Consider the following 486,094-nt stretch of genomic DNA (forward strand, 5'->3'; position numbering starts at 1 on the left):
ATATTTGCAAAACATACATATGACAAAGGATTTATATCTAGAATATTAAACAGAAGTTATTTATAAGAAGGCAAACAAGAAGACATACTTTTTTAAAAGGGCGAAAGAGTTGAACAGATACTTTACCAAAGAATGTATAGGACTGGCAAATAAGCACTTGAAGTCACTATCATTAGTCAGTAGGGAAATGCAAATTACAACCACAATGAGATACCACTGAACACCCACTAGAGTGGATAAAATGAAAAAGACTGACCATACCAAGCGTTTGCAAGGGTGTGAAGCTACTGGAACACTCATTCACTGCTAGTGGGAATGGAAAATAGTATGACCACTTTGAAGAGCGTTTTTGTCAGTTTTTTTTAAAACAGTTAAAAATATATCTACCATATGACTTAGCCATTCCACTCCAGTTATTTACACTCCACACACACACACAAATGAAAGCATATACTCACAGAAATACTTCATGATAGTTTTATTTGAAATTGTCGGAAACAAGAAACAACCCAAATGAACTCCAGTAGATGAATGGATTGGCAAATTGTGACATATAAATACAAATGAATGATACTCAACAATAAAAAGGAAGAAACTATTGTTGCACATAGAAGCATGATGGAATCTCAAAATAATTATGCTGAATAAAAGAAGACAGGCAAAAAAGTACACACATACTATGATTCTAGTGGCATAAAATTCTAAAAAATACAAATAATTTATAGTAACAGAAAGCAGATTGGTGATTGCTTGTCCAGGGCAGAGGGTTGTAGAGCTGGAGAGAGGAACTACAAAGTGGCAGAAGGAAACTTTTAGGGGTGATGTATATGTTCATTATCTTAATTGTGATGATAGTCTCAGAGATGTATAAATATGTCAAAACTTCTAAATATACAATTTAATTATGTAAAGTTTATTATATGGCAATTACACTTTGATAAAGCTGTCACAAAAGAAAGAATGCTTATCTTCTGGAGATATACACTGAATGTTTTACAAACAAAATTATCTAAAGACTGAAATTTGCTTCAAGATAATACAGGAGTAGGTTGTGAAGTGGGTGGTGACATCAATACAAGGGTGATACAAAAGATGGGCCACCGGTTGACAAATGTTGAGCCTAGGTTCATTTTCATGTAGGTTTGAAATACTATACTGAAGAATACACCTGCTAGAAACTGTGACTTGAACTCTAAGAATGTGGTACAGCGTACTGTCACATTTCTTTCTTCAGAGCTAGCGAGGGACCTGGTTATCTTTTTTTTTTTTTTTTTTTAAGTAAGCCCTTAACATGGGGTTTGAACTCAGGACCCCAAGATACAAGAGTCACATGCTCTACTGACTAAATCAGCTACCTGCCCCGAGACCTGGTTATACTGAACAGAAACCTCAGTAGGTTTTATTTTGTTCCATAAAACTATGTATAGGTGGGATGCCTGGGTGGGTCAGTGGTTGAACCTCTGCCTTCGGCTCAGGGTGTGATCCCAGGGTCCTGGGATCGAGCTCCACCTCTGGCTCCCCGCAGGGAACCTGCTTCTGTCTCTCTCTGTGTGTCTCTCATGAATAAAAAAATAAAATCTAAAAAAAAAAAAAAAATACATGTATAGGTGATACAGTTCACATGAATTGATTAAAATTGATATGAAACAGAATTAATAATAATACAGGTCTTTTGGCAGGCTGAATTTTCTCAAAGAAGGAATGCTTGGCAGGGGTTGAGAAGACATCCTTAACAAGGAGAGCTTGAGGTTGCCTCAAGGCTGCCCTTGCACAATGCTTTATGGATTGATATAGTACATGTGCATCAAAGTAGTGAAATAATTGAGAGATGTGGACTAGGAATTAGAAGGCGAACCCTGAAGGCCTCCTCAGTACCCAGCTCCCTAAGAATGAGCATCATTATCCCACACCACCATAATCCTGCAGCATTAACACTGCAGCCCACAGTGTATGGAAATTTCCAAGCCTGCTAACAATTAAGACAGTTCCCCTCAAAATGAAAAGGTCTCTTTGTGAAATTTTCTTGAATGTCTAGTGTGTGAATGTGTAGTGAACTCTTCTACATTAAATTCTCAGAGGATTTTATTATCTGTGAGATTTGATAACTTACAGTTGAGTGGAGGCATCACTCCACTCGATGAATACTCGATGAGCATTCAGACAGGTGAGTGGGGACATAAGCATACTACTGTGGAGGTACTAGAGGTCAAGAGAGTAGCCAAAGATGTTGGTCAGAAAAGGTATATGGGTCACTTGACGCTGAAACTCATAGAGTTTGTTCATATGGACCAGGCATCCTGTTTAAGGCCTTTTTAATTTTAAATTTCATTTATAGTGTTTGAAGAGATAATGCAATCTGATGGCATCAGCAAAAATCCTGCAGTAAGGACCTTTGAAAATTCTATTCTCTTATAAAGCAATAATAAAACTGATTTTAAAAAAAAAGTTAGAATCAGCTTTTTCAGAACTCTGGAAATTAACCAAAGGCTTGCAGCCATCCAGAGAATGTTTATTCAAGCAAAGCAGTTGTATTTCACTAAGAACAGTGAGCTTTGTGGCATTTTAACTCTCCCCATGCCCATCACCCTCTCTCTAACTACATAGTAGCATTGAAAACCAACTGCTTCCAATCATGGAAAAAACCAATCTGGTGGTTCTCTGGAAGACCCCACTTGAAAATCTGTCATTTAATCTGACTTGAAGTTTGCTCAGTGTGAAAAGCCATTTCCTCTAGTGCATTTGTTAAAAACATTTAGAGGCAATTGTTTAACTTCACAGATACTTGAGGCCAGGGATAACAGTTGAGGCAAACAATAAACTAATCCAAAAATTTAAAGTAAAAACTGGGAAATGAGATGTGCCTAGGGGGTTCTGAGAAGCTCTGACATATTCTGGGGGAATCTCAAAGGCCGTGAGGATGAGTAATACTTTGCATATAAACAGGGCTGTGTGTATACTCAGAAAAAAATCAAGAGGGCACTAACCTCTCACCTCTGGCTATCTTGGTACTCAGCACAAGCAGAGGCCAGAGTAGAATTGTCAACTGTTTGGCTGACTTGCTTACAGAACTCTCAGCAAAGACTGGGAGACTTATTGGTTCTAGACCTTTAAGGAAATCTCTGTCCAATCCTTAGCAGACCATTAAGCTAACGAAGCCAGAAACTTTAGTACCTATACAATACTAAGACTACAGACTTTACAGAATTACATCAGAAAAGTCACTGGAGGGCAGCTGGGGGGCTCAGCGGTTTGCGCTGTCTTCAGCCCAGGGCATGATCCTGGAGACCTGGGATCGAGTCCCATGTCAGGCTCCCTGCATGGAGCCTGCTTCTCTCTCTGCCTCTCTCTCTTTCTCTGTGTCTCTCATGAATGAATAAATACAATCTTAAGAAAAAAGAAAAAAGAAAACTAAAGTCACTGGACAAAGAGTAACAAATCCTGGGGAGTGAAAGGGAGAAAATGATTTCCAGAATTGTCATCTTGTATTATTTAAAATGTTTCTTGTTTGATTAAAAAAATTGTAGGACATGCAAAGAAATTTAAAAGTATGATCCATACAAAGGAAAACAAAAGTAATCAATGGAAATCAATAGAAACTGTCCCTGAGGAAACTCAGGCTTAGGACTTACTAGAAAAAATCTTAAACTTACTTCAAAGAGCTAAAGGGAGCCATGTCTAAAGAACTAAATGAAAACATGAGAATTATGTCTCACTTAACAGAGAATATCAGTAAAGAGATGGAAATATAAAAAAGAATTAAAAAATTCTGGAGTTGAAAAGTACAGTTAAGTGAAATGAAAAATTTACTAAAAGGGCTCAGCAGCAGATATGACTCGGTGCAAAAAAGAATCAGAATCAGCAAATTTGAGGGAGGTCAATTGAGATTATCCATGCTAAAAAAACAGAAAGAAAAAAAATGAAAAAAAATAAGCAGAGCTTGAGAGACATGTGGGACCGTTAAGCATATTAAAATACACATAATGGGGAGTCCCAGAAAGATCAGAGAAAGAGAAAGGGGCAAAAAAAAAAAAAAGAGTTGAAGAAATAACATTGTAAACTTCTTTAAAAATATTTATTTATCTATCTATTATTATTTATTTATTTATTTATTTGAGAGAGAGAGAGAGAGGGAAGGAGTGAATGTGTGAATGGGTGTGGGGCAGAAGGAAAGGGAGAGAGAAACTTTAGCAGACTCCATGCTGAGCACAGAGCCCCACATGGGGCTCAGTCCCACAACCATGAGATCATGACCTGAGCTGAAACCAAGAGTTGGATACTCAACTGACTGAACCACCCAGGTGCCCCAATGTTGTAAACTTAAGTTTTGTCAAAAACATTACACAACACACCCAAGAAATTCACCCATGAATTCTAAGGATACACCAAAGAAGATAATAATGGAGGCATAAAGGAACAAGATAGACATAAGACATATAGAGAACAAATAGCAAAATAGTAGTAGTAAACCCTATAACTTGAGCAAGCATTTCAACTGATAGAGAATGGCAGGCCAGATTTAAAAAATAACATGATCCAACTGTATGCTATCTACAAGAGACACAACCTAAGTTGAAAGACACAAAGAGGTTGAAAGTAAAGAATGGAAAAAAGATATCATGCAAACAGTAATCAAAAGAGAGCTGAATGGCTATTTGAATATCAGATAAAATAGGCTCTAGGATAAGAATTATTAATAGAGACAAAAAGGACAGTTTATAATGATAAAAAGGTCAATCTTTCAAGAAGATATAAATATAATATGCATCTAACAATATAAACATATATGCACCTAACAATATAGCCCCAAAATACTGAGGCAAAAACTGGCAGAAATGGAAAAATAGACAATTCATCAATTAAAGTTGGAGTCTTCAATAACTCACTTTTAATAATAGAACAACTAGGCAGTTGACCAGCAAGGAAACAGAACACTTGAACACAATAAACCAACTAGATCTAGCAGACATCTATAGAAAACTCCACCCAACAACAACAACTGAACATACAGTCTTCTCTAGTACACAGGAAACATTCTCCAGGATGGATCATATGTGAGATCATAAAACATCTCAGTAAATTTACAAGGATTGAAATCACTAAGGTATCTTCACTGCTCATAATAGAATGAAACATGAAATCAATAACAGAAGGAAATCTGGAAACTTCACAAAATAGGAAAATTAAACAAGACACTTGAAAATAACCAATGTGTCAAAAAAAGAAATAATGAGGAGAAATGCAAACTACTTTGAGATAAATGAGAGTCAAAGCATACCAAAACTTATGGGATGCAGCAAAAGCAGTGCCTAGAGGTAAATTAGTACCTGTGACACTTATATTAAAACAAAACAAAACAAAACAAAACAAAAAAACAAAACAAAACAAAAACAAAGAAACTTCCAAATCAGTAATCTTCTGTAAGAAGCTAAAAAAAAGAAAATCAAACCCAAAGCAAGCAGAAGGAAGGAAACACTAAAGATTAAAGGAAAAAAAAAAAAGAAAGAAAGAAAGGTTAGGAAATCAATAAAGAAAATCATAGAAACAAAAGTTAGTTCTTTGAAAAGATCATGAAAACTGACAAACCTTATCTGTATCGACCAAGAAAAAAAGAGAGAGAAAAAAGAAAAAAAAGAGAGTACTCAAATTACTAAATCAGGAATAAAAGAAGGGACATTACAGCCAATCCTAAAGAAACAAAATCAAGTGTAAAGAAATATTGTGAACAAATCTACATCATCAAATTAGATAACATAGATGCAATGGGCTAATTCCTAGAAAGACATAAACTACCAAAACTGGTTTTAGAATATCAACTTATATTGTCTATCTCAAGTAGAGAGATTTAATTAGAAATCAAAAAATTTCCCACAAGAAAAAACTCAAGACCAGATGGCTTTATTGGTGAGTTCCACCATATGTTTAAAGAAGAAAAGATGCAAGTCCTTGACAAACTACTCCAAAAGATGAAAGATGTAAGAACACTACCCAAATCATTCTTACACCAATATTACTTTTTTTTTTTTTTTTATGACAGTCACACAGAGAGAGAGAGAGAGGCAGAGACACAGGCAGAGGGAGAAGCAGGCTCCATGCACCGGGAGCCCGACGTGGGACCCGATCCCGGGTCTCCAGGATCACGCCCTGGGCCAAAGGCAGGCGCCAAACCGCTGCGCCACGCAGGAATCCCCCAATATTACTTTGATACCAAAATCAGGCAAGACATCTGTAAAAACCTATAGACCAATATCTCTGTGAATACCAATGCAAAAGACCTCAATAAAATACTAGCAAACTGAATCCAACAACAAATAAAAATGATTTATCCAAAGAGGACCAAGTCAGATTTATCCCAGAAATGCAAGATTGGTTAAGTATACATAAGCTTATCACTATAAGACACTATATTAATATAATAAATAAAGGACAAAAACCACACGATCTTCTCAAACACACAGAAAACATTGGTTAATATCCAACTTCCTTTCATGACAAAAACACTCAACAAACTAGGAATAGATGGGCATTCTCTAAACTGATAAAAGACACCTACAGATTAAATACAATCCCTACTGAAGTTCAGCTGACTCTTTGGAGAAATGGACAAGCTGACCCTAAAATTCAAATGAAAACATAAGGAACTCAGAATAGCCAAGATAATCTTTAAAAGAACAAAGGTAAAGGATTTGTACTTGCTGATTTGAAAACTTACTACAAAACTACCATAATCAAGAATATGTAGTACCAGCATAAGGATAGATGTATCAATCAATGAAATTGAATTGATAGTCTAGAAATAAACCCATATATTCATGGTCAGTTGATATTCAAGAAGAATTCAAAAACAATTGGGAAAAAAAAAAAACACAATTGGGAAAAGAATAGCTTTTTTAACAAATGACGCTGAGACAACTGGATATCCATATGGAGAAAAATGAATTTACACCTCATCCTTGGACCATACACAAAAATTACCTCCAAATGTATCAAAGACCTAATGTAAAGACTAAAACTATAAAACATTTATTTATTTATTTATTTATGAGAGACACAGAGAGGCAGAGGGAAGAGAAACAGACTCCATGAAAGGAGCCTGATAGGAGACTTGATCCCAGGAATCTGGGATCATGCCCTGAGCCAAAGGCAGATGTTCAACTGCTGAACCACCCAGGCATCCCACTATAAAACTTTTAGAAGCAAATATAAGTGTTAGTCTTTTTGACCTTGAATTAGGCAATGATTTCTTAGATATGACACCAAAAGCATAAGCAACTAAAGGAAAAAATAGATAAATTTAACTTCATAAAAACTAAAGACTTTAGTGCTTCAAAGAACACTACTATCAAGAGAGTAAAAAGCAAACTCACAGAATGGGAAAAATATTTGCAAAAATCATTTACAAATTATTTGAATACATAATGTGTCTAGCATCCAGAATATATAAAGAATTATTATAACTTAACAATAAAAAGATAATTATCCCAATTTAAAAAGTGGAGGAGGGATCTGAGTAGACATTTCTCCCAAGAAGATATACAAAAAACAAATGAAAAGATTCTTAATATCATTATTATTACATAAATGCAAGTCAAAACCACAATGAAATGTCATGTCATATCCACTAGGACAATTAAAAGAGACATAAACACAAGTGTTGTTGAGGTACAGGGAGAGGATTCTTCAGTAAATCAGTGGAAAATGTAAAATGAGCGCAGCCACTTTACAAAAGAGTTTGACAGTTCTTCAAAACTATAGAGTGACGATGTGACCTAGTGTTTTCATTCCTATATATATATATCTAAAATAAGTGAAAACATATTTACACAAAAACTTGTACATGAATGTTGATAGCAACAGTATTTATAATAGCCAAAAGGTCAAAACAACCCTAATGTCCATCAACTAACTGATAAACGCAATGTGATATATCCATATAATGGAGTATTACTCAATCGTAAAGAGGGGTGAAGTTCTAATGTCTATTACTAAAACAAGTTTGAAATTGGGGACGCCTGGGTGGCTCAGTTGTTGAGCGTCGTCTATCTTCAGCTCAGGGCATGATCCTGGAGTCCCTGCTTCAAATCCCACACCAGGCTCCCTGCATGGAGCCTCCTTCTTCCTCTGCCTATATCTCTGCCTGTCTTTCTGTGTCTCTCATGATTAGATAAATCTTAAAAAAAAAAAAAAAAAACAGGGATGAAATTGAAAAAACTTATGCTAAGTGAAAGAAGCCCGTCTCAAGAGGTCACATTCATATGAAATACCTAGAGGCAGAAAGTAGATTCCTAGTTGTCAGGGGCTGGAAGAGAGGGAATGGGGAGTGGTTGCTAATAGGTACTGATTTTCTTTTTGTGGATTATGTACATGTTCCAGAATTAGGTAGTGGTGATGATTGCGCAACCTTAGGAATTTAAAAGCTATTGAATTGTATATTTTATTATTTTTTTTTAAAAAAGATTTTATTTATTTAATTCATGAGAGACACAGAGAGAGGAAGAGGCAGAGACACAGGCAGAGGGAGAAGCAGGCTCCATGCAGGGAGCCCAACGTGGGACTTGATGTTGGGTCTCCAGGATCACGCCCTGGGCTGAAGGCAGCGCTAAACCTGGTGAGCCACCGGGTTGCCCTGAATTGTACATTTTAAAGGGGTGAATGCTATAGTATGTGTATCTTCATCTTCTAAAAAAGATAATGCAGCCTAATGGTTCACAATTCAAAAGACACAAAAGTCAGCAATGAAAAGTCTTCCTTCTTCCTCTGAGAGCAGCTGCCCATCACCCCTGCAGCCCTTTGGACATATGTGCTCATCAAGGAGAAAGTTTTTTGTTGTTTGAGATGTAGTTCTATGCACTTATTTTCCCTTTTTTATCCTCTGCACACTGCTTTGAATTTTGCTTTTTTCTTAGGCATGTGTTCTTGACTACAATCTATGAGCCCCTTTTATATTATACATTCTGGAACAATTTACTGCAGATTAACACACCCTACAGATTAACATGAGGTAGCTGTCTATAATAAGTATTAGCATGAGGATATTTAATTGTATTATATCATCATCAGTAAGCAGTCTTTATCAAGTCCAATCCAGATCAAGGCACTGGAATTAAATTGAGTCTCATCTGAGCTCGGGGAATCTGGGTCTTGGCCAAAGCACCCCAGTATCTGCCTGGGATTTTGTTTTTAGAAGAGTTTGTGGTTATATGATTCCTGGTGAAGATACACACATACAGGTGAGCCTTCACTCTTCTGAACATTTTTGTTCCTGAAGATGCTTGAGAGAACTGCTTAAATTGAGTCAGGTAGGTAAAGAGATGGTCTGACCTGCCCTGGGCCACAGTCAACAAAGACCAAATACACAGCCAAGGACCACATTTGGAAACCCCCTCCTGGGGCGCTGCCAAGCCTGGGCTGTGTGTGGTTACCTGTGGCCCTGCACAGAAGCCCACAGACCCCAGAGCTTATGAGTTAAAGCAGCAAGTTCCAGAACAAGCCCCCTGCTGCTCTCATTAAGATTAGATGGCTCATTTTGTGCTGGACTCCTTAAAATCTTTTAGAATCGAGGTCTTAGGGTCAGTTTTTGTTCATTTGTTCATCTGTATGATAGAAATTTCTGTATAAAAACCACTGACCAGGGAGCTTCAGCTGGTCCATTTCTCTTCTCTGACTCTTGCTGCCCTTTTTCCTGTTGGTGCTTCTAAATGAAGGGCCCCAGAATGTCTCATTCTCTGGTTATGAAGTTAGTAGGACATGTATCCCAAGTGGTGTTCTCATCAGGCTTTCAAGTCATTTCCTGGTGATGGTCCCTCTGCCCTAACACCATGGGTGCCAGCAGCATGCCATCTTGCTGGCCCCTCTTCCAGGTAGAGTGACTAAGCCCTGCAGGAGAGGAATGCAGGGCTTCCTCCCATGCCTGGATAAGGGGCCATGGAAGGGGGTGGAGTCAAATATGCTGTGGGGTTTAAAAGCTGGAGAGACAGAATCAAGGGCAGAGGCTCTGGATATGAATAACCCTAGCCCACACGTTGTAGAGAGGATTAATGAAATAATGCAGTCATGCACCAAATGTGTTTAGAACAGCTGCTACTCAAGAAGTGTTGGCCTTGGCAATGAGAACATGGAGCAAAACAGCTGTCTACAGAAGAGAAGGCCCATCGAGGAAACTATTTTGCAGAAACCACAGAGGCCATCTGGCCTCGGATTAAGAGCTTTGTGAGGGTCTGGGGCAACTATTAGAGGGAACGCAATAAGGAATACACTGGGAGGAAATCAATTGCTTGGCAGCTGCAAGAAGGACCCACCTGAGGGATGCCTGGGTGGCTCAGCAGTTGAGCATCTGCCTTTGGCTCAGGGCATGATCCTGGGGTCCCAAGATCAAGTGCCGCATCAGGCTCCCTACATGGAGCCTGCTTCTCCCTCTGCCTGTGTCTCTGCCTCTGTGTCTCTGTGTCTCTCATGAGTAAATAAATAAAATCTTTAAAAAAAAAAAAAAAAGAAGAAGAAGAAGGGCCCACCTGAGGTAGAGAATCATGGTGGAGTGAACACTGCCTCTTGTCAAGTGATTTTCAGAACTCAAGTGTTGTATTACCTTTGTTGTACCATTGTTGTATTGACTGACTCATAATAAGATCACTGGAAAAATATTTGTAAATGCTGAGTTTTCTATCTGACACAAAATAAGCACTCAATAAATGGTGGTGGTGGAGGTGGAGGTGATGTTTCAGGAAAGACTCTAGAGACTCTAGGACAGACTCACATTTGTTGAGCAGTTGTTATGAGGAGCTCACTTGGGTGTAAACCAGGGCAGGGCACCTCGACCTCCGAGGGAGAAAAGCTACTCTATATAAGAGAGTAGGAACTTCATTTTCCTGGGTGAAGATAGGGATTCCAGAAGGAGGAGAGTAAGGGATAAGGTCTTAAAAAAAGAGAAAGAATTTTCGGAAAAAAGAAATCTATCCAGTAGGTAATTTGTTTTTTTTTTTTTTTTTTTTTTTTTAATTTATGATAGTCACAGAGAGAGAGAGAGAGGCAGAAACACAGGCAGAGGGAGAAGCAGGCTCCATGCACCGGGAGCCTGATGTGGGATTCGATCCCAGGTCTCCAGGATTGCGCCCCGGGCCAAAGGCAGGCGCCAAACCGCTGCGCCACCCAGGGATCCCGGTAATTTGTTTTGGCTTTGAAGTGTGAGGTTAACCTTTCTCTTGGGCTCCTCAACATCATCTGTAAAGTCTATGCTTTCCTCCACAGGTTTTGGAAAAGTTATCACCAGAGTCTCAAAGAGAGTTTGAGTCCTGTGCTGAGTTAGGCATATGATTAAAAATAGACTAAGCCCATGGTGGCAGGATCCAGAAGACAGAGAACTGGTGATATCTGGCATATACTGTCACTGCCATGATCACAGTGAATCCAGAAAAGGGGCCAGTGTTGGGGACAGGAGAAGCAGATGACAGCTAAGAGCATGATCTGAGGGGAGTGAAAGAACTCTGACTGTACATTCCTTAAACCAGCCCCTGAAGGAATCATAGCAGGGAGAAGAAAGATGGTTTAAACTTCAAAGGAAGCAAAGGGTCATGAGGTACAAGTTAAGCCAGCGTGGAGTGTCTTGAGCCATACAGCAGCAGACGGCACACTCTGCCCACATGGTGGTTTGGTTGATTGTGCCTGAGAGTCTTGGGTCTGGATTGGATGCCCTTAGATCTGGGTCGGGAGGCACTACACGTGTGCAGTTTGCACTTCTTTCTTGTGGGGGTCTCAGAGAAGGCCAGATTCCTTGAGTCCTACTGGCTGACATATTCCTTGTACCCTAATGACATGGGTGAGTTGGCTCTAGTTGTTCCTCAACTAGTTAGTTCCTCTAGCAGAACATAAACAATTTGGAAAGAGAGGATGGAGCTGGCAAGGCCCGCTTATTCAGTGGTTTGACACTATACCTGAATTTCCAAATTGGAAATACATGACCCCGTTCACCAATCGACAAACATAAATGCATAGTTTTTAGTTCCACACACTGAAAACTATCTGAGATGCCTGGGATATGACTGTTCTCTTTCCCTTTACCTCCTTGCAATTGCCCTCAATACTGAGGCCAATTTATACTTTACTTGCCCTGAACATTAACTTTAATGATTTGGCTTAGTCAAAACCCAACATCACACTAAATATACTTCTGTTGGTCTGAGGCTAGGTATATCAGAATGTGACCTTGTAATATGACTTTGTTATATCTCCCCATTCTGACCCTACTGTCTGGCCCATGAAGAGGAGAAGCTGGTGGCTATTATTTCTCAACAGGCACCATGACTTCATAACCTGAACCATATCCCATAAATCCGATCAATACATGTTTTTGTTGTTGTTGTTTTAGATTTTTTATTTATTATGATATGAGAGAGAGAGAGAGAGAGAGAGAGAGAGAGAGATGCAGGCTCCATGGAGGGAGCCCAATGTGGGACTCGATCCTGGGACTCCAGGATCATGCCTTGGGCCAAAGGCAGGCACTAAACCGCTGAACCACCCAGAGATCCCCAATACATGGTTTTAAATGATATTGCCTTTAACTTTGTTTTATCAAGGAGGCTATGAGATCTCTGACCCTAATCTTGTCTTTTTATTTGGGAAGTAGAGGCTGTGCTCTTTGTAAAAGGACTTGGATTATTCCTGGAGTAATCCAGATGGGGTTTTTACGTTTAAGCTTATTTAAATGGTGGCAACTTCTCTTCCTGCACAGAGTATTTTTATATACTTTTTAAGATTTAAATTGAGGACTAAAGCTATAAATGCTTTTACTACGATTAATGTTTTAAAGATTAATGTTGGAGACGCCTGGGTGGCTTAGCGGTTGAGTGTCTGCCTTTGGCTCAGGGCCTGATCCTGGGGTCCTGGGGTCGAGTCCCACATTGAGCTCTCTGCATGGAGTCTGCTTCTCCCTCTGCCTATGTCTCTACTTATGTCTCTCATGAATAAATAAATAAAATCTGTAAAAAAAATAAAGATTAATGTTGTGTTTGTATGTATGAATGTACTGTACTCAGGCAGGTCCACTGATAACTTTTTTATTCTCCAGTCGATGTTTCTTGCTTCCAGGGATACAGAATGGCTATGGTGGGTAGTTTTATGTGTCAGCTTACTGGGGCTAAGGGTGCTCACAGAGCTGGTGAAACAGTCTCTCTGGGTGTGTCTGGGAGGCTGTCTCTGGAAGAGATCAGCATTTGAACTGGCAGATTGAGTAAAGACGATCACTCTTACATGGGTTGGGCTTCATCCAATCCATGAGGGCCTGTATTGAACAAGATGGTGGATGCAGGATGAATCCATTCTCTCTGCTTGAGCTGGGACGTCCATCTTCTGTCTGTTGGATATCACTGTTCCTGTTTTTCAGGCTTTCAGACTCAGACCAGACTTACACTATCACCCCACCACCCCCATGCCTGCAGACTCAGACAGAACCACACCACCTGCTCTCCTGGTTCTCCAGCTTGCAGATGGCAGACTGTGGGACTTCCCTGCCTCCATCACCGTGTGAACCCATTTCTGTAATTATAAATACATACATAGATATTCTTCCTATTGATTCTCTTTCCCTGGAGAACCCTGTCTAATACTGTGGCTCCCTTAGAAAGGGATACTGTCAAAAGTCAGCTTTCTCAGGGGCCTTTCCAGCTTTCAGGATAGCTTGGGGAATGGGAAAGATGGCTCTCACTGGACAATAGAGAAAAGGTCCAGTGCTTACCACATGATCACGTGGGGAACAGGTGCCTAAGTTTCAGTCTGATTTTTCTTTTTTTTTTTTTTCCAGGTAAAAGGAATGTTTATTTATTTAGCATTTATGGGCCTAATGCCTCCATAAATAAACCTGTACAGAGTTGGGAAGTAGGCCCACAAGAAATACAGGAGCGCAGAGAGCATGTATTAAGGCTCAGGGATCAGTACATGTCATCAGGCTCAGCATCCTCCCATCTCCAAGGGCACAAACAAAGCTGTGGGCCTCTCCATTGGAATGGATACAGCAGGATCCCTGCTGCAGGATATCCCAAAATGTGGGGGATCCATTGCAGGCTCAGCCTATGATCCAGGTCCAAAAGTTCCAGCCTTCTCTGCCACCTCCAGGGCTAACTCCAGGTTCTGGTCAAACAGCTCACACCTGATGGGCATTTCCAGGGAGTAGAATGGATTCTTGAGGGCAAAGTCTGAGTAGATCTCATAAATCTTTTGGAGAAGAGAATCTATTCCCGCTTGCCTAGGATTTGCCAGCACCGCAAACTTGATCCCTGTCAGTGTCTGGAAGCAGTGCAGTTTGCACGAGTCGGTCTCCAGCATCTCAGTGCCTGAGCTGCCCTGTTCTGGAGACAGCTGGGAACCGATTGCGAACAGCGAGTGGAACATAGAGGCCAACATAAGCTTCTCGTTGGAGGTGAGGCGAGGTCGGCCAAATCGAATAGACACCGGGTAGTTGGCAGGATTGCTCAAGTACCCCAGCACCTCTTTCCCATCAGCCGTGAACTTGCCGTTCCGTTCGCGTCCATGCCATTGATGGCCCCCACTGTGGCCCACCCAGATGCTGTCGTGCTGGCCGAAGGCAGCTAGGACACGCTCGTCATGCAGCTTGAGCAGCAGATCAAGAGGGTGACTGGAAGTTTTCTCAGCCTCGGCCCTTGGTGCGTAGCTGTCCAGCCAGTGGATCAGGCCGCCAGCTTTGTTCACCACATACACACTAAAAATTGCCATTGCGGCGGCCCAGACTGATTTTTCTAGAATCAAGGAGTGGAGGTGTGAGGCCAACTCCATTCTGGCTAGGGCTCCAAATTCTCTCTGTTTCATGGCCACGGGCCCAAGATCAAAAAGGAGGAGCACGTGAGGTTCAGGACAGTCCCTGTACCTCAGCTACCAGGAGCAGGGGCACCATCTGCACCCTCTTTGTCTGCATTGTTTAGCCAGAAAGGACCTCCCCAAGCCTACGTAGGGCCGACAGCACCCACAGGTAGGAAGGACGATGGCATTCAGGAGGCTCCCAAATCCTGTCACTGAAAAAAAACCCAGGGTTCCAGAGAAGAAACTGCTGCTCAGGTCACCACATTCACACCCCCAAGGTCAGGACAAGGTTCTCGAATCATCTTGCTGTGAAACTCCATAGCCAGCTGGTCCTTGTTTGCCCGGCATAGAAAGGTTTCCCAGGATGCAAGACTTGGGGTTTTAAAGCCAGGAGAGGGATCCCTGGGTGGCGCAGTGGTTTGGCGCTTGCCTTTGGCCCAGGGCGCGATCCTGGAGACCCGGGATCGAATCCCACATCAGGCTCCCGGTGCATGGAGCCTGCTTCTCCCTCTGCCTATGTCTCTGCCTCTCTCTCTCTCTCTCTCTCTGTGACTATCATAAATAAATAAAAAATTAAAAAATATATATAAATAAATAAAGCCAGGAGAAACAAGTCTGGATGAATTGGTTGCCCCAGAGAGGAGCGGCAAGTGATAGGCATGAAGGATGTAATTCATTTGAGGGCTCAAGACCCCTTCTGAATCCCTGGGTAGAGCCCATGCTCTCCCCAAGAGCACCCCACTAATGAGAACTGGCTCATTCTACTTCTGCCTGTTTCTTTTCCAGATTCCCCAGTCAATACCTCCTTCCTTGTCACCCACTGATTCTGAGCCTGGCATGGGCCTCTGCTACCCTGGTGAGGGCACCAGCCCGCCTGCACTGCATTTTCATTTGAAGCACTGTGTGTGCAAGACACAGAAGAAGGCCCAGAAATGCAGGACTCCACCTCACCCTCAAAGGAAATATAAATCACAGGTGCATTTTTAAAAAGCTACAATCCTAAAAGGATAAAAGATGAGCAAACTGGAATAAAAAAACAATATTTTACCCAGAAAGCAACACACATTCTTTTCTTCAGTTCTGTTGTTTCGTTAAAGTTGCGCAGGCAGCCTCTAAGAGGCACACGGTAGGCCACCAGGGGCAAACGCTGAAGCGTGCTTGGGTAATACCTTCCCATGCTGTGCACTTCCAGCAGGATTGTAGTTACAGTGGAAAAACAGCACCCACAGCTGCCAAACCAACAAAAATTATATGATAGGCACTTTTATAAGTTCAGCCCCTAACTATACTGGGCCAGCATACTCGAAAATCCGTTGGCCTGAGTGGGCAGCCTAACTCCCTCACGCAGGGTACGTCACCTCTGAAGCCTCCCGTAAGACAGCACCCCCGTCCCCGACCGGCAGTTGGCCTGAGACCTGGTATACAGCAAGTGCTCAGCTGCTGTTACTGTTCATCTCTCTGGTGAGATACCTTCTTGAGTCCCACAAACATGCCCCATATGACCACCAAGACCGCTTTGTAAATCCGGGTGTCTCGAGGGATGCATCTGGGCTAGGGCCTGCCGACCCAGTGATGAGAGATAGGCAGGTGACGTCTCTTGTCCCACTGGGCCTGGCCTTTGTAGGTCTGACTTCAGCCTATTCCTCTTCCCTCAACCACAGGACATTGGGAGGAGCTTCCCTCAGGGGCTCCCGCACCCTCCCAAGCCCACGTTCCAGGGAGAGCAGGGAGCCTCCAGGGGAAAGCAGCCTGAGAATCCAAGTACCACGCAGCCTTCTGCATCAGGGTCTCTGTGGAGACACAAGACCAACATCATGTCTTTGAACCTGGATAGTAGGGGAAAACAGCTGTGTGTTTGGAACAAAGGAACACAATCTCTGCCAGGCAATTCCTTCCCATGCAGGCTGCAGGCAGGGTCTGGAAGGCCATAAGCGATGCTGTAGTTTATAGCCTTGCATGTGGACACAGGCCAGAAGTTTCCTCGAGGATGCCAACATGTTTCCAGAGAGGGTCCTGGGCCCACTCAAACATCCACTGAAGAGGAGGCACCCATCCCGCCACATAGGCAGCTCCCCGAATCACGAGAGCAATGAGATTAGTACCCAGCAAAGCTGAGGTAGCGATGGGTAGATGGGTGGGTGGGAAAAAGACAGGAAGGGGATTATGAGTGAGACCAAGAATGAGGCCTGTTTGGTTTTTTTCTCCATAACAGATGCATATAACACTCTTAAAGCCCATCATTTAAATCGGTGGTTTCAGTTTGCTGGTTCCATCTGCGGTTAAGTTCTCGGAAAGCGGGGACCACTGTGTGTATGTACGAACTTCACTGCGTCGTATCCATCTTACACAATCAAATGCTTAATAAGTAAATCAAAGACCTGCCTGATCCCCTGAAAATGTCTTAACTATTTTCAGGCAGGTGATTAGGGCAAAGAGTGTGCATGGTTTATGCATCTGGGAACTGCAACATGTTAACTTTAAAATAAATGATTTTTAGAAACCAATAAATGCCCAGTGAATGAGCGGTAGACAAGTGGGAAAATCAAGGTCCTCTCTTCCCCCATTACACTCCCCAGAGGTACCACTGTTAACACTTCAGACTTCATTTTAATACAATAAACTTTGACTTACCTTGGTGAAATTGACAGTTACTCATTTTCTAGAATTTATTTTTTCCTCTCTTAAATTGTCATTTCTTCCATGTCTGCTTTTTATATCCTCTTTATTATGTTTTTGTAGTCCCCCAAATACTTGGTCAAGTTGAATTTAGGGTCTTCTGAATACAAAATTTACAAACTCTGATGTACATGCATCTTAGATGTACCTGAGGTGACTCTTGACAAATATCAAAATAAAGAATGTTTGGGGCAGCCCTGGTGGCTCAGCGGTTTAGCACCGCCTTCAGCCCAGGGCATGATCCTGGAGACCTGGGATCAAGTCCCGCATCAGGCTCCCTGCATGGGGCCGGCTTCTCCCTCTGCCGATGTCCCTGCCTCTCTCTCTCTCTCTCTCTCTCTCTCTCTGTGTGTGTCTCTCATGAATAAATAAATAAAATCTTTTTTAAAAAATACAAAAATAATGTTGCTGCTGCCTGAAAAAATTCTTCTGTACTTCTTTCCAGTTAATCCTTTCTTTCCAAGGAACAACCATGGTTCTGATTTTCTTCCACTGTAGATTAGCTGTGCCTGTTCTAGAGCTTCCTATGAACATAGGCATACTCATTTTTTTAAATATTCCATTTATTTATTCATGAGAGACACACACAGAGAGAATCAGAGACACAGGCAGAGGGAGAAGCAGACTCCCCGAATCCATGGGGAGGCTAATTCAGGACTTGATCCCGGGACCTCAGGATCATGCCCTAAACCAAAGGCTCAACCGCTGAGCACACAGGCGTCCCTTGTGTATGCCTTAGTTTGCTCAGCATAATGCTTCTGGGATCCATCCTTCCTATGCTCGCAATGCCCATTTCCTTTTTATTGCTATGTAGCATTCCATTTTATGAAGATACCACAATTCACTTGTCTATACTCCTGTTCTTGAACAGCTGATATGTCCCAGTTTTCCCATTCCAATGAACAGAGCTTCTGTGAAGAGTCCTGTCTGAGTCTTGTGAAGGTGTTTCTATTTCTTTTGGGAAAATACAAGGGAGTGGAATTGCTAAGCCACAGGGTAGATGGTAATACAGCTTTATAAGAAGTTGCCACATCATCACTAATATTTGGTAATGCCAGTCTTTTTTTAAAATTTTAGGTAAGTCTGTAGTGGTATCTTTCATTTCTCTGCTGAGTAACAGCTGAGTGCCTTTCGTGTCCCTATTAGCCATTTGTCTGTCTTCTTTCATGATGTATTCATTCAACTCCTTTGTCGGTTGTATTTTATTTTTATTTTTTACAAAGATTTTATTCATTTATTTGAGAGAGAGAGCACAAGCAGAGGGAGCAGCAGAGGGAGAGGGAGAAGCGGGGAGCCCAATTCAGGGCTCCATCCCAGAACTCTGAGATCATAACCCGAGCTGAAGGCAGATACTTAACCAACTCAGTCACCCAGGCACCTCTAAAATCTTTTGTCTGTTTTAATTGCATTGTCTTTTCATTATTTAATTAAAAGAGTCATTGTATACCCAGGATATCAGTCCTTTTTCAGAGGTTTTGCAAATATTTTCTCCTTAAATGCTTGCCTATTTATTTTCTTAATAGAATCTTTTATCAACAGAAGCTTTTAATTTTGATAGAGATTAAAGTATTGATTTTCCTTTTTTTCTTTTTGCTTTCTGTGACCTGCTTATCAAACATTTGCCTATCTCTAGGTTATGAAGATATTCCCATGTTTTTCTTGAAAATCTTTAGGGCTTAGGATGCCTGGGTGGCTCAGTGGTTGAACACCTATCTTCGGTTCAGGGCATGATCCTGGGGTCCCAGGATTGAGTCCCACATCTGGCTTTCCACAGGGAGCCTGCTTCTGTCTCTGCCTTTGTCTCTGCCTCTCTTTCTGTGTCTCTTATGAATAAATAAATAAAAATTTTACAAAAGCTTTATGGCTTTACATTTCAGTCCATGACTTATTTCAAATTATTCTTTGTTTATAGTGTGAGAAAGGAGTTGAGGTTTTGTTTATTGGTTTCCATATGAACATCCAATTAATATAGCACCATTTTTTGAAAAGACTTTTCTTTCCCTGACAGATTGTCGCCTTTGTCAGACACAAAATGACTCTGTAAGTGTAGCCTATTTCCAGGTTCTCCGTTTAGATCTAATGATCTATTTGTCGATCCTTACATCACTATCACATTATCTTGTACTGTGGTATAAAACCACAAATAGTGGTCAAGTAGCTGGGCACTTCAAATTTGTTCTTCTATTTCAAGATCATTTCAGATATTCTAGACTCTTTGCATGTTTATGCAAAGGTAAAATCAGTATGTAAATTTCTACAAAAGATTCCCACTAGTAGAGTAGCAGGATTACAGTGACTCTGTAGATCAATCTGTAGTGAATGGACATGTTGACAACACTGAGTTTTCAAATTTGTGAACATGAATATATCTCTCCATTTCTTTGGGTCTTTTAAAATCTCTCTCTCAATAATGTTCTGTAGTCTTCAATATAAATGTCTTGCCCATCTTTTGCTAAATTTATTCTTGAGTCTTTTATGCTTTTTAAAAAAGATTTATTTATCTACTTTTTAGAGAGAGAGAGTGCATGTAAGCAAGGGGAAGAGGCAGTGGGAGAGGGAGAAAGAGAATCTCAAGCAGATGCCACACTCAGCACAGAGCCGGACACAGAGTTTGATTCAACCACCTTGAGCCAAAATCAAGAGTCAGACGTTAGACCAAGTGGGCCATCCAGATGCCCCTCTTTTATGCTTTCTAAAGATATTAATAGAATTATTTTTCTAATTTCATTTTCCAAACTTTTGCTGCTACTATATGAAAATACAGTTGATATTTTAACATTAATCTTGTATCCAGCAATCTTGTTCAATTGGCTTATTAGTTCTAATAGTTGTTTTAGATTTCATAGGATGTTTGACATAAATAATCATGTCATATGGAGTTAAAATTCTTTTCCAGTATTTTTTTTTTCTTTTTCTTTTCCAGTCTTTATGCCTTTGTTTCCTTTATTTGCAAAACTGCAGTGGTTGAGGCTTCCAGTTCATTATTGAATGGAATAGGTGGGAATAGGAGTAGATATCCTTGTCTTGTTCCTAATATTGTGGGAAGTCATTCAATATCTCACCATTAAATACAGTGTTAGGGGATCCCTGGGTGGCGCAGTGGTTTGGCGCTTGCCTTTGGCCCGGGGCGCGATCCTGGAGACCCGGGATCGAATCCCACGTCGGGCTCCCGGTGCATGGAGCCTGCTTCTCCCTCTGCCTGTGTCTCTGCCTCTCTCTCTGTCTCTCTGTGACTATCATAAATAAATAAAAAAAAATTTTAAAAAAAAAATAAATAAATAAATACAATGTTAGCTGTAGGTTTCCATAAATGCCTTTTATCAGATTGAAGTATTCTCTTTTATTCTTCATTTTCCAAGAGTTTTTATTATTTTTTTTTAAGATTTTATTTATTTATTCATGAGAGACACACAGAGAGAGAGAGGCAGAGACACAGGCAGAGGGAGAAGCAGGGTCCATGCAGGAAGCCCGATGTGGGGGACTCGATCCCGGGTCTCCAGGATCATGCCCTGGGCTGAAGGCAGGAGCCAAACTGCTGAGTTTTGGGATCCCCGAGTTTTTATTATAAATGAGTAATAAATGCTTTTTCTGTCTCTGTTGCAATGATCATACAACTTTTTTCCACCATTCAGTTACTATGGTGGGTTTCACTGATTGATTTTTCTAATATTAACCCAACCTAGCATTTCTGGTATGAATTTTATTTAAGCATGTATTATCCTTTCCGTAGATGGCTAGAGTCAACTCACTAATGTTTGTTTTTGCACACAGGGACACCTGGATGGCTCAGTTGGTTAAACGTTGGACTTTTGATTTCTGCTCAGGTCATGATCTCAGGAGCATGAGATAGAGCTCTGCATCAGGCTCCATGTTCAGTGGGAAGTCTCCTGGGGAAGGTCTTTCTCTCTCTCCCTTTGCCCCTCCCCCCACTTGCACGTGCTCTGTCTCTAAAGAGTAAATAAATCTTTATCAAAAAACTTTTGCACCTGTGTTTTTACATTTTTTTTTCTAGAACCTTTGTCAGGTTTTATATTAGAATCAATGCTGGCCTCATAAAATAAGTTGGGAATGGTTCCTGCCTCCTTTGTTTTCTGAGTTTGCGAAGGATTTGCATTATTTTTCTCTTAAATGTTTGATAGAATTGACGAAACTCTCTTGGGCATAGTTTCCTTTGTGGAATTTTTTTTTTAAAGATTTTATTTATTTATTCATGAGAGACACAAAGAGAGAGAGAGGCAGAGACACAGGCAGAGTGAGAAGCAGGCTCCATGCAGAGAGCCTGACCTGGAACTCAATCCCAGGTCTCCAGGATCACACCCTGGGCTGAACACTGAGCCACTGGGGCTGCCCACATTTTTTTTTTTTTTTTTTTTTTTTTTTTTAGTAATGAATTCAATTTCCTAAATTGGTTTAGGGTTGTTCAGATTTCTGTTTTATCATATGTGAGTTATGGTAAGTTTCATTTTTCAAGGAATTTGTCCGTTTCATCTAAATTGTCAAATTTGTTAACAAAGATTTTTATAATATTATTTTATTACCCTTTTAGAGTGTAGCACACTCAATGTTATTCTGATACTGGTGACTTATGTTCTCTTTTTCTTGATTAGCTAGAGTTGATCTTTTCAGAGAACCAATTGTTTTTATGTCACCTATTTCTGTTCTTAATATTTTTATTTCTTTTTTTCCCATTTACTGTGGGTTTACTTTTCTTTCTTCCTGTCCTCATTTTTTTATACTCTTAAGGTAGAAACTTAAGTCACTGAATTTAGATCTTTGTTTTTTTTTTTTTAAGATTTTATTTATTTATTCATGAGAGACAGAGAGGCAGAGACACAGACAGAGGGAGAAGCAGGCTCCTTGCAGGAGGCCGATGTGGGACTCGATCCTGGGACTCCCAGATCACACCCTGAGCCAAAGGCAGATGCTCAACCTCTGAGCCACCCAGGCATCCCAGATCTTTGTTCTTTTCTAATGCAAGAATACAAAACTATACATTTCCCTCTGAATACTCCTTTAACTACAGTTCATGAATGTAATATGTTGTTTTCATTATAATTCTGCTCAAAAATTTTTAAATTTTCCTTATGATTTCTTCTTTGGGCCTTAGGTTATTTAGAAGTATGTTGTTTTATTTCCAAATATCTGAGGTCTTCTGAGATATCTCATTATTACTGATTTCTAATTTAATTCCATTGCAGTCAGAGAAAATACTCTGTAGGATTTCAATCTTTTTCAACTTACCATGACTTATTTTATGATAAACCTCATATGGTTTATTTTGACAAAAGCTCCAGATGCACCTAAAAGGAATGTCTATTCTGCAGTTGTTGGGTATAGTGTTCTATAATTATCAGTAGGTCAAGGTGGTGATGGTTTTGTATGGATCATCTATGTCTTTATTGATTTTAGACTTAGTTTTTCTATCAGTGACTGGGAAGGGAAGGTGTTAACATTTCTAACTGTGATTATGGAATTGAGTTCTAGTATCTTTGTTTCATGTATTTTGAAGCTCTGTTACTAGGCTTATACAGGTTGATAATTATAACATCATCCATATGACATGTCCGTTTATCATTAGGACATGTCCCTCTTAGTATCGGTAGCACTCTATCTCAAAGCTAGCTTCATCTGATATGGATATACCCACTGCAGCCTGCTTAACACTTACTGTCTTCATGGTATTTCTTTTTTTAAAAAATATTTTATTTATTTATTCATGAGAGATGCAGAGAGAGAGAGGCAGAGACACAGGCAGAGGGAGAAGCAGGCTCCACGCAGGGAGCTCAACGCGGAACTCGATCCGGGTCTCAGGATTGGCATTTCTTTATCCATTCATTCTCTCAACGTGTCTGTAGATGTTTTTTTTCTGTTTAAAGTGCATCTCATCGGGATGCCTGGGTAGCTCAGAGGTTCAATGACATGAGTCCTAGATCAGCTTTATGATATGGTATTTCTTTGGGTGCTAAATAAAGTTCTCATCATTGCTTTTGAAGGCATGATCTCTTCTGAGTTATTTTAACTCTCAAATCTCAAATGAAAAACTCGGGACACCTGGGTGTCTCAGTGGTTGAGTGCCTTTGGCTTATGTTGTGATCCTGGGGTTCTGGGATGGAGTCCTGCATCATGTTCCCCACACGGAACCTGCTTCTTCCTCAACCTAGGTCTTTGCCTCTCTCTGTGTCTCTCATGAATAAATAAATAAAATCTTAAAAAAAAAAAAAAAAAAGAAAAACTCAATCTGAAGAATAAAAGGAAAAAAAAATCTGCCACTTAATACCTATGAGGAAGTCCATGATTTTAAATTTCTTAGTAAGATTTGTTTATATTATTTTTTGAATTAAAGATTCACCCTAAATAGAATCCTGAGTATTTTAACCTTTTTAAAAAATATATTATTCAGAATAAAATCTAACACCACAGCGTGTGTGTGAGTGGATTATTTTCAAACTCTGACATTTCTTGGGAGTCAAATGGTGACTCATCTGAGGGTGAGAGCCTTGAAAAGAGCAAATAAAAATTTTCACTCTCCTTTCTTTAACTGGAGCTGCAGGAGCAGGTCTTGTCATTCTCTGTGGAGGACCTCATGTACATACTTACATACATTCACATACAGGAAGAGTACAGCCTTTGCTGACAGTGATGGGCAGCATTCAAAATCCCTAGAGTCAGATCCAGTGCCTGAAAGATTCAGACCTAACATTATTTTTGCTCAGTAAAGATTTTAGTCGGGAATTACAGTGAATAGCTCAGGAACTCTTTCTGTAAGATCTTTGAGGCTTACTAGTAGAGGCAACAATGCCAATTACAGTGATCGCAATGACATCGTCACCAATAGCTGCATCCATCTATTGATCCCATCACCTGTGATCACACATTATCTTCATCCTTCCAACAACCTATTCATAGACCACATCTGTGGCCCTGGGAGAAAGGGGAGAAAATATCAGAGTAAGGGATTGGGCCAAGTTTCGAAGTTTTATGTGAGAGGTCCATGTGGCTGGGGTATGCTAATGAGGCACATCAGTTCACAAGACTCTTCAGAACCCCTGATATGTTGGAAGTGCCCTCAACCTGCCAGCCCCTCCAGATATGACTGAAACAGGAGATCCAGTAAACATGGTCACTAAAGAACTTGTTCATTTCTTGGAAAAGGGATTTCCAGAGAGTTCTCAGAACACATAAATAGCAGGACCATAAAGACAAACGTAACGGTTCAAAGAATGGAGAAGTATATTCTCAAAAATTACACTCTAAGCCAGAGTTGTGGTTCACAAAGGGGTTTTTATGTTGTTGTTTTGTTGTTTCAGTTTTGGCTTCAGAAAGGATGCGCTGCTCTGTTGTAAACAGTCCTTCAGCAGTGTGCAGGGCATGCCTTCACAGTGGTCAGACATCTAGACTTTGGCATAGATAGAAAGACACAGGACCTACCCAGGCTATTTTTGGGGTGCACTCAAAAGAGCAGTGTTTGAGAGAACAGCATGGCTTTTCAGAAGCAAGCATCTAGATGTTTTCAGAAACCTTCTCATGATTTGTACTACAGCTTTCCCTGCCTGATTTCTGCAGCTAGGGTTCCCATGCTTCTCTGATGGACAAGAATCTAGGTCTTAGGTTGAACTCTCTCAATGCTGAACACATAGATGCCCAAATCTTTGCGGGTAGCTCTTGTGTGGGCAAGAACACCTGGAAGGGAATCCTCAGATCCTTTCAGGCCCATGGCTGCTGCCTTGTTGGATTCTGGCTTAACTTCTGCAACTCACCAATGGCCTAACGTATGACACCTTCCACTCCACACCATACTCCTGGCCATGCCTTGTTGACTGCCTGCTTGTTTCCAGTAATTGCTAATGGGAGTCCATCTCAGAGGAACAAAGGATCCTAAGAATTTCTGGAATGTGTTACAGTAGAACTTCACTTGTCCAACAGGCTGCTTTCTAGATGACCATTCCTTATCTCTAGGAAGCCATATCTTGGAGAACACTGAGATGTGATTCAAGATGACCCCCTGTTCTTCTTGAGCAGCTGCTGAACCAGAAAATGTGCCTACAGAGAAAACCTCATTTGGAGGAAGTGAAGAGGCTAAAGTTCTTTATTTTGAAAATAGAAAACAGCCCTTCACACAAGCCTATCCCTCTCTTCCACCCTTCCATCTAGAATTTTACCTCCCCACTCCCCCAAAATGAAGAATCAGTGACATTTCAGGGGCAGCCAGGCAATGATGAAGAAAAAGCTGGAAGGGAAAATTCATTTTATAAGTCATGGGTCTCTGAACTTTGGAGACAGGTACTACTCCCCCAGGGCAGAGACCTGGCCTCCTCACATTGAACACCCTCTATGTATGAGGCCTTGGAGCTTTTTATGGATAGAAGTAGCCAATGAGGAAAGAGAAAGGAGAGACCCAAAATGCAGTTTTGTTGTTCTTTGTTGCCAGGCACTCCGGGGTAGCCAATCTGCCTTCCTTCTACCACTCCAACTTCACATGCACACATCTGCACTCTGGTCCCATGGCCCTTGTTTGGTATATGACAGTCCACCTCACATCCAGGTGGTCATGAGCCTGCACTGAGTCATCTGAGTATCTGCCTTCAGCAACCTGCACAGTGCCTGCCACAGGGCCTGCAGGGATATGATCCTAAGATCACTTTAAGCCAGCTGATAGCTGGGCAGTGGTCTACACTGAAGTCTGGTACACCAAGGCCTGGGTCAAGAGGCAAGCTGGGCTCAGTCCACCTGATGTGTAGAATCTTCTTCTTGGGTAGTAGCTTATTCAGGTAGAGTCTAGTGAGCTTCACAGGTGGGTCTAATATAATATTGACCATCTTCTTCCAGACTAAAGAATATGGCATATGCTGATTTGAAGATCAACTCTGTATATGATTTTCTCGGTCAGAGTTGTTTTGTTTCGTTTTTTTTTTTTTTTTTTTAAGATTTTATTTATTTATTCATGGGAGAGAGAGAGAGAGAGAGAGACAGAGACAGAGACAGAGATACAGACAGAGGGAGAAGCAGGCTCTATGCAGGGAGCCTGATACAGGACTTGATCCCAGGACCCCAGGATCATGCCCTGGGCCAAAGGCTAAACCGCTGAGCCACCCAGGGATCCCCGAGTTTTTTTAAGCAATGTTTTGATCAACATTTAGGAATGTGGAGAGGAGTCAGTTATCTGTTTAACTGGTGATATAGTGACATACACGTATTTAAAATAATACGAGTTTAGAAATGTTGCTTTTTCCATACTCATACCAGCATCTTTGTCATCACTAGATCCCTCCTTCTAAAAGTTTATTTATTTAAGTAATCTGTATACTCAACATAGGGCTCAAACTCACAACACCGAGATCAAGAGTCACATGCTCTTCCAACTGAGCCAGCCAGGTGCCTAATCAAATCCCTTTTTGATTATTTTTTAAAAAATATTTCATTTATTTATTCATGAGAGATACATAGAGAGGGAGAGAGTCAGAGACACAGGCAGAAGGAGAAGCAGGCTCCATGCAGGGAGCCTGACATGGGACTAGATCCCAGGTCTCCAGGATCACACCCTGGGCAGAAGGCAGCGCTAAACCGCTGAGTCACCAGGGTTGCCCTCCCTTTTTGATTGTGTCAGAGTTTGTTCACAAATAGCTCACTTTAGTAGTATCATTTAAAATGCAGAGACTCACAGTCTGAAGGATGTACCCCAAGAAGACCATGTCACATGGCCATTGATGGAGCACTGGGGTGACTGAGTTTTGCCTTTGACCTTTAGGTTTTCAGTGGTTGTCTGCACTGTAACAGTACCTCACCGCATGACTTTCAAAAGGATCCTCAAAGGGTGCCTGGCTGGCTCAGTCAGAAGAAAGAGCATCTGACTTGATCCTGGGGTTGTGAGTTCAAACCCCATGTTGGGTATACAGATTACTTAAATAAAACTAACTAGCTCACTAACTAACTAACTAACTAACTAACTAACCAACCAAATAAATAAATAAATGGATCCTCAAAGGCTGAATTACCATATTCAACTGCCAGGCTCTGTGTGTGTGTGCGCGCGCGTGTGCGCGCGTGCATGTGTCTCCCTTCTGTTAGTGCCCCTATCAGCATCTAAAACTAGTCTTGTTAGATGCTGAAGCCAATAGTTCTTTCCCAGACCGGACATTGTGCTTCTGAATAAATTGTTCAAAATCATCAGGCAAATCAATGCCCTGTTATATGAAAGGTTTTATGAGGATTTAATTCTATTTTTTTTAATTTTTTTTAAATTTTTTATTTATTTATGATAGTCACAGAGAGAGAGAGAGAGGCAGAGACACAGGCAGAGGGAGAAGCAGGCTCCATGCACCGGGAGCCTGATGTGGGATTCGATCCCGGGTCTCCAGGATCGCGCCCTGGGCCAAAGGCAGGCGCCAAACCGCTGCGCCACCCAGGGATCCCGAGGATTTGATTCTAAAGTGACTTCCTCTCTTCTGTAGTAAGAGTTTAGAAACCAAAGCCAACCTTGCCAGAGGTTTGGGTATATCTCCAAAGCACTGGGGGTGGCTCAGGGTCTTGACAACTGATATTGGCCAGTGCCTTAGCAAGTGTCTAGGCTCGAGAAGCCAGATCTCTTGAGCCCACAAGGCCAACAAAACTTGGCTGGTCCAGCTGCCATTCATAGGCAGACTCTACAGGCCCAAGGGACAGAGAGGGCTGCTCAGGGCGAGAGAGCAGAGGAACACTAGGCTGACACTCAACCCTGGTCTCTTGACTCAAAGCTTCTCCCCAGGGCTTGCCATTCCTCCTAACTATATGTGCCCCAAATTGTCACCAGATCTCAGGAAAGCACTGGCTTTGTCCAGCATAAACACTAACCCTACAGCACACCCCATCATTACCAGATTGGTAGTTCTTGTCTAGGTCTTGTGGCTTTCTTTGGGTTTTCTCGGGTGTCTCTCTCCCAAACCCTTCTCCTTTCCTTTGATTATATTCACATAAACATTCAGCTTTGTAGCCCTGAGGCATTCTCAAAGACAGCTCAGTTTACCCATCTGGATTTCCCTGAGCAGTGCCCAGTTGAGCCCCTGTGCTGTTGCCTGTCCACTGTTTGACATCTATTCCCAGCTGTTCCAGCCTGACCTGCCACTCCCCCTTCTCCTCCTCTCTCTTTCCTCTTCTCCTCTCAGGGAAGACTTATCTGAGAGTGTCCCAAAGGAAGAGACTTGAGGTTCTTCCCTGGGGCAAACAAGACTGGAGGGATGACATAATCCCTTTAAGTCTTAGAAAAACAACCTTGTGGCTCTTGGCTCTTTGGGCCTTCATTTTGGTTGCCTCAGGGCACTGGGCAAAAGGCCAGGGAGTCCAACTCCAGCCGGAGACTTGCAGAGCTTCAGGGAATGCCAGCAATGGGCTGTCTGCTGCTGCTTGCACCCCCTTGGTGCAAGACTCTGGCCTACAGAAACTTAGAGCTCTGGAGGCAGGCCCTGAGACTCGCCACGCCACGGAGCTTCCCACAGCCTCCGACTGCTTGATCACACACAGCTTCGTACTTACTTCCACTTCCTCTCCTTGTGTTTTCTGACTGATAACCTGACTTAACCTTCTGATGTCAGAATGTGGATCAGCTAGGGTTCTTGCCTCAGGAAAGGGTAGGTTCCCAGGAGGGCTGAATGCCTATTGTTCTGGACCATTTTAAAGAAAAGTGAGATACCTTGAAGAAAAATGAAGACAAGATACTGAAGGGTTTTACAAAACAAGAGGAAAAAGCTCAAAGGTCTGTCAGGAGAGGAATGAATAAACAAATCACGGCTTATTCACCCAGAGCAATACTACCTACCAACAATAATAAATGAGCTACAGATGGACAAGAAAACATGGATGATTCCACCAGACATCATGTGTGAAAAAAAAAAACCGACACAAAAGAGCGTATATGACATGATTCCATTTGTAAAAAGTTCTAGACCTGGCTAAGAAATGCCATGCTGATTACTGAAGAGCAGGAAAGGGTGGTGGATTGACAGAGAACACCACGGAGCTACTGGAAATGTTCTAGATCTCCCTCAGGGTGGTGGCCACAAATATATATGTTTGTATAAAAATCCATCAAGCTCTACTCTTAAGAATTATACATTTTACTGTATGCATATTATACCTCAATAAAAACTTTTAAAAAAAGACAAAGGGAATAGGAATCAACAGAAAAGAGATGGAGAAAGTAAGCACAGATTCGTGTGAAGTCGTAATGATAGTGTGTCATGTACTCTTCTCCACGATTTCCCCCAGTGGGTGACATTTTACCTAACTATAGTATAATATGAAAACCAGGAAACCGATATTGGTAAAGTGTGTGTGTGTGTGTGTGTGTGTGTGTGTGTGTGTGTGTAGTCTACCCCTTTTTTATCATAGATGTAGATTACTGTCACCATTGCTGTAATTAAGGTATAGTACTATTCCATGACCACAAAAATACTATGATTCACTCTATATAAATTTGGCAACTTACATGAAATAGACAAATTACTTGAAAGGCATAACTCACCAACATAAAATAGACAATGTGAACATCCTTACGACTATTACAAAAGTTCAATTCATTATTTAAAAATTAAATAGAAAGAAATTTCCAGTCTCAGAGGGCTTTACTGGAAAATTCTACCAAATACTGAAAAAATTAACACCAAAATGGTAGAGAAAGGAAGGTATACTTCTTAATTCATTTTATGAAGCTAATAGTATCCTCATACTAAAACCAGACAAAGTGCAAAAAACTATAGTATAGGGATGCCCAGGTGGCTCAGTGGTTTAACGTCTGCCTTAGCCTCAGGGTGTGATCCCAGAGTCCTAGGATTGAGTCCTATGTCGGGCTCCCTGCATGGAGCCTACTTCTCCCTCTGTCTGTGTCTCTGCCTCTCTCTCTCTCTGTGTCTTTCATGAATAAATAAATAAAATAAAAAATAAAAAAGCAGCTACAGTCTGCTGAACTTTATGGGGAAAACTGCAGAATGTCCTCAATGTCCTCGGCAGGTAATCCCATATCAGAAAGACAATAGAGCTCAGAATTGCCCTCGGCAGAGAATCCCATATTAGAAAGACAACAGAGCCCACACCCATGGTAGAAAGCCCCATATTAGAATGAGAACAGAGCTCAATATCAGAATGTACGCACCATATCAGAATGTAAACAGAACTTGAGGAATTCCTCCACCCCTTCTGAAAATCCCCTAGACCAGCCTATAAAAACCCAGCTGTAACCCACTTTGGGGTCCAAGTCCCTGCTCCACTGTGTCAGGTATACTTGGACCCAAGCTGGAGCTTGTAAATAAACTCTCGTGTGTTTGCATCGGTGTCGGCTCCTTGGTGGTTTCTCGGATTCGCAATCTTGGGCACAAAAAGATTCTTAAGGATATATTAGCAAATAGAATTCATCACCATAAAAAAGAACAATACTCCATGACCAAGTGGGTTTTATTCCACGGATGCAAGCTGTTTCAGTATTCTAAAGGCTTTTATTTATTTATTCATGAGAGACACAGAGAGAGAAGACAGAGACAAAGGCAGAGGGAAAAGCAGGCTCCATGGTGGGAGCCCAATGCCAGACTCGATCCTAGGACCCGGGATCACGACCTGATCCAAAGACAGAAGCTCAACCGCTGTGCCGCCCAGGTTCCCCTGGTTCAGTATTCTAGAATCTACCAATGTAATCCACAATATTAACAAAGCTAGAGGAAAATCATATGATCATTTCAATTAATGCAGGTAAGATAAACAAAACTCAATAACTGTTTTGTGACAAGCTCTCAAAAACAGGAATAAAGGGAAACTTCGACTTGATAAAAAACACCCCCTAAAACTTACAGCTAACATCTACTTAGCAATGAAAAACTTAATGCTTTCGACCTAAGACCATGAACAAGTCGAGGCTAATAACACAGTACTGGAAGTTCTAGACAGTGCAACAAAGCAAGAAAGGGAAATACAAGACATGAGAAGGGAAGAAATAAATCTGTCTCTCTTTGTAGATTCCATAAAAGTGTGTGTAGAAAATCCCAAGGAATTTCCCTAAAAACTCTTAGAACTAATAAGTGAGTTCAGCAAGATCGATTAACATTACAAAAATCGATTAGATGTCTATATACTGGCAATGAGCCCATAGAAAGCAAAAATAAAAATATAATGTTATTTTTTTAAAAGATTTTATTTATGGGGCAACTGAGTGGTTCAGTGGGTTAAGCGTCAGCCTTTGGCTTAGGTCATGATCTCAGGGTTCTGGGATCAAGCCCAGCATCAGGCTCCCTGCTCTGCAGGAAGTCTGTCCCTCTCCCTCCCCTCCGCCTGCTCCTCCCCTGCTTGTGCGCTCTGTCAAGTGAATAAATAAAATCTTTAAAAAAAGGATTTTATTTATTTAAGAGAGAGAGAGAGAGCTCACACACAAGCAGGGGGAGGGGCAGAAGGGAGAGAAGCAGACTCCCCGCAGAGCAGGGAACCCAATGGGGACTCCATCCCAGGACCCTGAGATCATGACCTGAGCTGAAGGAACAAGCTTAACAGACTGAGCCACCCAGGAGCCCCATAAAATACAATGCTATTTTTAATCACACACACACACAGAAAAGAAAAAAAGAAATACTTAGCTGCAAGTCTAGGAACAAAACCTTTAGTAAGAGAAGGGAGAGAAGACATAAATTACCAATCCCAGGAATGAAACAGGTGATATCAACTGCGGACGTCTGCCGAAGCTTTGTTAGAAATCTGTTGGCTTTATTGAGTTTTTCAAGGACCAGCTTTTGTTTCATAGATTGTCTCTCTCCCTTTTTTTTTTTTTTTGTCTTCCACATTCATTGCTTTCTGTTTACATCTTTTAATTTTCTTATTTCTGCTTAGTTTGGAATTTTTTTGCTCTTCTTCTAGTTTCTTGAAGAGGTGAAAGTTGATCTCATTGATTTGGAAATTATTGTCTTCTTTTCTCATGAAAGCATTTTCCTCTCAGTGCTCCTTTAGTGCATCCCATGGATTTTGATGTGCTGTGTTTTCATTTTCATTCTGCTAAGATTCTATTTTCCTTGAGACTTCCACTTTGAAACATGGATTATTCGGAAGTGGGCCACTTTGTTTCTAAGTATTTGAGTTTTTTCCATAATATCTCTGGTATTTTTCTTAAATCTTTAGATTTTACTTATTTATTCATGAGAAACACACAGAGAGAGAGAGAGAGAGAGAGGCAGAGACACAGGCAGAGGGAGAAGCAGGCTCCACGCAGGGAGCCCGACATGGGACTCCATCCTGGGTCTCCAGGATCACACCCTGGGCTGAAGGCCGCGCTAAACCGCTGAGCCACCACCGGGGCTGCTTATATCTCTGGTATTAATTCCTATTCTGATCCCATTATAGTCAGAGAACATACTCTATATGATTTCAATTCCTTTATGTTTCCTGAGGTTTGTTTTACAGCCCCAGGTAGGATCCATCTCGCTATGTGACCCACGGGCACACAAAAAGCATGTGTATTCTGCTGGTTTGGGGTGGAGTATTCAATAAATGTCACCTAGACTCTCTTGGTCAGCTGCTGAGCTGTGTCTCTGCTGATTTTCTGCTTGGTTTTTCCATCAGTCACAGAGAGAGAGGTACTGAAGCACCCAACCATCACAGTGAATTTGTCTGTTTCTCCTCAGTTCTATCTGTTTTGCCTCACAGAATTTGGATGCTCCTTCTCAGCTGACGATTGGACGTCCAATCTCCCCAATGTGATTTCCACCTGCCCTGCCAGGGAGGAAGGTCAGCACATCTTGTTATACAGCCCTGCCGGGATGAAATTCCTAACTTCTGGTTCCTCACTTGATCTTCTGTGACACCTCCCCAGGTGTGTGTGTTTGTGGGGGGGGGAGGGACTTGGGGGTGCAGAGGTCCTAGGCAGTCTGCTTTCTTTTCTAAACCTCTCCAGGTCTTCCTGTTTGTTTTATTTGATGCCCTGGGTTTTCATGTACTTAGTGGGAAGAATAGAGAAAAGTGTATCTGCTTCATCTTTCCAGAAATAGAAGTCTTGAAGTGTTACACTTTTTTTTTTAAAGATTTATTTATTTATTCATGATAGACATAGAGAGAGAGAGGCAGAGACACAGGCAGAGGGAGAAGCAGGCTCCATCCCGGGAGCCCGGGACTCAATCTCTGGACTCCAGGATCCGCCCTGGGCCAAAGGCAGGCGCCAAACCGCTGAGCCACCCAGGGATCCCCTAAAGTGTTGGACTTTTAAAATCACCAACCGAGCCAGTTTCATCAAGCTGGGTGTGAGTGGTAAACGGGACTGGCGTGTCCTCATCTCTCAGAGGCAGCAGACGGGAGAGGAAGTGAGCATTACCCCCAGGACTGTAGTACGGTGTGATGTATCTCGATAGCAGGCTGGACGCGGGGCCTGGAGTATGAGAAGTAGCAGGACCAGCGGGGGCAGAGGAGTGGGCCGTGTGGGGCAGGGGGTGCAGGTTCAAGGTGCTGGAAATCACTGAACTTCCTGCAGTCCTGGAGCTGGCACCACTTGAGACTGTGGCTCTGAGACTGGACAGGGCAGCTGGCAGGGCCCTGAGGCCTGTGAGAGCGCGAGAACCCACGCTGGGATCATACGGGGTGAAGGACAGTTAGAAATGTCACTGTGTGTGTGAGGCACAGCACAGCTCAAGCGGAGGAAGCCTCCGGATGGAATGTTCAATGCTCTCTTAAGGCTTTCCCCTTCCAGATGCCATATTAGCATTTTAATAGGGCTTTCCAGTCCCCCACCCCAGGAGTCACTGCTGCGCCACAGGCTGCCCGGAGCTCACAGGAGAGGGGATGGGAGGTGCTGCGGTCCAAGGCCCCCCAGCCGCGCCCAGTCACCTGCAGAGGGCTGATGCCGCCTGGGGGGTGCGGGGGGTGTGGGGGGGCAGGGGAGCCCACGCTGGGAAGGAATTGAGGTGTGTGGGAGTGGGGGGCTGTCCCCTAGGAGTGGGAGGAAAGACAGAATGGGCGGCACAAAGCCAGGAATAGATTAATTTTATTCTTCCCTCATGGATGAATGGCCGTGTCTGCCCAGAAACAGAGCAGGTTCCAGAGCTGTGGCTGTGTTAATTGCCATCCGGCGGGGACAGGGAAGAAGGACATAGGGATGGCGGGGGGGGGGGGGGGGGGGGTTAGAGTGTTTCAAAGCCATCTCTGTGGGAGAAGGGCTCGCGGTGGCAGTGGCGGTGGCCGCGCTGGCGGCCGGGGTGACAGGGTGGAGGTGAGGCGGGCTCCGAGTGTCGTGTGGAAGTGGGGAAGCGCCTGCAGCTGGGCCTCAGAACGGCACTAAGTATCCTTCCTCAGCCTTAACGCAGCAAGTTTAGGGTCTGTGGTCCCCCTCCAGTGTCCCCAGACCTCCAGGCCCGGGGGGAACCTTGAGCTCCACCCTGCACCCCCGTGAGAGGTGTCGGAGCCACTTGCCCAGTTTTCTCACCCATCTCCCTTCCCCGGCCCGGCTCCCAGCAGCCCTGCTCCTGCTCTGCTCCCACCCTGGTCCTGGCCACACTGGTTTTTCCCTCACCGGGTCCCTGCTGTGTTCTTGACCATCCCCGCTCCCGCCCAGGGCCTCTCCTTTCCAGTGCAGCTCTCCATCTTCCTAAAATCTCATTTCTCTCTTGTCTTCCCAATGCACCTGCTCAGAGAGACCCCAAGCCCCAGGAGCAATCCTGCTGGCTGCCCCCAGGATGGGGAGCTCTGCTGAAGAAAGTCACTCCAGGCTGGGGCTGAGGTTCCAGGTTCCTGCCCTAGTTGGACGGCCCCTCAGTACTTCCTCTGTGGCCCCAGGGACCCCCTCTCCCAGGGCCTCTGTCCTTTGCAAAATGCTCAGCTCTCCACTCTCTGGAAAGAATTCCTCTCACGCCCATCTCTGTGCAGAACCCAACTTTCTTCCCTCCTTTCCTTTCCAGCAGAGTCAAAGCCTTTGGATCGTATGCCTCCCCCTGCTCAGAACCAGCTAGTCTCTCAACCTCTCACCCTCTTCAGAAACAGAGATGCTTGATGGGGCGCTCAGTCAGTTAAGCAGGCGACTCTTGGTTTCAGTTCAGGTCACGATCTCACAGTTGTGGGATGGAGCCCTGTGTTGGGCTCTATGCAGAGCGTGGAGCTGGCTTGAGATGCTCTCTCTCCCTCTGCCCCTCCCCCTGCTTATGCATCTCGCTCTCTAAAAAAAGAAAAGAAAAAAGAAGAGAAAAGGAAACAAAAGAAAAAAAGACACAGAGTCATTTGCTGAAAGATAGTTTGCCAAACGCCAGATCTCACAGTGACCCACTCCCCAAGGCGATGTGCTAACAATCAACTTGCCAAGTGACCAATTCCACAGATTGCTAAATCCCCCCAAACTTATATATATATATATATATATATATATATATATATATATATATATTTTTTTTTTTTTTTTACAAAATGTGTAATAATATGTGTTGCATTGGAAGTTTTGAAAGCTGTTAATGATGTTTCTCAATATTTTGGCCTTTGGTTTTTATTTAGTTCATAAGTTTTACTTTTGGTTCCTCCACCACTGTTTTATACTGAATTTATAGGCATGAGATTCACGTTTCTGAAGCTGCCTACTTTTCAAAAGTTACTGATAAAGGTTTGGGTGATGCATGAGCCCCCTCCCTCTTTTTTGTAAATTTTAACCTTTGGTTTGCAAAAAAAGTGGTTTTGTCCTTCAAGTGTAATTTTACACCAATTTGCATTTTCTCAATTTTGTTAAAGTGGCTTGGCAGCCAGCCAGATAAAAGTTTCTCCTGCATGTTAATTTTCACATATCCATGACAACTCCCGCAGTGGCAAAAATCCCAAAGCGGGAGTTATAGTTCAATTTAGGCACAAGTCTTTAAAATTAGAGTTGACAGTAAATGCGGTTAAGGGAAAGCCCATCTACTGGCACCAAAAACATATTGTGCATTCAAGAAGTGCCCTGCTTCTGAAATATGGAAACCCACATAAAACTGACATTTACCAGAGATGGATTGAAATATCTATAGGAAAACATCTGGTGAAAATATACCTGATAACTTGTAAACCAAAAGAAAGAAACTGCTAGACATACGGGAAATAGAAAAATCAATCTATGGGGAAATCTTCAGTGTTGTGGAAACCATAGCTAGCACACACTTTGCTATAATTTTTAAGTAATTAACTGAAACAACTTTTGGGTGAATTCCAGGGATCATTTATCAGGGAAATTAGTTCTCCAGCAAATTGATTCTCAACAAATTGGTTATTTGGCAAATTGATCCATTTTCTTCCACCTCTCCACCTTTCCTCGGATGGTAGGCATCAAGTATCCAGGGCTCCCACACCTGCCTGTTACAGTCCATGAATTGTGCTGGGCTCTCCTCCCAGGTAGTGGGAAGAGGGACTCAGCCACCCTGTCACTGATGGAGTGCTCAAGGAAGCACTTTTGACCTAGCACCTTGTAACCTCTTCTGCCCAACCAACAACCCCTCATTCATATCCTAATGCTTCTGACTGGTTTTTTTTTTTTTTTTTTCTTTCTCTCCTCCTCACATTAATCTAAGGTCTCCTGTCCTTAACTGAGACCTCTGAATTCTACTCTCAAAAAGTGAGTGGGCATGGCTGGCTCTTACTGAGATTTGAGGTTACCTGGCCAGGCAGGTAACTTTAAGTAGAATCCTAGTCAATCCTGCCCTTCCAAGGCCTGGCTTGGCAGCCCCTGGGCTGTTCTCATCCCCCCTTTCTTTCCCCAGCATGCTGCTTGGGCTGTACCCTTACCAGCCTCTCCTCCTCGCCGCTCACTCTTCCTCCCTCTGGTCCTTCTTCACCCCTTCCATGTTGAGTTTTTTGTAGAAAAAAAAAAAAGATTTTTTTGTAGAACACCCCTCACTCTGTCCTGCTCTTTATTTCCACACACAGATAGGAGAAAACTCACTTTTTTTTTTTTTTAAAGATTTTATTATTTATTCATGAGAGACACACAGAGAGAGGCAGAGACACAGGCAGAGAGAGAAGCAGGCTCCATGCAGGGAGCTTGATGTGGGACTCTATCCCGGGACTCCAGGATCCTGCCCTGGGCTGAAGGCAAGTGCTAAACCGCTGAACCACCCAGGCATCTCAGAAAACTCACTTTTGAGAGCCAACCAGGCTTCTGAAGCTGTTGCACCAAGCAAAAGAAATCATGCCACACTCCTACAAGATGGAAAAGGTGGCTGTATTTCTATATATTGCAATTTAAAGAAATCCTCCATCTCTGCATGCCCTGAAGTCCCCCATCTCTACACAACCTCTCTCTTGGCCTCCTGTTCCCCTCTCATCTTGACTTCTCCCAGCCAGGCTTCCTAGACTAATATTCACTGTTTTTTTGTCCCAACGGAGTTGTCACTTCCTGATCTTTATCTTACCTGACTTCCTTGCAACATTTGAACTAAGTAGACACCTACTTCCAGAAACTTTTTGTCCAGCTGCTCTGACCAGGGCTTCTTGATCTCTTTTGTGTTATCCTCTTCTACTGTTACCCTCTTAGAGGTCAGGGACCCTGGCTTCCACCTTAGGACTCACTTCCTACATGAGCAGACCCTGAGTGTTTCCATCTACCCAGGGACTTAACCACGTCTTACATTCTGCTATGGGGTCTTGGGTTATTGGTCATTCTCCCAGTCTCTGGGCAACTCAGAACAATGCTTGGTTGTCTCCTTGTTGTCTAGAATTCAACACATACAAAACTGAATTCATCCTTTTTCCCCCAAATATGTGTCCATTGCCTAAACCAAGAAGATCCCTTTTCTATCACCACCAAATACAAGCAGGGTGGCAGCTCTCTTCCTTAATGAAAGCAACTCTTATGTTCCCTCCATGTTCCCTACCACTGCTTCTGCTTGGGCATAGGCATTCATCACTTCTTCCTTGGGGTAAGACCATTACCTTTGGCCTTTCCATCTTCTAATATACACCCAACACAGCTACCAAATGGATCTTTCCTAAATGCAGAGTTAGCCATACCCTCCCTCCCCTGGCTTGCCTGAAATCTTTTATGAGGATCAGAGATTTTGAGATAACCTTTCAAACACACAGGGCCTTTTGTAATTTAACATCTGTCTTCTCTCTCCAACTCACGATTTAGCCTAGGCATCATGTCTTCTTGGAAACTCGCCTTTCCTTCAGCCCACACGAAGTCCATGGTCATGGACTTCATTGTCTGTGAGCTTCTAGAGGGCAGGCCAAGTTTAACTTGGCTTCATCTCCAGAGTCTAACACATAGTACAAATTTGATAAAGTTTCATAAAGAGAACAGGAAAATCATGAGACTTCTCAGCTCATGATATCCCAGTACAGACTTTGACAATGTGTGGGAGGAAGAGCTAGGATGCCTTACAGAGAATCCCCAAAGTCCAAAGGAGCCACAGTGTGGCTGAGCAACTACTTAAGGCAAAGGCAATCTAAGGATGTACAGCCTTTCCTTCTAATTGGGGAAGATGTAATTTCTTTTATTCTATCTCCTCTGTACTCTGCTCAAAGAGGTGGCTATCCCAGCAAGTGAAGGTGGTTTTACTGGAAGGGTCTGTCCTGCTGTGAAGGTAGTCAGTGAGTGCTTGCACAGCATAAAGGTACCACAAACATTTTTTGATGGTACACAGAAAGTGCAGTTGTCTCTGCCTCAAGCAGCAGATATATTTTGTATGGCAAGAACTTCCCTTCTGCCCTATCTTGCTTGAATTAGAGAGACTCTGGTCCCTTCTTGGCTTCTCTTCTCAGCACTTGAGGGTCAAGCTTGGGGCTATGGTGGCAGTTGGAAGGTATGAGTGGTTTAGAGTTTTCTTTGGTGAGGACACCAGCTGTTGAGCAGCCTTGCTTCTGGGTCACCCCTTAAATGCCAATGGCCAGACATAGTCCAGGTGGATCAAATGTTTTCCCAGGCTAGTGCCCACATGGTAGTCCAGATATAAGCATCACAAAAAGGACAGCCAAGATGGAGGTGGCATCTGGTGTCCAAGTCCAGCCCAACAGGTCAATCCCTAAAGAAAAGGGAGATGGGTACCTAATTCACCATGACAGGATAGAACTCTTGCCAAGTCCTCTCTGAGAGAGGGGGTAACCACTTCAAAACAAAAATAAAGCTGGATCAATAAGACATGGCATTCCTGGCATCTCTGAGTAAAAGGGACAAGTCTGTCAAGGCTCTCTGAAGCACGGCAGGCTTGGCATCAATGGCTAGAGGTGATGAACTTGCAGAAATTTTGTAAAAAATAGTTTCCAAAGGTCTAAAAACTGAAGGGAATGATAGCAAAGCACTCTACTGGCTTAGAGCCATGGTGACTTAACTAGTCTAAGGAAAGTATTCAACATTCACATTCGTAATCAAATTGAAATATCAACAAAGAACCATGTTTGGCCTCATACATTAACAAAATTTAACATTTTAATGATAATTTGTATGTTGGCAAGGATATGGTAAAACTCCTATCTTCGCACATTGCTCTTGACACTGTATATTTGTACAATCTCCCATGGAGGGCAATTTATCATTATGTGTCAAGAACTGCAAGAGTTCATGACCCTCTCTCCAAGAAAATAACCCAAGATATGGAGGAAAGCTTCATCAGAGTGTTAACTGTCATTTTGATAGACGTATCAAGCACTCAAGTTATAGTTCATGACAAATGTTTTAATTCTGTGTTGTATATTGAAATGAGGACTGTGAGAACAATGTAGGAGGGGTGGCTGTGGCCATCAGAAGATATGACGCCATGTGTAGACAAGGATGACAAGTGAGTGAAACAGCCTTCCCAGGAAAGGGAAACCCAAGTAAATCCACCAAAATATAACTGTGGTTGTGTCTGGGTGTGGGATTATTCTTTCTTTTTCAAATGTAGTATGTGATAATCAAACTTCTATGTTAGAGAGATGCCTGGGAGGCTCAGTGGTTGAGCATTTGCCTTTGGCTCAGGGAGTGATCCCAGGGTCCTGGGATGGAGTCCCACAACAAGCTCCCCTCGAGGAGCCTGCTTCTCCTTTTGCTTGTGTCTCTGCCTCTCTCTGTGTGTCTCTCATAAACAAATAAATATCTTTAAAAAAAAAAACCAAACTTCTACATTAGAGACTTGAGGGTTGCCAAGTGGAAATAAAAAGGGCACCTGAGAACCTTCCCCAGGGAGACAGGAAGGAGCATTTCAGGAAGGGCAGGGTGGTTTGACCTTTGAGGGACTGCATTTTGCAGTGTGGACTGGACAGTGTGCAGGCTGGGTACAGAAGAAAGGACAAGGCCTTTGCATTTTCTTGGGGTGTAATGACATGGTCTCAATTGGATCCACCATCGTCCCATCAGAATCCACCTATGTCACTCGCATGTGTCACTGCAACTAGCTCTTAGAAACATCAAATCGTTTTGTTAGATACAGATCTTCCTCAACTTCAGATATGGTTATGTTCCGATAAACCCATTGTAAATAGAAAATATCATGTCAAAAATGCATTTAATACACCTAACTTACCAAGCAGAAAAGATTCTGAGCTCAGAATGTGCTCAGAACACTTACATTAACTTATAGTTGGGCAAAATCATCTAACATGGGGCCTATTTTATAATCAAGTGTTGATTATTTCATATCACTTACTTGCACTGTACCAAAAGTGAAAAACCAAATGATTGTTTCCACTGGTTACCCTTATGGCGGGACTAACTGGGAGCAACAGCTCCCTGACACTGCCCCACATCATGAAAGAGCATGTACAGGTACATCGCTAGCCCAGGAAAAGATCAAAATTCCAAATTTCAAGTATGGTTTCTACTGAGTGCTTATTGCTTTGGTGGCCATCCTAAAGTTGGAAATCGTAAGTCAAATGATCTAAATCAGGAACTGTCTGTAATCCCTACTGAGAAAATGTACCGATCAACCAGAAATCACGAATGGAGATACCGTGAGCTCCTTACACTTTGTACACTACAAAAGAAGTCCAACAAAGAATTCTGTTATCCCAGGGAGGTCCCATCTACTCCCTACCCCCAACAAAGGTGCTTATTCTTGGGGTCTCATCTGATGTTCTTTTAGGGCGAATGCTACAAAATCAATGTAGCTGAAATGGCCAGAACCCATAATCTGTGGGGCAACAGAGAAGGGATACTCCACAAAGTGAGAAACCAACCTGAATGTAAATCAGGCGAAGGCAAGTATCTTTTAGTCAAGTGCAGACAAGAAAATATGCAAAATGAAGGGGAAACCACTTCATCTTCATGATGTGTGTTTTACACTCCCTTTTGCACTGGGAGTGACATTAACTCACCAGTTTATTTGCATATGGACAAAAAGAAACCTAAAACACTTTCATTATCTTAAAAGAGCAATTAGCCAGCTAAAAAGAATGTTCCTCCTGACAGCAATTAATCTTGGCCAGCCTTCTCTATGCTCCCCAGGCCATTGCTTTGCTGAGTCATCCCGCTAACCAAGGCCCCTCAGACCAGGAGCCCAGCAGCCATCTGCTCAGCAGAGGCACGGAGGGCTGGCTGCCCGCAACCACCAAGCTTTAGGGTCTTGCCATTGGTGGTGTTTTCACTGCTGTCAGGGGTTTGTTGTTGCTGTTCACCTTAGAAAAAAAAGCATAATATATACGTAGAATTACACATTTAGGTAAAAATCCATATTTAAGATCACGTCAGATCGTAGACTATGGATAAAATTGGCATAATCTTGGAATCCAAAGAGAAAGAAACTTCTGTTTCATCTGCTTTTATCTTTTTTTTTTTTTAAGATTTTATTTATTTATTCATGAGAAACAGAGAGAGAGAGAGAGAGAGAGAGGCAGAGACACAGGCAGAGGGAGAAGCAGGCTCCATGCAAGGAACCTGATGTGGGACACGATCCCAGGTCTCCAGGATCACGCCCTGGGCTGAAAGGCGGTGCTAAACCACTGAGCCACCGGGGCTGCCCTGATTTTATCTTTTGCTTCTAAAGATTATTTATTTATTTGAGAGAGAGAGAGAGAGATCACAGAGGGAGAGGAGAGGAAGAAGGAGAAGCAGACTCATTGCTGAGCAGGGAGCTTGATGTGGGGCTCCATGTGGGGACTCCGGGATTATGACTGGAGCTGAAGGCAGACACTTAACTGACTGAGTCATCTAGCTTCTGCTTCTAAACAGTTTTGTTCTGTTTGATAAGGATTTCGACATAAAATGCCTAAGTGAAAAAGAAGAAGTAGCAGAATAATCCGCCTACTATAATGCCGGTTCTGTCAACTCACACACACACACACACACACACACACACACGTAAAAATCTGAATGGCTCATAGAAGATAAACCTTGCTTTCCACTAATGTGTGATTATTTTACATTGAATTTATATTACTTTTGCAATTAAAACTAATAAAGATAAATGTTAAAGATGATCAGACACTAAGACACTCTTTGCAGGGGAGGTTTTCCTAGTGATGAAATAAATATCTTCCTAGTTAAGTTACACACACTGTCTCTTATCACAATTTACTTTGATTTCCTTTGGTTTTTGTTTTTCCTGGAAATGAAATGGTCATCATCTTCTCTAGATGAGAGGCACTATACATTTATTTTTACTTCGTATTGTGAAAATCTCAAACAAAGTAAGCGAAAGGGTCTACTCAACCCCCATGACCCCATCAGTTCCCATAGTTACTCACTTTCCACCATTCTGATTTCATCTTTACTTTCTTCATCTATCTTCCACTGACACCTCAACCAAATTAATCTATATACAGTTCTTTTTTAGTTTTGAGGTACATTTTATATACCACAAAATGCACAAATCTTAACATTAAAATTTTGATAAAATAGATAGGACTGTGCAACCTATTCCCTTATCAAAATACAAAACATCCCCATCAGCCAAAAAGTCCCCTCATAACCTTTCACAGTCAGTCTCCACCTTATTTGAATATTTTCCCAAAGAAGTTTTATGAATGGCATAACACACTCAGTACCATGAGCTATTAGAGAAATGCAAATTAATTAATTAATTAATTTAAAAGATTTTATTTATTTATTCATGAGAGACAGAGAGAGGCAGACACATAGGCAGAGGGAGAAACAGGCTCCCTGTGGAAAGCCTGATATGGGACTCCTGATATGGGATCACTCCCTGAGCCAAAGGCAGACCACTGAGCCACCGGGGCTCAGTGGCTCAACCACTGAGCCACCTAGGTGCTCCCCAAAATACAAATTTAAATCACAATATGATACCACTACACATGTTTTAAGATGGCTAAAATTAAAAAGACTGACCGTGCCAAGTGTTGGCAAGGATATTGAAGAACTTATACATTGCTGGTGAGAATGGAAAATGATACAACCACTTTGAAAAAACAGTTTAAAGCTTCTCAAAAGTTCAGCATGCACCTACCATATGTCTCAAACATTTAATTCCAAGAGAAAAGGAAGTAGATGTCCATACAAAGACTTGTACACAAATGTTCATAGCATCTTTATTTGTAATAACCTCAAACAGGACACAACCCAAATGTCCACCCACAGAGGAATGGCGAACAAATTGTGGTACATCCATATAATGGACTACTACTTGACAAAGAAAAAAAAAAGAAAAAGAAAAAAGAAAAATGATTTATTGATAAACACAACATAAATAAATCTCAAAAACAAGGATGCCTGGGTGGCTCAGTCAGTTGAGCGTCCAACTTTTGATTTCCACTCAGGTCATGATCTCAGCTTTGTGAATTTGAGCCCTGTGTTGGGCTCTGCACTCAGCAGAAAGTCTGCTTGAAATTCTCCCTTTCCCTCTCCCTCTGTCCCCCATCCCTTGCTGCTCGTGCTTTCTCTGTCTCAAAAATATAAATAAATCTTTTTTTAAAAAACCTCAAAAACAATTATGTAGAGTGAAAGAGGCCAGACCATCCCCCCAAAAGGCTACATATTGTGTATTCCATTTATGTAAAATTATAAAAAATGAAAACCTATAGTGAAATGAAACAAAGAAATGGGGATGGAGGGGGAAAGGAAGGGAGGCCTGGGAGAGATTACAAAGGTGCACAAGGAAACTTTTGGGGTGATGGCGAAGTTCACTGTATTAACTGTTGTGATGGTTTCATGGATATACACGTATGTCAAAACTTACATTGTAGGCTTTAAGGATGTGCAGCTTTTTGTATGTCAGTTACACATAAACAAAGCTGCTTCAAGAGAATAAGGCAATGGAGTATCAAGACTTTGCTGTCATAGGACTGCTCTCTCTTTGGCCTGCAAACAGGTGCACACAAAATCTACACAGTGAACTGGAGCTGGCTTGACAACACCTCTGCAGCATTATGCAAATCACTGAGAAAGAGACAATAGTCATGTTCGAAACCACCAGAACATGGTTGTTTCCACACACCTTTTTTTTTTTTTTTTTTTTTTTTTCGTTTTCAGATCTGGGTTGTCTGTAGCACGTGGCTGCCAGTTAACCCAACGTGGGGCTTTTCTCTTTGGTTTAGAGAATCTGAAATTGAGCTCTGCTGGAGTTAAATCCCTGTGGCGGTTCGTGGGTGTGGAAAGTACCTATGGCTGACCACAAGCTAGTTCCCTACGACTATATCAGTGTCAAAACGAACTGCTGCATCCTAGCTTGTTTGCTGAGAAAGAAAAAAATCCCATGGTCTTTACTTCAAACATTTCTAAATACTCTATAGGAGATACTTCTTTTCTGTTCTCATAATTTCCTAACTTTTAAGATTTTGCTTTTTTCACTCTGGGAGATCTTGTCTCACTAGAGAATGATTCTGACATTACACTCAGATTCTCCTTCCCTCTTCTGCTTCCCTGAGCAGCCCTCCCTTATCCAACCACCGTGAAGGGGCCCACATTGAAGAGCTGTTCTTAGCACCCAAATGTGCCAGGTCTTGTCACTAAGGTGGCCCAGTCTGGGCATAGCCATTTGAAGCAGCAGTCTACTTCTTGCTGGAAAATCTGGTGCCTTTGCAAGGGCTTCCTTAGAATTAACCACACTGAGGGGAGGTGGGGGCAGTGAGGCAGAAAGCCAGCTGGCCTGGGTTTATAGAATCCCTCATTAGCGTTGCACCTCATCTCTGCTATAGCATCCTGAGGGAACCACTGGACTTTGTGTGTCTAGGGGAAGGGGAGGAGGGCTCCGACTGCATTTCCTGTCCCTTTCCTGAAAAAGGATGTCATGCCAGAGCACCATTCCAGTAGACGTCTAAGGTCAGTATCACCCCCATGTTATGGACGAGTCTCAAAGAGTTCAGCAGCTCACATGCCCCAGCTCTCAGAGAGATGGGGCAGAGCAAGGATTGAAACCCATGCCAGAAAAAAAACAAAAACAAAAACAGAAAACAAAACAACAATAACAACAACAACAACAACAAAAACAGGATCCCTGAGTGGCTTAGTGGGTTTAGCACCTGCCTTCGGCCTGGGGCATGATCCTAGAGTCCTAGGATCAAGTCCCATATCAGGCTCGCTGCATGTAGCCTGCTTCTCCCTCTGCCCATGTCTCTGCCTCTTTTGCTCTCTCTCTGTGTCTCTCATGAATAAATAAATAAAATCTGAAAGAAAGAAGAAAGAGAAAGAAAGAAAGAAAGAAAGAAGAAAGAAAGAAAGAAAGAAAGAAAGAAAGAAAGAAAGAAAGAAAGAAAGAAAGAAAGAAAGAAACCCATGCGAGTCTGGCCAGAGGACCCACATGCTTTCTTCAACTCAACATGCCACCTCACCATGACTGCCTGGTCACTACCAATCACCACAACCACTGTGCTATCACCACTTACCAGCACTGCCAGGTGACCATCACTCACCATGTCACCTGGTCATCACCCCCCACTACTGCCGGGTCACTATTCCCCACTACTACCTACTAATCACTGCTGCTTTGTAATCATGTTGATAACCACTTGTAGATTTGGATCAACAGTATTTTCTAAGTAACTGATACATTACATGTTCAGTTGCAAGACATGCAATTTCCACTGGATACTTTCTGGAGGAACTGACAGACCCAGATTCAACTGGATGTCTCTAGAACCTGCCAAGATATGACATAACTAGAGAAGGCTGAGCCTCCTGGATGTCGGGAATGCTGTGTCCTCATTCTCTGGGTTTTCCTACAGATAAATCCATTGGTCTACAAAGTCAAGGAGGCAGGCCGGGGACCTTCACATAGAATCTTTCAGGTTGGGGTAAGGAGTTTGGACTTCAGTCTAAGACAAGGTTTTGCACAGGAGGAGTGGTATGATCTGGTCCTCCAAGAAAAGAAGCTTAGCAACAGCAGCCCAGAGTCCATTGCAGTACCTCTGGCAAGAGAAGGTGGGGGCTTGGACTTGGGTGGTCCTGATAAGAAGGAAAGAAGTGGATACACTCAGAAATCATTTTAGAGGTACAGCAAACTAGACTTAATAAAGAGCTGGATGTGAGGAGTGGAGTTGAGAGATGAACCGAAGCTGACTCATAGGATTTTATTTGGAAAAACTTGAAAAGTCAAGACAAGAAAATATGAGATAAAATGAAATTTGGGGAAATCTTGTGCTTTGCTTGGGATAAATATGAATTAGAAATGCCCGTTAAAATCAAAGAAGAGAAGATCATGCATTTGTGAGTATGGAGCTTGAATGGATACAGAAATTCAGGAGTCAGGAGCAGAGAGATACCACTTTAAATAGCGCAAGTGAATGAGATCACCAAGGAGGCAGTGTGCATAGAGAAGAAAAGCAGGGTGGGAAATGAACCCCAGACACTGCAGCACACTGTCACATAAATGGATATATCTAAGCTATCTAAAAGAATGTTATTTATTGTCCATACATGTAATAGGTACCTACTTATTACCTACTTAAGTACCTATTGTGTCAGATAGTCTTTCCGGGCACTGGGGTATAGAGATTCCTAAGATATGCTCTCTGCCCTCAAGGAGTTAACAGTGATGAGGAAGAAAGAGGCAATAATCAGTATTTTCATTGCTTTATTATCTCACTGATCCTGCAACAGCTTGGTACATTGGTTATTGCCATTTTGCCATTTTACCAATAAGGAAACTGAGGCAGGGGGAGGTCAAGATATGCCTCGGATTTTCTGTGACAAAGCCAAGGCTTGACTGTAACATCAAACTCCTACACAGAAATTCCCAAACATGACTGGGAAATGGCCAAGGACCAGGCATCTAAACACAAGGAGGACCACTCATCTGAAATATAGATGCACTTAGGACAAGCCTGATGCTTTCTTTCTTTCTTTTTTTTTTTTTTAAGCCTGATGCTTTCTTATCCAGACAGTGCAGACTCAGACCAAGTGCCCACTGCCACCCACCCAAAGACTCTTAGATAAAAATGGTTATACCTACACTGACAAAGATACCAAAATAATTTAATGGGGGACAGGAAATTCTTTTCAATAGATGTTTCTAAAGCAACTAGATATCATACGGGGGAAAAATAATTCTGATGCCTACCTCACACCACACACTAAAATTAACTCAAGATGGTAGATAAACCTAAGTGTAAAAACTAAAACTATATGCTTTTGAAGAAAACAGGGGAGAATGTCTTCGTGATGCTGGGGTGAGCAAAGACTTCTCAGGACACACAAAAAAGCAGTAACCATGCAATTTTAAAAAGAGGTAAATGTGGGATGCCTCTGTGGCTCAGCAGTTGAGCATCTGCCTTTGGCTCAGGGCATGATCCTGGAGTCCTGGGATCGAGTCCCGCATCGGGGTCCCTGCATGGGGCCTGCTTCTCCCTCTGCCTGTGTCTCTGCCTCTCTCTGTCTCTCATGAATAAATAAATAGGATCTTTTTTTTTTAAATAAATAAAATCTTAAAAAAAAAAGAGGTAAATCTGATTCTATCGAAATTAAAACTTCAGTTTATTAAAAGGCATCATTACAAGAGAGAAAAGGCCTGCTTTTAGCTGGGAGAATCTCTTCACTACACATATAGCTGGCTGACGACTCAAATCCAGAATGTATAAAGAATTTCTTCACATTAACCACCAATGTTCCCTTAGCCGTGTTGATCTCAAGAAGACGGGGAGCTTAGGAATAAAGAATTTTGAAAAATTAAAACCAGTTCATAGGTTCATTTCTCTTTGCAAGTGGCAGCCAGGAGAAGAACCAGCAGGCTCTGTGGTTCTGGACTCCAGACTTGTCCTGATATTTTTTGCCAGGATTCTCCAGAGACACAGGACTAATAGTGTGTGTGTGTATGTGTGTGTGTGTGTGTGTGTGTGAAAAAGACTTTTTTTTTTTTTTTTAAAGATTTTATTTATTCATGAGAGACACACGGAGAGAGAGAGGCAGAGACACAGGCAGAGGGAGAAGCAGGCTCCTTGCAGGGAGCTTAATGGGGGACTGGATCCCAGGACCCTAGGATCATGCCCCGAGCCAAAGGCAGACGTTCAACCACTGAGCAACCCAGGCATCCCATGAAGAGACTTATTTTTGAGGAACTGACTCACGTGATTATGGAGGCTGGTAGGAGGGGTTGGTATCTCTTGGCTGGAGATCCAGGAAGAAGCAGGGCTGTAGTTCAACTGGGAAGGCAGTCAATCTGCTGGCAAAATTCCATCTTGCTCCAGGCAGGCCAGTCTTTTGTTCTATTCAGACCTTTAACTGATCAAATAGGTGCCAACTACATTATGAAGGGCAATCTGCTCTAGGTCCACCCATTAAAATGTAAATATTATCTTAAAAAGCACCTTTATAGAAACATCCAGAATAAAGTTTGACCAGGTATCTAGGTGCTGTGGCCCAACCAAGTTGACACAAAACTAACCACTGCACCAAGCCTACACCAGAACTGTACCCACCTAGAGGAGACATGATCAAAGACTGAAGAATTCTCAGAGTCTGGATGGAGCTATGACAAACCGACAACATTTTTGTCAGGCAGCAGATGTCGGGAGTTGAGGCCAGTAAATAGGAAAGATGCTTTTCAGCTTTGTGAGATGTGCTCCTGTGGGTCGAAGGCTGTGTGCCTCTGGTGGCTTGAGGGAAAGTTCGATTGATTCAGGTACATAAAATCAAGACAACGGGACAGACTTGTGAGGTTTTCAGAAGAAGGAATATAAAAGCACAAGGGAGACAAAATTAGGTTTGCCTGATGGCCATTGTGTCTGAGTAGAAACTGGTGTATGAATGAAGACAGCATGTAACAAAGGCAGCCTACACAGGAGGAATCCAAGAATGTGTTAAGTGCTGGTCAGTCATAGATTGACCCAAACCAGGTGCTACTGGAGAAAAGCAAAAATTAGCATCATATAAGATTAAAAATGTCAAGGAAACTGCACAATGGTCTGTCTTTCCTCTCAGGATTATAAGAGTTTTAGCAGAACACCAGCCAGAAATGGCAAAAGTGAGACAAACTGCAAAGAAAACTCAGGAAGCTCCCTGAAGAGGAAACTTCAGCATCTGATGCATGCTTGGTGAAGTGCCTGTTCGTGGACCTTCTGGTGGGCCCCTCATTTCCCCCCATCTGCACGTATGTACATAATGTAGATTAAATAAGTGAGGGCAGGAGTTGTTTGCCCAAATTCCATTATCTTACATTGCATCTCAGAATTCTTGTTGGTTTTGTTGGAAATATAACTACTGTCATGATCTAAAAAGGGCACAAATCGTATTCTGTATCTGAAAATTGTTCTAATTAACTTTTGATCTTTTGCCCAGTTATAGACTTAATTTTTTTTTAGACTTAATTTTTAATGTCAGGTCTTGTTTAAACCGTATCTTATTTCCTCTCATCATAATACAAGAAATTTGTCTTTAGTTTTGATACCTAATTGCTTTGAGGATTTTTTTAATACTGAATAATTTTTTAAGGGGGAGGGAGTGTGAGTGGGAGGAAGAGAATCTTTTTTTTTTGTTTTAAAGATTTTATTTATTTATTCACGAGAGACACAGAGAGAGGTAGAGACATAGGCAGAGGGAGAAGCAGACTCCCTGTGGGGAGCCTGATGTGAGACTCAATCCTAGGACCTCGGGATCAGGACTTGAGCCAAAGGCAGACTCTCAACCACTGAGCCACCCACGTGTCCCAAGAAAGAGAATCTTAAGCAGACTCCATCCCCAGCACAGAGCCAGATGTGGGACTTGATGCAGGGCTTGATTTCACAACCCTGAGATCATGACCCTGAGATCATGAACTGAGCCTAAACTAAGAGACACTTAACCAACTCAGCCACACAGGTGCTCTGTAGTTTTGTTTTTTACCTTTTGTACCAATTATTTGAAAAAGTATGGTTTCAATGCTGATAATCTGGAAGGGACAAAAGTATAAGTGCTAGCAATTTTCTTTCTCTCTCTCTCTTTTTTTTTTTTTTTTTTGTTTAAGATTTTATTTATTTATTTATTCATGAGAGAGAGAGAGAGAGAGAGGCAGAGACACAGGCAGAGGGAGAAGCAGGCTCCATGCGGGAAGACTGACGCGAGACTTGATCCCGGGTCTCCAGGATCAGGCCCTGCGCTGAAGGCAGGCGCCAAACCGCTGAGTCACAGTTTCCCCCATGATCCCCGCTACCAAGTTTCACATTGCTACCAGTAGAAAAGTAATAAACCATGCCAGTTTATTTTGGCAAAAACTTTTTTTTTTTAATGTACAGGTACCTTACAAATGAGGATATCTAAATAGCAAATAAGCCCATGAAAATGTTCTCAATCCATTATTCATCAGGGAAATGTAAAACCACAAATGAAGTAACTCAAATGGCTAAAGTTAAGATGACACAATACCAAGTGTTGACAAAGATGTAGAACAAGGAGAATTCACATTGCTGGTTGTAATGCAAAATGGAACAGTAAAGGCATTTTCTAGTGAAATTAAGTATTCATCTTCTGAATCATGCAGCAACCCTACTCCTAGGTGTTTATTAAAGAGAAATGATTGCAAATGCCCACCAAAATGTTTATCGGGTTTTTTTTTGTGATAGCTAAAAACAATACACAACCTACGTATCTATCCAAAGTCTACTGAGACACAATCCAGTTGGCTGCCAGACAGCAGAAAACTACTCAGCATTGAAAAACAACAAACTACTAATCGTATGAACTTGGATGAATCTCAAAAATATGACACTGAGTAAAAAAAACTGGACACAAAAAGTCTGAATACTGCATGATTCCATTTTTATGAAGTTCGAGAACTAGGACAATAGAAATCAGATAGTGGTTACCTTTGATGGTGTGGTGATGGAAATACTCCAGATCTTGATCTTGATCCTGGTAGTTGTGGAAGGGGGGAATACATAAATAAATTTGTGCATTTTACTGCATGTAATTTATATCTCAAGCTTAGTAAATGTAGAATGAAATTAGTGGGGGACAGGGAGATATGCTTTTTCTACTTTTGACTGTGTGTCAGAAGGATCTCTGCTGGGGGGGTGGATTGAGGCTCTAGCAGCTTGGTGGTCCAGAGCTGGCCTAGAGCCAAAGTCAGGCAGGTCTTCTCTTCAGCCAAGGGAACAGGGCCTCTCTGCACTTGACAGAGCAGCCCAACCCCAGCAAGTGATGACAGGTTCTCTGTACAAAGCGCTGTAAGGCTGCCCCTCCCTGTGGTGTGGCCACCTATTTGGCCAGCCTCTGCAGGTCTTAGAAATCATTGATAGCATTAACCAAAGCCCACAGGACTCTCCACGCTTGGCCACAATGAAATGACAGCAGCGTGACCTCTTAGGGGAGAGGTAGGCTTGCTTTGAGATTCTGTGAATGGAGCCAGAACCACCTGCTCCTGCAGGTCTCCCTGGGCAGAACCAGAACCAGGGGTTAGCAGCAATGGAGACAGTTCTTACTTATTGGGCCACACTGGGCTAGGCTTCAAACCTAGAGCTTTCTTTCTCACATGCTGGTGCTTTCTACCCTCAGGGTAAGTCAGGATTCTTATTCCAGGTAGCAGATAGCTGAGCAAGACAGGCAATGATTGACTCCCAGCTCTGCTGAAACCCCTGGGCTCTGGGTTTCTGGACAGTGCGCGTGTGACACTCAGTCCAGACATGAAGGTAAAAGAGCTATAGCGGAAATCCCAAAGAAGGCAATTAAAATGTGTTAACCAAAACAGGAAACACTGGTGAGGTAAATGAGAGTGTATTTATCTTCAGCTGTGTGATTTTATCAATACTTTTATTGTTTGAAAACTCATATTTTATTTTACTTTATCATTTTTTAAAATAATGTAAGCACTATTTGTTTAAATTGTAAGAATCAACCTCTGAGCAATACTCAGAAGCCTCTTCTTTTACTGAGGTATAGCTGACATATAACACTATGTTAGTTTTAGGTGTATAACATAATGATTTGATATTTGTACACATTATGACATAAATGATCACAAGAATAAAATTTTGTAACTACAGTGTCACAAATTTCTTCCTTCCATCTTTCCTTTCTTTCTTTCTTTCGAGAGAGGGGAAGGGCAAAGTGAAAGGGGAAAGAGAATCTTAAGCAGGTTCCATGTCCAGCAGTGGAGCCTGATGCCAGGCTCAGTCTCAGGACTCTAAGATCATGACCTCAGCAGAAATTAAGAGCTGGACACTCAACCAACTGAGCCAACCAGATGCATCAAATTTTTTTTTAAGATTTTATTTATTTATTTATTTATTTATTTATTTATTTATTTATTTATTCTTCACAGAAAGAGAGAGAGCAGGGAGGGGAAGAGGGGGATGGAGAGGCAGAGGGAAAGGGAAGTAGAATCTGAAGCAGACTCCCACTGAATGGGGAGCCCAACACGGGGCTCGATCCCAAGACCACCATGAGATCATGACCTGAGCCAAAACCAAGATTCAGATGCTTAACCAACTGAACCATGCAGGCGCCCACAAATTTTATTTTTCAAAGTTATTTTCAAAATAATGCCCAAACTTCACTTCTCACTTTTTCTAAATTCTTGTGTTCTTTCCCTAGGGGCATTTGGGGCAGGATGGAAACAAAGCACACATATTGTGTAACAACGTTGGAGCATCAGGTTGTTTGCTAGAGGCACTAAAGGATTTTTATGTATAAAGAGATGTTGTTTCCTGAAGGAAAGAGATCTTCAGGCCCTGGCACCAGTTTACTTGAAACGAAGTATGAAGGAATGAATATCCTTTGTCTTTGGTGACAAAATGATCTGCTACATTAGCAAACTCACAGCAGCAGGACCCAGTGTGACAGGTTGTCAAAGCTGGCCCCTTCTCCAGAACCAAGAGGATTTTTGTGCACATACTCAGTGCTTCCATGATGAACTGATGGAACATGAGGATTAGGAACTTGCAAAGAACAAGTATAGTAGCCAGTAATCACCATCATCGTGACCATCTCTTTTTTTTTTCGGTGCCAAGAAATGTGGGTACAAAATTAAAGGCTTTTGATTTAATTCCACCTGTCTCTTGTGGATAAAGTTTGTATGTGTCTGTTTTCCATTCTGAGTGTCTTATTTCCTTCTTCTCGTTTATATTATTTTCTAGGTTTTGTATTAGAGATGTATGAATTTTTTAAAAGATTTTGTTTATTTGAGGGGATCCCTGGGTGGCGCAGCGGTTTGGTGCCTGCCTTTGGCCCAGGGCGCGATCCTGGAGACCCGGGATCGAGTCCCACGTCGGGCTCCCGGTGCATGGAGCCTGCTTCTCCCTCTCCCTCTGCCTGTGTCTCCGCCTCTCTCTCTCTCTGTGTGTGTATCTCTGATGAATAAATAAATAAAATCTTTAAAAAAAAAAAAAAAGATTTTGTTTATTTGAGAGAAAGCATGTGCACACGAGGGAGGGGGCAAAGTGAGAGGGAGAAGCAGACTCCCCACTGAGCAGGAAGCCCTATGTGGGGCTTGATTCCGGGACCCTGAGATCATGACCTGAACCAAAGGCAGACGCATAATCGTCTAAGCCACCCAGGCATCCCTAGAGATGTGTGAATTCTTACAAGGTTTGTTGTTTTTTTTTTTTTTTAAAGCTAGCAAGAGACACTGAAAGACCTGAGAACTCCAGGGGAATATGCTATCATGATTTGAAGTCCTAGCCTCTCAGGCAGGCAGCCCACAGGGAGACCCACTTGCTCCCCTGAGTACCCCAAGTACAGACATAAGAGTGACACCCCTCCTACTGGCTCTAATGATCAACCTCAGTTACTGAGAATATTTGCGATATCTTCCCATCCATATTTTCTCATTTCACTTTCTGGAAAGAAAGCATGACTGAGTGTTCAGAACCAGACATCAGCACGGGAAGTCCACTTACGCTAGGAGAATCAGGAAACTCCAGCTTACACCCAGGCAGGAAAGACCTTGAACAGGCTAATCCTTGTGGCCCTGCAGAAGGACATCCTTCCCATCACTACGCAGCTTTCATTGGCAGGGGTTGTGACTTTCCACTGTTTTGGGGGTGGTACACATGGTGGCCTTCCAGCGAGTGAGCCATTGGACCACGGCAGGCCTGACATGGCACTCCTCATAACACAGCCCTTGGACAGTGGCCAGCTCACCTATCCTCATCCCCTCAGCTCTGCTGGCCTTCCATTTACACAGGAAGGGCGGCCAGTGCCAGAAAGAGAAGGGACTGGAGGTCCAGGGAGCTGGGTGGGGTACAGGGGGCAGAAGGGATGGCAGGCAAGCAAGCCTTCACTGTATCACCTGTGCACAGGGCTATCAGAGAAGCCTCTGCTGTGCTAGGCTGCACCAATTAAAGGTGTGTATGGAAACTGCCCAAATGTCCAGCCCCTACTGTGAAGTGAGTCACACAATTGCCAGAGTACAGACAAACAGGAAAAAGCTCACTAGAAGACGACTTCCTCAGGGGTGGAGATTTGGGTTTGTTTTGTTCACTGCTGTCTCGCCAATGCCTAGAACACTGCCTGGCACAGAATGGGCGTCCAATACATAAATTCATCATTGGGTGCATGAATGAATGAAACTTGCTAATAATCAAATAAATGTACATCACAGTAGTAACGTGGCATTATTTTGTATATTAAGCTGCTAGAAAATAATGTGTGAAAAATACACAATACTGGTGAAATCTTATGAGGCCTGCCGTGTGTCTAGTATTAATAGCAAAATGTAGTCTTATAACTCTTGTGGAAAACAATCTGGTAATAGAGTCATTTTTTATTTTATTTTATTTTTTAAATATTTTATTTATTTATTCATGAGAGACACAGAGAGAGAGAGAGAGGCAGAGACATAGGCAGAGGGAGAAGCAGGCTCCCTGCAGAAACCTGACGTGGGACTAGATCTCAGGACCCAGGATCAATGACCTGAGCCAAAAGCAGATGCTCAACCACTGAGCAACCCAGGTGCTCCTTAATAGAGTCATTTAAAAGTTCCTATTCAAAAATAAAATAAAATAAAATAAAATAAAATAAAATAAAATATAAAACTTCCTATTCAGTAATTCTAGTTCTATAATTTATGTGAAACAAATAAACCAAAGGAAAACAGTGCATTTGTAAAAGATTCCTTAAAATGTAGTTTATAATAGCAAAGAGATGGAGGCAATTGAGTAGCTAGCAATAGGGATGGTCAAATAATTTGTGGTTATTGAGGCTTGGATTGCAGTGTAGCAAAGGGTAATTAAAAAAAGCAGGATGTGAATGTGTCCATATATAATGAGTGCAACCATAAAATATATTTTGGGGAAAAGCCTGGAAGGATGGAAAGTTTATGGATTTTTTTCCCTCTCAATTTTGTCATTTTAACCAAAAAGAGCTTAACCAAATAAGACCTGTTTCCATTACACCATGCGCCAGTAAGCTCATATATATGGCAACTGGCCCAAGGTACTCACCCACTTTCACTGTTCCCGAGAGTGGTCCATCACTACCACACCCTCTCAGCTCAGGTGGGTCCCCAGTCTCTAGGTGTCATGCCACTGGACAGCAGAGCTGCACAGATTTTAAAGCACAGTTTGCCATGGGGTCATTCATTGTTAAGTATTAAACAAGTGCTGCTGTGGGAACATTATTTAGTACTGTCTGATCACAGATTGGAGAAGGTTTGCCAGAAATAACCACTTTGGATCTTGGAAAAGCAGGCATCGAGTTACACTTTCTCATAGTGGTTAAATAAGCATTATAGTTGCTTTTTTATGGTAAAACCATGTGTGCATCAAGGCACATTTCCCTTCCTCCTGCAGGAGGGCAGTATACAGTTCATCTATGAGGGGTATCAGGTTATTAAAATCTAGGAAGGAGGTACATCCCGTGGAGAACCCCTGATAATTGCTGATCCAGCATGAGATGGTAGTTCTTAATCTCACTGCACACAGGAATCACTTGGAGAGCTTTAAACATCACTGATCCCTGGCTCCCTCTTCCAGGGATTCTGATTAAATTGGTTTGGTGAACAATACAGGGCATTGTAAATTTTAAAAGCTCACAACTCTAGACACAGGCAGGATTGAGATCCACTGCTTTATGGTATTAGTGACTGGGATCTATACTGAACACATTTAGATTGAGTTCACAGATGGGTATATGCTCCACACAAAGATGAGCAAGAATCTGTGTTATGCTTTGCAAAGTTTTGCTGTCCTGCTCTTAGCTTCACAGGAAGCAGAGCAAAGGGTCAGGAGGTCCAGGGGATTACGGCTCACTGAGACCAACAAGCTGGGTGCAAAGTGTCATTCTATCACCTGCTAGCTCTACAAACTTGGGCAAGTTGCTCGCCCCAATAGGCCTCCATTTCCCCATCTGAGAATGGGATGCTGTCACCATGCCAGCCTCACATGGTTAGCTATTCAGGCATGTGACGAGTCAGTGTGAGCAGATGTAGACACCTCAGGAAACAGGAATGCAGCTGTTCTCCGAGATCGTCTGGGCATGTGGAAGGGTACTGTCACCATTTGCATTCCAACAGAGCTGGGCCTACACTCCGACCACCTTTCCTGGATTAGATAGAGAGTCACATACCTGTGTCTTATCCATTAAGTGACTTAGAAACCTAGTGAAGTAGTGGGTCTGTAATTTGCAGAATATAGAACATTGAGAAAATGAACATAGGGCAAATGTTGATGCGAAACTCTTCGGAGATCTCCACTGTCAGAGTTAATGCAAGTATGCTTCGCAAGACTCACAGCCCATGCTCAGAAGAGAATCTGACCCGTTTAAGAGCAAACAGATAGCTTTCAAGGTGCAGAGGGGCAGAGTTGGTAAGACATCTGCGACCCGTCGGAGGAGAGAGCTCCAGACCTCTCCACACACTGTAGGGAAATTGTCAGGGCGCCAGGAAGCTTGGCCTCAAGTATATTCCTGAATCTGCCTGTCTTACTGACGACTTCGATGTTCTTAAATCCTTCTGACATTGAAAAAAAAAAAAAAACGCATCACGGACTGACACCAGGAAGCATGGAGCCAGGGCTGCAGTGAGCTTCTTGCTGTCCCTCGGGGCCCTGACATTCACCTCTCCAGGGAGTCATTCCAGGACAAAGGAATCACTTGTCCTTTGGTCATTTAAACTGAAGAGTAAAGAGGTAAACATGTTGCATTTTAGGAAATGCAGGATGGTCGCTGGCCACATGGATGCTAATTTCTTCCTCTGTCCAAAACTGGGGGCGGGGGTGGGGAACGACACACCTTTTCATAGCTGATCAAATTAACTGGAGAAGCACATCCCTCTCTCTGGTTCTATCTGGCTTCGGCCATTAGAAGTGTGGCTGAAAGCACTAGATGAGGCTTCTGGCTTCCTGGGTCAGCTGTGGAAGTGGCTGTAGGTCAAGGCCATACCGAGGGGACTGTGGTGGCAGCCACACCCTACCTTGGCTTCCAGCCTCCCTGTCTTCACTGTGGCCAGGACACTGCGGGCAATCACTAGGTTGTGTTGGGCTCTGTCTTGTGTTTTAAAATGAAACAAAACAAAACAAAAGAATCTGTTTTTTTGAAAGTTTTATTTTAACGTGTGTGCGTAGTAACCATAGAAACCTTCTTTTGCATTCACTGGTGTTTTGGAAAAAATCCCTCCCGTGTGTCTATCTGGCTTCTGTTGTCTCCATAGAATTGTGGGCTCCCAGAGGTAGAGATCTATGTCTTAGAAGGGAGTCTGAGAGAGGCCCCAGACTTGCCTATGCAGGTGAGGCCAAGGCTCTAGATTCATGATTCTGGGGAACTCACAGGAGGTAGCCAAAATGAAGACACCCCATCCCCCCAGCCTGCTTTGGAGGATGTCTCGTAAACTGAGGTTCTGGTGTAGTAACTCATTTCATCTTTGTCATAACACTCTGGTCTCACTACCATCCTTAGCTCCATTCTACAGATATAGGAACTGAAGCACAGGGTGGCTGATAATTTGCCAAGGTGCCACAGCTACTAAAAGTGTGGGAACCAGGATGTTAACCCAGCTGTGGGGCCCACGGGGACAACCACTCTGCTAGGCTGTGCAGGGGGATCCCCAGGGCTTCCCAAGCCTGGCTGGCCCAGGGATCCCCAGGAGATCTGACACATAGATGCCCATCCCCTCCCCTCCACCTACACACACATCTGATGAATCAGGTTCTTAGGGGAATTTGAGTTCCAGAAATCTGCATTTTAATTCTCTAAGTGATTCAATGTGATAGGACCACACGGAAAAACCTGCTCTCACTTCTGGACACAGACAAGCTCCTGACATGCCCTGGGTATAGAGCAATTGTGGGACGAGACACAGAGTCTAAAGATTAGTATCTTCACTCCGTCTGTGGAACTGTTCTGAAAAGGAGCCCTCCAGCAGCTGGGTGTAAAGCCAGAGCTCCCCAACCGGACATCCTGGTCTCGAGGGACTTCACTCTTCCTTTCAACACACTTGTATTGAGCCTTTCCCATGGGGGCAAGCCAGCCAGCCTGGTCCCTGCTCAACATGTGGAGGAGGCAGCTCTCTGGCTATGTGAGGAGCCCCTTGGCCCTGAGCCCAGCACGTGGGACCAGGCTGAATACCCACACTCACCAGTGCGAGAGCACTTGGGACAAGTCAGTGACCCAGCCGAGCCTGGCTTCACTATGCACAGAGTGCAGATGATGGCAATAATGAGGCCTGCCTAATTCACAAGGTGGGAGGGAGATCCCCTCATTTTTTCATCAACATTAGACACTCGCCATGTGCTGAGTGTTTTGTCAACATTCTTTCATTTCAGCCACTCAGTGGTCCTGAAGGCTAGAGATTATCATGCCCATTTTATGGAGAAGGAGGCTAAGGAGTAAATGCAGACACGATATCACACCTGAGTCTGCAGCCCGCAGAGCATTGTCACCGTGCTGTTCCAGATGGAAGAGTAAAGATGAGGAACACGCCAGTTACAGTCCTGGGACCCAAGGCAGGGACACAGGCCTTGAGGACTCCGGGTTCAACACCCTGAGGCCTGGTGGGAGGGGGAAGTCAGTGCAGGGTGTGTATATTCCTCACTTTTAGTGGTCTTTGCCTTCAATGAATGAGGAAGAGAGAATAAAATGTTAAAAAGACTCTCCCCGCTTGCCACATGCATATGCACTGTTAGTATGTGATCTGTGTGTGATTTGATAATGGGGTCAAGAGGCTCCCTTGGCCACAGCCTCTGCCTGCCCATTCTCTACTCTGTTCCCCCTTCTCCCAAGGTTGGGCATACCCGCTAGGGCATGAGGATGCTGACTTAGAGCTGCCTTGAACCCTTCTCCTCCTCTGCTCATAAGCTAAGGCCTCATCTCATCTGCCCAAACAGCAAAGCCTATTTGGGAGGGTTCTGGATGCTCTGGCAGGCCTGCTTTCTCCCTTTCCTAGTCTCCTCCTGTCTTGATCTCTCTTTTTTTTCCTTCCTTCCTTTGCCCCGTCTCTCCTTGTGTCTATTTTTTTTTTTTTAGGATTTTATTTATTTATTCATGAGAGACACAGAGAGAGGCAGAAACACAGACAGAGGGAGAAGCAGGCTCCCTGTGGGGAACCTGATGCAGGACTCGATCCCAGGACCCCGGGGTCATGACCTGAGACAAAGGCAGACGCTCACACTGAGCCACCCAGGTGTCCCTTGTGTCTATTTTGGAAGGAATTCTCAGAATACATACCCACATCCTCATTGTCTTGATTTCTCATCCCCACTGTCCTTTTCCCTGCATGCTTTTCATTAGGTTCTTAGCTGCCTGTGTCTTCGTCCCATTTGTCTGACATGGAGAGGAGAGGGGAGGACAAGTATATTAGAAAGACTAGGCCATGGGTGACCACTTGTTAAATGGAAGTGACAATGATGACCAACATGGGAGAAAAGAGGACTCAGTCTGAGGTGTCTGGGGGTCCCTTCCTGCAAAGCTTGTCTGGCTGTGTGGGGCGGAGGGCGGGGAATCTAAGCTTGACTGCTACCCTGGTTATATGGTCAGTGGGGAGGGAGCACCCCTGGCTGCAGGAGGAGGTCAAGACAATGTCCCTCTCTAGCCGCTTCTGCTCAAGAGATTGGAGTTGAGGGGTTAGGCACATGTTTGTGTATTAGGGGGGAGGCGGGCTTGCTAAATTATTTTCTGGATTTATATGAAGACTTGTACAAAAAATACTAGTCTGGTTAATACCTTATCAGCCTCAGGGCTGGAGGCCATGTAGAAGCCCCTCTCAGTGGTTAGCATGAGGGCGTTATGGCCAAAGGGCCTGGACTGCTTGTTCTAGGCCTCTGCACCAACCCATACCCCTGACACACAACACACACACACACATGCTGGGTGGTGTCCAGCTGCACAGGCCCCCAGTGCTGGTCTCACCTGATATCCCAATGAGGGACGTCAACCCTTTCAGGGACAAGGGCATCTCTAAGAGGGACCAATCTCCACCAGGCCAAGAGCAGAACCTTCACAGTAGGCTCTTCCCTTTACAAACTCCACAGGGGACAAATCAGGATGAGCCAAGAGGTTCTCCTCAGCACGACAGAGCCCCAGTATTCCTTTGCTACAACCCGAGATGGCTCATTCTTTCCCCCCACTCTGGGCAGGACACCCAGGAAGGACACCCAGGAAGGCTCAGTGGTCCTCAGTGAAGGAGACAGCTTTTGCCAGGCCTTTGACTTGAACCTAATCCAGGTCTCAGTGGCCACGGAATCATGGGAAGCCCAGCCTGGGGCTTGCAGAACCTTCCTGTGGCCAAGACTGAAGTTTGAATTAACAGGCTCCCCTTCAAGTGCAGGACCAGGGAGAGCCACAGGTGTGGAGGAGGTGTGAGGGGGCCTCTGAGGGCAGGACACATCACTGATGGGAGGTGACTGGAGGGAGGGGTGAGTGTCCACAACGAGCCAGGATTTCACACAGTGTCATCGATGATCACATTCCACAGCAGTGTAAACCGAAGCTAGGGGAGGCTACTCACCCAATCATACAATTGAGAAAGGATGGTATTGAACTTGTGTCTGACCCATTCGTACTCATCCTTTGCACCATACAGGCCTGGCATGTGGCAGGCGCTTAATGCACACTGTTGGCAAATATGAAAGAATGAGCGTGAATAAATGAATGAAAGAACTGCCCAACTGCCGGTTCTTGAAGTGTGCCTTGAGGGATGACTGCACTCTGTAGGGGCAGAGAGGACAAGCAAGCCCTTCCAGGCTGGGCAGGGGAGATGAGCACGTGGAACTGTGCCAGGGTGGAGGAAGAGAGCTGGCCAGAGCCTCAAGTGGGCGATGCCTCATTGGGTCCTGGGATGCATCTTTCCCAGCCAACCTGGGTGTCTCCCAGGCTGTGGCTTCACTGTGTTCCCTGGGGAGGAAATGGGCCTGCACAGGGAGGATGCTTATGTTCATCTAGTTCCTTTCCCCTGTAAGTAAACCCCTGGCTACGTGGCCAAGGGAGCTATGGAAGAAGCTAGAACAGGGTAGGGACTCCTTAGCCGAGTGTTTGGGGGCATCGGTTGTCAGTATTGTCCCCACCATTGGCACCACCTTCATCCCTGCCATCACCTCTGGCATTGTGGTCATCACACCACTACAGAGCTTGGTAGTGAAGACTTTGGCCGGGGAAGTTTGCTGGGTCACTATCCCAGCGCTGTTATGCACTAACCATATAAGCCTGAGCACATTTTAAAATTTGCCTATGCCAGGGCGCCTGGGTGGCTCAGTCAGTTAAGCATCTGCCTATGGCTCAGGTCATGATCCCAGGGTCCTGGGATTGAGCCCTGAGTCGGACTCCCTGCTCAGCGGGGAACCTGCTTCCCTCTCTCCCACTCTCCCTGCTTGTGTTCTGTCAAATAAATAAAATCTTAAAAAAAAATTTGCCTATGCCTCATGTTCCTCATATATAAAATAAGATGATTTTAAAAGGTCATACATATGAAGTTCTCAGCATCCTGTCTGGAACATGGTGTCAGCATAAGTTAGCTACTGTTGTCACGTTATTATTTTTATCATAATGAGCCTTCCAAGTGGAGATGTTGTGGATCATTACCACAGCACCTGATTTAAAGGGTGGGAATGTGACTGACTCCTCCCTACTTTTCAGATGAGAAAAAGGTAAGATCTAAGAAGCAAACACCCAGCTCTAGAGCCTGGGTAGTGAGTGGGTGGGAAGCCACATTCCACCCCTTCCCATGTACCTCCCCATGTGCCTCTTTCATTCTTCTCCTCGGGCAGAGCCCCCAAGCATTCCCCCCGGGTGCAGACTCAACTGAAATATACTCCAAACTGTCCATTAAAACACACTGCCATTTTATGGTTTGCTCGTTTGCTCCCAAAGACCTAAAATCCAAGCTTATCAAATGAAAGTCACACTTAGCCATGCCATCCTGAGTGGTAAATTCCATCATTATCTGTGCCTTCCGGCCCCCACAAAGAACACTGAGTTCCTCAAGGAGCTGGTAACGTGCTCCAAAGATTGACCTCTGGCACCACTCACCCCTTCAGCCAAGGGCCCAGTCAGGTGAGAGCGGGGAGCCAGACAGGTAGGGAAGACCCCAGAGATCCCATCTTCCAGCTGGGCACCTTGGTTAAGTGTTTAATCTTTTCTGGGTGTTAATATCCTCATCTGCACAATGAACTTGATGATAGGAGCCTCCTCACTGCCTTGTGACAGGAAGTAATCAAATGATAGGTTAGAGCACTTAACCCAGGGCCTGGCTTCTGAGAAGAGTTCAACAGACAGCAGCCAATAGAGAGAAGTTGTCTTGTCATCTGGGGGTTCAAACCGTACCTCTGATGTGGCACAAGCTGGACATGGCCTGGGTTCTAGGGAGACCGGGCAAGAGTCTCGGGATGGGTGGGAGTGGAGGTGGGGTGTGAGCACTAGTTGGGAAGGAAATGGCAGTCTGTGACAAGCAGCATAGCTCACACAGAGGTCAGCTCCCCAGAATTTCTGGCCTCTCCACCAGAGGCCAGAGTGAGAGTGACAGAGAGAGCAGAGCTTCCTTCGGCCCAATTGCCTCAGGCAGCAGAAACCTTCTTGGGGAAAGGGAGATTCTTTGCTGGGTCTAGAAGTGGCCCTTGCTCCTCCTGCAGCTTTGCCCCAGGCTTAGGCTGGGCATTTGGGGAAGAGAGTCTAAGGTAGGAGACGGCCTCTGACCTTTGAACTTTATTTAGGATGGTGGCCATGAGGGTTGTTCACTATGTTTCCATTACTTCTGCTTCTGAGCACATTACAGGATCACTTTCTTCCCTCCACCTCTCCCTGCCTCCTGGGTCAGGTGTGGCCATGTGTGGGCTTTGGCCTATCAGATGGGAGAAGTGACAGGCAGCACTTCCACACGGATGCTCTGAAGCGCTGACGCGCACCCGCTTCCTCCCACCATAATGACCGTAGGCGGTAGAAGCTCCATTAGCCTGTGTCTTTGAATGGAGATGATGGGGAGCACGGCCTCCCATGAACCATGGGGGGCTTGCTAGTAGGAAATTTCATCCCCTTTGCAGGTTCATGCCCACCACGCAGTGTGAGGTCGCTGAGTGGTGGGGTTTATTTGTTACTGCAGTATGAGCAAGCTCATCCTGAGAAGCTAGTGAGACAAAGCCAGTGCATGGGAGCAAAGCTGAATCCTGAGATGACAGATAGTAGGGCCAGGCTAGAGCAACTAAAGGTGTTCAGAAAGGGCTGGATAGGGGCCTCTGGAGGGGGCTTGGGGCTGGATCTTGAAGGCTTAGCAGGATCTGAATGATCCTAGGGAATGGACCAGACATGCTGGAAGGAGCCCTGGAAGTGGCTGCAGGTGGAAGTGGGGAGCAGACTAATGGAACAGTGGGATTGCCAGGCCGTCTACAGGGCAGATGTGCAGATGGAGACCAAGAATTGAAAGCAAGGCAGCCAGCCCTGCTGTGTGACTGTCTCTAAAAGCTGTCAACAACTCTGTTGCAGACATGGAGTAGATGGGTGGGAGGGCTCATCCAGGGCTGGGGTTTTGCCAAGGGGCTATGACAAAAGAAAGAAAGGCAGAGTTGCTGAGGGAATTCACATTGTGGCATTTAGGACAAACCAAGCAGCAGAGGCTGGACAGGGAGGAAAGGAAAAGGCTGGAGGAGGCCTGGGGTAGGGTGTGGGGGCTCCAAAGTTCTACTGAAACCAAGGAATGGGCAACAGGGAGCTTGAGTTGCAGGGCTGGGAGGATGGGGAGAGGTGCTGGGAATCCAGATTTGAGGGCGAGAGGGATGAGGGGACCCAGGTATGACTGTGGTAAGGGGCTCCCTGGCCCCCAGAGGAGGGAGGGGTACGGTGCTACATAGTCCAGTGGACTGGATGCAGATATGTCACCAAGAATGATGACAGAAGCGGGGGAAGTGAAGGCTTTGGCCAGGAATGGGTGCAGCCCTGCATTAGCTCTGAGAGCCAGGCAGGGCACCTGCACTTCCCACCACTGCCCAGATTCTGCCCCTTTCTAGATGAGTGATCTGAAGACTTATTCCCCCTCTCAATGCTTTGGTATCACTTGTAACAATGGGGATAATAATTCATCTGTGCCTCTTGCAGCTGCTACAAAGATTGAAGATCATTCAGACAAAGCACCTAAAACTGCCTGGTGCATACCGATTGCCAGTAAGTGTCAAATATGACCCCTTATAGTAGGCTGAATTATAGCCCCCTCCTGCCCCCACGATAGGTTTATACTCTACACCCCACTGCCCCCAAAACCTGTAAATGTGACCTTATTTGAGAAGAGGAGTTTTGCAGATGTAGTTAAGTCAAGGATCTGGAGATGACAGGATTCCAGATGAATCATGAAGGCCCTGGTCAGAGACAAAAAGAAGAGGAGAGACACACACTGGAGGAGGCGGCCACCTGAAGACAGAGGCAGGGATGCGGCCACAAGCCAACGGGCGCCTGGAGCACCTGAAGCTGGAAGAGGCAAGGAAGCCTTCTCCCCTGGAGCCTTAAGAGGGAGCCTTGGGTTTGGATATCTGGCCTCTAAAATTGAATGAGTACATTTCTGTTGCTTTATGCCACCAAGTTTGTAGTTAGGTTGTCATGGCGGCCCTTGAAAATGAATATATATTCCTAATGTATCTGGGCCTCTATAAGCCTTACCTTTATTTTATTTTATTTTATTTTATTTTATTTTTTTAAAAGATTTTATTTATTTGTTCATGAGACACACACACACACAGAGAAGAGAGAGAGAGAGAGAGAGGCAGAGACATAGGCAGAGGGAGCAGAAGCAGGCTTCATGCCAGGAGCCTGATGTGGGACTCGACCCGGGGACTCTGGGATCATGCCCTGACCCAAAGGCAGACGCTCAACCACTGAGCCACACAGGCACCCCAAGCCTCACCTTTAGAGACTGACACGGGCATAAAGAAGAAAGTGCATGAGAATTTCAGATACAGTGAAGGTGACCAATAAATACCGGCAGTCCCCCACAATCTCCACCACCCTGGTATATGTACACCCGTGTGCACGTGTGCCCGTGGGTGCACGCACACACATGCACACTCTGAGCGCATAAATACACACAGGGACTAATGTCCGGAGCAGCCCCCCGGCCTCACGTGATGGCGGGGATGGAGAGGGCGGGGTGTCATCAGACGGCCTACAGTCCACCCAGAGGACAATGGGACTGAGGAGCTTTCCTGTCCTCTGCTGAACACAGGCTGGCCCGGGGGCCACGCGGGTCTCAAGGAGCCCGGCGTCTCGGTGGGGACAGAGGCCAGCCTGCTGTGGAGCTTCCTGTCATTCGAGAGCTTTAATCAGAATGAAACTCCGGGACAAGGTGGGGAAGAGGCAGCCCCCAAGGGGAAGAGGAGGCGGCTCCAGGCTGTCTGATTAATCAACACAGGCCAGTGTGCCCTCAGTTTCAGACGCTGACCCCCTGGGAACCTGAGTCTGTGCCGGGCAGATTTGGGGTCACATTCCCCTCCCTCTCTGAGTCATGGGCAACGGGACTCCTCCTTTAACTAAACTCATACATACTGGGCAAGGCTGGCTTCCATTTTGGGTATTTTCAACTGAAAATTGTGCAGGCTTATGGAAAATAACTTTCAGTTACAGAAAACATGAAAAAGAAGGTTCTTGGCATTTGGGAACTCTGGTAAAGAATTCTGTCTCTCTGAAACTGGAGTTTTATTTGATGTTTCTTGGAAAGAAACCATTCGACTTACTTTATAGTCTTTCAGTTCTTCAAAGGGTTCAGAATCAGACACCCACAAAAGCATAAATAATCCAAAAAAATGTTGTACTCGATCTTGTGAATGCTATTTCCTTCCTCCTCATAAGGTATATTTATGAACTCCAAAAAGTAATTTCAGGGGAAAAAAATGCAATCTTAGTCCAGTTTTATAACAATGAAAGTGTTTTGTTCCTGCTTTGTGGATTATTTTTAAGGCAGTGTGGTATTATTTATACAAGTGACATACACGATTCCCTGAGGCCAAAGTCCTTCATTTGCCTTCTTGGGTGTTTATGCTTTTAGAAAAGGAGAATTGCAGTCCGGGAATGTGTTCAGTTAGTCCAAACAGGGCTCCTTCCCACTGTTTCAGACTCCAGGTGTTAGATTTTACCTGTGGGCCCTCCTTCCCTCCCCCTCCCTCCCCGCCTCCCCCTCGCCCTTCTCCCCCCCCCCCCCCCCAAGTCCATGTGTAATCAATTGGTCACACTGTCCACAAACTGGATTCTAGCTATGGGGAGAAGCAGGGGGGCAAGTGTGTCTTTTCCATCTCAGCCTGTCTGTCTGTCTGCCTGTCTGTCTTTCTGTCTAAACTTTCATGGCCTCACTAGGCAGGTCAGTCCCATGGGTTGGACTCCAGTAGACGCAACAGTGCTGTGACCCACGAGGGCGGCCAACAGCCCAGTCCCTTTGATGCTCTGAGAATAGCTCCCAGAGGCCTCTCCGCAGACGGCCATCAGATAAAAGGCGCAGTGCCCCAGGGCTGCCCCAGCCATCTGGTGGGCAAGTATTTTAAGCCTGATTTCTTCTAGGAGGAAGTTCTGAGAAACTTCTGCCCTGTTGCCCCACATCTGTGCACAGTAGAAGCCCACACGTGACTGGGTCCCACAGAGGGAAGCTCTCAGGGGCCTGGAGGGAGATGGGGGGAACCTCTCCCATTCCCACCCAATTTAGTACTCTCCCACTTTGTCCAAGGTGCTAGCTAGGGTAGCCACATGCTTTCCCTGAAAAAAGAACTATATCCTTCCACAGATGTTCCTTGAGCACCCACTGTGTGCTGATGCAAGAACAGGGCCCAGACAGTTCTCAGGGAGCACAGAGCCCAGGGCTTGCCAATCATTGAACCACCATAGATGAGGGCCTGAGTCCCAACCCACTGTCCTAAGTACCTCCAAGTTCTGTTTTGTTTTGTTTTTTTTAATATTTTATTTATTTGAGAGAGAGAAAGAGAGTGTGCGAGAGAGACAGCACAAGTGAGGAGCAGGCCCCTTTGCTGAGCAGGAAGCCTGAGGTGGGGCTCAATCCCAGGACCCTGGGATCAGGACCATGACCTGAGCCCAAGGCAGATGCTTAACTGACTGAGCCACCCAGGTGCCCCAACCCCTCAAGTTCTAACGCACCAGAGCGGGAGCCCCCAAAGCGTGTGCAAAGCCTCACCGTCCAGAGAACAGGACTGAGGGATGTGGCCTTGGGGAGGGCCATACTGGGAAGGGGCCATGTAAGCAGAGACCTGAAGCTGCAGAAGAAGCCAGCCCTGTGAGTATCAGGGAAGAGCACTGCGGAAAGAGGGGACAGCAAGACTGTGATGTAGGAGCGAGCATTCCTGGGGAGATTCTGGGAAACAGCCCATATTGTTGGGATTGATTTCTTCAAATGTCATTTTCTTATGATTACTAAGACTTCTTCTTATGCTACCCACCGAGTTTAGACAGCGACCTAACTGCCCACGCTGCCAGCGTTTCGAGAGGCTGACTTCATCAAGGCATTACCAGGCCTTTGTCCCCCAACGGACTTCATTTATCAGCACCCTGCCAGTGCCATGGCTCTGGGCAGCAGCTTTGAAGGGAAAGGGTTTGGAGGAAGCTTTGTGGCCCTGGGCCCGAGCAGGCGCAGTGTGGAAGGAGGAAGGGACCCCCATGAAATATAAGAGCACCCCCCGCCCCCAACCAAAGAACCATTTTGCCAAAGTTTGGACCTGCCTCTTAGGAAAGAAGTTTGTAATTTGAACTGGCCACTGTTCCCACAATTGTTTTTTAAAAGGCAAAAAGCGCAAATCATGGTCAAGTAGCCAAGAACAGACTTGGGCTTTCATGAAAGATAATGTACCACAGAATCCTAATCAGATGTTTCATTATCACCCATGCATCCCTGGGTCATGTGGCGAGTGCTTACTGGGCACCAGGCACTATGTTAGATCCTGCTGGATCAGAGGGATGCTGCCTTGACCCTTACAACCCAGAAAGCAGAGGGACCATTTTCAAATGGGGTTATTAACACTCCTGGGCGGGGACCAGAGCATCAACCTGCAAGCCAATGGAAGTCCAGCCCCAGAGCTTGGTGACTGGGAGCCTGAGTCGGGCTGAGTCACTTGGGAACTCTGCTGGCCTAAATCCTCACCAGGCCAGGTGGGTGGCAGGAGGCCTGCCCTGGGAAGGTCTTGGGGGAGTAAAGGCTGGGCCCAGAGGGGCTCACACAGAGGCAGTTTGTGGGTGGGCTGACCTAGCATCCTTGCACAGCATGGAGCAAGGGTAAGGTAAGCTTCCCCTAAAGAGCTTCTTCTCCAACAGGGGCAATGGGGGTTGGGAATCTCTTCCCCAGTATAAGTGACTGTGTGCCCCCTCTAAGTATCCATGCCTGAACCCGTGCTCTCAGGGCCTGTTCTGTGTCTGAGGGGGCTGCTTTTCAGGGGGCTGTGACACTGTCTCCCTGATTCTGGGATTCCCTCACATGCTGCGCCCACTTGTGCTGTGAGGGCCAGGATCAAGCACTCTACAATACTCACTGCCATTCGTTACCTGTTCTATGCGCTGATTCTACTCCACTTCTTCTTCTTCTTTTTAAAAAATATTTTATTTATTCATGAGACACACAGAGGCAGAGACACAGGCAGACAGAGAAGCAGGCTCCCCTCCTCCTCCCCAGGATCCGGCGATCATCATGACCTGAGCCAAAGGCAGATGCTCAACCACTGAGGCACCCAAGCGCCCCTCCGCTCCACTTCTAACCCCATCCTCACCATACACATGCACACGCACCCACACAGCCCAGCCAGCGAACCCTTCTCCTGCCTGACCTTGCCAAGCACTTTGGATTTGTCTTACCTGATCAACTGGCCTCTCCCTGGGCACGGTGCCCCACCCACACCTTGCGTTGGCCTTGGCCCTGGGCCCTCCAGCCCACTGTGTCTGTCCTGCCGCTCACCCTGGATTTGGCAGGAGGCATGAATGCCAGTGCCAGGGCAAACTGACAGGGAAACAGAAATGAGGATTGAACATTTTACAAATACGACAAAAATGGAAACAAACAGAAGGTACCTCATTGAGTGCTGTCCTTCAGAACATTCTTCCTGCTGGTGAGACACTTGATCCTGTGATGCTGTCACAGGCCACACGGTTTCTGGAGTTATCCATGCAAGTCCTGAGGAAGCTGAGTCAGCAGCTCCCCAGTCCCACCACAGGCTAGAGTAAAGAATCCAACACTCGAATCCCACTGGAGTCGGGGAGAGGCGGACCCTGGCTGCACGTTACTTTGTAAAAGCCTCGCAGTCTCCAGGGTTGAGCCTCCGCAGCCCCCACTTCTGGGGCAGTGTCTGGCCGATGCTCCCCCAGAGGTCTTGAGGATGGTACGGGCCAGCCTGCGTTTCTCACCATGAAGGACCCCATTTCCTCAGATTGTGTTTTTAAAAGTGTTTCATTAAAGTAAATGCCTAAATATTGACGCTGTGACCTTTCTTCAGTCGGCCAGTGGTTTGCAGTCCAAGTGGCTGGGATTCCTTTCCAAAAAACCCCCCAATTTTTCCCTTTAAAACGGATTGATCACATTTTGTTTCTGGATCAGCCCTGGCTTGAGTTGGCTGCTCAACAAAACAGAACTCTCCATGAGTCCTCCCCTCCCCCAACTTCCCCCCACCTCTGTTTCCCCCACTCTTGCTCCTCTTCTCAGGAAGTGCTTCCCCCCCTGCCTCCCAACTGCTCTGTCCCTAGTCCCCCTTAGAACCTTCCAGTCCCCTTCTTTTCTGTTCCTCCACACTGGGAGATCCTGTCTCCCTTCCCTCCAGAGTGTCTCTCCCTCTTCCAGGTCCCCGCCCTCCTGGGAGGCCTCCTGTCCCCTGCATCTAACACTTCTCAGTACCACCACCCAGGCACCGCAGAGGGATCTTGAATTTTTAACTTTTCATTTTGATATAAACTCGGGCTTATAAAGAGGTTGCAAAATGGTGTAAATAGTTCCCTTACAGCCCTCACCCAGATTCCCCAAATGTTAACATTTGGCCACATTTGCTTTATCCTTCCTCTTTGACCCCAAGATATAATACCCATATATGCACATTATGCTTTTCTGAATGTTCAAGTGTAGGTTGCAGACATGTGGTGCCCCTCCTCTCAATTACTTCAGTGTGTGTCTCCTAGGAACAAGGACATCCTCTTAAACCACCCTACCTACTAGTTCAAGGATCAAAATCCAGGAAATTGACCTAGATTGTGTGTGCAGGGAGAGGGGCAGAGGGAGAGGATCTCCAGCAGATTCCCTGCTAAACAAGGACCCCAGACTCAGGGCTCCATCCCAGGACCCTGAGATCATGACCTGAGCCAAAATCAAGAGTTAGATGCTCAGTCAGTTGAGCGCCCCCCCAATCATGTCCTTTATAAATGGAAATCTCAAATGACACATGACAGTCCATCACCATGTCTCTTCAGCCTCCCTTAGGCTAGAGTTCAGAAGAATCTTCCCCAAATTATTTATGCTAGCTTATGTTGCTTCTGCAATGAAAGCCCTCCACTGTCCTGTAGAATTGGAGGAAGCCCCACCTCTTGGGCCTGGCTCACTCTCACTCACTCACTCACTCACTCACTCACTCACTCATTTCTGGAAGCAACCTCACTGGCCTCCCTACCATGCTGCCCTTCATGTCTCTGGTCTCTCAGTCTGGAACTACTCTGAGCTTTTGGACAGCTGCTCCTTGCTCTAGCCACACCACCTGACCTGCTCTACCACACTCGGCCCTGTTTGTCTCCTTTACCTTTTATTGTCTGCCCATTTGTTCCTCTGTTTTTCTTCTGTCCCCCACCCCCACTGAGGATGATGAGCCCATGAGGGCCAGGGGCTCAGTAGTCTGGTTCTGGCTGGGTCCTGAGCACTTGGTAAAAGGTTGGGCCTGGTATGTAACAGATGTTCAATAAACATTTGGTGAATGAGGGAATGAGTGAATGAAGGAGTGCAAGTGTTTTCAGACTACTTGGATTAAAGACAATAAAATCCATTCATCTATACTCAAATGGGTTAGAGATTTTATAGAAGCTGAATGAAGAAGACAAAAATGTTTTTTCCTTAGATGGCTTTTCAAAATGTCAGCCAATGACCTAGGAAGCTTTGGCGCCACTGCTCTCCTCTTCTAATAGTCCAGACGTCAAGATGATAGAATGGATTTACTTTTTGAGAGAATGTGCCAGATTGTCTACATCCAGGGCTTTCCATGACAGGCTTCTCAGCAGAAATAAGTGACACATACCGACGTGAAGGTCATGGCTGAGTAACGTGGGGAAGAGTTTCTGACCAAGCCACAGGCTGCCTGGAACCCACTCAAATTGCAATGGGGGCTCCCTTTCCTGTTAGAAGAGCCTTGAGAGGCCCCGAACGCCCTTGGAAGACCCCAGCCAGGTCCCCAGCCTCTCCTCATGCCTCTGCAGAGACAGTTCCGAGCCTGGGGCCCACAGAGCGGGTGGGCAGGTTAGGGGTGAGCCTGGGCCTTGGGAAGCCAGGACCAAACTGCTCCTGCTCACAACTGGACACATTCTGCACCCTCCTTGGGGAGCAGACTCCTCAGTTCCAGACACGTCAGTCTTTTTTTTTTTTTTTTAATTTTTATTTATTTATGATAGTCACACACACACACACACACACACACACACACAGAGAGAGAGAGAGAGAGAGAGAGAGATTGAGAGGCAGAGACACAGGCAGAGGGAGAAGCAGGCTCCATGCACTGGGAGCCCGACGTGGGATTCGATCCCGGGGCTCCAGGATTGCGCTCTGGGCCAAAGGCAGGCGCCAAACCGCTGCGCCACCCAGGGATCCCCAGACACGTCAGTCTAAAGCGAGTTGTACACTTCACTGTATGTACCTGTACCCCTGTAATTTTTTTTTTTTTTAAGAGAAAAGGAGACAATTGGGGCAGCTTTGGCTCTCTGAAAGAGCAGCAGCTTTTGGAGACAGCCTGCCTGAGCCCCCAAGGGAGCCCAGCCCTGACAGCTGCCATGCAGCTTTCACTGGAGCATGGGGTAGATGGGGAACCCGGATGACCTGAACCCCAAATTCCACCCTGGCCTGGCACCCAGGGGTAAGCACCAGAGGCAAGCAAAAGGAACATTTGTTACCCGCTGGGGCTCTGGGCTCAGACACAGTGCAGAGTCCCAGTGCTGTGTGGTGGATGAGGCAGGATGTTGAAGGCTGGGGAGGCTCTCGGCTCAGAGCAGCCACTTACATCAGGTCTGGGAAGAAAGGTTCAGGGGCCGGGTGTGAATGGGAGTGAGCAGATTCTATTCGTAATGGATGCACAACAGGCCCTCCCTGACTGACCTCACTCTACGTTCCTAGGAGGGAGACCACCTTTGTAGGGCCCACCACCCCAGCACCGGGAGGCCACTACCAAAATGGCCTTGCCTGGGAACAAACTCCTGGAAGCTGCAGTGCTGGCCTGAGCCGGGGCAGCAGGTTGTGGGAGGGGCCCACAGCTTCCTCAGACAGAGGCCACACCTTGCAGAGCCGCAGGCAGCAGTATGGAAGCTCAGACCACACCCAGGGCTCTTGAGACAACCCACATGTCAACAAAAAGCCATCAGGCAAGGTCACCAAGAGTTGCAGGAGGTCTGCCACAAGAAGCATAGGACTGGAGGACTGGACCCACATGTCAACAAAAGGCCATCAGGCAAGGTCACCAAGAGTTGCAGGAGGTCTGCCACAAGAAGCATAGGACTGGAGCATAGGACTGGAGGACTGAAGCATAGGACTGTACACCACAACACCTTGAATCAGGTGCCACTGATTAAGCTGAAATGCCCTGGTGCCAGAGATGCAAGTGAGCAACGGGGCCCCCAGTGCCTGCCCCCTCCTGCCCCTTCAAGGTGCTCTGGACCAGGCCACAGTGGCACAAGCCTCCAAAATGCCTGGAACTGTTCTGAGGCAAGGCAGGCCTCCTGGGCACCCCATCTAAGGCAGACCTTGCCTGGCCTCAAGCCTCCTGCTCCTGCTTTGCCGGGACCTGAAAGGAAGAAGGGAGAACTCCTATGTGGTCTGGGAGAGCCACACTGTCTGGCTTCTCATCTTGGCCCTGCCACCGATGAGCTCGGTAGCCCTGGGCAAGTAGCTTAAGTGCTTTGTGACTCAGTTTCCCTATCTGGACACATGGGTATAAGAAGGGCAGTTTCTTCAAAGGGCTGTTTGAGATGATGAGCTACTTTGACCAGGACCTCACACGTATGTGCCCAGTTGTTATGGGTGTCATTACAGGGGGCTCAGGGTGGGAGGTGGGGAAGACATGGGTGGAGCTGTACATTCCTCCCCACACCTCTCCCAGCTCCTGAAACAGCTGGCTCCCTGGGATTCCACCACAGAATTTCATAGGGGTCTTTCTGCTTACTGACTGTGAGACCAGGAGCAACATAACTCCCTAGCATGTCCTAGTCTGAAGCATTATTATATTTTCATTTGTACCTGGGATACGGTAGGGTCTTACTACATACTTGGATTGAACAAGAATGTTTTAGGAAAACTACTACCTAACTTACTAAAAGAGAAATGGGGTTGCATAAAGTCTCTGATGTCCTTCTGGGCCAGAAAGTCAACAATGGAACATGCCATCTTTAGGGTGTTATTTTAAGAGTGTCTGTCCAGGTTCCATCTTATTTATTTAGCAGATAAGGGATTATGGTAGAGCCAGCTCTCCCCAAATCTGCTTTAAGGAGACAAAGGAGAGTGGTTGTGACGATTTTTCCTTGCCGAGTCCCTTTTGCTAACATAGGTACTATATGGCAGCACATTCTAGAACTAGGGCCTGCAACATTCTAATATATCTTCTTGGTCACGAATTCTTTTAAGGACTCAGCGCTTGTCTCAGGAAGCAGAGTGTTCAGAAAAGTAGATGCCATGGTAGAAATGAGGCAAGCTGGAGAATTTTTGCCTTGTCGTCTTCCATCTTCTCACAGACCCTATCTGGTCTTGCCTAGTGGAGAATTTTAACAATCAGCTTGTCACCTCTCACCTTCTGACTTTGTTTTCTTTAGAGAGAACTCCTTACCACCTTTTTATTCAGTCCTTTCTGACAGGTAGGAAATGAGTTAGTAACAGAGAGCCACTCTGGTTAACTCAGCTCCTGGAGAACTTACTGGAAGGGTGGGCACTGGGCTCACAGAACACACAGGGAGCTGGGAGATCAGGGACTGGTATGCTGGTTGCTGGGTGGCAGAGCATTGCTGCCAGGGAACGCCAACATGCCCTCCCAACAGCCTCGTTCTGCCTCGCTTGTTCCCGATTCAAAGTGTTGGATTGGCCAAGCTTAGGACATGGTTCTGCCCCCAGCTCTACCAGGGGTAGGAGAGGAAAGGAAATTGTGGTGCAGATAAGAGAGGATGGGGGTGGTGGTGGATGCTGGACACCCTCTCCCTCCCACAAAGGAAAGCTAACAAGAAATGTGCAGGATAGGGATGCTTGGGTGGCTCAGCGGTTGAGCATCTGCCTTTGGCTCAGGGTGTGATCCCGGAGTCCCAGGATCGAGTCCCACATCAGGCTCCCTGTATGGAGCCTGCTTCTCTCTCTGCCTGTGTCTCTGCCTCTCTCTCCATCTCTCATGAATAAATAAATAAAATATTAAAAAAAAGGAAGTGTGCAGGATATATGGAAGAAAAATCAAGTGTATTAAAAGCATCAAATAGCAAGTCTCATAGATGGATATAAACACTACCCACTTTGAAAAACATCTTGGAAAAATGACTGTGCTTCCCTAAATTAATATGTCACCATCATCCCAAACAAGGTCCCCACAGAACTTTTCGAGAAGCTTAAAGTGGTTCTGAAAAGCATTTAAGACAAAATGTAGAATGGCCACAACAACCTTGAAAACTAAGGATAAGAAATTTAAAACATAAAAACTATAGTAATCAAAGGCGGTGGGGGGGGGGGGGTGGAGGGATCCACAAAATGGGTGTAGGGGATTAAGAGGCACAAGCTTCCAGTTGTCAAATAGATAAAGTCACATGGATGAACAGTATAGCATAGGGAATACACTCATGGTGTGGTGACTTTGTATGGGACAGATGGTGGCCATACTGCAGTGAGCATTTTGTAATGTTTATAATTTCGAACCACTCTTGTTGTACACCTTAAACTAGTATAATGTGGTGTCAACTATGCTTCAATTAAGAGAACCTATAGTAATCAGGATAATGTAGACTAAACAAAATCATCAATGGAAAAGAAAAGAATTGAGAAACAATCACTTACCTGAGAATTGGTGGATGTCAAAAGCTATTTCAGGCTGGTGCAGAAAAGAGGAGTCTTAGCTATCTGGGGGTGGAAAATAAAGTGAAGGTCTTTTAAGATTTTAACTACAGAAGCTTAAGTAAGATGAAATCTTACTTCTAAAGTGGTAACAGATATATCAAGTGCATCACGGGCAGTAAAAAGACACATGATCGAATAAAACACTCACAAAAAGACATAAAGGATATTCACAGCAGCTTTATTCCTCCTAGCCCCAACCTGGTAAGAGCTCAGTGTTCGTGAACAAGGCAATGGACCAAGTGTAGTCTGTTCATACAGAAGAATTAATACTTGGCTTAATAAAAAGGAAGTTACTGATTATAACTTGGGTCTCAAAAACATTAAACTGAGCGAAAAAGAAACCAGACACAAAAACACCTACTGCATGACTGCAAACTATCCACAAAAACTAATTTATGGTGGAAAAAATCTGTCCCAACCTCCAATAATACATTAAACTAACTCCTGGGGGCGGGATAGGAGGGACTGCCTGGGAAGGAGCATGAGAGAACTTTCTAGAATGATGGCAACTTTCTAGAATGAGAACTTTCCTCATCTTCATAGGGGTTTGGGTGACAGCTTTATCCTTGGCCAAAATGTAGCAGATGCACACTTAAGATGTGTTTTATTGTGTGTGAATTTTGTCACAAAAGCGAAAATTTATTAAAAAAAAAAAAACAACTCTATGTAATATGTGTGCCGAATTTAGGGTTGAGTACCAAGGACAATGGTTTACTCTGGAAGGCACCAAAAAGTAAGGTGGATTCATGGATGGATAGGTGACATTAAAAATAGCATAGCAAATTGCGAAAGGTAGAACCTAGGGGATGGGGTATTGGGGTTCTCTGTAGAATTCTTTCACCTTTTCCATATATTTAAAGATCCTGATAATACAACGTGGGGGAAAATTAACAACAGACTAAAAGGAGAGACATTTCTGACATAAACGATATTTTTTACTCCTGCTCTATAGAGCTAATCAACAGAAAAAACGAAAATCCCAATTGACCGTAAGCAAAGGCCTTGATCAATAAGGCAAATACCAGCAATAGCTGAAAAGATCATCCTATTTGTCAACAGAAAAATCTGAATTCAACTAACACTACTCCTCTTCCCCCTCCAGGCTGATAGAACATGCGAACACTTGGCAGCAGTTTGAGGGGAAGCAGGCGTTCTCACGTGCTGCTCGTGGTTGTGAGTGGAGCCAGGTTGGCAGCCTCTCCGAGTCCCCTGAAGCTGATGCCCCGCCTCCCGTACCAACAGCACGCAACCCTCCTGCTTGCTGGCAAGGAGCAGCCGGGCAGCACCTGGCAGCACCGGGCAGCCCTGAAGATCCAGAAGCGCCAGAAGCAGGACACCAGGAGATGAGCAGCGCACAGGCGTGCGCTTCGTTCATGAAGGTTAGAACGAAGTGGAGTCATGAGAGGGAGATCTAAGGCCTACTAAGTCAGAATCCTGTACAAATTACGGCATTTATAGAAAAGGCAAAACCAACGTGGTGTAAGTAAACACAGAGCAACGAAAAGGATCTGGAGAAATTCAAACTTGTGTGTTGGTGAGGAAGTAGGATTGGAGATGGGAGTCAAAACAAGCTGGATTTGAAGTAAATACGATCCGGAATAAATGGATACACACACATACCTATAGTTACAAGACCGTATTCATGTATTGCTTGCCTAATTAAAATGAAAAGCATTAACAGATTATCAGTTTAAAACAAAGCTCAGCTAATCTTAAATTTTTCCAGGATTTATTTCAGAGCAAAGGTGGTAAATTATATAATCACAGATTTTGGACTTTATAGCCTATACCCTTTTTAAATTTCTCTGTCATCCCTCAAATCAGTTCACAAACCCATCATGTGGCACAGCACCCCCAACACTCAGGGAACACTTAACAAGGCGGCTGTGACAAGTTCACACAACAGGGCTCCAGACACTTGTGGACCATCGCCTGGCTCTGCAGACAAGTCCTCTCCACCAGTCAAACAGACTTCCCATCTTTTGTTTTTTTCTTCCAACTGGGAGACAGGATGGGATGGCAGGGAATCTGCCCTAATCACTAATCAGTGCAGAGCTGGCTCCAGTACCCCACCCTCCACCTTCCCTACCCCCCCAGGTGCTGAGTCATATCTGACTATGTGGGCAGAAAAGTGTGCAGAAGGTCTTGCCAGCCACTTCAAAACTTTTAAGAGTGGTTTGCTTTTAAGTATGCTACACAGAATTGTCTTCAAGCGAGAACTCACAAAGTCTACACACAGGTAATGCATTCTGTGACTGATAAAGGGCAGAGGTGTGGGTGTGTAGATATTCATGAACAGCCAGCTGTGTCTCCACCGCTCTGTGAAACAAATCAAACAGCTCACCAAAATTAGTTGAAAGTTTTATTTATATAAACTTCATTAAGAACATAAAAGATTAAGTTTCTTAAAAAAAATCTGCAGTTATTTACAGCAGTATTGCACAAGTAAAGTGGCAATTACCCTGTCAAAATTCATCAGTGCAAAACACAAGTAAGCCAGGGAAATCGCAATACAAATGCTACATACGCTGGGTCCTAGGAAACAAGTTAGTGACGGGTCAGTATACAGACAGATCAGTGCTATTTATAAATGTGTACCTGATGAGTTCTGATACAGTAACTAGTGGTCACAGAACCTAGACATACAACTTAGGGGAGCTTCTAAAGTCTGATTTCCAAATAAAAGTAGTCAAGTTACCTAGCTGGGAGCTTGAGGATGCTTCTTGAATACAATGCCATTTGGAGAACAGGAGTCACCTCAGCTGGTTTAGCGTCACGTGTGGTCACATCCCTGCACACATGAGTGGGGAGTGGACACACACAGGCACCAGGCTAAATCAGCAGGGATGACAGAACCATCTACTGACATGGGACCCACTAGGAAGTCTCTCTACAGCTTCCACATTTTCACATCCAGTATCGTGGGACCCCCAATCTCTCTCCAAGCCAAGAAAGAAGCAGAAGGAAGACAACCTGAAGCAGGCTGATCAAATGTAGGAACCACCCAGCTCAGGGCTGGGGGAAAAGGTGTGGGGTGGGGGGGTGGGGTCTGTACAATTACCATTAAGTCCACACCTCAAAGCACAGGACAGTGGTGGGTGGGGGATAATTCAACTACTCACCAGTTGCCATAAAGGGATTAGTGGCATGAAGTGGACCTGGCATCACTCTCGAGGCAGGAGCAACCTGTCTCACCTGTCCCTTCCTCTTGCCCTGAACTCCTGGCAGCACCTCCAGAAGGGGCCTGTTTTTAGTTTTCTGAACACTGAATGGCCAGGGATAAATTTTCAATAGAAAAAAATTTGTCCCAATCTCCAATAATACATTAAACTAATAATAGTAAAAGAGATATGGCCCGGCATTCATACAATTTGCTTCCATGAGAAGCTAGCTAGAGCTTTTGGAACAGAAAGTAACTGGCTATTGCTTGAAGAATTTTGTAGCTGGCCGTATTTATGGTCTCTCATTGGTGGCTAAACACAAACTTCATCATAAGGATAGCAAACCCCAAGAATCTAAATCCCGCATGACCAGAAAGACCAGGAGACAAGGCTGGAGGGCCAGCCTGGGGAAGACCGTGTGGTTCAGTCACCACCTCAGGGTTAAAGCAACTAATGGTACAGCAGGGGGGTGGGGTGAGCAGGGAGGTCAACACTTTTCAGAACGTAAGACGTTAAATAAGCAAGAAATAAATATACATTTCTACAAGTTACAGCATCATGAAACAGTAGGACACATTACACAGAAAAAAGAATCTACAATATTTACAGTCCTCAATTCTGAAAAAGTTTAGTAAAAACAGTGATCTTTACTCATTTATGCTGTACAAAATTTTACAAGAAAGGTAAAGGAAGCACAATTGCACACAGACATTTGGCTCAGTTGGTAAGTAAAATCCTAATCTAATAAATAGTCAAAATATATACAGTATCAAGAAGGGCAAACAGGAGAAAGCTGTTCTCTACGGTGTATGCTTTTTTTTAATCCAAGGGATGTCTGACCTGGTTCCTCTGAAACCCCAAAGAGAATTCTTCGTGAACTCATTTCGGGGCGGGAGTACAGGTAACTGGAAGAATTACTCATGGGATTCTTTATTATGTGTTTATTGCATTTCTGTGATAGGTCACAGGACACTTTCTACAAACCTCACGGGAGAAGAGGTGGTCAAGGCACAAAACCCGCATTCAGTTTCCAAAAAGGGATCTAGTCTTTTTTTTTTCCTATAAAAAGTAAAAGAAATAAAAAAAATAAAAAGTCAAAGGTCTACCATAGTAGGCACACCTTCTGCAGGGAGGCATCTTGATAAACAGATACGTACAGTACAGAGACGTCCAGTCATCTCTCTTTAAGTTCTGGTGCAACATCCTGCTCCTTAATACTACAATTCATAGAATCTCTTATTTCCTCACAAGCTGCTTCCATGGCCAGCCTGGAGGCCACGAGGCCACCGAGCCGGAGGTAAACCTGCCTATGTGGCCAGCACACAGCCCTCGGGCACCGCTCCCAGGGAGCCGCAGTATTGAAGAAACAGAGTAAAGTGCTCCAGTCAGAGAGACTGGCACTGAGTACGGAGATCCTGGGGAGGGGTGGAGGTGGGGCACCCAGAACCAAATACGTCTTTGGTGTGTGTGTCCAGCAGGTCCACCACCGCCTTACAACCGTGTGGACTTTATGACCCTATAAAGGGGTTCAAGACACATCAAGAACACAAGCTGACACTCAACACAGCTTTAAAAATATTCAAGACCCCAAGAAGATTTGGGGGTGGTAAAAGAAAATTCTAAAAAAGGAAGAATATTTGGAATCAAATATCTCTACCTAAAGGAAAATGTGTATATGCTGTAGATATATATAGATATATATTTATATAGAATTATGAAGATACAAATGAAAGGACCCCCTTAATTTAATCACGTGGAAATACTGGTCCTCTATGAGCCAAAAGCAAAACAATAGTTGTTGGCACTGATTCGTTTGAAAAAAAAAAAAAAAAATCACGTTTTTCTTTTTAAAAGCTGTTTAATGATCTGAGGTTTCAAAATCTGTAGTTATAGGGTTCACGAAATGATCTCTACCTCTCCTTTTTCTTGGGTCTCTCCAAATTGTTTAATGCCTTTGAAATGACGGGCCAACTCATGGTGACTCCATTCGCTGCATCCCTCCTAGGCAGGTGTGGAGAAAACAAGCACCCCTACAGAGGTGGATATACAAAGGATGGTCCAACAAAACCCAACTGTCCAGAGTTACGGAATAAGCCAGAGAGACATCTGTCAGAAGGCTGAGAGGTCACTTCAGATTCGTGCTCCGATGCCCAATTTTTATGGCTCTGCTAAAAGCAGAATTAAAGCCTTTATTTCAAAGTGGATTTAAGGGGAAGCCAATGTCAGGCATCAAAAGTCAGATGAACCTGGAGTTGGACAAAAAGCCTGGATGCCCAGGGAACGCTGCCTAAAGCCCCACCCACAGCGTGCGCCAATTCCCACGAGGGCGGGAGCTCCAACACTTGCAACCCAAGGAACTCAGCTGCAAGGGGGCACATTCACCATCTGTGGCCTCGTGCTGACAATGCATCTGTGACTATGGGAAAGTTTGCAACCAGAAAAGCCCACAGTGCCGAGGGGTACAGTACCTGTCTGTGCTAGTACTGCTACTCCTTCTCCCAGGACACTGGTGAATGAGGAGCCCATCAAAGGCGAAAACCAACACCAAGCACGTCCCAGTGAGTACGCTACCAAAAGACAGACCAATTGGGCTGTGGTTGACACGGGCAGATCCTAATTCACGTTCTGACCCAGTTACCTTTTATCATGAGAATACACTGGACCAAATCTGTGCATCGGCGTCCGGACAGACTAGAGGAGCATCACAAGAGGAAGCAAAGAGGAATACATAAAACAGAGTTTTAAAATTTTGCCACAGATGCAATCGAATTTAAGGAGGTAAATATTTACAATCCGGAGTGGCGTATCAATACAGGCTGACCACAGACACCCCCCCCACCTTTAATCAGTTTCGTTTCATAAGAACTTTTTTGGTATTAATGATAAAAAAAAAAAAAAAAAAAGCATGTCAAAGAGCCAATGGCAGGGAAGGGAGGGCGCCATCTCATATCTCTCCCGTTTAAAAATTCTGTACAGTAATCTCTAAAAATAAACTAAGGCAGCTTTATCAATGAGCTGGCTCAGTTTCCACTGCAGAGTTTACATAATCCTCTGAGAGTAGGCAATAGGTTCTTAAAATCTTAGTACAAAAATCATTCACAAGTTGGTTAAAAAGTTTCCATTTCCTTTTTGAAAAACCTGTTCTTACTAAAGAAGGTGGAAAAAAACCCACACCGTGTGTAAACACCATTCTTGCATAAAATCCTGCTCCAAAGAACCATGATTTTTACATTGAAAAAAAAAAAAAAAAAAAGAATCCTCCCTCATTTACATTCACAACAAACTTCCATTAGAAATTCTGCCGTGTGGTGAACAGAAAGGGCAAGTCCACATGCAGCGGTGTCCTCGGAACGCGTGGGCCGGCCTCCCTGCGCGCCCTCTCGGGGAAAGAACCGCAGGCCGCACGGCGATCAATGGCACCCCGACACCGTGGCGCTGGGGCTTGTTGCTCTGAACAAGCGAAATGTCTGCACGCATCTGGCTCTGCAAGGAGCCCGTCGTCACTGCAATCTCCACACCAGGCGGACGATGTAACGTAACAGTCGTAAGATAATCATTTGGGGGTGGGCTTCGGCTGCTTGGTAATTATTCAAAAAGACCTGAAACAACAATAGGAAAGCTCCTTAGTTTCTCAGTCCTCGTGTTGTTCTTGGGCGGGGGATGCCTATAATTAAGTGAACGGCCCATCCCACTGTAACAGCTATGGAGGAGGGCACCCCTTTACGAGGGCTGTGCCCTCTGAGCACTGGTCCTCCCCTGAGCCTGCGAGGTGGGAGTCCTCCCCCTAGCTCCCCCCACGGAGGGAGAGGTCGCTGCGTAAGGAGCAGTACACTACACCACGTGATGTGCTTCTCTGAAAAGCAACCAAAAGAATGCTTGGAACCACCAAGAGAATCCCCAAATCTCTGTATGCCCCTTTAAAAACATGTATTCTTTTCTACAGGCGATGTCATCATTGGCCAGAACTACCTCGATTGGGAAATGCCATCGACCTGTGTGCAGGTGCTGAGAAAAGTCACTGGAGTTGGTGCCCTGGGGAGCAGGAGGGGTGGCGGTGGGGGCAGAAGGAGGTGAAGGAACTGTCTTCACTACCCAGGTTAATAACGTTCAAATATGTTGACTCCCATAAGGGTGAATTTCTGGTAACTGCAGTCTACTTGAGAAACCAGTGATTTGGGGTAATTTGTCCTAAGAAGCTAAATCAAGCGGTGCACTGATGCGCCGCTGTGCCTCTGGCTGCTGGTGGGTGGCTCTGCTATATAAACACAGCTCTGTGTCCACGGTCACAGACACAGGCGGGTCAAGCCCCAGCCTCCCAACCCTTGTAGGTAGCAAAGAGCAATTAAAAATCTAAAAAAAGGCCTTTTGGCCTGTGACTACCAGATGTTTATGACAAACTGAGAAACCGTTCAAGAAGGAAATTGCTAGATTAAAGGTCTCAGGGGTCCTCAGGTCTTCTGGACGGCCTGCCTTGGAGTTCTAATCTATTCTGCAGGCAAAGTGCAAAGTATACATTCAGAGCAGCGAAAGGCAGCAAGGGACACACCTGCCTCTATGCCAGGAGCTACAACCAGTTTCACGATTCAGGTCTATCCTGGTCCTTTCCTTCACGAGTCATCTACTCCAGAGAGTAGTACTCTCTGCTGTTTGGGCTCTCCACGAGCCCTGGGCAGGTGAAACTTCCCGCACACCACCGTGGAACTGCCGGCCACCAGCAGGGCTGGGAATCTGTGTCCCCTGTCACAGGCCAACATTGCCCATAGACACCAGCTGCCAACAAAGCCCCCGTTTGCGACTGTTTACACGAGCTCTCAAGCACTTGTCTGACAGAATGGGATTGTGATAAGGCCCGGGCATTTCCCGTTCTCCTTCCATAACCAGACTGGAGGAAATCAGCTTTCTGTAAGCGATTCCTGTACAGGCGCTCTGTAACCACAGTCTGTGATTTTTATCTGTTTTACACACAAGATTGCTTTGTTTTGATTTAACTTTCAAAATTACTTTGCTTTTTTCTGTGTGAGAATAATTTAGGGGAAGGTTAATTTTAGTTGAGCCTAATATTAATAGGTTGAAAGAGGCTTATTCAAAATAAAACCACGGCTTACTAAAATGAAGAAAGTGCATGCAGAGCTAAGCAATTACTTCAAGGTGGGAAATCGCCTGTCAGCCAGGTGTCACTGCCAGCCTCCGTGAGACCAGAGAATGGGGTCAAAAGGACACCAGTGAGGGGACAGGGTCACATCAGGGACAGATCCCCAACCGCTTACATTTAGCTAATTTTATATTCCAGAACTGGCAGCATCTGAGAGAAATCCTCCAGCCACCCTCTGAGGATATTGGGTGAATGAGGGTGGCTGTGACAGTAGTAGGTCAGACTCCCATCGTGACACAAGTCTTTTCAAGTTTTTTAGAGTTCTGCTTTTATATCTTCAAAGTGAAGGACATGGGGTGGTGGTGGTGGTGGTGGTGGTGTTTAAAGGAAGCTGGGCAAGGGGCAGGGGCAGGGGCCAGGCTGGAGATTTTGGCAAAAGAAACACCTGATCCTTGACAAGCAAGAAGATGCTACATACAACTCAGGAAGGACAGGCAGACACCTGCCCTCTTGGGAAGCATGCATAACAACATGGCACACGCTTTTAAGCCAGCGAAAAACTGCTTTTGGACAACATTCAATGGAGGAAGCCATTACGACTAAATTCAAAGGCCACGCCAGTCCCAAAAACCCTTGACGGCTGGCACAGCTGGCTGAAGCTGGCGCAGCTCAGCGTGTACGGCCCATTGCGCAGCAGCTGGAGGATGGGCAGCTCCTGTTTCCTGCAGACTCGCTGCCCTCTAGCACCTGCAGCCCTACGACTGAGCTTGTTCAGGGGAGCACACGGTATCTGTCCAGTGAAACCAGCGTGGGGCAGGTGGCATGAGGGTGCCAGCAAGTAAGGTGGCCCAGCCAAGCCCCAGCGATCAGCTCTAAGCACATTGCCATCAGCACAACCAGCCCAAGATCTCAGACCTCTGGCCCCCAGGACTATGAATAAACACAGTTCTGTTGTTTAACACACTCCCCAGCCACCATCCTCCACCCCGCCCCCACGGTACTTTGTTACAGCAGCCCTAGCAAACGAATACACCCTCTCATGCTTAACGAACATTCTTGGTCCTTCCCTCTTCAGAAAAACAACACTTCTTAGATCAGAGTGGTGTAATGCTATTTTAATCTAACTCAGTAAAGTACTTTAGGAAGACACATTAATAGGATGCATTTGGGTAAAGGAGGTTATTAAAAAAACTAAATATAAACAATTTATACATTACAGTGAACTCTTTTGTGTGTGCCCACATACACACGCACACCACACAATCACAAATGCTTGAAGTGTTGGACCCCATCCTGTTGGGTCTTTTTATCACCGTGATCTAGACCAGGAACTGTATTCTTTGGGGTAATTAACTTTTATGGCCATCCCATGTGTCTAGAAGAGGATTCCTTCAACCTTCAGCTTTGACCCTCCAGAAGCCAATTTTGACAGTCTATGATCCTATCTGGGCCAGGGGCTCCTGGAGCCCCCAACTCTGAAAGCCATGTCTGCATCCATTAGATCTGATAGGCAATACCTGTGTCATGAGCAATGAGTGCAGAACAGCAATGCACAGCCCAGCCTGAGGGTTACCCATGGGTGCTACCAATGGTGACAGCAGTCAGTAAGAAAGCCATTGTCACTGCCCTGCCTCTGGAATCAGGATTCAGGTCCTTACTTTACAGGCAAAGGACACCTACACATTCCAGTAAAATGGGAGACCTGTGCCAGAGCAGCGTCAAGATGCCGAGGGTCCTTCCTGTAGCAAGAAAAATGCAACAGCATCTCTTTTTATGAAGCTTACACTCTGATGAGGAGGAGCTGTACAAATAAATAGGTAACAGGACAATAGCAATACACAGTAAATAAAATGGCAGAGAAAGCAGAGGGGTAAGTGGGACCCTGGGAGAGCCTGGGCAGGAAGGTGCAGAGCTAAGTTTCCCTGGTTGAGACTCAGGTACTCTTCTTGGAAGATCTGAAAAGTGTCCTTGGAGACAGTGTCAGGAACATTCAGCAAGGAATCCCCAAATAGTTCCTTTACATCCCCTTATATCCAGAGAACATGGGTTCAACCTGGGTGGCAGCTGGAGGTGGGGCTGTGCCAAGGGAATGTCCTTGAGCAGGGTCCAGGCAGACTTATTGGGGCCGACGGCATACAGGGCATACAATAGGGTGGGAGTTGGGGCACTCTGAGCCTCTATGGCCCTGAAACACATGACTCAGGCTGGGGGTGGGGCTGGGACTACTCTGTCTATAGCAGCTGAAGAGAGAGGATGACTGGATATACAGTACCAGCTGCCCTGGTGGTGTCTGCACAAGGACCATCTTCAACTTACGCTCAAGACAACCAATGCAGTATCAGAATTTAATTACATTTTAAAGCGAAAATGAGCAAGACATCCTCTCTTGCCAGTCCAGGGAAGCAGGTATGCAGATACAAAAAAGAACCCAAACTCAGGATGCCCAGAGGACCGGTCAGAGTAACCACCACACACCTGTAGAGTGCAGCTCTGGACTCGGCTTCACTCCCCGCCCAGACCAACGTGAGCCCAGCTTCTAAAAAGCCCCCCCAAGATACATCAGGCCTTCAGACTTTGTGCGCCCTAGCCTGGGGTCCAGAAGAATCACTCACCGCCACCACTCAACGAAATGACATGCCACACACCTTTGCAGTCTTTGCAACAATGCTGTGGGCCAGTATAGCTCTCCTCCACATTTCACAGATGAGGTGATGGAACGCACAAGCTCACCAATCCACGCTCCAAAGGCTAGGCCAAACGACTCAGTGAGTACAACACATATACATTCAACATTACTCAAGGGAGCTGACCCATAAACACACGTGCACGGTGCAAAAAACACAAAAGTTAAGAGAGATCAGAAATAACTTCAAGAAAGAGAGACTTAGAGGCTTATCCTGGGAAGCAGGGCTAAGATCTACTGTCAAAGAGCCACAACTTGGCCAAGAATTTCCTGGCAGTCAAAGTAACAAGAGAAATGTGGAATGATGATCACCATTCTAGCAGAGAGCTCAATAGCAAATTCTGAGAGAGATGAACGAAAAAGCAAGGCATACCTATAGAACTCTTGAGACACAGAGCAATTTTTAAACATGTTCAAAAACCCCTTCCTTATAAAATTTCAACACGGAATACCTAAAAGGTCCTAAACTTTTTTTCTCTCTTTTTAAAAGGCTGTACCTTTGAGTGATAACATATTAAAAGAGACTGAATTCTTGACTGTGAGACTCTGACAAACGGGGGAATGTCTGCTCCAGATCAGCAAGGAAGGATGTGTCACGTGAATGTCTGGATGGTGTCTGCTCCCCTAGGGGCTGATAAGGCATCTTTGGGACAGAGCTACCATAATCAAAGGTGACAGGGTGGGTGGGAGGCGGAGTATGGCCCCACTGATCATGATGGATGGAAGACCACCTCTGCCCATTCAGAACCTCCATCAATCTAAATAGTATTTTAATTTTTTAAAAGATTTTATTTATTTATTCAAGAGAAACAGAGAGAAGAGAGGTAGAGACACAGGCAGAGGGAGAAGCAGGCTCCACACAGGGAGCCCGACGTGGGACTCGATTCCAGGTCTCCAGGATCATGCCCTGGGCCAAAGGCAGCAATAAACCACTGAGCTACCCAGGTTGCCCTCTAAATAGTTATTTTAAATGACAAGTGATGGAGACAGAGATCAGAGAAGAAAGGGGACTGCCACGTGGACGACCTTTATGAAGATATGGGGTGGGGGTCTTTCCACTTTGCCCCAGATCTTAGAGAGCAGGTTTGATAGCCTACTGATTTCAGGTGTCAGGCTGCTGCAGTTGCAGGGCTGCCCGGAACACCAAATTCACTTTCTATTCATCACCACGGCAACGGGGGTATTTGCATAGCTTGTGCCTAGCGCTCTATGATGTCAACACAGCTGTGGAAAGGGTGCCGGGAGCCCCTCCCCCGGATGTGGTGCTCCCACTCAACCAGCAGGAGTGTGTGCTCCCACAGTACTCCCGGCTGCCACTGACCTGCTCCGGCAGTGCGGTCACAGAAAACTTCCATTTGCATGAATCCGACTCCATTTTTGATGCATCATTTCAAAGAAAGTGTTATAGCTCAGGCTTTTTGTAGAATAAACAATCGCTTTGCAGGTTAACTTCCATTCAGGCCTGGGGTACACTGGGTTTCTTCTAGCAGGGCAGCACACCCCTCAACCAGGTAGATCTCTAACTTATCGTCTCTCAGACCTCAGACCCCAGGCTGGCTGCTGTGAAGGACCCTCTACCCTGTGCCCCAACCATCACCCTGGAGTTGCCCTGTGGCCAACCACTGAGAAGCCAGAGATGGTTCCTACAGCTCATGTGAAGCTCTAATTTTAGGAATTAGATAAAATGCAAGCGTCAGAGCAAGAATACACGACCCTGAAATGGCCCAGCCTCAGTAAAATGCTGATGAGATGTAATGCACTGTAACCACAACCCAAACCTCTCTGCTCTGGTTCAGCTGGGATAAGTCTAGCGAAGGATGGTGAGAGACATCAGGTCAAGCCTTGCCTCGCCTCATGTGCATCTTCATTTCCTCCTCAAGAGTTTAAAAAACCCCAGTCAGACTTCTGAAGTCCCCCTCTGGGCACCTGCACCTCTGAATGGTTATGTGTGAATGGCCTGGGTCCCCCTCCCTGCAAGGCAGCCATGCAGGTGTGCGCACCTGCCACAGACGGATGGAGCACTTGCCACAGGCAGGGCGAACGAACACCGTCATGCCCAGCGCCATGCCCACCCAGCCATGTGAACACACCCCAGCGACCCAGTCTCGTCTCCTGTTTGTGTACACCCAGACAGAAACAGCATGCATCAGTAAGGTCCAATACAACTTGTGCCCCAGAGAGAGAGTACTGAAAGGTGAACACAGTTAGCAGCATCTCTCTGAACTCTGAAGACCAACTGACACATTTCAGTTGTAGTTCAGAGAGACACCAGAACTGCTGGACAAGAGAGGACAGCAATTTTTAGCTCCACCCCTTAATATTTGTGTGACCTTCACCACATCCTTAGGAGATGGAGAGAAAATGGGGGCCCTGGAGGATATGATGGATGGAATCAGGATTCAAGGCCTCTCTCCAAAGTTCTCACACTTGTTCACTGAGCCCTGTTTTCCTGTAAGGTCACGCTTTATCCCTAAGTCCTGTCAAACCTTTGCTCAGAAAACCTGCCATCAAAAAAGAAAGAAAGAAAGAAAAAAAAAAACCTGCCATCCACAGTCACCATCACGATAATCCGAATTGCGTGCTGTCTCAAAGGTCCCAGGGAAAAACATGAAGGACTGAAGCCATAGGAAGGGTGACTCTTCGATCATCTTTGATCGAAGGCTCCTGAAACCGTAACACTGCACTACATCCTCCAAAGGCAAGGAAAACGCTCATTGAACCTGCAAACTATCACAGATGAATGACGGGGCACTAATTCATTTAAGCTACTCACAACTGTTTTTGCAATGAAAACTTATTCTATCACCTCATGGGCAACTCACTAGCTCACAAGATAGGTCTAATTTTAATATTTCATATGCAGATCTTCCACTACTCTTTGCTCAGACAGGAACAGAAAGTGGATTATTTTATTAACTTCTACGTTCAATTAATGAGGGCCTCAAAATGTAGCCAGAGAACACACATCCCTGGGTTTATGTTCAGTTTATGCTTTTCCTTGTACCTTATCTACAGAATAATATCATAAATCCGAGAATAAGGACAGAGGATTCATGTCGTAAGAAGGACAGCAGAGGAAGATTTCAAAGTCGCATGTAGTATATGAGACTGCTGATGGGTGACACTTCCATCAAACTCTTGTTTCCATCTAGACCAGTCTGCAAGCCACTTCTCTTGCTCTACTTGGTCTGCTTTAGTGCTATACTTCAATAGGCCTGCAGCTAGGTCTATTCATGCCCACACATGCCTGGGACATGGAAGTAGGCAGTGTCAACAAAAGACATACTGTTTTCTTAGGATCCAACAATGAAAGGGTTTTCATTCACTTCTTGGCCCATCTAGAGAGTCTGACGGTAGCTTCACATGCTGCTCACTGCAGTCCATAGGCAGGACATCCCCAAGTCATTGTCAACCAAGAGCAGTCTTTCTGTGCACAGAGCAACCTAGGCTGGACCACCTGGCTGCAAGGCACAGGGGAGACAGACATGGGGTAGATGATGGGTCTAATTACCCCAAGAGCACAGGTTCTGATGTTCAGAAGGGTCTGGCCTGTGCTTGGACTTGGACTACACCCTTGGCCCATGGCTAAGAATCCAATCCAAGTGGGCACCATTGCCTTGAGAACGGATGGTAAGCACACTGTGCTCCATGCTGCACCACTCAGCTACATGCGAGCCACTCGCCCTCTTCATAAAGCTAGAGATCCAACGTCTCTGAGAAATCTTCTTCCCTATAAGCCCACGGACATCCATGTTCCCCAGCATTCACTGTGACCTGGGGCATGGGGACCTGGAACAGTAAAGGGCACTATGCGGGTATAGGCATTTCAGCAACATATGCCTTCTAGGAGTTATACTACCTCCAAGGGCTCTTGGGTTTTGCCCAGTAATATGTTCTATGTGTGCCTGCACTACTTTAATGCTTAATGACAGGTGAAAACGCACCAGGGTGCTGACATTGGCCAGATCTCGGCCAATCGGAGGATCAAAATAAGCACTGAGAGTAATGGACAGTAACCTGTAGAATGAAACAGAGACCCGTGAATTTAGGTTGATGAAGGAGATGAACGTATATGGGGAAAGGAAGTTCTTCTTTACAAACATTTTCCTTCCATGAAAGATGGAAATGTACTGACATTAGCATGGAAGATGTCACCTTTGACCAGAGTCAACATCACCAGTAATGAGACAGAAGGACTACCCATGCCTCCCAAAGCTAAGGATGAAAGATAAAATGTTGCCCCTGTCGTATTCCTGCCCTAAAGCCAAAACTTGAATGTCACCATGAGGAGACATTGGACAAATCAAATTCAGGGAGAATCTATAAAAGAACTGTCCTGACCCTTCAAAAATGTCAGGGTCACCAAGCCAGGGGAATGGCTCCAAATTAATGGCACTGAAGCAATAAGACAACTAAATTTAACATGTGATTCTAAACTGGACCCTGGGCCAGAAAACAACTTTTTTTTCTCCTACTATCAAGGACATTTTTGGCACAACTGGTAAAGTTTGGATGGAGTCCACAGATTACGTAACAGTACTGTAACATTGCTAATTTCCTGATTTTGAGAATTACACTGTGGTTATGTAAGGGAAATATTCTTATTCTTAGGAAATACACATCGATGTACTTAAGAGGAAAAGAACACCACACCTGTCATTTATTCTTAAAGGGTTCAGAAAATAATACGTATGCAGGTATAAAGGGGGAGAACAGTGAAGCAAATGTGGCAATGTGGTCATAACAGTGGCAGAGATAAAAGGGTTCTTTGTACCATTCTGGCAACTTTTATAGGTTAAGTCTGAAATGATTTCAAAACAGAAAGTTACAAAAATATACCAGACCTGGAGCAGTTGAACTTACCAGACCAGAGGGGGACATGGGTCACTCTGCCCTGGCAGGGTCGTTTGGGGGCAATTACATGGAGTCACAAAAGAAAAAGGGGGAACATGCACTGGAACTTTGCGCTCACCTGTGCCTCTCTCACCTCCTCCTTCAAGGATTCAGACTCCAACAGCTCCGTGTCATACGCTTCCCCACTGCCCTTAAGTGGACTGAACACATGACAACTACACGACACCTTCCTCTATTGCTCTAACTGAAAAAACGGGAAAATATCCTGTCAGGCTTCGAAAGGCTCATGGCAGTAAAAGACCAACACTTTAGAAAAGGTACTATAATAGTTTTAAGCAAATAAAGACACTAAATATTTAAAGTGCTAAAAATCCATTATAAAGCAACCATTATAAAGCAAGGTGGGGATGCACACCACTCACCAAGAAGGAACTCCCCCCATGGAGACAGCAAGTGACATGAATGCATGACTTTCCACTATGGCCTCCCATTTCCTCCCCAGATTTCTATCCCCGGTATTCAACAACAGACCAACCAGTGACACTGCAGACTATGAATTATTTTTAACCAACAATAGCAAGACAGGTTGTTGGTTGGTAGTTTTAGGGGTCACTGTGTCACAATTTAGAGTCTGGTGTTCTGAATGGGCAATTAATAAAATCTGGAGAATGTATTTGCCTTCATTAGAGAAAAATCAGGTTATAAGCTAGAGTCTGTCCTTCCACCTCTCCCAACATCCCCAGCCTACTAGGAAAGCTAGAGTCCCTGAAATTATTAGTGACTGCATTTTCCCATTGGCTCATTATTTTTAAAGAGATGCAAAATAAGGTTTATATAACCAGAAAATAGTGTGATACTGCAATGAAATTAACTTACGTTTATTTTACCAGAAGCAGTGAGAACAAAGAGGTCGCATCTCATTTGAATAAATAGATACGATCATCTCAAATATCCTCTTAAACATTACACTGAAGTAACACTGGGAGAAGACTAGGGGAAGAAGGATGTAATCCACTAGATGCTGTTCTCTCACCTCCCATGGACAGACAAGGTAATGAAAATAATCCCATAGTATGTGTCCCATTTGCATGTGACTAGAACCATCCACCTCGATGGCCTATGCTTTGCACCAACCACCATGCCACACTTGGCCCATGTCTTAATGCTGACCACACAGGCCACCATGGAGGTGCATCAACCAGGTCCATCTGGACAGGCCCAAGGGGAAACCTTATAAGTCACTGATACTTCATGTAAGTTTAAAGAGAAACATACACAATATCCTCACAAGACATCTAGCTCTGTGGCCAAGGCCCTGGTCTAATCCCTGAGAATGGAGCTATGTGGGCTCATGTTGGCATCCAGAGTTTCCGGGCTCTGAAGGCATGAGGGTCCACAGCTTCCTCTTTCTTGGGCAGCCCCATCCAGTTCTGGGCTAAGGACATCTATAGACCCCTTCAAGATGGAGAAAGAGGCAGGCCCAGCATGCCTGTCAGTTTGCTGCTTAGGCTCACCCTGAGAGGCCACTCCGCCATCTTTTCCTGCTGAATGATGGACATGCCCCCCAGCCTCCCACCCCAGCATGAAGTCATCACGAATGCACTGGGGTCTTGCTTCCGACCAGTCTCTCCTGGTCCACTAAGACAGTCCAGTCACACACAGGAACATGGAAATCTCTTCAGGGAAACCAAGGGAAAGTAGCTGGGGGTGGAGGGAGAGTAACTGTGGTGGCAAATTATGAAACAGTCAACTTTGCAAAAACAATTACCATCTCAGGGCCAGGCTGAGAAGGGATTTATACACCAGGAATGTCAGAGGTAGGATGTTAGATATTCTTGCCAGCTCAAGATGGCCACATGAGAAATTCCTAAACCTTTCATAGATGTTACAGTTCTCATTTAATAACAGAATCACACTATAGCATATTTCCCATCAAATATACATGCATGCACATGTGTGCATACACACACACACACACATCCCCCATAGGAAGGTCTGAAGAGGATCCAATGTGAATTTTCAGAACATCCCTGGCTCCCTCAGAGACCCTATACTAAAGGAATAAATGAAAGACCCTCTGCCAATGGGAAGATGTCTCCATGTGTTTCTAAAAAAAGCCGAGAGGCATCCTACAGACAGTAAAACAAAAGGACTAAAGGCAATTAGCAGGTCTCATTCATTAATAGCGACAGCTAGCTAAAAGACAGACTAATGTTTAAAGCAGGACACTGCTGAGTGAAATAAGTCAATCGGAGAAGGACAAACATTATATGGTCTCATTCACTTGGGGAATATAAGGGAAGGGAGAAGAAATGGGTGGAAAATATCGGAAAGGGAGACAGAACATGAGAGACTCCTAACTCTGGGAAATGAACTAGGGGTGGTGGAAGGGGGTGACTGGGTGGCAGGCACTAAGGGGGGCACTTGACGGGATGAGCACTGGGTGTTATTCTCTATGTTGGCAAATTGAACACCAATAAAAAATAAATTTGTTATTAAAAAAAAAATAAAGCAGGACACTAATACCGGGGTATTCTAAGCATGACTTCTCCTTCCAGAAAAAAAAAAAAAGTGAAAAAAAATCTTAAAGAGATGCTTATATGAAGCTGTAACATTCAGAATAAAAAGGAGCCAGCAGACCAGTGACACAGTAAGAGAGAATGATAGTTACAATTATAGCTTTTTCTACAAAAGAAGATGTGTCTTCTTTTTGGATGAGTCAATAGAAAGATCCTCATACTTGATTGTTTGAAAAAGTGTAAAACAAGCCAAAATTACATTCTATCACACATCTGCTGGTGCATCCTTTACAAGAAATACTCACATACGCTCGTAACATCCCTGACTTCCAGAGTTCAAGCCTATATATTTTGAGATGTTTTCCATGGGCAAAAGGTGTCCAAACGGTAATGTCTACTGCCCCAATAGGCAAAACCAACAAAATATACCGTGTCTACAGAAGACAAAGGGCAGTTTTTTCTTTTTAACCAATAGCACACCTCAAAATTTAAGTGGCAGTCAATTTGGCATATACAATTTTTATACCCCGGATTCCAGACTACTAGTTAATGGCTTCCTGAGAGAACTCAAGGACAGAGCATGGACTAATGGGCAATGGCTCTCCTGCTCTGACTCATCACCTGCCAAGCTCCAGGCTCACCATTACAGGACTACCGCGGGCATTGGTCCCTCTGGCTGAGCGAAAATGGAAGCTTTAATAGGTTACCTTTGACCCCAACTGCCCAACAGGAACGCAGAAACCCTCTATACAGATTGAAAACTATGCTACTATTTATGTGGGAATATGTCAAGGCATATCACTAACCCCTTTCTTAGCATGAATGCTTTAAGGTCTTTGCTCACTGAAATCCCTCTGCAACCTTGTACTATATTCTACTTAATTTTCATCATGTAAATTCACCCATAAAACGTTTTCAAATGGAAAATGGACAGGAGAAACACTGGTAGGTCACATATAGGTAATACCTTGCATTTCCAGAATAAGTATGGAGTTTTTACTAGTAACCTTAAAAAAAAAAAAACTGTGGGGAGGGGGAGGGTGTGAGGAGAAGTAGTAAATAAAACATCATTACCCTCCTTGGGTAATATGCATTAAATTCGTCTCCAATACGCCGCAACTCTTGGGCAATCCATATCTCCGGGCGCATATCTGCAGGTACAGCCTGAGACTGCCTCATGGAAGCTGCAGCAGAACAAACAGAACAAAAATCATGTTGTTTTTCATAGATCATTTAGCATGTTCAAAAGAAAGTTTCTAGAAGCAAGCTCTTCTCACACATTCTTGTTTTGATTTTGGAATCTCCCTAACTTCCAGGACTGTGCACTATATTATGGTGGCAGGGTCTGCTACCCCAATTTGCTTAGAAAGTAACAGATAAGAACTTACTTTTTCAAAACTGGAGACTCAGAATTGCAAAACTTAAAAATGTCCCAGCCGCTTAATTACATGCTTCCATTTCAAGAAGATAAATTAACACCAAAATGGTACAATAAAAATCACCAAAAAAAAAAAATAAATAAATAAAAATTCATACTTGAAACACACAGGAGAATATAAAAATTTAGGTTGTCAGTAAAATAACTGCTGATTTTAATACAAGGTAGAATTCCTAGGGAAATTTCAAACATCATATAGAAATAGGAGATGAAGTGGTTGTCCTATTTAAAGCTATAAAATGGGGACGTCTGGGTGGCTCAGCGGTTGAGCGTCTGTCTGCCTTCAGCTCAGGGTGTGATCCAGGGTCCTGGGATCAAGTCCCACATTGGGTTCCCTGCCGGGAAGCCTGCTTCTCTCTCTGCCTATGTCTTTGCCTTTCTCTCTGTGTCTCTCATGAATAAATACAAATCTTGAAAAAAAATGAAGTTGTAAAATGAGGGAAAATCTGAGAAACAGCATGCTACCTGAAAGTTCGTTTCTTTCTTTCTTTTTTTTTTTTTTTTAAGATTTTATTTATTTATCCCAGAACTCCAGGATCATGCCCTGAGCCAAAGGCAGATGCTCAATGGCTGAGCCACACAGGTGTCCCTGAAAGCTTGTTTCTATGGGGATAGGTACAGTGACAGTCTTCACAAGTGCTACCACGTAGCCAAATGAAGGCATACTTGTAAGATTCATCTCAGTATTGACGCAGCCAATAAGGGTGGATTCAAGTCTGCAAACCTCACATGGAAAGAAGAAATGTTTTGGGTGAAGGAGTAAAGGCATTTTTGAAAGTAGAAAAAAGAGGGACATTTGGTTTTTCATTGTCACTAGCATTCACGTCCAGTCCACTCATCTGTTTGTTGATGAAACCATTTAAAAGCCATGTGAATGGCCAAAAATGAAGCAAAAAAAATGGGAGCTGTCAGAAGATCTTACTAGAGCCAGGAAGAGAGCATCCTCCCCATTCAGGACAGAACGGTTCAGCATTGTGGGCTCATGAAAAGAAATGAGGTTCCTGGGCTTGTGATGTGTTAATTTTACTGTTCGAGTGGGCCACACTGCACTCCCAATTAAACACACGTTATGTTCTGACCACGGCAAAATGTTTAAAAACCTACAATGATCAGATTTCACAATACCATACACATGGCTGTTTTGTGTTTTTGTAGAAATACTTTGTAGGTGGGGTTTCTAAATTTTATCATTATATGTAAAACTGATGTTGTTTCATAGCTCTATGAAAGCACTTAAAAGTACACTCTAAAAAAAGCCTAATAAACTGAGTTTTTACCAAGTCTTCTCAAAACTCCTTACCCCATCTTCTTTGCCCAACCCCCACCCAAATGAATCCAACAATAATCCCCCCCACAAAGAGTGAGTGCCCGAGAGAGGGTGGGCACTGAGTGTGTGGGTGTACGTGGATGCATGCATGTGTGTGTGTGCAAAGAACGCACATGGATCCTCTCCAGAATTATCTGTGCTCTGTGAGTAAGCCATGGGAAGATTCCTAAAGGAAGCCCTGAGGGGAGAACATGAAGGCTGACCACAGAGAAGCTTCTAGGATAAGCCAGGTATGTACCCTGAATATACCCATCAAATAAAAAAATTACTTTGGCTGTATCTTTGCCACACAAATATTTTTATCATTACTCTGTAAAAGCCTATAAAAATTAAGTTTTAAATGGCTAAAACTGGCAGAACTCTAAATTTCAGGGTAGATGTGATGCCAGGTGATGATGTAATAGTTCATTTTCTTCTCATGAGTTTATAGCACTTTCAAGATTTAGTCTGTCAATAACAGCAATCATTACTATTCTTTTTATACTATCAGCAATCAGGTGGGTTTTTTCCCCCAAGTTCAGAAGCGTTAAAAAAAAGTCAACTCACCCTGAGAGAAAAGAAAGCTCTTTTCTTAGAATGCCTACTACACATCAGAGCCTGCAAGGTTTCGTGTGAGTTATTTCACGCCATCCTCTTAACCTGCCCTGCAGGGAGATGCCAGGTGACCAGCAGGACACCGTGTGGCCACTTCAGAGCTACCACCATATACCTCTTCTGGGCTTCAGAGCTCTACCTGTTTCTCATTATACAAGGCCCTCTTGAGAGTAAACTGCTTTCAGGGACGCCTCATTGGCTCAGTCGGTGGAGCATGTAACTTGATCTCGGGAGTTGTGAGTTCACACCCCATGCTGTGTGTGTAGGATTTACTTAAAAAATAAAATAAATTAAAAAAAAATGTGTAATCTATTGGCTTTCAATTCTAGAGTCAGAAATGAAAATCATACCAATTGTCCAAAAAATGTGTGAAATACAGATTATGTGTCTTATAAAAATGGTAGACAAGTTAAAAACTGCAGGCAAGGTATCCAGTATTTAATCAATCAACATATTCACTAATATACCCAATGAATTTGAATGTCCATATGCTAGACACTCTTCTAGGAGATGATCTGGATATGGCAACCAAATAGGCCAAGCCCTGCTTCCATGGAGTTTACATTCTTGTGGATTAAATTTCAACATTTAAGTGGTAAATTTTTCTGGACATGACATTTTGATTTTATTTATTTATTCATGAGAGACACACAGAGAGAGGCAGAGACATAGGCAGAGGGAGAAGCAGGCTCCCTGCAGGGAGCCCGATGTGGGACTCGATCCTGGGACTCCGGATGACGACCTGAGAGGAAGGCAGACGCTCAACCCCTGAGCCACCCAGGCGTCCCTGGACACGACATTTCTAAGTGAACTTTATACCTGTTGTAACATGAAACAAGAATAACTCCCCCGGTTAATTTCCCCCAAACCATCGATGAGGTCTACTGCATTCTACTTAACACCCTCACTTTACTTACTGTGTGTGTGGTTTAGAAGGTTCTTCCTGGCTTATGCTTGGGCTGGCAACCATCAAAGGAGCCAGTCTGTGTCAGAAGTCGGCTGATCATCAAACTAGCACCTAGTGAACATGTCAGCCTAGCCAGCAGCTAAGAAGAAAATATGGACTCTTGGTGGCCAAATCCAACTTGTTCATCTTAGGGATAAAGGCTCTGCTATATTTTGGAAAAGGAGGCAAAGGAGGTTAAGTAGATGTTTCTTCTCTGGGAAAGAACAGTTCAGTCGCTTAAACAAACATATAGATCCCAAATATATCCAAAAGGTGTGTGGCAGTGAGACAAAAAGGGTGGGAGAGCCTGTGGGAGGCCCAGGAGGCCCAGGAGGCCTCCCACTCACAGGTTCCCTAGGCAACTCTGGAGCAGATGCTGCACAGACCAGACCCCGAGAACACTGAGCAACAGGCAAGAAAGAGACCTTGGGGACGTCCTGGAATTTTAAGTAACCAAAGATAACAGATTAGACCAGGCTAAGCATACACAAACTGATGAGAACAACAGATTAGAGATATCTAACTGTACGTAGGTATATATTTATGTTTGCTGACTTAGAAAAATAATACAATATAACCAATAATAAAAATATAAATTAACTTTTGCCTAGGAGATGGATCTGCCTGGACTACTCTAACACAGCATATGTCACCATTTGGCTTTTGAAAAACTGGGGTTTTTTTTGTTCTTGTTCCTTTAATATATAAAGCTACAATACATGACCATCATTTATCCTGCAGTAAAACCTACCTAAGTAACATGTACACAAAATAGTTATAAAGTAAGATCTAAAACAAAAATTCTATTTGGAATATTTTAAAAGGTATCCTATTCCTATATTTTTAAACATATTTTTAATTTATTTATTAACAAGAGACACACAGAGAGAGGCAGAGACATAGGCAGAGGGAGAAGTAGGCTTCCTATGGGGAGCCCGATGCAGGACTCAATTGCAGGACTCCAGGATTACAACCTGAGCCAAAGGCAGACAGACGCTCAACCACTGAGCCACCTGTGTACCCCCTATTCCTGTATTTTATTTATTTATTTATTTATTTATTTATTTATTTATTTATTTATTTATTTATTTATTTTTTTAGACGGCATTGTAGGGAAGAGAGTGTTTTATTTATTTTTTATGATAGTCAGAGAGAGAGAGAGAGAGAGAGAGAGAGAGAGAGAGAGAGGCAGAGGGAGAAGCAGGCTCCATGCACCGGGAGCCCGACGTGGGATTCGATCCCGGGTCTCCAGGATCGCGCCCTGGGCCAAAGGCAGGCGCCAAACCGCTGCGCCACCCAGGGATCCCCTATTCCTGTATTTTAAAAAGATAGTCTTAATCCCAGTCCACTGCATGTTTCAACATAAAGTTCAAAGATGATTTCTGAAGTGATAAAAATATCTTCTCTTTTGGGGGAGGAGACACTTTTCTTAACTTCACCACTAGTTTCATCTTAGTGACTCATATTTGGTCTCATGTCACAGGAGAAGCCACCAGAACAGAAAAATGGGTCTGGTTGACCCTAGAGAAACAGTCTGTCAGCCCCACGGTAGTGCTGGTCAAAGCTCAAATTAATTTGCTTAATTCTGTGCCACTGTCACCCAGAGAATGAACCACCAGAATGGTGAATCCACAGTATGGTCTTCCAAAGGTGTACCTGAAGCAGGTGGGGCTCAGAGTCAGGGAATATTCAACATCCTGGTCTCCCCTTATCATTCTACCCAGATAGTGATCCAACTACTCCCTTTATAACAATTTAGTCCACCTATCAAAAAGATAACTTACATTTACATTTATATTTCTGGCCTGTCAATATCAAGCACACATATTTTACTTTCTAACCCATAATATATTCCACAACCATAAATATGGATACTTGATCAATAAAATGTGCCTTTATTTGAAACAAAAACTCTTTATGTCTAGTCAGGAAGATAAAAATTTTAACTTATAAGGCAACGAACGTAAAGAATTCTTCAAAGGGAAAATGCTGGTGAAGCGTATTTTTTGTCCACAGAAAATGTAGTTTCTGCATTTAAGAATTCATTTCTCACTCGATAAGCTTGACACTAAGACTCTGGGGTGGGGTGGGGGGAGAATAAAACAGACAGTGATCTAAATGTAAAACCACTCCATGGCAGCAACCTAAAGCCCACGGAAAGCCAGCTCCAATTCTGCAAGCACCAGACTTAGCTGGGGGAATCTGCTAGGTCCAGATTTTCTAACCAAAGCCAACAATTCTGTCAAAACTGTGAGATGATAAATGAAGTTTCATCGGAACTCTCAGAAACAATTTTTTTGAGATTCAGAATTTACTGGTAACAGTATTTCCTATAGAAAAAAAAAATACTGAGCTCTAATTAATTCACTTTTCCATACCACTGTGGGGGAAGGGGGGGACGGATGGAAAGGAGAACAATTTTAATGTCAAAGAACTTTTGAGTTGTGAAAAGACCGTTCTGGTTCAGCTACAGAACATTTTCCAACCCATATGGTAATTTCAAATCTTAAGAAGCTCAGCAATTGAAAAAATTAATGTCGTGGTTAAGTGGCTGATAGTGAAATCAGGCTGGGGCTTTCAGAAAGGGCTTTCTGTAGTACTGCCAGCTAGGGTGGGAAAATGAAAAAAAAAAAAAAGAGAGAGAGAGAGAAAGGTCGTCAATTTATAATGAACTCAATGTCAGCCAAACCAAACCTCATTTTTCTTGAACACCCATTTTTCTTGAACACTCAACTGCCTCCACCTCACTGTCACCAACAGCAGGTGTCAAAGAAACAGAGGTTCCATTACAATGCCACTGCCATTGTCTCTACACCCAGCTGTCCTGCTCTGTGAGGGTGCTGAGAAACACCACTGGGTGAGGTGTGCATGTGTGCTGGGGGTACCATGTCCTACACATGAGCTCATGTGACTGTGCTCATTCTGAGTGACAGGACTGGTGCAGCTCTCACTTCCGAGGGGCGGCCACTGTTTTCGTTCCCTTGAATGTCCCTAGTGGAGTTTCAAGTGCAGAACCAGAAACCAAATTAAAATTCATGGAAATACGTCATACTCTTCTGTTTTCAGATGTGCAGTAATCCACAAATACTTAGGCAGAATGAAGATTAGATTTTTAAAACAGTCAGCATGAATTAAGCTTTGAATATGTATGCAACTCAGAGCTGAGAAAGGATTTCTCAGTCCTTGAACAGATATGGAATGTATGACTTTGAAGACACAATCATTTTTATTTTAAACACACAACAGAGAAAAAAAAACACAACAGATCTTACTTGGACAAGTGTGCATTTTGCCCAGCACTTATCAGGAACTGTGGGGTCCCTTCCTCTCAACATCTTAGGGTCATCCATGTCTATTCCCCAAGGAGTCTAATTTAGCCAAAAACCATAAGGACCCTCTAAAAGACCATTTCTCTTCAGCTCTGAAACTAGTGCCAAATCAAAAAGAGATACTCCAAAAATGTTCAGAGGAAGCACTGCTTCTGCAGGTGGCCACTCATGAGCTCGATATTCATTTGGGGAAATAAAAATTCTAGGATGTCAATTCAAGCCAATAGTCTCCTTATTTAAGTGAGTATCTTCAGAAATATCTTCATCAAGTCAGTTATCCACAAGCTAACAAGAGGACAAAGGACACAGCCAGCTGGCCTGCTAAAGGTTCCTTAGGAAACCCACCTGAGTGATCAGGCTCCAGGATTTCCAGAGCATCTGCTGCTCTCCTAAGTTCTACTGCAGAAAATGCTATCTGAAGGTGACTTCAGACACTCCAGCGGTTCTTCAGAAATGAAGTAAGCCAGAACTCAATTTCACCGCTAGCACACACTCCCCTCCTCCCCCAACCCTGGGTCTGTTTCTCCTATGCATTGTTTTATTTGTTGATAAATCTTTTTATCAATTCCACTGAGCCCCTGGAGGATCATGAGAGTAATTAGAAATAAAACACAAGTGACCGTAGTACCGGTGCTCAGAAAGTTCCTCCATCTGTTTTCCCCCGTACTTGTCGGTGTTGAGCCTGGGCAGTCGCGTGAATTCAAGACAGCACTTTATGCACAGCTGCTAGGAGACAGCACTACAAATAATAAAGTTCATGAGAGGAAGCCAGGGTTTTATACTTACTCCTTTTCAGTGCGTGTTGCCTGTGCTTTTATGTGGCCTTGAGCAAGAAAGTCAAAACAAGCTGCTTTGATCCATTTCCAGGCTGACCATTTGGAAACTGCCAGTAAACCAAGGCTGTGAAGTTGGGTCGGAAGTCTGGAAAGCAGCGTGCATAATCTATGCCCTTCCACCATCATTCTTCCCACAATGAAATTCCAATCTAAGGCGTTAAGTCCAATGTGCTAAATACCTAATTCACCCATTTACGATTCAAGGTCAGAAGACCTGCTTACCCATTTCACCTGAGCCATCTCCCCCGCCCCACCCACCGATTTACATCTTTATGAGAAGCCAGTGACATGCCCAGCACACCCACACCTGTGGTTAGGTTTCTGTCCAAGGGCATACCCGCTGGCTCTTAGCCATAGCAGGAAGTCCAGTATCATAGGCAGGTGGGAGACCTGGTACAGGGGCCATCTGAAATATGAGGCTGGGTCTCCTGGCCTGTGGGCCCACTGCCTGGCATGGGTGGCATGCTGTTTTCCTAAAGCAGAGCAGTCCTCACCGAAGGGCATTAGAGGCTGCAAAGTTCTTTTTCATAGGGAACTGAAATGTCCCCCTGCCAACCCCCAACTCAATCTTGCTTCCATTCCCTGGGCCTATAAAGACAATCTATAATATAATCCCTCTCGGTCATTACCCTTCTTTTTATTTTTTTCTTTTTCTCTTTTAAGTAGGCTCCATGCCTAGTGTGGAGCCCAACTCAGGCCCAAATTCATGATCCTGAGATCAAGATTTGAGCTGAAATCAAGAACTAGATGCTTAACTGACTGAGCCACCCACGCACCCCTCACTTCTTTTTCATTAAGTAAGCTGCCACCACATGCTCCAAACCTGGTCCTGAACCAGTTCCTTCCATATGCCCTTTATGATGAACAGTGGGAAGACCCACCATCACCATCCTAGTCCCCCGCCCAGTGTGCTCCTGAAATGTGCTGCTCTGAATAGTGCATAGCAGGGGTCTTTATTAGGTCTGACAGGATGCAGGACACAGGATACTACTTCCGCTTTTTGCTTTCCCTACACTGACCCTAGCTGCACCAAGATTCTGAGACAGCTGCAGCTCTATTTCTATAGTAAATTCCTTTTAGAGGATTAGAGGATTTGACTGGCAATCTTATTTTGAAAAACAATTAAAAATAACCCCAAAACTCTACGTATAGTCAAATGAAGAGCAACTCTGAGCTTGCTTTAAGACAGAAACATAGACCCTAGGTACCTTCTACTGACAACGCAGGAATTTCCTATCTAGACAGTTTATTTCACAATTTACTTCATCACAACTATAAAGAAAAAAGTGCTTTTTAGGGATTTTTAAAAAGTAAATACATAATTCTGTACATTAATTTACTTAAAACCATTCCTTAGGAATAAAGTGTTAAAATTTTTGAAGTTACTACCTTTCAGTAACTTGTATGCTATACCCAACCAAAAATCTGATCTTGGGGAGGATATGAAAATTTAAACCACAAAAGTAAAAATTCCTGACTACAGAGTAAGTGTGGCTTCTATGAAATTTAACACTGCCAGCAGGAAACAGGTGACAAAAATCTCTTCTAATTCACATCAGGGCTTTAGAATTACTGTATTTCATCTCAGCGATAGTGAAGACCAAGACCTGGAGCAAAAACAGAGTCCCAAGAAGCTACACCTTAAAATAGTTTTAATTTTACTTTTATTTTTATGAAGATTTTTATTTATTTGACACAGAGAAAGAAAGCGAGCATGAGGGGAGCGGGGGCAGAGGCAGGGGGAGAAGCCGACTTCCTGCTGAGCAGGGAGCAAGACTTATGACTTGATCCCAGGACACTGAGATCAGGACCTGAGCCAAAGACAGATGCTTAACCAACTGAGGGAGCTCGACATGGGACTCGATCCCAGGTCTCCAGGATCAGGCCCTGGGCTGAAGGCGGTGCTAAACCGCTGAGCCACCCGGGCTGCCCCTCTTAAGCAGTTTTTAAATCAAAACATGCAAAAGTCTATCAATTTTATTTCCACAGTTGGAATTTATAATGGCCATACACAAAGTGAGGCACTAACCTGTTAACACAGACATAGATGTAACATAGACAGTGGGGTAACACACCAGAAGTCTGGCACGCATTGAAAGCTTCTCACTTAAAACAAATTCAGGAAAGGTAGCTTCCTCTTTTTACTGCACATCGTATGAAAAGAGAGACAAACTTGACACCTCAATTCCAGACACTCTTTTGTGTAATCACAAAGATGTAATCGCTGTGCTTAGACACTTAATGGTTTATCAATCTGTTCTTAAAACCTACTGTCTGTAGGTTTAAAACTTACTGTCTGTCACACTCTGAGTGCTGTGTGACTCCTCCCTAGAAAACTCACAAAGCTTGTGCATCCTGATTGAGCACAAGCCCATTTATGCTGAAAAGTGTGTGTTCCACCTCTAAGGAACAGAGGTGAACACATGGCCCACAGCTTTTTGTAGGAAACACAATAATAAAAAGAAATGTTCTAAGAATTAATGTTGCATATAAAATAAGGATACTGGAAGGCTCAAGCCAGTGGAACACTGGAGTGGTATGGTGCATGGTCAATGAGAAACATGGGTCGAGCCTCAAGTTCCTTTATCCACTGACCAGCCTGTACTAATGTTCAAGATACTACATAAACTTTGCATAAGTCAGCAGTTATAGAGGAGAATCCCAGGTCTTGCCTGTAGACTACACAAATGTTAGGTATGTAACCTAGGTGCCACACTCTTCCATATGGAGAAAGCATGGAAACTAGGGTTACCACTGACGCAAATCCAAGTGTAAGTCGTATGAAATTCTGTGCCGAAAGACCATCAGGTCTGGTGGTTTTGAAGGTCTTTTATCTGTTTTGGTTCACACATTCTTCCTCCTCCTCCCCAGTATTCATTACCCTCCAGGGTAGAATGGCTGCTCTGGCCCAACTCTGATGCCTATGTGTTCATAAACTGGGCAAAATGGTTTGGCTACCCCTGGACTTAGGAACTCTGTGCAATACAGATTCAACTGGGGTTGTTCTAATTTAGCATAAGCCCCACCCCTCCCGTCTTACCACTACTGAGTGTTACCACTACTGAATCATTATCACACCTTTCTATATCAGGAAAGGACATTCGTGCTTAGCCAGGTTGAGGTATGAGCCCAAAGAGCTATGATGGGTCAATGGAGGGATCAGGGCTGGACTGGGTCACCCTCCTTAACTCTCCACTCCCATCCTTCATGATATACTTCAGTAAAAAGGACTACCAAGAAAACAAAGCTGATGTATACAATCTGCCAGGCTTTCTTTTCTTTTTTTTTTTTTTTAAATTTTTTTTTAATTTTTATTTATTTATGATAGTCACAGAGAGAGAGAGAGAGGCAGAGACATAGGCAGAGGGAGAAGCAGGCTCCATGCACCGGGAGCCTGATGTGGGATTCGATCCCGGGTCTCCAGGATCGCGCCCTGGGCCAAAGGCAAGCGCCAAACCACTGCGCCACCCAGGGATCCCCTGCCAGGCTTTCTTTACAGAGAAAACAGCTCTAAGCTTCAAATGAAGGGAAAATTAAAGTGAAAACAGAGGGATGAAAGAACACCTGGGTGGCTCAGTGACTGAGCCTGGGCCTTTGGCCCAGGGCATGATCCTGGTTTCCTGGGATTGAGTCCTACATCAGGTTCCCCATGGGGAGCCTGCTTTTCCCTCTACCTATCTCTCTGTGTCTCATGTAAAAATAAATTTAAAAAATCTTAAAAAAAAGAAAGAGGGAGCTGGACATTAATAAGTTACAATAAATATTGCTTGAGTTGTCATTAAATCTACAAATATTTGGGCTCTTGCCATTACGTACCAAACTATTTTCTTAAGTTGGTAAGTGGTTTTGACCAGTTTGGTAGAAGTTATGCCCAGGTATAAATAAGATTGAGATCTAAATGCAAATACATGTTAAGTAGCATATATCCAGAATCCTTTCTAGACTACTTTGTGTTAAGAAATTCCTCAGGAGGAGCACATGGGTCTGGGTGGCTAGTCAGTTGAGTGTCTGACTCTTGGTTTCTGCTAAGGTCATGATTTCAGGGTCGTGAGATCAAGGGGCATATAGGGTCCCCACTGATTGGGAGTCTGCACTGGGAGGTTCTCTCTCTCCCCACGCTCTCTCAAATAAACAAGTCTTTAAAAAAGTGCCCAGAGCAACTCATATAGTAGAGAATCATCATGTTGAACCTGTTTCAATTTGAACACATATCCTTTGCAGACTGAAGTGATTGATTCTATGTTTTAAAAAAATTTTAGTTTTTTTAAAGGATTTTATTTATTTACTTGAGAGAGAGAGAGAACATGAGCAGAGGAAGAGGGAGAAGCAGATCCTCACTGAGCTGGGAGCCTGCTTCTCCTTCTGCCTGTATCTCGGTTTCTGTCTTTCATGAATAAATATATAAAATCTTAAAAACAAACATTTTCATTCCTAAAGGAGGTCAGCAAAGCCCAAATTAAAGCAACTCATCAGTACCAAAGGCCTGTGTTCGCACCTCCAACACCCCAGAGTTCTACTTCTGAAGAGGACATAAAGTCTCAGCTCTCAGGGCTGCAGACTCAATCTATGCAGTCAACTGGCCTGTATCCTCTTCGAGTGTAGATGCTGGAGAGACAAGCTCAGGAGCTTGTAACTGGAGCACAGACCCCAGCCTCACTCAGGCCTGTGGGCTACAGAAGACCAGATTCAGGGACTGCTTCTCTCCACCACTGTCTGGCTGAGTGATAACTCTACTCACAAACCCCAGGGATCTGCTCCAGGGCAGACAACAGAGGAAATACAAAGTTGAATTTGGGTTTCCCAGAGGACTCTGGGGATACCAACTAGCATTCTAGTAGTATTCTAGTATTCTAGTAGTATTCTAATAAATACTCAAAACCACCAAAGCACGGGCTCATACGAACGGAGTTTACAGTCATCCACCACCAGGAAAACGCTGTTCTAACTGTTGGCATTGGTCACCTCATAGCAATGTGAAGAAAAAGTTCCCAAGAAGCATTCATGATTCATTCATTCAGAAATAAAACCTGAAATTTAACAGATGGCTAAATAAGCATAAATTCTGTCAAAGGAAAAAAAATCTGTTTTAAAAAATTTTTTCATTGTACTCAATGAATATTTCTAATGTTAAACCAAAAACGCAAAATATCTCATTTCAAAAAAGGTTGCTTAACATCTGGCTGCAGGAAAAAGTAGTTTAGCCTGTGTCTTATGTCTCAAGACCATTCTTTCTCCAAATACACACACTAAACTACAGTCAAGTTTCTGCCAAGTGCTATGGGCCATCGCCCACAGGTGTCCCCGACACAGGCTCACCTTAGACACAGTATGGTTTCCAGATGTCTCTCCACGGTCCAAAGATTTGCCAATGAAGCCAAGCTTCTTTTCAGGGTGATGTGTGGGGTCATAGGCAGGTTAGGGGTGATTCAGACCTTCCCTCCCCATCCCCAGCAGGCCAGTTTCTAGAAAAAGATCTTTTTTGCTGGTTTGTTCTGGGACCTGGGGGAGTTAGAATTATAGTGGCATTTCCAAATTAATTCACTTCCCTGTGAGTTTCCTATATTCCTGAAACAGCTTCTTTCCAGAGAAAGTAGGAGAACCTTCATTACTGTCACACTTCTGGACATGCCATGGCTACAACAGGGTATGGCGGAAGAAGAAAAATTTATAAATTAGCGATGGAGTTCCCTCAGATGCTTTCTATTGGTTTATGTGGAAGCTCCCACAACCCTCTAAGGTAAGCACTTTGGTCTTCATTTGATGGATGAGAAAACAAACTAAAATTAACAGGTCTGCCCAGGTCACTCAGTGGGTCTGAGGGAGCTGGGATTCCACTTAGATCCTGCCCCAGACCTATGCCCAGCCCTGCAGGACACACAGCAGCAGCAGCCCGCCAGTGCCGAAACAACCTGTTAACCTCATTGGACAAAGATGTTTCACAAATCACTCACTCTGCTAAATAAAAAGCGAACCCCAGGTTTTTATTAAGGGGCTAATGTCCATCTACAAATACTTCTGGTGACGGGCCATGAGCTTGGCTTTCCAGATTTTTACTTACCAATGCCACAGGGCATGACACTACTGAATCACACAAATAAGATGTACATGTCACAGTGACGAGCTCCTGGGCATGCCAAAAATACGAAGATTCAAATTAAAAGAAAAACTGACATGTGTTATATACTAGATTTATTCTCTTATAAATGCTAGTGATGATTTTGGAAACGCAAAAAGGCACACAAATAAGACCACTTGAAACTTGAAAACAAAAATACTTGCTTTTAATGTTTTGAGTTCTTTTCCATTTACACTTACAAACTTCTGGGATACCCATGTTTTTGCCTCCCATTAACTCATATGCTGAACCTAACCCCCAGTGTGATGGTATTAGGAGATGGGACCTTTAGGAGGTGGTCAGATCACCAGCATGGAGCCCTCATGAATGGAATCAGTGCTTTTGTAAGAGGTTTCTATCACGTGAGGATACAAGAGGGCCTTCCCCAGAACTGGGATATGCTTAGCATCCTAATCTCAGACTTCCAACTTCCAGAAGTATGAGATGAAGGTTTCTTGGTTAAGCCACCCAATCTGTGGTATGTTTGTAATCTCAGCAAAAACAGACTTAGACATAGATGTCATCAATAATTTTGTAACCTTTTGTAACGGAACTTTACTTTACGCCATCATTTTTCTTAAAGTCATTAAGAAGACAGCACCACAGTCTGTCAAAAGGATGTGTAATAATTGAGATTTTCCCTGTACAGTTAGGACAGTCCATAATTTTTTTGGCTGGGATAAATAATGCCTTGATCAACCGTCTGGTGCACATGTTTCTCCTAGCATTTCCAGCAGAATAAAGGAACGGCAGACAGTCCGTTGTGCCTCAGAGCAGGGTCTGAGGATGGATGGGTGGCATGGTGCTTAGAGCCAGAGCACAGCACAGGACCGAGCCCACAAGGTCTTACAGGACAGGCATTTGGTTTGTGTCAACAAGACCTCCACAGAGAAGGAAAGCCAACTTGGGTCACATGCCTCAGCACAGGTCCCAGCCGCAGACCAAGCAGAACCATCAGATGACACTGACCAGATGAAAAAGAGGCTGAATGTTGTGTCACATAAGAAATATGCTGAGAGACTGAGGCTGCTCCCACAAAAGAGGAATGAAGACGAGTGAATTCTGGTGTGGGAGGTGGTGGTCCATGGGGAGCACCCCCCCCCAACAGAGGCAGGGTGACCACAGACCAGGGGCATGAGGGCATCTGAGCACTGAGCAAATGCTCCAGTTCCCTGGTATAAAAGATCAGGAGGCAAGGTCTCAGACCACCTAACATTCAGTTCTATACACATCTTCAAATCTAAACCACAAATCAATGCATGATGGGATCTCTTTTTCTTTCTTACAGTCCAATCATGTAGGACCACAGGGCTTACTTTCTCCAATAAGAAGTTCCCCTACAGCCCGTGGAATCTGACTGGAATCACCCCTATGGTTTCCAGGCAGGACATGTGAGCAAAGCAGGGTGGACACCCCACAGGCTCACCACCACGGTCACATACAAGGTAGTTAGGACAAGAAACACTGCAATTATCACAGTGAAATCGTGAAAACAGTGGCTAAGAGTACTGCTAAACCTCTCCCCCAAAGTTAAAAGTCAATTATTATTCCAGAGTGTAAAATCAGAGAGTGAAACAGGTGGTGGCTAAAATTCCAAGTAGTATTCTGCCGTCAGAGCCAATCAACACTCATTATAAATATTTAGTTACAAGATACAGACTTCCAATCCCACCAAGGTGGGGTCAACCAAATCCCCCCAGGCCCCACCCTGTGTTACTAAAAATCCTAGAGAGCACAACAAACAAGATGTTGTTGAAAGGGGAAAGAAGAGGTGGGCTGTTTGGGGTCCCTTGGACTTGAGGAATGATGTGGCCGAGAGGTTCCTGGTTTCCTCATTACTTTCCATACATCTTGGGCAGGGTCCCACAGAGTTCTCCAACGGTGGGTCTCCAACGTACGGAGAGAAAGAGCTCCCAGGAGAGCCTATTCTTCCCAGTAAAGCCGTGGGGAAAGGATGGCCTCACAATGGAAAACCGTTTTGGCCGTACCTATTCTATAGACCCCAGCTGTAGTTTCAGTGTGGCTAGGCAAGAAGTTGATCTTTCACCCATCCCCAGCTCAGGGGGCGGTGTCGGTGTTGTGGTTCTACCAGCAGGCTGTGTAACCAGGCTAAGGGAGAGCAGATCTGCCAGTCTTTCTCCTTGGCAGACGCAGGCAGAGCCAATCCTGCTGCCCTGCCAGAGCAGTGCTGGACAAATCACGTGGGGAGCTCTCTCTCATCCTCTGCCCAGGGGTAGCAGATGATGCAGACTCCCCTTCAAAGGTAGCTTTGGTGGGGCCCGGCAGCAAACTGGCCCTCCAACCCCTACCAAGCAGCAGGGAGGTGGTACAAAGTGAGATTAGCTGCCACTCCACACACACACACACACACACACACACACACACACACACGCATGCACGCACGCACCCACAAGAAGCTGGGCCTCCACCCCCACCAAGCATCAAGGAGCAATGAGACAGAACAAGTCAGAGCAAGTCAGCACACCACTTCCCCCACCCCTGGTTGGGGGAAGGCCCAGTGAGGAGCTGAGCCTGTATACCCACCTGGCAGCAACAAGACCGAACGAGGTGGTAGGAAACAGGGCTAGTGGCCCATAGGTTTTTCCTCCCTAGCTTCGGGTGCCTGTGGGACCCAGTGGGTCACCAAGCCTCCACTCCCACCTGGCATCAAGGATAATGCCTGGGAACTCCCATCCAGCATCATGAGAGGGACAGGGTGGTGGGAGGCAGGGCTGGTAGTCTACCCCTCACCCTTAGTCCAGTGTAAACAAGAAGTCAAGAAGAGCTGAGCTTTAGCCTCCACCCTACAGAAGCAAGGCTGTGAGTCAGCCCTCCACCACGTCCCTCCCCCTTCCAGGTGTCAGCAGGGGCTATGGGGGAGCCAAGCATACACCCCCAAGAGAATTCAACAAAGCCATGTAATTTGGTGCTGCATTTTTGCTGGAAAGTATTAGCAAGGCTGAGGAGGGATCTGAATTTCTACCTCACCTGGAAGAAGAAAGCAAAAATTTTAGAACAGAAAAATACAACTAAACAAGAGGGGGAAAAGAACCTCACTGGCTGGGCTCAGTAATAGATTGGGGATGACAGATGACAGAACCCATACACATGATGTGAGATCCACAGAATTTATTCAGTTCAAGCAGACAATACAGAATGAAAACTAAACAGTCTCAAGGACCACAACGAAAAGACATTCTTGTCATCAGAGTCCCAAAAGAAAGGAAAAAATACTCAAAGACATAATGGCTGAAAACTTCCTGAATCTGGCACAAAACATAAAACCACAGATTTAAGAAGTGGAGTGAATCTCATGAAGGAGAAACCCAAAGAAATTCAAAACACATCATAATTACACCTCTGGAAACTAAAAACCAAAGAAAAAACGTTGGAAGGCACCAGGCAGAAATAACACAATACTTACAGAAGAACAACATTTGAAAGATAGACTTCTCATCTGAAACGGTAAAAGCCAGAAGTCTGTAAAATAAGCAAACAAACAGCTAACCAGCTGTGAATTCTAGATCCACTGAAAATATCCTTTTGCAATTAAGGGAAAAAACAAAGATTCTCAAACACAGGAACCAAGGCTTGTTGCTAGCAGGCCTATCATTTAGAAATGACTGAAGGAAGTCTTCTGAACACAAAGGAAATAATAACAGAAGACTGAGAACCTCAGAAAGGAAAGACTATTGAAATGTAGAGAAGAGAGGAGGAAATATACTAGATCAGCCTATTTCTCATGAGCTTCTTAAATTACATTTGACGGATGAAGCACAAAATAGGACATCACTTATGGTGCTCAATGTATATAGAGGAAATGTTTAAGACAATTATATCTGAAATGTGGGGCAGGTGAAGAGACCTGAAGGGATGTAAGGTGTTTACACTGCAGCCAAACCAAAACAAAAAAGGTTGATATCATTGATGTCAATAGATCATAACAAGTTACATTTGTATACTGTAATACTTAAGACAACCACTAAGGAAATTTTTTTTAAAAAAAAATTTTATTTACTTATTCATGAGAGACACACAGAGAGAGGCAGAGACCAGAGACAGGGCAAAAGGAGAAGCAGGCTCCTCGGAGGAAGCCCAATGCAGAACCTGATACCTGGACCCCAGGATCATGACCTGAGCCAAAGGTAGAGCTCAGCTGCTAAGCCACCCAGGCGGTCCAGGAAATTCTTCTTAAACAAAGAAACACAGAAACAGAAACACAGTAAAATGGCAAACTTAAGACAATTACCTTTAATGTAAATGATCTAAATACACCATTTAAAAAATTTGATGAGTGGCTAAAAGCAGTATTATTTGAAGATATGTTCTATACAAAAAAACTTACTTCAAATACAATATATGTAGCTTGAAAGTAAATAAATGGAAAAAAATACACCATATAAAGATGTACCATTATTAGTATTTTTTACAAAAAGCAGAAGTGGCTATATTGGTTGGTATCACATAAGGTAGACTTTTTAGCAATGATAAAAGGATCAATCCAACAGGAAGACATTAAAAATTCAAAATGTGTGAACACCAAACTGTGCCTCAGAAATACATGAAGCAAAATCTGATAGATCTGAAAGGAGAAAAAGACAAACTATCCTTCTGGTTGGAGACTTCAACAGCATCTGTCTAAGCAACTGACAGAACTACCACAGAGAAAATCAGCAAAGATATAGGAGAGCTGGACAACACAATTTTTTTAAAATAAGATTTTCTTTATTTGAGATAGAGCCAGTGAGAGAGACAGAAAGAGGGGGAGAGAGTATGAGTGGGGGGAGAGGCTGAGGGAGGAGAAGCAGGCTCTCCACTGAGCAGGGAGCCTGACGTGGGACTTGATCCTAGGACCCTGCGGATCATGACCTGAGCCGAAGGTAGATGCTTAACCAACTGAGCCACCCAGGTGTCCCTGGACAACACAATAAGATCTAATTGGCAAATATATTATGAACACTCCATCCAACAACAGCAGAGTATAGATATTCTTCAAGCTCTTGTGGATCATTTACCAAATTTAATATAATTGAAAAAATAACAGTTATTCTCTGACCATGATGAAATCAAACAAGAAAATGGTAACAGAAAGACAAGATAATTGCCATGCACTTAGAAATGAAACAACACACTTCTAAATGTTTTTGGGTCAGAGAAGCAATCTCAAAGGAAATAAAAACACATGAATGTCAATGAAAATGAAAACGGTCTCCCTAGACATATGGGATGCAGTTAAAGCAGTGGTGAGATTATGGCACTAAATGCTTCAATAGAAGAGAGTAAAGGTCTCAAAACATTCCTCCAAGTTCCCACCCCAAGAAACTAGAAAAGACAAAATAAACATAAAGCAAACCAAAGGAAAGAAATACTAAACAAAAAAAACTGTAAATAGGAAAATAGAGAAAAATGCACAAAAAAGCTGATTTTAAAAAATAAAGCTGATAAACCTCCTGAAAGGATAAAAAAATAGGAAAACAAACCACCAATATCTAGAATGAAATGGACTATCACAACAGATCCTGCACACACTTAAGATAATAAAGAACAACATAAATACTTTAAGCACTCAATATTCAATAACTTAGAACCAATGGATCAATTCCTTGTAGTTGAAAATCATAAACTACTAAAATTCAACCAAGATGAAACAGACAACCTGAATAGTCCTACAAACACTAAAAAACTGAATTTGTAACTTAAACTCCTCCCCCACTCCCCAAGAAAGAAACCTTCAGGTCTCCATGGTCTCATTAGAGTTCCACCAAACATTTTAAATAATTTTTTTTCCAAACATTTAAAGAATACCAACTGGGATCCCTGGGTGGCGCAGTGGTTTGGCGCCTGGCTTTGGCCCAGGGCGCGATCCTGGAGACCCGGGATCGAATCCCATGTCAGGCTCCTGGTGCATGGAGCCTGCTTCTCCCTCTGCCTGTGTCTCTGCCTCTCTCTCTCTCTCTCTGTGTGACTATCATAAATAAATAAATTAAAAAAAATTTTTTTTTAAAAATAAAGAATACCAACTTTACACAATCTCTTCTGGAAAAGGGAGGAGAAGGGAACATTTCCCAACCTCTGTTAAGGCCCTGATCAAAACCAGAACAGTTTAAAAAGAAAACAACAGATAAATAACTCTCATGAACTTAGGCACAAAGACCCTCAAGAAAATATTAGCAAATTCAATCCAACAATGTATGAAAAGAACTACACCCTGACCAAGTAGGGCTATTCCCATGCTTGCAAGATAGATTAAATCAATGTAGCTCACCATTATCAACAGATTCTAAAATAAGCAAACTCATACATTCACATGAGTTGATGCAGAGTAAGCATTTTATAACTATTTCATTCATGATAAATACTATCAGCAATCTAGGAATAGAGAAATTTCATTTTTTTAAAAAAAGAGCATCTACAAAATACCTACAGCTAATGTCAGACTCAAGGATTAAAGACTGAAAGCATTCCCCCTAGAGGAATGAGGCAAGGAAGGCTGTCTGTTCTCACCTCTCATTCAACACAACACTAGAAGTTCTAATCAGTGTAATAGGTCAAGAAAAAGAAAGAAAATGCACAGATTATTAGAAAGGAAGAAATAAAACTTCCTATTTGCAGATAACATCTTCGTTGGACTCCCAAGAAATTTACAAAAAATTTTCTCACTACTGAGTTCAGCAAGGCTCCAGAATATAAGAACAAACAAACATGAACTGTATTGCTACATACTAAAAATAAATGAGTTGAAAATAAATTTAAAAATAATACCATTACTAATTGTTCCCAAGTGAATGAAGTCCAACAAAACATCTACAATATCTGTACACTGAAAATTATAAAAAACTTACAAACCTAAATACTTGAAGACATACCTGTTTATGGAATGCAAGACAACACAATCAAGGTGCAAGTTCTTGACCCAAACTGATCTGTAAGTTTAATACAATTCCTATGGAAACCCCAGCAGGGTTTTGTAGACACAGACAAGCCCACTCTAAAATAGAGATGAAAAGGCATAGGACCCAGGTTAAAACAATTTTGAAGAAAAAGAAAAAAGAATAAAGTCTGAGGAATCACTGTATCCATCCATTACTATGGTCCAATATGTAACCAGAGTAATGAAGGCAGTGTGGTCCTGGCAGAGGGACAGACATATAGTTCAAGAGAACACAGAAGAGAATCCAGAAATAGATCCACAAAAACATGCTGATTTTGAACAAAGGTGCAAAAGCAATTACAGTTGACCCTTGCACAACAGGTTCACTGAATTTTTTCATAGGTGGATTTTTTCAATAACCTTTTCTCTCCTCCAGCTTATTGTATGAATCCAGTATACAATACACATAACATACAAAATGTGTCTGTCAACAGTGTGTCTTACTGGGAAGGCTTTTGGTCAACAGCAGGCTATTAGTAGTCTACCAGTAGTTAAGTTTTGGGGCAGTCACAAGTTACACATGGATTTTTCGTGCATGGTGCCCCTCGCCACATGTTGTTCAAGAGCTAATATAAGTGGAAAAAGGATGACAATTTCCATAAATGGTGCAAGAGCAACTGGGGATCTACAGTTCAAAGGACAGACTTTTAATCTATACGTCATACTTTATAAACAAATTAACTCAACATGAATCACAAATCCAAATGTAAAATGTGAAACTATAAAACTTTTGGCATAAACAAACAAACTAGGCAAAAATCTTGGGGCTTAGGCTTGGCAAAGAGTACTTAACTGACACCAAAAACTTGAAACTGGTATCTGAACTTTACCAAAATTTAAACTTTGCTCTATAGAAAGGATGAAAAGAGAAGCTACAAAATGGGAGAAAATGTTTGCAAATCACATATCTGACTTGAGTCTAGAATGCATAAAAGCTCTCAAAAAGAGTGAAAGAGTAAAAAACCAAACCAATTGAAAAAATGAGCAAAACACAGAAACAGTCACTTCCTGGAGGAGTGTATACATATGCAAATGAGCACATGAAAATATATTCAACACCATTAGCCACGAGGGGCATGCAGATTAAAGCTACAATAAGGCATGTGTCAGAATGGCTAAAAAAAAAATAGTGATGACACCAAATGCTGGCTAAGATTTAGAAAAATTGGACCCCTCCTACGTTGCTGGGAACATAACCATTGTGGCAAACAACAGTTTCTTAAAAAACTAAACTACCATATGATCCAACAACTGTACTTCTGGGAATGAAAACTCACATAAACACAAAAACCTGTACGGGAGTATTTACAGCAGCAGTTCGTTGTTGAGGTGTGGCGTCCTGGCCAGTCACCTGGTGAGGTGGCTTTACCAGGAAATAACGTACAACCTGCAGCGTGGGCTGGCTAGCCCTCCAGTAAGTGCCTGGGGTGCCAGGGCCCCCCCAAGAACTTGTAAACAACCTGAATGTCTTTCCACGGGTCAATCAACGCTTCACGCTGGGGAATGCTACTCAGCAATAAAAACCAAGCAATTACTGATACGCACAACATCGTGGGTGGATCTCTGTGGAATTATGCTGAGTGAAAAAGCCCATCTCAAAAGGTCACATATGACAGAAGTGGAGATATGTAGTACAGATCAGTGGGTTGTTGGGGGGGGGGGTGGAAAGAGAAGGGAGGTACAAAAAGGGAGCAAGAGGGCTCCTTGTAACGGAACAGTTCAGTATCTTGACTGTTAATGGTGATCACACAAATCTCCACATCTGATTAATTGCATAGGAGTAAATCACACTCACATGCATGCACAAAATGGAGTGCATGGGGAACTGGTGAAACGTGAATAAGGTAGCTGGCTTCTATCAATGTCACTTCCAGGTTGTGAACTGTACTATATTATATAATATGTTGCCATTGGGGGAAACTAGGCAAAGGGCATATATGGTATCTGTATTATTAATTACTAAGTTTTGTTTGGAATGAGTTAGAAAAAAAAAAACCTTTCATTTTTCTCACTTTCTATCCCCACTCAGGACCTGTAAAGTAGGTTTGCTTCTCTTGGTTTCCAAATTAGTGACCCTGAATCTAGAAGCCAGAAGTGGGTCTTCAGCAAAGAAGACTATCATCAGAAGCTCTAGGCAGCCTTGAGATGCCTGCAGAACTAAACCACCCCACCTTCAACTTTTTCAAAAAAGCTGGAGTTCTGAAAAAGTAAACCCAAAGTGGTATTTATACTTGCCTGAAGAACACAGCTATCAACAAAGCTTATTTAAGATGCTTACAAGATCAGGCTAAGTACTTTCACTATAAAGTCAACAAAAGCAACCAAAGGAGTAAATTACATGGAAATGATGAGTGGGAAGAGTAAGGTCTCGCTGGCTAAAGTGCCCCTGAACATTTTAGCTCCTCCATCTGCAAAGCAACCTATCCAGATAAACAGAATGCCAGCCACAGATCTAATTTGCTATTTTTCTAGAAGAAACACTTTTAAAAAGTAAAAAGAAACAGGTAAAATGAATATAAAAAATATATTTTATTTAATAGCCAACAAGCATATAAAAAGATGCTCACTATCACTCATCCAGGAAACTAAAATCAAAACTACAATAAGCACTTCACACAGATTATTATTATTAAAAAAAAAAAAAAAAAAGGAAAATGTTGGTGAGGATTTGGAGAAATGGAACCCCTATACACGGCTGGTGGGAATATAAAATGGTGCAGCCGCTATGGAAAACAGTATGAAGGTTCCTCAAAAAATTAAAAATACTGGATAGATATCCAAAAGAACGGAAAGTGTGATTCTGAAGAGATGTATGCATACTTCTGAAAGAACTGAAAGCATCATCTGTGAGAGGTCTGCGCACTCATATTACGGGTGACACTACTCAGAATATAGCCAAGAGATGGAAACAACCCAAGTGTCCACTGATGGATGAATGAATTTAAAAAGTGTGTTACATAAATACAATGGATTATTATTCAGCTCTAAAAAGGAAGAGAAGGCTAATGATGAACCTTGAGGACACAATGCTAAGTGAAATATACCAGTCACGTAAGATAGATACTTACACAAGCTATCTAGAACAGTCGAAATCATAGACAGATACATGTGCTAGGAGCTGGGAGGAGGGGAATTGCAGAGTGGATGTTTAATGGGTATAGTGCTTTAGTTCTCTAAGAGGAGAAAGTTTTGGGAGTGGGATGCAAACTATGTGAATATACTTATTAACACTACTGAAATGTACACTTAGAAGTGGTTACGATGGTTAAGTTTTATGAGGTTTATGCAGGCTTTTTAAAACTACAATAAAAAAAGTTTTTATTTAACCCAATATATTCAAAATATCTCCATATATCATTAATATGAAGATGAGTGTGATATTTTACATTCTTCTTTACATACTAAGTCTTTACACTCTAGCGTGGATTGACACTAACAAGCACATCTCAAATTGCACTAGTTGCTTTGCAAGTGTTCAGTACTAACCTGTAGCTTCCCTACTGGGCCTGGACTGAGCCAAACCTCACCTGTCACCCCCACAAGACAAATCTTACAGTTAGATCCAAATAGTTAAAAATATACTTTTGGGGGGGGGGGGTTTGCTCAGGGTCTTTTGTCTACCAGACTTTTTCTGAAATCTTATTTGTCCTCAGTTGGCTCTTATGAAATACTGATGAGCAAGACTCAAAACTCTGAACATCTCCTGAGCATTTCCTTTGTCATTAGGATTTCCAGGATGTAGTGCCTCTCCTCAGAGGGCTCACAATCTAAAAGGTGGGTCAGACAATTATCAGCTGCAAGAGGAGTATGCACAAGATGCGGAGGAAAATAAAGGACAACACAACTCCTACCTATAAACTCTGATGTTCGAGGGAACCAATGTTTAAGTTATCTGATGCATGAAGTTAATGAACTAGCTCTCACTCTGTTCATAATGTTCACTAGCACATTCCGACCTTTCTCAATTCTTACTTCCAACTGCAACACCTACACCTCCAAAGTATGAATTTGTGCAGAATTTAGCACACAATTTGTATTAAAAACACATTATGGCATAAGCACACACACACACACACACACACTAGAGAAAGCCCTCAGAAACCTAATACCTGTCAATGATTTTAACTAAAGTAATCAGTTAATCACTAAGAAAGAGAGCATTTGTCAAATTAATCAATCCACCCAGGGTATACAGAGACCAAGATTTGGTTGGTACAAGGGGGGGGGGGGGAGCTTTCCTTTTCATGGAAAAATATAATATTGTTTGAATGTACCCCAAAAATAGGGGACATGGAGGAAAATATGAAGGCATTTCTAGTATTAACATCTACTTGATGTACATCCTAGACAAGAATTCACTTTCTCATTAGAACAAAGATACAAGGTCAGAACTGCAAGATCCACTGCCATCTACCCCAACTTGCTGAGCAGAAACTCTTATGAGTGAAGGAGTTCCTCTTTATAATCTCACATTTGTGGTGTCCCAGCTAAAACCAATCATAAAGATTTCTCCATGAAAAATGTATTTTGCAATAAATTACCAAAAGCTTCACTGAAGATCTTCATGGATATGGTTCAGTAAAAAACACTATAAACATAATTAGAAACTAGAGAAAAGAACGCAAATGTATCAACTCGGCATATTTCAGGGGTCTTTAGGCATGGAACTGTTAGAAGAATGAGCAGGAAAAAAGTTAGAAACTACAGAGAGGGTCAATTTTATGCTTCAGTTTGATAAAACTCACATCTGACTAAGTCCTCTCCAATTCCCCATTTGTCCCCCACCCCAACAAACAAATCTCCCCAGAACCTAATTCTGAAAACTTACCTTGGTGCACTAACCCAAACTCCTTATACCTTACCATTTAATCCTCTCCATTCAAGTCTCAGTTATCATGCCAATCTACCAGAATGTAGTTACTACTATAAAATTACACCTTGGGACCCATGACTCGACTTCACAGGTATAAACATAACTTTACTCAGTAACTTAGATTGTGATCTCTGAAGAATTACATCTGTCATCTTGAGTAACGGTGCTTACCTTATAATAAGCTCACCGAAAACAGTATGTCACTGTACATACTTAAGAAAAAAAAAAACAAAAAACAACACACTATCTCACCCACTCTTCCTGATTAAGAGAAACTATTTTTGTGCATTAAGCCACCACCTGTAGAGGCAGATTTATAGGTCTGCAGGAAAAATTACAAGGCTTCCAAAGGATCCTTAAAATACACAGGTTTTCAAAAACACATACCATAAAGCCCTGTTCACTCAAAGTGAGCAAGAATGTCGTAGATTCATATACTCGGGAGAACTTTCATGGGCAAACATTTGCAAGTACCAACTAAGAAGGTTCAAATGAATTCAGGACGGTCGTAATTATCAAAGCAATAGTAGCAATAAACTTCAAGCTCCTTTCCCTAAGGAGGGATCTTAACAAAGTCTATCTCAACTTTTAGCAGAAGATATCTAGCCAACATGCAGCTACTGGTGTCTTTACCATCCCTCTTTGCTACTTCCCAGGTATCCTCAACCAGACAAGCAACCAATCCTCTGAGGTTCTAACTGTAACATAGGGACAGACCTGCAGCTCTCTGAAGGCCGAGACACAGAGCCCAATAGTATCTGCAAATTCAAGATTTGTCATTGTCTTCCAGGACTTGGTTTTAGTTAGCCTTTGGCCAAAGTGTGATCTACGTTGTAAGAAAATCTATACTGGATCCTTAAGGAATAATACTGCCAACTTCTATCTCATTGGTGCAGGAAGGAAGGACTTATCTGTCCAAATGGTAAGCAAATTCTGGTGAATCCTGACCAAGACATTTTCTATTAGTGGGGAAGAGTGATTTGAATCAACACAGACTTACTCCCTTACTGAGGCTGCCAGAACTGAACACGCTCAAAGTCACATGCTGGGGGCTCAAGGGTCAAATCTAGCAAACAGATGTTTTTATTTGTCTTGCTCTAAATTGTCAATTGTCAATCTGCACTCCTGGGCTATTTTGCACTATACAATATAGGAAAACCTACCATTCTGAGACCACACGCCCACAGTCGGGGGCAGTTACGTTCTCCAATCTGCCACAGTCCTTACCAGTTCAGTTTCCTCACTGATCGTACTGTCAGGTTTTCTTGGTTCAGACCCTAGAGCAGTCTTTAACCCCTGAAATAAAATCCCACAATCTCATCTTCTTAGTACTATATCCAAAACCTCTGAGCAAATAAAAAATCAGCTCAAAGAGAAATCGAGTGGAAAACAAACCATTTTTGTGATGCTATATTGGTACTGCCCTGATGAATTAGATCACTTTTTAAGTGTCATTTTTGAAAATGGGGAACTTGTCTCATCTTTCTTCATGTTTGGTTATGTCGTTAAGCTATTTGCTATATTTGACCGAGTCCCCTTCAAGCACAAGGTCATTAATAGTTAAGTCTTAGTGGTTAGAACAACACATACACACTTCAATGAAGGCAGGCGGCCAGGATCAATAGGTGATACTAGGTACATTTTATCACTGCCACAAAACTTGGTAATATGTATATAAAAAAAAAAAAAGTTGGTTTTGAGGTCTTATTTTACATCTCCATCAAAATATGGACTAAATCAATAAAAGGATTCTAAAAGAGAGTTTAATTTAAATGCCACACACAGCCTTTAGATAGATATTCAAGCAACCACACATTAACTACCTCTTACCCAGGTATTGCTTACCCATTGCACTGAGATAATGGTTGAAGGCCTGGCAAGGAGGACTTGGGGTTTGTGTTGATTTGTCACAACTCATGGGTGCCGGGCTCCTGTCTGTGTCAAAAGAGAAATACCCACTGGAGGATCGAGACAGCAGGGAGGATCTTCTCACAAAGATGAAAAGCGGGGATCTGGTAGCAAAAGGGCCGGGGCTGGCTGGTGGGGCCAGCGGGCCCTGAGGGCTGCCTTGGGGGCAGCGGTCCCCTTCGCCTTCAGGATTACCTTGCTGTTCTGTCTGTAGAGAGGTAGGAGCCCCAGGCCTGAGCTGAGGAGGTCTCTCAGCAGGCTGCAATTGTCCACCTTCTCTGTCACACTCAGAACTTACATCTGAAGGTTGCTTTGCCATTTGGTCTTTTTTTCTGCAAATAAAACAAAAACTAAGATTATCTTAAGCAAAATAATTACAAGTAAATTTAGCTAACTTTCGCGGATTCCTTCAAAGCTTTTAGAACAGCAAATACTTTAAGTTGTTGGTTCATACACTTCTCTGAGGATCTTCCAAATAAGAATAAAAACACACCTAAAATAACAAAGGTACCTCTATCTTTGCGGGGGGGGTGGGGGGGGGTGGGACTAAACTTCCTGCCACCAAACAAAACACAATTACAAGGTCAATGTGGAACTGGTGCTGTATCACACTCACACACACACGTTTCAGAAGCCGCTTGTGTTAAGTGTATTCACATGCACTCTTTGCTCAGGGCCGACTTGAAGAAGTCGGAAACTCCCAGCAGGCTCCGATTTCCCGGGCTCAGACACCGCGCTGGGGCACAGGAGCGGGCGCAGATGCAGCGATTGCAGGCGGCTGGCCGCGCTCCCCACTCCGGCCCCATTGTTCTGCCGAAAGTGCTGAGGGCAGCAAGTCTGGGGAAGGTTTGGCAAGGGCCGGCAGTCGTAGTAAGTGCGTCACAATAGAGTTTGTAACTCGGAGCGCGGCGCGGCCGGGGCTCGGGCGCTCCCGCCCGCGGTCCCTCCCGCTCCCCGCCCGCGCGCCCCCCCTCCCGCAGGGGGCAGCGCGCCGCACCGAGCCCGACCAACTTCTGCGGAATGTGCCGCACAGGGAGGTGCACACCTCCGAGTGGGGCGCAGTGGCCCCCGAAGGCGTCCCCGGGCGCGCCCTGCAAAGTGCCCAAGTAGCTCCGCACACGGCTCCCCGGGCGCGCGGCCCCCTCGTCCCGCCGACCCTCCCCTGTGAAGGTATCGGGGCCGAAACTCACGTCCGCCCCTTCCCTTCCGATCGTCGCGCCCGGGCCCGGGCCCCGCGGCGTCCCGCCCGCGTCCTTCGCCGGCCCGGAGCCCCCTGGCCGTCAGCACGAAGGGAGCGCGGGAGACAAAGCCCGGGACTCGCGCTCAGAGCCCCCGGGGCCGCCCGCCCGCCGCCGCCGCCGCCGCGCTCCGCCGGGCAGCCCAGGGCTCCCCGCGCCGCGCCTCTGGCCCGCGCTGCCCCGGCCGCCGCCGCCGCCGCCGCCGCCGCCGGGAACATCCTCCGCCTCCTCCCGCTCCTCCCCTCGCGCACTGCGCCCGCCGCCGCCGGCACCGCCGACCTCCCCGCGCCGCTGGCGCCGGGTGCCCGCGCTCCCAATTGGCCCGCGCGCGGTCGCTCCCCGCCGCAGCCAATAGCCGCCGCCCGCGGGGGCGGCGCCTACGGGTCCGGCCGCCAAAGGCGAGGCGATTGTTGACAAACTCGCCTCCGAAGGCTGCCCCGGCCGCGGCCGCGGCGGGAGTCCCGGGGACCCGAGCTGCCCAGGTGCCCCCAGCCCGCCCCGCCTCTGTGCCCGTCCGGACGCCGCGCGAGCCTCGGGGTTCCCGCCGCGCCCAGTGCCCGGGCACCTGGAGACAAAGCAGGAGCCTCGCGCTCTCCGCACCCGCAGAGCCGTCCTCGGACGCCGGCCCTTGCTGCTGGCCGGCTGGGCCGAAGACCCCAAAGGCCGCCCCTTCCCCTAGCCGGGGCACCCACCGTCCTCCGCAAATTCCTCCCTTTTCTCCCCCGAGCGCGGCGCGTACGTCCAAATCCCAGCCGCCGCCACTGGCCACGGGCACGCGTGTCCGCGCGCACCCGTGAGCCCGGCAGACAGCGAACACATCCACGCCCCGGGCTCCCGCGGCCGGCGGGTCTTCCGCCACGAGCTGGGACACCGAGTAACAGGCCCCCGAGGGCACCGCACCGCCCGGCACTGCGAGCGAGTGGGGGTGCCCCACGGGCGGAGCAGGTCCTGCGGCCCTCGGCCTCTCGCCGTCGGGATCGTGCGGCTGCTGGTGTCTGCAGCGCAGCCGCGGCCCGGGCGGGGCAGGGCAGGGCAGGGCGCCCCAGACACGTCCAGAAGAGCGCGAACGCTGCAGCCGCCCTGAAACCTCGGCCTCGGCCGGTGCAAGGAAAAGCCGAGTCTCGCCAGTGAAAGAACCGCCGCAGTTCCGCAAATCCTCCGCAGCGGGCCCGAGCACCCGAGGAAAGCCAAGGCGCCACGCCAGCTCCGACGGCGCGGCCGCTACCTGGGAGTGCGGGGGGGGGGGGGGCGGTGTCTCGGGACAGGGCGGCGACACTTGCCGGCCGGCCGCGCAGCCCAGTATCCAGCAGCGGGGCCGCAGCTCCCGGACAGCGCCGAGCGCGCGCTGCCCTTCCCCGCTCCCCGGCGCGCGCAATCCCGGCCCGAGCCGCACTTCGGCCCCCGCCCGGAGCTCCGCACGCACGCACGCCCCCTCCGCAACCTGGACCTGCGTGGGGGAGGGAGCCCGCCCGCCGGACCGCCGCCTCCCGCCCGGCGGCCAGAGCGCGGCGGGGACACGCAGCGGCCCGCACGTGCTCGGGAGGGGGCGGGAGGCGGCGCGCACCTGGCTCGGGCGCCTGTCTTCGGTCCCTTGCCCCGCCCGCTCCCGGGGCTTCGGATCTATTTACCTTGCGTTTCTCAGTCCGAGAGTCAGAGTCAGACATTGGGGGGGACGAGGGCCAAGGAAAGGGCGCCAAAGGGGTGGCGGCGGGAGCGGGGCAAAGCGGGCAGCCCGTGGCGGTGCTGGCCGCAGTCGGGCTGGGGCGCGTGGGGCGACTGTGAGAATCCGGGGGCGGCGGCGGCGGCGGCGGCGGCGGCGGCGGCGGCGGCGGCGGCGGCGGCGGCGGGGGACCGAGCCCTCAAGCAAGACCCAGACCTGGAGGCTGCGCCGAGCGAAGTGAAACCTGCACAGCCCTGCAGCTCCGCTCGGACTGGCGGCCCAGCGCCCTCGGCCAATCGCCGCGAGCTCCGCCCCCGCCAGGTCCCGCCCCGCCGCGCGGGCCAGCACGCCCCGCCCCGCCCGCCCCGCCCGCCCGCCCGCCCCGCCGCGCCGCAGCGGCTGGCGCGCTCAGGCTCCAACAGGTAAAGGCGGGGGTGGCCGGGACGGGTTCCCTTGCGCGCGCCGCCGGCCCGGCCCCCCGCCGGGCGTGTTTACTGGAGTGACTAAGGCTGCCTGAAGGCGTGAGCGCTCGGGTACCGCCCCCCGCCCCCACCCCCGCCCCCGCCCCCGCCAGTGTACCCTGGCCTCGCCCCGATCCAGCGGGGCCAGTGCGTGCGCGTGGAACGGAGGGGGCGCTCCGGGCACACGGGGCCGGGCCGGGCCGGGCCGCTGCCGCCGGCGGAAAGCCTCCGGAGGCGCCGCGGAGCCCTCGGTCGGCCGCGGGGATTTCTGAGCCGCTCTGGGGCAGGCGCGGGGACTGGGTTGAGCCTCGAGAACGCGAGGGGCCAAGGTTGGGCAGAGGGTCTCTGGGTTCTCCTCTCTCCCAGAGTCCGGGGTCCTGGGTGAGTCGGGTCCCCGACGTGCCGGGCTGCTCAGCTTGCTCGCCGCAGCCTCACGCGGTAGTCTCAGGCGCCCTCCCTATGCCCCCTGGCAGGGGCACCTCGCTTTCTCCCGGGCCGGACCTCCTGCGGTTAAGAGGCAGAGAGAGCCCTTAGTGGGGAGATGGAGACAAGGGCAAAGAGCGGATCCCCAGGGGCGTCTGTTCCGCAGGCCCGGTGCGAGGCAGGAGGGCACTGCGCGAAGAGCAGGTAAAAATAGGGAAATGAAAAAACTCGACAAAAATCCTTTCAAGAAAAAAAAGAAGAAGAAAAGAAAAGATCCAGAGGGATCTCGGCCTTCAGGTGGGAGAGAGGGTGGTATCACTGCTGGGTCGGGATCCTAAAGATTGGTCGGGCTCTCAGAGACCCGCCCGGGAGGCGCGCGGAGGCCGGTGAAGGCGAGCCTGGGGAGTGATGTGGGCACCGAGTACCCCCTGCCACTTCTCCCTGCCGCGCCCCCACCCCCTTTCTCCTGGGTGCCGACGGCCTCACTCCCACTCCGGGACGTACTCCCCTGGGTCCACACCCTCATCTGTTCTCCTAATGGGGGTGCTGATCCCCACCCTTACCTCCTCCTGCGCTCCCGGGGCTAGCGGACAGCCGCGGCCGGGGGAGTAGGGGGGCAAGGGCGTTCGGGAGATGGAAACCCTGCCGCGGGGAGACCTGGTTAGGTAGGTGGCATAAAGAAACCGAGTTCAAGGATCCCCTAACGTCCCCGAACCAAGAAGGAAGGGACCTCAGTTCAGAGGAGCAGATCAGCGAGGCGTTGTCCCGCTGCTGGCCACCTCGCCCGGTGTCCTACGCTGCAGCAGCAGGTCAGGAACGTCGAGAAGACTGCACAGCCCCTGGTTAAACTCTTCTCAGCGCGTCTCTGAAGAGTCCTGAGCCAAGCGCAGGTGGCCAGGGGTCGTCGGAGGGACTCAAGAACGCACGCCGGGTTCTGCCCCGGAATTTCGTTGCAGGAGGGCAAGGACAAGGGCGTGCACGCGGCGAAGTGGGCGCAGAGCCCAGATGTCCACCCTGACCGTGGTTTGGAGCTGCTGCCCTGGACCTCAGGTGGCGGCCGCCGGCGGACAAACTCTTAAGCCTCAGCCGCCCTGCGTATCGCCCCGGGGGAAAAAAAACAACAAAACTGCACCCGCTGGGAGCCAGAAACCCGCCCGGGTACTCCGAGCTCTCCGCGGGGTTGGGCGATGCAGACAGGGACAGGAAAAGAACCACGCAGAAGAGAGCCCTTGTGGTTGTCATCTGGTCCTATCAGCTCCGCCGCCCCCGCGTCGTCTGCTTTAGCGACCCTGTGAACGCTTTAAAAAACAAAGGCGACAGGGAAAGCAACCCGTTAAACACTCTTATTTTGGGGCGCATGGGAGAGGTCGGCTCGGAGTCTGCTCCTCCCGCAGCCCCGACCGTGCTGGGGACGTTCGGCGGACCTCTCCGCGCAGGGCGACCTCCGGCTCTGCCCGCCCTCTCCGACCCGGTCTGGAGGTCCTCTGGGAACTGGGCCACCGTCCAGAGAAGGGACAGTGGGGGAGGGGCAGGTAGGTGGGCGTGGGGTCTCTGCTCCGGTCCTGGCTGTCGCCCTCGCGGACACGAGCAGAGCTGTGCTCACGCCTGCCTCTGCCCCACGAGACGTGGAGAGGGAGTGAAGAGGCCGGCTGGGGCTGAGAAAGGAGCAAGCATCAAGTGGGGCAGGGGGGACCCGAGAAGCGGGACAGGGAACCTACAGCCCTTGCCCGGACTACAGGCTGCCAGTGTGGTCTCCCCTAGTTCCGAAAGCACCTTATTGCCGTGTACTGCCCCAGCCCGTCTCCCCATCCTCGGCAAGCAGCTGCAGCGCCTTTCCATCCGTTAATGTCTTTATTAAACTTTGTATCTATGCTCCTCTAAAGAACAGATTACAATTTCATATGGTAAAAGTATTTTCCGCGCGTTGTCTTACGGTCCGGAAGCCGCCTGCCTGGGAGGATGAGCCGGAGTTTGCGCTCTGCCGAGAGCAAAACTCCGGGCGCTCACTCCGCTTTCCCCGTCCGTGCGTCTCCTCTAAGACCCCAAGAGGGTCTGATTCACTGGAAAAGCATCACTTGCTGAACTGAAACTTTGCCCACGAGGGGTTGATTTTTTTTTTTTTTTTTTTTACGCAGCATCAATCCGTTTCCCAAAATCACTGTAAATCTGAGTCACCGCTGACAGCAGGAGACCTTTGGTGGCACCCGGGTGTAGGCGCGTTCGCAGAGGAGCCAGTGTCTAGGGAGATCCAGTGCGGAAGCTGGGAGAGGTGGCTGCCGCTCCGGCAGGGTTATCTGATAAAGCCGCATGTTTCGGGGCTGCAGCTTGGTTTCCTGTCCCAACAGCCCAACGCGCACCTCTCAAGCCTCTGTGGGAACCCTGCTCTGCGACCCAAATCCCCGAGAGCCCCGAGAGCCGGGACCCAGCGCATGCCAGCCCAGCCTTGGCCCTAATTCCAGGCGTCATAAAAGCTAGTGTCGTGGCAGCTGCGAGCGAGCACCACCCTTCGCACCACGCCCGCTATAACTTGGCTTCCAGCTTGCGCCGCTGAGAGCGCGCCCCTTCTCGGGGCTCGGGTTGCAGCGGTGCAGGGTAGAAGGCCCAGGCGGCCTTCGCATTGGTGATGCCTGCGATTGGGGCGTGGAGGGAGGTGTCTGGAATGTTAAAGGCAGAGATCACCCTCAGGGCATCATCCTTCACCGAGTCGCACAGATCCAGCAACTGAAAAACACAACGCAAAGTGACAGGTCAGATGTTGGCTCATTTGCAGCTTAGGGTGCGTAGGCTTTGCGCCCACTCCCCATCCACCCTACAGGTACAAGGGAAACTTGTTTCCCTTTGGATTTTCTGGGACTCAGGAGGGTAGAGGCCGTTGGTCATGAATAACCTTCACAATACCTTATCATAGAAATTTCTAAACCTGTGCCACCTGTCTGGCAGAAGCCGGCTCCCTTCAAACAGGGTTGGGGGCAGGCTCCAAAAATTATATGGGAATCTCAAGACCAAGGTCTGAGAATTTATCACCCGTCCCCTTGTCTGCCCTGCCCACCCCACCGCTCCAGTCCCCATCATAGCCCTCCTCTCCACCTCTGGAGTGCCTGGGGTGCCACCCTCTGGCGTGTAGAGGCAACTGAACAGGAAGAGCATGAGACAGGTGAACTAGTGGAGACATGCCCCAGTTTTCCCCAGACTAGCACCTTCTCACCCCTGCCTGGCAGCAGGCCATGGTTCCTGAAATGCGCGTGAGGTGGGACTGAGGATACTGACACCAAGCATTGGCATCTCTGCACCTTCCACCTGGCTGATGCAGGAAATCAACCTGCAGTTAAGGAGAATAACAAGGAACCCGGAAGATACCCTCATGTATTCTGGAAGGCATAGATAAGACATCTCAGCAGAAGGGAGGGGAAAATGGAAGCTAGTGATTTGGGGGGAGCTGCATTGGGTGTATTTTGATTTCATTGTCCATGGTTTAAGTGCCAGTGCATTTTTTTTTTTATTCTGGTGTGTGTGTGGGGGGGAGTGGTGGTGGTAGTGGAAATAAAGCTATCAAAATAATAGATTGTTTTTTTTTTTTTTCTAAAACTCAACAAGGAAGGACAAGGCAGAGGGACTGCTTTCCTTTCCCATAACCAGCTGCATACTTTACCCCCTCCATTTTCAAGTTTTCAGCCAGCCATAAATTTCTTTCACTCACCAAATCACAGTTAGTCCCCAGTTTTCATGGTTCATTTTTATGGTTTGAAAAACATCACTTAACAATAGCCCCACCTTTGCTGCCCTCACAGTGGTGGTCATCACTAAGCTATACTAACACTGTAAAGAGCAAAGTTCCCTTAAAGGAGCCCAAATGCCATTTTAGGTGTTTAGAGACAATGAGGGGTGGGGTCCCCAAAACAGAGGTTGGGGTAGGGTAGGGGAAATAGTCTAACAATACATCTTCCTTTAAATGTGCTCTATTACATCAGTCATTTCTAATGAAAACCTTCATTCTTTACACACTGGTTAAGCATCATAAAATCAGTAGTGAAAAGACTTTGATCATATTTGCAAGATGCACTGTGATGAACTTTCACTGACCAAGATTTCAAAGTTTGTAATTAATACTCTTGACAAATCCCTGACTAATCTGTCAACTCTTAAAAGTCTTTAACCACATACTTCAAAACCATGAGATGGTGTATAAGTCCTTAAACCTTCTACATATTGTAATTTCATTATTCAAGATAACTTTCCCTTTAGGTTTGCATCATGAGACTCAACCAGTTTTTGTCATACATTCAACAATGGTGGAGATTCAATTATCTGAATGAGTGTTAAGTGGAAGAGAGTATGAGTTTGGTCTGTTCAAACACAGAACAAGTACCCAGAGACAGAAATTGCAGGAGGCAGATTTCTGTTCAACATTTTTGCAACTTTAAAAATAAGAATAAAATAGATTTTTAAAAAAGGATCCAATGGCTGGAGTCCTATCCTATGGTACAGATTTTGCTGGGCTTGGGAGGTTTAGTAATACATACGGTGGCCCCAGGCCTCCTCTATTAAGGAGATATTGAAGAATTTTTTTTTAAGATTTTATATATTTATTCACGAGAGAGAGAGAAAGAGAGAGAGAGAGAGGCAGAGACACAGGCAGAGGGAGAAGCAAGCTCCATGCAGGGAGCCTGATGTGGGACTTGATCCCCGGTCTCTAGGATCAGGCCCTGGGCTGAAGGCAGCGCTAAACCGCTGAGCCACCTGGGCTGCCCGATATCAAAAAATATTAAAGGATTTTTATAAATACATCTCATTAATACAAGTAAACTTAGGTAGTTACTATAACATTTATTATTATGTATACAATATATATATTTTTATTATCAGGCAGCCCCATAGGACTAAGCAAAGTACAGGCATACCTCAGAGATACTGCAGGCTCAGTTTCAGACCATGGCTACGAAGCAAATATTGCAGTAAAGCAAGTCAAATGAATTTCTTGGATTCCCAGTGCATACAAAAATTATGTTTACACCATAGTGTAGTCTGTTAAGTGTGCAATAGCATTATGTCTCAAAACAACATATATTGATTAAGAAATATTGTTGCTAAAAAATGGTAACCATCATCTGAGCTTCCAGCTAGTCATACTCACTGATCACAGATCACCATAACAAACATTATAATAATAAATAATAAAATAATAAAAAACTTCAAATATTTCAAGAATTACCCAAATGTGACACAGAGACATAAAGTGAAAAAATGCTGTTGAAACAATGGCATCGATAGATCTGCTTAGTACTGGGATTGTCACAAATCTTCAATTTGTAAAAACTGCACTATTTATGAAACACAATAAAACAAGGTATGCCTGTAGTATTAAAGTTTAGCTTTATTACCAAACATACACCTCCATAATACAAGCACAAAAATAGCACATGTAACCTCCCCCTCGCTCCCCCACCCACACCCCATTCTGCCAGTATGTGACCCTACTGTGCTAGATGAAGCATCCCAAGCCCACCCATCTCAGTACAAAGAAAACTCACCAGCTTTTGAGGAAACACCAATGAATAGGTGCCCTTAAAAATAAAAGAGTATGAACAAAGTTGTAAATTCTTAAGAAAAATTTTCAAGGATAGACCTAAAGCATTGGCAGTATTGCTCTAAAATAATAAGAACATTGGATCTACTGAACTATTCAGGGAGTGAAATTTGAGAATAACTACTCGGGAGAAAGTGGAAGCATTCAACACTTGAGGGACAGTAGGTGGACAGGCTAACATATGGATTTTCAGGAGGAGATTTATAACATCAATTTGGCTTCCTACCCCCACCTAGTTGCAATAGGTTCTCTCTTTTTCTTCCCCCTTTGAAAGTCTTAGCAATTTTCTTATTCCAGTTGGGAGACTAGGATGGTTTAGAATGGGCAGTATCTAAGCTTTACAGCACTCTGAACAAAAACCCTGTTTTTTTCTCATGTTGATATTAATTATAATACAGATGCTCCAGGTGTGAGGTGTCCAGTGAACTTGCCGCCACGCCTCAGCTATTCCTATGACCCTGTGCAGAAGTTTTTCTTGACTCTTCCCACATCTCCCACCTCTGTTCCCAGCACAGGGGACCTCCTGGTATTCTCTGTGTCAAATCTCTTACCCCAACTTGAAATGTCCCTCAATTACCCCTTTTCTTGCTTGGGCATTGTGATGAGTCTTTTTCTCCATCCCTTGAACCTGGGCTGCCTTGTGGCTTGTCTTGACCAATATAATATAGAGAAAGTGACACTGTGTGAATTCCAGAGATTAGGTCTCAAGAAGCTTTGCAATACCCACTCTTGCTTCCTAGGACTCTGAGATCACTTGCTGTGCAGGTCTAGCTCACTGGATGTTGCCCAGGGCCATGTGGAGAAGGTAACTAAAACAGGTATCTTCCTTTTAAAATTCAAATGCCATTCACTAGCAGTGGGGTGGGTCATCTTCAGCTATACTTCTACCCTCTTAATTATCTGAGGCCAAATTCTATAATTACACGATTAAAGCAGTTAACAGTGAGGTGTAACTCACTGATTGGCTTAACTGAAGGAGAATTTTAGTTGTAGAAACATAGTTTATAAAGCCAAATGACTGTTTAGTCAGTGAGGTATCTGAGAAAGAATTTGAATAGCAGGCTGGAAGTCCCACTGTAGACCACCACCCACTCTGCTTTCCTAATCTGGTTTAGAAGGCAAATCACCAGGACTTGCCTTGTAACCATCTGCCATGCCTTCATCATCTCTTCAAGGGGCTTTAGCTTCCAACAAAAATACTCAGTAACATCAAAGTGTCAAGGATGGGGGGAAAAGGCAGAAAATATTTGCAACTGGGGATTCCAAGTCTTGTAAATGTTTAGGTTCTCCTGCACCATTAGAAGAGGGGAAACAGGGCAGCCTGGGTGGCTCAGTGGTTTAAGCGCTCAGGGCGTGATCCTGGAGTCCTGGGATTGAGTCCCATGTCAGGCTCCCTGCATGGAGCCTGCTTCTCCCTCCTCCTGTGTCTCTGCCTCCCTCCCTCTCTCTCTGTGTCTATCATGAATAAATAAATAACATCTTAAAAAAGAAAAAAAAGAAGACGGGAAACAGATGGGGCCCAGCTAGACCTAACCAGAGTCATCTGGTGTGATGGAACGGACTGGCACATTTCTATCACTTTCTTTCATGGGACTGTAGCATTTCCCTGCTCCCAGAGATTTCTTAAACAAGGATGGCCAACAGGGGTTTGTCTCCAAGGCCTGGAGTCTGTCTACTTATCGGTTAGAGGTCTGACCTCAGAATTGGTTGGGAGGATGGAATGAGGTAGTTATGTGAAGGCTACACTGTGAGTTGCAAAAGGCAGCAAAAGAAAGTCGTTGATTCTTTATCCCCCAAATACCATCATTAGGGCCTTTAAAGGCTTCCAAGAAACTCATATTCAGTAAGTTTCAATGTGCATCTGTCCCTTTACACAGAGACTTGGAGACTGAGTGTGACAGTATATGGAAATCTAGCCGCACACATGGACACATGACTTGCCACATCTATCCAAATGGATTTCTCTTTTTATTCTAGGATGCCTATGGTGTTTCTTGTTTAAAATAGATTTAAAGAGTATCCTTCTTAGAGAAGGTATACATCAAAACATATGCCTTTCATCAGCTAGTAGGTGGGCTCCACTTGTGATGTGATGGCAGCCTGAAAATGACAAACTAGGGAATAGGTACAAAGATGTTTCTTATTGTATGATTTGGTCCCTTTTATAGGTCTGAAACCTTTTATAATGATTGTATATGTGTGCACATGTGTGTTCTGTAGCCCCCTGATTCAGACCCTCACCAAGTTCTTTAGAGTCTTACCTCACAAGATTACCTTACTTGAGTATTGTTTTGATCTGATCATTTTCTTCCAAAAAGCCCAGAGTCACTTCCACTTCTCAGGTTAAAGCAAAATTATTGATTGTGAACTTGAGTCCTTTAACAGTATTTGATTTCTTCTGTTCTGACAACTAGTTTCCTTACCTACAGCCCAAGAACAGTCTGCCCCTTCACCATGGGCCAACCAAATTTATCTTGTTTTCCACCTGACGATCTTTATTATTAACTGAATCACCACATTTGCCATTCTTCTTTACTTGACACACTCTAACTTAATTAGGCCTCTTTCAAGCCTTCTGTTCTTGGATATAGATTACCTACCAAGTATAGCCTTCATGAAATAGTTCCTGTGTTAGCTGAAAGAACATGGACATGTCATTTAACTTTGCTCCAAATCACATACCTCATAACTGGTACAACCAGGGTTTTAACCCAGAGCCTTCTGCTTTCACAGCCCCATCTACCTATTCTTCCTCCATCTTTCCCCCTTCCTCCAATGTTTCTATCCCTGGAGGGTACAAGGTGTTTCATTGAGGGAATGCTTCTATCCCTGTCCAAATTTTTGACCTCTGATGTTCTTCCTAAGTCAGAATTGATGTTCCATATGTGCTGAGTGTGGTCTGGCCAGCCACACTAGCTCACATTCCCCAAGAGGCGCCATGGGCAGCCCTGGGGGCCTCTAGGATCTTGCCACTAGAGGGAGTCGCTGGGGATGTTGGCTTCAGGGCCAGCTGCCATGATGCAAAAGGGCCAGCCTGATGATCTGGATGCTCTTCCTGAGAAAGATAAGACTCCAAGTCTTCAGAAACTAAGCTTAGGCCAGTGAGGCTCAGGTACAAGGGTATTTGAGAAACAACAGATTTTCTGTCTTGCTCTGCAGATTCTTCTTCAGGAAGTTGGATGAACTCTGCTGGACAAGTCTTCAGGCCTTCCCTCTTCCTCTGTCCATACCTTAAGTCACCAAACACAATTCAAATCCCTTCAGAAGAGCAACTTTTGACTGTCAAATAATGGTCAGTGAAAATTACCACAATCAAGGAATTCAATCTTCAGCTACTATAGACTTTCAAACTCTCTGAATTCTCAGAGGCTGTGACCTTACTTCTTTCCCACTTGTTCACCTTTCCTAAAGAGTCACCAACCGCTGAAGACAAAGGGTCAGGATGGTAGGTCTGTATCAGGTAATCTGCCACCTTAGCTCCAAATGCTTGGCAAGTGGTAAAGATAAAGAAAAACATACTTGAAACACTCACATGGGGGCATAATAGCACACTATGTGTTATGATTTGAGCTGTCTTGATTTACATAGCCACTGGAAAGGGGAACTCTACTCTTGTACTGACCACTTGCATCTCAAGGCAGCCAGACCTTAGTTAATTTGGCTTTCTGATCCCAAGAAGATGTACATTTTCATGGCTTTCTCTACAACCAAGTTCCATTAGCAAGAAATGAAATTCTGTGGTTCTATTAAATAATCAGGACTCTAGCTTCATATTTTCTCTAAATCAATATAAATTATATTTTATTTGATTATTTCTTCAGCTAATAAAAATATTTAGTATAATCTGAAATGTCAGAATAGAAAAATTGCCTTCCTTACCAACCAAAACCAAAACACCTCATTTTGCCTAACCAAAGAGTTAATTTTGAGGAGAGACAAATTAACCTCCAAAATGTCCTTCCTGGGATCCCTGGGTGGCGCAGCGGTTTGGTGCCTGCCTTTGGCCCAGGGCGCGATCCTGGAGACCCGGGATCGAATCCCACGTCGGGCTCCCGGTGCGTGGGGCCTGCTTCTCCCTCTGCCTGTGTCTCTGCCTCTCTCTCTCTCTCTCTCTGTGACTATCATAAATAAAAAAATAAAAAAAAATTCAAAATGTCCTTCCTATTGCAATGTTTTTCAACCAGAGTGTGCACGATTCTATTATTTCCTAAATATTAATGACAATGCCTATTTCAGTAAAGGAGTAGGACTTGGAACCCTGGGGATCTGACTTCCAAACCACGATACCTTTCTTATCATTAAAATGTAAGGATTAAGTGAGTTTGGCACAAAGTGAGTATTTACAAACATTATTATTATCATGTATTCTTTAGTTAGTAAGAAGAACAATTTCTTTATAACTCTGGCATTTTCCATTATGAAGTCTGCTTAATCATCATTACCTAAAACACGGATGCTGAGACAGAGACATCAACTTTAACCACTTAATAAGAACTTCTGACATTTATTCATACTGGTACTGATTCATAAGAGGAAAAGTTTTAAAAGAAGAAAAGTACATCTAGCTTTCCCTTTAGAATACAGGAAACCATATAAAAGTATTGGCAATGGAATTAAAGTAACCACAATGCCGCTCTTGGTAGCATTTTCTACAAAGACATTTACATGAAACTAGAAAGAATATTAAATTAGGTGGTTATAAATAAAGCTTCACTATTAGGTTCACACCTTTTCATACAAAAGAATGCGGTTTTTTAATCAACTAATAGTTCAACCTTGTAAATCCAAACCTAAAGAAATGTGAGCATATTCAAGAGGGAATAATTTTCAGTCCAAAATTTTTTTCGAGAAGCAGAAGCCCCACAAACTGCCAGAACTAAATGTACAGTAAGAGTCTAAATTATTATGGAGAAATTCTGTGGCAGTCAGTTCTGGAATTTTGAATTTCATGGACCCAAAGAATTTCAAAAGTAATTTGGAAGGACTTCTAGTTAGGATGTAGAAAGATTTAAATAACTTTGCTCCCATAGTAACAACCAGAAGTTGAACTCAGTGAAGATTCAAAGATATCCCAGGCTGTAGTCTAACATCCTCCCAGGTCAACTGCTGACAGGAAAAAGAAGGTACTATGGGAGTGGGGGTGGAGCTTGGGCTAGGCACACTGACCTTAGTTTAATTAAAGCAGCTTCTGCTCACCTGGACTCTTGTGGAATCTTAATAAAAGATACGGATTGAAACAAAGAAGTAAACTTTTTTATTCTTATATGTCATGATCGAGTACTTAGAAAATCCCAGGGAATCTACAAATAAAATACTTGAACTATATGGTGGGTTAGTGAGCTTATGTGTGTGTACTAAACATGCAACATGCATATATAAAATTAATTGTGTGTGTACTAAACATGGAACATACATATAGAAAATTAATTGTGTATTATTTGCAATAGCTTTAAAAAATTAAAAAACACTTTGTGCTAAATGTAATGAAACATGTTCAAGAACTCTATTACTGAAAATTACAAAACACTGCTAGAAGGAATTAAATAAATGAAGATATATACTATGTTCATGGATTATTAAAATATCAATTCTCCCCAAACTGATAGATTTGATCAATCACAATCAAAATACCAGCGGCCCCTTTTTTCAACCTATGAAACTCACAAGCAAATTTTTTTTTAATAAATTAATTGTTATTGGTGTTCAATTTACCAACATACAGAAAAACACCCAGTGCTCATCCCGTCAAGTGTCCCCCTCAGTGCCTGTCACCCATTCCCCCCCACCCCCCGCCCTCCTCCCCTTCCACCACCCCTAGTTCGTTTCCCAGAGTTAGGAGTCTTTATGTTCTGTCTCCCTTCCTGATATTTCCTACACATTTCTTCTCCCTTCCTTTATATTCCCTTTCACTATTATTTATATTCCCCAAATGAATGAGAACATACACTGTTTGTCCTTCTCCGATTGACTTACTGCACTCAACATAATACCCTCCAGTTCCATCCACGTTGAAGCAAATGGTGGGTATTTGTCGTTTCTAATGGCTGAGTAATATTCCATTGTATACATAGACCACATCTTCTTTATCCATTCATCTTTCAATGGACACCGAGGCTCCTTCCACAGTTTGGCTATTGTGGACATTGCTGCTAGAAACATCGGGGTGCAGGTGTCCCGGCGTTTCATTGCATCTGAGTCTTTGGGGTAAATCCCCAACAGTGCAACTGCTGGGTGGTAGGGCAGGTCTATTTTTAACTCTTTGAGGAACCTCCACACAGTTTTCCAGAGTGGCTGCACCAGTTCATATTCCCACCAACAGTGTAAGAGGGTTCCCTTTTCTCCGCATCCTCTCCAACATTTGTTGTTTCCTGCCTTGTTAATTTTCCCCATTCTCACTGGTGTGAGGTGGTATCTCATTGTGGTTTTGATTTGTATTTCCCTGATGGCAAGTGATGCAGAGCATTTTCTCATGTGCATGTTGGCCATGTCCATGTCTTCCTCTGTGAGATTTCTCTTCATGTCTTTTGCCCATTTCATGATTGGATTGTTTGTTTCTTTGGTGTTGAGTTTAAGAAGTTCTTTATAGATTTTGGAAACTAGCCCTTTATCTGATATGTCATTTGCAAATATCTTCTCCCATTCTGTAGGTTGTCTTTTAGTTTTGTTGACTGTATCCTTTGCTGTGCAAAAGCTTCTTATCTTGATGAAGTCCCAACAGTTCATTTTTGCTTTTGTTTCTTTTGCCTTCGTGGATGTATCTTGCAAGAAGTTACTGTGGCCAAGTTCAAAAAGGGTGTTGCCTGTGTTCTCCTCTAGGATTTTGATGGAATCTTGTCTCACATTTAGATCTCTCATCCATTTTGAGTTTATCTTTGTGTATGGTGAAAGAGAGTGGTCCAGTTTCATTCTTCTGCATGTGGATGTCCAATTTTCCCAGCACCATTTATTGAAGAGACTGTCTTCCTTCCAATGGATAGTCTTTCCTCCCTTATCGAATATTAGATGACCATACAGTTCAGGGTCCACTTCTGGATTCTCTATTCTGTTCCATTGATCTATGTGTCTGTTTTTGTGCCAGTACCACACTGTCTTGATGACCAAAGCTTCGTAGTACAACCTGAAATCTGGCATTGTGATGCCCCCAGCTATGGTTTTCTTTTTTAAAATTCCCCTGGCTATTCGGGGTCTTTTCTGATTCCACACAAATCTTAAAATAATTTGTTCTAACTCTCTGAAGAAAGTCCATGGTATTTTGATAGGGATTGCATTAAGCGTGTAAATTGCCCTGGGTAACACTGACATTTTCACAATATTAATTCTGCCAATCCATGAGCATGGAATATTTTTCCATCCCTTTGTGTCTTCCTCGATTTCTTTCAGAAGTGTTCTATAGTTTTTAGGGTATAGATCCTTTACCTGTTTGGTTAGGTTTATTCCTAGGTATCTTATGCTTTTGGGTGCAATTGTAAATGGGATTGACTCCTTAATTTCTCTTTCTTCAGTCTCATTGTTAGTGTATAGAAATGCCATTGATTTCTGGGCATTGATTTTGTATCCTGCCACGCTACCAAATTGCTGTATGAGTTCTAGCAATCTTGGGGTGGAGGCTTTTGGGTTTTCTATGTAGAGTATCATGTCATCGGCGAAGAGGGAGAGTTTGACTTCTTCTTTGCCAATTTGAATGCCTTTAATGTCTTTTTGTTGTCTGATTGCTGAGGCGAGGACTTCCAGTACTATGTTGAATAGCAGTGGTGAGAGTGGACATCCCTGTCTTGTTCCTGATCGTAGGGGAAAGGCTCCCAGTGCTTCCCCATTGAGAATGATATTTGCTGTGGGCTTTTTGTAGATGGCTTTTAAGATGTCGAGGAAAGTTCCCTCTATCCCAACACTCTGAAGGGTTTTGATCAGGAATGGATGCTGTATTTTGTCAAATGCTTTCTCTGCATCTAATGAGAGGATCATATGGTTCTTGGTTTTTCTCTTGCTGATATGATGAATCACATTGATTGTTTTACGAGTGTTGAACCAGCCTTGTGTCCCGGGGATAAATCCTACTTGGTCATGGTGAATAATTTTCTTAATGTGTTGTTGGATCCTATTGGCTAGTATCTTGTTGAGAATTTTTGCATCCATGTTCATCAGGGATATTGGTCTGTAATTCTCCTTTTTGGTGGGGTCTTTGTCTGGTTTTGGAATTAAGGTGATGTTGGCCTCATAGAACGAATTTGGAAGTACTCCATCTCTTTCTATCTTTCCAAACAGCTTTAGTAGAATAGGTATGATTTCTTCTTTAAACGTTTGATAGAATTCCCCTGGGAAGCCATCTGGCCCTGGACTCTTGTGTCTTGGGAGGTTTTTGATGACTGCTTCAATTTCCTCCCTGGTTATTGGCCTGTTCAGGTTTTCTATTTCTTCCTGCTCCAGTTTTGGTAGTTTGTGGCTTTCCAAGAATGCGTCCATTTCTTCTAGATTGCCTAATTTATTGGCATAGAGCTGTTCATAATATGTTTTTAAAATCGTTTGTATTTCCTTGGTGTTGGTAGTGATCTCTCCTTTCTCATTCATGATTTTATTAATTTGAGTCTTCTCTCTCTTCTTTTTAATAAGGTTGGCTAATGGTTTATCTATCTTATTAATTCTTTCAAAGAACCAACTCCTGGTTCTGTTGATCTGTTCCACAGTTCTTTTGGTCTCGATTTCATTTAGTTCTGCTCGAATTTTAATTAACTCTCTTCTTCTGCTGGGGGTGGGGTCTATTTGCTGCTTTTTCTCTAGCTCCTTTACGTGTAAAGTGAGCTTTTGTATTTGGGTTCTTTCCAGTTTTTGAATGGATACTTGTATTGCGATGTATTTCCCCCTCAGGACTGCTTTTGCTGTATCCCAAAGATTTTGAACGGTTGTATCTTCATTCTCATTAGTTTCCATGAATCTGTTTAATTCTTCCTTAATTTCCTGGTTGACCTTTTCATCTTTTAGCAGGATGGTCCTTAACCTCCACGTGTTTGTGGTCCTTCCAAACTTCTTGTTGTGATTAAGTTCTAATTTCAAGGCATTATGGTCTGAGAATATACAGGGGACTATCTCGATCTTTTGGTATCGGTTCAGACCCGATTTGTGACCCAGTATGTGGTCTATTCTGGAGAAAGTTCCATGTGCGCTTGAGAAGAATGTGTATTCAGTTGAGTTTGGATGTAAAGTTCTGTAGATATCTGTGAAATCCATCTGGTCCAGTGTATCATTTAAAGCTCTCGTTTCTTTGGAGATGTGCTTAGAAGACCTATCAAGGGTAGAAAGAGCTAGATTGAAGTCACCAAGTATAAGTGTATTATTATCAAAGTATTTCTTCAGTTTGGTTATTAATTGGTTTAAATGTTTGGCAGCTCCCACATTCGGGGCATATATATTGAGGATTGTTAAGTCCTCTTGTTGGATAGATCCTTTGAGTATGAGATAGTGTCCCTCTTCATCTATCACTATAGTCTTTGGGGTAAATTTTAATTTGTCTGATATGAGGATGGCTACCTCTGCTTTCTTTTGAGGACCATTTGAATGGTAAATGGTTCTTCAACCTTTTATTTTCAGGTTGTAGGTGTCCTTCTGTCTTTAATGAGTCTCTTGTAGACAGCAAATAGATGGGTCCTGCTTTTTTATCCAGTCTGAAACCCTGCGCCTTTTGATGGGGTCATTAAGCCCGTTCACGTTCAGAGTTACTATTGACAGATATGAGTTTAGTGTCATCATGATATCTATTCAGTCCTTGTTTTTGTGGATTGTTCCACTGAACTTCTTAAAGGGGAATTTTAAGAGTCCCCCTTAAAATTTCTTGCAGAGCTGGTTTGGAGGTCACATATTCTTTCAGTTCCTGCCTGTCTTGGAAGCTCTTTATCTCTCCTTCCATTTTGAATGAGAGCCTTGCTGGATAAAGTATTCTGGGTTGCATGTTCTTCTCATTTAGGACCCCGAATATATCCTGCCAGCCCTTTCTGGCCTGCCAGGTCTCTGTGGAGAGGTCTGCTGTTACCCTAATATTCCTCCCCATAAAAGTCAGGGACTTTTTTTTCTCTTGCTGCTTTAAGGATCTTCTCCTTATCTTTGGAATTTGCAAGCTTCACTATTAAATGTCCAGGTGTTGAACGGTTTTTATTGATTTTAGGGGGGGGAGATCTCTCTATTTCCTGGATCTGAATGCCTGTTTCCCTTCCCAGATTCGGAAAGTTTTCAGCTAGGATTTGTTCAAATACATATTCTGGCCCTCTGTCCCTTTCGGCGCCCTTGGGAGCCCCAACTAAATGTAGGTTTTTCGGGGATCCCTGGGTGGTGCAGCGGTTTGGTGCCTGCCTTTGGCCCAGGGCGCTATCCTGGAGAACCGGGATCGAGTCCCACATCAGGCTCCCGGTGCATGGAGCCTGCTTCTCCCTCCGCCTGTGTCTCTGCCTCTCTCTCTCTCTCTGTGACTATCATAAATAAATAAAAAATTTAAAAAAAATTTAAAAAAAATAAATGTAGGTTTTTCTTCCTCAAGCTGTCGTTTATTTCCCTTAATCTGTCTTCATGGTCTTTTAATTGTCTGTCTCTTTTTTCCTCAGTTTCCCTCTTTGCCATCAACTTGTCTTCTATGTCACTCACTCGTTCTTCCACCTCGTTAAGCCTCGTCGTTAGGACTTCTAGCTTGGATTGCATCTCATTTAATTGATTTTTAATTTCCGCCTGATTGGATCTAAATTCTGCAGTCATGAATTCTCTTGAGTCCTTTATGCTTTTTTCTAGAGCTACCAGTAGCTGTATAATAGTGCTTCTGAACTGGCTTTCTGACATTGAATTGTAATCCAGATTTTGTAACTCTGTGGGAGAGAGGGCTGTTTATGATTATTTTTTTTTTGAGGTGAGTTTTCCTTCTAGTCATTTTGCTCAGTGCAGAGTGGCCAAAAACAAGTTGTATTGGGAAAAGGAGAAAAAGAGAGAGAAGGAAAGAAAAGAGAAAAAGAAAAAAGAGAAAGAAGAAAAAAAGGAAAAAAGAAGAAAAGAGAAAGAAAAAGAAAGAAAGGAGAGAAAAAGGGGGGTGGGGGAAGCAATCAGAAATCAAAAAGAAAGAAAAAACACAAAGCAAAACAAAAAAACCAAAAAACACGGGGGAGTATCTTCCGATTCTGTATACTTTAAGTCCCTTGACTTCCCCTGGAACTGGTCCGTCTCGCTGGTCTTCTGGGGGAGGGGCTTGCTGTGCTGATTCTCAGGTGTTAGCACTTGGGGGAGCTGCTCTGCCCCTGCCTGGTGCAGGGCTCAGTGCGGGTTGTTTACCCCGTGAGGCCCCGGGAGTAACAACCGCAGTGGCGGGGCCAGCTCTGGAGCCCTGGAGTCAGCTCCCGCAGTAGCTCCGGGGCTCTCCGTCTGCAGGGCCTGGAGGCTCCGGGGCGGGGCCGCTGATCTGCTCAGCTCCGGGCAGGAGCGTCCTTGCTGTCCTGGGCCCTCCTGGCCTCTGCCTGTCCCGGGGGGAGGCCGGATCCTGGGCTGTGTCCCGGCGCCCTGTGCTCCGGGGCCTGCGCTGTTGGATTTGCGCTCCCGCCCCGCAGCCCCCTCTGCGGAGCCGCCGCCCGAGCCCCTCCGAGCTGCTCCCGGAGCCCCGCAGCCCCCTCCGCGGAGCCGCCGCCCGAGCCCCTCCGAGCTGCTCCGGGTCCTGCCGAGCGCTGCAGCCCTTAGGGAGCTCGGCGCACTCTCCCGGGGCGCAGGTGCCTGTTAGTGCCCCAGGGAGCCCGAGGGCATCCCTGCCCTCCTGGGTCCTGCTCCAACTCCCTGCGAGCCCCTTTCCGCGGGGAAGGTCGGTGCAGCTCCTGCTCCTCCGGGACGGGGCTCTCCTGTCCTGGGGACACTCGCCCCGGCCTCAGCCCGGCTCCTCGGGGCCCCTCCCCCTTGGAGGCCTTTTGTTTCTTTATTTCTTTTTCCCCGTCTTCCTACCTGGATAGAAGCACGAACTCTTCTCACTGTAGCATTCCAGCTGGTCTCTCTTTAAATCTCAGGCCGAATTCGTAGATTTTCAGGATGATTTGAAGGTTATTTAGGTAATTTGTTGGGGACAGGTGACTTGGGGACCCTACTCTTCCGCCATCTTGCCCCTCCTCCCGCAAATTCTAAAATATGTGTGGAAATACATAGTTTTCAGAATAATAAAAACAATTTTGAAAAGGGATAAAAGATCAGGAGGCCTTAAATTTTCTGGTATAAAATTTAATATAATAATCAAGATAGAATTAGCAAAATAGGAGACAAATACATTAGTGGAATAGGATAGAGAGCCCAGAAATAGACCCACACCTACATGGTCAAATTTCTTAATACAGAAACCAAACTATTTCCATGAATAAAAGATGATCTTTTTAACAAATGATAACTATATAAATGAACCTCAACCCCTACCTCTTACTGTACTCAGAAATTTATTTGAGATAGGATATAGGTCGAAATGTAAAAGTAAAAACCATACAGCTTCTAGAAGAAAGCAAGAGAGAATACCTTTGCAACCTTGGGTTAGGCAAAGATTTCTTAGACAAGGCCCAAAGACACTAACAAAAAAATTTAAGCTGATAATTTTTTTCATCAAACTTTTAAAACCTTCAGCTTCTTGAAAGATGCTATTTAGAAAATGAAGGGGCACTTGGGTGGCTTAGTCAGTTAAGCATCTGCCTTTGGCTCAGGTCATGACCTCGGGGTCCTGGGATTGAGCCCCACCAGGCTCCCTTCTCAGTGGGGAGTCTGCTTCTCCCTCTCCTGCCCCACCCCCAACTCATGCTCTTGGTCTCTATTTCAAATAAATAAATAAAATCTTAAAAAAAAAGAAAAGAAAAGAAAAGAAGAGAAGAGAAAAGAAATGAAAAAAAAGAAAAGAAAAAAAGAAAAGAAAAGAAAAGAAAAGAAAAGAAAAGAAAAGAAAAGAAAAAAAGGCAACAGACTGGGTGGGGAAAATCCAAGTACCTGTATATAGGATGTATAAGTCTTATAACTCAATATTTAAAACACCAATAATAGTACACAATTTAAAAATGGGCAAAAGACTAAGACCTAGGAATAACCAGTAAGAAACTTGAAAGAATGCCCAACACCATTAAATATCAGGGAAATGAAAATTAATACACATTGAGATATTATTATGCACCCTCTAGAATAGATAAAATTTTAAAGGCTGAAAACACCAAATGTTTGTGAAGATAGAACAATGGGATCCTCATATATTGCAAGTGGAGATGTAAAATGATACAATTGGGGCATCTGGGTGGCTCAGTCAGTTAAGCATCTGACTCTTGATTTCAGCTCAGGTCTTGATCTCAGGATTGTGAGATAAGCCCCATTATCAGGCTCCACACTCAGCATGGAGTCACCTTGAGATTCTTTCTCCCTCTGCCCCTCCCCCCACAAGTACACACAAGCTCTTCTTTCCTAAAATAAATAGATAAATCTTTAAAAAATGATATGACCACTTTTAAAAAAAGATTTTATTTATTTATTTGAGAGAGAGAGCATGAGCAAGCGAGAGAGAGAGAGAGAGAGCACAAGCAGGAGGAGGGGCAGAGGGAGAGCAGACTCCCCACTGAGCATAGAGCTCTGTGTGGGACTCTATCCCAGGACCCTGGGATCATGACCCAAGCTGAAGACAGACACTTAACTGACTGAGCCATCTAGGCGCCTAATACAACCACTTTTAGAGAACTGTTTATGGTAGTTTCTTAGGCAGTTAAATAAATGTCTACCATACCACCCATTAATCCTACTTCTAAGTATTTACCAAAAGAAATGAAAACATATGTCAAAAAAAAACCTTGTATAAAAATGATCCTGACAATTTTATTTATAGTAACCCTGGTCCATAATATCATAAATGTCTATCAACAGGAGAATAAATAATTTTTTAGCACAAACTTCTGTAATGCAAGAAAAAAATTAAAAGTCTTAAAGTCTTCAGTTATTTTTTTCTTCCCACAATGCATATAAATAAGACAATGTACTGCAATACCCATGGAATGATGCAACTGAGGTCTATTGGAAGTAACAAGGTCAATTCCTCAAGATTGATATAGCAGAGACCTAGAGAGATCAACGTTTAGGAAGGAGAAGGGGTTGGGAGAGGTGATTACAATGAAATACCACTTAGGAAAAAAAAAAAAGAAAAAGGAAAGAATGAACTACTGAACATATCACAGACATCATAATGACCAAAAGTAGAGTCTATCTGTTTCCATTCCTCTCAAGCTCTAGAGTGGTGACAAAGTCAGAACCCCAGGGATGAAGGAGAGGGATCAAAAGAAACAGGGATGAGGGAAATTTCTTCAGTGATGAGGTATACATTATAAAACCTACCATGGGAATTGCCAAAACTCACTCAACTCACCAAGATTTGTTTTCTTCAATGTATGTAAAGTAGACCTCAATTTTTTAAAAATTAAGAGAAAAGGAAAGGAAAAAGGCAATATGGGGAGAACCAACATGTAATTGAAACATTTTTGGGTGTGTGTCAAGTAAGGATATCAAAAAAATGGGCCATGATCACTTTTATTTAAATGGTAAAAAGTAGGAAGAACATAATAACATTTTTAATGAAAAGTTATTTTTCATTATGAAAAACTCAGTATGTTTTATTTTCCTCCTTTTGCCAGATAGTTTAACTCTTTTCCTAGGGAAAATTCCTTGCTTGGGCTTATAGACATCAGGATTGTTTCTCAATCCAGCAAGGACTGGAAAGGATCCTCTAGATAAAATCAAGCATTGTCACTGGATGGAACAGTTGCAGGCAGACTCTTCAACATGAGAACAGAAGGACTGGGGAGGGTTCAAGTGAAAAAGGACTCAACAAATGGAAGATCCAGGGAGACCACCAATCCGAGTTCGAATGAACCCAGGAAGCTCTCCAGAAAGCATTCTATCAGATACCATTTTTTCTTCTCAAAAATTAGTGAAAGCTCACTTCCAGGAGGATGGATACACCTTTCCCTATTCTCCCACTAAACACAATGGAAAACCCTGGACATTAGATATATAACAAACATAAGAAGACTCTGAAAGATGAGGAGAAGAAGACAGACTCTTTAGGGACACTGGGAGTTGGGGAATGACACAGTGGTGAATTCCCTGGGTTTTATTTTTACCTCATATATCCCACACTCAGAGCTAAAGAATCTGGCAATCCAGGAACATGAACAGATGATCTCTCCAATCAAAAGGGGCAGCCAAGCAAGACGGAATTTTAGACAATAACCACCCCCCTCCAGCCAAACACCACAGATAACCCATGGTTCCACACCACCTGTGTCTCTCAGGGCTGACTAATGAGTTTAGTCTTCCAGTCCTTTCACCAGGCTGTAAATGAAGTGTCTGCCATCATGTCAGTGGAGACCATATGGGGAACTTGGGCTTCCACCTTTACCTGGCAGTAGAGATGCAGTCCTTCCCCTTCTGGATGGAGTGCTGCAGAGGAGGTCCAGTGAGAGGAAAGGCCTAACCATCACATGGTGATAGCAAAGACACTACCAGTTTTAATGGACCCCACATGGGGAGCAGCAATGAAATTCTCCTTCCCCTCACCATCAGGAAGGTATCAGTGGAGGCCGAGTTGGCAACTTCTGTCTTCATTCACCAGGAACAAGCAGCATCTCTTGGATCAGCAAAGGTTGAATGGAGAATTGACTTCTGTCTCTATAGGGTAGTAATGAGGTGGTATGCTCCTTTTCCTTTCACTGGAGCATTGTATCAAAAACATAAGGCTTAAACAAAATCCAAAGTTTCATAATTTAATACCCCAAACATTTAGGTTTCAATCAGAAATCAAACTGAAGAAAAATACAATCAATAGGTGCCAACACAGAGATGACCAAAATGCTAGAATTATCAAACAAAGATTATAAAGCAGTCCTCATAAAAAATGCTTCAACAAGCAGTTATGACTACACTTGAAACAAATGAAAAAAAAAAAAAAGAAAATCTCAGCAAAGAAATAGGAAACAAAAAAAAAAATAGAACTGTGAAGACTGAAAAATACAATAACCAACATAAAAGCTCAGTGGATAGCCTCAACAGCAGATTGTGGGAAACAGAGGAAAGAACTGGTAAATTGGAAAATAGAACAATAGGAATTACTAACTCCGAACAATGGAGAGAAAATAGACTGAAAAAAAAAAAAAAAAAAGAACACGTTCAGGGACCTGTGTGATTATAACAAAAGATCTAACAAGTATCATCAGAGTTCTAGAAGGAGAAGGGAAAGAGGGCAGGACTAAAAAGAACTTGATGAAATGACCAAAAAAACCCTATTTTGGTAAAAAAACACAAACCAACAAATTCAAAATGCTGAGCAAACTTCACCCAGGATAAACCCAAAGGAATCCACACATGGCACATCATAGATAAACTTTTGAAAACTAAAGACTCACCCCTCCAAAAAATATTGAAAACAGAGAGAAACAACACACTTTACTTATCAGAGAAAAAAGCAATTTGGATAAAAATGGATTTTCATTATAAACCATGGAAGCCAAAAATGCTTGCAGGTACTGAAAGAAAAGAACCCTCATCCCAGAATCCTATATATAGTAAAATACTGTCCCAATTTTCAGATGCCATGCTTGTCTATGTAGAAAAGTCCAAGGTGGGCACCTGTTGGCTAAGCATCCAACTCTTGGTTTCAGCTGAGGTCATGATCTTAAGATCATGACATCAAAACCCATGCTCAGCACAGAGTCTGCTTGAGATTCTCTTTCTTTCTCTTTCTGCCCCTCCCACTTGTGCTCTCTCTCTCTCTCTCAAATAAATAAATAAATCTTAAAATGAAGAAATTTCCAAGAACTCCTAGAATTAACAAAGTGAATTAAGCAAGATTGTGGGATATAAGATTAATATATAAAAATCAATTGTGTTTCAGTATAATAGTGATGGACACGTGGACACTTAAAATCAAATAATGCAATACCATTTACAAATACACCAAACTTATTCTAGATAAAGATTTTAAAGCAATTCAGTGGAGGAAAGATAACCTTTCAATAAACTATTCCTGGAGCAATTGGACATTTTTTACCAAAAAAAAAAATGGATCTCAACCTCAGTCTTCTACCTTCTACTACCTTCATAGACTGAAATGTAAAGTGTAGAAGTAAAAAAAAAAAAAACAAAAAAACAAAACAAAACAAAACATTTGGAAAAAGCCTATAGAATAAAGTTTCTAGGATCTAGGGATAGGTGAAAAGTTCTGAGACATGGCACCAAAAATACAAAAGGAAAACTGATAAATTAGATTTCACCAAAACTAAGAATGTCTATTCTGGAAAAAAAGGCCATGTTAATAAGATGGAAGGACAAGCCAGCTGGAAATATTTACAAACTATGTATCTGAAAAAGGACCAGTATCTAGAATAGATGAAGAACTCTAAAAACTCAACAGTTAAAAAAAAATCTCAAACAACCTAATTAGAACATGGGCAAAAGATGCCAGAGCAGACATTTCAATAAGGAGGATATACAAATGGCACAAAAACACATGAAAAGAAGTCATCATCCATTAGGGAAATGCAATTTAAAACCACAATTAAATATTACTGCATACCTGTCAGAGCAGCTAAAATAGAAAATAGTGAACCACCAAATGCTGGTAAGGACAGGAAGAAACTGAACCACTCCTATATCACTGGTGGGAATGTTAAATGTTACAGGCACTTTGAAAAATATTTTTGCCAATTTCTTTTAAGAAAATCAACATGTACCCACCATTATTTGACCCAGCAAACTCGGTCTTGGGTATTTACTCTAGAGAAATTAAATGTAATTAATTTAAAAATTAATTTCTAGAGAAATTAAAACCTGTATTCCCATCAAAACCTACACATGAATGTTTATAACAGCTTTATTCCTAATAGACTGGAAGAAAACCAGGTATCTTTTAAAAAGTGAATGGTTTAACAAATTGTGCTACACTCACTCCATGGAGTACTACTTTGCTAATAAAAAGAAACCATTGGCACATGCAACAACTTGGATAGATTTCTAGGAAATTATGCTGGGTGGAAAAATCCAGTCCCAAAACGTAGCATATTATGTGATCTCATTTACACAACATCTCAGAATGACAAAGTTATAGAAATGGAGAACAGATTAATGTTTGCTAAGGATTACAAGGGAGGCAAGGGAAGGAAAGAGGGTGGGCCTATAAAATAGCCACAGGAGGAAACTCTGTGGTAATGAAAAAGCTCTGTGTATTTACTGCATCCATGTCAAAATCCTGGTGTGATATTATAATATGGTTCTGCAGCTGATACCATTGGGGGAAACTAGGTAAAAGGGCATTGGATCTCTTCATATTATTTCCTACAAGTGCATGTGGATCTAGGATTCTTTCAAAATAAAAACTACCCTTCCCCCACCATAGTCAGCATAAATTTCAGATTAAGTTTAATAAAATGTTTTACATAAGCATAAGGGAAAATTCTTTCTTCTTTTTAGTCTTTTTGGTTGGAGCATAATGTACACACAGAGATACAAGGAATGAGTATGTTCTAGCTTGCTAAATTATCACAAAATGAACATACTCATGTAATATTGTCCAGATTGAGAAATAGCTCACCTGTATCTCAAAAGACCCTGCAAAAAAGTCATATACTTGAGTTGGGTATTTTTCTTACATTGTCTAAGCAATAGCCAGTTTGGTTACAGAATGAATGCCTGGTAGTTCTGTGATGTGAATGACCAGCTATCCAGGGAAGGGGCATACAAAAGAGTCTTGGTTTTCTACAGACCTATGGGATCTCACAAGTGAGTCCTGTCCATTGTATGTGCTTTAAAATGGGCCACCCTGACTTGCTGTCTTTGTACAGTTATTAAGTACCAAGTGCTTTAAGTTCCCCAGAAGTAGAGAAGGCCACAGTAGTATCTAGTCTTTAAAATCAAAGGGAAAAGGTGACAGCCTCAGAAAAAAGAAAAGCAACTACAAACACATTTTATTTTGTAAAAAAATTCATTTCTAGCTGGAATATTAATTTCTACCAAAATAGATATAGTAAGGACCAATCCTGTTTTAAGTTCAGCAATTCATTTAAATTTTATTATTATGGAATCATAATAAAACCCACCTTGTCCTCAACTGCAACAGGGTCTGCCCTAGTCTCCTTAGACAGCTAAATTCCATCTCCTGAAAGGTCTTTTTGATGTAACACAGCTACTCTTAGGAACAACTTCACCAGTGGGAAATTGTTGCTGTACATCCTGAGGTAAGGTGATGAACCCAGAGACTTTTATGGAGGATGCTCCAGTTACCAAGCGTTACAAAGATCACCCCAAGGAACCTAGGATAATGCAGGGTCCAGAAAAACTCAGAGGCTGGAGCTCAGCAAAACAAATTCTCTTTCCTGTGATTCTAACATGTTATCCTTGAATGAAGGAAATGGAATGATCCCAGTGCATTCTCCAAATACACAAAGCTTTACTGTGGGGCAAAGCATGGGGTTGACCAGGTGGTTGCCATACAGAAACCAGGATGGCAGGAGTGGTGACCTCAGGGTCCCTGGCCAAACTGAAGAAATCTAAATCCCACTTATATTTTCTTAACCTTAGTTGAGTGGCTTGCACTCATAAGTTCAACAATATATTTTATATGGCTGAAAAACAGACTTGGCCAGGGTTAGATGGAGGGGGAAGGGAAAAGAGATTTCCCACTTTCTTAGTGGCATTCTGTTGGTATTGCTATTTTTCTTCTCTGAGTTCTCTGGGTTTGGAAAAAGAAGGTGGACCAGGATGCATCCATATTCTAGTTGGTTCCTACTGTCTCCAGAAGGTCCTACAGAAGTGAAAGGAAGTTAAAAATAGTTCTGGGGATGTTTTCAAATCTATTGAAGACTTTAAAATTTGATTCAGTTGCATTCCCTGTATGACTACTCCATTGTACTATAATTTCATAATACCCCAGCTTTCTTTTTTTTTTTTTTTTTAAAGATTTTACTTATTCACGAGAGAGACAGACAGAGAGAGGGGGCAGAGACACAGGTAGAGGGAGAAGCAGGCTCCATGCAGGGAGCCCCATGTGGGACTTGATCCCGGGACCCTAGGATCATGCCCTGGGCTGAAGGCAGATGCTAAACTTCTGAGCCACCCAGGGATCCCCAGTACCCCAGCTTCTTGACCAAAGCCACCAAATAGGAGAGGTCCCCCTCCACCCTAACAGAATGGATTCCTGGGGTTACACTCCACATTATCTTCTCCACTCAGCCTAAAGGACACAGCCAAATGTCACAACCTTGTCACTTGCTTATAACCAAGTCAGATAGGCCTTACTGCATGGGTAGGACAGCGGCGGGTGAAGGAACCACAGATTCCTTCTCAAATTCTTACAAAGAAAAGCAAGAGTCTTTTTAGTAAATGAGGCCAAGCTTGAACTGAGAAACTCAACCTCCCTTTCCCGGTCCAAGTGTGTTTTTAACATCCTGTGCCTAAAAACCCAGTTCACGTTACATTTGACTCTGGCATCTGAGCATTTCTTAAGCTGCCTCCATCCACGTGGTTTGGCTAAAGGGAAGCAAAAGAATAGGAAATCTGAGTGCCCATTAGAAAGGGACCTTTAACAGAGGCAGCATGGAAAGCAGCCCTGCGGTAGCACTTGTAGGAAGTAAAGGGCATGTATACTGTTTCTAAGCCTCACAGGTACAGGTCTGATGTACATGTTCTGGAATTTGAGATCTGAAGAGAAGGGACAACATCCCAACCCCATCTTTCCAGCTTGGAATTCCTCCCTAAGTTTTCTTCCTGTTTTGTTTCTTCTACCTCAAGCCTTTTGACTTAGTTTATATTCTACATTTAGTTCAAAATACCAATGAGTGTGATCCATCTTCTAAATTTGAAGGAGCCAAGTAGTGTCTTGGCTTTTGGGATCTGGTGAGTGCCACACTTCTGCACATTCTTACTCCAAGCCACTTTTCCTAAGACTAAATCAATGAGTCACTGAAATCAACATGGTACATCTAAACTACTTGAATGACCCATCAATCCACAGGCTTGAATGTTTTTCCCTCTTGATGATTCAACCATTTGACTGGCTAAACTGAAACTAAAACCCAAACCTTAGTGGTTGTTATAGACTTGAGCAGATACAGCCTAAGGGGTGATTTGCTATCAATAGACTCCCCAAGAGCAGTTCTCCCTCAGGGAGAGGAAGGATGGTTCCTCTCAATGCAGCACACCAAGGCTACTAGAGGCTGTGTCTGTTCCTATGTCCATTTGCTGGCAAAGGTATAGGAGGGGACTTGTCCTGGCACATCTGGGCTTCACCCTAGCACATCTAGTGGACACTCCAAAATGAAAACAGTCTTAAAGGCATGGAAGAACGATTCAGGGGGGACACAGTGCCAGGCATCTGTTGCTCCAGCAGAAGCTGTGCAGTTAGGCAGAAACTGACAGGTTTCTCAATAGGACAGGACTCAAATAGGACATTAAGGCAATGTTTGGGTGTAATATGATCGAATACTGGGGCCGGAGGGGGGTGTCAAGATTGCTTGGACATGGTCATGATCAGTATTTATTTTCTCTCTTCTTGAATGAATTTTTGATTTTTAACATTGTTACTCTTATAGGCAATCTCCCATAGCCTCTGGAAGGTGCAAAGAGTGGCCTTCCTTACCTCTGGGCTGGGTTATGTGGTCCTCCCTGACCTCCCTGCAGATCCTTTATAATATGCTTTCTCACGTGGTTCCATTATTTGGGTTTGGGGCAGGAAATAGAACCTGATTAAACATTTTGCTAAGTATTATTTTCACCACACTGAATAGGGTCTTTTTTGATCTGCAACCCACAGCTGGGCTGTGGTTCTCTCAACACACATAAACTTTAAAGCTTCCTCCTGTGTTGATTTCTTGGCGTGAGCTGACCACATGTCTACATACTTGCTTCTTCATTATATGACACCAAGACTCACTGTTCCAGTGCTGGTGGGCACTGACAAAACAGGACAGTTGTGCCCAGGAGTTCAGGGAACAAATATTCCAAGGAGAAAAATGAGGCTACTCTATCTAATATGGAAATTTACTTTAAGGGCTGGCATAAAAAGTAGAGGACTTAAGGCCATTTGCAATAAAATACATAATTTTAAGAAGCTGATTTTTTTTTAAGCAAAATGAAGTTAGTTTTAATGGCGACACACAATTATTAACCGTTAAGACTATTTTGAAAGGCTTGACTTCTTAATATGAGCCTTGGCTGATTGTTACTCCCTAATGCTGATAATTACCTGAAGCAAAATAAATACAAATGTCTAGATTAATGAAGAATGAAGCAAGACTAATGCCTGGGCACTAAATTTTCCAAGAACAAAGTACACAATTGCCCAAGTGTTCTATGCATACCCTTGCAAAAGTACCTAATGAAAAGGGAAGGGAAATATTTTACTTAGGGGCCTTGTTACAATGGAGGCCTGGGGGCTCTGCCACAGGATGGCCTCTGAGCTACCTACTTTGAGGGGAAAAAGGTGGGGCTGACTCATCCTACAATTCAGGCCTGGGAACAGGAGAACATCAAGGTACTAGAGTCCACAAGCCTCACATCTACCACTCCTTAAATCAGCAGCAAGTCAGCCTGAGACTTCCAATCCTAAAGTGGATTAACAGCTATTCACATTAAAGGGTGCTTGTGAGGATTACACAGGATAATGCATGTGGATGAGCTCTGTCAACAGCTAAGTTCCAGTCCCCCCCCCCCCCCCCCAATAAAAGGAGCTAGTTATCACACTATGAAGGGCTGGAGGGGATTGGCTTGAGTTTAAAAAGAAAACAAACCTCAGCCCAACCGCCTCTTCTGTGGGCTGCCTGTTGGACAACGGGGCACTTGTGCTGCCTTTGCAATATGTGGATGGATTTAACTCACTCTGGGACATCAGACAGGCCTCTGTGAAGCTTTTGAACTCAGATTTTTGTAGCACTCCATGCAGACAAGTGGGATGATGCTTAATCCACCTCCATTTGGGATTAGGAGTTCTGGTTTCTAAACTCAGCTAGAATCTTGGGCATGGGTACGGCCTGACTTTTTTCCCCCTCAGGATTGGATTGGGGTTATGGATTTGGGGGAAGAGGGAAGTGCTTTTCTCACCATACTATATCAAAAGTACATGTCATCAACACAATTTATTATTAGTGATATTCACTCCACACACTTGGTTAAGGTAGGATCTTTACAGATTGCTCCACTGTAAAGTAACTTTTCCTTTCAATGCTCTGTTCTTTAAAATAAAAGAAAATCACTGAGTCCAACCCACACTCAAGGGAAGGGGGAAGAATCTACTTACATTAGTAAGAAAGACTGGTCTCTTTTACCCCATGTATGTTTACATTTATGTATGTTTATTGTTTAATCGTTTATTTATATCATTATGGACTTTTGTTTAATTCTTTTATAACTTTGATTTACAATCCAATGCTATGTTATTTATTTTGTTGCTCAAATTATTCCAGCATTGGTCATTAGGAGCTCTTTTGGTTATCTCTTTCCAATTGGGCATAACCCAATTGTGGGGTATTTTGTTTTTGTTTCCATTTGAAGCACTTTCTCACTTTCTAGCACTGAAAGATGCTCCAGGCTCATCTTATGTATTCATTGCCCCTGTGCTAGAATCAACCATTTCTCCAAGGACTCTGCTTCCTTTTATTGGAAAATGGTATTAGAAACCAAGAACTGAACACTGGGTGTACTTGTTATTGATAGCTAATGCTGATTTTTATCCAAATAAAATAAATGAAAATGTTTAGAGTCAGAGAAATACAGGTTTTTACTAGCTGTGTTACTTTGGGCAAGTTACTTTGGGTTTCCATTTTCTCATCTATGTGTAAGGATAATGAAAATAATGTAAAGGGCTATTGTGGGGTCAAGTGGTAAAATATTGAAGGAACTTTCTGTTTCTGATACTAGAGAGCTAGATTTCCCCCCAATTGTTCTGCTGAAAACAAGCAAAATTCTTAGAGAAAATATAGGAATCATCTTCAAAGTACCAATGATCTGACAAAATAATAATGGCAAAAATTATGGGAAAGTAGGAACCAAAGGAAATAAACAAGAAAATTGCATTTACCCTGAAGGCATTTGCCATGTCCAGCAATTTTTATTTTTATTTTTACAGCCTTAGAGTGGCTTGGGTGGCAGTAGGGGTGATGATAGTCAAAACCAGGGCCAGCACTAGGCAAGAATTTTAATAGAGACCCTTGCTACAATAAGCTGGATGCTGAACAGTTATAACCTAAGGGAAGAGTGAAGGAATTACTCTTCTTCTTTGAATTATCTGAGTCTTATAGGAAGTCATAAGTCTTGAGTTTGGTTTAAATTGGGTCATAAAGAGAGACCTTCAGATGCCTTAAAAGGGGAAAAAGGTGACTTCAATTTGGCCTTCATATAAATCTCACAAATCATTTTTCAATAACAATGACCAGCACATATTAAAGATAACAATACACATAGCGAAAATTATAGACAAAGAAATAGCCTGGTAAAGTCTTAAGATATTGGGATTATTAGCTATAGACTACAAAATATGCTTCAATGCATAGAGAAATCAAAGACAAAATTCAATATATCTTTAGGGGATAATAAACTAAAAAGTTATATAGGTGATATAAAACAGAAAACAAAAAAATATTTTTTAAGATAAAAATCCTAACAAACAGAATTAAAAATTTAGGGGATGAATTAGCCAGCACATTAGATGCACCTAAAGAAAGAAAGAATCAGTAACTTTGAAGAGTTCTCATGTGAAAGCATCTAGATCAGTTTCAGTAATATCAATCATCCCTGTCTCTGATCCACCCTTTCACAAGTCTACTCCTGTTAGGCACTGAAAATTGGCCCAGACATTTTAGAGAAAAGAAGCTACTAGTAACATTTCTGAAACCTTGAAAAGCCCACAAAGGGGTGTGTCAGAAGTGGGAAAGGAAGTATTTGTGCTAGCTACACTACACTCTTCCCCCTGGGGATACTGGGAAAGCAGAGAGTAGGGGTGAGGTGCTCATGGCTGGTAGCACTGAGATTGGCAAAAGAAGGCCTTGAGAGGTCTTATAGATCTCAGCAACCCACGTCTAGCCCCACAGATAGTTTGTTCTAAAACGTCTGGCGGCTCTCTGCTTATCTCCCAGGCTGCTATAAGTAACTAGTAAATGAAAAGTGTGGAAAGTATGTTGCACTAATAGAGTGCAAAGCACTTCAATGTTGTATGTGAAAATTGGTTTCTTTTACTCAACATTCTTTTGATGTATTATTTATCTAAACTATATCACTGAAAAACCTAATCACGTGGAGTTGAAATTTTCATGTAGCTTTTTTAAAATTAAAAGTATTCTTTTATCTTCTCCCCAAAGTGTTATTTTCTTTGTAGAAGATAGTCAATCTCCAAAGATAGCTGCCATCAATTTTTCCTTCCTTCTAGGTGCATGCTCCTCCACACAATGAGAGGTGAAGTCTTTTCTCTAGCCCAAATCTATACTGGCCTTGGGACTCCCCTGCACAAACAGAATGCAGCTGAAGTAACACTATGTTAGCAGTAGGCCAAGCCTTGACATGACTGGCATCTTCCACTTCCTCTCTGGAAGCCAGTCATCAAGTAAAAAAAACAGTCAGTTCTTCTGACACTACCGTGCTGTGAGGAAGCTCACATTGGGCCACAGCAAAGGAGACAACTGCCCATCAGCCCCCACATGATCCTGCTACCCCAGACAAGGTGACCATCATGAGAGTGAAGAAACCACCGTCACAGCTTCGGCAGACACCTCATGTAGCAGGAGAATCATGCAGCTGAGCCCCATTCAGATGTAGCATCATGAGAAATAGTAACTGGTTGTTCTAAGCCACTAGGTTTTGGGGTCATTTGTTACACAGCAACAGATAACTGAAACATCTTTACAGTTGCTTTTCTTCATGATCATTTTTCTTCCAATAAGGAAAACGATTCTCCAAGGTTATTCAGTGTCCACTGCAGCACAGCTCCTAGAGATTTCTCCTGGCTTTCACTTGAGACATCAGCCAAACTGGTCTTCTTGTCATTTCTTTTTTTTTTTTTTTAGAAAATTTTTTTTAAAGATTTATTTTTATTTATTTATGATAGACACACACACACACACACACACAGAGAGAGAGAGAGAGAGAGAGAGAGAGAGGCAGAAGGAGAAGCAGGCTCCATGCCGGGAGCCCAACATGGGACTTGATCCCGGGACTCCAGGATCGCGCCCTGGGCCAAAGGCAGGCACGAAACTGCTGAGCCACCCAGAGATCCCCTTCTTGTCATTTCTTAACATGTCTGTCCTGAGTATTCCCATTTCTATGATTTTACTCACTTCACCAATCATGTCTGAAAGCCCAACTGCACTCCCCCTCAATCATACCACCCCTTGGTTGTAATTATTCACTCTTGAAATCATACAGGAATGAGATCACTCCTTGGGTACTTGGGTGGCTCAGTGATTGAATGTCTGCCTTTGGCTCAGGTCATGATCCAGGAGTCCTGAGTTCGAGTCCCACATTGGGCTCCCATGGGGAGCCTGCTTCTCACTCTGCCTATGTCTCTGCCTCTCTCTCTGTGTGTCTCTCATGAATAAATAAATAAAATCTTTAAAAAAATTGCAAATAACATAAGGGAGCAGAGCCTTTCCAGTGAATAAGTCCAGAGTCCAGAGGACAGAGATCACTTAGGAGTCAATGTCATTTTTTTTTAAGATTTATTTATTCATGAGAGACACACAGAGAGAGGCAGAGAGAGAAGCAGGCTCCTTGAGGTAATATTGATGCGGGACTCGATCCCAGGACCCTGTGATCATCCCCTGAGCCAAAGGCAGATGTTCAACCACTGAGCCAACCAGGCATCCCTGTTATTTGCATTTTAAAGTCAGTTTTGTGTCCTCAAATATAATAAGCTCCTTTGAATGCAGAGACTAAGCATAGACTTGTTTATGTTACAGCATCTAACGGAGGGCCTGAAAGAGAGGGTCTTCAGAAAATGCTCAGGAAATGTGTTTTATAGATGATTATGCACTTTTTTAAATTTATTTTTTTGATTATGCGCTTTTTAAAAGAAGATTTTATTTATTTCTTCATGAGAGACATGGAGGGAGAGAAGCAGAGGCAGAGGGAGAAGCAGGGTCCATGCAGGGAGCCTGATGTGGGACTCAATCCTGCCACCCCGGGATCACACCCTGAGCTGGAGGCACTCAACCACTGAGCCACTCAGGTGCCCCAATTATGCTGTTTTATATATTTTTTTCTTTAAAGAAACATTTTGGTGGTGATTCACTGGTTCTATCTTCATTTTCAGGTGCTCTGTAGCTATAACATTGAATTTCCATTACTACTCCTTACATAAAAATACCACAAGTCTTTTTTTCAGAATATGAAGAATAAGTTAATAGGTTTTGGTAAGAAGTAGGAAAATTAAAATCATTTAATACCTTTTTTTTTTTTTTGCCAAGACAAGGAAAATGCTTTTGATTCCCTTTTCTGCTTTTCATGTCAGAAAGTTCATGCACAGTGAATCATTTCCTTGTCACTTAAACTCTGAAGTGTAATATGATCATGGTAGGCAATGAAAACATGTATGTGACGTCCCAGAGGCATAAAAATCCATGAGTGGAAACCGACAGAAGATTGACAGGATTGTTTTCTAAGAAAGCAAAGAGCTGACAGTTGATGCACAAAGGGTTTCTTCTGCACACCAGGGACCCTTACCTGACTCCTAATCCTCGTGCTGGCCATGGGAGTCAAATATTTATGTTCTAGGTACCAGGCTCGCTCTTGGAACACCAGCTTGGTTGCATATAACAGACAAAACTAAGGTGTGGGGGAAGAGGGAGAAATGAACAAATAGTAATATATTAGAAAATAAAGAATCTAAGGAAGAGAAAGAGAAATAGCATAGTATTACATTTCATTAAATCATAAAATTTAATGCTGTCTCAATATAAATGGTCACATATTGGATGTGCAGTATATGTTTTATTTTTTAAAACTGTTCTATAGAACATGTAAAGCATATATAAAAGTAGAAAGAATAGCATAGTGAACTGCCATATGGCCATTCCCCCCAAACAAATATTAATTCATGACCAATCTTGCTTCATCTATAACCTCACCCAGTTCTCCTTAATCCCAGGTTATTTAGAAGCAAAATTCATATATAGTACATTTTAAAACATGAATGTAGTATTTTTATTTGCTTTCCTTCTCAATTAATGAAAGAATATTCCAATATTCTGAACATTCTGAACATCATCTTGATATTTTCTGATGAGCCTGGTGTCATTAAACTTTCATAAAAATAGCATTCCTCATTCACATTTGTTTCAATACATTTTTCCTATTATATTCCTGAGACCTATACACAGAACTCCTTCACAACATCAATCACATCAATAATGATGAGTTTTCCTGTATCAAGAAGCAACTTTTTAATTAACTATTCATTTTGTTTTTAATACTCAATCATTTTTAAATTATACAAAAGCAGAGAGAGTAGTATAGTGTACTTCTGTCTCCATCATCCAGCTTCCACAGCCATTAACTCATGACCAATTTTGTTTTATCTCTTCCCCTCTTTCTGCATTATTGTGAAGCAAAGCTTGGTCATACCATTTCATCCACAGCTTTTCACTGTGTATCTCTAAAAGATAATGACACTTTAGAAGTAAGATTAATAAAGTCCACTCAAGTGACAATAACAAAACTCTCTTATTCAGCGTCAAATGGAAGTGATCTGCATGCCAGAAGACAATATGTTTTCTATGGCTCATGAGACTCAGAAATCACACTTTGAGGTCACATAGACTATATAGGCTCTTCCTTCTTTTCCTGAGGTTCTGAGAATTCCTTGAACCAGCATCATTATGGAGAGCCTCAACTATTCAATCTTCCCAGAAAAGGTCACAGTATGGTTTAGTAGCTTGTCTATGAGAGATATTTAAGATTAATTATGGCTCTTTTATGACCCTGCCAATGTTCTGCTTGGCTAGTGTAAGCTCCCTTTGGCCCTTTTATATAACAGCAGTAAAAATGTTAATTGACCCTGCAGACATAGTGAAAGCAACTGAAAAATACTGTTATACATACATTCGTAACATAAATTCTTAAAAAAATAATAACTTGTATAGCTTACATGGCTAACCTGAATCGCAAGTCTCTAGGTGAACTTCATATCCACCACAAAAATACTTATTGTGGATTCCTAGGTATAGAAAGTTAATTCTCATCAGTCCTGAGTCTATAAACGTATAAGGTCAGTGAAAAGAAATTCAGAGCCACAGAAAAATAAGTATTTTTTGAAATAATCTAACTCATCTTTTCATTCAATCCAGAATCCTGTGTCAGCCAAGGTACAGCCAAGAAACAGATGACATATTCACATTGGGATGATTCAAGGAGAGTTTAATGAATTTTTTTTTCCCCTAAAGGTGTGGGTAAGTTGTAGGAGAGCCACAAGGGGATAGTGCAGTACCCCAGAGGGAGTATGTCTGGAACTGCTACCAGCTCTAGGTTTCAAGGGAGAAGGGCAGGGAGTGACTACTGGATCCTGGAAGAGAGAGCTGTATAGACAGAGATATCTTAAGAGGAATTATGACCTTCAGCCTAGGAACACAGAAATCCCAAGGTAACCCCAGAGGGAGGCAGGCAGAGGATGGGAATAGCTCGACCTCATTTTCCTCCTCTTTCCAATCTCTAACTAGGGCTTCTTATTTTCAGAAGCTAACTAGATCCAGAGGTAAGGATTCTACTGAAGCAAGTTATGTAGGAGGTGGAGAAGGGTGGAGTGTAGAGGGGGAGAGACAAATAGAGGGTATCTGACACAAATCCCTTCTCTAACACCCCTGAAAGATGGTGATCCATCCAGCCTCTAGACTAGTCCTATCTGACTCAAGCCCAGGCCCACTTGGTCCCACAGAGTTCCTAACAAAGTCCTGATTGAGAACACCATTGTCAAGCTTTGTTCCAGACTGCTGGCTTTAACTAGTCTCACACTGTGCTTCCTGACTATGTCTGCTCCTCCCTTCTATTGACTCCTGAGTTGTCCTCCTGTTGTCAGTTCATGGCTCTTGTATATCTGATGCTCAGGGACACTTTATTGGCTTTGAAATTCTGCTTTTCTCCTTGAACACAGTTCAGACTCTCCTTAAGCAACCTTCGTTGCCTGTCTGATAAACATGGGTCTTATTTCTCAGTGGCTACCAGAACACCACATCTAGGTCCAGATACCACCAGACCAGCCTCAGACCCTTAAACAGAACCTGAATGTCTTTCCTTTTGTGTTCCAGAGACAGGAGCTCAGTGCATTAAGAGGCATCTGGCTCTGGAAGGAGTCTCACTGTTGGAAGAGCCATGGCACACTGAGCCACTTCTCTTTGTAGAATATGAATTTATGGATTGTTAACTCTGTAGGAAAGTGATCTGGTCCTGCTCATCTCTGTATGCTCAAGGTCTGGTAAAGGAGCTGACATGCTGCAAGAAACTGGCTGAAACTCCACTGCCTATAACTCATAGTTATTAACTCTGTAACTCTGGCTGCCTAAGGACAAAACAGGAATTGATGAAAGCATCCAGATAACAGCCCTTAACAAACTTAATGATCGGTTTCACATCTCTTCTTAGTCTTTCATTCTTCAAGATGCTCAACTTCACAGATCCTTATCTTCCTGTTACCACTCCAGCCTTTGTGCCACCTTGGGCCTGGGGGCCTCTTTTAGATGCTAATTCTCTTAAGGTGTCTCACAGAAAAGTGAACAGAGTACCCAATGTTCTCTCATCACTATAGTGTCAGCAGCACCATCATTGTCCTGGATTGAGATTCTATACTTTTATGTGCAAATTAAGACGGAGTTTGCTTTTATAACAGCCACATAACATTTTTTGAAAAAAATGAAAGCATATCATACATATTTGGTTCAACCTCAAATATTTGTTCAATTGATACTCCCAACTAAGTCTTTTCATCCATGAACTGTTTCAACCAACATGGGTATACATATGTATACATCCTTAAAGAGATGATTTAAAATTAGTTCTTTTTATAAAAAATATTTTATTTATTTATGAGAGAGAGCAAGCTATTGCAGGGGGAGTAGTAGAGAGAGAGGGAGAAGTAGGCTCCCCGCTGAGCAGGGACCTCAACACAAGCTCAATCTCAGGACCCCAGAATCATGACCTGAGCTGAAGGCAGATGCTTAACCAACTAAGCCACTCAGGTGCCCTAAAATTTGTTCCTTTAAAAAAGCAAAATTCTTTGATTCCTTATTCTTTTCAAGTATCATCTTGTTGATATGACCTGTCTCAAGTCCCCAAAGTCTCTATGAATCTTGACTCAGTTACCTGACACACTTGTGTCATTTACAAATGTATCAAATCCCATCTATGTCTTTATGCAGTAGAACCCAGGTCTAAGTCTTCTGATTCAAGTTATCTGAGAATCTATTTAATGCAGTGTTCTCTAACTCATATTTCTCTGGCTTGTCCATAAGGATATCCCGAGAGTCTGGCAAAGTGTTCACCAAAATCAAGATATACCAATTTCTTCAGATTTTTTCTTCTAGTAACCTGATTAAGAAAGGAAATGAGATTCGTTTAGCAATACTTAGCCATAGTAAACACAGAGAGGCTCCTAGTGACTGTCTCTTCTAATTATTCATAAGCTATCCTGAATAGTCTTTTCTAGAATGTTAACTTGGATTTATATCAATCTTAAATTCGATAGTTTCCCAGATCTACTTTTCCCCAATTAAAAAAATGTTCACATTTGCTCATTTCTAATTTTCTGACATCTCTCTTTTGTCCTTTTTTGGTCTTCAAAACAACTATAAGATCTCTGCAGATTAAATGCTTCTTTAAGGGACGCCTGGGTGGCTTAGCGGTTAAGTGTCTGCCTTTGGCTCAGGGCATGATCCCGGAGACCCAGGATCAAGTCCCATGTCAGGCTCCCTGCATGGAGCCTGCTTCTCCCTCTGCCTGTGTCTCTGCTTCTCTCTCTGTGTGCCTCCCATGAATAAATAAATGAAATCTTTTAAAAAACAAAACAAAACTATAAGTCCTTCCCAATTCAGACAGAAGATGAGAACATTATAGGGAATGACAAGTTTTGCGTTCTTTTCACCATCCCTTAGTACCAGAGCTTTCTTCCTCAAAACAGAAGCCTGTTTCTTCAAACTCCAAATGTAGCTAAAAATGGTGTTTTAAATCTTCATCAGATTATGTCAAGCCTCATGGTTATGCTGGAATTTAACCATCCTGACATTTATTAAATGTTATCCTTTTGTATTTATCCTTGGACAAGAATCTTCCTCCCATTACCTCTTCCCTCATTGCTTATATACGGCTATCTTGGACCTGTGCATCAAGGAGTACACCTTCGGCCTGTTTTTTTTTTTAAATGTGTCCCAGATCACAACTTTTTTCCTGTACCTACTATATTGTCAGGATAATATTCTGTAGCTGGCCAATAAAAACCCTAGACATCAAAGTTGCGTTACTCCGGTTAGCAACACTTTGCGCATGGTTACATTGGTACACTGTTGGGAGAATTAAGTGCTGTCTATAGGAACTCCAGAAAAAGAAAACAACTGGAAGCCTTGCTGGTTTTCTCCTGGACTATACCCTCTGTGCCTTTTCCCTCTGCTGATTTTAATCTGTATCCTTTTGTGATATATATGTCACAAAATACCTGGGTCCTGTGAATCCTTCTAGCAAATCATCAAACCTGAGGGTGATCTTGAAGACCCCTGTCACAGCCCCATTTTACATATGAAGACACAGTGGCTCAAAAATGTTGAATTACAGAGCCAAGGTTAGAACTAAGGTTTTCAGGATTCAAATATATTTTTTATATCTACCATAGCACTCCTCTACTTTTCAGAATTAAAAAACCAAAACAGACAACTTTTTCAAAAAATAGAGGCTATAGATTCTGTTCTTAGTAAGATGAAATAAAAGACTCATCCCGTCTCTCCCACTGAATGTAGCCATAACTCCTGGACAGAGTGAATGGAAAAGCTATTTGAGAAATCTGAAAAATAAACAGTGGCTTAAAAACTGGGGAAGAGGACTAACATTCAAAGTACCACCAAACCAATGGTGGCTTTTATTTTTTTCCTAGCCCTCAAGCTGCTTGTTCCTGGAGGTTTATGTAGCAGGCTGGGATAATTAAATCCTAGATTTCTTGCTGGAGGATGAAAAAAGGTAGCTCCAGGGAACCAGAAAGTATCAAGAAGGTTATGGAGAAAAAGGGCTTGGCAAAGCAACCTCATAAAGCTGCTTATAAACTGGGCTCAAGTCTCTAGTGTGCATACATGAATCTAATGTCAATTATCTTACATAATACTTTGAGAATCAAACTAGTACATAAGTGAGAATGCAGGTGCCAGACTGGCACTGATGGTGTATATGTGGGATAGAACAGAAGAGGACTGCAAAGGCTATGAAGATGATACTGACACTAGAACCACAATGAACCACAGTGAACAAGCAAGTGTGCTGGCTGCTAACACAAAAATATTAACATTCTCCATAGAGAATGGCAAATTATATGCAACATCTAGATAAGGAATAACAGCAATTCTACATAACCTTTCCCAGAAAATAGAAGAGGAGAAAACCCTTCCCAACTCATTTTTATGAGGCCAGAATTACTGTGATACCAACATCAAACAAAGACAGTACAGACAAAGACAAATACTATACAATCTCACATATATATGTGGAATCAAAAAACAAAAAACAAACCAAGCTCATGAACACAGAGAACAAATTGATGGTTACTAGAGGTGGGGGCTACAGGGTGGTCAAAATGAGTGAACTGAGTCAAAAGGTACAAACTTCCAGTTATAAAACAAATAAGTCATGGGGATATAATGCACAGCTTGACAACTACATTAATAATACTGTAGAGTAAATTTGAAAGATGTTAAGGAATAGATCTTAAAATTTCTCATCACAGGGCAGCCTGGGTGGCTCAGCGGTTTAGCGCCGCCTTCAGCCCAGGGCGTGATCCTGGAGACCTGGGATCGAGTCCCACGTCAGGCTCCCTGCATGGAGCCTGCTTCTCCCTCTGCCTGTGCCTCTGTCTCTCTCTCCTCTCTGTTTCTCATGACTAAATAAATAAAATCTTAAAAAAAAAAACTTAAAAAAAATTTCTCATCACAGGAAAAAATTCTATTAACTATGAATTTTGAGAGATTTAAGTAAACTTAAAGTAATCATTCTGCAATATATACAAATATCAAATCATTATATTGTACACCTGAAGCTAATATAATGTTGCATGTCAATTATGCCTCAATACAAAATTAAAAGTAAAAGGACAAAGAGCCAAAAATGTGATAGAAAAATGAGAAAAAGACATAAACAGAAAATTCAAAAAAGTATTTCTTCAAATATATTAAAATTACTCAGGAAAATTTTGTAATACTTAACAAAACTATATATGTACTTAGCATTCATACACTAAAGGTACACCTTCGATAACAAGAATACATATATAGTTATTCAATGTCATCATAGCATTATTTCTAATTGAAAAATATTGTAAGCAAGTAAATACTTGTACATATGTAGAAAAGTGATTGGATAAAACATGGCACATCCAAACAATGGAGTACTACACAACTGGAAAAAGTAATTTTTAAAAAAGGATTTTATTTATTTATTCATGAGAGACACAGAGAAAGGCAGAGACATAGGCGAAGGGAGAAGCAGGCTCCCTGCAGGGAGCCCGACATGGGATTTGATCACAGGATGCCAGGATCGCAACCTGAGCTGAAGGCAGATGCTCAACCATTGAGCCACCAAGGTGTCTCACAACTGGAAAAGAGTTTAAGGAAGATCTGTGGACCAATATGGTGTGATGTGCAGGACATATTTTTAAATGAAAAAGACAAATTTACAAAAGAAACTATAATATATAAATGAAAAGATAGAAGAAAAATGAATCACTATAATTCATATTAATAACCTAAATTTTTTTTTAAATCCTCATGATCATGTTGATTGAAGCAGAAAAAGAATTTTGACAAAATTCAACATCCACTCAAAATAAAAATTTCTTAGGAAACTAGGAACAGAAGTGAACTTTCTTAACTTGATTAAGGATAGCTACACCATACATCACAGAGACACACATGCCAAAAAATCCCAAAACAACAACAAAAACCTCTACAGCTAATATCTTACTTAATGGCAAAAAAACCCCACCCCAATTCTATTTTTTTACATTTTTATAAACTTAAATTCAGTTTTCCAACATATAGTATAACACCCAGTGCTCATCCCATCAAGGGCCCTCCTCAGTGTCCGTCACCCAGTTACCCCATTCCTCTACCCACCTCAACTTTGGCAACCCTTTGTTTCTCAGTTAGGAGTCTCTTATGGTTTGTCTCCCTCTCTAATTTTTCCCACTCAGTTCCCCTCCTGTCCCTTTATAATCCTTTTCACTATTTCTTATATTCTTCATATGAGTGAAACCATATGATTGTCCTTCTCCAATTGACTTCCTTCACTCAACAGAATACCCTCCAGTTCCATCCACGTTGAAGCAAATGATGGGTATTTGTCTTTTCTGATGGCTGAGTAATATCCCATTGTATATTTATACCACATCTTCTTTATCCATTTATCTGTCAAAGGACATTGTGGCTCCTTCCACAGTTTGGCTGTTGTGGATATTGCTGCTACGAACACTGGGGTGCAGGTGTCTTGGCGTTTCACTACATCTGTATCTTTGGGGTAAATCCGCAACAGTGCAATTGCTGGGTCATAGGGTAGCTCTATTTTTAACTCTTTGAGGAACCTCCACACTGTTTTCCAGAGTGGCTGTACCAGTTCACATTCCCACCAACAGTGCAAGAGGGCTCCCCTCTCTCCACATCCTCTCCAACATTTGTTGTTTCCTGTCTTGTTAACTTTCACCATTCTCACTGGTGTGAGGTGGTATCTCATTGTGGTTTTGATTTGTATTTCCCTGATGGCAAGTGATGCGGAGCATTTTCTCATGTGTCTGTTGGCCATGTCTATGTCTTCTTTGGAGAAACGTCTGTTCATGTCTTCTGCCCATTTCATGATTGGATTTTTTGTTTCTTAGGTGTTGAGTTTGATAAGTTCTTAATAGGTCTTGGATGCTAGCCCTTTATCTGATAGGTGATTTGCAAATATCTTCTCCCATTCTGTAGGTTGTCTTTTAGTTTTGTTGACTGTTTCTTTTGCTGTGCAGAAGCCTTTTATCTTGATGAAGTCCCAATAGTTCATTTTTGCTTTTGTTTCCATTGCCTTCATAGATGTATCTTGCAAGAGGTTGCTGTGGCCAAGTTCAAAAAGGGTGTTGCCTGTGTTCTTCTTTAGGATTTTGATGGAATCTTGTCTCACATTTAGATCTTTCAACCATTTTGAGTTTATCTTTGTGTATAGTGTAAGAGAATGGTTTAGTTTCATTCTTCTGCATGTGGCTGTCCAACTTTCCCAGCACCATTTATTGAATAGATTGTCCTTTTTCCAGTGTATAGTTTTTCCTGTTTTGTTGAATATTAGTTGACCATAGAGTTGAGTGCTTATTTCTGGGTTCTCTATTCGGTTCTATTGATCTATGTGTCTGTTTTTGTGCCAGTACCACACTGTCTTGATGATCACAGGTTTGTAATACAACTTGAAATCCAGCATTGTGATGCCCCTGGCATTGGTTTTCTTTTTCAATATTCCTCTGGCTATTCAGGGTCTTTTCTGATTCCACACAAATCTTAAGATTATTTGTTCCAACCCTCTGAAGAAAGTCCATGGCATTTTGATAGGGATTGCATTTAACGTGTAAATTGCCCTGGGTAGCATAGACATTTTCACAGTATTTATTCTTCCAATCCATGAGCATGGAATGTTTTTCCATCTCTTTACATCTTCCTCAATTTCTTTCAGAAGTGTTCTGTAGTTTTTAGGGTACAGGTCCTTTACCTCTTTGGTTAGGTTTATTCCTATGTATCTTATGCTTATGGGTGCAATTGTAAATGGGATGGATTCCTTAATTTCTCTTTCTTCAGTCTCATTGTTAGTGTATAAAAATGCCATTGATTTCTGTGCATTGATTTTATATCCTGCAACACTGATGAATTTCTGTATGAGTTCTAGCAATCTTGGGGTGGGGTCTTTTGGGTTTTCTATATATAGTATCATGTCATCTGTGAAGAGGGAGAGTTTGACTTCTTCTTCGCCAGTTTGAATGACTTTTATTTCTTTTTGTTGTCTGATTGCTGAGGCGAGGACTTCTAGTACTATGTTGAACAGCAGTGGTGACAGTGGGTGTCCCTGTTGTGTTTCTGATCTTAGGGGAAAGGTACTCAGTTCCTCCCCATTGAGAATGATATTTGCTGTGGGCTTTTCATATGTGGCTTTTAAGATATTGAGGAATGTTCCCTCTATCCCTACACTTTGAAGAGTTTTAATTAGGAATGGATGCTATATTTTGTCAAATGCTTTCTTCGCATCTATTGAGAGGATCATATAGTTCTTGTTTTTTCTCTTGTTGATATGATCTATCACATTGATTGTTTTAGGAGTGCTGAACCATCCTTGCATCCCAAGGATAAATCCCACTTGGTCGTGATGAATAATCCTTTTAATGTACTGTTGGATCCTATTGGCTAGTATCTTGGTGATAATTTTTGCATCAATGTTCATCAGGGATATTGGTCTATAATTCTCCTTTTTAGTGGGGTCTTTATCTAGTTGTGGGACCAAGCTGATGCTGGCCTCATAAAACAAGTTTGGAAGTATTCCCTCCCTTTCTATCCTTTGAAACAGCTTTAGTAGAATAGGTCTTATTTCTTCTTTAAATGTTTGATAGAATTCCCGTGGGAAGCCATCTGGCCCTGGACTTTTGTGTCTTGAGAGGTTTTTTGATGACTACTTCAATTCCCTTGCTGGTTATTGGTGTGTTCAGGTTTTCTAATTGTTCCTGTTCCAATTTTGGTAATTTGTGGTTTTCCAGAAATGCATCCATTTCTTCTAGATTGCCTGATTTGTTGGCATATAGTTGCTCATAATATATTTTTTAAAATCATTTTTATTTCCTTGGTATTGGTTGTGATCTCTCCTCTTTCATTTGTGATTTTATTAATTTGAGTCTTTTTTCTTTTTAATAAGACTGGCTGGTGGTTTATCTATCTTACTAATTCTTTCAAAGAACCAGCTCCTGGTTTTGTTGATCTGTTCTGCAGTTCTTCTGGTCTCTATTTCATTGAGTTCTGCTCAAATCTTTATTAACTTTCTTCTACTTGGTGTAGGTTTTATTTGCTGTTCTTTCTCCAGTTTCTTTAGGTGTGAGGCTACCTTGTGTATTTGAGTTTTTTCCAATTTTTTGAGGGATGATTGTATTGCGATGTATTTTCCTCTTAGGACTGCCTTTGCTATATCCCAAAGATTTTGAGCAGTTTTATTTTCATTTTCATTAGTTTCCATGAATCTTTTTAATTCTTCTCTAATTTCCTGGTTGACCCATTCATCTTTTAGTAGGATTCTCTTTAACCTCCATGTGTTTGAGTTTCTTCCAAATTTTTTCTTGTGATTGAGTTCTAGCTTCAAAGCATATGGTCTGAAAAAATGCAGGGGACAATCCCAGTCTTTTGGTATAAGGTGACACCTGATTTGTGACCCAGTATGTGGTCTATTCTGGAGAAAGTTCCATGTGCACTTGAGAAGTATGTGTATTTACTTGTGTTCAGATGGAATGTTCTGTATATATCTGTGAAATCTATTTGGTCCAGTGTATCATTCAAGGCCCTTGTTTCTTTGGTGATGTTCTGCTTAGAATATCTGTCATTTACTGAGAGTGCCATATTGAAGTCTCCTACTATTAGTGTATTATTGCCTAAGTATCTCTTTACTGTGGTTATTGATTGATTGATATACTTGGTGGTTCCAACATTAGGGGCATAAATATTCATGATTGTTAGGTCTTCTTGTTGGATAGACCCTTTAAGTATGATATAGTGTCCCTCTTCATCTCTTACTACAGTCTTTGGTATAAACTCTAATTTATCTGATATGAGGATAACTACCCCAGCTTTCTTTTGAGGGCCATTTGAATGGTAAATGGTTCTCCACCCTGTCATTTTTAGACTGGAGGTGTCCTTAGGTCTAAAATGAGTCTCTTGTAGACAGCATATAGATGGATCTTGCCTTTTTATCCAGTCCGATACCCTGCGTCTTTTGAGGGGATCATTTAGCCCATTCACATTCAGAGTAACTATTGCCAGGTATGAATTTAGTGTCATAGTATTGCCTATACAATCCCTCTTTTTATGGATTGTTTCTTTGGGCTCCCCCTTTCTTTTACAGGGCCCCCTTAATATTTCTTGTAGAGGTGGTTTGGTGGTCACATATTCTTTCAGTTTCTGCCTATCCTGGAAGATCTTTATCTCTCCTATTTTGAATGATAGCTTTGCTGGATAAAATACTCTTGGCTGCATGTTCTTCTCATTTAGGACCCTGTATATATCATGCCAGCCCTTTCTGGCCTGCCAGGTCTCTGTGGAGACATCTGCTGTTAATCCGATATTTCTCTCCATATAAGTTAAGAATCTCTTGTATCAAGCTGCTTTGAGACAAGAGATTTTCTCTCTATCTTTGAAATTTACAAGTTTCACTATTAAATGTCAAGGTATTGACTTTTTAAAAAATTTTTTGGGGGAGGTCTTTATCTCTTGGATCTGAATGCCTGTTTCTTTCCCCAGATTAGGGAGTTTTCACCTATGATTCATTCAAATATACTTTGTGGTCCTCTCTCTCTCTCAGCCTCTTCTGGAATCCCAATTAAACTTATATTCTTCCTTCTCAAGCTATCATTTATTTCCCTAAGCCTTTCCTTCTGGGCTCTTAATTGTTTTTCTCAGCTTCTTTCCTTTCCATCAACTTGTCTTCTATGTCACTCACTCTCTCTTCCACCTCATTAACCCTAGCAGTTCGAGCATCCAGTTTGGATTGCATCTTAGTTAAACTATTTTTAATTTTAGTCTGATTAGATCTCAATTCTGTAGTAACAAAGTCTCTAGAGTCCTTTATGCTTTTTTCCAGAGCCACCAGTAACCTTATAATTGTACTTCTGAATTGAATTTCTGACATCATATTTAAATCCAGATTCTGTAACTCTGTGGCAGAGGGGGTTTTGTTTCTGATTCTTTCTTTTGTGGTAAATTCTTCCTTCTAGTCATTTTGTCCAATGCAGAGTGGCTGTATGAGTGAGCTGAGTCAAAAATAGCAACCATGACCTAAATAAAATACACCCTAGATCATTCTGAAGAGGTCAGAAACCAGAAAATAAAAGAAAATTAAGAACAGAACAAAATAAAACAAAAGGACCACTAAAGTGAGAAACAAATTTTAAAACAAAGTAGTAAAAATAAACCAAAAACCAAAAACAAAGAAGAAGAAAAAAAAGAAAAGAAAAGAAAGAAAAAAAAACAAAACAAAAGAAAAAAAGGTAGGCGGAATGGTCATGGTGAGGAAGTGGTAGTGGAGAGGGAATATAGTCTCCCTGTGGGGACCTAGAGGGTGATCCTCTTGGTTCTGAGTGTATTTTGTTCTGTATGTTAGAAGATGCTCAATCCCAAATTTATATAAGCCAGCAATACTTATATAAAGACCCAATAGCAATCATAAAAACATAAACAAGATAAAAGTGGGGGGCAGAATAGGAAGGAAGAGGGGATATAAACTCACAGAATGAACCAACATGGTGTTCCACTTGTTTTTGAGTGTAGTTTGGTTGTGTGTTAGAAGGTACTAACTTCCACCATTATAAAGCAAAATGAGACAGAAAAAAAAAAAAAACAAAATCCCATATCTCATATATCTACCAAAATTAAATTGAATATGTTGAAGGGAATCCAGAAATGAAAAATGTATCTAAGACATGTAATTGTAGAAATGTGAAAGTCAAAAAGGAAAAAACTTAAAAATGAAGAGTTCGTAAAATATTGTAGTTAAGGTGGGAAAAGAGGAAACTATTGGAGATTTTTAGTCTGATATAAAAAGGAGTCATAATGAAAAAAATAAAAAATAAAAATAAAATAAAGGACCCTCTAGTTCTATATACTATTTTCCCTCAGTGTTGGAGCTTTCCAGTGCTGCTTGTTCAGTAAACTTGCTTTTTCATTGTTCTTCCAGCAGTTCTGGGTCTGCTGTGCTGATTCTCAGGTGTCTGTGCCTGGCCAGAGATGCTCCGCCTCTTGTCAGGTGCTGGGCTCAGAATGAGCTGTTTATCCTGTGAGGTCTTTGTTCCCTAGAGGCCTCGCCTCTCCCAGGTGCAAGGTGAAACGAAGAGAAAAAAAAATGAAGAGAAAAAAAAAATGACCGTGGCCAGATTTCCGTTGAGCTTCCCATGAGAAACTAACTGCAATCTCCCAGAAGTCCTGGGGGCAAGTGCGGGTGCACTGATCTGCACAGCTTGCTGGGCGCTAGCGGCAGGAGAGTTCTCACTTTCTTGTGCCCTCCCCGCTTCTGCCTGTCCCAGGGGGGAATGGAGAATAGCCAGCTTTGTCCACTTTGGCGCCCTTGGATCCAGGGCGCTCCACTGCTGAACCCATGCTCCTGGGGACCCCCTCTCCTGAAGTGAATGAGACACAGCCACCTGGGTCCCTTGCCAGGCTCTATCTAGGGTAGGGGGAACTCCGGGGCCAGCCTGTGTAACTGGCAGGCATCTCCCAAATGCCCCGGACGACTGCGGTGCTCCAGTCCTTTACTGAGATTGGACCACGGTTTTTGGTGAATTTTCTCGTGGGTGCCCCAGTCTTATAGTGACTCTGGGAATCTTGGTGCTTCACTGCCCCTCCTGCAATTCTGCCCAATTCCCCTACTAAGCACTTATCCATCAGGATACTCCTGAAAACTCAGGAGTGGATTTTTAAAGTTTTTGCTTGTCCAAGGCTGGGCTTTCACGCCCCAGATGCTTTCACTGCTCTGCTTTAGCCCTGCTAGTTGCGGTTCCCCTCCCCCACTTTATTTTTTTATTATTATTTTTATTTTTTTTGTCTTCCTATTTTGTTAGAAGTGAAAACTCTTCTCTCTGTAGCATTCCAGCTGTTCTCTATTTACATCTCAGGTCGAATGTGTAGGTGTTCAGGATGTTTTGAAAGTTATCTAGGTAAGTTTGTAGGACCAGATGAGTTGAGGACCCCTACTTTACTGCCATCTTGCCAGTCTCCAAAAAAACCTAACTTCTTTTTGCCCAAGATCCATAACAAGGCACAGATGTCTGTTTTCATCACTCTTATTCACTGACATACTAGAAGTTTAGCACATGTAATAAGGCAAAACAAAAACAAAAAGCCTCAAAACCAAAAAACAAACAAAAAGGCAAACAAATTAGAAAAGAAAAACTACAAGTTGAAAAGGCAAAAATTAAACTGTCCCTGTTTGCTTGCAAACATAGAAAACCTGTAAGAGGGGCGCCTGGGTGGCTCAGTTGGTTAAGCATCTGCTTTTAGCTTAGGTCATCATCTCAGGATCCTGGGATCAAGCCCCCAGTTGGGCTTCCTGCTCAGTAGAGAGTCTGCTTCTCCTTCTATCCCTCCACCTACTCATGTTCTCTCTCTCTCCCTCAAATAAATAAAACCTTAAAAAAAGAAACATATAAGAAATCTACAAAAAAAAAAATCCAAAATCTCTAGAACTAATAGTGACCTTGCAAGATCACAGGATATAAGGTCAATACAAAAAATATCAATTATACTTCTAGATATTAGCAATGTACTATTAGAAACCGAAATTTAAAATAATATACTCTTTGGCATGCCTGAGTGGCTCAGTCGGTTAAGTGTCTGACTTGATTTTGGCTCAGGTCATGATCTCAGGGTCTCAGGATCTCATGGGTTCCATGATCAGCAGAAAGCCTGCTAGAGTATTCTCTCCCTCTCCTTCTGTCCTCTTTCTCTCTCTCTCTCTCATTCCCTCACAAAGAAATACATCTTTAAAAAAAAAACCCAATATATCCCTTACAATAGCATGCGCCAAAATTAAATACTTAGGCATAAATCTGCAAAAACATACACGTTATCTTTATGCTACAAACTACAAATGCTGATGGAAGAAAATCAAGGAAGAACTAATAAAATAGATTAGAAGAGTCAAATAGTACATTTATCAATTCTCCCCATATTAATTCATAGATTTAATGTAACTCTAATAAAAACCACAGAATTTTTTGTAGATATAGACAAACTAATTCTGAAAATTTATATGAAAAGGCAAAGAAAGTAGAATGATTAAAACAATGTGAAAAAGAAGAATGAAGTTAAAAGAACCACTCTATTTGACTTTAAGCCTTATAAAGTTACAGTATTCAAGATAGCTTGGTATTGTCAAGGGATAGACACATAGATCAATGTAACAAAATAGAGAATCCAGAAATAGACCCATGCAAATATGCTTTCATCTTTGATAAAGATGCAAAGGAATTTAATGGAATAAAAAAAGTCTTTCAACAAATGGTGCAAAAATAATTGGGTTATCAATGGTCAAAAGATAAACAAATCTGAACTAAGCTTCACACCTGTTCACAAATAAGTTAAAAATGAATCAAAGATCTAAATGTAAAATATAAAAATATAAAACTTTTATAAGAAAATACAGGAGACACTTTCCATGACCTGGGGTTAAACATTCTTTGTTCTTAGATAAGACAACAAAAGCACAATCCATAAAAGAGTATTTGATAAAGTTGGGTTTCATCAAAACCAAAAACTTTTCCTTTGCAAAGGGCACTGTTAAGAGGATGAAAATGCATGCTACAGACTTGGAGAAAATATTTGCAAATCACACATCTAAGAAAGAACTTGTATCCATAATTTATAAAGAACTCTCAAAACTCAACAGTAGGAAAAGAAATTGTCCAGTTTAAAAACGGGCAAAAGATTTGAACAGACTTTACTAAAGAGGATATACAGATGGCAAAAAAAAGTACGTGAAAAAAATTTCAATATCATTAGCTATTAGAGAGATGGAAATTAAAACCATGATGATTCCTCCTGTATCCCTTTTGGAATGGCAAAAAAAAAAAAAGTACTGATAATATCATGTGCTGGTGAAGATACTGAACAATCAAATCTCTCATACACTAAGGATGTAAAGTTTCTTATAACAATTAAACTGACATTTACCACATGACTCAGTAAACTCACCCCTAGGTTTTTAACCTAGAGCAGTGGTCCTCGGTTCTCAACTGTGGATGATTTGTGTCCTCCAGGCACATTTGGCAATGTGTGTAGACAGTCTGGTTGTCATAACTTGGAGAACCCACAATGCACAGGGCAGTCCCTTACCACACAGAAATATTAGGCTCAAAATGTTATAGTAGTGCCAAATTTGAGAAACTTCCCTAGAGAAAGTAAATTTATGTTTACAAAATATAATAATCTGTATGTGAACATTTATGGCAGGCCTATTCACAATCATCAAAACTGGAAACAGGGGATCCCTGGGTGGCGCAGCGGTTTGGCGCCTGCCTTTGGCCCAGGGCGCGATCCTGGAGACCCGGGATCGAGTCCCACGTCGGGCTCCCGGTGCATGGAGCCTGCTTCTCCCTCTGCCTGTGTCTCTGCCTCTCTCTCTCTCTCACTATCATAAATAAATAAAAAATTAAAAATTAAAAAAAAAGCAAAACTGGAAACAGCTCAGATAACCCTCACCGGGTAAAGGGATAAACAAACTATGGTACATCCATACACTGGAAACTACTCAGCAATGAAGAGAAATAACTGTTGATGTGTGCAACAACTTGGTCGAATCTCAAAGATGATGTGCTGAATGAAGGAAGTCAATATCAAAAGATTACATATTGTATGATCCCATTTATATAACATTCTCAAAAGACAAAACCATAGTATGGGCAATAGCACACTGGTTGGTAGGGGTTATCAGAAGAAGGAAAGGATGAATATAAAGCCATTCTATTAGGGATTTTAGTATGGTCAAATTGTTTTGTATCCCTGATTGTGGCAGTACTTCCTCAATTCTTCATACGCGTTAAACTGCATAGAGCTACACATCTTTAAACAAGGCCATTTTGCTATATTGAAATATATCATCTTCCTATATATATTTTTTAATAATAAATTTATTTTTTATTGGTGTTCAATTTGCCAACATACAGAATAACATCCAGTGCTCATCCCGTCAAGTGCCCCCCTCAGTGTCCGTCACCCATTCACCCCCACCCCCCCTGGCCCTCCTCCCCTTCCACCACCCCTAGTTCGTTTCCCAGAGTTAGGAGTCTTTATATTCTGTCTCCCTTTCTGCTATTTCCTACCCATTTCTTCTCCCTTCCCTTCTATTCCCTTTCACTATTATTTATATTCCCCAAATGAATGAGAACATATAATGTTTGTCCTTCTCCGATGGCGCCTGGGTGGCTCAGCCTATATTGAAATATATCATCTTCCTCTGTCCAGGCTCCTCCTTCTTCACTGTGGCGAACTCCAAGCTGAAACAGCTGTATTTTCTAAGGGTTCCCTGTATTGAAACCCTGTATTGAAATCCCTCCTTGATTTCCTCTACTGAATGTTACCTCTTCTTCCCTTGGGTTCCCAGGGAGGTGTGTTTTGCCCTCTGTTACACATTCTGCTTGTTGGCATAATCATTTGCCTTCGTGACTTTCTCTCTGACCACAAGGTGATCAGGAAGGCAGGGGCTGTGGTTCATGTGTCTTGGAATTTCTGCGGCACCCAGCACAACATCAGGGCTCGGTATGCATTTGTGGAACTGAAGAGTTCATAGTGCCTTGGTTCCCAGGAGCATAAGCCCACTGGGACCAAGAATAGAAAGAAGAAAGGTTGCCTGCAATTTATGACAAGTAGGCAGCCTATATCCATGGCCTGAGCTGCATAATAAGCAAGGAGATGAAGCAAAAGGACTAACTTGGACCTCTAGTGTCAGAGAAGATAAACAAAGCTTATTAATTCATGGTAATACCAGCATGATATCAGAACAGTTTCCCCCAGCAACAACCCAGTTCTCTCACTGTGATGAAGTGCTCTGCCTTCTGCCTCAGACTTTAGCCACTTGGGATCTGCATTATTGCCTTGTAAATTGATGGGCAGTGGCACCATCTCTTGGTGTAAGAAATTTCTGCCAGCATTAGCAAAAAGCATGGACTTTGCAATTTCTAAGGGCATTCCCTGCAATAGGAAAGTGATTAAAAATTGGACCAGTCTGGAACAATGCCCATCTCTAATCCTTCTGGTGCACCTGCCTAGCCTCCTCCAAGCCATCAGCTCCAGGTGTGAGTTCATCAGCTTCCATAGGAGAGGAAGTCTTATTTATAGTTAACTGGAAAAGCAGGGAGGGGCAACTTTAGTGTCTCTTTCTTTGGTCACCCATGGAAGTTGTTCAAGATCAGAGTATCTTTTCCTTCCAAACTGCCTGGCGATGTTAATTTAAATTAAAAAAAAATCCAGTCTGCTCAATATTTCTTGTGTCTTGTGTCTTAGATGCTTCTCTTCTTAAAAAGGTGGCAGGCAGTGGCAGCTAAATCATTCTTGTAGTTCAAAGTGCTCTGGGAGAAGAGGGTTGAGGAAGAAGGTGATCTTTTCTTTCTGAATTTTTGAATTTTTGGACACAGAGGAGGCTGGGATGGCCTGTTCTTCACCACCACGTTCTGTGGCAGGGGAACAGGTTTTTATTCATGGGAGAGGAGTATCACAGTAAAGTGATGGTGGGACATGTGCTGTTGTCATGGTGGATCAAACACAGAGGGTGTGGTAGAAGGGAGGGATGAGCCACAGACAGCCAGACCCAAGGCACGTCCTATTTTATGCCTCATTAGGAAAGTCTAGACATAGCTATATCCTGGCCTCCTCAAACACTGGGAAACGAAGAGTGCAGAAAATCATCCGCAGGAAACAAAAGCTCGACAAGCTGAAAAGGAGACAGGAGAAAAGCTCTGGAGAAGGTAACCCTGAGACATCTTTTCAGCAGCATGCTGAATACCAGCACTTGGACACAGGGGAGACCAGAGCTCTGATGCTTCTGAACCCTGAGGGTAGACTGATAAGAAAATGCTTTTTCTTTTATTGGGAGGCTTTATAGCTGGCTGCAGACTTCACACTATCTTGTGATTACCAGACTTTGGCAAATCCACTCTCTCTCTTGTGGTGTTGCAGTGCACTGGCCTTACCATATTCAGTGGAAGTGGGAAAATTCAGAAAACAAAGCTGTGCAGGCAGAGATGAGGCCTTTCCCTCTGGGGCTCCTTACACAATCCACTATTTAGACAGGCTCAGAACTGTACCATACCCCCTGCTTATGCAGACAGGTTAAGCAACTTGTAGAAAAGTATTCAGCAATGCTCTTCTCTTCTGACTTATTTTAACCACAATAGATTTTAACTTCCTGCTACTCCCAATTCCTTATCTGCTCTTGGCTTTGCAACCATCACCACCAATCAGCCTCATAATTTTTTCATCTTGCAGAACTGGAACTCTGTACCGGTAAATAGCTCCTCCTTCTTGCCTCCCCATGGTCCCTGGAAACCACCATTCTACTTTCTCTGCTGTCTCTACAATTTTGACTACTCTAGGTACCTCAGATAAGTGGCCTCAGGCAATACATGACCTTTTGTGCCTGGCTTATTTCAGCTAGCAAAGTATCTTCAAGTTTCATCCATGTGGCAGCATATGTCAGAATTTCCTTCCCTTTCTAACACTGAAAATATTCCATTGCATGCATAGACCCCATTTTGTTTATCCATTCATCATGACAGTTAGGTTGCCTCCACCTTTTGGTCTTGCGAATAGTGCTGCTATGAACATGAATGTATAGATAAACTGAGTGCCTTTTTTCAATATTTTTGGGTATGCCCAGAAGTGGAATTGCTGGATCACACAGTAATTCCATTTTTAATTTTTTAAAGATTTTGTTTATTTATTTCAGAGAGAAAGACAGACAGACAGACAGACAGAGAACAAGCACAAGCAGGCAGAGGGAGAGGGAGAAGCAGACTCTCTTCTGAACAGGACTCCATCCCAGAATCCCGGGATCATGACTTGAGCTGAAGGCAGATGCTTAACCAACTGAGCCACCCAGGTGCCTCTATTTTTAATTTTTTGAGGAATTGCCACACTGTTTACCATAATGATTGTATCATTTTACATTCCTACCAACAGTGTACTAGTGTTCCAGTTTCTCCATGTCCTTGCTAACACGCTTTATTTCATTTTTTCTTTTCAAATTTATGTGCGTAGAATTTTCTTAGTTATCTCCTTTTAATTATTTTGATATCTGCAGGGTGTCTACTGATACCATCTGTTTTGTTTATGATACTAGCAATTTCTGTTTTCTCCTTGGTAGTCTTGTTAGGAGATTATCAATTTTATTGCTCTTTTTAAAAGTCTAACTTTTTGCTTCATTATTTCTTCTTATTTTTCCTTGTTTTCAATTTAATTGATTCATGTTCTTGTCTTTACTATTTTCTTCCTTCTGGTTTCTCTGGGTTTCTTCGCTCTTCATTTTGTAGGCTATAAATTCTTCTCTTGACAATGTTTTCTCTGTGTTCCACAAATTCGATATATTGTTTCATTTTCATCCAGATCAATGTATTCTTTTAGTTTCCTTTAAAACTTTAGACATTTCTGAGGTTTGCTTTTGCTCCACTTTATGGTCTATCTTGGTACATGTTCCATGGGCACTTGAAAATAAGGTAATCTACTGTTGTTGGGTGGAGTGTCTTGTAACTGTCTACAAGATCCTGTTTGTCAAAGTTATTGAGTTTTTCTCTATGTTCCAATTTTCTGTATAATTGTTCTATCAACTGTTGAAAGAGGTGTTGAAATTAACTATAATTGTATATATATTTTTTAGTTTCAGTTCTATCAGTTTTTGCTTCACATATTTTGCAGCTGTGATATTTGCTACGTAAACAACTAACATTATATCTTTTTGGTAGATTGATCCTTTTGCCATTATGTCATGTCTCTCTTTATCTCTGATAACTCTTTTTGCTCTGATATCTACTTTAACAGATATTAATATAGGCTCTTTCACTTTCTTTGATTAATGTTAGCACACTATATTTTTTTCTAGGTGCTGCTAAAACAACTAAAACAGGCTATTTAGAGAGACACACCCCAAAATGGCATAGATAAATCAAAATAATATTCTAAAAAATGCTCAAGTAATACACAGTAAGGCAAGGAAAAGAAAACAGAAATGACAAATGGAGAAAACAAAGAGGAAGAAAAAAAATAAAATTGCAGTCTTAAGTCCTGTCATATTAATAATTATATTAAGTGTAAATATTTTTTTAAAAGATTTATTTATTTGTTTGAGAGAGAGAACATTGAGCAGGGGGAGAGGCAGAGGAAGAGAGAGAAGCAGACTCCTCACTGAGCATGGAACATAATGAGGGCCCAACTTAGGGCTTGTTCTCATTACCCTGAGATCACGACCTGAGCCAAAATCAAGAGTCAGATGCTTAACCAACTGAGCCACCCCGGGGTCCCAAATGTAAATAGTTTAAATGTAACAATTAAAGACAGAGGCCAGCAGAGTGGATTAAAAACAGGAACCAACTATATGCTGTCTATGGAATCATACAGATAGAAAATAAAAGATTGGAAATATATATATAGAGAGAGAGAAAGAGAAGGAGGGAGAGAGAATGAGGGAGGAAGAGATATAAAAAGAGATATCAGTCTCACAGTCTAGTGGTACAACAGTTTGAGTTAAGTGTTTATTTCTGTTTACCCTCCTCTGTTTACAATATAATTGTTTTAGATATTTTTTCTGTATGCATTTACCATCATATGAAACAGTGTTATTATTTTTGCCTCATTTGTTAAACTTTTGAGAAAACTCAAAAGGAGAAAGTAGTTTGAATTCATAATTTTTCCTTACTGTATGACTCCCAGTGGCTCAGTGGTTTAGCGCCGCCTTCAGCCCAGGGCGTGATCCTGGAGACCAGGGATCGAGTCCCATGTCAGGCTCCCTGCATGGAGCCTGCTTCTCCCTCTGCCTTTATCTCTGCCTCTCTCTCTGTGTCTTTCATGAATAAATAAATAAAATCTTTTTTAAAAAAAGAATATCTTGATTTCCCCTTAATTTATGAAGAATATTTTTACTGGATATAGGATTTTTGGGTTGATGGGTTTCCTCCCAAACACTTGAAAATGTGTTACTTCCTTCTGGCACCATGGTTTCTGATGAGAAATCTGCTGTCATTTGAATTGATTTTCCCCTATAGAAAGGTGTTATTTCCTTCTTATTACTTTCAATTTTTTTGTCTTTAGTTTTCAGAATTTTAATTGTGATGTTTCTTGGTGTGGATTTCTTTGGGATATGCTGTTTGTCATTTGGCTTCTTGAATGTGTAGGTTTATGTCTTTTGCCAAATTTGGAAAAATTTTCAGACATTATTCCTTTGAGTACTTCTCTAGCCCTGCCATCTTTCTCCTCTCCTTCTGAGACTCCAATGACACAAATGTTAAATCATTTATAGTCCCAAAGGTGCCTGATGCTCTCTTCCCCCTCCTCTTCTTCCACCCCTTCCTCCTCCTCTTCCTCCTTCCTCTATGTTCACTCTGCTGTTTAGATTCACTTAATTTTTTTAAAAAAATTTTTAAAGATTTTTTTTCCAGTAATCTCTATACCCTATGTGGGGCTCAAACTCAACACCCCAAACTCACATGCTCCACTGACTGAGCCAGCCAGGTGCCCCTAGATTCAATTAATTTCTATTGTTCTATCTTCCAGGTCAGTTAGTCTTTCCTCTGTCCCCTCTATCCTACTGTTGAGACTATCTATTGAGATATTTATTTCAGTTATTGTATTTTCCAGTTCTAATATTTCCTTTTGGTTGCTTATATTTTCTATTTCCTTGCTGAGACTATTTGATAGACACTATTGTTTTATTTATTTGAAGCATATTTGTAATTACTTATTGAAACATTTTTATGATCTTTTTCAGATCATTTAAACATTACTATCATTTCAGTGAAATGTCTATTGATTGTCTTTTTTTTTTTCCATTCAGATTGAGATCCTCCTGGTTCTTGGTATTATAAGTGATTTTTTATTGAAACTTGACCATTTGGGATATTATATTATGAGACTCTGGATCTTATTTAAACCTTGTTTTAGCTAACTTTCTGTGATATTGGCCCCTCAGAGGAAGGGAGGCATGCACTGCAGCCACTCTTAATAGCCAAGTAGAGGAATGTTCCTCAATACTTCTGGGTAGAGGTAGGTAGCTCCCCAGTAGGTCTTCATTGATAACCACTGTGGCTGGGAACATAGGAGTCCCTCATTTCTTTTTTTTTTTTTTTAAGATTTTATTTATTTATTCATGAGAGACACACACAGAGAGAGAGAGGCAGAGGCAGAGATAAAGGCAGAGGGAGAAGCAGGCTCCATGCAGGGAGCCTGACATGGGACTCGATCCCTGGTCTCCAGGATCACGCCCTGGGCTGAAGGCGGTGCTAAACTGCTGAGCTACCGCTGCCCCAAGTCCCTCATTTCTACTTTCCACATGATCTCCATTGCCTCCACTGGTGTCATTACCACTGAGTGGTGGTGAAAGGCCTGAATTTCCGTTTGGCTTTCTCTGAAACCACCATAGCACGAAGAGGGAGGGGTGATTTTTTACTACTAGATGAGGAAGGCCAGGCTCCCTATGTTTCCCAAAGACACTGCAGTGGGGTAAGGATGAGGTCTTCTTGCTGCCAAGTGGAGACGAAAACTACTTCCCTACTAGGCCTTGTCTCACATAATCCCATTGGTGTGGTTGCATTTCCTCTTTATGACCTCATGAGCATGGAAATCTATGCTTCCCATAAGGATTTTCCCAGCATGGATGAAGGTAGTTCCATTGATTTTTCTGTAGTGTTTGGCTGGATTAGAGCAATTATTATCTACAAGTTTTCTGTCTTGCCAGGCTGGTCCTTTTCTGGGCCTTCAACTTTTGGCTAGAATAAGCTTTCTTGGAGGGGGAGTGTCTGTTCTGGTTAGCCCTTTCCAGGTTTCTAGCTTCTTCAGCTCCAAACATAGGACATACGAGGCATAGAGAAAACCCAGAGGGCTCCCACCACATCATTCCTGAGGCCCCTAGCTGTTCTGCTTTTCTGCTTTCAGTTTTCTTATGCTAGTTTTATAGCTAATGTCCAGTGTTTTTAGCTGAAATTACCAGAAAGAACAGGGATGAGTCTGTCTGCTCTGTCTTCCTGGAAGCAGAAGTCTACACATCTGCACACGTCACACAGTCAAAACTCTCACCCGATTTGAGAGTCTTTCACTTTTTTTTTTGGAACTTGTATTTATTCGAGAGAGAGAGAGAGAGAGAGAGAGAGAGGCAGAGACACAGGCAGAGGGAGAAGCAGGGCCCATGCAGGGAACCTGATGTGGGACTCGATCCCGGGTCTCCATGATCACACCCTGGGCCTAAGGTGGCGTTAAACCACTGAGCCACCCAGGCTGCTCAGAATCTTTCACTTTTAATAATAGGTTTGTTTACCTCATTTATACAACTGGTCCTAATCCTGACAGTGTCCTGACAGTGTCATGTTTTCTGTCAAAGCAGTTTCATAAATAACATATTCATCAAACCATTATCAATAGGATATTCCTAGTTGCCCTTCCCATCAGGCAAGGGTTTCAAGAACATATCAAGTTGTTTCATCCTGTCCTGTTTACAGTTTACAGTCCTGGAAGAGATGAAGGTGGAAAGATATTCCTAAAGGTGGACACATTTCCTCTGAGGAACTTGAGAAGAAGCAGTAATTGGTTGGTTGGTGCCTTCATGTTGGCTATTTTCCTGGCATTTATTCCAAGACTAAGTTCCTTTCTCTTTTAGGAGTCGATCTAACCAATCTTTTTCTTTTTCCCTCATCTCCAAGTTGATATCCATGGTGCGTGTGCCCGTGTGTTTGAGTAGACTTAAGAACATCGTAAAATTAATGAAAACCAGAGTGGCTTAAATTTAGAAAGGGCAAGAGAGAGTTGAGAAGGGGCAGGGAACAGAAATCTTCAAGTCTCCTAACATTTCCAGCTTTCAGTCAGGGTGCACACATGGCCAGCTGCAGGCAGGGCAGCTGCCTAAGTGGAAGCGCTGAGCTTTGCCACCTTCCTCAGCCTTGTCCAGCATGACACCCACACAACTTTTTAGTGCTCATGTCCCCTTCACCGTGTGGTGGGAAATCTGTCATCCCCTGCAGCCACTCTGTAATTCCGTTAATGTACAGTAGCCTAGCTGGCATTCTTATCACTGAAACCGCCTGATGGAATTTCTCCATATTCTGGGTAAGTCACTCAAGAAAGGTCTTGGGATGCCTGGGTGGCTCAGTGGTTGAGTGTCTGCCTTTAGCCCAGGGCGTGGTCCTGGAGTCCCGGGATCGAGTCCCACATCCGGCTCCCTGCATGGAGCTTGTTTCTCCCTCTGCCTGTGTCTCTGCCTCTCTCTCTCTGTGTCTCTCATGAATAAATGGGTAAAATATTAAAAAAAAAAAAAAGAAAGAAAGAAAGAAAGAAAGAAAGAAAGAAAGAAAGAAAGAAAGAAAGAAAGAAAAAGTCTCCTAGGTACCTAAGTGTCTTGACCTCTTTATTCAAATGGTAAAATAATAGGTTTGGGTTGGGCCTTGTTCTCTCCTCTCACTTTAGGCCTCGAGGGCCAAATTTTGCTCTCATTTCCCACAGATGGCTTTTACCAAATCCTTCCACTTCTCTTATTTGTCTCAAGTGATTTCCTCTTCTGCCCTCTCCCCATCGTCTAGAACGAAATGAAATCTGTACCCCTCCCAGAGCTGTGCATGGAAGAAATGGAGGGCAGAGTGTTCAGGGAGAAATGCTCCTCTGTATGTCCTGAGCCAGACTTGTGGGGCCAGAAGTTCCCAGATGATTGTGTTCTCCATTCTGGGGGAGAGTCACCGCTTTTCTGAACATTGGGATGTCTGCTTTCCAGCTGCTGCTCCACTTAGATATTTATTTAGATGCTTGACAAAGAACTATCAAGGGGCAGAGCAGGTGTAATGTTCTCACCAACTGCTGCCATCCATTTGATGAATATGTTATTTTTGATCGTATGATCCTCTTAGATGATGATCAGGCACATGTACATGTAACACTCGCACCTGATGACATTAGTCTGGAAAAACATTGGTCCATTTCCCTTAATGGGAGAGCTTTGCCACATTCGTCAGACTCTTAGATAGTAGAGCAGGTTCTCTTATTGCAGGACAGGGAATCCCTCCGCCTTTTTCTTCCTAATTTCCCAACACCCTTGTGTTCTATCCTTGGCCCCTGGCCTTGGAGACCATGCTCTCAGAACTATTCTAGAGCACCTATTAGCTAGCTGAGGATGGCTCTGCTACATTCGCTCTCAGAGATGCCTCACTTTGACATTAACCTTTAGAAGTGAGGGAAATCTTCCAAGCTGAAGGAAGAAATGTTGAATGGTGTAATTCCAAGATAGCTATGGCACAATGAGAAAACACGCACAGCACAACAAGAATAGATGTTTCTGGATACCCCTCCCCTGGAGAGACAGCTGTCTGGGCCCAGAAAGAACAGAACTTTGGCAGCCAGTGCTCAAGGCATGCACCAGTGCACCTGAAACACTCTAAAAATGGAAAGCTCAGAACACAACTCACATTGACCCCACCAGTAAGCACAGTGGAACCCACACAGTTGGTTAAATTTAATTTCCTGCAGAACCATAGAAACTTAGCTCAAATGCCACCTCCTCTGAAGTCTTCTTGAAACCCATGTTGAGTTGGGCACATCGGCTGAGTGCTCTGTTAGCAACCTGGATTTCCTCCCTTTCAGTGCACCCTGACATGCTTGCTTTCTGGGGTGCACGAAGTACCTGTCAAACCTTATTAGTCAGGGAGCTACGTGAGGTTGAGTGTCAGGTCTTGTTGATATTAGCATCCCCAATCCCTGGCACAAAATAAGCACTCATAAATGTTTATGAAGAGGGATTGTGAGAGGTATCTGCAGTCACCAAAATCACCCTTCTGTTGACTTATGGTGAAATCTGAGATTCTCTCATTAGGTATTTGTTCTTTTAAGTTAAAAAGTTAGTCCTATGCACCAAAGAGCCCTTCCCACAATTAAAGTGTCATGGGGTAGGATAATTGTTACTGAGATTGTAGGGGGTGGGTTTGAGATGAGCACTGCAGAATGTTGGGGCAGACTTGGAACTTGTGATGAGAGTACCAGGATTGAAGGGATGAAGGCATTCCAGGGCATCAATGGTACAGAGGTACAGGCATGAGAGAAAACCAGTTACTGCCCAAAGACTAGGTCTGAAACTTGATTCCTATATCAGTAGTAGTTCTGTTCCCTTATTAAATATAAGAAAAAATAGAAATATATATTTTCAGGAGAGCCAGGTACTAGAGAAACATTACCTGCCATACCATAGGCTCTCGTGGAACAAGGAACCTTAGAAACATAGGTAGCCACACACTCACTTCTTTCCATGAGGCACTGGCTTGCAAGAAACAGAGATGGTGGCAGGAAAAGACAGGGGATATGGACTGAATGTCAACACTGCAGACCCCTGCCACTCGTCACCATCTGTGCTAAAGAATTCAAACAGGGATTGACTCTATTCACCCTGGACTGGGTTCAGAAATGCAGTCAAGCCCCATATGAGAACCCTTCTCCTTCTGTGTGGGAGGCCTGCTCCCATGACCAGCCCCAGATGACTGAGCGGTGGCTGTGGGCATGTGTGGTGCATACACAGGATATTTGCTCCTGCTCATTGCCCAGGGGCCTAGGCCACTTTCAAAGGCAAGGGGCTGTGATAGGGTCTGTGGGTATTAAAAGGCCTCCTGCAGAAAGGAGGACATCATAGTCCTCCCTGCACTTGATGGGAGGTGCTTACAATTAACTCTTGGCTGCTAGGTCTGGTGCTTAAACTAGCTACCACCTACACATGTTGAGAAAAGGAAGAAAGAGCAGTTAGAATGCAGGAAAAAGGGAAAAACCCCACCTCGCCCACTTGACAGGCTCAAACTGCCACTGCCAGCCGCCTGTGAGGCAGGGACAGTCCCCTACAAACGCCCTTAGATACTGGGGTTGCCGTGGTGAGCACCCCATTAGAGCTGGAGTTGCTGAGGCCTTGCCTACCGTGCAAAAGCACAAAAAGAGGCCCTGCAAGGATGTGTTGGCCATTCCCAAAATGGAACGGCTCAGTGTCTGCCCCTTGGGCCAAGCAACACAGAGGGGAGTGGCTAGGGTAAGCACGGGACTATGGGAGAAGTGAAGCAGAAAGAATCTTCGTGACAATGACAATTTGAGGAACACTAGATAACCAGCCTGCTGGGTGTTTCTAAACCTTCTGAGAGGAGGTGAGTCAGTGGAGCAGTCATGTGGAAAATCCCCTTTCTCTTCAACGCACAGCCATTCCCGCGCTAAGGTAGACCCTCATCCCTACCAGGCTGGGATCCCATCAGGCTAGCAGAAAATGCATGTTTCTGGGAAGAAGCTGCATTTGTGTAAACTGGGAGGATTGACTGGTTGGGTCATGTTGTTCACCTGACAACTTCTGATTTCAAGAAGGACTCAAGTGGGTACAATTTGAGAGAACATCATTAGACAGAGAAAGGGCCTGATCTGGCCAGACCACAGTGGTGAGGGGAACATGTGGAAGAGAGGCTGGGCATGCCTCTTTCCATATCTGCCCATTTCACTTGTGCATTGTGGGGCAGCATTAATACTTGGCAGCTGTTAAGAAATGCTAAGGAAGCTGCTGGCAGCCCTCCAGCCAGCCCAGCATACCTCGGGTCAATGGAGCCTTTCTAGGGAATCATCTCGGCAAGTTTTCTTGACTTTAGCCTGGCAACTGTGCCCACCAACTCTGATGGGCTCCTGTACATGCCAGCTGGGCAGCCCACAAATACTACAGCTGCTCTGCTTGTGTCCTAGACCACCGTGTCATCTGCCTTGCTATGGACAGTTCACCCCCGCCCCGCCACGAGCACTCCATGGAGGTTGGACTGGGGCATCATTGCTGCTGGCACAACAGCCCTGCCAAAGGTTTGCAATTAGGGGAGCCAAGATTCAAGATGTGCTATTTATTTTCATGTGGGCAGCTCAGTTCTTGTTGCTGTTTTCTATAGTAGATGTGGTATATCAGGTCCCACCTACAGAAAGGGCTACTTTGAACTTCACGTGGCACCTCTAGCTGGAACCTTAGACAGAGAGGCTAGCCAGGCCTGCAGGGTGAGGAATGTTCCAGGCACTCGCTTAGCATCACTGGAGCGGAGAAGGCTTGTTCTACTGCCTTGCTCCAATTATAACCAATCAGCCAGAGCTTCTTCAAGGAGCTCAGTCTTCTGATCTGGGGGAGCAGCATTTACCGGGAAGAATCACTTTCCCCGGAACATCCTTCCTGTTTTTCCAAGGAAAGCGGGGAGGCATAGCAGGTGATTGCCTCAGGGAGCATTTGTCCCAGTGAGGATCTTCGCTGAGGCTGCTGTCTCCTACCCAAATTGGCAATGACTGCTGCCAGGTGTGTAAGAAACTCCCTGGAGGACAGAATGAGGAAGTGTGATCATTTATGTTTGATTTAGAAAATGAAGGTCCAAATGCAGATTGGCAGCAAGAGGTCTGTCTTCCTGCCAATTTCCATCACTGAAACCAGGGCACAATTTTAAGATGTGACAATTGAGGGAAGTGAGGCAAGGAACATCTGGACCAATTGTGAGAGTGAATCCTCATAGGCAAGTTTGATCCCTTCAGTTGAGGGAGGGATTTTGGACTTGATTAATAAATAGGCTAACCTAGTGTCCTGGCTTGCCTGGGACAGTCATGGTTTCTGCCAGCCACCCACGTTTAATTTTTGGTGCCCCCTTCACTTTCAGAAAAGTTCAGGTTCGGTTGATAAGTTTTATGACCACTCTATGCCAAAGGGGAGAGAGACTATGAGAGAGGGCTGGAGATGAATCCAGAAGAGTGACAAGTAGGATGGGGGATTCTGAGAAAGTTAATTTTGCTGAGCCTCAAGGAAAGAGTAGAGGCAGTAGAGGTTGGCCCATTCTCAAACATGTTCAGAGCCACAGGTTTGCTGGCCATGTCCAGGCACAGATTTGCAGAGTGTGGATGCTGGAAGCGTCTCTGGGGGTAACCTAATTCATTTCCTCTTTCACCACAAGATGACATGGGGCTAAAAGAGGTGGCAGTGAACCTGCCCAAGGTCACACCTGGATCCCAGCATTGTGGGGACCAGGCTCCCCTGGGGGGTCAGGCCCAGGTGCTCTGTTCTGGAAGAGAGGGAAAGAGTGTCTCTGAAAGGTGCCACAGAGGATTAATAGCTGTACTGCCAACATATAGTATAACATCCAGTGCTCATCCCATCAAGTGCCCTCCTCAGTGCCCGTCACCCAGTTACCTATATGTTGGCAAACTGAACTTCAATTAAAAAAAATAAATGGGAAAAAAGGAACCCCCCAAAAAAATAGCTGTACTGCATATGATGTGGCTGCCCCAGAGCAGAGGGAGTCACAGGCTGTGCCTCGGACCTGAGGCTGAGGAAGGGATGGCAAAGAGGGTGAGGTTCAGACCTGCTGGGCACAAGTGGGGTATGGGGCTGGAGCACAGGTCTGCAGCCACAAGAGAGTGGGGGATGGAGCCGAGGGATAACCGGCTCTCCAGGGCAGTGACCACAAAGGACCAAAGACATTATTAATTGGCCAGTAGAACCAAGAACAAGTGAAGAAACAGGTAGGTATGGACATGAATGGGCTCAAATGAGTAATTTATAGAATTGAAATCTTTTTGGTTCAAGTTGCAGTGCAATTGTACAGAGAGGCAAACCCTAATGACAGCTGTCTTACCCCTTTGGCACATCTTTTCTCACCCCCTTAAGAGGGTTGCAGTGGTGCGAAAATCATAAATCAGTAACCGTCTTGACCTCACCTTGGTAGATGAGGAAACTGAGTCATGGAGAAGCCAGATTCCTTCTTTCTCATGGTGCTCTCAGCAAATGGGGTGTGATTAATGACAAGCCACAAGAGCGATTCTATGAGACAAGCCACAAGAGTGACTTTGTGGTTTCACTGCAGTATGACCTCCCAGGCGGCTCTGCTGTGGCGGAGGGGTGAGGCAGTAGACTTTTCTGTGAATACACTCATCTGGATGGAGGATGCCCAGAGTGATGCTCCCGAGACCTGGCTTTCTGGTCCCAGCTCTCTTGCCTGCTAATTAGCCATGTGATGGTAGAGACACTGCTCCTCTCTCTCCTTTACTTTTCTTCTTTGTCAGATGAAGGCTCTGGCTTCTGCCACTGCCAAAGTCTCAAGCCCTGGCTGTGTTTTTCCAGAGATATCTGACCTTGGCTCAATCGGTATCTGACCTTGGCTTAGCTACATGTTCACCTCTTGCATCTTCTTGTGGTCTTTGTGTAGAGCACACTCACAGGTCTGCATGGAATATTTGTCCCTAGGTCTCAGATATCTCTGTTGTCAGGATACAACAGCATCACATGCAAATATCATAAAAAAAACCAACAACCCAGTGTATCTGGTTCAGATCTATAGTTTTTGCCTCCAACAACTCTTCCCCCAATGAAGTTGAATTAAATATTGACGTTATTGCAGATCATCTTCAAAGTGAATAGCTCACCCTAGTAAACGTATACTGGATGATATATGGTTATAATCAAAATGATCTCCTGTGACCCAGAGCAAGTTCTCCCACATAACATCTACAAAAAATCCTGCACACCATTGTCACACCCACACAGTGCTCTCTGATATGTGACATTAGAAACCTCAATCTCCTGAAAAAAAATCATAAAATAGTTTCAGTTTATATGAACTGAGCACACGTTTTGTTCAGTGAAACTTCTTTGATGATGCCTGTTCAAACACTTATAAATATTGAGAAAACTCCCACAGGTATCATCCTCAGCTGCCACAGGACATTTTGTAGAAACTAACAGGGAAGACATAAGATACTGAATGTCACTGGAGATCATGCACATGCCGGGACACTTTAGGATGCCTTAACCTTCCTTTGCCACCCGCAACTGCTGGTGTCTGAGCAAGTGTTCCAGAGAAGCCAGGCTGGGGAAGTAGAAGAGTCAACAGGAAGGTGAGAAAGTGAGAGGAGACGCAGGATTTTGGTGGCATCTTTTTCCAACCTCTCGCTATGTATGTGAAGAAGCTCAGAGTGACTGGGGCATCCCAAGTCACTAGCATTACCAAGCTGCACACAGGAGTGCGTTCAGCAAACAGAGGCACTGCGGAGAGGGAAAATGGGGGGTGGAGGGACAGTAGAAGAACAAGAGAGAAGAGAGAAGGAGCAGATATCAGGAGAAAACACTGCACAGAGTAGGAAGGAAGAGCCAAAAGGCTCTGGGCCCTTGTCCCCTTGAATAGTGTCAGGGGGTAAAGAAGTGAGTGTCTGGGGCCCAAGAGCTGCTTCAAGGCCACAGAAACACAGACCATACCTGGGAGGACAAGTCTTTGGAAATAAGTGTCAGGTCAAGGGATTGAGTGCTAATTGGAAAACCTCAAGACACTGAGAAAAGCTCACATGCCTGACTTTGTGCGGTTCAGAGTTGGTATATTACACCCGGGACCCTGGTGGAGCAGGTCTCCCAGACACATCCATTATTCCATATCGGTTCTTCTTTATTATAAAATTAACATCACTGAAAGCTCAGAAAAAATAAGACAGACCAAAAATATCACACCTTAGGCAAATGAGTTGGAAATCCCTTATAGTGATGCCCTATTTTTTCCACCCATCTCTAAAGTCAGAGGACACCTGGTATGGTGTTTAGGTAAGAGATGCAGTTCCTGGACCACACAGTTTCCTGATGGTACAGAATTGAAGTGACGTCATGGAAATGCATATATCTCAAGGTCACTCTAAGTATAGTTTCTTGGTGAAAACATGAGTCTTAGTCATTGGTGGGAAGGTATTTGTGTACCTTTGTGACTTGCCGGTATCTACTGCTCTCTGCCTTCAAAGACAAAGTTTTAATTCAATTCATGCAGGCTGCAGGCCAAGTTTTCCCACACTTTCGGCTCACCTAGATGTACAACCTAAATGTAGGTTATACCACACCTGTGCTCCTTTGTCATTCAGAAGGAAATAAAACAACTGTTACCCAGAAATGGTGAAGTTTTTCTTCCGCTCAAGGGCAAGGAATCTATGACATAAGATGCCCACTCCAGCGGTTAATCTGAACGGTTTCATTTGTGTAGTGTTCCCCATGGTGACGAAAGCGAGGATGTGGCAGGCACAGAACGTATGGAATCCTTTGTCTTAATTAGAAAGTACAGTGAGAGTCATGGAATTTGGCCAAGCCTCATAAATCTGCTAAAAGAATCAAGACTCTGTCAGATAAGCTTAAATAGAACCAACTGAGCCCTCTGGAGAATTAAATAGATTCCCTGCTAGTAGTTGACACCCACTCTCCTGTCACTTTGCTGCACTCCACGGACGGCGGGTGTGCTCATTAACCAGCAACCCTCCTACCCGCCGATGACAAGTTTATCCCCACGGAGCACAGAACTCAGGGATGATAAATTTACTCCTGCTTGTAAAAATGAAACTCTCCTCAGGGCAATAAAAGTGCTGCAAGCCTTTAAGGAAATCAGTACTTTGTCTGATAACTTACCTTCATTAACAAAGCCTGGTCCTCTTGGTCAGGACAGCTCCTCACTGCCAGGGAGAACTGCTCTAAAGTCACTGGAAGGGAACAAACCGAAAAGGTGAATGACCTCCCTTCAGCTCCCAAGCTCCTCTGGTATGGAGAGGAACACTGCAGTTATAACAGACACAGGGGGCGTGCTACCTGCCTGTCCCTGGTGATAGGATAGAGAGAGCTCCCTCTGTGCCCGGACTGGGTCGGGGCCAGCACACAGGGACTTCTGTACCATCGTGAGCTGGGGTGACTAACATTAGAGCACAGGGCTATGACCATCAATAGAGCTTTATCCTAAACCTCCAGGAGGTCCTGGGTTCAGCCACCAATGACCAGCTGGTCCCCCAAGGACCACATCATATCCCTGTTTTCTATGATCTCCATTTAGAAAAGCACCTGCCTTTGTAAATTTGGCTATGGTAAATTTTCTGTCTGCCTTCTGTTGTGATTCCCATGGATTTAAGGCCTCTCATGGTGTGAACATGATAACGGCCCCCGGTGTTGACCTTCAGGCAAATCCCCCAAACTCCTCTCTATACTTCAAGTCATGTTTTCCAGCTATTCTTGTCCAACAGAACGGCAGAGAGAAACTCAGGAAAGCTTGAAAAAAAAAAAAACCCAACAACTTTAAGGACCCATTTAAATTGGCCACAAGAGTTCTAGGAATATTAATTTTGATAATTTACACAAATTACGTTCCCTTTTCTGTCACGGTGGCTGGGCTCCCATCAAGAGCCCACTTGTGTGGCCACCCCCTTTTTATTTTGGTCTAACTAAACACCAAACCACACGCTGCCTTCCCTGCACACTGTTTTGACTATGTTATTTCACTTTTTAAAATGCTCCCATGAGTCCCTACCACCCTCAGATTTAAATCTATTTCTTTTGACAGGCATTAAGGCTTTAACTTAGTCAACCATCTAGATGAGCCTATTATTTCTAGACTCAAAGCAGTGTTCACTCTTCTACCTGCCATAACCTTTCACCACCATCTGCTGGGTACAGTCCTACCACTTGTCTTTGAGCAGAGCAAAGCCCATCCCTCCCCTGGAACCTCGCAGGCCAGCCCATCCAACCATTCAAAGCCCCTGACCACCTCTGGGGCCAGCCCAACTTCCACAGAGCTCACGGAAGTATGCAGAGCTACACCCAGCCTCATGACTAGGGGACAGCCTGACTCCACTGTTCTGACTCCAAGGATGTCTGGATGTTATGTTTACAAATGCAGATATTTTGAAGATAATTGTATCATCAAGAGCGAATTTTCATGAAGAAAGCATTGTCTTGGTAATTATTTTGTGTTGTGTTCAATGTTACCTATAAAGCACAAACCTTTAGTTTTTAATCTATGACTAAGTTATTCGGTGCAGTTGTGACTGTTATCATTTGTATCTTGTGCTGATGACTTTTTCCAAGTCTAAATTTTTGCTCTGATCCAGTCAAAATGTGCTCAGAACCAATAGAGGGAGTCAGTGTTGCCTGCTTTATATGTTCATCCAGTTTAGCCATATTCAACTGGCTAAAATGAATATTAATTACACAGAATCTTAAATTCTTTTTAAACAGTTAAAACATTTTAAGAGTTGAGAGTTGAAATATAATACTTTCCCTGTAAGAGGAGCTCAACAGAAACTCAGCTTGAGATAAGAGCCCAAGGCGAGGGCTGAGTTCATATGAATGCATTTGCTCACCCATTCAGAACTCACCAGCCCATGGAAGACCCTGGAAGCAACAACCCCACTCCCAGAATATGGTCATCAGCTCTGTTTTGGACTTTCGCTGTGATATAGTTTGGTGTGACAAAATATTGAACTCTATTGTCTGAAGATGAGTAAAGAATACAAATTCTTAAGCATCTACAAATTTAGATGCTAGGTTTTCTTTAGACATTTCTGAAGGTAGCTATTTCACTTAGTAAAGGTTTATGCTGTGACTTGGAATCTTCCTGAGCACAGGCCATGGGAATCTAAATGCTTGCTACTTGCCTCCTTGGAGGGCTCCTAGATTCTTGCTCCCACCTCTCCTCCTCTGTAGTGACCTCAGAGACATACTTCCAGCTGCCTGTGGCTGGACTCCACTGTGACACTTTTAGTTGTTCACAAGATGTGGCAACCAGCCAAGGCAGCTATTTCTTTGAACTGTGAACATACAATCCAAACCAGTTGACTTCCATGCCTAGCCAACCCTTCCCTGAATTTTCCCATTTTTTGTGGAACTGTCTTCCACCAGCCAGTAGGCCCAGATCTCTGGGCCACAGAGCCTGCTGACCCTTCTTGCACAATGTCTCCCCAGTGCACCCCTTCTCATAGCATGGGTGCCACTTTGACTCTGCATAATGCTTCTGCCTCATTCCCCAACATGGATGCCCCATCCCCCTCTCCAGGCCCTGGGCCCATTGCTGCCACCACAGGAGAACTAGCACTGCCAGATCTCTGCACACACCTCCTTCTCTCTACGTCTCAGCTCCTCTTCTCTGGTGGAAAGCCCCCTTTGCCAGCCCCTTGCTATCATAAATCCATGGCTGGGTTCTTGGCCACATGATCTGCTCAGTCTTCTTTCCATCTGCTCAAACCCTACCCTTCTTCTGGGCCCAACTGGTCAAGGTGGAGTCAGATAGCTCTAACTTGAGGTCTTCACCTCCACTCCCAGCTGTGTCCTTTGACGAGCCACATGCTCTCCCTGGGCCTTAATTTCCTACAGTCACCTGTGGAGACCAGTGCCTGCCTCGTGGAAGTGGTGTGAGGATGAGTGGAGAGGCCATAGGCTATGGCACTGTGTCTAGCACAGCACTGGCTCCCCACTCTGCACCCTTGAGAAGTTTTCTCTTTCCCCATCACATGGATTTCTTCCCCATTTCATGCCTTGGTGGGACACATTACACTCTGGATTCTTCTCTTTTTTAAACAAATTTTAAATTTCTTAAAGATTTTATTTATTTATTCATCACACACACACACAGAGAAAGAGAGAGAGACAGAGAGACAGACATAGGAAGAGGGAGAAGCAGGCTCCCCAAGGGGAGCCAGGTATCATGACCTGAGCCAAAGGCAGATGCTCAACCACAGAGCCACACAGGCGTCCCTGGGTTCTTTCCTTTAAATCATTTTTTGGCTTATAGGTGCACACACTGCCTTGTCTGAGGAATGAGCCTCTGTACTCCAGAGACAGCCTTGTATCTTTTCCCAAACTCTGGTCTATGCCTGTCATGTCCAACATGCCAAAGTCACCACCCAGTTTTGTGGAACTGGACTGGAGCGCCCCGTGGGAATACGGGGCCCACAGATGGAGTTTCCCGCTAACTGGTTGGCTCGAGTCCACGAGGCAAGCGCCTCTCATCCCATCCACACAAGCAACAAAAGCCAACCCCGACAACTGGGCACCAGCAGAAGCAGGGGTTTCTCAGCTGTTTCCTCTTGCCTTAGATGTCAGTGTGACCTATGCTTTCACGCCAACAGTGGGCTCACCACTCACCTCACCCCACTCTGATTTCTACCAAATTGCAAGAGAAGACAGAGGGTATAAACCCTGCCAACTCTTCCCCACCAGGTCTGGTGGCCTCTGTGCCTGGGCTGCCTAACTCATTGACAAGGACTGCTGAGAAGCACCAGAACAATGTTCATGTTTCATTCCCCCTTCCACTCCTTTCCCCGACTTTTAAATAAGAAAAAAAAAAAATGGAATATTACTCAGCAATTAGAAACGACAAATACCCACCATTTGCTTCAACGTGGATGGAACTGGAGGGTATTATGCTGAGTGAAATAAGTCAATCGGAGAAGGACAAACAGTGTATGTTCTCATTCATTTGGGGAATATGAATAATAGTGAAAGGGAATATAAAGGAAGGGAAAAGAAATGTTGGGAAATATCAGGAAGGGAGACAGAACATAAAGACTCCTAACTCTGGGAAACGAACTAGGGGTGGTGGAAGGGGAGGAGGGCGGGTGTTGGAGGGGAATGGGTGACGGGCACTGAGGTGGACACTTGACGGGATGAGCACTGGGTGTTTTTCTGTATGTTGGTAAATTAAACACCAATAAAAGTTAATTAAAAAAAAAAAAAAAAAAAAAGAGGGACCTCTGGGTGGCTCAGTGGTTGAGCCTCTGCCTTCAGCTCAGGGTGTGATCCCGGTGTCCAGGGATTGAGTCTTGCATTGGGCTCCCTGCAGGAAGCCTGTTTCTCCTTCTGCCTGTGACTCTGCCTCTCTGTCTCTGTCTCTCACGAATTAAAAAAAAAAAAAAAAAAGTCTTTTTAACAAAAGAAAAAAAACCTCTAAAAATGAAAACATCTGTGGTATCTACCTTCCTCTACCCCTGCTGCTGATTCAACGGGCTGACTGCCTGATGAAAATAAGGCAGGCAGGAAAACACAAGGCTCGTGGCAGCAGCGCGAGTCTCCTTCAAGGACTCTGGGTGAAATGTTTTTATTCTACATTGATTGTTTTAATGCCTCTTAAGGGTCCCCGGGGTGGTTCATGTCAGCAGGGGGTTGCAAAGGCTTCCACCTGCCTGAGGACAGTTCTCTTGGTTCGATCCACCCACTCTGTGTGACAGAAAGATGGCCTGATGGTAGAGGGAGAACAACAGATTTTGAGATAACAAGTCGGCTTTGGGGTGGTGGGGGGAGCCTAGAAAAAAGTGACCGGGTTGAAGTAGGAAAATGGTAGTTTGGGAGAAAACACTTAGAGGCCAGCGTGAAATACAGATGTCTCCTCTTGTGGCTATGGGCCACCATGGGCTCAGATGTGCAGTACGACAGCCTCACCCCTGCTGCCATTTCTGAAAGGTAGACAGGATTTTTCAATGTGGGAGATCCCTAAAACAAGGAAATGGTTGTACCTAGAATATCTTTCATTATGACATGTTAATGCAAATAAGAGGGGAGAGTAAAACAAACCAAATGTACAAGAGCATTGAACTTGTGTTTCCCTTTGAATTATGGCTCTAAGGTTGAGGAACTAAGGCTAACTCAGCAGGCACAAGTGACCTTAATAGATAACATAGGGCGCTGTGTTGCTCAGGAATGCGGTCTCAGAATGTTCTTTCAGCTTCTCTCACAAACCCTGTGACAGTGCCCTGGAGAACTGGGATCCTGCCCCAGGTGCCAAGCTTTAACTCTACCATTTGTCTGGCTTCAGCCTTCTCCATGGGGCAATGGGGGAGTGCCCACCTGGAGTCTGCCCCTCACTTCTCCAGGTACCCAGGATCCTGGAGTAAAAGCTTGAGTCTCTTCTCTGGGAATGGACTCCATCTGGTGTGTGTATCCCTAGACTCATGGGGTAGCCAAGGGAAGCCGTTTGCAGGGTGGGACACTGACCTCGTATGTATAGACTAGATGATCCACATGGTGTGGGATGGATCTGGGGGTGGGAATAGTCAGGGATCTGCGATGGGGATGCTTCTCCCCATGCTGCTGAGTGCACAAAACTGAGCCTGAGAATTGTAAATTGGAGTCTGGCCTTCTGGATGAATGAAGCTACATTTGTTCAGGCAGGAAGACAGAGTATATTTTCTTCAACACTTTGTCAGCTTGTTTTACACACTTCCCCTAGGCCCCACACATAGCAGCAGGGCAGACTTGTGCTACGGAACAAGACCTGATGCTAAAATACAGGCTCACCCAAACCTCTTCAAAGTCAGGCCCTTCCATCTATCTCTGGAAAGAGGACACAGGTCCCAGCTGCATCTCCCCTCTGGTAGGAGAAGGAGGCTTTCACCTTTCATACTTACAATGAAGATAAGGAAACCAGACATAGGGAGGCAGACATCTGCCCCAAAACAGATTTCCACCTGGAGGAATGTGACAGCCAAGCACCCTGGAGGCTGGGCACTGTGCTCTGGAAGCAGTGCTCCCTTGCTAATGCTTCCCTGGCACTAGGGGCGGCTGGTCCCACATCTCCAGACCCTTGAGGGTCTGAGGGTCAGGTTCACATGGTGTCTACACCCGAGGCTTCTGGTCCAGGGTCCTCCACTTACTCTGTGGCACAACATGGAGCATGCTGGTGGCTGTCCCTCAGCCCACTGCTCTCACCTGTATGTGACAGCCTGCTGTCAGCTCATTTTGTAGAACTAGCACTCCAGGTTTCTGAAGTCCCCCACACACCTATTCATCAGAACATAACAGGGAAATGTTGAAAGGGAGAGAGAGAGGGAGAGAGAGAGAGAGAGAGAGAGAGAGAGAGAGAGACAAAAGGCCTTCAGAAAAAACTTCAGGCCTTCAGGTTGGTTTTTTTTTTTTTTTTTGCAGAAAAAAACCTCTACTTTTGTTTTCAGAATCAACACGGAGGGTGAGCAGGGGATTTTAACTTCTTGTCAATTTGCAGTTTGGGCAGTTCTAGCCTCTTGCCCATTGAGATGTGGTAAAGCTGGCCCACAGGGGACTTCCATGCTCGGCAAGGTGCCACGGCTCGCTGCCTGGTCCCCTAGCCTGGTCTGGCTCAAGTGGCTCATTCCAGAGAGCAAACAGAACACGGCACGTGCCACCTGCCCCCGGCTCCATGCCCACGTCTGGGAGCACGACAGGAGCTCACAGGGCCCAAGTTCTCCTCCGGGCAGACAAGTACTAGTTCTCTGTGACTAAGTCTCTGCCTGAGTACTAGGACCACAGCACCATCAGAGGGACAGCTTTTGGACAGAGAGGGGGACTTCTGCTTCTCTAATACAAATCCTCATTTCAACCCCCTCTGTTACCTCCTCACTGAAGGTCTTCAGCCTCTTGCTTGCTGGCCACAGCCCCATATTTTGTTCTTTACTCTCTGCTCCCACCCACTCTGGGTCTCTTTCCCCAGTATATCATGGCCAGGGAAGTGACCCTCAAGTGACCCTGGGTCTGAGGGTCACTCTCTGGCTGTCCCTTCATTTGCCTCCTACTGTCTGTCTACCCAGCAAAGGTCAAGTGCTGTAACACAGCTTTCAGCCTACCCCACAACCCTGTTCAGCCCACTTTTTCAAAATTCAGTTTTGTTTCCTGGCCTTCTCCCCTTATGGTAGAACAGGGGCCTTGCCATTCCCTGAACAAGGCCTTCACTTTGTCACCTTCACCTTTGTCCACACTGTAGCCTTCTCCCAGAATGCACTGCCATACTTCTAACATTAGGATCCTATTAATACTTCAAGACCCAGTACCGAGGGAACCTCTGGAAGCCATCTCAGAGTACTGTGATGTCTGCAAGCTCCCTGTACCTCTCATGGGCTCATCACATTCCACACATACGAGGGCACATGTACTCATATCTTATTTCTCTCCTACACTGAGAAGGGTCATATATCATCCTAGCCCAAAGTCTTGCAAGGAGAAGGTCCTGAAAATTGTATAAGCAAATAAACTGCCAAGTATTTCCTGCCCACTCCTTTGAAATCTGTAGGAGCTGTGCCCGAAGAGGGGAGAGCATGGTGTAGCAGAGACTACATCTTTCTAGCAGGCAGCATGTCAGTTTGGCCAGGCGCTGGATGGGGATGGCAGTGGGTCCTCCCTGCCATCTTGGAATCCTTAACCATAGTCTAAGCCATGGGAGTGACATGTGGATGACTGCTGCCAAGGGCTAAATGTGGGCACTTCCTGTGGGGAGCAGGGGCAGGCCGCGGGACAGGGCAAATCCTGTCTGCAGTGTCTAGGCCTTGGGAAGCAAGTGGCTCCCCTTTCTCCATGCCTGTGATATCACATGCCCATCTGATCTTCCTTCTCAGGGCTCTTCCCTGTCTGTGAAGCTGGTTATAAAAGAGAGCCAGCTGTGACCTCTGGCTCAGGTCTGGCACACAGTCACAAGAGGAAGCAGGCACACTTGTCAGTGACTTCCCAGAGAGAGTCCTTTCAGCCTGGGCCAAACGTGACCATTCACTCAGCAAAAGATAAAAGCATAGCTCTAAGGAACCCCTCTCTCCGGAACTTGCAATCTTTCCATGGGTGGAGAGGCTGCCTACCCTCAGATAGATGGGGTACTCTCTTGCTTATTCAATGTGGCTCTCACCTCACCATGGCCAATGGGTGCTTACTAAGGTGTACACCAGTGGTGGCCACTATTTCCATATCTTCTCCCTGGCAGACAGCCTTCCCCATGGGACTGCCCCATCCACTGCAGATCCCTTGTTGTAAAGATAACTCCAACCATGACACTCAGCTGGAGGTCACACTCAACCCCCTCAGTGATCCACGAAGAGAATAGAAGTTGACAAGTTTTGGAAAAGCAAGAGCTGTGGACTCCAGATATAGCATTTCAATCAGGAAGATAATAGACATGATGGCTGTGAGCAATTGCCTGGGGTATGGCATCAACTCAGGTGTTCCATTTTGAGGGGTTTGCCTCTCAATTTAACATAATGCCATGCTCAGAACTTGGGTATCTCTATGTTCTCAGGCCTCTCTGCCATTCCCCATTGTAGGGTCTTACTCACAGGCCCCAGATTCTCCCCACACTGTACATATCCAGGCTGGATTTGGTCCTGTCTGCTCTAACTTGGTGCCAGACAGCCCAGCCCTCTCTGTACAATCCGTATGCTTCCTCCTACCTCACCCTTTGCCTCTCATCACTCTCAAGGTTCTGTAGATTATTTCCCTGTAACATCTCCAGAATGGCTCCCCGGCCCCTACCAGTCCTGCCACCAATGCTTCTCAGTTTGTATCCTCATAGCTGTGTGCTGGACACCCTGGCCTGGCCTCCCTTGGTCACAATTCACCTCCAAATCACAGCTGCATACTCTTCCTACAGCCCCAATCTGGTCATGCCTTCCCCTGTTCCACATCTTTCCCAGAGCCCCACTGACTGTGGAGGTTGATAGTGAAACCTCCCAGACTAGGCCTACGAAGGCCCTGTGGGATCCTGACTCTTGTTCCCAACGTGTACCCTGCACTTCAGCCACACCAAATCACAAGTGCTCTCCCAAATCATCTATGAATTTCATGCTTCTCATTCTGCTCTTCCTTCTGCTTATAATGTCCTTTCCACCTTTGTAATATAGGTAAATCTTACCCATCCTTCAAAAGGTAAGGTCTCAAATGCTGTCTTGCCAAGCACTTCATAGGGAGCCATGTGAACCCCATACTTAAGTATCTCCCAAGTTCTCTCAGAGCATCTGGTCTATGGAGACTGTCATTCCAGCTCTGACTAATGCTCCTTGAGAGCAGGGGCCATTCCCTACTGGATATTGCATCTCCAGAACTTAACATAGTTCCTGGGCCATGGTAGGCCTTCAACACATTGGATGAGGAGGGGTGAAAAAGGAGTGAAGGAAGAGGGCTCTACATCCATACTGTTTCTGAATGACAATGGAGTAGATGCTGGACTCAGGTAGGGCAGGACAAGATTTTAAATGCTTGTTCTTCATGGGACTGAGTTTGAGAGACAGAGCAAGGTTCCACGTCCATGGGACATCCCACCATTTTGTCCCACAGTCTGAAGCAATACCTTCATCCTATTCCTTAGGAACACAGTCTTCATGTTCCTTGCAAGAATGACTAAAGCAAACCAAAGTCAAGTCCTCACAGCTTTAACTGGTCCTGTGAAGCTGGGACTTGAGAAGGCATCTCTGGTGCGTAGATCAGAACCCAAGTGTCTCTTTAATCAACTGCTGACAGAAGCTTTTTGTGTCAATTATCAGAAAAATTCAACGATCTGTCCATAGCCCAGAATGGATTTGCATAAAATTTAATTTGTCTTAAACTTCTCAGGAATGAAGAACTATAAAATGTGCACAAGGCAAGGAACTTTAGTGTTATTGTATCCAGAAAGTGCATTACATAATAGGAAATAGCTATTTCTAACATTATAAAAAGTCATTTTTTTCTTCCATGTTATGTTTTTGTGACTAGCTTACTTTCTGGTTCATGCACTTTGACCCTCGAGATCACAGCAAGAAGTGGTTAGACACCATCTATCTCTACCACATGAACTTTTTGTTCCACTCTTGGGCACAGAACACTTTTCACCTATAATTATAGAAATCTGGGGGAATTTCCTTATTTTCCAGGCTTCCAATTAAGAGAGTGAAAAAAAAAATAAGTTACAATAAAAAGCTTCCTCCATCTCTACTTACCCTGATGTTAAATAAACTTTCCCTGGTGGGTTTTCAATGTCCACTTTGATAAGCAAATTAGGAATCCTACATGTCAGTAAAAGAAGGTGAATATTCTGATGAAAACCTTGCTGTTAGTTATCTTGTAATCACTTCCCTATCTAACATTCTAGGCCACTTGAAGTATATATTACAACTTGTTACTTGATTATATCTCAGGATCGAATGCTGCATTTTTTCCTCTTCAGTTCTCACATTTCTGAGTAAAAGCCATCATTTTCAAGTTAATAGGGCATTATGTTTTCTCTGCAAATAAAATCCCATAACTCTCAAGCAAAGAGAGAGGTAAATTCATAAAGAGGAGACACAGCACTATTTTTCCTCCTGACATTTGGGATCTACAATAGGTTAAAAATGATATTTTTATCTCTGGTGATTTATCAAACTCCAGATTCCATAAAAGATAAACAGATGCACTAAGGAAAGGATATATCATCTTAATGTTTCATTGTGACACTTTTGGTATCTGAAGAGCATGTATATTAAAGATCTCTCCTCCAAATACTCAATAGTTCCTATGATTTATACAGTTATTTCTTGTTTTTAAAACACATTGAAGTGAGAACATGCCAAGAGACACCTTAAAAAAATGGTCACATTTGAAACATACAGATTATTTATAGACAAAAAAAAAAAAAAAAAAAAAAACAACCTGAGAGCTGAAAGAAAATCTGGTTGTCAACAGACAGTTGCTTTTTCTATGTTTTTTTCTGAGTTCATTTTGGTTTTTGTGTGGGTGGCTCATGTGAACTCAAAGGTTATTTGCTAAATGTTTTGTGAGATTAGAACATGTTGTCCTTTAAAATCTAAATTTAAATTTATGTTGGTTGCAAATATGTTTCACTTTAGAATATGGGATCATATTTTTAAAATAGAAAATCATACCTAGAACTGCTATGATCAGACAAGGGTTCCTTGTGTGATGCTCCTATTTTTATTCACAGTTTAGAAGGTATTATTCTTAATCATATTCCTAGCAGGAAAACTCACAGTACAGAGTTCGGCCGTAAAAATGGTTTCTTTTTTTACTTTTGTGTTGCTTTCACCTGCCAGTTTGGGTACTAATTAATCTTATTTTGAAACTACTTAGGTGCCAGAAGCTGTAAAGTCAGTGTGTACTGCATATCAGATCTTTGTAGTACAAATATAAGGTACATTTTTCAATTATAGGATGGGGAAAAAAGGAGACCCTCACCACCAGCACGTTTAAGGTGGGGAGGGCTTCTTTTTTGTGCCTCTTTAGCAATGCTGAGTAACCAGATTCAGATCCAAGCAGCATGTATGGGTCCCACAAGGTGGGCAATCAGCTGGGATTTGAATCCTCCTTCTGCTGTGTGACACTGGGCAACTTACTTCATCTCTCTGCGCTTAGTTTCCTCAGATGGAAATTGGATAGACAGTGGCCCCTTCCTCACTGCTTCAGTTGAGGGATTAATTAATATTCCCGCCACAACATTTTGCACAGGGCTGGAAACACTGAGCCCTCCCTACATGTTAGCTGTCCTCGTGATTATAGGACCCTAGTGCTTCCTCACATGATTTTTCATTTAATCCCCACAGAAAATCTGTGAGATAGAAAATATAAGATGCACTACTTGGAGACAAACTTGGTAAGAGTAGTGAAAAAGCAGTACAGGCCAACTTTAACATAGGAAAGTATGTGTTAAATAAATATACAAAGAAAAATCTCCAAAAGTTCAAGAAGGCTGTGACTCCCAGCCTCTGGTGTTTATCTGTGGGAAGGAAAGCCCTTGGAGAGTTGGTGGTGGGAGGGTTTTCCTCAATATCTGATGCCTAGAAAGCTCTGCTGAGCAGTGCTTTAGGGTTAGCCAGCCTGAGGGCCAAGTCCTAGCTCCACAGCTTAGCTGGATGTGATTCTAGGCAATTGGTTTCTCCTCTGAGCCAGTTTCTCAATGGCCTCTGTCAGCATGTCTGGAGATGGAAGAAATGACAATGGCTCTGGTACGGGGAAGGCTTCAACAGATGGAGGCTGCAGTGATTCTTATAGTCGGCCAAGATGCTGGTGCTCCAGGGATAAGTGACATTTTATTAGCATCTGGGTCAGGTACTGCAGCTAAATTCTGTTCATAATAGTCTTCTCCACAGAACAGATATTATCCAAGAGTTAGACTTTGCTTTTTCCACGTGTCCCCTTCTTCCCAGTGCAACAGAATCCTCAGGTCATTTGTCATAAAACGATTTCATAAGTTGTCACCTCCTTCAAAGAAGGGTTAGCAGAGTCCTCTCAAGATGGCTTTCTTAGTGACATAGTCCCAAGGGGGTGATTTGGGGCCTCCGGGGCTCAGACTTCTAGCAAGGCCAGTGTGACAGCATTTCTTGGGTGAACAGTACTTGGGGTCTCTGGGTTGGGCTTATCCAAACTGCAGATGTACTTATGGGGCCATGTGGAGAAGGCAAGGATGGGTGGGTGGGTGGCGAGGGGCGGCGGGGGTGGGGGGGGAGAAACCCCAGCATTTTAATGACAGGAGCAACCTTTATGATGCTGAAGAACTATTCTGTGGATTCACAGAAGCCTGGGAGCCACGCTTCATCTCACCCAGCTTCCCAGAACGGGAAAGGCTAGGAATGTGGTATGATGCTGGGCAGTCTGCATCGTAGAACTTTCTCTTCCTGTGTCCATTTGCTCATGAAACTAGTGCTGCATGCTCTGCCAAGGGTTGGCATGCAGCAACTCTTCAAATTCAGTCGCATTTCTTCTTCTTTTCTTTTTTGTAAGAGCCACCATCTACATTAGCCCAAAGTAGCCCTATGCTCCTACTTAAAATGGTCTCCATTTCATTGGGTGCCTCCCTCAGCAAGAGCCTCCACTCTCATCTCTGTGCCTTGGAGCAATCTTGTGCCGGCTCAGGGAAGGCGAGGTCTCCCTTCCTTTTTCTCCAGGTTTGTTGCCACTGCCTGGCATTCCAGACAGCCCCTCTCTGCCATCCCAGACTTTGGGCTTTAGAGACCTGGCACCTCCTGCAGAGGAGGTCACGTGCTCTGAAGTGGGGGGGGGGGCCTCAACTCTCCACTGAAATTTTTGCTCTCAGGAGCTAATGGGTCTAATGTTCAGCTGTGTGATCTGGACAGAGGGAATAAAGCTGGAGATGGTCCTTCTCTTCCCCTGTGTTGGGGTTGCCAAGATGCTGATGCAAATCATGCCTGCCCATTCTTGGCTCTCTAGTTGCCCTCAACTGCTTCTACCACCTACATATTTAAGGGGTGCTAGATGAAGAGGAAGGCCAGCATCCGGGGCAGCAGTACCCAAAGCTCCTCCCTCCCACCTCTGACCACCTGTCAGGGTGCACTAGGACTGCTTCTAAAGATCATCCCACTCAGAGGGTCCCTATGGGGAAAAAAAGGCACACAGGTTGTCCCAGCCAACACAATACCTGTGGTACCTCTTCTCCTTCCCCACCTGCCAGACCTCCATCTCCAGCAACAATAGCAAAACACACTGGAGAATTCTGTATTTGAATAAGATGTGTTGACTTTCAACTTTGGTTCCACCCCAGGGGGGCAGGTTTGCTCTTCAAGTGCAGAGGATTTAGGGTGTTGGGGCACTTCTGTCGTTGAATGTAAGGCGAGTGACAAGGACCTAAATTCACACGGATTCCTGGATGAAGTTATGGCATTTTATTTTTCTGAGCTGGAATAATGAAATGCACATTCAGTGAGGTGGTAAGTATATTCCCACAGTTCCCTGGAAGATGAATGCCAAAGCTAAAATGAAATCAAGGTGAATGTAGTTTGTTTAAAGACTAGCCCCATTAACAATGGTGACAAAAAGTGCTGATCCCACGAAGAATACTGGAACAAGCACTCGTGGATAAAATACCAAAATAATGCTTTAATAACACATATGATCACATTTTTATTAACAAAGGAAGTCTTGTTTGGAAACAAATCATCCCTGAGAGAAGTCTGAAGTTAACCCTCTGATAGGCAGAAAGCCACACTATTTATATATTCTAATCATAATTACAATGTGCTCTTAATGAGAACATTCTAAATTATTAGTCATGTTAGTAAGAACCAGGAAAAGGACTTCTGTAGCCTAATGAGAACACTTTACAGGCTTAGAGAAGGGAAAAACCAAGAGACAGTTCTGCATGGAGCTGGAGAGTGGTAGATGTAATTTATTTAATAAAAGTGCTTAGTTTCTCTTTTTTGTTTAGGAATTGGTACACCCTTAGGGGTTCAGACAGCACTGTGCTTCAGAACTGCTCTTTCTAGGGCAAGATAAAAATGTGTATCACAGAAAAATAACAATTTATCATTGTAATGGTTACATCCCACTTCAGAAACCACTAGAGACTGCTTAACATTTTTATCTCAAACATGGCTTTCCCAAGTCTTGAGGTGACAACGGATACTGATGCCAGGAGGCATTTTTTCCATTTGTTCCTAATAAAAATGGCTAGATTCTGAGTTCATTTTCATCTGGGGTGACGTTAAGGTCTGTGCTTTCGCGGACTGATCCTTCCCTTCTCTCCTTTGTGCTCTTTCTTTGAAAGTCTCCAAAGGCAACATCTGGACCGGGTCACCGAAGACAGATGGGCTCCTTCTACTTCTTCTCCCATCCCCTGGGGACCTCTGGCAGAGGCGCAGCACGCTATTTAAATGTAATGATATGCCGACTGCATTGTCCTTGCGCACTGAGCGCTGGCGCATTCCTACCATGAGAGCCCATCCTGTGTCTGTTCAGGTCTCCTCATTACGGATGGCTTTCTCTATCTCCAAACATTCCTGGGATTTCTAGATGCTGTCATTGAACTAATTCTTATTATTTTTAATCTGTCACTTTATACAGGCAAAATGTCTTCCTCTGACACCGAAGGGGGCCAATTTCCTGAAAATGATCACTTTTGCTACTGTGGTTATTAACCGATAAGAGGCAGGGAGTCAATTTAGATTTATTTTGTGCTGCAGCAATATTAAATTTTTGATGCTTCCTGCCAGTGTTAGACTTCCTAGTCTTACAAGTTAGGCTGGTACCTAACTTACCTAATTGTTCTCTTGTTTTCACTCTTAACAAACAAGGATCTAAATGTTCCACTTCAGTAATGGCAATGAAGGTTTTCATAGAGTAGTAATTAACAGTGGCAAAAAAGGTTTATTGAACCCTAACTATGGATCCGGTGCTAAGATAAGGTCTTTTGAGTATATTCTCCATAGCCCCATGAGGTAAATATCACCTTATCTCCATTTTATAAATGAAGATGAGACTAAAGCTCAGAGAGGTTGATTAATTCACTCACAGTCACACAGCAGGGTAGAGGTAAATAAAGCCTCTGCATTCAGTTAACCTGACTCTAGAGCCCGAGTTCCCAACCCTCACGCTAAACTTAATTATGCTCTCAACAGATGGGATGAGTGGTTCAAGGCATAATGGTCAGTGTTTCCAAGGCAAAGGCATGAGTTCAGTGATTCTTTGATGCCCCCCTTTCGAATTTAATCCCATCTCTTAATGTTTAGAAGTGTTTCACCTGGGGTTCCACATGGTTCCTGTTTATGTCCTGGGAAGGGTAATATCTGCAGCCAGTCCACAGAGGAACAGAGGGAGGAGCCCAAGCATCTCTGAGTGCAAAGCCATAAATGTCTACGCAGAGTAAAGAAGGTGGCCTGGGACGTAACTGCCATCAGTAAAGGTGCCTCGTGTGCTGCTCTATATCCCAAGTATGTTTTAGCCCCATCAACAAATCAGAAAAAATAACCCACCAACATAGAAGTGGTTTGTATAAATTCCTTAGGGAGTGGAAGCTGGTGCTGAGCACACCAGGACAGACCAGGAAGCAGAAAACCTGTGGTCTCCAGGACCCAGCCTCGGTGGCAGGCAGGCCAGCACAGACACTCAGATGCTCCTCCAAGAGTTGTCCGGACAGCCCAACCTTCTGCAACATTATGACTGTAACTAAATTCCACATGGAGATTTCCCCACAGGACGGAGCCTGTATGGATGATTTAGCAAGTTGGGGTTTCATTCATAATGAATAAACTGGCATTCTGGTTTATAGAGCTGTCACCTTTGAGTTTGATTAAGGGGAGGCAATTCCCCTGAGCCTCATATGCTGTGGATGTGTAGACAAATGAAAATTTCTGGATGCACAGATGAGGGAATGAAATCCCATGCCCCAGTGACCTGTGGGGAGGGAATCTTTCGCTCTTCCTCTGTCCCTCTGAGACCCACTCTGTGTTCCTCCTTTCACTCCCTGGGGAGAAGGGGCAAATCAATTCAAGTCTGGGGTGCTAATGAGGCTGTGGTTATAAAAGAATGTGGTCGCTGCGTAGAAAGGCTGCTCCTTGGGTGTGGTGCCCTCAGAGCCCATGAGGAACCTGTGCTCCTGGCACATTCACTCGCATATTCTTATTCCTGTCCATACTCTTGAGCAATGTGTCATGAGGCTCACCAGGTCCCAAGCACTGGACCATGCCTTGAGGGAGAAGAGAGGCCAGGCTCAGTCTACTCACCCCAATATGGCTCTTGTCAGCTCTCAGGGAGGGGCCTAGGCAGCCCCACAGTGATAAATAACATGGCTCTCTGCTCTCCTGCTACTGCCTGGTTGGGGAAGGAGGGTGGTGGCCAGGCTGTGAGGTGGGGTGGGATGTAGGCACTTCAGGGTGGCTGGCTTGACTCCTAACAGAACCCGTCCAGGAATTCTATCCCATAAGATGGTGCCCTGAGGACACACCAGGATTGGAAGCTCGGCCCTAGAGCTATGATGGGACCAAATCTGACCCTGCCTTCCCAGGGCCAGCAGTAAACTTGGTGTGATGGAAAACCCCACATGGCAAACAAGCACAGCAAAAGCCTTTTTCTTTTAAGACACCCCCCCGCCCCCGCCATGGAATAAGAGTATACGATGAATGAACGAATGATTCGTGATGCTACACAAAATGTTCAAGGATAATTTGTCATGTCTTGATAGATCTTACTTTGTTTTCAAAGTTTCATTTTATTTTATGTGATTTGGGTTTGTTGAGGTCAAAATGGACACTCAGGCTTTTCTCAGTGTTGGCACTCCTGACATCTAGGCAGGATAACTCTGTGCTATGGGTGCTGTCCACAGCCTGTGGGGTGTTCAGCAGCATCCCTAGCCTCTATCTTCCAGCAACCTCTGCTGGGTTGTGCCAACAAACAATGTCTCCAAACATCACTAAATGTTCCCAGGAGGGCGCAATCACCTCTGGTTGAGAGCCACAGGTTTAAAAGGCTGAACCAGTTTCTCACTAATTCGAGGATTTGGTTTAAGCAGTTAGCTGCAGTACTTGATATTCTTCGGTCAGCGATCCTATTAAAACACCCTCCCTTTATCTGTGTGTGCACCCTCTGGTTTGTTTGCTTGGGAATGGCAGTCCCTATTGGGCAGAGGGCCACTGCTGAGAGGGCCGCCACTTGCCAGCTGGCTCCTAACAAGCCAGCGCTCTTGGCAGCTGTCGGGTAGTGTTAGATACCCTTTTCCTGGAGTTTAGCATTGGGTTTTGTGGGTGTCATTTAGTCAGTGTCCTTGGTAAGTTGGGGGTTAAGTTATTTTGGGCCTCTACATTCAACACAAGGGCTCTGACTGGTATGGGGACTGTTCTTCATCTGCAGTCTTATTCCCAGATAACTTGCAGCCCTCCTAGCTGCCCAAGTACAAACATTCAATGAGAGCCAACTGACCTCTGTGAATGTGTGCCAGAGACAAGGAGGCAACATGATGAAGACACGAGTTCCAGGCACTGAAAAAGTCCTCTTTTTTGGTCATCACCTGTCAAATCGACAGAATAAAAATAACTACTGGTGATCTCCTCAGAGAAGAGAACTCAGAAGCAAGGCAGATGACAAATGTGCACATTTTTAGTACAACTGTAAGCCTGGGTATGTTGCAAGGCTGGCCTCTACGCCCCACAGAAGCTATTTGTTAGATGAAGAAATGCCGTAAATGCACTGAGTCCAGTTCATACGTTTATAGCGATTCCTCGCCCATATCAAACACGGCCACTGCCAGCTGCCAATTCTTGAGATGTAACAGGCATTCAGGAAACAATGTGAAGGGGAGAGTGCAGCGACAGATAAAGTGACACTGTGTTAATTGGGCCACTCACCGCCTGAAGATCTGTGAATACCAGAACTAACTCCATAAATCTAATCTGCAGCAAAACTAACCTGCCCTCACTCCCCTCGCCCTTCCATTGTAGGCAGGTACATCATCTTCAAGCTGTTTCTTAAATGCCTGCGAGGTCTTCAGAACTGGCTTCCGGCAGTGGCCAGGTCTGATGTGCGTGAGGGGCTCACACCAGCACGCGCAGTTCACTCACAGCACCTCCACGTTATCCATCCATCTGACGGGTCCCTTTAGCAGGTCTACTCTGTGTAAGATGGTCTTTCAATCACTCTAATGAAGGGAGTTGTTTTGCTGCATGTTTTTTTTTTTTTTAGTTGGCCAGAAGTGAGGCACTATATCTGGGAGAAGATAAGAATGAAGAAAATGCACAAAGAGAACGATGCCAAATCACGAAGCTGGCAGTTAGTCATTTAGGTGGAGCTAAGGGCAGATTTTTATCTGACCAGAGAGAGTGTTAAATTTGTCACTTCTGACTTTTCTGTTTCTTCTTGCCTTTTTTTGTTTTGTTTTGTTTCAAAAACCTAACAGTTTGATATTTAAATTTTCAGCACTTTGGCCAAAGAAATAACACTCAGAAAGTTGGATTCTGTGCATCTGCTTCCCATTTGTTTTAAACTCACACACCGAGCTCTATGGTTGGAAAGTAACCTGCCTCCTGCAGCTCCATAGCTCCTGCAGAGCCTGGAGGACTGGCTTTGTTAAAGTCCTCCTACAACAGAGTGCTTTGTGTTGCAGTGGAAAAACAGCACTGCGGAAAGCCTCTACTCATGTATAATTTAGCATGATTACCTGGGGCAGCAGGCACAGTTTGGAGGACCATGTCACACATGTCTTGGAGTCCCCACCTAACTGGGGCATCTCATGACAGTCAAGGGAGAGGATGACGTCTGTATTGCTCCCTGAATCAATATCCCTCTGTACTGGTATCGAAATGACAGCTGAAAAGGAGGAAAGGGAGAGAATGCCATTCCCAAGGAACAGGCTATAGAACATCTTTGGCAGAGATGAGGACAAGAGCTGGCCAAACACTCCTGTCTCAAAGCTCTACCCACCACACTGTAGATGAAAACGCTGGGAAATCCATGCTGGAGCCTGGTGGACAGGCTCTCCTAAACATGTGTAGGCTGCCCTCCACCATTGTATGGGAAGGAGAGTGGAAGGGTAAGATATTGTGCAGATGTGTCCAAACAGAACTGAGGGCACTCTTAAATTTTTAAAAAACTGAGCATATACAGTGGAGTCTTTTACTGGACACATCTAGAGAGAACCAGCAACAGACAATTGGCTGGACAAGGTAGACCCTGTATGAGGATGGGACTTCAGATGAGAAAATGCTACAGAGGGCCTTTTACAAAACTTGCTGTAACCCTCAAAAAGTATAAGACAGGGAATCCCTGGGTGGCTCAGCGGTTCAGCGCCTGCCTTTGACCCAGGGTGTGATCCTGGAGACCCGGGATCGAGTCCCGCGTCGGGCTCCCTGCATGGAGCCTGTTTCTCCCTCTGCCTGTGTCTCTGCCTCTCTCCCTCTCTCTCTCTCTCTCAGTCTGTGTGTCTATCATGAATAAATAATAAATAAATAAAATCTTTTTTTTTTTCAAAAAGTATAAGACAAAAAAAAAAATAAGGCCATTTTAAGTTTTCAAGTTAAGGAGAAAGGCCCTTGAAGGCCTGCCAGCCTGCTCCTAAGTGCTTTTCCTTATATGACAGCATCACAGTGCTGCAGCAGAACCCACTTGGGCAGGTTGTATGCAACCTTATCCCTGCTGGCAACTGTCCCCTTGCACCCCACTCAGATAGGAAGGCTGGCATGACTCACCCTCCAGTGAAGGATGGGACCCATGACTTGGAACATGTTGAGAGAAAGGCAGATGCCCAGGAAAGTGACAGACTGAGAATTGGCAAGAAATAATAGGCTGAAGTCAATTGGGAGCTGCACAGTGGTCCACACAGCCAGGAGGGGCAGCCCGGAACAGCGTGTGGGCTCACATTCCAGCCCACTATAAAGTGATGAAAACAAGCAGATCAGAAGGTCAAACTCTGGTTCAACCTTTAGGTGCAGACTCAATGTGAACTCTGGAGTGTCAATGCCCACAATTGTAACCCAGCTGATAATTGCCTATGCGATGTACAATATTTTTAAATGTTATTATCGCACCAACAATATGCAAAATCAAGTATCTAACTCTGTCTCCTTACAAAACCTTAATAGGAGGTTTCCGGAGATTCTGGATTTCTTTGAAATGGATGGCTGTTCTTTACTTCAAGAAGTAAACCTGCTACTGAAAAGTTGTGTGTGACTTAGCCTTATGCAAACTTAAAGCCTTCTTAAAATGCACCAGACAACAGACACTGTTTTAAGCTCTTAATTGCATTTGCTCACTGAGTCTTTAGAAGCCCTTGAGGTAGGAATTACTGATATCTTTTGATATCTTCATTTTGCAGGTGGAAAACTGACACAGGTTGAGGAATTTGCCCCAGGTTGCAGAGCTGGATTGGGACCAGGCGCCGAGGCTTCTGAGCCCATGTTTCTAACCACAGGCTACACTGCCTCCCAATGGACTAATGGGGAGTTGGTTCCCTGGCAACACCTGTCCCCCGCAAATGCAGTTTATAAAGATGCATTGTCACACACGGTCATGTGTAACGTGAACCATATTCTGCACTTAAAACCTCTAATGGAAATGAATGCTTACTTCCTAATAAATCATCACACAATTAAAACAGGGCTGAGACCATAAAGAAACCCATTAGCCTCCCTTTTGATGGATGCCCATGTCCATTCTCCCTTCTTTTCTAGAAATATCCCCAATAGCTTTGGGCAGCAATATATCCAATTAAAAATACTTATCTCCCTACAGAGGATCTACCAAAAAACCTCAGCTAACATCACACTTAATAGTAAAGACTGAGTGCTTTCCTCTCTATGATTGGGAGGATGAGGATGTTTGTCATCACTTCTACTTGATGTTATTCTGAAGATTCCAGCCAGGACAATAAGGCAAAAAAAATATATTAAAGGTGTGAGATTGGAAAGGAATAAGTAAAATTGGCTTCATCCAAAAAAAACATATGATTTTTTATGTAAAAAATCCTAAGAAATGTATCACAAACCTACTAAACCTAATTAGCAAATTAAGCAGCAAACTCACAGGATGCAAGATTTTGAAAAAAAAAAAATCGATAGAATTTCTACATTCTAGTAATAAACAATTAGGACCTGAAATAAAAATACCATTGCAATAGCATCAAAACTATGAAATACTCACAGATACATTGTACACAGCACATGCAATATCTGTACACAGAAATATCTGTTCACAGAAAGAAATTGAAAAGGAGCACACAAATGAAGAGAGAGCTCTACTGTGCTCATGGGCCAGAAAACTCTACATTGCTAAGATGTCATTTCTCACATTGATCTATAGAGTCAACACAATGCCAAGCAAAATCCCAGCAGACTTTTGTGTGTGTAGAACTTGACAAGCTGATTGTAAATCTTATATGCAGATGCAGAGGACCTAGGATAATCAAAACCATTTTGAAAAAGAAACAAGTTGGAAGATTCACGCTAACTTATTTCAAGACTTGGTATAAAGCTATAGTAAACACAATGGTATGGTATTGGAATAAGAATAGAAATATAGATGAATAAGAAAAAAAGAGAGTCCAGAAAAAGAGCCATGCATGCATGGCCAACTGATTTTCAACAAAGGTACCAATGTAATTGAATGGGGGGAGAAAGTCTTTTCAACAGCACTAGAACAACTGAACATCCACATACAAAAGCAAACAAATAAATAAATGAACCTCAACCCTTACTTCATACCACATTAAAAAGTTAACTTGAAGTGGATCACAAACCTAAATGTAAGAGCTAAATCTAAAATAAAATCCTAGAAGAAACCATGGGAGAACATCTTAATGACAATGAGATAGGCAAAGATTTTGTGAGATAAGACACAAAAAGGTTGAATTTCATGAAAATTAAAATTCTATTCTTTAAAGACATTGTTAAGGAAATGCAAAGACAATGGATTAGGAGAAAATATTTGAAAAATCGTGTATAGTAATAAGTATGTCTAGACAGAATTTACAAAGACAGCTTACAACTCAATAATAGTAAAAAAATAAAATCCACTTTAACAAATAGGCAAAAAGTTTGAACAGCCACTTCACTGAAGAAGACAAATGAATGGCAAATAAACACATGAAATAGATTTGAGAAATGCTAATTAACACCACAATGAGAAACCACTACACATCCATTAGCATGGCTGAAATGAGTAAGACTGACAATATGAAATATTGGTGAGGATGTGGGGGCAATTAGAACTCATTGTGGGTGGGAATGGTAAAATGGCAAAATGGTTCAGCCACTTTGGAGGGCAGTCTGGTGGTTTCTTATAAATAAACACATACATACCATAGAACCCAGCCATTCCACTCTTAGACATTTACACACGATAAATAAAAATATATGTCTATGCAAAGATTTGTATGAGAATGTTCATAGGAACTTCATTCATAATAGCCCAACGAGAATCAATCCTATATCCACCAATTGGATAAAGCAATTATAGTACAGCCAGGCAAAGGAATACTCCTATGTAATAAAAAGGAACAAATTAATAATACAACCCAACAACTTGGATATATCTCAAATGTAAAAGACGATATACTATGCTATTCCATTTATATTAACTTATTTAAAAGGGCAATCCTATTTGAGAAGAAAAATCTGTGATTTCCAGGAGTCAGAGCAGGGGGAGGGTTTGACTGCAAAGGAGCATAAAGGAACTTTTTGGGGTGATGGGAATGTTCTATATCTAGACTGTGCTGGTGACTATAGGACTATATGCATCTTTCAAAACTCATTAATTCTACACTTAAAATTGGTCAATTTTAATATATATTGATTATATATACATAAAATAAAAATTGATTTTAAAAAATGCTCACCTCTCCAGACTCCCTTACAGGTAGAGTTAGATGTGTAGCCCTCATGGCCAAGGAGCATTGGGAGAAATCTACCAGGTAGTGCTTCTATGAAAGCTATTGGGTTTCCCAATTAAAAAAAAAATACAGTCTGAGCTAGCTTTTGCATCTTTGTCCTCCTATTTCTTTGCTTGGAACTTACCTAGCTTGTGAACATAGGAACAGGTAAAGTCACACTAAGGAGTTACATTAAGGTTGCTGTAATACATGACCACAATCCTGGTGATGTAACACAACAGAAATGTATATTTTCACAGTTATACTTTCACAGTTCTAAAGGCTAGAAGTCAGAATCAAGGTGTCAGCAGGGCGATGCTCCTGCCACAGGCTTCTCTGCCTCTTTAGGGGTGTCCTCATAGAGTTAATGTCCAGGTCAGGAAGGGCCACTCCCCACCTGCTCAGCCTACATCCCTGCCTTCCTGTTGCTCCTCCTACCTGATATTCTGTTTTGTCTTTCAGGAGTGGGCTGGGGGTTTAGAGGGACATTTATATATTTTTCTGCCTTCTTATATTTCTTATGTTGTTCTTTGCTTTCTCTTTTCTTTTTTTTTTTCAGGGGCAGGAAGGGGCAGATGGAGAGAGAGAATCTAAAGCAGACTCCACACCTACCACAGAGCCTGACACGGGGCTCGATCTCACCACCTGAGATTGTGACCTGAGCCGAAACCAAGAGTTGGATGCTCAACCGACTGAGCCATCCAGGTGCTCCTTTATGTCTTTATTTTTATTTTATTTTTATATCTTTCTTTTTTTAAAAAAAGATTCTATTTATTCATGAGAATATACAGAGAGATAGAGGCAGAGACAGAGGCAGAGGGAGAAGCAGGCTCCATGCAGGGAGCCCGACGTGGGACTCAATCCTGGGTCTCCAGGATCAGGCCCTGGGCTGAAGGCAGCGCTAAACCACTGAGCCACTCAGGCTGCCCATATCTTTCTTGTTAAAAATCTTTGTATAGTTCCCCCCTCTCTCTTTCTCTCTCTCTTGTTCTTCTTTCTGCCTCTGTTTCAAGCCTTACTCAACCACTTTCATCCTTTAATATTTTAAATTTTTCTGTATTTTTCTGATGTTCCATATTTTTCTATTTTTCTAGTGTTTTTATTTTTTTAGGCTTTTCCTGCCCTTTTACAGTTTTCCTTTCTGTTATTTGGTCTCCCTCGCTGTCCCCTCACCCCAGAAAAAAGGATTGTTCTATCTTTTTTCCTGGGCTAAATGCACTGCTTCTTCTTTCTTACATGTTTGCACACCAAATTAATTCTCCCTTTTCTCTTTAGAACTTTTTCCCGGTTTAACTTGGTTTCCTCTGATTGGTTTTGGGAAGGAGACCCCTCTCCACCCCACCCCAGCCATTCAGGAAGCTGAATTCTGCCTTCTCCAAAAGCGCCCAGCCTCTTCCTGCATCGATGGCCAGGTGTCGGTCAGTTCCCTACTAGTGCCTCACAGAAAGCAGGGTGTTGAGTCCGGCAGCCCACTGGCAGCTTTCTGAACTGGGAGTAGATTCTTTGCACCTGTCTTTTGAACCTGAGTTGCAATTCCAGGACAGCCAGAGAAACCTATCTTACTAACATCCTCCCACATCCTGGGTAGCAAAGACATCACCCCATGTGGCCCTCATTGTTCACACAGGGGCTTTCCCTACAGACAGCTGGTCTCTTTCCCCAGTGGTGCTGGGTTCAGGTTCTCAATAAACATACATTCGAAGACATATGTATATGCACGCGTGCACATACACCCCACAGCTCCTCTCTACCTTGAATTACATCCAGTCCCAGGACACACTCCCTCTCTTGCTTCATATATTTTCATATGTACTTCTCTCCATCTGCCCTCTGCCATATCTGACTGCCTCCTCCTGACTCAGGAAGCCTCCTGATAGCATCTCCTCCTGTATGTGGTCTGGGCCCCCGCCAAGCAGCACATCCATCCATGGAAGCCCCTTCCTTCCCATGCTGTGGTGTAAGCGGGGCTCTGACCAGGGCAGGACTGTGACCAGCCCAGCACCCATCACAGTGGTCAGGGCCAATGACCACATCAGGGAGCCCCTTCAGACAGATGGGTAGTCAGGGTAGATGTGGACATGGAGGGAGGGAGTGGAAAAGAAACTAGATTCAGAGGGCAGAGAAATTGCAAGAGGGAATTCAATAGTGGGATCTGTGCAAAAACAGGATACAAGGCTCCAGGTCAGCACCCTGCTGCTCTGCAGTTATGGTGTCTATTGGGTTTTCTGGGGCCTGCCAAGGTATTTGCAACCCCTTCTCTCACCTGCAATGTCCTCCAAGCTCTGGTCTTGGGCCTGGCAATATGAACAAACCCCAAAGAGACTCCAAAGATGGAGCACATTCCTAGTGAAGACCTGACTGTTTTTGTCACACACACAAGAGTTCCAGGAGCAGGAGGCCACACATGTTTGATCTGACCTGTTGCTAAATCTTTTCACTGCTAAGGCTTAACTAAAATTGTCAGAACATGAAATCAATAGGGTCTTGGCAAAGAGCTCCCATAATTGAATATATTACTTCCTAATTTCTCCTCCTTTTTCCTTTTTGGGTTAAATTAAGAGTCTGCTTCTCATTACTTGACTTTTCAGAATAGAAAATGATTGTTGGATGATACCTTCTCTTTGGTCATTCAGCATGCATTTGAACTCTATGCTCCTGAAATCGATCTTGGTAATTTCCAACAACAGATACGTAAATAAACAAACGTTTGATACCTTCTTCCTTTCTTAACCACTTCCTTATTTTAAAAGTTCCTTCTAACAGTTCTGGTGGATGGAAGAATAGAAGGGGGAAATCAGGGGTCCTTAAATAGATTTTACAGGCACCAAAGCATGCATTTGGAGTACGATCAGCTAGAAAGATCTTGTTTCAATAATATAATCTTCACATTTAGCTGAAGACTGTGTTATGGAACCTGACTTCCCTTAGTGACTGCTTAAAGCTGACAGAAGGCAGAACAATGTACATTTAATATGTGAAAGACATGAGGCTTCAAGATCTTTGTTTCCTGAATCTCTGCAGCAGCTCACCTGGTGCTTCACCCGTGAGACAGCTGGAAGAGGCATTCTCGGGGCTGCGAGTAGAAGACAAGGGGTACACAGAGCACACAGAAAGCCCACCTCATGGGGGATTTGGAGAGCACAGAACCCACTGCAGTTTGGAACTCCTTGGAGCTCCATGCTTCCTTCTCCAGTAACAGCATCCTATCCTCCTGGTGCACAAGCTGGAGCCCTGGGATGGGGCTCTCTTCCCCATCAACTATCCCAAGTTTCACTGACCACCCTTCATGCTCACTGTCACCACTCCACTGCTCAGGCTGTGTCTTATGTCTTCTGGGATGATGGGTACTGTGGCCTTCTAAAGGGTCACCCTCACAGCACTGACTCCAGAATGATCTTCCTGACACCAATGTGCTCAGGCCACAGTCTCGTCACCTGCAGGGAGGGTAGAGGGTTCTCGGGCCTGCAAGCAGGGTACACAAGGATCACTATAGTGAGGGCCTACTGGCCACCACAGTCACTCTCTGGCTAGCTTTTCTAGCCCAGGACCCAGGATGTGGATTGGCTTGAGGCTCAGCCTAAACATACCAGTTGCTCACTCATATCCCATACGTTGCCTGGAAGGTCCTGACCACCTCTGCCTGGGGATGGTGTGATAGGGCAAGCTCTGTTGTTTACCATGCAAGACTCAGCTTAGGGACATTCCATTCTGTGGGCTACCCTTACCTACAGAATGTGGTAGCCCTCCCTCTGCTCCAGACCCCTCTCGGTGCACTTCCCCTTGACCCACACTCCTGCCACCACTCTTCTTCCCAGGCTGAGTCTGTGGAGGACAGCCATCACGCCTCTCATCTCTACAGCCCCAGACTCACAGAGTGGTTGGTGTACCAGGTCACCAGGGAGCAACAACTTTTGAACAAAGGAACTAGGGGCACCTAGATGGCTAGTTAGTTGACCAACTGCCTCTGGCTCAGGTCATGATCCCGAAGTCCTGGGATTGAGTCCCACATCAGGTTCCCCGCAGGGAGCCTGCTTATCCCTCTGCCTGTGTCTCTGCCTGTCTCTGTGTGTCTCTCATGAATAAATTAAAAAATCTAAAAAAAAAACCAAACAAGTAACTATTCAGTAAAAATAAAAATCTTCACAGGTCATCTCTCTTTTTCTCCAACTGTTTATTCAAATACATTTCTGAAGTTCCAAGGAAGCGTTTTTATTTCACTGTCAGTAAGAAGCTTTTATTTTTGGCTAACCTTTTAGGATTCCTGAAACAGCACACTTTTCAGAATGTTGAGACAACATTTGGTGTTTGGGAGGGAGAGGGATTTAAGGTACTTGTGAGAAAGAGGTGAATTAACACTGGAAATTAACAAACAACAACAAAACAGTGTGTTCCAACAGCCTGAGGTGCTGCCCAGAAAGAAAGGAAGGGCAATGGGTCACCAAGAGCTGCCACATGAAATTATAGGTCAATAACTGATGATCTATTCCCACCATCAAGCCAAGAAGCTGACACGTGGATGGGCTAGACTAGCACTGCCTCAGTGGAGAGGCCAGACTGGGAGATGTTTAGTTCTTTGTTTTTTTAATTTTTATTTATTTATGATAGTCACAGAGAGAGAGAGAGAGAGGAAGAGACATAGGCAGAGGGAGAAGCAGGCTCCATGCACCGGGAGCCCGATGTGGGATTCGATCCCGGGTCTCCAGGATCGCGCCCTGGGCCAAAGGCAAGCGCCAAACCACTGCGCCACCCAGGGATCCCAGATGTTTAGTTCTTTAAAGGACATATCTGACTCCTTTCTTTACTTTCTTAGGATACCACATGAAATGGTGTCCTAATGTCACATACTACCTGTGTGCTTGGTCCCTAGTGCCTCAACCTGATGAAGGCCCTTGGAGTCTGACAACTTTACCACTTCTTTTTTCTTGCAATTAAGTTGTTGGCTGTATGGCAAAGCACTGGGCCTTAGGCCACCGTTCATCACAGTAGGAACTTAACAAATGTCCTTGATCCCAGATAACCATGGAGGTCCACCTACTGGCCTTTTGGAAAGGCAGAATGAAATAGAATAATAGGTTCATTCCTATTTACCCCAATTCTATAGTCTCCAGCAGCACTGAGCTTCTGGATAAATTTACTTCTTAATCACAAAGAACCTCAAGAAACTGTTGTTCAAGCCCAAAACTAACATCGTACTCAACAGTGAAATGTTGAAAGTTTTAGGTCAGGAACAAGGCCAGTGCTAACTCTAATCATTCCTATTGAACATAATACTAGTAATCCTAACCAGAACAATTAGGCAAGAAAAAGAAATGAAAAGCATCTAAATTAAAAAACAAGAAGTAAAATTATCTCTATTTGCAGATATTATGATCTCATATATAGAAAATCCTAAAGACTACACCAAAAAAAAACCATTAGAATAATGAATTCAGTAAAATTGAAGGATACAAAATCAAAGTGTTACAGAAATCAGTTGTATTTCTATACACTAACAACATAATATCTGGGAAATAAATCATACAATCCCGTTTACAGTAGCATCAAATAAACAATAAAATACTCGGCAATAAATCTAACCAAAGAGGTGAAGGATCTGTACACCTAAAACTATATGACACTGATGAAAGAAATTGAAGACACAAATAAATGGAAAGAAGGTGATCTCATATATCCATGGATCAGAAGAATTAACATTGTTTACATGTCTATACTACCCAGAGCCATCTAGATTCAATGCAGTGCCTATGAACATTCTAATGGCATTTGCCCCAGAAAATAGAAAAAACAGTCCTAAAATTCATGTGGAACCACAAAGACCCTGAATAATCAGTGATACTGAGAAAGAAACTAAAGATAAGACATTTCCTGATTCCAAACAAAGCCATAGTAATCAAAACAGCATGGTACTGATATAAAAAAGGACATATAGACCAATGAAACAGAATTAAGAGACTGGAAAACACCCCTCCCACCATCATATACAGTCAACTAATATTTGACCAGGAACCAAGAATATTTGGTGGGAAAGGGATACTCTTTTTGGTAACTGGTGCTGGGAAAACTGGGTAACCACATGCAGAAGAATGATATCGGGCTCTTATCCTAGACTTCTCACAAAATTAATATGAAATGGATTAAAGAATCAAATATAAGACCTGAAAACATAAAACTACTAGAAGAAAACATAGGTAAAAAGCTCCTTGACATTAGTCTTGGTAATGATTTTTTTGGATATGACACCAAAAGCACAGGCAACAAAACAAAAAATAAACAAATAGAACTACATTAAATTAAAAGCTTCTGCACAGGAAAAAAAAACCCCCACAACAACCAATAAAATGAACAGGCAGTCTATGGAATATTTGCAAACCATCTGTGTGATAAAGGGTTAATATCCAAAACATATAAGGAACACATACAACTTAATAGTAAAAATGTTTGGCTGCAACAAATAAAGCTGCTACCTATGTATATACAAAAAAAATAGTAAAAAAAAAAAAAAGAAAGAAGGAAAGAGAAGAAAAGGAAAGAAAGAAAGAAAGAAAGAAAGAAAGAAAGAAAGAAAGAAAGAAAGAAAGAAAGAAAGAAAGAAGAAAGAAAAAGAAAATTCTATTTAAAAATAAGCAGAGGACCTGAATAGACATTTTCCCAAAGAAGACATATCATACTGATGGGCAACAGACACATGAAAAGATATTCAGTATCACTAATCATCAAGGAACTGCAAATCAAAACTACAATGAGATATCTCCTCACACCTGTCAGAATGGCTATTATCAAAAAGACAAAAGATAACAAGTGTTGGCAAGAAAAGGGAATCATCATGCACTGTTGGTGGGAATGTAATATCAGTATAGCTACTATGGAAAACAGTATGGAGGGTCTTTAAAAAATTTAAAATCCAACTACTATATCATTCAGCCATCCCACTTCTGGAATGTATCTTAAAGAAATGAAATTGCTATCTTGAAGAGATCTCTGTACTCCTATGTTCACTGCAGTATTACTCATACTAACCAAGGTATAGAAGCAAACTAAGCATGTATCTATGGAAGAATGGACAAAGATGTGTATATCTAGACAACAGAATATTATTCAGTCATGAAAAAGAAGGAAATCCTGCCATTTGCAACAACATGGGTGAACCTTGTGGGCTAAGTAAAATAAGTCAGACATAGAAAGACAAATACTAGGGATGCCTGGGTGGCTCAGTCAGTTAAATGTTCTGCCTTCAGCTCAGGTCATGATCCTGGGATCCTGGGATCAAACCCCACATCAGGCCCTCTGCTCGGTGTGAGTCTGCTTCTCCCTCTTCCTCTCCTGTGATCTCTCTTTCTCTTGATCACTCTCAAATAAATTTAAAAAAATCTTTAAGAGAAAAAAAAAGATAAAAACTGTACAGACTTTATATGTGGACTACAGAAAAGCTGAATTCACAGAAACAGAGTAGATGGTGAATACCGGGGGTTGGGGTGAAGGAAATGGTGACAATGGTCACAAGGTACCACTTTTAGTTATAAGATGAATAAATTCTGGAGATCTAATATATAGCACAGTGACTATAGTTAACAATACTGTATTACATGCTGAAAGTTGCTAAAGGACCGGATCTTAAATGTCTCATATCCCCTGCCCCTCACAAAAGTAATCATTTCATGATATATACGTATATCAAATCATCACATTATATATCTTAAACTTACACGATGTTACATAGAGCTAGAAAAAAACCAATATAGACAAAAGTGAAAAACTGCTGTTCAGTATTCAGCCACTTGCACCATGTCAAATTCACTATTAATCAATGTGCCATACACTAGAAAAATACCATTTCTATGCTATGCTCTTCAAACATGAGCCCAGAGTTTGGCACATATCTGCATAGATCTGACTTCTCTGAACGCAAGTTCTCTGGGTCACTTGCCCAACTGTCCATGACTGGGCCTTCCACCTTAGCCAGCACCCTGCCTGTGTCTTTTGGCCCAGTCTCCCAGACATCAAGATCTCTGAATAGAAAGTTTAGAACTTTATGGTGAATCTGCTTGCCTTCAGAGTCAGCTCTCGACAGCTCACCTTTTGCCAGACCCCTATAATCCTGGCCACTGGCCTAGATCAAAACCCATCATCTGTCACCATCCTCTCCAGATTCCATGCTGGTGGCTGGCCTGGGCACCTACCCCTGTGTTTTGGTATGACACTGAAAGGTGTCTAGCACAAAATGGACACTTGGTAATTGTCGTTGTCAGTAGCCATTTCTTCTTTCCCTCAATTAGTATACCAAGATTCAGCTGCTGAGGCCTCCTGTTAAACTACTAAGTTTCCAGCTTCATATATGAAAAGATGATGAAGTGCCTATAACATAAACAGTCTGTCTAAATGCTGTGAGGCACTATTTAAGTTATATCTTTAAATACTTTAATTGAGGTAGAAAAATGCATACAGTCAGATGTACCACATGCATAAATCTTAAGTTTACAGCTTGATGATTTTTAACTTGTGTATACACCCATATAACCACCCGGACAAAGATACAGAAATTTCCCGTATCCCCCTTTGTACTCCCTCCCAGTCAATACCATACTCTCCCACTCTGTGATCCCCATATCACCATCAACTAATTTTGCCCCTTATTAAATGAATGTCATATGTATGGAGTCTTATATTATGAACTCCTTCATGTCAGGCCTCTTTCACTAAACATAACATCCATAAATTCACTCATGCTGTCACATGTTAACGATGGTTTATCCCTTTTTTACTGCTGAGTAAGATTCCATTGTATGAATATACCACAACTAGTTTATCCAGTTGTTGTGTTGATGAACATCTGGGTTGTTTCCAGTTTGGGGTTATTACTGATAAAGCTGCTGTAAACATTCTTGCATAAATCTTTTTGTGAGCATTCTTTCATCTCTCTTGGGTAAATACCTAATTTATTTACCCAATACCCAGGAGGGAATTGCTGGCCATAAGGTAGCAACTTGTGTTTTCCGTCACTGGGCTTTTTACACTACCAACAGCAATGCACTTTCTCTTTGTTCCACACTGTCACCAGGATTGAGTGTCATCAACCGGCTCTAGTTCAACCCATTTCAGTGGGTGCATCGTGGTATTTCACTGTGGTTTTAATTTCTATTTCCCTGATGACTAATATGGTTAAGCAAGGTTTCATGGGCTCATTACCATTCTTTTATCTTCTTTTGTGAAGTGTCTTTTCAAGTCTTCTGTGCAATTTTTTTTTTTGGATTGTGTCTTTTTATCATTGAGTTGTAGTTTTTCATATATCTTGGATAAAAGTTTTTTGTCATGTACATGTATTGCGAATAATTTCTCCAATGTTAAGATTTGCCTTTTTGTTTTCTTAGACATTTTTAATTTTGAAAAAAAGTTCAATCAATCAATATTTAATTTAATGGTCAGCCCTTCTTACCTCCTTTTTAAGAAATCTGGGTTTACTCCAATTCCACAGAAATATCCTCCTATGTTTTTCCCTTTTGCAAGTTTTAGAGTTTGCACTTCCACCTAGAGTCTATCAATCTCTAATTTTTGTGCATTATATAGGGGGTAAGTCAAGGCTCATTTTTACCCCCACTCAGATATCTAGTTTCCATTTAGATGTATAGTTTCCTGTATGATTTGTTCAAAAGATTACATTTTCGTCATTTAATTTTCTTTGTACCCTTGTCAAAATCAATTTCTGGACTCTCCAGTGTTTCATTGATCTGTTTGTTTATCCTGACACCAATCCCATACTGTCTGGATTACAGGAGCATTAGCAGAAACTTTGAAATCAGGTCATGCAAGACCTCCACATTCTTCAACTTTCTGATAGTCGTTTTGGTTATTTTAGGCCATTTGTATTTCCCTATGAATTGTCACATCAGCTTGTGAATTTCTGGAAAAGTTCCTGCTGAGATGTTTGACTGAAGTGGTGTTGAATCTATAGACCAATATGAGGAGCATGTACAGCATAGCAATACTGAATTTTTCCATGCAGAAAAATGATATACTTCGTCATTTATTTAGGCTTTCTTTCATTACTTTTTGCAACGTTTCTAGTTTTCAAAATACAGGTCTTGCATTGCTTGAATTTTTATTGTTAAATGTATTCCTAAGAATTCATGTTTTTAAAATATCATATATTTCATTTTTACATTTTGTTTTCCAATTGTTCATTGATGGCATATAAAAATAAAATGTATTGTGCATATTAAGTTTGTATCCTGTAACTTCATATCGATTTATTAGTTCTTGTAGTATTTTGGGTTTTTCTCTCTTTTTTGGTAAATTCTCTCATATTTTCTATATAAACAATGATTTCATCTGCAAATTAAGACAGACTTATTTCTTCATTTACAAGCTTTATGTCATTTATTTCTTTTCCTTGTCTTGTTGCACAGCTAGAATATCCGATGTAATGTCAAATAGGAGTGGTAAAAGTGAACATTCTTGCCTCGTTCTCTATCTTAAGGAGGAAAATGTGCAATATTTCTCCATTAGCTATGATGCCAACTATAGGTTTACTATAAATATGCTCTTTCAAAAGAGGAAACCATTTTCTATTCCTAAGACTTTTTAAGCATGAATTTGTGTTGGATATTGCCACAATTCTTTTTTGCACTTATAATCATGCAATTTTTCACCTTTATTTTGTCAATATTGTAATTTTCATTGACAAACATATTGGAATGTTAAATCAACCTTACATTCCTAGAGTAAACACCACTTGCTGATGCATTTTCCTTTTTTATATATTGCTGAATTAAATCATTAATATTTTTATTATACCCTTCTACCTATATTCATGAAGAATATTGATTTATAAAGGTTTTTTTGTAATGTACTCATTAGTTCTTGGTATCATGAGTTATATGGTTTTTGAAAGAGTTTTGTGTAAGACTGGTACTTTTTTATCTTTAAATTCTGATAGGATTCAACAGAAGAACCATCTGGACCTGGAGCTCTCTTTGTGGAATGTTTCCATTACAAATTAAATTCATTTAATAGATATTTTTAGATCTTCCATTTTTTGCTTGCTTTTGAAAGTTGTATTTTTCCAGGAATTTGTTCTAAGTTCTTGAATTTATTTGCATAAAATTGTTCATAATATTCCCTTTTTTGTATTTTTAACATCTGTCTTGTATGTTGCAATGTCTTCTCTTTCATTCTTAATATTGTTAGTACTTTCTCTTTTTCTCTTGATCAGTCTTGCTAGGGATTAAGTGATTTTATCAACCATTTTAAAGAAGATACTTTCAGATTTCTTGATTTTCTATATAGTTTGTTTTCTACTTTATTAATTTCTTCCTAATCTTTATTGTTACCTTTATTCTACTTATTTTGCTTCTTTTTCTAGCCTCTTAAGGTAGAAGCTTACCTCATTTACTTAGGATCTTTCTTCCTTCCTTTTTTTTTTTTTAATATTTTATTTATTTATTTGACAGAGAGACAGAGTAGGAGCAGAGGGGAGAGGGAGAAGCAGGCTCCCTGCCCAGCAGGGACCCCAATGTGGGGCTCAATCCCAGGACCCTGGGATCATGACCTGAGCTGAAAGTAGATGCTTAACCAACTGAGCCACCAGGTGCTTCTCTTTTCTACTTTCTAAGATAAGCAATTCAAGTTATAAATTTCCCTGTAAGGATATTTCACTACACCCTACAAAATTTGATATGTTGTTTTTTCATTATCATTTGGTTTGAAATACTTTCCAATTCCCATTGTGATTCTTTTTTTGATTCAGAGATCATTTAGAAATGTGTTGCTTAATATTCATGTATTTGCAAGATTTTCCAGATATCTTTTTGTTATTGCTCTCTAATTTAATTCTATTGTTGAAAGAAAAAACATGATCATTTCAATCTTTAAAAAAAATTATTGACTGAGCAGTGCCTAGGTTGCTCAGTAGGTTAAGCGACCAACTTTGGTTTTGGCTCAGGTCATGATCTCAGGGTCTTGGGATTGGGCAGCACTGGGCTCCTCACTCAGTAGGGAGTCTGCTTCCCCTCTCCCTTTTCCTCTACTCTTCTCCCACTCAAGCAGTATCCCCTTCTCAAAAAATAAATAAATGTTTTAAAAAAATTATTGACTGAAATTACTGAGAATTGTCTATGGATAGCACTGTAGTCTCTGGGTCTAGTTTTCAATAAATGTCTATAAATGCTAAATAGGTCAAGTTGGGTGATAGCATTTTTCACATTTTTTAGCTCTACAGAATTTCTGTACTTATTCCATGAATTACTGGATTTGTCTATTCTCCTTTGAGTTCTGTCAATTTCTGCTTCAAGTATTTTATTTTCAAAAGATTTTATTTATTGATTGATTCATGAGAGATACACATAGAGAGGCAGAGACATAAGCAGAGGGAGAAGCAGACTCCCTTTGGAAGCCTACTGCGGGACTTGATCTGAGAACCCCAGGATCACGACCTGAGCCAAAGGCAGATGCTCAATCACTGAGCCACCAGGCTTCTCTGCTTCAAGTATTTTAAATGCCTGTTATGGTGCATATCTATTTCAGGTTATTCTCTCTCTCTCTCTCTCTCTTTTTAGAGAAGAAGATAAGAGAGAGAGAGAGAGTGAGAGAGAATGTAAGCTAGGGGCAGGGTGTGGGGGGAGGAAGAAGAAGGGAGAGATAGAGAATCTTAACCAAAATCCACACCTAGGACAGAGCCTCACACAGGGCTCAATCTCACAGCCCTGAGATCATGACCTGAGCTGAAACCAAGAATTGGACACTAGACCAACTGAGCCACCCAGGTGCCCCTGTTCTCACTACTTGATGAAGTGACCTTTAAATTATCATGAAATGACCTTTATCATTAGTAATACTCTTTGTCTCAAAGTTTGCTTTATCTAATATTAATATAGGCTTTCTTATGTTCTAGTGGCAAGCTATATCTTTTTCTTGTCTGTCTTTACCTTTACAGCATATAGATGGAGCTTGTTTGGTTTTAATACTCTGTGACTATTTTTGTCCTTTCTTTCTTTCTTTTCTAAAGATTTTATTTATTTATTTATTTATTTATTTATTTGAGACAAAGAGAGAGAGCATGCTCAAGTGGCGAGGAGGGGCACAGGGAGAGGGAAAAGCATACTCTGCTGATCAGGATGCTCAATGTGGGGCTCATTTCAGGACCCTGAAATCATGACCTGAGCTAAAGGTGGAAACCTGACATACTGAGCCACTCAGGTGCCCCTAATGTTTGCCTTTTAATTGGAATGTTCAGTCCATTTATGTGTAATATAATTATTGATAGTGTTGGGTATAAGTCTACTTGTAGACAATCTCCTTAGGTCTTTAATTTTTGTTCTTCCTTCCATGAATTCTTCTGGATTAACTAAAGAGTTTCCTTTTTCTCAGTCTATTTTATCTATTACAATATATATTCTTATAATACTCTGCCTTGAATTAATAACATTTCATGTATAGTATAAGAAGTTTATAATAATATAATTCCACGAACACTACGTGCAATCTTTTGTGCTATTGTTGCCATATAAAAATATATAACATATATTTTTATGTACTTTATAAACAATTATTTTTGCTTTAAACAGCCAGTTGAATTATAAAAAGTTTAAGATAAGAAGGAAAAGTGTCATTAATATTTACCTATATTGGAGCACCTGGGTGGCTCACTGGTCAAGCGTCTGCCTTTAACTCAGGGCATGATCCTGGGGTCCTGGAATTAAGTCCCAAATCAGGCTCTCCGCAGGGAGCCTGCTTCTCCTTCTGCCTGTGTCTCTGCTTCTCTGTGTCTCTCATGAATAAATAAATAAATAATCTAAAAAAAATTTACCTATACTTAAAAAAGAGATTTATTTGAGAGAGAGAGAGCACACAAACTGGGGGAGGGACAAAGAGAGAGGGAGAAATAGAATCTCAAGCAGGCTCCATGCTGATCATGGAGCCTGACACAGGGCTCCATCTCACAATCCTGAGATCATGATCTGAGCTAAAATCAAGAGTCAGATGCTTAGCTGACTGAGATACTCAGGCATCCCCAACCTGTCCACTCTTTAATATATTCATTGTATGTTTTCAAAAACCTCTTCTTCTAATTTCAACATCTGGTTATTTTAGGAGTCTTTTTCTATTGACTGGTTTTTCTCCTGATTATGCATCACAAGTCTATTTCTTCACAAGTCTGATAACATTTTATTTTATATTGGACTCTGTGAATAATACTCATTCTGGATACTGTTATCTTCTTCTAAAGAGTGTTGAGTTTTTTCCCAGTTAAATCACTAGCAGATAAACTTGAATTTGTGGAGGCTGTTTTATGCTTTGTCAAAAAGAATCTTGTTGGTTTTATATTTAGTTTAATTTTACCTTTGGTTCTTGGGTGAATCCTTTTTCTTGGGTCATAGTCATAGTCTTATACACATAAGCTATGGCCCTTCTGGGGCTTCAACGGAAAGCCATTGTCTTTACCCTTCTAACTTGGCAGGCAGGATTCAAACTACAAATTCTACTTCCTATGTAGTAGGCAACAGCTGAATTTTCTGCTCAGTTCTTTAAGCCTTACAGATTAAAAATCCCTGGACCTCTTTGTCCATGCATGCATATTTCAGATAAAAGTTACTGATTTGAGTAATGTTCATACACACATTGTGAAGTTTCCCTTTCTGCTGTTCCCTCCTTTATTTTGGATTTTTCTCATTGATTTTCAATCTTTCTGACAGTCCCAAACTCCATCTGCTGGACTCCTCATGACATTAAGATTGAGGTTTCCATGTGATAACTTCCTTTTAACCCAAATGCAGGGAAAGGCTTTCTGCCTGTTAAAATTCAGAGTCAATAAAAGCAATTACGATTACATTTATAACTACATAAAAATAAAAAAAAATTTTTTTTTGCATGGCAAAATCACAATGAACAAAGTCAAAAGAACAAGTGACAATCTGGGAGAAAAACTCTGCAATGTGACAAAGGGCTTAAGATCCTTAACATAAAAGTATTCTTAAAAATGGAGGGACAAAGGCAGCCCCGGTGGCACAGCAGTTTAGCGCCGCCTGCAGCCCGGGGTGTGATCCTGGGGACCCAGGATAGAGTCCCACAACAGGCTTCCTGCATGGAGCCTGCTTCTCCCTCTGCCTATGTCTCTGCCTCTCTCTTCGCTCTCTCTGAATGAATAAATAAATAAATCTTTAAAAAAAATGGAGGGACAAAATATCAAAAGCCCTATGGATAAATGGGGAAAATGATATAGGTAGACAATACATAAAACATATGTTAAAATGGTCTCTGCCCTGATGAAAAACTGCCCAGACTGACTCACAGTTAGACCAACACAGAGATACCATTTCTCATTCATCAAATTGGGAAAAAAACCCAGGACATGTTCTGTTGATAAGCCTGTGAAAAAACAAACATTTTGGTTGGGGTTGGGGTGGAGGTGGGATGCAAACTGGTACAATTCTTCTGAAGCAGAATTTAATAATATCTAACCACATTACATATGCACTTACTTTGGATCCAGCAGTCAAATTTTGAGAAATCAGCCCTGAAGATACATATTAAGCAATACTAAAACATATATGTATAAGGTTATTCACTGTAGCATTATTTTTAGTTGTAAAATATTGAGAGGAAGATTAAATGCCCATGTATTAGAGAGGGATTAGGACACTACTAACCAATGTAGTAGGACAATTATTATGTATTATTCTGCTGCTATTAAAAAAATGAGATCAATCTCTATGAAGTGATACAGAGTAATTCCCAAGACAGACTACTATTAAGTGGGTGGAAAGTACAGAGGCTTATCTATGGCATGCTATCCTTCACGTAACAGAGAAAGCAATATAAGAATATATACATGTTGAGAACCACCATCTTTCAGTAATTCGCCAAAATGACCAACACAAAGGGAAAGAGGAGAGGTACCCACTATATGTTCTCTAGGCCTTTTAGAAAACATGGAGTTGGGGATCCCTGGGTGGCTCAGCAGTTTGGTGCCTGCCTTTGGCCCAAGGTGTGATCCTGGACACCCGGGATCAAGTCCCATGTCGGGCTCCCGGCATGGAGCCTGCTTCTCTATCTGCCTCTCTCTCTCTCTCTCTCTCTCTCTGTCTGTCTTTCATGAATAAATAAATAAAATCTTAAAAAAAAAAAAAGAAAAGAAAACATGGAGTTGTTCCTTTGGCCACATACATGCGAATCTATAAGAAAGGTGATATTGTGGATATCAAGGGAATGGGCGTTGTTCAAAAAGGAATGCCCCACAAATGTTACCATGGCAAAAGTGGAAGAGTCTACAATTTTACTCAGCATGCTGTTGGCATTGTTGTAAACAAACAAGTTAAGGGCAAGATTCTTGCCAAGAGAATTAATGTCCACACTGAGCATATTAAACACTCAAAGAGCCAAGTTAGCTTCTGAAGCGTGTGAAGGAAAATGATCAGAAAAAGAAGGAAGTCAAAGAGAAAGGTACTTGGGTCCAACTGAAGCGCCAGCCTGCCCCACCCAGAGAAGCGCACTTTGTGAGAACCAATGGAAAGGAGCCTGAACTGCTGGAACCCATTCCCTATGGATTCATGCCATGATAAATGTAAAGAAAATAAAAGACCTCAGTATTGTAAACGTGTTTCTCTTAATTGAGTAGGAGTGTGGTTGGTGTCCTTTCACTTAAAAAAAATATTTAAAGCAAACTTTGTGTTCTAACAAAAAAAAAAAAAAAAGAAGAAGAAGAAGATATACATGTTCCTGCATATTAGGGTGACAGAAATAAAGGAAAGGTAAGCCAAAAGTACATTTTTAAAAAGTGACACCTATAGGAGGTGTGTAAAGGTGGGGGGGGGGGGGAGAAGAAAAAAGAGAAAGAAATAGAAATGGTGATAAGTATACCTTTCTAAAAGCTTTAAGTCCGGGCAGCCCAGGTGGCTCAGCGGTTTAGCGCTGCATTCAGCCCAGGGTGTGATCCTGGGGACCCAGGATCGAGTCCCACAACAGGCTTCCTGCATGAAGCCTGCTTCTCCCTCTGCCTGTGTCTCTGCCTCTCTCTCTCTGTGTCTCTCATGAATAAATAAATAAAATCTTTAAAAAAAATAAATAAAAGCTCTAAGTCCTAGAAACTTAGGCGTGTTTTGCATAGCCAAACCCATGAATGGACAAAATTCAATCAGTATGTAGGGAGATTCCCAAAGTAGAAACAAACAGAAACAAATGAACTCATGTTACAAATAAATGACCTAATCTCACTAAAGGGTGTGGAAAAGGAAACAAAATAAAAGTAACTTTAAATATGCTATTTTAGATAGTATATAAGCTAAAAGAAGAATACTCTGTTCTAGTTAGTAAATGTGTTTCTCACAGAGGTTTGGTTAGCAATTCTGAAACTACTTACTATGTATACTAAGGAAGATCAAATAAGTAAACATATACTAGACAATGAAAGCCAAGTTTCTCACTTTCTTAGAGAAAGAAGTCACAAATAGGAAAGACAGAAGGTTAGAATGCACCTTATAGTTTTGGACTGGTCAGAGCTACTAGTATAAACTCCTGGTTTCTAATCTGCACACATACAAGTCTATGTGATGAGAATGTGTGAGTTAGTAAACATACATTTATTTTCTCACTTAGAACAGCTAGAAGTAGTGATACCCCAGCAATAATTAGCACACCCAGCAACCAGATATTGGTTTTTAAACACCATTTTCCAATAAAAGGAAGTAGGGATTCTTGGGAAAACGATGGTAGGTCTGACAGGGAACACACAAGATACAATACATTTTGTGGTACTAGAAAATAAGGAAGTGCTTACCAAAAATAAATAAATAAATAAAATTTAAAAAAAGAAGAGAGACATATCAAAGGGACATAATGGGTAACCTGAAGGAGTTCTCAATGGCCAAAACTTGATGGTAACAATTTGAGCAAGAAAATAAATAATGATAGTATTGGATTGTAGCTCAAACACAGAATAAATATCTGTGAGTCTACACTGATATAAATAATAATTAATTGAACAGTAGCAAGTGAAGAGACAGCTCTTGGTTCTAATTAACTATTGTAATTGAGATGAGGGAAATAGAAAATCCCCACCAGGCAAACACCATAGTATTCATTGTTTCCAGGAAGATTCATAAATGGATACTAAAAATAGTGTGTAAGAGTTTGAGAAAAATTGGATATTTGCAAAATCAAGTATCAGCCTAATCTTTGCTCTTGGTGACTGTGTTACCTTGAAGAAAGCACTAACCTTCTTTATCCTCAGGTTCCTATCTGTAAATGAGTGGGTTTGACTAGTTCACCCTGAGGGACCCTTCCAGCTCTCACATTCCAAAGGAAACTACTGCATCTCCTATGTAGTAATCAGGAATTCTATTTCCTTTCCCTTTCCTTTTTCTTCATTTCCCCTTCCTTCTTTCCTTTCTATTCCCTCTCTATAATAGGTTTCCCTAGGAAGAGAATTTAGGGTGCTCTCTATGAGGGAAAGGTGGAAAAAGTCAGAAGTGAGAGAAAAGAGAAAATATAACTGGGTTGCTACAGGGTGGAGAAGAAAGTGAGAGACAGGAAAACATTACAGGCCAGAAACACTACCTATGACCAGCAGCAACAAAAAGGAAAGTGCCAAGCTAAGGATTGGGAGCACTGTACACCTGGGAAGCAGGCACAGTCAGCCTCGGATCTTCCTGCCTGTCTAGTCTGGGGTCCCTCCAGACCAGTATCTACCTCTTCCTCAGCCACCATGCATAGCTTACTGAGAAGTGCAGTCAGTTACCCGTTCTCCTTCTCTGGAGTCACAGAACTTTAAGCCTTATCTCTCACTGAGAAACGGGAACATGTTCCTTACTAATGGAATTTCAAGTACCAGTCAGCAAAGAGCGAGCCACACTTCTGTAAAGGTGCCTTTGCATAGGCAGCATCCATACTCTAAAAGATACAAAGGCCCTTCCATCAGATTGCCTTGGTCTTCCGATCACCCCAACTCAACTTGACCACAGGAGTAAGACGATGCATCAATAGCAATGCAAAGTATGAACTCAGGAAATTTGTTTCTAATCCTGTTTCCTATCTTTGATGATCTGTCTCTGGAACAAAGCTCTTGGCATTTCTGTGCCAGGAGATCTTTAGTAAAACATCTGCTATTCAGGCCACTGTATTGGCTTTTAAAAATGTAACAAACACAACCCAGCTGCTGTTACTCTGTTCCTTGTCTCCACCCTCAAACTCTCAGAGAAATACAAGCAAAGCAGCACCAGAGTTTTTCCTCTCTCTGGATTCGTCAACAATGGTATTTCCAAGACCCTCTCTGGAACTACCCACTATCTGGTGACCAAAGCCCTTGAAGACTCTGACTGATGAGAGATTATGACAGCCCTATCTCCAGCATGTGCCATGTGTGTGTCATCCAATAAGCTCTCATTTTTCACAGACAAGAACTCAGAGAATATTTTAAACCCCAACCCGGTGACCTGAGCAAAGATGCTATCAGTCTAAAATTGTAACAAACAAAATAGCTGGCATCATTTGTTAGGAATACAGTCCTTACATAAGTATTCTGGCTTTATTATGTTTTAAAGATCTAAATTAAGAGCTTTAAAGACACACACACACACACACACACACACACACACACACACACACAGTCAGGTGGAACATTTGACCACAACAATAAAAACTGTAGACAGCATTCTAGACAGAAAGCTCTAGAAAGTTACATCTCTGATAACCTTATTTCCAGCCTCCACCAGTTCTACTCCATCCAAATCTCAAATTCTGATAAGGAAAAATAACTTAGGGTAGTTGTTTCCAACTTAGTTTACTGCCTCTGGATTTTGAGGATGATTCATAATGTTCATTTGCAAACCACTTCCCTTTTCCTTTCAACTCAGCCTTGCAGTGTGGTGTAGGGCACCATGAATCAGATTTTTAAAATCACTCTTTTCCAGGTGATTCTTATATACCCTGAAGGGTGGGGAATACTAGTGTGGTGGAAGTAGGTTGTGGGTGCTAAGAGATAGAACATGAATCATCCCCCACTTAACTAGGACTATCATCCCATCTGGATTCTCATCCCTTTGCTTGCCCAATTTTTGTTATGCATATTTGGAAAGAAATAGTCATTTGTTAAACATATTGATTACTGAGAGGGTCTATATTTTCCTCCATAGATTTTTCTCCATACAATGACAGAAGTCCTTAATAGAATATTCTCAAAGTGACAAGCCAGTGTTTATTGGCTTGTGCTTCCTTGCCACAATGGGAAAATAATGTAGCAGTCTTAATGAGCAAGATATGCAGCATGATTTTGGAAAATTAGAGAAGTGGGGCTTCAAGGGAAACTTTAGGGCTGGGTTCCCTCCATAGCCACCAGCACACTGAAGGAATTTCCTAGCCCCATTTTCAGTTTAATTCTGGGTGCATAAAAGAGGGGAAAGCATTACCAGAGATGATAGTACAATTCTACTCTTTTGCGAGGACTTCCCAGCTCTGAACGTGAACTACTAGCTTAAACTTGTGTTCCAGGGTAGGAGGCCAATGGGCTGTAAAATGTGAGGAGAAGGGTTGGTCAAGTAATTCTAAAATAAAATGTGCAGTTGAAGAAAATTAAAGAGCATTACTGAAAAATTAAGAAGAAAAACAGATTTCTGAAGCCCCTTTAAGATTCTGAACCAAAACACCTGGTTATTTTTACAAGATGTTGGTATTCTAGATGAAATCACCTACCTTTGGACATTGTCCAAAGACTACTGTCCAGGCTCCATGAGTTCGATGTTCAAATTGAACATATCATTTTATTTCAACTCACATCGAATTAATATAGGTAGACATAAGCCAGCATACAGCTAGCTGAATAAACAGCCTACTCAAAAATACAAACTAAGATATAGAAGTCAATATTCCTTCCTCTAAACTTGTAGGTTTTGTTATAATTTAGCACTTATTTCATTTTGCCTTGGGCTAAAACTAGTGGACTTACCCCAAGGCAGAAGCATATCTTAATAATCTTTTTGGTCTTCCCATGACTAAGACCTAGAACACCGTTTTGCTTAATGAATATTTAAATTGACCATTAAAATGGTTAAATTAATGACAGTAACTAAGATAATTATCATGAGTGCAAAGTTTATCAGTTTTCAAAAATTCTTCTGTTTTTTTAAAAATATATTCTTATTCCATCCTTGCAACAAGTTTATATTATGCCACTCTTATTATCTCAAATATATAAATATAGAAGCAGAGGCTCAGAAGCAGTAAAATACATTTGTTTAATTCTAAAACCCTTGTATTTTTTCACCATACCACATGACTTTTTTTTTTTTTTTTTTAATGTTCGGAAAACACACTTGTATGAAGAAAGGTTTTCTTTTCTCAAAACTAGAAAATCAATACTTGTGGACAATTTGTTCTTTTGCAGAGAACAATTCTAAGCAAAAAAAAAAAATAGTTCTGAAAATTTAGTGAGTACCAGAAAGCATCAAATATTATGCCAAAAACAGAATAAAAAGTAGGTATTTTACAGTGAGTCTATTTTTCTAATGTCAGTAAAATTAAAAAAAAAAGAAGAAGAAGATGACAGACTCTCAAATCCTGAAGATAAAAAAGTTAGCAAGTTGGAGAAGTAATGTGTTAGAAAAATGAGTGTGGAGAAATGTGGGTCTGCGGAAGTACAATCTGGTTCGACATTTGTAGAGAACAATGTGGCAGTATGTAAAGTCTAAAAACTGCATGCTGTTAAGAATGTTCCTTGTGGTACTGTCTATAATAACTGAAAAACAAGAAGCATTGGAATATTGCACAATCATACTCTTATCAACACTGAAAGAATGCCATCTTCTATTATTAAATGGAGATACTGATTAAAGAGATTATAATCTCTTTATATTTTGTTCCAAAAAATGTGTCTATCAATGCAAAAACTATTAAACACTTTTTGCTTTCAGATGCTATATTAATTATCTATTGCTGTGCAACAAATTATCTCTAAAGTTAGCATCTTAAAGCAAATAACTTTTGTTATCTGACATGGTTTCTGAGGGTTTAGGAATCTGATCATGTCTTGATTGGGTGTTTCTGGCTCAGGCTCTCAAGTCAAGCTGTTGACTGCCCTAATCCCTGGCATCTCTGAAGGTTTGAAGAGGGCTGCGGGAGACATTGCTCATTTACATAGCTTTGGGCAAGACAGTTTAGTTCTTTGCCACATGGGATGCTCATGACATGGCTTCTCCCAGAGGGAGGGAGAGACAGAGAGAAAGTAAGACAGAAGCCACAGTGTCTTTATAACGCAGTCTCAGAAAAGACTCACACCATTACTTCTGCTGTATTCTATTGGTTACACAAACCAGCCCTGGTACAATGTATAAGGATATGACTAGCAGGATGCAGGGATCCTTGAAGGCCATCTTGGATTCTATCACAGCCTCATCCCTTTCCATGGTCCACTGAAATCTCATCCCATTATAGCAGTGATTCAAATTCCAGAATCCCATCATCTCATTCTAGTCTGGGTGCAGATCAGGTTCCCCAGATGTCATTCCTTAAGTGCAGTTCCTTTTGGTTTGAAGGCTTTTAAGGGGACAAGTTATCTATCCTCTTCATGGCCAATGTATAATCATGGGATAGGATTGGATAACCACCATACATATTCTTGCTCAAAAGGGAAGAAAATGGGAGGAATAAAGGGGTCAGTGATCCAAGAAATTCTGAACTCCAACTAAGCAAGTGTCAATTTTTTTTTTTATTAAGGTTCAGTCCTACTTATGTCCAGGAATTTTTATTCTCCATGGCCCTTGGCTTCACCCTCTGGGCTCGTGGTTCTACCCTCTGAGGCATCTTTCCATTATCATGAAATGTCCACATGTTTGTGACTGAGTAGTTTTCTTAGCCTGCTCCCAGTTTGTAGAAGCTTGATGGTTCAAGGAATTTTGTGCTATCCCTGTACCTTTCAGCAGAAACTAAAAAAATGTGACTGATATAATTCTCTTAGAAACTTTATACATCTTCTGTGGATCTTTTTGGGGGTCATCCCATTAGGCAAAAAAAAAAAAAATCCACATGCACAAATCTCTTTGAGATAGGCCTTTGGAGTATGAAGAAGGCTAGGGTACAATGCCCTTAAGCATCCTAGAGGCCCTATGGTGTGATTGAAAAGATCTGTAAGGCATACTCTTAATCTCTTCAGAGGGCCTTTTGCCCCGCTGAAGACCCATCTTTGATCTTTCTCAGCTCTTAAAGGATTTTACTCATATCTTTAGGCCATGCATTCCTGAGAGTGCTCTGGTATCTTTGCTCTGAAGCCATTTTCTATAGTTCTTTTGGGGGTAGGATTATGTCTTCCAGAAAGATAGATTGAAACACCAATTCCCAGTATCTGTGAATGCTACCTTATTTGGAAACAGGGTCTTTGCGTGTATAATCAAGTTAAGATGAAGTCATATTGGAGTAGGGTGAGCCTTAGGCCAGAAGGACTGGTTTCCCTCATAGAAAGAAAAGACAACAGACACACAGACAAGACAGACACACAGACTGAAGAATGCCATGTGGTGACAGAAGCAGAGATTGGAGTGATGGGGAGACAAGCCAAGGAACACCAGTTGCCAAGAGCTACCACCATGTACTTTGTTACAGCAGCCACAAGAAATGAATATATTTACCACACAGAGAACTTGGGAATGTTCAAAACCACAGCAAGTCTCAGTTCTTTTGTGTTCAATACTGTTTCCTTCAGCTTCTGTCTTTGACATTTTACTGTAGGCAGCCATAAGCAAGCAGGCACTGTCAACAATTTCAGTTGATGAGGTACATTTTTTACCTTCTCTGTAACTGCAGGCAACAGTGTTGCTGAAGTTCTGCCCCCACCTAGCCAGAATCTCCCTTCCCCTAGCTTCTAATAATACTCCCTTTCCTGCAAGTCCTCACTCACAGCATTACCAAAGCCCAAAGGCTTCAACAAACAATTTCTTCAAGGTATTTTTTTTTAAGATTTTATTTATTTATTCATGAGAGGCACTCAGAGAGAGGCAGAGATACAGGCAGAGGGAGAAGCAGGCTCCCTGCAGGGAGCCCAATGAGGGACTTGGTCCTAGGACCCCGGGATCACGACCTGAGCCAAAGGTAGATGCTCAACCACTGAGCCACCCAGGCTTTAGGCTTCTACCAAAAGCCTTCTCAAAGCTCACTGCCTGACTCTGAGGCCACTCCCACATTTTGAGTTTTTGTTACATTATCATCTGGCTTGAGGTGCCCACCTCTGTGTTAGGTATCTATTGCTGCGTAACACATTGCCCCAGATTTGACAGGTTAAAACAAACACTCATTCACACAGCTTCTGACAGTCAGGAATGCAGAAGTTGCCTAGCAGGACAGTTGTGGCTCAGCATAGCAAGTCAGTCAGCTACCAACTGCCCAGGTCTTGCCATCTCTGAGCTGTGAGCCCAGCTTGAAGGGTACGGCACACTTTCAGGCTCATTCCTGTGGTAGTTTGTGGGAGGCTTCAGTTCCTTGCCTCAGGGCCCTCTCTAGAGGGCATGCTCATGACAAGGTTTCCCACAGGATGGGTAATCCAAGAGAGAGAGAAAGAGTGAGCAAGAGAGTGGCCAACATGGAAGTCATCATGTTTTTTAAACCATCTAATCTCAGAGGGAACATGTTATCGCTTCTGCTGTATTTCACACAGACCAATTCTGGTACAATATGGGAAAGGACTACACAGGGTTTGAATAGCACGAGGTGAAAATTCCTAAAGGCTATGCTGGAAGCTGGCTATCATGGAAATTTGTTATTTGGCACATGAATGTTCACAGTTACGGTATCATCCGTTTGGCTGTGTATTTTTTCATACTTCTGAATTTTTTTAAAGATCAACATCACTAACTATTATGAGATGAATTGTGTTTTCCCCAAGATTCATACTTGAAATCTCAATCTCCCAAACCTCAGATTGTAATCATATTTGGAGATTAAATCTTTAAAGAGGTGACTGGTATCCTTAGAAGAGGAAGAGACATCAGGCAGGCCATGCACCAAGGGAGAACCATGTGAAAAGTCATCAGGAAGGCAGCCATTTGTAAGCCATGGCGAAGACCTCAGAGGAAACCCCTGCTGACACCTTGGTCTTAGACTTCTCATCCCCAGAACTATGAGAAAATAAATTCCTATTGTTTAGCCAAGCAATCTGTGGTATTTTAGTACAGCAGCCCAAGCAGACTAATACACCAATCTTCTGAAAGATACCTGAAAATATCTTGCTATTGCCCAATCTGTATTTTTTAAAAATCATTTTTGTTCTGATGTAGATAACTACACATTAATATATATAATGAGTTTTTTTCTATATAAAGTGTAAATGATGAGACTTGTTTCTAAACTGAGAATCTATGCTTTCATTAGGAGAACTGAAACTTTCATTTTAAATCTAATGCTCTACATTTTAGAGGTGGAAGCTCGGGGGATTTATGTCTCTCACAATGGAACTGTATCAGAAGATGCTCTCCATGGCCTATTGTGGATTGAATTTTTTTAAAAATAAATTTATTTTTTATTGGTGTTCAATTTACCAACATACAGAATAACACCCAGTGCTCATCCCGTCAAGTGCCTTGAATTTAGGGATCATATTGTAACAGAAAAGTTGTTTTCAAGGAATTATCAGATTAGCGCAGTTGAAAAGCAAATTGTTAATCTTCTGGGGCCAGGGAGAGGGGACTTGTACTTAGCCAAATTAGCCAAGAGTCCAAGGAGATGTCACAATGAATAGGAAGCAGATTTTGAGAAGCAATCCTGGGGAAATTCTCAAACCCAAGAGCCTTCTAAAAACAGATCTCCAGGGATACCTGGGTGGCTCAGTGGTTGAGCATCTGCCTTTGGCTCAGGTTGTGATCCTGGGGTTCTGGGATCGAGTCCTGCATCAGCCTCCCAAAGGGGAGCCTGCTTCTCCCTCTGCCTATGTCTCTGCTTCTCTCTGAGTGTCTCTCATAAATAAATATATAAAATCTTTAAAAAACAAAACCAAAAAAACTCAGCCCTCCACCCTCATATGATGTAGGCATATATAAAGAAGCAGCACTGGAGAATCTTTGAGGCTGCTAAGAACATACTCCCTGGTTTGTTCCTTGCTCTATCTCTGATTATACACACTTCTGGTAACTTACTTACCTTTGCTGTGTCTTCTCTAGTGATTTGGGTAACAGGCATCCTGAGTTTGGTGTTCATGTTAACTTTCAATGTAATGAAATGTATTTTAACCTAAGTTTCTTTAAGGATCAAGGTTAGAACAAAACAATGTCTTTTGCTTACCCTGCAATTAAAGCAAGAAATTGAAAATGTTTTTACTCTAGCTTCTATCTTTCCTTAAAATGTATTATAAACCCAATCTATTGTAGAAACAATGAATCAAGTTTTTGGTGATTTTTTAAAGATTTTATTTATTTATTTGAGAGAGAAAGAGAGAGACAGAGAGAGAGCACAAAAGCAGGGATAGTGGCAGAGAGGGAGGGATTAGCAGACTTCTTACTGAGCAGGGATTCCCCACTTTGGACTCCATCCCAGGATCCCGGGATCATGACCTCAGCCAAAGGCAGGTGCTTAACCAACTGAGTCACTCAGGTGCTCCAGAATCAAGTTTTTTAAAACTCATGTCCCCCCGCCCCCCCCCAAAAATATTTTTAGATTCTGAAATTTTTAACCATTTAAAATTTTTATTAAAAGATTTATTTATTTGACAAAGAGAGAGAGCATGACTGGGGGAAGGGCAGAGGGAGAGGGAGAGAGAATCTCAGGTAGACTTCCTGCTGAGTGTGGAGCCCTACGATGGGCTGGATCTCACAACCGAGATCATGACCTGAGTTGCAATCAAGAGTTGGATGCTTAACTGACTGAGCCACCCAGGTGTCCCTGAATTTTGTAACCATTTTTTAAAAATACACACCTACTGGTTGGATTTAGGGGGACCATAAATCCTTTTATATCTTGACTTCCTTATGTTTGAATTATTAATTTTGATTTCTTAATGCCTTATATATATATTTTTAAAGATTTTATTTATTTATTTGAGAGAGAGAGTGAGCAAGAAAGAGAAAAATCACACAAGCAGGGGCAGAGAGAGAGAGAGAGAGGGAGAAGCAGAGTCCCTACTGAGCAGGGAGCCCAATGAGGGGCTTGATTCCAGGACTCTGAGATCATGACCTGAGCCAAAGGCAGACTCTTAACCAACTGAGCCACCCAAACGCCCCAAATGTCTTATATTTTTGAATTCTGAATAATGTTTAAGAAAGGCCAAATGAGTAAAATTGTTTCTGAGTTTTTGTATCTGTACCCAGAATTAAATTTGGCTTGGAATAGTATGTTTTGATCATGAAGTTCCCTCTGTAGAGAAGGAAGGAGACATTACTCCATTCGGAATTGGTGAATAAAAGCAGGAGCTAATTTTTTCCCCTTTATTGGTAAATATTATTTTCTGTCTGGGGGCTTATATGATAATCTCTTTATGCTAGATTTGCAGACTATGTCCAAATATGGATATTTTTTCTATCAATAGTTTGATTTTTTTATGCTAAGGAAAATATTTTTCTATTACATCTGTGATTATTATTTCTGCTCCTCTTTTCCCAGCATTTCCAGGAATTTGTTAAACACAGGTTGGATTTTTACTTATATTCACTCTTTGTCTCTCATCATCTCTTGCCATTGCATCTTTATCCTTTTCTTCCACAATCTTGAAAAGCTAGTTCATAGACTACATTTTATCCATTGTTAGTTTTGCTCACTAGTGCGTCTCTAGCATTTTTGCCTGTGATTACATCCTTCGCTTATTTCACCTGTTTCCATGTTTGACAAGGGCAGATAATTCAGGGTGACTAAAGCCACTCCGATGTGACCCTGGTGTCTGACAGGGCCTCACCTCATACTTATACCTGGAGGATGGACTGATTGGTACAACCCTGACCCAGCTTCCAGGTACTCAATCAGCCTGGCTATGTAGCATCTTTGTGTGTGTGTGTGTGTGTGTGTGTGTGTGTGTGTGTGTGTGTGTATTTTTTTATTGGAATTCAATTTGCCAACAGATAGCATAACATCCAGTGCTCATCCCGTCAAGTGCCCCCCTCAGTGCCCGTCACCCAGTCACCTCATCACCCTGCCCACCTTCCCTTCCACTACTCCTTGTTCATTTCCCAGTTAGGAGTCTCTCATGTTCTGTTACCCTCTGATATTTCCCACTCATTTTCTCTCCTTTCCCCTTTAATCCCTTTCACTATTTTTTAAATTCCCCGAATGAATGAGACTATATAATGTCTGTTCTTCTCCAATTGACTTATTTCACTCAGCATAATACCCTTCAAGTTCCATCCACATTGAAGCAAATGGTGGGTATTCGTCATTTCTAATGGCTGAGTAATATTCCATTGTATACATAGACCACATCTTCTTTATCCATTCATCTTTCTTTTTTTAAAATTTAATTTAATTTATTTTTTATTAAACAAATTTTTTTTCCATTCATCTTTCGATGGACACTGAGGCTCCTTCTGCAGTCTGGCTATTGTGGACATTGCTGCTATAAACATTGGGGTGCAGGAGACTTGGTGTTTCACTGCATCTGTATCTTTGGGGTAAATCCCCAGCAGTGCAATTACTGGGTCGTAGGGTAGCTCTATTTTTAACTCTTTGAGGAACCTCCACACAGTTCTCCAGAGTGGCTGTACCAGTTCACATTCCCACCAACAGTGCAAGAGGGTTCCCCTTTCTCCACATCCTCTCCAATATTTTTTGTTTCCTGTCTTGTTAATTTTCACCATTCTCACTGGTGTGAGGTGGTATCTTATCATGGTTTTGATTTGTATTTCACCAGGGTGGATATTGACCACATTCTGCTCTCAGGGTTCTTCTGCCTCCAGAGAATTTCCTAAGAGAATACCCATCCTCATGTGCTATTCATCTTATTCCCTTCTACTCTCTCTGTGGTTATACTAGGAGGTGTGATCTTAGAATCATTATGAAAGAGAAGAGTTAAAGGAGGGGAGTTGCATGGGGCCCAATTCTGACCTCCTTGGAACCTAATTCTCATGCAAAAGGGGAGCAGTGGTCTGTTTTCAGATTATAAAAGCCCTGAATCTGTAAGCCTAGGCAGAGAATGGGATAAGTAAAACTTTCTCTCAGAGTCTTTTTGTTTACTCATGCTGGGATTAGAAGATGCAACATATTGCGGGGGTGGGGGGGTGGGGGGGTAGGGGGTGTTTGCCCAAACCAGTCCCATTGGCACTTGGTGAACTTCCCTCTAGATTTCTATCAATGCTAATATAAGGTTTTATATTTTACAGGGTGTAATGGGTGTTTTAATAGAAAAGAGAGTGCAAAAAAAAATCTACTAAAAAATAAAAAAGAAAAGAGAGAGCATCTCAGGCTAATTCGATGGTTATTTTTTATATACGCCTGATGTACCTTTTCCCCCCAGAGAACAATGTATTCATTGTATATAGAGACAATGATTTTCCAATTCCAATAGTGCTAAAAAGTTCTCTACTTATCAACTCCCATGGCAGCCCAATGATGGCTTGTGGGCAGAACTCTAAAAGACAACACAAAAGGGTTAAACAGTAGCATTAGGGCCTCCAGAGCAGGCAGAGCTGTGATGTCACACAAATGCCCTGTAGGAACTCTAGCCCTTTCCAGAAGCTTTAATTACCCTGACTCATCCTCTACTACATTTAGCAGATAATCCACCAGCAAGAATATACCTTAAACACGTGTCAAAAAGAAAAAAAAAAACGCAATATATCTTTACCTTATGATAAATTCTGGCCACCAAACTCCGCTGAAGAACCCTTTCACGAAAATTCACTGCTTTCAACAGAAAGGCGAGATTATCGACTATGTCCACATTAAATGCCATGAAGCTGAAGGAAAAACACAGTGACCATTATTATTATTTTGTCCTCACCAAAGAATTCCATGGGAAAAAAACAGACAGGGTCTGTTCTGTCAAATAAGAATTTTCTTCCAATAGAAAAGCAGTGTAAATACAATTCAGCCCCTCACATCTCTCACTTGTATTCATGCTTCTTGCAGGATTTTTCTGATGAATGCTTGGCTTGAGTTGATCCAATGTGATTGTCCTTGTGGTATAAAGAAAATTTAGTTTCCTGCTTTTTTTCACTTACTATCGTATTATAGGTAGTTATTCAAGATTTTACATAGTCTTTCTTCATTAAGAGCTATATAATTTCCATCCATTGGGTTTATAATAATTTTCTCAACCATTGTTGGGCATTTGTTATAATAATGATTACAAATGAGTATTAGCAACCAAATACATCAGTCACAAAGTATTTGTCAATGAATAATATTTCTTAAATACATAATGTATCAGGATCTGTGCTAATTACTCCTGTGCATTATTCAACAATCTCAGTAATTCTAGGATGCAGATACCATAATAATTCAATGTATAGTTTGGGATACTGGGGCTCAGCAAGTTTCAGCAGCCTGCTTAAGGTCACATGGGCAGAACATGCTCAGATAGGATTTTGTCTTAGGGACCCCTGTATTTAAGGGAAGAGGAGCCCCAGAGCGCAGTGAGAGGGCTGTGGGCAAGTGCAGGGTAGAGTCTTCTACAGAGATAATGACTTTCTTCAGGGGTAGTAATCTCCATCTTCCTGTCTGGCAATGAGGAAATTGAGGCACAGAGGAGTTAAGAGACTTAGACGCAAAGAGACTCAAAACACCCAAGTCTCCCTAAAAACCCCATTGGCTTTTCAATCTGTGGCTCTGCCTTTTGTGCTAATTTTGAATCCCTTCCTCCGCCCCCCATGAAACTTGTATATTGTATTGAATATTGTATTGTATATTGTATTGAAAAGTATGTTTCAGTCATTCTGGAGACTGTTATTAGGAAGCCTGGAGATTGTGAATTTTGTTATTAGATATTATCTTTTTTGGAATGTTAACTATAGAATACTGTCCACCTGAGGTTGGCAATTTCATGGGCTACACAAAGTGGATCTCATCCAGCCACTGTATCATGAATCACATGCCAAGCATGGCCACATCATGTAGTTTTAGGAACTCACCCAGCATCGAAGACTGTACAGACTCTCTTAAAAGTAGGAATATTGCTAATGGCAACCTCCTTGTATTTTATAAGATCAAAATGGACTCTAAATTCAAATGCATGTCATTAGTCATCAAGGAAAAGTGAATAAAAACCACAGTGAGGTAGCATCATATATCCACTAGAATAACTAAAAGTAAATATACTGACATCATCAAATGTTGACAAGGATACAGAGCAACCAGAATTCTTATACTTGTTGATGACGTGTAGAATGGCAAAACCACTTTGGAAAAACTTCTCATAGTTTCTCATAAAACTAAACAAATACATACCCTATGACCCAACAATTCCACCCTTACTATTCACTTAGAGAAATAAAAACATATATTTATAAAAAACTTATATATGAATATTCACAGTAGAACTACTCAGAAGAGTGAAAAATTTAAAACATCTCAGGTATCTCTCCATCAACAAAATGGAAAGGAAATCCTAGTATATCCATAAAATAGAATACTACTCAGTAATAAAAAGGAAGATGCTAATATACAGAGTAACATGAATGAATCTCAGAAAGCATTATGCCCTGTTAACAAGCCAACTACAAAAGAGCACATACTGTATGGTTCCACTTATATGAAATTCTAACACAGGAAAAACTAATCTGTGGTAAAATAGTATCAGATTAGTGACTGCATCTGGGTGGTCACAGGAACTGACTGAAAAGGGACATGAGAGCTTTCTGGAGTGATACTGATGACCTATAATTTAACAGGAGTTTTGATTATATAGGTGTATATATTTGTCAAAATTCAGTGAATGCACACTTAAGAGTTGTATATTTCATTGTATGTAAATTCTACAAAAGAAGAAAAAAAAAACTATAGCCAAATTTTGAACTCTAGTTAATGATGTTCATGCTGAAATACTTAGAAGTATGCTGATGTCTGCTGTTTATTTTGAAATGCATCAGAGAATAAATATGAATTGATAGGTGGGTTGAGGATTTGGTACATGGATATATATGGGATGTAACAAGCACAGTAGCATGTTGATAGTAGAATCTAGATGGTGGATGAATTAATGTTCACTAAGATTTTTAAAAATTTTGCTTGATATGTGAAAGTGTTCATAATATAATATGGCAAAACATTCAAGTATAATGCAGAATCTTTCCTCAACTTCCACAATCTCCTAAAGATCCATGGGGTGATGAGAGCATCTAGAGCTCCAGTGGCAGCCTCGTGGAGAAGGTGAAGTGCCCTGTACACTGGGGCCATGTTGGATGCAAAGGCTTTCCCTAATATACATAAAAATCAGAGCAAGGTTTTGAGACTTAAGTAGATAAACACAGACAGACTGAATCAGTAAAACCTGGATGTGTGGGAGAGAGATGTGTCCTGTTTTGGAGGTTAATAACCGAGACAAAAATAAATGGACTGGAACTTTCCAAATATTTACAATTGGAATGCTGCCTTTGGCACATCTAAAGTCTATCCCGGAAAATTTGCTAGGAATATAGATTTGCATATGGGTGAGGGTCTGTTTTGGTTTCAAAATGATGGAAACAAGCCCTGCTCTGCTATCTGGAAAAGAAATGAAAGGGCAGATGATTTGCTGCCAGTTTGGGAACAAGTTTCCTGAATGGATATAACTGATACTGATGGGAATTGTACTGTTCTTTCAACTCCTTATATGTTGGAAAAATTTCAAACTAATAAATTGGGGGGAAAGCTAACAGGACTACGTAATGCCTGTTTAGGGCTAGAAATATTAAAAGGATGCACTGATTTTGTTCAGTGTGCAAGGACAAATTGAGACACTATAACACTAATAGAGACAAGTGAAACAGTCCTAGAGTATGGGAGCTGATGTTTTCATGCTTCAAGATACACTACAGTTTGGGGCACCAGGGTGGCTCAGTCGATTAAGCATCTGACTCTTGATTTCAGCTCAGGTTGTGATCTCAAGGTTGTAAGATTGAGCCCCATGATGGGCTCAGCACTGGGCATGGAGCCTGCTTCAGACTCTTTCTCTCCCTCTCCCTCTGCCCCTCACTGCCTCTTAAAAAAAAAAAAGATAGACTACAATTTGAATAAACAGGAATCTGGGCAGGAAAAAAGAAAAGAAAAGAAAAGAAAAAAGGACAGACTACAGATTTCCTAATTTCACTTCATGCCAACAGATATGAAAAGTCCCACACACTATTATTTATTTAGTGTTTCCTATGTTTTTAATCAAGATTGTAAGATGACATATTCTAATAAATACTTCCCTTGGAAATCAGTTCAACACATTTTGGTTACAATTTAAAAATTACACAAAATTTTAAAAGCCACAATAAACTCCTTAAAAATAGAATAAAGGAAACAACATATTTATGAGCATAAATCAATGAAGTAGAAAACAAAGGTACCATGGAGAGGATCAACAAAGAGGAAAGCTGATTATTTGAAAAAGCAAACAAAAAATCAGACAAACATCTGGTAATATTAAGCAATAATAAAGAAGAGAGAAAGCACGAAAAATAAACTTAGGAATGACAAGTGGGACCTAACTACAGATCTAGCAGAAGTTTAAAAGATAATCAGAGAACAGTATGAAAAACGTTATGCCAATAAATTCAAATCCAAATGGGTAAATTACTGGAAAATATTATTTATGAAAACCAACACAAGAAGAGAAAGCCTAAATGGTCTTAAGACAATTAACCTACAGTTGACCCCGGAACAGCATGGCCCTGACTCCTGTGCAATCAAAAATCTGTATATAACTTAGGACTTCCCCAAAACTTAACTACAAATAGCCTACTGTTGACTGGAAGCTTTACCAACAACGAAAACAGTCAACAGGTATTTTGTATGTTTACATACTATATACTGTATTCTTACAGTGGGGTAAGCTAAAGAACATGTTATTTTTTTATTTTTTTAAGAACATGTTATTAAGAAAATCATAAGGGAAAGAAAATACATTTATAGTATTGTACTCTATTTATCAAAGAAAGTACACATGTAAGTGGCCCTGTGCTGTTCAAACCCATGCTGTTCAAGGGTCAACTGTAAATGAATCAGTAGTTTAAATATTTCCCCAGGCCCAGATAGTTTTTAGATAACTCATCAAATTCTCCCACAAAATAAGAAGCTACTCCCAAAATAGCTTTATGAAACCAGTAAAACTTGATATAAATTCAAATCAGGGAACTACAAGAAAGGAAAACAGTAAGCTAATAAGTAAACAAAAACCCTAAAAACAACACTAGCAAGTCAAACTCAGGGAAATATAAAAATGACAATGCAGCATAACAAAATTGAACATTTTTCAAGTGTGCAAGAGTAGCTTAACAGTAAAAGATTTATGAGGTGGGGCACTTGGGTGGCTCAGTTGTTGAGCGTCTGCCTTTGGCTCAAGTTGCGATCCCAGGGTCCTGGGATCCAGTCCCGCATCAGGCTCCCTGTGGGAAGCCTAATCCTCCCTCTCTTATGTCTTGCCTCTCTCTGTGTGTCTCATGAATAAATAAATAAAATCTTTAAAAAAATATATTTATGAGGGTTATTTATCGCATTAACAAACTAAAGAAAAAATATTTCAGTAGATGCAAAAAAATCATTTGCAGTAAAATTCATCACCTCGCAATGACAAAAATATGTTTAAAATAACAGTAAGTGGAGCTTCTTTAGGAAGTAAGGTGATTCAGAAACTTCAGTAAAGGTCACTCTTTTTTTTTTTTTTCAAACATCATTCTTAATAGTGAAATGTTAAGCTAATTCTTTTTAAAACCAGGAATAAGACAAAAGAACACCTTCTACATAAAAAAGAATAAAAGGAATAGCAAGTGGAAAGAAACAAAAAATCATCATTTGCAGATGGTATGATTGTCTATGGAAAAAACACTCAAAGAATCTACAGACACAGAAGAAATTATTTTTTATGGTCAGGTTTATATGCAAAAGTCAACTGCATTTATAATAAATGAGCAATGACAAAAACATAATTTTTAAAAAGTATTTCTTTTACAACAACAAAATCATAAAGTACCTAGTAGTAAATCTATCAAAGGATATACTATGTATGGAGAAAATTATAAATTTCTAGAAAACACTTAGAAGATTAAAATCTTTGAGGCAAGGATCAGTTTTGTAAATATGTCAATTTTTCTGCAAATCTATAGATTTAATACACTTTCAAAGAAAATTACAGATTTTTAAAAATTGTGGTAAAATATACATAACATAAAATCCACCATTTTAAACATTTTTAAAAATTGTACTTAAATTCAATTTGCCAGCATACACTATAACACCTAGTGCTCATCTCATCACCTGCCCTCCTTAATGCTCCATCATCCAGTTACCCCATCCCCCCCACGTAAGCTCCCCTTCTGTAACCCTTTGTTTCCCAGAGTTAGGAGTCTCTCATGGTTTGTCTTCCTCTCTAATTTTTCACCACTCAGATTCCCCCTCTCCTTTATGGTCTCTTTCACTATTTCTTATAGTCCACATATGAGTGAGACCATATAATGATTGTCTTTCTCCGACTGACTTATTTCACTCAGCAAAATACCCTCCAGTTCCATTTTAACCATTTTTAAGAGTGCAGTTCAATGGCATTAAGCACATTCATACTGTTGTACAACCATCACCACCATCCATCTCCAGAACTTTTTCATTTTCCCAAGCTGAAATGTTGTCCCCACTAAATAATAACACCCTGTTCTCTCCTCCTCCCAGGCCTCCCATTTTCTACTTCCTGTCTCCATGAATCTGACTACCCTAGATACCTCATAAAACCACGGTAATGGAATATTTTCCTTGTGTGCATGCAGGCTTTGTTTCTTCTTCTTCTTCTTCTTCTTCTTCTTCTTCTTCTTCTTCTTCTTCTTCTTCTTTTTTGAGAAACTTAACAAACAAACAAACTAAAGAAACTTAACAAACTGATTCCAAAACTTACATGGAAGAATTGCAAAAGGCCCAGAATACCCAACACAACTCTGAATTATATTTCAGACATAATAATATAAGAATTATAAATCTAGTGTAATTGCAACAGTGTATTGTTGGATTAGGATACACAAATAGACTAGGAAAAAAGTAACCCTGAAATAGACTCCCACATACATAGAAATTTATATGAGTGCCAGACCTGCACTGCAGATCACTAGTAAAGGACAGTCAATTCAGTAAATGGTGCTGGGTCAACTGACAATCACTAAAAGAGAAAAAAAATGAAATTAGATCCCTTTCTCATACTATAGACAAAAACTTCTAATGGATTCAAGAATTAAATGTGAAAGATGAAACTCTCAAGCTTTAAAAAATATATATTTCATGGTCTGAAAGTAGACAAGATGCAGCAAGTGTGGAGTATAAAAGGTTGATACATTCCACTGAAACTTAAGAACTTATGTTAAAAGACACCACAAAGACAATATAAGACAAGGCACAGACTTGTAGAAAAGAGGTGTAACATCTACAACAACAAAGGATAAAAAAAAAACACCCTAAAAATCAGTAAGGATAAAAAAAAAAGAAAAAAAAGAAAAAGTGGCACAACACATGGACAGGCATTTCACATGAGATGAAATATAAGTGGCAAATTAACTTGTGAAAGCATGTTCAACTTTAACAGTAATAAGGAAAATGCAATTTAAAGCACGGCAAGAGACCTTTATGTATATATATACATACATACACAGTATTGACAAAATTAAGACTGATAAAAACCACGTGTTGGTGAGGACACAGTTCCACAGGACACATGCTGCTGGGGAAGATATAAATTTGTTGTTTTTTAAATAATAATAAATTTATTTTTTATTGGTGTTCAATCTGCCAACATACAGAATAACACCCAGTGCTCATCCTGTCAAGTGCCCCCCCCCTCAGTGCCCGTCACCCAGTCACCCCCCCTTCCTCCCCTTCCACCACCCCTAGTTCTTTTCCCAGATTTAGGAGTCTTTATGTTCTGTCTCCCTTTCTGATATTTCCTACCCATTTAAATTTGTACAATGATTTTGAAACATAATTTTTTACTATCTAGTGAAGTTGAACATACCCCACAACACAGCAGTCTCACTCCTAGGTAATATGTACTATTGAGGAGTGTTTTTCAAACAACATACCACAAATCACTAATGAGTCATGAAATCAGTTTAAAGCACTGAGACAGTATTTTTAAAAAACAAAATTGAAGACTATCAGAGACCATTTCAAGTAGTAGGCTCAGCATTGTTTTGTGAGAGGTTTGCTCCAGTGGTGTCTGTTGGGTGTGTGTGTGTAGTGGGGGCTCTATGAATGTGTGGGCGTCAGTGGTTGGTGTAAAATTTATTTCTTATTCTGAGTCACAGCAACTAAATTTGAAGGTCCTGTAGAAACTCTTATACATATTCCCCAGAGAAAGCACAAGATTTTTCAAAAGAGCTTTGTGCCAAGTATCAAAAACACAATTCAAATGTCCACTGATTTTGGAGATTAGAATGGATAAGTAAATTGGAGCATATACACATGATGAAATATTATAAACAAAGAGAACAGTTCTTTATCTACACATATCACAACTTTGATGAATCTTAGAAACAAAATAGAGTGAAAACAGGAAGCTACAGAATACCACATACATTACCCCTTATTTATCAAGCGTAAAGACTATACTAAAAAAAATCAATAAAAACTAAGCTAAGACATGGATCTTGAAGCCAAACTGCCTGGGATCAAATCCTAGCTCTGTCACTCATTAGCATATGACCTCAGGTGAAATACTTAACTTCTATGCCTCAGTTTCCTCATTTGTGAAATGGAAATAATAATCTGCCTCATGGGGTCTTTAGGACTAAAATCTCTCAAGTGCTTGGAATAGTGAACAGAATAAGAACAGAATTAGCAATGTTCTGGTTCTTTGGTTAGGGAGTGGGTACATGAGCACTGATGCTACATATTCATGTATCTTTTGCATATTTGGAATATTTAAAATTTCAACAAGAGTGAGTTGTGCCACGAGAAGTTTTTTATTTTTTTTATTTTTTTATGATAGTCACAGAGAGAGAGAGAGAGAGAGGCAGAGACACAGGCGGAGGAAGAAGCAGGCTCCATGCACCGGGAGCCCGACGTGGGATTCGATCCCCGGTCTCCAGGATCGCGCCCTGGGCCAAAGGCAGGCGCCAAACCCCTGCGCCACCCAGGGATCCCCACGAGAAGTTTCCATGCACTCAGGCTCAGTAATAAGACACTGCGGGCCAAGGATAGTGACAGCCGAAGCAGTTACATACCTGGTTCTCAGCTTGTCACTCCCAGACTCAGCCCAGTTTTGGAGGCAGCTGAAGAGTGGTTTCTCTTTATGCTGTTTGGTGTATTGAGCCAGCAGTTCCCGCACTACAACCTGTACAGACAGTTCATTTGTCAGTCATTTGTCAATATAAAAAAGTGCTAGAGTATCTTCAAATGCTATAGCCAGATAAGGTCTAGTTGCTTTTAGCAAACTCCTTGGAAGGAATCAAATATAAACCCCATCCTCCGGAGGCCTCTGTTTCCCATGGCAAACGTGTGGTGCTCACCCTACCACTATCAATCCCTCCCCTATTGCCAACTTGACCAACTAGCTACCTACTTACTGCTCTCTCTCTTGCCCAAGACTTCAGCCTCTCATGTCAGTCCTGGGACCAAGTATTTCAGATGACACTTCAAATCAAACCTACTTGCCTTCCCTGAGCCAGATGGATGGATGGTCTGTTTTCTTTTTTGCCTCTAATATTCTCTGGTTGATTAGGCCTTTGGGAAACAGTATTAAAATGTATATATAAAACAAGCGCCATCAATCTTCTCCCTCAGCAGCTTTAAAGTTACAATTTGGCCCTAAAATACTGCGTGCTTTTCCAGTTTTGTTTAAAAAAGATGTCCATGTCTAGCCTGCTACAGACAGAGGCCCAGCTGACAGCAGCGACTGTTAGACATTTCTGTGAGACTACCTTGGACCAGTCTGCCTACAAGCCTCTAGTTGATTGCCATGGTACGAGTGAGCCCAGGCTAGGCCAGCAGAAGAATGACACCATGTGAGTCCAACCCAAATTGCTGACCCACACAACCATAAGATAACAATTGTGTGTTGTTTTAAGTTACCCCATTTTGGAGTGGTTCATTACATAGTAATAAATAGCTGATTCAGTAAACACAAAACTAACCCTAGAATGTTTCCTTCTTTGTTTCAGATACATTTATATTTTTATAGAGATTATATAAAATGTTATATACTTTCAATCAACAGTATATCTTCAATGATATTTTTGGTTTACACTGCTGTCTCTGATTCTAGTTATCTGTTTAATGGGTGCATAATATTTTGGTTTGGAACCATCATAGCTAATTAAACATTCCCATTCACGTAAACATTTAGCTCATTTTCAGTTTTATACTGTCATTAACTACTTTGATATCAATATTTTCAGGCAAAAGGAAGTTATTGTTCCCCCATTTTTTTTTTGGTTTTACCCGAAAATAAATCTGATGAACCCAACTGATGCAAAGTTCCTTATAAAGGGCCACCTCACATATAAGAGAGATGCTGGAAACTTGTCAAGGCAAATTTGCCTAAGGGAGCTTTATTAGCAGTGCAGAGTAGAGCTAGTCATGCAATTCATGGGACAGTTTCAACTAGCAGAGGACTACATGGCACCCAGTGTCCTTCTCAAAGTCATGTAGTCAAACCCATGCAGCCAACTGATAGCCCAGAGCCTAACTCAGTTACACCAAAGCTTTCAGGTTCTTCCCATCCCAGCCGACAGAAGGACTAAGCTCCCTGCCCCCAAAAGTTAGAGATGGCTGTAGGACTGGCTTTAAACCTGTGACATGCAAGCTGGTGTGATGTTCCCAGTTGTGTCAGGTCCCTAACCTGGGGCTTCAGTCTCTGCTGGAGGCTGCCACAATAATCCTAGGTATAGATGCATGCATTGTCCTCTATATTGTTAAGTTTATTATAGATTGCTTTTGTTTCTTTGCAGTAGTGCGTTGAATTCTTGAAATTATATCTCTAGATAAGTTACATTATTCATGACTTTGTTTCAGGATAGTAAAGGGGGTGTTACAAAATATTTTTTATAAAAAAGAGGGCATTATGTCCAGTATGTTTAAGAATCACAGTATAGGGGTGTCTGGGTGGCTCAGTCAGTTAAGCATCTGACTCTTGATTTCTGCTCACATAGTGATCTCAGGGTTGTGGAACTGAGCCCTGCATTGGGCTCTGTGCTAAGCATGGAGTCTGCTTGTCCCTCTCCCTCTGCTCCTCCCCCTGATCCTCTCTCTCAAATAAATAAAATCTTTTTTAAAAAAGGATCACAGTACAGTATTATGGGTCAGAGGATGTGAACACTTTTATGGCTGCTGCTATAGAAAATAAGTATAAAAATCAAAACACTCCCAGCAAATAGTGGAAAATTAACTAACTTTAACTAGAATTAAAATTAAAATTATATAGCAATCAAGTTTCACTGACACAACATTAGGATTAAGATTTACACTGTTTGGTTTTGCTAATCTATTACATTTATGATGGCTTTCACTCCATCTTTCTCTTGTTACAAGAGCAACATAATTCCAACCATTAAAAAGTCCTTTCTCTGATTTCCACCTTCCCATATCTTTACCTTTGTCTATATTTCTTGATAGCATTTATTGCTGCCTGATGATATGGAGCAAAGCAACTTGTCTCTTGTCTTTCTACTGCCTGGGAGGTAAGCGCCAGGAGGTCACAGTTTGTTCATTCTTAGGCCGTCAGACAACGGACGACACAGAGTTGAGAGCAGAGGAATCTTTCTTGAATGAATGAATGAATGAATGAATGAATGCATAAATAAATCCCCTTCCTGTTTTCAATATATTATCCAATCTGTTCAATTCCTTAACAATTTCTTTTAGCTACTGTCACTACTCCTACTTTTCCAATTTAAGCAACTTAAATCCGAAAAAAAATTCACTCTAGCTAGAATTAAAATTAGAATGATATAATAATCCAGTTCAGATGCAACACTTTAGGGAAAAGATAGACAAATTGGGCTCCAGCAGATTAGTCATTTTAGATCTTTGCTCCCTTTTCTTTCCTTTTTGTTCCTTGCTCTTGGCATCTTTCCTCCTTTTCTAGGTCATAAGACAAAATATGATTTTAAAAATGAGTTTATTTCCTGCTGTTGATACTCCCTTAGTGAAAGATTAAATGATTGAAGCTATCAGCTACCATGGAGTTTGGGCATTACAGTCTCTAAATTCAATACTTTATTTGATAAATGACCTAGAGAGAGGAAAAGAGATCAGTCACCATCTTGACTGGGCATGCAACAAAAATGTGCTTGTTTTCACTCATATATATACATTTTTAATACACACATATACATATGTACATTTTTAACTTCCTATTTTAAAACAATTATAGACCCACAAAAAGTTGAAAACCTGAATAGTACAGAGAGGTTTTATCTAGTCATCACTCAGATTCCCTTCAGAGTGATATCTTACACAGCAATAGTGATTACCAAAATCAGGAAATTCAATACAATTTTACTTACAGTAGAAATTTCATTATTTGAGAGTGAACCCAGTAGTAGATCATTTTGTAAAGTGAAATATTATCTTTTTGCAATATAAGTGATTACATCCGTATCCAAGTCTGGTGTTTTGAATATTCACACCATATTTTCTTATGACAACTTGTGATGTTATTTCTTTCTAGGTGACTGTTTTTGTGGTCATGTTGTTTCTGTGGGTATTTACAGTTCTCTGGTTCTAAATATGAATACTCTATTTTATTCTATATACTTTATTAATCTCCAGTGTACCTGCTCAGGAGCCCCTTTCTTTCTTTCTTTTTTTTTTTTTTTATAAATTTTATTTATTTATTCATGAGAGACACACAGAGAGAGAGGCAGAGACACAGGCAGAGGGAGAAGCAGGCTCCATGCAGGGAGCCCAACATGGGACTCAATCCCAGGTCTCCAGGATCATGCCCTGGGCTGAAGGCGGCGCTAAACCGCTGAGCCACTGGGGCTACCCTCAGGAGCCCCTTTCTTAAGGGAACACTAGGAGACTGGGTAGTCAGAACAGCCATGGGCTTGCCTTTTTAAAAAGATCCCATCTGTAGGAGGAATCAAGCTAATCTACAGCCAACATTTGGAAACTATGAGTCTAAGCAATTGTGCAGAATGACATCATAAACATACATTTATAATGAATATCATATGCATCAGGCAACACTGATTACATAACATCAATAAAAGTTATTTTTTTTTTTTTAGATCAAATGGCTTTTCAAGGCACCTATGAAGCAACTAGCATTTCTACATACTAAGTATTTCACTGATTTATGCCAGGTACAATGAAACTTGGATGAAAGTCTTAACAAGTGGTATCTGCTGCCAAGAGAGAAATATTGAGAGCCAATTAGAATAGAAAACACGGTGTCTAAGGAAAAGCCACCAGACATCATCCATTATGTAACAAGGAGGAGCCAGGAATTGGGGCTGCACTTAGGCTTGAACCACATAGGGTGATGGAGCCATTCACAGTGGCAGTACTTATGATCCCAAATCATGCCCTAGGAAGAACTGGCTATGTAATTCAAAGCCCAGTGCAAAAGGAAAATGCAGGGCCCCTTGCTCAAAAATAATGAAGCATTTTAAGATGGTGAGAACAGAGTGTTAAATCCAGCACAAGCCATTCTGAGTGCGAGATCACATATGACTGTCCAGGTTTCACCCCATGAGGCTGGATCCAGCCCTCAGGATCTCAGTAAGGCTGCCGGTCCCATATTTCTATTGCATCACCATCTGGCAACCGTAGGTTCCTGAGGGCAGTTCAGGTGTCACTCAGGGTATGAGACTGAAGAAAAAGCCAAGTGGACATGACTCTCCAAGCCCTTAACTTTTTCCTCTTTTAGGTGCTAGACATCCCATCATGGTGAAATTTCTTTGAGGAGAATCTTTAAAAGTTCTCTGGCTAGAAGAGAAGGAAGAGAGGAAGGGAGGGCGGAGGAGGGGAGGGAAGAGGGGGGAGGGAGGGAGGAAGGGAGGGACAGGATAGGTGAGGAGAAGAGGAAGAGCTGTTTTAACACAGAAACCCACAAGTACAATGCTCTGAGTAATTGTTGGGCCTTAAACATGGATTTGAACTTTATACTTTAGGAGAATGGATAGATCCAAAGCAGTGATGTAAGCCCAGCAAAAATTGATGCACTGTTCAGTAAAACTTGAGGAGAGATCAGTTTTTGGTTTGAGTTTTTTGTTTTGTTTTTGTTTTTGTTTTTGGTTGTTGTTGTTAAATCTGGGTCAAATTTAACTTATTTTCCCAATGTTTCCTCCCAGTAGGAAATAAAGTACATCCCTGTGGCTTCTTTCCCTCATGCCACCCACATTTATGGAGCACGCACTGTGTGCAAGGCACCTACCATCTATATTGAGTAAAGTGAGGATTACAAAGATGAATAAGAAACATCTATCCCTCAAGTGGCACAGATAAGCTTCATTCATTTGTTCATTCATGTGTTTGATACCTAATAGTAACAGCTGCCTATTTTTTAAAGCACTTACGAAAGCTAAGATCTGTTCCAAACTCTTTATGTGAAATGATTAATTTAATCCTCCTGACAAGTTTGAGTAGTTAACAGAATCATCCCATTGCCCAGATAAGACAACTGAGGCCTAGGGAGGTTAGGCAAGTTGCCAGGCTACCACAGCTAGGAAGCAGTGGAGCTAGAGTTTACACCCAGAGTCCATGCTTTTAATACTTCCACACCTACACTGCACTTCCTGTGTGCCAGTCGCTGTGATGGGCATTGAGGGTACGGAGGGAATGCAAGAGCCCAGTGTGCTGGGGAGATAGTCAATAAGATAGAATAATGTGATGAGGGTGACAGAGGTAAACCTAAAGTTCACCAAGTACAGTGTCAGGCAGTGCACGGAGGGTCACTAGGAACCAAACCCCTCACGGAGGGTCATTAGGAACCAAACCCCTCAGACGTGACGTGATGCGAAAGTTCCACCACTGAGAAGGAACTGGGGAGCAGAGATGAGGGCTTTCACACTGTAGAAGGAGCACCTTTAAAGGGACAAGCTTGGAGAAGCATGGCCACCCAAGGCATGCAGCTGGCAAGGGCTGGATGCCAAGAGCCTCGGCCACCGGCATAAGGAGCCAGCTCCACACAGAGGATGGTGCATGGTGAGCCCAGTGACCAGAGCGGTGGACCTGGAGGCTGAAGTGAAGGAGCAGGAGGCTGCCTGATGAGCCATCCCTGCTGTCGGAATTGCTGACCCTCAGAACCCACGGGTGCAATGAAGTGCTTGGGGTTATATGCCCCTGAGGTTGGAAGTTTGGCTAGTTTGTTAAGCAGCAACAGACAACAGGACAGGAAGTTCTTTTGGTCCCCATTCACTTTTTATCCTCTTCTTCCATTCTCTAACTCTCTTTTTCCCCTTCCCTCTTCTGGCCTCCCCTTCCCCTCCCTGACTTCCTCCTCTTCCTCCCTCTCCTCCTCCCCCTCTCCACCCCCAACTCCTTCCCTCCTTCTATACCTGCTTACTGACTTGCCTTTAAAAGCATCTTTAAACCACCAGGCCTGACACCACTCCATGCACCTGGACCACATTAAATCAGGCTCTTCCTGCCATGTACTGTGGCTCTTACCCCGGACTGCTGTAGCCCCAGGCCGCACAAGGCTCTCCTTCCACAGATTTGACTCAGTCTTCTGCTTTGGTGCTGGACAGAGCCTTCTTGCTTCCTGCCTCCACCTTGATTTAGACTCTGCTTCTGGAAACACTGCCCATAGCTACATGGAAAGCCCCTTGCCTGGTGCAACCCAGATCAAGCCCTTTGCATCACATGTATCCACTTTTGCATCACATGTAAATAGATGCATTTACTGAGCATCTATTACATGCCCTGTACTATACTGGCAACAAGTTAACATTACTGAGCTTTTCGGTATATGTGCCAAAACCACAGTTAACGCTTTGCCTGTGCTCTCTCATTTAATCCTCATAACACCCCTATTATAGAGCTTCGTTATCACCCCCACTTTTAAAATGTGGAAAGGGGGCCTCAAAGAAACAAGGAACTTGTGTCTCTATTTCATGTTATATACATAAATCTCTATATAAATATGGATTATATTAAATAAACTATAAATAAATTGATGAATACATTGACCATTGAATTTGTAATCAAATGGAGAATAAGCAACAATAGGACACAGCCTTGAGTGAGCCCCTACTGTGTGCTGAGCATGTGATGGGAGTAATTACAATGTCCTACAAGGTGTGGAAGATGCCCAGGGTGCAGGTGGGGGCTCAAAGAGGCTAGGTCAAGGGTTTCACAATCCGTCAGTGTGGGGAGGCCTGCCTCCCTGGGCCCCAAGGAGGCTTTCCTCCAGAGCCCCTCCTTTGCAGGTTTTGTAGTGACAGATCCTATGTGAGGACTTTGTGTAGCCAGAGGTCAGTCCCAAACCCTCAAGCCTAGGAGGCAAACTCTCAGTGTGCTGGACTGCAAGAAGGGAACTCTTAAATCTTACCCCCTCCCTCTCCTCACTCCTCCCCAGGGATGGCCATAGCCTCATCCATCAGCTTCTGGGGCCATGTTTGCTAAAGCAGAAGCTTTCAAAGGAGGTAAGCAAGCTAGGATTAAGAGGTCTGCACCTACTGAGTGCCGGGCCCTGTGGCTCAATGGCTTAGTGCACCCCACAGACTTATTTTCTTTGACCTCCCTCTGCCCACCCTTCCACAGTAAAAACAAATGATATGTTTTCTCTTTCCTTGAAAAATTGGAATTTCTGGGAAGCCTGAACTCATGTTTCCTTGAGGCAGCAGTCAGTGGGAAGAAAGCAACAGCATCTCCCCAGAGACGGCAGGGCTCCCCATCTGTCCCAGTCCCCACTGAGCTCTGAGATTTAAGGGGCCTGCTTCAGTTACTTGAGTCTTTGCCCTGATCTGATCTGATCTGATCTGATAATCCTGGTGTGGGTTCATCCAAGGATCCCAAGGATCCTCATGCAGCCAGTGTAAGGAACCTGGGAGTGGACCCCTGACCCCCTACCTCTGCCCTTTCCTATTTACTGTCCTTGTAAATCAGCCATCTGTGGCAAGCCCAGTTCTCTTTGAATGGTGGAGCCCAGCTCAGGAGGATACCTACTTTGTAGGACAGATGCTACCTGTTAGCTGTCTGTGACTAGCTGCCATTGGCCCGCACAAAAGCTTTGCTTTCTGGTCCACACTTTCTGTCACTAAAGAGGTGAAAAATGCTCAGTGCTCATCCCCAGCTCTCATGCAGCCAGGTCCTGGCCAGTGGGATCTCAGAGGAATTCAGCTGAGGGCTTCTGGGCAAGGTTTCCCAAATGCCCCCTAAGATGCAGATGAGACCTCTCAGGAACCACTCCAATGTTGTTGGAGTGGAATGCTGGAAATAGGCTCAGGCCTGAAGGGCAGAGAGGCCACTGAGCCAGCTCTGGGGTTACCAAGGAGGATGATACATGTTCCTAGAGTTTAGGCCATATTGGTGGGAGTTGTGTTACATGCAGCCAACTGTGTCCTGACTGGTAACCCCATTGGTCGTTGGGTCCGAGTTGAACTCTCTGACTCTAGCTTGTCCACTTTCTTTTTTAAAAAACATTTGTTTATTTTATTTATTTATTTTGAGAGAGAACATGAGCTAGAGAGAGAGCGAGAGAGAGAGCAAGTGTGAGCACAAGCTGCAGGAGAAGCAGAGAGAGGCAGACTCCTGACTGAGCAGGGAGCCCGATGTGGGACTTGATCCCAGGAGCCCTGGATCATGACCTGAGCTGAAGACAGACGCTTAACCAACTAAGCCACCCAGGACCCTAGTTAGTCCACTTTCCTCAGTGCAGGGGCTGCTGCCGCTGTCCCAAGTTTTCTCAGCCCCATCCCCCTTGCCTTCCCTCCTGCTCCATGCACTCCTTTCTGCCTCTAGCAGCAAATTTCCCTGTAGTGCATACACATGTCTGGCCTCTCCTGAAGCCCACCCCCCCTAGCAAAAATGTAATGTCTACTGTAGTTGGAGTAGATATTACTGGTATACTTATTTTCCTTTATTCAAATGGAAAAGTAACTGAAGTTTTAAATCTGTGACTAAATAAATAAACGGTGATGTCAAAAAAAGAAATCCTATGAAGTTTTCTATGTCTTGAGTAATGCACAAACCCTTTCTGAAGGAAAACAAAAATTCTCCTTAATCCTCAATGTTGACTTAAGTTGTTTCAAATCATAATGTTACTTAAACATGTTAAAACATTTAACTAGATATAAACACCTTATGTTTGTGGCTCTTGTTCAATTATAAACTATGAAATTAAATACAAGCAAAACTATAAAACTAATGAGATTCACATTAACAGCCCTCATAACATGTGGCAGACTGTTCTGCAGCATAACTTGGCCCTCCTGGACTGTGCAGGTTCCCTGGATGGGTTATGCTCACGCCTCTGACGGCTGGGGGGAAAGAGGCCCTACTCGTTCTAGTCTCTAACTATGAAATCCTCCTTCAGCAGCACATCGTAGCATCCCTCAGCCTTCATTATTTTAGTCATAGGAAACTTACATCTGTTCTTTCTTTGTTGGTTTCTAGTGACCAACGTGATATTATCTGTTGCCAAAGGGTTTGTAAATATAAAGATGGAGGCCAGAATCCCACAGCAGTCCTTGGTTGTAGTTGTCATCCAGACAATCTACATAACTCACTTAGACTATTTCTGTTTAGATTATCATCAAAACAAATAATTAACACATTCTCATACAGAACTCATAGATATCAACTTGAAAAATAGTGCCAAAACCAATCTCACTGTACAGAAAATGAAGTCACTTTGGGGAGCGGAGAAGTAAAGTTAAACAAGTGGGCCATATTCAGAAGGCTCCCTTTCTCCAAAATCTCACACATGGGGCCCTTGGGGAGAGCTTTCAATATCTAGATGCTAAAACATCTGGTTTTGAAAAAAACTGGTGCCAGCTTTGTGTATTGGTCATTGGATTTAGAAATAGAAAAATAGAATGCCTGTCTGAGTTAGTTTGGTTAGCTTTCCTAAGAGTGCATCACCCCAAAGTCTTTCCAAATTCCCCCCAAATGATCACATTTTGTAAATGCTTCATGTCAGTTCTATCCCCTAAGCAGATCTTCAAGCTGTCCTCCTCACTCCATTTCAATGACACCATCCTGGCCTGGACACCATCTTCCTCAAGGGTGAAACTCAGTTCCAAGCACACTCTTGGCTGCTCCACCCATGGCCTTCACAGTCTTCACTAGGCCAGCCCCTGCCTGCCTCTCTGGTCTTATTTCACACACCTCTCCTTAGTTTTTGCTGCCATCATTGGAGATGATTCTAGGTGTAACTTCCCATCTGTAGGTCTTAGGGAAGTCCCTTGAATCATCTGCTGCTGATTCTGTGAGGTCAAGCAGGTCTTCAGCTTACCCCGTTGTTCTCTCTCTCCAAGAGCCTTCAGATTGGGAAGGCAGCTGATCCTTCAGGTAAATAGACATGTCATCCATAGCCCCATCAACTCTGTACCAGTGGCTCCTCTTGCCATTCAGATCTCAGGCACTTTAGAACTGATGTTCCATGGCCCTGTGATTGGGCTTGACCCAAATTTCACCTCTGATTTTAGGGGTATCTGCACTTTTCTCCTTTTGCCATCTGAACCTCTACCTGCTGCTCAACTACAACCAGAAGATTGGGGCCCCAGAAAGGATGTTCTTTCTGGTTTACTGTGGTTTACTGTTTTTAGTCCAGGTTCAGCAGCCTGAGGTCCTGTCCTCACTTCACATCATATTGGTCCCAAGGCCCCATTCTAGCACCCGAGATCCTGCTTGTCTGGGAGAAGAATGTGGAACTCTCTCCAGTGGTGGGGTTGGGGAGAACACCAAGGCTAGAGGGTGAGGGGTGTGCATGGGTGTGCATGTGTGTGCATGCGTGTGTGTGCATGTGCATGTGTGTTTGAGAGAAAGAGAGAGACACTGGCCTTTGTTCTCTCTCTCAGAGAGGACTTCCTTTCTGTGTTATTTCTTCATTCCTTCTCTTTCTTCACTTTCATATTTAAAGGAGAGATTTTAAAGAAAATAGTTTTTAAATATACTTGATTTTTAAAATTCAAGCCATACTAAACAGTCTTAAATAAAAAGTCAAAGTCTCTTGATCAATCCCTTTCTTCTAGAACCTCACTCCAGAAAAAGCTGGGTTTTTTTTCTTAAAGATTTTATTTATTTATTCATGAGAGACAGAGAGAGAGAGAGAGAGAGAGAGAGAGAGAGGCCAAGACACAGGCAGAGGGAGAAACAGGCTCCATGCAGGAAGCCTGACTTGGGAGTCGATCCCAGGACTCCAAGATCACACCCTGGACTGAAGGCGGCGCTAAACTGCTGAACCACCTGGGATGCCCCAGAAATAACTGTTTTTAAGTGAGATTTGTTCTGTTAGAAAAAGAAGCTTCTAAGCGTCAAGTTGAAACAGATTCTCATGTCATGTTTTAGTCTGCTTCATATCTGGAGCATGCTTTTCTTGAGTGGTTTTGTTTTTCCTGAATTCTTAATGGACTTGCTCCCTCCACCACCGCCTTGTTTCAAGAAGAAACATGTGTCTTTTCCATCACATCACTAAGCTCTTCCTGCTTTTTATTTTATCTTATTTTTTAAATTTTTTATTTATTTATGATAGTCACACAGAGAGAGAGAGAGAGGCAGAGACACAGGCAGAGGGAGAAGCAGGCTCCATGCACCGGGAGCCTGACGTGGGATTCGAACCCGGGTCTCCAGGATCGCGCCCTGGGCCAAAGGCAGGCGCCAAACCGCTGCGCCACCCAGGGATCCCTCTTCCTGCTTTTTAATCATTCTATTTGTGGAAACGAAACCATTGCCCCCTGAAGACATTCTTTTTGATCCCTCTGACTTCCTGTTCTAATTGGGATTAATTGTGTCCAAGGCTCACCACACCACTATTATCCAGGTATTTATACATACTCCTCCCGGATTAGCTCCAGAAAGTATACATGTCTTTATGATTCTTAATTCCTTTTATGCCTTTCTGCAGTTCTCTACAAGTAATGTTTTTCAGAAAGTGTATAGTGGGTAAACTTATTGAGCAATTGAATATCTGTAAGTCTTAATTTGTCTCATATTTGATAGTTTGGCTAGCTATGAAATTTTACATTCAGGATAACTTTCTTCTGAATTCTAAAGGCATTCTTCCATTTTATTCTAGACCCTTTCCATTCAAAATGAGTTCTGCCGACCAGCAGCCTCAGCATCACTTAGGAGCTTTTTGGAAACACAGAACCCCAGAGCCACCCCAGAATCTGAACGTGAACAGGATCTCCAGGCATGTGTGGGTACATTAGACTGGAGAAGTGCTGTTCCAGCCTTCAGCACTGCTACTAAACGGGCTAAGTCAATATGATCTCTTTTCTTGGCAAATAATATAAAGTGTTTTTTTTTTTCAGGCTAAGTTTTGGGTGCCCTCTCTTTGTCCTTACCCAGCTATCTGAAATTCTCCAGGCTGTTTTTAGGCTATGACTCTTTCCAGTGGGTCCTGCCAATTTAAAGACTTATGCATTTCTTCAGATCTGGGAAATTCTCTTCTTTTATTTCTCTAATTTTGTCTGCCTCTTTGTATTCTCTATGTACTCTTCCAGGAATGTCTTGATTTCCTAAATTGATCATCCATATCTTTTATTTCCTTATTTCCTTTCACTTGTTTTTTTTCAGATCTTCATTCTGAAAAGTTGTTTTCTCACATTTATCCTTTAGCTAAATTGTAAAATTTTATAAACATCTAACTTTACTATGTTTCTTTACACTATGGTTACTATGGTTTAGTGTAATGCTCATTTTTCATAGCAGACTGTTCTTGTTTTATGGATGTAATGTTGTCACAATCTCTAAGGATACTAGTTTTCATTTCTCTATTTTGTTCCTTCCAGTGCCAGCAGTTCTGTTTGTTCATCTTGATCCTTCATTTTCATTTGTTGATTTTCCTTAAATGTCTAATCATCCTTATTAGAAAATATTATGGAATTATTGTTCATTTGCTTAGGTATGATGATAGTAAGACAGTAAGAAATTGTCTTTATTTTAGAAAATGAATGAACTTTTTACAGATGTCTGCAATTTACTTTCACATGGCTAGACATGCACACACAGAGAGAATAAGAAAGAGGACATTTAGGGGCGCCTGGGTGGCTCAGTCAGTTAAGCATCCAACTCTTGATTTCTACTTAGGTGATGATCTCAGGGTCTTGAGATTGAGCCCTGTGTTGGGCTCCACACTGGGCATGAAGCCTGCTTATGATTCTCTCCTTTTCCCTCTGCCTCTCCACCTTTCCCCTCCCCCCTCACATGCACATAGACTCTCTCTCTCTTAAAAAAAGAAAGAAGAAAAGAAAGAGGACATTTAAATATAGCAAAGTTTTAACACTTGGAAGTGGAGAATTTACCCAAGTGGAGAGTATAATCCAAGTGTTATTGTACTAGTCTTTCCATTTTTCTCTTGAAATTTCTGCTTGAAAACTTTCCAAGTAAAAGTTGGAAATAAGAAAAACAAAATAAAAATATCTGAATATCCTTGGGGGCCTAAAATCTCTAAGGAATCAGCTTTCTTATAGGAAACCAGACACAAAATCTTTAATCAAGTTAGACTATAGTCATTTGCATTTTTGCATATTTGCTGTGCTTGCAGAGTAATGAACAAAGTATGCAAAGCCTCTAACTGATAATCTTTAGGATATCTGCCAGAGTAGATTAGGAAGGCACCTGTTCTGCTGTATCTCTAGTGAAGCAAAGAAAATTATAATGGGATTTCATGGGTGTGGGTAGTAATTGGATTTGGTGGAGGATATAATTAAATTTCACCAAGGGTCTACAACCTCTGCCCCAGGAAAATAATGAAAGGGTCAGAGGACCTTCCATCTTGCTTAAAGGGAAATATGTAAAGCCTATAGAAACTCTATAGTGCATGCCTACTCTATCTCCATCTCCTCAATCATTGAACAGCAGCCCCACCAATTTCAAGACCACTAGAGTCTTACCTTCATGCAGAAGGTTGAAAGCACTATAGATAACACTGGAATACTGTGAAACTCACTGACCAGGTTCTGCTATCCCCTAGTCTCCTGAATTTTCTATATCTACTTCAGGAAGTAGAATCAAAGCAAAATCCAGCCCACAGAAAGGTAGTCTCCTCAATATGGGCAGATTCCAACACTCAAGTAGAAGGCCAGGTTGACTAGTGCCAGCAGCCAGAGCCTCCTTCCCCATCATTGTGCGATGCCAGGTAGCCTGAAGTACAAAATAGGACATGTCAACTGATTGACATGTAGGTTTCCTATAGGGTATGTCAACTGGTGGCAAGCAAGCAGGCTGACCTCCCCAGCATAAAGCTAATGTGCTTAGAGGTCTTGGTCTCTCACCCAAGGAGACCAATCACTCCCTGGGAAGGCTATCAAATGTCCTTTCCAGAGCAGTTTTCAGAGTTGTAGCAGATGCTACTAGTGTAGTCAAGTGTTCTGATGTGAGACCCCAGCCATCTTGCGGCTAGGCAGGGTTTTACAGAAATCCCTGGCTCTCTGCCCCAATCCCTCGCCAGGTCTCAATCCCTGTGACTCAGCATCTCTCCAGAGATACACAAAAGTAACAATGCTCACCTTTAGCCCTGTCCACTTGGGTTGACCCATCATTTCTATCCCATCTGCTTTCCATTCTCCAGAAAACAGGTCAAGTTACTTGGTCCTCTGATGGCCTCTTTCCCGCTGCCAGTGAGCCTGCAGATCTGTTCCCTTCTATTCTTTCTTCCAGTTATTTCAATAGGATTTGAAGAGGGAGGAGTAGTAATGCATGTGTTCATGTCATCAGTAGTTATATTTACGCTGCAATGTCTAAGCATCTTATTTTTTCTTCCTAATTCTGGATGCCTTGGGATTTCTTCCCCACCCACCACACCTTTAATCTTCCTTCTTCTTAGCAAGGAAATTAGGAAGGGCATTTGTCTTATCTATGGCATCACTGCAGAAAAGAGCACAGCAAGCCAGAGACTGCTATTCTTGGAAAGGCCTGCTTACAAGGATGGCCCTTGGCTGGCATCTGGGAACTTGGATTTGGGGAGAGTTCCCACGATTTCCTGACTGATAGGTGGTTCACTGTGCCTAAACTGTGGTTTATGCTAATCACTGTTTTCCTTCTGAAAGTCTGGAGTTTTGATGTGCACTAAGCAGAGGATACCTACATGACTAGCCCCCAATAAAAACCTTGCATGCTGAGTGTCCAATGAACTTCCCTGGTAAACAATATTTCACATATACTGTCACAATTATTGCTGGAAAAATTAAGTATGTCTTGGGTAACTCCAGTGGGAGAGGAATCTCAGAAACTCATGTCTGGTTTCCTTCAGACTTTGCCCCAAGTGCCTTTTACCTTCACTGATTTTGTGTTTTATCCTTTTGCTACAATAAATCCCAACCATGAGTATGACTATATGCTGAGTCCTGTGAATTCTCCTAGAAAACTGTCAAACCTGAAGGTGATCTGGGGACTCCTGACACATACTACTTATAAAATAAGTGTTTCTGCCTAAGAATAAAATTCAATCATGGCTTGAGGTAGTATTTTTCTGGCATCTAAAAGATGTCTGTCTGGAAAATTGGCCAAAGAAGGTCATTATCATCTAGTTTTCAAGTCATTGGTTATCTCCTTTCTAGTACACTGAACATTCCTGGCTTCCTTTCTCAGCCTGAACCTTAAAATCTTTCTATGGGTTCTTACTGCAAGGCTGCTCTGCCTCTTTGTGCTTGCACATGTCCTCCTAGTCAGGCAGCTCAGCCTCCCTGATGCCCAGCATCCATGCATTACTGCTCACTGTGGTCCATAATCTCCCACTCTCATTGCCTCTTCTCCCATTCACATGACAAACAGCAAGTAGTCCCTATTTCTCCCTATGCTTCCATTTTATTTTTTATTTTATTTTTTTTAGAAGCTTCTTTTTTTTTAAATTTTTTTTTTATTTATTTATGATAGTCACAGAGAGAGAGAGAGGCAGAGACACAGGCGGAGGAAGAAGCAGGCTCCGTGCACCGGGAGCCCGATGTGGGATTCGATCCCGGGTCTCCAAGATCGCGCCCTGGGCCAAAGGCAGGCGCCAAACCGCTGCGCCACCCAGGGATCCCTATGCTTCCATTTTAATTCATAGTTAGAAACTGTGACCATCCTGTAAGTAAATTAAACAATCTGTCCATGGTGCAAGCTAGAGCCTGCAATTAAAGCACTAAATCATAATTTCAGACTCAGGTAATGCTGAACTACATGCTAAAGTTTAAAACATACTCCTAGAAAAGAAAGTTCCTGAAAAACCTCACACACTTAAATCACCCGCTGAGATAGAGAATGTGAATGAGTGCAATGCCTGATTACTGAATATTCTTTTTTTAAAATAAAAGATTTATTTATTTTAGAGAAAGAGAGGGAGCACGTATGGGAGGGGAAGAGGGAAAAGGAGAATCTCAAATGGACTCCATGCTGAAGGCAAAGCCCAACTCGGGGCTCAGTCTTAGGACCCCAAAATCATGATCTGAGCTGAAACCAAGAGACAGATGCTTAATGGACTGCACTACCCAAGATGCCCCTCTGATTATTGAATATTTTTAAGGAGAGATTTTTTAAAAACAATATTTAGGTAGGAAGGAAACAAAAGAGCAGACCTAAATTAAAGGGCAATTCTTAAATAATTCCCCCTAAATTATTTACTTAACTATAGATATCTCTAAAAGCTAAAATAATAAGGGGTCAGGGGAGAGCTGCCACTAAGTACCACCGAACATTTTAGTTTTCAGTGGACTAAACTTACGACTGAATTCCAAAAATGTCTGCCTTTATCTTTAAGTTAGTCAATTTTTCATGATAAGATTTTTTTCTTTTTTTTTTTGTTTTTTTTATTTATTTTTTATTTTTTTCATTATAATTTTTTTCAATCATCCAGAGCCTTTACAACATAAGGATTACTATCTCCAATATTTTGATATATTTCTTTTTTAATTTATCCATGCAAAGGTTTCTGTTTTCTTTTTTACTTTTTATTTTTATGTGCTTATAAGAATGCAACTCTAAGAAATGATTCAGAGAGACCCCAGGTACCCTCTACCATAACATTTTACAAAACACTGCATTGTTTACAGTTCCATGTCACAACCAGGAAAAATGATGCTGGTATAATACATAGAGCTCATTCAGTTTTTGCTAGTTTTACGTGTAGTTGTGGTGTGTGTGTGTGTGTGTGTGTGTGTGTGTGTGTGTGTGTGTGTATTTAGTTCTATGCAGTTTTATGACATGACCACCACCACAAGCAAGACACAGAACGGTTGCATTCCAAGGATCCCTCATGCTACTTTTGTATAATCACAGCCACTTCTCTTTCTTTTCCCTTTCTCACTCCTGACAATGCTGACCTGATCCCCATCATCATGATTTTGTCATTTCTAGAATGTTATATAAACATGATCACACAGTATGGGACCTTTTAAGATTGGTTTCTCTCACTCAGCATCCAAGTTGTGGGAAGTATCAACAGTTGTTTGTTTTTTACTGCCTGGTAATACCCCATGATATGGACACATCAGTCAGGCCAACCAGTCACCTATGGAAGGACATTTAACTTGTTTCTAGTTCGGGGTTATTACAAATACACTGTCTATGAAGATTCATGTGCAGGTTTTTCATTTCTCTGAGAGTAAATGCCCAAGAGTAAAATTGCTGGGTTTTATGGTTAGCATGTGTTTAGTTTTTTTAAGAAACTGCATGCTTTTTTCTAGAGGCACTGTAACATTTTATAAACCTACTAGTAATGTATATGTTATCCAGTGTTCTGCTTCCTTTGGCATAATAAAAATATTATTTTTTAAATTTTAGCATTTTGATAGATTTGCAGTGGCATCTCAATGTGCTTTAAATTTGCAGTTCCCTACTGGCTAAGAATGTTGCATATCTTTTCATGTTCACATTTGTCATTGGCATATCCTCTTCAGTGAAATGTCTGTTCATGTCTTTGCCTATTTCATAATTGGATTGTTTTTTACTGTTGCATTTGAAGCTTCTTTATATCTTCTGGACCCAAGTACTTCATCAGATATGTGGTTTGGAATTATTTTCTCCCAGTCTGTAGTTTGTCTTTTCATCCCCTTCATAGTTTTCACAAAGAAAAAGGTCTTAATTTTGATAAGGCTAGCTTTTTAATTTTTCCTTTTATGAATTACGCTTTTGATATCAAATCTAAGAATTTTTTTCTGGTCCAAGCTCTCAAATATTTTCTCTTAAAATTTTTTAGGAAAGTTTTTAAATAATTTTATGTTCTATATTTAAGTAGTTAATTTTGAGTTAAAACTTTTATTAGGTATGAAACTTAGGTTGAGGTTCATTTTTTAAGATCCTCCATACCGTTTTCTATGTTAGCTGTACCAATTTACAATCCTACCAACAGTGCATGAGGGTTCCCTTTTCTCTGAATCCTTGCCAATATTTCTCATCTTTTGGTTTTGTTTTGTTTTTATAAAAGCCATCCTAACAGGTATGAGGAGAGATCTCGTTGTGGTTTTCACTTACATTTCCCTGGTGATTAGTGATGTTAAGCACCTTTTCATTTACCTGTTGGCCATTTTTAGACCTTCTTTAGAAAAATATCTATTCAGGTCTTTTGTTCTTTTTTAAATTGGGTTATTTTCTTTTTTGCCACTGAGTTGTATAATTTCCTTATATATTTTGTACATCAACCTCTTATCAGATATACGGTTTGCAAATATTCCCTCCTATTTCATACATTGCCTTTTCATTTTGTTCATTGTTTCTTTCCGAGCAGAAGCTTTTTCGTTTGATGCAGTCCCACTTTTTTACTTTCAGTTTTGTTGCTTGTGTTTTGGTATCATATCCAAAAAAATTGTTGCCAAGACCAATGTGTAGGGAGGTTTTTCTTTTCTTGGAAGTTTTACAGTTTCAGGTCTTATGTTTAGGTATTAATCCATTTCAAGTTAATTCTGTGAATGGTGTAAGGTAGGGGTCCAATTTCGGTTTTTTGCATGTCAACATCTCGTTTTCCCAGCACCACATCTCAAAGAGATTATCCTTTCTCCATTGAATATTCTCAGCTCCTTTGTCCAATATTAATTGACTACACATGAATGGATTTATTTCTGGGCTCTCGATTCTGTTCCATTGGTCCAAATGTCCTTCTTTATGCCAGTACCACATTGTTTGGATTATTATAATTTTGTAATATAGCTTGAAATCAGAAAGTGTGATGCCTCCAGGCTTGTCCTTCCTAAGGATTGCTTTGGTTGTTCAGAGTCCTTGGTGGTTCCATACAAATTTTAGGATTGTTTTTTCTATGTGTGAAAAATGCCATTGGAATTGTGATGGGAATTACACTGAATCTATAGATGGCTTTGAGTAGGATGAACATTTTAACAATATTAATTCTTCCAATCTATGAATGTGGACTATTTTTTTATTTGTTGTGCCTTCTTCAATTTCTTTCATCAAAGTCTTACAGTTATCAGTGTTCAGATCTTCCACTTCTGTGGTTATATTTATTTCTAGCTATTTTATTGTCTTTAGTGCTGTTATCAATAGGATAGCTTTATTTCTTTTTCAGATATTTTGCTGTTAGTGTACAGAAATGCACATGGATTTTGCATTCTGTAAATATACTAAATTCCTTTATTGGTTCTGGCAAATTTTGCTGGATTCTATAGGATTTCTATATACAAGATCACATTATCTGTAACCTGCAATGATGTTATTTCTTCCTTTCCAATTTAGATACCTTTTCTTTTTCTTGCCTGATTTCTCTGGCAAGGATTTCCAGCACTATGTAGAGTATGTTATTGGTTTTTAGTCTCATACAATTGCGGTTAGAAAAGATAGATGGTAAGATTTCAATCTTCTGAAATGTGCAAACATTTGTTTTGCTACCTAACATGACCTATCCCAGAAACTGTTCCATGTGCATATGAAGAGAATGCACATTCTGCTGTTATTGGATGGAATGTTCTGTATATGTTGGTTTCATCCATTTAGTCTAAAGTGTAGTTCAAGTCTAAAGTTTCCCTATATCTTGTTTTTGTCTAGGTGATCTATCCACTATTTAAAGTGAGATATTAAAGTTGTCCACAGGGACGCATGGGCGGCTTAGTGGTTGAACATCTGCCTTCAGCTCAGGGTGTGATCGCAGGATCCAGGATCGAGTCCCACATTGGGCTCCTTGCAGGGAGCCTGCTTCTCTCTCTGCCTGTGTCTCTGCCTCTCTGTGTGTGTGTGTCTCTCATGAATAAATAAATAAAACCTTTAAAAAATAATAAAAAATAAAGTTCCCTACGATTATTGCATTGTCTATTTCTCCCTTCAGGTCTATTAGTATTTACTTAATATACTTAGATACTCCAATGTTGGGTGCATTATATTTGCAGTTGCTACAACCTCTTAATGAATTGACTTATTTATCACTAAATAATGACCTTCTTTGTCTCTTGTTGGATTTTCTGACTTAAATTCTATTTTGTCTGATATAAGTGTAGCTACCCCTACTCTCTTGTGGTTTCCATTTGCATGGAATATCTTTTCCATCCCTTCATTTTGTGCATATATATGTCTTTAAAGTTGAAGCAAGTCTCATATACAGGATATAGTTGGGTATTGTGTTTTTTTTTATTCCACTCGCCACTTTATGCCTTTTGACTGAAGAATTTAATCCATTTACATTTAAATAACTATGTATTTGTAAAAGACTTATTTGCACCAACCATCTTATTGTTCTCTGGCTGTTTTGTAGCTCCCTTGTTCCTATTTCCCTCTCTTGCCATTGTCCTTTGTGATTTGATGATTTTCCACAGAGATACACTTTGATTCTCTTTTCCTTATCTTTTGTGCCTGCTATGGCTTTTTGCTTTGTAATTATCATGAGGCTTACACAAAATATTATATAGATACAGCAGTCTATTTTGAGCTTAAAACAACTTCCATCACATACAAAAATTCTACCTTTTTACTCCTCTCATTTTGTTTTTGATGTCATAGTTTGCATTTTTTTATATTGTGTGTCCCTTAATAAATTATTGTGGTTACAGTAGGGTTTTTAAACTTTTATTTATTTAAATTTTTAAAAAGATTTTATTTATTCATGAGAGACACAGAGAGAGAGGCACAGACACAGGCAGAGGGAGAAGCAGGCTCCATTCCATGCAGGGAACCTGACGTGGGACTCCATCCCAGGTCTCCAGGACCACACCCTAGGCTGAAGGTGGTGCTAAACCGCTGAGCCACCTGGGCTGCCTGTTACAGTAGTTTTTAAAAATTTGTCCTTTATAGTAGGGTTGAATGTTTAACATACTACCATATTACAGTATTAGAATATTCTGAATTGGCTATATGCTTACTTTTACCATTTGTGTTTTATATTTCATATGTTTTCATTTTATTAATTAGTGTCCTTTCATTTCAGCTTGAAGTACTCCTTTCATCATTTCTTGCAAGGCAGGTCTAGTGGTGATGAACTCCCTTAAGCTTTTGTTGCATGAGAAAGTCTATAACTCTCCTTCATTTTTGGAGGAAACTTTGCCAGGTTAAATATTTGTTTAGCAGGGTGGTTTTTTTGTTTTTTTTGTTTTTTTTTTTTCAGCATCTGAATATATCATCTCACTCTCTCCTGGCCTGTAATGTTTCTGCTGACAAATCCACCGACAGCCTTATGGAGGTTCTCTTGTTTTTGAGGAATGTTTTTCTCTTGCTGCTTTTAAAGTTCTTTGTCTTTTATTTTAGACAGTTTTATTATAATATACATTGAGGAAGATCTTCTTCAGTTGAAAAGGAGGACTTACAAGCTTCATGAATTTGGATATCCAAATCCAGAGTTGGGACATTCTCAACCATTATTTCTTTAATAAACTTTCTATACCTTTCTCTCTCTCTTCTCCTTCTGAGATTCCAGAGTGCATAGATTGCTTCTCTTAATGGTGTCCCACAGTTCATGTAGGCTTTCTTCCCTCTTTTTCTTTTTTTCCTTTGTTCTCCTCTGAGTAGATAATTCCAAATGACCTGTATTCTCCTTCACAATTCATTTCCTGCTCAAGCAGGTGTGTTGTTGATGTTTTCTATTGCATTTTTCATTTCATTCATTGTATTCCCCAACTCTGTAATCCTATTTGATTCTTTTTGATGATTTTCATTTCTTTGTGAAATTTCTCATTTTTTTTCATGTCTTGCTTTCCTGATTTTATTGAATTATCTTTCTGTGTTTTCTTGTAGCTCACTGAGCTTCCTTAAAACAACTATTTTGAATTGCTTTTGGGAAAATTGCAGATCTCCTCTTCTTTGGGATCAGTTACTAGAAAATCATTGTTTCCCTTTTGGTGGTGTCATGTTTCCTTCATTTCTCATGTTCTTTGAAGTCTTGCACTGCTGTCTTCACATTTGAAGAAGCAGTTACCTCCTCCAGTCTTTACTGACTGGTTTTGGGAGAGAAATATCTCCCATCAGCCCTGCATGAATTCTGAGGCTTTCTCAGACCTTCTATGGATACACATGTTCCATACTTCTTACTCCCTTTTAGGGAATAGATCTTAAGATTGTACGACTTCTTTTGATCCTGCAAAACCAGGATTAGTGCTTGCAGCTTCTTGTTTACTTTTCCTTGGATGGCACTGAATGCTCAAGTTGGTATGCTTTCTTCCAATCCCACAGAGTTGGGCTGGCTTTCTATATGTGCTCAATAGCTGTCTGCAAAGGCTGGCTCTTGCTGCCCCTGGGAGTGTACATTGACAACTAGCCATGGAATAGTGACATGCGTGACTGAGGCAAAGAGTATTGTGGGTGCCTGTGGACCAACATGGAGGATCTGTCAGTGAGGGGCCCCCGTGGCTCGTAAATGGGTTTCCTGAAGGAGTCTGCAAAGCAGTTAGGAGGATCCATGTTCAATCACTGTCCTCTGAGAGCCCTAGCTGCTATTCTCCCAGTTGCTCTTTGCACTCCATGTCATGCAACATACCTCAGAAATCTGAGTGAGAGGAGAAAGATATAGGCCTTTTGGGCAGTGTCCCCCACAGCTGGGGAATCTGGGTGCTTACTCACATATTCTCACTTTACCCCATGGGAGAAATCACATGCTGTAAGATTTCTCGTCACTGAGCTGTGCTGTGTTGAGGGAGGGCTGACATGGGCAAAGTGAAACTCTTCTTTTTACCCTCTTCAATGCATCCAATTTCACTATTTTTTGCTCCAACAGTGTTCTGGAACTTCACTGGACTCTTGGACTTACACAAAAGCACTATCATCATTGGATGATTATCAGAATTGGTGCTCTTTGGGCATAAGATGGTAGAAAACTCCTATTTCACCATTTTGATGATGTCTTAGAATAAGCTTTTCTGTGTCTACAAAAAATTTTGTTGTGATTTTTATGGGAATTTTATTAAATCTATAGATCAATTTGCACAGAATCAACATTTTCCTACACAGAGTTATCCAACTGATAAATATAGTATGTCTCTCCATTTACCCAGGACTTTAAAAAATTTCTTTCAAGCATTTTGTAATTTTCAGTATATAGATACTATGCCTATCTATTGGATTTACACCTAAGTACGTCATTTTCTCTGGAACAATTTTAAATGTTATTGTGTGTTTAATTTCAGTTTTTACATATGTTATTCGTATATAGAAATGAGACTGATTTTTGTGTATTGATCTTATATCCTTCAGTCTTGTTAAACTCAGTTCTAGGACTTTTGGGGTAGATTCCACAGATTTTTTATGTAGACAATCAGATAATGTGCAAACAGGGAAAGTTTTTATTTCTTCCCTTATATCTATGTCTTTTATTTCTGTTTCTTGCCTTATTGTCTGATTAAAATTCTAGCTTTGTGATGAATAATAGTAGTGCAAGTGGACATCCTTGACTTGATCCTGATCTTAGAAGGAAAGCATTCAGCATGTCACCAGTAAGCGTGATGTTAGATATATTTTTTGTAGCACTTTTTATCAAGTTGAATAAACTCCCTACTATTCCCAGTTTAATAAGATTTTTACATCATCATTTTGCCAAAAGCTTTAACTGTGTAAACCAATATGATCATATGATTTCTTTCTCCTGTAGTCTGACGATACAATGGACTACATCAACTGATTTTTTCTTGCATATCAGGAATAAATACCATTTGATATGGTGTATAATTCATATTATACACTGTCAGATTCAATTGTTAATATTTTGTTGAATATTATTATATCTATATTTATGAGAGTTACTGATATGTAGTTTTCCCTTTTTTGTAGTGTCTACTTTTTGTATCAGAATAATACAAACTATATAAAATGAGCTGGGATAACTGGGTGGCTCAGTTGGTTAAGCATCCAACTCTTGATTTCACTCAGGTCATGATCTTAGGGTCATGAGATTGATCCCCCTATTGGGCTCCATGCCCAGCATGGAGCCTGCTTAAGATTCTCTCTCTTGGTATTATGCTGAGTGAAGTAAGTCAATCAGAGAAGGACACATTATATGGTCTCATTCTTTTGGGGAACATAAAAAATAGTGAAAGGGAATAAAGGGGAAAGGAGAGAAAATGAGTGGGAAATATCAGTGAGGGTGACAGAACATGAGAGACACCTAACTCTGGGAAACGAACAAGGGGTAGTGGGAGGTGGACGGGGGGGATGGGGTGACTGGGTGATGGACACTGAGGGGGGCACTTGGCGGGATGAGCACTGGGTGTTATGCTATATGTTGGCAAATCAAACTCCAATAAAAAAAATACAAAAAAAAAAAGATTCTCCCTTTTTCCCTTTTCCTTTGTACCTCCCCTCACTCATGCACTCTCTCTCTCTAAAATAAAAATAAAAATTTAAAAAATGAGTTAGGTAGTGTTCCTGTCTCTCCTGTTTTCTAGAAGAGATTCCAAAAACTTCTTCCTTAAGTGTTTTATAGAATTCTCCAATGAAACCTCAGCTCAGAAATTTCTTTGGGAGAAGCATTTTATAATTATCAAAAATTCAATTTCTGTGAGATTATAGGACTATTCAGATTGTCTATTCAAGCTGGTTAGGATAGGGTGTTTGCGGTTTTTGAGGAATTGATTAATTTGACTAAGTCATCAAATTTATTTATTTATTTATTTATTTTATTTTATTTATTTAATTTATGATAGTCACAGAGAGAGAGAGAGAGGCAGAGACACAGGCAGAGGGAGAAGCAGGCTCCAAGCACCGGGAGCCCGACGTGGGATTCAATCCCGGGTCTCCAGGATCGCGCCCTGGGCCAAAGGCAGGCGCCAAACCGCGGCGCCACCCAGGGATCCCAGTCATCAAATTTATTAATGTAAAGTTATTTTCTAGTGTTCCTTCATCATTCTCTTAGTTTCTACAAGATAACTAAACTAATGATATACCCATTTTCATGCCTATTATTGGTTGTTTGAGTCTTCTTGTTTTTTATCATACCTCCTGTGTTGGTCTAGTTGATGAACTCCCTTCTAGTTGTGGAGGTAGGGGCTCAACTCTCCATTGGATCCTGCTGACACTGGGTATAGGGTTAAAGGATACTGGTGATTTGTTTCACCTTACATGACCCCAAAGGGTCTTGTTGCTGCTGAGTAGAGGTGAGGAATTAGCTCACCAGTGGGCCCTGCTGACGTTACTCTGATGTAAAAATCTAAGCTCCATTTGCTTCCACTAGGCAGAGGATAGAAGATTAATTCCCTGCTCAGCCCCACCAACAACACCAGGTTGAGTAATGGGAGTGTTACCACCTGCTTCTGGCTACTTCCATGGATCAGAAGTCAGGTGAAAGATCAGTTCCTGCTAGGCCCTGCTGAAATTGGTGTGTGTGTTTGTTCAGTTTTTCCATTTTGTTTGACTAATGTAGAAAGAGTATTGCTAGAAAAGGTTTTTTTGTTGTTATTATTAGGCCATCATCTTCCCTGTCCTTTGGCTAGGGGGAACAGGCTTTTCTGGAGTTTGTCTGTGCCTACTGGAAATTCAAGGCATATGCATATGCCCCTATCCAGGTTTATGGGAAGCAATAAGGAAACCCAGACACATTACTGCCTTTTCCTTCTTCCAGTTCCAAGATCCCTAGGCAGCCTGCCTCTTTCTTTCTCCCCTTAAGGGTCTTCCTATGCTTGTTTGTTGTGTTGCATCCAGAGGGTTCAGTTATTAAGGGGGAGAACCTGGGAGGAGTAGAGTCATTCCATCTTAGCAGAACCATAAGTCCTTGTTTTTCTTTTGTAAAAACATCAAACTGTGACCACATTGTATATATAACTTTATGTCATTTTTACTTACCATATCATAAGTTTTTAATTTCTGTAATAAACTCTGTGTAAGTACAATTTTAAAAGCTATATAATTCCCCACTGAATGGCCAGAACATGATTTACATAATCATTTTCCTATTGTTGAAAATTTAGATTCCAACATTATTGCTATAATAAATAATGTACTAATGAAAATGTTTGTGCCCTAAAGTTTTCTGTACTTAGGATTATTACCTTAGATACTCCCAAAAGTGGAATCACACACAGCCTAACAGCAACATGGAAGAGTGCCTCTTTTGTTCTCACCAACACTGAGGCTTCAATATGCTCTTAAACATGAACCAATTTGATGGAAAAAACAGTAGTGTAGTTTGCCCTCATGTGCAGGTCTCTGATTGCGAGGGAGATTGATCAATTGCCCTCCTTTTATAAGTTGCCTTTTCATGTCTTTTGTCTATTCATCTTCTGGGTCCTCACGTATTCTTTTGGAATAGCCTTCCCAATAGAAGACTCTAACTAAATACGTACAAGAAGTTTTCTAAAACCAAAAAGGATATAGTTCAATGTCAAAGATCAGCTAGGAGAGAAATAATTTAATCCCTTGTTCAACTACTGCAAAAATCAAGAGCTTAACAGGAAAACACCTGCCAATTAAATAAAGACATCAGATGAAGATAAAACATATGAAATACTTCAGATTTTTGGATAACTCTTGATCTTGAAAAGCAAGCCGTTTAAGAAAGAATAACATTTCCTGAATCTTACCTGCAGCATAACAACATTGTCACCTTCAAAAGTTACAAACACATCTGTGTCACATTTTAGGCCCGAGATTCGGTTTTCCATCATGTAACCCTATTGCAGAAAAAAGAAAAGAAACATTTCCAATTTTCAATTCCATTGTTATAAAGGACTAACATTTTCTTTGAAATTAAACAAAAATACATAAAATGGAAAAGAATAAAATAACCATAGTTCTCCCTCCCAGAATAACCATTCCAAGAATTCTGAACCATCACATTTGCTTTTGATCCATAAATGTTATTTTGGATTTGCCTTCACTATTAGTAAAAACATTTGAAAATAGTCATGTTACATTCTTCCAAAATATTTCAACAAACTGTGCTGATTTTTTCTATCTCTCTTCCAAATCTTATGAATTCTAATAAATGTCAAGAAATTAGTGATTATACCCTACAATATGCAGGAGAATGATGCCTCCCCCATCCCAAGCCTTTCAAAATTAACAAATATACCTGATTCTTGGGACACAACATACAAATCCTAAATTGCCACTCTGCATGTTAATATCATTAAATACTGTGCATCATAAATTCACACTCCAGTTTCCAGCTAGTTTTTTTCTCTTTTTTTTAACTTCCTGAAATCCTTATTTAAATGGCAGTAGCCTGCTGCTCATTTTCAAAGTGTTGACAGTATTTCTGCACACAAACTAGGAGAAGCAGCTGCTCAAGAGAAAGTGGATCAGCCCCAGGCAAAACGTGAAGCAGCAAAGTTTGCCTTTGTTTGCCTTCCCCTTCTGAAGGCCCTCGTGCTGTATTTCTTCCAGTTCATCGCTCTCCCCATTAAATCCCCAGAATCTTTCCCACTCTCAAAATCTGCTTCCACAAATCAATCCTGCCTAAGTAAGTTATATCAGAGGTAACTGACATGTTACTTCTCCCAGGAGTATATGCATTTAGCTCTTCAGCTCTGACAAGGGAATGACAAGATATAGCCCCTGCTGAAATGTTCAGGTCATGCAGAGCGTCACAGAGGGGTACTCCCATGGGCAGCCATACACTCCGGTCTCAAGGTACCTTAATGCCTTGGGGAGCCTCCTTTATTTCTGAAAATAGCCACCTGAGTCACAGAAGCCAGAACTCCTGGGGGCCTCTGCCTGCAGAACCCTGAAGTCCCAAAGCAACAGTGCTTCCTGGCCCAAGAGCCTTCTTCCTTGGATGCCCCTGCTTTCCTTCCCCGCCACCCAGGTCAGCAACACGGCAGTCTGGGCAGGCCAAATTGCACAGTGTTCTCATCTGCAGGAACGCTTAATTACTTTCATAACTGTAAACAGGTTGTATTTATGGAAAAACAAATTAGTAATGTTTTCAACCTCCCCTGACCCTACCCCATAACCACAGGGTTAAACCTGTCCCACAGGCAGACCACGTGAAATTAGGTTCTGACTGAATGTGACCAGGCCCCAGAGTGTTTCCCTGTCACAAGGCCATAGCTGACTCATTTTCATCATTGTTGTGCGATCATTGATCAAGTACCCACCACAAGCCAGATTCTTGACTGGGTGCTATACTCAAACTTCACTTGTTAATCCACATAATCCTCTTCATTCTTAAAACCCTGTGAGGTAGGCATCAACTCATCTTACAGAAGAAGAAAGGGAGGCTTGAGAACTGTGTTGGAATGTTCTTAAATAATCTATCAATTTCTGGTGTGGAAGAAATTAACACAATGGATACCACCTCAGTTATGGGAAGAAGCATTCATACTTAAAAGGCATAGCTGCTTAAGTGATCAAAATAATGATTTTGAAGAAAAAAAATAGTTTTTCTTCCATCATTTTACTCTGGTCTCCCCAGGAGGGGTGGGAGTGTCAGGTTTTCTGCTGTTCTCTGATGTTTTCAAATTTGTTCACACTCTGCCTAGGGAAACCAGGGCTCTAAAATGACCTGAGATGGGTGCCTATGTGGCTCAGTCGGTTAAACATCTGACTCTTGGTTTCTACTCAGGTTATGATCTCGCGGTTATAGTATTGAGCCCTGCATAGGGCTCCAGACTCAGCACGGAGTCTGCTTCAGATTCTCTCTCCCTCTCTCTCTGCTCTCTCTCTCTCAAATAAATAAAAAACATCTTCTTAAAAAAATGACCTGAGAGATAATCTGATCAAAATGTAGCAGAATCAGCAAATGAACATCAACAGTCTCTTAGAGAAGGGGCAACAGACTCCTGTGAGCATACAGATGCTCTATCTTATGTTAGTTCTTCAAATGCAATATAATTTATTTCTCTTCTAGATGACAAAACTCAACTTTGAAGCCCTCTTCATGTTTGAAAATCGAGTAAAACCACATGACTGCTTTCCCAAAGATTCCAGACTCTCCAGGGTCTGACTGAGCCGAGGCTCATAGCCCTCACAGAGCTTGCAGACAGCAGAAAATGAAACAGCCAAGAGAAAACCCAAAGCCAACCACGTGCAAGGCATGGCTGTGGCCAGCACGTTGCTTCCAATCTTCTGAAACTACCAAGGGCATAGTTATGATCTCATTTCCTTATAATAGGCCAGAGAGGCCAATCCTCATAAAAATCTGAATCTTTGAAATATCTGAGGTGACCTGTTGAGAAACTAACAAGATTCAAGAAGTCCTACGTATCTGTGTTCTGTGTGAAGGTGTATACAAGTCTAGAGAAAGACACACAACATAGGGCTACTGAATGCAGACTTGCAGCCATCTTCTTGGGGGCCTTAAATTCTAAATTTGGATCCCTGAATTTGTTGGGGGACAAATGATTATAAACACTGTGTGTGATTTTCTAATTAAAAATGAACTTGGGCTTTAAAATTAGTTACTAAAAGCAAAACATAGGCATTATTTTTAAAAAATAGAACAAAAAGAAAAACCAACAGAAGAAAAATAAAGTCATCTATAATCTCATGATGTGGGAGATAAAAGGGTGCCTGGGCAAAAAAGACCCCCCAAAAAAGATTTGGAATAGGAGCTGAGACTTTTAAGACAGAGGTAAGTGTTAGGAAGAGGAAAGTGGGGGAGGGACTCCGAAGCCAAAAGGGCAGATGGAGTGTTCTAGAGAGAGGAGGAACATGACTGAGCATGTTACAATTAGAGAAGACTGAGAAGTGAGTTGGATGTGAGGAAAGCCAGTACTGGGTGAACAAGACAGGAAAATAAGAGTGCTGGATTTGGGGAAAGAGGAAATAGTCATCCACAGCACCCATGGGTGGCAAGCTGATGGGCAGTCCTGGGCTCTGCAGCCTGAGACACTTTCCATACCAGGTCACAACCAAGCACTTATTATCTTCACAAGGCTTTATAAACCAGCACCAGCTGAGGAATGGGACAGACATAATCATTACAGAAGACCAATTCTATGTTCTGTGTTACATCCAATATTTCATTTCCACCCTTCACAATGACATCTCAGCACCCATTTGGGGATAAGGAAGTTGAGGGTCAGTGAGGTTTTCCTACTCTGCACCTGACACAATGGCCTTGCCCACTCCTCTGGGGCTTTGCAATGCTATTGCCCCTGTCTGGAACAATCCCCTCAGATTTCCATGGGGCTCTCCTTCCTCTCATTTCTGTCTCTGTTCTGAAGTTCCCACTGCAGGGAGGCCATCCCTGGTCCTTCTGACTAAAACAGCTGCCTCACCCTCTACCCTCTCTCCCTATCTCTTTACTTCAATTTATTTTTAATAGCATTTCCAGGTATATTTCTAAACAGAGGAGAGACACACAAAAAGGGAAGACCATATAAAGACACAGGGAGGAGAAGAAGATCATCTACAAGCCAGAGATGCCTCAGAAGAAACCAGCCCTGCCAACACCCTAATATTCGACTTTTAGCCTCCAGAACTGTGAGAAAATAAATTTCTGTTTTTTTAAGGCATTCAGTCTGGCATGCCTGGGTGGCTCAGTGGGTTAAGCATGTGCCTTCAGCTAAGGTCATGATCTCAGGGTCCTGGGATTGAGCCCCATGTTGGGCTCCCTGCTCAGTGAGGAATCTGCTTCTCCTTCTCCCTCTGTCGCCTACTCCTGGCTCAATTTCTGTCTCTCTCTCTTCATAAATAAATAAATAAATAAATAAATAAATAAATAAATAAATAGTTTAAAAATTTTTATAAAAAGGTACTCAGTCTGAGGTACTTTATTATGGCAGTCTGAGCAGAGTAACACAGTGCGTGTATGCATATGCACATACAGAGATAAATCAACGTGAACCGCTTCTCCAACACAAATAAATCCTCTGGAGTCTAAGGAAATCCTTCTCTAAGTCATTATCTCAAGGTGTTCAAAGAGTACCTTGGGAGATGAAATAGTAGTACCATAAGTTTTCTTTTTTTCCACATTGGACTCCTAAGGAGGGGCATTTACTTATATATTTCTGGTTGGGGTAAGGGGACAGATGAGAAAAAAGAAGGAAGTAAGGGAAGAAACAGGTTTCATCCCCCAAAACGTGAATAATATTTTCCATTAGCTTATTTCACTCTTAATTAAAAAAAGAAACATAGAATAGACAGAGGGAATGTTAAACTCCACGCTCCCAAAGCCAACAGAATCCTCAGGGGGTGATGCAGCCCAGAATCTGGTCTCCGTGAAGAAAGAGCACACTGGGTAGATGTGTTACTCTATCTCTGCCTTCTGGGTTACATCGAGCCTCTTAACAAGTAATTGTGAATGTCATTAAGGTTGTGTCCCATTTCACTAAGAGCCCCATGAAACATATTTTATGATTCAAGCTTTGTACACTGAAAGTTTAATATTTTCCTGCTGTTTTTAACATCTCTGAATTTTTTTACTGTATGATTACATTTAATAAATGGATCAGAACAAATTAAAAACAGGCTTTCTTTCCTCCTTTTAAACAAATTGAGGGTAAACTTTGTTAATTTGAAGAAGAAGAAACAGACAAAATCAATCTTATCTTAAATTTGTTAGGAGAGAGTCAATTGGAAATACAGACCACTGACCCACCAAATAGGAGGGACTGTGTCTTAGGGGGGTGTTAATTTATACCTATGCACCTCCACCACCTCAAATGGGGCAAAGCCTGTACATGTGGGCAGCTGATGTGTGTGAGATTTCCTGCACTCTTTCCTGAGACAGCCACGGTCTGAGCAGAGTCTTCTGACAGCTAAAGTTCAAGGCTCAGCAGATGATGGATGTTCCTATGGAAGTGATGACAAGTTGTCCTGCCCTGCCCTGTTTGCTTTGAGGTGACCCTACATTGTCAGTGCATATGAACTGGGGAGAGTGGGTGGGAAGAAGTTCATTTGTGGGTTGTCACCATATGTATAGTGAGAGTCTCACGTCGCAGGCACTACGCAGCTACACACTGCAACCATAGACACGGTCCTGTCCTTAGGAGAGAGATAGGTGTTGGCCAGGTAGACAAATAAAATAGGTAATTAAAAAATCTGTAGTAAGTGCCAGAAAGGAGAAGATCTGGGTTCCATGGGAAAAAATGAACAAGAAAGACCTCTTCTAACCTAGATGCCAAAGAATGTTTTCAGAGAGTTTGTTTAACTTGGAACCTTAAAGAAGAGAAGTCAGCCAAGCCAGAAATGGGAGAAAGCTTGCTCCTGGTGAGAGAACAGCATGTGCAAATACCCTGAGGCCACGAAGGAGCACAGACTGTTCAGGGACTGGGAAGAAGACTGAGCTGGAGGTGCTAAGTTGGGGGAGAGTGGCCCAAAGATAAGTAAATAGGGATCAAGTGACTCCGAGGAGCCATTTGGGGATTCATTTTAGGTTGGTTTAGGTACAAAGCCATAAAAGAATTTTAAGCTATGGAGTAAGATGACCTGTGATTTGAAAATGTGGCTGTAGCTGCTGAGTGAGCACAGCCCATAGCAGGCAAGAGAAAATTTGGACAAAGTGGTAGTGGAGATACAGCAGCATGGAGGTAGAGCGAGAAGGGCATGAGTATGTGCATGAGAAGGAGGAAGTCCGGGCCACATGAACAGGTGTATGGTATGGTGTGATGTCTACTGAGTTGGAGAATCCTGGAGCAGGAGGATGTTTGAGGGAAAGCTCAAACCTTCATATGTGTCAATATTAGGTGTGAGAGAGAGTCTGTGAGCTATCCAAGAGAACTGGTCAAAATGAAAGTTAGATATGAGACTCTGGACATGTGAAAAGATGTCTGGGATGGAGATGTAAATTAGAGAGTCCTCACCATACTGGTAGTATTGAAAACCTCAGGAAAAGAAAGAATCATCAAGAGTGTGAATACACAGAGAAGAGAGGACTTATGTTAACGTTCTGGAGAATGCCAACAGGTCATGTAGAAGACACTGGCACAAGAGACTAAGAAGACAGAGAATCAGGAAGAAAGCCAGAGAGTATAGTGTCCTGAAGCTGAGAGAGAGTGTGTCCAGAAGGGGGAGGTCTGCTGTGAGGAATATTGCTGAGCCCTTAAGCAGGTGAGGACGGAGAAGGGTTCCTTGGACTGAGCCACAGGGAATCAACAGCAACTGGACTAAAACTGTTTAGGTAGCACAGAGGAGGGGAGCACAGATTTGTTTTTGGTAATAGGGCAGACTAGATATTCTTTTAAAAAACTCTCCAGTAGAAGGGTGCCTGGGTGGCTCAGTCAGTTGTGTCCAACTCTTGGTTTCAGCTCAGGTCATGACCTCAGGGTTGTGAGACTGAGCCCCGCATGAGTGTCCATGCTCAGTGCAGAGTTGGCTTGTCCCTTTCCCTCTGTCCATCCCCCACTCTCTCTCAACTAAATAAATAAAATCTTAAAAAAACCCCAAACCTCTCCAGTAGAAATAAAAAAATACGTTCACCAAATATTTTTAAAAAATTATTGTCAAGGCAAAGTTAAGCTAATAAAGAGAAGTACTCACAGGCTGAACACAATGAAAGAGCATGGACTCCAAAAGGGTAACAGGTACTGAGGCCAGATAAGAGGTTATATAAAGATGCCTACAGAAACATGGTCTCTTGGAAAACAACACCTACCGTGGAAGAAGGAAAAAAATACCACTCCTCACCCAAGGACATAACGAGGAAGTTGGTTAGGCTCAGCTCTGGCTGTGGGTGGAGGAGGGAAAACATCTCTCTTTAGAGTTTTCAACTATGGCCTGCATTTATGTGGCTCTGAGGTCAGAATCCATACTTCCTATGAGGCCATCAGAGCCTCAAACAGAGGAACCAGATTAAAGTAGGATCTTCAGGCAGCTGGCAGAGGTAAATGTGGATCCCTGCTGGCCTGAAAGAACTTCCAAAATAAAGTTCCAAATACCATGGGCTCGATTTAAATAAAGAACAATCAAAAGAAGAGACAGACAACAATGGAATTGGACCTACAAAGATAGCACATACCGATATTAGCCTAAAATACCTAGAAGTAGATAAAAACAAGAACATAGAGAGACAGTATTCAAAATAACAAATATCCCATGCTCATGGATTGGAAGAATTAATGTAGTGAAAATGTCAATGCTACCCAGGGCAATTTACACGTTTAATGCAATCCCTATCAAAATACCATGGACTTTCTTCAGAGAGTTGGAACAAATTATTTTAAGATTTGTGTGGAATCAGAAAAGACCCCGAATAGCCAGGGGAATTTTAAAAAAGAAAACCATAGCTGGGGGCATCACAATGCCAGATTTCAGGTTGTACTACAAAGCTGTGGTCATCAAGACAGTGTGGTACTGGCACAAAAACAGACACATAGATCAATGGAACAGAATAGAGAACCCAGAAGTGGACCCTGAAATGTACGGTCATCTAATATTCGATAAAGGAGGAAAGACTATCCATTGGAAGAAAGACAGTCTCTTCAATAAATGGTGCTGGGAAAATTGGACATCCACATGCAGAAGAATGAAACTGGACCACTCTCTTTCACCATACACAAAGATAAACTCAAAATGGATGAGAGATCTAAATGTGAGACAAGATTCCATCAAAATCCTAGAGGAGAACACAGGCAACACCCTTTTGAACTGTGCCACAGTAACTTCTTGCAAGATACATCCACAAAGGCAAAAGAAACAAAAGCAAAAATGAACTATTGGGACTTCATCAAGATAAGAAGCTTTTGCACAGCAAAGGATACAGTCAACAAAACTAAAAGACAACCTACAGAATGGGAGAAGATATTTGCAAATGACATATCAGATAAAGGGCTAGTTTCCAAAATCTATAAAGAACTTCTTAAACTCAACACCAAAGAAACAAACAATCCAATCATGAAATGGGCCAAAGACATGAAGAGAAATCTCACAGAGGAAGACATGGACATGGCCAACAAGCACATGAGAAAATGCTCTGCATCACTTGCCATCAGGGAAATACAAATCAAAACCACAATGAGATACCACCTCACACCAGTGAGAATGGGGAAAATTAACAAGGCAGGAAACAACAAATGTTGGAGAGGATGCGGAGAAAAGGGAACCCTCTTACACTATTGGTGGGAATGTGAACTGGTGCAGCCACTCTGGAAAACTGTGTGGAGGTTCCTCAAAGAGTTAAAAATAGACCTGCCCTACGACCCAGCAATTGCACTGTTGGGGATTTACCCCAAAGATTCAGATGCAATGAAACGTCGGGACACCTGCACCCCGATGTTTCTATCAGCAATGGCCACAATAGCCAAACTGTGGAAGGAGCCTCGGTGTCCATCGAAAGATGAATGGATAAAGAAGATGTGGTTTATGTATACAATGGAATATTCCTCAGCCATTAGAAACGACAAATACCCACCATTTGCTTCAACGTGGATGGAACTGGAGGGTATTATGCTGAGTGAAATAAGTCAATTGGAGAAGGACAAACAGTGTATGTTCTCATTCATTTGGGGAATATGAATAATAGTGAAAGGGAATATAAAGGAAGGGAAAAGAAATGTTGGGAAATATCAGGAAGGGAGACAGAACATAAAGACTCCTAACTCGGGGCAACGAACTAGGGGTGGTGGAAGGGGAGGAGGGCGAGTGTTGGAGGGGAATGGGTGACGGGCACTGAGGTGGACACTTGACGGGATGAGCACTGGGTGTTTTTCTGTATGTTGGTAAATTGAACACCAATAAAAGTTAATTAAAAAAAACCAAAAAAAAACCAAAAACAAAAACAAAAAACCTTAGAGTAACCACAAAATGAACAGAAATAAAATGAAAACCAGATGAGGGAACAATGAAAGGAGGGAATAACAAATCTGAAAGAAAGTAAGAAGTCCAAACAGGCAGAGATAAGACACAACAAATAGAAAGCAAAGAATAAGATGGAAGAAATAAATTCAGATATGTCAGTGATGACAATAAATATTTAGACTAAAAGGGTAAAAAAGGTTGTTATAGCAAATTAAATTTAAAAACCAGATAAATGTTGTTTATAAGAAACAAAGATGCAACACAATAACACATAAAAGTATACAGTAAAAGGATATAACAGATAAATACCAACTAAATAGAACTTCTGTCCATATATTAATATTGGACAAAATACATTTTAAGGCATTGCTAGAGTTTAAAGAGTCACTGCAGAAGGACCAAATATTCAATTTACAAGGAAGATAGAGCAATTCCAAATTTGTAAACATCAAATAACACAACTTCAAACTAATGAGACCAAAGTTAACAGAATTCTAAAGAGATAGTGACAAACCTACCAATAACAGAGGGAGATTTTAGCCTGCTCAATAAATGATAGATCAGACATGCCAAAACCTCAGTAAGAATAGGGAATATTTGAATAATGCCAATAATAAGCTTGATCTTTTGGTTGTATTTAAAATCCTGCATCCTGGGCAGCCCGGGTGGTGCAGCGGTTTGGTGCTGCCTGCAGCCTGGGGTGTGATCCTGGAGACCTGGGATCAAGTCCCGCATCGGGCTCCCCGCATGGAGCCAGCTTCTCCCTCTCCCTCTGCCTATGTCTCTGCCTCTGTGTGTCAATAAATAAATAAAATCCTTAAAAAAAAAATCCTGCATCCTTGGGCAGCCCGGGTGGCTCAACGGTTTAGCACTGACTTCAGCCCAGGGTCTGATCCTGGAGACCCGGGATCGAGTCCCACGTCAGGCTCCCTGCATGGAATCTGCTTTTCCCTCTGCCTGTGTCTGTGCCTCTCTCTCTGTGTGTGTCTCTCATGAATAAATAAATGATCTTTTAAAAAAATAAAAAGAAAAAAATATAAAGAAAAGAAAAAAATAAAAAGAAATGTTACTTTAAATGTTTATAATAAAAAAGGAGAAACTGCAGAAATTAACAAGATAATATTCAAGCTGAGGTGCTAGAAGAATAGCAGGAAAATAAACTCAAGGAAAGTAGAATAAAATGAATAATAAAGATAAAAATAAATTAAATAGAAAAACTAGATAATATCTGGACAGGATCGACAGAACCAAAAGTTTATTATTTAAAAAAAAAAACACAAAAATAGAGCACAAGATAAGGGGATGGGAAAAATAAACAGTATTAGGAATGGCAAAGGGAGCAAAACTATAGATACAGCAGGGATTGAAAGGGCATTATGAACCTATGCCAATAAATTTTAAAACTAAGAATAAATGGAAAAATTACTGGAAAAATATAAATGATGAAAACAGACTCAAGAGGAATAGAAAACCTAAATAGCTGTAACTACTAAAGAAAGAAAATCAATCATTTAAAATGTTCGTAGAGGGGTACCTGGGGGGCTTAGTGGTTGAGTGTCTGCCTTTGGCTCAGGTCATGATTCTGGGGTCCTAGGATCAAGTCCCACGTTGGGCTCCCTGCAGGGAGCCTGCTTCTTCCTCTGCCTGTGTCTCTGCCTCTCTCTGTGTCTCTCATGGATAAATAAATAAATTATTTAAGAATAAAATAAAATAAAATATTCCTAGAAATAAAGCATGAACCCTGTATAGCTTTACATGTATTTGCACCAAACATCAAGGAACAGATAATTTAATTTTATACAAACTCTTTGAGAAAATAGGAAAAGATATGGAACACCCCTGCCCAACCTATTTAATGAAAGTGGTATAACTTTGAAATCCAAAATGGACAGGAGCAGTGCTAGAAAGAAAAAATACAGGTCAACCTCACTTGTTATTGTGGCTGGAAAAGTCCTAAATGAATCTTAGCAGACAGAATCAACAGTATATTGAACACACGCGCGCACACACACACACACACACACACACACACCATGATTAAGTTTATATCCTCAAACTCAAGGTTTATTAAACATTAGAAAAGCTATTAATGTAAATCAATTACATTAACAGATTAAAAGAAGGAAAAGGTACAATTATCTCAATAAAATAAATGCACATAATTCCCGAAAAGTCTAATCTATTTATATTGCTAAAAAAACAGTCAAAAAAAGTACTTATGCAGACAAAAGTATCTTCTGAAACTAAGGGCAAAACGGGCTTTTCTTTGACATGACAAAGAATATCTGTAACTATAAACAACTATATGCCAACAAATTGGACATATAAAAGAAATGGAAAAATTCTTGGAAATCGAGAAGTTACTAGACTGAATCAGGAAGAAATAGAAATTCCGAGTAGATCAATTACTAGTAAGGAGATCAAGTCAGTAATAAAAAACTTCCCATTGAAGAAAAACTCAGGAATAGATGGTTTCTGTTGGCTGGTGAGACTGGGGACCTCAAAACGGCCAACCGGAGGCCAGCAACCTCCCAATAACGCTGCCCTACCCCCATCTTCCCGCCAATGCCACCTTGCCGCCCTACCCTAACTTAGCTTATGAAACCAGTAATCCTTGCCCTAACGGGGGGGGGGGGGGGGGGGGGGGGGGGAGAGCCGACCCAGAAAAGACCGAAAACCTGAAAAACACCACCAAATAAGGAAACCTCACCCCATATTTCCCTACCAACTCTCCTGCCAAAAACTCCTTATAAACCCTCCTGCGACCTGCCTGGGGGTGACCTCCCTGGCCCGCGACTTCCCTGCTCTCTCTCTCTCTCCCTTGCGGGCTGCGGAACCTCGCCCAAGAGCCTGTCCCATTAAAAGCCTGATTTGACCAACTTTTGCCTGGCCTCGCTATCTCATTTCACTACTGATTGGATTAAACTTGACAGTTTCACTGGTGAATTTTGCCAAACATCTGGAGAATTAACACCAATCCTTCTTACATTCTTCCAGACATACCAAAGAGAAAGGAACACTCTCAAACTCATTTTATGAGGCCAGTATTATCCTGATATTAAAACCAGAAAAGAAAACTACTACTAGAAAAGAAACACTACTAGAAAAGAAAACTGCAGGCCAATATCTTGATGAATATGGATCCAAAAATTCTCAATAAAATACTAGCAAAATGAATTCAGCAGCACATTAAAAGGATCATTCACCATGATCAAGTGGAGATTTATCCTTGAGATGCAGGGATGGTTCAACATATGCAAATCAATTAGTGTAATACATCACACATTAATAGAATAAGAGAAAAGAATCATATGATCATCTTAATAGATGCAGAAAAATCATTTAACAAAATTCAACATCCATCCACAATAAAACTCTTAACAAATTAGGCATAAAAGGAACATATCTTAAAATAATAAAGGCTGTATATGACAAGCCCATAGTTACATACTTAATGTATGATAAAAGGATGAAAGCCTTTTCTCTAAGGCCAGGAACAAGACAAGGGTCCTTTCTCTCATCATTCCTATACAACATTGTACTAGAAGTCTTAGATAGAGAAGTCAGGCAAGAAAAAGAAGTAAAAAGTTTCAGAATTGGAACAGAAGTAAAATTTAGTTTCTATTTGCAGACGACAGGATTTTATATATAGAAAATCTAAATATTCAACAAAAAACTGTTAGATCTAATCAATGGATTCATAAACTTGCAAGATACAAAATTAACATACAAAAATCAATAACATTTCTGTATACTGACAACCAAATTTCTAAAAAAGAAATAAAAAAATCAACCACATTTACAACAGCACCAAAAACAATAAAATTCTTAGGAGTAAATTTAACTAAGGGGGTAGAAGCTCTCTATACTGAAAACTATAAAATATTCTGAAAGAAATCAAAGAAGACACAAATAAATAAAATGGTATCCATGTTCATGGATTGGAAGAATATTGTTAAAATGTTAATACTACTAAACGCCATCTATAGATTCAGTGCAATCTCTACCAAGCTTCCAATAGTATTTTTTTTACAAGAGTAGAAAAAAAAAAACACTCCTTCTATATAGAACAACAAAAGACCCCAAATAACCAAAGAAACCCTGAGGCAGAAAAACAAAGTGAGAGGTATCACACTTCCTGATTTCAAGCTATGCTATAAAGTTACAGTCATCAAAACAGTATAGTACTGGCATAAAAACATACAAATAGACCAATGGAACAGAATTGAACACCCAGGAAAGAACTCCAAGCATATACAATCAACTAATATCTGACAAGGGAGCAAAGAATACTCAATGGAGAAAAAAATAACCTTTTCAATAAATGATGCTGAGATAGTTGGATATTCACATGTAAAGAACAAAACTGGGCCCACCACTCTTACATCACTCACAAAAATTAACCCAAAATGGATTAAAAACATAAATATAAGATGAGAGACCATGATAGAAGAAAATATAGGAAAAAAACTCCTTGACATGGGTCTCGGTAAAGATTTTTTGGATAGACACCAAAGCACAAGCAACAAAATAAAAAATAAATAAGGGAGATTTTGTCAAATCAAAAGGATTATGAGCCATAAAAGAAACCATCAACAAAATGAAATGATAATTTATGGGAAAAATATTTGCAAATCATATATCTGATAAGAAGCTAATATCTCACATATAAAACATAAAGAATTCATATAACTCAACAGCAAAAAAAAAAAAAAAACCCAAACAACAAATAAACCAATTAAAAATGGGCAAAGACTTGAATAGGCATTTTACCAAAGAAGATATACAAAAGTCCAACAAGTACATGAAAAGTGCTCAACATCACTAGTCATTAATGAAATGTGAATTAAAATCACAGTGAGACATCACCTCATGCCAGTTGGAGTGGCCATCACCAAAAAGACAATTATAAAATAAATTAGTACTGGGATGTGATAGAAATCATGATGACTATAGCCAAAACTGTTATATGATATACAGGAAAGAAGTTAAGAAAGAGTTCTCATCACAAGGAGAAAATCTTTTTCTTTATAATTTTCTTATTTCTTTTCTTTTTCTTGTATCTACATGAGAAGATGGATGTTAGGTGAACCTTTGTGGTTCTCATTTCACAAATCAAACTACATCATGCTATATGCCTTAAATGTATACAATATGTATGGCAATTATTTCTCAATAAAACTGGGGGAAAAGGAATATCTGCAACATACCCATACCAAATAACATCCTTCATGGTGAAACCATGAGCACATGCTCTTTAAAGTCAAGAATAAAATTCAGGTGCTTGTTATCAATCACCTCTTTCTTTTTTTTTTTTTTTTTATTTTATTATTTATGACAGTCAGAGAGAGAGAGAGAGAGGCAGAGACACAGGCAGAGCGAGAAGCGGGCTCCATGCACCCAGAGCCCGATGTGGGATTCGATCCCGGGTCTCCAGGATCGCGCCCTGGGCCAAAGGCAGGCGCCAAACCGCTGCGCCACCCAGGGATCCCCAATCACCTCTTTCAATCATTGCACTGGAGGTCCTTGCCACTTGAATAATATAACAAAAACATAAATGTAAATAATGATAAAAGAAGAAACAAGCCATCATTTGTCACCTGTGATATGATTATCTACACAGGAAATGCAAAAAAAACTACAAACAGATTATTAGAATTATTAAGGCAGTTCAACAAAGTTGCTGGATATAAGATCAACATTAAAGTTGAGATCCATATCTATATACAAGCCTGAAAGGATTAGTTAGAAAATATTTTAAAATATTTGTGGTCTATAATAGATATGTGCTCAATGTCTCACCACCTATACTAGTGAAGCATCAGTAGGCATGTTCATGATATGCAACCACATTCCTGAACCAAAAATGACAGAGTTGGGAAGTACTACAATTCAAACTGAGCCAGGGATTCACCGCTAGATTTATGAGACATCATTTTGGAGCACAGCTGGATTGGAGATGCTATAAACTTTATAGCTAAAGGGCGGCCACAAATGAAGAAGAACAGGAGAATGAGCAGACACCCAGCAAAGGCTGAGACAATGGGACCCAAGAGAGGGAGATGCCTCCACTTCACACCCCTTCCCAGTTCCTGGTCCTTGTGAGATCTGGATTCTAGAACACATCTCTTGGCTCCTTCTTCTCTCCTCTCTCTCTCTCTCTCTCTCTCTCTGTCTCTTCTCCTTCCCTGATTGAGAAAGTCGGTAATGAGTCTCTCTAACTTGCATCCAGAAGGATTTTAACTAAGATGATCACAAAATCAGAAGTCAACCTGTGAAGCTTCATTTTTCCCCCCTCCTTATTTTCTTGATGTGATGGGTGAATCCATCTGGAGAGTTAAGAACAATCTTAAGGGAGGGTAAAACAAGAATACAGTGGATTCAAAATTTGGCATATTGGCCTAGGATTGATGCCAGCTTTATCCATTATCCTCTCATATGTCTGAATGCTATCCATTTCACATAAAATTTACAATTGCCTTCTTTATGCCCTTAAGAAGTTTGGGCTGAGATCTTCAAAGGAATGTTGCCAATAAAATGGATTGTCCTTGGGTCATTTTAGTAATCTCTCTTTTCTTTATCAGTGATGAGGGTCAGTTTTATTGCCTGTTACTCTCCCACTCTAATTTACCTGACAAGATAAGACCTGTTAACATAAGACACTCACAAATATGACATGTGGATTTTCTCACTGGGAGATTATTCTTTCCAGTGACCACAGCAAAACACAGAGGTTTGTTTTAAAATTGTGGATTATGTTAAATGAAGGGGCTAAGTATGGAACATTGATTAACATGGAACCCAGGATCCAGAAACAAAGTTATCATCCCCCACCCCCAACAAAGTAAGATCATGAATTAAGGACAAAAGCCTTGGATTTGGGAGACTTGAATCAGAACCTGCCTCCACCTTCTACTAGATCTGGAGAAATAGCATCTCCCCTCTGGCCTTGGTTCTTCAATCCATGGGAAAACCATAAGGATAATAATTCTTACTCATAGGACTGTTGGAGGAATACAGGTGGCAACGCCTATATGGGGTCTGGCACTTTACCTAGCAGGGACTCAGAGAATGTCAGGGAGTCAAAAACAGAAACCTTTTTTGAGGGGGAAAAAAAAAGAGCTGAGTCCTCTAATCTTGGAGTAAGGTTTTTTTCAAAGTTGAGAAATAATTTATCATTATGCAGTGTTTTTATTGTTATTTTTCTAAATCCCTACAATCAAACTGATTGTTGTCTGCATAATGATCAGAAAGTGACAGCAGAAATGAAGAGAAGCCTAGGATTTAATCCAGAGTCCCAAAATGTTGAGGTTCTTCTTGAAGGCCCTAACTCTGTCCAGAGAAAGGATTCTCTAATCAATGAAATGGAAAGGGAAGAAGTTGATCAGAGATCCACTGGTGTTCTAGAAAAACTGGGGTTGAGCAAAGTTTCTTCAAAGTTTCTTCTTCTAGATGAAGAAACTGTCATAGTAGCCACAGAGAGGACCTTTCTATGAGGATTAACACTTGGATCCCAGCCAGTCCTTTCTCAGGCCTGCCAGATCCTGGGACTGTTTCTGAGTATGGGCTAAACCCGAACCCTTTCCAGGTACTTGGCATTACCCAGTAATGTTTCCCAGTTACTTGGCATTAGGGTGAAGTCCAATTTACCCCTACCCTGCCCACACAAGCAATACTAGCCAGCTGGATCCATGACCTCCATACCTAGAAACCTCCACCAGCATTGCTAGCTCCACATGACCCAGGAACCAGCCAGGATTTTTCTTGGCTCTGTTTCTTCTTAAGAAATTGGATGGGGAGCAAAATGGTCTCTGCCATATTAGATCCAAGTCAGGCTGACCTACTTATCTGTTCTGAGAGATACGTATCCAGGGGATTACTATGAAAAGTTGAGCAGTTAAAGAAATACTATCTATCTTATTCCAGGGAATAGTAAACCTATAGCACCCAGGATAGAGGGGTGGCCTTCAAATGACTATCCTCCTTGCACCAGCCACCAGCCTGCCTGGCTGCACAGAACCCACTCTGCCGAGAGGATTTCATGTTCCATAAGAGTTTTGATTCTTTCTTGGGCCTGAAGTGGGGTCCACTGTGCTCTTGGATTTTTGAGTCTGTTTTTTTCTAGTTCTTCTGGCTCTTTTTTGGTCACCAGCACTCTTAGCTGCTTGTATTCAGAGTCCCTCTATCCTTACTACTCTGCAGCAGCACCTCAGGAAACCAGGAACCATGTGTGAGAGTCAACAAGCATGACCAGGCTCCAGAGGAAGCTGGCCAGGCTCCTTTAGGAATGACTAAGGGTTTGAGCTTCAGCATGCAGACTTCATGTCATCTCACTGGGATTCCCAGAGTTCTGTTTTGCTTATTTCAGGCCTTTGGCTTTGTTCCAAGAAATGGTCAATGCCAGATAAATGAGGTGGTGTTGAATGTCCCTGTGGAATTAGTTTTGGGATTAAGTCTACTAAATAACGGAGGGGCTCCGCATCACACCACTTTTTTTTTTTTTTAATTTACAAACACTTATAATTGTTTTAATGTTCTCTTATGCAATCTTTAAAATATAATGACTCAGTCATGGCCCAGCTGGATGACATCTCCAAACAGCAAACAGCAGCTCTGTGTCCAACATGAAAGAAATGGTCAATGCATGTTTCCTGATAACCTTATCATCATGCTGGGTCATAGATCTCTTCTGAGACTTTTCCTTGCTCCAATTTTGTACAGAAATTTCTTTATTCTGCTTCAGCCAGGTCTGCTTTTCCATGTAGGATTCTGAAACACAATGAGGACAAATGGAGCAGGGGCTGAGATGAGAAGGCTCTCACAGGCCCCGATGGAGGGAACCCTAAAATTCTGCTGTGGAGAGTGACCTCCAGGGCTCAGTGAGCCTAGAAGTGGTATCTTCCAGTGTTGATATCAAAGGGGACAACATAGAGAGCACAGCTTCTGGCCACAGGTGTCCAGGTACAGGAAACATGCAAAGGCCAGGGATACTGTAATAAGTCCCTGTGAAGAATGTGGTTGTCAGGGCCAAGGTCAAAAGCTAGGGCTCCTGTTAAGTTCACTCCAGTGGAGGGAGCAGCAGGAACCATGCAGCCGGTCTAGGCCCCAAGCCTGTTTTTGCAGATCCTGATGATCTGGAGTCAGATATGCTGAGAATGTGACTTGCTTGTACTCTCCAAGGCTGCCCCTCAAGGAACCCTAACCAGGAAGCTTCCACATGTGTCTAATGGGTCATTGGGAAAGGGAAGGGCAAGAGAGCTGGGATTCTTCAATGTGATCACATCCAGGAAAAAATAAAAGGAGATTCTAGTATTTACTGACTGCCTATCACGTGCTAGGCTTTAAAAGATGAGGAAATCAAGGCTCCCAGTGCTAAGATCCAGGGTCACATTGCCCTGACCAGGAGATCCCACCCCTTCTGTGATGAGTGCTCCTCCCTACCTCTTACACTGCTCCTCTTCACCATTCAGCCTCATAAGAGGTTTCTATAATCCAGGTCCTGTTTCCCTATTCCTTTCTCAGACAATTGTAGGAAATTCAATCTGAGTTTGCTTGGGTATGGAGAAAAGAGACAATGTACAAGTATAGTTAAATAGCGATGGTCCTAAGAACTTGGTTGACCCCATTAATCCTTAAAGAAAGAAGGTGGAAGCAGAGAGGAGCAGCTGAGGCCTGAGTCATGTGACTACCCAGAACCCGCAGAATTGACACCGGGTATTCCCACATGGGCAGGTAAAGGGTTTTCATCATGTTCAAATGAGGCCAGTTGGATTCTCCACTTACATACTGAGATTAGAAGCCAAAATGCAGAACATGTGTGAGCACAAAGCCCCGGCCTTTGGGAATGGTGCCCGGCTGCATGCCAGGAGCAGGAGCATACCAGCTCCTGTTCCAACCCCTCCCTGACTTACTGAAGAGGTTTGGGGTGAGTAATTTAGCCACATCCCACCTTCCTTCCCTCAGCCGTACAACAGAGGGCAAGAGCCAGGAATCACCTCAGAGAGTCTAAGAAGAATAGAATCTGGCCATGCCAGTCAATCTCCCCCATTATGGGAGGATCCAGTTTAATGCCAACTTCTGAGCAGCTCTGCAACATGAGTCTAATAGGCTCAGGAATGAGATAGACCTGACCAAGGTCACACAGGTGCAAAGTGGCATGCTAGATTCAAACTTTGCTCATCCCATTAACATGAACTCAGCTATTTTCTGGAGCATAGGGCACACTTCATTTGCATACGACCCAATGGTTTGGTGCATGGCCTCTGGAGATAGATTTTCAGGGCTTAAAGCTTGGCTCTGCCACTTTTTAGTTGCTTAACCTTGGCCAGTTATTTAATCTCTTTCTGGCCTCAGTTTCTGCCTTTGGAAAGTAAGTCTGATAATAGTATTCATCTAATAGGAGAGTTAGCTAAGTTCCTATATGCAGAGCACTTATAAAGTTGCCTGCATCTATAGAAAGTGCTTAATGACTGTTAACTAAAACAAGTAAAAAGCAAAGAGACTCCAGCCCCTGGGTCCTGGGTCCCTGCATATACTGTGTCTGATATGGGAAGAGGCTGCCTTTCATCAGCATAAAGAATCAGTTGGAAGGGCAGATCTGCAGTACCAGAGACACTAAGCCCCAAGAAGCTCAGACCTCATCTTTGGTTAAGTGTGGGCCTCAAAAGATTAGGAGGCTCATTAAACTGAAGCAGGACCTGTGTGCAAATGCAGTGTGCAATGGGGTCCCATTTACCCGAGGGTATCTTCCATTCCACACAACAAAGGTGAGCCTTCCTCCTTGGAGAGCCTCCCAGACACCTCAGTATGATTTCCCACTCCTCCCTGGGGCACAGCTTCACAATATCAACATGGGCTCTGGGGTTAGGCTAATCGGGCTTTAAATCCCCTAGCCACCTGTGGGAGCTCAGACAAGTCCAACTGCTCTAAGCCCCCATTTTTTCATCTGCAAAGTGGGAATAACCAAAGTAGGTAAGGCTGTTATTAACCCGATTATTGTTAACCTGCTAAGGTTGTTATTAGGTTTAGGATTATTATATCCTCTCGAAGTGGTCCCTTTGTCATTATGAAGTGGACTTATTTATTATCCCTGGCAACATTCTTGGCTCTGAAATCTGCTTTGTCTGATATTAACAGTCACTCTGGCTTTCTTTGGATGAGTTGTGAGCACGGCATCTCTTTCTTCATCCTTTTACTTTTAATCTCTTTGTGTCTTTATATTCGAAGTGTGTTTCTTATAGGCATTATAGTTGGGTCTTGGTTTTTTTATCCAATCTGGCAATCTCTGCCTTTTAATTGGGGTATTTGCATGTAAAGCGTTTATGAACATGGTTTGGTTTACATCTACCATATGGCTATTTGTGTTTTATTTGAACAATCTCTTCATTCTCCCCTGCTTCTTTTCCTGCCTCCTTTTGGATTAACTTAGTATTGCTGAATTCCATTTAACTCCTTTGTTGGCTTATTAGCTATAACTCTTTGTTTTATTATTTCAGTGGTAGCTTTAGGGTTTATAGGTCTTCAACTTCCCACAGTCTACTTTCAGGAGATATAGACATCAGGTGTAGCGTAAGAACCTTACAATGGTATACTTCCTTTTCTCCCCTTCTGGCCTTTATGTGATTATTGTCATACATTTTACTTTTACATATGTTATAAAAACTGACTCTACACTGAAATTACTTTTGTTAAGAGAGTCAATTATCTAATTTTTAAAAAGATTTATTTATTTTAGAGAGTGTGTGTGTGTTCAAGCAGGGGGAAGGATGGGAAGAGAGAGAGGAAGACTCTCAAGCAGACTACCCATTGAGCCCCATCCCATAATGCTGAGATTAGGACCTGAGCCAAAACTAGGAGTCAGATACTTAACTGACAGAGCCACCAGGTGCCCCTCAATTCCCTTTTAAAGAGATTTAAATACTAAGAAAAAAATCTTATATATTAAGAAAGCAATCTGCTGTCATCCTTAACTTTGTTTTTTTTTTTTTTTTTTTTACACATTTCTTTTTCCTCAGGTTGAGTCTTGAGGTATTCCAGCCTGGCTTGTGGGAAAAGGCACTATTCCCAGCCCCGTGTGAAGACCAGATATTGTTCCCTCCAAATCTTCCAGGTGATTCTTTCCCTCACTCACATGCAATAATCGGTGCTCATCTGAATGTCTGAAGGGGACCACTGCAGATGCCTGAGTTCTCTCTCTGACTGACCAAGTTCTCTTCCGTCTCCTACTCTAGCCAGTGAATTCCAGGTACTTTGGTCTCCCTTGACTCTCAGCTTTGTGTCTTCAAATCAGCAAGTTCACTGGGCTCTGCCTTGGTTGCCCCTCCTAAGGCATGGTGTGGAAACTCTCAAGGTAGTAAACTGGGAAAAATGTAAAGCTCATCTGGTTTTATTTTATTTCCTCATTCTCGCTTCCTGATGTTCAGGGTCCTGCTGTTTTAGTCAGGAGAGTGACTTCATGTAACTTCAACCTGGTCAGACTGGCAGTCTCTGAACACTCATTTGACTGAATTCTAGGGTCACTCAGTTCCACGCACAATGTATACTGTCCACTCTCTCGTTACCTGGCCCTCAGGACAGGGAATGTGTACCTCGTACACTGCTCTGCACACAGACAGAATTTAGAAAGAGGGAACAATGACTCTTAATCAGCAGTCATTAAGACCATGACGTGCTTGCGTGAACACCAATTATGAGAAGTTCCAACCAGTATTGTTTACTTGACGATCTAATTTTGGAGAAAGAGTTTGTACCAGATCTCATTTAGCCCAGGCTTTATGCACAAAAAGTGATAGACTATGTTTCTACTTGTACTCTGCATGTATCTACTTCACTGCTAAGAATGTTCTTTTAGCAAATACATGTCACTCTAGCAACATTCAAGCTATCACCCAAAGAAAGCAACAGTTGCTAAGGCTTCTGTAGAAAGAGCCAACCTAAGACTTTCTCATGGCTTCCTGAGGCACAGTGATAATACCATTAAATAGACCACCAAGCAGTGTGGAGGTCGTTGGTGTCACCTGCCAGCCGCCGGCTCCTGCGCCTGCTCTCCGCCCTGCCGGCGCCGCTCTCCGCGCACTTCAGCACCTCGGCCCAGAACAATGCTAACGTAGCTGTGCTTGGGGCTTCCGGAGGAATTGGGCAGCCCCTTGTGCTGCTTCTCAAGAACAGCCCCCTAGTGAGCCGCCTGACCCTCTACGAGATTGCTCATACACCGGAGTGGCCGCAGATCTGAGCCACATCGAGACCAGAGCCACCGTGAAAGGCCACCTCGACCCGAGCAGCTGCCGGATTGCCTCAAAGGCTGCGATGTGGTGGTTATTCCAGCCGGAGTCCCAAGAAAACCAGGCATGACACGGGATGACCTGGTCAACACCAACGCCTCAATTGTGGCCACCCTGACTGCGGCCTGCGCCCAGCATTGCCCCGAGGCCATGATCTGCGTCATTTCAAATCTGGTCAACTCCACCATCCCAATTGCAACGGAGGTTTTCAAGAAACACGGAGCTTAAGACCCTAATAAAATCTTCGGGGTGACGACCCTGGACATTGTCAGGGCCAACACTTTCACTGCAGAACTAAAGTGTTTGGATCCCGCGCGAGTCAATGTTCCTGTCATTGGCGGTCATGCTGGGAAGACCATCATCCCCCTGATCTCTCAGTGCACTCCCAAGGTGGACCTTCCCCAGGACCAGCTGACAGCCGTCACTGGGCGGATCCAGGAGGCCGGCACGGAGGTGGTGAAGGCCAAAGCTGGAGCAGGCTCTGCCACCCTGTCCATGGCATACGCTGGAGCCTGGGTTTGTCTTCTCCCTTGTGGATGCAATGAATGGGAAGGAAGGAGTTGTCGAATGTTCCTTTGTTAAATCCCAGGAAGCAGACTGTGCCTATTTCTCCACACCATTACTGCTGGGGAAAAAGGGCATCGAGAAAAATCTAGGCATTGGCAAGATCTCCCCTTTTGAAGAGAAGATGATAGCAGAAGCCATCCCCGAGCTGAAGGCCTCCATCAAAAAGGGAGAGGAGTTTGTGAAGAACATGAAATGAAAGGGCAGCCAGCTAGCAGTCCGTTTCCCTAACTTATGAAGGCATCATCATGTCCCTGCAAAGCCATCTCCTGCCCTCATGTTTCCGTTGCGTTAACCCCCAGTGTCATGTTAACGTCACCGCCCCTTCCAATCGCAGATCCGTCAATGTGTGCATCAATAAAAGCAGGCTTCCATTTTCTTTAAAAAAAAAAAAAAAAAGACCACCAAGTGCTATGGAAACAATAAACGTGGAGAGAAAGAACCTCTGAATCCAAAGGTTTGCAGAGAATAGCTTAAGAGTAACAATGCTGGGATGGTGAGCTCTCACCTAGACCAAATGCTAGAGGCTGCTGCGTCTTGAATATTCCCCTTGGGACCGAGATAAGCCAAGCAGACAGGAAGAACTGATCATTTTTGTCAGTGTCGATGCTTGCAAGACATCTAACAGCCTTTTTTCCCTTTCCCATTTTCAAATACATAATCATAAATCCCAAAGAGCCAAATTAGTAACATTCTAGTGAAACTAAATTATCAGAGATAATGAATACACAGAGCAACAATTTAATGAATCCATCTATCCATCATCTTATTTGCCATCAGTCCACCTGTCTACCTTCCTGTCTATCAGGTCATCTGAGAGGGTATGAAGGCCCAGGGGCAGGAGACCACTGGGCACATCAGCGCAAGAAATGCATCAAAGGGAATGAGCCAAAGGAGGAAGACGAAAAGACCACAGGTGGTTTTGAGCACACTCTTAGGTTGAGTCACCTATCAGAAGCCACAGTATCTGCATCTGATCAGCACTGCTAGCAGAGCCCCAACTCTCCCCTATGTGGGCTGCCTCTGCTGGAGGGGTCACTTTTGGTCTTACCTCCTACTTGCTAACTTAAACTTTATGGCTCTACCACAGAATCTCTGAGTTCTGTTTCTAACTGCTGCCAGCAAACTCCGATTCCAAGAGATAGCCACTTCCCTGGAGTTATAGGTGGAAACCAGCCATGTGGCAGAAGTCTCCCACCTTGTCAGGTCACTAAGAAAAGTCACATTGAGCCATTGTACCTGGCTGCCTCAGAGGACCTCAGCTCCTGGCTCAGCTGTGCTCCAGTGCCAGCTGTTACTTTGTTCTGCATTCTCCTTCCTTCCATGTGGCCTCCCACACAACATCCACAGGAGGAAAGCAGGCATGTTCACCACCATCATCCCCACCATCATCATAGATACAGAGTGCACACCTAACCAACTGAACCCTCCCTACATCATTGGCACATCTTTCCTTAGCCACTTTAAGAGAAATGATCACACTGGCTTTCAAATATGAACACAGGAGGTCCTCATTCCCATCCATATTGTTCATGTGGAAGAAACTCTTGGGCTGGGCCTGCTCTGAAGGGCCAGCCCTTCCTCACTCCTTGCCCTTCATCCCTCACTCCTCACCCTTCCGAATGCCCCAGCTCTGATACAGAGCAGCAGGACAGCAGAGTTTCTGGAAACTTATCCTTCCCTCTTTATTTTCTACCACTGCCCTTAACTTGCTCTTGACCCCTTCTCACTGAGGGTAAAACTCGTAATCCTCCCCTGCAGGTTCAGAACTGCTGTTTACAGGCCAATATTCAGCCAAGTTCAGGATCAAACTCGGGCCAAAAACCCAACAGGGCGTCCTTCTTGCCCCCTTTCTCCAGAGAATGTCTTTTGGAGGCTCCAGCAGTGCCTGCATCCAGCCTACATGCCAGTGAAGAAGTGCAGTCTCTGGGGGTCACCAATGCAGGGCTGTCATCTGGGGATAAAACTTAGCTGCCACCATAGCTGATCCCTACAGCCCTGCCATGGCACCATGTCACACGTCCACAGCCCCATACCCCACCTGCCATGCCCTCACAGACCCCATGTGGATTCTGCTTTTCATCAGCTCAGAGCCCCGACAGGGTGCAGAAATTCCCCATATCCTGTTTCCTGCAACTTGAAGGTGCCTCTGCTCTCAGGGTTGTAGGAGAATCGGGCACAGATTCCAGCTGTCCTCAGAGTCCCCCTCAATTCTCCAAGGATTCATACTGAGATTTCTCACACCTCGTGCCCCTCACTGCACGATCCAGCCAGAGACCCAGGGTTGGGGACCCCCTAAGCAGTCTCCAAATGCTTGGCACATCCCTGTCTACCTTCTTCCTGGGGCTGGACACCTCTGAGGTCATTTCCTGCATTCTTCCCAAGGGATTCAAACTTTGGAGCAGTGCTGTCATCATCTGACCCTCATTGGCCCTTTCCCATACTGCCAACAATGGCCACCACCAAGTTTAATGACATTTACTGTAAGCCTGTGTGGGCCAGGCCCTCTGGGCTACATTTTACAAATGTAGTCATCCCCATCAGTCCTTGCAGCATGGTAGGAGGCAGACCACATGGATGGCAAGGCTAGCTGATGCACCCAGGGTCACAAAGGTGACAGGTTTCTGCCTAAAGCTGGTGGCCTGCTGGTGAGCACACAGCGCTGGCCTCGCGCATGCTGCAGCAGGAGGGCCTGGGGGGCTCTGGGGCCCGCAGGGCTCACCATGCCTCCTGTGCACTCCCGGCAGTCCTGCAGGCAGTGGACGTTCTCCCAGGTACTGTAGGCCTTCAGCCCTGCCACCAGCGCCTGCAACGGCCGACTGTCCACCAGCTCCTTCCCATGGAAGATGTCCTCGTCCAGGAGGATCCCAGCATACCTGTGAGAGGAGCGAGAGGAGCAAGGGAAGCACAGACATGAGAGGGATGCAGCAGCACCCCTACCCCTGCTCCAGGAACCAGGGCGCAGGTGCATCTGAGGCAAGCACAGGGTGACCTCTGCACCTTCCTCAGATGCTACCAAAGTCTCCATGTGCCCTGCAGAACTGTCACTCTGCACTCTGCCTCCATGAGGATCCCCCATGCCATCTTCCCCTTGGAAAACTTCTCCTTTGCTTTTTGTCCAGGCGTCAGAGGCCCCATTGCTCACATTGGCATCTGTCTCCACACCCCTTGACCCCATAAAAAGCAGGCACTCAATGTAACTCTCTCCCTGCTGCAGTCTAGTGTATAAGATCATAATCCAAACTATATCCCTCTTCCTTTCACACAGAAATGTTTTACATGTCTCTCATGTTTTTAATTTTTCTAATTCTACTTCTGTTGAAAGTGTGCTACGCAGAATAATAGCCCCCAAAGTGACCAGGTCCTCGTCCATGAAACCTGAGAATATGTTACCCCATGTGGCAGAAGGGATTTTTCAGATGCAATTAAATCAAAGATCTTAAGGGGCACCTGGGTGGCTCAGTTGGTTAAGCATCTACCTTCGGCTCAGGTCATGATCTCAGGGTTCTGTGATCCATCCCCATGTCAGGCTCTCTGCTCAGTGGAGAGTCTTTTTCTCTCTCTCCCTCTCTCTTAATTCCACTCTTGCTATCACTCTGTCTCTCTCAGATAAATAAATATTTTTTAAAAAATTATTTTTCAAGATTTTATTTATTCATGAGAGACAGAGATACAGAGACACAGGCAGAAGGAGATGCAGGCTCCCCACGGTGAGCCCAATGCAGGACTTGATCCCAAGACTCCAGTATCACACCCTGAGCTGAAGGCAGATGCTCAACCACTGAGCCACCCAGGCATCCCTCAAATAAATAAATCTTTAAAAAAAAAATCAAGGATCTTGAAATTGAGAGATTATCCTGGATTATCCAGGAGCCCAAATGTAATGATGAGGGTCCTTATAAGAGAGCAAGGCAGGAGAAGGAGATGTGACAACAAAGCAGTCAGAGAGATGCAACATGGGACTCAACCAGCCATTGCTGGCTTTGAATGGAGGAAGGGGCCACAAAGCCAAGTAATCAGGTAGTTTCCAGAAGCTAGAAAAGGCAAGGAAGTCAATTCTTTCCTAGAGCCTCCAAGAGGAATACAGCTCTGCTGACACAGATTTTTATCAGTGAGACCCATTTCAGACTTCCGATCTCCAGAACTATAAGACAACAAGTTTGTGTTGTTGTTTCTTTTTTAAGTTTTTATTTATTTATTCATGAGAGACAGAAAGAGAGGCGCAGAGACACAGGCAGAGGAAGAAGCAGGCTCCATGCAGGGAGCCCGACATGGGACTCAATCCCGGGTCTCCAGGATCAGGCCCTGGGCTGAAGGCGGCGCTAAACTGCTGAGCGACCCGGGCTGCCCAAGTTTGTGTTATTTTAAGCCACCAAGTTTGTGGCAATTAGTTATAGCACCAATAGAAATGTATACAGATATGAATAATGTCTTCCTTCAACGTGGTAAGAGTCACTGTTTTCCTTCATCTCTCAGCCACCTGTGGTCATGACTACTGTGCAGACAATATCTATTGGCCTTCCTGCATCTGCACACCTCCCCCTCAGTTCTGTTTTTTTTTCTTCACCATGTTTCAGAATTCTGTAATGGAAAATACAGGTTTCCTTCTCTCTCCCTTCTTCTGAACACCTTCTTATTGACTTTGTTTTTAAAATATCTTAAAATGAGTTATTGTTTTTAACAACTGCTGGGAATAAAATCTTTAGTGAACTCTTTCTCCCTATGTTCAACCAAACTCTAGGATCAGGCTCTAAAGTCAAGGGTGGTAAACACACTGAGCTGGGTACTTTCCTCGAAGCCCCTCAAACTCATGAGAAATACCATGAAGCATAGCCTTTCTGGTCTTCTCAACTGATGCTTCAGACTCTGGAGATTGCGAAGAGTGATGGCAGTTGTAGGCGTTGATTCACTGACTGTTCTCTATCAATTGAGTGTCATCTATTGAGAGATTATATGATGTTTCTCGTTTATAATGTTAATATGGCAAATTGTATAGATTGATTTTCAAATGTTAAACAAGCCTAACATTCCTAGATAAATCCCTCTTGATCATTGTATATTATTTTACAGTAAAATATACTGTATGTGATCTATAACATTTTGTTCACAAGGAATACTGGTCTCATAATATCTTTGTCTGTTTTTGGTGTCAGGGTAATTAATGCTCTTAAAATGAGTTACAAAATCTTCCCTTCATTTTCCAAAAGAATTTGTGTAAAGTTAATATGTTTTCTTTTCTTAAGTATTTGGTAGATTTTACCAGCAATGCCAGATGAAGCTATTCAAATTTTCCAATTCTTTTTGAGTCACTTTTGGTAATATGTGTCTTTCATGAAATTTTCTATTTCATATATATTGTCACACATATTGGCATTACATTGACATTACATCAATAATAATAACAATAATATTTAATTTTATCCTTTATTTTTAAAAAATATTTTATTGGGGATCCCTGGGTGGCTCAGCGGTTTAGTGCCTGCCATTGGCTCAGGGCATGATCCTGGAGTCCCGGGATCAAGTCCCACATCAGGCTTCCTGCATGGAGCCTGCTTCTCCCTCTGCCTGTCTCTCTCTCTCTCTCTCTTTCTCTCTTGTCTCTCATGAATAAATAAATAAATAAAATCTTTAAAAAATATATTTTATTTATTTATTCATGAGAGACACAGAGAGAGAGGGAGAGACATAGGCAGAGGGAGAAGCAGGCTTTCCACGGGGAGCCTGATGTGGGACTCAATCCCAGGACACTAGGATCATGCCCTGAGTCAAAGGCAGACACTCAACCACTGAACCACCCAGGTGTCCCTCATTTTATCCTTTCAATATCTATAGGATCTGTAGTGATGTCTTCTCATTTATTTCAGATATCGATAATTTGTGTCTCTTCTTTTTTAAATTAATCTAGCTGAAGGTTTTAAATTTTATCTATCTTTTGAAAGAAAAAATTATTTTTGCCTTAATTATACTTATTTTTTGGCTATTTCTTATTTCAATGATTTCTGCTTTCATTTTTATTATTCTTTCTGCTTCCTTCGAATTTGATTTGTTCTTTTTTTCTAGCTTCTTAAAATGAAAATTTACACCATTGATTCTCTACCTTTATCCTTTTCTAATGTATTTTAATTATAAGTATGCCTCTAAGCACTGCTTTAGCTATACATTACAAATTCTGATATGTTCTGTTTCATTTTCATTTTATTCAAGATATTTTCTAATTTCCCTTGTGATTTCTCCTTTGACCTATAAATTATGTGTGTTGTCTAATTTCCTAATACATGGTATTATTCCAGATGTTTTTGTTATTAGTTTCTAATTTCATTCTAATCAGAAAACATACTTTGTATGATTTAAATCCTTTAAATTTACATAGTTTGTCTTGATAAATGTTTTATGTGCACTTGAAAAAAATAGACATTTTTCCAAAGAAGACATACAGATGGCTAACAAACATATGAGAAGACACTCAACATTACAAATCATTAGGAAATGCAAATCACAGCCACAGTTAGATATCACATTATGGCTAAAACCCAAAACACAAGAAATAGAAGTGTTGGCAAGGATAGGGGGAGAAAGGAACCCCTGTGCAGTGTTGGTGAAAATGCAAATTGGTGCAGCCACTGTGGAAAACAGTATGGCAGTTCCTCAAAAAATAAAAATAGAAATACCATATGGTGCAGTAATTCCACTATTGGGCATTTACCCAAAGAATATGAAAACATTAATTCCAAAAGATATATGCACCTCTGAGTTTCTGCAGCATTATTTACAATAGCCAAGATACAGAAGCAACAAAGGCATCTATCAATAGATGAATGGATATAGAAGATGTGATATATATACATATAATGGAATATTATTCCACCATAAAAAGAATGAAATCTTGCCATTTGCAACAACTTGGATGGACCCAGAGGGTATAATGCTTAGTAAAATAAGTCAGTCAGAGAAAGATGTATTCCATATGATTTCACTCATATGTGGAATTTAAGAAATGAAACAAGTGAACAAAGAAGAAAAAGAGACAAAAAAGCTAGAGTCTCAACTATAAAGAACAAACTTGTGGTAATCAAAGGGCAGGTGGCTGGGGGATATGAGTGAAATAGGTGAAGGGGATAAAGAGTTTGCTTATCTTCATGAGCACTGACAAATGTATAGAATTGAAGAATCATACATATATTATACACCTAAAACTAATAAACACTGTATGTTAATTTTACTTAAATAAAATAAAAAAATAAGTAAAGAAAAGGATGTGCATTCTGTGTTGTTGAATAGAGTATTTATTCTATAAATATCATTTAAGTCAAGTTAATTAGTAATGTTCATATTGCTGTTTATTATATCAATTTTTATATCAATTATTATTTATTATATCAGTTACTCAGAGAGAATGACTAATGTCTGCAATTATAATTTTGGATTTGTTAATTTCTCCTCTCAATACTTTCCATTTTTGCTTCAAGTATTTTAAGGCTATTTTGTGAGTCCATACACATTTAGATTGTTATGCCTTTTTGATGAGTAGACTGCTTTATCATTATAAAGAGTTCCTCTTTATCTCTGGTAATATTCTTTTTTCTGAAGTCTACTTTATCTAATATTAATATATCCACTCTAGTTCTTTTATGGTTAATGTTTGCAGGTGTAAATGTTTTATTCTTTCACTTTTAATCTATTTGTCTTTATATTTTAAGTGCATTTCTTATAGAAAGCATCTAGTTCAGTCTTGATTTTTTTATTATGTCTGACAATCTGTAAATTAAGTAGGAGTGTTTAAACCATTTACATCTAATGTAATTATTAACATGATTGAGTTTGAAACTATTATCTTGCAATCTTTCCTCTATTTATCCCATATGTTCTTTGTTCTCTTTTCCCTCTGCTTCTGTCTTCTTTTTATTAATTGCATAGGTTTTAGTATCCCACTGTTAGAGTTTTAACTGTTACTTGTATACTTTTTAGTGATTTTTATAGTATAAAATATGCATCTTTAACCTAACACATTCTTCCCTCATATAATGTTATAACACTTTTCAGATAATTGAAGAACCTTACAATAATACAGTATACTACCATTTTATTCACCCACCTATTGTGCTACTGTTTGAGATTTTTTAATATCTATCTATCTACCTATCTATTTATATCTTCTACATATGTTATAAAATTCATTGCTATTTTTGCTTTAAATAAATAACTTCTCTTTTTTCCTTATCAACATTATTGAGGGTAATTTATTTTACAACAGACTGCATTCATTCAAAGCATGCCATTTAACAAATTTTGACAACTGTACATACCCATGAGAATAACACCACAATCAAGCTACAGAACATTTCCAACACCTTCCAAAAAATGCATCATGCTTTTTTACAGTCTATCCCTTCCTTGATTGATCCTCATTTCCAGTCATCCACTAACCTGCTGTTTGTCACTAGAAAGTAGTTTACATTTTATGTAAATAAAATTATATGTTTGTCGTCCCTCTTTCAATCAGCATATTGTTTTGAGATTCATCCATACTGTAGCATGTATTAGTAGCTGCTCTTTTTTATTGCTGACTAGAATTCCATCTATGCAATGCATATATCACACTTTATTTTTGCATTCACTGTTGATGAACATTTTGGTTGTTTCCAGTTTAGGGCTATTACAAAGAAAACACTATGGAAATTCATGTAAAATCTTAGGGGAGACATATGTCTTTATTTCTCTTCAGTAAATATGTAGGAGGGAAGTGACTGGGTCATATGGTAGATATATTTTTAACTTTTTAAGAAACTGCCAAACAGTTTTCCAAAGTGGTTGTGCAATTTTACATTCCTACTCACAGTGTAGGAGAGTTCTGGTTGTTCTATGTCTGCCAATAATTGGTCTTTTTGGTCTTTTTAAATTTGTCAATCCAATGGATACATAATAGTGTATCCTCATGGTTTGAATTTGCATTTCCCTGATAAGTAGCATCTTTTCATGTATATATTATATATTGGCTGATCATTATATATATTCTTTTGTCAAGTGTCTATTTGAATCTTTTAAATCTATTGGCTTGCTCATCTAATTTTTAGTTGAATTATATTTTCAGTGTTAGCATATATTCTATATAACATCCCATTTTCAGATATATGTATTGCAAACATTTCCTCCCATTCTGTGGCTTGCCTTTTCATTTCCTTAATGACAAAATTAATTTTGGCTCAAGGTATTCATTTACTTGTTTCCATCCATATAGAATAATCTCACAATGTCTGAATATCCTTGTTTCCTCAGTGAAACCTGAATATGCAAAAAATGTTGCATTGGGGCCTCATTCTACAGCAAATAGGCAAGTCTGCTATCAAACTTCATAACTGAAACCATTGAGCTGGGACAAATGGAAAAACAGGGAAACCATCATTTGTTTAATTGGCACTTAGATGAAGAAAACCTAACTGTATTGAGCAACTACTATAAGCAATGAGCTTCTACATTTATTATCTAACTTCATCTTTACAACAACCCCATGAAATAGGAAATCATATCCCCACTTGATAGATAGGGAAACAGAGGGCCAACTGAGGTCACATACCTAAGTCAAGGTCTCCCAGAACAGGACAGAGCTAGGAGTCAAACCTAGGACTTCCTAGTCCTAAAATCATGCTCTTTTCATGATGAATAATGTGCATATCAGTGCCCTGAGAAAGTTTACAGCATTCTCAGTCTATGCTATAGTACTATCATCCAACTCCCGGGCTGTGACTGCCCTACAATGATTCTCAGAGAATCTCAGAGCTGAGCATTTTTTAAAAATGTACATATGACTCCCTGCTGATCTCCCTAAACACACACACACACACACACACACACACACACACACACACACAGCTCTAATCATTCCCTAGGGTAGAAATGGGTGAGAAATAAGAAACAAAATAGGCTTTAAGAAAAGAAGGACTTGGGGGATACCTGGGTAGCTCAGCGGTTTAGCACCTGCCTTCAGCCCAGGGAGTGATTCTGGAGTCCTGGGATCGAGTCCCACATCGGGCTCCCTGCATGGATCCTGCTTCTCCCTCTGCCTGTGTCTATGCCTCTCCCTCTGTATCTCTCATGAATAAATAAATAAAATCTTAAAAAAAAAAAAAAAGAAAGAAAGACTCATGAAACTCTCTCCTAGCAAAGAGCTGGTGAAATCTCTTTGCAATACTGGCTTCCCACTTTACTTAAAATTCATAGGACATGGGCCCTGATGAAAGCCTCCATCTGCCAGACGAGAGGTGCATCCAGTGACTCTTATTCTTTATCATATCCCATGTCTGCTTGCAAAGGAGAACTGAGAAGCCTTCTGTATGCAGAGTATGTTGGAGTCCAGAAGGTATGTATCTTATGAAAATTTGATATAAGAAATTCAGAGTGACCCAGAAGATAAATTAAGATGTAGGGATTATGTAGAAAAATTATTCCTCAATATGATAGGAAGTATATAGGAAAACATATTCCTATATTAGGAATAATAGGAAAATATATTCCCATTTCTAAATATGTTTAGTTTATAGGCAATGCCTCTAGAAATGCGAAGTGTTTGTTTATAAGTTACAGCCACTTGAATTATTAGAACCTACCCTCAGGGTAAGATTCAGGAGAAATGCAGAGTATCTCTAAAACCGTTAAGTCAGTGAGAGGGCAGGATTCAATTTACAAAAGTGTGCTTTACATAAAAACAGCAAAGTAAGACTTTTGAGCAATAAGATTTCAGGATTGTATTAAAAACACAGTTCAATGCACAAATGGTGGCATTCATTTGCTAAGGAATATCTTAAGTCCTTAACTATCCTGAACTCCATTCTTTGACAGGGACAGGTCTTTGGTAAATTTCTGAAACCATGAAATATCATTCTGCCCACTCAGCGATTCCACATGAAAATGAATGAAACCTTACTTTGTGCCAGGCACAGTTCTAGGTGCTACGGAAACATCAGTTAAAAAAAATAAGAGATCCCTGGGTGGCTTAGTAGTTTAGCACCTGACTTCGGCCCGGGGTGTGATCCTGGAGACCCGGGATCGAGTCCCACATCGGGCTCTCTGCATGGAGCGTGCTTCTCCCTCTGCCTGTGTTTCTCCTCTCTCTCTCAATCTCTCTCTCTCTCTTTGTCTCTCATGAATAAATGAATAAAACCTTTAAAAAAAAGATAAACTTGGTGAGTTGTCTTGTGGTGTTCAAGAAGTTACTGAAGACAGTGTGTGATACATGATAAGCAACTGAATATGTGTTAGTTATCATCATAATTTTATTCTTAGAGATTTTGGATAAAAAGAGATTGCCAGAGATAATGACTGAATCCAAATGAGAGCTGACAGCAATGGTGCTGTGGCCCCTCCTGGCCCGGAACCCGGCCTGGACTCCCTAAGCTACCCATTTGGCCCGGAAGAAATAAGAGGTGAGGCAGACCCCAAATACTCCCTTTGGCTGGTACACTTAAAATAGTGATGTTAAAAGCTAGAAAATGCATTTTTGCAGCAAGTCCCACCAAATGATTCCCAGGAGAGGTATCAGCTACCAACTACCCTGGCCAGCTAGCTCTTGGACTAACTCCTTCACATCATGGAACTTCTGCTTTAGGGACCAACAGAAAGTGTGGAAGCAAAGCTCCACATAACCTCATGGCCAAGTGTGATGTGATTACACAAGGCAATTTCATTCAGGTCAGTTGAAGCAACCTGTGCAGAGAGTCAGGCACTCTTTGATGTGGAGATGCCAAATTAAGAATCCACAATTTCTGTGCATGAAGAATTCACAACCACAAATCAAGAGTAATGGTACAATGATAAGAGAGGTCCAGCTGCTCAAAGGAGCTTATCAGGGGGCTCTTCATTCTAGGAGAGACTTAGAGAAGGTGTCTTGGAAGACATGATAGCCTGAACTAGATCTCAAAAGATGACAATGAACTGCCCGGTAAAGGAAAACAAAGATGTGAGAGATGAATGTGGAGGCAAGGTGGGGATGCTGCTTGTGAGGAAGGCCAAAGCAGGGCAAGGGCTGAGTACAGAGCCTCAATGTGGAAGAGAAAAGATATGGAGGTGGGGTGGAGGCTGGCAGGGGCCAGGCAGAGGAAGGTACTCCAAGGCTGTAGGAGGGAGCTTAAGTTTATCCAGTAAGGAGGAGGCTGGAAGGCCCTGGGAGGGTCCCAGCAGTCAAGTGAGAGTTCAGATTCTATTTAGGTGTGGTTGCTTGTGGAGAATGGATTTGATGAGGACCAGGCTGCATGTGGGGGGCAGGGCACAGGAAGGGGATCTGGGGAGGGCCCCGGTGAGGTAATAAGGAGGGGGGCCTTGAATAATTCCCACGAGGGGGGCAAACTCACTAGAATGTGGTAATTGGTGGGGTGGGGGCAGGACACTTGAGTCTCAGAGGTGATGGCAGACAACAGCAACTGGCACTGTGAGCATTAATGGCCAGCAGTCAGTGGATAAGAGCAGAGCGTATCAGCCAGGGTGCGGTTCACATGTCCAGGAAGACCCCACATGCCATGTATCCACCAGTGTGCCCCCAGACCAGGGAGCATGCAGGGCAACATTGGCACTCGACAGTGAGAAGCAGGCCTTGGATGCCCTAGGCCCCATGGGAAGAGGTTAATTAAGAAACCTAAGGATGGTACCCATGCCCAAAGCCAGAAAACAGGAAACCTACCTGGCCATGTGAGCCACCTAGACAGGACTGTTGGCTGCTGAGTCATCAGGGCCTGGAAAGGTGCCTGACACACAGGTGATGTAATAAAGGGAGGAAGGGACATGTCTGCCATCTCTGGACAGGTGGGAGGAGAAAAGACCTGGCAGGCTTCTCAGGAGCCCATCATCTCTTCTCAGAGGCCCCCACCATGCCAGCCCTCGCTTCATCAAGTCAGTCCTGATATCCAGCAGCTGAGCAGTCAGTGGGAAGAAAGGTCCCGTCTCTTCCTGGACTGAACAAGCTCCAAAGGACATTGAGTTTCCATCTCCTCCTTGTTAAAGGCAAGAGAATGTGAGTGATGAAGGGTGGGGATGGTTGGGCTCCCTAAGGGCTAGATGAGTCCTCCCTCTCTCCAGGCCTATGGAGGCAATGAGGAGGAAAGGGGATAAGGATGGTTGGGCTCCCTAAGGGCTAGAGGAGTCCTCCCTCTCTCCAGGCCTGTGGAGGCAATGGGAAAGAAAGGGGATAAGGACAAGGGTAAGTAGCTTGCTGACCTTCTACTGTCAAGCTCCAGATAAGGCACTACATGCTCCATGTGACAGGGACTGTATTTGACTCAAGCACTAGCATGTGTCCAGGGCCTACCAGGTAGGACCACCAGATTTAATAAACAGAAATAGAGGAGACTCGTTTAAATGTGAATTTCAGATAAACAATGCATAATTTTTAGTTTAAGTATTTTAGTTTAAGTATTAAGATATACTTAGATTAAAAAATTATGCATTGGATAAAAATGCATAAAAATTATGCATTTGAGGACTGTATTTTACCTGGTAAACCTATTAGCAAGGTATCATGTAATTACTGAATATATAAACACATGTGCACTGGAAAAAGCCATCCCTCCTCATTTCTATTACTTGCCTTTTAACCATGAAGTGAGCTCTAACTACTCATGTCTTGTCATATTAGAAAGGAGGAGAGGCAAGGCCAGCTGACCTAGCTGGTGGTCTGTTTTTCCTGCTCTCCTAACTCTAGACTCGTACACTTAAGGTAGACTACTCTCATGAGTGTTTCTCTGTACTTGAGAAGGATTCAGCACATTGAATAAACATGTAACTCAACAAACTTGAGGTTACCCAGACCCTGAAACTTGAAGCCAGTTGATTGGCAGCATCATATCCATGGGAATTTGGAAATGGGGCCTAGAAGCAAGGTTTGATAACCTTTTAAAAAAAATGTGTGTGAAGTGGGCAGAGGTACTTAGCATAAGATTTTGTCAAGTTGCAATCAGCTTCATTGAACTTTTTATGTACAAGTCAGAGAAGGTGCACCAGGGGCTATAAACTAGAGAGAAACAGGAAAGCCAGAATATGTTGCAGAAAACACCGGCTTCTCCCCGGGCTTGTTTTAAAACACAGACAACCCTCCAATAACCAAATTTTCAGTGAGTCAATCTCCTGCTACAATGGGGGATAGGGAGAAAGAAATAAAGAGGAAGAAGCAATAGAACCACAATGGGGACCCTGAGCCAGGCCAGAAACCACAGTGGGTGCAAGGAGTGAAGGCCAGGAAAATGGAAGGTCCTGAGGTCAATTAGATTGACAGTTTGATGAGGCATGGACCTGACCCTGTCCTGTTCAGTACTATGTTACTTTTGCATGGTACATGATAAGGATTTCGTGACTTTTTTTTTTTTTTTAGGATTCCATGATTTTTTATTAATTAATTTCCATTAATAACCTTTCATTTCTCCCCTTGAAACCTTAAGCTAGAATTGTGATCTCTCTATTTCTTTGATGTTGGCATTTGGAAGGTATCTCCCTAAAATCAAGAGAAAATAATGTTTACTAATAGCAGCAATACAGCACTTAGAAAAATCAAGGTAAATTAAGTTTAAATCAAGCTAAAAAAGAAATAGAGCTGAAGAAAAAGGAAACATGCTGTACATATCACACTTCTGTTATACTTAAAGATGCAAGTACATATGTGTGTATATAGAAACTTATAAATGTGGAATATATGGCAACTCTTTGTTATGTGGTCTATTAACTTCCTGTGTCATGGATTATGAATAGTGAACAAAGAGGTAAATGTGTAGATACTCTAGCCTCTTTGTAATACTTAATAGCTTGTAATTTTTTACCACTGGGCAAAAAATTCAAAGAAGAATTGTATTTTCCATTGCCATGCATGTGAAAAATTACCAGGTTTTATATCAGGCTATTTTGATCCAATTTAAATTTTCATGAAATTTAATACTGCCGTCTTTTATCTGTTAGTGAAGTTTATTTCCAGGTTACACTAAGAAGCTTCCTAAAAAGCTGCTGCAGTCCTTAACTCTGTCCATTAACTAGAATCACTCAAGTAGCTGAAATACACACACTCCAGATTTTTTGGGAAAAAGAAAAAGAAAAGAAGTACAGGTAAAATCTGAGTGGAGATAAAATGAAATACTAAAAACAACCTCAATAGCTTCCCCCAAAAAGAAAGAATTATAGTCTTACAAGTTTACATTATATATAAAGTGGTATAATACCAATTCAAGGTGGGTACTGGCAAGATAAGGATGCATAATATGATACTTAAAGTGTTCACTAGGAAAAAGAAAGAGAATGAAGAAATGGAGACAGAACAAAGCAAGTAGCAAAATGGTAGACTTACTAGGAATTATAGCAAATAAAAATGACCTTAACATTTTAAGTTAAAGATTATCAAATTGGATAGAAAGCACGACCTTGCCATAGGCTATTTATAAAAATCTCATAATGGCACATGTAGGTTGATTCAATGACAGGTTAAAATATAAGGGTGGGAAGAGATATAACATGAAAACACTAGGCATTAGAAAACTGGTATGGTTAAAACAATAGCAAAGAAAGTAAACTTCAAGACAAAAAAAATTGCCAGATACAAAGAGAAACAGTTAATATAATAGGCTAAATTCCTCTAGAAGATATAACCCAAAATATGTATGTTCTAAATAACAAAGCTTAAAAATACACAAAACAAAATGAGCAGAAAATTTTTTAATAATACATTTTTATTTTATAAAGAAAGGTTTTAGACCAATGAGCTAGGAAAAACTAGAAAAAGAAAGCTGATTAATTCCCAGCTAAATAGAAGTGAGAAAATAATAAAGACCAGAAATTAAATCAATAACAGAAAATGGACAAAAATGTAAGAAAAGCACTCAAGACAAAAGTATATTATTTGAAAAGATTAACAAAACTGATAAACATCTTGCAAAATTGACCCTTAAACAAAGCCCAAAACTATATTAGAAATCAGAAGGGTCATTACTACAGATCCTATAGACATTAGTATTATAATAAGGAAATATTAATAACAACTTAGATATATTTTACAAATTAGAGGAAAAGGACAAATTCCTTGAAAAACGTAAATTAACAAAAAGTGACAGAGAAGAACTTGGTGATCTTAAGAATCCTATTTGTTAAGGAAATAACAGAGTACCAAAAATCTTCCTATTAAAAACAAAACCATGCCCAGATGGCTTCTTAGTAAATACTATCAAATTTAAGGAAGAAATAATATCAATCTTATAAAAACTCCTTGAGAAAATATAGGGGAAGAGACCACCTTCCTATTCATGCTCTGAGGACAGCATAACCCTTATACCAAAACCTAACAAGGACATCTCAAAGGAAAGAAAATGATATTCTTTACAAGCATACACAAAATTCCTTATACAAACATTACCAATTTATATCCAATAATATAAAGGTATTATAATACATTATGGCCAAGGATTTCAAGAATGTAAATCAGGCTCAACATTTGAAAAGTAATCAATGTAACTCATTCCATTAATATAATGAAGAAATCTCATATAATCAGCTAAATAGAGGCAAAAATTAAGTCAAAATCCAACATCCATGTTAAAAACATTCAGCTAACTAAGAGTATAGGGGAACTTCCCTAGTCTACTAAGTCACCCACAAAAATCCTACAGTGAATGTTCACACTTAATGGGAAATACTGAATGCTTTTCCTCTAAAATCAGGAACAAAATAAGAATGTTCACTCTCACCATTGCTATTCAATATTGTAATGGAGATTTTAGCCAGTCTAACAAGACAAGAAAAAGGATTTTTAAAAGGTACAAATATTGGCAAGGGAGAAGTAAGACTCTCCTCATGTACATGTGATATGATTATATATAGAGAAAATATATTAGATCTAATAAGTGAATTTAGTGAGAATATAGAGGTCAATATAAAAAAATTCAATTACATCTCCATATAACATTAAGAAACAGTAATTAAATTTTAAAAGCAATTCCATTTGAATAAATTTAGTAAAAAAAATGTGAAAGATCTCTATACTGTAAATTATAAAACATGCTAAGAAAAATTAAATTCCTATATAAATAGAGAGATAAACCATCTTCTTGGATTTGAAAGACCCAGCACTGCCTGAATTGCTTAAGAGATTCCATGCAATCACAGATAAATACAATCAGACTTTTTGTTTAAAAACATACACACACACACACACACACACACACAACCTGAAAAGCAAGTCCAAAATTGTATATGGAAATGCAAAGTGCCCAGACAAGTCAAAACAGCCAAGACAATTTTGAAAAAGAACAGACTTAGATGACTCATACAACTTGATTTTTTTTGGTAACACTTTTGAGATACTAAACATATCTCAGGATAGAGTAACCAGAACTCTCATGCAGTGCTCAAATGAGTATAAAATGGTACTACCTCTCTGAAAAATGGCAGTTTCTATAAAGTTGGACATACACATATCTAATTACCCAGCAAATCCTCTCTAGGTATTTACCCTAAGAAAAATGAGAGACTTGTACAAGAGTATTCATTGTGTCTTATTCCTAGCAGCTAAAAAACTAGACACAACCCAAATGTTCAGCCCTGGGAAAATGGACTTAAAAATTATGGTTTATTCATTTAATGTTACAACTCAGCACTAAAAATTAACAAACTACCAACAACACTGAGGAACATGAAGACATTAATTATGCTGAACAAAATAAACTGGACACACAAAAAATACATACTCATACTATATGTTGCCATTTATATGAAGTTCAAGACCTGACAAAACTAAGCTTTGGGGATAAAGTTCAGAAAGGTGGTTGTGAGTGGTGGGGCTGTGGTGGTGAGGTGAGGGGCAACTGCAAAGAGGGAAATGTTTTCTATTTGGTTGGAGTGTTCATTACACAAGGGTATATGTTTGTCATTGAACTATACCCTAAAATCTGTACATTGTTTCATATGCTAATTAAATCTCAAAAAGCATTAAAAAATATTTTAAGTAAGATATTGGATGTGAGGGATTCACATTTTCTTCTGGGTGGCTGGGATTGACTGATGTTAGCGTTACCAGAAGTTCAGTCTGTAGGACTTGCTGTTTGAGAAGCCTGGAATCCCAGTGCAGAAGTGTAGCCAGGCCAGCAGTAGCCAGGCAGCCACACGAGCCAGCAGCACACCAGACTGGCAGGGCTTCTCGATTACCTTACTTTTAGAAATCCCGGTCTAGCCGGTCTAGCCATTTGTGCAGTAAATTTCAAACACACACCGATTCTAAATTACTCAGAAGTGAATACTCTAAGAAGCAGGATTGCATAAGGACGAGAGAACACAGGATAAAGGTCCAAAGTCTGGAGTTATATTCCCAGTACGTCTACTCCCAGACCCTGTGATCTTAGGCAAATCCCCCAATTTTCTGACCTTTAGAAGGTGGTGATGACACACAGCTGCCTAGACAACCTCCCGGGGCTTTGAGGAGGAATAGCTGAGAGGCATAGATGGAAGGAAGCCTGCTATAAAATGCAAAGCTCCATGTAAATTTATAGTATGATTACTGTGTTATTCAATAGCCTGACTCTTACCTCCCTACCCGCATATGCATACACCTTGACCTGTTTTTGAAAACTTTAAATTAGAACCTTTATCAGAGGTAGAGCACTCTTTACAGCCAAGAGTGTTGTTCTGTTTCTTTCAGAAACTGTGGAGAAATGTTGGTTTGAGGCTTCTCTCACTTGGATATACAGATAATCAAGAGTCAGACATCACTTTTAACCTGTGCATTAGACTTCAAACACAGACTCTTTCCTACTCCCAGCTAGAAGATGAAGCCCCTGCTTGCCTCTCCCCTCTCACTCCTCACTGATGCCAGGCAGGAGCTCACACTCATCTTCAGAGAGAAAACCCTGAGAGCCATCTCACCTGCTGGCGAAGGTCAAGGCCAAGGCTGTGGCCAGGTGAGGCATCAGCCGAAGGGTCTGTGTTTGGTGCTCAATGATCTTGACTTCTTCCTTGGCTTTAGGACCAAACTGCCTCCGGCTAGAGAGAATCAAGCAGACACAATTTTTACCAAAATTCAATAGGCGACTTCATTTTCTGAGCTAAACATGTCAAGCAGCCATTTTGCCTTTCAAATGCTTCAGAATAAGGAATGCCCAAGTCTCCTAAAATGTGATTAAGATAATTAGATATCAAAAGTTTCTTAGGACAATCCAACAAAAAAGCTTTTCAGCTCTTCTAGAAATTTATTTTCCCACCATGGAATATTTTTAAAGCATCCTATCTATTTAATTAATACACAGAATAATTTTTATGCCTTAACATTTACATGGCATTTTATAGTTCCAAGTGCCCTGTGATCATTAATTATTCAGCTTTACGAAGTTTGTGACATAATTAATAGGACAAGCGCAATATCCTAGAACATATTTCAAAAGGACATTCTCAACAAGGAGGCATAGCTAACCCCGGTGCTCCTGTCAGATTCATGGGCAGGCCATTACTTTCAGCCCACCTAAATCTCCTCTGCAGTTCCACACAGAAGGGTGTTCACATCCTGCCGTAAATCCTGTGCTCTGTGAGCAGCTGCTGCATTTCGCAGTGGCATCAGTGGCATCGGGGCGGATGGTAACCTTCCTCAGTGTGGTTCCTGAAGTGGCCTGGGATTATCCCCATAGGCAACACCCGGGGACTAATCTTACAGAATCCCTCGGCAGCAGATTGCAAAGAGCCTGGCCTTTTGGAAGTCACCTCCTCCTGAGCCCTGTGATGCTCCCCAGCCCTGGGCCTGGCAGATCTTATTTTTGAACACCTGTGACCTTCATATTGATTTCTGAAAGACCATCTCACAGACACACACATGCATGCACACACACATGCACACAGGTGCATGTGCATATTGGGATGCACACACATGCACACAGGGTACTATATTATCTAACAGGCAGAGCAACCTCCTGCTTCAGACACCAGTGAAGGGAGGATATCTATCTATCACAAGGAGAGAAGGGAAACAAATTTTAAAACTTTTTTATATTTGATAGACCTTCTTAAACATAATTTGATGCTTTAATATGGTCTTTATTTGTTCTTAAAAGAAGGACACCATGATCTTCTTCATGCATACTATGTCTAGAATTCATAGCCTGTCCCTGCTGTGTGGGTGGGAGGTGGTAAGGACACATATGACTAGAGGGACATACAGGGGGTGGCTTTTGAGCTTCCCCAGGCACAGTCTAACCATCCTACCATTGGTTGTCTGAGGATCACTACCCAAGTCTGCCCTCTGTCTGCCCCAGTGTACACTGACAACAGTGGGGCATGGCATCAAATGAGGCCTGACAGCCTGTAGAGAAACTTCTCAGCTTTTGCTGGAGCACTGTGAAACCAGTAAGAAAAAATCACAGATCCAATAGTGGCATCATCATAATGTCAGGTCAATTTAAATTCCATTTGTCCTTGTTCTCTTAACTTCCATTTTTCAGTGCTATGATTATACTGTAGCTTTTTCTATGGTCGCTGTGGCTGAAATTTTGTGTACCAAAGGCATTCACTGACACATGAGACTCACTCCTCTGGGGGACATCTTCGCACCTGCTCTGTGTCAGCACCACTTTAGGTGCTGGGCATCCACCAGGGTCAAGAAGGCTGAGGCACAGCTGTTGAGCTCACAGCTCTACACACAGAGAAAACTAGACCAGGTGATGTGGGCAGGAGAGCCTTGCATGTAACCCCACCCCCATCTCACTCTGTCAATCACCAGTATTTCCCTTTTTTTTTTTTGATTGATTGATTGATTGATTGATTGATTTATTCAGAGAGAGCGAGAGAGAGGCAGAGACACAGGCAGAGGGAGAAGCAGGCCCCATGCAGGAAGCCTGACGTGAGACTCGATCCCGTATCTCCAGGATCACACCCCGGGCTGCAGGCGGCGCTAAACCGCTGCACCACCGGGGCTGCCCATCAGTATTTCCTAATGTGCTGCTAGAGTGAACTTTATCCACACAGCACCAGGAAAAGAAGCCCCTGATCATTACACTTTTTAGCTTTTGTTTTGCTAAAAAATAATTACAATAGCAATGCCACTTTAGAAAGCATCCCATCAAATTATGTTTTTGTGTGTGAAGTATTTGTCTTGGCCCCACACACAGTATGAATGAATGCATGGATGGATGGATGGATGGATGGATGGATGGATGGGTGGATTTTGCCAATGAGGAAATGGAGATGAAGCACAATGCAATAGCTCTCTCAAGACCTCAGGGAAGGTCTTCGGATGGGATGCCAGGTCTGACCCCTGACCTGGTATGGCTTACTTTCCTAATTCAGGTACACCTTATAACCGTCCCATTTCCCCTTTGATTCTCACAATTCAATTAGGAGGCCAGGTGCAGAGCAGAAAGAGGCCACCAGGAGCCCATGTGGCAGGGCTCAGACCTTTTTTTGTGTTGTTAGGGAGGAAAGAGTTTCGCTGGTGAGCTGCCGCAGACTTACCAGGCAATTTCACAAAACTCAGGAGATTATACAAGACTCTGACTTCCCAGGTTTTCTCAAAAACTAGGAAGATCTGGTAAATCTGGACTCCATTCCCTTGATCTGATCCACTGGAGCTCAGAGCCTGCTGACTCCTCCGTTTAGGACATGGCTGTTCCCCAGGGTCCCCTGAGCCCTTTCTGCTCGCTGACATTACCTGCAGGCCTGGGAGGCACTGAGTCTTCAAGCCCTGCCACAGGGGATTTCTCTTTTTCACCCACAATACATTTACATCAGCATCCTAACCTGTTAATTAAGTTCTGGGATTATGATATACGGCCAGGCATAGGCATTCTCTATGAGTCTATGAATTCATTAACAGAACCAGGGGGCAAAACAGAACAGCTCTGGCCAGCTCATACAGCATGAAATCCAAATGTTTCAGCTTGGCATTCAAAAGCCTACTTTGGCCTTACTTGAGTGTCCCAACTGTTTTTTCTGCTAAGCCCCTTCAGACACTTCCCATCCTGGGCCTCTGTCCAGGCAAGGCTCTCAGCCAACCTCACTCGGCTGCCACACATTGTATTTTTGGTGGCTTAGCCAAATACCCATCCCTCCCACTGACACTGTCTCCCATTCGTGCCATGCCTCTTCAAAAACCAAACCAAGCCAAGCAAAGGAGGGAGCTACTTCTCCTTGGAATGCCCTGAGCATTTCACCCGTTATTCCTCCCCCGTGGAAGCACTTCTATCTTTCATGCCAGCACAGGGTGCACCTGTACTGACCACATGTTTTGATGCATTGCCACCTGGAGCCCTCTTTCCTGACCCTTGAGGGACTGGCCTTCCCAGGGCTAGCCAATGCCTACAGAGAGCAAAGAACTACTTTGCCTGTCAATCTTTCACATGCAAGCTAACCAGTCCAGAGCCCACAACCCCAACCTTTACCAGACTTTTTTTAAAGTGGGTACTGTCCCCTAGGGCCAGGTACCAGACAACAAAGCTCCAATGCCCCATAACCCTCTGTAATTATTCATACTAGACAATCCTAAACCTGCTTAGCCAGCTGGTCCTTCCTCCCCCATTCCTTCTCACAGAAACCACAATAAACCATGTTCCCCCTTGTTCCCATTGCCTCTTGACCATCCCTGGTGCTTCCCATATGGCTTTGAATGCCATGGAATACCCCCTCCTCCTGGGAACTGCAACAAGCTATCTTTTCAATGGCGGTTGTCCCCTGATAGGTTGGTCTCACCATACCTGAACAAAACCTATGAGGCCAGCCTGTTCTGTGTTGATGTACCCCAGGCTGGCTGGGTAGGAGTACTCAGGAAAAAGAAAGCAAGGTGACAGATAGAATGTCCTACCATCTCAGCAGTTCCATACCCAATTCCTTCACCCACCCACCCCTCCATGTCTCCTTGGAATATTTACTTGTTACCAGATGTCCCAAGAAAAGGTCAATGGTCAGACACTGAAGTGCTGAGTGGGAGCTAGCAGGCAGTTAGCACAGGGCTGGAAGAAGAATTTCAGATTAGGAATCCACCTTGCCTTTATGCTCAGCAGCCCATCCCACCCCTGGTTTGTCTTGTTTTGTTGTGGTTTTTTGTTTGTTTTTGTTTCTTGCCAGGGATTAGAAGAAATAAGTGGGCAGAAAGCACACAGCACCCGCCCGCCTTCCCTCCCTCCCTCTGGCCCCAGACAGCGATAGTCCCCAAAGGTTTGAGCTGAGGGTTCCTGCTGGCCTCTTACCCATCCGATGCGTTCTTTGGCTTCCCCAGGACAAAAGTGATACTAAAGTCTAGTGACCCTTCTGTCCAGAGGTGCAGCCAGAGGTCATCCCTATGACTGCCACTATCGGCCTCCGAACTGGCAGCCTGGCTCCAACACAGGCAGCAGAGACAGGGGGCCCCAAGTCTCTGTGTCTGAAAGGGTGTGACCAGTGCAGGCACCCTGCCCTGCCACTGTGTGGTCACCCACCTATTTACACCCCTGGACTCAGCAACTGCACTGCGGGTCATGATGGTCCAGGCCCAACTTCTGGTTGCCAGCGTCCTGGCAGGCTGCCCTGAACACAGCTCACAGGGCTGTAATCCCTGCAGCTGGCCAGCAATTACTGGCTGCCAGACCTTTTTACTGCTCCAGTTTATGATCTATATGGGCACAATATTCTTCCTGTCTTTCCTCTGCTGGGTTACTATTTTTCTTTAAAAACACATGTAAAGGCTATATTTTTCTCTGTGATCATGATTTTTATTTCAGTGCCGAAAAAACCTCAAAGTCACCAAGCTCAAATTTTTCATGCTCTTTAAAAACAAGAAGTGATGCATGTGCACACAGCAACATCCATGTGAAAATAAAGCCACGGCTCTGAGAATGCTGTGAATGATGCCATTTAAAATTATAGATTTGAAAAGCTATTTCTGGATTCCAGCAACTCATAAGGAATAGAGGAAACATCTATTTTAAGTTGTTTTATTTCATTCCCACTCAATTTTGAACACGGCTGCTTAAAGCAACGTTCATGGAAAGTGACACGGCTATTAATCACCAATGCAGCTACTGCGCGCGCAGCCTCTGGGGGAGGCCGAGCTGCCCGCCTTCCCATCTCCCCCTGGTCTCTTCTCCCAAAGGAGGCCAGTGACCTACTAAAAAGATAATTGCTTTGCATGTTTCCTGCTCTGCAGCATCATTGCATCAGTCTATTCTGAATGACATCCAGTCAAATTGGAAGAAGGAGAAGAGCTTTGTGGCTGGGCCTCGCCCTTGACCCTGAGACTTCTTGGCGTAAGCTGGTTCACAGGCATCCCTGCTGCCAGAGAGAGGAAGGACAAAACCTTCCTCCTTTACTGTCAAAGTGCTGACCTCTGCAGACAAAAGCTGAGCAAAATCTGGGCCCAGGCCACACTCCCTGTGGCCACCTTCCCTCATTAATCTCGGCCACAGGCAGGCTTCAAGGGAGCTTGTGAATGCCCCACAGGTGGACCACTACACCCCATTTCCACTGGCCCCCAACAGAGACCCTCCGACCACTCAGAGAGCCCACAGACCATCTATCCCTGTTTCTCCCTTTCCTGGGATGCTCCTAGACATAGAAACCCACAGGGAAACTATGTTACAAAGCAGGATATTTTAATGCCACAGGTCAGACCCAGCAGATTTGGTTCAGCTATCCAACCAGGATGTAAAAATCTGGCTTCTTATTATCAAGTAATGTCAGCAGACACCCTGACCCCCAACCCCAAGCCAATCTCAACCAACCCCACCCTGGGGTCAAGCTTGGGATCATGGAAGGGTCCCAGCTCCACATAACTCTTGTTATTTATTTATTTATTTATTTTTTGGAAAGCTGAGCACTTAGTTTGTCCTTGGATTCCGACAAAGCAATCCTGCATTAAAACATCAGGCTCAAGATGCTACATTACCATGTTTTAGCTAGAATTCTTCAAATGGGCATCTTCAAATCTGTCTATAGGCAAGATAAAAGGTGTGTATGTGTAGCATATATGTAAATTTTTTTTAACAGTAGCCTTGCTTGTAATTAAATGTGCAAAATTGGCTCAAGGAAGAATTCTCAAAGTACCCTTCTGATCCTGTGGCAATCTCAAATAACTTTTGCACCTTCAAAACACCTTTCTTTCTCCCAATTCTGAACGGTCTCTCAATCCAACCACCACAGAATAGAATAGGTGATCATTAATGGTTTGATGGAGTCCATGACAATGACAAATTTATAAACATGAAAATATTTCAGATATGAAAAGAAATGAGGGTGCTTTTTTTGTCAGTGTCAAAAAGTCTATAGAGAGTGCAGAGACAGCCACCCCAAATCCACAAATAGACACTAGAGCCCACAGTTTCTCAGCCAGAGAGTGCAGAAAGAGCTTTTTCTTTTTTCTTTTTTCTTTCCTTTCTCCAAAGGTTACACCAAATCAAAACCCCAGAATTATAAAGGCCTCAACAGGAAACCTGTAGGTCTAAAGTCATGGCCACTGCCAGGTAGGGACTGACATTCTGCTACCCAGGCTACAAAGACGGTCCACCTTGTAAATTAGCACTGGAATAGTAGTACCAAATGGAGCAGGCTGCAGAACCATAAGGGATTAGGATCAGGCCATTCCCCCCACCAGTGGATGGATGACCCCAGGGGAGACGCCAGAAACCCTTTAGATAAGAGACAACACAAGGCAGAGTAAACCTGCAGTGCCATCCCCATATTTCCATTGAGTGGGCCACTTCTGGCTGACTTTATAATGCAGGATTATAACCATTATACCCTGACCATCCAGTGGAGACCAGGCTTGGGTCACTCTGAATCTGAAGATTGGCCAATTCCAGGTTCTTCTGTGACAGTTCAATGACATAAACAAGAGTAGATCTGACCCAACACACAAAGGTTCAATCTCCTTCAGAATAAACATCAGTGAGCCTGGCTGCCTCTCACTGAATTTGTTCTTATCCACTTCTTGTGCTTCATGCTGCCCATAGGAGACCATCCTGGGACCAAGTCAACATCACATCACCCCAGGCATCAGAGAAGGGAAGGCAGGAGATAGTGGTTAAAACACGGTTTGGATCAGACAAAGCTGGTTTGCATACAGACTCTGACAACTGCTATGTTAACCTGAGCAAGTTACACAAATTCGTTGAGCCCTAAAATAGGCTGACAATGATGGTAAGAACTAAGTGAGATGTTGCCCATATGCATTTAGGTCTTACAGGCATTGCAGGTGTCATCATCACAATCACTACCATTTTCCCAAGTCCCTAAAATTATCTTCTCTTCTAGTCATCCTTGTTCTAGAAAACACATTTTAATATTTCCCCCGAAAAAGCACTCTTTGTTAACCCAAACAAAGCACCAATGTATTTTGCATCACTTAAATTGTTGTGAGAAAAAAGTTATGGGTGAAGGGGAAAGTCTCTTCCACTCAACCTTATATTAAAAATAATGAAATTGCTGACATAAAAGAAAATAAGCTGTTTACTGATGTTTTGGAAAATTATGTGTGTGTGTGCATATTTGTGTGTGTCTGTGCATTGGAAAGCATATGATGCTTCCTAAAAGCACCTGACACTTTTATGTACCCCAAAACACCAGCCAATTTTCTTCTTCCCGAATTCCAGGGAAGGACAATAAGATGGACAAAACAGAGCCAGAGAAGTTGGGGTGGGCAGAGCCTTTCAGCACATTATGTTGCCATAGAAGCAGCAGGTTCTTTCTAGAGTCAATCAGCCTACCCTAGAGAGGAATGTGAATGTTATTCAGATGGTTCTCACACAAGGGAAATTAATTTACTTTTCAGAATAACAGCCTCAGTAATATCTATGAGTGACATGGTGGTTAATGTTAGTCGTCAGCACTGTGATTCCTTGAGATTGTTCTTTAAAAAAAAATCATATACTAATGAATGCAAAACAAAATTATAATGGCGGGAGACACGGAGCCATAAATTATAGCTGAGACTGCCTGGGGTGGGCTAATAATTTCACTGTTGAATTATTTTCATATTTTAAAAATTTATACATACAGAGAGCAAAAGATAAATCTTCCATCATCAGCACCACTGCAGAGATATTGCAGAACCTCCAGCACCTCAGCTATTAGAGGTGAGGAAGCAAGAGGGCCAACCACTTTGGGAGCCAGCCTTCCTTTCCATCGTATGGCAGCTGCAGGATATATGTGCATCCTGCCTGCATCAACAGCCATCCAGAGCCTACTGTCATCCTGGAGATAGCAAACCAGACCACCAAGTATGTGCAGTGAGAGAAAGAAGACAAATACTGAGCATTAACACTTTCTAGGTAACCCCTTCGCGAGGTTGATCATCAGGAGAGGAAAACTAAGTAATGAAATACTCTTTAGGGGCTGGCATCCATTTTGTAATGCTTTAGTCTGGCTTTAGGCTGTTCTTGGCAATGGGACATACCCAAGTAGCTTAAGGTCTGGCTGCTGCCCCTGCTTTCCCTCTCAATCCATAGCCTTAAAGTTAAAGGGTACCCATAGGCTCTTAAAACAACAGCAATCTTTCAATTTACAAACATGGTTTGTCTTTCCATTTATTTAGATCTTAGATTTTTTTCCTCAGGGTTTTGCAGTTTTCAGCATATAAGTTCTACATCTGTTTAAGTTTGCATCTAAGTATTTCAGTTTTTAAATATTTTATTTCTTTATTTTGAGAGAGAGAGCATGCATGAGCAGGGGGTGGGGCAGAGGGAGAGAGAGAGAAGTAGACTCCCTGCTGACCAGAGAGCTTGATGCAGGACTCAATCCTAGGACTTTGGGATCATGACCTGAGCCAAAGGCAGACACTTAACCAACTGAGCCACCCAGGCACCTGGTATTTCAATATTTATAAACAATTGTAAATGATATCATATTTCAAATTCTGGTACCCTTGCATTCATTGCTAGCATATAAAAATACAATTGATTTTTGCATCCTGTAACCTTATTTTGTATCCTGTAACCTTATTGCTCAATTCTTAGTTCTAGGACTTTTTGTAAATACTTCGAGATTTTCTATATAAACAATCATATCATCACATACAAACAACTGTATTAGTTACTTCCCAATCTATATTGTTTTTATTTTCTTTTCCCGCCTTATTGCACTGGCTACAACTTCCATTGCTATATTGAATGAGAGTGGTGAGAGTAAATATTCTTGCCTTATTCCCAACATTAGGGGGAAAGCATTCAGCCTTTCACCATTAAGTATGTGGACTATAAATTATTTTGTAAATGGTCTTATCAGGTTTAGCACATTTCTTGGTATTTCTATTTGAAAATTTTTGTCAAGAATGTATGTTGAATTTTTCAAATGCTTTTTCTTTACCAATTGATAATGATTATGTGAGTTTTCTAGTTTTACTTAACATTTTGTGTTACATGGATTATTAAATATTAAATCAGCATCCTATTCCTGGAATATGGTTAATGTTAGCCATCAGAACTGTGATTCTTTGAGATCATTCTTTTAAAGAAATCATATACTAATGAATGCAAAACAAAATTACAATGGTAGGAGACGTGAAGCCATAAATTATAGCTGAGACTGCCTGGTGTGGGCAGTCTGATTTTCCCTCTCCTTCTGCCCCTCCTCCCTGCTTATGCTGTCTCTCTCCCTCTCTCAAAATAAATAAATACAATCTTTAAAAAATTGAAATATTTAGGTGCAAACTTAACAAAACACATGTAGAACTTATATGCTTAGGTGCAAACTGCAAAACACTGATGAAAGAAATAAAAGATCTAAATAAATGAAATATTTGGGGGACACCTGGGTGACTTAGTGGTTGAGCATCTTCCTTTGGCTCAAATCGTGATCCTGGGGCCCTGTGATCGAGTCCTGCATCAGGCCCCCTGCAGGGAGCTTTCTTCTTGCTCTACCTATATCTCTGCTTCTCTCTCTGTGTGTCTCTCATGAATAAATAAATAAATAATCTTTAAAAAAGGAATATTTGGTCATGGTATATAGTTCTCTTTATATATTACTAAATTATATTTCCTAATATTTTGCTAAGGATTCTTGTGTCTATATTCTGAGGAATATTGTTCTATAGTTTCCTTTTTTTATATCCTCTTAATTTGGTTTTGGGATCAGAATATGACTGCTTTTGTAAAATGACTTGGAAAGTGTTTCTTCCTCTTCCATTTTCTAGAAGAGTGGATAGAAATATTGTTAATTCTTCTTTAAATGTTTGGCAGAATTCAATAAAATCAGCTGGCCCAGAGATTTTTTTTTAGGAGTTTTAAAATTACTAATTCAATTTCCTTAAAAATTATAGGGTTATTCAAAATGTCTTACATATTGGGTAAAATTTCATGTTTTCTGAAGCGTTAATCCCTTTCATCAAAGTTTTCACATTTATGTTTACAGAGTGGTTCCTAGTATTCCCTTATTACCCTTTTGATGTTTTCACTGTGTATAGTAATATCCCATATCATTCCTGATATTAGTAATTTGTGCTTTCTCTCTTATTCTTTGCTAGAGTTCAATTTTATTGATCTTTTCAAAGAACCAGCTCTTTGCTTCATTGATATTCTCTATTTTTCTGTCTTCAATTTCATTGATTTCTTCTCTTAACTTTATTATTTCATTCCCTCAGCTTCCTTTCGGTTTATTTTGTTCTTTTTCTAGGCTAAAAGGGGTACTTAGATATTAATTTGAGGTGGAGCCTAGATGTTGATTTGAGACTTTCCCCCTTTTCTAATGTATGCATTTAGTGCTATAACTTTCCCTCTCAGAACGGCTTTAAGCTGTGTCACACAAATTTTGATATATTGTATTTTCATTTTTCTCTGGTTCAGTGTATTTTTAAAAATTGGGCTTTAAAGTTACCCTTTTTACTATAGAGAAGTGTGTTGTTTAGTTTGCAAGTTTTTAGAGGTCTTTCCTGTTACCTTTTTGTTACAGATTTCTATTTTGAATACACTGTAGTCAGAAAACACACTCTGCAGGACTTCAACATTTAAAAATTGGTTGCAGTTTCTTTTATGGCCACATCTCTTATACAATCTATCTTGGTAATGTTAGGCACTTGAAAAGAATATGAGCTCTGCTTCTGTTTGGCAAAGTGTTTTATAAATGTTGACTAGATCCTATTGGTTGATAGCACTGTGAGTTTTTCTACATCTTTGCTGATGTTATGTCTAGTTGTCACGTGAATTGTTGAAAGGAGAATTTTGAAATATCCCACTATAATTGTGGATTAGTTTATTTCTCTTGTCAGTTCTATCAGTTTTTACTTCAGGTATTTTTCAGCCTGTTGCGTTTAACACATTTAGGATTGCTATATATATTTGATGAATTGACTCTTTTATCATTATTAAATATCCTTCCATGTCTTTGACATTATTAAATGTCCTTTCTTGTCTTTGACAACTTTCTTTGTTCTCTGAAGTCTACTTTATATGAAATTAAAAGAGCCACTCCTGCTTTTCTTTGGTTAATCTTTGCATCATGTATCTTTTTTCATTCTTTTGCACTCAATGTGCATATCTGATTATATTTGAAGTGAGTTTCTTACAGATGACATAGAGTTTGGTCATGTTTTTAAATCTACTTTGCCAAGTTCTGTTTTTTTAACTGAATTATTTAAATCATTTACATTTATTTTGATTATTAGTATGTTAAGGCTTAAGTTTGACTTTCTTATTGTTGTTCCCTCTTTTTCATTTCTGTTTCATTTTTCTTACTTTTCTTTAGATTACTTAAACATTTCTAAAGATTCATTCTTGAGTTATCTATTTGTACAGGGTTTTTTTTTTTTTTTTCCAGATTGGGTAATTTACATTGCTTTATCTCCCAGTTCACCAATTCTTTGTCTCTTCCACTTGCTGTTAAGATCATCTACTGAGTTTTTTACTTAAGTTATTATTTTTTCTGTTCTAAAATTTCCACTTGGTTCTTCTTTATATCTCCTGTTTCTTTGCTTAGACTCTCTTTCTTTGTCAATACTTTCTTTTTTTCATGTTTCAAATGTGCTTATAATTGCTGTTTGAAACATTTTTATGATGGCTACTTTAAAATGTTTTTCAGATTATTCTAACACTTTTGTCATTTTAGTACTGGCATCTATTTGTTACCTTCTGTCATTTGGTTTGAGATCTTCATGATTCTTGGTATGACAAGCAATTTTCACATTAGATTGCAAGACTCTGGGTCTTATTTAAACCTTCTGAATTTCTCTGAAATTACTGTGGCAGGGAAGAGTCATTACTTACAAGTGGAGGTAGTAGTACAGATTCTCCACCTAGCCTCCACTGACACCCAAGTGATGGAGTGAGCTCTTCTTGTTGTGTAGGGGTGGGAGTTATAGCTTCCCAGGTAGTCTCCACTGACATGACAGTGGGTGGGGTGTCATTATTGCTGAGTAGTAGTGAAAGTTCTAACTTTCCACTCAGCCTCCTCTAACATCAGTACAGTGAGAGGTGGAAAGATGGGTAGAGGTAGATGTCCAGGCTCTCCACATGTTCTCTACTGACAACACAGGGATAGGACCTGTTTTCCCCAGGCAAGAATGAAATTCCCAGCTCTCTGTTTAGCTTTCTCATGCCTCCATGGTGGCAGAGTTGGTACAACTCTATGCCCCCTATTTAGCCTTTTTGGCATTTGTGGGGTGGGACCACAGTTCTTTCAGTTGTGTTTGACTAAAGTAGAACAATATTGCCTAAAAGTTTTATCTTGCTAAATGTCCTTTCCTAGTCCTTTGACTCAAGAAAACAGACTTAGTTGGGTCTTTTATTTTTCTTTTGTTTGTTTGTTCTCGTTCGTGTTACTGGGTTGTAGGTTTTATCAGTATGCAGTCTGTGATATACGAAGCAAAAAGAAATGAGAGAACTCCCCACTGTGTCATTCCTTGGGTTTCAAGGTCCTAATTGGTCTGCTTTCTTGTCTCCACTTTTCAAGTCTTCGTATGTTTGTTTTACATGAAATGTCCAGGCTTTTCAGTTGTCCTTAGTAGGAATGTTAACGAAAACTATATCTACTCTATCTACCAAGAAATGTAAAATCCTATTGCAAGTTTCTAAACATGAAATATTTAGATTTGAGTTCCAGTAAGTTTGTCTGTGAAAAGTGTAATAATTGACTGATAACATTAGATTTATTTTGCTTCCATATACATAAGAAAAGACAGAGACAGAGAAAAAAAAAGATCATGTATAGATGTTAATAAATAATATAAATGTCATATTTCCTACAATAAAAAAATCTCTTAAAGATATACTGCTAATTTAATAATAATATATCCATAAATAAGGAAATATGACATGGTTAATGTGTTCCAAATTACAGATATATCAATGTCAGAAAAAATAAAATGAAACTATCCCAATCAAGGAATAATTTACATCTTCAATGTGTATTAATATATTTTATTAGTAATATATATATGGAGAGTTCTAGATCCTGATTTCTGCTTACCTAATATTTCACTGTATGCAACTTCTCATGTTATTAAATATCCTTGAAGTTACAATCTTAATAACTATTTCCCTAGGGTAACTAATAGTACTGGATTGAAAAATGTGAACCTTTTTTAAAACTTCTGTCACATATCATCAACTCATTTTCCAGAAGAATTGTACCAATTTTTATTCTTTTTCCCAACGTATAAGCTTGCCCATCTTATACATTTCTTTCAGATCTGAGTATTGCCCTTTCAAAGTCTGCTAAATTATCAAAATAAAAAATTATCTCATTTTAACTTGACTTTCTTTGATTACTAACAATTTAATTAGTTTGTTTACATATTTCTGGCCTATAGTTAGGTGTTCTTCAAATAGTTATAGATCAGGTACCCATTTATATATTTTGATATTAGTGTTTTTCTTATTTATTTACAGAGGCTTTTTATATATTAATGAAATTAAACCACTGCCAGTCATATTTGTTTATCCATTTTTCTACTGTGCCATGTTTTTAACTTTGTTTTTGAAACATGCACATCTTTAAATTTTTATATAAGCAACTTAATTTGGCAATTTGCTTTGGGTCTTTTTTCTATTTGGAACTTTTTTTTTAACTACACAAATAAATGAATCACCTTTTCCCTTCATTTATGTTATTTTGTAGTTTATTTCAACATTAGAAATAAGCAGAGGTGAGAGATGCAGGTCTACCCCAGTGGGATACAGGAATAAATCTACCAACATAGTTAACTGTAGCAAGTGCCACTAGGCTGACCCAAGAAGGATCTATGAAGGTGAACTGTTCTTGTTCATATATGCTTAAAATAGCCATTCCCTGATCCCAGACAATTCCCTTGATCTTCCTCCTTCCAACTGACTTGGCAGACAAGTCCTTGCTTTAACCTCTCTCCCACTTTATTTTCTAATCTTCCAGGAAATTAATGCAAGGCCTTAGCTTCTCTGAACACAGTCCTTTCTAGGCACCCTTTTTCATCTTTGATTTTAAAATTGAAATAATAGTAAAAACAAACCTTGCTCTTCTGTTGGCAACAAGATATGTGCCTTCAAGGAATATTTATTTAAGGGCAAAAAAATCTCTTTGAGTAGGACTATGTTGTAATAACCACCCCCTCGCCCAGCATAACCTAAATTGTTCATCCTCCACCTAATAGTTTCTACCTCCCCAGTTATTGGGCCTCATTTATGTCCAGAATCTGGATTTCAGGTGTAGGATGAACAAATCTGTCATCAATGCCTAGAACATAGCAATGTCTCCTCAGATGGAGTTTTCCAAAGAACCATTGGTTTATTGCCTATAACCACAGATAGACCTGCATGGTGCCAATTACATATGCAGGTTCCCCAGGACCTCACTTCAGGACACTCTTCCTTCATCACCCAGGTGTCTCTTCTACACTTTGCCCAGAAATGTCTGCCTAATGTGTTACCTGGCTCTAATCCTCTCCTGGGCATTCCCAAAGAACAGTGCCATCATCCAGGTTCTGACAAGCTTATCTCATTTCTTTGTACTGATGTATCCTTGCACATAATTGAAATGAAAAAGAAAATAACCTGACAGTTGTTTTCTTTATAAAGAAAGATTTCCAAAATTAACAATTTATTATACCTGTGAAAAAAATAATTCATCTGCTTTGCAGGGAAACTGCCTAGAAATAAACTTCCACAAGGTCATTTGAATTTTTATGTATGATCTTAAGATACTGGAAATTATCCAAATCATGTAATGCCAAAGAATGCAATACAAGGAGATGGTTGGGGTGAATATGTTTCAAAGAGCTTCAGGGAGGCTAGTGGAGGCTGGACAACAGAGATCCTGCCAGAAGTCAACAGGTCAGGGTTCTTGTACCACTTCTGTCAGGACTGAACCTGAGATAGCAGCACACTTATAAACTTTGCTCAAAAAAGGAAAATCAATTTTCATCCCTAGCTTTCACTCCACTACTTTTGCTGACCTGCCTACAATGGTACTGATATCCAAACGCTTTTCATTTAGTCAATAAAAATTAATAAAACAACATTTCAATAGTCTCTGGAAATTATCCTAATGGTATTAAGCCAATGGAGAAACATCTATTCAAGAAAATCTAAACTTAAATCTCATTTGAGCTACAACCCACCCACATCCACCTCATCTCTCACCCCGCAATAGTGATGGAAGCTGTACTCTGGGCAGGTGCAGCCAAGAAGATGGGGAATCCTCTCTCCTTAGCTTTCAGTTTAGGGCTATGACTTCATACAGGCAGTGGCATCTCTTATTCGCTTCACCCTTTTACCTCCAGCTTCATATTTGGAAGCTCCATTCCAGAAGGTACAGCTAAGAGGACTGAGGTTCCCTCCCCCCACTTGGCCCCCATTCACAGGACAAAAGCTCTACTCCAGAAACAGCACGTCAAAATACTGGATTTTGAACATCTCTGTCCCAGCTTACTTCTTAAGGGAAGATCTCATGCCAAGAAGGATAAACTGAGAAGATGAGGAGCTACCATCTTTGTACAGAGTGCTGCTTGCAGGGGTGTCACTTTGGGAAAAGCAAGTCATTGTCCCACCTCCAGCTCTGATGCAGTGGTACAGAGCTTCTGACCAGAAAGAGAAGCAGGTCATAAGAACAGAGAGCTCTGCAGATTTGCCTGAGGAGTCTAACTTTATTTGGAACAAAGCATGGAGAATATCATGCCTGTAAGTGTTATTTTAAACAATGAAGATCTTAGAAGTGAGAAACTAAGAGTTGCTATTAGTTCTTAATTCTGTTAGCAACAAACTAAAAGATGATAAGCTCAGCAAGATGGCAGATCAGCAGAAGGTTAACAGAAAGAATCAGGGAAATGGATAGCTAAGAAGAATGCCCTATGTAGAACAGCCTCAAAACTGGTGACACTCTGTCTCTACAAAGGAGCCCAACTTTAACTAGAACAGACTGTGATATGAAATATGTCCCAGGACATTACTGAAAACAGTATAGCAATCAGCTGGTGATTAGTTGGGGCTAATAATTGTTGATCATTATTAGTAGATCATCCAAAAGCTGATGGGGGAGACGAGGAAAGGATACAGTTAAATAGAGCTCAGCTAAAGCCACAGTCATCCAAGGCATTCAGGGAGACAGTCACATGCTCAAGGCTGCACCCTCTCAGGAGTGACATCAGAGACCACACACTGCAGGAAAATAGATTTCGCTTAAATAGTCCAGCCAAGTCACTAAACAAATGAATAAACAAGCAACAACAAACCTAGAAGGGGGATCAATATTCAGAGTTGCTACAATATTTATCTAAAATGTCCAATTTTCAAAAAAAGTTACAAAACATGCAAAGAAACAAGTGTGACTCATACACAGGAAAGAAGTAGGCAATAAAAATTGCCTTTGAGGCAACCCAGATATTGAACATAGTAAACAAAGAATTCAAAGCAGTTATTATGTTTTAAAAAAAAACCCAAAGGAAATGTTTAAAGAGTTAAAGAGTAGGATGAGAATGTTTAATCAAATAGACAATATCAGTAAAAAAGAAGCAAATGGAAATTCTGTGATTGAAAAATAAATAACTAAAATGAAAGTGTTCACCAGAGAAGCTCAACAGTAGATTGTGAGCTGGTGGAAAAATAGTTTTTTTGAACATAAATCAATTGAGATTATGCAATCAGAAAAACAGAAAAGAATGAAGAAAAGTAAACAGAGCATGGAGTAATGAGAGAGGCCTTTAAGCACACCAGCATACACATAATGGGAGTACCAAAAGGAAAGGAAGGAAGAAGGAGTAGAAAAAGTATTTGAAGAAATAATGGCAAAAAACTTAACCAAATCTGATAAAAGAAAATAATCTGTACACCCAAGAAGCTTAATGAACTTCATTAAGTAGGATAGATCAAAGAGATCCACACCAGACACATAGTAAACATATTGAAGCCAAAGATAAAAAAAATCTTAACAAAGCAGAAGAAAAATGCCTCATCACACACAAGGGAATACCACTGAGATTAACAGCCGACCTCTCATCAGAAACAATGGGGGCCCAGAGGCAGTTTGTAGGCTGGGGGGAAAAATCAAACAAAACTCTTATATCCTGCAAAACTATCTTTCAGAAATTAAAGTGAAATACATATAAACCCCACTGAAAGGGGTTCAGGAGGTTTTGGTTCTACTGGGAAGAATTAACATTTATGCCAAGAATAGAAAATGAGAAAACATACTTTTTTCTTAAAAATAAAGAGTTTTTGCATAAAGTGTTTTGATGTTTTGCACATCTGTAAACTTAGTAGCTTTAGCTTCCAAAACTGTTTGGTTTTCTCAGGATTAAGGAAAAGATACCTCTGTTGGGGTCCCATAAAACCTTACTTGCTTATGTTTTTCACATTTGATTATTGTATAAATAAATCTATGTGGTGACCTAATACAAACTGTTTGGTTTTTTTAATCAAATGTATATCAATTACAGATCCAAAAAACCCTGTATTATTTAATTCACTAAATCTACCTCCTAAACTTATTTCATTGCTTTGTAAATCATAAGAAGTGGCTTTCATTCAATAAATTTTTAATTCTCTCACAGATACAAATTATTGTATGAAGTGAACTAAAAAGGTAATAAGAAGTTGAAGAAATATATCCATATATATAATGGAATATTACACAGCCATCAGAAAGAATTGATACTTACCATTTACATCAACATGGATGGAACTGGAGGGTATTATGCAGAGCAAAATAAATTGACTCAAGAAAAAAATTATCATAAGGTTTCAATCATATGTGGAATATAAGAAACAGTGCAAAGGATCATAGGGGAAGGGAGGGAAAACTGGATGGGAAATCATCAGAGAGAGAGAAAAAAACAGTGAGAGACTCTTAACAATAGGAATCAAACCTGAGGGTTCCTGGAGGGGAGGTGGGTGAGGTTATGGGGTATTTGGGTGATGGGCATTAAGGAAGACAGATGATGTGATGAGCACTGGGTGTTATATGCAGCTGATGAATTACTGAACTCTACATCTGAAACTAATGATGTACTATTTGTTAGCTAATTGAATTTAAAAGAAAAAAAACCAAAGACATAAATAAATTTAAAATAAAAAGACAGAAAAAGATATACCTTGCAAACAGCAATCACAAGAGATTAAGTGTATATACTAATATCAGAAAATAGACCCAAAAACAAAAATGTTACTAGCGATAAAGAGGAACATTTTACAATTGTACTTTAGGTACCCAAATAGCAAAGGAAGATGTAACACTATTTCTGTTTGCAGATGTCATTATTTTGTATCTAGAAAATCCTAAGGAATCTACTAGAAACCTGTTAGAACTAATAAGTTCATTAATGTTGTAGGATAAAAGATAAATATATAAAAATTAATTCTATTTCTGTACATTAACAATGAATAATCCAAAATGAAATTTAAAAAACAATTGCACTTACAGTAGCACCAAAGAGAATAAAAACTTAGGAAAAAATTTAACAAAAGAAGTGTAAGACTCATAAACTGAAAACTGCAAAATATTATGGAAAGAAATTAAAGAACTAAATAAGTGAGGGGGGCATTTGATGGGATGAGCACTGGGTGTTATTCTATATGTTGGCAAATTGAACACCAATAAAAAATTTTTTTATTTTATTTTATTTTTTAAATTCCAATGACCTTCAACAGTTGAAGGGTTTTTTTTTATTTTTTATTTTTATTTTTTAATTTTTATTTATTTATGTTAGTCACAGAGAGAGAGAGAGAGGCAGAGACACAGGCGGAGGAAGAAGCAGGCTCCATGCACCGGGAGCCTGATGTGGGACTCGATCCTGGGTCTCCAGGATCGCGCCCTGGGCCAAAGGCAGGCGCCAAACCGCTGCGCCACCCAGGGATCCCAATAAAAAAATTTTTTAAATGCTTTCATTAAAAAAAAAAAGAAAAGAACTAAATAAATGAAAGACATCCCATGTTTGTCGGCTGGAATATTTAATATCATTAAGGTAGAAGTAGTCCCTACTTGATCTAAAGAATCAGTGAAATCCCCATCAGAATCCAAGCTGCCTTCCACCTCCCTGCCCCACGAATTGACATTATGCTCCTAAAATTCATATGGAAATAGAAGGGACTCAGAAGAGCCAAAACAATGCTGAAAAAGAAGAATAATGTCATGGGACTCACATTTCCCATTTGAAAACTACTGCATAGCTACGGTAATCAAGACAGTGGGATCCTGGCATAGGATAGACAATAGACATATAGATCAATGGAATAGAATTAAGAGTCAATAACAATTTATTTTATGTTAAAAAAGGATAGAAGGCCAAAAAATAAAGCCTTACATTTGTGTCCATTGAATTTTTGACAAGCATGCCAAGACAAATCAACAGCAAAACAGTGGTCTTTCAACAAATAGTATTGGGACAACTGGATACCCACATGCAAAAGAATGCAGTAGAAATCCTACTGGATACCATACAGAAAATTTAATTTAAAATGAGTCATAGTGGGGCACCTGGGTGGCTCCGTGGTTGAGCCTCTGCCTTTGGCTCAGGTCGTGATCCCAGGGTCCTGGGATTGAGTCTCGCATCAGGCTCCCCTTAGGGAGCCTGCTTCTCCCTCTGCATGTGTGTCTGCCTCTCTCTCTGTGTCTCTCATGAATAAATAAAATCTTTTTAAAAAAATGAATCATAGTCCTAAATCTAGGAGCTAAAATAATAACAGTCTTGGAAGAAAGCACAGAAGTGACTCTGTGTGACCTTGGTTAAGACGAAAGTTTCTTAGATATGATACTAAAAGCAAAAGCAACAAAAGAAAATACAGATAAGCTAGACTTCATCAAAAAACTTTCTGCTTTAAAGGATATCATCAAGAAAGTGAAAAGACAATCCACAGAATGGGAGAAAATATTTTCAAATCATGTATCTGATGTAGGAATTCATCTAGCATCCATAAACAACTCTTGAAATTCACTAGCAAAATATCAATAATCCAATTTTTAAAATGGGTAAAGGATCTGAATAGACATTTCCCCAATAAGATACCTAAATGGCCAATAACCACATAGAAAGGTGCTCAATATTATTAATCATTAGAGAAGCAAATCAAAACCCAGATCAGATACCACTTTGCACCCACTAAATGGCTATAATAGGGGCACCTTAGTGGCTCAGTGGTTGAGCATCTGCCTTTGGCTGAGGTTGTGATCCCAGGGTCCTGGGATAGAGTTCCACATCAGGCTTCTTGCAGGGAGCCTGTTTCTCCCTCTGCCTATGTGTCTGCCTCTCCCTGTCTCTCTCATGAATAAATAAATAAAATCTTTTTAAAAAATAAATAAGTGGCTATAATAAAAAAGACAGAAAATAACATGTATTGATGAGGATGTGGAGAAACTGGAAATCATTCCTACTGCTAGTAGGAATGTATAATTGTCTGGTCACTTTGGGAAACAGTCTGACAGTCCCTCAAAATGTTAAACATATAGTTACCATATGATCCAGTAATTCCACTCCTAGGTAGATAAATGAAAACATACATCCATGCAAAAATTTGTGTGTGACTCTTTTTTTTTATTTTATTTATTTATTTATTTATTTATGATAGTCGCACAGAGAGAGAGAGAGAGAGAGAGGCAGAAACACAGGCAGAGGGAGAAGCAGGCTCCATGCACGGGGAGCCCGACGTGGGACTCGATCCCGGGTCTCCAGGATCGCGCCCTGGGCCAAAGTCAGGCACTAAACCGCTGCGCCACCCAGGGATCCCCTGTGTGTGACTCTTGATAGAAGCATTATTCATAACAGTCAAGAAGTGGAAGCAGCTCAATGTCCATAAATTGTTGAATAGATAAATAAAATATTGTATATCCACACAAGGGAATATTTTTGGATATAAAAAGGAATGAAGGGGATCCCTGGGTGGCGCAGCGGTTTGGCGCTTGTCTTTGGCCCAGGGCGCGATCCTGGAGACCCGGGATCGAATCCCACATCGGGCTCCCGGTGCATGGAGCCTGCTTCTCCCTCTGCCTGTGTCTCTGCCTCTCTCTCTCTCTCTGTGTGTGACTATCATAAATAAATAAAAATTTAAAAAAAAAAAAAAAAAGGAATGAAGTTCTGATATGTACTGTGACACACATAAATCTGAAAAACATTATGCTAGGGGAGTGACATCACTCACAAAAGACCATGTATTGTATTATTTGTTTAGTATTAAATGGCCAAAACAGGCAAACATGTAAGAGACAGAACATAGACTAGTTTTTGTCTAAGGTTAAGAGTAAGGGTAACTAGAAATGACTGATGATGGGCATAGGGTTTCTTTAGACAAAAATTTTGTAAAATTAGATTGCAGTGAGGAATGCACAACTCAGGAATTGAATTGTATACTACAAATGGGCAACTTCATTTAAAAATAATTGAATTGTATACTTTAAGTGGGAAAATTTTATAATATGTGAATTATATCTCAATAAAGCTATTTTAAAAAAAAGATTTTATTTATTTATTCATGAAAGACACACAGAAAGAGAAAGGGAGAGAGAGAGAGGCAGAGAAACAGGCAGAGGGAGAAGCAGGCTCCATGCAGGGAGTCCGAGGTGGGACTCGATCTCAGGACTCCAGGACCACACCCTGGGCCGTAGGCAGGTGCTAAACTGCTGAGCCACCCAGGGATTCCCCAATAAAACTGTTTAATGGGGTGCCTGGCTGATTCAGTTGGAAGACCCTGAGACTCTGGATCTTTAGATCCTACACCAAATTGGGTGTAGACATTACTAAAAAAATAAAAATAAAAATAATTAATTAAAATAAAATAAAATAATAAAGCTGTTTTAAAAAATAACAGAGGTCTTTTACCTCTTTGGTTAGGTTTATTCCTAGGTATCTTATGCTTTTGGGTGCAATTGTAAATGGGATTGACTCCTTAATTTCTCTTTCTTCAGTCTCATTGTTAGTGTATAGAAATGCCATTGATTTCTGGGCATTGATTTTGTATCCTGCCACGCTACCAAATTGCTGTATGAGTTCTAGCAATCTTGGGGTGGAGGCTTTTGGGTTTTCTATGTAGAGTATCATGTCATCGGCGAAGAGGGAGAGTTTGACTTCTTCTTTGCCAATTTGAATGCCTTTAATGTCTTTTTGTTGTCTGATTGCTGAGGCGAGGACTTCCAGAACTATGTTGAACAGCAGTGGTGAGAGTGGACATCCCTGTCTTGTTCCTGATCTTAGGGGAAAGGCTCCCAGTGCTTCCCCATTGAGAATGATATTTGCTGTGGGCTTTTCGTAGATGGCTTTTAAGATGTCGAGGAAAGTTCCCTCTCTCCCAACACTCTGAAGGGTTTTGATCAGGAATGGATGCTGTATTTTGTCAAATGCTTTCTCTGCATCTAATGAGAGTATCATATGGTTCTTGGTTTTTCTCTTGCTGATATGATGAATCACATTGATTGTTTTACGAGTGTTGAACCAGCCTTGTGTCCCGGGGATAAATCCTACTTGGTCATGGTGAATAATTTTCTTAATGTGTTGTTGGATCCTATTGGCTAGTATCTTGTTGAGAATTTTTGCATCCATGTTCATCAGGGATATTGGTCTGTAATTCTCCTTTTTGGTGGGGTCTTTGTCTGGTTTCGGAATTAAGGTGATGCTGGCCTCATAGAACGAATTTGGAAGTACTCCATCTCTTTCTATCTTTCCAAACAGCTTTAGTAGAATAGGTATGATCTATACCCTAAAAACTATAGAACACTTCTGAAAGAAATTGAGGAAGACACAAAGAGATGGAAAAATATTCCATGCTCATGGATTGGCAGAATTAATATTGTGAAAATGTCAATGTTACCCAGGGCAATTTATACGTTTAATGCAATCCCTATCAAAATACCATGGACTTTCTTCAGAGAGTTAGAACAAATTATTTTAAGATTTGTGTGGAATCAGAAAAGACCCCGAATAGCCAGGGGAATTTTAAAAAAGAAAACCATAGCTGGGGGCATCACAATGCCAGATTTCAGGTTGTACTACAAAGCTGTGGTCATCAAGACAGTGTGGTACTGGCACAAAAACAGACACATAGATCAATGGAACAGAATAGAGAACCCAGAAGTGGACCCTGAAATGTACGGTCATCTAATATTCGATAAAGGAGGAAAGACTATCCATTGGAAGAAAGACAGTCTCTTCAATAAATGGTGCTGGGAAAATTGGACATCCACATGCAGAAGAATGAAACTGGACCACTCTCTTTCACCATACACAAAGATAAACTCAAAATGGATGAGAGATCTAAATGTGAGACAAGATTCCATCAAAATCCTAGAGGAGAACACAGGCAACACCCTTTTTGAACTTGGCCACAGTAACTTCTTGCAAGATACATCCACAAAGGCAAAAGAAACAAAAGCAAAAATGAAGTATTGGGACTTCATAAAGATAAGAAGCTTTTGCACAGCAAAGGATACAGTCAACAAAACTAAAAGACAACCTACAGAATGGGAGAAGATATTTGCAAATGACATATCAGATAAAGGGCTAGTTTCCAAAATCTATAAAGAACTTATTAAACTCAACACCAAAGAAACAAACAATCCAATCATGAAATGGGCAAAAGACATGAAGAGAAATCTCACAGAGGAAGACATGGACATGGCCAACAAGCACATGAGAAAATGCTCTGCATCACTTGCCATCAGGGAAATACAAATCAAAACCACAATGAGATACCACCTCACACCAGTGAGAATGGGGAAAATTAACAAGGCAGGAAACAACAAATGTTGGAGAGGATGCGGAGAAAAGGGAACCCTCTTACACTGTTGGTGGGAATGTGAACTGGTGCAGCCACTCTGGAAAACTGTGTGGAGGTTCCTCAAAGAGTTAAAAATAGACCTGCCCTACGACCCAGCAACTGCACTGCTGGGGATTTACCCCAAAGATTCAGATGCAATGAAACGTCGGGACACCTGCACCCCGATGTTTCTATCAGCAATGGCCACAATAGCCAAACTGTGGAAGGAGCCTCGGTGTCCATCGAAAGATGAATGGATAAAGAAGATGTGGTTTATGTATACAATGGAATATTACTCAGCAATTAGAAACGACAAATACCCACCATTTGCTTCAACGTGGATGGAACTGGAGGGTATTATGCTGAGTGAAGTAAGTCAGTCGGAGAAGGACAAACAGCGTATGTTCTCATTCATTTGGGGAATATGAATAATAGTGAAAGGGAATATAAAGGAAGGGAAAAGAAATGTTGGGAAATATCAGGAAGGGAGACAGAACATAAAGACTCCTAACTCGGGGAAACGAACTAGGGGTGGTGGAAGGGGAGGAGGGCGGGTGTTGGAGGGGAATGGGTGACGGGCACTGAGGTGGACACTTGATGGGATGAGCACTGGGTGTTTTTCTGTATGTTGGTAAATTGAACACCAATAAAAATTAATTAAAAAAAAAATAACAGAGGTTCCTGGGTGGTCCAGTTGGTTAAGTGTCTGACTCTTGGTTTTGGCTTCGGTCATGATTTCAGAATTGTGAGATTGAGCCCCACAATGAGCTCCATGCTCAGCACAGAGTCTGTTAAGACTCTCTCTCCCTTTCCTGGCTTTCTTGCTTGCTTTCTCTCTTTAGAATAAATAATTAAATCTTTAAAAATAAACAGTTGGAGCAGTTCATTTTACTTCATCATGAGCTCTTAATTTCTAATCCTACACAATCAGAAACTTGCTGCTACTGACGAGGCACTATCTGCATCTCATTGTAGACAGGTAGACATCCATGAGGCAGTTTGCACAGCCATGTGGTAATGCCCAAGTTACTTAGAGATCCTATAGAATTGAGTGCAAAGGAGCATTTAAAATGTTCCCAGGTGTTCATTGTGATGATAAAACGGAAGGCTTCTGAAATGTAAGACAAACCACCCCCTCCCAGGAACACTCCATTGCAGAACGTATTCTAAATTTAGCTGTCATATTAAGCTAATTTGTTGAACAAAAGCTACTGGGCTGGCGTCTTTGGCTTTTACTTCAATTCTCTTTAGACAGACAGGTTTGGTCTCCTAACTATGAATTTCCTTTTGCTCGTACATTATTCATAAGTTTTAAATGGCACCTTCTGTCACAGTTTTCCCCCAGACACTGAAAGCTTCCTTCAAGTTCTATTATAATTTGAATCTGCAATTTCCTCCTCCTAAGCAAGCCACTAAAATAACTTAAGTTGCAATGAGATTGTTCCTCTTCTCCCTGTCCTGCAGGTGCAGACATGTCTTTAGACAATCAGCAGCCCAGGTAATGGGGAAGTAGAAGGATTTAAGGCTGGCACAAATCAGAGTCTACAAGAATAACTTTTAACACTGTGGTCATGAGTGAGGATCCTGACCCCATTAGTCTGTGATCCACTGAATTTCTCTTGGGGGCTAGGAAGGGAGGCAGTGGAGAGGGATCTGGTTATTACTGGGTCATTATGTGTAAGCCTACTGGGGATAAAGAAATGAGAATTTACAGAGCAAGTACTCTTACTGCCACATGTGCATTCGCATGGGTTAGAGCAGTTAATCCAGGCAGGTATCGGTAAACTCAAATTTCTAGGAGAACCAAATCCCAGCAAAGCTAAGTCATTTGCCTGAGGCCCCAGGGCACACACGGGTCATGTTGGAACTTGATCTTCCCATCCTTCTAGCCCTGTGCTGGCATGGTTTTGTGGAAGCACTGGACCTGATGGCTGCTGACCAGGATGTTGGGTTTGGGTCAGCCATGAGGCCACCATGTCTGAGGGGAAGTAAATATCTGAGACTTCATTGACTAAAAACTCTGGCTGGAAATGAGACAAAACAGATGCAGCACATCTGATTACTGTAAGTACACTACATACTTATCAGTAGGTAAAGGATTTTGGGAATAATTTAAAATATTTATTCATTCAAATTATTCAAATAATTATCTGTCTCTTCAAACCAATGTTGGGAATTTTGTGTGCCTATAAGGAGAGTATTGTAGATAGATGCCCTCCATTGTCATCAAGCAGGTAAACAGAACTTCCCATTATGAAAAAGAGAAAAAGAGGAAAACCTGGATATCATCCAAAAGGAGAATGGTGAACTTTTTGCCCAAACTAGAATGCAACACATAATTTTAAAGTAATGGCAAATTAACTTCCCATGTTGAAATACCAAAAACGACCCCTGTTAATTGGCCAACATGGACCAACCGTGTATCACAGCGCCCACTTGGAGGATCTGCTGGAGGTGCATACAAGTTTGGGGCCCAGAGCTCGGTTTTTTGCTCTCCATTCTCATTGAAAGGGGGGAACATGATCAAAGGATGCAGAGCAACTGAGTCAGTGCCCTGTCCTTTCTATCAGTTGTCTGGTCCTGTACAAAAGCATTTTGATGTATTTTTGTAAAAGAGGCCAAATTTCCACTCCTCACAACAAGATCTGAAAATTCGAACATGCTAACATATTCAACAATTTCACTTTCAGATCAAGGTTACTCATTTCAGATCATTTTTAATACGGGGAGGCAGGCCATCTTCCTGGAGAAGCATAAATGGCAGGACCTGTTCACACCATGCCAGAATTTCCTGAATTGCATTCTGCAGACCTCTCGCAAAACAACAATATTCTCAGGATCATGGTCAGGAAACATGGAAAAAAGTTTTTGGGGTAATGCAATGGCAAGCCTGAATGAATATATCCTGGAAAAAGCCAGCACAGTGACTGGCAGATTTCCTGAGCAGGTGAAAGAAATGTTAACCAAAAACCAGTTTTCAGGAAATAGGCCTGGCCTACAGTAGGGGCTCAATAAAAACCAGCTGAAAGGCAAAGAGCAGATCTGGGAGATGAGTCTGGGCCTAGAAAAATGCTTTCTGGGACAGAAAACTGAAATAACAATGCATTCTGTTCTTCTGCAAGGGTAAATCCAGTTGAATGGTAAAAACATTGTGTGCAGAAGGGTCTTGGGGGAAAGTTCAGGCTGGTGGAGAAGAATACTAAGATACACAGGTCATGGCCAACAGGCCACACCTGCTCAATACTGACAATCAATTGTTAACAATGCTAAACTCTAGTTTAATATTAAAGTAATATATGCACTTGGTTTTCAAACTAGTATAAAAAATGCCCCTTCCTTCTCCATCCTTGCTCATACCCTACAACTACTAGTGACAATCTCTGATATATCTGATCAGATTGTGTGTGTGTGTGTGTGTGTGTGTGTGTGTCCATGCATCCTTTTCACAAATAGGATCGCATAGTACCTCCTATTCTGTACCTTGCTTTCTTCACTTAATATTGTATCTTTGAGCTCTTTTCATGCCATGCCATGCCACCTCATCTTTCATTCTTTGTAACAATCACATAGTGTTTCATTACATGGATTAACACTTTTTATTTATCAATTTCCCCTTATAGGTATTTAACTGTTTACAATATTTTTACAATATGATAAGCAACGTTATCCCTTAATATACAATTTTGCTCTTCTATAAAGGATATGGAATCTTCAAGTACATTTCTAGAGGAGAAATTTCTGCTACAGAAATTAACATCCAACTTCCCAAGAGAGTCCTGGTATATATTTAATAGCACATTATGCTCTGAGAATGGCTCTGAGAATTACTACAGTAAGGAAACCTGCTTACCCCAGAGTTTTCTTAAGTTACTTGAGCATCTACACCTATTTTGCAGAGCACATTTTTAGCATTGTGGGGCATACCTTTCAGAAATGCCAGATCAGATGATGCCTAAGGTCACTTTCATTCCAATCCTACATGTACAGCCTGTGGGACTCCAAGGAGCTGCCTTGAACCAGGCCTTAATTTATGGCAGATGCAAACATAGATTGTTAACCTGCTTAAAAGTGGTTCCAGACTGTGAGTGATCTACATCATTCCCTCAGAAGAACCAATATTGGGCAATTCTCCTACCTTTTCTTGAATGCAAGGGAAGAGGCTTTAATGGACTGAGGTAGTCTCTGAGAATTTGGACACTAAATGAATATTACTGAAGTTGGAGGTTTTAACAGCAAGGGGTTCATGGGAATCTTGACCCGTCCAACACCATACCAGGATGCTGTTAAGGATAAGGCAGGCCAGAGTTAATGTGCGACCTCACTCCTCTATCTGATAGAACACCACCACCAAGCTCCAGCTACACAGAGTGGGGATGGGAGAGGGGTCCTGAAGAGGTGGGAAGTGCTGCTCCCAAAGAAATAAACATGCAGACGTCCATTAGCAGAGAAACTTTTTGACTGAATTGAGACACAAAACTTTTATGTACATCTTTCCATCTTCTGTCTCCCTGAAGAAAAGAAGTAGATTTACCATTTCATCATTTATTCCACCAATAAGGTTTTATTGAGAAGCTTCCATCTGCCAGGTACTTCCTGGAGCTGAGGATATAGCAGTAAGCAATCAGTCTCTGCCCTCAAGAAGCTTATAGTCTGTGGGAGGGAGAAAGAATATGCATGGAACAAATAAATAAAAAATAAGTACTTGGGGGTATTCTTCTGCTTGAACTGTTGCTAAGAAGGCTCTTCCAATCCATTTGGAATATCCATCACCTCTCCAGCAACCTGTTCTTCAGATCAATACAGTAGGATTGGATGCAGATTTCTTTTTATTCATTCTCTTTGGGTTTGGTTGGGCTTCTGACTCAGAATTTGTGTCTTTCACCAATTCTGGCACATTCTTTCTTTTTGTTTTTTAAAATTTTATTTATTTATTCATGACAGATGCAGAGAGAGAGGCAGAGACACAGGCAGAGGGAGAAGCAGGCTCCATGCAGGAAGCCTGATGTAGGACTTGATCCTGCAACTCCAGGATCATACCCTGAGCCAAAGGCAGATGCTCAACCGCTGAGCCACCCAGGAGTCCCAATTCTGGCACATTCTTAATCAATATTTCTTTTAATATCTCCTCCCCTCACTCTCTACTGTTTCTGGAATATCAATGAAATATATGTTAAATTCCTCATGCTTTCCTAACCCCTCTTGTATATTTACCATTTCTTTGTCTCCTTATAAAGTATGACGCATAATTTCTTCAGGTAAACTTCTCATTTACTAATTTTCTCTTTGGTTGCATCTAATTTATTTAACCAATCTTTTGGGTTTCCATTTTCAATTATTATGTATTTCATTTCTAAAAGTTCTATTTGTTTAATGTTCTTAGTCATTTCTGATAGCTTCTTAGTCCTTGGTCATTGTTTTTGATATATTTTTTTGTTTATTTACATATATTAAACACATTTCATTTTCTACATCGGTAAAATCTGCAGTCTTTGCAGGTCTGATACTATTATTTATTATTTCTGCTGACCTGTTCATTTTAGCTCATTTCCTTGTGTGCTATGTGACTTTAGACTGTGAGCCCATGTGTCTTTGAATGTTATCTCTGGAAATCTAGGTTTAATGTGCTTTCTCCACAGAAGATTTTATATTTGTTTCCAGGGCCTGGGGGTATTCTCAAACCAGGGTGACCTTAAACTAAATCAGGAGTACTCTGCCCAGGTTCCATTTGGGTTTTTGGCTCCTCCATCAGATCTAAGGTCAAGACAGGAAATTTCCCTATCATTTCCATCTTTTATTCTGGTTCTACTTTTCGTTGACAACATCAGTCTGCCAGATCTCAGCTTTATGCACAATTCTCAGCCTGCCTCCTAATCTTGTGTTGGCCCTTGGTTTTGTATCCCATTCCCCAGGCACATGACCTGGTAAAGCTGGGATTAGTAAATATTCACAGGGCACTATCAGCTTCAGTTTACAGCTCTTTACCTGGAGTGATATTTCTATACTACTTCACCTCACTTTATCTGGCACCTTAGTAAAGCATTAAAAAATGCTTTTTACATTTATCCAGCATTTTTAGGTGTCCACTATTTTCTAGAAGGGCTGTTTGAAGTTATCTTGTCTGCCATTCACCCAAATGAAATCTTTTTTCAAAGGATAATGCACAACCTATAGAGAGAGTATTTAGCTCTGGGGATACATAGACTCTGATATTCTCATTTGGCCATCAACTAGGGTAGAACTGGCAAGGCCGGTTATCTGTTTACATAAATATTACTTTATTGAAGTCAGTCATGCTCACTTATTGATGTATTTATTATCTGTGACTAATCTTGAGCTATAAAAGCAGGTTTGAGCAGTTGTGACAGAGACCACGTAGCCTTCAAAACCTAAAATATTTACCACCCAGCCCTTTCCAGAAAAAGTCTGCCAACCCCTGAACTAGAAAGTTCTTGGAAAGAAAACATTTCCTCTGTTGTATATTTATTTTCCCAACCTGTGAACCTGGTATGTCAATCCTTTCTGCTGCTCTTTGCTCTCTTAGCCATGAAAGATAATCATGAAGAAGGCATTAGTGTAAGCTTTTTTCTAAATACAAGCTGAAACTATGTAAAAACTAGGTTTTTAAACCTTTGTTTAAAGCAAAAACTCAGAAAAAAACTCATGATTTTCATAAGAGGAAAATTGTTTTAAATTTTGACATAAGAGATTAATGATATACATGAAAAGTGCTTTTGCTTAACACTTTGCCTGAGAAATAATCCAAATAAGCCAAAAAGTTATCCTGCCTGACTAGCTTCCTGGTTTTCCTATACCAAAGCTTTTAGTACCTAGGAGAGATCTTGGAATATGTGCCCCTCAGATCAAGAACCTGGAACACATGCTTTAAAAGAAGGATCACTTCACAGCTGTGGAATGCAGGTTTCTCTCCAGAAGAGCATCACAGTGCACAAGAGCAAAGTGATCATCACCAGTGTGGAAGACACCAGCTGGCACCCCTCCCATTCTGTCTTCATCTCAATGGCCAATCTTGTGCCAGGGGGACTTTCTGGCCTCCAGTCTCTTATCAAAGGAATGTGTAGCATCAATGTCAGTAGAGGGCCTGACCTTTGAAAAGACAAGATAACCTGGTAACATTTACTCTCTGTGGTGACCCAAGTGGTGTGGGAGTGTGTAGGAAAAGGAAATCCTGTGTACTTGTGAGCTGTATCTACTTAGTGGTTATGTTCAAAGGGTTAAGTTCTGTTTTCAGCTAGATATACAGTGTTTAAAAAGACAACAAACAAAAATCCATTTGTGCACATCCTATAGAAGTGTAATTTCTTATTAGACAAAGATAAAAATGGGCAGAAGTTATAGATCCTTCTGCAAATATCTAGAAAGCCAGCATGTGGACCCCAGTAGAAGCCTGAGCTGATACTAGTGATTCCAGAGTTGCTGAAAAGTCAAGGGCAGCTTGCATCCAGATGATCCATTAATTGCACTACTGGGTATTTACCCAAAGAATACAAGAACACTAAGTCAGCTGTGGAATGCAGGTTTCTCTCCAGAATTGGAGGACCCCAATGTTTATAGCAACATTATTTATAATAGCCAAATTATGGAAGCAGCCCAAGTATCCATATATAGATACATGGATAAAGAACATGTGATATATATATGATGGAATATTATTCAGCCATAAAAAAGAATGAATTCTTGCCATTTGCAATGACATGGGTGGATCTAGAGAGTATCATGCTAAGCACAATAAGTCAGTCAGAGAAAGACAAATACCATATGATCTTACTCATATGTGGAATTTAAGATACATAACAAATGAGTAAAGGAAAAAAAAATAAGACGAGAGTGAGAGAGAGAAAGAGAGAGAGAGAGAGAGAAACCAAGAAACAGACTCTAAATATAGAGAACTGGTGGTCACCAGAAGGAAGGAGGGTGGGGGATGGGTGAACTAGGTGATGGGGATTAGGGAGTGCACTTGTGATGACCACTGAGTGATGTATGGAAGTGTTGAATCACTGTAGTACACCTGAAATTAATATAACATGTATGTTAACTAACTGGAATTAAAATAAAATCTTAAAAAATCTTTTAAGTAAAAAAAAAAAATGTGGAGATGCCCTGCTCCCTGTAAAACAGAGGGCAGGCAAAAGCCAGCTGTGGACTGACCATGAGGTGGAGACCTAAAAGTTCCTATGCAGCCAGCTTCATCCTCTGTGTGCTTGACCACTAGATCTCCTTGGAGAGCCAGGACCAGTGAAACAGACACATCTGTCGGTGCTGGCCACTTGGAGTGCAGGAGGGTCCCTCTGCAGCAAACAGCTAAACTTCACTTGATCATTCTTTCTTTCCTTCACTTAACTGTCATCTCCAGAGCACCTTTCAAGGTTCTGTGATGTGGGAGACCACAGAGTCACCGAAAGGCACAGCCTGAGGTGGTCATTGCCATCAGGGGGAGTGCGAGTGAGATGCCATAGAAGCACCGGGAAGGGAGCACTGCAGAGAACCAGGTGGAGAGCTTCCAAATTACTCCTGCCTCCCACTGGCAGTTGAAATATCACTATATACAATTCATATTTTACTGATTTCTGCTTTTGTTTTCTCTACTGGAATCAGAGCTCCAAAGGCAGGCATATTTATCTGTGTTTGTTCACCACTGAATCCCCAGTGCCTAGAATAAGGCCTGGCCCACAGTGGGTCCTCAACGAAAATTTCTGAAAGAATAAGTGAATGGACTTGAAAATACTTTTAGAGTCTTGTCCTTCACTCTGACTTCTTGTGCCACTATGTTAAATGTGTCAGCATGCCGCCACACTGTGAGGCTAGACATCCAACCACCAGGACTGAGGGCCCCATCATGCTCAGCCTGAACACCTAGGTGCAGACGCTCCCACGGTCTGCTGGAAAGCCCCCAGCAGCCCACAAACAACAGAGTGTGGGGGATCCACACCATGCAACCTCCCCTGAATCTGACACAGGCAGGCTCCTGGCCCGAGCCTGACCACCACAGCCCAGCTGACTCTTGCCCTCCCAGAGGATCCTCTGCCTTGACAGGAAGCAGCCCTGTCCGTTCTGCCCCAAGCTGGAGGCCCGGTACCTCAGCTTCACAAATTCACAAATGCTCCTCTCAGAGGTGGCCCCTCTCCACCCCCATAGGATGTGTCCAGCCCTTAGGACTTTGCAAGGGATGTTTTTTAAAGCACCTCAAACCCCAAGAAAGAAGCATGGATACGATGAAGATGCCAGTATCCTTGAAAGCAGTCCTGATGCACCTACTTTTTCCTAAGGATGTGAGCTAACTCTTTACAAAATACAGAGGAATGGGTTTATGTGGGCTCTGAGGCCAGAAGGCCCAGAAACAGTTCTACTATTTCTTCCAGGTGTGTCCTCAAGCCAGCAACTTACCTGCTCTGTGCCCTAATCTCCTCATCTTTTGTACAGAATAAGAATACCGTTCGCAGGCCTTATTTAGGTATGAAATAGGTGGAGTTTACTATTCACATTTCACAAACAGAGGAACCTGAGGCTCAGAGAGCCCTAAATCACACAGCACCAGGATCACGGGGAACACTGCCCACCCCAAGGCCAGGCTGAAAGTGGCCATGAGGGTTCATGGGGGTGGGTACACTGCAGGCTCCAATTCTGCCTTGGAAGGAAAAGGGTGAGATGGGAATGAAGGGGGTCCCAGGGAGAGAAGCTACAAGATGCAGCCAGAAAGCACACTGACACAACCATGCACGGGGACCATACACACACACACACACACACACACACACGCATCCCACATCCACACCACCTGCCAGGTCAGTGACTCCAGGCCCCAGCCCCGCCCCTCTCCTGCATCTGTGTCTTGCGTGTCAGAGGTGTAAAGAGGAGGATTGTCATAATCTTGTGGCTTGTGGTGACCCGGTTTTCAAAGTTACATTCTTCTCTCCCCAAAACTATATTTAATAAAAAAAAAAGAGTTGAAGTGTGTCTTGGCTCGCAGAAACCTGAAATCATGCTCACTATAGGCCTTCCCATGTAGGGAGTCAAGGAAAATACTCTAAAGGGTGACATTGTCAACTCATTCACTTCTGCATGGTGAGCCATCCTCTGTCCCTACAAAGCCAAGCTTACATCCCAGCCCTAAGTGCCCATGTGGGAAGCAGAACTGCTTTCTAACTCCCCTGCCTTGTCAGGTGGGGTGCAGACACGACCCAACTTGGGCCATTCGGGCAGGCTGGTAGCTGAACTTGAGCTTAGAGCCATGATTACATCGTGTATGAAATAATGAGGGCTGTGTTTTTCCCTGGAAAGGGCAGGACAAGAGAGGGAAGCTCACGAGAGAACACAGAAGAGACTGCAGCCATCTCCCAGCTCAGGGCTCTGGGACTGGAAGCACCTGTTTCATAAAAGGCAGATTCCTAGCTCCCACCCCCAGGGAGGTTGATTCCCAGGAGGGGAGGGGTCCACTAATGCAAATTACAAAACCAATAATTCAGGGGGGGAGGGAAGTGCCTGGGCAGTCCAGTCCATTAAGCATCTGCCTTCAGCTCAGGTGATGATCCCGTGGTCCTGGGATCTAGCCCTGCATCGGGTTCCTTGCTCAGTGGCGAGTCTGCTTCTCCTTCTCCCTTTGCCTCTCCCCCTCACTTGGGTTCTCACTTGCTCTGCTCTCTCTCTCTCTCTCTCTCTCTCCAATAAGTAATGAATAATCTCTAAAAAAAATAAATAAATAACTGCACTTGGGGCCTTCACCATGCGCTGAGCCCTGCTTACAACATCCCTGTGATGTGGGAATTGTAATTTATTAGCACATGCCTTCTCATTATTTTAATGACCTCTCCCCACCCCATGTGGCCCAAGGTGATCCACAGAGGCTCTTTCAGAAATGCCCATCAAGTCTGCCCCTTCACTTTGTAATGAGGACAATGACAGATCTTCCAAAGGTCATAGTCTCTGAGTGGCAGAGATGGGCTCTTGAGGCCTCCCCACTCCAATTTCTTTACTCACTCTGCCTCCCAGAGACATCATCATCTCTGTCTTCCTGCCTGGTTGCGCCCTCCAGCGTTTGAGCCCAGCGCTGCCTGCAGGGAAACCAGGGGCTGGGGCTGGGCTGCGGGTGGCTGGGGTGGGAGATATGCATTGTGCAGCCAGTATGAAACCAACCACAGAACAAAACGATCTCGTCTTCTCGATGCCCACCATGTGCAGCATGCAAATGTCATGCCCATGTCCCCTGCTCCCTCGCCCCCTCAGAGCTTTCTGCCGCTTCCACCACCTCCTGCTGGCCTTCAGTCCTGCAGGTGGTCTTGGGGGGATTCTCCTCCTTGCAACCCTCTTTCCCAAGGTAAGCAGCACCCACCTGCTCACATGGGCATCCCCTAACCCTCTTGCTCTGGAGTGGGTTTTTTTTTTTCCCCTCCCAGGCTTAGAGCCTCTCTCCCACCCAGAAACGCAGTACTCCGTATATCAGGCTGCTTACTCAGCACAGTGAGGGCACAGATAGGGCCATGGGGATGACTGGAGCCCATATGGTAGATGCCAAGACCATAGAGCTGCTACCCTGTGTCCTGCCCTCAGCCTCAAACGGGGGTGAGGGAAAGGCTGCATGACCTTTCCAGGGACATTCCAGAAACTGGGGGGATTGTCTGTCTCATGTATATAAATTTGACCTCTTGGCCAGATGCAGACAATACTGTGAGGCCAGAGTTCCTCCCCTCCTGCCCACCCCCTCTAACAGAGGCCCCCTCACTCCTTCCCACTGCAGGAGCTAGGGCCATTTGTAGGCTGAGCAGGGGAACTCAGAGCCTGCCTGGCCCTGCTGGCCTGCTCTGGAGAGAGGCAGTGGGATCTGGTTGAGGCGGCACCTGGGTTAAATCCTGTCCTCCCCTTCACCCATAATGTGCCTTAAAAAGAGATGGGGATGATTCCAGGATTTCTGTCATAGGTTGTTGAGAGGTGTAAATAAGATAATACTTGGAGAAGCTTGTAAAAACAGGTTCAATAAATGCCCTGCTACCTGGGACTCATGGCATCCTAGGGACCCCAATCGATGACACTGTTCCCCAGAGCCATGTTTGAGCCCATACTCAGGCCTCCAGCTGTGGCCAGACCTGGCACCAGCTGCCACTGAGCCTGCCCCAGGCTTGCCACTGGACTCCCTGGCAACGAAGTGGGTGCCCACAACCCCTCACCATCTGAGGGATGTCCTACAAGCCACGGACAGGGCCCAGAGAGAATGCCACCTCCAGTGGGCCTGATGTGGACAAAACAGTTTCATAACAAGGACTTCCCAAGCTTTGTCACTCTTCACAGTGACATGAGGCCCCAGTGAGGTGGGTGGGGCAGTGACTGAGAAACAGCACTTCCACCTAGAGTACCCATGTGACTCAATGGCAAGCAATTTAAAACATTGGTTTCATATTTGAACAAATGCAAACAGAAAGAGCAAAACAAAAATGCTACATAAGTTCTTACCACGAAAATAAAATGTATTTTTACCATGATTTGGGCAACTGAGTGCTATCCCCCCAAGCTCTGTGAGCATCCCTCCATCCTTTCCTTGGACACATGTCCTGAAATGGAGCAAGGAACAAATTCTTGCTGTCCAGAAGCTTAGAGGTTCCCCAACAAGCTGTCCCCTCATCCCATTCCCCTCTACAACATCCACATGCCAAGGTTTCTAAAAGTCAGGATAAAAGAAATGTCATGATACCACTCATTGTTCCAAAGAACTCAAACTTGGGCTTCTGACTAGGTCTTAAGGTGGACAGAAATAGGGCAGCCTCCAGCCTCCTAGAATCCAGGGCAGGTGGCCAATGACACACAGCTCTCCTAGAAGCGTGCCAATCTGTGGAGGCCATTCTCCCTTCATCCACCCATGAGACCAGGAGCTAGGTACCTCTCCCCTGCCCATCTAATCTGGGGCAGGCCCGAACTGCTCCTAGGTGGCAAATTAAAGATACACACATTCTTGGCTCTCCACCCATCAAGAGATGGCCTCTATTTTCCCTCCATTTGATCTGAGCAGGCCGCAGGCTTGCTTTGACCCAAAGAACACAGAGTATGTGATGCAGTACCCATTCCAGGTTAAGTGGTTTATCTGAAAACCCATAGAAGTGAGATTCCTTCAGGGAGTCACTGGATGGATCCAGTAGAGCATTCATATCAAAGGAAACCAATCCCTTATTTTTATTGCTGATGGTTGGCTTCTTTCTCCCAGAGAGAGAAGGGGCATCAGCCAATCTTGAACCATGATTCAGAGGCCCAGCTCCAGAGAAAAAGCTCCAGTCCCACAGAAGGCAGACCCCGGAAGAATTAGGGAAAATGACAAAGCCAGATAAAGCAACTACAAAAATTCAAGCTTTAGAACAAGTTCAATTCAGAAACTATCTTTATGGTGCTGCTGTCACTTCAGGCTTAAAACAATCCTGCAGCTTAACTACCTTCTTTCCACTGCCTACATGGAATTCTTCACAAACATATTAGGGAGCAGAAGATACGTACAAGTGTAAATAAATCACTTCCATGGCATTTATATGGGGAATAGAACTTTTTAGTTACTTTTTTATGTTGGCTTTTTGCTACATATAAAAAGGTACTTATTATTTCTCCTCCAGTTTTTAAATCACAAAGATTCTTTTGACCCTGGAATTCAGAAGAAATCCTTATGAGGTCCCTCAACCCCTACCCAAAACTGCTCACCTTCCCATTTCCTGTCTACTTCTCATGGTAAGGCAGGTCCTCCCTCCCTCTCTCCCTCTCTCCTTTCTCTCTTTGTTCCAAATTCTTTCAGTCCTCCTCCAGCTGTGGCCCTGTTGTCTGGCCTCATGCCTCTTTTACCTGACACAGTTTAGAGCCTCATTTCCTTCCAGACCACTGATGGATGGGTACCCATTTAGGGCAAGATGCCATTCCACAGCCTATAGATCCCTATGGATCAGGGGGCCACATCTTATTAGTCACTGAATTCCCAGAATCTGGAATAGAACAAGTCCTCTGGAAATGCTAAGGATGGACAGATGGACATACAGAGAGATGAACAGAGAAGCACACTCCAATCAGTCTCCCAGCGTCCACTGCTCCTGCTCTGGCACATCTACTACCATGCCCAGCACCTCTTCCTTCAGGGGTTAATCAGGTGCTAGCACCCCGTACCCCCCCAACCTTCCCCTACCTCAGTCACTGACATCTGCTGAAGGGAGAATCTCAGCTCTGTGTTCTTAAGGTCCTCTCTGCTTTGCCTCCTGCCCACCTCCCTTGTCTCCCTTGTCTGCCCATCTGGGCCTTATTATTCTTCAACCACACTAGCTTCTCACCATCCCAGGAAACTGCTGCCATGTCGTACAGCAGTACTGTCCCTTCCTTTCTCCACTCAGCAAAGCCCTGTTCATCCTTCAAGGCCCGACAAATGACGAGTAGCCATCCTCACGGACACTGTAGGCAGCCATTCATGTAACACCTCTTCACACATCTTTCTCCCCGTCCAGTTGGGAGGCTGTGAAGGATAGAATTCTAATCTGTGGTAGCACAGGCTCCCCAGTGCCTTGCCTGTGCTTTGGATAGTTTATGTTGAGTGAGTGAGGGAATAAAAAGACAGGCAAACAGACAATGGCCACCTCAAGTTTCTCCCTCCTCAACTCAAAGACTTTCACCTGTTTGAGGTGAAACAGAAGTAGCAAGCCCCAACTCACTCTGCCTGCCAGGGCTAAACTAGTCCTCCTTGCTGCCCCTCCGTGCTTGGCTCGGCCCTCCACCACTGTGTTGATGCTGCTGCCATGAGGCCCCATGTCTTACTGACCACAACTCCTGGATCCCGGGGAATGGACACCTCAGCCCTGGACCTTCTCGGACAGGAGACAAGCCTGGCTGCTTCTCCTTACCTGCAGAATCAATCTTTCTTTATTTTTTCCTTTGTTAAAAAAAAAAAAAAAGAGTATCTACCACTCTGGGGAAGACAAAAGAAAGTTGATTTTATTTTGTCATTGAAACAGAGCTTCACTTAGATACAGTTGAGAAATACAATCGTTTTCTATCTGTCAAGAGGGGACAGAATAAATAAATCTACCATAGAATATTTGTTACCAGTTAAAAATAAGGCAGATCTTTTTTTAATGATATGGAATGCTGTCTAAGATACATTGTTCTGTGGAAAAAACAAGTTGCAGAATAATGTATTGATGACGCTATCACTTATATGTAAAAATAACACACACATAAATAAAACTATATATTTCTTTCCACACACAAACAAATAAATGCATACAAATCACCTAGAAAGATATACATTAAATTGTCAATATGGTGACCTCAGGGAAGGGGTCCAGAATGCGGGGGCGGGGGGGGGGGAGGCACGCACAAGGATGAATTTTATAGTAGGAATGTGTTCCAAGAATAATATTAAAATCAAAATTTCAAAATAGATATCATCATTGTGAAATATAACAAATGCTCATTCTGTTAATGCCTCTTAGATTGGATTCTTCTCAATGGGCTCAAAATAAAAGGTGAGTCATCACTCCTCTGAAACAGCCTTTTCTTCACAGAACTGAGACACATGCTTAGTTTCAGAATGTGAAATCAGGCCATAATTCAACAATCTAGAAATGCAAAGTTATGGTAAAGTAAAAATGAAAAGGTTTGGAGGTAGATCTGAAAAGGCAGCCCCACCCTGCACATAATGCTGCCCTGCTCTGACCCCATGCCAGTCACAGCGCAGGGACCCGAGGCAAAGGTACCCCTTCCTTCCTTCACCGTATACAACTGGAAATTACATTTTTCAACAGAGAAATTTAATTTTGGGCTATTAATTCCCATAGTTCTACTTTGTACTCATTTCCCCAGCAACCAGAAATTCTCCTGAAGGCCCCAATATTAGGAGACCTTTCATAAGCACAGAAAAATAGAAATCACCCGCCATGCAGAAGTATGTAAGAAACAGAACCATCAGTCAGCAGAGTAGGGAGGCAGCTGCCTGCCTCCACACCTCACGTGCCTGACTGCTCCTAAGTCTGCATCTGCACATCCATCCATTTGCTAGAAAAACCGACCATCAGGTGCCTGATCAGAGCAAGATTTGTTGATCACGAGGCCACAGTGAGACACTAGCCTCAACAATCTGGATCAAAGCTGCTTAGGATGAAACTGGCAATTTCTACCCAACCCTGGAGCTCCAATCAGATGAGTCGGCTTGTTCTCCAGGTGCAGAGCTAAGAATGACACTGTATTATAGTCAGTGAAAACCTGATTAACTCTACAGAGATGCATTGCAAAGGAAAGATATTCAGCCTGGAAAACAAGCAGGTGCTGAATCATTGAGGCAAGCAGCAGCACTCTCTCCTTGGGAGAGATAGTCACTGCTAAGGCAAGCAAGCATTTGATCTCCTTGAAAAGACTATTCCCATGCGTGTAGGAAAACTTCTCATGCTTTCCCCTCAGTGGAGAGGCACTTCTGAATATCCAGTAACCCAATCAGCCTGAAAGAGAATTTGGCCTTCCAAGGACATATCTGCAGGGATGGAATGTTCTGGTGGGTCTGCCTGAGGCTTTCTGGATCACCAGAATAATGAATTTTTTGCTGACAAGAATGAAAAGCTTTGGGTCCCTGTGACCTCAACCTTGTGAGGTAGAGATCCTCTGGTGTTCAGATCTGGGGACTCTTCCTTGAAACCATGAAAACCTTTATTGAGTGTCCCATCAGACGATCTCCCCCACACCTTAGAAAAAGTCCTTCAACAGAAAATATTCTCCTTCCCATTTTATTTTGTGGGAGATGTTCTGAGAAAGGACAAATTTGCCCAGGCTCACCAAAGCAGTTAGTGACAAGAATCAGGAAGGAGACTTAGGTCTTTGGATCTCAAGGTGCTTGCTGAAACTGCTACCATTTTGGTGCAAAGTCAATGGATATACTCGAGTGCTTTTCACAGCATCACTTCCCTGCCTCAATGAAGGGGTCTGAATTGCTTTGACTTGTCCTCCCTAATGGAGAGAAAGCAAAGAGGGAGAAATAACAGAAATTGGAGAGGATCTAGCCTCAGTGCAGCCCCAAGGAAATTCACCCACAGGTCACATAGTTGTGAAGCTTGTCCAGCATGGAGTTACATCTAAATGAGGTCTAATATCTAGTGTAGGGGCACAGCTGTCTGGTTCTTAAAGATTGTTCAGTACAGTGTAATTGAAGGCAAACGAAAGGACCTACAATTATACATGGTCCTCATACAGACAAGCACATCCAAATAAAGTGCTTGGGTCCTGGGTGAGATCTCTGGGGTTCTAAATGTCAGGTGCACAGCTATAAGTAGCCTGATCCTTGGGAATGGGGCAAGTCTCTATCCATGTCAGAATCGGAAAATGGGTTAGGGTCCTGACTTTACCCTCCACCCCCACCCCCAGCTGGAGCCTCAGGAAAAATCCCCTAATCTTCTAGGCTTTTTTTTTTTCTGTAATTGTTTATGGGTTATTTCCCCCTGAATATAAAAACTATGCACATTCCTGTAAAAAATGTGGGAAGCCTGGAATAAAATAAAGAGGAAATGATTTTGATAATTTCATTGCTAAGAAGCAACCACTGTTAATATTTTGACAGATTTCCTCTTGGTCTTAGTATATGCACATGGAAAACTGCTCTCACATTTTGGGAGATAAGCAGAGCATGTACTGCAAAAACATTTTGATGTTGGCTTTTTTTTTTTAACCCAACATCACATCATGAGCATCCTCTCGTGTTATTAAGAATTCTGAATTAAATATCACTTTCACAGTCATATAATATTCCATTATAGGAATGCATCATAATTTGGTTAACCACTCCCATTGTTATGTTGCTTCCCACTTTGTATATCATGAAAAATGGAGAGGGACATCTTTGTAGCATGAAATGTTTTCTGCATTTGGAGTATTTTATTAGGATGGATTCTAAAGGTTCTTGTTATATATTTACATTTCAGTTTCTCTGAAAAGATTATAACAAATGAGAGGTTGGCAAACTCAAATGCTTCCTGGGGTTAGTTGGGGAAATGAATTCAGTTGACTGGATGTAAGAAGAAGAAACAAAAAACTAGTGAGTGTGAGCCATTGGAGGTGGCAGCTGCCACAGGGCTCCAGTTGGTGGCTGCCATGTGGGATGGGGCCAGGGTGCTGCTGGACTGTCCAGAATTTCTGCTAATGTGTAAATATTGGCGACAGATGTCTACTTGCACCTTCAGGCTGGCCAGAAGCTGGCCACAACCTTTTCACAGTGGGTTACTCTTTTCTGAGAGCCTATGGGAATTCCCTGGGCCATGAGTAGTATCTCATCCCCATCGGGGTCCTGGTGTGAGGCTCCAGTGCAGCCTGGGGGGTGATCCACTTGGACCACACATAGGGTTTTACAGTTTGCATCAGTTTTAAAACTCTATTGTTCCTTCTTTTGTGCCCCTCTGGGCTTCTCCCTACACATGGAAACCTCCTTAGCGCTAACCTCTAAGTCTCAGCCAGAGCCTGGAAAAGAGCTAGTTACAGATGCCTGTTTCACAAGCAGAATCACAGAGGCCTCCTTTTCACTCTCCTTCTTGTTAACTCTGGCCCTCTAATCTTCAGAAATCAGGTGAAATTCCTGTCAAATGAAAGCCCCATGTTCCAGGGTGCAAAGCTTTCTGGGAAGAACCTGCTTTTCCAATCGGGCAAGTGGCCGAGACCTTTAGATTTGCTGAGGCTTTCTTGCGAGAGAGACACGTGTGTTTGGGAGCAGGTGTGCTTGTGGACACGCGAGGGTTCTCAGTCTCCAAGGCCTCGTGATTCTAAATGGGCCACATCGCAGCTCTGACAGCAATCACAGTGGTGCCTCCAGAACTGAGAGAGAAGAAAAGATTCTGAGAACCCAAATCCCCTTTCACAAAGCCCATAGAGGTGCCTTTTATGCCTCTGCCATCTGTCATCACAAAATTCACAACAGCTCCCGAGTCTCACGACACGGACATTTCTGCAGGGGTCACCCGGAGCAGTTCAGACTCCCTGACAGCAAAACAATGTGCAGCAAGGTGAAGACCGGTGAGAAAATCCTGCTAAACAAACAAGAGGGGTCAACGGCTCAGAGAGCAAGATCCACTTAAACCCACTAATTGGAAATAATTCCAAGTTTTTCAGACATTACGTAGTGACAATAAGGTGCAAACACCGGATTAGTGACCTCCGAAAGACAGAGGGCTTTTGTTCCGTCTTTGTAAGAGCAGAATTTCACCCTGGGTTTTGAAATTCCCATCAACTGCCCTGTGCGAATTTAAAAGTTTACAATTTAATAACATAGCCAGGGTTACATTTTGAGTTTCCCGTTCCAGGTCAAGAAGCAGAACGTATGCGAGGAAGGATGTGGGGGGAAGGGGATCAACGAAGCACCAGAAACAGCCAAGGAGCCATTCTCATTCTGGTCCTTCTCAGAGGTCAGCTAACCAAACGGACACCTTGAACTGCCATCCCAATGGGAAAAGCCGTGTGTTTTTGGTGGTTTGGGCTTTGGTTGTTCTTATTTTTCAAGTAGTCTTGTCGAGATATTTGTCAAGGACCTTCCTGAGTCCTAGACCAACTTTTTTTTGTTTTGTTATTGTTTTAATATGCTGTAAAACTTCATTGAGCTTTATAAGCAACCTAAAGAAAAGGTTTCTGAAAATGCCTTATGAGTCTGGAGCCTAGTTTCGCTTGAGAATCATGAACATTTTGCAAAAATCAAACACAGCCATTAAAAAAGAAACATCTTGTTACTTGTAGAAGCCCTTGTAGAATTTACTATGGGCTCTGTTTCAATAGAGTTACACTCACTTCTAGCATCACCCTCACCTCGGAGAAGATGGGAGCCACTGGGTAAAGGGAGGATATTTTAATCAACCAGGTCCATGTGTAGCCCCCAAGATGGTGATGGGGCCAGCTGCTACTTCCTGGGTGATCTTTGCCACAGTGTCTGCAAAATGCTTGACTTGCACAGAATTACCCACATACAGGGTGGAGGGGCAGACTTGTACCCAAGTTTGTCTGTCTGTGTCTCTCTAAAGCTCCTGGTCTCTGCAGTGCAGACCTGTGTGGAATTCTGGCCCAAGAGGAAGGCTCTTAGGTACCCTCAGCATTCCATCTTTGCACCAAGATCCATGGTCTTAAGTTAATGAGACAGTAATGTTCTCCAAACACCTGTGAGCAAGTCATCTCAGCTCAGGCCAGGTGGCCACCCTGATAAGGCCTGAGCAACTAAGGTGATACAGAGACATGGCAGCTGCTAAGAGGATGCAGCTGAGGTGGCAAGGGACGTTCCCCTAGGAAAGCCTTTAGACAAAAATACAAAATGGCTGTTCTGGTGACCACAAAAAGGAAACCTGGCTACACTGGACAAAAGAGCAAAGTGTAAAACCAATGCTGCAAAATCACAAATAGGAAGTAGGAAGAGGAAGATGGAGTTGGAGGCCAGGAGGGTTGTATGAACTGGGCTGAGGTCACTGGAACATCCCATGGCCAAAGAAAGGCTTCCCATGGATTTCAGAAGCTGCCTCCTCTCTTCCTTCCTTGGGGAGGCCGAGGGGTGCCTGGGGAGACCTAGCATGGTCTGACAGGTCAGGGACCTCGGAAACCACCCTCAGATGCAAGGTGAGCTTCACACATGCCTTTGCCTGGGTTGCCACTGAGTGCCAAGTGCCCGGCCAGCATATACCTGTTGATGAATAAGATCAGTCCAGCCCTCTGTTTGCAGAGCACCCTAAAATTAGATTCCACAAGTTGGAAATGGAATCAGGTTTCACCTTTGGCCAAGCCCCCAGCCACATGCAGCATCAGAGGTCAACAGCAGCTGTGTTTCCTCCTCCCTGCTCCCTGGGCGCCCAGTTGGTTTTCCTCCTTCTCCTTCCTCCAGGTGCATTCCTGCCACAGCCTGCCCAGAAAGTCTTCCTTTCACAGCCTTCTGATGAATAGATTGTCTGTGTTTTCTTTTGCATTCTTTTAATGGCCTGGACTATGCTCCAGCGACCCAGCTGTGCATGTCAAATAAAATGTATTGGGGTCGGAGAGATTCTCACATAGTGCCGAAATGCACAGTGCATGAAACAAAGGGCACCCAACCACAACATGCACATTCTAGAAAGCTCTGCTAAGAACTGTAACTGCTACAAAAGCCACCAGGGCTACATAAGTACCAAGTCAAATGGCATCATTTCATGTCATGACTCCATTCTCTTTCTCTTTTTTAAAAGATTTTTTGCAAAAAAAAAAAAAAAAAAGATTTTTTGCAAATATAGTCATGCAAAAGACTTCTGTTTTTAATCACTGTACAAATACTAACATTTTACAAAGCCCAGGCAGATAAAATCAGCTCAGGTTGAGTATACACTGCACACAAAGCTATAACTGATTCAGCTTTGCAATCTGACCTTTAGTTGTTGGGTAGAAATGGAGAAGCGTATTTACAGAAATGGTGAATTTATTTTTGTTATATACAAAGATACCGCCCCTCGTGAAGCATGTGAACTCTCGTCAAAGGAGCAAATGTTTAAAAACTGAAGGAAAATAAGAAGGCAGGCTTCCTGTTTCATACACACAGAGGAAGAGGGGTCTTTTAAGCCTGTCATAAAACAGGTGGGCTCAAGAAATTCAGAAAAGGGTGCATGGAAATATACTCTTACTGCCACTGTGATATTTTAAAGAAATAACATTTGTCTTTTGTTCCATAACTAAATGAAATAAGCTAAAGCCATAGGGAAAGTACATGTGTTTACACCTCAGCCCAGAGACAGCTTGTTGCATCTGACTTTCTGTTCTGGTTAAAAACATCTCTTTCTTCAGCCTGCTGTTGAATATACCCCTCACAGCTGAGGACAGATGTGGCTAGCAATGCCTTGTGAAACAAATGCCAAGCAGCAGACCGCTACCACAGGCTCACACACCTGCAGGTGACATCACCAGACTCTATCTTACCCCAGAAATCTATTAACATGCAGAAACAGGTGTCATCAAACCAAAACCCACTCTTAGAAAGCATTCACCTCATCCGCCTGAGAGTGGAAATGACAAACGAGATGCCGAACTTCCACTCACCTTCCATGTGTGACTAAGGGGGCAGGGAGCACCTCCCTATGCCCCCACCCAAACCTCACAGGACACCTGTTCCCTGACATCCCAAGGATGCCAGATGCAGCCGAAACAAAAGCACTGGAGACAATTCTGCTCCCTGGATATTGCATTTTCCTTTGTTTCAGGGAGTTTAACATCTTTTTTCTTTAGCAAAAAAGTAGTTAATACCAGCTCAGGTCTTTACTGATGTGTTATCCTTGATATGGCATTTCTTTTTGGATTTGTAACAGGCATATAGAAGGTACTCAATATATGTATGGAGACATAAAAAATGAAATATCTGGGATTTATTTTAAAATACTTCAACAGGAGATGAAGGGCAGTATAAAAATAAACTAAAATTGTCAAAATGTTGATAACTGTAGAAACCAGGAGATGAATAATTGGGAATCCACTATGCTATTTCTCCTTGTGTTTGAAATTTTCCATAATCAATATAATTTTTAAATATGTAGCAGCATTTCCAGTTGTTGGGCCAACTCCTCCTCCCCTCTCCTTAGTAATAGAATCTCAATTTTGTTCATGTATTTCACCCTTCTCTCTGGAGCCACTGTGCTTCACTGAGCCAATCACAGTCATCCCATTCCTCCCTGCTGGTGCTAACCCTAGGGATGGACAGATGTTTTATGTGGCCAATGAAAGAAGAGGGGAATTCTCTTGAAGAGTTTCTGAGGAAAAAGTTCCCATGCTGCTACAAAGTGGCACATTGGAAGAGATAGGTCTTCCTCTTTTGCTAAAATTTGTTGCATCTGCATGTGACAGCAAGAACCTCAGCAGCCATTTTGTGACCAGGAGGGAATCAGCCAAAGACAAAACCAATTTGCTGAGGGTTGCAGAGAAGAAAGATCAAAGCAACCCTGGTCTTTGAGGATGTCACTAAATTACTGAAATAACCACCCTGAAACTGCCTCACTTCAGGAATCATTAAGTGAGAAAACAACCCACTTACTGTTTAAAACAGTTGAGCCAGGGTTTCCTGTTACTCATAGCTAAAGGCATCCTACTTGATACAAAATAACTGTTCAATGAATGAAGAATGGATGGAGACAGACGTATGGGGAGAATTACTAGTCTTAGTTGAGTCATTTGAGTCTTAGTAAAATCACTGTTGTTGTAATCCCAAATAAGAGTTGAGATTAACATTCCATTTCCCCTTAGTTCATAGGATCTTCTCTCTTATTTCACAGAACACACTGTATATTTTATTTCATTGCCAACCAATCAGATACGTCCTGGTATCTTCTCCTGTAAAGTTGCTCTTCCATTTGTTTGAGCATTTCCTCAAATGGCACCTCATATTCATAGCTATGCCCAGGTCAGCAAGGGCTCCCTGTATACTGGAAAGAGCATTGACTTCATTAAGTGGCTCTGTGGTCTTGGAAAAATCCCTCAACCTCCTGAGAATTAATGTCTTTATCTGTAAGACAGAATTAATAATGCCCATTTTAAGAGCTGAGAGATTTAAATTGGGAAGCATGCAGTGAAGCATCTAAAGCATGGCACAGTGCCATTTCATCCACATCAAGACTGGTTTTAAGGTCAAGGGTAACCGTTGGCAACTGACAGAATCACTGTTTTATTCTTCTACCCTTGCTTTCACGAATACCAAAAAAAAGTAACAAATTTCTCTCTATTAGTTTCACTTCCAACACCTCGCATATCTTTTTTTTTTTTTTTTTACCTATCTGCTTTCATCACAAAGTATATGTGATTAAAAACAAGATTGAGGAGTGCATAGGTGGTTCAGTCAATTGAGCCTCTAACTCTTGATTTCGGTTCAGGTCATGATCTCAGAGCCCTGGGATCGAGCCCCAGGTGGGGCTCCACACTCAGCAGGGAGTCTGCTTGAGATTCTCTCTCTCTCCCTTTGCCCCTCCCCACCAAAAAATGAATAAATAAAGCTTTAAAAATAAATAAATAAATAAATAAATAAATAAATAAATAATCAATTCACTATGATGTATACCTGAAATTAATAAGATTATTGTATGTCAATTATACTTCAATGAAAAATATTGTTCTGGAAATAGATAGTGGTGATGGTGGCACAACACTGTGAATGTACTAAATGACACTGAATTGTACACTTTAAAATAGTTAAAATAGTAAATTTTATGTGCTTTAACCACAGTAAAAAAATAATTAAAAATTTTATTACAGAAAATATCCCAAATGGTTTCCTTTCAAATGATATAGGCCCTTCAGTCAACTATTTCTTTTTTTTTTTTTTTTTTTTATGATAGTCACAGAGAGAGAGAGAGGCAGAGATGCAGGCGGAGGAAGAAGCAGGCTCCATGCACCGGGAGCCTGATGTGGGATTCAATCCCGGGTCTCCAGGATCGCACCCCGGGCCAAAGGCAGGCACCAAACCGCTGCGCCACCCAGGGATCCTTCAGTCAACTATTTCAAATGGGAAAGAATTTCTTGGAATACAAGTGGGTAGCTGCCTTCCCCACCCTACCAGTGCCTGCCCAACAGGTGTGAAGGACTGGGGGTGGGGGCAGGCTGAGCAGAGAGCAGTGGTATCTGAATCCTTTACCCTACACTAGTGGGACAGAGACCACTGCCTCCCTCCCCTTTCTCAAGTAAGAATATGAAAATGCAGAAAATTCTAGTCCCTCCTGGATGACCTCTCCCCTGGGGTTGAGTGGGCACTTTCCAGACTACCACTACATGGATGGCCCTTGTTTCTGTCACATCATCACAGCACCTAAGTCTTCTTTATGCTCTTCTATCCATGTACTCAGCTTTTACTTAAGTAAATGTATTTTATTTTATTTTTTTATTTTAAAGATTTTATTTATTTACTCATGAGAGACACAGAGAAAGGCAGAGACATAGACAGAGGGAGAAGCAGGCTCCCTGCAGGGAGCCTGATGTGGAACTCAATCCCAGGACCCCAGAATCACGCCCTGAGCCAAAGGCAGACGCTCAACCTATTAGCCACTGAGGCGTCCCAGTAAATGTATCTTAAACAGAAATTTTCCATCAGCATTAACTGTCCCTTCCAGCCCAAACATCATCTAATTGCTCTCCCACCAAACCAAAACCCCTTAAGAGTGACCAGAAAACAAGGAGTCCTCTCTGGGGTTGAGTCTGAAATAGAGCTAGAGGTCACATGAAATCATCCTTGGGACTTTTAGTGGTGTTGGTGACACACTTTGGGAAACATGTCTTCTGCTGGGAGAGGCATGAGTTCGAATCCCCACAGCTACTTAGTATAAAACCATCGTATCCTACCTCCTTTGTGAGGAAATAGTCTTTGCATGGACAATCACAAACAGCTACAGATAGGAGGGGGTCTAGAATTTGGCAATGCTAATCATATCCTCCACCTGCCATCTGCCTGCCAATCTCCCCTTCCTCCTTCAGAAATTGCCTCCAGCCCATCCTATAGAACCTGGCACAGCTGACTACACACACCCCCAAATACACACACATACATACATTCATGCCGTATTATATCAAATGCTTCCTTTAGCACCCTTACCATACAGTGTTCCCACCAGAGTCACCAGAGGCAGACGTGGTATGCTTTCACCTTTAGCTACTCATGGTAGATACTCAGTAAATATTAGATGAATGAACAAACAAATGAATTTACATTCAATTGGAATGTTTTTAGTGTCCTGGATTTTTTTTTCTTTTTAGATTTTATAAAGGGGAAGAAGTGAGAAGACTGGAAATAGGACAGTCAAGGTAAAATAATCAATTGCCTCCTGATTACCTGTCACACCTTGTGGATTATCAACAGGGCAGAGCCCTCCCATGTGTCTCCAATGACAGCCAAACTAAGGTGGAAGGGGGCTGGCTCCAGAGAGTGACAAATGAGTCTGATTGTTGATTTGTACTTCTATACCGTTGCAGAGACAACCATAAATGCATTCTGGGTGATAGCCATGTAAGAGAGGCTACCATTCTCTCTTGCCCATTAGCATGATTAATTGAAAGCTGATTTGATTTCCATGTTTAAACAAACAGGCAAACAAAAGAGGACAAAGAGGTTTTCAGGAGAGCATTTTGTCAACACAAAAGCCAACATAGCATGTGAGCCTCTTAATAATGGATTTGAATCAATCTCTGCTGACTGAACACATGCCAGACCCTGAAGATCGAAAGAGGAATAAACACTGCGTTGACCTTGAGAAGCTCTCGGTTAGAGTAGAGTTTCTCCACCTTGGGATTATTCACATTTTAGGAAAGATCATTCTCTGTGGTGAGGAGTTATCCTGTGTGTATTATAGGATGCTTAGCAGCATCTCTGGGCCTCTACCCACTGAATGCTAGTAGTACCCGTCGCCAAGTTGGGACAACCAAACATATCACCGAATGTCCCTGGGGCACAAAATCCCCTGATTTAGAACTACCGTCTAGAAGGAGTATAAATAAATAACCACAAGATGTACCACCATGTAAGAGGCCAACACAGTTGGGAATGTGGACAAAGGAGCAATTAGTTCTCTGGAGGAGGAATGCTGTGGACATCTGTGGATGCCTACACATGAGGATATAAATGTGGCTCTGTCTGTACCGCTAACACCCCATCACCATCTCCACCCACCACAAACTCAAAGGAGGTAGAATCTGTCTTGTATAACAGAACAAGCCACTGTGATAAGCAGTCACAACTACAAGACCCAGGAGTGTAAATTTACATATTTCCTCTCTGTATGGCACTTGAGGCTCTACCAACCTCAGCAGGAAGCAAAATCTAAGTGATAAGATACATCAGAAAAAAGAGCTACCTCACATGATTCCTTCCCCCTTGGGCCCACAGCGGATGGCATACATGCCACCCCCTTCCGGAGACTCCTCAGGTCTTCCACAGGCCCAGTCCTCTGTGTATAGAATGTTCCAGATGCATAGATAGTTTGAGTCACATAAGAGGCCAAAGCATCTTTCATACAGGAAAAACTACCTATAAATGAGTCACCCTGGTGACTAAAGGGAAGTAAATCTAGAATTTTCTATGGCTAGCTTAACAGAGCCTCAGGATTATGTCTTGCCAACTTAACTGTACATTAAAACTTGAGAAACAGTCTTCAGGAAGAGGGGGGTGTAGAACCTTAAGCCAAGCTTGCCATAGAAAATCAGCCTGTGAAAGAGGCTCCCCAACACATCAGGCTGATCAGAAAACCCCTCTGTCCTCTCCCACTTAACAGAAACATGACCAGGGCCTTAGTAAACTCTCCTCCCATAAAATGGGTGATGACCAATTGCTTGTTCACTATAGATGGTCCGCTGGACCAGGGCATTATGTTCCCAGTCAAGGGAATATAGAGAAGGACCCTGCACTTCCCCCCACCCGGCTTGGCTGTCATAAGCACTAGCCTAGACAGTGTACTGTGAGCTGTCTCCCCGGCCCTGGGTGAGTGGAAGCTCCTCTCAGCACAAAGAGGAGTGTGCTGGTGATCTTCACCCAGGCTGGTTCCCTGTCTGCCCTTAGCCCCGGTGCTTTGCACAGCCCATTCACTGGGTGCCTGGGGCCCTGCCCCCTGCCCAGTGCTCAGCGGAAATCAACCAAGTGGGACTTGGGGTGACACCTGCCACATTGGCCTCAGCAGCCAGAGGGGGGCGGGGCGCAGAGCTGTTTTCTCACTATTCTTTCATTGGTGAGATCTGGAAACAGCTGCACCCCATTCCCTGAGTCTCCAGGGAGAGACCAGCCAGCCGATGAGTTTTCCAGATGGATGACATGAGCAGTGCCTCCTGGAACGTGACCTCAGGCACCTGCGCTGGGGACCGCCATTCCACAGAGGGGCGCAGGCTAAGCCCAACGTGTCATCCCAGCGCCCCCTGTGGGCTCAGTGAACCACAGCATGGAGGGCGGGCTCTGGCAGCCCCCTGCAGCCCCTCCTGGGCACCCCCTTCCTGGCAGCAACCAAGTGAGTGAAGAATAAGGTCAAACCCAACCACCTCAGGCTGAACTGCCCCCACTACGAGGGCCTCGGTCGAGCAGCTTTCTCTCTGAAAAGTCCACGGTTGACAAAAGTTCTAACTGCACCTGTGAACTGGTTTACATGGAAAACCTTAGAAAGACCAGCAAGTTAGACTGCATACAGTTACACCCTAACAGCTCATGTTCATTGAAAACAATCAAGTGAGAAAAACGATGAAATCGACTCCTCACCCTGGACATACCAAACACAGTTCCATACTCAGAAGCATTTGGACACAGGACTATTAACGTGGCCTCAGAAAAAGTGGTCTTGCACAAAAATGGCCCAAGCTTTCCTCTATCTTAGCTCTCTTTAATTCAAGTTCACTGAGGTTTAATTCACTTACAGTAAAATTCACTTCTTTCAGGTGTTGTTACAGTTCTATGCATTTAGAAAAAACATACAGTCATGTAACCCTCATAATCAAGATTTAGAATATGTCTATCACTCCCCACACAAATTCCTCATGCTACTTTCTAGTTAACCCCTCCCCTTCCCCACTTTCTTCCCAGAGTTTTCCCTTTTCTAGAATGTCATGCAAATGGAATCATACAGCATGTGCTATATGATTGGAGCATACAGGAGTCTGGCTTCTTTGGAGTCTGGCTTCTTCCATTCAACATGATGCCTTTTTATTGTCAAGTATTATTTCACTGTGTAGATGGGCCACAGTTGGTTTATCCACTTCCCAGGTGGAGGGTATTTGAGATCGTTTTCACTTTCAGGCAACTGTGAACAGAGCCGCTATAGACATTTGCATCAAGTCTTTGTATGGGCTGTTTTCATTTCTCTTGTGTAAGTACTACCTGGAAGTGGAGTCATTGGGTCATATGGTAAGGTGACGTTTAACATTACAAAAAAAACTACCAAAGTATCTCCCAAAGTGGCCACACCATTTTGCTTTCCCACCAACAGTGTAGGAGAGCTACCATTACTCCATATTTTCATCAGCACCTTCATACTATATTGTCAGGATTTTGTGGTTTTGTGTTTTTGTTGTTTTGAGGGGATTTGTGTGTGTGTGTGTGTGTTTGTGTTTAAGCCATTCTGATATATGTGTAATGGTATCTCATTGTGGTCTTAATTTGCATTTCCTTAATGATTAACGATGTTGAGTGTCTCTTCATGTGTTTATTTGCCATCTCTTTTGCCATCTCACTTGTGTTTCTTCTTTGGTAAAGTATCAGCTCAAGAGTTTATGCCCATGTATTAAATTGCTTTCTTGTTTAAAGACCTGTAAGAGTTCTACACATATTCTGGATACAAGTCCTTTATCAGATATGTTTTGAAAATATTTTCTCCTGGTTTGTGGCTTGTAGTTTCTAGGCAGTGGTTTTCACAGAGCAGATGTTTTTAATTTTGATAAAATCCATTTTACCAACTTTTCTTTCATAGTTTATGCTCTTTGTGTCCAAAGCAATCTTTGCCTTGCCCAAGGTCACAAAGATCTGCAGCTATGTTTTCTTCTATAAGGTTTTCAGTTTTAGGTTTTATTTTGTGTGCATGACCTATTTTTGTTCGTTATTACACATTTTGTAAGGTAAGGGTTAAGGGCCTTGGGTTTTTTTTTTTCTTTAAAGGATGTTCAGTTGTTTAGTACCATTTATATTCTTTCTCCATTGACTTATCTTAGGGCTTCCCTTGAAAATCAATTGATCATTTATGTCTGGGTCTTCTTCTAGGATTTTCATTCTGTTTGACTGGTCTATCTATCCTTTTATCAGCACCACACTGTCTTGATTCCTATAGCTTTATAGTAAATCTTGAAGTTGGGTAATGTAAGTCTTTCAATTCTTTCAAAGTTGTTTTTGCCTTTACATATAAATTTTTTAATTAGATTGTCATTCTTTGAATTAGCTTATCATTATGCAAAATATTTACATTTATGTTTCTATGTTTGAATTGGAGTTTTGTCAAATCTCTGGATCAATTTAAGTTAGGTGCCTTATCCTTTTGAAAATAAGGGAGTGGTCATTCTTAAAAGAAAGACTGACCAATTCCTTCCAAACTCATCCATACAAAATGGCTTTGCCAAATGGCCCTGGCTCTAAGTGCAGGGTTGTTGAGTCCATGTGTTCTGATGTGTGAGGGAGACAAGAATGCAGTCTGCCTCTTCACCCTGCTCCCTGATATAGAAAGGAAAAGACACAAAGTTGAGGTCAGCCCTGAGCCCTAACAATAGAAAGGAGCATGGTTCTTTGACAAATTTTTAAAAATGAGGTGACATATTTTCCATCCAAGGGGTCACTAGAGGAGGAGTTCATGAATGCATAAGAGAAAAGAGAAGTTAATTCTTCAAAGGAAACAGCAAGAGCCAGGGGTGGAACAGGCAGGACGCTCAGGGCTCCAAAATTTGAGGAGACAGGTTGGAGATGAAGTCTGGGGTCAGAATTCTGCTTGGTGGCCTATGGAAGCTTTTGACTGGAGGGGCATAATTAGATATGTATTTGAGAAAGATCCTCTTACTGGCAGGCAAAATATCCTCCCAGAGATCATCCTATGGGTGTGGCAACAGACATATGATAAGCAGGTTTGACTGGGGAAACCTGCTGAGAGCCTGGACCAAATGCCTTTGGAGAACAAGGCCACCAAATTAAAACCAGACAAAAGATTAAAGGGGATGGGAGAGGCACAGGAAGGCACATCTGCCTATCCCTTATTCCCCTGGACCTTAAAGATATCTACCACTCTCTAGGCACATCCACATGCCCAGGCCGAGCTCAGCCATAAAATGCCAACAACATATCTGCAGTGTTGGGGGATCTCACTGAGTAAGATCATATAATTCAGACACCCTGCGAGTATGCATATTCTGCTCTTTAGGGGCCATATTTTGTGTTAAGGTTATCTTAAAAATGCCACCTTCCAAAAGACGGCTTTGCTTTTAAGATTATGCCATTGGGAAAAAAAAAAAAAAAGATTATGCCATTGGGGTTGAATAAATTTCTTGGCAACCCTGTGTATAAATCTGGCTGGGGCCTCACTGTGAAGTCTAAAAAAGAGACAGATGGAACAGTCAGCCAGAAAGCCACAGTGACAGAAACAACTATTCCCTGGAAGGGGGAAAAAGGGCAGAAAGGCATCTTTGTTTATTTTTACAAAATTTGGAGAACAACAGTGTCCCCCAGCTGTCTCCACAAGATCAAACCAGCTCCAAATGGGAGTTGCTAAGTATTTGCCAACACTTGAAATCAAAGTCCAATAGGCCTGATGGCCCTGTTTCTTGTCTTTCCCTCCCTTTGTATTTCAAGATGACAATTTCATTTGTTCATTGAGGCAGCCTGTCCATTCAATAAGCATTCTGATTCATCTATGAACTTCAAACTCCACTTCTAATCTAAATCAGAACACAAAAGTACATGACCCCTTCACTTCTTGCTAGGCCCTCTGGCTCATTCAAAGCAAACACCCTAAGGCAGTCTCAGAATGACATTTAATCATGGGGTCTGCATTTTCGTTGTAAGGCCATGCCCTCCAAAGTCCAGCTCAGGGATCGTCAAACTGTCAACTTGCCCACTTCTCTGGGACTGATGATCACACACAAGCTCCCCAATCCTTCCTCCTTCTCATCAGCCCTCTGAGAACACCAAAGCCTGTTAGGGGGGTTGGCACCTGTAACTCCAAAATTAGGGTTAGGTCAAAGGCCTGTGACAGGGTACCAAATTTGACCCTGTTAGGACCTACAAGAGACTGACAGAAAAAGTCAGTTGTGGGAAAGAAACATCTTTAGGCTTGATCTAAAAGACAAACCTCTGTGAACTTCCATTCAATTTTAACAGAGCCAAGTGGAAAATTTGCTTCCTTCCTTGTTTATTAAAGAAACAACCAACAGAAACAAATAACAAACTAATTCTGTCAAGGGCTAGTTCACTGCTTTCCTACCCTGCTTCCGTGGGCTCTTCTTAGAAACGTGGACACAAGTGCCATATGCAAAAATGCCATGCTGTGGGTTTACAGAACCTCTCCATTGTATCAGAGAAGTGAGAGTCAAAGGTAAGATGATCAGTTCTTTTTTTTATGATTTTATTTATTTATTCATGAGAGACAGAGAGAGAGAGAGAGAGAAGCAGGCTCCATGCAGGAAGCCCGATGCGGGACTTGATCCCAGGACTCCAGGATCACACCCTGGGCTGAAGACAGGTGCTAAACCCTGAGCCACATAGGGATCCCCAAGATGATCACTTCTGAGCCACTTCATCTTTGCCCAGGAGCTCCCACCAGGAGGGAGCAGGTTTCTCCTGGCTAGTGCACAGTGACAGACAGGAAGAACTTCTAAACTCTCTTTCAAACTTATAGAAAAAGAAAAAAACAAAACACCCACACAGTGGGAACAATTTCCCCACTGTGTGGGTGGTGGGGCCCCGAGAGCTGTTATCTGCAAAGGGCACTTCTGGGGGTTACCCAGCTGTCACCACTGTGTGGATTCCACTCAAAAACCTCAAGCCAAGCAGTGGGGAATGAACATCAAGAGACAATTTTTCCACTCTGTGAAAATGACTTGACTTCACAAAAATAAATTAAAACACCATGACAATAAATGAAATGTGTCCAGGACCCGTTGTCAAATGCATAGTCGGTGACAGTCAATGCTCTTCCTTGCTCGGTTCATCTATACCATCAGAATATGACTATGTCATTCTCCACCTCCTGACTCCTTAGCACCTGACCCTACATGACGTCTCTCTCTCTCTCTCTCACACACACACACACACACACACACACACACACACACACACACACACACACACTCCTACACCACACAACCAGGTCTAGTGTTACTGGTCTAGAAGGAGTTAAAGGCTGAACCAGCATGTCTGAGGGCAGGGGTAGGAGTGGTTGAGGTGTGCAAGTGTTAGTATGGGAATCGGGGGAAAGGATATTCTAACTCTGTTCATCATAACAAGGGAGATTTGATGGTTATAGCAAAAATGCAGATGTATAAAAACAAAACCAGATATCCTTTGGGCCTTAAGCCCCTCTTTTGCTACACAAGGGCCCCCTGTTCCTGGCTGCTCTGCCCCAGTTGTCCATGGGAGCCTGAGAGGGACTGCCTGCCCACCAAGTTTATAGGATTTAGTAATTCCTCCCCTCCTCTGCACACTCATGTCCTTTAAGCCCCTCCCTTCAACCCACTCCTAAGTGAACCATCTCCAATGATGCCATTGGGAGCCACGTTCACCTACTACCTTCCTTTCATCGCACCCTCATCTACTACAGGAGGGTCACACCATCGCTCTCTGCCCTAGCACTCCTATTAGAATTTGGGAAACAGACCTGGTGATTAGAACCTTAAGCCCCAAACCTTGCTTCCAAATGTATCCTTACCCACTTTCCTATGAGGACATAGGAAGCCCTCAATTTCAGCATCGGGATTCTGGTTAGACATGACAATTAAAATGAAAACCATTTCTCAATAGCAAGTGTGAGCTTTTGAAGTGAACAGAACAACATACATGTAGGATACAACTCCACTTTAAAAACTAATCAACAAAACAAAACCCAATAAAAGTTAATTAAAATAAATAAATAAATAAATAAAAATAAAAACTAATCAACAAAAACAAAAAACAAAAAAAAAATAAAAACTAATCAACAGAAGAACAGTGTGGTGATTCCTCAAAAACCTAAAAATATAATTACCATATGATCCTGCAATTCCACTTCTGGGTATATACTTAAAAGAATGGAAAGCAAAGTTTCAAAGAGATTTTTGCATATTCATGTTATTAGCAACATCATTAACAATAGCCAAAAGGCAGAAACAACCCAAATGTCTATTGACAGATGAATGGATAAGCAAAAAGTGGAATATTATTCAGCCTTAAAAGATACATAGATATATAGACACACACACAATATACAATGGAATATTATTCAGCCTTATAAAGGAAGGAAATTTGACACATGCTACAACATGAATTAACCCTAAGGATATTCTGCTAAGTGAAAGAAGCCAGACACAAAAAGACAAATATTTTATGAGGTTCCTACAGTAGTCAAATTCAGAAACAGAAGGTAGAATGAGGTTACCAAGGGCTGAAGGTAGTAGGGGATGGGGAAAACACTAAAGTTTATTGAGTCTCACTTTTGGAAGATGAAAAAGTTCTAGAGATGGATGTGGTGACAGTTGTACAAGAATGTGAATGTACTTAATACCACTGAACTGTATACTTTTTAACCTATTTTAAGGGTTATAATAATAAATTTTATGTTAGGTATATTTTACCAGAAAAAAAAGTGATCAACAAAAATATTGAAGCTTCAATTAATCTAATAAGCTAGCAGGATTTTTTAAAAGAAGAGACACAATCAAAAACCCATACACTTCACATTCTTCCTTCTCTCTGAGGACAGAAGTGGGTGACAGGGCCAGGCAGCAAGAGGGCCAGAAGAGCCACCACCGGGTAACCTGATGATCTATAGGCTTCTGAGAGGGAAGGCCAATTCCTCCTGTGGACGCTGATTCGAGAGACAAGACAAAGAACATGGGGTGAGGGCAAGGTGGTATAGCCTGACCTGCCAATGGCTCTTCATGATACCTAATTAAGAGTCATTGGTTCCTGCAAACTGGGGGTTTCCAGAAGATGGTTTCCTCACCATCACAGATCTACAGATACTGTTGTGCTTCCTGGAACTTTAACATAAGAATTCCTTATATTTCAGAAATCATTTCTGGAAAATACAACCTCTGCTAATGCCTTCTGCATTTCCACTGTGTGTAAGATGTTGGTACATGGACAGGTCAGATGCTCCTCAATAACCTCCTCCATGTTTAGGTGAATAGGATGTGTGAAAAGGATATTTACACTTTGCCAGAGGCTCACCCAAGCCAAAAAAGTCTCCACATTGTCCAAGTTACTGCAATCACTTCTAGTTATTTTTTTCTGCTCCTAAAGTCTTTAGACTTCTGCGCAGGGGACACCCACCTGCTGTGGGGAGCCTTTTATGAATACTGGCTTTGCTGGGCTGCCACTGTCTCCAGGGTCCTCAGGCCCCAGGGTAAATGATGAAGGAACTTGGGGCCTGCAAGAGAGTCTCAGCAGATGTCTTCTCTTTTCCTCCTCAACTCATTACTTTCCATTGTAACTCATGTAGATTTTTGTTTGTCTGCTGCATTTATATAAATATCCATGTCTCCCTGCTCTGAACTGAACACCTCAGAATCAAGATGGGGGATAGGAGAGCTGAAGGCAAACCTCCCTGGAAACACAGTAAGGGGACATCTCCTGAGAGCATAGTAGGTGGCCTGCCAGAAGAGAATAGAAGCACATTGTCCTACCGTCAGGTGGATCCCTGGACCCCAAAGAGGTATGCCCAGGTGCGACAGGCAGTGGCGAAATCGGCCCCGTACATTCCATCCACTTTAGTGCAGGGCTTTTGTTTTGAGGGGTAGCTCCTAAGTTTGGGTTTGGGGCTGAACTACTGGAGACAAGCTAAGGCAGCCAGGATCTATTCCATCTCTCCACACCTCTCCTCACACACTCTGTTTCTCCTCCAAATAAGTGTCAGTCATTTAAAGAGTATGTGTGCCTCTGGGACCAGTATTACCAGCCTGCGGGAGCACTGCCTGAGCCCACTGAGCCTGCCTTCCATGAGGATGGTTTAGGATTCGCTTCCTCTAAGAAGCCTCCTTTGGTTGATTTGCCTTCTCTCATAAGATTTGTGTCTATCCTTAAGTCTTCTTCACACATGCTCATTGTGCATCCCCAGCTCATAAGCACCATGTAGCCAGCACAGTGTCTTAAATTTCCCTTCATGGGTGACGGGCACTAAGGAGGGCACATGATGAGGTGAGCATTGGGTTTTATACTATATGTTGGCAAATTGAATTTAAATAAAATGTTTTAAAAACTTCCTTTCACAAGGGCTTTAAATAAGTACTCCATCAGTCAGCTGGGCTCTGTGGCAGATTGTATTTTCCCAAAATGGCCACATGATTTTCCCCCCTCCCCCCATCTCATGTTCTTGTTACAATGTGACCAACACTCCTTCCACTGAGAGGTGGGGTCTCTGCTTCCTCCCTCTGAATGCCAATGGGCCATTGTGATTGCTCTAACAGAATAAGGTGGAAGTGATGCTATATGACTTCCTGGGCTGGATCACAGAAAGGAAACAGCTTCCACCAGGCTCTCCCTTTCCAGGACACTCACTCAGAGATAGCCAGCCACCATGCTGTGGGAAAGCCCAAATTAACTCATGTAGAGATCACATGGAGAGCTGTGTGGAGAGGAACAGAGACCTCCGGCCATCAGCCAGCATCACCCACCAGATACACAAGTGAATGAGCTTTTGGAAGTCTCTGTCCCTAGCCCTGAGCCTTCCAACATAGGCCCTAGACCCTGCAAAGCAGAGACAAGCCATCTTCACTGCCTTTCCAAACCCCTACCCCACAGAACATGCAAGCATGATTAATGGTAGCTCAGTGCAGCCATAGGAACTGGGTTTCCATAAATGTGGTCACAGGATGAATAATTCCAAAGTTCTTTCTTTTATAAAACAGACTTTTGTTAACTGCCCCAACATCATTCTTTCTCTTCTTGGCAATGGAGCTCCTATCCTTAGCTCCTGAAGGACCATGGCTCAGAGTGTCCATCTTTCTACTCATAACCACTGTCTACTAACTGCACTTCTTCAGCAAGACTGGGCCACTTTGGGAAAGGTAGAACCAAAGGGAGATGCTGTTCATAATCCTAGCAAAGGGCTTCCTTCCAGAGACCACCCACTGCCACAATCCCACAGTAAGGCAGGTATAACTAAATCACTACCCAATCAGGGGTAAGAAGACATTTCCCTTCCCAAATGAAGAACATGTTCAGCCCAGAGAATAGTCCCCACCAATGAAGTGAGGTGTTGATAACCATACAGAACAATGCCAGGCACCTGCCGTGGCCGAGAGCAAGGTGAGCAGGAATCTTTTCCACAACACAGACCCCATACAAGCACGGGGGCAAAGGCACCATTCTGCCAGGATCTGCTATCTTATTGTCAGGTCTACCCTGCTCTGCTACCTGACCTGATTCGAAAAGGTCAATGGTTGGCAAAAGTCCCCTCAGCCTCACCAAGTATTAAAAACAAAGCTTTTTTTCTCAAGCTCCATATATACTCTAAGTTTCTGCCCGAGTTAGAACTTTCCACAGAGCCACAGAGTAACCCTCACCATTGCAGATACGAGCACACATTTGTTCTCTGAACTAGAGCAAGACCTTAGGTTTCTTAGGGAAGAGACACCTTTAGCTCTCAAGCAGAAACAGGCAGCTACCATTCATGATAAGAGGGACGCAGATATGAGGAAAGTTCTGCCAAAGGAAAAGAATGGAAAGGGTAATATCTGCTCCCGCCACAAACACACACCCACCCAGTACCCAGCCCACAGCAGTTCAGGATCCACTGTCCACATCATGCTTCCTAAGTGCAGAGCAGTAGTACATCTTGTCACTGGGAGCAGCCTAGCTGTGTTAGCCAGAGAACAGGTGCTTCTGCAGGATGCTCTGCCTGGCCATGTGCAAGCACCAGGCACACCTATGATCCCAAAGCATAAAAGAAATCTTGAGCTTCCCTGGAGCAGCTTTCTCCCAAGAGTATCCAGAAATGTCCAGCACGAACACGTTTCTTCCCACACACTCATTCCCGGTTCTGAGTGGTTCTTGCCCAGTCCTGCCTTCTTCCCGCTTTACCCCACACAGGGCACCAGCAACTTTTCGAGGCTTCTATGATTGCCCACTTTATGGCTCGAGTCACAGTTAAATGTAAACAAGTACATACAACCTGTTACAGGCAATCTCATTTGAAGTAACTATGGTTTGTTTGTGGAGAGCTGGCCAGATGACACTGATCAGTGGGTGGCACTTTTCACTCAGGCATGAGCAGTTTGTTGTAAGGACAGGAGGGACATTGTTTGTTGCCCCTCCATTGAGATGGAATATTAAGCAAGTTCAACATCTTAATACATTTTTATGAATATTAGTACAAGAAATCAACGTTTTTCATAAACATGATTGATGCACTTGAGAAAAAGGCAGAAATCATGAAGACAAAAAATGGAGCTATTAGCCATTCTAAGATGTACCTAAGACAAGACGGGGGCCCCCATTGGAGCTCAGAGGCTTCACTAACAAGGCTTCACCCAGCTTTCTGTTTGCCTGGCCTCCATCTCTCATGCAAGACATCTCCGATCTCTGTTCTTACTCCTACACGGAATACGTTACCCAAAAATCACTTGTGTCCCTCCCCTACAGCAGTAGATTTTTTGTTTTATTTTTATTTTTTTAAGATTTTATTTATCTATTCATGATAGGGAGAGAGAGAGAGGCAGAGACACAGGCAGAGGGAGAAGCAGGCTCCACACCGGGAGCCTGACGCAGGACTTGATCCTGGGACTCCAGGATCATGCACTGGGCCAAAAGCAGGCGCCGAACCGCTGAGCCACCCAGGGATCTCCACATTTTTGTTTTAAAAGAAATATACTACCTACCACCACTTTTATGTAAAAACCCTATTCCTCCAAATTATCAGTAACCCTCACCAATCAAGCAACTAGAACAATTCTAATTGCTGTGAACTGATACCATGGGTAGAGTAGCCATCAAAATTAAGCTCAAAAACCCACAGACTTGAGCAAATCAAAAGCTATAAACCAGTAAGTTTATCCCTTAAGAGAGAAAAAAAAAGTTTAACTTTACCTGTGACTATAGCGAATGGCTATCGTCAACCCAAGCTGTAATTAAAAAGAGAGGGAAAATACATATTAAATAATATTAAAAGTATGATGAATTCACAGGAAAATTAACTTATTATAGTCCGTAATTTTTAAAACATTTCCTAAAATTTCCTACTGTTTATGCTTCATAAATAACACCTTTTAATGATAGATCTTTCATTTCAACATAGATCTTAAAAGATAGTCATATTTTGAAATGGTCTCTAGACACCTAAAATATTTCATGTGTCTCTCATCTGGAAAGACTTTCCTGTTATAAGAGTTTTTTTTTTTTTTTTTTGCTTTTTTCCCCTTTTTTCTTTACATTTTTTAAATTTAATTTTAAAAAAAATTTATTGAAGTATAATAGGCAAATAAATTGTATATATTCAATGTATACAATATGGTGATTTGATATACATATACAGTGTGAAATTATTACTGTATGTTATCACATTAATTAACACATCCATCACTTCACATAGTTACCTTTTCTCTTCCTTTTTTTTTTTTTTTTTGGTAAGACCACTTAAGATCTACTCTCTTAGCAAATTTCAAGTATACAATACAGTATTGTTAACTATATTCACCATGTTATGCCTTAAATCTCCAGAGCTTATTCATCTTACAACTAAAAGTTTATACCCTCTGACCAACATCTCCCTGCTTGCCCCACCCCCAGCCCCCAGCAACCACCATTCTACTCCCTGTTTGTATGAGCAAAACAGGGCTCTTTCAGCTCTGAGACAAAGCCGTGAAAGGATGGGATTCAGTGTGTGGCTGATTCTGAAGTTTGGCATACCCGGGTCCCGGGAGTAGCTCTTTCCCTACCCTGTTGCCCCAGGAGTGCTGAGTAGAGACTAGGCCATGAGGGGGACTGGTTACCCAGGCCAGAGTCTTGCCAGGCGATCTGTACAACTTTCACACTGATTCCATAAGCTCAAGGCCAGCAAACTGCACCTCTGAGGACAGCAAAGAGATTGAGTCCACACTACATATATGGCATCAAAAGAAAGTGCACAGGATCACTGGACACAGCAACAAGCAGAGACCAAGGTGACACTGTTATTTCCTTTTTACTCTCTGAGAGTGTCATGGAAACCTCTCCAGCATAAGTGGGGATCCAATCATATGGCATGGACCTCAGCTAGTTCACGCAAGATCAGTAGCAGATTCCAGAAGAGTCAGGCCACACGAGTTCAACTGCTGACTGCATGGGCATCAAGTTATTTAAACTCTCAGAGCCACAGTGTCTGCAACTATATAATGGGCAAATAATTACTTTATCATGTAAGGATTAAGCAGTTTTTCTATTTTTGTGTGCATGCACATGCATGTGCACACTGCTTATAGATAGGAAAAACTCTGTAAATAGTAACTACCACTACTACCATTATATATAGGCAATACCCCATTTACAAAAATGTTTTCATTTTCCAAATTTTTTTAAAGATTTTATTTATTTACTTACTTTAAGAGACAGAGAGAAAGAGAGTGCAGAGCAGAGGAACAGAGGACAGAGGAAGAGATTCCCAGCCGACTCCCTGCTGAGCGCAGAGTCCAACTCAGGGCTTGATCCCACGACCCTGAGATCATGACCTGAGCCAAAATCAAGAGTTGGATGCTCAATTGACTGAGCCACTCTTCATTTTCCAAAATTTAATTTCTAAATTAGTTTTTGGAACTTAGAAAGTATCATGTAAAAATGATCAGCCTCAATCATGCCTATATATGTCTCATCAACTCACTGTGGCTGAACTATGGCACTACTAGTTTAAGGAACCGAGAGCAGTTAAAAATCCAAGCATCATCTGGGCAAAAGTCTACCTAAGGTGAACTCTTACATCCCCAACACATCACTGGCAGTTTCCTGATGTCTGCCCCACTGGCAGTGGGGTGGGGAGATTATTTCCATGGGGTTTTCCTGGACCCTGGATGACACAAGGGTCCCTGGGCAGAGGAGGGTGGAAGGGGTGATGAAGAGGCAAGGAGAGGGAGAGTTGGAAAAAGTAAAATCATTGGGATGAATATAATATTATATGTCAACTATACTTCAATTAAATTAAAAAAAAAAAAAAGAAAGGAAGGAAGCCTAACACCTCTGTCTAGCTAGACACACTGCAGAATCCCTCAACTATTGTTGGAATAGCTCAGCTCCCAAATGATTCAGCTGTATGTTATCCCTATGCATACCACAAATGCAGAACCGACATCAGTGAACCATCAGGACTCAGAGAGGATAGGCTTAATTTTACAAAAAGATTATCTAGAAGTGAAGGCGTGAAATATAGAACATCAAGTTGATTTCACATCACATTCACCTGAATATATACAATTGTCTATCAACTAAATCAGGAGTATAGTTTTTTGGGATTTAAGCAAACGAAAAAGGAAGATGCCTCAGGGATAATCAAGAATTTAAAGAACAAGAAGGAAATTATTTAGGAAGGAAATAAAAACAGAAACTGCAGCCAAAAGGTCAGGATGAGTAATTTACGATTTCACATGCCACGTAATTTTACATTTCCTGGAGTTAAAAAGTTCTGGCTTACAGTTAGGCTAATTATAAGATAATTTTACTAACTGAATATTTTGATAAGCTTTAGATACTCCTTAATTTGTGGCTTTTCCACAGTTGAAAGATATGACTTTGCTGGAGCAGAGAGAGAAAATGGGCATGGGAGAGACAAAAATAAAAAAGCAGAGGAAGTTTTTGGTGATGGCCGTGTTGGTTAAAAGGAGCTGGGTGATAAATCCTTCAGAGAGATAAATTTCAATTAAGCACTTTTATTCATATTTTCCTGGCTTCAGAATCAAATATGTTCTGTTGTCATTTTTAAAAGGACATCTTTGTGAAGGAAGAAAGTGCAAATCATGGAGTCACCAGACCAGCCACGGCATCCCGCATGGCTCTGTGTGAACAGGCCAGGTAAAGACATGCTAGGGAACAAGATGATCCGAACCCCAAGCAAAGGGATTGGATCCAATTAGGCAGCCCTGACAAGATGCTGGAACAATGTAGAGAAGTCCTAATAGGCCTTGCCATGACATCTCAGGTTGGAACATGAGTCAGGAGACTCTTTATGTCTGCTCTTCTTCACTCCTACATATTATCTGACTCTAGAGAAAGCAGGGGAGGTAGACAATTTTCTGAGGTTTCTATACCATAGCAAATACAAGATAAAGGCAACTGTGTAATCTGCTGAGAGTTGGGCCAGAGATAATCTTCTTCCCTGGCATTAGGAACCTAGCTAGATAGGCCTCTCTGAGCCCCCGCCCTGCTAAGAAGCATCAGCAACTCATAAATGCTTTAAACAAGTCTCACTACTGCCTGTGTCTGCACAGACATGCATGCAACCTGCGCATGTGCACACTTTATGACTGATTTACACATGCATAGGCAATGCAGATATACACACGTGTGCACACTTAGACCCAATACACACATGTGTGCTCGCACACTTTTGCTTGCATATGCATTTCCACTTGCACATATGCATGCACACGTACAGCACTCATGTGTGCACATATCCCAACAAGCATGTGTTATGTGCACACATCCATGCACACATGCTTACACAGTACTCAGATGCAAACATATGTATGCACTGGCACATATGCACATACACACATTCATGCAGAGGTGCACACATGCACTTACCCACGTGCACAGAGATGCTTTGGCATTCAGAGAGGCCCAGAGAGCCCCCTGAGACAAAGGGAGGCCTCAAACAATTGACCCTTTTGTTGCTGGTCTCAGCAGGAACCCAGAAGAGAGAGAGGAGAGAGGCCTAGGGGTTGGCCCCCTGACCCCAGGCCCGCCAGGGCTGAGGCCCAGGGACATGGAGGTCAGCTGGAATTTTGTGCTGGTGCCCTCCCTGGAGAACAACCCCTCAGAACATACTGTAAGTATTGCCAGAATGCATTTAACAAACTCCCACTCAGAGTACTTCTTTTCAGATTTACACAATTTGTTAATAACAAAATTAAATCACATTTTAATGGCAAGGAAAGAGTAATTTAACATTTTTCAAAATGTCCACCAGTTACAAAAACCTTTTTCCTGCTGCTTTGCCCTAAAAATGCTCCTTTTTTGGAACAGCTGACTAAGGCAGCTGTTTTGTATCAAGTCTGAAGGTTTTCTATATGACCCAGGGAGCTCAGACAACAGGCAGACCTTGCTGCATTAAAGAGTAATCCGAGAATAATTTGCCATAAAACCCCCCGAAGTGCGCCAGCTGTAGCTGGATACGCCCTATAAAGCACCATGTAGACTGCATGGATCTTGTAAAATAATCATAATAATTTTAGAAAACAGATTTTTAAAACACCTTTAAAAAAATTTTTTTAAGGAAATAAATGGGTGGCACTGTCTTAGCAGGGCACTTCTCTTACGTGGGTTCCCTTCCCTGTCCACAGATTGTCACTAAGCATCTCTTCCTAATGCCCACTTGACCAAGAGTGCCTGTGTTGTTGCGAATCCCCCTTACAGGTCCACTGTGCTTCGCGTTTATGATGTGCTGTCACACACACAAGGCAGCTGGGGGCAGCTAAGGAGGAAGAGTCCATTAAATGCCGGCCCCAAAGTGACCCAGCTAGTGAGTGGTGATGCTCCAAGTCTGGGTCGAGAACTTTCTAGACTTGGGTGATATGCTGGCCAGGGCTGGGACCAAGAACCATATCCTTTCACAGGATCAGCTACCAACCTGCTACAACCCTGATACTAGCACTCCCTATTCCTCATGAAAAGGTGTAAACCAAAGGCTTTCGTATGAAAACTCCCACATTGTAAACTGATTTGAATATTTTTCAAATAATGTGAGCCAAACAAAACATATCAGTGGAATTTGGCCAGGGGGCCACCAGTCTGCAACCTCACTTTATACCTTTTCATATTGCCAAGCCTCTCCTTGGGTTCTCAAATCTTCCAATCTGAATTAATTAGTTTGTGACAAATCTAGAAAAAGCTTTCTTGTTATTCATGAGTCTTCTTTCCTTTCCTATAATTATGTGAAACTTTTTCTTTAGTTTATTTCTTTTTAAATTTCATGTGTCCAAAGGGTCTATCACAAAATCAAAAAGAAAAACTTGTTGTTTGCTTTCTTCCTGCACTTTTCAACTATCCCTTCCCCTTTTATGGGAAATACAGAAGAGGAGCCTAAAGGGGTGAAGAAGGGGCATGGTGTGGACAGAATCCCACACAGAGCCATGGTGTGCTGACACCAGGAAGCCAGCAAAGGGATAAAGTAATCCACCAAATGGGTCCTTAACTCCTTCCCTGGCTGTCTTTCCAGCACTGTTCTCTCCTGATAATAGCAGGACCCCATGCTCCTCATAAAAGCACCCTCCAAGGCTGCTCGTTTCACAGGCATCACCCTGGATCTTCCTGGCCTCCCATGCCTGATTCTCAAACCTATGCCATACATGCCACAACTCACTAGTCCTTAGCCTTGGGGTCTGTCTAGGGCTTTCTTAGGCACTTACTACATCCTCCAAAAAATTAACTGCGCTGAACAGATGCTAACGGTCAGTCACCATGAGCTCTGTGGTCAAGTTCCCTGGTTTTTCTTGCCTTTTCCTCAATGTAAAATGGGGTTATGTTAGACAGATTAATTTAGACTTAAGAGATGAGGACTAGCAAGGATCCTTGTCTCACAAGAACCTGTGAGAAATGCGAATTCTTCAGCCCTAATCCTACTGAATTAGAAACTCTGGGGTTGTTTTAGCCATTCCTCCAGGGGTAGGTTTAGAAGCACTGAATGAGATGATACATGGAAAGAAGGTAGCAATATGCTTGGCATGATGACTATTACTAACTGCCATGATGATGATGATGACGATAATGATGATGATAACACATAGTAAAGCTATTTTCATTTTACATGCTTTTGATGTCCTTTCAGTGTCTACACTCAACTTCAGGGATTGTCATCTCTGGGAGTTCAGGCAGGCTCATGGGCAGGCCTGAGGTTATGTTTTGGGAAATGAGGCCTCCTGGAGCTCCCAGGTGAGCACCCACTCAGCAAGGAGAGGTGTGTGCACTTTGCTGAGACCCACTGTTTGCTGTGGGCCAGTATCCTGGAGGCCAAGGGTGAGCCTTACAAGCTGCAGCCCTTCCCTTCCATATGCCATTCCCCTTGAAAGAGTGAGAAAACAGCAAGAAAGGCAGAAGGAAGAAAAACAGCAACATATTTTTCATTACTGAGCTTATTTTGTGATGTTATCCTTCCATGGTCCCTTAAAATTAAAAAAAAAAAAACACTTCAAAAAAAAATCACAAAAAGAGACACTAAAGTTTAGGAAAAGAAAGAGACATGCATAATATGTAGGATCTTTTCAGATTTGCCAGAAACCTAACAATTCAGATCTGAAACTCTCAAAACCTGATGTAAGAGATAAGTTGCTATATCAATGGAAATTAACATACAACGAACATTGACATGTAGGCAGCGGTTGTTTAACCAACCTAAGAAAACAGGTTGTTTTTAAGACTCTAAGCCCCAAATGACTGAAAAGGTAAAAGCAATGATGGTGCTGTTCCTCATTGCTGTCCGCAAGAACCTGAGCCAGACGCTATCTTTTTGGACTAAACATTACAACACTGCTTAAAAAACAAGTAGATGGGTTTTCACAAGGACTTACATTGGTCCTCATTTCATCCAAAATGAAAACATGTATTAGTCTCGAGTTGCTGCCCCACAGTTATAGCACCGTGGACCCATTCTGCTAGGCATTTTCCAGGGACCAAGCCCCGTAAGCTATGGGGCTCTGGCAGGTGGAGGAACCCCCTGCCCTCTATCTCAGTGCCCTCCTCTGCAGAGCTGACAGGAACTATAGTCCCCAGGGGCCACAGGGGAGGAAGCTCTCAGGGTCTGGCAATGGTAAGTGCTTCGGGAGGCTGGCTGTTGTCTTTGTCATTGTCATTAAGTGGCCACGGTCTATGTCACAGCACAGTGAATGTGCAGCAGGGCCTGGTTCCTCTCTATGTGCCTGGGACCCAGAGCTGGACAAACAGGGCTGCCAAATAGTCAGCTTCGTGAACAACTGAATTCACTCTAGGCAGTTCCTCTGATGCTTACAGTGTGTTCATGAATGTATTTTTTAGGTTATAGGTTTCAAACAAAATCATTGTGGATTTTGGTTTCTTTGCTTCTCTTGATATGAATGGTTGAGTATTCGATAATATCATAAACCACACCCTCTTTTCCTAGAAAGCCTAACTTCAATTTAAATCAGCATGACAGTGGACTTGGATTTTTGTGTGCAGTCTACATCACAGAATACCTAACCCAGGAAAGCTCTGGAACTTTCCATGGCAAATACTACTTAAGTGAAAACTTGATTATTAAGTCAAAGAGTTAGAGAGGCGAGGAGGAGGAGGCTGAAGAGAAGAAAAGGAAATGTACAAGAGGGAAAAAAAATAAGTGATGCCCTCAAATGCAGACAATAACAAAAATATTTGAGGACATTTCTAGGGTGGATTTGGTGCTGTCAAATACAAGAAAATGAAAGACTGTTCATAGCCTGTCACAGGAGCTTAGAGACCCCACCATAGCTTGCTGACCCCCAGAGTCCCATCAGGATCAAGAGTAAAACTCCCAGGAAAGGATATTTCTTTTTAACATAAAATACAAAAACAGTTTTAAGGATTAGCTTGTTTCAAAGAAAGAAAACACTTTTCATTTTTACCTACTTTCCCTAATTTTTACCAAAAAAAAAAAAATACACAAAACACATAAATAGACAAACAAAAATCCCTCCACCCAGGCTTATAGGATATAGGCTAAAATAAGGCATTCTATACAAAATGTCAGCAGCTATTAAAAATAGTATGATAGATCCATTATTGAAGAAACAATATATTTTTAAATTAAACTTTTTAGTAAAAGATAATTGTAGACTACATTTAGGTATTAGAAGTTGCATAAAGAAATAATATAGAGTTCCCAATTATCCTTTACCCAGTTTTCTCCAATAGTAACATCTCATATACTGCACTACAATATCACAATGAGAATATTGACATCAATACAGTCAAGTTACAGAACATTTCTGTCACCATAAGGATCTCTTGTATTATTCTTATAAATGCACCTACTTCCCTCCCACACTCACTCACTGTTTACCCCCTGGCAATCATCAATCTGTTCTCCATTCCTGCCATTTGTAATTTCAAGAATGGAATCATACAATGTGTAACCCTTTGGGATTAGATCTTTTCATTCAGCATAATGCTGTGAAGATTCATCCAGGTGGTTACATGCACCAATATCTCATTCCCTTTGATTGCTGAGTAGTATTCCATGGTATGGATATATCACAGTCTGTAGATCTGCTGAAGGACATATGGGTTATTTTCAGTCTGGAGCTTTAGAATAAAGCTGCTATGGACACTCGTGTGCAGGAATTTGCATGAATGTAAGTTTTCATTTCTGTAAGATAAATGGCATATAATTCCTATATATATATTTCATTAGATTTACTCCTGAGCATTTCTTTTTTCGAAAAGCAATTGTAAATGGTATTGTTTTTTCAAGTGTTCACATATTTATTGTTAATATATAGAAATGCAATTGATTTTTGTATGTTTATCTTGTATTCTGCAACATTGTTAGATTCACTTATTAGTTCCAGGAGTTTTTTTTTAAAGGCTTCATGGACTTTCTATGTAGACTCACTGTAAAAAGAAACACAACATATTTTAAGTGAAAAACAAAAAAAAAAAAGAAAAAAAACAACTGCAGATACAATGTAAATATATATAATATGTGTTGAGACGATAGTTAATATTAGATGATTGTTTATATAATTATAAGGAAAGAAGTCTGGAAGATTAACTACCAAATTATTGGGTGGGAAGGGATGGTATAGAAAAAGAGCTTCACTTTTTTATACTCTTGTTTAGTGTATAAGTTGAATGTTTTAACATAAGCTGGTAGTGAATGGTGAGTTTCAAAAAATATCTAATAAAGAAAAACTATGGGGAAAAATAACACTGCAATATGCTATAAACCATGTACATTTTTGTATGCCTGGATGTGATTTCTATCTTAAGATGCCATCTTTGTCAGCCTAAAACATGAATGCCTTGGCAGAGAGGTATTATTAAACTATGTTCCAACTTTACTCATATTCACACTGGATAAAAAGGACAAAAATTCAAAACAAAGACTCAAGAAAGTAGGTAAAAGAGGCTGGTGTCTCAGTCTGTTAAGCATCCAACTCTATTTCAGCTCAGGTCAAGATCTCAGGGTCATGAGATTGAGCCCTGCATTGGGATCCATGCTAGGCATGGAATCTGCTTGAGATTCTCTCTCTGTCTTTCCCTATTCTCACCTCCTCTCTGAAAAGGAAGGAAGTAAGGTAAGTAAAAGACCATGGCTATAATCTCTTGCAAATAAGCTTGTCATCCCCACCCCAAATTCTCACAAAGGTTCCATGTCATGATTTGAATTTTTAGATCAGTATAATCTAAAGGGGGTAACCTCAGACTTTGATGTCAGAGAAGTAAATTTGTCTAAAATGATGGATGTGAGAGAAGCAGTGACTAATATGTCTGCACACACACACACCCAGCAGAGAAGGATAAAGACATCTTTCTTCTTTTCCCCTGCCTCAGACCAGATTAATGGAAGGACACAACTAGACAAAGAGAGTCCTTCTGAAGTGTGATCATGTGGTCACAGAGAAAAAATGGAGCAGAAGACACAAGAGTAAAAACACCTTCACTGGTTTATAGACATTGCTATGACCCATCATTGCTTCATTGGGAGACAGAAGAAACATTCTGAGTTTTCTCAGTATTTCTAGGAACAATACTCCAGAGTGTCTTCTCTTTCTCTGAAGAGAAAGAACAAACTTCCCAAAGAATAACCAATTCAAATGACACAGCTAAGGGGAGACCAGCACATACAATGGCTATCAGTGAGGTGCGAGACCAATGTGAAGTGCCACCTTGACCCAACAAAGACCCAAACACAAACCCAGCACTTGAAGTGGGTGCTACTTAGACTGTAATGCACTGGCACTCCAAATTGGGATGGAAGTAGAGTGTGAAAAGCTTAGTAAATAAAAAACTCTGAAAGATATAAAAGGGAAAGTCACAAAATAATATTAGAAATACCAAACTTACAGAAAAATATTCAACCTCATCAGAAACCTCTCAAATGGAAATTTAAACAGTGAGACAGTACAAGTTGGGATTACCCATGGTAAGGTCTCCCCAAAGACTCCACCTGAATTCCAATTACAGCTTCAGCATTTCTGAACCATATGACCTTAGGCAAATGACTCAATCTTTCTGTGCCTCAGTTTCCCTGCTCTAACCTGAGAATATCAATTGTTACTGTCTCAGGTGATGTACTCAAAGCACTCTACAAAGTTAGCACAAAATGAGCATTCAGTATCTGTTAGGCATTGTTGATAGTAATAGGAATTATCTAGAAAAAAACAGTCTGGTAATAACAAATGCCAGTAGTGGAAGGAGCACATTCACACCTGTTGGCATAGCCCATTTGGAAGACAATTTGACAAAATGAATCAAGGAGTCATGACACTATTAATACCTTCAGATTGTCCCTAAGGAAATAATATAAAAGAGAAAACCCAAAGATGAACACTAAAGTCCTATGTACAAAGATAAAAAATATTTTGAAATAATGTAAATACTAAAATTACAAAAATAATTAAGTCAATACAACACTTTAACTCAATATTTTGTTGCCACTAAAACTTAAAATTAAAAAAAAACATGTAGCAACAAGGGATACAAGCTCAGGATGTAGTATAAAAAAGGCAGAACATAAGCAATAAGCATTTCAACACTGAGGTTACAACCACATAAAAAAGTAAAGCATCCTCATCCTCAGTTCACCCACCTAACCACTCTTTAGCCCCAGTCAATATCTTCAGATTTAAAAAAAAAAAAAAGAAACTCCAAATGAGTTGCTCTAAGCCCTGCTCCTGCCCATTAGCCCCTTGCCACCTCCTTGAGAATGTCACTTTTCCTCACAGAAAGTACAGCAAGAGCTTTTCAAGGGGTTGCCTTACTACAGATGAAAAATTAGAAATGATCACACCAGGGAATCTTGTGAAAGTCCCATGTGGGACTCCCAATGGGCAAGTGATAAAACCAAGATTCTAAGGTTACCTCACCTGCCTCTTTGCCCCTTTTTTCAACCATTCTATCTCTTTCATTCCTATCCAGGATATAAAATCACCATAGACTCCCAAACAGTGTACTGTTTCACTTCCTTTCATATTCCATCCCATCTCCCTCAATGCTCTTCTCTCCTCATTCACTTTTGAAAACTCCCACTCATCCTATACACTCCTTGAGATATCACAATGCCTAGGTGGCTTCTATATCCCACTCTGGCTTTTATCAGTTCATCATCTGGCTACTTCTGCATGGTATATGCAAGGGCTACTGCCTTTACACCGATCTCTCCCCACCATCCTGCAAGCTCTTGGAGGATGGGATATTTATCTTCCATCTCATGCCTAGTCTAGTATCAGATGCACAGGAGGTCAGTGAGCATTTGCTTAAAGTATGGGCTTTATATTTGTATTTCATTTTTTTCTTTAATGTGTTTATGCAGTTGTCTATGTTTCTAACTCACATAAAATCTGTATTTTCCCCCCAGACTTGGACAGCCAACAGAACAGCCAACCCAGTGGCCTCTGTGTTCTGGTACAGCCACATACCAGCCAAGAACATTCTGTATCCTCATCGTGGTGAGGGAGACATGTCTGTATAAGCACCCAACTGGGTTATTTTTCCAAGAACCTAAGAAAAGATTACAGGATGAAATGTACACCAAAGATCCTAATTGCTATTTTAAAAAAGTCAAGAGAGAAAAGAGCAAAACAATAACCTCAAAACTCAGATGACTGTTTGGATGTATTCAAACTTTAATCTGACATGTTTGTTTCACCAGCATGACCATTGCATTGCTTTGGTTCAATGGCCACTGATGACAAAGTTGTATTATGTTTTTCTACGTTGAAAACAGTCCATTTAATGCATGTGAAATGCAGGTTTTCAAATCCATCATCAATGTTTATAAAGAGCTCATTGTGTACAAGACACTGAGGAGGGCATAAAGAGGTACATGGCATTGTCCCTGAGCTCAGAAAGCACAGCATAAACCAAGAAAATAGTTTCACTACCCACTGTGTGAAGTGCCAGGTTCTAGGAGTTCATGGGAGGGTGATCTTGCTGTGAGAGAGACTGATCAAGAAACCTTCACAAAGGAGCTGGGGCTTGATGTGGGTCTCACGGAAGTGGCAGGATTCACATAGCTATGGAGAATAGGGGAGGGCATCATGTGAGGACCTCAGCATCAGCAATAGCTTAGCAGTAAGGAATTTGAATGAGTCAGGAAGTTTGGGCAATACTACTACACCTCTGGGCAGCATCCACTGAGAACTTTCCATAAGTCAAATATGGTGCCAAGTGCTGCAGAAACATCATTTCATCTAAGCCTATCAACAACTCTGAGAAGAAAGCATGGCTGCTCCCATTTTTGGTTGGGGAGAGGAATATTCAGAAAGTATGCTACTTTGCTTAAGGTCACTTGGCTATCAGGTGATTGCCTGGGTATATCTGGGACTGGAGTATGGTTGGTCTTGAGTACAATGTTAGACATTGCGAACGTGATCCTGGTGACAATCAAGAGATACTAAATGAGGTAGGGACAAACTCTGATGTTTCTGAAAAATTCATCTTGGCCTTTGCATAAGAAGAATTGGAAGAGAAAGAAGCAAAGAGAGAAAGCTTTGTTTTAATGTGCTATATTTTTGTCCAAAGATTCCTTTTATCCTTTGTTGATGAATAACCAATTCAGAAATAGTAAATTAAATAAAACACCCATTTTGGGGGGAGTGTGTTAAGGTGGTCACTGTCCTTTTCCATCAGGCCTAACTCCTCTCAGCTGAGTGCTGTGGAGCAACCTCTAAGACTTCTGGAATACTTGGCATTCATTATCTCTCCTCTCCTCCACATCTTCCTGTCACTAGAAATGCCCAGAAACATGACCCAGGATTCAGTCAACCATAGGAGGAAACAGAAATCATACTGATACCAAGGAAATTAATGTTCTTCAAGATTCCAAGAAAATCCTTAAGAAGGGTCCAAGACATTTCTCCACTAGGACCTCAGAGCAATGTATAGGGGTACAAGGACATTTGATGCAGCATTATCTCTAAAAGTGAAACTTTGAAAATAACATGAATATCTATGAGGAGGGGTCTGGTTATAGTGGACTACTAGGCACTATTAAAAAGTTTGATGAAGTTGTCTATATGTTCACTTGGAAAGATCTCCAAGAAGTAATGTTGGGTGAAAAAAAGAGGCAGAAATTCACTTCTGGTATGGTAATGTAAGCTCTCTCCAAATCCACCCTCCCACAGATCACAGCTATAAACTTTAGGCAAAATACACAAAACAACTACTGAGAATTCTGGAGAGTAAAAACAAACAGATTATAGAGTAGCAACTGGCACAGGGTGAATTTCCCAAATTTTTTTCCTGTTTTTTTTTTTTTTTTTTCCCTGAAAGCCAGCCAAGGGTGAGGAGTAGTGCAGTATAGGTGGCTAAAATTGAGAGAAAACCTGTTGTCTTTCTGCCTAAAGAACCTAGAGAAATAAGTAAAGGCAACTGTTGTCACAAGAGTATGAGGAGGAATCTTTGAGAAGCAAGAGTAGAAGAGGATACCCTAAGTCTGTGCATGAACTCTGGATGAATCTCAGGCTGACCACTAAACCAGCATGCACTGGAGGGACAAAGCAGTGCAGGAAAGGCTTAAAGTATGAAACTGAGACAAACCCATGGAAGATAAGGCAAAGCTCAAGGTTAGGCCTTGAGTCTAACCAGTTTAATTAAAACCACCAACTTTCTTCAGAAGAATATAGAGTCCCCAAAATATAATACCCACAATGTCCAGGATATAATCCAAAGTTATTCATTTTATGAAGAACCAGGAAAATGTGACTATAATAAATGTCTACCCTAAAATGATCCAGATATTGAAATTATAAGATAATATTTCAAGAAAATATTACAGCTGATCCTTAACAATGCAGGTGTTAAGGACATCAATCCCCTGCACAGTTGAAAATCCACATAAAACTTTTGATTCCTCAAGACTTAATTACTAATAGGTTACTGTTGACTGAAAGCTTTACCAATAACATAAACAATTAATATATATTTTGTATGTTATGTGTACTATATATTGTATTTTTACAATAAAGCAAGCTAGAGAAAAGAAAATGTTAAAAAAATCATAAGGAAGAGAAAATACATTAACAGTACTGTACTGTACTTTTTTATACCCATATATAATTAGATCTATACCATTCAAATCCATGTTGTTCAAGGGTCAACTCTATAACCATACCCCATGAGGTCAAGAAACATATGCTCTGATTAATGAAAATATAGGAAATTTCAGCAGAGAAATAGAAGATAAAAACAGAAACAAATGAATAAAAATTTTAGTATGGAATCACACAATATCTGAAAATAAAACAGGCTTATGAATGGGTTTAACAGCAGAATGGAAATGCCCAAAGAGTCAGTGAGCTTGAAGATAGATTAATATAAATTATCCAAAAGAAAAAGAAAAAAAGATTTTAAAAAACAAACATCAAAGAAGATATAAAATAGAGATAATCTATGTTCTTTTTTTTTTTTTGATGCTCTATGTTCTTGTATCAGAAGACTCACTATTGTTAATATGTTAGTTCTTAAGATCCCCATACAAGCACAATTAAGTTCCCAAGAAGTTATTTTATACATGTTGACAAATTGATTCTAAAAAATATATTAAAAGGCACAGGACCTAGAAGAGCCAAAAAACAATGAAGAACAACAAACCTGAAGAACTCCTACTATTCAATTTCAAGATTACAATAATTAAGATAGAATAATATTGGAGAAGTAGACACATAGGTCAGTGAAACTGAATAGAGAGCTCATAAATAGTTCCCCATAAATATAGTCAACTGAATTTTGATAAAGCTGCAAAAGCAATTCAGCTAAGAAAAGGATCATCTTTTTGATAAATGGGGCTGGAACAGTTAGAATGAAGAATGAAACTAGACCACTCTCTTGCACCATACACAAAGATATATGCAAAAACAAAACAAAAAGGTAAGACACTGACGTTACATGCTAAACAAAATTAACTTAAAATGGGTCACAAACCTAATGTAAAATGCAAAACCATGGGAGCACCTGGATGGCTCAGTCGGTAAATCATCTGGTTTCAGCCCAGGTCATGATCCCAGCGTCCTGGGATTGCGTCCCATATTAGGCTCCCTGCTCAGTGGGGAGCCTGCTTCTCCGTCTCCCACTCCCCCTGCTTGTGCTCTCTGTCAAGTAAATAAATAAAATCTTTTAAAAAATAAAATAAAATCCAAAGCCATGAAACTATTGGAAGAAAACATAGGAGAAAATCTACATAACCTTGGTTTGTGATGAGTTTTAGACACACCAACAAAAACATAATCCATAAAAGAAAAATAAATCAATTGAACTTTATTAAAATTTAAAACTTCTGTTCTGTCAAAGACACTTTGTTAAGAGAATAAAAACCATAAATTAGGAGAAAATTTTTGCAAAACTTCTCTGATGGACTGATATCCAAAGAACTCTAAAACTCAATAATAAAACAATTCAACTTAAAAATGGGCAAAACAGAAATCAGTGGCATTTCTATATACTAACAATGAGACTGAAGAAAAAGAAATTAAGGAGTCAATCCCATTTACAATTGCACCCAAAAGCATAAGATAAAAAAAAAAAAGGAATAAACCTAACCAAAGAGGTAAAGGATCTATACCCTAAAAACTACAGAACACTTCTGAAAGAAATTGAGGAAGACACAAAGAGATGGAAAAATATTTCATGCTCATGGATTGGAAGAATTAATATTGTGAAAATGTCAATGTTACCCAGGGCAATTTACACATTTAATGCAATCCCTATCAAAATACCATGGACTTTCTTCAGAGAGTTGGAACAAATCCTCCTAAGATTTGTGTGGAATCAGAAAAGACCCTGAATAGCCAGGGGAATTTTAAAAAAGAAAACCATAGCTGGGGGCATCACAATGCCAGATTTCAGGTTGTACTACAAAGCTGTGGTCATCAAGACAGTGTGGTACTGGCACAAAAACAGACACATAGATCAATGGAACAGAAAAGAGAATCCAGAAGTGGACCCTCAACTTTATGGTCAGCTAATATTCGACAAAGCAGGAAAGACTATCCACTGGAAAAAAGACAGTCTCTTCAATAAATGGTGCTGGGAAAATTGGACATCCACATGCAGAAGAATGAAACTAGACCACTCTCTTGCACCATACGCAAAGATAAACTCAAAATGGATGAAAGATCTAAATGGGAGACAAGATTCCATCAAAATCCTAGAGGAGAACAAGGCCACAGTAACTTCTTGCAAGATACATCCATGAAGGCAAGAGAAACAAAAGCAAAAATGAATTATTGAGACTTCATCGAGATAAAAAGCTTCTGCACAGCAAAAGAAACAGTCAACAAAACTAAAAGACAACCTACAGAATGGGAGAAGATATTTGCAAATGACATATCAGATAAAGGGCTAGTATCCAAGATCTATAAAGAACTTATTAAACTCAATACCAAAGAAACAAACAATCCAATCATGAAATGGGCAAAAGAGATGAACAGAAATCTCACAGAGGAAGACATAGACATGGCCAACAAGCACATGAGAAAATGCTCCGCATCACTGGCCATCAGGGAAATACAAATCAAAACCACAATGAGATACCACCTCACACCAGTGAGAATGGTGAAAATTAACAAGGCAGGAAACAACAAATGTTGGAGAGGATGCGGAGAAAAGGGAACCCTCTTGCACTGTTGGTGGGAATGTGAACTGGTGCAGCCACTCTGGAAAACAGTGTGGAGGTTCCTCAAAGAGTTAAAAATAGATCTGCCCTACGTCCCAGCAATTGCCCTGCTGGGGATTTACCTCCAAAGATACAGATGCAGTGAAACACCAGGTCACCTGCACCCCGATGTTTCTAGCAGCAATGTCCACAATAGCCAAACTGTGGAAGGAGCCTCGGTGTCCATTGAAAGATGAATGGATAAAGAAGCTGTGGTCTATGTATACAATGGAGTATTATTCAGCCATTAGAAATGACAAATACCCACAATTTGCTTCGACGTGGAGGGACCTGGACCAGCATAATACCAGGGACCTGGTATTATGCTGAGTGAAATAAGTCAATCAGAAAAGGACAAACATTATATGGTCTCATTCATTTGGGGAATATAAAAATTAGTGAAAGGGAATAAAGGGAAAGGAGAGAAAATGAGTGAAAATATCAGCGAGGGTGACAAAACATGAGAGACACCTAACTCTGGGAAATGAACAAGGGGTAGTGGAAGGGGAGGTGGGCAGAGGTTTGGGGTAACTGGGTGATGGGCACTGAGGGGGGCACTTGGCAGGATGAGCACTGGGTGTTATGCTATATGTTGGCAAATTGAACTCCAATAAAAAATTTTTTTAAAGAATAAAATAAAAATGGGCAAAAGATCTAAAGAGACACTTCACCAAATATATATATGTGTGTATATATATTCAGAGAGCAAATAAGCATATAAAAAGATACTCAACTTCATATGTTATCAGGGAAATGCAAATTAAAACAATTAGATACAACTACACACCTATTAGAATGGCTAAAATCTAAAACACTGACAATAACTGTCAAAAATCCAGAGCAACAAGAACTTTCTCATGCATTTCCAGTGGGAATACAAACTGATAGAACCACTTTGGAACACAGCTTGGCAGTCTCTTACAATGTTAAACTTTATAGTTCTGCCATATAATTCGGCAATAGCACTCCTAGGTATTTGCCCAAATGATTTGAAGATTTGCATCCACACAAAAATCTGTGTGTAAATGTTTATAGCAGCTTTTTTTATAATTACCAAAAACTAGAGGCAACCAAGATGCCCTTCATTTGGTGAATGGACAAACTGGTACGTTTATACAGTAGAGTAGTATTCAGCAATAAAAGTGATGCAAAAACACAGATAAATCTTAAATGCATATTGTTAAGTGAGAGAAGCCAGTCCGAAAAAAGCTATACCCTATGTGATTACATTTACATGATATTCTGGAAAAGGTAAAACTATAATTGGTAGTCAGATTAGTGATTGCCAGATTTGGGGAGGGAAGATAACTAATAGGTGAAGCATAGGGTATTATTTGGGGGTGGTGAAACTATTCTTATATATTCTGTAATGGTACATGAAACTATACATTTGTCAAAGCCCATAGAACTTACAACACAAAGAATAAAACTTAATGTATGTAATTTTTTCAACCATGTAAAAGTTAAGGGGATTACAGAATGGAATTCAGACTGTGATCACAAAACCTATCAAAAACGTATAAAATGATAAAATGACCTCACTGAAGGAGGTGGGAGGTAAAGGTATTGAAGTAAGTACTTTGGAATTAAATGTAGACTGTAAAACCAAAAGCAAAATAAATTGAACATAAGCACTGTACTCTGGATGATAAAATTGTTTCCCATAGGGGCATGAGTTAGCAGTTCTCAAACCACTATACACATATACTGGAATTGAACAATAAAGTAGAGGGATGTCAAATGACTGAAGCTGGGTTTCTCACTATTGGAGCAGGAGGTTACAGATAAGGTAGGGGAAAAGTTTAGAATGATCTATGTGGTAATGGATTAGAGTCGAGACATCAGTATGAACTCTATTTTAGCTTAATATAGATCTGTATATACACACCTTAGTATAAAAACATACATTTCCTTGCTCTGCCAACTGAGAAGACAAAGAAGTAACAACACTCTAGTAGCAACAAAAGTACTTAGCACTCAAATCTTGGTTTCTAAAACCATTCTCTAACAAAAAGAACCAGGAATCCTTGAAAAATGACTGATCCTAAAACTAGGGTACATGACCATGGGACCAGAGGTTTTGAGAGCCCAGCTTTAATGGATTGTACTTGAGGCAACAATCTGAGTAAAATCCAGCTTAGAAGGGATAAAATTCTTGATATAAAATTTTGCATACAGATGCCTTATATTTTTTGGAACACAAGATCTGAAAGTGACTCATATATATTATTCATCAGAGGTTCCTAATCATTCTGGGTATTCAACAGCAATAGAAGAAAGAAAATTTTCCCTCAGACCCCAGTGTCCCTTTGTCCCATTCCCTTTCACTCTCATCTCCTAGACTCCCTTAATTCACACCTTCCCAGCAGCCATCATCTCACTCTGACATGAGTCATGACATGACAGCCGTCATGACACTCTGTCCTTCTACAACCCAATTTCCAAATCTGGGCCAGCCCAATCATCCATTCCTCTACCAATGCCCCAAGTACTAACTCCATCATCACACTGCCTGGTCATAAATGTGCATTACACCACAGCAAGCCACTCAAGATGAGGTTTTCAACAATCTCTACAAGCCCTCCTCTTCCTTACCTCTCTTTTTCCCACACTATCACCTTCTATGGCTGTAAACACTGAACATCCTCTTCCAAAGTTTCCACCCCACCCCTGCTTCCTTTCCTCATACCTTGACCTAACTCTGCATTCCTGAGAGAATAGAAATCACCTGTTAGGGTGTTACCAGTTTTCTTACCCGTACTTGAAAATTCTTTGTTTCCTCCTCTCTTCAGATTTTTCATTCCTCCTATCTCTGAAGAAGAAACATCTGCTTTGGTTTCAGGGTCATTACTTTATCTGCCTTGTCGTCTGTCTCCCCATGACCCTCCCACCAGGCAATTCCCCTCTTTCTGGCAGCATTAATATCTCTCTTCATACTTCCTCTTTCCCTTCTGAGATCAGACAACCTCAAGTTATTCCTACGTCTAAAACATCATTCCTCCACCCCACAGGCATTTAAAGTCTGGTCCCACATCACTTTCCTTGGTTAAAGGCATGGCACAGGATATGGTCCCATACAGACCTGAGTTCAAATTCAGATCCACCACTCACCAGCTAGGTAGCACTGGGGAATAACCAAGACCACGCTAAAATCTATGGAAGGACTCCCGCATATTGGGCACATGTGAAGGGCTTCACTTACAAAAAGACAATAGCTCATAGAATCCCATCAACATCCTTAGGAAACTGGGTCATTGCACTTCATTTAGAAAAGAAAAACTAAGTAATCTGTATGAATATGTACACCTAATTAAAGCAGAGGTGGAACTCAAACTCAGTTTGTTTCATACTAAAGTTCACATTTTGTCTTCCAAGACTGGTCCTCAGTCCCTTACCTACAGAATATCAACATTAGTGTTTCCTTTATGGAACTCCTATAAGAATTAAAGGAAATGATGTATGGAGAGCATGTAGCAAAATAACTGGCACTCAGTGAATGAGCTCAACAAATGGTGATGATTACTGTAGAATCACTAACTACACATTCCTTCTTGAAATTCTCTCCTCCTGGCTTCAGTGAAGCTTTAATCTTCTGTTTTTCCTCCTACTTCCCTGACCAATCTCTTGCATTCTCCTATCACGTCCTGTAGCTACTTTAAATGTAGGCTTTTCCCAGAATTCCTCATGCACGATGTGACCTACTCCCCCCAGCTTTACCCAATGCATTCCAGAGCCTCCACACTTCTGCCTGAAGCTTCTGTAAACTCATGCTTTCCTTCCTAAAGGAAACACACACCTCCTAAATGGAGAACACACACCTCTGTGTTCTCCATTCCAAACCAAGGTGTTCCCTGAACCACAAGCTATTTCTCACTGCTTCCTTCCTTACGAATCATCAATAGAGCTTCATTGCCAAGAGAATAAAGTGCAAAATATTTAACAAAGCAAGAAAACCCCTCCATCATCCAAGCCAAACCAGTGTCCCAGCTGCCTCCAATATCCCCAGTTTATTATATGATTGCTGTCATGCCTCTCCATCCCAAGATCTTCTCTTTCTCAGCTAAGCATCCCCAGATGTTCCAGTAGTTCCTAGAATGGTATTTTGTTAAATCCCTCTACTATCCTGGGTATCATCTCCAGACTGGCTCCATTTATGTGGGTCTCTATTTACAAATAAAACCCAGAACTCAACAATAATCCAGTCACTGAGTGGAACTATCCCCTCTAGTGTTCTGAAAAATATGCTTCTTATAACAGTGTGTTCTCTTCATTCCTTCTCAGTAGGCCAAGTCAGGTGGGCTTCTAACTACAGCATTGAAGCCAAGTGATCCTGTGCTTGTTACAGCTTCATCATGCTCCCAGGACACCAATGTTAATGTAGGATCCTTTCAAGTCTACATTCTGTTTTTTCAAACAGGACTGAAACCCTTTACGTGCAGGGATTTATATCTATGTTCTATCCTCTGAAATTTAAAATACTGTCATGCCTTTAGTCTATGTAGTGGACTAAAGTGAATAAACCAGAGGATTTGTAAGGTCATATATAAATGTGGGGTTATGTCAGAGGAAAGGCCATATTTAACCTACCCCCCCCCACGCACTTTTTAAATTCCACTTACTCTAAAAATGGACTATAGGCATAGAGTATACTTTTGATTAAGCATCTCCTGTGAGCTGATGCTTAGAGTCATGCTGCAACAATGACAAAAGTGTCCTCTAAATTTAGGAAATATCTCATGGCAGTAGAAGGTATTATTTGGCTGACAAGATTAGTTTTTTTAAAAGAAATGTTTGGAGTGTGCATTGAAACAAAGCTTAGATGAGATGCCAAACACTAGAAAGGGAAAGTGCGGAAAGTGCTGCAGTGAACCAGCCCCTTAGCGCCTTATACCATGACAGTTATTTATTCAAGCATGAAAACTGGGACATTGTTCTTACAACGCTAATTAGACAGAGAAATGAGATATGCAAATATTTTTTAAAAGTCTACTCACTACAACATTCTCATCAGATGAAAATTAATAAAGAAAACACAGCCCAAAAGGGTCACTTTGGTGCTAATGCTCATCACCCTAACTACCTGATCTATGATGTCCAGTGAACAAAACTCAATTTGAGTCTAAGGTTGCCCCAAACACACAGAGACCAACAGAATCTAATCCTTAGAATATCACATTCTAGGATGGGTTCAAAGGTTCAAACAGTTTACCCAAGCAAGAGGCATGAAAGTTCCCAGAAATCTAAGATACTACACTTTAGGGGCCCATGTCCAGCACTCCTTCTCCAGTGCAGCCTCAAAATAGTCTTTCAAGTAGTGACTGAATGGATAGAAAAACAAGACCCATCTATATGCTGCCAACTTCAGGCCTAAAGAAACATACAGACTGAAGTTAAAGGGATAGAAAAAGATATTCTATGCAAATACAAGCAAAAAAAAAGAAAGAAAGGAAAGCTAGGGTAGCAACACATATTAGACAAAACAGACTTTAAAACAAAGACTATAGAAAGAGGCAGAGAAGAGTATTACTAATGATAAAGGGATCAGCCCTAATAAAGGATATAACAATTGTAAATATCTATGCATCCAAATAGAAGCACCTAAATATACAAAGCAAGTATTAACAGATATCAAGGGAGAAATTGACAGTAATACAATAATAGTGAGGACTTTAACATCCTACTTAAATCAATGGATAGATAATTCCAGACAGAAAATCAATAAAGAGACAGTGGTTTGAGTAACACATTAGATTAGATGGATTTAGAAGATATACAGAGAATATTCCATCCAAAAACAGCAGAATACACATTCTTTTCAAATGCACATGTAACATTCTCCAGGATAGATCACATGTCAGGCCACAAAACAAGTCCCAATGAATTTAAGAAGATTGAAATAATATCAAGTATCTTTTCTGACCAAAACAGTACAGAACTAGAAAGCAACTACAAGAAATAAACTGGAAAAGAAAAAACACATGCAGATGAAATAATATGCTACTAAACAAGTAACAGGTCAATGAAGAAATCAAAGAGGAAGTTTTTTTTTAAACTTTGAAACAAATGAAAATGAAAACACAGTGGTTCAAAATCTCTGGGATGCAACAGAAGTAGCTCTAAGAGAAAAGTTTATAGCAATACAGGCCTACCTTAAGAAACAAAAAATCAAATAAATAATCTAACCTTATACCTAGAAGAACTAGAAAAAGAAGAACAAAGCTCACAGTTAGTAAAAGGAAGGAAATAACAAAGATTAGAGTGAAAAATGAATTAAATATAGGCTGAAAAAAGCCTCTAGAAAAGATCAGTAAAAATTAAAGGTAGTTCTTTGAAAAGATAAACAAATTGGTCAGATTCATCAGTAAAAAAAGAGAGACAATGCAAATAAATAAAAGAAGAGGTTACAACTGACACTACAGAAATACAAAGAATTATAAGAGACAACTATTAAAAAATTTTGTACCAACACACTGGGCAACCTAGAAGAAATGGGTAAATTTCTAAAAACATAAACCTTCTATGGTGGAATAAAGAAGAAATAGAAAATCTGAATAGACCAATTACTAGTAATGAAATTGAGCCAGTAATTTTAAAACTCCCAACAAACAAAAGTCCAGGACTAGATGGCTTCACAAGTAAATACTACCAAATATTTAAAGATTTAACAAATTGAAGAGGAAGGAGGGGTGCCTCAGTCAATTAAGCACCCAACTCTTGATTTTGGCTTAGGTCATGATCTCAAGGTCACAAGATCAAGTCTCGCATTGGGCCTCATCCTGGGTATGAAGTCTGCCTAAGATTCTCTCTCTTCCTCTCTCTCTGCCCCTCCCCCCCTGCACTCATGCCCTTTCTCTCTCTAAAAAAAGAGAGAGAGAGAGAGAGAGTAAGGAATGCTTCCAAATTCATTCTACAAAATCAGCATTACCTGATACCAAAATCACACAGAGGCACTACAAAAAAAAAAAAAAGAAAGAAAGAAAAATTATAGCCTAATATCCCTGATGAGAATAGCCTAATATTATAGCCTAATATCTATGATGAGCACAGATGCAAAAAATCATCAACAAAACATTAGCAAACTTAATTCAACAATACATTCAAAGAAGCATTTACCACAATCAAGTGAGAATTATTCAGGGAAGGGAAGGATGATTCAATATCCACAAATCAATCAATGTGATATATACCACATTAACAAAATGAAGAATAAAACTCGCATCATCTCAATGTACACAGAAAACTTGACAAGATTGAACATCCATTCATGATAAAAACTCCCAATAAAGTGGGCAGAGGGGCACCTGGCTGGCTCAATGAAACTCTTGATCTCAGGGTCATGGGTTCAAGCCCCACATTGGGTGTAGAAGTTACTTTAAAAAAATAAAAATCTGGGGCAGCCTGGGTGGCTGAGCAGTTTAGCGCCGTCTTCAGCCCAGGGTGTGATCCTGGAAACCCGGGATCGAGTCCCACGTCGGGCTCCCTGTGTGGAGCCTGCTTCTCCCTCTGCCTGTGTCTCTGGCTCTCCCTGTGTCTCTCATGAATAAATAAATAAAATATTTGAAAAAAATTTTTAAAAAAATAGAAATCTTTTTTTTTTTTTTTTACTGGGCATAGGGCAGCCCAGGTGGCTCAGCGGTTTAGTGCCACCTTCAGCCCAGGGCCTGATCCTGGAGTCCTGGGATCGAGTCCCACATTGGGCTCCCTTCATGGAGCCTGCTTCTCCCTCTGCCTGTGTCTTTGCCTCTCTCTCTCTCTATCTCTCTCTGTGTCTCACATAAATAAATAAATATTTTTTTTTTAAAAAATGGGCAAAGAAGAAACATACTTCAACATACTAAAGGCCATATATGACAAAACCACAGCTAACATCATGCTTAATGGTAAAAAGCTAAAAGCTTTTCCTCTAAGACCAGGAACAAGACAAGGTTTTCCACTCTCATTATTTTTATTCAATGTAGTACTGGAAGTCCTAGACATAGCAATAAGACAAGAAAAAGAAATTAAAAGGTATCCATATCAGTAAGGAAGAAGTAAAATTGTCACTATTTGCAGATGACATGATACAACATATAGAAAACCCTAAAGATACCACCAAAAAATTCATGTATTAGTACTAATACATGAATTCAGTAAAGTTAAAAGATACACAATTAATATACAGATATTTCTACACTACTAACTAGCAGAAAGAGAAATTAAGAAAATAATCCCATTCTCAATTGCATCAAAAATAATAAAATATCTAGGAATAAATTTAATTTATAAAATAAATTTAAGGAAATGAAAGACCTATACTCTGAAAACTATAAGACATTGATGAAAGAAATTGAAGGTGACACAAATAAATGGAATATACCATACTCAGAGATTCAAAGAATTGATACTGTTAAATTGTCCAAAGTATCCAAAGTAATCTACAGATTCAGTGTAATCCCTATCAAAATAGTATTTTTATGGAACTAGAACCAATAATCCTAAAATTCATATGGAATCATGAAAGACCCCAAATAGCCAAAGCAATCTTGAAAAAGAACAAAGCTGGAGATATCACAATCCCAGATTTCAAACAATACTGCAAAGCTATAGTAATCAAAATAATATGATACTGGCATAAAAATAAAATAGATACATTGATAACAGAATACAGAGCCCAGAAATAAATCCACAATTTAATGGTCAACTAATCTACAACAAAGGAGGCAAGAATATACAGTGGGAAAGAGACAGTCTCTTCAATAAATGGTGTTAGGAAAACTGACAGCTACATGAAAAAGAATGAGATTTTATTACATAAAAATAAACTCAAAGTGGACTGGAGACCTAAATGTGAGACCTAAACTATAAATTTCCCCAAAGGAAATATAGTTAGTAAGTTTCTGGACATTGGTCTTAGCAATATTTTTTTTGGATCTATCTCCTCAGAAAAGGGCAACAAAAACAAAAATAAACAATTGTGACTACATTAAACTAAAAAGCTTTTGCACAGCATCAACAAAAAAAGACAACCTACTGAAAGGGAGAGGACAAATGCTAACGATATTTATGACAAGAGGTTAATATCCAAAATATATAGAGAACTCATCCAACTCAACACCAAAGAAAACAAACAATCTGACTTTAAAATGGTCAGAAGACCTGAGTAGATATTTCTCCAATGAAGACAGTATACCAATGGCCAAAAAACATATGAACAGATGCTCAAAATCACTCAACATCAGGGAAATGCAAATCAAAATCACCATGAGATATCATCTCACACCAGTCAGAATGGCTAATATCAAAAAACCAAAAAATAACAACTATTGAAGAGGATTGGAGAAAAGGGAATCCTTGTGCACTGTTGGTGGGAAATTGATACAGCCACTATGGACAACAGTACAGAGGTTGCTTAAAAAAAATTAAAAATAAAAATACTTAAAACCTAGTAATTTCACTTCTGAGTATTTGCCAAAAAAACCAAAAATACTAATTCGAAAAGATATATGCTAAAAAATGATATATTCCATTATTACAGCATTATTTACAATAGATATGGAAGCATCCTGAGATATGGAAGCAACCTAAGTGTCCATTGATAGATGAATGGATAAAGAAGATGTGATATATATATACATACATACCATAATGAACTATTACTCAGCCACAAAAAGAATGTAATCTTGCTATTCATGATGTGGGTCTAGATGGCAATATGCTAAGTGAAATAAGTCAGACAGACAAAGACAAAAACCATATTATTTCACTTACATGTGAAATCTAAAAAAAACAAAACAAATGAACAAACAAAAAGACTCATAAATACAGAGAACAAATTGATAGTTGCCAGAGGGGAGGAGTGCAGGAGATGAGTGAGTGAGTGAGACAGGTGAAGGGGATTAAGAGATACAAAATTCCAGTTATAATTAAGTCTCAGAGATGAAAATACAGCACAGGGAATATAGTCAATGATAGTAGCCACACTTATTGTGGTGGCACTGAGTAATGTATATAAATGTCAAATCACTATGTTGTACATCTGAAACTAATATAATAATGTATCAACTATACTTCAGTTAAAAAGAAAAAGATGAAAAAGAGGCATTTGACAAGAGTTATTCTGGGGGGACTCTCAAGTCATTCTGGCAAGTTGGGCACAACACTGCATTGCCCCACATGAGCTGTTTGCCCTTGCCAGGCTACCTTACCTCACAGACCCTCTGTCTTCTCTCTGTAAAATGAGAATCATGGTAAAGCTGTTGTGAGCCCTTGGTGAGCAAATGCACATAGAGCATCACATGTCTGGCCCATCAGTGAACAGTCAGCACATGGCAGCTCCCTTTCCCTTCTCCTGGATTTCCTGAGAACAAACATGCTGGTAATGGGCTGGGGAGTCCCCAGGGCTGAATCAGTTCACAATATTTATTGAGGGCATCCTCTGTACCTGGTGCTGTGTGACACCCCTGTTCTCTCCTAGATGCCAGTCCAACAGTCTGATGGAGAAGCAGGCAACTATTCACACCTGGGGCCAGACAAGCAAGATGCCATGAGAGTGCCATGCAGGAAGAGTGGGGAAGCTTCCCAAGGAAAGAACAGCTACCCTTAGACAGAATGGTGAACAGGAAAGAAAAGCAGGAGGTCATGGGCAGAGCCCAGAAGTGACAAGATGTGACCTGTTTGAGGATCTGCAATCCGATCTATATTGCTGAGTATGAGATCATTTCTGTTGCCCAGAAAGAATCTCCCTTAACCCAGCTCCTCCACAGCCGGGACCAGAGCTGCTCTCCGAAGCTTTAATCCTGTTACACCGCCATCTCCAGAGAAGGAGAGACCATCCCCAGACCTGTGCGTCATCTGCCCAGAATAGCACTCCAGTCACACTGACAATGTCGTCAGACCCATGAGGCTCACCCGTGAGCAATCTGCAAGGGGTGAGCCAGCGAGCAAGTCAGTTCTGCAGGAGATAAAAAACAAAATAGTCTCTGCCTGTATAGACCCCTGCATGGATGGAAAATACCCGGATGTAGGCAACTCCCAAGTTATAAAATGAAGGTCTGGACATACACAGAAGAAATGGAGAATGCTTGCTTTTAATTTTTTAAAGATTCAGATCAGGGTTCAGTGCCCTTAATTCATTTAAAATGCCACCAAATGACATACATCTGATCTCCATGGAGCTGTGATTTGGACTGATTTATTTATTCTCTTCCTTTCATCACCATAGGCATTCATGTATTCATCTACCCATTCATTCACTCACTACATGCTCACTAAGTGTCAGGCCCTGTTCTAAGTCCAGAGGGGACAACAGAGACCAAGAAGACACAAATCTTGCTCTCTTGAAGCTGACATTCCCAATGATTGACCTCACAGGTCAGGTACCCCAGGCAAGACCTGCTTGCTTCTGAGTCTGAGCAGCAACTAAAGATGATTCCACAGAAGCCCTCAGGCAGGCACTCCACCCAGGGCCAACCTTGTAGGCAGGGAGTGCCCATCTCTCAGTTTACCTCTCCTGCTCCAGCTACAACCTCTCCAAACTCTGGTCAAGTCTGATCCAGAGGGTAGTGATTGCTTACAACATAGACAAGATCCCCCCTCAACCCCAAACTGTGTCATAATGTAGTCGGGCCACATATCCTCAAGGAAGTGGGGCACTGTGCTTCTCATCAGGCATATACGTTTTAAATATGAACAACATATTTATGGTCCCTACATTGGGGTTTACAAGGCACCCCCACCTGGCTTTTATACAAATTGAGGAATAAACCAAGGAACAGAAGACACAGGCCAAAATATCATCTTTCATATTGATTCAAACTAGGCTAGAGGAAGTGGCTGAAGGAAGGGCTTGCTAATACCACAGTCCAGCCTTAGGCACACTTGCCATGCAGTCCTGGTAGTGCTGCACAGCGTGGCCTCCCCATGAGAAGGCACCTTCCCTAGGGCTAGCTCTCAACACCTGCTCCTTGAAGTAGGGGGAAAGTGGAGAGCAGGTTTCCAAAAGCCCCAAGGTCTTGATCTGTAGCTTCCCAGTGAGGTAGGTCACCTCACAGCCCCTGCAGTAGTGTAAGTTAAAGGTAGAGTCAAGCCAGTTGTATATTTAAGGGAAAATTTCTATTGGTGAAAGCATAGGAAGGGACCCCTTCTTAGTTACCTAAATGAGTTGAAGGTCACACAGTCACCAAGGCCAAACCTGCTGTCATCCTTGGTCTCTCACATCCAATCAACCCCAATATCCTCTCCTCTTTTCCCCACCCCTTCCACACATTATGTCTCATGTGGACCATTATCATAGTCCCAATTGCCAACACTTCACCCCGCATCTTCCACCCATCTGCCATGACACTCTATCTAAAATGCAATTCTGGTCATGTCCTTATCCTGCATGTAATTCTTCCTTCACAGGTTCTCCATAGTTCCTGAGTCCTTTTCCATTATGGGTCTCACTCACCTGCCAGCTTGGTCAGTGTGGTGTATAACCACCACAACTTCTCAAGCAAACCATGGAAGCTCTGGCCATGATAAGCCTTCTGTTTATCCATAATGGGCTTCATTGGTTTTCACCCCTCCTCCCATGCCTTCATGTATGGTCTCCCCTGCATGGAATGTTCTTCCCTCACTCTATTTCCCAACCAATTTCTACTTACTCTTCAAAAATCAGTGTGAAGTCTTTGGAGGAACTCTCCTCTGAATAGCTTAAGTTATTCCTGGTGTCCCTTGGCCTGGTCCTGCTAAAAACACCCTTATAGCACAGACCCCACCTTGATTGTAATGATGGTTTCCAGTCTCTCTCCCCCTCAACCCTCTCTCTCTCTAATTGACCCCAACCGAGCCTATAGGGGGGAAAAAAAAAGATAATTTAGAGAATAGAACTCTGAAAAAAAATCTCCAGTTGATCTATATTACAGAAGCAACTGCATCTAAAAAACAATGTAGAAAAGAAATAGGTAAGAGAGCTCTTGAAAATTAAAAGTAATTGTACAAATAAAAAATGTGTAATAGGTAAAGTTCTAGAACATAGAGCAAATCCTATTGAGAACTCTAAGGGGAAAAGAGAGAGGCAATCAAGATAAAAACTCCAAACAGGGCAGCCCTGGTGGCTCAGCGGTTTAGCGCGGCCTTCAGCCCAGGGCATGATCCTGGAGACCCAGGATCAAGTCCCACGTCAGGCTCCCTGCATGGATACTGCTTCTCCCTCTGCCTGTGTCTCTGCCTCTCTCTCTCTCTCTCTCATGAATGAATAAATAAAATCTTAAAAAAAAAAACTCCAAACAATTCAAGTTCTGAGAAAACAGAGAAAAATGGAAAAATGGGTAAAAAAGAACTACCAGAGAACTAGTAGAAGAAAGTTCCCCAGAATGAAAAGTTTTCAAATTGAAAGAGGATACCAAGTGACACACAGGATAAAATGAAAGACCAGATCTAGACACATTATTGAGAAATTTCCATATACCTAAGCCAAACCACTTCCAGAGCTCAAGTAGAGGTCTCAAACAGGGGAATATCTGACTTTTCACTAGCAAATCTGATGTGAGTATGCAGAGGTATTCAAAAATCATCCCACTGGACTGAGCTCAGAGTTGTACACACTCAACATATGTTCATTATAAACAGACTTTTTCCCCATAAAAATACATTCTATATAAAGGCTGGACCAGTCTATCTTCCCTCACCCTACATGTTCCCCACACATAGATGCTCAGGACCACGATGACACATGGCAGTCATATAAAGTCTGTGGTGCCACTAAGAAACAAATCAAGTCCTAAGCCACAGTGGAGAAGGAAGCTGGGATTCTGGCCCAGCCGCTAAGCAACTGTCATCTGCCAAATCCCAGTTTGAGTGGAATCGCCACATTTTTAAATGTAGACAATTTTTTTTTTAATTTTTGGTTTCACTTGGTTAACCAAAGCAAACACAATTGTGCATCAAAGTGGTCCAGGAACGCCAGTGAGTAGGGTCTGTGATGGACTCACAGAACTCCTTGCTTGAGGATTACAAAAGCCATCCCATTGTGGGTAAGGCAGGGTCCCAGCACAAGGCTGCCACATTGTAAGGCTTGGGAAATTTGGGGCAAATTGTTACATTTTTCTATGTCTCAGTTTTCTCATATAGAAAACGGGGATCATGACAGCATCCGTCTCACAGTCCTTTATCCCTTCGGACTTCCCCAGCATCTGAGCAAGTCCTGCTGCTCTGCTCCTTACACTTGTGTATGAGTTTGTGAAGATACTAAAGTAAGAATAATGTCAACCTGAGTAGAACAAGACGAGCAATGTGAACCTGCTTCCTCAAAGCATACGCAATGCATCTAAAAAATGCATCCACTGTGATGACTAAAGGAGTGATTATCCCTAAAATGCTCCAGGAAGCACTCGGAACAAGGAGTTATTATTTGGTGATAGCCTGAACTACGGTCGCCTTTCTCAGAGAAACTCCCAACAGATGGATTCATGGCAGAGGAAGAATGGAGTTCATGAAATGTGGAGTATGGAAAAGGGACAGTGACCTGTACAAGCACTTGTGCTACATGGAATATCAAGTTTCAGGTGGAAAAACTCCTAAGGACAGCAAGTCGGCCATTAATTTTCCATACTTGACCTTTCGAGTGGTGCAAATGGTGCTCCCTAGAGGCAGGCAACAGGGCAGATGAAGCTCCTCACAGCTGCAGGCTGGGCACCATTTCTAGAAGTCCTAGGTGAGCAGACTGCTACAGGCAAGCTCCCTTCTTAAGCAGGACTCAGGCAGGCTCAGAGCAACTTGGAAGCAGTCTCCACTGGCAACAGCTTCACCACCACTCTCACAGCTGCCATGGCCACAATGCAGGGTTTGAAGAGACTGGGGTTTCCTACAGGGCTTTCCCAGCCTCTGATGACTTAGTTCAAGGGAGCTCTGTTCCTTGAAATGTTATCATCATTGCAAACATCTCATATCCCTAGGCCACACCAAAGGGGGAGGGATGCCTCTCCTATAGTACAGAAAACTCCAAACACCACCACATGCTCTTGGCTTGTCCATATGAAGATGTGACTAGAGACTGCCCAGGGTGGAAGGATTGGAGGTCAACTTCTAGATCTTTGTGCCTGAGAGACTCAGGGCCTCATTTAGAAATGTCTCCATAAAAGATGTGCAATGGGTTCTTATCTCTGAGGTCGCTTCCAACCACAGAAATCTCAGGACCCTCTCTTTATAAAGTGTTATTCTCAATACTACCATCACCACCTTCCCCTTCCTGCCAGTATAACCTCTGGAGGCCGCCTCACAGTGGAGTCCCTCGCAGCGCTGTAGTCTCAGTTACCTGGATGCTCCATGAGCTCCTGGAAGGTGCACACCTGATCCAGGTTATCTTTGCTCACTGCCCACGGCGACTCATCCAACATGTGTTCACAGAATTGAAGTAAATTCAAAATGGCAATTCTTTAAAATAAGCATTTCAAAAATTCATGTCATGTGCTACTTATCTAGAGTTGTACTGGATCTTTAGCTATTTGCTCTTCGGGGAAAAAGGCAGCAGACGTACCTTTTAAAAAATAAATGTTTAAATTTCAGTTGTTAAAAATGTAAACTGCCATGGAAACATACACAAAAAAATTTAACTATTTTCACACCCACCCAAAATGCTGCAAACTTATTTTTTAAGACATTTGTGAGTCAAATTATATCCTGAAGAGTCATCCAGATAACTATATCCTATGTACAGTCTTGGTCTTCAGCCAGACAATTAATTACTCAGCTGATACACCCCCACTGTCCTTATATTGACCACTTTGTAACAATCAACACTCAGAGCTGACAAGATGCTAAACTGATGAGAACAACAAAATTCCAGCCTTTTCTTATATACAACAGCAAATATATATAAAGGAAAAATAATCTGCAAGTCATTATTGGTATTTGCTACCCTCTGGTGGTCAATCTTGGGAATTTTCTACACAGGAAAACAAAACCGCACATATTTCACAGATGGCCCCTCTGAGGATCATCCAGACCAAATCCTTTATCCCTTCGGACTTCCCCAGCATCTGAGCAAGTCCTGCTGCTCTGCTCCTTACACTTGTGTATGAGTTTGTGAAGATACTAAAGTAAGAATAATGTCAACCTGAGTAGAACAAGACGAGCAATGTGAACCTGCTTCCTCAAAGCATACGCAATGCATCTAAAAAGAAGCAGACAACTGACACAAGATGAGCCCCATTTTCAACTCTACAACTCCCTGTGATAACAGAGGACTGGCCATATTACAAAAGTGTCAATAGAATAAACATCAACCAATTTGGCCTCATCAATTTCAATGATACACACACACTTGTGAGTACCATACATTTTCAAGACATTGCTCTAGGGACCCCACACCCTACCTCACTCTGCCCTCCCTTACACCACACTATTTGATGAAGCAGAGGTCTCCCTGTGCTCATTGTCAGAGTGCTTCCATTTCCATCCAATCCCATTCAGTTCAGTTCCCACACCAAGCCCTCATGCATACAAGGCCCTATAGAGATGCTTCTTATTCAATCCTTAATGCTGGGCAAGGACCAGGCTCTGGAGGACCAGGCTCTGGAGGACCAGGATCTGACCTCTCCTTATGCACTCCTGCCTAGGGAGTTTTCTAAAATATGTGTCCATTGAAAAGGTGACTGCTTTTCTTTAGAACATTACATAGCTCTCCATTAACTACTAAATCATATATGAATGGATCCCCCTTGTGTTCAGAGTCTTTGTAATGGGATGGGTGGGTGGGTAGATAGATAGATGGATAAGTGAGTGGAGCATTGGATAAATGGATGGATGAATGGATGGAAGGGGATAGGTGGATAGATGGACAGACAGAAGGATGAATAGACAGGTTGGTATATGAGTGTATAGATTGATAGAAAGATGGATGGATGGATAGAAGGAAGGAAGGAAGGAAGGAAGGAAGGAAGGAAGGAAGGAAGGAAGGAAGGAAGGAAGGAAAGAAGGGAAGAGTATACTTTGTGACATTTAGTGCTCTATTAGGCCCTACACTGAGACTAAATAAAATCACATGATCTGTGCCCACTAAACATTCTATTAATAATGATAAAAATGAGATCAAACTAAGTCACAAGAAGGAGAGATAAACATAAAATGCTTCCAGGAGAAAACTAAAGTACGTGACCTTATAGCAAGAATTAAACAAAAACTTGATAGTTTTATAATGATAGCTACAGGAATTAAGGTTATTAATTTAAAGGGACTGAGTGAGCTTCAACTCAGAGAAAGGTGTCACAGCATCTGGTTCATGGTTTTCAGGGTAGTCAGGCTGTCAAACTCCAACACCAGCTGCCCAGCCCCAGCCCCAATTCCACCCAGTGACTAAGTACACAGGCCTGGCCCTGTAGAGTCAGAGGCAGGAGCCAAACACCAGACTGAGAACACACATCTGGGACATCTCTGGGGATGTGCCAAAGTCTGGGTGAAGCAGAAGACTCAAGGTAAGACCTTGAGAACAGCAGGAACACACAGCTAGCTCTGCTCTATGTTCACCCGACACAGCGTGGGCACAAAATATTTTGCACCATCATGGCCCCTGTGGTTTGAAGAGCCATCTTTGATTCCGAAGACTCAGATATCCCTCACCTCCTCTTCGCTGTTGTTCTACTGCTCCATGAAATTTTATAGTCAGAAGGTCCTGAAAAGGTCATTCAAGGCCACGACATCCCGAAACCCCTATCAATAGGGAGACTCTCTTGAAAAAGTGGACTCTACCACCTTCCTCAGGCCTTTTCTTCATGTCCAACAATGCTCACTGTCAGAAAAGGTCATGTTCCCATCACAAGTTCTGAGTGTCCCACGTGAAACCAATTTCTGCCTTTTGCTTTCCCTTCAGCCCCAGGAAATAGGAAAAGCTATCTACCATCATACATACCACAACCTTTTATGACTCAAAGATGGTCATTCACTCTCTCCACTCTTCTCTCAAGACCATGTGTCCTTCACTGAACCCCAGGAAGACAGCCAGATGGCACAGACCTCACTGTTCCCCATCCCATATACACAGCCAACTGTGACCACAGACATTTTTCAGCCACATCCAGGCTCAGCTTCATGAGTCTCCACTGTCAGCTTAAGCACCACTACCACAGATGGCTGAGTACGTGTTATATACCCAGTTTGGTATCCTCACAGCTTCACAGATGTTGTTTTCATGATCAATAATCCTAAACTTAATTATATAAGCTCCCCTATCCCTTATAATCATAATACCAGTCTCCATGTATTGATGATTTAGTGCATGCAGGCACTGTAGAAGCCCCTTCCAGGTACTGACCCACTCAGGCCTTACAATAGCTCTATGAGGGAGTGCTGTCATTATTTTTAGAGGTGTGGAGAGGCTCAGTAACTTGCTGAGGTCATCCAGAGGCAGGCTGCAAATCCAAGAGGCCAGTTTCAGAGTCCATGCTATTAATGGTCTTGCTGTGGTCTAGAATAAGCACAACATTCCAGCTGTTTCCATGTCAATCCCACATATCTCAACCAAACAACTTTATGTGGGGCATCATCCCTTTGCCTGCTTCAGCAATGGCACTAGGATAAAGTGATGCTCGCACCAGATGCAGTCCTGATTAGGGGCAGTGGTGAGGGTCTTCCTAACCTAATGATTCACAGGCCAGCTCGTGGCCTTCTGAGACTCAAGTTGTAACTCAGCTAATTCAGCAGCTCATGAACATGCCCAAGCATCTCCAGCTTCTTAGTATTCATGTACTTCATTGCCCTGTCCCTATTCCCATTGAATACAACCATATTTTTCAATACCATCTCCATGTCAGTCTTATCTACACAACATGCTATGACCATCCTTCCATATATGGAGCCATCTCCCTTAACAAGGACCAGAAGAATCAACCTATGTATATTCAGTGCCCACCTTGGGCAAATTTCTTTAACATCCTCCTGCTTCCGTTTCCCCACATACCAATGGAACCCTCTCAGAGCTGTTATGAGGAGAAATGGGTTAACACTTGTAAAGTACATATTACACGTAGAGTCAGAAGGAGGAGATAGCAACATCTTTCTTTCCCATCACCCTGGAATAGGCTGAGGGTTTGGGGTGTGGGGCACAAGACAGACATGTATTAAACACTTACCTCTACCAAGAACTATGTCAGGTGTTCAATTTGTGAATTTTGATTCATTCTTTTTTAAAAAGACTTTATTTATTTGAGAGAGAGAGAAAGAACAAGCAGGGGGAAGGACAAAAGGAGAAGCAGACTCCCCACTGAGCAGGGAGCCCAACTCGGCTCAAACCCAGGACCCTGAGATCATGACCCGAGCCGAAGGCAGATGCTTAACTGGCTGAGCCATCCAGGAAACCCTGATTCATTCTTCATTCATTCCATCAGCTCCTATTTGCTCTGTTCCTACTCCATGTGGGAAGCTGAATACCCAGCAGTAAATGCGGCCAGCAGGACTCTGGTTACATGGATCTTTTAGGCTAGCAAGGACACAGAAATGGCTCTATCACACCATTAGCTGGTCAAAACTGGCTAATGAAGTGAAGAAACACTTCAAGGAGAAGTGCAGTGCCTTGAAAACATGACAGAGGGATGCCATGTAGGCTGTGACCTTTCTGAAGAAGAGACACTTGCCTGAGCTCTGACGGGGACATGAACACTATGTGAAAAGCGAGAGTGGGCTGGCTAGGCAGCACGATGGCATGTGAACAGAAGGCTGGGTGAGAGGTCATGCAAGGTGCTGGAGATGGGAAAAGAACTTGGGCCATGACCATGGAGGAACTAGGAGGCCAGAACAGTGACAAGGTGGCTGGGATGGGGCCAGAAATCTGACTGTATCCATCTGCTCTGTGCAGCGGTTCTCCAAATGTGATCCCCAACCAGTAATGTCAGCATCACCGGGGAACTTGCTGGAAATGCAGACTCACTGGCGCCAGCATCAACCAGAGCTGCTCAGAACTCTGGGAGAGGGACCCAGCTACTTTGTAGCACCTACTTTAAAAGACTACAGAGACTCTTTTGAAAATGGGGAACCAGCTTGTCTTACGCTGAAATATTTACTTACATGCAACATCAACCCAACAGGATGGCCTAGACCTCCTTCATATTTCACACTCCTTCTACTTCTGCCTCCGAAATCACCAGTGACTTCCCCAACTTCCTTCCTCTTTCTTTTTTTTAAATTTAAATTCAATTAGCCAACATATAGTACATCATTAATTTCAGATGTCATTTTCAATAATTCATCAGTTGTGTATAATACCCAGTGCTCATCACATCGCATGCCCTCCTTTATGCCCATCACCCAATTACCCCATCCCCCACCCACCTCCCATCCAGCAACCCTGTTTGTTTCCAGGGTTAGGAGCTTCTCCTGGTTTGTCTGCCTCTCTGATTTTTTTCTCATTCAGTTTTCTCTCCCTTCCCTTCCTTCCCCCTTCTAAAAAGGCTTCCCAGCCTCCCCACTTAGGCTACAGAGCTCTCCCAAGCCCCTACCTCCCACCCCAGCCAAAAGTCTTGGTTTCCGTTTCCTTTTCCTTTTGTTCCTGCTAATCATTTAACCTGGCAGGACACTTGGAACACAAATTGGAGGAAAGCTTATTAAGGCAAGTCTTTAAGAAAAAATCAGAAAGTACTGAGGAACTATGAAAATGAGAGATAACCATGAAAAATAAGGCATCTGGGCAAAGTTTAAAAGGATGGGGCATGCTCAGCCTTGAGCAAATGTCACCACGGGGAGCCACGGTGACAGTTTTCTAATACATAAGGAATGCACGTAGGAGAAAAGGATCCATTTTTCCACTCATCAGCAAGAACAGAACAAGTGGGACCATCTTAGGTTTCAGCTGAGAAAACATCTGTCATGTGTTTGAGCCATAGGAGAGGAGGAGCTGCCAAGAGGACTGGTGAGATCATCCTTGCCCGAGAAGCTTGCGATGAGATCACGGTGGCCAGGGCCGCTGTCCATCACGGCTGGACCACATCGGCAGTGCCCAAACTATGCAGCCTTCGGGGCTCACAGGCTCTGAGAGGGGATCTCCCTGTTACAGGGCAAATCTACTTCCTGGCAGGGCAGGTGCTGACTCATGGCCACTCTGTTTTGCTTCAGATACATAAGGATCAGAAGGAAACTATGTACTTCTGCAAAACCTTTCAGACTACCTTGGTACCTGGAGTCCAAGATGACATCTGTTTCAACAAAAGCACATTTATTCCTTTTTTAGAGCTAACTCCTATCTTCCCAGTAACAGCAGCATGGCAATGGGCACCACATCACTGACAGATCTGAGCTACTAAACATTTGCTCTGTGCCAGCACTGCACACACCTCTACTCACTCATGCTTTACCTCACAATGTCCATTTTACAGATGAAGAAACTGAGGCTTAAGGAGGCCTCCTGATTCGCTGAGACCCCACTGCCAGTCATGTCCAGGCTGAGATTTGAAGCCTCAGGTCTCTGTTCTATGATCAAGATAAGGCCTCTGTGTTGCCAATGTTCAGTAGAATGGAGAATGAGTGCCTTTTAGAAATCAGCCCCCCTGTCTCCTCTCTCCCACTCTTCCAGCTCCAGATCTGGAGATACTTAAAATCAAGTCTCTTCCAAAAGGCCCTGCCACTTCCCTGCCTCTGCTATCCTGTGCCTGCTCCCTCAGGACTCTGCTACTAGCCTGGATGAGCTAATGGGGCTGATGGCAATGTGGGCATCCTTCACACACCATCACCCACTCAGAAACATAAAGCACAGGCTTTCTGCATTGTTTTATAGCCAGGAGCAAGTGCTTTCATGTTCACTGAGAGCTCTCCTCAGAGAGACCCCAAGGCCACTACCAGCAGAGGAGCTAATGTGCAGATACTGCCATCGAGGCACCAGATAATCCCGGATCTGATTTTTGTCCCAGCTTCTCTACAATGTCATTCTAAGCTCAATGACTTCTCCCCCTTTGCCTCTTTCTGAAGTCCTGAAATGGCTGAAATAGTTTCTCTACAGACTTGAAGAAGTCTTCATTAGCACTCTGATGCTGTGCTAGAGCCTTGGCCTCATCTCTCTGCCTTCATCACAAGGCTTCCCTGGGGATCTTGTTCCTTTGCCAGACAATTCAGCTAAGGGGACCAACCAGCTGAGCCATTCCTGATGTAAGACTTCAGAACTCAAAACCCCTTAAGAACTACCAGAAAACAAGTACAGGAAGCAGTGCCTCGGGCATGAGGACATTCGCTTAATACTACCCAGGGTGGGTGTCTATAGTATCACAATTGTACCAATTGGTAGGAAAGCAAAACACAAGGAAACTCCTATCAAGCAGGCTTCCTAGACAGCAGGACCAACTTGGTGGAAAAGAGTGAAAAAGAATTTTCCTTCTAGTCAGAAAACTGTGTGCTGAGGCCAGGCCTGGAGTCAGGTGAATGAAATTTATTCCTTCTTGATGGAAAAGTTGGATTCAAGTTACAATGTATATTCATGGGTTTCTTAATTTTTCTTCCAACTTCACCAAGCTCAGTGAAGCTTAAAGCAGGCTTTTCCCTCATGCAAAGGGATGGAAAAGGCCCAGAGAACAGACAATGCTGAGCCTTGAGGAGGAGGAGATGGGGAAAGAGAAGGAAGAGAAAGAAGAGAAGGGCTTTCCAGAACTTTCCTCTCCTGGCCTCTCTTTCCAAATCAGTATTTGGGAAGGTGTGGGAAGAGGGGAGGTTAAAGATGTCTTCTGGGGGTCTGGTTTCATGGACTCTTAAGTTGTGAGGCTGAATGCCACACTCCAAACAGTCACATGACCATCAAATCTCCCCAGTGAACTCAGCTGAGACATGCTGGCCTTCCCTCATGTGTCAGCTCTTTGCTGCTTTTCCAGCAGATGCATTTGTTCTGAATGACCCAGTCCCTCCAGGGTCATCTTTTGTGGCTCTTTCACCATAATGCCTATGTTCTATCCCCCATAATCAGCAGCACATCTGAGATACAGATGGATAGGATCCCATGATAAGAAGGGTGCAGAAATGTTCTCTGTGTGTGGTCAACTGGTACCTCTTCATATCTAACCATTAGCCCTAGCTACATTATACCAACTGTGGCTCAGGAAGCTCAGCTTCTGAAATTGCTACCCATCCCTGGAACATGCAGAGAACAAACTGCAATGTAAATTAAAACCAGAGTCAACTACCTTCATGGCACCCATAGCTTGGAAAGTCACAGCTAATCTCGAAGGAGTCAGCGCTGCCAGCATCGCATTGAATCTTGCACTCTTGTTCTTAATAGGTGAATGGTATTGCCCATCTGGAGCCACAGAACCAAACCTATGGGAAGGAAGAGGTAGGTGGAAAAGGGGGTAGAGTTAACACAGAGGAAGAACATGGCCCCACTAGAAATAGTGCCGTATGCATACACAGGGTTTCCAGATGCAGGAACCACCCTGAGAGTTGGGGTAGGGCAAGAGCCTCCCCAGGAGATTCTGACCAAGGCTTGACTCAAGGAAAGTAGAAGCAGGTTTCATGCCACCACCAGCTCATGACTAAGCAGTGGCCCTTGTCACAAAACAAGCATGAGGACCACCAACATTAAACCAACACTAGAATGTGAAGACCACACATCAATCCACTCTTTTGTTGTTGATATATAATTCACATTCCATAAAATTCCCCCCTTTAAAGTGTGCAATTCAGTGGTTTTTAGTACATTCACAAACTCATACAATATTACCACTGTCCAATTCCAAAACATTTCATCATCTCAAAAAGAAAACTCATACTATTAGCAGTCACTCCCCATACTCATCATACTCCGGGCCCTGGCAACCATTACTCTACTTTCTATCTCTACGGATTGTCTATTCTGGATGTTTCACATCAGTGGAATTGTACAATATGTGGCTTTCGTGTCTGTCTTCTTTTACTCAGCTCATTGTTTTCAAGGTTCATGCATGTTGTAACGGTGTGTCAGTACTTTATTTCTTTTTATGGCCCAGTGATATTCCTTTGTATTGAAACACCATATTTTGTTTCTCCATTCATCAGTTGACAGATATCTGGGTCATTTCCCCCTTTATGGCTATTATGAGTAATTATTCTGTGAACAATTGTGTACATGTTTTTGTGTGGACATGTTTTCAATCCTCTTCTGAACAATGTTTTCACAAATACCTAGGAGCAGAATTGCTACTGGCTCATATGAAAAATTTAAACTTTTGAAGAAGTGCCAAACTCTTTTCCAAATTAGCAACACCATTTACATCCCCACCAACAATGTAAGAGGGTTTCAATTTCTCCACATCCTCACCAACCCTTATCATGGCCTCTTTTATTATAGTCATCTGACAAGGTGCAAAATGGTATCTCATTGTGGTTTTGATTGGCATTTCCCTAATGACAATGATGTTGAGCACCTTTCCATGTGCTCATTAGCCATTTGCTTATCTTCTTCGGAGAAATATCTATTCAGATTTTTGCCCATTTTTCAACTGGGTCATTTGTCTTTTAATTGTTGAGCTATAATAGTTCCTTTTATATTCTGGATAATGTGTGTGTGTGTGTGTGTGTGTGTATAGCAAATTATATAGATAATATATGTATCAAATACATTACAATATATACAATTTCCAAATATTTTCTTCTATTCTGTGCATTCGCTTTTCACTTCCTTCATAGTGTCCTTTGAGGTGCAAAGGTTTTTAAATTTTGATGAAGTCCAATTTTTCTCTTTTTTTCTTTGGTTCTTGTACTTTTGGTGCTTAAATAAAGGTCACAGAGATTTACACATATGCTTTCTTCTAAGAGCTTTACAGTTCTGGCCCTTACATTTATATCTGTGATCTATTTTGAGAAAATTTTTGTATACGGGATGAAAAAAGAGTCCAACTTCATGCTTTTGCATGTGGATGTCCAGTTGTCCTAGCACCATTTGTGCAAAAGACTATTCTTTCCCTCAACAAATTGTCTTACTATCCTTGTTGAGTATTAATTTACCATAAATGTAAGACTTTATTCCTAGACTCTCCATTCTCTTTCATTGCCCACCTATTATCCTTATGCCAATACTACAGTGGGTTTTTCCTTTGTTCTTTCTTTTTTGTTTCCCACCTGCTTTCAGGGGGATCCACTATAATATGACACCATCTTAATTACTGTAGATTTGTAGTAAATTTTCAGATCAGAAGAGTGAGTCTCCTATTTTGTTCTTCTTTAGCAAAACTGTTTTGGTTATTCTGACTCTCTTGTGCTGCCATATGAATTTTAGCATCAGTTTCTCAATTTCTGCCAAAAAAAAAAAAAGGCAACTGGGATTTTGACAAGGATTCCAATGAATCTGAACAACTATTTACTGGTCCATTTTTTATCAACATCCCAAAAATGGGGCGCCTCCTTCAAAATACATGTGTTGCCACTACTGCTCTCTGACATATTGGGGGCAGCTTAATATGCCAATAGAATGGCTTAAAATCAAATCCTGCTTATCAAAAAAAATCTACATATTCTCATGTCTTCTATGGGCCATGTAGCTCACTATCATTTTTCTTTCTGGCTGGATCTAACTTTCTAATCTATAGTATATTGGATGAATGCTAAGCCAATGAATCTAGCTTCTGGCAGACTGGTCAGGCCCCTGAGATCTCATGAGGGTGGGTCACATATGAGGAGCTCTACATCTGTGGTTTTCTTTCCATCTTCTCCATCTCCCAGAGTGGAGAGCTGCTGCTAAGTGACCAGAAAATGTGCAGATGCCTCTGAGGAAGACTGGTGGTGCTCACACCTGCTGTTGTGGGTGCTGGTGACTCCTGAGGGGCCCTAAGGTCTTCCCCACACATCAGGATAACTGCAAAGATGCTTTCTTTATTTACATTTTATTTCCTACCAATTCCCAGGGCCATGAGGGGGGCAGAATTTACCAGAATGGTCCTTTTAAAGTTTGTTTCCCACACATTTTCCCTAAACTTTTGGCATCTATGACATCTATCTGCTGGCAAGAGCTTTCAGGCAATAAAAAAGAGTGAAATGTTAAAGGAAAATCTATAGTAAAGCTGACTATGCAGAGCTTGCTTGTTTGCTTGCTTTTTCACAGATTTCAGTTTGACTAAAGGTCAGGATTTTTATTGGATAAATGAAATGCTGTTGAGAAAAGTAAGGCAATTGGAGTTTCTTGGCCTCCACAAAGTGTAATGTGAACCCCTAGAGCTTCACTCCTAAAATGCACCTGAAGAAGTAGCCTTCACCTCACGGTTTAACCCACCCTGACATCGGTGGAATACTGGGAAATGACACTGAGCACCTCTGACATTATCCATCCAAGCAGCACTGGTTACAAGAGCCTCCTAAGCTAAAAGGTGGTACCTTACCTCCTGCCACCCACAAAGGAGGCAATAACACTACCTGGTCTGTAATAGCAAAAAAAAAAAAAAGTTTTAAGGAAACAACCTAAATGTCCAACAAGGAGGATGGATTGCATAAATTATAGATCATTTATTTAACAGCCTATTATGGCAATATTGAAAATGATAATGTGTATATGTGTTTCCTGTTGCATAAAAACATTTGACATGGGCAGCCCTGATGGCCCAGCGGTTTGGCACCACCTTTGGCCCAGGGTATGATCCTGGAGACCCGGGATTGAGTCCTGTGTCGGCCTTCCTGCATGGAGCCTGCTTCTTCCTCTGCCTGTGTCTCTGCCTCTTTCTCTCTCTCTCTCTCTCTCTCTCTCTCTGTGTGTGCATGTGTGTGTGTGTGTGTGTGTGTGTGTCATGAATAAATAAATAAAATCTTAAAAAAACCACATTTGACATAATGTTAAACAGAAATTATAAGTTATAAGAAATAGAATTTATAAGTGGATCTCATTCAGTAAAAAGCAAACACACCTCTCTCTGTTGATACACCAGCTTGGAAGAAAGTCTAGGTAGTTACACATTAAAGTATGCATAACAATCATTATGTCTGGGTAATAGCATTTTGGGTAACCTTAATTTTTTTCTGTTTTCTTATGTACATTTTCCAATGGATGGTCAATAAATTTGTAGTAGTGGCTGGAAGACAGCCTGGATATGCAGCCCATGAGACCCAGGTGCCAGGCCTAGCTTGGGAAAGTAATGAGATCATAGGTACAGCCAATCCAAGTTAAAGTGAAAACTACTCACTTATCCAGCAAGTTCTCCCTTGGTATCCGAACCTTGTGAAATATTAAAATCCCATTATCCACACCATGAAGACCTAGAGAGAGCAGAAAACAGCTGCAGGAGGCAAATCCATGCTAGTATCAGAACTATGATTCCTGTTACTTCCCAGGCCTGTCTCGACTAAAACCCAAAACACTTTCTTTTACTCCCAGGAAGGCTGATGCTTCTCTAATTGGGATAAGGATGGGAACGCTCTGTATTTGTTTTCTTAAAGAACTGTGCCTTCTGTGCTCCTGGGCTCGGGTGGAAGATCTGGGTGCTGCGACTTGGAAAGGAAGAGCTCTAAGCAATAGAAGGAATGTCAGGCTGAATGCAGTGAAGGCAGCAAAGCTACTTACTCCCCCAGTAATACAGAAGTCAAATTTCTCCTCCCTCCTAGCACTTCCTTTCCAGAACAAGGGGTAAATTTGTGAAGTCAAATGCCTAGAAAGACTCAAGAGAAAATGGCCACAAGGACAGCAGTGAGTGACTAGGGTGACCCAACTCCTCAGAAGGTTTTTGAAAGCCACTTGATTTACTTCCTAATGACACCTGTCAGAGTCTGGGGTCTACTTTTTGTTCATCTCACACTTAGGAAGATTTAATCTAAGGGGGAACAATCTTCAGTAAATGTCCTTATTTAGAACAATACCCCTTGACAAGGACACAGTTGCACTTAGGAGCTTACAAGGAAACCAAAGCAGACTTTCTGAAGTTGCTGGTGTTTTAAATGTCTGGCACCACTTCACAAGAGCTGGACCCTTTGCTCTCAGCAGCACTTGACTCAAGGCCTTCCTGGCCTAAGTCAATCCTGAGAGATACAGTTAGAGCACTCACAACCCCACTTGTAGCCCATTCCTGCAACTGTGACAGTGGTCAATAAACACTGAGGGGCTGAACAAGGTGAGACTGTCCCCTCCACCACCAAAGAATCATCTTATTCCCCCTCTTCTCTTTCTTCTTTCTTTTTTCCTTCTCCTCCCACCTGTTTCTTTGGCTTGGTTTGGCCTTGGCTGGGGACAACCAGCAGAGCCCACAGGTATGGTCTGCTCTCACCAATGTTATTGGTTGAACTGTGTCTCTCACTCCAAATTCACATGTTCAAGTTCTAACCCCTAGTACTTATGAATATGACCTTATTTGCAGACAGGGTCTTTACAGAGATAATCAAGTTAGGGAGAGGTCATTAGGGTTGCCCTAATCCAAGGGACTGGCATCCTTACAAAAAGAAAATTTGCACACAGACATGCATACAAGGAGGAAGAAGACCATGTAAGCATGAAGACAGCCATCTACAGAGAGAAGCCTGGCACAGATTCTCCCTCACAACCCTCAGAAAGAACCAACCCTGTCAGCACCTTGACCTTGGATGTGTAGCCTCCAGAACTGTGAGCCAATACATTTCTGTTGTTTAAGCCACTCAGTCTGGGGTACAAGAGCCGCAGCAAACTCATCCACAGAGTCAGTCCTAGAGATTCATCGGAGCCTCCTAGGCACCAAAACCAGACTGTGGCTCAGGAGCAAGAAAGAGAGAACCTCAATCTGTGTTCTGAGAGCCCACTGGTCCAAGAAGAGGAGAGGAGGCAAAATTACTCAGGGCAAAGCTGCCTTATGACTAGATAACACTAGAGGCTGGGAGAAAATAAGACCAATGTATATTCATAAATGGCAATCTTCAACATTCCCCAACAGTTCTGACATAAAAGACTCATCAGTCTTCAAAATCAGAGAGTCTTTGCTGCCTTCACTGTTTTGGTGAGTTAGGTTAGACTCTCCTTGGGTGGGGCTGAGAGCAGGCAGGAAGTGCAAATGAGGATAGAAGGAGTGTCATCTGGGGACTCACCTTCCTTGTACATCATATCAATAGCGGTCACTCCTGGGTACAAGCTTCCTTTTTCATCGCGGATAGGAACGATAAAACAGTGGGGGCCTGAGGAAGGCAAAGAGACAGTTGCCAAACTCTCTTTTCTAAAGATACAATTAAAGCTTTATTCATTTCCTGGAGTAGTATACAGTTGTGTTGATTCTGCAATTCAGTCAGTTCTAGGACTGTGCACTGTGCATAATAGTGTATACAGTGATACCCCCTTGTCCACAGGGGATATGTTCCAAGACCCTGGTAGATGCCTGAAACCATAGATAGTCCTGAACCCTAGGTATGCCAAGTCTTTTCCTTTATCTGCATACCTACAATCATGTTTAATCTATAAATCAAGCACAGTAAGAAATGGACAACAATAGTATATAATAAAATAGAACAATTAGGGACACCTGAGTGGCTCAGTGGTTGAGCATCTGCCTTCAGCTCAGGTCATGGTCCCGGGGCCCCAGGATCAAGTTCTGCATCAGGCTCCCAGAGGGAGCCTACTTCTCCCTCTCCTTCTCTGCCTCTCTGTGTGTCTCTCATGAATAAATAAATAAAATCTTTTTAAAAAAAATAGAATAATTACATCTATATGCTATAAGAGTTATGTGACTGTGGTCTCTGTCTCTCAAAATACCTTATTGCATTGCACTCACCCTTCTTGTGACACTGTGGGATGATAAAATGCCTATGTGATGAGATGACATGCAGGGAATGAGGTAGGCAATGTGACAGTGTTACACTACTATTGACCCTTTGACCATACATCAGAAGGAGGATCATCTGCTTCCAGTCTACAGCTGACAGCAGGTAACTGAAATTGTGGAGAGCAAAACCATCGATAAGGGGGCAAGGAGGAGGACTACTGTAATGCCAAAATGTAATAATAAATTCAGGCATTGTGTAGATTTAAGAAATAAAGTTGATACTGAGTTTATACAAAATAAAACCAGTGCAGTGCACTTTCAAGGTAAAGTACTTACTGGAAAATCATAAGAGTAAAGAAAATTATTCTAGCTTTCTGTGCCAGCACAAACCTTGTGATCTTCCATTTATGATGAGCTGAGCAAAGACTGCTGCATAATTCCCATACATCGCATTTCCGATGTACATCTTCTCAGCATTTTCACATGGTGTGTCAATCACAAACTCCTACGCAAAAAAAGAATGACAGAGTTTTCCTTTCCGGTGGCTCATCTCAATTCCTTGGCTCACTGCAATGAATACTGTGAAACAGATCCACGTCGTGTAGCAGGACACACTCAGAAGATTTCAAAGCAGAAGAGCAGACTAAACCCCCAAGCCCCTAGTGATATATACTCAGCCTCTCCCATATAAGCCACCAGCAAGGTTCACAAGAAAGGATGGCTCATCTAATGATCTGGGGCCCCTAGTTGGATGAGTCCATGTCTGTGTGTTTTATCTTATGTGCTGGGCACTGCCCCTTCTGGACAAATCACTTGGTTCCTCATGCCCTTCACTCTTGTATAGGCCTTGAAAATCTCTACCTCATTGATATGGCTCTGTTGTTTAAGTAGCAAGTAAATGAAGGCCAAAACTGCATGCCAGGATGCAAGCAAGATTAGTAAGCAACCATGACCTATTCCCACCATTCCTTAGAATCTCAGCCCACACAATTCTGACTTTTATAAAGGGAAAAACCCTCATTTGAGCCTTTGGATCATCGTTTCAGATCCTGCCTCTCCATTTTCTTGATCAATGAATATAATAACTAAAAGTTCCCCTAAAATGTGTAAGACCTTAAACTGAAGCATTCGTAAATAATTCTCTACCTTATAAGGGAAAGAATCTTAGAATATGCCACCCAGTTTGTCTCCATAATATGACCAAGGATTCCAGCTCCAAACAGTCTGAAATTAACATTGGTTAAGAAGATGCAGGGTTTTTGTTTTCAGGCTCTGCTCAACCTCGGTCTTCTTTCTTCTCCTCTCGGGAAGCCAGTATAGAATCACAATGTAAATGTTCCCCCTTTTACTTCTAATTATTTTTTTAACATTTTATTCATTTATTCATGACAGACAGAGAGGCAGAGACATAGGCAGAGGGAGAAGCAGGCCCCCTGCGGGGAGCCCAATGCAGGACTTGACTCCAGGACCCCAGGATCATGCCCTGACCCAAAGGCAGACACTCAACCACTGAGCCACCCAGGCATCTCCTTTACTTCTAATTTTGCTCATTACCCAGGTTACCCTGAAACCTCATGTCAAGGAGAACTGACAATAACTGCCAGCTCTGAATACAGAGTACCTGGGACAGGTTGGGGAATCTAGGGGAAATGGCAAAAGAGCAGAAGTGCACGTTTAACTGGAGCTGACAATATCGAAGATGTGGCTGAACTAAACCAACGAGCGATTGATCATGTAAAAATTATCTGAGTTCAGATTTTAAAGTATATAGACTACACTTTCCCGCTGGCCAAGAAATACATTCTTGAAGCCTAAGAAAACATTCTCTGACATATGTTTGCACAAGGAAACTTTTAACATGTGCAAGCGCTTTTCAGAAACATAAATGGACAAGCTGAATCTTTTTAAGAGAAGTCTCTGGAGACTGCCCTTGTCTTATCAGGCCAGTCAGGATTTCTCAAAGAAAGGAATTATTTGAGGCTGGGTGCAGTAACAACAACAACAAAAATACCACAAAACAAAAACAAAAACAAACATGTGGTAAAGGCACCCTTACCCTCGAGGGTAGGAAGGGGAGTAGCACAGTAACATTGACCTGGCAGAAAAGATCTGGTCTGGTGGGGAGAGAGACAAGAGGCCATCCATCCCCTTTAACATGTGATACACTCTGGGAAAGGAGGTTTGTCACTTCTGGCAAAAATACTGATTTGGGAAAGTTTGCATAAGCCAAAATGCTGGCATTGAAGCAGGATCTAAATAATGCACACCATGTGTGTTGGTTCCTACCATAATTAGTGGTTGAAGGCCAACAAAATGGTCAGCAGTAAAGCACTTTAAAAAAAAAAAAAAAAAAAAAAGCTGTGACCAGAGAGCTCGTAGTTCCATTTATTTTTGCTATTTAACATAAAATGTAAAAATAAAACTCTCTCTTACCTCTTATTATCCCTACCACTATCAGCACCACTGTCCAAAAATAAAAAATAAAACAGCCAACCCACAGCAATGAATAACCAAAAAATGTAAGAGATTGAAACCGTTCTCAAGGGAGAGAGGCTCATTTGATATGCTCTCACATTTTAAAAGGGAAATGAAGGGGAAAACACAGAATGCAATGAAGGAGAATTCATTGCTATGAATGCTATGTCAATTCTCAGTGGCTCAAGTTTATGATGGGCTTATTTTCTCTCTCACTCCCACCAGAGGCAGAGTGTTCACCAGAGTCTCCTCATCATTATGATTTCAACTTTGCAACTCCCCTGCAGAAGGCAACAGCTGCCGAAACACACCAAGTAGCTAAATCATTTATGTTGTTTGGGGAAAATAGGACCCACCCAGGGAAATGATTTTTGTGGGGTAAAAAAAAAAAAAAAAAACTGTAATAAGAAAGAAATAAGAATTCTGGGGTGGAGTTTCTTTTTTTCCCCCTTTAATGACAGCAAGGCAACCTCAGTATCATGGTTTAGGGAAAGAAAAAACTGACCAACCAAAAACTCAAAAAATGGCCGGTCAGCATACCACCACTAGCAGGAAAGCCAAGCTCTTAGGGGCAGTCCCACTTGAAGCAGCCTGGCTCATGAGCTGCATATTCGTAGCCCGTTTCCTAACTTCTGTGAGCCAGTTTATCCACCTGTAAAATAGGGACAATAGTATCTTCTAGAAAACTATAGGATATTTAAAACAATGTTATATATAGAGTGCTTACCCTGGTGTCTAGCACACACATGCTAAATTACCAGACATGGCTTACCGTCACCTTATGGGATAGTTATTGCAAGGGAATACGGTAAACTATACAGAAGGTACTTGATACTTGACACAGAGCCTGGCCCATAGTGAGCATTCAATACATGTCAGTCATTATTCTTGCTATGACCTTGGACATCACTGACTATTGTAGAGAACTAGCATATGGGCAGGAGGAAAGGATGAACATATTCCAATACAACCCTTACTTGAATCTGTTATTCTAGACCCCAATCACCTCTAAGTAGCATTTGTGGGTCAGGAAAACCTCCTAGCAAAAATTCAGATTCTAAAAAACAAACTCAGAAAATGGGAAGAATAGACTGAGTAGCCACACTTACACTCATGCCCCATGCTTGCACACATATATTGACCCAAACTCATGCCAAGAAATAACTTTAAAATGTATTTATTCCTTTGTAGTTCTTAGAAAAACCCAATATCAGATGAGAAACTGCAAAGGAGAGTGAAATAAGTAAATAGTTTCTTTATTCAGGGGGAGTAGAAGCTAAAGATATGGGGACTTTGGCCCCAGGAAGGAGGAGAGTCTGGTTCTGAACAGATTTCCCACAGCCCGGAACTGCGGAATGATGGGCAGCATCCTCACCTGCGCAGAGAGGTCAAAGGTGGCTTCAGTCTGGATCCCTCTCACATTGCTCCCATGGCCCCTCTCAGTCATGGCAAACATCCCGGTGTATTTCTGCTCCTGGAGTTCACCAGATATTAGAAGGGAATTAGCTAGTCAGATGGTTGCTCTAGCTGCAGACCTCTGATAGTCAAGAATGTGAGTGAGAAAGAGGGGAGGTGAGCTGGAGATATAAACTAGGAGTTCAGCCTGGTGACAGCTAATATGATAAAAAAAAAAACCACAAGTTTTTATAAGGCAGTCTTGAAATTCTCATTCTGAACAAGATTCTTGCTGACACTAATTCTCTTATTTTTTTTCTGCAAACATGCACACGCGTGCGCGCGCACACACACACACACACACATCTTGTTTCTTTGAATTTTAAAGGCTCTCCATAGAAGAAGACATCTACTGAGGTACACGCCATACCTGGAGTGGCTGAAGCCACTTAGTTACATGTCCTGGGCTTCCAAGATTCCTGACTGCACCTCCAAATAGCCAATAAATTATTCCACACTGAAAACAAGGACAATATAGACAATGTTAGCAACAGTCAAGAGGTTAATGACAACTAAACCCCTGGCCAAACTCCATTCGAGGAGCATTTGTTCAGCTCATCAAGTTTTACAAAAGTCCCACAAATGGTAAGGCATCCATGCCCTTCCCCTCCATTGCCTGGGATGCTCCAGTTCCTCTCTGCAGACATAGCTCATGGTTGTCTCTCTTGGAGGGGCCACCCTAACACTGAAAAATGTCAGTTCTCCATCCTCAGGGCTGCCCAGTTCAGCTCACCAAGTGACTCTTTTTTTTTCCATCTTGTTTTATTTCATCATGATAAGTGCACCCCTTAACCCTCATCCCCTATTTTCCTCATCTCCCCACCCACCTCCCCTCTGGTAACCAGCAGTTTATTCTCTATAATTAAGAATCTGGTTCTTGGTTTGTCTCTCTCCCTTTTAATTCCTTTGCTCATTTTTTTGTTTGTTTGTTTGTTTCTTAAATTCCACCTATGAGTGAGGTCATATGGTATTTGTCTTTCTCTGACTGACCTGTTTTGCTTAGCATTGTACTCTCTAGCTCTAGCCATGTTGTTGCAAGATTTCATTATTTTTATAGCTGAGTACTATTCCATTATATCCATTTTACATATACTGTGTGTGTGTGTGTGTGTGTGTGTGTGTGTGTATCCCCCACATCTTCTTTATCCATTCATCATCTGTCAGTGGACACTTGATCCGTTTCCATAGTTTGGCTCTTATAGGTAACGCTGCTATAAATATAGAGGTGTAAGTATCCCTTCCAATTAATGTTTTTGTACTTTGGGGGTAAATACTCAGTAGTGCAATTACTGGATTGTAGAGTGTTACATTTTTAACTTTTTGAGAAATCTCCATACCATTTTTCACAGTGACTGCACCAATTTGCATTCACACTAACAGTGCAAGAAGGTTCCTTTTTCTCCACATCCTTGCCAACACCTGTTTCTTGTGTTTTTGATTTTAGCCATTCTGACAGGTGTGAGGTGATATCTCACTGTAGTTTTGATTTGCATTTCCCTGCTTATGAGTGATGTTGAGCATCTTTTCACGTGTCTGTTTGCCATTTGTATGTCATCTTTGGAAATGTCTATTTATGTCTTTTGTTCATTTTTTAACTGGATTATTTGTTTTGGGGGTATTGAGTTGTATTAGTTCTTCATATATTTTGGATTTTAATCCCTTATTGAATATGTCACTTACAAATATATTTTCCCATTCAGTAGGCTGACTTTAGTTTTGTTGTTTCCTTCACTGTGGAGAAACATTTTGTTTTGATGTAGTCCTAATAATTTATTTTTGCTTATATGTGCCTTGCTTCAAGAGATATGTCTAGAAAAATGTTGCCACAGCTGAGGTCAGAAAGATTACTGCCTGTGCTCTTTTCTAGGATTTTTATGGTTTCATGTCTCACATTTATGTGTTTAATCCATTTTGAGTTTATTTTTGTGTAAGATGAAAGAAAGTGGTCCAGTTTCATTCTTCTGCATGTGGCTGTCTAGTTTTCACAACAGCATTTGTTGAAGAGACTTTTTCCCATTGGATATTCATTCTTCCTTTTTCAGAGATTAATTGACCATATAATTGTGGGTTTATTTCTGGGTTTTCTGTTCTATTCCATTGATCTATGTCTCTATTTTTATGCCAGCACCATACAGTTTGAATCACTGCAGCTTTGTAACATAACTTGAAATCTGGAATTCTGATACCTCCAGTTTTGTTTTGCTTTCAAATGACACTTTTGAATGTGCAGTCTGCCTTGTCTGCTCAGGGGTTAGCTCAGTGCCTGGTATATAGAAGATGTGTCACAAAGCATTTGTGCACTGCTTCCAGGCACTGGCCCAGTCTGCAAAGTGAGCTTGACCATGAGAAACAGTCAACAAACAGGAAAGCTGATGGAAAATGCAATGCTGCACAATGCGCAGGCCCTCAGCCTGGGATGAGATGGCCTCAGCTCAAAGCCCAGCTCAGTTACACACTGGCTGTAGGACCTGGGACAAATAGCAATCCTCAGTCTCCACATGTGACAAATGCAGTGAGGGATGAGTGCTCCCACTTACTGAGCACTCACCATTCTAAGCATTGAGCTTCATATATACAAGCCCACTGATGCTCACAACCACCCTGGGAAAAACACATCATCACCCTTACTTGACAGATAAGGACACTGAGGTTCAGAGGGGGGAGTGACATGCCCAAGGCTTGCACCCTAGGATGGTAAGCAGGGCTAGGATCCAAACCCAAGCTGTCTAATGCCTAATAGCACTTCATAAGGTTGTTGTGAGAATTCAGTGACAGTCAAGTGCCAAGTACTTTGGTCTTTTATAAACCCTGGAAGAGTGTTTCTGGCAAGGAGGAAGTAGAGGAGGAGAAAGATGAGGAGAAAGACAAGAAGGAAGGGTAGCTGGAACGGGGCCATTTGAAGGGAGTAGGGGACTAATGACAAAGACAGAAGAGCTCAAGTGTATAGACATTGACTGTGTCTGCAGGTTAGAATGCCTTCCTCTCCCCCAGACACACAACCCTGGCTTTCCTCTGGGGAGCCTTCCTCTTCCACAGTCAGTGGTTTGTGGCTGATGTTGTCCCCCATCCCCAGCTCTATGAGCCTGGGACCCAGAAGTGGTTGATCTACATGATATGTATAATATCATGGCCACAGGGGATGGCTTCTGCATAGACACACGACCTGGGTAGGTCCAACCAGAGCATCCTCTGGGACACATGGGTAAGCTGGTAGGCAAAAGGAGCTCTCTTTTCATTGCAATGGAATCTGGAAGCATGGAGGCCTAGTGCTGCTGGCTGCTCTTGCGATCACGAGAGCTGGTACATGAAAACAACACATGGGGTCAATGTGGTGAGAAGGAGACAAAGCAGAAACATGAGAGAGACCAGGTCCCACAGGTCCATGCCGGAAGCCTGCTGCACTCTCACCTCTTCAGTTACAACCAATAGGTATCTTTTTTTCCTGGGGTCACTACAATTGAAAGAGCTTTAGTGGACACAGCAACCCCAAGGAAGACCCTGCAGGAAGGGAAATGGCGGGAATGGAAGCTTCAGATGCTCCCATCTGAGAGCTGTCACCAGCCTCTAGCAAGAACTAGTCTATGCACTCCACATGTGTGACCAGCCTGGTCCTGTCTGAAAGGGTGCTTCACCAAATTTAACAGCTCTGACATGACAGATGAACTTCATTAGTCACATCTGACATATGAAGTTCTTTCATTTGAAGAACCATAAAGCATCCTTGGAATCATCCTGACACACTGCAAGTCACATTGCTAATTCCAGCCCAGAAAGATGCAATCAATCCAAATAGTAATTTTTGCTCATACACCATCTTGGAAATCAAGTTAAGAAAAGTGTTTTTCTAAAACAGGTTGAATTTTCCACCCCTAAATCTCTCTGGCTGGTGGCTAATGCATTCTTTACAAATATATTCCTTTTCTAGATTTTAAATCCTTTCCTCCTCTTTAGAAAGGGGGAGTGGAGAGAATATTTCATCTACACTTTAAAAACCTCCATTCATTAAATGTCATTAGTAGGAGCACCGGGCTGGTGAATGAAATCTCTAGGTTTGCAGAAACCACAGCAGTTAACATAGGTGGTGTATGCATGATCCCAATCCACATGGTCACTTAAAATGTGGTGCTCATAAGTGTATTGCCAAATCCACATTCTCTGAAAGGCAGATAATCTCACCCACTGGGGCTGAAGCAGGGGGAGCACCTGAGGGTTCCAAGAAGATGACTCCCTGGCCTGACACAAGCTTTCCACAGGTGCATCCTGGGAGGAGTATGGACCTCAGCCCAGTCAGCAGAGAGGAATGCCCACCGAGTGGCCAGTGAGGTAAGCTGGTGAGCAGTGGTCAGACCATGGTGGTGAAGGGGGAGAGAAGCAGGGGCATTCAAAGTAGATTCTGGAGACAGAGCTGATGGATTGGAATTGTGAAAAGAAGCCAAGAGAGGACTCCAGGTGACACTTGGGTTTTTGGCCTGAGCCTCTAAATGGACGGAGGCCCATTAACTGCTTGGTGGGGACTGGGTGAGGGGTTGCTTGCAGGAGGAGCCAGGGAGGAGGGGATGAATTCACTAAGACAGAGATGCAGAAACTTAATGAAGAATGGCACTAATCCATCACAAGGGAGCAGGGTAAAGTGTCCTCCCCAGAAGCACCGTGTCTACTGCTGTCATCATTGCCCAGTGGGCACCCTGACCTCCAGGCCTCCTCAGCAGACAAGACCCAGATAATCCCATTTGTTCTGAGAAAGACCAAAGAAAGCAGAGGCAAGGAAATAAGACAAAGGAGAGGACACCTAACAAAATCTCCAAATGTATGTGTACCTGTGTTGCTTGTTTGGGAAATCTCCCTCTCTCCTTCTCACTTATCTGGAAGATGTGAAAGGACAGCTACATCAGGTACATGAGGTCATGAGCACCACATGCCCAGTGATGGCTAGCAGTAGGCTCTGTAGGCCACAGTCAGAGGTACCTGGGGGCTGGGAACTGTGGTCAGGACAGGCTGAAGGGGTTCAAGGATGGGGCCTCCAAACTTCCAAATGATAACTAGCAAGAAAGATGTACCACCATGGCAGGGAAAGTTAGTGGGCTGGAGCTGGAATGCTGATTGATTTCACCTCAATCCAGTAACTGAGCCACTAGAAGACTGCCAGGAATGGCTCCGGGCCACATCTTGGGGGATATCATCCCGGCCACTTATCAAGCTCCTACTACATGCCAGCCATGGCAGGCAGCTCCTCATAGGCATCATTAATCTAAATCTGAACACAGCCCATGAATGATCATTAGCTGAACCACCTAAACAAAAGAGAAAATAAAGATCACCCATCATGAGCTTAGACGTAGAGGGAACATGAGTGAACTTTGCGAAGTCCTAGAGACAGGATATAAACCCACATCATTCTGTCTCTCAGGCCCTTCCAGTCCCGCCCCCCACTTTTTTTTTTTTTTTTAGATTTTATTTACTTATTCATGAGAGACAGAAAGAGAGAGAGAGAGAGAGAAGCAGAGACACAGGCAGAGGGAGAAGCAGGCTCCATGCAGGGAGCCCGATGCAGGACTCAATCCCAGGTCTCTAGGATCACTCCCTGGGCTGAAGGCGAACTAAACCACTTAGCCACCCAGGGATCCCCCCTTCCAGTCCCTTTCTACACAATAGTCCAACAGTGGGTCCCCTAAAGAACCTTCGAGTGCATTCAGATTCTTTTCATTCCAAGAGCAAATGGAACACATTGAGGCATTGCAGGTGGTTTTTGAGACAATGGTGACCCCAGAAAGGATAGTGTTAAGGACTACATTGGATTCCCTCCAAAATGTATATGCTAAAGTCTTAACCCACAGTGTGATGGTGTTAGTATATGGGATCTTTGGGAGCTAATTAAGTTTAAATGAGGTCATGAGAGTAGAGCCTTCATAATGGGATTAGTGCCCTTATAAGGGATACCAGAGAGTGCTCTCTCTTTCTATCTCTCTATGCCCAATCCCAATGTGAGAACACAGTGAGAAGGCAGCCATCTATAGGAAGAGTCCTCATCAGGAATTGAATCAGCTGGAGCCTGATCTTACCAGCCTCCAGAACTCTGAGAAAATAAATTTCTGTTGTTTAAGCCACATGAGCTATAGTATTTTATCATGGCAGCCCAAGCAATTTGGACAGATAGTAGGGTGGTTCAAATAAAGAAAAAGGGGAACAGTCATGGGGAAGAAGAAAAGGAAGCATGTCCATCTCTTTGGGCCCTAGAGTCCTTTCAAACTGCATCAGCGTGTCTGGTAGAAGACCTGGGGCTGGCTCCCAAGCTAAAGCAGGGATTCAAAGCCCTCAGTAAAGGAAACCTTTTCCTGGCACCTCTCACTTTTCCACCCCCCTCAACCTCACTGTGAGTCACTTTCAGGGCCAGCCCCTGGCCCTGCCACCACTTGGCTGTGTTAGTCCAACTATGTTTGTCTGAAGCTCTCAGGGACACCCAGAGCCCTTGAATAACACAGATGTGGAGGAAGAGAGAAAAGGGGCCCAGGCCTGTGAGGCACAGATGACTTAGATGAACTGCTGCTGACACTCCCTCATTGAGTCGATAGCCAGCTTATGCGCAGGTGTAAAGGAAAGCAGGCAGAGCCACCAGCTGCTCTTGGGCTAGAAGTGAGATCTGGGGCTGCCATGACCACCCCAGGGTTCCCAGGGACTGTTCTGAGCACACCACATCTCCCTCCCCTGCTCACAGGAAAGACAGGCTAGACTCAGAAGCAAAATCTACCCCTTCCTCCAAATTTCTAGGATATCCATGCACAAGAAAAATTAGTCCTCTGCAACAAATGATGTATGTGAAAGCAAACAGGATTAACGTGACTTTTGTTAAATTTTAAAAGGTTTTTTTAAACCTTTTAGCACAATGCATTTAACATAAAGTTTGCATTTTAGCCATTTTTAAGTATACTCAGTGGTATTATTTAGATTCACACTGTTGCATAACCATCACCACTACCTATCTCCAAAACTTTTTCATCACCCCAAACAGAAACTCTGTGCCCTGCCACTACTCCCCATTCTCCTGTTCCTCCGGCCTCTGGTAACCCACAATCTACTTTCTATCTCTATGAGTTTGCCTATTCCAGAAATTTCATGTAAGTGGAATCATACAATATTTGCTGTGTTGTGTGTGGCTTATTTCACTTAGCATCGTGTTTTCAAAGTTCATCCATGTTGTAACATGTACCAGAACGTCATTCTTTTTTATGGCTGAGCAATACTCCATCATATGTGTGTACCACATTTTGTTTATCCATTCTTGTGTGACAGACACTTGGTTTGTTTCCACCCTTTAGCTATTGTGAATAATGCTGCAATGAACACTGGCATACAAGTATCTGAGTAAGTATCTATCTCTTTTCAATTCTTGGGGTATATACAGAGGAATGGATTTCCTGAGTCATACCCTAATTCTATACTTAACCTTTCCAGTAAGGCCTATGTATTCATTTAATTCTCATGTAGTGATACCACATAACAAAAATGTAGGGGATGATTGTCTTCAAGAAGTTTGCCCTCTAGTGGTGCTAAGAGACATACATCAATCAAACACATGAATTCGGAAGATCAAAATAGCACATACTGTGACAAACAACTGTAAGGTATAAAGGTTCAAAGACAGATGATGAGTAGATAGGATTTAAATTGCAGACTTGAGGGAGGCTTCCCTGAGGGGAGGACAGTTGGGCTGGGACTTGAAGAATGAGCAGGTATCAGACAGGTGAAGGAGAGGGAAAAATCCATTCTAGGGTGATGGCAAGAGTGGTCCAAAGGTGGATGCGAGAAACGAAAGAAGGCCAACATGTCAGGCCCCCCAAGGAGGAGACAAAGTGAGACAATAGGTATCTGGAGAAGTGAGTAGGGCCAAACCACAAAAGGACCCGTGGACCATATCAAAAATAGGAGGGCTTCTATAAGCATAAGGGAAAGAAGTTTTAAGCAAAGGAGGGACATGATCAGAGTAGCATTTTTAAAGACCTATTTCTTTCTTTATTTTTTTAAAGATTTATTTATTTATTTGGGCAGGAGGGGAAAATGGGGAGGGAGAGAGAGAGAATCTCAAGCAAACTTCCTGCTGAGCACAGAGCCTGATGCAGGGCTCGATCCCACGACCCTGAGATCATGACCTGAGCCAAAATCAAGAATCAGACACTTAACCCACTGAGCCACCCAGGCGCCCCAAGACCTATGTCTTAAGATCTATTCATATTTTCTTCTAGGATACTACAGAGCAAAACTTTTTTACAAGTTTTTTATTTTGGAACATTTCAGCCAAAATACAAGAGTATAATGAATGCAACAATGACCAGCTTATGGTCCATTTTGCTTCATCTTTCCCCCAACCCACTTTCCCCTCCTATACCCCAATAATCTTGAAGTTTATCCTAGACATCTTGCCATTTCATCCATGACTATGTCCTATACATCTGTAAAAGATAAACTCTTTCTAAAAATATAACCCTAAAATCATTACCCCACCTAAAAATATAATAATTCTTTAATATCGCCAAATATCCAATTTTTATATTTTCCCAACTAGTACATAGTTTTTCTTTATAGTTTGTTTAAACCAGAATCTAAATACTATCCACACATTGCAAGTGGTTAAAATGTTTAAGTCTGCTTTAAACCACAGGCTGACCCTCCCTTATTCATTCAAACATTCCCGATGCAGTTCTATGCACTAGGGTCAGTGTAAGACCCAAAGATGCCAAGGAGACAGCTCCCCATCTAGAATGCTGGAATACCCAATGGTGATTTCTGCATGGTCACATCCTACCACAAGCTTGCTGAAAAGGAAGTAGAGAGCAATATGGAAACAACACAAACTGAGGATCATGAGTTTAGACCAGGAACCTCTAGTATTTCTAAGAGAATTTATTTGTTGCATCTAAGCTGAATTTCTTCTGTCTGGAAGCCACAGCCAACCCAAGTAGGAGGGAAGAGACCCTGCCTGGCTGAAATCACATGGAAGCCAGTCTCCCCCAAAGGACCTACTGGTGGGTGCCTTCACCACAGATGAACTAACAATTTTCTTTGTTTTTAATTCCTACCCATTTTTAAATATCTACACTGCAAAACAAAAATAACTGCCATTTTGGACTCACCAACAGTTGACCTGGCTTCCTGTCTGTTCATTCTCTCTTCGTATTCTAGTTATTTCTCCCCTTCGGGGACATCAGGACTGAATGACTGAATGTTTGGATGCAGGGACCTATTTTGAGGCACAGTTGCCAAGGAAGGAAAAGAGAGCATATGCAGGGCCATGCAAATGACCCTCCACTGGAGACTTAGGGTACCATGATGAGCCATGGCCACCACACTGGCTGAACTATTCTGTTCAGCATTCTTGGTGAGGTGGGACACGCAAAGCAAGCCCACGGTGCAATACCACGTTACACCCATATGAACAACAAAAATGGAGAAGTCTAAGAATTCCATGTGTTGTAGCAAATTCACATAAAGAAATATGAAAAACAAATGAATTTCCATCCATATATCATTCTTAAAATGGTGAAACTATAGAGACAGAATAGGTTAGTGGTAGCCAAAGGACAGGAACAAGGTGGGGACTGGGTGCCAATGGGTAGCACCAAAACTTTCTTTGTGCTGATGAAACAACTCTAGATCTTGATTGTAGTGGTGGTTATATGAATCCATATATGGGACCAAACTGCATAGAATTACACACACACACACACACACACACACACACACACACTGACGTGCATGTAAAAGCTAGTGAAATCTGAAGAAGGTCTGTAGTATAGGTCTGTAGTCTAGCACCGTACTAGAACAGTACTGTAGCAGGGGTGGTTTCCTGGTTTACCTTGCATTACAGCTATATAAGACGTCACCACAGAGGAAAACTGGGTGAAGAGTTCATAAAACCCTATGTACTATTTTGGTAGCTTTCTGTGAGCATTATTATTTCAAAATAAAAAGATCAAAAAAATATATGAATGCAGTGGCATGCCACAGTACAGATCTACCTTAGTGATAACATTTCAGTGAAGAAACTAAATCATGAATGACTATGAAACTGCTTTTATAAAATGAGAACAAGTGAAAATAATTGTCTGACACAGTGCAATAAAACTAAACAAAAAGAAAAGCAAAGAACAAATGAGCAAGAGGTTGAATATAATGGCTAAAGAGGAAGTCGGGGGGGTGGGTTGTACGCTGTACCATTTTACAGACATCTATTCCAGTAAACACCTGATACTTACAGGGCTCTACTTTGTACTCCTGGTTATTTAAAACTAAGTATCAGCTCATGAAGGGCCCGGTGCCCACAGCCTCTCACCTTCACTCCTGTGGCCATGTCCGCTGTGGAGAGGACTTCTCCTATGACCAGGCTTCGATTGACAAAATTCTTTGTTTTCTCTGCCTGAAAACATGACAGACCCAATGTCAAGGTTTCCTTATGGTTTTAAAATTAATTAAACATTTTAATGTAACAACATCTTTTATAATAAACTTATGTTACTTTTATAATAAAAATTCAACACAATAAAAACAATTTTTAATTAGAAATACTCTGATGACCCTATTGAAATAAATGTTTTCATCCAGTTTTGTTGTTGTTGTTGTTGTTTTAATATTTTTTTTATTATTTATGATAGTCACAGAGAGAGAGAGAGAGGCAGAAGCAGGCTCCATGCACCGGGAGCCCAATGTGGGATTTGATCCCAGGTCTCCAGGATCACGCCCTGGGCCAAAGACAGGCGCCGAACCGCTGCGCCACCCAGGGATCCCTGTTGTTGTTGTTTTTAACGTGGCCTTGCGGTCTCTGACCACATGCATACAAGGAGAGCCGGCTGCATCCCCACGGAAGGCAGGGTCCTGACAGGCTCCCTTCGCGCCTTGTGCTGCCTCAACCAAGTTTGTCCCTTGAGCTCCCGGAGCCTGACACCCTCCCCCACGCTTCTGCCTAGCAACACGGGTCCTGCCTAGCAACGCGGGTCCTGCCTAGCAACAGAGGCTTGCTCGCGCATAACCAATGCTCCCACCAACAGGGGACGCCTGTACACAACAGCCACCAATCCCAAGGCTACGAGAGCATACTCTTCACCAGCTAGAAATGAGACAGGGCAAAAAACCCGAGGCTGTCTTATGGTTAAAATCCAGAGGCAGGCGGCATTTCCTTAGAAGATGGTAGGCCCCTGAGTGCGCAAATTGCAATTATCCACTGTTGGAATTAATGCTAGGCGGCCTTGTTCTCCAGTCTTCTGAGACCCAGCCAACAAAGTTGGTACCTATTGCCCTTGTGTACGTGTGTGTATACGTGTGTGGTGCATGCACACCTGTGTGCGTGCCTGTGTGGACATGTGCCTGAAAACTGCCCCACCAGCAACAGGATGGTCACCCAGTCTTCCTAGAGTGACTCAGTTTCCACAATGGCTTAAGCTCTTTCCCCAGAACGCACTAGGTTTTCCCCTCCTGCAGGTTTTTACAATGTTTCTTTCAAACAGTATTAATTTTATCAAATAGAAGACTGTCAAGATTTATGACTCTTAGAGTGGCTCCAACCCAATGCATCTTGTATTGATTATTTCTTAAAATAACTCCAGCTTGAGCATGAACCATTGCCTGGCTCCAGTTTCAGCTCACACTGGAGAGTTAGTTACCAGCAAATAAAAAAACCAAAAACAAAAAACCAACTGTAGCAGATACGTGCAGACTTTTTCAGAGGGCCCATGTATCCTCTGTCCTGTGGATCCTCACAACCCTCCTTGAGACGCTAAGCAAGAAAGGAAGTACAGATCCCATGTAACAGAAAAGTCTAGATTCGGGACGTCAACAGACTCATCCAACCAGGATCACCTAGTAAATAGAAAAGCAAGAACCTGGAACAAGATCTTTGGGCTCCTCATATGGACATCTTCCCCCCACGCCTCACAATTAAGCTTACAGAAGCCCCAGGTGACTCTCGGTGGCCCAGACTTTACTGCCACCTGCACCCCTTTTTTGTACCATCAGCCTCATCCCCATAGGGCACCTGACATCAACACATTCCAATGACCAAGTGATCTTCCTGAGAGTCATTCCATACTACATCATTACAACAAACCCTTCCTTATCCTAAACCACCTGCTCTGTTGTGGCCAAACGTAAACCATCAGGAGTAAGTAAATCCCTCAGAATCCCCAACTGTTCACAGTTTTCTTCATATTGTATTCCTTCCATTTATACTGTTGATGCAAGGACATGCCTTTGTCATTAATGTTGTCCAACTGTGGCCATTTTTACTCACCAGTTTGAAATAAATTCAATCACATTTGCTAAAGAATCAACCCCAAACTTAGCCATCTTGTCCATTATGAATTATTTATGATGATTATTTTCCTTCCCCAGTCTCTGCACGAGACAGCAATCTTTGCTATTAGATCTGATGGGCAATGCCAATATGAGTTTGCCATGAGTTCTCTGATGGTGATTTAAGCATTCATTTGGACTGGTCTATTTTAAGAAGTCCAGCAAAAGTTCCAGAACTAAAACTAGGCTTAATTGGATTTGACTGCCTTACTGGCATATATTTTTAACATCTTCTCCACACTTAAATTCTCTCTTTTATTCAGTTATTTCATTTCTGATTCATTAATTGTTCTTAATTAAAGAATGTCTATTATTGACAAGTTTCCCCTCTCATTCAGTTGATAACCTAATAAGTTGTCTGTACTGATAATGATCAATAAATAATCAACATGTATTTTTTGATATACATTTTTGCAGTATTTCTACATATCAATAGCTGCCTTTATTTAGACTTGATATATTCAAACCAAATCCAATTCCCATGTCAGAATGACAGTTTGTATTAACTTTAAATGATAATTCCATAAATTATGGAGAATATGCTCAAGCTTGTATTTTATCCTAAATTATACCCATGCTATTTATATTTCTGCATAATAGATTGTCCCAGACAGACGGAAGGTAGTTTTCCCTAAAATATCCCCTATTTCTTTGGAGAGCACTTGATGTATCAGGGTTTTGTGATGCAATATTCTGTTATAAATCAAGTTCTAGGAGCACCTGGGTGGCTCAGCGGTTGAGCATCTGCCTTTGGCTCAGGTAGTGATTCGGGGTCCGGGGATCCAGTCCCGCATTAGGCTCCCTGCGAGGAACCTGCTTCTTCCTCTGCCTGCCTTTGCCTCTCTCTACAAAAATATACAATTTTGGTTTTATAAGCCCAGAGAGTCTCCAAAAGTCATATATTCTTCTTCAACTAAAATCATCTTGACTCAGCGCTGCTTGAGCCATCTATTTCTCTGATATAAAAGACCCTCACCACCCTCTTTGTAATCCATTTGCAGCCCCAGCCAAGGGTATTGGACAGAGTTTCCTGATCTTTAGTTTTCTATTATCAGTCCCCAAACTGACTTATTTGCTTCTTCTACCTTCTGGTTTCAATTTTCTATTTTAGTTATGTTTTCTCAGTCTTATCGAATACATATCCTTTGTTATAATTAGCCTTAACTTATTTTAGAAAGAGAAGGGGTCAGAGTAAAATACATAAATAAAATAAATGGGCTTCAGGGATTCAGTCATCTAGGGCCTTAGCTCTAAAGTCCTTAGATGGACTAACTGGACTAACTAGTCCTTGACCCTCCCTTGTAAAGAGATCCCAAGTCTAGCCACTTCATACATCTCCCACCACTGTCTTGTGCCTGGACTATCATAACAGCCTCCCAGCTGGCCTCCCTGTTTCTATTCTACCCCAAACATCAGATATCATGATCTTTTTTTATAACTATTAAGGTAAAATTTACATATAGTGAAATGCATAGAGCCTAAGCACATGAATTCTGATCAATTATCTACCTGTAACCTTTACACCAATTAAGATTATAAAATGTTCCCATCTCCCCTAGAAAGTGCCCTCATGCACCTTTTCAGAGTCCCCACTCCCCACAGGCAACCACTGTTCTCATTTTATCATCATCCATTGATTGCCTTTGCCTGTTCTTTAATTTACATAAATTGAATCACACAAAATGTACCTTTTTGTGGCTGCCTCCTTTCATGAAAATAAGGCGTCTATGTTGTTTTGTATGTCAGTAGTTCTTTCTCATGACTCAGTAATCTTCCATCTATGAATATTCCACAGTTTGCCCAATCTCATACTGATGAACATTTGTGTTCTTTCCAGTCTAGGGTTATTATGAGTAAAGCTGATATACACACTCATGTAAAAATCTTTTTGTGGACATATGTTCCCATTTCTTTTTTGTAAATTCCCAGGAATGCAATTTCTGGCTTAAAGGGTAGGTCTGTATTTAATATTGTAAGGAACTTGCAAACAGTTTTTCAAAATGGTTATACAATTTCACACTGCTACCAACAATATCGAAGCCTTCTGGTTTCTCTGCATTCTCGTCAGTAGTGTGCATCTTTTCATTTTTAGCTATTCTGGAGGGAGTGTAATGTCATCACGTTATGGGCTTAAATATGCATCTCTTAGATGACTAAAGATCCTGAACACATCTGTATATGCTTATCGGCCATTTATATACTATAAATTGTTCGAGTCCTTTGCCCATTTTTTAGATTGGGTTGCTTGTCTTTTATCATTGAGCTCTAGGAATTATTTATATATTCTGGGTACAAATCCTTTGTATCTGGACATAACTTTTTTCAGATAAATGCATTGCAGATATTTTTTCCTAGTTTTTGGATTGCCCTTTTATTCTCTTAATGATGTCTTTTGATGAAAAACAGTTTCTGAAAAGACCAATTTATCAGTTTTTTCTTTGACATGTTTAGCATTTTGGGGGTCCTCTCTAAGAAACCTCTGCCCATCCTAGAGTCAGGACATTCTCCTTTGTTCTTCTACTAACTTTGTAATTTTAGAATTTACGTTTAGGTATATAATACATCTCAAATTATTTTTGTGTGTAGTATGAGATAGGGATCAAGATTAGCTTTTTTATGTATATTTAACTACTTGTTTCAGAACTATTCATTGAAAAGATTTTTCTTTTCCCATTGAATTGCCTTGGCAACATTGTTAAAAAAATTAATTGATTGTATATGTATGGGTTTATTTCAGGACTCTCCATAATGTCCCATTAATCGATTTGTCTCTCCTTATGCTAATACCACATAATCTTGAGTAGCTTTATAATAAGTCTTGAAATCAAGTTGTGAAGTCCTCCAAATGTGTCCTTTTTCAGAACTGCTTTAACAATTTCAGGTTTTTGCATTTCCATATATGTTTTCTGAACCAACTTATAAACTGTGATCAAGGCACTATAATATTTTAAAAGTAAGCATCATACTAGGCTCCCTGCTTCCCCACAAGCCACCATTGTGAAAACTCTCCAATGACTCCAGTTACTTTTGCAAGAAAATCCAAACATCTAACCATGGCCTCCACATCAGTCTTTTTTTACTCTCTGCTTTTCCTTATTCTCTGCTTTTCCTCTGCTGGGTCCACATAGTAGGGCACTGGGAGAAGTCTATAACAAAGGCTAGATGGAGCCATTATACTCCTGCTCTCCCCAGGGTCCTTCACCACTCCAGGAAAGCCCAATACCAGGAACAATGAAAGGTGACATTCCCATGGCTCTGCCTAAGGATATTTTTTCTCCCTTTACAACATCAGTGAAGTAGCCTGACAGTTTAGGATTTTCCAAATTCTTGCCTTAAATTTAATACCTCTTCTCTTGGCAGCTGATGCTTCCTACTAAATTCCTGCCTGCTTTGGAGATTTTTTTTATTATTACTGTAATCATATAATTTATCAATATTGACAGCATGTAATGATGAATGTATCATATTGATGATCACCTTAATGCATGAGCTTACTTGTAGGTTAATGGCAAGTGCATTGTTTTACATTAATTTTAACATAAAAAGGTTTTCTACATCTAAGACCATGTTGTCTGTGAAGAAAGATAATATCACTTCTTTTCCAGTTTACCATGTTTGATTTTTTAAGTGTTTCCAATAATTTTATTATTCACCATGTTTGATTTTTTTCTGCAGCATTGACAACCATCTGATGTCCCACAAATTTACTTATTATTTTATTGTCTGCTTTCTCCCAGACTAAAATATAAGCTCCATAAATACAGATTTTTTTTTGTCTGCTTGGATCACTGCCTCTTGAACAATGCCTGACTCATAGTAGGTGTTCAATAAATGGTTATAAAATGAGTGAATGGCCTCACTGGCACATAGAAGGGACTTAGGAAATTATAGTCAGTAATAATTACTGTTATTTTACACATTTCACTGCAAGAATAATAATTAACCCTGAAAATAAGAAGTTTTCATTAAGCCAAATTGTTTACAGTACAGTAAATAAAGAACACCAGGATTCCGGCTACCCTAGAGTCTCTGAGTGGATCCCAACTCACTCCCTGTCATGCTCTTTCAAGTAATTCCTGTGGCCATGATAGATGACAACTCAGTTCAGCTGCCAATCTACACAGAGGAACTTCTGTAAACAGGCCACTCTGTCCTGTCATCTCTGCTCACATCCTCCACGGCATCCCTGTGGCCAGGGCTGGCCTGGCTAGAGTGCTGGCCAAGTGGCCAGCGTCCAAGTCTGCAGAGCTGGAGCTGGGACAGGGACTCCTGCCAAAGGCAGCATACAAGACCAAGAGCCAGGGGCAGCCTGTCACAGCCCACTAGGAAAAGCCTGGGTTCCAGTACAAACAGAAGCCAGAGGGCCAAGGGCAGAGCCAAGGCTAGGGTGTTAGAGCCAAGAGCTCAAAATAGGTCAGGAACCAGTACTGGGATGGGGTGGGGGAAGTGGACTTGGTCATGGTCTGCAGGACCAATCAGGACTGGCACTAGTTCTTGTGGGCAGCAAAGCAGGCCTTGGTGGGATGGGCTGGTATAAAGGGCTAGTGGCAAAGAAGACATACGCACCTGCTTGGCATATTCTCTACTAAGCTCCTTTTCCACAACACACCCATGGCTTCAGTGTAACTTCCTGGGAAAGGCTGCTCCTTTTTATAGGGGTTAATTAGGAATGCAACTATTCTGCCCATTTCCAAATGCCTTCTAAGGTGAGCTGACTTCAGAGCCTTATTCCATTTTAGATATGATCACTCACCTGGTAGTTCTTTAAATAGAAAAACAAAAACCATCCCAAACTGAGACTAAAATTCTGGTTGAAATAATAATTATAGCATAATAAACATAATATAAATATAAGGCCATGTAAAGTTATAGTATAATAAATATAAATCTCCTGCCAGTTCCCCTTTAAGCTAATTTGAGAAAACAGTGGGTGATTTAGATCAGTGGTTCTCAAATTTTATGGTCTCTGGACCCCTTTACATTCTTAAAAATTATCGAGGATTCCAAAGAGCTTTTGTTTATGTGGGCTATGTCTATCAATTTGCCATACTAGTAATTAAAACTAAGAATTCTAAAAATTTTTATTCACTTAAAAATATCACTATACCCATGACATAATTTTCATAATTCTTATGAAGAATAACCATAATTTCCAAACCAAAAAAAAATCAATAAGAAGAATGGCATTGTTTTACTTTTTTTTTTTTTATTGTTTTACTGTTTTACAAATTATTTTAGCATCTGGCTTAATGAAAGACAGCTAGACTCTCTGTTTCTACACTCAATCTGTTGCCATATGTTGTTTTGGTTGAAGTTTATGATGAAAAATCTAGTGTTGTTCATATATAGTTGTAAATACACTTTTCAGATAGTACCTGAAAGGGTCTTAGGTACCCCAGGGGTCCTCAGACCATACTTTGAGAATCACTGGTTTAGATAATAATGATATGCCATGCCCAACACTCCTGTGGATCATGGGGATGAGGACAAGCAGAACTCAGAGTGAGAGAAAGGATGATGGGGAGGGGGTGAGTGGGGGTCAGTCATGGAATGGGTACTTCATTATTCAAATATCTTCCTCCCACTCCTCACTCCTGTTGGCCAGGAATAGCCTGATCCCAACTGTCTTCCTCCTGGAAAGGAAGTGCTGGGATGGAACATTCCTATAAGTCAGCCCTGAACCATGATTGGCAGAGACCAAATGCTGAATGGGAAAAATTCGAGGTAGATGGTAGAGTACCCGGAAAGAAGGAGAGTGGAGAGTAGTACTCAAGCCAGGACATACACGGAATCACCTGAGAAATTTAAATGCTGATTTGATCGGCCTGAGGGAAAGCCCGGACAGCAGAGGTTGGAAAGTTCCCCAGGCAATGTTAGTGTGCAGCCAGAGGGCAAGAACCACCAGCTTGAAGCAGGCTCAGAAAGCAGGACCAGCTGGGCTTAAATTTGTGTTCCACTAGTTATATATACAATTTACTAGTTGTATAACCTCAGACCAATTACTGGTTTTCAACTTATTCACCTGTAAAATGGGAATACCATTCTGGATGTTGTGGATATTAAATGAGATCATCCACTTAAAGTTCTTAGCACTGTGACTGGCATAAGAGATGTACTCAGGAAGTCTGAGCTGTTATATTGGTTATGGTGATTTTGGTGCAGGCGAGCAGCCTCTGTAAGCTCCAATAGATCTCCCACCTGGCTCCTCTGTCTCCCCATCTCTGGAAATACAGGGAGGCAGTGACTTCCCCACCCACCCACCCAGGATTTTCGCAGAGGAATAAGACAGTTGGCTGAAGGGCACAAATGTGATATCACTGGAAACAGGTGTGGGAAAAACCAGCGAGATGCAATGATGTTTACACTATGTGTGTGCACACACATGTGTATATACTCTGTAGTCACACTCAGACATTGTTTTTCCTTTTGAAATTATTAGAACATCTCAAATCTATTGCAGATGGCAGAGGGGAAAACGCAGAGTGGAAATATTTTAATGGCTTATTCTTGGCCCATGGACTGTCCATAGAGATCTGGGACGAATGAGACTCACTCCTCATTTGTCCTTGAGAACATCATCATTACACATTACACACAGCATTCTGCCTTGGAGTTCATCAGATCATCCACAAAAAGCTAACAGCAACACGAAATGGGGGCCAGGGAAGGGTAGAAAGACCTGGAACGCTCTCTGAACAGGCAGTACAGCCATGACTCAATATTTTTATTAAGAGGCAGAATGAATCATGTAACACTTCTTCTAGAATTACTGGATGTGGACGGCTCCTCCAGCTGTTTACAGGGTGGAATTTGAGAGCCTTCAAACACAGATGTGCTGCTGAGTTTCATGACATCCACCCAAAGAGATGAGCCTGCCACACTGATGACCGACTAGTTTAATTTCCTTCAGGTTCATTGGCTTTTGCGAATTCACACAGAGAGGAGCGCCAGATAGGCTGAAGTAATTCACAGAAATAGACTGGGGGGATTTAGAAATAAATCCTAGAAATAGACTAGGGCCAATCCTGTGGCTCCTGCAGGAACTACACCTAATCATCCAGGACAGAGTTGTCTGGGCTGCCTCAGACCACAAAGGGAACCACAAAAATAGGAAGATAATTGGATCCAGGGATCAACAGTTTCATAAGGAGCAAGACTACACAGGCTAATCCTTCAGACTCAGTGGGATAAGCAGCAATTAGTAAACTTCATTAAAGGATCAACCTTCATCTTGAACATTGACACTAAGTTAAGCCATGGACATACTGAACTGATTAAAAGTCCAGGAGACTGACCACATGTCAAGATTTCACCTTCCAATCAGCCTCATGCCAGATGTCCTGGAGGCCAGACTCTCATAAAGTGGCTGAAACCAAAAAGGGTTGAGGTCTTTTGTGGTTTTTATTATTATCATTATTATTATTATTGGTTGTATTCACAGCTCTAAATGTATGTTCTATCAAGAGACAATTTACTAGCTTGAAAACCACTTTGCCAAACTGCTTGGTATGAAATGATTTTTCAGGCTTTGCAGGCACATTATGTGGGTGTTTTCCTCTCTTCCTCTCCATTTAAGTATGCCCTAGGCACCTTGGAGGGGGCTACACTACTTCAACAGGGGGTGCCAGAGCTCTGCCTTTTGACAAGAAAATGCTGAGTTCTGTCCTTGCCTCATCCAGGACAGCCAACCAAAGTGGGGACACAAGGTAGTGATATACTCTCAAACATGGACCTCACCCCCACCACACTCTCACTGGCTCTGATCTATATTCCACAGAGAACTAAGCCTTCAGTGGCCTCCTGAATGGGGAAGACTCCCACTACCTCAGTCCTCGGACTCTCTCCTCACAGACTGTGCTGGGCAGGAAGAGAGCCGGGCTCCCTGCAGAATAGTTGCCACTCCCTCAGCTATCTACAAGCTGAAGCTTATCCTTGGATCAAGATCCTCTCCTAGGGGTCTAACCAGGAATTTTGTTTTGTTTCATTGTGGGTTTTTTTTTAAATTTTTTTTAAAGATTTTATTTATTTGAGAGAGAACAAGTAAAGGGGAGGGGCAGAGGAAGAGGGAGAAGCAGACACCCCACTGAGCAGGGAGCACTATGTGGCTGGATCCCGGACCCTAGGATCATGACCTGAGCTGAAGGCAGACACTTAACTGACTGAGCTACGCAGGTGCCCCTGTTTCGTTGTGTTTAAAGTGTTAGGTTTAAGGAAGCCATGAAGCTGAATGAAATGGAAATCAATTTAAACTTGGTTAAAAACATAGCTCCTAATGTTTGCATCATGGAAGAGTTCTCTAATCACGTATTCTTTCTTTTTATTTATTTTTTAAATTTTTTTTTAATTTTTATTTATTTATGATAGTCACACAGAGAGAGAGAGACACAGAGACACAGGCAGAGGGAGAAGCAGGCTCCATGCACCCGGAGCCCGACGTGGGATTCGATCCCGGGTCTCCAGGATCGCGCCCTGGGCCAAAGGCAGGCGCCAAACCGCTGCGCCACCCAGGGATCCCTCTTCTTTCTTTTTAAAGAGGCTAAGTTGACTAAAATAATTTAACTGAGTTTAGAATGGCAATGTTTAGACAAACAAGCTCATACATTTTGGACAAGTCTAAATACTTTAAAAGCCTATAAAATTAGTTCATTACATTTCTCAGATATTTAAATTTTATGCCCCCAATAATATTTGTTTTGTGAACATATATTTCATTACTTCTGCTAATTCCCCTACCCTCTAGCCTGTGATCTGGGGAGACGTGAATATGCAGGGCAAGGGAAGAAGATCAATTAAGTTATTGGGGAATGGGGCAGAAAAAAGGGGGCTGAAGATGGCATTCCCCCATACTGATGACAGTTTTCCCTGGGACTAAATAAACATGTTTCCACAAGTCACAAAAGCAAACAAAACAACAATAAAATCTTTTTCTCTCTCTCTCTCTTACTCATATACACATCACAGCAAAGTAATAATGAAGCTTACCTGTTCCTGAATTGCACGTTTTAACAGAGGGAGACCCATGATAAACTTCACTCTCTGAAATGTCAAAGCTCTCATTTCATCCAGACTTAAATCATACCTGTGAAGAACAGATACACAGTTGGTGTTAAGACATCGACGTGGTAACTCTGAGTAGAGCCTTTGAACCAAGGTATATGATAGAACAGACAACTTTGTTAAATCTCTTTACATCTCCTGTGCAATACTGCAATACTGCATGTCAAAGACGACCTGCTGTGTGGGACACACAGGCCATGTGTTCAATACAGTGGGGTCAACGTGGAAGGAAGGAAGGAAGGAAGGAAGGAAGGAAGGAAGGAAGGAAGGAAGGAAGGAAGGAAGGAAGGGAGTTCCTGACAGGGTGACCTTAAAACAAAACTTCAACATCCCTTCTGCAGGGGCAAAAGATTTTCATGTTTCTGAGATGACTCAAGAGCAGCATTTGGGGAGATGGGAGAGGAGGGAGTGATCTGTGTGGCACAAGGGGTGGACTGTAGCAGCCATGAGAAGTGTCACCTAGAGTATCCTTCAAGAGCACCCACAGTAGGGAGCAGAGTTTTCCAACAACCTCCAGCTGCCATACCTCGGAATTAATTGTGGCATTCACACCAGGCGATTTTCCTCTCAGGCTGTTCCCAGCTGGTAGCAACTGACTAGGGCAAGCTTCTAGATTAGGTCAATTACTGCCTAATAGGCAACTTATACCAGGAGACACCCCCACCCCCACACTGACCCACTGAGACTTTATCACAGCATTGTGCCCTCTCTGCTTTCTCATTTCATGGTGTCAGGCCTGCCTACACACGTTCTGAAGCTTTTCCCCCTGACCTTCCTCTAGCTCCCTCCCATCATCCTTCACAGATTTGAGTGTTCCCCCACTCCCCACCCCATAAATCATTTGCTCATCTAGTCCCATCTTGGTGTCTGCTTCTCAATGAACTTAAACTGACACAGGAGGGGAAGTTCCACTCTGTCACTTAAAATGTTTAAACGCAAAGTATAGCCTGAGCCTGGAAGAAATCTCACTCAGGTTTGATTCCTGGCTCTGTCACCAATGTGCAACCAACATCAAGAGACCTGGCCTCCCAGTACCTCTGTTCTCTCACCTGTAAGATGAGAATAATAATTATATATAACTCAAAGAATTATCACCTCAAATGCTTTTCCCAGTGCTTGCATATATATAGTAAGTGCTCAATAATATAAACCTCTATTCATACCCATACCCCTCCTTCTCCTCCTCAAGGGCAGGAACTGTGTTAGATCTGTATTTACAGTATCAGCACAAATCCACAGCCTGGAGACAGTATACCCCATTAAATGGTGTTTGAACTTAAATTTCTTTGATTCCTATAGTTTCATGACTAGATCCTGAAGACAGTGTTCTCATGTATGTCCCAAAAAAGCATGCCAACTACATATATTATCCCTATATAAAGTTCATTTCCAACAGGAAATACAAACTGCATGGGTGTAGGGTCCCAAGTCTTGAACTGTGTAGCCCCTCAGGACCAGTGCAGTGTCTCACATTTAAACATTTTTCCTAAATACCTGTTGGCCAATTGCCCCAGACCAAGAAAGAACCAATTCAACCATCCTAGTTTTCTCTCAACCATTCAGTTGGCAGATAACAAAAAAATCCAAGGGGAACTTACCATTCATCCTGGAATGTGAAAAAATACCCACCCACTCTCCCAAAAATAAGAAAGGACATAGAAATCACCCAACCAAACAACCTTTTTTTTTTTTTTTTTTTGAGTCAGCTAATAGACCTGATCTCAGAACAACTAGCTGGGATTTCAGTATAAGCATTACTGCATAAAATCAGCATTTTCCCTAAGGGGAACAGAAAATAAACATTCCATTGTCAATGAAACTAGGAGTCAGGAAAACTCTCCAGATAACTAACGTAGAAGCAAAACCTGTGTGAGTTGATGCAGGATTGAGGCAAGAGGAAGTGGCAAGAGGAACCACAGAAAGAGATCTCACAGCACAAGGGCCAAATGGTGGCAACTCTCAAAAATGCATGTAAAAATTCACTTTCTAAACGTAAGATGTAAACACATTGAGATGTAAAACTTGTAGCTCTGATCTGGAACAGCAAGACAGGAATGGTAAACCAAACTGGCAAGTAAGAAGGCTCACTGGTCCCTGAGCTAGGTTTAGGGTCAGTGCAACATGCAGAATCACATGGACAGCCCATGTTTGAAAGAAGCAGCCTATCTCTGTGGCAGCAGGGAAGGGAAAAGGCTCTACGTTGTGTAAAGGAGCTATCCCAGACCACTATCTCAGCTTCTCTGGCTCCCCAACCCTGAAACCTCTTAAAAAAGCCAAGCCAGAAATCATCCAATTATATTCAAATCATCCAATTATAAGTAATAAAGAGATACTAGCATAGACGATTCTATAAGAAAAATAGAGAAAAAGAGCAAGCCACTGGCAATTGGCAATGTAGGTGTCCAGTAGGGTTCTGGGCATCAGTGAGGACAGGAGGCCTTCAGAGCACACAGGGTGTCAGGGAGCTTGTAAAATATGGGCTCAGCTAAAGTCTAGCCTTAGCCTGATTCAGTGGGACATTCTGGAGTATAAATGGCACCATGGCATTGTCCCATCCTGTCCTTCAGTCGTGGGCAGAAAGTATAACCTCAGCCATTTCCTGGGAAGGTAACTCTCATAAGTCAAGGACAATTCCATGGAAGTTCAGCTATGAGTTGATACCAGTCAACACTGACAGCAACTAGTAGATGAGTGTACAGGTTTGGTAGAGTGTCAGGGTAGGGTATTACCTGCTAAGCTAATGACTAAGTAAGTCAGAAAAATAATTAAAAGAAAGGAAAAAATAAATTATTAAAAGAAAAGTAGAAAATTAATCAGTTAGGAAACAGAAAAATTATAAATAAATCCAAAATCTTGCTCTGCAAAAAAAAAAAAAAAGCACAGGAGGTGGTTGTTAAACATTGCTCTGGTAGTATTAGCCAATGCAATTTGACAAGGGAAAGAAATTAGAGAAAATGAAATTGGAATGAAACAGAACTATGTAGAGATGATCCATATGTTTCATTGATTGTATTAATGGCCCCTATGCTAGACCTCCTCTGATCCCTGCCCTATGACACTGTAGTTCCCATAAAGAGGCAGAGTATACTTGCCTACCCCTTCAGTCTGGGCTTGGCCACATGATTTGTTTTCATCATTAAAATACTGGTAGTGGGGATCCCTGGGTGGCTCAGCAGTTTAGCACCTGCCTTCAGCCCAGGGCATGATCCTGGAGTCCTGGGATCGAGTCCCACATTGGGCTCCCTGCATGGAGCCTGCTCCTCCCTCTGCCTGTGTCTCTGCCTGCCTCTCTCTCTCATGAATAAATAAAAATCTTTAAAAAAAATAAAATAAAATATTGGTAGATTTGAGAAAAGCAAAAGCTTGGAAAATAATCTAGGAAAATGCCTAGGCTAGTTTGCCATGTGGACAAGAGATATAAAGTAAGAGACATGTGAGGAGAGCCCAGTTATCTCACCCAAGGCCATTCTAGATCAGCGTACCTCCAGGCAAGGCCCAAACTGGGAGAGCCTGGTCAAGATCAAAAGAGCTGCCTATCCACAGTTGACTTCATCAATGAGCCCAGCCAAGATCAGAAGAACCTCTCAGCCACCTACAATAATAAATCCTTATTGTTTTGAAGCACTACATTTTGCATCATAGCTAACTGATACAATATGACTGTATACCTGGAACCCTCAAGACAACCAACTAAAATTACTGAAAACAAGAAGAGTTTGACAGGAAACATAATTAATGAAAGTCAGTAGCTTTTATATGGATATGTAAACAATCAGTTTGAAAATACATGGAAGAAAAGATTCCACTTGCAAAAGTTATAAAATAAAAGAAAAATATACTTAAGAATAAACTTTTTAGATGTACTTATATGAATAAAACTGTAAAACACTCCTAAAGAACACAAGAAAAGACTTGAACAAACAGAAATATGTACCATGTGGGTTTTTAAAAAGATTTTATTTATTTATTTGAGAGACAGAGATATAGCATGAGTTGGGGGAAGGAGCAGAGGGAAAGGGAGAAGCAGACTCCTCGCTGAGCAGAGAGCCTGACTCTGACTTGGGGCTCCATCCCAGAATCCTGAGATCATGACCTGAGCCAAAATCAGTTGCTTAACTAACTGAGCCACCCAGGCCCACTCCACTGTATGTTTTAATAGGAAGACAATACTATAAAGAAATAACTTCTTCCTAAGTTAATTTATACATCCAATATGATCTAAATTTTAAAAATGCCAATAAAGGATTTGAAGTTTGTATATAAAAGAAAGCAAAAATACCCAGAAAAAAACTCTAAAAATGCAGAGCTATGATCTCTATCAGATAAGATGAGTAATTTAACTAATGCAAAATAAGCAGAAAATTAAGAGGAGTGCCTGAGTGGTTCAGCTGGTTGAGCAGCGGACTCTTCATTTTGGCTCAGGTCATGACCTCAGGGTCCTGAGTTCAAGCCCCACATCAGGCTCTGCACTCAGTAGGGAGTTTGCTTCAGGATTCTCTCTCTGTCCCTGCTCTCTCTCTCTCTCTCTCTCTCTGATAGATAGATACATAAATAAATAAATAAATAAACAAATAAATAAATAAATAAACAAACCTTTTTTAAAAAAATAGAATGTCAAGAAACAGAAGTAAATGCTTATTATGGAAATTTAATATATGTAAAGACAAAGGTAAGACATCAAATTATTAGAAAAAACAAGACATTGAGATGTTCCAGTGGGGTAGCCAACAGGGAGAAATAAAATAGTTAGATTCCTATTTCACACCACATCTAGAATAAATTCCAAGTAGATCAATGATTTGAATATGGGGGAGAAATAAAACCACAAAGTATTAAAATAAAACATGAACTGCTTTATAATCATAATGCAAAAAACTGTTTATAATATTTAGAAGCCATAAAGAAAATCATGAGAAATGTAACTTCATAATAGCAAAAAACTTTTGCATGACAAAACAATAAGACTAGTCAAAAGACAAATGACAAAATGGAACAAAATATTTATTACTGATGTCGTTGCAAAGAAGCCAATTTCCCTAATTAGAAAGCTCCTATAATTTATTAAAAACAGACCAACAAGTAGGCAAGTGATTTGAACAGATGGCCCACATAATAAGAAATACAAATATCACAAATACATTTTTATTTATTTTCACAAATATATTTTAAATTTCTGCTGTCATATGCGATAAAAGAAGCACAAAGTAAAGATACACTGAAATATCAATTTTCACCTATTACATGAACAAATCCAGATAGTGTGATAACACACCATGTTGGCAAACTTTTATGCACTAGCCTGGTGGGGGAGATGGGAATGGAGTACATGAATTGTACCAATTTATACATACAGCAATTAGACAGTATCTACCAAAATTACAAATGAACCAACCTTTTGACTTAGCAATTCCACTTCTAGAAACTTATTCTTTGGATGTCCTCACACATGTAAAGAGCATATGTAGGTTATAGAGTAATACAAACGACATATCCTCTTTTTTAATAAGCTAGTATTCATTAATTACGAATTCTGTAGTCAAAAAAGAAAAATGTGGATCAAGAGACATTTCACACTATGAAGAGTAGGTAGTAAAGCCTATGGGAATGCCATGAAGTGTGTTATACAGACAAGATTCTAAAACATAAGTTATTAGCTATTTTCTTCATGTTTCCATTCCAGTAACTTTTTGATAAAATGGTTGTTATTAATCTACTTTAAAATTTTAATTCACATCTATCTCACATTAAATTAAGCTTCGTGGGATTCCCTGGGTGGCGCAGCGGTTTAGCGCCTGCCTTTGGCCCAGGGCACGATCCTGGAGACCCGGGATCGAATCCCACGTCGGGCTCCCGGTGCATGGAGCCTGCTTCTCCCTCTGCCTGTGTCTCTGCCTCTCTCTCTCTGTGTGACTATCATAAATAAATAAAAATAAATCTTTAAAAAAAATAAATTAATTAATTAATTAATTAATTAAGCTTCGTGCTCATACTGATACAAAGCATCACATAGGACTCAAGTCTGAATAATTATTTTACATTAATCTATGCAGAAAAATAAGACCTACTTACTGCAAGATCAAGTGAGGACAGTGAATGCACAATGATACACACACTGGCCAAAGGAACTGAGAAAGTATTAGAAAACTATAAAATAGACAGAACTCAAGAAAAACTGGGTTACTGATAAATACCCAAGTTAAAGAAATTCTGTATTCAAAGTGATGGAGGGATGGGGAAGAAGACTACATATTTGCTTGCGTATATGTTGTTGCTATTTTTTTATTCTCTTCTGGGACACACCATAAACTACTAACAGTGTTTACTTTTTTGCATATGAGGGGCAGATGTGGGGGAAATGTGGCAAATGGAAAATAGTACTTTACCTTTTTATGTGTTCCAACTTCTGAAACATATTAAAATACCTTTTGAAAAAAGATATTTAAAAATATTCTTTTTTAGATATTTTAAATTGTACATTTAAAATGACCACTAGATGGCAACTGTTCTTCATTGATCTGCCACCATAAAGTATTCATGCAACAAAAAAATTAAAGCTAGGTGAAGAAGTCTTAGAAACTTCCTGAAAACTTGAGCACCTGATTAGCTTAATAAGGATATGTAAATTCTTAACATTTTTCAATAAAAAAGGTAACAATCTCTACAATGGGGAAAAAAATCAGGATTTTAGGAACACTCCCCACTTCCCCGAGTTCTCTAAACCCCTACACAACATGAATATCTGCGTGTTTTCTATCTTTAAATATCAACCTCCACATTTAGCAATTTTAATAGGCCATCTCAGATGCTATTTGTATAACAATGGGGTAGAAATTATAAACAATGTTTTTTTTGGTATTTTAACATATATAATTTTTCTCTGTTCTCAAATCTATCTCCAATCTATAAGATTCAAGATATGTCAAATATTCTCTATGCCTCAGGTAACAGACAGAAGCCCTATTGAATTAAGAGCCTTGGCAAGATCCTGGATGGATGGCATTAGTGTCAATATTAGGAGGTGAGGGACACTTTGAGGACAGCTGTGGGGGTATAGAGAGGGCCCTAGCAGTATCACCATCATCTGACTTATCTTTTGGTGTTCTGTATAGGAGTTAGCTTGGAAAAACCAAAACAAAACAAAACAAAACAAAACAGTGCCATTACTAAGAACAAACTTGAAAACCTCTGCCAGGGTATGCCACAAGCAAAAACTGAAATGGGATACTAATTTCATCTTCCCTGAGAGAGGTGTGAGGTGTAGACATCCAGCATGAGTAAAACACCTCTCTGGGAAGTCTCACATGTGTAATCAAGACCAAACTACAAGGTACTAACTACAAAATAAAAATAAATTAAAAATAAAAATCTAATCATAAACACCTACGAGAATAGCTAAAGGAAATAATACTGACAATATCAAGTGTTTAGGAGGATGCTGAGCAACTGGATTGCTCCTTTGTTGGTGGTGGGAATAAAAAATGGTATGGCCACTCTGGAGGGGTTTGACAGCATCTTCTGAAATTAAAGATAGATTTATATAACTCAGCAATCCCCCTCCCAGGTATTTACCCAAGAGAAATTAAATTATCTGCTTACATGAACACTTATACATGAATGTTTATAGCAACTGCATTTGCAGTTGCCAAAAACTAGAAAGAATCCAAATGTCCCTCAACTGGGGACAAAAGTGTGGTATAGCCATACAATGTGCTACTGAGTAATAGACCAGGAGTGAACTACTGGTACACACAACCACTTGAAGAGATCTCAAAGATTTTGTGTTGAGTAGGAAAAAAGTGAATTTCAAGAAATCACATATGGTGCCAACTTTATGACATTCTCAAAATGACAAATGATAGCAATGAAGAATACATCGGTGGCCACCAGTGGGTAGAGTGATGGGGAGAATCTGACTCTAAAGGAGAAACCTAGGAAGTTCCTATGGTGATGGAAGAGTTCCATGTCCTGATTGTGTTGGTAGCTACACAAAACTATATGAGTGAATGACACACACACATATGCACACACACACACACACACACACACATATACACACAAATAGATGTCCTCTCAAAAGATGTGAACAAACATTTCACAAAAGAGATATACAAATGGCCAATAAGCACACAAAAAAAGTGTTCAGTGACGCTAGTCACCATGGAGATGGAAATGAAAACCACAATGAGATACCACCATAAACCCACCTGAATGGCTAAAAAAAAATTTTTAATAGCAAAATAATATGTTAACAAGAATGTAGAGCAACCAATACTCCCATAATTTGTTGTGAACATATATAATGACACAATTATTTTGGGGAAAGGTCTGTCAGTCAATTTCTCATAAATTAAACATATACCTAACTTTATGATTTAACAATTATACTCCTAGATATTTACCAAAGAGAAACCAAATGCTCACAAAATTCTTATAGTAGAAGGTTCATATCACCTTTACTCATAATAGTCCCAAACTGGAAACAACCCAAGTATCCATCACTAAGAGAACAGAGAAAAAAACCTGTATAGTCATGGAAAAGAATACTGCTTAGCAATAAAAATGAATGTACTAGTGATACACATACATGACATCTATTAAACCTAGAAAACATTATGCTGAGCTCTCTTGAATCACTTGCTCTTCAGGAAACCAGCCGCCATGATATGAGGACACCCAAGTAACTTTATCAAGAGGTCCACACAGGGAGAAACTGAGGCCTCCTGCCAACAGCCATGTGGGTGGACCATGTTGAGAGCGAATCTTTCAGCCACAGTTAAGCCTTTATATGACTTCAGACCTGACCAACATCCTACCTGCAACCTCATGACAGACCCAGAGCCACCTAAGATGCTCTGAAATTCCTGACCCACAGAAACCAGGTGAGATAATACACATTACCATTTATGATGCTAGTTTTGAGGTAATTTGTTATGTATCAATAGATAATACACAAGGTATTGTCATACAATATTGTATGACAATACCTTGTGTATTCATGCCCCCCTACACACAACTGATGGGCATGAACTAGTATCTTACTTTTACACATTTTAATAATAATGTAATATACCAAGAACAAGGCATAAATCATAAAATTATAGCCTAATGAATTCTCACAAGGAAAGCACACCTGTACAATCCCTACCCAAGTCAAGGAGAATCACATTACATCTCCAGCACACAGAGTCACCCTTCTCCAGAATCTCAGCACACAGAGTCTCTCTATCAATCATTACTCCCTCTCTCCTGCCCACTGCTAGCTGCTCTCATGACTTGGAACTCTGTAAATTATTTTTGACTGCTTTTGAATATTAAAGAACTGGGATTAGACCTTATGTATTCTTTCGTGTCTCACTTCTTTTGCTCAACACGGCTAATAAGATTCATCTTTGGTGTCTACCGTAGCTGTAAATCATTCATTTTCACTGCTATAGAAGATTAAATCGAATTAGCATACCACCAAAAATATGCTGAGTGAACATACTGTGCGATTTCACATAAATTAAATTCTAAAACTGACAAAATTAAAATATAGTAGGAAAAAAAACAGAACAGTGGTTCCTCTGGGAGAGTTCCCATATACCCCTCAGAAGGTTCCCCATATTGTTAACATCTTACATAACCCTGGCGCGTTTGTCAAAACTAAGAAAGCAGCATTGGTTCATTACTATTCCCTAAAATCTAGACTTCATTCGAATTTTTGTACTTCTTCCACCAGTGTCCTGTTTCCATTCCAGGATCCCATCCAAGATGCCACACTGCGTTTTGTTGACATGATTTTTTAGCATCCTCTGATTTGTGACAGTTCCTCAATCTTCCCATGTTTTTCATCACCTCGACACTTTTGAAAAGCATTGGTCATGTATTTTGTTGAATATCCTTCAGTTTGGCTTGTCTGGTATTTCTCTCATGTCCAGACAGAGGTTATGGGTTTTGGGGAACTCTCTGTGTTATCTTCACAGGTTTTTTTTTGTAAATTGAAAATTATTCCAAAATTAAAAGTCCATTTTGAAAAGAAATAAGAAAGAAGGCAACAGTATCAACAACAAAAAAGTTCTTTTGCACTTTTTGAAAAACCTTTTAAAAACCCAACCAATAAAAAACCACTTTAAAGAAGTGGTTTGTATATCTTTTTTTTTCCTCAAAATCAGTTTGGGTGTAATAGAAGGTGCATCTTCATACACCAAATTTGAATGCCTTCCTGATAAGAAATATCCATGGTGCCCAGTCTTGGACCATCACGTGATTCTAGGCAGTAACCATGTTGCTGGAATGAATTCAGACAAGAACTTGAAAATCAACTCTGGTTTCCCAGCATGGCTCTGCTTCAGTAACCTGTACCATCATCCTGGTCCCTTTTATAATTTTGCTTTAGGAGACATCTCCAGCTGGGCCCAGGATAAACTCCCCCATCAATCTCTTCTTGTTGAAAATGGCAAAAATCAAAATGCTCATCTTCATTAGAAAGTGAGGTACAACCTGGCTGCCAAGCACTCACACAAATGAAAGGAGGTGGTGAAGAACAGATCCCCTGAGGCAGTGAGCAGAGAAACCCTCGTCTTCTAGCAAATACCACAGCTACCTCACAACCTGACCTCCCACCTCCAGAGCCTCCGCCCACCCCTGTGAGCCCCTGCACAGCCAGGATGACCTAACCCTGAGTGGAAACAGAAACCATTGAATCATCCTGTGGTAACTGTCAAAGACTATGGGCTCTGAACCTACAAGGGTGACAGAAAATACTAAGGGAGGGTTTTCTAAGCACTGCGGTTTTAATTGTAGCTGTGAAGTTCACTCAACCACAGAGATGTACACTTACTTCTGATTGGCAAAGTCTAGGCAAGTAGCTTGAGGAAGGCATGAAGATCGAGAGAAAGGAAGGAAGAGGAAGAAAAGATCCTCTCAGTCAGAGACAAAAGCCATCAGGAATCCCTGACAGGAGGAACTTCTAATCCACACACCACATCCTTGGCTTGCCAGGCAGTGACTGAACCTCTCAGTCCTCTCTTTCTGCCTTCCTTCCCCAGCTTGCATCAAGCATCCCCGCCACCTTAAACACAAGGAACTCAAAACAAGTCAGGCCTGTTCCTACCCCACAGGAGCTCAGACTCTAGCCTAGAAGACACAAGGGTAGATGGAGGGTCCCCAAACAATGTGATACAATAAAATGTCACACATTATCATTAGCCCTCAAGAGGCCAGAGCCTGTTGTTGCCTCCCCAGGGATGGCATAGTTGTTTTCTGGAATAGAAAGCTTCCAGTTTCTATTTTACTATTCCGGTTTACTATTTTACTATTCAAGTAAGGGTGTTTACCCTTACTTGGTGCTGCAGGGGCTATGAGAAGGCAGAGGAGCAAGCTTGGTCTCTCTGCACAATCCACTGAGAAGTGGGGTGTCTGTGGCAGGGAGAAGTCCTCAGGAGGGATGGAGCAGGGAGGGGATGTAAGGAGAAAGGGTGGAAGAGACTAGGAAGTAGAGGGAGAAATGTGGCCAGATGAGCAGAGGACAGAAACAGATTAAATCTCCCAAGACAAAAATACAAACTTTCAACAAACTCAGACAGGCTTCCTCACTAGGTAAAGGTATGTGTGGCAGACACTGCTTCTGACTCTTCCTCCCCCCACCACCCCGACCCAACCCCAGGATTCTGAGGGTTCTGCATCCACTCAGCCAAAGGGGCAATTCCTGAAAGACCCAGGCTACTATCGTGGTGATCCCAACCTCCAGGACAGCATCTGGCGTAGAAATGAGACTTGATACTTCAAACATAGAGGGTTATATTTTTAGCGTGCATGAAGCTGAAATAGCACAAGAGAGGTTAGCTGAGAAACAGAAATTAGTGTGCGGTGCCACTTAACTCAGTTTAACTGGAGGAGCCTAGAACTGTGGTCTACAGATATAACCAGGCCTTGGCTCTCTCCTAAGGCCATGCTTTGCCCATGGAATGGTGGATTCTGCAATCAAGCCAGGCCTCGTGTTTCCTGTTGGTCAACCAAAGGGTGTTTTTGATAGAACACCAGTACACACAGGTTGCAGGGATCTAGAGTGGAAATCTCTCACCTTCAACAAGCACCCATTCAACTATGTAGGAAGCACCCTCAGTGGGTCAAGCGATATGCACAGGAGCCAGGGGCCCCTGCTAGACCCTGAAAGCCTCCTCACCACTCCTGTCCATTTACAAGTAAATGGGAACTGGGAAGGTAGACACGGAGATTCCCTCAGGGGCTAATTACAACTGAGACATCAAGGCCTGAGATTCATGAAGGTTCAAGAAGAGGTTAAGTCAGTACTCACCCATGGCAGCCAAGGAGCAGTGGGGGGAGCACGTGGGAAGGCGGGGATGCTGGGAGTCCACAGCCCTCTCAGTAAGCCCACAGATAGTGTCTAAATAACCAGAGGTTTCCACATGGTCCATAAAGTCATCATTAAGAACAGAAAGACAAGGGCAGCCCGGGTGGCTCAGCATCTTAGGGCTGCCTTCAGCCCAGGGTGTGATCCTGGATGACCCAGGATCCAGTCCCATGTCCGACTCCCTGCATGGAGCCTGCTTCTCCCTCTGCCTCGTGTCTCTGCCTCTCTCTGTGTCTCTTATGAATAAATAAATAAAATCTTAAAAAAAAAATGAACAGAAAGACAACTAATCAGAGGCCGTTGCTTGGCTCAAATGTCATCACTTGTCCACAGTCATAATCATGTAAGACCTTTTCTCATCTCCTGGATTCAATTCACTGGCAAAGTGTTATTTATGGAGAGAGGACAGAGAATAAATGCTGTCAACTTTGACATTTTAAGTTAGTGATGGAGAGAAGTGAACTTAAAAAGACCAGAGATACTATCATAACTCGGCACAACACAAGGTGAATAAAAAATAAAAAATAAATATGCACCCTATTAGGAGGTTGCAGGAGAATCTCAACAGCTTTGCAGAGAGAGAAGGGGACAGAGGCTGGACAGACCAAAGTGGTGGGCAGCCATAGTCCATTATCCTCTTAGGCTCGGGCCATTGCTGGGATTGAACTGCTCCCCAGGACTATGGGAAGGTGCTCTGAGAGCAGCTCGCAGTTCAGAGATCTCACAACACAGTAAGAATGGGTTCAGTTAGAAACTGGGCTCAGGAATCCTCAGAAATTTCGACAGTTCCTCCTGAAGCAGTGAGGAATAAGTGCCCATATGCCCTAATGTCTTTACACAAACATTGGTCCCATGCACGTATAACATTTGCTTTTGCAATCAGTCAGCAAGTCCCCACCCAGAAAAGCCAAGATACTGCTCATCTTCAGATCAAAATCATGCCAACAAGGAGAGGGAAGCTCAACTTCTCATTTAAGGCAGAGTCATAGCTTCCCAGGGCCTCTTCCATGACATACTTCAATTCCTACAACCATCCAGAGACTAAGGGAAAAGCCAACAATGGGTGCCTAGCACCTTAGTCTGGCCGGCACGCATTTCCCCTTCTCTGAGCCCTATCACCCCACTTTTTCTTTAGCAGTCTCCCATTTGCTCCACCAACCACATGGTTCTCATTGATGGTCCTATGCCCCAGTGCCTACTTCAAGGAAAGCCAATGGCAACAACCAGCTGGCTGGTGAGGGTGGCCTGGGCCAGGCTGGATGCCAAGTGAGGCCCTCTCTTCCCACTTGGCTGCTGAGCCCAAAGCTCTGATGGCCACAAGGGGGACAGGACCTGTCTGGATGTGAAGAGAGCAGAGCCTGGGATTCCTGGCAGCATCACCCATGAGCCTGAATTCCAGACTCCACGCCTAGAGCCAATGCAAACTGCATATTCCTCTCTACAACTGAAACAAGAGTGACTATCCATATGGGCCAATCAAGAACTGGAGAGAAACTAACAGCAGACAAGCAATAGTAGTAACATATTAGCAGGTAGAAAGTGAACAGGCAAGTGCACAGGTAGCTGACTTAGCAGAACAGAGAATGGTAGGTTTATAAGGCTGAGAAGCAACCAGCTAGTGCAACAGAACTCCACTAAGACTTGGGAATTGGAGGCTCTAGGCACCTCTGACGGCTCCAAGTCCCTGCCCAAGCCCATCAAAGCCTGGGGGTTCACTGTCAGGAGAATGAGGGCAACAGAGAGGCCCCACACCAAAAACAGAGAGGCCAGAGGGAGACCCCCTCAGCCTCAGGCCCCACTTACCAATACACAGGGCTTAACCAAACCTCACAGATGGCCTGCATATCATGGGCAGCTTTGACAACTTCCCAGCAGATGACCATAAAGTGACTTGTTGTAACAAAATCAGAGTTAGCAAGTATTTTCCAGCAAATGGAAGTCAAATGTCTTGGGAGAGGAGTGTTTTCTAATCAGCCTAAAGTCACATAGGGAGGAGCACTGCTCATGATCACTTCTGGCAGCCAGGATTAGGACCTGCCTGTCCTTCATTCACCACACACCATTCCTCAGGAAACCCAAAGAGTCATCTCTGGAGAAATTAACTCAGTCTAAAAACAGTTAAACTGATCTGCCACTGAAAAGACTATTCTTATGATGAGGGAAGCTTGTGGCCAACATCCCTGCCTGTTTATAATCAGCATTTTACTTATTTACTTTGCTACTATAATGAGCAAATGCCCAAGGTGAATTAGACATTTAAGGAAAGCCTCTAACACAAAAGAGGGAAGTCAAAAGTACAAATCCAAAAAAAAAGGGGGGGGGAGGGGGGAGGCAAAGGAAACAAAGCAGAGAACAGAAAAGAACATCTCAAAAAATAAGAGATTTTGCAACAGAAAATAACAGGCGCTATTAAAAAAAGGAACAGGGGCACCTGGGTGGCTCAGTGGTTGAGTGTCTGCCTTCGGTTTAGAGTGTGATCCCAGGGCCCTGGGATCGAGTTCCGCATGGAGCTCCCCGCAGGGAGCCTGCTTCTCCCTCTGCCTGTGTCTCTGCCTTTCCCTCTGTGTCTCTCATGAGTAAATAAAATCTTTTTTTTAAATCCTAAAAATATAATTCTCTCGTATTCTTTCTCAGGAAGCTATTAAATGAAAGACTATTCTGGTTATCCATAGTTGTGTAACAATGTACCCCAAAACTTAGCAGCTTAAAATAGCAATGCATTAATATTCTCATTATGCTTTATATCAGGAATTTGGACACACAGGAACAAGTAGGGATGGCTTGTCTCTCCCTCACAATGTCTGGGATCCCAGCTCAGATGACTTCACAGCTGGGTGCTAGAGCAGTTGGGAATGGGTTGGCAACTCTTTACCTCTCTCTCTGCAGCCTCTCTCTATGGACTAGTTTGGGTATCCTCACAACATGGCAGCTACAGGCTAGTAGACCTTTTTACGTGGTAGCTCCAGATGTCAGGAGACAGGAAATGAAAGGTACCAGTCTCTTCAGGGCTGAGTCCTGAAACTGGCACACTGTAACTACAGCCATATCCTGTTGGCCAAAGCAGTCACAAAGACACCCAGATTCAAGGAGAGAGAACACAATCACACCTCTCAGCAAGAGTAGCATTAAGGAATTTGTGGCCACCTCCATTCCCCCAGAAAGGGTAACCGAGAAAGAAAGCCCGGGAAAAGTGACTTGACTACAGAGGAGATGCAAAGAAAATTCTCAACATAACACTGAAGAGAGGTGTAGAAAGCCAGTCCAGGGACCCCTGAGTGACTCAGCGGTTGAGCGGCTGCCTTCAGCTCAGGTCATGATCCCGGGGTCCTGGGATTGAGTCCTGCATTGGGCTCCCCATAGGGAGCCCACTTCTCCCTCTGCCTGTGTCTCTCCCTCTCTCTGTGGGTCTCTCATGAATAAATAAATAAAATCTAAGAGAAAGAAGAAGAAAGAAAGAAAGAAAGAAAGAAAGAAAGAAAGAAAGAAAGAAAGAAAGAAAGCAAGCTAGTCCACATGGAAGCCCCAGTAGGAGGTCTCCAGGATAATTGTGCTCTTTGTGGGGTTTGGGGGGCGGGAGGGGGCATGGAAGGGGAACTGCCAATTACCTGACTGGTTTGACCAGGTTGAGAGGAGTGTAATAGTTCTATCCCAAAGTGTGGGGTCAGTGAGTGATAAGTTTATAGAAAACAGCAATTGAGTAAAGGGGGAAACTGCTATCTCCAAGGAAAATAAAAAGTTGTAAAAGAAAGGTAATGAAATAGGATATGTCATGGGGCATGGCTGGGAATAATATTTATAGAGTCATAACAATGTGAACGCTGGATACTGATTTAAATAAAAATGGTGACATGCTAATATTCAGAGACTAGGGAAAGAAAGTGGTACAATAGTGAGAATCTTCCCTTTCTATTATAGTGAGTCAAGAAGTGGCCGTTTGAGCATATTTATTTAGGAATATGGAGGTCGATAACATAAGAATCTGGTTAAACAATCTGGTTCTCTGCTTTATTGTGATTACTGGGACACACACCTCACCCATGGGTCTCCATCCATGAGAAAGACACACTGCAGTGGTGGGAAACGTGAAGAGAATGTGTAAGATTACTACCAGAAATAGATGGAAGAGTAGGCTCAGAGCCTGATCGACAAAACAACCACTGCATTTTGAGATGGAAAGATACCTCCTACTCCATTCTCTGCGCCTTCTCCTGCAGGGGCAATGATTCCATCTCCCCCTAGTCTCCAGGTCCTCCTTGCCATGTATGATGCCAGCACTCCCTATGGGGGTCCCTGCCATGATGCCAAAGATGGGCCCTCCTCCTCCTGGAATAATGCCAGTGATGGGACCTGCTCCTGAAATGAGGCTGCCTAAGGGAGGCCACATGCCAATGATGCCAGGGCCCCCTGTAATGAGATTTCCCACCTGCCTGCCTGCCCTGTGATGGTGCCCACTCAGTCAATAATGACTCGACCAGACAGATTAGGAGAGATGGGAATCATTTATGCCTATTTTATATTACTTGTTCTATTTCACCAGATCACAGTGCTGTGACTCTGGGTGTTTTCTAACTACATGAAAAAGGAAGACTTGCTCCCCCTTCCTATTCAAAGAGGGAATAATTTTGGTAGGGGAGTAGTGGGACTTAAAAAAAAAAGCAATTTTCATTTGTATTATGAAATGTGAAAATAAAATTGTGAACTGTTTAAGTTTTTAAAAAAAGAATGTTCATACATCACACCAACGAAAATAAGAATCAAATTGTAAAAGAATAAGCAGTAGAATAAAATAAACAGCACGATCCTCTTTATAGAAAGACATAACGTTCACGTCTGTATGAACTCATAGAAAAATAGAAAAAGAAGCAGGAAAAAACCCTACAACACACTAAAGTATGAAAAGTGGTTGGGGGATCAAATGTCCATCTATGGATGAATGGAAAAACAAAATGTGGTATACCCTCACAATGGAGCATTATTCAGCCTTAAAAAGAAATGAGATTCTGACACATACTATGACATGGATGGACCTTGAGAACATTACCCTAAGTGAAATGAGCCAAATGCCAATGCCAATACTCTAAGTGAAATGAGCCAAATGCCAATGACAAATATTGTATGATTCCACTTATATGAGTTTCCCTGAACAGTCAAGAGAGAGAAAATAGAAATAGGTGGTTGCCAGGGGCTGGCAGGGAGGGAGGATTGGGGCACTGTTGTTTAATGGGTACAGAATTTCTATCTGGGAAGATGAAGAAGTTCTGGAGATGATAGTGGTGGTTGCACAGGAAATGAGTATACTTCATGCCACAGAGCTGTACACTTAACAATTATTAAAGTGGTAAATTTGATCATATGTACATTTTACTACAGTGAACAAAGTAGTTGGGGAGGGGATGATTTAGGAAAGCTTAAAGTTTTCTATATTATTTGGCTTTTTACAATGAGAATGTCTTCATGAATACTTGTATATGTGAATAAGATTTAGGGGAAAAACCATCAACAGTCAGGAGGAGAAATGTGCATTGTTCTAAGGAAGGAAAGCCAAAGAAGTAGAGAGAAAGCAGGAGTGATGGGAGCCAGCACAGCAAAACCACGGAGCCTCATAGCAGGGCAGGGAGAAGGTCTTAGGAGACCAACCATATCAAATGGGGCTTTGTAGATTGTTTTCTTGAGGATGTGTGCCATGCGTTTACATGTGCACACCAATCCACCAGCCTGGCCCTTAGGAAAGGGCTCCAGTTTGCCAAGAAAAAAATTCAAAAATATTTTAAAAGCTTGTCTCATTTCAGATGTTGCTTTTAAGCATTCCCTGCAAACCCCAGTGGGGAACCCTGAGTCTCCCCAAATCCTCCTGCTGTCACAACAAACAGCGTGCTGTCAAATGGCCCTCAATAACCAGGGCAAAATCCCCAGGACCTGGGGGACTCTTTAACAGAATGGAAGTATGGAATCAGTCTGGTAAGCCAGACTTTAGGAGAGAGGGCAAGCCATTCCTTAGGAGGGGAACCTGGACTGTGCTCACACCATACCTGGGAGCAGAGTGTCCACAGTAAACCCGTGCTGAGGAGGTAGCCATTATGTACACGGAAATTACACAATCTTTGTTCTTTTGGCAGAAAACTATTTTGTGGCCTCTCATGTTGTGGGAGTGCCTGACCCTGTACAAACTTCCCACAGTACACACACAGCACTCACAGAACCTTGTGGCCACAAACCCCACCCCACCCCACAACACCCACTTTAACTTCAAAGGCCTGGGGAGGAAGACTAGTCATAGGAGATGCAACATTGCCTCAGTGAACCAGTGAATGGAGAAATTTTATTTCTGGTCTCCTATGGAGCGTTCTATTCCAGCAGAATGTTAAAACACCAAGAAATCAGGATCAGTGTCTTCTAACACATGATAAGATCAAATCTGAGAGTACAGTGTGACCTATCAAATAGGTATCAGAATCTTGAATCACTTGGGGAAAACGATATGAAATTTAGTCTAGCCTCTTGTTACAACTCCAAATTTATGAAATCAATAAACAGACACTGGAAAGAATGGAAAAGTGTTTGTTAAGATAATGGAGGGTTTTTTTTTTATTTTTGGTGCTTTTTTGGTGAGTTTTTTTGTTGGGGGTGGGTGGGGCGGGGGGATTGGTGTCACAGCACAGCCAGCATCACTGAACACCTATTCATCAGTTTCTCATCTCAGCTGCTCACCTAGCAGCACAGATACTATCCCCATCCTGTGGGTGAGCAAATGTCAGCTCAGTAAGGTAGAATGACTTGATGGTGAGCATAGGGGAAATAAGCTACCTGCTGGCTTTCCGACATGCTGGTGTGCCTCTCCCTCGATGCCTATGCAAGTTGTGCAGTTCACAAGGAAGTACCTTTTGCTTGGTCCAGGTCATCAGTTAGAATATTAGAATTCTGTTCCTTATTTTAAACTGCAGTTCCCTAAATTGCAAAGGGCAAAGAGATGACAGCCCAGGAACTACACTCAGAAAACAGAGAAATACAGGAACAGATTTGTGTCAAGATGTGAGACAGGGCTATGGCAGAAAGAAGTATAACTCAAAGGACCTCTTTGCACTCTTAAGAACTACTGAGGCCTCCACACAAAAACCGGCACACAGATGTTTCTAGTAGCTTTATTCATAACTGCCAAAACTCAGAAGCAGCCAAGATGCCCTTCGTAGGTGAACGTAGAAATAAACTGTGGCTCATCCAGACGATGAAATATTATTCGGCACTAAACAGAAAGGAGCTATCAGGCCGCAAAAAGGCATAGAGGGAAAAAAAAAAAAAAAGGCATAGAGGAAGCTTCAATGCATATTACTAAGTGAAAGAAGCTAATCTGAAAAGACTATATACTGTACGACTCCAGCCATGTGATATTCTGGAAAAGGCAAAACCGTAGAGGAAAAAGTTCAATGGTTGCCAGGGGTGAATTGTAGGAAAAGATGAATAAGCAAAGGGCAGTGAAAATGCTCTGTATAATACACCGTAATGATGTATGCATGTCACTGTATATTTGTCCAAAACCATAGAATGGACAGTGCCAAGAGTGAGCCCTAATGTAACTAGGGACTTGGGGTGATCATGATGTTCAATCTTGGTAAAAGAAAAATGTATCATTCTGGTGGGTGATGTTGATAATGAGGGAGACTATGCATGTATTGGGGTAGGCAGTATATGGAAAATCTCTATACTTTTAATTTTGTTGTAAACCTAAAATGGCTCTAGAAAAAAAATAAACTCAAAAAAATTATTGAGGCCCCCAAATATTTATTGTTATACCATATTAGAAATTATGACAAAATATTTGAATATATATTATCATTTGAAAATAACTAATAAACTCATTATTTTCAGTGAGAAAACTATATTTTCCAACCCCTCCCCCCCAAAAATTTAGTGATAAGAGTGGGCATTATTCTGCATTTTTACAAATCCCTTTAATTGGAGGAATTAATAGAAGATAGCTGACTTTTCATATCTGCTTCTGCATTTAATCTTTTGGGATATTATATAGGGGAATGGGAATGAAAAGGCCAATAACATGTTAGTATCATTATAAAATTGGTTTTAACTTTGAATCTCCTGAAACGGTCTTGGGTGCCCCTGGACCATACTTCGAGAGCCATGACATAAATGAATTATGTATGAAGCAGAGGGAAAGAGAAGCAGGGAAGACATTCCAGGACACAGCTTGGTCTTACACATTTCACTTTTCACCTTCCCTAAATCCACCCCCTTCCAGGGCAGGAACCCTGACTTCTTCTGCAAGGGCAAGGCATCTCTCAGCCTCAGCCCAGCTCATTCTTGAGCGATAAGCTAAACGTGGGCTGACTGGGCACGGGCTAACCAGTTAATCCTCCTTTGCAACACACTGGCGTTTCATTAATTAAGTCTTAAGCCAAAAATAAGGGTGGGCTCTCCAGACTGCCCGCGAAGGGGTCAGCTGCCCTGCCCAGCGGAGCACAGGAGAAAGAGCCCCAGGGGGACACACATGTGAGTTCTGGTCCCCACCGCTGGTCACCGAGTACTCCTCTCCACGTGTCAACTTGAGAAGCACCAGCCCCTCTGCCCACTTCTCAGGGCTGTCGTGGCCTCAAATGATCTAGACTTGAGCCCCCCCTACATCCAAAGTCCCCCCACTGCATTCCAGCTGTGCACTCGGCACCCCCCCGCCCCCGTGCTCTTCGGTGGCCTCTGCGAGCCTGCCCCACCCCGGACATCCAGATATGTCCTGTGCAGGGCCAGTGCATCCCCGTGCCGGGAAAATGTGCACTCCTCCGGGCAGGCACCACGGGGCCGACGCTGTCCTGCGGGCTCCGCGCACCTGCTCGGGCGCACCCGCTCCGGACCCTGCGGCACGGTGGCCCGGGGCGCCGTCCACGCCCACCGCATCCCTGTCTGCCCCTTCTCCCACCCCCCGGTGTGGGACGCGAGAGGCGGGCGCTCAGGCAACTGAGGTCCAGGAGCAGAGCCCCCCCTTCCAGCCGCGAGTCCCGGAGGAGCACCACGCCTGCCGCTGCGGGGCCCAGCCCTGCACCCCGACTCCGGGCGGAGCGAGCTGGGCGGGCGGAGGCCACCCTCCCTGCGGGCGCGTTAAGTGGGCGGCCGTGGGCGGGCCCGCACCTCTGGGGAGGAGAGTCATCATCTGCACGGGGTAGGGCGGCGCTGCCTCGCCCTGGCCCGGGCGCCCCGGAGCGCCCCGGAGCGCGCGGGGACCGAGGGGACACGGCCAGCCGGGCCGGCGGCGACGCGGTACCTGTGGCGGAAGAGCGGGCTGCCGCCCAGCAGCGTGCTGAGCTCGCTCTTAAGGCTCCAGAACTCGCCGTCCAGGTAGCGGTGCAGGGACGAGTCCCCGAGCCCCGGGACGGGGGTCGGCTCCATCGCGCAGCAGTGCCTCTGGCTTTGCTTGGGGGGCCCCGGAGCCACTTCCCTCCGCGCCTCCGCCCCGCTGCCCGCACGTGGGGCCCCGGCGAGCGCGCTCTCTTATCCGCGAGCGCTGCGCAGCCTGTCTCCTCCCTCCTCATCTTCTTGTCCCCTCCCCCCACCCCACCCCTCGCAAGCCGACCTCCCCCACACACACTCCGCTTCCTGGGCACAAGGGACGAGCTGTCCAGGAAGTCGGGGCTCCTATCGTGGTCTCCTCTCGCCCTCCCCAGGAAGCTCAGTCTACTGCCTTGCCCTGGAACTTTAGTTTCTACCACTCGTGTCCTATACTCCATTGTGCCTCCAGTCTGTGGGCGCACAGGAAGCAAGTGTTAGAACCCTAGAGAGAGAGTTGGTCAGGTGGATGTGGGCACGGGAAGCCCTGGCTGCTCAGAGCCAAGACATTTTACTCAGCAGATCTTGCATGCCAGCCTCTTAGCCGATTCCCGGGATGCAAGACGATCTGGTCCCACTCAGGCTCCGGCTCAGCTGCGGCTCAGCTGTGGCTCAGCTCGATTCCCTGCTGCCCCCAAACTGGGCATTACAGTGAACTTTAATATGATTTGTAATCTGGGGGTAGCCCAGGCCTGCAGCCACTGCAGGGCAGAGTAGTTGGGAGATGCAGACAGAACAGGACACCGAACACGAACACTAAACTCATCTCCCAGGCCCCTCCTTTTGTTGTGGGGAGTAGGAAACTTAGTGGTGATTCCTTATCCCTTTCCTCTGCAGAACTCTCACATATTGTATTGATTCTCCTTTTAAATACAAAGGAAATGTTAGCTCTTCCCTTACAAGGAGGTGACCTGCGGGGGGGGGGGGGGGGGGGGGGGGGGGGGGTTGGTGAAGCAGTCGGTATTGATTCTGTCCACTGTCATTAGGTGAGTAGAGAACTTGTCTATCAGTCTTCTGTGGCTGTGTGACAAATGACCACAAACTGAGTGGCTGAAGACAACACAGATGTATTCTCTTATAGTTCCGGAGGTCAGAAGTCAAACATGGATCTTGCAGGACTGAAATCAAGGTGTTAGTGGACCTAGACTCCTTGGAGGCTCCAAGTGGGAGGATAGAGTGTTGGGGGAGGGGGAGTCTCTTTCCTTATCTTTTCCAGCTTCTAGAAGCTACTTGAATTGGTTGGGTCTTGGCTCCTTCCTTCTTCCATTTTCAGTGTTTTCTATTGCTCATTCCCTCCTTCTGACTTGATCTTCTTGCCTCCTCTTATAAGGACTCTTGTGATTATATTTGGCCGCCCAGATAATCTAGGGTAATCTCTATCTTAAAATCAGTAGTTTAATCACACCGGCAACATCCCTTTTCCCACATCAGACAGCATACAGCTTCTGGGGATTAGGACATGAACATCTTTGGTGGGCCTTTATTCTGTCTACCATGCCATCTGTACAGCCACAAGTAACAATACCCAACCAAATGTGATAGATAAGAGTGTTTTCTCCTATAACGGGGGAAGCCTGGAGGTAGGAGAGTGCCAAAGTCTAGTTCAGTAGCTCTACCCAGGGACCATGTTTTCTTTCTATCCTTCTGTTCTGTCCTTTCTTGGTGTGCTATCTTTATTTATTTATTTTTAACTTGTCTCCTCTCAGTCATAATGTGGATACTCAAGCTCTAAGCAACACATGATGCCAGGCAGAAGGAGAGTCAAGATAGCATAGTAGCAAGAAACAACCCCCAAACTATTCCAGGTGTGCTGTGGCCACAACCACCCCCAAACCTTAGAGTTTTTAAAGATAAGAATTTATTTCTCATTCATGGCACATGAGTGTTCTCTTCCATGTTCCCTCACTCCAGATCCCAGCAGACAGGACAGCCACCATCGTGTGGCCACAAAGGCTCTTAGAGCAGCCAGCTGGAAATGACTTATGTAATCTCCACTCACAATCCTTTGGCCAGTACAGTTCACTCTTGACTCTATGGGAGAAGGGAAGTACCATTCTGGACATGCCCAGATACCCAACACCCAAAATAATCTGTGAGCAGCAGTAGTGACGACTAAATTTGCCCTTTGTGCCCACGAGTGACTACTAAATCTAGCCAAATATTTGTCTCACTCTCCCTTCTATGGACAAAATACACTCTCCACTCCTCAATGGAGGCAACCAAATTCCCATAGTATCACAAAATCAAATCCCAGGCCAGTGGGCGATGCACAGTTGTCTCTCCATCAAGTCAGGGTGTGGTTCCTTTTGACTCAGAGATCTATAAGCTAAAAACATGTTACTGAAATGCATGCAGCTTGATGAGGAAAAAAAAAAATCTTTGTTGTTATAAGCCACTAAGATTTTTTTTTTTTTTTGGAGCATTGTTTGTTACCCACCTGCAACCTAGTCTATCCTAGAAGCTACTGGAAAAATGTTGCTTTGAAATTAAAAAAAAAAAAAAATGTGCTTAGGGATTAGGAGGGGCAGTGAGGATGCTATTAACCAAAACCAGACAGAAGAAAGTTCATGTTAGGAAGTGTCAAACATTTGATAAAACTGTACCCGACAGACACATAGCTAATGAATTCCCTGCTCCAGGAGAGGATGTGGGGAAGACAGTGTCATCATTGTCTGTTCTGGCTGCTGGCTGCTATTGGCTATGTTTGACAAACTACTATAAGAAAGAGATGAACTTAGAAATAGCTGAGAAGTTTGCAATCAGGGGTGAAAGGGAATAGAGAGAGTCCACAAATCCGGGGACTTTCAGAGTTGGAAGAGGCAATTGCTCCCCAAATCCTTTCAGTAAAAGATGAAACAGAAGTGTTTTGACCAACAAAGGCCAATTAAAACTTAGAAAACTCTACCTCTACTCTTTGCCACTTATGACAAGAGTCTGCCATACACCCCTTTTAAGACCTCTGGATGGAGGGATCCCTGGGTGGCGCAGCGGTTTGGCGCCTGCCTTTGGCCCAGGGCGCGATCCTGGAGACCCGGGATCGAATCCCACGTCGGGCTCCCGGTGCATGGAGCCTGTTTCTCCCTCTGCCTGTGTCTCTGCCTCTCTCTCTCTGTATGACTACATAAATAAATAATAAAAAATAATTAAAAAAAAAAAAAGACCTCTGGATGGATTTTTGGGGTTCTCAGCAAGTTACCTGTCACTCTGGGGCCTGTCAGACCTGGCAACCCCCATCTGAAGCATCACTGGCCCAGCATCAGAGTACGAAATTAGGTCAAATGGACCACCGGCTTGAAAAGGTACCCCAGAAGTGACAAGCACCACCCTGTTCACAGGGCACACCTACTCCAAGTGACAGAAAAGTGTAGCCCTCCCAGGTCCCCAGAGGGAAAATCAACAGTACTTGCCAACCTGCTCTAAGGAATCTTCTAGAACCTGTGAATCTTTGAAGGAATTTTTCAGGGAAAGTTGTCAAATTAATGCCCACTGTATTGTTTTCCAGGACTGCCTTAACAAATTTCCACAAACTGTGTAGCTTAAAACGGCAGATACTTATTCTTGGTCCTTGAAAGCCAGAAGTGGTCAGAAATCAAGGTTTCAGCAATGTGCCCTGTTCCTTCTGAAGATTCAACGGAAGAATCCTTCCTTGTCTCTTGCTAGATTCTGGTGGCTCCTGGCAATCCGTGATATGCCTTGGCTTATAGTTGCACCACTTGAATTTCTGCCTCCAAGGTCACATGACCTACCCTGTGTATCTCTCTGTGTTTTCCAATCTCCTTCTCCTTATGAAGACACGAGTTACTGAAGTTAGGCCCACCCTAACCCAGTATGACCCCATCTTAACTTGATTACATCTGCAAAGACCCTATTTCCAAATAAAGTCACATTCTGAGGTTCCAGGTAGACATGAACTTTTGAGGAACACTATTCAACCCAGCATACCTATCCAAAACCAATCGCCAAAAACATGAGAAAGGGATGGAAGAAAATGACCACTAACAGCTTAAATAACTGGTTTTCACATTGGCTGCACATTTAGAGTAACCTTGGGTTTTTTTTAAAAGGCTTGATAGTGGACACACATGCTAAATAAATGAAACCAATTTCTAGAGATAGACACTAGGCATCTGTATTTTTTTAACCCCTGCCCCTAAGGTGATTCTAACGTACAGCCGGTGTCTTAGACTTGTGGTTCACAGCCTTGCTGCACAGCAGATGGTGACATGATTAGGACAATTGATAAAATTTAAACGAGGTGAATTAAATTATATTCTATCATTATTAATTTCCTGATTTGGCTAATTGTACTGTGTAAATATATACATGAATGTTCTTGTTTTTAAGAATGCAAATTGAAGTATTAAGGGGTAGAAGGGTAACTTTCTCCAAATAAGTCAGGAAAAAGCTGTGTGTATGTATGTATATAAACACATTATTTGGGGGCACCTGAGTGGCTCAGTGTTTGAGCATCCCCCTCAGGCCTTTGCCTGAGGCCATGATACCAGTTGCCTGGGATCCAGTCCCTCATCAGGCTCCCTGCAAGGAAACTATTTCTCCCTCTGCCTGTGTCTCTGCCTCTCTCTGTGTCTCTCATGGATAAATAAATAAAATCTTTTTTTTAAAATAAATAAAATCTTAAAAAAAAAAACCCACACATTTGTGTAAATCTAGGTAATGCATGTATGTGTGTACACACATGTACATATATATATATATTATACACACACACACACACACAAAGAGAGAGATGATGGAAGGCAGGGAGGGAGAAGACATAAAATGTGGCTCCTCTAGAGTATAATGCTAAGTGAAAGAAGAGAAAGATAAATACCATATGATTTCACTCACGTGGGGAATTTAATGAACAAAACAGAGGAATAAAGGAAAAAAAGAGAGAGAGGCAAACCAAAAAACAGACTCTTAACTCTAGAGAACAAACTAGTGGTTACCAAAGGGGAAGTGGGTGGGGGGATAGGAGGTATAGGTGATGGAGATCAAAGAGTATTTCATGATGAGAAAAAAAAAAAACGCCCCCTCCCCTCGGACTGTCTGGGTGAGCCAGGACTTTCTCAGTTGTAAGTAATAAAAAACAATTTGAACTCTCTTCAGCAAAATGGAAGTGTACTGGTTCCCAAAATATAAGGCAGGCTTGGGCATCACAACTGGGGAAGGGCAGGGGTAGGGCTGGTATCAGAGACAACTGGGACCAGCTGCTCCAAGTCCACCAGTGCTCTCTCCTCCCCCTCTCCTTCCTTCTCTACCTTTCCCTCTCCACAGTAGCCTACTCTTCAGGGTGGCTTTAAGTCCTTTACCAAGGAGAAAAAAGCTGAGGCAAGAGCTAGGGTCCCCGCAGCTGGGCCTCAGAGGGAAATAAAGGAACCCAGCGGTCACAGGCCTCTGACAAAGATGCACTGATCCACTACGGACTGGGGATGGCATTTAGATTTGTGCCCAGGGGGCTACCCTATAGCCCTAGATCCTCCATACAAGAGGGAGGCCATAAACCATGGCCGGCTTTACTTTGTGCTGCTCTCAGACCCTTGGCCCTTTTTTGAGAGGTTGGCCCTCAGCTAGAACATTTGAAGAGCATTTCCCACATGGGGTGGTTCTTTGGATCTT

The 486,094-nt window shown here is 42.2% G+C and overlaps 3 protein-coding genes and 2 pseudogenes across 10 annotated transcripts; 2 read left to right on the forward strand and 3 right to left on the reverse strand.

The window, feature by feature from the left end:
• Positions 1 to 14,052: 14,052 nt before the first annotated feature.
• LOC121492033 (trafficking protein particle complex subunit 4-like) lies at positions 14,053 to 14,718 on the reverse strand. 4 transcript variants are annotated; one of them, XM_041757260.1, is made up of 2 exons: positions 14,545 to 14,718; positions 14,053 to 14,271 (listed from the first exon to the last, which is right to left on the reverse strand). In XM_041757260.1, the coding sequence occupies exons 1-2, from the start codon at positions 14,716 to 14,718 to the stop codon at positions 14,056 to 14,058; spliced, it is 390 nt and encodes a 129-aa protein (XP_041613194.1). In that variant the 3' UTR covers positions 14,053 to 14,055. The 4 variants fall into 4 exon arrangements, with proteins under 4 accessions (XP_041613194.1, XP_041613193.1, XP_041613192.1 ...); XM_041757259.1 differs by having other exon boundaries at positions 14,053 to 14,310; positions 14,473 to 14,718; XM_041757258.1 differs by having other exon boundaries at positions 14,053 to 14,149; positions 14,264 to 14,718.
• Positions 14,719 to 78,725: 64,007 nt separating this feature from the next.
• Positions 78,726 to 126,202, reverse strand: BCL2L11 (BCL2 like 11). 5 transcript variants are annotated; one of them, XR_005987990.1, is made up of 5 exons: positions 125,849 to 126,202; positions 122,920 to 123,314; positions 95,760 to 95,869; positions 92,285 to 92,410; positions 78,726 to 83,136 (listed from the first exon to the last, which is right to left on the reverse strand). XR_005987990.1 is itself a non-coding variant. In XM_041756410.1 (5 exons), the coding sequence occupies exons 2-5, from the start codon at positions 123,299 to 123,301 to the stop codon at positions 83,038 to 83,040; spliced, it is 423 nt and encodes a 140-aa protein (XP_041612344.1). In that variant the 5' UTR covers positions 123,302 to 123,314; positions 125,849 to 126,201; the 3' UTR covers positions 78,726 to 83,037. The 5 variants fall into 5 exon arrangements, 4 of the variants coding, with proteins under 4 accessions (XP_041612344.1, XP_041612340.1, XP_041612342.1 ...); XM_041756410.1 differs by lacking the exon at positions 92,285 to 92,410 and having other exon boundaries at positions 122,920 to 123,009; positions 123,178 to 123,314; positions 125,849 to 126,201; XM_041756406.1 differs by lacking the exon at positions 92,285 to 92,410.
• A 2,705-nt stretch (positions 126,203 to 128,907) lies between these two features.
• ACOXL (acyl-CoA oxidase like) lies at positions 128,908 to 480,663 on the reverse strand. Its single transcript, XM_041756084.1, has 19 exons — positions 480,414 to 480,663; positions 458,722 to 458,818; positions 447,728 to 447,811; positions 437,774 to 437,860; positions 437,324 to 437,422; positions 433,864 to 433,978; positions 432,806 to 432,892; positions 430,945 to 431,017; positions 426,985 to 427,117; positions 386,920 to 386,954; positions 324,022 to 324,138; positions 307,874 to 308,027; positions 282,208 to 282,297; positions 255,406 to 255,515; positions 246,873 to 246,984; positions 211,711 to 211,798; positions 193,954 to 194,024; positions 160,054 to 160,155; positions 128,908 to 129,485 (listed from the first exon to the last, which is right to left on the reverse strand). Exons 1-19 carry the CDS (start codon positions 480,536 to 480,538, stop codon positions 129,285 to 129,287), a joined length of 1,980 nt encoding a protein of 659 aa, XP_041612018.1. The 5' UTR covers positions 480,539 to 480,663; the 3' UTR covers positions 128,908 to 129,284.
• LOC121490935 lies at positions 303,970 to 305,367 on the forward strand (annotated as a pseudogene).
• LOC121490936 lies at positions 470,742 to 475,700 on the forward strand (annotated as a pseudogene).
• Positions 480,664 to 486,094: the final 5,431 nt, after the last annotated feature.

This window comes from Vulpes lagopus, chromosome 5 (genome assembly GCF_018345385.1).
Source record: "Vulpes lagopus strain Blue_001 chromosome 5, ASM1834538v1, whole genome shotgun sequence".
Taxonomy (NCBI): domain Eukaryota; kingdom Metazoa; phylum Chordata; class Mammalia; order Carnivora; family Canidae; genus Vulpes; species Vulpes lagopus.

What these genes read in the sequence shown, in the direction of transcription:
- LOC121492033 (XM_041757257.1), bottom strand. Translation starts at nt 14,718, where the DNA reads ATGGCAATTTTTAGTGTGTATGTGGTGAACAAAGCTGGCGGCCTGATC.
- BCL2L11 (XM_041756406.1), bottom strand. Translation starts at nt 123,301, where the DNA reads ATGGCAAAGCAACCTTCAGATGTAAGTTCTGAGTGTGACAGAGAAGGT. An exon ending in CCATTATCTCAGTGCAATGG is followed by an intron (nt 95,870 to 122,919) that starts GTAAGCAATACC and finishes GTTCTGCTGCAG; the next exon opens with CTTCCATGAGGCAGTCTCAG. An exon ending in ATGCATATTACCCAAGGAGG is followed by an intron (nt 83,137 to 95,759) that starts GTAATGATGTTT and finishes TTGTTGTTTCAG; the next exon opens with GTCTTTTTGAATAATTACCA.
- ACOXL (XM_041756084.1), bottom strand. Translation starts at nt 480,538, where the DNA reads ATGGAGCCGACCCCCGTCCCGGGGCTCGGGGACTCGTCCCTGCACCGC. An exon ending in CCTTTGACCTCTCTGCGCAG is followed by an intron (nt 433,979 to 437,323) that starts GTGAGGATGCTG and finishes TTTTTTGCGTAG; the next exon opens with GAGTTTGTGATTGACACACC. An exon ending in GCACGAGGATTAGGAGTCAG is followed by an intron (nt 129,486 to 160,053) that starts GTAAGGGTCCCT and finishes TGTGTTTTTCAG; the next exon opens with TTGCTGGATCTGTGCGACTC.